This window comes from Mesocricetus auratus, unplaced genomic scaffold, assembly GCF_017639785.1.
Source record: "Mesocricetus auratus isolate SY011 unplaced genomic scaffold, BCM_Maur_2.0 Super-Scaffold_15014, whole genome shotgun sequence".
NCBI classification, from domain to species: Eukaryota; Metazoa; Chordata; class Mammalia; order Rodentia; family Cricetidae; genus Mesocricetus; species Mesocricetus auratus.
Window position 1 is genome coordinate 42252083 of NW_024429186.1, and position 567946 is coordinate 42820028.

Below are 567946 nucleotides of genomic sequence, written 5' to 3' on the forward strand. Positions count from 1 at the left end.
GTCCTCCGCCAAACAGTTTATGACTAATATAGGCCTAATAATTTAGTTCCTAATATTTGGGACTAGAGGACTGAGGGACCAGGTGGGACAGAAACCTCCATCTGTCTACACTAGAGCTTCATATGTTGGTTTCAATTTTTTGGACAATTGCCTGTAATTTTTATTTGGGAAGGGGAACTACTTTGCATGCTGTTCTCCAAATCAGGTGTGCTAATTCACACAAGCTTCCATTTTCTCCACTGCCTTTCCAATAATTGTTATCCTCCTTCCTTGTAATATCTGTCTTAACAGGTGTAGACTGATAATTCATTGTGATATTAATTTGCATTTCATTGAATAGAAATGTTCAACAAGTTTTCATCATCTGTTAGCCATCCATATCTCTTCCTTTGGGAAATGCCTACTCAAATCCTTTGTGTCCTTTTGAACTGAGTTATCCAATTGTTGGTTGCCTGGGTACCTTGTACATTTTAAATAACAAGGCTTTCTCAGGAACTGTTTGGCGACCCCTCCCAGATGTTGATTCTTCCCCTTTGTTAGTTGTTTCCTTTGCTCTGTAGAAGCTTTTACTTGGCTGAAATCCCAGTTGTCCAGTTGTGCTTTTGTCAACTGAGCTTCTGGGGTGTTACCCAGGGATTTCCAACCCAGGTCAATGTTGTAGATCTTTCCTCCAAGATTTATCCTGAAGTTTTACAGTTTTAAGCATTATATTTAAGTCTTTTATCAATTTTGAGTTAGTAACTATATATGGTGTGAGAAAAGGACACAATTCCATTCTGCATATAAACACCCTATTTTCCCAATAACATTTATTAAACATACTGCTCATTCCTCCTCGTGTGTTCATGACCCCTCTGTCAAAAATAAATTGCATATAAATACTTGAGTTTATTTCTGGGCTTTCTGTCTGGCCACTGGTTTATTTATATTGGCTTTTTTGTGCCAGTACTATGCTGTTTTAAATACAATATCAACTGGCATTTATCCCAGAGAGACGGGGCTCGTTTAACACATATAAATCAATGAAAATGTGATACATCACTTTACCAGAATGAAGCACAAAAACCATAAATCATCACAAGAGATGCAGAAAAACATTTGATGAAATTCAGCATCCAATTATGGTTTTAAAAAAACTCTCCAGTCGGCCACCATGGTTCACACTTTCAGTGCCAACTCTCAGGAGGCTGAGGCAGGAGGATCATGATGACTTTGCCAAGGCAACACAGGGAGACTACCTCTCAAATGAACATTTTAAAAACTCAATGTCAATATAAGAATTTTTTAAAGATGGGCAGTGGTGCTGCACATCTTTAGTCCCAGAAGTTGTGGGGCTGAGGAAAGCAGATCTCTGTGAGTTTGAGGACAGCCTGTTCTACAAAACAAGTTCCAGGAAGACAGGACTGTTACAACAAAGAGACTTTGTTTCAAAAAACCAAAAGAAAAAAGCTTTAATAGACAAAACAATAAAACATCTAAATTAAACGAGTTTTTAGGCCTTTTCTCAAAACACTAAGTCATATATACACATACTATATACAAATATATATATATGTATATTTATATATACATATTTACATATATACAAAAATATGTGTATGTGCACACACGCACACACAAACATACACACACATATATATACATATATATATATATAGAGAGAGAGAGAGAGAGAGAGAGAGATAGTCAAGCACACAGTATCTGATTAACTGTGCCAATCACACAATGAGCATCTCGAGAAAAGCCATACTTCATCCAGGCAGCCGACTAAAAGGAATGAACTCTGCATCCTTCCTCACTGAGCTTCAGACTATTGCTGCCATGTAGTTACTGCATTAAATTAAAGTCAATGAGCCTGCAACAGATCCCATACTCTGAGCTTCTTTATAACTGAAAATGATATACAAATGACTATTTTGTGCCATGTGCATTTTTCTAAACTACACATCTATGTATTCTTACATAAAAAGATGTTTATAACTTTAGCCTGGGCTCTTGCCTATCAACAAGATTCCTGCAAAAATATGACGCAGAGAACAGTCTTGGACCAGACTATTGCACTTTAGAGTCTGGACTGGATTTATTGTCATCTTCCCTGTTCTTTTATTTCCACCTGCCCACACTCATCTGAGTTATGAAAGGTTGTCCCTTAGATCAGAAAACAAAACTAACTTGAGGATCCCAGTTTAGACACTGAGTCCCTAACTGATGGCATTAGGGCCCAGATTCATGTGTGACTTCCATCACCATTTCAAATAACCTTTGAGATTATAATGAAATTACATCACTTGCTCTTCCCTCCCTCCAACCCACCACCACCACCCCATGTACTCTGCCGTGAGCAATCCATTCAGTCTGTATAATGTTGCTTATATGTGTATGGTTTCAGGGTTGACCATTTGGTATTGGATAGCCAACTGGTGTGCTCTTCCCTAGGGAAGACTACTTCTGCTCTCAACCTTGCTTAGTTGCCTGTAGAGCTCTGAATAGGATTGAGGCTTCATAAGCTTTCCCCAGTCCATGTTAGCATGTCACATTGCCGTTGTTCTTGTTCGGATCATGTTTAGGCAACAGTGTTGATGAGACTTCCTGTGTCTGTAGCTTCTGACATTTCTATGAGACACAACCTCACAGCAAATTCCCTGTTCTTCCGACTCTTACAATTTTTTTTTACTTCTGTTATACAATGATTCCTTAATTATCATAAAACTGCAATTGAACCATACCAACCATTTACAATTTTTTCTGAGAAGAAAAATTGTAGGAATCATATTAAAAGATACCATTTATTCACTTTCTGTGTCTGAGCACAGATTACCTTCACAAACGCTATACAGAATATGTGTGGTTCACTCATTTACTTACTCAACAAATGCTTATTGGGTAAGTCTCTACAGCATTGTTGTACTCTCCACACTGAACTAAGACTTGGGCTAAAAAGTAAAACTGACCTTAATGAGGAGAACAGAGTGAAAAAGAGACAATACCCGTTGATAGCTCAGACATTTTTGGCTCCCCCAACCCGGATTTTTACTTTTTCATTACTCTTGCTTACTTTATTCATCTTGAAAAAACACAACTGATAACATTTTGACTCTTGGCAATACAACAAAGGGTAATTATCAAGTTTTTGGGGAAGGGGTGTCTATGAAAATGTTCCTCTTCCTCACTACAACTCCAGCCTCTTTAGGGCTATTTTTCCTATCAGAATGACTACAGAATGATAGCTCTGCAAAGAAAACACATTAGAAGGCCCTCACATATCTCAGGGTGATTGCCATTATCGACAAAATACATATTTACAGGTCTACACTTTCAAAGCCTCAATGAAGTCCTGTGCCCTTGCTGTTTGTTTTCATGGACTCCAAAAGCAAAGGTAGGTTGTAACATCAGCAGGGAAGAGAAACACGTTTTGCTGACTATAGAATCCATTCATAAGTCTTACATACTAGGTGGAAACTATATTTAGGTTCTTAAATCAATTGACTTTTCCAAAAGGTTGAAATTATTGACCAAATGAAAGATGTATCTTTTTTTATTCCAGTGAAAACCAGAAGTTATTGCAGCCTTTTATGCTTTATTGGAACATGGAAAGCTACAAATTCTGAGATACTCCAAGTTTCTAAACTTCAAGGATGAGTTGAGAGAGTAAATTACTCAAAATTATAAAAATTTCTCATATTCAGATAACATCCATTTGGGTTAATTAATTATACATTGAAGGCACTTGTTGAAACTACAGAGAGAGTTATTTTTACAATGTCAAAAGGAACAATACCATCTTTAGGGCAAGAATGCTTGAAACCATTATGTCAACTTCTTAACCTTTCCCATAAAGTGGGAAAACTACCAATAATAAAAATTACTATCAGTTAGTTAAAATGAACACAATAAATGGGCAATTTAAAGAACTACACATGCCCTGTCCATCAATAAGTCACACAGGAAAACTATACAATTTACCCAAGTCTCTAGTACCCAATTATCCAGAAATGAATTATTCTGCTTGCACCTATAAATTTCAGAGTTCCTGTATGAAAGCTATGTGATTATTTACATAATTAATGACACTGATTAACACTAATAGTTTCTTGGTAAGTCAAGTATTGTATTGCTGAATCACTACTGCAAAATAGTTCATTTATCAAGAAATAGACTCTAGGGCTAAAAAGCTGGATCAAAAGTTAGGAGCACTGGTGTTCTTGCATAAGACCTGGATTCGGTTCTCAGCGCCCACATATGCTTACAACCATCTGTAGCTCTAGCTACTAGAGATCCAATCCTCCAGCTCTGACCTCTGCAGCATTAGGTATACATATGGCACCTGCAAATAAATGCAAGTAAAATACTCAAACACAAAATAAAAATAAATAATTTGAAAAATATATTCTTGGGTCATTATCCATGTAAAGGCTTCCAATGAAACCCAAAGATCATAAAATACCATCTTCTGGCTCATCCACTCATAGGACATTCAAAAGGCTAGCCATCTAAAAATTTAAAACAAAAGCTGCAAAATGATCTAACAGATTTAAGTATGAAAATGTGGCTTACTCTTAATTTATCCATTACACCTGAGATCATGTGATTATTTACTCATTCAACAAATACATACTAACCAAACTTACTTTATTAAACATCTATAGTTTCTCAAAAAATAACCGAAGTCATCTTTTGAGCTAATTTCAAATATTTGCATTAATTTTCTCTTGACTTCTGACACTCACAAAGACAATTATCATTAAGTTTCTGAGCACTAAAGGCATATAAGCAAGCTGTTACAGAGATCTGAAAGTTGAACATACCCCCAGAGGCCCTCCAACCCCCTCTTACACACTGAGTTTGTTGTTAAGTAGGGGAAAGGAATGTGTGGAATTATAAAGTACTGTACTCCAGACAACTTCAAGTTTCTCCGTATATTTGACACAACCTAGAATAATTGAGAAGAGCAACCCTCAATTGAGAAAATGCTCTCTCAGATTGGCCTGTGTGCACCCTTTTGGGGCATTTTCTTGGTCAGTGATTAATGTAGCAGTACCCTGAATTATATAAGAAAGCAAACTAAGCAAGCCATGTGGAGTAATCCAATAAGCAGCACTCACCCATGGCTTCTGCATCAGTTTCTGCATCCACCCTTGAGTTCTTGCTCTGATTTCCCTGGATGATGAACAATCTTCCCAGGATGATGGACAATCTATAATATGGAAATGTCCTTTCCTGCTTCAGGTCAGAGGGTTTTATCACAGGAATAGAAATTCTAACTAAAACAGAGGGGATTAGTGTTAACTGGATTTGAAATTAAGTGTAAAGCAAATATCCAAAAGATACACCCAAATAAATCCATACCCAAATGCTTCATGATTAAAGTTTGTAGAGTCAAAGACAATGAAAAAAAATGTAGCAAAAGCCAAGAAAAAATGCACCATTACATCTAAATAACAATGGACTGAATAGTCAATGATCACATGGTTTCATTGGAAATAACAGGGAGTCGTGGCTGGTGGTTCATGCCTATAATCACAGCTATTCAAGAGGATCATGAGTTCATAGATGGTTTAGGCAACTTAGTGAGATCCTGTCTCAATATATAAAGTAGCAAGAGGGCCAGGGATATATAGTCCAGTGATCTGGGTGAATGCTTGCTTAACATGCATGAATCCCTAGACTCAGTTCTCACTAATGAAAAGCAAGAAACAATAGAAGCCACAAAGAAGTCAATTACTTTGAAGATACCTTTAGAACAACAAGGCCAGAAAGACAACCAGCAACAGTGTCCTTCCCCCAGTGAACCATACTATACAATGTCTCAAATGAAGAGAAATGGTGATTACCAGCAGGCCTGCTCCCAACAAACCATTAAAGGCAGTTAGAGATGCCACAAAAATTACGGTAATAACAATAGGAAAATATTAAAAATTACTACTGTTATGTCTCCAAAAATATAATATCTTGGTATAAATCTAACAAAATAAAGACAAGAGCCATATGCTGGAATCATAAAATCATGGTGAAAGAATTTAGAGAACAGGCCATAAACGCCACATTTGTGAGTCAGAAGACCTGGCATAGGAAAGACCTTCATTCTCAATCCCTAGTGATCTAGACTCCTAATGCAAGTCATATAAAAGCCAGGGGATTCTCCCAGTATTAACTGACAGTTAGTAGTTGCTGGGGAAGGCAGTGTCACTTTCTTCAATAGGATAGCTGCTGATGGGTTCCCCAACTCCTAACAATAATGCCTCCATCAATGTTCAGGCAAGAGACACTAATTAAACTCGGTGGATCACACACACATAAATACATCAGAAGAGAATGTAGACCTGTGGGGCAGAAAGGTCTAAAGGGAAAGGTAGGAAGTTTAGAGAGAGTTCTGGGAGTGAAAAGGAGTAAAATTCATTATAGACACATATAAAATTGATTTTCAAAAACAAAACTATAAAGTCTCCAGGGTTTGTAGCATTGAATTCATCAAACTGATTCCAAAATTTATATGGAATGGTAAGGCGGCCACAGTTTTGAGAAAGTAGGGTAATAAGAATCAAACCACTGGATCTTAAGGTTTTCCAATAAACCTGCAGAACTTCTGACAATGTAAGATTGGTGAATAAATTCATGATCATTAGCAGAGTTCCAGAACCAAGCCTAACACTACACCTAGTTTATTGTTAACAGGTGCAAAGGGGTTCAATGGAAAAATGAGTCCTTTCAAAACTGCTCATATACAATTCATTGATGATGACACATACAAATAACACAAAATAAACACCTAAATATTATGCCTTGCATGAAACTTAAATCAAAATGAGTCATATATGTAAATATAAATCACATCTTTTAAAACTTTCAGAATGAGACATGAGAAAATCTTGATGACCTAAAAACTATTTTAGATGTGACACAAAAAGGTATAATCTGGGTGTGAAAAAATAATAAATTGAGCACCATCAAATAAGATATTTCCCTTTCAAATGACGGAGACTTAAAGGACAAGATGCCAACTGTTTGGGGCAGGATTAAAAAAGTATATATTCAAGAAAAGACTGTATCCTGATATGTAAAGAACTGTTAGAGCTCTGAGGTAAGATAACAGCCTGATTTAAAAATGAGAAAAACTTCCATAAAGATCATATGCAGAAGGCAAATAAGCCCACAAAAATATTCAACATCAGGACTGGGGAAATGACTCAGTGTGTATAAGCAGGTGGTGTTCAAATCCCCATAACCCACACAGACCTGGATAAATAGGACATGCTTCTAAGATCTTACTATTTCTATGGGGAACAGGAAGCAGAGACAGGAGAATCCCTGGAAGCCTGCAGGCCACCTTGTCTGATATATGCAGCAGGAAAAAACAACAAACAAGATGAAAGAGACCAATACCCATGGTTGCCCTCTGATCTCCATATCCATCCCATGACATACACACACACACACACACACACACACACACACACACACACACACACACACACAAACTCACAAACCATTCTGAGAAATCTAATTAAAAGTGTGACAAATGCTGCCTTGCTCAGATTAGAATGGCTAAAATGAAAGCTATTGCCAATACCAGGTGCTGATAAGGAATTCTATTGCATTGCCTGAGGAAATGCAAATGCTACACCCCCTTTAGGAAACTGATAGGTGCTTCTTATGGAATCTGCATGCCTCCACTATCCAGATAGATGTCCAATCTCCCTGTGTTGGTTACTTTCATATCTCTATAACCTAAGTAAACAATCTAAATGGGGTAAAGTGTATGTGGCTCATGGTTCCAGATGTGTCAGCTCTCCATCACAAGTACGGTGTGGTAGAGCCCAGCTGACCACATCATAACTGCCAGGAAGACAGAAAGGGCATATAGGAAGGACAGGGATGATATACTTTTAGTCACCCACTCCCAGCCTTTACAACCTTCCAATAATCAACATTGATCTGTTTCCAAAACTCCAGCAGCAATGACCACACCTCTAAAACGGGAGCTCTTAGGGCCATTTTAACCCAAAATACCTGGTATTTCCCCTAGAGAAAGAAAATCTCAATACTAAAACATAGGCATGCCTGCTCACAAATGCTATTCAGTGACTGACCAGATTAATGCTGTGTTACGTTCAAACACAATGGAATACTACTCAGCAATAGAAAAGAATAAACTGTTTACATTCAACAACACGGTTAAATACTGAAGATGTTTAACAAAGCTGGTATCAAAATGTTGTATACCATATGATTCTGCTTACAATATTTGAGGAAAAATCAGTTATACACAGACAACAAATCAATGGTCACGGGACATCACCAGAATATCTGACTTCAGTGGGACAGCATGAATGATGGTAGTTGATACAACTGTTCTGTTGTAGGAGAGTAGAGAGAGAATTAAATAGGTAGAAAGACAGACAGACAGAGATAGAGACTGTGCCTTGTGAACACTCAAACTTCGCATGAGATGGATTTGTTGTCTTTGGGAGATTAAGACAGAGATGTTGAGACACCAAGTTTGAAGTCGTTTTTAGAGATGCACAGGCAGCATCCCTCCTGTAGAAAGGACAGTGTTCTGCTGGTCCTTGTGCCATCTCACCTCCCCACAGTCACTTCTGTCAAAAGATGAATGGGCTTCTATCTCAAGAACAGATAGATGTCAACCATAACACTGTTTTAAGACTACACATGTTCCGGTCCTTAAATCTCTGCTAGGAATAACATAAATTGCAGAGTCTTATTGATGGAGAGAGACATGGAAAACTGAGTTTCTTGCATGTTTTCTTTTCAGTTCTCCAATGCTAGTGTGACCTAAAATACACAGAGTACTACAAAGAATAAGGTAGATACTCTGTCTTCTAGGACCTAGCAGACACCAAAAGAATACTCACAGACTAGCAGTAATTAATTACCATAATCTCAAAAGCTGCAGGAGTTGGGTGGATCAAGATGGGACACAGGGAAGCTTTACTGAAGTCAATCTCTTTTCAACTATGTCTTGTCCTGACAGGTGCCACTTGCAGAGATCATTCTCTCACCTTTCATGTACATGGCAGATGAGCCTTCCTGATGCCTATGCAAGGGTTATTTTTAATATTCTGGAGGAGTTACACAGCACTGACATGCTCTGGCCAAGTGCGCCTTTTCCAGAACATCAAGAAGCTCTTTGTTGACACTGCAGCTCCCATCCCGGCAGGAGCCAGCTCGCCCAGAGATTGCCAGTGTCCAAGTCCCATTCTCCACCCACAAGACAGGCGAGCCTAACTTCCAGTGCCCTGAGCAGAACCACCAGAGACTGAAGGACTGCACATGGCGGATCCCAGCCAGAGGGAACTCAGCCCACCCAGAGACTGCCAGCTTCCAAGTCCCATTCTCCACCCACTGGACAGGCGAGGTAAGCATGGGACTGTCTCCAGCCTACCTTCTGGTGCCCTGAGCAGAACCATCAGAGACCTGGGGACTGTGCAGCACAGATCCCATTCCAACAAGATTCAGCCCACCCAGAGACTGCCAGCACCATAGTTCCTTTCTCCAACCATGGGGCTACATAGCCCTAGGCCTGTTTACATCCTGCCTTCCGGCGATATGCTCACAAATAGCAGAGATCAGGGTACTGCAACATGCAGCTCCCATCACAGCAGGAGTCAACCTGCCCAGAGACTGCCAGCATCCATCCCATTCTCCACCCATGGGACAGGCAAAGGTCCAGCCTACCCAAAGATTGCCAAGGCCCTGATACTAGGACAGCCTCCATCTATGCAAGAGGAAAGCCACCAGGGTATTGGACCTGCTCCCACCCACTGGAAAGGAACCATGGTCACATACCCACCAGGAGAAGAGACTCCTTCTGTACCTACAGGAAGAAATGATGGGAAGGAGAAAATATAAAAACACACCCAGCAACAGAAAAACCGATATGACACTGCCAGAGATTAGAGAATCTACACCCTCAAGAACTAAATAGCCTGTTGCAGATGAAGCAGATGAGAAAGACCTTAAAAACAACTTCATGAAAATGATAGAAGCCCTCAAAAGGTTATGAAAAAATGCCTTCAAGAAATGGAAGCAAAAACAAAACAAAAAATGCAAGAAATGGAAGAAAAAACAAACCAAAAAAATACAACAAATAGAAGAAAAGACAAATAAAAAACTCCAACAAATGCAAGAAAGAGAGGAAAAGACAAAGAAAAAATTCAAACAGTGCAAGGGTTGAAAGCTGAAATAGAGACAATAAAAAACACAGTCCGAAGGAATACCGGAAATAGAAAAGCTGGGCAAATGGTCAGGTACTACAGATGCAAGCATAACCAACAGAATACAAGAGATGGAAGAGAGTATCTCAGGTGTTGAAGATACACTAGGGGAAATAGATTCATCAACCAAAGAAAATCTTAGATCCAACAAATACCTAACACAAAATATCCAGGAAATATGGAACACTGTGAAAAGACCAAACTTAAGAATGATAGGTATAGAGCCGGGCGTTGGTGGCACACGCCTTTAATCCCAGCACTCAGGAGGCAGAGGCAGGCGGATCTCTGTGAGTTCGAGGCCAGCCTGGTCTACAAAGTGAGTTCCAGGACAGTCTCCAAAGCTACAGAGAAACCCTGTCTCGAAAGACCAAAAAAAAAGAATGATAGGTATAAAAGAAAGTGAAGAAAACCACCTCAGGGGGGCAGAACACATATTCAACAAAATCACAGAAGAAAACTTTCCCAACCTAAAGAAAGACATGCCAATGAAAGTACAAGAAGCCTACAGAACACTAAATAGAGTGGACCACAAGGAAGTCCCCTCGCCACATAATGGTAAAAACCCCACACATACAGAATAAAGAAAGACTATTACGAGCAGCAAAGGAAAAATGCCAAGTAACATACAAAGGCAAATCTATCAGAATCAGACCTGACTTCTTGAAAACTCTGAAAGGGAGAAGGCCCTGGATATACATTCTACCAACACCAAGAGACCACGATGCCAGCCGAGACTGCTATACAAAGCAAAGCTTTCAATCACTATAGATGGAGATAACAAGATACTCCATAAAAAACCAGATTTAAACAAAAAGCATCCAATAAACCAGCCCTACAGAAATTTCTGGAAGGAAAACTCCAACCCAAGAAAGTTAACTACAACCAGAAAAACATAGGCAATAGAAAATCCCACCTTATTAACAGCCAAAAGAATAAATGTGGAAATCCACATATAATTCCAACAACAACAACCATTCCAAAACAAACAAGAATGAGCAATTAATGGTCATTAATATCCCTCAATATTAATGGTCTTAACTTGCCCATAAAAAGATACAGGCTAACAGAATGGATTCGAGGACAGAAGCCATCCTGCTGCTGCATACAAGAAACACACCTCAGCCTCAAAGACAGACATTACCTCAGAGTTAAGGGTTGGGAAAAGATTTTCCAATCAAATGAACCCAAGAAACCAGTGGGGGTAGAAATCCTAATATCTAATAAAATTAGATTTTAAAATAAATCAATCAAAAGAGATAAAGGAGGTCATTTCATACTCATCGCTGGAGAGAACATCTATGCCCCAAATACAAAAGTATTCATGTTCATAAAAGAAACATTACTAAAACTCAAATCACATATAAAGCCCCACACACTTATAGTGGGAGACTTCAACACCCTACTCTCACCACTAGACAGGAATACCAGACAGAAGAAGCAAAGGAGCTAATAGAAATTATGACCCAATTGGGATTAACAGACATCTATAGAACATTCCATCCTAATATAAAAGAATACACCTTCTTCTCAGCGCCACATGGAACCTTCTCAAAAATCAACCAGATACTTGGCAACATACCAAACATCAACAGGTACAAAAATATTGGAATAACTCCATGCACCTTATCAGACCACCATGCGTTAAAATTAGAAGTCAACAACACAATGAATTGCAGAACCCTTCAAACTCATGGAAATTGAATAATGAACAATTGCACCATTCCTGGGTCAAAAAAGAAGTAAAAAATTTAAATACTTCCTAGAAGTCAATGAGAATGAAGACACAGCATACCCAAACTTATTGGACACTTTGAAAACAGTGCTAAGAGGGAAGTTCACAGCACTAAATGTCCACATGAAGAAACTAGATAATAGTTACAGAAAATTAACAGCGCAACTGAAAGCTCTAGAACACAAAGAAGCAAACTCACCCAGGAGGAGTAGACACCAAGAAATAATCAAATTGAGGGCTGAAATCAACAAAGTAGAAACTAGGAAAACAATACAAGGAATCAATGTAACAAAGAGTTGGTTCTTTGAGAAAATCAAGAAGATAGACAAATCTTTATTCAAACTTATGAAGCAGCAGAATGTGAACATGCAAATTAAGAAAATCAGAAATGAAAAGGGGATATAAAAATGGACACTGAGGAAATGCAGAGAATCATCAGGTCATACTTTGAAAACCTGTACTCCACAAAATTTGAAAATCTAAAGAAAATGGACAGTTTTGTGGATAGATATCACTTGCCAAAATTAAATCAAGAACAGATAAGCAATTTAAATAGACCTATAACACCTAAGGAAATAGAAGCAGTCATCAAAAGTCTCCCAACCAAAAAAAAAATGCCCAGAACCAGATGGCCTCAGTGCAGAATTCTACCAGAAATTCAAAGAACATCTTATAACAATTCTTCTCAAAGTATTCTACGCAATAGAAGCAGAAGGGTCTTTGCCAAACTCTTTCTATGAAGCTTCAATAACCTTGATACACAAGGCACACAGAGACAAGACTAAGAAAGTGAACTTCAGACCAATATCTCTCATGAACATCGATGCAAAAATTCTCAATAAAGCACTGGTAAATCGGATCCAAGAACACATCAGAAATCTCATCCACCATGATCAAGTAGGCTTCATCACAGGGATGCAGGGATGGATCAACATAGAAAAAATGCATCAATGTAACCCACCATATGAACCAGCTGGGAAACAAAAATCACATGATCATATCACTAGATACTGAAAAAGTCTTTGACAAAAACCCAACACCCCTTCATGATAAAGGTCTTGGAGAGATCCAGGATAACAGGAACTTACCTAAACATAATAAAAGCCTTATACAGCAAACCAACAGCCAACATCAAACTAAATGGATAGAAACTCAACGTGATTTCTCTAATATCAGGAACAAGACAAGGCTGTTCACTCTCTCCAAACCTTTTCAATATTGTTCTTGAAGTTCTAGCTAGAGCAATACGATAACAAAAGGAGATCACAGGGATACAAATTGGAAAGGAAGAGGTCAAACTTTCACTATTTGCAGATGATATGATAGTTTACATAAGTGACCCGAAAAACTCTACCAGAAAATTCCTACAGCTGATAAATACCTTCAGCAAAATGGCAAGATAAAAGATCAATTCAAGAAAATCAGTAGCCCTACTATATACAGACAATAAAAGGGCTGAGAAATAAATCAGAGAAACATCGCCCTTTACAATAGCCACAAACAACATAAAATATCTGGGGATAATGCTAACCAAACAAGTGAAAGACCTGTATCACAAGAACTTTGTGTCCTTAAAGAAAGAAATTAAAGAAGACACCAGAAAATGGAAAGATCTCCCATGCTCTTGGATAGGTAGGATCAACATAGTAAAAATGGCAATCTTATCGAAAGCAATATACAGATTTAACATAATCCCCATTAAAATCCAGGAACAATTCTTTACAGGCATTGAAAGAACAATTCTCAACTTTATATGGAAAAACAAAAGACCCAGGATAGCCAAAATAACCTGTTCAACAAAGCAGCATCCAGAGGCATCACCATCTCTAACTACAAGCTGTATTATAGAGCTATAGTCCTGAAAACAGCTTGGTTTTGGCACAAAAACAGACAGACCAATGGAATTGAATTGAACACCTCAACATTAACCCATACACATATGAACACCTGATCTTTCACAAAGAAGCTAAAATTATACGATGGATAAAAGAAAGCATCTTCAACAAATGGTGCTGAAATAACTGGAGGCTGACATGTAGAAGACTGCAGATAGATCCATGTCTATCGCAATCAACAAAACTTAAATCCAAATGGATCAAAGACCTCAACATAAATCCAGCCACACTGACCTATTAGAAAAGAAAGTGGGAGGTACTCTTGAACTAATTGTACAGGAGACTGCTTCCTGAACATAAATAACTCCAGTAGCACTGACACTAAGATCACCAATTAATAAATGGGACTTCCTGAAACTGAGAAACGTCTGTAAGGCAGAGGACACAGTCAGCAAGACAAAAAGGCAACCCACATATTGGGAAAACCCAATTCACTAACCCCACATCTGACAGAGGGCTGATCTCCAAAATTTACAAAGAACTCAAGGAGCAAGTTTCCAAAACACCAAATGATACAATTAAAAAGTGGGATTCAGAACTAAATACAGAATTCTCAATAAAGGAATCTAAAATGGCTGGAAGACACTTAAGAAAGTGTTCAACATCCCTAGCCATCCAGGAAATGCAAACTAAAACAACTCTGAGATACCATTTTACTCCTGTCAAAATGACTAAAATCACAAAACACCAATGACAGTTTATGCTGCAGAAGATATGGAGAGTGGAGAATACTCCTCCACTGCTGGTGGGAGTGCAAACTCATACACCCACTTTGGAAATCAGTATGGAGATTCCTCAGGAAAATGGGAATCAGTCTACCACAAGACCCAACAACTCTACTCTTAGGCATATACCCAAAAGATGCACATTCATACAACAACAACATCTGTTCCACTATGTTCATAACAGCACTATTTGAAATAGCCAGAACCTGGAAGCAACCTAGATGCCCCTCAACTGAAGAGTGAATAGAGAAAATGTGATACATTTACACAATGGAGTACTACTCAGCAGAAAAAAAAATGGGATCTTGAAATTTACAGACAAATGGATGGCACTGGAAGACACCATCCTGAGTAAGGTAATCCAGTCACAAAAAGAGAAGCATGGTATGTACTCACTCATATAAGGAATTTAGACATGAATCAGGGGAGTACCAGCATACAATCCCACTGCCAAAGAGTCTAGGAAATAGAACCTTCATCCAGCGACTGATGGAAGCATAGACAGACACCCACAGCTAAACACTGAACTGAACTCCTGTAATTCAGTCACGGGAAAGGAGAACTGGTGAGCAAAGGAATTAAGACTGGGCTGGTTTAACCCACAGAAACAGTTTACCTGAACAAGGGGGAACTCTTGAACCCCAGATTGATGGCTGTGTGGACAGCATGGGACTGATCCACACCCCCTGAATGTGGGTGTCAGTGAGGAGGCCTAGGTAATCTATGGGGCCTTGGGTAGTATTTATCCCTGGTGTACAAATAGACTTTGAGTGTCCATCCCACAATGAGGGATGATCTCTCAGCCTAGACTCTCAGGAGAGGGCCTAGGACCTGCCCTGGATGAAATGACAGACTCTGGAGATCCACCATGGAGGGTCTCACCCTCCCTGGGGATCAGAGTGGAGATTGGGTAGGAGACTGGGGGCCTAGTGGGGAGGGTGGGGAAAGAGGGGAGGAAGAGGAAGCTGGGTTTGACATGTGAAACAAGCTTGTTTCTATCTTAAATTTTAAAAAAGGAAAAAAATTAAGTCAACAACAGAAAAAAAAGAAGCTCTTTGTTTTCCAGACAGGAAGACCTCTTACAATTGCAGTTCCCGGAGGTCTGGGAACTGAAGTCATCTGAGGTTGAGGGTAAGGAGTGTCAGTTAAGGCACAGTAGGATTCTGAGTATGAATGACTACCTGCTGTCCAGATCATTGCTAAGCCTCTATTTTCCCCTCTCATCAGTTCCATCACATTGTGTCTCTTATGTAAGTACATGGGAAAGCTATTTTTATCACAACCTAAGAACGGTCATCTATTCCAACTTGGACAGTCACACTGTTTAATGACAACAATTAAAAAGAAACACTCAGGCTGTATGGTAAGTTGATCCTAACTTCTAGGAGGATAATTCTGTCATTTCTTCTTAGCATCATCTTCAGGAAATCTAAAGAACCTTCTAGAACTGTCACTTCAGTCTCTGAGAGAACTGCTTTCTTGATTTTTGTTCATAAATATGTTTATATCAACTCAAGAGCCTTTTATAATTAGTTTTCACTCCTCAAAGTTTTTTGTCCAATTATTCTTAGTCTTTTATGGATTTTATGTTATCATTAGGACCATAATGTATGCCACATCATGTTGAGTTCATACTGAGTGCTCAGCATTGTGTGGTCATCTCCAGAACAGCATTGTAAGGTAACCGCCTTGATTCCTATTTCACAACTGAGAAAATGAAGATTCAGAGAGATAAATAACTTGCTTAAGTTAGCACATGAAAACTCACCTTGGAATTCTGGTTTAGTGACTTCAAAGACTACAAAACTCCATATTTGAATGGGACTTTAACCATCGTCTAATATTTTTGCTAAAGGCCCAGGGTTAAAGGTAAGTTTACTACAAAGATCTTTCAAATACATTTCTGAAAATCTCGTAAAATTCTACAGATGACATCATCGCATCAGCATCTTCAATGGAAAGAAATGTGAACACTAGAAAATAATTGTTTTACATTACAGAGACCAACATAAGGCAAGGGAAGAATGGCTAAGATGCTAGTGATGTCATCTAGAATGCACAACACCCATTGTAGGAGTCCTGATGTGGGGATGCCCCTCACTCTACCCCCAACACAAATTCTCAAAGAACCAGCATTTAAATGCCTGCCACAGAGAACCTCATTCAGCCAGCACTAACCAAGAGGAATCCTTCATGGAAGACTAGATAAATTAAAATATATATATTCTCCATGTTCATCTAATCTCTCTCCCTAGAAGTACTGAAGAGGTAGTTGTTGTCTATTCTATTTCTGATGGGGGATGTTCTTCTGTATGCTGTGAATGTATTTTTTCTCTTATTGGTTGATGAATACTGTTTTGGCCAATGGACAGGCAGGATGTAGCCAGGCAGGAAGTATAGGTGGGGCTACCAGACTAGGAGAATGCTGAGAAGAGGAATACAGAGAGTGGGTCACCAGTGAGGTGTCATGAGGGAACAAGAAGACCGGGCATCACTGGTAAGCCAAGACCACGTGGAAATACATAGATTAATAGAAATTGGTTTATAATTAAGGGAGAGGTAAGAAGCCTGAGCCATGGTTTATAATTAATATAAGTCTATGTGTGTTTATTTGGGACTAAATGGCTGAGGGCCCAGGTAGGATAGAAAGCTGTCATCTACATATTTCCCCTTCACGGTGAGCTTCATGTGAACCCCAACCTTCCTTGTTTATTAGCTTCTTTGAGTCTGTGGATTGCAATGTGGTTATTCTTTATGGCTAATATCTACCTGTGAGTGAGTACATGTCATGTTTGCCTTCCTGGGTCTTGGTTACCTCACTAAGGATGATCTTTTTCTAGTTCTATCCATTTACCAGCAAATTTCATGTTGTTATTGTTTTTAATAGCTGAGTAATACTCATTGTTACATTCACCACATTTTCTTTACCCATTCTTCAGTTGATGGACATCTAGGTTGTTTCCTCTTTCTGGCTATTATGATTAATGATGCTATGAACATAGTTGAGCAAGTGCCTTTGTGATGTAGTAGAGCATCCTTTGGGACTATGCCCATGAGTGGTATATCTGGGTCTTAAGGTACAATAGACATCACAGGTGAACAGGGGTGAGGTCTGGATGGGGTAGGTGGAAATGGGAACAGGAGGAATCAGGTAGGGGGAGGATGGAGGAAGAGAGTACTGGGAAAGATAATTGGAATCAGAAGTATCTCTGAGATGAGCTAGAAACCTAGTTCAGTGGAAACTTCCAGGAATCTCCTAGCAATGGAAGATACGGAACCTGAACCAGTCATCTCTTGTAATCAGGCAAGAATTCCAGTGGAGGGATTGGAACCTCAACCAGCCACATAACCTCTGACCTACAATTGGCCATGCCTACAAGATATGCGGGGACAAAGGTGGCACAGAAATTATTGGAGTAGCCAACCAATGACTGGTCCAGTCACAGCCTGGAGGACCGGGGACCAGAGGCTGAACAATTCAGAGATTTAGGATAGAACATGATTGTCAAAAAAGGGAAAAAGGTCAATTAAATGATTCCTAATGATATTTTGCTATACTCATAGATCATTGCCCAGTCAAGTTGTCATCAGAGTGGCTTCACCCAGCAACTGTTGGAAGCAGATATAGAGACCCACAGTCAAACACTAAGTAGACCTCAGCAAATCCTTTGGAAGAGGAGAAGAAGGATTTTGGGAGCCAGAGGGGCCAAGAACACTACAGGAAAACACAGAGTCAACTGACCTAGGCTCATGGGAGCTCACAGAGACAGAACCACCAACCAGAAAACTTGCATGGAACTGACTTGGGCTCTCTGCATGTGTTGCAGATGTGTGGCTTGGTCTCCTTGTGATACTCCTAGGAGGGGGTAGGGGGGATATCTCTGACTCTGTTCTCTCCTCTTGGAACCCTTTCCTCCTTCTAGATTGCCTCACCCAGCCTTAATAGGAGAGGAGATGCCTAGTCTTGCTGCAACTTGATATGCCATGCCATGCCATGCCTGATATACATGGGAGTCCCTCACTTGTCTGAAGGTAAGGGAGAGGGAGTGGATGGGGTGGAGTTTAGGAGGGAGAGACTGGGAAGAGAAGAAAAAGAGAAAGGAAACTGTGATCAGGCTGGAGAAAAATAATTACTTGATTAATTAATAATAATTTAAAAAAGAAGTAGTTGCTGAAATACAGGAAATTGAGGATGTGATTTAATTCTGCCACTTTTTATGACATGACCCAAGACTGAAATAGAGGAAAGAAGGTATGAAATGGATGGACATGAAATTCCAATTTTTTGTTTGATGAGGAATAACTTATAACTTTAATATTTGAAATCAATGTCCATTGTAAAAGGAGAACATTACTTCAGCCCAAAGGGACAAACTGTAGGATTTTTCCACAAAGTACCATCAGAAGGAAAAGGCACAGCATGTTTTAAAACTAGTCAGTGAGATGGGCGTTGGTAGCACATGCCTTTAATCCCAGCACTCGGGAGGCAGAGGCAGGCGGATCTCTGTGAGTTCAAGGCCAGTCTGGTCTACAGAGTGAGTTCCAGGATAGCTTCAAAGCCACAGAGAAAACCTTTCTCAAAAAACAAACAAAAAATACTAGTCAATGAACTGCAAGTATGTACACAAATTACAATCCCAGAACTCAGGAGCTAGTAAAAGACCAACCTTGACAATAAACACACACACACACACACATACACACATACACACACACACACACACACACACACACACACACGTGGCGGGGAGGTCAAAGAATAGAAAGATACTGAGACAGCAGGGAGGGGAGGAAGAAGAGAGGTGCTTCTGTCTTGCCAATACATTTAAAATTTTGAAGCAATAATTCACAAAATCACACTGATAAGAGCAAAAGGCAGCCACCTAAAGTGGTCTCACTCATATTAAAAGAGATACAAAAAGGTATGCTTAGCTTTTAATTTTTCCGTAAGAAAACAGTATTTAATGAGGAAAGTACAGGCTTGTGATCAGTGAAGGAGAAAAGAATTGTTTTCCATTTTACACCCTCTAGTACTGTTTTAATATTTCCAAATGCATGTGATATATATGTAAATTTAAAACAAGTTTATTTCTTATTATATGTAAGAAAATATTACCTTTTGTAAAAAAAGTAGTTTTAGCCAAAACCCTAATTGTTCTGTCTGGTAACTTCTGCTTTTTAAGATTTATTTTTAATTATGCATCTTACATGCGGGGATATGCGCACCTGTGCATGCCAGCAGGTACCCGGGAAGTCCAGAAGACGGCATGGGATCCTGTGGAGCTGGAGTCACAAGTGACTATGAGCTTCAAGACTTGGGTCCTGGGAACCAGACTCAGGTCCCCTGGAGAACAGTGTGTGTTGCTAACCTCTGTGCCACTGTGCCGTCTCCAGCCCCTTGTTTGGTAACTTTTTTTTCCTTTTCTCCTTTGATTTATTCTTCCCTCACACAAACATCCTGACTGCATCCTCCCCTGCCTCCACCCCTCCTAGTGACCTACCACCACTTCCCCTCTCCCTCAGACCCACTGCTCCTTCATTTCCCTTCAGAAAAGAGCAGTCCTCCCAGGGACATCAGTCAAATAGGGCATAATAACATACACTAAGTCTAGGCACAAACCTTCATATCAAAGCTAGACAAGGCAACCCAGCAGGAGGAAAAGGGTCCCAAGAGCATAAAAACAGTCAGGGATATTCGCACTCCCACTGTTAGGAGTTTGTCTTAGCTTGGGTTTCTCTTTTTGCTGTGAAGAGACAACATGACCATGGCAACTCTTATAAAGAAAACATTTAATTGAGGAGGTTTGCTTACAGTTTCAGGGGTTCAGTCCATTATCATCATGGGGAGCATGGCATTGTGCAGTCAGGCGTGGTGCTGGCTACATCTTAACCAGAAGGCAGCGGGAAGTCAACTGACAGTCACACTGACTGAAGCTTGAGAAAAGAAACCTCAAAGTTTGCCCCCACAGTAACATACTTCCTCCAATAAGACCGCACCTTCTGATAGCTACACTCCCTTTAAGGGGCATTTTATTTCAAACCACCACAGCATCCCACAAAAATTCCAAATTAAACAACTACAACCCATGCAGGTTCCATGTGATCCCCAGCCCTGCTTAGTTGTTCTGTGGACTATATTCTCCTGGTGTCCTTGACCCCTCTTGGCTCCTAAAAAGTCAGGAATTGATGATGCTGATATTGTTTCCATAAATTAATAGAACATATGTTCCTTTTACTGTGCTAGTAGTTTAAGAGAAAAAAAACTCTTAAATTGTGTTTGGTATTTGGATTAAACAATCCAGGCTGTTCAATGAAATCATTCTGAATGAAATCAACTTATCAGCAAAAGAATTTTGTATTTCACAGTTCTAGAAACTGAAAAGTTCAGTCAAAATCTTGTCCAGTTATGGTGAGGCCTGTTTTCCTTGTTTCATAGCATAAACAAACAAGACCACTAGAGCCAGGCAATGGTAGCCCAGGGCTTTGACCCCAGCACTCAGGAGGCAGAGTCAGGCAGATCTCTATGAGTTTTAGGCCATCCTGGTCTACAGACCAAGTTCCAGGATAGGCTCCAAAGCTACAGAGAAACCCTGTCTTGAAAAAAAATGGGCTTCTTTTTAGGGTTTGAAGATAGTTTGTCCCCAAGGGCTGTGTGCTGAAAGCCTGGTCCTTAGTGTAGCAATGCTGGTATTGATGTGATGGGACTTTCCTTTTGGGCTTTTGAGACAGGATTTCTCTGTGTAGTCCTGGATGTCCTGGAACTCACTCTGTAGACCAGACTGGCCTCAAACTCAGAGGTCTGCCTGCCTCCGCCTCCCGAATACTGGGATTAAAGGTGTGCACCAGCACCATCACTGCCTATCGAGATAAACTTCTTATTTTTATTTATTTATTTTATAATTTAATTTATTTATTTTCATGTGCATTGGTATTTTGCCTACATGTGCATCTGTAGGAAGATGCCAGATCCCCTGGAACTGGAGTTACAGACAGTGTGAAATGTGCTGTGAGTGCTTTAAAAGGAGAGCCTCCTGGAACATAATCAGATCGCAAAGGATCCCACCTCATGAAAGAATTAACACCTTCTCAAAGAGGTGGACCACACCTTGTGTGGCTGCATTCATCCTTATTAACTGCTGGCTGTTATAGAACAAGACCATATATGTTCATGGACACCTTTCTGTACATAACCGGACCCTTCTGCCAGGCTGTGATACAGCCAAGAGGATGATACTATCATACTTTTTGGACCATTCAACCATTAGAAAAGTGATCCAAATAAGCTTATTTTCCTATAACTAACTAAGTCTAGGGTATTTTTGTCATCACAAAGTATTCCTAGACAGTGACTAATCCTATTCATAAGGACCCAGCCTTGCTGGCCTATTCACCACCCCAATACTATTGAATTGGGGATCAAGTTTCAACATTTGACTTTTGGAAGCAAAGCAGACTGCAGTAGCATTTCTAACTCTACATGGCTACAATTTAGGCTGAGTTCTAAAGTAGCAACAGCTGTGAGTTACGACCATGCACCAGATGAGGGCTACTAGGAGCAGCTGATGGCTGTGCGTGCTCAGAGATCCCATTTGCTGATGAAGAAATTCTAGAGTAATGCCAACATTGTCAGGGAAACTTACAACACAGATCTTCAAACTCCAATTACCACTCATTTCCCCCACCTCCTTACCACTGTGTTTGGAAGGTATTCAGTAATGGTGGAAGAAAAGTTTCCCACCTCCAGCTACTATGCTGGCTGGCCAGATTAACCTCAGGAAAGAGTTAATTATCACAGAGAGGGAAGCTCCTCTAATAGCATCCTTTATCTGCCTTGCCCAAATTGGTATTTGCTTGGGTGGTTTTGATCCTGGGGCTTAGCTCTCCTGTCACTTTGCACCGAGTGAGCTTCGTCAAACAGCACAGCCTGAGCTTTTTCAAGAAGCATCATTTCCAAGGCTGCCGACTCCCAGCTGCATCTTGATATGCAGAAATGTGCTTGAAGTTCTCTCCCAGGATAAGCATTAAAATTGGGTCACGAAGAAAAACAGGTTACAAAAGCCTCTAGGAATGAGCCCTTCAAAATAAGTGCGAATACACACGGCTAGAAGTCTAGGAAAAGAGGTAAGATCTGATCGAGGTTACCTGGATGGGATTACTGGCCGTCTACACTGGGTTCATGCTGATACGTATTCCTTACATCTTTTCTAGGGGATATGTGTTCTCCCACCACAGAAAATAACAAAGCTAATTTACATATATAATTGTTGCTTCAGAGTTATAGGATGTTTTAGGCTGTTTTATTAGTTCTTTGAGTTTCATGCATTTATACAATGTATTTTGCTCGTATTTACTCATGCTTCTCTCAACTCCTCACAGACTCACCCCACTCTCCTATCCACCCTACTTCTCAACTTCATGTTCTTTTAATTTTTAATATACTAGAAAGTCCAGTTTGTGCTGTCTGTACACACATAGGTTTGGGACCATCCACTAGAGCCTGGGCCACACCCTTGGAGAAAATTCATTCTCTCTCATAGCAACCATAAACTGTTAATAGTTCCCCAGCTAGGAGTGGTGTTGGTCTCTTCTAAACCCATTTGAAAATGTCAACTGGCTTCATCATGTGCAGGCAACCACAGCTGCTTTGAGTTCATGGGTATAGCAGAATTTTTACAAAGCTATGAGAAATAGACACAAGTCCAACCTACCCTTTCCTACTCTGATTGACTTGCTGAAATTTATACATGAAATTTAACCAGAAATGCATGAGGGACTGGGAAGTATCCACAATTAAATAGCATGTTTGCTAGGCTAGAGTGTATTATAACTATAGATTCTCTCTCTCTTTCTCTCTCTCTCTCTCTCTCTCTCTCTCTCTCTCTCTCTCTCTCTGTCCCTGTGTATGTGTCTGTCTGTCTCTCTCTCTGTCTCTCTCTCCTCCCTCTCTCTCTCTCCTCCCTCTCTCTATCTGTCTGTCTCTCTCTCTTGTGTGTGTGTGAGTGTGTGAGTGTGTGAGTGTGTGAGTGTGTGTGTGTGTTCTCTGAAAGATCAAGTAGGAGAAGATACCCATCAAATAAAAAAGAATGAAATTGTCCATTATACCTCAGCAAATCCAACAGGAAAGAAGGATTTTAGCCACTTTCCACCTTAACTGCTCATTTGATTACAGGGTACAAAATCATCCACTGTTTGGCACTTCTTCATCCCAGAACCTTCAGAGCAGGAAGCACTTCTCAGCATACAGGACGCCCACAAACCTGCCTACAAACAGAATGTTGGAAGGGGTGGCCACAGGCTGACTTATGCTGGATACCAGAGTTTTTGAATAGTATAGATGGGATTTTTTTATTGAGTCAACATGAGTGTATCTGACCCTCCATTAGACAACAGATTTATCTAAGGGTTTATGGGAGTCTAAAAAGGAGCATTCTCCTTCCTTGGCTGTGTTTAAAATCTCAAGTAATCGATAAGATTAAAACATGAAAATCAGCATGCAAGACTGATTGATCTTTTAGATGGCTACTGGAAGACACAGCTTTGATGGGGACTAAAATGGAGATTTCTGACATAGACGCCCCAGACTGTACAGCTTCCCAAGCCCAAATATAGGCAGTGCTGAAACCACAGGCCTGTATTTCAGGGGTTGCCCCAATAAACACATAGCACAAAGGAGTACATCATGTAGCCTCTTTTCTGGATACAGAAAACCCCACAAAGAACACAAGTAAGATTGACACCAGCCTGGATATGTACAGCTCCTGTTCACAACTCATCAGATAACAAATGCAGTGGGAGATGGAGGCAGAGGGAGGCCATGTAGAAACCAAATCCCTATTAACAGGGCTCTAAAAGGTCGCATTTACCTACACAGCTCTGTAAAGTTGACAAGGGACCGTTTGCCTTCCTCAGCTGTAATTCCTCATCTTCAGGGTGTCATATGGTTCCAAATTCGGCATTAGCTACTCTGGCTGACTTCATAATCTGTAGAGGGGCCTCTTAGCAGCATTTAGGTGACTAGAGACCCACTGAGCTTGCCTCCAGTTTCTTTCAGGTTCAAAGCTCTACTCTCCTATATTGACTTCCTTCCTGAGATTGCCCATCCTCTACCTATATCAAATGCCACTGAATTAGACAGTGTGAACAAAATAAAATGGGCTTAGACATTTTAGAGTTGTTTACCATCATTATCAACCTAAGAAAGACTCCAGAGAAGCTAAATGTTAAATCTTTTTTTAAACCGACTAATTGAGCATGCAAGTAAGAGCAACATGATGTTGTAATTTATATTTTTCTTTTCTATGAAAACACAGTGCACTCAAAGATAGCATTTATCCATAGCAAGCATTTTGCTCATACCTATTACTCTAGTGGATTTTTTCTTTTCATTTTAAAACTTGTATTCACACCACAAACAGCTGGGCTCCTGACACAAGGATGAATTCATTTCTGAAGCAATTTGTTAATACTGGAATATTCACAGAGAATAACCACAGATAAATCAAAGCCACTGGCAAAAGAGGCAACATTAGCAAAAAGCAAACAGATGGACCACGTGCCCTCTATTCATGCAGACAACAAAATCTTTTGGAGTACATTCCATGTGGCAGGCACTGTGTTAGGAGCTGAGGTTTATACTAATAAATAAGACTAAGTTTCTGTTGTAGACTGTTTACCTGAATGCAAGATAGATAGATAGATAGATAGATAGATAGATAGATAGATAGATAGACAGACAGACAGACAGACAGACACAGAGACAGAGAAACAGAGCAAGAGGCTGATGTAAGAAGTGAAATCTAAAGCAAAGCAATGGTAAACACCATGCTGGAGTGGACTAGCCTAAACAGAATGGCTTGTGACAGCAGACTTGTGCCAGCTTCCCCATACTCACAATAAACCAAAAGAATCAGATGTGTCACAGACTCTGGACCAACAGCTAGGGAGCCTGCATGGGACCTGCCTGGGACTTCTGCATGTCTGTGACAGTTGTGTAGCTTTGTCTGTTTGTGAGGCTCCTAGCAGTGGGATCAGAAACTGCTGGGTAGCCTACGTACCCTTGATGCAGGAAGAGGAGCTAGGTCCTGCCTCAACCTGATGTGCCAAACTCTGTTGATGCACTTTTCTCAACAGTGACAGAAAAAGAGAGGATGTTGGGATTCTAGGGGTGGGATAAATGGGAGGCAGGAAGGCCTGAAGGATAGGAAGGAGGGGAAACTCTGGTCAGTATGTAAAACTAATGAAAATATATTAATAAAAGGGAATTATATGTGTATACAGGAGAGGGGGCAGGCATATAGTATTTGAGGTAAGAATTTCTGGGTAACTCGTTCTTTAGTCTAACCCTTGTCTCTCCAAAATCTTTGGTACAAAAAGTGCCATGTAAAGTATGTGGTTCAATAAAGGGTTGATTTTCCCTTCTAACCTTTTTGACAAGCTAAAAAGCTAGTAGCCCCCATATCAGTTCCCAGATTATTTTAGAAATTGCATTTGTTCTTGATACTGAAGGTCCAAGAACTCATTAGAAAGGAGGGCGGCTGTGTAAGGGCTGAGTTAGCAGGTATGATGAATTTTGGAATAAAGCAGAATCGTTAAACCTCAAATTAATAAGCATTGATACAGGAGAATCAGGCCAACACAAGGCAGGTGCAAAAATCCTTGCATCAGCGCTTTTAATTTGTAAAGTTGATTTTCACGTCTGCTGGAGATCTGAATGCCTGGGATCCCAGGCCTGAAAGAAATACAGAAAAAAAATGTGGCTTTGGAAATTCAGAGCATTCTGGACAGTCCTCCTCATCTGGTTTTTATTCATATTTGAAATGAGATTGAGGAAGAATGAGGCGATCAAATTTTTCTATGGAAAATACATAACAGAATAAGCTTATGATTGTCTATTTCTTTCTTTTCATAGCAAAGATCCCTCACCTGATTTATACTTTGGTCTCTAAAGCATGCTGCCTGCTTTTGTCTGGGATCTCATCAGAGGAGCCTCTCCAACTCATTTCTACCAACACTCACTTTTTAATGCTAAATAAATGATAGCATGACAATGAGTGAGACAAGGAAACAAGGAGCCTACATTGCAAGCATCTAGAGAACTGTTTGAGAAGCTGATGCCACCAACAGGCCATTTAAATGTCCCTAAAATTCAGATGTTTAAGTCCTAGTCCCTGTGATTTAATATGTGAATGTCCCTAAAATTCAGTTGTTTAAGTCCCAGTCCCTGTGATTTAATGTGTGAATGTGAGACTCCTGGAAAGTGATTAGGGTTAATGCAGGTCACAAGGTGGAGCCCTGTGATGGTTAGTGCCATTATAAAAAGATAATGAAATATGAGCAAGCTCTGCATACATACATTCACCAAGCAAAGTTCGTGTCATGGTGTAACCAAGACCCTATCTCAGGCATGCAGCTCTAGAAGCATGAGAAATAAGACAACAATTTGTTACAGCAGCCTGAAATGAGACAGGATTTAATACTGACATGTAGGGTGCAGATTTTCCAAATATGTATAATGTGAGCATAACTATGACTGGCTAACAGCTGAGGCTAGATGAGCATGGAGGTGAGTTCTGGAAACTGCTGGCCCCACCAGAACTGCATTCACTGTGGTTTTGGTAAGGGCTGAGACAAAAAGAGTTATAATAGAGCCATCTGTGGTGACATATTGTTTATGACATAATAAAGCTTGCCTGGAAATCAGAATGAAAAGCTAGCCACAGCCATAGAAGCTGGGCAGTGGTGGCACACATCTTTAATCCCAGGACTCAGTAGACAGAGGCAGATGGATCTCTGTGAGTTCAAGGCCACTCTGGGCTACATGAGAGTGAGATTTGGTGAGGAGCAGTGCAGTCTGGAGATGCAATCTGAGTTTTGTTGAATCACCCCTCCAGTCTGAGTATTGGTAGAGGTGAGAACTATCTAGTGGCTTGACCGATTTGCTTCTCTAATCTTCAGCTTGAACCCTAATATCTGTCTCTGTGTTTATATTATTCATGCTACGTATTTCCTGTTACAGCTGGCTTCTTAGAGAAGACACAAATCATCAGAGTAAAGTTGGTGGAAATGAGTAGGAGGGACCACTCTGCTGAGGTCTTAGAGGAGTAAGCAGCATGCCTTGGTGACTGGAACATGAGTCATGTTTGCTATATAACAGTAAACAACTCTATATATTTAGATAAGGAGAATTCTGTAAGTAATACGTCAAAAAACAGCTTGACATCATACCCCGTACCCCTTACCCCCTGCTTCCTACCCCCTATCCCCTACCCCACCCACATGCACACTGACAGCTTACTCCAAAAACAAAGAAGAAAGAAAGGAAAGGAAGATGAGATTATTGGGCAAAAGAAAACAAGAATTCAGAAACTTGGAAAACTCCTATCCTGTTTTTGTCTTGTAAATGGGGAAGTGAGTTCAGAAGGGAACACTGCAGTGGGATAGCCAAATGGTCCTTTAATAAGGACATTAGTGTGGGTGTGAGTCCTGAACCCATTCAACTGCACCAGCAGGAAGGCTGCCTGTGTGCACCGAAAGTCAGGAGATGAAGAAAAGCTTCCAATTGCCTGGGATTTTATAAAACAAAATAGAGATACCTCCAGCTGCAAATGCATCTTCTTCAGACATGTGAGGAAAAAAATCTGAGCAATCAGGCTTTCATTCAATGGCAAAATATGAAATGCTAGTCTGGGGAGTCGTAACCAAATATTGGAGGAAAGTAAAGAATTGGCCTAGTTTAGTTTAAAGATGGGAAATAAGGTGAAAGAATCGTATTTACCATGAAGTAAGAAACAGCTCCAATATTATGGGAGGTGCTTCCAGAGCATAAATTACAGTTTTCTATTAATGATAAAATATCTCTGAGTTAGCCCTATTCATATCAAAGACAAAAAATAAGGTTTTCCTTGGTAAAATAAGTATTCTCTTTAACATTGCCTAATTATTTATATAAATACATTGGGAATAGAGATTAACCACACTTTTTAGGCCTGTTAACTGAAACTGTTAATAATGATGAATCTAAGACTATACTTTTAAGTCTTAATGTTGAGAAGCAGAGTCATGAGCTCATTTCTTATTTCATCTCCCTATCTATGAGTTGAGTAAATTTCTTTCTTTCTGAGTCTTAGTTCAGCCAGGAGCTGATCTTTCTTCCTCAGCTATATAAGGCTAGAAGCCCTATAAATCAGCTAACAGTCCCATTTGTATAAGAGGGCTTTGTAAGCATTGCTTTAATAAGTCAACCTTAGTTCTTCAAGGTGGTCTGATACTAGCTGATGCAGTGCCCTTCATCCTCAAATGTGATAAGTCAGCCACAGCCAAGGTGATATCAGCAATGCTGCAGATTATGTTCTGTGTATATAATCAAGTAAAAAGTAGTTTAAAGAGGGGGAGAGAGGGGAAATGGGAAGGGAAGGGAAGGAGAGAGAGAGAGAGAGAGAGAGAGAGAGAGAGAGAGAGAGAGAGAGAGAGAGAGAAGTGCCTTCCCAGGACTCCTACAATACACATTAAGAGCAGGGCTGGGGACATAACTCAGCAGGTAAGGGTACTCACAAGAATAAGGGCTTGTACACTGAACCTCTTAGAAGAGAAAGTGGGTGGTACCCTTGAACAAATTGGTACAGGAGACAGCTTCCTGAACATAACACCAGTAGCACAGACAGTGAGATCAACAATTAATAAATGGGACCTCCTGAAACTGAGAAGCTTCTGTAAGGCAAAAGACACAGTCAGCAAGACAAAAAGGCAGCCCACAGAATGGGAAAAAATATTCACTAATCCCACATCTGACAGAGGGTTGATCTCCAAAATTTACAAAGAACTCAAGAAACAAGTCTCCAAAACACCAAAGGCTCCAATTAAAAAGTGGGCTGCAGAACTAAATAGAGAATTTTCAATAGAGGAGCCTAAAATGGCTGAGAGGCACTTGAGAAAGTGCTCAACATCCTTAGCCATGCGGGAAATGCAAATCAAAACAACTCTGAGATACAATCTCACTCCTGTCAGAATGGCTAAAATCAAAAACACCAATGACAATTTATGCTGGAGAGGATGTGGTGAAAGCGGGACACTCCTCCATTGCTGGTGGGAGTGCCAACTGGTTCAGCCACTTTGGAAATCAGTATGGAGATTCCTCAGAAAAATGGGAATAAACCTACCACAAGACCCAGCAACTCCACTCTTAGGCATATATCCAAAAGATGCCCATTCATACAACAAAGATGTCTGTTCCACTATGTTCATAGCAGCATTATTTGTAATAGCCAGAACTTGGAAGCAACCTAGATGTCCCTCAACCGAAGAGTGGATAGAGAAAATGTGGTACATTTACACAATGGAGTACTATTCAGCAGAAAAGAACAATGGAATCATGAGATTCGCAGGCAAATGGATGACACTAGAAGAAACCATCCTGAGTGAGGTAACCCAGTCACAAAAAGAGAAACATGGCATGTTCTCTCTCATATATGGATTTTAGACATATATCTGGGGAGTGCCAGCCTACAATCCCATGGCCAGAGAGTCTGGGAAACTGAAACTTCATTCGGTGGCTGATGGAAGAAGAGGCAGACTCCCATGGTTAAGTACTGAGCTGAACTCAAGAAAGCCAGTAACAGAGAGGGAGGACTGATGATCAAAGGGATTAAGACTGGGCTGGTTTAACCCCCAGAAACAGCTGACCTGACAAAGGTTAACTCTTGAATCCCAGGCATCAGCCTGGGAATCCAGCATGGGACTGATCAAGATCCCCTCAATCTGGGTGTCAGTGAGGAGGCCTAGGGAATCTATTGAGCCTTGGGCAGTAGATCAGTACCCATCCCAAGTATACACACGGACTTTGGACTCCCATAGAACAATGTGAGGTGGACTCTCACCCTGAACTCTTGGTGGAAGGTCTAGGCCCTGCCCTGTATGAAATGACAGACTATGGACACCCCCATGGAGGGCCTCACCCTCCCTGGGGAAATGAGGGGATAATGGGGGGTTTGGGGGAGGGCACGAGAGGAGGGGAGGGAAACGGAGAGGGACCTGGAACTGACTTGTGAAGCAACCTTGTTTCTAATCTAAACTTAAACTGAAAAAAAAAAGACTGTAGAAAAACTCAAAAACAAATGACATCAAAAGATGTCAACTAGGACCTTCATAGATGTCAATCCAGCAATAATTCCTTTAATCTACATTAGATGCAAACACCACTAGATGTGTGCTCTCAGGAAGAAAGATCAAGAACTAATAACATATTAGATGCCTTGCACATGTTCATAACATCTCTATTGGACCAGCATTACCTCAGTCTACACATGTTCAATCACTTCCTTCCCAATTATAGTAATTATGGAAAGAAAGGACTCATCATGTAGTTTTCCCATTATGGAAGCCATTTCGACATCTTTTAAATTAACCCCAAGGAATTCTAAGGTCTAGATGGGACTATAGAAATGACAAAGAAAAAGAATTCAATGGGAAAACTTTGATCAGGAAATGGTGAGGGAGTGGCTGCTAAGGAAGTCAGTAATCCTCTTGGCTATAAATTTAGATGTCAGATAATCAGATACATCATGGTGCCTTCTAATATTAGCATTCTAATGGCCAGAGAGTTGGTTCAGCAGGTAAAACCACTTGCCAGTCAGCCTGAAGACCTAGGTTCAATACCTGGGACCCACATGCTTGCAGGAAAGAAATATACTCCACAAGCTTTTCTCTGACCTACACACATGAACAGCATAGCATACGTGTGCTCACCACACAAAATAAAAAATAAAAGCATAATAAATCTAGAATTCTGTGCTATGTGTGTGTAAAGAAGACCAACACTGACCTTCAGGGAGCATTCTGATGCTCAAATAGAATCTATGTACATTAATCTATGGTTTAAGAGAATAACTGCCTCCCTGTGATGCTCCCAATAAGCCACTTATCGCTTTAGGACCCAGAGCCTTGTTTACATTGGCAACAGCAGAACTCAGTCTCCACATTATTCAATAAGAATGATTTTCCCAAATGTTAAAAAAAGAGATAGAAGAGAGAATCTCAGGCTTTCAAGATTCACTAGGAGAAATAGATTGATCGACTAAAGAAAATCTTAAGTCCAACAAATCCCTAACACAAAATATCCAGGAAATATGGGACACTGTGAAAAGACCAAACCTAAGAATATTAGGGATAGAAGAAGGTGAAAAAAAAAACCCAACTCAAAGGTGCAGAAAACATATTCAACAAAATCATAGAAGAAAACTTTCCCAACCTAAAGAAAGACATGCCAATGAAGGTACAAGAAGCTTATAGAAAACCAAATAGAGTGGACCACAAAATAAGTCACCTTGTCACATAATAATCAAAACCCCAAGTATACAGAATACAGAAAGAATATTAAGAGCAGCTAAGGAAAAAGGTCAAGTAACATATAAAGGCAAACATATCAGAATCACACCTGACTTCTCCATCGAAACTCTGAAAGCCAGAAGGTCCTTGATAGGTATTCTACAAACACTAAGAGACCATGGATGCCAGCCCACATTACTATACCCAGCAAGGCTTTCAATCACTATAGATGGAGAAAACAAGATATTCTACGACAAAACCAGATTTAAATAATACATATCCACTAATCCAGCCCTACAAAAAGTACTAGAAGGAAACTTCAACCTAAGGAAGGTAACTATACTCACAAAAACATAGGCAATAGATAATCCAACTTTATCAAAAGCCAGAAAAATAGCGGGGTAAATCCACAAACAACAACAAATCAAAAACAAACAAGAATTAACACTCAATAGTCCTTAATATCCCTCAATATTAATAGTCTTAATTTGCCTATAAAAGACACAGGCTAACAGAATAGATAAGAAGACAGAATCCATCCTTCTGTTTCATACAAGAAACACACCTCAACTTCAAGGACAGATGTTACTTAGAGTAAATGGTTGGGATAAGATATTCCAATCAAATGGACCCAAGAAACAAGCTGGTGTAGCTATCCTAGTATCTAACAAATTAGACTTCAAACTAAAATCAATCAAAAGAGATGAAGGTCATTTCATATTCACCACAGGAAAAGTCCATCAGGAAGAAGTCTCTGTTCTGAACGTCTATATCTCAAATACAAAGTCACCAACATTTGTAAAAGAAACATTACTAAAATTCAAATTACACATAAGACCTCACACAGTCATAGTGGGAGACATCAACACCCCACTCACCATGAGACAAGACCACCAGAAAGAAACTTAACAAAGAAACAAAGGAACTAACAGAAGTTATGACACAATTGGGTTTAACAGACATCTATAGAACACTCTATCCAAACACAAAAGAATACACCTTCTTCTCAGTGCCACATGGGACCTTCTCTAAAAGGTCCTGGAGAGAACATGATAACAGGAACATACCCGAACATAATAAAAGCAATATACAGCAAACCAACAGCTGACATCAAACTAAATAGAGAGAAACTCAACATGGTTCCTCTAAAATCAGGAACAAGAGAAGGCCGTCCACTCTCTCCATATCTCTTCAATATTGTACTTGAAGTTCTAGCTAGGGCAATAAGACAACAAAAAGAGATCAAGTGGGTACAAATTGGAAAGGAAGAAGTCAAACTTTCACTATTTGCAGATGATATGACAGTTTACATAAGTGACCTGAAAAACTCTACAAGGACACTCCAACAGCTGATAAACACCTTCAGCAAAGTGGCAGGATATAAGATTAATTCAAAAAAATCAGTACCCCTATTATATAAAGATGATAAATGGACAGAGAAAGAAATCAGAGAAACATCACCCTTTACAACAGCCCCCAAACAACATAAAATATCTGGGGATAACCAAACAAGTGAAAGACCTGTATAGCAAGAATTTAGAGACTTTAAAGAAAGATATTAAAGAAGATATCAAAAAGTAGAAAGACCTCCCACGCTCTTGGATAGGTAGGATCAACAAAATAAAAATGGAAGTCTTGCCAAATTCAAAGCAATTGCCATCAAAATACTGGCACAATTCTTCACAGATCATGAAAGAAGAATAATCAACTTTATATGGAAAAACAAAAGACCCAGGATAGCCAAAACAACCCTGTAAAATAAAGGAACTTTTGGAGGCATCACCATCTCTGACTTCAAGCTCTATTATAGAGCTATAGTCCTGAGAATAGCTTGGTATTGGCACAAAACTGGACAGGTAGACCAATGGAATCTAATTGAAATCCCTGATATTAAAACATACACCTACAAACACTTGATTTTTGACAAAAAAAAACTAAAATTATACAATGGAAAAAAGACAGCATCTTCAAAACTGGTGCTGGCATAACTGGATATTGGCAAGTAGAAAACTTGTCTATCACCATGCATAAAATTTAAGTCTAAATGAATCAAAAGCCTCAACATAAATCTAGTCACAGTGTACCTCTTAGAAGAGAAAGTGGGAGGTACCCTTGAATGAATTGGTACAGGAGATGGCTTCCTGAACATAACACCAGTAGCACAGACAGTGAGATCAACAATTAATAAATGGGACCTCCTGAAACTGAGAAGCTTCTGTAATGCAAAGAACACAGTCAATAACACAAAAAGGCAGCCCACATAAGGGAAAACATATTCACTAATCTCACATCTGACAGAGGGCTAATCTCCAAACTTTACAAAGAACTCAAGAAGCAAGTGTCCAAAACACCAAAAGATCCAATTAAAAAGTGGGCTACAGAACTAAATAGAGAATTCTCAATAGAGGAGTCTAAAATGGCTGAGAGACACTTGAGAAAGTGTTCAACATCCTTAGCCATTAGGGAAATGCAAATCAAAACAAATCTGAGATACCATCTCACTCCTGTCAAAATGACTAAAATCAAAAAACACCAATGCTAGTTTATGCTGCAGAGGATGTGGAGAGAGGAGAATACTCCTCCACTGCTGGTGGGAGTGCAAACTCATACACCCACTTTGGAAATCAATATGGAGATTCCTCAGGAAAATGGGAATCAGTCTACCACAAGACCCAACAACTCCACTCTTAGGCATATACTCAAAAGATGCACATTCATACAACAACGACATCTGTTCCACTATGTTCATAGCAGCATTATTTGTAATAGCCAGAACCTGGAAGCAACCTAGATGCCCCTCAACTAAAGAGTGGGTAGAGAAAATGTGGTACATTTATACAATGGAGTACTACTCAGTGTAAAAAAAACAACAACAATGGAATACTGAAATTTGCAGGCAAATGGATGACTCTAGAGGAAACCATCCTGAGTGAGGTAACCCCAGTCACAAAAAGACAAACATTAAGGTATGCACTCACTCATATATGGAGTATAGACATGGATCAGGAGAGTGCCAGCATGCAATCCCACTGCCAGAGAGTCTGGGAAACAGGAAGGACCCTAAAAAAGATATGCATGGTACCCCAGAGAAGATAGAATGAGACAAGATCTCCTGAGAGGATTAGGAGCATGGCAGGGAGTGGAGAGGGAACCAGGAAAAAGACAGGGAGAGAAGAGGAGGGGAGAGGAGGACATGGGGTGCAGGAAGGTTGTGTAGGGGAAAGAATAGAGGGGAGAAGGAGGAGAGGTACCTAATAGAGGGAGTCACTTTAGGTTTGAAGGGAGATCTGGCACTAGAGAGATTTCCAGATATCTACAATGATGACACCAATGGGCAAACTATGCAATAGTGAAGAGACTACCTTAAATGCCCCTCCCTGGGCCTTGGCAATCTGTGGGACCTTGGAGAGTGGATCAGTATTTATTCCTGGCATACAGAGGGACTCTGGGAGCCCATGTTCTCTCAGCCTGGACACATGGGGAAGAACCTGGGCCCTTCCCAGGATGATGTGAAGGACTCTGGAAATCCCTCATGGAGACCCTTGCCCTCCCTGGGGAGTTGAGGGGGGGATTGAGTGGGGGTGAGGGGCTGGAAGGATTGGGGGGTGAGGAAGGAGGGGAGGGAAAGGGAACTGAAAGTGACATGGGTAAAACATTAAATAAAAATATGTAAAAATGCCCCTCCCTGATAATGAATTTGACTACCATCTTATATACCATCCTCCATCCTCCATCCTCCATCCAGTGACAGACGGAAGCAGAGGCAGGCACCTACAGCTAAACACTGAACTGAACTCCTGGAACCCAATGACATAGAGGGAGGAGTGATGAGCAAAGGGGTCAAGACTGGGCTGGTGAAACCAGAGAAACAGCTGACCTGAACAAGGGGGGGAGACCTTGGACCCCAGACTGATGGCTGATCCAGACCCCCTGAATGTGGGTGACAGTGAGGAGGCCTAGGTAATCTAAGGGGCTTGTGTGCCCATCCCACAATGAGGGATTTTCTCTCAACATGGACACTTGGGGGAGAGCCTAGGTCCTGCCCTGAATGAAATGACAGACTCTGGATATCCCCCATAGAGGGCCTTACCCTCCCTGGGGAACAGAATGAGGATTGGGGGCGGTGGGGGTGCTGATGGGGGCTCGGAGAGGAGGGGAGGGAGAGGGAGCTGGAACTGACAATTGAAACAATCTTGTTTCTAATTTAAATATAGAATAAAAATAAAAGTAAAAAAAAAAGAAAAACCAAAGGAAGGAGGGAGAGAAGGATGGAGGGAAGAAGAGAGGGAGGGAGGGAAAGAGGGAGGGAGGGAGGGAGAGAAGGAGGAAAGGAGAGAAGAAAAAAATGGAAAAGGCCCTAAATGTCTGTTCTCACCATTACTTTTTAAATTATTTCTTTTGAGATTATATTATTTCCCTCTTCTCATTCCTTCCTCCAAGACCTCCAATGTACCCCTCCTTGCTCTCTTTCAAATTTAGTCTCTTTTTCATTACCTGTTGTTACATAAATATATGTATGTGCATATGTAATAATATATATAGTTACTCCTAAATACATAAATACAAACAGCTCAGTCTCCATAATGTACTTGTGTGTATTGTTTTAAGGTTGACCATTTGGCGTTGGATAACCAACTGGAATGTTCTTCCCTGGAGAAGACCATGTTTCCCTCTCTCAGCATCCTTTAGTTGCCTGTAGTTCTTTGTGTCTTTCCCTTATCCATGTTAGCATGTTTATTGTAGGTCGTGTTTAGACAGTCATATTGGTGAAGTTTCATAGGAGTAGCTTTTGACAACCATAAGAGACACAATCTCAAGCAAACTTACTGTTCCTCTGGCTCTCTTAACCTTTTCTTTTTTTTAATTTAGGTTAAAAACAATCTTGTTTCACATATCAATCCCAGCTCCCTCTCCCTCTCCCTCTCCCTGCCCTCCTCCACTGCCCTCCCCACCAGGTCCCCCAACCCCCCACCCAATATCCACTCTGATCCCCAAGGAGGGTGAGACCCTCCATGGTGGATATCCAGTAACAGTCATTTCATCCAGGGCAGGGCCTAGGCCCTCCCCCAAGAGTCCAGGCTGAGAAAGCCTCTCATATTGTGGCATGGGTACTCAAAGTCTATTTGTAGGCCAGGGATAAATACTACCCAAGGCCCCATAGATTGCCTAGGCCTCCTCACTGACACCCACATTCAGGGGGTCTGGGTCAGTCCCATGCTTTCCACACAGCCATCAATCTGGGGTCCAAGAGCTTACCCTTGTTCAGGTCAACTGTTTCTGTGGGTTAAACCAGCCCAGTCTTAACTCCTTTGCCCATCAGTTCTCTCTTTCTGACACTGGATTCCAGGAGTTCAGTTCAGTGTTTATCTGTGGGTATCTGCCTCTGCTTCCATCAGTCGCTGGATGAAGGCTCTGTTTCCTAGACTCTCTGGCAGTGGGATTGTATGCTGGCACTCCCCTGATTCATGTCTAAAATCCATAAATGAGTGAGTACATACCATGTTTCTCTTTTTGTGCCTGGGTTACATCACTCAGGATGGTTTCTTCTAGTACCATCCACTTGCCTGCAAATTTCAAGATTCCACTGGTTTTTTTTCTGCTGAACAGTACTCCAGTGTGTAAATGTATCACATTTTCTCTATCCACTCTTCAGTTGAGGGGCATCTAGGTTGCTTCTCAACCTTTCAACCCCATCTTCTTTGAGGCTCACCCCTCCTGAGCCTCGGGTGCAGGAGTTTTATTGTGGATGTATCTGTTAGGACTGGGCTCCACAGTTCTCTTTGATTGGTTACAATTTTCTGTAATAATCTCTTCTGTTGCAAGGAGAAGTTTCCTTAGTGAGAGGTTCTCACTACTATTTTTTAACATCATACTGGAAGTCCTAGCTCACTAGAATATTTTCATAAGAAAGGAAAATAAGCTTGTGGCTGGAGAAGAGGGCTCAGTGGTTAGGTGCACTTGTTCTTGCAAGGATCCAGACTCCGTCACCAGTATCCACATAGTGACTTAGAACTGTTTGTGACTCCAGCTCAAGGTATCCAACATCCTCAAATGGTGATTCAACAAATGCAAAAGAATAAAGCTTGACACTCTTCAGTAAAATTAACTGAAAATGAATCATGAATCTATAAAATGCAAAACTATAAAATTTCTAGAAGATGGGCAGGCAACATCCTGGAACCCACTTCTAAAAGCGAGATGAGGTGCTCATTCCTGTAAAGATACAGGAGGTAGAGACATAAGAATTGCCGGGAAGTCCATCCATGGCTGGCTAACCTGAAGGACACAATTCAGTAGAAAAATGCAAGAAAGCCCTGCCTTAATAGGGTGGAAGAAAGAACCAACTCCCCAAAAGTGATCCTCTGACCTTCACAGGCAAACCATGGTATGTACACACCCTCAATCTCATGCATACATCATACATGTATGCTCAAAAAATAATAAATAAAATTAGTTTTAATGTGCAGAAGATACAAATCAAAGAACACTTGTGAGATCTTGGTTACAACATGACTTTGAAGGTAAATGTAACACAAAAGACAGGGCCTATGTATATCTGAAATGCTTGAAAATCTAAATTTTATTAAAATTAAAAAAATTTAAGCAAGGCATGGTGGTGTGTGTCTATAACTCCAGCACTCAGAGACAGAAGCAGGACAATTTTCACAAGTTTAAAAAAATTAAATTTTTTCTCTGTTAAGTACAATGTCAAAAAATGAAAAACACAAGATACATATTGGGGGAAAATATTTTCCAAATGCATCTGATAACTTTTAGCCAAAATACTGGAAAAAAACATCTAAAATTCACAATAAGAAAATAAATAACCCAATTGAAAATTGAGCCAGGGTCTTCACAGATACCTTGCCAAAGAAGATATGCAAACAGGAATGATATGTCATCAGGTAGATGCAAATTGGAGCAACAAAGCACTGAGACACATCTGACATGGTCTAAAACACAGCACCGGCTCACCACTCCCTGAGGTCTCAGTGTAGCAGAAGCCATCACACACTGCTGATAGAATCACAAATCGGACACCCACTTTGGAGATCAGTTTTTCACTTTCTTACAAAAGAAATTCAGAAAACTATGTGAAAGAAATCTTACCTTGGAATTCATCAATCATGATTTTTTTAAAATATGTATTTACAAAAAATCGCAACTCGGGCGCACACAAATGCCTGAATATGGATATTTATTGTATATTTATTATTTTTATTTTATTTTGACATTATAATGTATCATTTCCCTCTTCCCTTTCCTCCCTCTGCATCCCTCCATGTATCCCTCCTTGTTCTCTTTCAGTTTTATGGATTGCTTTTTCTTTAATCACTGTACACACACACACACACACACACACACACACACACACACACACACAATCTGCTCAGTCTGTATGATGTTACTCATGCATACGTTTTAAGAGCTGACCACTTTATATTGGATAACCAGATGTGTTCTTCCCTGAAGAAAGCTGTTTTCCCGCCTTCAGCATGCTTTAGTTGCTGTAGTTCTTTGTGTGGTTAAGGCTGAGGTCCCATAGTCTTTTGGGCCTCCACTTCCCAACCCCTGTTCACAATAGCATATTTATTGTTGTTGTCATTGTCCACCTCGTGTTTGGGCAGTCGTATTGGCGAGACGAGACTCTATGGGTGTAGCTTCTGATATTCCTAGGAGACATAATCTCACAGCAAACTCCTGATCTTCCAGCTCTTAAAGTCTTTCCACCCTGTCTTCTGCAATGATCCCCAAGCCTTGAGTATGAGGGTTGTGTTATAGATGTGTTCATTGGGACTTCACTCCCCAGCTCTGCATTTGATTGGTTGTGCTTTTTTCTCTAATTGTCTACATCTGTTGCAAAGAAAAGTTTTCTTAATGAGAAGTAAGGACTATACTTGTCCCTGGGGATAAGAACAAATCTTTAGATTGTTGTTAGGGATCAGGCTGGTTTAGAAAAGTGGTGGTTGTATGTTCTTCTCCAAAATTTATGACTTCATATTTATAACTCCAATACTAAAAGCTATAAAAATATCTAAACTGTGTAACATGTATAAATATGTGCACAACAAACCAATAAGAAATCATGAAGATGGCTTAAATATCTGTTACTATGTGGAATAAGCCAACCTATAAAGGTTGAACAGTTGCAGTCCCAACAGTGCAGCATCTGAAAATAAAAAGCAAAAATTAAGATGGTAAAAATGACCAGTAGTTGGAAAGCTCAAAATGGGTCCCCAGGACAAAAGGACTTTTAACACATTGAAAATACTCTGTATGGTATATATACACCATTACACATTTGTCTAAGTCCAATAGGGTGTGCAACATCAAGCATGAATCTAAGGGAAACATGGACATTGAGTGGTTATCAGGTATGATTTTAGGTTTAACAGCATTATCAAACACACTACACCAGTGGGGGCAATGACTCTGGGAACTGCTCTCTTTACATATGTGAAAATAAGGAGTATATGGGAATTCTACAAGTATGGCGTATACAGGAATTCTCTGTGTCTTCTCATTTTCCTGTGAATCTAATTTCTTTTTTTAAAATCCTAATGAGAGCTCCCTCAAAAATTAGCACATTGACAAGGGAAATTGGGTATATTAGCAATCCACATTCTAAAATAATAACAAATTATGACTAATGGTGTTATAATATGAGAAGAACAAGGACATTGAGAAGTTTTAGGCATTTATACAGTTTCTAAAATGTTAACACTTCCCAAACATATACAATATAAGGAAGGTTAAGAATGTATTTTAATATGACAGCTCCACCTCAGAAGAAATAGAACATGTGAGATGCAAGAGAGGTAACGTCACATAACAGATCACAGATTAATACAAATGGGTTAATTTAGGTTATAAGAGCTAGTTGAGACAAGCCTAAGCTAAAGACCAAGTTTTCAAATTGGTTAGGTTTTTGTCAACTTGACACAAGCTGGAGTCATCTGAGAAGAGGGAACCTCAACTAAGAAAATGACCGAATCCGATTAGCTTGTAGGCAAACCTGGAAATATTTTCTTGATTAATGGCTGGTAGCGGAGTATCCAGCCCACTGTGGGCAGTGCCAACCCAAGCCAATAGTCCTGAGCATTATGAGAAAGCAGGCTAAGCAAACCATGGGGAACGAGCCAGGAAGCAGTGGTCTTCCATGGTCTCTAACTCAGCTCCTGCCTTCAGTTCCTCCCTCGTTTCCCTCCAGGGTCTCAAAGGTGGAATAAACCCTTTCCTTCCCTGACGCTTTTGGTCATGGTGTCTTTATTGCATCAAAAGAGAAGAAAGCAAGACATGATGCCTTTAGCTGACATTTAATGCATTGACCAAAAAGAATACATTATTTCCATGAGGTTCAAACCCCAAGATCAGTTTGAGAACAGGAAGATTTTGTTTAAGATTTGATTTGGGAACTTAATAGCCCCCAAAGGCATAAATGATTCTAGCTCTTCCCAAAGTGAGAAGTCTCGGTTCTTTTAAATAAACCAGCTAATAAAAAAATGTAAAGGTGAACATGGGCACAGAAAAAGGTTCTGATAAGACACCTGATCTTTGCTTTTAGATGTTCTACCTACAGTTCCTTTTTAGATGCTTTACCTATAAATTCTTATCAAGGGCAGACTAATATTATCTCTAATGAGGGACAGAAAGGGAGTGGATCTGGATCCAAGGAAACTGAGAGGAGGAGAGGGAGAGGAAGCCTTAATCAGGATATATTATGTCAGAAAAGAATCTATTTTCAATAAAAGGTTTTTTTAAAGCACAATAGTGGAGAGGGTGCCTGAACTGGCCTTCTCCTATGATCGGATAGGTGACTGCCCAAATTGTCATCATAGAGCCTTCATCCAGTTACTGATGGAAGCAGATGCAGAGATCCACAGCCAAGCTCTGGGCTGAACTCCAGGAGTTCAGTTGAACAGAGAGAGGAGGGATTACATGAGCCAGAAGGGCTGGCCAAGATCATGGCAGGAAAACCCACAGAAACAGCTGACCTGAGCTACTGGGAGCTCATGGACTCTGCACCAACAGCTAGGGAGTAGGCATGGGACCCACCTAGGCCCTCTGCATCTGGGTGACAGTTGTGGAGCTTGGTCTTTCATAGGTCCCTTGACAGTGGAATGAGGACCTGTTCCTGATGCATAAGCTGCTCTTTGGAACCTATTCCCTATGGTAGGATGCCTTTTTCAGCCTTGATGCAGCGGGGAGGAGCTTGGTCCTGCCTCAGCTTGATGTTCTATGCTTTGTGGATTCCCAGGGGATTTGAAAAACATTTGAGTTAGTCTCTGTACTTCTGGCAACTAGGGAAAATGTATTTAACATGAGAATTTACTTAAAACTCTATAGGATTTTATACCAATTAATTTGGTAACATCATCTGGAAATAAGGGAATAGCATGTGTGTGCATGTGTGTTCGTGCACACTGATATACAAGAAGATTACAAATAGACCTATTATCTTGTTTTCTAAACTATAGATATTTGTCGAGCATAAAAACAGTAGCACAAAACTCACTAAGAGAGCTCAGATACAAAAGAGTTTACTCTCATTTTTGTTCTACTTCCCACTTTCATCGAAATTGTGTTTATACTCATATATGAGACTTAATACCTTCTACTGACATTGGTGGAGGAGACTTAAGATTTTCATTTAGCCTGACATCCAATCTTACAAAGGCTGTGGATTACATTTTAGTTAGATACCAAGAGGTTATTAAGCATCTGTGGATGTATTCAATCCTTGTCTGAGTAGACAAAATGTTCTGTTTCCAATTAGCCTCGAGGTGATTTCTTTTGGGGTCCCTGAGCCCTTTGTAAGCAAGCCCTGATGGGGCAGGGATTCTTGAGGACTGAGGAACAGGAAGGGTGTGGCCTGTCATGAGTGAACAGGAGGATGAAGGAGGTGGTGGTTCAGGAGCAGAGGGGAGCACAAAAATCAAGGTGAGCAAAATTTAATGACTAAAGATTCATTAAACAAACACAGTGATAGTGCAGCCCAATGATGGAGGAGGAGGAGGACCTGCACCTTGGGATGACATGCAGAGTGGGCAATAGCAAGAGACTTTAGGCTTGTAATTTTGTAAAAAAAAATTATCTGTGGATTAGGTGGCATATTCATGGAAGTAAGATGACCCTTTTTCTTTACCAAATTTTGGCATACCAAATCTCCCTTTACAGTATTTCTTCCCATGATCATTTAGGAAAGTCAACAAAGGGGATTAAAACTACAAAATTAATTACATAGTCAAGCCAAGATCTTTGGGGCTTACAGACCTTTCATGGTATCTGGCAAGTCAGTAAAACCTAGTCTGGTAGAATGGAAAGAACCTCACATGGTTTCAAAGATGTTTAAATACGAAAGGCATTTTAACCATAAGTGATACAGCTTCTGCTTCCTTGGCCTACGTCATTGATCAACAACGCTTACTAAGACCTCAAGGAATTTGCCATGTTGAGTAGGCTTGGGACCTGCAGCCTCATCTTTCTTCTTATTTCCTTTAGGAATAAGAATGTCTGATCCATCAAGGTGTTTTAGTAACAATCTTGTTTCACAATTAAGGATTTTGAGACAAAAGAAATCACACATAGAATCTCACTTATACCTGATTTTGATGATGCTTAAATGAAAGTTGGACTCTAGAATTTAGAGTGGATTTGGAATGAGTTAATACCCTGGAGGCTCTTCATAGAAAATAAATGTATTTTACAATTATGAGAAAATTGAGGGTATGAAGTGGGTTACAGCGAACTGAATGTTGTGTCCCTCTGTAACTCATTAGCTGAAGGCCTGATCTTAGAAAAGAATATTTGGAAAGTAGCTAGAATTAGATCAGGTCAAAGGAATCATTCTCTCACTCTAGAATTATGCCATGATTTCAACGGGGGGAAGACAAGAAATCTCTTGCTCCACTATGTGAAGACAATAGCAAGAAAATATCCATCAACTAATCAAAATGAGACGCTTTACCAATAACTGAGTCAGTCAGCCTCTTGATGGATGCCTCTGCTCCTGAAAGTGCAAATAGTGAATTCCTGATGTTTAAACCACCAAGCCTGTGGGTTGCTATTTCTTGTTGCAGGATAAAGACACTAAAACAATAAGCAAGTGTTCCCTGTGACATTGGCGGGGACCCTATATAATGTGCAATGATGAGGTAATAAATCTAGACTGCATACAGTACTAACGCTGCCACAGTCTCTCCAGAAACTGAGAAGTGGGAGGAATACAGAAAGAAACTAGCAATGAGTTTGAGAAAGTGAAAGGGGCAAGGTAGCCACAGGTCCCTAGAAGCAGATTTTATAACCTCTATACCCGTTTCCCCACACACACACTCTTCATGACCCTATGGTCTAGTTTACAGTTAATTCCTGCTTTTGGCTGTAGCACCATCCTTTTTTATTTGGTCCCTTTCCTTTCGTTCCCTCCTTCAGGTACATTAGTTGCTATGGGAACCGTGATGCTGATTCTAAGGGTGGAGTTCAGAGAGGCCCACAAGCACACAGGAAAAGCAATTTAATCTCAAGGTTTGAAATATAGACCCCACGTTGGAAAATCACAGAAGGTATGTGGGCCTTTCACCTCAGAAATACATCCTGTGACAGACCAGCTCACCCCCTCAGGCCATAAGTAATAAAAACCTAACAGTAAAATCACCCCCACAGAGGCAGAAGTTTCTATGCTATCCTTCACTAGAGATTTTTACATAAACAATCCATCAGGGAAAGTGCTTCTCATAAAAACTTCTGACTGAAGGATTTATGTCTTCTCGTCTATTGGAAGTGAGCCACAGTTAAGTTCTTACAAGCTACTGACTTCTTATAGGTACATTGCCTTCTGCTAAGTTGGAGCTCTCAAATCTCCCAAACATCTTCCGTCACCAAAGAGGTTTCTCCAAAGAATTATCAAGAGGTCAAATCAGATTCCTTGAGTGGCTGACCCATCCTAGTATAATACCATAGCCATTTCTCTCTGTCTCTGGCTTCCCATCCTCCCTCCTCCTCTGTGTCTCTTTCTGTCTCTCTGGCTTGCATGAGCATGGGTCTGAAGAGAGCAGCCACTGAAGCCAACAAGAAACCAGAGGAGGGGCCTAAGCCTGGAAGAGTCACTGAAGCCTTATTGGAGGAAGGCAGTCCCCACTGGACTGAGGGAAAGAGATAGGTAGATACAAACATCAATCTATCCTTCCTTATGCCCTATACCTCCTTATGCTTCCTCCCTTTGGATGCACCAATCCAGAACATAGAAAATATGAGAGCTGCATATACTTATAGGTCACCAAAACTCAGGGTGAAGAAGAATGGAGGGAGATCTGGGGATGTGGAGAATACTTTTTGTGTGTAGGCTTATAAAGAAGCCATTGCCCACCAGGGATTCACATATTCTCACACAAGCACAGGAAGGTTCAAGCGTCTCCTCGATGTTGAAAAAGACACACATACAAAACAACTAGAAAAAGATCTGATCATGCCACAGAGTCACTACCAAGTCCAATGGCTCACAGGTGCTTCTGGAAAACTGTTTCCGCAAAAGGCATCTGGGCCTTTTGTTTTACATAGTCTAAGATACCAAGCTCTAGGAGGGTTCCCCCATAGTCACAACTCTAATAGCTAATATTTGGCAAACATTCTATATGTCACACTATTGAAAATACTATATCTGAAATAACTCAGTCCTCAAAACTCTATAAGCCCTGTTTTCTAAAAAAACAGAAGTTGAATAATGAAGAATGGAGACGTTGCACACCAAGCAAGCCAGTGATATCTGATTCTGAGCAAAGGCACTCTGACTCTAGAATATGCATTCCTCAACACTAAACCTATGCCTGTGCTTATTGTTAATATGACTTCTGGCCTTAACCATTCCTTCCAAGTTATCAGTACCTAAAGCCATGTCTGAACAGGTGCAAAACTAGTTACTAAGAGTTACAGAACTTCACGGATGAAGTAAACAGCAGCAACTCATTTTATCAGTGAAGAGTAACACATACCACAAATGTGCTCGGAGCTGGGGAACATATTTTACCTGAGATGAGCATGCCTCAAAGAACCAGTAGAAAGTTTACAGTGCATCTCCTGACCATCTGTCACTACAGATTCCCCTGCATGCAAATCATGCAAGGCATTATAAGAGACTGAGAAAACAATCAGTTAAAAGCCTGCCTTCTTGGTATGTCCAGGACAGATGGAGAGGAAATGGATGTCACCTTAAAGCATAAAAGGCCTTTATCACTTTCTGTGAGTCTCCAGGAAGTGCTATGTAGTTCAGAAAATCTATTGTTTTCTTTCAGACCAGCCTTATAAATCTGGTAAGGTTGGGTCCTAGAAAGGTTGTCTAGTTTAGAATGTTTAGAATAGGAAAATAAGAGAAATACCTTCTAGCCCAGAAAGAGTGTCTAGAGCCAACAATAACCTATCAGATTAGAAGCAAAATCATTTCCGTGTAGAAATCTGAGTTTGGGGGCACAAGGTTTACAGAATTTATTTTGTTTTATCATTTCGTTTTGTTTTTCGAGGCAGGGCTTCTCTGTGTTACAGTTCTGGTTGAACTGGAACTCATTCTCTAGACCAGGCTGACCTTGAACTCACAGATTTCACCTGTTTCTGCCTCCCTAGTGCTGGAATTAAAGGCATGAGCCACAATGACAAGGCAATTAACATATTCTTAAACACCAAAAATGCTTTTCCTTTCATGCCACCACTCAAAAATGTCTGTGCCCCAACCATTCACATGGATGTCATCACCCAGGATATCTTTCCCTAAGAATTGGGCTCTGAATATTACTACAGGCTTGAAGTATTAGAAGGGAGTGGATCTCTCAACAAAGTGAGCAACTACAGAGTGTTAGAGAGTTGTATTTTACATTACTGGCCTTTGAGTGTGGGTTTGGTGCCCATTAGTACCAAACCATGGAGAAGGACGCTTTACCATGAGGAATGAACTCTGCCCTTCATGATTCACTCTGAAGGTCCCCAGAAAAGTACATGGCCTCTCTTCTCTTGCTCTATAAGGCAAGCTAATTAAGTGAGGGTTGTTTATGTCCTGGGCATTTGTACTTCGCCTTGTGTCTTCAGACAGAACAAGCGTAAGTCCTTCTTCCCACATCCTTCCCATCATCAAGACGTTGCTTTGAAACTCAGCTCCATCAGCTGGAAGACAGATGAGTGATCCACAAACCCCTCTTTCTAGGGCTCGTCTTCAACAAACGTGTAGGTCTGGCCACCTAATCTGAACCCTTCCCTGCCTTTGCATTCCTCCTCACTACATCCCGCCCAGCTATGCCAAAATCCTGTCACCTCCCAATTTCACATGAAATCCCTGAAGGCAGATATGTGAAATTCATTTTCAGTACATTCAGTAATTCCTCTCATGGTCAGCGCAAAGGTATTTTAATTTCCTGTAATTAAATGGTATGGGGGTTGAAAAACTACAGAGCTAATAAAAGAGACTCCCGAATGTTTGTGCTTCCCTCCCCGTCTGACACTCCAGTGTTAGTGATTCCCTCCTTCCTCTGAAAGAAACACACTTGAGTGCTTTCCAGGGCACTGTTTTCAGTGGATAGTTGTCTAAGCACAGATACCTAGACAGCTGTCAATACCTAATCTCACTGCCTCTGTACTTTTCCTGGAGAGATGGGGCCAACCTGGGCTTCTAACATCTGTACTGACTGTTGGTTCTCTCAGATGCAGGGAGCTAGGCTGGCACCTCATATTGATCTCACCAATCCAGGTTGGCTTACCTTGTGACAACGACCCAACAGGCTGCCTTGAGGATAAGAGACCTGGAATGCACAGTGCACAGTGGCAGTATGTGTAGCTATCCATCACCAAAATTAGCATCTCATCTCAGCCTTCTTAGATGCCGTCAGCACTTACAGCTCCTTGTGGCTCATGGAAACAAACCAGCTCTCATCCACAAATCAGTAGTTCTGGCACAGTTTAGGGGTAGAATCTACATCATATCATACATATCATGACATGCTTTGAAGATACATTAAGGATGTCAATTTCTAGATTGATTGAAGAGGGGCAATTTTTATCATTAACACTAGAAGACCTAGGTGTTCTACCATAAAATAAATCCAAGAGCAGATAGTATGTGACCAATAACCTAGAAGAGCCCTCCTCCCTGCTTTCCTGTGGACAGAAAGGACTCACAACTAGTCTTGGAAGGAGGAGGGGAGGAGGAGGAGTAGAGGAGGTGGGGAAGGGGGAGGAGGAGAATTCTGCATGAAAGAAAGGAACCAAGAAGCCAGTTAAAGTGTGTGGAATGGCCAGGGAATAGCAGACTATGGATCAAAGTAGACAACACACCCTGTGGTTGAGGAGATTGGGACATGTTTGAAAGCACAGTTTTGTGCCCAGCTGTGGAGAATGTCTGCTGTAGTGCTTGAACTCTGAATGCCGCAGGACTCAATGTCAGTGACCAACAGCAATTCACTTAATCCTGATGCAGTGGCTTTCCACTATTAGAAGTGTGTCTGTCAACAGTAACTGTGCTGGCAGGAGAAATTAGAGACTTTTTGCTCTCTGCATGCAGTGACCACCACAGCCCAGCACAAAGCATGATTGCATTCAAAGATCTAATGTGAAATAAAGAATGTAAAGTAATAATTTTATGTTCATTGTTCAGTAAAGTATTATTTGGGAAATGCTGAGTAAAATAAGTAGAAATTGTTTAGTAATTAATTCATCTACTTTGTTTTACTGTTTTAATATTTTCACTGGGAAAAAATTTAATGCACGTGTACCTGAAACTGTATTTGTGTTGAATTTCATTGATCTAATATGTGGTTATTAATGGAATCACAAAGGCTCTCTATCCTATCTAGACACCCAAGGGTCTTCCTTAGACTTTGTGAATGGGCAGAAACTATGAGGGCCTGTGAGGGATTTTTAAAGACCCCCAGTCATTACAGGGAGCACAGAATTTTTGCAGTAACACATTCTTATCTCGGTTTATGCAGCACTGTCTGGGGAGCTCATTACACATCAAATTCCAGCCCCTGTGGATAAAATGAGTGATGCCTGAGAAGGACCAGAGGCTGCCTGGAATATTCACTTAGTCAAGTTCACCAGATCTGAGGCAGAAGGCTGAGGTCCACACTTGAACAGATACCAATGTCACTGAGGATGAGACCTGTGTAGACAGACTGAGAGCCTCCAATGTCACTGAGGATGAGACCTGTGTAGACAGATTGAGGAGGAGACCTGTGTAGACAGACTGAGGAGGAGACCTGTGTAGACAGATTGAGAGCCTCCAGCAGAACCGACCGGCCAGGAAAGAGTAGTAGAGGAATGGAAGGCAATAAACGCTATTAAAAATTTGCTAACACATAGCCACTTAAATTTTTATTGGTATTTAAGATTCCAAAAAAAATGTTGACATCATCTTCTAAGGAACCACAATTGTTGTAAGTTTTACTTGGGTATTTTTTACTTATATTTTGGCCAAGAATTTTTGCTATTATAGGTTTTAGTTACATGAAAAAAGGAAGGAGGTCAGCAATCTGTTCAAAGCTTGACGCCCCTAAAGATCCCATGCTAGCTTATGTGATAATAAAAATATCACCCAGATGTGAAGGCTTCGGCTTCCCCTGCCCCTTCCACAGTGTATGCTGTTCTGAAGAACCTGCACACACACCCCACAAAGTTGGAGTTCATTAACTGTGAAGGAAGAAAGCCTCGCCTTCTGTATCTATATATTTATTTATTGGTTGGCAAATCAGATTTTATCATTATAAAAGAAAAGGAAAGCAAGCTTGTTTCTAATTTAAATTTTAAAAATTGGAAAAAACTGTTGCAGAATATTTAACCATGTTAAAAAAAATAAGGAAATGATGTTCCAAGGAAGACAAAAGCAGGAAACAGCTCTTTTGGGGCCTTCATCCCACGTTTATGGCCCTCCTGTAGAACGTGATGGGGCAGTCATTCAGCACCATAGCACCATCTCTAACCCTTGAACAAATGACTTCCTAGCTACAAGGAGCACCTACTCAATGAGGAAGTCAAGCACTGGTTGACAGTTTTCTTGCCTTGAACTGCTGGATCCCAATCCCAGGCTGTAATCAACTGTCCCACATTCCAATAGACTCTGAGACATAATGCAGCTGAAGCCGTAATTTTCCATTATAAGTCAGTTTCCTAAATGGTCATAAATCTTATCTCTGGCAGGTTTGCCTTCTTTTAATAAACAAGCACTTCACTGTTGGTGAAAAAGTATTCCATCTGACTCAGAGTCTTTAGGATTATTTACCTGAGTGAATGAATATGAAGCAGAAACTATCAAGTATTAAAGGTACTAAGAGCTTCCTGGGAGCAACACTCTGTTTTACATGCCTGGCAACTTGATTGTCCAGCCCCCAGTATCAGGTGATCAGTTTTTCCAAAATCACTTCATCCCTCTCTAATAGTCCCTGTGGCATCACTGGGACTTCCTATTTGTGGAAGTTCTTCCTCCTTTTCATGGGATACAGAGCAGACATAGATGGGAAACAAAACTCTTGGAACCCAAGAAGACTAACTGGACTATAGAAGAGCCAAGCTGCTGAGCCCAACCTCTCAGTCATCCCAGGCTCCATCCAACTGGGGCAGAACCACTCACTGTACTTTGCAAACGCTGGTCCTGGGAAACCAACCAGTAGGTTGGTTCCTACCAACAGATATAGAGGCCATCATCAAACCACTCACTCTCCTACAAGTCAGGACTAGAACCTGGAGGAGTGAAACTTATCACTGTGCACGTACCCACCTATCAGCAGAGTTGAGCCAGTGCCCAAGATGTGACCTCTAACTTCAGCTCTCCTCTTTCACTGTTTTTAGTTTCTTTTTTGTTATTTTTACATTCCAACCCCTGTTACCCCTTCCTCCCCTTCTCTTATCTCCCCACCTCCCCCCACCCCATCTACTCCTCAGTGGGGATAAGGCCTCCCTTGAGGGGGTCGCCAAAGACAGGGATACCAAGTTGAGGCAAGGCCAAGTCCCTCCTGCCTGAATCACAGGTGGTGGGTCCAAAAAGCCAGTTAATGTACCCTGGATAAGTTCTGATCCCATTGCCAACCCCTCCTCACCTAACAGATCAAGCCACATAACCATCACCCACATTCAAAGGGCCTAGTTCAGTACCATGCAGGTTGCCCAGGTGTCAGTCCAGAGTCTGTGAGCTACCGCTAGCTGGAGTCAGTTGTCTCTGTGCTTTACCCCATCATGATCTTGACTTCCCTGTCCTGCCCTGCTGCTTGCTCATAAAGGAAGTCATATGTGACTACAATACCCCTTCTGAAATGACTGAGCTGGGAAGATGGTCCAGTGGGTGGGGGGGAATGCTTGCAGTGAAAGCATGAAGACTTGAGCTGAGATTCCCCCGACACACATTAAAACTGAATGCATCAGCACATGTCTGCAAACGCAGCACTAGGAAGTATGCAGAAGTAAGTAGATCCTGGGGACTTCCTGGCCAGCCAGTCCATCCAGAATCATGAGCTCCAGGTCTAGTGAGAAACTTCACTATCTCACTATCTCAAAAACAAGGTAGAAGGGGGTAGAAGAAGACACCTGATATTGATCTCTGACCTCCATATACACATGCTTATGAATGCTACACACACACAAATACAAACACACACACACACATGGTTAAATGTCGTAAATACACAAAATGTTTTATTCCATACATAGAAAAATAATATCTCCATGGGGTTTTGTTTCTCTAGTGAATTTGTTATAACAAGTACATTTTATTCATATTCACCACATGTAAAGCACTGTGCTAAGAATGTGGCTTTGCCCATTTTAGAAACGAGGACACCAAGAAGTTATGCATCCATATTGATGCCACGAACAAGTAGCAGTTTGAATCTAGCTCACCCTCTTCCATATCAAAGTAGACCCTCCTAATGACGTGACGCCATCTCTTAGGACTCGGTCGTGATTTATGTGAGGAGGGTGTGCTTTATTGACCTGCAGCTAGGTGAAGACCCTACCAAGCAACCAATTTCACCCCGTGCCTGTCACGCTCTCCAGATGCATATGTGGGTGTGCACACACTGCTGCCCACCTCTTACAGCCTTTGGCCATCCAGAGTGGAGTGTTAAATCCAACTCCCCCATTAGAGAAAACAGTCTGTCAGAACCGAGACAGACATACCAGGATATCTTCAGGAGCCGTAGAGATGCCTGATAGAACACATTGAAGGACTGTGCAACTTCCTTCACCGTCTTACCACAGAAGCATCCGACTTGGGGAGGTAGAGGAAAGAAAAGGGTTTCTCCGTGCCTCAAAGGTTCCTACCCAGACATTACAAGGAGCTCGTGAGCACTTCCCTAGGTCACTTCTGTGTGTTCTACCCCGTGTCTCTGTTTCCCAGTTTTCAGCGAGAGAGAGAGTCAGGGAGTGCATTTGAAAACAATGCTTTCCCTGAGTGCTTTCCAGACACATTCACCCCTCAACCCCCAGATAACACAGCATCCCCCAGTGTTACCACCGTCTGTGGAACAGAAGCCTTGAAATAAATGACAAAGAAAACTAATTCATTTAAACTCAAATTGAATTGATTCCACTGAAATCTAGAATATTCTAGAACTGATAACCGGCAGGCTAGACCCAGAGGCCTTCAATAGAAAAAGCTCACCACCCTTGAGCCTCAAGACTTGACTGCAGCTCTTTCATCCACCTCCTGGAGAGGAGCAAATGCGAAGGTTTACTGCCCCCTGCTGGTACTTCCTCAGTAACAAGAGGACAGCAGCTGGACTCAAAGGTACTTCGGGTCAGAGATAGCCACAGAAGCATCATCATTTCCAGCAGGGGTCGAAGGAGTGTTTGCTGTAAGTCTTCTGTGCACTAATCCACAGGGAGACAGATGTTTAGGGTGAAACACCCTTGTGTCATGAGTCTAAATCTATTTCACTAGAGGTCATAGGGCTGCTAATTGAGAGAAAAGGAGGACTGGGGCTAATTTCTCCCCTGATTCATTTTCATATCTTCCAGAAAAAGAGCCTAGTCCTTTGTATGCTGGACTGATTTGGAACCAATTAAAAAACAGGGTACAGATCTAAACAGAATTTTCAACAGAGGAATTTTAAATGACCAAGAAACACTTAACACTTTAAGAAATGTTCAACATCCTTAGCCATTTGGAAAATGCAAATCAAAACAACTCTGAGATCTTACACCTGTCAAAATAGCTAAGATCAAAACACATATGACAGTTCATGTTGGAGAGGATATGGAGTAAGAGGAACACCTCTCCACTGCTGGTGGGTATGCAAATTTGTACTCTGGAAATCAATATGGCACTTTCTCAGAAAATTGGGAATCAGTCTACCTCAAGACCCACTCCTGGGCATATACCCAAAGGATGCTACATCGTACCACACAAACACTTACTCAACTATGTTCATAGCTGCTTTATTCATAGTAGCCAGAAACTAGAAGCAACCTATATGTTTCTCAACTGAGAAGTGCTATCCATTCCTACCTCTACCCTCTATTTTCTTTATGACCTCTAAACATTTGACTCTACTTTAATCCACTATAATTCCAGTCGAAAGAGCGAGAATGTGAGGAATTAGCTGCTGTGAAACATGACAGCATCTGATGTACAGTAAGTGGGCACTAGGGTGCATGTGCGCATATTTGTGTGTTTCTGCCCTCCTCTTCCACCAGTTGCTTGCAATTGGATGGTCAGGGAATGAATCCCACCTTCCACTGAGGAGCCAAGAACTTCGTACAATTAACAATCAAGGGGATTCAGCTGCAGTTGTCAGTAAAGCACAGCCAGTTGTCTAGAATGAAATCGACTTGCTTGTCTCTAGGGAGGTTATTAGCATTAGTTTGTAAAGCACAAACATAGACCCTATGAGCTGAGCCAGGAGAGAACCCCACAAAGTAACAAATGGGTCATTCCAACTCCTGGTGACAGTTGGGTGAACTGAGAAAGCAAAACAAAAACAAACTAGGGAGTCAGGTTTTCAGGGCTGGGATAGACTGTTTTAGATGTACTCTGTTGGAAAACCTCAGACACACTTGGGCACACACACACACACACACACACACACACACACACACATACACACCACCTACTCCAACTGTAATGACTTAACAAGCTGGTCCACATCTGCACCAAGAAAATTCTGTAGGCAGTAGCTACTGTGAGCATGTTACACAAAGAGGCCATGTACCTTGGCACTGCTACACAGACAGAGCAAAACAGATGGCAAAATGATAAAGTAGAGATTAAGACATCAAACAACTATAGATAGCTAAATAAAGAATGCTATGCACTTTGTATCTCGTGCTCCCATCGAAACAAATGAAGGCAGAATGGGAGACAATGGGTGGGGACAGCATGGCCACAACAATGAACGGGTACACACAAAGCCAGGGATGAGGTGTTTCCCATAGCGAAGGGATTGCTCCACCTTGACGATAAAGGACACCACCAATATATCTGTGTGTTAGTTATAATGTGCGTTGTGGGTGTATTTAAACCCGTTAAAGAAACTAAACACAGACCCCCCTCCAAGATCTCTAAATCTCAGTTCATCACTGATATGCTCCATATAATATCTCAGTTATTAATGACATTTTAAGTTGCAGAGGATCACTGAAGTCAGTCCATTCCTGTTTGCACACGGGGAACATCACAGGTGTCTCCCTTCCAATATGCTTATGCACCGAGTGCAATTTTTAGTTGATCAAACCGATAAGCAAATCTTAATGACTCGGTTAATAATGTTGAGTTTCTCATCCAATGAGCATAGTAGAAATTAGTCATCAAAATGACACCGAAAGAAAACAAATAATTAAAAAGTGTCAAGAATCAGTTGTGCAGCTTCAGGCTCAATATTAATGTTTCAACAATTTGATCAGATTCAGTTTCTGTGTAAAATATAGGACTAAGCATCTTCCTGACTCACTCAGAGAAGTGCAACATAAAAGCTTTTCATTCCATGTCTATTGAACTTGCCTACACAAAAGCTCACAGTTGCCCATCGACTTAGTACATTCTTATTTCTGTATTTTATGGTAAGTTTCAAAACAAAGTTCACGGTTGTAGTGTCTCTTTTCTTGTCACATGGCCTAGGTTTTCATTAGTTCAAAGTACCAATAAAGCCCAGGACCTCGTGCCTGTTAAGACACTCCCTGCACCTCTGAGTGACACCTCAGCCGTGGCTGCAGTGGCATTTCCGATAAAGGCTTCTTAGAACTAAGGAGAAATGTCAGCTTTCCAGTTCTCATCTTTTATCATAAAGGAAAGCTAGTATTACACAAAGGGTCTGGGTCATTCTGATTCATGTTCATTTAAAATAATACAGGAAGAGAGAAGAGCTGCTCTTAATTTAAACTGAGCAAGAAAATCCAATCTGATGGTGGGACGATGGTAAAAATGTCTGCTAATTAACTGCTCTATCCGGCTGGGATGGTAACGAAATGTGCCCCAGTGCAGGATGGAGCAAATACTAGGCTAGCACTTCTTCCCTGACCTACATAGAATCTAGCTAAAATCACCTGGACAACTATCCACAGACCAATCCCTCAGGGAAGGCCTTGGGCACCTCCATGTCAGATCTGAGAGGACATGTGTCACTATGAGGTCGTTAGAAGTGAAGACAAAGAGAGGCCCAGGGAGATGCACTGCTCCCTTCAAAGACGCTGAGAGAAAAGCATTGCCTTGGAAGAAAAAAAGAACGTCTCGTCTTATCTCTCACATGCCACTCTGTCATTGCTGGTAGAATTCCAGCGGCAACCCGATGTGAACTGTGCAGAGAATGTGACCTCTTGAAGCCCTTTGAGGTTTCCTATCCTAGATGAGTGCACTTTGCAAAGAGAGTTGTTGCCTTGCTTATTCTCCTGTACCAACTCTTGCCTCTTAGTTACCCAGTAAACTTAGGCAGTCAGGGGACTCTAACTTCGGGAGAGCCTGGAGGGGTCTGAACTTCTTTTTTCCTTTGGAATCTATACAAGAGTCAAGGGCCTGCAAGAAGAGTAGCAGCAGTGTCTCCTGGTAGAAATATTTCCACAGGAGGATGAAGGGAAAGGTGCCAACGACTATAAACACCCAACAAAGCCTGAAGGGTGAGCGGGTGCTCTGAAGGTATTTGATGGGGTCCCTGGGAAACAAGCAAGAATTTATGTGCTCTGTTATCAACTTTGAAGGCAAAGGATGGATTCTGCTGAGTGGATATTTATAAATTCCCAGTGAATCGGCTGGGGGTGGTTCCTGGATGACAGCCAAACCTGCTGCTTGGTGTCTTGTCCATGATGCATGTGGCCTATTACAGAAAGGGAATTCCTGTTCTATTTTGGAGTAGTGGGCACCAAGGCTACAAACAGGAGCAACCATCCATCCTCCCAGGGAAAGGGGATTCCCATGGAAGATCCAGTCTGTGCCCCCTGGGAACTAAGCCACTTTTCCTGAGTTTTTATCCCATGAGAAGACTATTTGCACCCAGCTGTCCCTTCCCATGCTCCAGTTCCCAGAGCGTCTATTTTTTGCATTCACTTAATCAGCCAGTAAGTGTGCAAGGTGCTCGGTAATGTTCTGAAAAGTCTGAGTTTTCATGCTTTGTCCAAGCACTCTATTTTTTAACTTACAGATTTTTTTTTGCTTACATATATGGTTTCCAATTTCTTTTTTTTTCCAGTTTTGTTTTTAATGGGATTGCTGTGTATGTGAATGTGTGTGTCTCAGTATCTGTGTTTTTGGGGCATTTTCGTTGGCTCTTTCTTTTCCTGTTTGTTTTGTCCTATTCTGTTGTTTTGTTTTGTTTTTTTATTTTCCAGTTTAAATTTAGATAAGAAACGAGGTTGCTTCACAAGTCAGTTCCAGGTCCCTCTCCCATTCCCTCCCCTACTCCCGTGCCCTCCCCCCAACCCCCCCCCGTTATCCCCTCATTCCCCTGGGGAGGGTGAGGCCCTCCATGGGGGTGTCCATAGTCTGTCATTTCATATAGGGCAGGGCCTAGACCCTTCCCCAAGAGTTCAGAGTGAGAGTGCACCTCACATTGTTCTATGGGAGTCCAAAGTCCGTGTGTATACTTGGGATGGGTACTGATCTGCTGCCCTGTTTTTTAATCTTATTCTAGTTTAGTTTTTAAATGGTCATTTGTAGTCTAATGAGAAAGAGAAAGAAATGATGTGGGCTTGTATGAATGGGGAAATGGGGAGGATCTGAGAGGAGCTGGGGGAAGAGGAAACCATAATCAGATTATATTGTATGGAAAACCGATTTTCAATAAATAAATTAAGGCCTTTATTGTTCCTCACATATCTAGACTCTACCAAAGCTTCCATTTTGGAAGGAAAATAATTCCCATACCAGAAGTGTATACAAAAGGACACACAGGATACAGACAGGGGCGGAGGAGAGTGAGAAGTAAGTACATACAGCGACTTCTGCAGGCTTGATAAACCCAGAAGGTGCCACAGACACAGGATGGAGTGTTTGATCTGAAATTTGAGGTGCTGGGGACACTGTCAGGTCAGCCACAGCAGAGGTGGACAGAACATGGTGAAGCAGGTGAATAGCATCATCCAAAATCCTGAGACAGTAGCGATACTGGGAGACACACTAGCTGTGGCTGCTTGCATTTTCATAAAACTTTGTTAGTGGAATATTGGGAGAAACTTCATTTCATGGAAACACATTTACCCAATGTAAGAGAGTGGGGGCACTGGACCTGGAAAGCTCTCCTCATGAGAATTATCAGTGGTGTATGTCGCTGGACTCAGTAAGCTAAAGCAGTGAAGAACACTTTTCAGAGGGTCTAGCAGATGTTCCACTGAAGGGGAACAAGGGCATGGGTAGGAAGGCAGATATGAGGTGGTCTGAGCATCCTCCAGGGAAACAACAAGGAGACGTCTTGCACAATGCCAGCTACATCAGCACCAACCCCAGATATGATTACTACTTACCTTACTAATGTAGCCTGGAGGTGAGCCCCACTGCTATACTATACTGATGAATTCTGTTATCCATTAAAGCTTTTAATTCCACAAGAATTGAAGTGAACAAAGCTGAACTGCCAGAACTCAGCGTTATGTGTTTTCAAGTAATGTACATCTATATGTATACATATTCCTACCTATAACACTGTAATGATGAAAAATAATGTACATAGGTGTGTGTGGTTTGGTTTTAGTGACATAGTTAGGAAAGAATTTTTAAAATATTGGTTTCTAAGGAATTTTAGCTTTTTAACTCTAATTCTTTTTATTTGACAATATCTAGCAAGGAAACATTTTCTCTGATAGTATGTGTATGTGTCCTCTCTTTAAATTACATGATGCTATTATTTTGCTTCCCCAAAATACAATTCTACACAGGTCAGAGATTTTCATGCCTCAGGCAAAGTGAGTGCTTTCCATCAAGGATCTATCACCAAATCTACGGATAAAAACAGACACATCCACACAAATTTTGTTACCCAGTACTCGTCCAGGAAAAAAAATATGAGTTAAACACAAGTGTCTTGTTCACTTGTATGTATATCAAAAAGGAGAGAATTATTTTTCCAGTTTAACACTACTTGATAAACACTATTAACTAACATCAAAATTCAATAGTTATAATTTTATAATTAATCTGGCCAACTAATAATTGGCCAGACTATGCCAATGCAAATGCCTTACTTAGAAAAAATAGTCTCTAACTAAAAAGGATGGAATCACACTCCACAGCATGTCAGGATCAGTAGATCCGAGAGTGACAGACATTTGTTCAAATATTTCTAGAGCATATTCTGCATGTGAGCACTGTTACAGGTGCTAAGAATGGAGTCATACACACGACATACAGAAAGTACTGTCCCCATGTTGTTCATGTCCCAAGGTTTCTCACACATATGATCCCTCATAATTTCTTGTTCTCACTCCTGAGTGAGACATGTTTGAATGGAGAGGATGTTCCTATGGACCACTCACCACTCAGATCCTCACTCAAGAATGAAGGACAAGTACTGCAGCCAACCTGCTGTAGAGATTGAATAAGCTGAAGGGAAGGAGATCGCCTAAAGTCTTGAGGACAGCCCATACCCTAAGACTGATCAGTGTGCAAAGACTGGTCAGTGCGGATCCATCCAAGTCCCCAGAAGAAGCATATTATTATCAGAGCTCATCAGTTGAGACTCTCTCTCTCTCTCTCTCTCTCTCTCTCTCTCTCTCTCTCTCTCTCTCTCTCTCTCTCTCTCTCTCTCTCCTGTCCCCTCTCCTTTCCTTTCTTTTCTTCCCTGCTTCCCTCCCTCTCTCCCTTTCTCTATTTTGTCCACAAGAATCAAACCCAAGACCATCACCTCTAATAAACTAATAAACCTCCTGGGCTCCTCTCTCTCTTCTTACCATCAACTTTTCAGGGAGGTTACTTTGCAACTCCTCGGTATAAGGAGTGACGACAATGCACAAGTGCCGAGATGAGAATTTCTGACTGACTCTCCTGCCCGCAAGGGTGAGAAGTGTGAATGAACAATGTGAGGACAGTACTCTTTCTGTGTATACTTTATTAATGATTCCTGAGGGCAGTGCTTTCTGTATGTTGTGTATGTGGCTCCCTTCCTATACCCTGGAACAGTATCTAGAATACAAAATAGGCTTTAGAAACATTTGGACAGATGTCTGTCACTTTGCACCCAGGGAACAGTGCAATGGCTGGAACTGAAGTGGCGGGGATGCATAGATGTTGAGGAAAGAATGGGGAAATAGCAACCATAAGGACAGCAGAATTCGGTGGCTGCTGCCATCTGTTGATGTACCAGAAAAGAGATCACAAAAAGCTGAGATGAATAAATTGACAATGGCTAAATATAAAAGGCAGAATAGTTGGTGGCAAAATAGATTCTTATCGCCTTGAAAGAAGAGCAGAAAAAGCTGTGAACCCCCAGGGAACAATCAGGGTCTGTAGAAGATTAAATCCAAGGAAGACAAATCAGCTATCCCACAATCAAAGTATTGGTTAGAAAAGAACAGGGTGTGGACAGAAGGGATAGGGCCATCTAGGTTAATGGATTGCAAGATCTTGAATCTCCAGACTGAGGCAACCCTGGGCGTGAAAGGGGCCCAACCTCTCTCAGTTATGGCATGTCATTCTGTTTTGCTTAAGGATTGTGACAGAGATCCTGTCCACTCAAAAGAACATGTGCTCTCTCAGAATTTGCCCCACTTTCCTTTTCTCCCTGTTCACTTAGCCAATAAATATGGTTAAGTCACACCATAATTTAGCTGATTACATGTTGAAAAAGGCACAGGGGGGGGCTTATCCTGAAGTAACGACATGATGCAGAAGAATCCAAAAAACTAGAAATTGAACTTGATTTTGAGTGTTCTAGACCAAGGTGGACAAAACAAATTTGGATGTACATCTATTAATGTGAGAGTATCTTGTTATGACACAGTGCTTGATACTTGGTCAAAGACTCTTGGAAATGGTGCAAACATGTGGCTAGGATGACCTTTAAAAACAGGAATAAGGTATGGCCCACAGTGAGATAATAATACCATAATTACCATACGGCAACGACAGGAGGGATGATGAAACATAGAGATGGGATTATCAAAACAAGTATCTATGCAGGGCCAGAAAATCTGCCAGATTGCTTTGTTTCATAGGAAAGTTATATGATAACAGAGCAATAAGAAATTTCTCGTTTGAGGGGCAATGGCTTGGGAATGACTTCTCCACATAGGCCATTGCCAAGTGTAAAAGATGCAGAAATTGATTCAGGAAGCTTACCAATACCAAAAGCATGCTAAATATTTGGAACATCGGAGGCCATGTTACTCAGCACTTAACCAAGAAAAGGCATGCAAAATATTGTAATTACTGACAACAAAATGGTGACAAGAGAGGGCCTGGCCTGTGGAGATGGTCACTAGGGAACAGCTCCCCTGAGAGTAAGCAAGATGGCCAGTTCACAAGGGTTCTCTAGCTGTACTATCAAAGGAAACCCAAGCTGGCTAACCAGGGCTCTCAAGACTCCACAGTCTCCAGACCTGAGACAGGTTCTAGAATGAGAACCTGCAGATGGAATGAGACACCAGGCCTCCAGGAGGAAGTATTCAGTACCTTCACCAGGAATAAACATCCCAGTCTATTCCCAAAGAGACTTAAGCAACTATACAAGAGACAAGGAAGCATCAAGGACTGTTGGATATTCAGTTTACATGGATTACTGATGAACAAAATACCTAGACCTCCACTCTGGAGAATTCTGAAGAGTCAGCCCAGGCCCATGACTCCCATGAGACTGGCGGCTGAGGGCCTTTTTTGGTATGGCATTACGTATGTAATATGATTATATTATGGATTACAACTCATCCTCAATGTTCAGCTGTACTTCCTTTCACAGATATTTATTGCCTAGTTACCTGATATTGGATGGACTGTGAACCAGTCTCCTCAGGGCCCAGTTTAACCAATCTGTAATACTGGGAAACTGGCGGGAAGTGATAGGCCTCTTACGCTGAGGAATCTCCCGTTGATGCTCCCAGCTCGTGTTTGCCCCTCCGCCTGCCTTGTGGACTATATCTTGCAGCCGCTTTTGCCTGTTGCCTTCTCAACACTGGGAGAGCGACCGTGAACAAATGGGGCAATTACAGTATCTGTGACCCCGGCTCCCTTGAGAACTGGCTGTGGCTTGGATCTGGCTACTGTCTTCTGAAGAATCTGTCTCTACAGAGTAATGCCTCTCAAGAGGCAGCTTCAGCTCTCCCCGGTGTCTCTCGGCTTCTCCGTGCCCCCCACTCTTATCTTCCCCTTGGATCTAAGATCTGAAATGACTCTCATCTGTGGCTAACTCTAGGGAGCTTAATTTGCCTAGCCTTCCCTTGGTGCAGCTCACGGGTTTCAAAGGACTCATTAGTTACCTTACCTCAGTATATCTTTTTTTTTTTTGCTGTGTCTCTTATTAAAAACAGACCAGCACTTTGTAGAGATGAGACAGCCTTCAGAGAGACAAGATGTGTGTGTGTGTGTGTGTGTGTGTGTATGCGTGTGTGTCATTACCAAGAAAGCATTACTATTACGTATATATGGAATATATACTATATAAAAATATAATATATATGATATAAAAAAGTTACTTATATGTAATAGAAATTTTCAGCTCTAAAGAAAAAGCGTCAACAGGGAAGAGGAGGGGAAAGAGAAGGGTAAGTATGGAAAGTATCTTCAGTGTACAATACATACTTGTATTAAAATGCCCCTATTTAACTCTGTATCTTGTACAATGAATGTATACAATAAAAAGCTTTAAAAAGGATGAGAGGCTGTGTTGAGACTGAGCTGCAGCATGCACTGGAAGTGGATCAGCGTTCACACTGAGCAGATATGGTTCAAATGTCTATCTGGCAAGTGGCTTCCCATATATGAATGTGCTTCCTCAAGAAGGTACACAGAACAGTGATACTCACCTATGTCCAGATGCTTCCAGCTCCTCCAGAACAGCAAATCTGATCTAGAGTGGCCCACACAGTCAGCATCAGAAATGCAGAGACTACAAAGACTGGTGAATTTCCTTAAGCTCAGAATCCCATCGTTTCTCTGCAATTGTTTCTGCAACATTTTGTGCTCCATTTTAGTAGGTTTGTCTACAAGTGATGTGTTCCCTTCAGTGTTAAGTGAATACCATGAACAGTATTGACCATGATACATAAGCCTTTTTTCATTCAATAGAAGCAGTGAAAAAGTTCACCCAACCCACAGAATGAAAGTCTTTTCCTCCCATTCCCTATGGAGAGATACTCCCTCAGTCTAGATATATGGGGGAGGACCTAGGTCCTACCCCAAATTATGTGACAAACTTTAATGATCCCCCATGAGAGGCTTCACCCTCCCTAGGAAATGGATGGTGGTGGAATGGAGGGTTGGTAGGGGGCATGAGAGGACAGGAGGGAGAGAGAACTGGGATTGGTATGCAAAATAAGATTGTTTTTAATTTAAATAAAATTTATTACTATAAAAAGAAATTCTTTTCCTTCATCCTAAGCAGAACAGATCAACTTGTTTGCCCGCCCTGTGTTCAATGATGTTTTCTCTAATAGGCCTAGACCTAGGACTGACTGAATCAATATTGAGAAGAATGATCCTACAGTTATAAATTTAAGCTAGTTAGATGTATCCCTGAAGCTAGAAGCAAGGACTCTGTCTGAGTCTCATCAGCTTCCTAGGGCAAAGATAGATACCTTTCAGGTGAAGGGCTCAGGTGAACAGTAGCCAATGTCACCAGGGACTTGCTGGGTCCCATGGGCAAAGGAGTCATCACATGCTGGGACAGGAAGGAGTCATCACAAGCCAAGCTTGTTCTCCAGCATCCTGTGGTAAGCAGGCTTGGGCTGGCATCGATGTGTGCAGAAGACAACTGAGGTACTGGAAAAAGAGTTCTCTGTCCTTGTGGCCACTGGGTTCTTACAATGGAGTTCTGTGTGTGTTGTGTGTGCAGCTTTTCACATTCATGCTAAAAACATGAGTTTTTTTAATTCAATGTTGCATTCCCTGTCAATTGCTGCCCATTTTTCATTCTGTGTTCTAAGCTTATCAATTAAGAATGTCAGCCATTTTTCTCCATCTTCTATTTATTGTTTAATCCGAATGTTTTGCCCTTCTGACCCTTCAAACGGCTATTGTCTGCAATTGTCAACTGCAAACACCTTTCTGTTGGTACTTTATTTGACTTCTGAGTAGCTTCCCACATGGTGAACCTCCCTCATGGTTGGCTTTCATGACCAACACACACACACACACACACACACACACACACACTCACACACACACACTCACTCACACACACTCACACACTCACACTCACACACTCACACATTCACTCTCACACACTCACACACTCACACACACTCACACACTCACATACACTCACACACTCTCACACTCACACATACACTCACACACACTCACACACACTCACACACACTCACACTCACACACACTCACATACACTCACACTCTCACACACTCTCACACGCTCTCACACACACTCACACACTCACACATACACTCACACACACTCACATACGCTCACACACACTCACACACTCACACACACACTCAGCGCTTATTCATCGTCATCACTCTTTTGTTTATTCATCCTTCTCTACAAATCTCCAAAGTGTTAAAGATATATTTCAGGAGTCTTCAAACTTCAACACAAAGCAGAATCCCCTCAAGGAGCTTACAAAAACAAAGGGACTCACTTCCCACCTGATTCACTAACTGTAGAATAAAAACCAAGAATTTGTATTTCTAACAACTTCCTATGGGAAGTACAGTTGGCCCCAGGACTGCAAGCTGGGGACCACTGTCCTAGCTCATTGTTCAAAACTCTCTTCTGAACCCCTGATCTGAATTTTGACAAGACTGTTTGAATTTTCCCCAGGTATATCAGTGTCCCATTATCCATAGCTGACCTCATGAACTTGTATCTAAATCTTTCCTTTTCCAGATAAAAAGTGCTGAAGCCAGAAATTTGAAGCCTCCTTTGGTCTCCTTCTTCCTCCCCTCCCCCTCCCCTTGTCCCTTCCCCTCTTCCTTTCTCCTCCCCTCTCTTCCCACCTATCTCATCCTCATATAACTAGTTCCTAACACCTGGCTCTCTCTGCTCTTACATTTCCATATCCTTCACCAACACCGAAATCATGTCTGGATATTGCTTGCCTTCCCAACAAGCCCCCCAGTAGCGATACACCAAACCATTCTTGGTATATCTGCCAAACCATTCTGGTCTTCTCTAAGTGAAATTATTCCACCATGTTCTTATGTGCTTTTAAATTCAAATTCTACCATATAACAAGAGGCCGTGGGCATCCTTCCAGCTCAACACATGCAACTATCCAGTAGGCATCAACCATACCTACCCTCCTCCATGTTTCACGCCTTCAGATCTGTCCCTTCCCTGGGGGCATGCGCTGTGTTTTTCTATATGCTTGCACCTTTCTCCAGTATAACCCATGTGACTTCTAGTCTTAATTGCTTCTCAGATAGTTTGCTGTAAATTCTGTAAAAGTGTTCAAATTCTGTAATAATTTGAAACACCTGCATTTGTCCTTCATGATCCTTACCCAAACTATTAATAAACGATGTTCCACTAATGCTGAATGATAAAAGGCAGAAACTAGGTTTCTCTCCTTTGTGGTGTACTTCAAAGACAGTCAACATCCAACAAGTGCTTTCATAACAATGATTTGACTTTGTTTGGAGACACAAGGAAGACAGTACTATCCTTGAACTTAAAAGGACCAAGAGGAGTTGCACAGAGCAAGAGGCATTTGAGTTGAGCTTACTCTCAAAACAATGCAGAGGTGTCTGCAGTTGAACAAAGACTTGGTAGCATTTTCTTAGAATGGCCATTCCCAAAAGGGTGGCGTCATTCTTACCCAGCTAGCCCATCTGAAGCATTCTTCCCCACCCTAGAGAAGCCTGGAGCCAAACAATGGAACAGTGCCTAGGATTAGGAATTTCCATATCCAAATTAAAGTCCTGTTATGTTTATGCTTGAGAATCTAACCACAGAGTGGCAAGGGTGTGTGTGTGTGTGTGTGTGTGTGTGTGTGTGTGTGTGCCAGTGGTGGCAAACCACCAATCTTGTCCTCAAATGAAGGTTTGCATTCTAAGAAGAATTTTTAAGAAGATTATTTTTAAAAATTAATCATCATCACCACTCCTCCTCCTCCTCGTCGTCATATCATCTTCTCCTGGAGAGACACAATTGGTGAAAAATAAGGGAACTGAGGGCAGTTCACGGCCAAATTGGTTTGCAAAAATAGAGAACAAATGTGCTAGGGGAAGAGCTAAATAAGACCTTAGTAGGTGGGAATTTGTTTCTATCTCTTCAAGCTTCATCCTTATAATACCGACCTTTGTCTAGGGACGAGTCACAGAGAATGGATGCCAACATGGAACTCCTCCAGTCGCTGCCTTAAATAAACATGCTTCATAGACAAAAGTTATGTGACCTTCTCTCCACTGTCTCTCTTCTAGGTTTGAGTACAATCGATGTATATCCAGTCACTAAAACGGTTAGCCATTCTGTCTCGTTGGCACAGCAGCCTTTAAACGCGATGAAACATCGCCATCTAAAGTTCAATGACTTGTGCTGCAGGGAGCCATCCAGAAGAGAGAGAAAGGGACAAAGTCCTAGAATCCCGAGGATCCCAAAGCCTGCAAAGAGCAAAGCAGTGGCAAAGGTGGAAAGCTTATCATTGTGTGCTCCTTTGAGCCACATATTCAAATGAATCCATTCCCAAACTAAAGCCAGCAAACCACCAGGAGTTACGATATTCCCCTTAATGCTGAATGATAAAAAGCAGAACTAGGTTTCTCTCCTTTGTGGTGTACTTCAAAGACGGTCAACATCCAACAAGTGCTTTTGTGGAGTCCAACTTATGCAAAAAGATGTTTTTAGTAACAATGGATGCACAAAAAGGTTAATGTATTTATCAGAGGGATTCTCAATGACAAAAGAAATGAAGTAATAATGAAAATCACAATGATATATTTAGTAAGTAAATTACAGAGCATTTCACAACCACCAAAATAACATTATGACTTTAAAAATATTTAATGATTTTAAAACATTTTAACAGCATACATAATAGACACATGCATGCTCATGTATGATGTGAATGTGTAAAATCCAGATTTAATAACCACCAACCAATTGCAGTAGACTTTGGGGAAAGAGGGAAGAGTACAGATCCACATACCAATAGCGATTATCACTGAAGATGGATTTTAGGGCCAGCAAGATGGTTCAGCAGGTAAAGGTGCTTGCTACAAAGCCTGATAATCTGTGTTCTATCCCTAGGATCCACATGGAGGAATAAGAGAACTTATTCCTACAAACCTTCTGCTGACCTCCCATAGGCAGTTGTACACATACAGTTATCATAAAATTTAAAATGCAATGACATTTTAAAATAGATAGAGAGCCTACATGAGACTGACCTAGGGCCTCTACATGTGTGTGACTGCTGTGTAGCTTGATCTACTGTCCTAGTTAGGCCTGTCCCTAACACTTTGGATGGCTTCCAGTAACCTCATCATGAGTTGTGGTACCCAGCCTTAATACAAGGGAGGAGCTCAGTCCAACCTCAAACTTGATATGCCATGCTTTGTTAACACCCATGGGAGGTCTGCCCCCTTTCTGAACAGAAACAGAAGGGGAACAAATTGGTCGTGAGGGGGCAAGGGAGGGAATGGGAGGAGAGGAGGGAGGGAAACTGCAAACTCTGGTTGAGACACAAAATAAATGAATAAATTTAATTAATAATAAAAATGTTAAAGAATGTCAGAACATTTAAGGTAGGAACTATGATGCCTGTCGCTGTCACAAGGGGGCAATGCATGAGCTCAGGGACAGCAGGGAGGGAGGAAATCCCATGCAGATGAGGAAAGACTGAATGTGGGACTGCATCCAGCTCTCTCTCTCCACATATTTATATATGAGAGAGAGAGAGAGAGAGAGAGAGAGAGAGAGAGAGAGAGAGAGAGAGAGAGAGAGAGAGAGAGAGAGAGAGAGAGAAAGTTTTTCTTGTTTGGGATATATTTCTGTTCCTAACTAGCAACAATTTCTGAATTAACTGGTAAACTCATTACACTACAAGGACTTAGTCCCAGGAAAAGAAAAGCAGCAGCCTTGGTAGGAGAGGAGAAAAAATGAGCCTTGAGATGAACAGCACACAAAATAACCCAAAGGAGGGGCTGGAAAGAGGGCTCATGGTGAAGCGTTTGCTAATAAGTGTGAGAGCATGAGTTCAGTCCCAGCACCTGCACAGGAAAGGAGGGAGGGGGAGGATGAAAGGGAGGGAAAGGGAGGGAGGGAGGGAGGGGGGAGGATAGGGGCGCATAAGGAAAAAGCAAAGCCTGTGGGGGTAGGGGAGCAGGAGAATTCCTGGAAGCTCCAAACCCAACTAACCAGGCACAAAGAAAACCCTGTCTCAGGGTGGAAGGTGAGGACCAGCAGCCAATGCTCTGACCTGATTCACAGCCTGCCTCACACAGGCACACACATATCTCATGCCGAGGGTTCACACACCACAAAGGGAATGCAGAGATAAATTGGTAAAGCAAGTGTGACATCCCTCTTGTCTCCATAGAAACACACACACACACACACACACACACACACACACACACACACACACACACACACGTATTGCTACTAGGGTGTATGCTTTCCTCCCCTTCCCATAAGAAAGAAAAGTCTTCCAAAAATCTTGCACAAAAATGATCATTTTTAATGATAAACAAAATGAAGAATCTGTGAAATAAGGAAAAAAAGACACAAAAGAAATGAAATGTTGGGTCACCCCTTTGGTCTGCCTAGATGAATGGCAGACAGTAAGGGAGGCAGGCACACTCTCCTACACATATGTACATGTACACAGCCCAGCTATGTTCCACATCGATAGTGATGAGCTCCTATCTTGTCTTTTACAGAAAATTAGAGGAAGCATGTTCCCAGGGTGTGACAGTCCAATCTGTGAGTGCACTGCAAGCATTTCAAAAAAATAAGCTGACTCCTTGTCAGAGTTTTACAATGTTACTTTTGACTTCCAATTCCACTTCTAGAAGTCAATCGTGAAAAAAAAATGAAAGCTACATGGTTTTATAATAGGACTATTTGTGTCAAAAATAAAGCAGGGGGTTGGGGAGATGGTTCTGAAGAACACACACTATTCTAGTGGAGGACCCACCTTCAATTCCTAGCACCCACATAACGCTTCTAATTCCAGACCCAAGAGATGTGGTGCCCTCTTCTGGATTCCTGTGGCACCTGCACTCAGGAGTACATACATAAAAATTGGGGAAAAAACATTATGTTTATCTTTTTAAAATTAAAATAATTTAAATGTCCAACAAAAAGGCATTCTTACATCTGTAGATAAATATATGTTTTATGTAAAAGGTTGCTTCACCTCTAATCCCAAAATGAAGAAGTTGAACCTGGAGGCTCTTGAGTTCAAGGCCCCCTGGGCTACAGACCATAATTTAAATAAAGTTAATTTCTTGGTAATATGTTATTTCTACAGTGACAAACAAAGAGAGCTAGAAATCAGTCCTAAGTGACTTGGCATAGAGGAACATACCTGCAACCCGGCTGAGGCAGGAGAATCACAAGTTCAAATCCTGGCCTACAGAGACTCTGTTTCACAAAAAATAAAAAGCAAAAATAACAGAAAAGTGGCATGCAAATCATTATTTTTTCCCAGTATGAGAGACCAAATCCAGGGCCTTACAATAGACAAATGCTCTCCACTCTTGAGCTCAGTCCTATACCATGGCCTTGACCCCAGGGAAACAATTTCTTTTAATTTAGAAGAATAAATGAGAAGTGTTAGACACACATACCTATGAGATTAACTAACAATCTACGTAGTTAGCTCAGCATTTGACCCATTCTTATCTAGATATTCAACCTGGTCAGCAACCAGGAGTAGTTTTGTTGGTGTCTGGCCCAGACTCGTCAACTAAGCAGGTGGCTCCACCAGAATGGGCAGAGCTGTCTACTGCTAGACTGGGCAGCTGTTAACACCAACAGTGTGATTTCCCACTCTGCAATATTTAAGCATTTTTTATGTGTGTGGGTGTTTTTCCTGCATGTGTGTCTATGCATCACACACATGCCTGGCACCTTTGGTGGCTGGAAGAGAGCAGTACATCCTTTGGAACCAGAGCTAGAGATGGTTGTGTGTAGGAGGAAGTCTGTATGCCGCCATTAACCATGTGACTTACTAGAGGCGCATACAGATGAGGTAATAAAAGGGTGGTTTACCACATCGCTTTGGGCTGCATTCCCAAGCAACCCGACTCTGGGAAGACCCGGACCCGACGCGCCGGGGGCCGCTACTGGCCTCACACTGTCCACGCTTGAACTCTCTCTTCAAAGTTCTTTTCAACTTTCCCTTACAGTACTTGTTGACTATCGGTCTCGTGCCGGTATGGACTTCCCCAACAGTTGTGAACTTCCAGATGAATTCTGGGACAAGAAACCAGGTTCTCTGGAAAAACCAATGTTCTTAACTGCTAAGCTGTCTTTCCAGCCCCAGTATTGCTTGTTTTGTATCCTCAAAAATTCCCTTCTTTTTTAAATTAATTTTATTTAAATTAAAAACAATCTTATTTTACATTCTAATCCCAGTTCCCTCTGCCTCCTGTATTCCCATTCCCCCACACACATTCTTTATCCATCCCACCCCCATCCACTCCTCAGGGAGAGTGAGGCCCCTCATGGGGGACCATCAAAGTCTGTACACCATTTGGGGCAGGACGTAGGTCCTCCCCCATGTATCTAGACTGAGAGAGTATCCCCACATAGGGAATGGGCTCCCAAAACCCATTCGTGCACTAGAGATGAATACTGGTCCACTGTCAGAGGCCCCATAGACTGCCCAGACCCCCCCCAACTGACACCCACGTTCAGGGAGCCTGGTTAAGTCCTATGCTGGTTCCCAGCTGTCAGACTGGGGTCCCTGAGCTCCCATTTGGTCAGATCAGCTATTTCTGTGGGTTTCTCCAGCATGGTCTTGACCCCTTCATAATCACTCCTCCCTTTCTACAACTGGATTCCAGGAATTCAGCTTGGTGCTTAGCTGTGAATCTCTGCTTCTGCTTCCATCAGCTACTGAATGAAGGTTCTATGATGGCATTTAAGGTACTCATCAATCTCATTATAAGGGAAGGGCATTTTAGGTAACCTCTCCACTGTTGCTTAGATTCTTTTTTTGTTGTTGTTGTTGTTTTTGTTTTTTTGGGTTTTTTGGGGGTTTTTTTGTTTGTTTTTTTTGGGTTTTTTTTTTTCGAGACAGGGTTTCTCTGTATTGTTTTGGAGGCTGTTACCTCACTCAGGATGGTTTCTTCTAGTTCCATTAATTTGCCTGTGAATTTCAAGATGTCATTGTTTTTTTTTCTGCTGAGTAGTACTCCATTGTGTAAATGTACCACACTTTCTTTATCCATTCTTTGCTAGGTTGCTTCCAGGTTCTGGCTATTACAAATAGTGCTGCTGTGAACATAGTTGAACAGCTGTCCTTATGGTATGAATGTGCATCCTTTGAGTATATGCCTAAGAGTGGAATTGCTGGATCTTGAGGTAGACTGATTCCCATTTTCTAGAGAAACCTCCATACTGTACAAGTTTTCATACCCACCTGGTGTCAGAGAGGAATTGAATTTCCATGTAGAATGACAAAAGCTTTAAAGGAATTTTAGAAACAAAAGGACAGAGAGAAGCACGGCTTTTTGGTAGCAGCATTTTCTCAGGCGGGCTCTGTTTTGCTAGCAGCAAGCAGAGACTCGCGGCTGGCTTAAGTGAGGCTTCCTGACTCAGCATAAAAAAGGGGGGGGGGTTCCTGATTCATGGAAGAGTCTAGGAGACAGAGTCTACGAGACACAGAAAGATGAATAACAGACTGCCAATGCAGATGGACAGTTTGAAATTTCCTGTTTTGCTGAAAAATCTTCTGGACACATTGTGGCCTATGGGCTGAAGATGGATGCCCCAACGTTACAAAGGAACTTCGAGTGACTGCCCAGGCAGTAAGATGTCTCTGTCAATCCTAGTGTTTGTATATTATCCTTCTGTGGTCTTTCATGGAGTTGAAGACAGATAGTTATAATTATAGTTTTCCTTAGTTATGATAAAAGATAAGCTACATATAAAACTTTAGACTCACAAGTATGGGATGGATGATATTTTCTTTAAATCTTGCTAAATGAAAATATTGTAACTGTGTTCTTACTTGATAACTGTTCTGTTATATATAATCTGACTATGTTAAAGTTAAGACCTTTCTTTTTGTTTAAACAGAAAAGAGGAGATGTTAGGGAAGTCCTGTGTATTTGTCAATAAAGCACTGTTGGCCAATAGCGGACTAAGATAGGTGGGACTAGGAGTCCAGAAGGACTCTAGGAAGGAGAAACACAGAGAGTCAAGATGTAACACCATGGGGTAGGAAACCCGGAAAGTTCTCTGGTAAGAGAAATACTTAGATTAACAATTATGGGGTAATTACTTAAGTCAGAGATAGCCAGTAAGAAACAAGCAAGGCCAACAGCTTCATAATTAATATAGCCTCCTGTGTGTTTATTTGGGACTGATGCGGCTCTAGAACCAGGCTGGCAGGAAGGTTTCTCTCAAGGAAAAGGCTTCCCTTTACACCCACCAGCAATGGAGGAATGTTCCCCTTTCTCCATATCCTCTCCAGCATAAATTGTCATTAGTGTTTTGTATTTCAGTCATTCTGAATTGTTTTGATTTGCATTTCCCTGATGGCTAAGGACGTTGAGCAATTTCTTAAGTGCCTTTCGGCCATTTGATATTCCTCTGTTGAGAATTCTCTATTTAGATTTGTATCCCATTTTCTAATTGGATTATTTGGTGTTTTGGTGACTAGCTTCTTGAATTCTTTGTACAGTTTGGAGATCAGTCCTCTGTCAGATGTGGGGTTGGTGAAGAAATTTTCCCATTCTATGGGCTGCTGTTTTCTCTTGCTGATTGTGTCCTTTGCCTTACAGAGCTTCTCAGTTTCAGGAGGTCCTATTTATTAATTATAAATCTCAGTGTCTGTGTTACTGGTGTTATGTTCAGGAAGTGATCTCCTGTGCCATTGCCTTCAAGGGTATTTCCTACTTTCTCCTCTAAGAGGTTCAGTGTTGCTGAATTTATGTTGAGGTCTTTGATGCGATTGGACTTAAGTTTTGTACATGGCAAAAGATATGGATCTATCTGCAATATTCTACATGTCAGTATCCAGTTATGCCAGCACCATTTGTTGAAGATGTTTTCCTTTTCCCAGCTTCTTTGTCAAACATCAGGTGTCCGTAGGTGTGTGGATTAATATCAGGGTCTTCAATTCGATTCCACTGGTCTACCTGGCTGTTTTTGTGCCAATACCAAGCGGTTTTCATTACTGTAGCTCTATAATAGAGCTTGAAGTCAGGGATGGTGATGTGCCTCCTGAAGTTCCTTTATTGTACAAGGTTGTTTTGGCTATCCTGGGTTTTTCGTTTCTTCATATAAAGTTGAGTATTGTTTTTTCAAGGTCAGTGAAAAATTGTGCTGGGATTTTGATGGGGATTTCATTGAATTTGTGGATTGCTTTTGGTAAGATTTCCATTTTCACTATGTTGATCCTACCTATTCAAGAGCATGGGAAATCTTTCCATTTTCTGATATCTTCTTTAATTCCTTTCTTTAAAGACTTAAAGTTCTTGTCATACAGGTCTTTTACTTGTTTGGTTAGAGTTACCCCAAGAGATTTTATGTTGTTTGTGGCTACTGTAAAGGGTGATGTTTCTCTGATTTCTTTCTCAGTCCATTTATCATCTATATATAGGAGGGCTACTGATATTTGTTAGTTAATCTTGTCAGAGTTCCTTCTCTTAAATGTGTTACAACTATACCCAGCCAACAAACTCCATCCCTTATACAAATAAGACAAAGTTACAAAACCCTTAATTTAAAATACTGTCTTCCAGTGTGTTAAAAAAAAAGTGGACAAAACAAAAAGTTCAGAGTACCTAGTCCATACATGGGAAATTTGAAATTTGGCAGTTTGCTATTAAAATAATAAAATGGTTCTGTAACTTAAAATAAATGGCAGGCAGTCCATTTCCCTGATGTACACAGAGACGTTAAGGAAACGTTTGTTCCCTCAAGTCACTTCTGAGGATGCCCAGCTATGTCTGCAAAGTAGGATGGGAATAATGAAGTTGAAGGTTGGTTACACAAAGATAATAGTCTTCACCTGATGGAGGGGGAAATAGCATGGGCTTCTACTGTAATTGTGGTGTGTTTTTTATCTTGATCACAGAGGGAATATTGTACCTATATGGGTACAATAACTAAAAGTCTGACTCTAAACACAGTGAAGGCTGATAAGCGAGTTTCTGTGGGTATCTTCATCCCTTCTCTCACTGGCTGTTAGTGGTTTTCATGTGTCTTACACACTGATTACCACAAAACCCAGAGCCAGCAAAGTTCACTCATCAAGTGGGCGTTTGATAAACCTGGACAGCCTATTCAAGGGGAAGACTCCTCAGCTTTGGGAGTGTCCATGGGATGGATATCACAGTATTTCAGAGCTGGCCTTCCATTCCTCTCCCATTGGTGGATGCTTTGAGTCTTTGCATTTTCTTGCAAGGTGCATCTTCTTTGATATCTCTCCATATCAAACTCTTCAAATGACGGCGAATCTGGGTTAAATCACACTTAAGGCAGGAGCATGAGAAAGCTGGGAAGGCAGCCGTACTTGTGCAGGAGGAAAGGGCAGGGGCTTCATTCCAGACACTGTCTAAAGGTCTAAAGGAAGGTTTCATTCCAAGCAATACGAGACCGACAAAAACTGTTAGGAATGCTGTCACCACGCCTGCCATCTGAGAGTGTTTCATTCTACCACAACAAGACATCTGAGTAACTTATAAAACCTAGAAGTTTCTTTCTTACAGGGATGGAGGCAAAGGAATCCAAGGGCAAAACCCTAATAAATGCAGTCTCTGGTTCCAAGGTAGTGCCTTTGCCATGGTGCTTGTCCTCTTCCAGAGAGGAGGATGTGTGGCTTCACATAACAGCAGCACGGACCAACGCTCCCACAAGCTTCTCTTGTAGTTACTATAGTTCACAATGAGTCGCTGTTGTCTTGGGATCAAGGAATTCCCTTCCTCTATAACACCAATTCCTTCCTCTATAACACCAATTTGCCTTCCTAAAGGGGGCCTCACAGATTTCATCTATCTGGGTCTCCCCGAGCATCTGAGGTCCTGAGCTTAACCAAGGCTGTCAGGGGAATGTAGAGACATTGGTGGCTATTGGCTGACAAAGACAATGCCTTCCCGTTTCTTGCGTATAATGCATTTTACATTATGAGGGAATCTTATCTTCTAGAAAAGTCTTCGAATCTGGTTCAACCACAGCAGAGGATCTTCACAACTCCAGCTGTCATTTAATATTTGCTTCCTCCCATCTGCCTTTTCAAGATGTTTCTCTTCTTTTTGAAAACCACGTCTCCCCCACTTTCAATCTGGGTGATTCAGAGAGCATTCTCTCCCCCAGATGCCAAACCCAAACAGTAACATCCAACATTCTTCTGGCTTCCAAGCTGTCTTGGAGTCACCTTGGATTCTCCTCTCAACTCAACTAGTCAGATGGTTATGACTCCAGCTGTGACTTCCTCTGCAAGTTCCTCCTTACCTTCCCCGGTTACACTCTCCAGGGCTTGAAAAACTCAGTGGCCTGGCTCTTCTACTTGTTCTCTTGTCTTGGCCTGACACATCTTCCATTCTCCTCTTGGCTAGAAACCCTTTTCTTCTGCTTGGTTATAGTGGCTCTCTGCTGCCACCATGAGCATCAATTGTTCTATGGCTTGTAAGCAGTTTCCAAGCTAAAATTCCTTCCATTAATTCACCTTTACTATTCCATGAATTGACTGTTTTCTTTGCTAATCTTTCCCCCACAACTACTTTTTTGGTACTCCAAAGCCCAGCTCAACCTCACCTGTGACCCTGGTAGTCAGCAAGCTTACAGAGTGCTGGTTTTCCAGAGAACTGAGAGCATGCATCTTCCCCTCCAGATGGTGAGATGTCTCTCCACAGCCCCTGTACCTGTCCACGGAAGGATCTTCTTTGCAATAATGGTGGAGAATCAACTCAACTCCACAGAGCCCACCCTTTGCCATGATTTCCAAGGACTTGGTATATGTTAATCTCCCAAAGCAACAATGAAAGGAGCTACTGTTCTCGTTTTTTTTTTTTGGTTGTTGGTGGTGGGTTTTGTTTTGTTTTGTCTTGTTTTTGTTTGCTGTTTGTTTGTTTGTTTGTTTTTTGTTTTTCAAGACAGTTTGAGTAGCCCTGGCTGTGCTGGAACTAGCTCTGTAGACAGGCTGGCCTCGAACTCACAGAGATCCGCCTACATTTGGCCCCCAAGTGCTGGGATTAAAGGCGTGAGCCACCACACCAGTCTCTTTTATCATTCTATACACAAGAGGGAGATTAAGGAACTAGATTTTGCTGGTGGTAAATAGAAAAACAGAGACAATCGGGGGTACTAGAGACAACAGTGGTTGACAAGCAAACCCAGTGCAGATGCTGTGTGTGTGTGTGTGTGTGTGTGTGCAACCAATGGCCCAACACTTGAAAAACTAGGTCTTCTGACTCTAAAACCCACTGCAGCACACTGTCACCTGTTACTCTAAGTGCTCTGAAGTCAGGATATGGAAGTTCAATCTTGGCCTCATCACTTACTAGTTTGATGACATGGGACAGGTTCTTTAGTCCTCTTACCCCAGTTTCCTTGTATGGTTGAGAGAAGAGAAAGTTGACAAAATGGAGGCAAACATTCCATCACGGATGGGGCAAAACCTCATGAAGGCCACCCTTTCTTAAATCTATAAGCAGTTAATGGTCACTATGGGAGGAGGAGATGTTTTCTTCACTGGTATAGTGGCTGACAACTTGGCTATGTGCCTATGAGTAAGCCCTCATTCGTGTTCATGAAACAATGCTGAGTAAAGTCATTGGACCACAACAATAACACAAGAGACATGAAGGTAGGAGGGGACTGATTGAGAATATTCAGTACACTGGTATCTCCACTTAGACCAGTGGAGTACTGAATAGCTGCATGGGATTAATGGCTGCAACAGGAGACAAAGAGGGTAGACAACTTAGAGTTACATCTGTTTGGAAGGGATGGTAGAGAGAGGAGGAGCTCAATTGGTTCACCCTATTGCTCAAAGTCTTCTACAAAATGTGTACCAATATTGGGGTGAGGTGTGTGTGTGTGTGTGTGTGTGTGTGTGTGTGCGCGCATACACACTGTATATACATGTAAGGATGGATAGTATTTGTCTTTGTGCATATGAAGGCCAAAAGTCAGCATCCAGGGTCTTTCCTCAATCATTTCACACCATTACTTTTTCAAACAGTCTCAGTGAGCCTGAGGCTTGTTAATCTGGCTAGAATGGCCGACCAATGAGTTTCAAGGATCCACCTGTCCCTGCCCCTAACCAAGCACTGGGGTGACAGGTGCATCCTTCCATGCCTAGGTTCTTGTGTGGTCCTGAGGATGCAAACTCGGGTCCCTGAGCTTGTATAACAGGCATTTAACCGAGCTGGAGCCATCCCCCCAGGCTCCCCACCTTGTCCTTCACTGTCCAGCTCCAGTCTGTTCTGCAACAAACCCAGATTCTAGGTTGTTTTTCATTCCTCTCCTGCTTTGATAATTGTCCTCTGCCTATTAAAATTCTCTTTTTCAAAGTTATTGTTAAAATCTACTCTCACTGAGTCTTAAATTTTGTCCCCAACTAGATAATAGATTTTAATAGTGCTATTTTCCTTTCTATTACTGTGCTAAAAACCAACTTGGGAAGAAAGGGGTTAATTTGATTTACATTTCCCCCATCGAAGTCCTTCATTAAGGGAAGTCAAGGCAGGGACAGAAGCAAAGAGCATGGAGGAAGGCAGCTTACCGGCTTGCCCTTCACAGCTTGCTCAGCCTACATTTTTGCGCAACTCAAGACCACCTGTGCTGTGGGCACAACCCTGCCACATCAGTCATTACTTTAAAAAAAGAAACGACTTCCCTACAGGTCAATCTGGTGGAGACATTTTCTCAGCCGAGGTTCCCTCTTCCCAGCTTGCCCCTAGCTTTTCTCAAGAGTTGACAAGAAGCTAACCAAGCACACACGGTAAAGCCCGTATGTGCCATGGAATTTAGATAAACTTCTTGATGTAGATTGTTCTTGCTGGTTTCTTTTCCCCTTGATATTAGCCTATTCAGGCCAGGGTGGTATCTTTAAAATCTCACTGTTTCAAACTGCAGTCGAGGGTCCCATCAGTCTCCAGATACCTTTGAGAGGCCAATCTCTGGCAGCCACCAGTCAAGATAAGCAAAACTGCAGGAAACTGGCCTTTTGTAGCCCAGATAACAATCTTTTCACAACCCAGATAACAAGAAACACTCATAATGGCAAGGAGGTTCAATGCCATGTATTTCTTACCAGTTTGGATGGGAAACTCTGGCTAGACATTTACAGGTAACCAACACTTACTTCGTGAGAAAGTGGTCTACATGAAGGTCAGAGGTTGACTCTAGGTGTCTTCTTCAGTTGCCCCACTTTTAGTTTTTGAAACAAGCTTTCTCACTACATGCAAACTCACCAATTAGCTAGACTGACTGGTCAGCAATCACCAGCAATCCACCCTGTCCCTACACGAGGTATTAGGCATAGGCACTACCACGCCAGATGTTTACACCAATACTAGGGCTGAAAACCTGGGTTATGCCTGCACTGCAAGCATTTACCAACTCGGCCACCCACCCAACCCCAAACTTTCTTTTAAGGGATGTGTTTTAGAGACACAATTGTTCTTGAAAAGTATTTGCTAAGAGACAGATAGGACTAAAGTGTTGCCTGAGCGACTATGATGTTATACTTAGGGTGAAAATTGGATATTTCTGTTATCTCCAGGAGCCTGTTTTCAATGCCATAATCATGCTTTTGTCTGTGGGCATCACCTAAAGTCTCTCAGGTGACATCTATCCCTGTATCCAGGACCATTCCTTTGGCCATTGTGCCAGGAGGACAGGAACACATTTATAAAGTGGTAAACCAGGGGTATGTAAAATTGTCTAAAATTTTCTTCAGTTGAAACCAAAACCCAGTGAAAATACATGAAGTGAGAGTTGCAATCATCTCAGCCATCTGTCTGAAAGGCACTCACACCCTTAGAGCAAACTCAAAGCAGGAAAAAAAAACCACACTACCAAGTTTTGGGATCGTGCCCAGGAATCTTTCCTTCTAAATATAGAAACAAATATTTAAGTCCCTAGTGCATTTGCACCAGTTGTCCAAGTTGCTCCCATGATCCTTCCTCCCCACAGGTAGATTGCTGCCTCTCCCTGGACAAAGAGCTCTCTTCACCTATGCTGAGGCAATCAATTCATTTCCCTTCAATTATGCAGGGATCCAGGAAAGGATGCAGCGTTCAGACCAGAGACAGTGAACTACTTAAAGCTGTAACGTTTTCCAGATCCTAATGGCCTATCGATGACATCAAAGCAGACATTTTCTATAGTAGACCCTCACCTTGAAAGCCAAACAGAGATAGCAGTTTCTGGTTTATTATTTAAGTCCCTTAATTATTTAATATCCTTGGAGAGTTTGACATGAAAAGGAAGGTTAGCCTAGGCAGGTCTTATAAAAGTAGGGCTATAAGGACAAAGGTCCACTGCCAGGATACAGCTTCCCTATTCACAGTGACCACAAGTAGTGTCTTGCTCCAGATGTTAGTGGTAATGTTATATTGACAGTTGAGCCACAGCCAATCCCAGGAGTGTTGTTGATCATCTGGCATGCAAAACTGGCTAGTGACTGGTAGACATGGCCCTGAAGCACCCTGGAGTAAGTCTTCCCAGAAGGAGGCCAAATGAGGGTGACGTTATTTTTGTCTGACAATTAAGTAATTGTCATGTGTTCTATATGCCAATTAATGAAATGGGGACTATGAGGCAGCAGATTAAACCTCTATCTTTGCCTTCCTTATGAGCTATCACAATACCATGACAAAAATTGGCCCAAGTGGCTCTGGGCTTCAGTAGCAATGCTTCTTCATTTGGTGTAATGATTCTGTGATGTTTGCATTTACATAGCACCGTGTACAAGTATTTCTAATCATCACACTCATGAGCTGACAGCAAAAGTAGCTTTCTGGTAAGGGAATGGTTGGAGATAGTTATCACTGTTTGAAACATGTGGAAAACCGTAAAAGACCTGCCCCAAGATGAAGAAGTAGCAGTTGCGAAACTCACTGTCTCTTGTCTGAACACTTTCACAGACCCCTGTCATCTGTATGGGTCAGTTATTCTTGAGTTACTAAAAATAACTATATACTTACTTAAGAAACTTGTCTGGATTGTGCAGGAAAATGCTATTTGCTTGCAAATAGCGTCCCCTGGCTATTTGTGTGCCACACACATCCATGGCTTATAGGACACTTGATGTTTGTTTGCAATGCCAATAGGAAATACTGGAGAAAGAATGCATCTCTTTGGTACATCCTGCCAGTCTATTTCTCCTGGTAAATCTACCACTAAGAAACAATGGGCACACCTGTTGACTTAATGGGGGGGGGAAGCATCCTTGATGTTGAAATCCATAGAATGCCATGTCTTATAGTTAATGTCTTCTGATACATGACATTTCGGATGAGTTCGAGCAAAGAAAATGCTCCTGGAGATGGATCAAATGCTGCATTGAAAACACTGAGACAAAAACTAGAACCACCAGCCTTTAAAATGTGACCTCTGGGATTCAGAGACATTCTGCAGCTGTCACTTCCAGGATCCCACTCCCCTGGTTCACAAAGGGTTCCGTATTTCACCAATAATAAAACTTTATTAGTAACATGTCAAATACGTTGTAAAATACAGTTACCCTTCTTCCCTTCAGCTTAAAAACCAATCCAATCAAAACTTTAAAACATGACCCAAATATTTTAAGTGTGAAAAAGACATAGTTTAGGTTATGTAACAGACACACATTCCCCTAAATAAATGTTGTGGAAGGCCATCTGCTCCTAATCTGGGTATATTCCCAAGGAGCCACGCTCTTCCTTCATTAACGGTTTATTATGACATTGTACTTCACAATAGTGATACCAAAATCCATGACCAGAAGAGAGCCTGATGAAAACACGTGGCATGCTCAAACAAGACAACTTATGTAACTCTTCATTCACTGATCCTCCACACCTTGATGTGACCCCTCCCCCAGCCCGAGGAGGAAAGGGGAGTCCCTGGCAGGGGCAGGATCTGTATAGAAGAGAACTGAGAGTTCAAGACAGGGTGAAGATATAACACAAGGTCATTTTCTAGCCAACCTCTCCATCCCAGCAACCGCGGAACACTGGGCTTATAGGACATTTTGTACTATAGTTACATATTTGACCAAGGGAGAGATTGTCAAATTCTTGTTAACTCTGGAGTAGCTTGTACTTGCTCTGTATTTACCAAGTGGAGCTCTCCTAGTTCCAGGGTAACTGAGAAAAAGAAATCCCCCTGACTGATGAGACTGGGACAGAACTCTACCTTCGTTCTTCTTATTCACTTGGTTTGGATCCAATTTCGACTTCGGAAATCAATCCCTATGCACGCTGTACTGTTTTATATTTGTGACTATTTAGCACAAATGGTTTTGTGGCTCTGTGATATTTATTTTTGCTATTTCTTCTCTCCGCTTCCCCCACCCTTGATACAAGGTTATCACATGTAGCCCAGGCTGATCTCAAACTCATTAAACAGCTGAGGAAGACCTTGTGCTCCTGATTCTCTTGCCTCTACCTCCCAGCTGTATGACACCACACCCACTTTTGTTTTGTATTTCTTAAAAGAAAAAAAAACTTGCTTTGGAAAAGTGGCATGGACATTCACATGTAGGTTTGCTTTTGTGTTTTCATCCTGAAATTACAAAATAAACCTTTCTACTCAAAACTGCACTCACTGAAAATATTGAAAAATAAAGACTCAGGTCCTATTAAAGACCTACAAAAAAAGAATGCACATTATTGACAAGACCACTGGGGAACGGAATGTCCAAAGGGACTTCAGAAGTAGCAGTGAGGAATGTTCTTAACTCAGCCAACTATATAATGTAAGACGTGAGGGAAGACATTGTCTTCATGTGGAAGCTTTGTACCAAAAAAAAATTCAACCAGGAATGTAACAATTTTTAGACACGATTCACTTTAAAAATAAAAAATGGCACTTGTCATGTTGCTAATGTATAGTAATAAAGATGAACAAGAATATGTAAGTTAAGTCGACATACAGTACATAAAGTACTTGAACTAATTATATACAATCTTTGTTTCAAACACAGGAATTTTCTTAGCAAAGCATGACTGTTACACTGAATTCTAGAAACAAGAATACTACCTTAGCTCATGAGTACCCAGCAACCAAGTATGGTCTTTTTTTTTTTTACGAATTGTGTCCAACCAATAGCATTACTGTGGATGGATTTCAAGTTGATACACACTGGAGCCCTTTCTCAAATGAATTCAAGCAGAATTTTAAGCTGTTATCCTCCTGTGAGTATCTCTGGGCAGATCAGTGTCCACGTGAGAGAAGACGTACAGAACACTGGGGACCAGGGACACAGCTGCAATTCAGAAAGGCGGCTCGTGGGACAGAAAGAAGATGGCTTCAGTAGCAGGTGTTAAGAATTGAATTCAAACAAAGGCTGTCTCTCTGGCATTAGTCATGCCAGATCCAGCTTTTAGGCTGTAGTCTACCCATTATGATGGTCCTTTATAGCTTTCCTCGACATTGATATCAACTTGGTTTGCCCTGTAAAAGAACAAGAAACTAGAAAGACTGAGGGATTGTCATGTACTCGAATTTGTTTCCCGCCATCTCCTAAGGAGACATCCCAGAAATGAGTGCAGACCAGACTCATTACCCCAGGCAATGGAGGCATCCCATGCTTCCAAGCATAAAATACAATGTGAAGTATGGTATATGCGTTAGTTAAACTCTTCTCTTCCTTGGGCATTGTATCACCTGCAAACACTTAGGCAGAAAGCTGTTGGATAACCATTTACAGTTTGGAAAGGAAAAGGCAAGTGCCAACTATCCCAATTCTCTTTGAGGAAACTGTGTACCATTCAGGTCACACACCCAGCTCTGGCACAACGTTCAACCCTAAGAGTGGTTCTCCACTTCTGTCCAAGTCTCCTGCCACCAACATGCTTAACCTTGAGATGAGCGTTGAAAACAGATTGTGCATTTGAGTATACACATTTGGACACAGCCTCAGGATTTAGGGTCTCCTCCAACTGTACTTTCTGTTTTTCCTTCACTGGTCTGCCCAGAGTCCAGTTTCAGCAGTATTTTGTAGTAATCGCATATCTCATCTGTGCTGAATAGAATCTTATATTAAGCATCGTTGCTGAATGAAAGGGAAGATCAATGCATTCAGACAGCAGGTGCTTCGTGTATGGTGGAAACAGGAAAGAGAAAATGAATGCAGCAAGAAAACAATAATCCCTCACATGAAACAATTTGCTCTTTCACTCATGAATCCTGCCTATTACTGATCCTCCTGCCCTCTTTCTCTTTCCTCTTCATTTCTCTCTCCTCTTTCTTTGTGTCCTTGTGTTCTGCTTTGTCAGATGTGTGTGTTTGTGAGTGTGTTTGTGAGTGTGTGTGTAAATCTCTATATCTGTGTGTGTGTGTGTGTGTGTGCGCGCTCGCGTGCATGTGTGTGTGTGCAGGTGTTCTTTGGGGCCAGAGTGTTTTACAGTACCTGCAGTAAGTAAGCAGTACAATGCACACACTCAGATTTCTCATCTCAACTTCCATATCCTAAGGATGGTTTCTGTCACCAGAGGAAGGATGCCTACAGAGAAACGGAAGTCGTGAGCAGAGCAGACATCCCAGATAACCCTGGTAAAACACAACCATCCACCAGCTAACGGGGGCAAGTCTGCAGAACTGAAATACTAGTTTAAAAGAAAAATGAAGGTAACGATTGTCAAGTCCTTATCTATGAGCAGTTTATTGGGGAAATTATTTGCACTAAAAAGTATTTTTAAATAACCTGCTTTTAAATCAATGCATATTTAAATAAAAGTAGAATCACAAGTACCACTGGCTTCTAAGACAGCTTATTTACGAATGTGTAGATCAAAGCACTCAGGTAATGATGTCTTCAAATAAAATGGATTTTTACATCTGTTACTGGTTATTTGTCCCAGAGTTCTAGCTTTGTTTATGGTTTCTGACATACAGGAAATATTACAAATTTACACTTTCTCAGTGATTTTTTTCCTCTTCCTTTCTCTTCTATCCCCAAATATGTGCCTTTCTATACGTTTATACTTTGTAGTCTTGTGCAATTCAATCTCGTTAGAGCGCCCATATTCTTTGTACAAAATCACCTTGGTGATTCATCACGGTCACCAAATATGGTCTCAAAAACAAAAGCAAAGTAAGATGCAGCCAGCCTAGTTACAAAATGGCACTTCAGCTGGCGATGACACTGTGTTGACAGTCGCCATATTTAAGTTGCAAAAACTTGATATCTTAATTCAGCATCGTACTCCTGTCTGTCATCATTCTGAACAAAGCACTCAGGAGGTGCAGCAGTAAACCAGTCATCGTAAAGCCCTTAACAATGTTCCCACATTTCCCATGCAGTCCTTGGTTTAGAATCTTGTTTTTGCTAGCTTCACTGCCATAGTCTCCCTAACGTGCATCATTGAGTCTTTGGTATTTTCTTAATACACCTTTGGCACCTAGTTTTCCCAATCTATTTTTATCAATAACAGTTCTTTAAATGAAATACTCCATAGGACAAAAACTTCAGACCCTGAGGTCAGACCTCTCACTCAAACCTCAAGAACAAGATGAATCACTTCCAACAATTTCCATAAATCTATCCAACCTGTTAAATCTTCAGCTTTTAGAACTGTAAATCATAGGAACGTATCTAAATCTCTCCCCAAAGGCATTCTCAGACTTTTTGTTAAGTGGTAAGTGATCGACTACTGTACAAAAGTCAGTGCAATGTTCCATCCTGCCACCTTTCGAGAGCTCTTAGCAAGATGAAGAAATAACACTATGTCTAAATTCTATTGTTCTCGACAACTTTCCAGAGCATGTTTTTAAAAAAATTTTTATCCTCTTAAAAACACATTTGCATGCCTACCCTTTCCTGAGCTTCACAGCCTATAAAAAAAGATCATAAATAAAATTTAAACTCTTAAAAGCCCAGCACAAATTTTAATCAACCTGTAGGACTTAAAGATGATCCTATATGCAATGCTAATTTATTACATTTCATTCTCAAAGAGAAAGTCTGTTCAGTCCAAATAAGAATAATCAAGAAAAGGAGAAGAAAGTGGATGAGCTTGGGGAAATCCCGTTGTTACATTGAACAAGAAAACTTCAGTATAAGCTCGCTCCGTCTTCAGCTGTCACTCATGGTTAAAGGATACTAACAACAAACAACCATTTGCCACAGTGTTTGACAAGCCAAAGAATTTCTGAAAGGACAGAACTCTCACTGTGTAAATAAAATTAGATTCATTCCATCCCTAGTCCTCAGGGTCACAGCATTAGCCATTTAATATGAATTTTTTATTTTATTTTATTTTATTTGCTACTGTTCAATAAAGAGTGGTGGAATTTAGGTGGGGGAGTGACTTAAGAATTTTAACCTAACAGGTTGATCAGAGATCAATCCCTTCCTACCTCAAAAAAAATTTAAAATACCTTTTCTTCTAATGCATCTATTCACTGCTTTATGATAAAGTGGGTATTTTTTCCTGTGTGATAGCACTGAGGATTGCTGGGTAATACCCATGGTTCTCTCCCTCAGTTCAGCATGCATCTCACCATTGAGATCAAGTGCACTGATAATGAGTGTCTTATATTAACATCTTCACTACAAACAGTTCAGGCATTTAGAAACAAAATATCAGTGAACTTAACGGTTACTTTAATTCATTTTATAAATAAGCAACTGAGAATTTTGCTCCAAGTGGTCACCAGTGTAGCCCATCCCATAGATGGCGTTCTCCGAAGCATAAGGCACAATGTGGTAGGAATGCAGCTCTTCGTAGTAGAGAGACTGGGAACAGCACTCCTGTACCATAAACTTCAGCCGTTTTCTTGTATCCGAATAAGCAGTCTTATAAGAGGGAGCTTCCTTAAAGTATTCATAGCTCTCTCTCTCCGTCTCTAGGTGGATCTTCCTCAGCAAATTGTTAATTAACACAGACCTTCTTAAGTAGGTTTCTGGGTCTTCAAGAAACCTGAGCTTCTCCAGGGAAAGCCTGAGGATACAAGTCCTGTCTTCGGGTAATATCAGGTGCTAGAAAGCAAATAGAGAGAGCCATTACTCCCCACGTAGGAAGAAGAAGAAGAAGGCTAGAGCCTGGTGCTACCAATGGCTTTGGGGATGGGGAGGTGGGGGAGGAGGAAGAGTAAATACCTACTTTTGGAAAATACCCATGGCAATCTTGATGTAAATCTTCTTCTTCTGCATATTTTCTCTTAAAGTAGGCTACTTTCGACGTTGTTAATGAATATGATGGTACTTCTCTTGGATAAGCTAAAAAAAAGCAATTAGAGAAAGGTCAGGTGGCAGCAAAGAGAGTTTTGTCATGTGAAGACCATTTGTAAGCAGAAATCCAGAGGTGGCTACCATGTCATCAAACAGCACTGTTGTTGGCAATTGTCTTTAGATTGAAGTGCCTATTAGCAGGAAAATGTCATCATTTCAGACCCAAAATAGATGGTTGAATTTAGAGTTCTATGTCCATTCCCTTATGCAGCCCCAGATATCAAATTCAAGTACTATTTAATGTTGTGCCAAAATACATCCACGTTTGAATTTGATACACAAAGTAGAGTGGAAGGGATTAGATAGTTTTCCCTCATTCCTTTTGCTAATTTTACCAATGCTCTGAGGAAGTTAACACTTCTAGAGTAATCAAAATGACATAAAATAGTTGGTGGCCAAATTACGCCTTTAAAAATAATGGTATAATTCCTAACATCAATCTCAACAATTGTCCTTACACCCACAGATAAATGTAGTCTTCACCCCACATCAAAGAAACTTTTTTTTAGTGACAGGCTGAGACCACACAGAAAACCATAACCAATCCAATGCAGAGTTGTGGAACCCAGTCCCATCCCAATGGACACATCTACAAAACACTCCCCCAGTCAAAGCTCCGGGAACACTGCAAAGGAGGAGGCAGGAGGATTCTAAGAATCAGGGGACCAGGGGGTTTGCTACAGATCCTGTCTCCTAGCAACATCAGTAGCTATGCCCATAAAGTCTCACCAACATGACTGCCCAAATGAGAGCTGAACAAGGATGGGCATGTCAAACTGGACAGGAGAAAACCCACGAGGCCTCAACTCTCTAAACAAAGAACTACAGACAACTGGAGAAAACTGGGAGTGGGGGAGGCAGCCTTTCCTAGGAAAGAGAACTCCAAGTTTTTGCTCAGGTTTTAGATAGGAATACATAAATACATATTTGCATGCAATAACAACTGATGGAAAGAGAAGCCATGAGTTTGAAGAAGAGCAGGAAGGGTATTTGTATTTGGGAGGGTTAGAGGCGGGAAAGGGAAGGGATAAATGTAATTAAAATGCAATTTCAAAAATAAGCAAAATTAATTAACTAATTAGTAACGTAAGTCTCTATCTTCAGACAAAATCATTTTATCTGATTCTCTTTTAACCTTCGTTCTGACATTTGAGATAATTGAGGTTAATCATGAGGAAACGAAAGGGAATGGCTAGTATAGTTGACTTTAGTGTAATACGTTAAAACAGAAACCTTTCCTTCCTCCTTGAAAATGCTACTGCAGCAGGAGATACTGACTTTAAGAAAAACCAGCTTGAATTCACCAAGATTTCCAAGTGAATTCCCAGGATGGACTCTAGATGGCGCTGTGACCACAGAAAGGTAGCAAGATCAAAAGTCTCACATAGCCTCTCCCAATGCAAAGCAGAGTGAGAGTAGCAAGCAACCCGAGTTCAGCTTGGTAGTCATCCAACCTCCAGGGTCCAAAGCACGCTCATATTTAAACAATTTACTTCGCCCTCACCCATACCTCAAGTCTTTCTGTGTTACAACCATTTGATTCACAACATAATGAGTATGTAGACAGGTGGGTCAAATAAATTCATACTAGGACATTTGATGCTTTTCCTCTAAAATGGAGAGCGTTAGCGAGCTTAAGAATGAAATGTATGCTTCTAGATACCTTGCTTTCTGTGGTGCTTCCTCTGTCTCGGAGGCACATGTACATAACTTCCAGACAGCGCACCTGCCGCTGCGGGGTTCTCCTGAGCCAGCAGGGAAAGCAACAGCCTCACCTCAGCACCCCCAGTTCTCTCTGGTGTCCCAGTTATAAATCAAGAAAGCCCGAAGTTAGTGCCAGTATGTCTTACTAAGGAATGCACGGCCTAAAGCGTTTGTGTATCCGACCTCAAAGGCCGGTGATGGGGTGAGGACTCCCGCTCCACACACACAGTTCCTGAACTTAATCAACAAAACACAGCTCATGTAGATTTTTCACTGGCTTGAGAGAGATAGGAAAAAGAACAATACTGATGAAATAAAAACAAATGGAACCATCACCAAACCCAATTTTCTTGTTTGTTTTGTTTGTTTTGGTTTGGTTTTGGGTTTTGGGCTTTTTGTTTTGTTTTGGTTTTGGTTTTTGGGTTTTTTGTTTGTTTGTTTGTTTGTTTTTATGGTTTGGTTGGTTTTTACAATAATGGAACTGTTGGGGTTTATTTGAAAGCTACTAATCAAATAACTAGATAACAAAACTTAGTTTATCCCTTGTGATAATGACTCCTCCTGTGTGTGTGTGTATGTGTGTGTATGCATGTACTCACATAGTACGTGTGTGTATGTGGTTTATGCCTTTGATGTGTTCCATGCCTGAGCATGTGTTCCTGTGCATCTACACAAGGTGCACAGGTAAATGGGGGTCAGAGGTTGCCTGGACTTCCCTCCACAATTGATCCCCAGGTTACTCCTTTGAGCCTTGATTCACAAACTGCCTAGACAGGCCAGCCAGGGAGCCCTGGGGTTCCTGAGTCTCACCTTTTCAGCATCTGGATTGCAGGTCCTTGCCACAGCCTGGCCGTTCAGCAAGAGTGCTTGGGATCCAAACTCGGGGAGTCCTGCTTATACAGCAAGCTCTTTACATGCTGAGCCTTTCAGCCCCTATTGCTACGTTTAAATTAACTGACTGATGTAACGGTGGTTCTCAAATGTTAGCATTCATCAGTACCCCTTGTCTGGCTTCTTACTATGAACTTCTGGGCCTACCTCTACCTTTTCAGCCGGTCTGGAGGGAAAACTTGTATTTTTAACCCAATTTCCAAATGAGATCCATGTGGGCAGCTAGCTGGGGCTGCGTTTTGAGAACTGTGTTAGTGGGCAATAAAAGTTGAACTCAGCCAATCAGCTGATAGCCAAGCTTTGACCGGTTTTGTTGTTGTGGCTGTTGCTTCCCTTTACCAGCTTGGGTGCTTTGGGTGCTTTTTTTTTTTTTTTTTTTTTTTGCATCGTGAACACTACCTCCCATTTTAATTACACAGTAAAGAATGAAGTCCATTTTCAACAGGATTCATCTAGGTTCACCTCAAGAGGCCTCAATGCCTGTGAGTAGCATTAGTGCTTAGGTCACAGTTTTTCTTGGCAAGATCTAAGGAAGGATAGAGTAAGTAAAGACTTAGAAATAAGAAGCACAACTTTACCGTAAGTAACATTGTTTGCATCTAAATGTATGTCCTCCCTTAAATACTGGCTTGCTTTATCATCTTATATCTGGGACATTTGTAACCAGTTAAAAGGCCACTCATGACACAATGGAGAACAAATTTTAGCTTGGAGAACAAAGTGCCAAAACTTACTGTTCTGCCTCCCCCTCCCCAGAGATCCTCCAGGGGAGCTCTTTCAACCTAACAGATATATTTATATAGTCGTGTGTGGGGAGGGTGGGTGCATCCATATTCTTATTCCTAAGGATTCTGGATGGCTACAGAATGCATCAGCCCTAATACAGAGCAGAATACTCAGAGGTCTAGACCGGAGCCGGTGCCTCCTGGGCAGGGCTTAGTCACTGAGTTTATTGTTCTTGAGGAAACACTCCCACTGCTGGCTGCTGAGTCTTCGAACAGCTTTCACAGCTGCTGTCGGCTTGGCAATCCCCTCCATGCTGGCTGCCTGGCTCTTGGTAACGTTTTCCACATCACTTTCTGGAAGATGGTTTTAGCCACTTTGAGGCTAAAGGATGCAGCAAACGTAAGTTGCTACATCTGTTTACTCCAGGAATCAAAACTCACAAGTTTCAGATCTGGCAGCTATGGACTGATCATGCTGGGCAGCCTCTTCTGAGTGCACATGAGGAAACCACAGCCCCCAAGAGACTCCAGTACACAGAAGCCAGTTGTGTGGCTAAGAGTTGGGGGTCTGGAAGTGGGGGAGGGTGTAGGTTTACTCTCCAGCTCTATGGCTTCTCAGTTTAGTGACTTCAAACAAATTATCTAAACTCATTGCCAATCTCACTTGTTCAATGCAGTTAGAAATACACTGGCTCCTATGGCTACGTCAAGCAGCATCACACCTAATACACGGTAAGCCCTGTATCGGGTCATAATAATGAGTGCGAATAGACCAAGGCCAGTCATGTGAAAACCAAGCCCACCCCACCCCGCTAGCTCAGACCTAAAGATCGTATGCACCACCTAGCCATACAGAGGGGATAGGTATTGGTTGAAAGTTTCCAAGAAGATAGCTCAGATGGCCAAGTTGAAAGACATTATATAAATCCCACAACCTCTCTGAGAGGGTGCTTCTGCTGTATTACTATTGGTCATGTGTTTGGGGCTAAAGGAAATGCAATCTGTCTATTAAACATTTATCTAATCTTCTGGATGATTCACTAGTGTTGATCTGCATACCCAAAGATGTTCACTTGCTGCGACTGAGTAGACAGGAATCAATATGCTTATGTTCCTGCAACCAAAAAGCTTGTAATTCACCTAAAACCCAATGGGATAAACAAGAGCAAAGTGACTGTATGCCTTTAGAGTCAGCATTCTGAGTTCTGAGAATAACATACAAATTACGAGACTGAATTGAGCTGAGCCGGAATTTATTTCTGAAGCGAAACAGCTAATGTTGGTCTGAACATTAAAGTTAAAATTGCCTTTAATGTTGTGCCCTCTGTATTGCTCAAAATGTTTGTGCCAGGCCCCATCATGTCACAGTGTAAGGGCTCAGCAAGTAACACACCAAAAGCCACAGGCCAGGGTGACCCACCTGTCATTCCAGCTCTGGCAGGGCGATTCATACATATGTCTTTAAATAAATGCTTAAAATGCAATTACAAACGATTGCTTCCTTATTGCTCTGCATTTGCCTCCAGGCAACTGGAATCCTCTTAGCATTCAAGTGATTTCATTTGGTGGGAGGCTCAGGGACAGTACATTAAGGTAACATCATCCGCAAATTAATTTATAAACACTTAGAAAGGGCAGGCAACAGTAAAAGGACACCCCATCTAAGTAATTTTTTTTTAGGTTAAAGGAGAAATCCAATAAAGAGCTAAGAGCTGCTGTGTTTAGTACTTTAATCTTAGTAATTTTTAGTTTTCCCCAATGTTTTAACTAACACACAGGTAAAGATCAAGTTGAGGCCATCTGGTTAGAGGTGTGCATCCCAGCTACAGACAGAAGAGGTGAGGCTGATCTTCTGGGAAAGTAAGCACTGTGTGGGACCAACAGCCCATGCCTGTCGTAAACACAGCAGGGCCTTCCCAGTTCCCCTTTCGTGGTGTGAGCCTGGCATTGGCCTTTGAAAGTAAAAGTGTCTTGTCTGTCTGTCTGTCTAAACCATGCCTAACTGATAGGAAAACTATGAGATGTGATAGTTTTCATCTTAAAGGCTATAAATACTTTTGTTTGGGATTATCTAATCTAGGGCTGTTGATGTAACTCTGTAACTTGGTGATAGAGCAATCATCTTGCATGATTAGGACTTGGGTTCAATCCTCAGTGTAGCCAGAAAAACACAAAACAGGAACAATAACAACAACAACAAAGAGAACTATCTCATCTGACCCCGCTAGCCATATTCTGCAGTCTTGCTGCATGGCTTAAAGCATTACACCATCACAAACCCCAGCTCTGTAATTTGTTTCGTGACTTCAGGATATAACCTGAAAGAGCCTGAGGTTTTTTTCATGGGATGTAGGGCGACAGTCTCCCAGTTCACTGATTTGTGTGTCATTTGGCTGAGATGGTGCTTTAAAAGCGTTTTCTTCAGCGTCTGTCACACACAGTCATAATTCCAGCTCAATCACTGTTATGCATCATTATTGCAATGACCCCTTTTCAAACCATGAATATATATCCTACTCAGAGGCATCATGTCATATGTGCCCTCACTGGTGTGAAGCACAGGTTACATAAAACATTCATGAGTGTGTCCACGAAGGCAGATGGGAACAAAGTCCACGACTGTACTGGCTTGCTTTCTGTGGACATACAGCTTTGTTGATATCTGACAGTACTCCATCAGCTATGTTCATTCTGTCAATAAGCCCACAAGTACCCAGCACCTTGCTGCATGATATGCTCTATGGTAACAGAACTCAGTGTTGGTGTTTAGCTCTGAATCAATGGAGCAATCTGTTTCTTCAGATTTAGCATGTATTCCAAGCACAATATTGACTTTATTGGCAGTTTGGGATTACCAACAAGTTGCAGATTCTGGAAGGCTTTCTTAGGAACTTTCAGAGATACTGGTGCCCAGCATTGTCTGACCTGAGATTCCTGGTCCCCTGGCACAGTCCCAAGCACAGAAGTGGACTATTGAACAGATCATCAGCAGTCCCACAAGCCTGTCCTGTTCTACTGGTCACTGAACCAGAGAGAACACCATTAAACACGAGGTGACCAGCCAGGCAATAAGGCAGCTACACTTCACCACAGCCCACTTCTCTAATAAGCTAGCCAATGGCAATGACAGAGGCCAAAAGCCATGAGCTTCAAGAGTACACCTTCTGATTTATCACTCTCTGGGGGAATAGTGTCCCCATTCCCTGACCCCTTCACCTTAGAATGTGGGAGTAACAAAGAATGAAAATTAGCCTTGGTATGGCTTCCAAAAATTACCTCGCCAATAATGTCTAGAGAGGGATTTTTAACTCCTGTGGATACCTAGGGCCGGTAACCAGAGAGGTGAGTTTCTATCCCTGTCCTGTACGCAACAGAGGCCTTTTAGAGAGTCCTGACCAGTATCATCCACATGCTCTTTTGTTTGTATATCATCCATTGTCATATTATATCTGGGTGTTACCAACAAAACATCCCCAAGGCCAGGTTTGCTTCTATTATCCAAGAAGGTTTGTGTAACTCAAGTCAGGACCACCACCAGCTTCTCTACCAGACCTTGCTCTGCTGTTGAGACATTCTTTCTGCCTTCTGCTCTTATGGCGTCTCATTTGAGTTCCCAACTAGAGACTCTCTAGCAAGAAAATAATCTCCAGCAGTGTGTGGGGGGGCTTCCTTCTGCAGGCATGGGCACCTGAAGTCTCACAGACCCTCTGATCCATCCCTGCAGAGTCCCCAGTTGCAAACTTGTGCCTCTTCTCTATCCTCTCACTAGAATTTAGAAGTCTCCTAGCCTCTCGGTTAAGAAGACTTTCTCTTGCCTCTGCAGTCAAGAATATAAATGTAAATCATTGGTTTATTCTAAATACAAGGCTATCTTTGATAGTGCTGAATACAACACTAGCAAATCCTTACTGCCTTTCCCTAATAACCCCATTATCCCCTCTGAAAACTATTTCCTGAAATTGGATGGGTGTATATTGGTGTCTTTGTATAATTTTGACTGGGGAAAACAATTTAAATCGTGTTGTGCTAAAAGGGGGAAATAATGTACTAGGATTCTTTAAATAAACAACCTATTTTTAATTAAGTTTAAAATGTAATTTTAATGCAAATTCAATGTAAATAAAGAGAGTTAACTAGACTGGCTTCTACAGGCCCCCAAGGCCAACATGAAGGCAGGTTTTTCTTCCTTTGCCTCAATTCTGAAAGTTTATTCAGTTCATACCTGCCTCCATTTCTGAGAAACTTATTTTTCATTTATATATATATTTATATTTCCTTTCATATTTATGTTGTCATTGTAGGTTCCGGAAGCACACACTGCTCTGGAAGACAGTCTAGTTGGCTATGCATTGGCTCTCAAGCATGCTTGGGACTTCAATGTTTTCTCTGTTGACACTGAGTCCTGAGCAGAGAGCCTAGGCCTGGAAGCCTTGATGGAGATTTCAAAGATTCCATTGTGTCTCAAGGCATCTTCAAAGCCTTATAGGAGCTTCACGACACAAATCTGAACATGAATGTTGACGTGCATCTAAAAACTTCCTGACAGAGAGAGCAGCTGGAAACAGAAGGCTGCAATTAGATCATGGTTTCAGCCCTAGGCGCTGGATCTCAGCTTGATCTAGTCTAAGCATCAAATTCCAAGTACACACACACTCCTTATGACCCAAAGTGTTGGAGTTTGGATGGCAGCTACACTGATGAGGGCACTTAGATCCTTCAAAACCAATGTTTTCTTTGATGGAATCACTGTAACTGAGGGAGCCACCAACATCTCTAAGAGTGTCTGCTATCATGATTATTTATTTAGGACTAAAGACTATGACATCAGCAATGAGTGATTTTCATACAGATATGCTCACCAAAATTTGTACGGTACATATTTTGCATATTACACTTTCATGATGAAAATCAAGACAAACGTTTGAGAAGCACTTTGACTTTTTGATCGTGACAGTGGTCTCAGTGGGCAGTGGTCTCAATGACACAGACATCAAAGGACACAGAGGCTTTAAACTTCTATGTATATCACATAAGAAATGGTACATAAATAATATATGTATAAATTACAAGACTGGTGCATATACATGAACCAATCACTGTGGCTGCTTTACTCACAGACTCCTGAGAAAGACGCCAGGCAGAGAACACATACACATCCCATGGAAGACTGCGGTGAGTCTCATCAGTCTCCACGGATTTGTTTCTCACAATAAAATGTGGTAATTAACATAGAAGCAGGGAGGAGGCTGGTAGGTACTAAGAGCTAATGAACTCTGCAGTGTTGGGTAGTTTATATATGGTTATCTTATCCTAATACTATTAAACTACAGTGATTTCCATAAGCAAGCATAAAAATGAATGATTTCAAAGTCTCATGACAGTCATAAAGCCATATAAAATCAGAAAGAATTTTTGAATGGGGATCTGAGTAGATTCTCTCCAATTGCATGTCTCTATGGAGGGGCACATCTTTCTGGGTTTGCCATTCAATGGGCTAGTCTCCCAGCAGGGTACTGCACAGGCATGGCTCAGTACACCATGTGCTACAGGGCTAAGGAGCTGAACATTGGCTTGTACATCAAATTCAGTCTTAAAATTGAGAAGAAAGTTAATTTTCCCTGGTCTCTATCTTAAGTGCTCATGTAAACTGGCATTCCCAAAGTCCCCACAACCTCCCGTGGCAACTTGAAGAATTCCCTTGGTTCCTCTCACCCCAGATCCACACTGCCAGTGGGCTCAGAAAGTTCCAAGTTCCCTCACTGGACCCACCCAGTTCACATGGGTCTAAAGGAGGATTGTCTGACAGCCCACAAACATCCTTTTTACAGAAAACACTTAGTGACTTCAGCCCAGCGGTGGCCCATACAACCAGCCCCTTCTATTGATCCTGTACATTGCCATGATGCTATGCTACATTAGCATTTATTTCTCTGGATACATATTTAAAGAGTAATTTCTCTTTGGCCTGTGATTACCTGGTAATGCTGACTCAGTCCGAACAGTGTAAGTCTAGGACAGCCTCAGAAGATTTGGTGAGAACTCCCCTCGGCACATGGAGCATGTCTCACAGCCCTGGGCTCATGAATGGTGACTGGAGATCTTGAAACAAGGAGACACTGGCATAAGTCACCTCTACCGAGTCAGGGATGTAGAGACAAGAATTGGTTATCAGAGCAGGTGATGGCATGAGGAGGTTGGGGGTGGGGCGAGGGTGTGGGACTGAGATATTTGAGGTGGGGTCGATCTGGAATCTGGATTAGACAGAGATAAACCTTCAAACTCACACAATCACTTAAGTTTAAGTCAGAACAGCGTCAACTCCCCCTAGGAGATTTCGAAAGTGCCCAATAACTCTTCCCGCCAGTTATTTACAGGTGATTATTTGGGGAAGATTGATTTTTTAAAAAATCACAGTCAGCTCTTGTACAATTTCATACTGTTGCCCTCTCCAAAATCACAAAGCAATGAACCCAAGCCAGAGTAACTTGGCCTTTCTCTGGCATGGTGACTCTTTCTGGAAAGGTTTGAAGTAGCCAGAAGCTGCTACACGTCTGAAGACAGTTCTCAGCAAAGGGCTCCTCCGTTTAACCACACCTAGTCTGCATGGCTGTGTGCTCACGGATCTCATCATCTTCTATATTTAGAGAGACGGGCTTTCCAAGGGAAGACGGGCATCCAATAAGGACGAACTCATCTAGAGAGGTGAGTTACTATGGTTACTGCTCAGGAGGCTGAGGACCCGTGAACGGCTGCTCCTGGCCAGATGGACCCTTTCCAGCTGAGGACCTAAAACAGAAGCCTGCTCTCCATACGTGTTGACGGAATTTCGTGGAGCCTACTCCGTGTCATTTTGTCCGTAACCACCACAGGCTGCCTTTGGGCGCTCGCTGCCTCCAGCTCTCCAGCCTCAGGCAGCCAGGCAAAGCAAAATCAAGGAGGGTGGAAAACTTCTGAACACTAACCGAACAGTAGTTAACGGAGGGGGAGTCTCAAAATCCAATCCTGGGATTTAAAAATCAAATCAAGTTATTCGGGACCAATGACTGGTCACTTTTCAATGGCTGGGGGCGGGGTGGGATACGAGGCCAAGGTCCTAGCCTCTGGAGCTAGGGAACGCGTCTTCTCTGAGCCTCGGGGTCAGATGCCTGGCTGGAGGGGTCCTGGTATGCCTTGAGAGGGGGTTCACTCACCCGAAGACTGAGTGCAACTGTTTCGCAGCTTCTGTTTCTCGCGAAGGTGTCACTCTTCTGATGGGCTCAGACAGGGACAGCGGCAGCAGTGGCGGCAGCGACTGCAGCTCGGCGGGGCGGCCGGCTCCTGCAGGTCGGTCCCTCCTTCTCTGAAGCGCCTCTGGCTCGGGCTCAGAACGCGAGGCGGGCGCGCGGCTTTTCTAGGCGCGCATTGGACCAAAGGGAGCAGATGTTATCCGGTTGCTAGGAGCGTTGCTAGGAGGCGATGACGCCCCTCCACCGCTCGGAACAACTTTCCTGAAGGTCTCGAGCGCTAGAGGGGGCTGCTGAGAGCCAGTCTGGGAGCTTAAACCTGGAGAAAAGGCTGGGACGAAGAGGTCCAGCCACGCGCCACTGACTTGGTCCTAAAGAGCTGGCAACGCGGGAGCGTCGCGGGCTTGAGCGTTGAGAGGAGCCTTGCGTCCCAGGAAATGGTCATTCACTGGAGGCTAGATGGGTGTCCCCATGGAAATTGAATTTGGGGACAGTGGTGGAACAGCGCTTCAAGGTGTGAGCTGAATTGTGGGATCTGGCTGCGGGACTGTCTCCCATTGTGTTCCTGTTCCTATAAGCAGGTTTGAGCAGTTGATGCATTTGGAAGAGGGAAATATTAATCCATGAAACTCAATCTTGAGTCTAATTCCTTTGGGCACCCGGTATCGCTGCCTCCTAACAGGGTGTCAAATATCTGGGGGGGGGGTAGTGGCAAAGAGTAGGGAGGGGGTTTCCAATGGTCTAAAAGTACTTCATTCACAAAAGCAGATTTCACTTGGATCCGAGAGAAAAATAAACCCTTGAATTAATATGAAATTTTCTGTAAAAAAGAAATTGCAGAAAAGATGTGAAGTTGGAAGAAAGATGTAGGGTTTCTAGGGTAGTGGTCCAGGGAATGGGGAATGGATATGATCAAAATTTTCTGTATACCTATATTAAATTCTCAAAGGACAAATAAAATGTATATTTTTAAATGCACCCAAAAGGGTACTTACTTTTCACAAAGAAAACTGGGAGGGACTATATACGTTTTGGTCATTTTTGCTTTATTGTAATTTCCACAAAGGTTGGCATGCTCTCTGACTTCCGGTAGCATGCTCTCTGACTTCTGGAAAAGGTTTTTTTTTTAATTGGGTTTTGTTTATATTCTTAACCATTGCTTCTCAGCATCCCTGCTGTTAGTGCTGTTATTTTATTGGGAAAGACATGGTAAGAACCTCAAAGTGGGAACATTTGAGAAGCTAATGAACAAACTCAAGAAAGACAAAATACCTAGTAAAGACATTTGCCCAACGTGTCCCCTTGATGGTAAATTTCCCTTAAGGAAGGAGCACAGCTTTTTCCCGGCTCCCTAGAGAGTTAGGCCAGGGCCAGGATGGAAGTCAGCACCATTGGGAATCGCTTACAAAGAAATGTTGTGCTTATATCTAAGACAGGCCTGCTGCATAGCGCTGTGTTAAGTACTGTGGAGGTAGCCATCTTCAAAGCTGGTGGGGCAACAGTGACACCCCACAGCTCAGAGGCTTCCGGCATCTACTTAATGCCTCTGTCCAACTTTGATCTGGGAGTTGTGTTTGCGCTGAAGTTTGAGAAGCTAAGGAACTGAGCTGGTCCTATGCAAAGAAGTGACAAGTCGCCGAGGTGGGGTAAAGATCTTAAAGTTACTGCAGTGGGGACTGAAGGTGGACCGTGAAAGCAGTTCAGATCCCTCCCCCTCCCCCGGCATCCACCTGCACGTCACATGATGGCTACTTTGCTGTGGCAGAAAAGAGACTGAAACGGGCTGCCGTCTCTTTGCTTCTCCTCTAGCTCTTCCCCAGGCACTCAAACTTTGACCTTTAGCTTCCAGTCACCCTAGACTCCTCTCTGCCTTGTATGGAGAAGGTTCCAAGTTCTCCAGTGTTATGTGCATGGTATTTCTGTCTCCTTAGGGTGCCTCCCTCTCACCTGGCTTCCTCCCACCCAGCCAGCAAGTTGCTGTTTAATTACATCCTCCTAGCTGCTTTCCTAGTTACAGGCCCAGTCACACTCCCCCAGCCCACCCTACAGGGTTCATCCTTCCACACTATAAGCTAAGTCTCTAAGGATATCAGTGAGTGCCCACTGTCTAGCACACAGCAGAGCTAGGTGCATGTCAGGGAGGCCCTCGGAATATGTAGCAATGGTGTCCTCTGACTCTCTGTCTTCCTGAGCTGGGTAGCTGTTCACACTGACCAAGGGGACACATTGGGCAAAATGTGTTTCCTAGGAGCTGCTGGCCTTTTCAGTTGGGGTGTGGGAAGACTTGCTCAAGCACTGTATTTGCACACTGACTTGCTTTCCTTTTCGAAGACCACTGGTCTCCATGAGCTGCAGGAAGTACTCAAACTAGTGTCACTTTGGTATTTCCCTATCATTCCTCTTCCCAGTCCCTCTGAACTCAGTGTGAGTCCTCTGAGTTGCTCTAGCCTCTCTCTCCTAAACATGCATCCTCATAGGCTGGGACAACAGCTCTGTCAGTGAAGTGCTTGTCACACAAGCCTGAGGACCTGAGTTCAGTCCCCAGACCCACCTTTAAAAGTTGAGTATATGATACCATATGCTGCCGAGGCAGGCAGGCATATCACTGAGGTACAGTGCCTGGCCAGCAGGAATGGGGGTATACCTCAGAAGCTGAGCATGCATGAGTCTGTAGATCCAGTCTCCAGAACTGAAAACAAAAACCCACTCATAACCATGTGCTATTTCACTATGGAATCAAGGCCAAGTATTCAGGGGAGCAACATGACACACATGCAATGTGTCTGAAATGATGGGGAAGCCTGGTCCGCTGTGATGTAACTTCCAAGTCACTGGCCCATCATCCTTAAATAATAGATATTAGAAAATATGAAGGAAGGGTCAGGGTGCTATCAGGATGACAGAGTGGCCTTGTGACAAAACTAGAAACAGAACAAGGGTATGACTCTTAATCCCTGCAGGACCAGTGATAGCTGCAAATATTTGTGGTGTTCTTTGGTGAACATACCTTGCTGTATATCCCAGGCCAGCTTTGAACTCTAGACCTCCTGTCTCAGCTTTCTGAGTTCTGGGATAACAGGCATATGCCTCTGTGCCCACACTACAGCAGATGGAATTTCACAAATGCTTCACTCTGCTAGCTTCCTTTTGAGCGGTATTTCCAAATACTCCTGGAGAACTATCCCCAGAAACTGTAAGGCTCACACAAAGCTTTAGGGTGATTTTGTATGATTTGATTCATCGGTTACATCTTATTGGAAATGGTTAATGTTTTCAAAGTAACTCTACACAAAGCACTACAGATAACTAAGGACCGCCAAGGATGGAAGAAATAATCTTCCCTGGGGAAGAGCACACCAACTAGTTATCCAATACCAAATGGTCAGCCCTGAAAACACAAGTAACATTATACAGACTGAACAAGTTGTATTTGTGTATTTAGGAATATATATGTATATACATAAATTCATATAACAACTGAAAAAAGAGGCCATGAATTTGAAAGAGAACAAGGAGCAGTATATGGAAAGGACATTGTTGTATTAAAAAATGAAAGTGAAAATGCAAAAGGGGATCTTGTATTATAAATAAATTATGCTATAGACTTTAAAAGCTACCATATAGGCTAGGAAATACAAGAAAGCAAAGATCCCTGGTCATAGAAAGGGGCATTATTTCAGCCCTTAAGGATGGGATAGTCTCAATTGAAGTGTCAGGAGGCAGCAGTCCTAGGCAGAGTTCTAGAGACTCCAGAAGACATATACTAAACTTGGTTACCCAAAGAGCTGTTTCTTCTGCATTCTTTACTTCACAGCTTAAAATGTATATTTTGGCACCTTAACATAGCATCTGTGGTTCACTATGGCCCATATGTAGGAGCATCCAGCCTTGCCTAGACTACCAGCTCAGAGTAATTTGCCCTGGACTTGGAGCCTTCATTTCAGCAGTGTCCCCACAGTCCTGAAATGCTTGAAATCCAACAGGACTGTCGGTGAACAAGCAGTTCACTTTGGCCAGCCTATAATGTCCTAGTGCAGCCATGGATGAGAAGGAACTGGGGGAGAAAACAGAGCTCAGCACCACTAGGTCTTTGCCACCAAGGTGACAACACTAGGAAGCTTATTTCAGAGGATGGACAAAAAAAAAGGGTGTCAGGGTGTGAGGTGTTGTCTAGAGGATGTGTACTGTTTTCAGTTCATTTCCTCAGGCACATAAAACTAAAGGTCCCAACCTCTGTAAAAGAAAAATCCATTACCTTTTTATTTAGTGTGTGTGCACATTCATGAACATGCATACCAGGGCACATGTGTGGAGGCCAACAACTTGCTAGGGTGTCTCTTTCATTCACAGTGTGGGTCTTGAACTCAGGTCTCTGTGGCCTGATTCCATGCCTTCTTGAAGATGGTAGAGTTCTGTGACCCATCCTGGCCAACAGAGGTTGGGCAGAAGTGTGGCCCCCAGATCAAGTTACATCATTCTCTCTCATGTCTTTTTTTCTCCCCTGTTGACAAGGCAGAGTGCTCCGAGAACACATTATGACTCTAAGGTGGCAAAGTCTCAAATGGAGAGGCACTCAGAAAAAAAGCTACATGGTCAAGGAATTGGTCCAGACTGTGGAGTTCAAAACATTTCTTGGGCAAATATGCCCATATTTAGGTAACAAGAGGCATTAATGCCACAATTAGCATAAAACAGTTCTTAAAAATAGTGAATATCAGCTGTCCCCGGACTATTTATAGAATAAATGATGCTGCATTTTCTTTCGATTTGGGCTTTGCTTTCATGGTGTGGCCATGCTACACTGGAACAGCCCGGCTCCCTGTCCTTTGAGTACAGTGCACCTGAACACTGTAAACTAATTAGAAGTGAGTAAACCCGGAAGATCAAGATCTCTGGACAAGAATGTCACTGAAGGGGAATCACCTGCACTCAGCGTGTGAAAACCCACGGCTGCCCTCAGGGGTTTCCAGGTGTTTCAGTAATCCGGGTAGCGTGATATTTACACAGGTCCTTGCTTAGCTGTATCTGTGTTCACCAAAGCCCACATCATTCCAAAGCTGAGTCAATCTGCTGCTCCTTGGGTGTAATGCTTATGGCTCTGACACGCATGCATGCCTGCAGCTGGGACAATTTCCAAGTTAAGGTTTTTGTATGTGGTAAAATAATATCATTCAGACTCATAGAATTTATATGTGGGTGCTGCAAAAATACCATTTTCAACGTAAAAAAATGGCATGCATATAAATCATCTGCCAAAACTTTATTAACAAGACCAATGGCAAAGCTTTTACAAAGTCAGACTTGCTTCTCAGTTTGGAACTGCCACGAATCCAGTTTCATTGGACATTTTGAACAAACTGAGGCTAATGCTTCTAGGTTTCATTTTTTTAAAACAAAGAGCAATTCAAATTTGTCCTCATGCATTTAAATATCTAATATAGAAACAGATTTCAGTCTGCAGAAATGTGCCTTTCCACATCACTAAGCCTGAGCTGCTTCTATGATTTGTAGAAGAAAAGCTGCAACTCTTGGAGCCATGAATTCATTCTTTATCACAGGCAAACAATTGCCTACATTCTAATGGGTTTCAAAGCTTGTCTCCAGCACAAGACTATTGACATCCTATACCTCTCTGATGGCCTGGTGGAGACATGGGACAGTGACCAGTGGTGGAGCAAAAACTGTCGATACAAAATCAGGGAGAGTACAAAAGTTAGGAAACGTGCACCAGTGTTCAATTTCATGATTAAAAACACTGAAACCAGCCGGGCAGTGGTGGCGCACGCCTTTAATCCCAGCACTCGGGAGGCAGAGACAGGCGGATCTCTGTGAGTTCAAGGCTAGGCTGGACCAATAGCCTCTAAAACAATACAGAGAAACCCTGTCTCATAAAACCAAAAAACAAAACAAAAAAAAAACAAAAACCCGAAACCTTCTCCACCATGCTAATTTTTCACTGACAGAAGGAATAAGAAAGGTCGTTGCACTCTGCCTATTCTTCAGGCACACAGAAATGTATGATTTAAGTCTTAATGGGGCACCCTAAAGGCAATTATGCCATGCTAGGAAGAGAAGCACAGGACTCCAATATGGAATGTTGTGATGATTCATTCTCTGTCTTTTTCTCCCCTTCTCTCTTACACACACCCTCGATCAAACAGGTGTTAATAAAGATGAACTTTCTTAAGAGGGGGAGCATACAAGCAAGGCCAGGTCTGGAAATGCCTATGAAGTCCTGAGAAAGACTCAGGGCAACTCTTCATAATGGCCTGGCCTTCAACGATAAACTTATCAAAAATTACGCTAGTAGCTTGGAAAAACCTAGATGAAGACCCAATTTTGTGCTAAAAACATAAGTAGAAATGTATAAAACTATTGCTAGCCATCAAAGAACAGAGCAGTGCAGGACGCAGAGAGGATACCTGACAGGAAACATGAGCTTGTAAGAAAGGATCGCAGCCTTGCATCTGCAGTACCCAGCCAGGAGCCAAGCAGTCCTGGGAAGTTCTCCCCGCTGAAGATGGCTCCCAAAATAGTTACATGTGCTCAGAATGAATGAATCATTCACATTTACATTTTTTATGCAAGTTCTTCAAGGACACCCATCAAAAGTTGAGATATGAAAGAAAACCAATAAAATATTTTAAAACAACAGAACCACACACGGCATGCGTATGGCGACACATAGACGTGTGAATGTGAACAAATGTTTCAGATGCCATATGAAGACTAGAAAAAGAAGTTAGAGATACTCCGATTTATCTTGTACTGGGAACACAAAATATCGCTGTGGAATCTTGAATGTTCCTTGAAAATGAGCTTTTAAGTCTTTCCTTTTTCTGGGGGATAACGAGAGTGTGTTTATGAAGGAAGTAACTATGGGAGTGAGAAAGGCTGTTGGGGGGTGGGTGGGAAGTGGACAGCCCTGTTCTCAAGAGAAAGTGATGAGGTGTGGGTTTCAGAACCCCTCTTAGTGGGGGATGGGATGGGGTGGACACCTCTCCACAAGCTGCATTCAGATCCTATTTGAAGGATGGGGTGGGGCAGCCAATTTAGTACTTTCCCTCTACCCAAACTGCTACGAAAAGGAGTGTGTGTGCTCATCTCAAAGATGGCAAACCCCTGAATAAAAGTGGAGTTGTAATTTGTTATGTTGTCAGTGCTTAAAGAAACAAGCCTGGGCCAGCAAGATGGCACAAGTCAAAATCTGTGCCATGCAGGCCTGCTGACCTTAGCTTGGTCCCTGGGAACCAAGTAATAGAAGAAAAATGACTCCACGAAATGGTCTTCTGACCTCTATAGAGACACTATGGCATGTGCTCCACTCACACACATCATACGTACGCACACACACACACACACACACACACACACACACACACACACACACACACACACAGCTCCTGCCCATGCACACATTTTAAATCAGAACCTAACACATTTTCTCAGAGCAGAATCACTAAAGAACACTCCAACTGTAACTTTTAGTCAAATTACTGGCAGCGATCTAAACGTGTCAATTACTTTGAGATAGCAACAATAATAAAAGTGGATCTGACCTTAATATAAAAATAAAATAGCTCAAACTCTCCAAAAAGCATGCACATCTTCAAAACTTCTGCAAAAATGTTTTCCATCTAGGATCTCATCCTACATCCACAGTAGGGGCTCACAGTGCTCATTATATTAATTGAGAACCTTTCAAGAATTGTATTTCTAAACCCCAGTATAAATAGGCAAAATGAACTAACAACCCTGGCTGATAGATAGAGGGAAGGCTCGGGGGACTTGAAGTTTGCCACTGTTCTTAGAGATCGTGAAAGGAAGGCAGGGTACCCGATGCAGGCCTTATTAATTCGCATCCAACGCTCATTGCTCAGTTACGCCTTCCTCTCTGCTGTAGGGCCTGGTCCACAAGTGGCTGCCAGCACAAAGCATATGGCAGGCCATCTACACAGAATATGGTAAAGGCTTCAGAGGCAGCTCACTGGGCAGGCCTTCTCCTCATTGATCCGGTGCAATTATCATCATTTCAACATCTACCTGCTTGTCACAGGTCACCCATCCGGTGTGCAGTAGATCACCCTTCCCCTCAGAATGCAGAGCTTCCAGGTGCTTAGGAGTCCCGCTGTTGATCAATGCCTGTGACCCACTAAGGCAATGTGCAGGATCACAACACCTCTGTCAGCAGAAGTGTTAAAGGGAAGGCCGCGCAGACTGGCGACAGAAGCCAGCTTCAGACCCAGACTCAGTATAACATCGTCAGAGCCACCGGAAATGATCAATTTGTTTCCCCTGCGATGAATGTGTCATAGCAAATGGAATTAGAGGCAAAAGTAAATAGGTCATAAACTGCTGTGTGCAGACAGCAGAATACTACTCAATACTGAAAAGAAATGAGCTATCAAGGCATAAAAAGACATGAAAGTGTAAATGCAGATTGCAAGTAAAAGAAGACAATCTGAGAAGTCTGCACACTGATTGATTCCAACTATGTGACATTCTGGAAGACAAAACTATGAAGACAGAATAAAGATCAGTGGTTGCCAGGACTTAGTGAGGAGAGGGGATTCAGCAATCAGAACACAGAGGAGTTTCAGGGCGGTGAAGATACCTCACATGCTATGATAAAAACGACACACATCACCCACGCAATATACAACCGAGGAAAGACCCTGACATGGACTGCTCACTTCCTATAAGGATGGGTTGGTATAGACTGACTGACTGTACCAGATCCAGTGCTCTGGCAGACAGGATGCTGACAGCAAAAGGTGTGTGTGAGCCAGGGGTGTGGGTGGATGGGGACTCTGAGTTTTCTGGTGAGCCCAAAATCACTCTGAAAAAGAAAGTTCATTATCTTTATCAAAAATATCCCCACAGCATCATGGTTTAATCTGAAAATACAGTTTCAATGTCATCTGTACAAACATAAATTTTTCCCAGTAGAGTTTACACACTTTCTCTTCCTATTCACAAATTTAAAATAAAATCTGTAATAAAATTATATTTTAAAATTCTGGGAAATGAGCCGGGAAGTGGTGGTGCACGCCTTTAATCCCAGTACTTGGGAGGCAGAGGTAGGCGGATCTCTGTGAGTTCGAGGCCAGGCTGGACCGACAGCCTCCAAAACAATACAGAGAAACCCTGTCTCGTAAAACCAAAAAAAAAAAATTCTGGGAAATGCTTGGTAATAATAAAACTCAAGGCGTGGCTGCATTAGTTGGTAGCATAATAAATGTTGCTTTATAATGTGGAAGAATTGAGCAATAGTAAAGGTTACTGTGGGATGTAGGGAAATGTAGCAAAGTTAGTGAGCTTTGCCCATATGGCCACTGTAAGGAACCTGACCAATCCTCTTATGAGAGAAATGTGTCTCTAGAATGCAAGTGCTTTATATAAAACCACTTCTGAAAAGTTATCTTTCTCTTCCTGAACATGTCCCTCAGTTAATTAGAGTGTAATTGGCAGCTTTCATGTCCAGGGAAGATGACACACTTGGAGCCCCATCCCTGACCAGGTCAATAAGAATGGGAGTCAGCATAAGAAAGAACAAACTCCATCTCAAAGAAAGAAAGAGGAAAAGTGTCAGAAATTCACACAGATGAAGAATGACAAGAGCAGAAAGCTGCAAGACAAAGACAGCAACACTATGAGGACATGAGCCCAGCACAGCTCCATGCGGGAGACTCTGGCCAGAGGTGGGAGGGACAACTTAGGTAACTTTCTGGAGCCTTTCCTCAACTATCAATGTCATTATCAGATGAGATGTGTGCGCTTATCATGGCCATGGATTGAGTGGCACTTAAACATTCTTCAGTAAATTGCTTTAGGTCACCAAAGATTCTGACTTAGGTATCTTGAGATGTGCTTAGTGGACACTTGAAATTTTGTGATGTCAAGAATGATAAGCCATAAATCCACTGGGGAAAAAAATCCAGCCTGTATCCTTTATTATGAAATTGAAAGTAACAAGAATTATATCCAGGGTTCCAGCTCAACAGTAGAACACACCACCGGTAAGGGCTAGGGTTTGAGTTCCAGATCACAAAACCAAGTTATGTTCAGATTGGTTTCAGAGTCAACACTAGAAAACAGTTGTTAACCCATCTTTCATGGTAAAAACAATATTGATCTTACACATTTTACAAGGATGCCCCCAAAACATATGGTTTGGGGGGATGAGAGCTGGGGGAGCCATTCATTGTCCATAGTACTTAGTTTCATGAAGACAGCTTACATCATGTGTTTTTTGTTCCTACTCACCTCATTCCCTTCACCCCTTCTCTCTCTCCCTCCACTTCCACTGGTTTTTGTCTTTCCACCACCTTCCTTCTCTTTCTGTGTCACATAGAAAAATGGTTTTGCCTGTACATATAAAGTCCAGGCTCCAAAATGAGAGGAAATATGTAATATTTCTCTTTCTACAACTGTCCTACCTTGCTTAGTGTGATCTCAGATAACTAACATTTTTTTTAAATGTTAGTAGGGTTCTTCATCCACATCCTCACCCATGTGTCCTATAGCTAAAGTCTCCAGTCCACACACTCAAACAGGAAGGAGCAGCCATCTCTGACCTGCAGAGCCTATGAGAATTGTGTCACGTTTGCCTGTACAGGCATACCATCCCACTGCCTTATAAAGGGAATTCGATATTCAGCCACAAAAGTTCAAATCCCCATCTAACTATCATCTCACGCTGTAACTCACTTCTTTGCAGGAGTGGAACACTGCATTTCTCCCTCTGTAGATATAAAACACACATTTATTTTGAAGAGAAGCATAAACTGCCAAGGATATTTATTCCTTAACTAGACACAGAGTAATAACTCCTAAATCCTCTCCCCTTTACAGGGGGTAAGAGACCATAGTAGAAAAATATTAAATCCCAAATTACGAGATAATAAAAGTACATTTTTTGCTTGCCTGCAGTCCTTGTCAGAATCAAGCATGGAAGGAGAGGCTATTTAGAAACAAAAATATTGCTGGGCTCTTTTATTCACCAACACATCTAGTCCCGCCCAGATTCCAGGGCTGTCTAAACATCAGTGACTTTAGCGAATATGTTTTAAATATATTCAAAAATTATTAAAAATCAAATGGATAATTGATAATTTCAGGGAAAAATGAAGTCAACAAAAATTATACACATATCTGGTGACACCGTGGGGAAATCTGCCTTCTCATGAACCTCGAAGTCGATTGGTAATATTGTCATATGGCAGTAAGAAGGTAAAGCTCCCCTGAGACACTTGAGGCGACATTAGTGAGCACTCGAGAGCCATTCACAGTGCTGAGCAGCGTGATTCTGAGAACATCCATCGACCTCCATAGCTGCCGCCCGTGTCTGCACTGTAAAATCTCAAGCTGCGCACAGGTTCCACGTGGGCTGTAAATATAGGTGATTATCACCTCCGTGTCTAGGATACGACAATCTGACCCAAGGGGAATGAAAACAGCCAGCAGCCGATGCACCATAGGGGAGGGGAGCCAGCCAAAGCTTGCAGGCACCCCAGTGTTACCCAAACAAGACCCGGCTGGCAACTCCCCAGAGAAGACCTAAGAAACAGAGAAAAATCCACATGGGGAAACTACAAAGAGGAGGAGTACAGGCCAGGGGTGTAGAGATTACATTCCTGACGCTAAATTTAGAAGAAATCTGCTAAAGCCACGCTTCCTGGGTGACCTCCGATTCCCCGGCAACTAACACTGCCAACTGTATTAAAAGCCATCTTCTGGGGTCTTCTTGGCAATTAATTTGATCTGTCAGGCAACCAATGCTGGCCTTCAACTCAGGGACTGCCAGCAGTTTCCTCCCAATTCATTCAGACAAATGTGTCTTCCTTCCAGTAACCCACGATTAGAAAATCTACTTTGGACTACAACTAACTAAAAATCACTTAATGCCTATATATTGGTAAGCATTGTGGTTTTAATGTCTAAAGTTTTTTTTTTAAAGTTTAATGACATCACAACGATTTTTAAGTTCTGCACCATCCCAAATAATTCAGTACTGGGCAAGAGGAAATCCAATGACTACATTCAAGCTAATAAGAAACAACCTCCACATAATTTTGCTAGAATCTAAATTAAGATCTCATCATTAAGTGTTTGTGGGTGCTCTGACCCTATCCATGTGGCCAAGATCAGAAAATATACACTGTCCTCTCCAGGAGGGTTTTACCTTCTGGATCATTGTTAACCATAAGTCACTTCTCAGTTTTCTACCTCCCATCCAATAGCTTTACCATCCCTACTAGTTGTCCCCATTGGAAAGCACTAAGACAAAGGACGCATGTCCAAAATCTCTGTGTTGCTGTCCCTAAATTGGAAAGCTTGGAACTCAAAGCATGCTGATACCTTGGCAGTGGGTAAAAGTGTCATCTCCAGGCTTCCCATCCCAGAGTCACTCTGGGCCTGGGGTTAGAGCTCCATTGAGTGTTTCCTAACAACCACAAAACCCTGACTCCAGCACCACGGACATCAGGCATGGTGGCACGTACCTGTAATCCCAGCACTCAGGAGATGGAAACTGGAAAATCAGAAGTTCAAGGTCACCCTCAGCTTCTTAGTGTGTTCAGATTCCGAGGTCCCATCTCAAAACCACCACCACTACCATGATTGCCCTATGACATCCACTTGTCCATTAACTTGTCCCTGACGTCTGTGGGTTTAAAGGTCAACAAAGGTTTTTCTAAACCTTAAGGACATCTTCATTGTTGGCAGTTTAATCGCATGAAAACAACTGGACACACTTCCCATTGTATCAACCAGGGACCCTTAAACTGCAAGGACATTCTGGTGGATGATGGAATTCCTCATTGTGATCTAGCGGGAACAATGGAAAGTAACTGGTTCTGAATGGAATCTTCAGTTGGACAACGAATCCTAAGATTTCACTGCTGAAAATTCTTCATCTATAAAGATATAAACATATAATGTGGACTTTAAAGATCCATCTGCTGTTAAAGACTGTCACTGTAGCATTACACTGCTTATTTTTGTAGATCAAGTTAAAATATATAGCCAAACTCCATCAAGTTTTTTGTTGGGGGACAGTAAGTGCCCTGTCTTCCTATGAGTAGGTTGAGGAAAGGCCTGTGAGCAGTTGATCAAGATGTAAACATAGATTATTGAGGTTTTGTATCACCTCCAAACTAAGAGAATAGAGGACTGAGATGTGGTTATACCTCAGTTGATATCTATTATGATGTAATTTACTCATTTATCATGCTCCAAGAACTACCTTCTGTGCAAATCTAGGTCAGCTTCATGAAGGTATGTTTTTCAAGTTCTTAAAAAAGATGTTTTGAGTTTCCACCCAGTGTTATAATTGCATTCCTGGAAAAAGCAGTCAACCCCGAACTCTTCTTTCTCAAGCATGATTGTAAGGAGGTAATACTGAATATTTGCTTTGTGCGAGCTTCTATTCTGGTCACATGACAACTGTGGCTTCACTGATATCTGTTAAAAGAAATTTAGAAGGTAAGCACTAATTCCACTTTTCATTTGAGGACACTGGGGTGTGGGTTGGCTGGGTCATTTTCTTAAGGTCACATAACAGAGTTCTATCTGAATACAACCTGTGACCACATAGCCTGTGCCTACTTAACTGCCTGGAATATGTTTTGTTCCACCTTTAGTATTGTCCAGAATCCCACTGATTATTGAGTGCTGGTTGATCTTAAATACCTTTCTTGGTCCATTTATAGATTCTTCTTGCATATATACCAATGTATGCCAAACATGCCTACATACTCATTTCTTCCATACTGTGTTTTATAGCTATATCTAAGCAAACTATTAGTTTTTCAGACAAAAAAGTTTTTTTGTCATTTCAAGATCATCTATCATTTGCTTCTGACTAGGAATTTAGAATGGAATTGTCTTTTCTCAAAGTTCCATGCAAAATTAAGGGGGAAGTATCATAAGTGTTTTCTTGTCTGTTCATTTGTCAGTAAAGGATATTCCCTCAAGCCAGGCATGGCAGTTTATGGCTGCTATAACTCAAACGCTTTGGAGCCTGAGGCAGGAGGATCACAAGGTTAAAGCAAGCCTGGGCTATATAGTATGTTCCAGTGGGCTACAATGTGGTCCTGTCCCCAAACTGTTTCCATGTGATTTCATGTCACTTACAAAAGACTCTATACCTTCGTATTCTAAGTCTTCTGCACGGCAAGGACAGCCAGGTTTGGGTGGACACACAATTCAATGTCTACATGAAATGATCAGTACATCAGTCAACTTGCTATGAGATTTAAATAATGCTTTACTTGGAATGAAGAAATTGGATTCTCAGATAACACCTTCCAGTACAGCCACAATATAAATCACAAATAATAAGAGGCAACAGTCATTTGTATAATGTAGTGGATGCCCATGTTGAGAGGGGAGAAGGTGTGCATACTATAGCACCTAGCACTGTGGATAATGTCAAAATTTGCATCAGTGCCTGAACTGTCATCAAAGCAGGTCATAGCCAACGGCACCTAAGTTGAACAACCACAGATGCAGTATCATGCCTCTGCAAACATGGCGGGGCTCATTTCTGGGGCCTCATGCTGGTGGAATGCTGAGAATACCACATTCGTGGGCATTACATATACTTATGTTAGGGAAATCAGGACTCCCTCTGCCTGACAGTTATTTGATCAGCAAAAACCAGATTCAAAACAACCATGCATCTCACACAGGCAGTCAGTGAAGGAGAAGGGACCCAGAGCAGGTGTTTTTCTGCTCTGGTGAATAGTTCATTGAAAAAAGGGAAGAAGAAGAAAAATAGTCAGAGGGGATCAAAGAGTACAACAGCCACCACCATGATTGGCGAAACCAGCCCTTCTCGTATCGGTGGAAGCCTGTGCCCTGAAAGAAGGCCCACGATGAAACACATTTCCACAAACTATGCACCTTGTACTCTCAATGATACTGTTTTAAAAGCGCGCTCTTCAGGAAAGAAATAGCAGGCAACGAAACCCAGCCTTGCTTCCACGTCAAGCTCTGCACAAGATATTAATCATTAGCTAGCTAAAACAGGCCAAAAGCAGCTTTCCCACCACAGAGCCAACTAATTATCTTTCATAACTCTTTTGAGAGGCAAATGTAGCTGTAAACGCTCAAGTGAAAAACATGTTAAATGCATTTGGGTCTAGACTTTGCCAAGAAAATAAGAGAGTCTAAGTGCACAAAATCCAAAGATCTTCCTAAAGCAGAATTTCAAATTGAGGTTAAAAAAAATGTTCAGCCTCCCATTTCAATGCAGCTTGTCTTTTGAATTGGACGTCTGTAGCATCCATGGAGGGTGAACCCTGCTGTATACTCAAGATGCACATGTGTGATGTGGTGAGTGGCACTAACAAAGAAAATTATTAAGAAGTGGGGGAAACGCTTTTCAGGCATCTTTCCTCTTGAAAGGATGCACACAGTTGTAAAGCTCACTGCACCAGCAGAAAACCCTAAAACTGGGCAAGTCAAGGAGCAGAACAGAAAGCATAGGTGATTACTGGGGACCACAAAGCCCTGAGTGCAGGCAACATGTAGAGCAGGCAAACATGAGCGAGGAAAATCCGGGGCTGTCTGTACAATATATACAGATTTTTTTTCAAATGTAAATTTGAAAATGAATGCTGCTATTATGCCAGTGGCATAAAGGGAAGCATAACGAGGCTGCTCTACTTCCCTTTAAACACAAGGCATACAGAGAAGGAGGGATGTGAAAAGCCAATTCTTCGCCACTCTTCATCAATTGCACTCAGTTCTAGCCTGTGACACAGTCACACTGCAAAGAGCACTCGGCAGTTAATGGACATGATGCTGAGAAAGCGCTCTCCGGTCTTCCCAAGACAGACGGGAAAAACGCAAAGGGCCAGGAAAGAAACAAAGGTGTTTATTTATTCTCGTCCATCCATATAAAGCTATTTCTTTCAAATATCTGATCTCTGCGATCACAGTAGAGTTATACCCCATGCCCTTGCCTGGTCTTGTCAGGATAACCATTACAAATTGCAAGGAATAAATATGTTCTCCAAGCAATGCAGCCTACGCTTACAATCTGTCAAAGTGTGGAGCGTGGGGGAAGCTACATGGCTTTGACTGTATACATCCATCCCTAGCTATCACTCTTCCCACAGACAGGGCAGAAGTAAACAAGAAAACATGAAAAGCTAAAAATAGGTGACTGGGCAATTGCTCAGATAACCTGTAACAATGGGCACAGGGTTAAGTGTGCATTCCTCCCCATCTTCATCAGCTCCAGGTGAAAGTCATTGGAATGAAGAGATCAGATCTAGGAATAAAGAAAATAAAAGTGTGCGGCAAAACTATGTAAAAACTGCTCATGAGTGAAACCGTATGCCCAGAACCATATAAGGTCGGAGACTGACCAGCACGTGACCAGAAAACAAGGAGTCACTAATACATATTGTTGCAAGTGAGAAATATCAGTGCCAGCTATTTTAAATGCTCTAAGTGTCACTTCACACAAAATGACATTATTTCTTCACTCGGAGGAATTCAAATGTTCATTCCCACAAGTCAATCAAATCAGTATTTATTAAGATTCACTGTACACATTTTACTGGCAAGGTACATAGCATGAAGATGAATGTGACTGACATGCAGGGGTATATACAAAAAACATGTGTGAGTTAATATAATTGACCATAGAAAAGGTATAATCCAAATGAATGTCAGATTTGAAAACATCAAGAAAGCCAAGACTTTATTATCTCCTTGGTTTTCCTCTTGTTGTTTAGGTACTGATTTGGTAAAAACTAAAGCACAAAAACCTTGATTTTTGAAATCTTTCTTACATATTCAAAAAAAGATAGTTCAGATAACAGTCAGTTTTTAACTCTTACAACTTCAAGATGATTTGTCTAACCCAATTCTTTTAGAAATCGTGAGGTCTAATTGAGAAAAAAGAGGCATTCATGAATACAAATTTATTTACACCACAAATTTATAGCAATTACCTTTTAAATAAACAGGGCTTTTCTTTTCATAAAGAGAGTAGGTCGGGCAGAGGAGTGTGGATTGCTTACATCTTTCTATAAACCTCAGTATCTGATTCATTTCTCTATTTTGGAACTTTGGACCCTGGGAAGAGTCTGATTCATAAACTCTGGTGATGGAAAACAGTAGTGTTACAGCTCCTTTGAAATCTCAGTCTATTCTCCCAGCAAAAAGAGAAAGCAGGAAAAACTACATCCCACAGTGTGAACCCAAACACAGTCATCCATTAGCACAAATTATGACATCGCCAGTGGTCTCAACTAGAGTACTAGTTCCCAAACTGTGCACTTGGCTGTGCATGTAGCTTTCTGTTCCTAACAACATTTAAATGAAAACCAAACCTTGGATAATGTTCTAAACCACAGAATGCCCTAAGATCAGTAAAACTCTCCATTTGAACCCACCCCCCCATACACACACACAATGCTCTGACTTGGTGTCAGATAATCAAGGCTGATATAGCACTAAATGCCTCTTGAGAAGCCTAGGATTCCAGCAATGTATGCCACCTGCATATCTGCTGGCCTTTGGTTTCCTTCATTTCCTCCCAATGCTCCTGTTCCTCTTCCCCGCTGCTGTTCTGGCCCAGAGCGATCCAGCCAATCATCTCTTTACGCTTCATGGTACGCCTACTATAAATGGAAATCATTAGGGTAACTTCAGAGAGCTGGAAGAGGGCCACCTGGAAGACAAAGGTCTCTTTATAGACAGGATTGGGTTGACCACGCCGAATGGATGTCTTGCAACGGGACATCTCTTGACCCACACAGTTGAGGAGGAAGAGTTTTCCATATGTATCTACAGCAAAAACAAGAGGAGGGTGAGAAAACATCAGTGCTTTGCACTGCACTGGCATAGCTGTAATCTCTACATGGACTTCAGATTTCTTCTTACAATAAATAGTATCTTCAGGTCTGGTCTTTGCAGCTTATGGACCACCACATCATGCACAGACTATGAAGGAAAAGGATTATTGCCTTGTATGTCTATTGTTTCACACAACTCACAGCCTGGCATATTATGAGGTTCACTGGAACCTCTGCTTATACAGAGCATGTGTGGAGGCTCAAAGACATGTATGCATTGGGGACTGTGGCCATCCAGAGAGAGAGTTTGATTATGTAGCAAAATGAATATGCGTTCTTTTCTCTTTGTGTGGGATTTTCTTTCAGAGTCAAGCGTCAGCCCTACTCTCCTGTGCATGCTCCAGAGCCCTAATATACCAGTGGCCATCACCTTCTCCAACTTCTCCCAAACCTTTCTCCAGAATCTTTGTGAGTCCACCTCCGCCAGCACCCAGTTTGACCCCACCACAAGCACTCACTGTCACTGCCTGGTTTCTTGTCTGCAAACTGCCAGTCCCTCAAAGGGACAGTACCTCCATGCCTGGCGTAGCTCCCAATGGGGGCTAGACTCTCAACAAATAATTTCAAAATGAATGTTCATGACTAGACAGAAAGATAAATCTTTGTCTCTTTCAATCTCATGCTTTCAAACAATGAAATCAAGCAAAACCCCCTGTTTTAAGACTCTTATACTACAATACTATGAATTAGTGACCAATATCTTCTTTTTAGTTGCAAAAAGGAAAAGAAAGCATCCAAATTTTACTAACATTATCTAGTTTGACTAAAATTCCTGAATGAATCATTACAAAGAGAATTATTCTTAAAAATACATTTTATCAAAATCACTTACTTGATCATTTTTTGACTTTTAACTACAACTTTTGCTTCTAACTTAGATGCATGCTACTATTTAAAAAAAAAGCATCAAAACACTAGGGTGTTACCTAAGTTCCATCATTCTGTACTTTCTGTTCAGTGCTGGCAGAAAGCTTAGTGTTTGCAGCTCGCTTTCACAGCTAACCACCAGTCAAACTTTTTAAAAGAGTAAACCCAGATCTCCATAATTTCCTCTCAGAGCATTGTAAGGTAGGAAGCAAATTACAACCTACGGTTTCCTTTGTATGTTGATCTTTTTTCTATTCCAGTTTGATGTGTTATTTTATGCACTTATCTGCTGAGAAACACAAGGTGTGAGATTACACTTCAGGTGTGAAAACACTTCTCTGTCTCAGAAACAGGGTTCTCCACTCCTCAAACTGTTCCAGGGGAAAGCTGTCAACAAACCAACAAAGGGGAACTAGCATGGGCTTCCTTCAGCAGCTGAACGGCAACAGGGACCCTGTAGGAAAGCTTACAGCCAGGCCCTGATCTGCTCAGGCAACTCTGCCAGTTGGAGCAGTGGGGATGGAATTAATCTTTCAAATGAAGACCTGCTCATTTTTTGCAAAGAACATCCTGAGCTTCCGCCTGCCCCACGATAAATCTCTAATTACAAGAAAGGCCACTTACCACTAACCTCACCACTGACTGAAGGACATAGGTGTGTGGCATGGAAAGATGAACATTTTATAAGACAACATAAAGGCATCTGACCAAAGGAAGAGACACTGTCCAGTTTTAAGAAAGAAGCTGCAATCAACATGCCCAGCCATGGGTGAAACTGTCAGAGGCACAACAAGGGTCTTCTGGCATTCTACAACTGACTCCAGTGAGCACCAGTCACACAGGTAACCAAATGTCTGACTTAAGTGAACCCTACTTTATTTCTTTGTAAGTTGACCACAGAAGCTATAAAGCATTGAACAAAAATTTATCCTGTGAAGATTCAGAAATCTTTATAGTATCTTCAGTAGCTCAGAGCCATCATCAAAGGCTAAATGGGTCACGTAAGTGACTTGTATCAGCTCATCTGTCTCAATGCATAAAGGAAAATGCCACATGTACACTAATATTTTAAATGTTTGAAGAGAAGTATGCAACTAAGTTAGAAACAGAATTGTAGAAGTCTGAAAGTGATCAATGCAGTGACTGATAATATATTTATATCTTGTTTATGATAGCTAAAAATTCCAATTTATCAAGGTACAAAAGTATGTAATTTGGAGCATGGAAGTCATTTACCCCAAGGAAATAGACAATCACAGAAAAGAGCCCACTCAAAACACCTGCCCATTCACAACCCAATACTCTACTAATTACTGCCGAGTGAGCCTCCAGGAATGCTGTAACTACTGCAGAGTGAGCCTCCGGGTGGGGGTACCAGCTACTGCAGAGTGCCTTCAAGGGATGGTCTACCCACTACTACAGAGTGGGCCTTTCAGCAATGGTCTACCAACTACTACAGAGTGAACCTCTGGGGTGCTGTACCAACTACTGCAGAGCGAGCCTCCAGAACAGAGGTCTGTATGACTCAAGTATCTAACTCTCTATTCCTTTTTCCTGCATTAGTACTTACAAGGTTTTTAAAAAAAATACATATAAGAATGTAGAAACTACTATCACATGTTCCCATTTGGGATGGTTAGCATTTTTCACATTTGCTACTGATATTTTCTGGATTTTATTTTCTTTTAAGAAATAAGGAGTTGTTTATAATGGCTCACATCTGTCATTCCAGCACTTGAAAGACCAAGGCAGCAGAGTTATTATGAGTTTGAAGCCAGCCTGGGCTTATTATATGCTGGTTTCTAGGCTACGTAGCAAAACTCTCTCAAAAGTAACCATATTGGTGATTTTTTTGAGCAGCCCTCTTTGGCATGTTCAACTTGCAAAGTTATAGTCCATCACTTCCAATGTATGTCTTTAGGCATTTACCACATGTAAACAAAAGAAATCCAAAATATATTTGATAGCATTGCAACACTCTAGTATATATCTTCCTGAAACATTTTCAGTTTTTGATAGACATGCAGCAGTTTAATAATGAAAATAATATTTTACCATATACTGCCAATGAAAAGCACACAGGCATCTTTAAATGAAAACCTGCAAAAGACTATCATTACAAACCATTTCAGTGGAGGACACCAACCTTGTCAAGGGCTATCCTAGGTTTGCAATCCCACGCATGACCCTTTGAATGTGTGTTACAATAGAACATACTTTTGAGAGAAACCTTGTGGGCTTGGGGGACACAAATACAATTAGCATATAATGCAGCCAAAACCTATCTAAATGCACTTTTTCACTCAACATTAAAATTTTATGTATTATCTCTGTATGTGTGAGACAGACAGATGAGCTTGTTTCCATAGGTACTGTTCCCACGCACCAGTGACTCCCAACTTGCTCATCCATTTCCTTAATGAAAGGATATTTGTAATAACCAGGAAACACAAAGGCTTCAGCATTCCATTTGCATTGTATTGATAGTCAACGGTCTTTCCCAGAGATGCAAGTGGATGTCTGTATTCTCTGAAATTCTATATGGAAAAATCTAAAAGATTCCCGACAATATTTTCTCCCTGTCAGTGGCTTTCCTTCTTGCTGTGTTTACAGAAACCTTCATAGTATTCTAAAACTTTATTGTGAAGTTTATGAATGTCTTTTTTTCTGGGAATTATTTTTTCAACCAGAACACCCTACTCAAACTCTATAGTCTCTTGTAGTTTCTTCCGTAAATCCTAACTTTTCCTCCTTTGATCTTTAATCTGCCTAAAATTAATGTTTTACTGTGAGATAAGGAGCTATTTATTTTTTCTATATGAAAAGCAGTATTCAGCAAATTATTCAGTTAAAAAAAAACAACACAATATCCAGCAGGTCTTCAGGGTTCTGACTAGATAATATTTATTATAATCAGCTTAAAATATGTTGCTGTTTTGGATAATTCCTGTGTCATGTTTTAAAATGTGCCTTTAAGCTTTATATAGGATAATCCTATGTTATCTTTAAAACATGATTTTTTTAGTTACTTTAAGTTTCAGCTTCTTTTAATTGGCTCTTGGTCATGAGGCCAATGAGATGGCTCTGTGGATGAAGGTGTTGGCTACCAAGCCCTACCATCTGGCTTCAACTCCCCTAAACCCACATGGTAGTCAAGAACAAATTCCCTCACATTGCTCCCCCTCAACACATACACACAAAAAAAATTAAAATATCATTTTAAAAATTTAAAACTATTGGAATTTGGACTGGAATTGTACTAGAGAGACTAATATAGGAAAATCTGTTGTTACAACATATGGAATATCTCCATCAATGAACATGGTATATCTATCAACTTATCAATTTAGTCCCTTTATGCTGTTTGTTTTCTCAAAATGTTTTATTATTTCTTCTATAATTTTCCCACTTGTCCCCAATTAAAGTTATTCTTTGGGATCTTAGCTGCTGTATTGCCATTATATTACTAATACTCTTAAACTTTACATTTTAACTTTTGCTGATGCATTTGAATATAAGTAACTTGGTGCAAATATTAATTAAAATTTGTACAAATTGGTAGATATTCTTGTGTTTTAACACAGGCAACTGGATTTTCTATATATAATGCCGAGTTTCATTTCTTCCTTTCAAGTTTTATGTATTTCATTCCTATATCTCATGCTATTAAGCTGTCTGGAATGTTATTGTCTAGTTAAGAAAGTTCCCTCTGGGACAATTACTAGTTTATGTATATCTAGGACTCTTGTACCAAAAAGACATGATGCCTTAAAACTAAATTTACCTAAATTCTTACAGTCAAAGTCCCAGTTAGACTCCACTAACGAATGCTACCCAACAGAGACAATAAAGCAGAAGAAAATGGAAATTGGAAGCATTCATGGTTGACTCAGGAAGGGTCTTGTCCAATGTGTTCAGAACTCCTGAGAAACACTATGCTATGTGCACACAGAATAGCCCCGTGAAGTGTTTCAGATCCCTAAAAACTTTCCTGGTGGTTATCCTCCAGGAAACTGATATTAATAATAAACATCCTCTTACACAAAGTACTTAGATAATTCTGACAAATACAGTAACTGGTAATCTCATCAGGAATGCTGCCTTCATAAAAAGCAAACATGAGAATTGACTTAGATGTCAGGGACAAATCATGAAGAAGGTAGGATCAGAGGGTAGAAAAAAAACGAGAGTGGCAATCCATACACCCAAGAGGGTAAAGCTGCAACTTAAACAGGAAAACACATACCCAATGAGCATGCTTCTCTAGGGATAGAGAGCCTGCAAACTCCAGACTTGAGAAATATATATTTTGGTGTGGTTGGCTTAATTTAGGTGATAAAAGGGGAAAGTTAGCCTTGGAAAAGAACTGACCCATGTAGAAATGACCCATGTAGAAGTAATCCATGTAAAACTAACACATAAAGAACTGACCCATGTAGAAATGACACATGTAGAAATGACCCATGTAGAACTGACACATGAGGAACTGACCCATGAAGAACTGACACATGTAGAACTGACACATGTAGAACTGACACATGAAGAACTGACACATGAAGAACTGACACATGTAGAACTGACACATGAAGAACTGACACATGAAGACACATGTAGAACTGACACATGTAGAACTGACACATGAAGAACTGACACATGAAGAACTGACACATGAAGAACTGACACATGAAGACACATGTAGAACTGACCCATGTAGAAATGACACATGTAGAAATGACCCATGTAGAACTGACACATGAGGAACTGACACATGAAGAACTGACACATGTAGAACTGACACATGTAGAACTGACACATGAAGAACTGACACATGAAGAACTGACACATGTAGAACTGACACATGAAGACACATGTAGAACTGACACATGAAGACACATGTAGAACTGACACATGAAGAACTGACACATGTAGAACTGACACATGAAGAACTGACACATGAAGTCACATGTAGAACTGACACATGAAGAACTGACACATGTAGAACTGACACATGAAGAACTGACACATGTAGAACTGACACATGAAGAACTGACACATGAAGACACATGTAGAACTGACACATGAAGAACTGACACATGTAGAACTGACACATGAAGAACTGACACATGAAGAACTGACACATGTAGAACTGACACATGAAGAACTGACACATGTAGTACTGACACATGAAGAACTGACACATGAAGAACTGACACATGTAGAACTGACACATGTAGAACTGACACATGAACTCACACATGTAGAACTGACACATGAAGACTGACACATGAAGACACATGTAGAACTGACACATGTAGACTGACACATGAAGAAATGACACATGTAGAACTGACACATGTAGAACTGACACATGAACTCACACATGTAGAACTGACACATGAAGACTGACACATGAAGACACATGTAGAACTGACACATGTAGACTGACACATGAAGAAATGACACATGTAGGACTGATGCATATTTGAGGAAATAGAAAGCATAAACATTTAGACCTTTAAGTATTTATAAATCTGGTTGTTTTACATCTCCAAACAGTAAGGGAGAGATTTTTACATGTTCTTGTAAAACAAAGGCCTGTTAAAGGTTGCCGGGTGAATGCGAGCTCACAGTGCGTATCTCATTAAACCGGTGGCCTTCTATGCAGTTTAAATCGGCTGGACCATGTGACTGGGTTTGGAAAAACAAATGGCATATGAGCAGCACTGTCATCTTCAGTACAATCTCTCCTACTGTCTTTTCCCCTCCAGGGAAACTTTATCTGCATGCATGTACCTGTGTCCTCATTGAATAAAACAAGTCTGTGTCCTTAGCCAGAGTTTGAAGGGAAGTCATGTGACTCACTTTAGACTGTGGGGAAAGATGTTTTTCTGTGCTAAGGTGCTGAGACAGTAGGGTCTATAGCTATAGGATCATAGCCTAATCTATATTAGCACATCTTATACCACACATCTGCTGGATTATTTTATTCATTAATAACTTGTGCACTTCATCAAAAGCCTGCATTAAGATCTATTGATATTATACTTATTTTTTGAAAAATCTGTCAAAAATCTATTTGCCTCTGAGGAAATCAGTCACATTTTCTCGTGAATTAGTTAACATATCAATTATACCAGCAGATTTTCTAATATTGGATCATTCTTTTATGGCAAAGCTAAGTCAAATTTTGTTAGCAGTTAGCAACTTTCTTCCCCTTCTGTGTTATGAAGCTAGATAGAAGGAGAGTGAGGAAAGGGGGCAATGGTAGACGGTACAGAGGGGCACATATTAATATAACCGTACATCTTCTTTGATGTGGTATTTTTATCCTTTTGTATTTATCGTGATTATCTGTTGCTGGGTCCTAGCGGCTCCCTCAGGGGAGGGGACAAGAAGACACAGAGTCAATGACACAGACCCTGGGAGTCAGGTGAATGGAAAAACAGCAGACCCAGTAAAACAAAACCACCTCGGACCGATGCCCATGGGAACGGAGTGCCAGATGGGAAAGCCAAAAGCCTGCCTGTGCATGGCCAGTCAGAAACTGTCGGGATTTTGCGTAACGTCAAGTCCCCGAATGCCCAACCCTCCGCCATGTTCTTATATTCTATGCAATTGTTGTCTGTGCATTGATCATCTCATGAGACACAGAATTAACACTCTAGAGGAGCGGCTGGGGTCCCTGACGTTCCTTGTGGATCCCTACAGTACTGAGCAGACAGTCCCATCCGGCCTGGGACCACAAGCACAGCTAAATGCGGAGGCCCTCTGCCCAGAACTTGTAGCTAACATAGTGAAATTAGAAAAGATACCAAACAGCTTACAAAAGCTGCCTGAGAATGGTGACTGAGTGACCAGATGCTGGGGCCAACAAAGCACCTCATGTTTTCCCTAGAGGAAGGTGCTTCCCGGGAGAGTCTGTTGTGCGCCCCCTGCTGGCCAGAGGCGCAAGGGGCTGGGACTCCAGATGTGTTTGCCCTTGGAGGTCTCCAGCTCAGGAAGTGGGTTAAGCGAATGATTTTGCTTTTGTGCAATATAAGTTGACCTTGTCTCTGCTGCTGCCTGAAGGAAACAGACCCATCTCGGGAGGTGAGCAAGGTCCCGGAGGACGCCTGTAGTGTGAGGGTTGTGGTGATGGTCAGTAAACACTGCACTCCATGCTTTTGAGCCCTTGCTAGCCTCCTCTTCGTTCCCTTCACCCAGCCCAAGCAACCTTCAGACCTAAAGAGTACGCCATACACCAACAAACTCAATATGGTCCTTAAAGAATTAGCCATGAGCCTCCAACAACAGAATATGCATCTCCAGATGAACAGGCTTGCTTCAAACACCCGTGTTTTTGTCTCTCTCTATTTTTTCCTTCTATTCTACGTTCTGACTTCTTTCATCTATGCATTTTAATTTCTCAATTCAGTTTTGTAGGCATGTCGGGTAAAGTGAATTAAGCGTTCCGTTTATGTTATGCCTTTTTGTTCCCCATTACTAGTACGTAGTTGGAATGATTCTCCTTCACCTCTGACCAGGAATCTTGGAGGTGGGAAACTGAAATACAAAAACTAGATTCTTTCTGAAACCAAAACTAGTCTTCAGGCCAACAACTATAATCATGATTTAATATGCGATGGAAAGTACTGTCTCTAAGATCGTAAGTGAACTACGGTAGCCGTTCTGTAACCGGATGCCTGTGTTGAACTCTAAATCCCACCTCTGCATGGTAATCAGATGTCCTTTCTCCTACAATAAAACAGTAATAAGTGGTGGCTGGCAAACTTTACTTACAGTATGGGTTGGATGTTCTTTTTATTAATAATTATCTAGGGTACAGTAAGATCTGTTAAGTATAAAACATTCTATCTGCAATGCGTTTTATAATCGTTTCTATGAAACGTATATTGTTTAATCAGATAAACTAGTAAGTGGATTGGTTACATCGTTTGCATCTGTCAGAGCTACAGGTACCTGTAAGGTCTCTCCCTACACTCATTTATTTAGCAATGGGGGAACCTTATATACCCTCCCAGTACCCAGGCGTTCCCATCCGTTGACCTCACTGGCTAGGCATGCCCCTCACTGGCTAGGCCTGCCCCTCACTGGCTAGGCATGCCCCTCACTGGCTAGGCCTGCCCCTCACTGGCTAGGCATGCCCCTCACTGGCTAGTGCCAGGCACACTCCAGGTTGACTCATCTCTCCCCTGGAGGGCCCTAACTTCCTACACATTTACTACGTGGGCGCTCCGCGGCAACCAGAGTTCTTTGCTCAGGCCTTGTTAAGCCCGCCTCAGGAGGGTTCAGCCCCGGACTGTGCCTGTTTTAGGTTGACCTGCTCAGTCTCCCACCTGGGCCGGTTCACCCCTCCTTAGGCAACCTGGTGTTCTCCCTCCCCCGAAGGTCACCATACTGATGCCGAACTCAGTGTAGACACTTGAACGGCACAGCACACTACAGCCTAGAACTCCTGGACTCAAGCGATCCTCCTGCCTCAGCCTCCCGAGTAGCTGGGATTACAGGTGTACCCCCGATAGATGGCACAGAGAGGTACATATTAATATAATCATATATCCTCTTTTATGTGGTAATTTTATCCTTTTGTATTTATTGTGATTATTGATGTTTTATTTATGTTTACTGCTTTGGTTTGTGCTATTTACTTTCTATTTCCTAGACTTGTAAAATGTTTTAATCTACTTTATATCAGATGAATTCAGTTTTCTTTATTCTTATTCATTATATCGGTTTGGAAGATTAAAGTTTTATCATGCACCATGATTTGCTACCTAAAATTAATCGTTATTTCTGCTTTCACATTTTCATGAATTTCTAATCTTTCATAAGATTTTAAGGAATATTTTAACCTTCTTTTAATTTATTCTTTGTGTCTTTCACAAGCATATTGATTCCTTTCACCTCCGTTCTTGCATATCCACCCCCTGCCCCTGCGACCTCCCCCGGAAATAAAATTTAACAGAAAAAAGGAAAAGAAACAACCAATCTCGCCATGAAAGCTGTAGTGTAAAACAGTCACGCAGTAAACCCTTTTATCCATGCGTCTTTACTTGCCAGTGTTGACTGCAAAGAGTCATCGGTCAGGTACGAGGCCTCTGGTTTCTGCTACCCTATCGATGCTGGGCCCTCAGTGGGACTCCTCATGGCTGTCTTTGCCCTGCATTGTGGAGATCCTCAGCTGTAGGTCTGCTGCACCAACCCTTCACTGTGCAGAGCTTACCCTGGGGGTGAGGGCAAGGCAGAGCTGGCGGGCTGACCAACCCCGCAACTATCCAGGCCCAGAACCAGGGTTATGAGCTGGCCCACCCCAACATCCACCCATCTGTGATCTGCTGGAGAATGTGAGTGGCCAGTCTTGCAGACCCAAAGCTCTGCAGCTTGACACAGGGCAACAACAGAGAGGGTTCCAGAGGCCTTGAACCAGAACAACGACTCTTTGCAATGAACACTTGTAGGTAAGGATAAAAGGGTAAACTGTGTGACTCACTCTGTCACCCTCCAGCTTCCATGATGAGATTGATTTTCTTCCCCTTTTTTCTCTTAAATTTGATTGGGGGGGGGGTGCAAGGACAGAGGATGAGTATGAAGGGATGGGGAAATTAATGGGATCAAGTTGCATGACGTGAAAAAATACAAAGCATAAAAAGACTACACTTTTAAGGGTTGATTTCTGGAGTTCATTATTAGAGAGTATTTTTGGGTTTACAAAAAACATTGAGAAGGCTGAGAAAGTCCCCATATAGTTCCTGATTCCACACACCTTGGCCTCCTAATGTCTTCTTTTTGATTATTTTTGTTTGAATATGACATCAGTTTAAACAATTAACTCTTGTGTGGTCATTAATCTGGTTTTATAATACCCTCTGATATCATTGTGACATATTTTTTCCAGTAGTACTTACAAAGTTTAAAAAAGAAATTCTGAGAAAAAAAGAATAAGTCTCACCATACCTGACATTGCTATACTTTAAGAATAACAGCCATGACACACAGATCAACAAAGTGGAAAAGATGACCCTGATATAAATCCATACAGTCACAGCCACCTGATTTTTCACCAAATGGTAATGGAGAAACTAGAGATCTTTATATGCAGAAGAATGAAGCTAGATCCCTATCTCTCAATTTTGCACAAAAAATTAATTCAAAATGGATCAAAGACCTGAATGTAAGACATGAAACTGAAACTTCTCAAGGAAAACATGGCAAGATATAAGTACAGGCAAATAGTTGTGGAAAGGACTTTACTAGCCCAGGAAAGAAAGCCAAGAACTAACAAATGAGACGACATGAAATCAAAAAGCTTCTGCATAGCAAAGGAACCATCAAATGAAGAGGCAGCCTTCAGAGTGGAAGAAAATCTTTACTAGCTACGCATGTGACCAAGACATAGCTAAAATCTACAAGGACCTCAATGAAACAATGGGGAAACGACGCAGTCTTTAAACGGGCTAATGAAAGGAGCAGGCAGTTCACCAAAGATAAAGTACAAATGGCCAGTTAGAACATTAAAAATGGTTAACATCTTTAGCCATTGGGAAAATAAAAATTAAAGCTACATCGACACTCCATGTAATCTCATTCAGAATGGCTGTCACCAAGAAAATAAATAATAGATGCTGGAGAGACTGAGGAAAGGAAACCCCCTACATACTGTTGCTAGGGATGTAAACTGGTACAGCGATCATGGGAATAAATATGGAGGTTCCTTAGAATACTAAAAATAGACCTTCTGTATGACCCGGGCATATAAGCGAAGGGGTTGGATTCTGTAAACCATAGAAACACTTGTGCACCAAACATGTTTACTGCAAAACCATGCACAAGAGCTGGGCTGAGGAAAGAATGGGAGAATTCATGAGTAATGGATTTTATACAGCTATAAAGAAGGAAATTATGCCATTTGCAGTAAAATGGACATAACTTGAAATCACCCTATTAAGCAAAACAAGCCAGACTCAGAAAGACAAATACCATGTTTTAAATTTATGAATCTTAGATTTTTCTATAGCCACAGTAAAAGATCTATGCATATTTGTCAAGAACGTAGAAGAATAAAGGTCTAGTGAGAAGGGGAAGTGGGAGAAGGCTATGGGGCTCAGTGTGTCAAAGTACGTAAAGATTTACAAGAGTGTCTTTATGAAGCCCATTAGTATTTACACTGAATACACTATTAAAATAAAACGTACTGTCTAAACCACTGCTCTGTGGGATGGAATAGGAAGTGTCATTAAACCATTTCTACCACCTGTCTCCAGAACTCTCGCAGCTTTCAAAGCCTGAAATTCTAAGCACATTCAACACTAACTCATGTCCCTCTCCCCTCCAATGCTGGCAATTCAACCCTGCTTCCTGTCTCCACAATTCTTACCACTCTAAATAACTCATGTAAATAAAATCACGCAATGAGCTTGGGTGTAATGTCCTCAAGGTTCGAGTACAGTATAGCACATGTTAGTATTCCCTTCCTTGTATAAGGCTGAATATGTTCTATTTTAATGCATTGTTATATTCCACTTTTCTTTCAATCCACAAGTGGACACTTCATAACGTCGGTGTGAACATGGTGGTACAAATACCTCAAGGTCCTGCAATCAGCTCTTCTTCAGCATATGTTAACATGAGGAATGGCTTAGTTGAATAGTAAGTAAATATATTCTTAGAGTTATCTTACTGTTTTCCACATTAGCTGATCTACCCACAATGCAGAAGGTCTCAAGGTCTCAACTTCCCCACAGTCCAGCTCTTGCAACTTGGGAATTCTCGATTACAGCTATCCCAGCAGGTATTAAGTAATATCACACTCTAATCTATATTTGCATTTCCTGGTATCTGATGATGTTGAACATATATCTTCATACTCCTGATGGTCAATGGTATATCTTCTTTGGAAAGACGAGTACTCAAGTCCTTTACCCATTTCAAAATCATACTTTTTTGTATTGAGTTTTAGGAGTTATCTATATATTCTCTGCGTGGATTTTTTGTCAAATAATGATTATTATTTCTCATATTTTCGGTTACTTCATTATTCTGTTATCTTTTCTTTAATATTTGTTTGCATATGTGGGTCAATGTGTATGTGTGTGTGCATGTTCATATATGTGTGGCTATGTACCACAGTACATACATGGAGGTCAGAGGACAATGTTCAGTGCTAGTTCCCACCTTCCACCTTGTCTGAAACAGGTGTCACCAGGTCAGCTGGCCTATGAGCTTCTGGAGATTCTCTGGTCTGCACTTGTATCTCATCACAAGAACTCTGGGATTATATGCCCATGCTTCCACGCCTTGATTTGCATGGGTTCTGAGGATGCAAACACAGGCCCTCATATTTGCACAGAAAGCATTTACCCACTGAGCCATATTGCCAATCCCTGCTGTTGCTTTTTTGACTCCCATTTGTCTGTGTTTATTTTGCTGCCCGTGCCTTTAGTGTCAAGTACAAGAAGTCATTGCCAAGTCCAACACTGTGATGATTTTGCTGTTTCCTTCAAAGAATTTCAAATTTTAGGCCTTATGCTGACGTCTTTGATCCTTTCCAAGTTGACTTTTGTTTATGATGTTGGGTATAGATTCAATGTCATTCTTTTGAATGCATTCAGCTTTCCCAGTCATTCATATATATAGTGCTGAATGATGGTAACATCTTTGTCAAAAGGCATTTGACCATATGTGATCATCTCTTAAGCAAATAAAGATCTTAGAATTCTTTGATTGCCAACTCTCTTTTCCATCCTTCATGTTACATCTGCTTAGGATATGACTTGCACTCTGCTGTTTGATGCACAACACTGCTCATGTTTGCTTACGGTTCCTGTTTGTCTAACACAACCTGTGCAGGCTTATACTCACTTATGAATTTGTCAGTTCCTTTCTTCATTACTCTTTCCTGCATCTATTATTTCCCTCTAATTCCTCTTCTTCTCCCTGAAATGTATTATTTAGTATTCCTTCAGTGATTAATCCCTTTCAAGTTTCAAGAGAAAGTCTATTTTTCCTTTGCTCAAAGAACAAGCTGACATGCTGTTTTTCTCATGAGACTTTGGTATTGGTTCTGTGGTTGAGAAGTGCATTTCCTCAGTGATTTTACCCTCATTCCTCTATCAGTAACCATGGTTTTACATGTGTTTATCCAGCTGTAATTGACATGCAGTGCTGACTTCTCCCCTCTTACATTTAAGATTTTGTTTTTAGACTAAGCTCAGGTATCTCTGACTGGCTTGAACTTGCAGTTGACAGATGATGATCTGTCATCATCTACCAAGTGGATGCACCCCCATTCTTGATTGATGCTGCCCTGAGGACTGAACTCATGACTCTATGCATGCTAGGCAAACATTCTACCAATTAATACATCTCCAGACCACTTTCTTATGACAACTGAGTTCTTTAGAAAAAGAAAAATTACATGTGCACTTGATAATTCAGCGTCATAGCTCAATCTGCATAAGAACTGACCATTATAATAAGCACATGGTGACTACTAAAAAAGGCCTATGTCCCACACATGCCCGTTTGCATTGAATCCCCTCCCCCCCCCCCCCCCGTGCACTCTATTTGTATATTGTACCCTTCGTTTTCACTCCCTCATCACAGCAAACAAGAGCCATCTCAGGTTTGCTTTTCTGTTTTTCTTCCCTCTACTCTGCTATTGTGATTGCCTAACAAGGTTAATACACTGCTGCTGTTAAGTATTATCATTTGGGTTGTAATTATCACATGTGACTAATCATGTGCATGCTGAGAAGCTGTGGGACTTGCTGGTTTTAACTGGAGGGGACGTCTTAATGATAGCTTTTGACAAGCACCATTGTTTGTGGCTATGTACATATACACACACAGTGCAGAAGAAACACTCTGTCAATAAAGGCAGAGGGGATGGAGAAAGAGAAGTCGTCAACAGAATAGATAACTTCTTCAAAAGATGCCAACGCTTGTGTGCCTGTGAATCTCTTTGTTAGTCTTATTTAATAGAGAAGGAAATTAAATTCAGAGAAGCTCAATCAAACGTCAAGGCCAAGCAATAACTGGGTGGCAGGCTTATGCTAGCAACAGAAGAGATGTGTTAAACCTCAAGTGAATTGCTTTTCCAGGAAACCAAATTCAAAAGACAATCAAATGTTTCTGACTGGCACTGATATCTTATGCAAAGGAATTTGTACAGCACCTGGGGATTTCAGAAAGCTACTAGGTACCAGATCTTATTCTCTCACCTGTCCTCCAGCTGTGAACCTGGACTCTCCTTTTCCACTAGAAGAGTTGTAGACCAGCCTCTACCACCTTACTGGCAATTACAATATTTCTGACCAGTATAATTATTGTATACACTGGCTTATTGTGTTGGCTCAAGGTTGATGCTATGGAATGTCAGACATGCCAAATGAGATAAGAAATTTCCAGGTAGCCGAAGTAGCTGTTTCAGACGAGATCAGGTGCATTCAGGGGCCTCTAGTACTAGATCAGTATTTATCCCTGGCATCCAAATGGACTTTGGGAGCCCATTCCACATGGAGGGATGCTCTCTCAGCCTGGACACATAGGGGAAGGCCTAGGTCCTGCCCCAGACAATATGACAGACTTTGGAGATCCCCCATGAAGGGCCTCACCCTCCCTGGAGAGTCGAGTGGAGACTGGATGGGGGGTAGGGAGGTTAGGGGAGGAGGGGAGTGAGAGGCAACTGGGATTGGCATGTGAAGCAAGCTTGTTTCTAATTTGAATAAATAAAATTTTTTTTAAAAAATACCTGTTTCTGCCTATATTCCCATTATGACAGGAATTCTTGCTTGTCAACTTGACTACATCTGGAATTAACAAAAATCCAAATGGTTGGGCTTACCTGTGAGGGATTATTCTTAATTAAGTCATTTGAAGTTTTAAGATTCGATTTTGGTCTGAATCTTTGAGGTGGGGAGATCCATTTTTAATGTGGGCCATGCCTTCTGTTGGTACCTTGTGTAAATGATATGGGAGAAGGAAGCTATCTCTTTTTGCCTGTTTGCTCTCCCTCTTGCTTGCAAGTCCATTCCTTAACTGGCATTAGAGCCTACTTCTTCAGGACTCTGCTGTATACTGAGGACCACCTGAGACATCCAGTCTCACAGACTGAACAAATTCTGGATTCTTGGACCTTTCATTCATAGGCAGCCATTTTGGATTAGCTGGACCACAGCCTGCAAATCATTTTAATAAATCCCATATATATGGAGAGATTCTTTCTCTAAGTTCTATTACTCTATAGAATCCTGACCACCATGAGCAAATTCTTCACATCTTGAGACCTTCCGGTTTCAGCCATTTGGTGATAAGTGAAGGATAAGTAGACTCTGGTTGGCATAGTTAACAATTGTTGTGACTCATGTCTCCACCATTGTTTTCCTCAGCCTGCTGAGTCCCCCTCACCAAGGAAGGATCTTACCTTAGATGTGGGAGAACTAATTACAACTTGGCTGTCTGTTTCCTCTCAGGTTCTTATAAAGGAAAAGAATTCCATCTACTTTTTTTCTAAATTGTCTATTTTGCTTAGGGAGGAAAAAAATTGGGACACCACAGCAACCTTCTGATTGGATTAAACCAGCAAGTTCAAAGTTCTTTTGTTTCATGATACATCATAAGGGAAGAGACTCTCACATCTAAATCTCACCCTTTGTCGCTTTTCTGGCAAGACATAAAACCTTAACAATAACTGCGAAGAAGAAACATTCTCAATGTTCACGCTCAGCCTCCTCTCCACAGTCACCCAAATACCACTGTTCCACAATCATGGCTGCCTGCAAGGCAGGAGTGATGTTCCCTTTTTACAGAAGGGGTAGAGACACCTCAGCTGAGAGCCTCAAGTGCCTCCTGTTTATTTTAGGCATGCCTTTCCCCCCCAGTAGGCAGGCCCCTGGGCATCCACTGACACCCTCTCTCTGCCGGGGGGAGTCCTTGCTGCCCCGCTCTCACAGCTCATTTATTGACTGACTCTGATCCTCTTTCCTTCTCCACTTCTTCCAGCTCTGCTCAGTGCCCTCATAATATCAAGTATATACCCTAAATTTGCCTGATGGAGTCAATGTAGTTAGTGCTCATGCCATGATGCAAAGCTAATGCTGCCAGCCGCCCAAGTCCTGGAAAGTCCCAGGAGGTCCCTTGCAGGAGCTCCACAAACGAATTTTTCTTACTTTCTCATCCCCTCCTAATTGGCTTTTCCTTAACAACCAGCATTTTAAATAGACAAAAAAACCTTTTGTTTCCATTGCTTGGTTTCAGTTTTAATTAAGAGTCTCACAACAACATTGCTTTCTAATGCTTTGGTTTCAGGGGTGAAGTATGCCAGTCACAGTTAAAGTTATATTGTGACACTGTGTCTATAGTAAATCCTACCCACATGTACTCATGTACATGAACTTAAACATATGGAATTTAATCAATTTCCAAGTTAAGACTTCCCCTTTTGTTCTATTCATACTTATATAATTATTACAATAATTTTTACTTAGGGCACATTTAAAAAATAGAACTGTATGAAGATACAATGGTATAACCTTCAATATCATAGCTCTATGTGTATTATCCACACCTAAATATACACATTATTTACAGGTTAAGAAACAAATTCAGAGTAGCTTAGTAACTCACAGCTAATAAGTAGGAGAACATGAATTTACAGTGTGATTTGTTAGCTTCTAGGTGATTCTTTCTTAATCATGCATTGGCTATACCATCCAGCACACAGAGGAGAGCTTCCTAACTTAGACCTGAATGAGTCATGTCTAGGATCCACAAGCATCATCACTCTTTGCAACCACATCAAGTTCCCCAAATATTGTTCAGATGTTACCAAATCTCAGCAACAGAGGGAAGGAGATTGGCAGGTACTCCAGGGGTGGAGTCTTAAATCAGGATCTTAACAAGTACTAGGCTGTTGTGGAAAGAAAGCCTGAATCTATCAAAGAGCCTCTAGCTGTACAATGAATAATCAGTGCCTATTGTACATTCTAAATAGCGCTCACCTGCCTGAATGGTGACATGGGATGTGAATTATGCACCCCCCATCTACTCCAATACCCAGAGCTCTGGGGCTTTCTCTACTGGATTTACACAGTTTTGTGAATGCATGTGTGTTGAGGGGAGTATGTTTATTTGTATATGCCCAAATGCACTTGTATGCTCACATTAATGTGGATGGTGGAGAGCAACCTTAGATTTCATCCTTAGGGACATCATTCACCTTGTTAGACAGGGTCTCTTGCTGGCCTGGAACTTACCAACAAAGCTATACTAGACTGACTGGCCAACAAGCCCAAGGGATCCTCTTGTATCCTCCTCCCCAGTGTGGAGGTTACAAGTGTACCACCATTTCACATGGGTTATGGGTGTTAAACTCAGTGTTCATACTTGTGAAGCAAACTCTTAGCTAGCTGAGCTAGCTCCTTAGTTCTCTTTAAAAGTTTGGCTAGCAATACATCCACTTACAACAGATGCTTGGTATTCTATAGTACAGTGAAAGGGTAAAAATAAAAGTTTCAGATTCAGGTATAGGAGCTGACTCTTATCTAGTTTCTCATCTCGCTCTTCCATATGAAGCCAGGGCTCATTGACTGTCAGCTTTGTACTGATTTTGTCATTCTATTAATGAGATTCTAGTTCCCCTGGGAAGCACATTCCTTCCTTTCTACTTTCCCACATTCAAATTTACCTTCTTGTTCAGAAGAGGCTAGAAATAACTCCACAGCATGTGTCTGACTCTCTTGCAGCTAGCATTCCAGATACAAAATATGTTCCTCTAATTAGATGTATTTACATGAAGTCCAAAAAGCAAAAGTTCATCTAAAACTTCCTTAGCAGGTAACTAAGATAAAAAATGAGGCAATTTTGTAACAGTATTGTCTCATTGTTCATTATCTAACTTCTTAGTTTGAAGGGCTACTGAGGCAACTGGTAGCAGCAGTTACTTAACTCTTTCTGAACCCTGACCTCCATCCATGAGGGGGAAAGTGTTGTCCTGAGCATTTCTTCCTAACAGTGACCTCAGAAGTAGTCATTCATTTTCCTGATGAGACAGTCCTGCATTGCCTCAGATCTATTCCCTTTACAATATAACTATTACTAACATGTGCTCAGTGTATGTTCAGCACTATGTTAAACCCTTCATATAAATTTATTTGTTTAAATATCACATTATTCCTATCAGGAAGGTGTTTGGTTAATATTTTTTCAGGAGGGTCAAGAAGTGTTCAAGAGTCTGATTGTGCAAGATCAGAGCAAACCACATGGGTGATAACAGAGCTGGAATTCAATCCCAACTCCCTCTGCCTCCCTCCAAAGTCAGAGCTCTTCCTCTGTACAGTACAGGGCCTGTAAAATATTTCCATGTTTCAATTTCCATGCATGTTACATTTCTGGAAAGGCTTCAGTCTTTTTCCTCAAATTATATAGACACACGAATCATTCTAAATCATGTCAAGATATATTTAGATACCACAGAAGTCTTTCTTCTAATTAAATAGAAGCCATGAAGAAAACCAGAGGTATTGCTTCATGAAAACATGCCTAAGCCATACTAAGTCTATCTTTTACCACCAAAAAAATTGAAGAATTAAGATGAAATAGACAAGGCCTTTCATTTGCCTCTGGAGATACCAGAGCAAGAGCAGCAGACACATACTTACCAGGAGCTCGGTTAGCAGCGAGGTTGCGGAAATGGCTGCCTTTGACCATTTCCACAGATAATCGCCCTGTTGTGGCATTGTAGGACAGTCCCACCAACAGCTCTGGCACCCCTCCATGAGACAGCGACTGTGTGGATGAGGCACTGTCACTGTGAGACACCACAGATGGGCTGAGCGGAGACTCTCCACTCTGGAGGGGAAGAACACAAAGAATTCATTGGCCCATGCTGCGTCTCTCTCTTTGAAAGAAAGCTGATATTATGTTTGGTGAAATTGTGACCCGGTCTCAATGACTGCCAAAGACTACTAATGGGCACTCATTGTGAATTACAATGTACTGGGGAATGCATCCATGTATGAGATGGCCTGTGGTACTAGCTGACATATTTATTCCAAGAGTGATCTCCATTCAATATTTCCTTTCTAAAGACAAAACGGACAAAGATGTTATTGCTAGTGTAAATCAAACCTTCTAAGATACATGGAGTGTGAATAAGACATTTAATATAGGTCAAGATTCCCTCCTGTGTAATTTGTTCCTGTATGTTTTGGTGGAAACTACCCACTCCAGGCCTGAGCTTGGTCTCTGTTCTCTTCACTCTTGATGAATAAGGCATTACAGAAGATGTTTTGTCTCAAAGGTAAAAGAAATGACCACTGGGTACTAGCCAATACATAAAACACCTGGTGCCTGGTTCTGCTGCTAAGGAAGTGTATTCCATATAGGAAATTTTATCTCCTATGGAAAAAAAGTCACACAGGAAGTGAGCACTTTTACTGTTTGTTGTTTGATAGAGGATCAGATATATTGACTGTGGATCTTGGTGACCCGGGTGGCAGCAGGTGAACCGAGGAGAGTGCCCAGGCGTTTTCTCATGTTTATTCATGTGCACACTTCTGAGTGCCATTGTTATGTGCCAGACACATCAAAAAAAGGACAAGATAGACAGAGACACTGATTCTCACTGAGGAACAGAAGTGAGCATTAGCCTGGCTAGAACAAGCCAGCAGTCCCCCCAGCATACCACCTCCTCTACAGGACACAAGGGCATGGACTTGTTTTGAATCTTTCTTGTCTGTATCTGAAATAATTTTCTAAAACTTCTTGTCAGTATCCCAATAAACAAAACAATCAATGGGATCAAATGGTGTCCATGTCCAGGGGAATTCATCACTTTAAGCAAACCACGTGTGTTTCTATAAGAGCCTCCAGGATTTTATGAATCATGCCTAGCAGAATGGCCAGTGATCTCAACAGGGACCTTACAGGTTTTGATGCTCAGAAGTTAGAAATACAAATGAAACCTTTGCATCCTTGGGAGGAAGTCACCCATCCTTGTATTTCTATAGCAACCTCTACTGTGGTGCCTCTCATAGTACTGTTTAGCTACTCCTATCATGTTCATAAATCTGTATCCATTGCTCAGTCCCTCCTGCATAAACGCATATCTGGCATATAATCATGTTCATCAGTAGATGATGAATAAGATATTTTCCTCCTTCAAAATTTCTTCACACTGGCTCCTTCTCCCCATTAGCCTGTGCCTCCCCTCCCCCATACATAGCCCAGGGCCTGGCACTGGCAAGTATAGGTGTGGCCATACTCCCTGCTGTGCTGCCCAGCCCAGGGTATCTTTTTGAATCTGTTCTCTATGATTTTAAGCAAAGAAAGGATTTGTGTAGATGTCAGACATGATCTGGCTTGTGCTTTCTTGAGGTCATTCTAACCCTTGTGTCAGAGAACAGCTTGGAGGACACCAGCAGGGGACTATTCCACTAGCCCACCAGAGAGCCAGAGTCTGCTTATATCTAAAGAGAACGCACAGCTTTCAGTTCGAGAAGACAGGTCACGGGTGAGCGCTACAGTTTTGGAGCTCGCGACTGGAAAGATGAGCTTGCCAGCAGGCAGGGCTCATAGACAGCAGGTGGCATAGATTTAGAGAGGCAGAAATTAGGATTTCCAGTATAAAGATGTTCAGGCAGAATTAGAACTTCAGTTGGATGAACCTTCCTGGAACGATTCTTTTTCCTCCACAATGCCTGTGTGTGTCCCTCCCTTAGTCTTGAATATCCACCCACACATGTCACCAGTTTTGTTCCCTCAATTGTTTGAGCTATGTAGGTTTCTTTCTTTTTTTTACCATCTCAAAAGACCCTCTCTTGGTCATTCAAAGCAAGCCACAGCCTCTGGAGGTTTGTTTAGCAAGGCCTGCCTGTCAACACCCTCCTCTATTAAACTATGGAATAATAGCTGTCTGCTTGCCTCTGTAGCTACTTGATTTACACAGCACATGCCAGGAAACATCTCTGAATGACTGACTGATTGGTTGACTAACCACAGCTGCCTGAGCTTTCCAGACAATCTTGTAAAAGGAGCTCTTCACATTACATGGCAGATAACCAACAGCAGTGGTGGCGCTGCCCACCTCTTAGACCTCCAAGCTATTGAAGCCCTAGGAGTAAGATACATGGTAGGAGACTAGCCATAAAATACAAGGCCTTGGGAGTTCCAGGCATTCAGGGTTGCTATTGTAGGATGCTTTTGAATGCTCGTTAAGAGCCTTGCCTCAGTTCAGTAATATACACCTGTAATTCTGGCACTTGAGAAGGTGAAGCAATAGAATCACGAATTGGAAGACATCCTGGGCTACAGAATGAGTTTGAGGCCAGCCTGGGCTACATAGTTTGACTCTTGTTTCAAGAAAACAACAACAACAACACAAGTAGCATGTCTGAGAATCATCATAATGCATCCCGGGGATGGGAAGGGTAGGAATGTTTACCCACTAAGTCAAAAGCCTCTCCAGGTCTCACTATGGCCTCTACCATGTTACCACTGTCATTTCCTAAAATGAACGGGAAATATATCCATCAAGTTATCAGGGTAACAAGCTTGAAAGACCCACTGTCTATGAAGTGCATGTGACTTATTGGTGATGAGGAGAGCCAAATGGGAAATTAGATTAACATCTATGAATTCACAAGCTGAATGTTGTAAATCAAGGCTGACAACCCCAGGTCTTTGAACACACCACATCATTAGCAGCGCCATTTAATATACTCACACTTATATTACTTCTTGGCTCCAGAACCAGAGTCACTTTCATTTCCCCTTCTGGGTGCAAGTGGCTGAGACAGAACAGCTTCTCTCCCATCATCCTCTCTCGGGTCATCTTACGGGCAGCGTACAAGCGGAATCGGACAGCACAGGCGGCCACATCTCTGGGCTCCAGCTTGGAGAAGGTGACCTTCTCCTTGAAGACAGGATTGGGCCCTCTCTGGATGTTCGTCTTAGCCCTCTGTTTCTTGCTGGGCAGTAGCACTACATGAACTTGCCAGGAGTTGACACCACTTCGGTCCTTATCTGGAAGCCCCTGTGCTCTCACAATGGTCACAGTGAGCTTCTGGGCTATAGCTCTATATTCAAAGATGACATCCAGGTAACCACACTTGGAGATAGGCTCCAAGAGCCTGGGTGGCACCTGCAGATTGGTCCCATCTTGCTCCTGTTAAAAACATAAGGAAAAAATGAGGCCTGGAAATGGTGGTGACTTAGCACATTGGCAGGTTGCTGCCCCTTGGTGCTTCCTTGCCTCCCAAGCTTTCTGACTGCCAACAAACACATGGTCTTCTTCTGTGTTAGGAAAGGTCTGGGTGCTAAGCCCTCTCCACCAGACCATGACTTCTTGGAGGACACAGTGCCTGGCATAGGGTAAGTTTCTGAGAATGTTTTTTAAAGAAATAAATGAACCACTTACATCTTTCAAGTTGTGTTAATATTCACTGCCTCACAAAAAAGTTCAAGTGCCCCCTATCGCTAAAACCAACTGAGACATAAAGTCTCTATTTAAGTCGACTATCAACTATGTAAATACCAACAGACAAATTTGGAGTCCCCTGGAGTAATTGCTAAGCCTGGAACTGTTGTCTGCAAATCAGAACCTTCCCATAGGCAAAACAAAAAAAAACAATAGGGGGTAGGGTGGGGTCTGCAGCAACAGATCTTTCAGTGTGTTTTCAAATTTCCTGAGAGAAAAGACTACCAACTGAGCTTCTCCCCTAGTGGCCAGCTGAGTCATGCAAGGGTTCTCACTAAATCAAAGGCGTGGGCCAGAGACTCCATTTCTGAGATGCTTGCCAGGAATGTTGGCCACAGCCAGCCCACGCTAAGGAGATCATTCAAAGTGAAGACTAAAGCGATGGCTCACAGCAGCCAGGAAGCAAAAAGCACCACTGGAGCTAGAAGACCTGGGTTAACTTCATGACTCTACCACTGGCTGGTTTTGCTGGGCCCTGGCCAAACTGAAAAGTGTACATTAATATATGCCTACTTACAACAGTAGGGTTGTGAGGTTTTAGTAAGAATGAAAATCCTTCTTCAGACCAGACTCTGTATCTACTCCCTACACTGGTATGGGACCATCTCTTTTCAAGCACGCCTCTCTCTTCTTATAGAATGTCGCCCTTGGTCATCAATTTACTTGTAGCTACTCAGATCTGATGCCCTTACTGGGAAAACTAAGCTGAACACCATTTACTGTAATGATCATCATACCAACAAATTATTAATTATATCAATATAGTTTTTAAAATTTTTCCCTGAGGGCTTGAGTCTTACCTATAAAAAGGTGTCATAGTGAACCCATTCTTAATGTAAATCAGTTCTTTATCTACTCAATTGAACTTTAGATGTTGCTAATTCCAAGATTACTTCAAAAAATTACAATAAAATACTTCAATGTGTGCATTTATCAATGAAACTTTCCCACACAGTCATAGGGGAAGTGCATGGTACTGTAGAATCTAATGTTCTTTAGAAGCTATTTATAAACTCTAAAACACTGGGCAAAAACTAATACTTTGCATAATTTTTTCCTCAATAGTAAAATAATGATGATACCCACTACATAGGGATGCTGTGCACATGACATATCGGAGACATCTAATAAATTTCCTTCTCTTTTAAGATTCAAATTAGCCTGCCAAGAAAATTCTGCTTTCTTGTGAAATAAGGGAAGCTTCTTCTAGCTTTCCCCTTGTGCATGCAATCATGCATGAGCATTTCTATTCAGAGGTACTTCGTTTCAAGTGATAGCAGTCGTTGCTATAGAGACTTCTGAATACAACTGACTAGTGTATATATAATATTAGAAGCAAGTCTCCAAGGAGTTAGGCTAACTGAAAAACCAAGGCAGAATCTTTTCTTAAGCTCCTGTCTCTCCTTAAGACTGCCATCTATTTCAGCCTACTCCTGATCATCTACATGGCTTGCCTAGATGTGAATAGCAATATTCACATCTTTTAAGTTGTTCTTTATGTCAGGTACCATATCAAGTCTGTTATAGACTATAAAAGGCAGCTCTTGCATACTTCCAATCCCCATTGGCCTCAAACCTTGTTCCATTTTCCTCTACAGACACAATCTGCCTGGGCTCTAAGAAGCTGCAGAGTGGCACAACCCAGCAAGCTCTTGCTTTCTGCTCAGACAATATAATGCTCAGCCCTCATCATTGGTCCACTGGTACCAAACTTAGAAAATAGTCTGCTTCCCACCATGTTTGGAAGGGCTAGTACATGCCATTGTTAATACCCCCATGCAATAAGCTTTCTCCCACTGACAAGATAACCTGACAGCAGGTTATAATTTCTTGGACTGTGTCCCACAGGATAAAGCAATTGATCATACTGGGTGGTGGCCAACTCAACAGCACATTCTCATCCATAACCTTCTTTTTTTCCTCCTTCATTCCCTCATCCACTGAGAATGCACTCAATAGCAAGGTAGGGAACAAAGCCTTCACCTTTGGCTCTCTCTCTTATTGGGCAACCCAATTAAGAAACACTGTGTTTTCTAATGTTTATGTCTACCTAAAGAGCTAGTACTTTAACATCTTTATTTTATGAGAAAGGAAACTAAAGCTAAAATGGGAGATGGAACTAAAACCCTTTGAATACCAGAGTCACATGCCAGGCCAGGATCATTCAGGATTCTCACTCCCAGAAGTCTGACAGCATTCCTTACCTGGTGTTGAAAAGTCAAAATCCCAAACCTTGTGTTAAGCTACACGACCTACTTCTTTCTGCCAAACCTTTAACTTTAGATGTGTCTATGTGAATTAGGCATGTGAGATGAAGACAGAAGGCTTAGAGATGGAAGTTGGATGGCAGTACTGTAAATTCATTCCCTTGTAGGCCTCTGCTCTTAATACTAGGTTGGAGTCACTAGTTCCATCATCTGCTCCAATGGCAAGGTAAAAAATACCCTGGTAATAAGCATCTCTCTGCACATCCATCAAGGCATCTATAATGCTGTCTATACCTGCAGGCTTCTAACGAGTCCTGGGCAGAGCTCTACTGCAACTTCTCTGAGAATTCTGGGCAAAGCACAACTCTGGGCTCCCAATGGGCCAATCCCAGCTGTTGCTCATGAAAACTGGGCTTCACAGCCTCTACCTGAGTTGATTTGAGAGAGAGATTTGTGGAGGTTTGTATTTTCATAGCAATTAATTATTTCAACACACATTACCTCTCACCAGGCCACCAAAGGAGCTCCTTGTATTGGTACTGTTAATACTGCTAATCTGTTTGACCTTCCTGCAAGGTAAAACTCTCTTCCTTCTTATCCCCATTTGGCAGATTTTAATTAACTTCTCAAGGCCAACCAATTAATCAGTGGAAAGCAGAGATGAAAAGTGGGACACCTGGTTCTCTGTGTGTTTGAAATTTCCAGTCACCTTCCCATTGTTTTCCCTACCAAGCCCCAGGTCTCAGGAGAAAGTCAATGGTCTTTGCCAGCTGAGGGTAAACTGGAAAATCCATGATCATAGCAGGTAGTCACACTGCATGAGTGCTTTCCTTCTGAGACAAAATAAATGATTCCTTGAGCTCCCCTGTCCCGATTTTCCCCTTTAAGGTGGAAATACTTGCATCAAACTGTCAAAACCCCCGTAAGTTTAAAGATTTTCTGTCAAACTGAAAAGCCTTCCTGTTTTAGTAAGATAGTGTTGATGTCATCTTGTGGCCCAAAGTAAATGGATCCACAATATGTTCTGGATGCCAGATACTCCAGGGAAGACAAGGTTCTTAACACAGCTAAGAGACAAATAAATCAATGCTTAAGAGGCCACGCCTGCAGAGCAGTCAGTTACGGGAACTGCCTGGGCTGGATCTGAAGTTCTACAGTACGAGCACCAAATTACAGTTTTCGTCTCAAAATAGATAGGAGGTTGAATGGCGCACATGGAGCTGTCTGGGTATTTTTGGAGTATGAGAACATTCAGTACCCTCAGCATAAGTCATCTATTAAAGCACCAGGAGGCAGGAAAATGGGAGGTTACGTGGAGAAGGCAAGTCCAAACCTAATAGCACAATTATCAGGGAGACAGCATTATCAACAGGCAGGTAAATAATTCTGGCTTGCTTTTGCAGTGAGGGAGACAAAGGGAATATTTTTAAATATTGTGTGGGATTTGATTTGACTCTGAGCAGTGACACCATGGGAAAACAGAGAGAGACTTGTATTCTCTCTCTCTCTCTCTCTCTCTCTCTCTCTCTCTCTCTCTCTCTCTCTCTGTCTCTCTTTTCTTTTTAACAAAACTGATTAAACTTAGTGGCTTTTGGTACCTACATGGTAAGGATTGACTTTAACAAACCATAACAAACCATAAACCAGTCATCTGAGTTTTCCATTTCTGGGTCTCAGCAGAAACAGCATCATAGAGGCACCAGTACATGCATGCAAATGAGTGCACACAGGCAATCTCACATGCCCTATGCCTCCCAGCTAACTTGACAATAGCAAGGCTTTGGGACCTGGTTTTCTACAGTGTTCTCTGTCATTTATTTAAGCATCTATTCAGTGTGACCTCGGAATCCTTCTAAAGAGATTCACCTGTAGTAATCAACTCATTCTATATTCATCTCCACATTATACTGAAGTCATGCGAACACTGACTATTGAATGCTCATGACTAATGTCAGCTAAGTTGACTTCAAATTATATATTAAACACCACTAGTTAATACCTCTTAATGGCAGGGAACCATTATAGAACGGGTGGAACTCATGAAGAACCATTAGAAATGCCTATGAGATAAAGTTTGTAAAACCCTGGTGTGTCCCTCTCCATCATGGCTGCCAACTTTATCACCACTAGCCCTACCTCTGATATATGATAGACAAGCTTTAATTGGAAAACAGAATCATAAGCTGCATCTTCCACCAAATGTTTATTACAAAGAGCAACATCAATGGGCAGAGTATTTTGTTAGTCAGTACCACCTCCCAGACCTCCAACTCCACTCAAAGCTAACACTACAAGACCTTTGTCATTATGTTGTTTGTATTTTCATTTTGAGGAACAGTTTACTTTAGTTAAATTCTCCAGTAATTTTTATTTTAGCAAACATAACTAAAGATTTGGGATGAGATAAAACAGAATCTGCTTTTTCACGAAGGAAAGCAATCGGGGTCTCTGAAGATCTACAAGCCCCTTTGGAGGAGACTAACCCTGAGAAGGCTCTTTCCCTGATAGTTCTTCTCTGCTCTTCCTACCATAGACTTCTGCTGCTTCCATTCTGAAAGAATTTATCTGTGATTATTTTATTGCTCTTCACAGAGGCTTTGGTCACTGAGACAAAATTTGTTTCAAGTAGAAGATTTTTTAGACAAGGCAATGCTTCCTTTATGGAGACATCAGGTAAGGAGGAGGGAAGGAAATTAATGAGTGCAAAGAATAGAACACAACTTGCCAAAAACAGAAAAAGAAAAAAGAAAGAGAACAACTTGCCTCTGAACTCCACATAGAGGAGCTGTGAGTGGCATAGGGATCTTCAAAGCCCCGGCTAGTAAAAGCTGTCTCCGTCTCCAGGATGCTATCCGTACAAGGACGACTGAGGCTTCGGACCAGGCCAGTCTCTTGATGACAAAGGCCATGATGCCCAGCGTCTCTGCTTTCACAGGGAGACTGTGGATGGGTAGGGATGGAGTGATCTTCATAAGACAGAATCTCAGAATAACTGAGTTGGCTGGCTCCATCCAAATCTAAATTTGCAATAAAAAACTGTTTCAAATGTATTATATTTTCATACTTTTTTGAGCTAGAGATATTGAACAATAGTAGCCATGACAATCAAGATCACAGCAACAAAACTTACAACAATAACATCTGCAAAGTTTATAAAGAAGAATAAACAGTATCCCTATACTCAAAAGACTACTAGCTCATTATATGAGATAAAGGTAGGCTTAATATTTTATGTATATGTGTACGTCTGTTTATATAGACTGATGAGCATGCATTATGTGTGGGCATGCATGTATGTATGACATATGTGTGGGCATGCATGTGTGTACGTGTGTATGTATATACTATGAGCATGCATATGTATGGGCATGCAGGTGTGTATGACATGTGTGGGCATGCATATGTGTATGTCTGTGTATACTGATGAGCATGCATATGTGTGGGTATGCATGTATGTATGTCTGTGTATACTGATGAGCATGTATATGTGTGGGCATGCATGTGTGTATGTCTGTGTATCCTGATGAGCATGCATATGTGTGGGCATGCATGTGTGTATGTCTGTGTATACTGATGAGCACGCATATGTGTGGGCATGCATTTGGAAGCTGAAGGGCAATATCAGGTGTCATTCTTAAGAATATAATCCACCTTTTTAAAGACAGGGTCACTCATGAGCTAAGGGATCACCAATTCAACTACACTGGCTGACCCATCCCTAGGATTATAAGCACACACCATCACACTACACTTTTTATGTGGAAACTCAACATTTGACACAGGTCCCTGTTCTTACGAAGCAAGTTCTTTATAAACACAGTACCCCCAGCCCTGGTTTAATATTTCTTACTCTTAATAATATGAATACAAAGAATGGAGACTTATGCCAGGTAGTGGCAGCACATGCCTTTAATCCAAGCACTCAGGAGGCAGAGGCAGGTAGATCTCTGAGTTCAAAGTCATCCTGGTTTACAGAGTATCAGGAAAGCTAGGGCAATACAGAGAAACCTTGTCTTGAAAAAAAAAGAAAATGGATATTTATGTTAAAATAAATGCACTGGAGCTGATAACCTCAAGACTTTAGAGATGGTTCTAGAAAGCAAATACATGGAGAACACATGGGCTCTGCACTCTGCTCCTCCTTTATCTTCTGCATTTACCAGTGGGAAATGGGTCTGGCAGTAAAGGTCACCCATAATGCCAGTACTGAGAAGACTGAGGCAGGGGGATCATGGGCTTGAGGCCAGCCTGAGCTACAAGGGGAAAAAATCTTTTATGAAAAAACTTGAAATTTTAATAAAAACAAAAGCTGCTGGTTTTTTTGAGCCACAGAAGTTCTAATGCCTGCACAATATTATGAACCTGGAAAAAATGTTCATAGTCTCTGAACACTTACTTTCTTACATAAACCTACTTTAGAAGACATCAGCAGGTCATTGAAGATGTAAAATAGTATCTGCCAGCAGCAGGTTTTCCCCATAAGCATCAGGTTCTCACTGCCTGGCCTGAACTTGAGTCTTCCAGCCCATTAAAGCCCAGGTCCAGAGCATCCCACCTCACATCCACTTCTGCTCTCACTGGATATTTCTCTCCTCTCCTCTGCCTTGTCCACCTGGGGTCAAGCAATTCCTGAACCATCCCTGACCCCTGCAGGCCCAGTCTTTCTCTCCCTGTTTCCTCCCCTTCTGAAGCTCTCTTAGCAGAGTGAGATGTGGTAACTATAGAGGACAGAAGCACAGAGTGAGGAGACCACAAACTCTCCACGCTTTGGTCTCTAGAACCACCTCTAGGTTATCAACTCCAATGGATTTGTTTTAGCCTTTAAAAATTCATATCCATTCTTTATATTCACATTATTAAGAAGTATTAAGCCAAGCCTTGGGATGTCTGAGTTGATAAAACACTTTCTTTTAAGTACAGGGACCTAGGTCCAATGCCCAATACCCAAATAAAAACCCTTAGTGTTGTTCTTTCTCATTCTGTCTCCCTTTGCCCCCAGTCCTTCTCCTCATCTTTTCTCTCCTTTCCCATCTCTCCCACAATCCTATTCATTCCATTCACTCCCTCGGTGTCAGCAGACAAAGCAAACCCAACAGACAGCAGTCAGCTCTGACTTCCCCAACCCAGTTAAGATGTCTCATCATTTTAGCCCCCCAGTCCCTCCCAATATTCCCCAAACTAGGACGAAAGAAAAAGGCAAGTTTACTGTTTGGTTTCAATTTTAACTTGACACAAGCTAGAGTTAACAAAGAGAAGGGAGCCTCAGCTGAGAAAATGCCTCCATGATAGGCTTTTTCTCAATTAGTGATCAATGGGGGAGGGCCCAGCCCAGTGGGTGGTATCATCCCTGGGCTCTGTGATCCTGGGTTCTATAGGAAATCAGGCTAAAGAAGCCACGTGAAGCAAGCCAATAAGCAGCATCCCTCCAAGGTCTATATCAGCTCCTACCTCAAGGATCCTACCCTGTTTGAGTTTCTGTGCTGACTCCCTTTGGTGATGAACAGCAATGTGGAAGTGTGAGCTGAATGAACCCTTTCCTCCCCAACTTGCTTTTTGGTCATGGTGTTTTGCTGCAGCAATAGAAACCCTAAGACAGGCAGCAAAGAGACATCTTTAGTTCACCTCTTATGTGCCCGAACAGTTCCTGAGTCTAGGAACTTCAGCTATAGCATATGCTCCAAGAAGGCATAAACACACATAATCTGTATCTGCTGCTGCATTTCCACTGAAATGTTTGAATAACTTTCCAGAGTAGTCATGTAGTACGTACTTGAAGCAGTCAGGTGGGAAGTGATGTGGAATCTTAGTGACAGTAACTAACTAGGGTATATAGGACTGATATATGCATTGATTCGAGCTTAAAATACATAGTATGGGGCTTGCAGATGGCTTATGGACTAAAGTTCTTGTCATGCAATCATAAGTACTAGAGTTTGAATGCCCAGAACCCACATAAATGTTAGATGGGCATGATGGTACATCTGTAATTCCACTGTCCAGGTGGCGGAGACACGGGATTCCGAGAACAAGCTGGCTGGCCAGACTAGGCTTAAATAGCAAACTCTGAGTTTGAATGAAAGATCCTGCCTCAATGACTAAAGTAGAGAATGATCAAGAAGTCTCTCAATATCAGCCTCTAATCTCCACAGACATGTTCACACACACACACACACTCTCATGTGTATTTTTTAAAAATACTATTCATGCAGACCAGATTTGCACAACCTTGGACTCTGAAATGATAATTTTTAAAAACTACACCAGTCATTGAAAAACGTCTCTCTATTGTGCTATTCTTAAATATTCAGTCCAGGCTCCTTGGAAACACTTTCACAAGATACCACACAAAAAGTTACATTCATACTTTCAGTTGTTTGGCAGAAACACTTTTTTAAATGCCTACAGAGAAATGACAGAATGAGGGAAACTCCTCGTGCAAAAACCTACAACAATAAAGCAGGATTTTCTTCTAAGTCTCTAATTAGCACAAACATTCCTCACATACATGAACAGTGAGATGTCCTATTAAACAGTGGGCAATCTATCAATGTGTGCAGCACCCAGCAGGACTTCAGCACAAAATCTAACTTTGCCAAGAAAATATCCCCATAAAATTGTCTCATGACTTTAACTCCTATGGCGATAATACCTAGATCAGTAATGTGGGACTTTCAACAGCTACATTAAGCCTTGAAACGTTATTCATAACTGAAAAAATAGAACTATATTAATGTAACAAAGCATTCTCCATGACAGACAAGCAAGGGATGAATTAGAAAGTCAGGTCTGGGCTACAAGTCAAGCAGCAACAAGAAAAGAAGGAAATGGTAGGTCACCTTCTATACAACAGAAAGATTCCCTTGCCTTTAAATGACAGAAGGTCACACCACCTTAAACACATATCCAAAGGTGGCAGCCTATTGTCAGAGAAATAGATCCTGGCTTCTTAGAAATTATATGTCATAATTACGCCACATCAACTATATTTATGTGATCAGATAAAGTATTCAAGTTATTTAATAGGAAACTATTATCCAATTACTGTCTTCTATATTCTATATCTAGCCATATATAAATATTGCCATATAATATCCACAGTGGTCCACTTGCATGGTATCTTAACCGGGTTATGGATGCCAATTATTCAAACACTAATAGGAATTGATGCAACCCTATTTTGCAGGTGTGACTGAGGTTGGAGACAGTTAGTTGAAAGGTCAGGAGAGAACTGAGACTTCCCTGGAGAAGAAACGTAAGTTACAGCTCATACTTAAGAGATTGCATCTACTTCCTTACAGTCCTCTCCACTTGTCAGCTAATCCTTTGCAGTAAGTTTCTTGAAATCCACCTGTGTGTGTGTGGTCCTAGTGGTATTTCTCTGGTTGGTAACATCATTCCAAACAAAACTGGCTATAGACACAGAGGATACCAGTTGTTTTTAATGTAATGAAGAAAGGATATCTTTTATAGAACATCTCAGTAGGTATACCCAACCCTTTGACATTGTTGTCATCTACAGAGTTCACACTCAAAAAGTCCACAATAGCATTATGAATACTTGTAAGTCTCATAATGTCTTAATAAGTTAATTATTTTGTATTTGGGCCACATTTATAGCTCTCCTTGGCCACATGTAGCCCATGGCCTGCAGTTAGATATACTGATAAGAAGCAGCTATTCTTAATTAGCTTTAAGGTTACTGCTCAAAACAGCAGCCCCAACAAGTCAACAATTACATTTTAGGCTCACATTCTGCCTGGAAACTGATAAAAAAAATCATGAACTTTACAGATAAATGAATGGAAGTACAGAAGATACTATTGGGGGAGGTAACCTAGACCCAGGAAAGACAAACACTGCATGTTCCCTTTTCTTGGAGGCTCCTAGCTCCAAATCTTGACGCGTGAGCATATAGTAGTATGATATATACACTATACACTATTATGCTAGTAACTACAGAAACCAGGAAAGAAAAATGGGACTGTTGCCAGGATATGGAGTGTGAGGGAAGCAATAGAGAGGGGAACAGCAGATCACAAGTGATCTGATCAGGAAAATGGGGGAAGGGGGCTTAGGGAGAGGAAGCAAAGTAAATACAGAAGACTGGGAGGAAGGTAAAGGGAAATGGCAGGATACAAGTGATGATCCGATGGGGGAAAGGGGAACGAAGGGCTCTTTATGGCAGGAGTAGGGAGGTGAATACCAGAGAAGCATTGCAAAAGAGGAGTCAGAAAGAATGCAACAGGGAAGAGAGCTGTAAATGCTGTCTTCTGGTCACAACAAGGCCATCACACTCAGGCACTCAGACCATCAGCAGTTACCTGCATGAGACCTGAACAAGATCAAGCCAATCATCATTGTAGCATGAATGCGGGAAGTCTTGAGAGACAGCTGCTGGTGGAAGGGGAGTCACTGCTCATTAAAGTTGCAGCCACTTAAGTTGCCCATGCTCCCGATAATGGCCTTACCACCATGCTCATGTGCACAGCACTAATTGGACTCAGCTGATTAGAAAAAAAGAGGATATAAAGCTGGGGGAGTTGTTGGAGCAAAAGAGTTGGAGGTGGATGACACCTGACTTTTTCTTTTTCCTTTTGTAAGATTGTTTTGCTTGGTTGTTTCTTTTTTTGTGGGGAGGGGGCTGTTTCAAGACAGGGTTTCTCTATGTAGACCAGGCTGTCCTGGAACTCAGAGATCTGCCTGTCTCTACTTCCTGAGTGCTGGGTTTAAAGGCAAGTGCCACCAAGCCTAGTGTTTTTAGTATTTTTTAAGTTCTGAGTATGCCTGTGTGTCTATGTGGGTGTGCTCATGTGATTACATGCCCACAGTTGCTGCTGGGTCCCCTAGAACTGGAGTCATGTGAGCTGCCTAATTTGGATGCTGGAAACAGAGCTCAGGTCTTCTGCTGGAGGAGTAAACGCTCTTAACCACTGAACCATCTTCATGGCTCCTGAAATTCTCAGAGAATACATTAATTACTTAATGGAAGAATGCATTGACAACCATGTGAAGCAATGCTAAATCAGATGAAAAAAGCATGATTTGGAATACACTGCTGATGACTTCACAAGGAATCAACCATGACCTCACTTAAGGTAAGTATAGGGTAAGTTACCTGCAGCTCATTCTAAGTAAATATTTCCCTTGGATTTCAAACTTTTAATTTTACTATCCAACACTCTAATACATTTTAAACACAAAGAATTGCCTACAATTAAACTGAATCTAAGTAAAATAAAATAGCTAAACAGAAATTAGGTGAAATAAAGAAGATTTTATTCTTTATCTTCAAATAATTCCACTAGTATAATGATGAATGAAACAAACGGTAGGAAAAGTAAGCAATGCAAACATTAATCTTTCCATAGCTTTGGTGGCCTCAAATTTAGCACACAGCTATTTCTGTAACACCCTTTGGATTTTCTTCAGAATTTACAGTAATTCATTCAATGTTGTAGACTTGTCCTTGCCTAATAGAGAGAATTTTATCTTTTCTATCACTGCCTGTCAAAAATTCAGAATTACTAGTTCTGACAAGGATAAGTTACCGTGGATTCCAGGAAGGTAAGGCAGGGTGTCTGGCTCCATTTTCAGAGCCTTGGCCATTTATATAAATCAGACCAGAGACGCCCAGGCTTCTGGGAAATGGGGCCATTAGCTTTAGAATTAAACAAGCTACTCCCAGGGAATCAACTACTATTAACTTTCATTAGCCAGCATTTGCCTGCTTGGTGGGAAGAAAGGAATGCAAAGTGGAACACTGGGGAACAGGAGAGAGTTGGGGGGGCAGAGGGTCTGCAGTCATTTATGTTGTGGTTTGTTAAAACAGGTCATGTTGGGTTGTGTGTCAATAAGTCTAACTGCATGATGAACAGCAAGCTTTTCCTGCCCCCCAAACAGGGTCCCGCTGGCTAGTTGAGTCTTTGTTCTTTTTCTACTTGTCCTATTTTCATTACCGAGTCAAAATCTCTCTTTTACCATTTCTCAGTTCCTCCATTGTCCTTTTCCTCTGTCTAGATTTAATGACATAGAAGGTATACTGCATTGCCATATGCCTCAAGAAAGAGAAAGAAGGCTGGAGAGCACAGATCACTGTGAGCACAGACGAAGCTAGATGGGGCACACTTTCTCTAGCCTTTTATCAACTGCATTTCCCAGACTCTTCCCCAGTCCAGCATCTATCTCTCTTCGGGACCCTGAGCATCAAGATGATGAGAAGCACCAGAAATGCTACACTAGTCTTTGTGGATTGTCTCCCCAGTTCCATGGTTTATTCTCTTTCCTTCCCTGGACCCTCAGATACAAGGATAAGTATTTAAATTATACACAAGCACTCTTACCATTGACCATCCCTTGACTAAATAAGGGAGAAACAAGCTGCAATGAATACCTTCACAAGCCGATGCTTCAGCACTGTCTTCTTGGTGGATGGACAACAAATGGTTGCATTTTGTTTTCGGCTCCAACTCTGTTGTCTTTCCCTTCTCTGATGTTCCCGTACGAAAACTCTGGGATCGGGACACAGAGATCTCAAACTGCTTGATCACATCTTCATCACTCTCAGAAGATGTGGATGGCTCTTCATCATCCCCAAAGCTGTTAACTGGGAGCAAAAAAGAGTCATGAGTCTCCTATGTGGCTCTGTGATCCAACACAGTGACAGACAAACCAGGAAAAGGAGAAAAGACATGGGTAGTTAGCCTGGATGGAACAAGCTCAAACCAGATAGAAAGGATTTAAAGTACTCTTGAAACAGAAATCTGGGTCAAAGGAGTAAGTAGAGAGAGATGGCTGGTACCCAGGAGAAAACAGTAGGACACCCATCATTGGCACAATGACCATCCTGAGACATAGTTCTGGCCAATGGTGCTACTGGTGGTGATGGTGTATCTATAACAGGAAAAGCAGGACTGTTACAGGCACATTTGCCCAATGCAGTTCTTTGGAAAAGGTACACTTTGTCTTGTTGCGTTTATTGAAACACACAGAGCCAAGCCCTACTTCTGAGGAGAGATATTTGCAGCTGGGATTTTCCAAAGGCTCCCCTGCTTTGAAGAGAGATCACTGTGTGTATGGATTTTTACTCGTTTGAATCACAAATGTTCTAAATGTTTCTCAACCCAACCCAAATTACTGTTTTTAATGTATTTTACTGGGGCTGGGGAGATAGCTTGGTGGTTGATGTGTTTGCTATGCATGCATGAAGACCTAAGTCTGAATCTCCAGCACCAGTGTAAAAAGCCGAGTGTGCCAGCATGCACTTGTGACCTCAGTACTGCTGGGGGGTGAGGGTGGGGGACTCAGGCAGAACTCTACAGCTTGCTGGTTAATAGGTCTAGCCAACTCATAATCTCCAGGTTCAGTAAAAGGCCCTCCTTTAAAAAAATAAGACAGAGGATGATAAAGTAAGATATCTGATATCACCCTCAGACCTCCACATACACAGCATGCACATGAGAAACTGTACCATATATGTATATGTATATATATATATATATGTGCGTGTATACATATACATTTGCATATATATTATTGGTATAATTGAGGTTTATGTGATACTATGGGGAAAAGAGAGAAAAAATGGTTCTGTAGGGAGAAAAAAAATGACCTATTTTCTCAAATCCCTACCTGTTTAATATGTGAGAAGAGAGACTACAATCTTCTTATGTAATAAAAATCTCCAGTACAATGCAGCATATTAACTAGACCCTCAGGCTGTTCTTTAAGGCTCTCAACTTTTAGCCTTCATATCTGCTACGTTATAGCCTTTGGGCCACATCTCCCCATTCCCTCCCCCACACAACTCTGCAAAGCCTATTTCTATGCTTTTATACATTGGACTCCCTTTTTATTTTTTATATAAGTGAGATCATGCAATGTATTTCTTCTCATGTCTGGCTTATTTCACTTGGTGTGACATTTTCCCGGTCCATCCACATTGTGCCAAATGGGAAATTCAGCCCATTTTAAGGCTAAATGATACACTTTTTTAGATATGTGTATACACACACATACATGCACAAGTATTCTTTAGCTATTTGCCACTTAGAAACACAAGCTGTTTCCATATCATTACACTATAATGAACAGATATCCTTATATGAGATGGTTTTTACCTTCTGTGAGTATATTCTCAGAAGAGGAATGACTAGGTCATACAGCAGCTCCATTTTGCATTTCTGCGAAACCCTACATGCTGTCTGCTCCAATAGCTTCACCAGCCAACATTCCTACCAACAGCAAACTAGGTCCCCCTTAATTGTTCTTGGTTTTTCTGAGCATAGTCAAGTTAGTGAGACACCATTGAAATTATTTGTGCATTTTCCCACCAGCACACTTGAAGTCCTTCAATCTCTCCAACGTACCAAGAATGCTTGTGATTTTTTAGTTCTTTGCCTCTGATGTTCCCTCTGCCTCCCATGAACTTTTACAATGCTGGCTCCTTCCCATTCAGGTCTCAGACCAACTGTCACTTCATTCTGAAAGTATCCTTGATCATCCTCCCTTGACTAGCACTCATCTCCATTCCCTCTTCTCCTCTAGAACATCTATAAAACTAAGTCTATTACTCCACTTCTCTTGTTAACTGATGTCATTCTACTATGTAAAACATGCCAGTTACATGGTAAATACAAATGCTTGTTAAATATTGAGCATTTGGTGAATACCCAGTGTTGTCCCGAGCCTGAGCTCCCACATACACCTTTAGGTACTGGTTTCTGTTACTGAATGCTTATATCCAGTCTCCCACATAGACTAATTAAGAATGTAACTCATCTTTGAGGTTTGTGTCTAGATTATCACATCTTTTAGAATATTCTTACTTTACCCCTTAAATCAGGCTAGGGACTCCTTCCATGTGCTATAAAATCATTATTGTTTTTTTACCTTACCAATGTCATTCCTACAATATAGAGGAATTGCTGTTTCTTGGGACCCTGTCTTGGTAAAGAAAGGAAGGAAGGAGAGGAGAGGATGGAAGAGACAAGAGAAGGGAAACAGGGGAGAAGGAAGGGAAGGGGTAAGTCAGACAGAAGTCCAACAATAGCTATAGATTTGCTACCAAAAAGGGTATAGACCCATATTTGAGTCAAAGAAGACTGACCTGGAGCCCCGTAGCCCAGAGTTGCAGAGTAATGGGTGTATGGTAGGCCCTTACAATGTTTGCTCATGTTAGCTGCTACTGCGGCTAAGTCCCTTAACCACTCGGGTCCTGTGTCTTTTGTTTTGGGTCGTTTTTAATGTCTCTGTCATTTCCCCAGTGTTTTTGCAAGCATTTGACTGCTCCAACTCCATTACTGCTGACTGATGGGCATCAATATTCAGTGTGTCTTACTGATCTCCATGAAGCATCTGATCCATGAACAAGAGAACACACTTATTTCACCTCAGTGTTACTGGCTCTTTACAGAACCATATTAGAACCAGAAACATCTGTCCAGAGAAATTGTATCTCTCATTAAATACTTCAATAAGCTGTACAGACAGTATTCCACCAGAAAACCCCAACAACGAATAGTCTCTTCATGCCTGCATGTATTGGTCCTGGTATTCTGGTATGGTATAGACCATTGCATGAAGGAGAGAACCAAAAATCAGCAGGGATACAATTAAAGTACCAGTATCTTAGAGTGCAGCACCAGCTAAGAACCTAGGAGGTATCCAAGGAGATATATGGGAGGGACAGCTGACTTAAATATCCATTAGCACTCTTCCCAACTCTTGAATTCTATTTTGATATTTAAGCCAGTTTTTAAAATTTAAATAGCCACAAGTCATTCATCTCAGATACATGTGCTAGTGTAGGCTATTTCCATATCTAGACAATTATTAATGATAATTAAAATGTATGCACACACATAACCCTTGATATTTTCCCCTAGTGAGTCACTGACCATCTACAGAGTAAGGCTTCTCCTTGATTTAATAATCATATAATAACTATAACAACTACCATATCCTCTACACCCAATCTTCTTGGAACTTTGTATAGTCTATTTACTCATCATAGACTATTATTATTCCCATAGAACAGATAAACAATGACAGAAAAGAATAAGTTGTGTTAGAAAACAAAGTTAGAAAAGCAACAAAGCTGAAACTTAAACACAGAACCTCTATTCCTAAGCATTTTACATATCATCAGACATTATCACAGTGGGAAACAGAGCCATGTCTAGAATGAATGAAGAAAGAGCTTCACCATTTAGCCTTAATTCTGATCTCTCTCGGCTAGATGAAAGAGAAGAGCAATGAGAATGGCAGCAGGTCTACATGAGTATGGGCAGGCTGCAGGATAACTGGCCTGTCACTCTGCATCTGATTTAAATATAACTGCACCTGCTATTCAAAGCCTCGCTTCCCAAGGTTCTCGGAGCACTCTCAGTCTAAAAAGGAAACCTGCAATCACTCCTGGATGCCACTGGGCAGTGACAGTGACACCATTCAAGTGACAAAAGCAATCCAATATTCAACCTCCAGCAGGGTTGTGGTGGTTTGAATAGAAAGGGTCTCTATAGGCTCATAGATTTGAATGCTTGGTCTCCCTGGGGTGGCACCATTGGGGGTATGGCCTTGCTGGAGTAGGTATGGCCTTGTTGGAGGAAGTAGTTACTGGGGTAGGCTTTGAGGTTTCAAATCCTCAAGCCAGGAGTCTTTCTCTCTCCCTGCTGCTTGCTGAGATAGAGAACATTGGCTTCTCTCCAGCACCACGTCTGACTGCACACCACCATGCTTCCCACCATGACAATATGGACTAACCCTCTGCACTGTGATCGAGCCCCAGTTAAATGTTTTCCTTCATAAGAGTTGCCATGATCATGGTGTCTCTTCATGGCAATAGAACCGTGACTAAGACAAGGATTGGGGCATTCCTCTAGCACTTGACAGACGGTCACTTATTTTCCCACACACAATGGCCCCAAGAAATCATCATTGTTAACATGCCCATTTGGTGAATGAGGACCTAAGGCTTAGTGTCAGTCAGTCACAGTTTCAAGTAGGGATTCAAGATTCAAGCCCAAGCTGTCTTACTCTAAAGACTTCCTCAGGAGCAACACAATCCATCTTCTTAAATCTTGTGTAAACTGTGTATTCTCACTAGGAAAATGAAATCACATTTTGAGCTGGAAAGGACTCTTAGGAGCATCTATTTCCCATTTAAAGAGGGAACAATCATTAGCCCATGGTCAGCCCAAGCTAGGACCAATTCCAGTTCCCCAGTATTTGCAACAAACTGTGTGGTCACACAACTCCCCAGTCTCTCTTTCTAATGATTTTTCCCCAGATTCAAATTTCAATCATCTGCTTGAATGATCCACTTACCTGCCTTGAAATGAAACTATATCAACAACTAAATACCTGGTCAGGGTTTCATTTAATTTAATGTCTGAAAACAATCAGTCTCCAATAAATTATGACACTAATTTGAAAGAAAAAGCAGTGTTTGGTAAAGCACCATGTGAATTTCAAGTTCAAATTCCTTTGGAGATAGATTTCTAAAAATAGTACAGAGGTAGGTTTTTTACTAAAATCTTGACTCCTGTAGCAATTAGCCTGCCAATGTGACAGGAAAAAAATACTCCATAATTATCTTGGGTGTAGATAAATTACTTTGATATGTATTCATCTTCAAACTGAAGTTCTGTTTGTCTCATTCAATCAGAATGTCGATAGATCTTTGATAGCTGTCACAGAGGACTGTCCTCTAAGTCAAACTACTATCATCTTTGGGAGTTCAGCTGAGCCCACTCATCAAAGATCCTCAGAGTGGGGTTTGTCAACCATTGACCTTCCTTCAAAGAAGGGGGGAGCAAAAAGAGTCACAGGGCCAATGCCTGAGTATCCAGACACCTATCCCAACAAGTTGTATAAAATTCTGCCTTAATTGCCTACAGCAATTGCCTCAGGGAGGTTTCACATGCATGGCCTAGGGGAGGAGCTAGAGAGTGTAATTGATGAAGAACTAGGAGGGAGGCCTCAACCTATGCAACTACTTGACATTCCTCATCCCAGCTAGGTAAGACTTCCCAGCTCAGCCTTCTCAGGTGAAGCAGCTGCACTCCTGTAAGCAACCTCTCACCTATGCATTCTCTGTGAGGAAGCCCAATGAATTCATTGATTCCTGGAGCAAACTTTGATGTAATTGTGCCTGGGTTTGTCTTTGGGAACTTGGAAAGTGGCATGGAACTGTTTATATCTCCCCTTGGGAAGGAATTTTAGCAATAGCATGTAAACACCCTCCACAAAAGAGAAGTCAGAGTCTTTTGCCATCATTTAGATGCATGGCCACTTAGCTTTACCCCTTTATTTACACACTATCAGGCTACAACTAAGGGTTTCTCATACTGCAGGGGTTCATGAATTGACAGATTTAGAGAGTCTACCTGACAATGATCCATCAGTATACTAAATCCCTACTGCCGTAGACACAGAATGCCCCTCACTCTATTTTAAGGAGGAGCAAAGAAAATTCTGCTTTCACATTCCATGTGAGAGAGACAAGAAGGAGAGCATTCAGTACAACATAAATTGCTGGATGCAGCACCAGCCAACGCTAGATGTGCAGGAAAAGCATGAATGAAGCTGCCAGAATTTGAACCTGATAGCTTCCATTGAGAAATCTGTGGCCTTAATCTCAGGAATGTCAGTGTCCTCATATTGATATGTCTTATTTCTAAAAGTTGTTGCAAGAGCTAAATGAGATAAATGGGGTATCTGTGTTAGCCTGTGCTTGGCGCAGAGCATACTCAAATATTAGTTGTTATTCCTACAATTGCCATCATGTCATTGCCCTGCGTGTAAGCCCCTTGACATGGGATTTCATTTACATTCAAAGGAACAAATGTGCCTGTTCTCTCTCAGGGTCTGATTTGAAACTTCATTGTTAGGCTTGTTGGAGGAAAACAGTAGAAGAAACAAGGGCTAGAATAGGAGATGAAAATGATCATGTGGGTTGCATTTTTCATCTTACCTTGCAATCCTTTCTCCAAGCCTGGAAGTAGAATGCTCTGTGGGGATTAGCAGCACTGTCTGCAAGTGGGCAGTGCCCAACACCTGCTCATTTTGTTGCTTCTTTAAGTGAAAAGAAATCTTGAGGAAAAAAATCCTACCAACTGGCAACGCAAAGGAAGGGTTTCTTGAGCTTGTCTGCTCTATTTTACAGATGGAGGGAAAAAATGTAAAAGATCACTGCAGCTCTGAGCATATTAATTCCTTCCACCCACACATGAGCAATTAGGTGGAGGCAAGTATTTCTCACATCTTATCGGCTGAGAGTGGAGACAGGTGGGCGTGGGCTGTGCAGAGCAGTGCCTGGTGCCACCTGTGTAACTACAACTGCAGGAAATCCCTTTGATAGACAATTTCTCAAATGCCCACAGTGAATATCTTCCCACAATGACTGGAAAAAGGCAGAAATGAAGACAAGGAGTTGGTTAAAACAAAAAAGCAAAAGGGAGGTCAGATGTGACAATCTCCAATCCTATGGGAAAAGATCCCCTTTCTATGAGTGTGTCACGGACATTCCTGGACTCATTCCAGGGAAGGGTTTATAAGCCTTCCAATCTTGATGCACTTCAGACCAAGCTCTGTGAAGATAAAGGGTTCTCCAGAGAAATGCAAGAGCACTGTGAAAGTTGGGGTGCTCCATGCACTGAGGAAGTCGGGGCTCTGTGTCCCGAACAGTCTGGGATTATTTTGTTTTGATACGGTTTATCTTTTCTATGTCTTCCTCCATTGGGTAAATGTGAAAGTACTGGAAGACACAGAGACCACTGAAGCCTTTTATTCTTCAGAGTGGAACCCTGTAGGCATGAAATTACTTCTGAGAGTCAAACAGCTTGTTAGTGGGGGGAGGGCAGTCAGTGCCTAGATGTCCTGTCCGGGTTTGTAGCCTCAGACCTCCCATGAGATATTTCAACAATTCTCCTTTATATAGTAATGAAGAAATGACACTTATAATAGTTAAATAGGAATGAGTCAAGTAAATCATCATGCACTAAAATTAGTAACAGACAAAGCACTATACCAAAAACAAGTAAGTTATAATATTATTTCAGTTCTGATACTTGGGTGACTCCTACAAATAAAAAAAGTAAGTGTAAGTCTGTGGCAAAAAAAGAAATTTGAACAAATTAGTTGTAAACATGGAACAAAAGCAAGCAAAAACTAGTTTGTTTGGTTTTTTTTTTCATTTTAAAGAAGGCATCTTTGCTGTGTGAAGAACACAGCTAGTTTTTGCTGAAAGTTCTCCTGCATCTGGGAGGCACAGGGTGTCAGGACTCTGCCAGAGGCCTTACTGACTTGAGAGATCAGAGGACAAAGTTCACAGCAATCAGAGCTGCTGGAAATAAGCAGGGTAGACCCCCAAACTGGAGGGAACCATGGGAAAGGAACCCCGATATCTACATGTGAACTTAACCTTTGACTAAAATCTGAAGCATTTTTGTATTGGGGAGAATCCCAACACCCTAAAACAGGAGGCTGGAGAAAGTGAGCACTTGAAGGGAAACTGAGGTAAGAGTTTTAAAATCAGGTCAAGTTAGAGGAGTTGTCAAATACCTCAGTGTTCTCACCAAACTCTAGAGGGTCGGCCCTAGAAGGGAGACCAAGTGTAGAAAAGAAACAATCTGTCTAACAAGACATAATACACTTCATACGCCAAAAGGAAGCAGCTGTCGTTTTATTTGGAGAAAATCAACCCTGCCTCAAGGAAGGTGAAAGATTCCAATGACTTCACATTTCACCCACAATGCCCCACGCTCAGCCAGAAATCTCTGTCAAGGCGGGATATGAGTCAGCGGGACTAACCCTAGGATAACCAGGAAGTGGATGTCAGAGACAGACTTTAAATCGATCGAAGGGGAAAATGGTCGCTAAGAATATGTAGAATGTGAAATTCAATGTAAAAGAACCAAACAACAACAAAATATATCCAAATGTTCTACAATCGAAAGCAGTCTCCGGGACTATTTCAGAAATGCCACTGGGTTGGTTTTTACAATCAATTGAAAGTGATAACAATGCAAGAACCACAGCAGAAAGTAACCAGTCTGCAGAACTCCCACATCTGAAGAGAGCAAACAAGTGCCAGTACCCCAAACAGTCCAAAATGTGTTTGCCTAGGGTCAAAAGGAAATAAATAAAAGGCAAAAATATTTCAAAAATAATCGTTTAGGCTCTCTCAAATTTATTGCGGGGGTGGGGGTGGGTGGGAGAATAAACATACAGATTATGAGTATCAATACCCACATTCACAAAGTCAGCATCGTAGTCAACTAAATAAAAAAATTAAGACAGATTATTGATAACTACAAGATCAGTTAAAAAAGAAAAAAAAACAAGCCCATTAAGTGCAGCAAAACAATACTATAAATTGATTTTCCCAGAAGCAATGGAAGGACACATGTGAATGAGACCGCCAGCTCTGAATTCTACATTCACAGGCAACATCCTTCAAGCAGGAAAATAAACAGCTTCATATAAAATAGAAACAGGATTCAATAGACATGTACTTTAAGAAGTGGTAAAGAAAGATAAAAAGCAAAAAAATTGCAAAAAGGGGTGGGAGAGAAAGCAGGAGAGGAGGTTGGCAAGATTGATTACTGGGTAAAGGCACCTGCTCCCAACAACCTGAGCTTGATCCCCAAGACCCACATGGCAGAGAGAGATGTGACTCTTACAAGTTGTCTTCTCACTGCTACATGCATGCTATGGCACACATGAACACACATGCATGCATACATACAAACATACATGCACACACACACACACACACACACACACACACATGCCCACATACAAAATACACACACACAAAAAACAATTTCAAAGCTGATAAAAAGAATGAATGGCATAGAAATGGTAAGTGGGCAACAGTTGAAAAGATATTTTTAACTTTAGTTTTTCTTAAAAAAATTTAACTGATTAAAGAACAAATGCAATAGCATCTCAGGGTTGATAAGGTATGAAAACAAAATCCTGAGGCAATACCACAAGGGAGGAAGGCAGTAAGGTTGCATTCCAGAGCATGACACACTATATAATACTATTATGCAAAGCACATAAGCTATAAGATAGTACAATTATAACTCACCAGAGACCATGAGAAAATGAGCACTTGTGGTCCCTAGTGCAATCTTAATAAAGGAGTCAAAATTGAATATTAAGAAGACAGGTGATCAATGCATCCGTTAAACAAAAAGAGAAACTTTAGATTTGAAAAACATGTAACAAATAGAAAATGAACATCAGAATTAGATAATGAAATCAGTTGATGTTAATATACTCAAATGCAAATGATTTTGTACCCCATGTGTAACTGGAGAGTGAGATTACATACCCAATGGTTGCAAGGGACATATCTTAAAGGCAAATGTGGGCCAGAGAGTCTGGGAAACAGAAACTTCATTTAGTGGCTGATCGAAGAAGAGGCAGACTCCCTTGGTTAAGTACTGAGCTGAACTCAAGAAAGCCAGTAACAGAGAGGGAGGACTGATGACCAAAGGGATTAAGACTGGGCTGGTTTAACCCCCAGAAACAGCTGACCAGACAAAGGTTAACTCTTGAATCCCAGGCATCAGCCTGGGAATCCAGCATGGGACTGATCAAGACCACCTGAATCTGGGTGTCAGTGGGGAGGCCTAGGGAATCTATTGAGCCTTGGGCAGCAGATCAGTACCCATCCCAAGTATACACACGGACTTTGGACTCCCATAGAACAATGTGAGGTGCACTCTCACCCTGAACTCTTGGGGAAGGGTCTAGGCCCTGCCCTACATGAAATGACAGACTATGGACACCCCCATGGAGGGCCTCACCCTCCCTGGGGGAATGAAGGGATAACGGGGGGGGGGGGGGGGGGGGTTGGGAGGAGGGCACGGGAGGAGGGGAGGGAATGGGAGAGGGACCTGGAACTGACTTGTGAAGCAACCTCGTTTCTTATCTAAATTTAAACTGGAAAATAAAATATAAAAATATAAAAAAATAAAAAAATTTTTAAAATGCACTAATTTTTGAAAAAAATAAAGGCAAATGTGGATGGATATGTTGCATATAAACAGACTAAAAATATATATGCAAGTGATAAAGAATTTAGTGCTGTGGTATTCATATCAGAGAAAGATGCCTTCAAGACAAGGAGCATTATGTTAGACAAAGTGTGTTTTACAATGATAAAGTTGGTCAATTTATCAGGAAGACAGGAAATAAAGGTGTGCACATATCTATTAACAGAGCTTCAAACTCAAAGAGGAACATGGCAATTGACTAAAAAGAAATTCGTAATCAAAGTCAGAGGGCTGGAGAGATGGCTCAACAGATAACAGGAGGCTGCCACCAAGCCGAAAGACCTGAGTTCAAACCCCAGGAGAGATATGGTAAGAGAGAACCAACTTCTGCAAGTTGTTCTCTGGCTTCTATATGTGTGACATGGCACATGCACTCACACACACCAACAAGCACATAAAGAGAGAAATAACAAATGCAATTTGAAGTAAGAGATTTTAACACACTCTTCCCTCAGATTAGATGGCAACTTACAATCAGAAACTACATAGCTTTGTGTCATGATGCCATTTATAGTTGACCATGATGATGCACACTTGAAACATTCATCCTGCACTTGTGACAGAGTGCCAAGGAATGTCTGCTTCTGCACAACTTTTGCAGAAGCAGAGAAAGAAAAGGCATTTCTCTAGCCATCATATAGTGTCAGTATAACCCCAACACAAGCACCAGTGTGTGCGCACATTCCTGTTCGTGCATACACAGGTGCATGCATGTATGTGTAAGGCAGTGAGCACATGTGGAGCACAACCCTAATTGCCCTTCCTCTGTTTTTTTTTGAGGCAAGTTCTCCACCAGCCTGGGTATAGTCAAGCAGGGTAGGCTGATTGGACAGTAAGCTCAAGGGAACACAGTAAATCCTGTCTCTCACATATGCCGCTATGGCTGGTTTTGTCAATGTAGATTCTACAAATCAATCTCGCAAGCATTTAACTGTTGGAGACAGACCACAGACATCTTTTGACAAAGACATCACAGGTACAGAAATTACATGTCAATATCCCATATGAAAACAGTAACAAAATATTCTTAACAAAACATGAAATGCCAGCCAATAATGTACGTGGGGATAGTCATTTGTTATGCTCACACAATGCACATCTTACAAACAGAGGCAAGGCTTAAAATAATAAAATCAACTAATATTATTCAGTAAATTAACACAAGAGGGGAAATGAAATAGCCATGGCAACACAAGCAGAAAAGATGCTAACAGAGATTGATACTGATTTCTGATCAAACAAAACAGAAAAAAAAAACTTAGCACATTAGGGTGCTCTCTCCAATCTGACAAAGGAATAAGAATCTACTAGAACATTGCGGCTCATATCAGCTAAAGGCAACTAATTGGTGAAATTAGCAGGTAAGTCTATAAAAGTCAGTTATAGTCTAGCAACAAATTAAAATGAAAAAATAAAACTGCTTAGAATATCACCCAAATGTACCAATCCTTGGGAATAAATTTAATAACAGGAATTCAGAACTCTCACATTGAACAATAAAATATTACTCAGAGAAAACAGGAAGAAACCAATAGTAAGAAATCACCCCCGCCCCCAAACTAGTCTATTGGTTTAATGTAATTCAAACTAAAATCCAGATAGACTTTATCCATCACATTTGACAAGTATATAAATATTTTTATAAATACATATATGTATATTTCAAAGTATAAGGAAATATTATAATGGACCTGAAATAATCAGAATAATTTTAAAATATAGTAGGAAGAACAACTTACCTGATTTTATGATTCATTATGTGGCTTTTGACATTTTTTTAAAAGACTCAAATCAAATACCAACAGAACCAAGTCCAGAAACAGCTGCACATGAGTATAATAGTGCCAAGAGATACCACTAGAGAAATGAAAGTCTTTCACAAATATGATGCTTGAAGACATGTATAAGGGGAAGATAAATAGTTTTAATCTTACACTATGTGCACACATATATAAACTGTACCTTTAACTGTAAATTATAAAACCAAAACCTATAAAATATATGGGCATTCTAAAGTACATCTGTAACCCCAACATTCAAGTGGATAAAGCCTGGAGATACTGAGTTCAGGACCAACCTGGATGACATAGCAAGACACAGTGTACAAAAAAAAAATGAGATCCCATGATCTCATGGTTTGTTGACTGTTGGTTTTGTTTCCTCTGTTACATAATCTTACTCAGGAAATCTTCAACCAAATATAGTTTAAGCATACTCTCTACTTTTTCCTCTACCACTTTCAGAATATCAGGTCTTACATTGAGGTCCTCAACCCATTTAAGGCTGAGTTTTGTGCAAGATGAAAGCATCGAGTATCATTTGTGCATGTTGAAATCCAGTTTTTCTCAGCATCATTTGCTGAAGATTCTTTTTTCTCAATTGTATATTTTTGGGGAAATTGGGTAACTGTAGTTGTGTGGACTTATACCTGGGTCCTCAATTCTAATTCTGTTGCTCCATGAGTCTGTTTTGGGTCAATACTAAGCTGTTTTAATTACTGTGTATCTGTGTATAATTTGGATCACAGGTGTCACTATCTCCCCTACAATATTACTTTTGTTCAGGATTGATTTGACTTTTGTACCTTGTATAATTTTTAAATTTTTTTTCAATGCCTGTGAAGAATACACATTAGAACTTCTATTGCAATTGCACTGAATCTGTAGAGTATCCTGTTAGGATGTTCACAATTGAGTAATTCTTCTGTTCCATGAGCATGGGCTGTCTCTCTACCATCTAGTATTTTGCTCAATTTCATTCTTTGGGGTCTTAAAATTTTCATTGTATAGGGTCCTTTGTTTCCTTGGTTCTGTTTGTTCTTGGATATTTTATTTATTTCTGTAGCTACTGTGAATGGGACTGTTTCCCTGATCCTTTTTTCAGTCTGTTTTGTCACTGGAATATAGAAAAGCTACTGATTTCTGTATGTTAATTTGTCTCCTACCACTTTTCTGAATGTGTTTATCAGCTCTCAGATACTCTTGTGACGGAGTCTGTAGAGTCTCATGTAGAGATTCATGTCATCTGAAAGATGATACTTTTAATTATTTTACTATGTTGCTCTTTTTATTTCCTTCTCTTGTCTTACTGAACTAAGACTTCAAGCACTAAATTGAATAGAGATAGGAAGAGTGGATATCCATGCCTTGTCTCATATCATAGTGGAAATGCCTTGAGGTTTTCTCCACTCAGTATGATATTTGGCTCCAGGTCTGCCATATACAGGCTTTCTTATATTGAGCTGTGCTCCCTCCATTGCTACTCCTTTAACATGAGAGGATATTAAATTTTATCATAGAATTTTTAATGCAGCTGTTAAGATTATCATGTGATTTCTATCTGTCTATATGTCATGTAAGGATTTCTGTTGCTGTTAGGGTTTTCATCGCTGTGAAAAAGACACCATGACCACAGCAACTCTTACGAAGAAAACATTTCACTGGGGTGGCTTGCTTACAGACTCAGGTTCAGTCCAGTATCATCATAATGAGGAACATGGCTGTATGCAGTCAGACATGATGCTGAATCTGAGAACGAGTGCTACATCTTGCAGGCAACAGGAAGTCTACTGATACACTGGGTACATCCTGAGCATAGAAAACCTCAAAGTCCTCCCCAACAGTGACACACTTCCTCCAACAAGGCCATATGCCCCCTCTCTCCAATAGTGCCACTCCCTGTGAGAGTATGGGGGGCAATTACACATTGTGATAAAACACCATGATCGAAAGCAACTTGGGGAGGAAGGGATGTATTCCACTTTCACTACCAATCCCTGTCACTGTTGTCACCCAAAACAGTCAGGGCAGGAACCTGGAGGCAGGAGCTGATGCAGCGGCAATGGAGGGATGCTGCTTGCTGGCTTGCTCCTCATAGCTTGCTCAACCTGCTTTCCTATAGAACCCAAGACCACCAGCCTATGGGAGTTAATGTCCACAGTGAGTTGGGCCCTCCCCCATCAATCACTAATTAAGAGGCATTTTCTCAGTTGAGGCTCCCTCCTCTCATATGACTCTAGCTTGTGTCAAGTTGACAAAAAAAATATTAGCCACCATAGAGTCTAACTTAAAAAATGAAGCATTAAGAAACTTAGACCGGGCAGTGGTGGCACACACCTTTAATCCCAGCACTCGGGAGGCAGAGGCAGGCAGATCTCTGTGAGTTCGAGGCTGGGCTGGTCCGAGAGCCTCCAAAACAATACAGAGAAACCCTGTCTCATAAAACCAAAACAAAGTTTTGTATAAGGCAATACACATGGATCTATCTGCAGTCTTCTGCATACCAGTACCCAGTTATGCCAGCATCATTTGTTGAAGATGCTTTCTTTTTTCCATCTCAACATAAATCCAGCCACACTGAAACTTTTAGAAGAGAAAGTGGGTGATACTCTTCAACAAGTTGGTACAGGAGACCACTTCCTGAGCATAACACCAGTGGCACAAACACTGAGATCGACAATTAATAAATGGTACCTCCTGAAACTAAAAAGCTTCTGTAAGGCAAAAGACACAGTCAACAAGACAAAAAGGCAGTCTGCAGAATGGGAAAAGATATTCACTAACCCCACATCTGACACAGGGCTAATCTCCAAAATTTACAAAGAACTCAAGAAGCAAATCTCCAAAACACCAAAGGATCCAATTAAAAGGTGGGGTACAGAACTAAATAGAGAATTCTCAATAGAGAAGGCTAAAATGGCCAAGAGACACTTAAGAAAGTGCTCAACATCCTTAGCCATGAGGGAAATGCAAAACAAAACAACTCTGAGATACCACCTTACTCCTGTCAGAATGGCTAAAATCAAAAACACCAAAGACAATTTATGCTGGAGAGGATGTGGAGAGAGGGAACACTCCTCCACTGCTGGTGGGAGTACCAACTCGTACAGCCACTTTGGAAAGCAGTATGGAGATTCCTCAGGAAAATGGGAATCAATCTACCACAAGACCCAGCAATTCCGCTCTTAGGCATATATCCAAATGAGGCAAATTCATACAACAAGGGCATCTGCTCCACTATGTTCATAGCAGTGTTATTTGTAATAGCCAGAACCTGGAAGCAACCTAGATGCCCCTCAACTGAAGAGTGGATAGAGACAATGTGGTACATTTACACAATGGAGTATTACTCAGCAGAAAAAAAAAAACAATGGAATCTTGAAATTCGCAGGTAAATGGATAGCACTGGAAGAAACCATCCTGAGTGAGGTAACTCAGTCACAAAAAAACAAACATGGTATGTACTCACTCATATATGGATTTTAGACATGGATCAGGATAGTGCCAGTCTGCACTTCCACTGATAGAGAGTCTGGGAAACAGGAAAGAACCTAAAAGATATGCCTAGTACTCAAGAGAAGAGGAAGGAGGCAAGATCCTCTGAACAGATGGGGAACACGGCGAGGGGTAAAGGGGAGAGTGGGAGCTGGGAAGAAGAGAGGGGGAGAAGAGGAAGAGAGAGTAGGTCATGGGGGAACAGGAAGGTCGAGTGGGGGATAGAATAGGGGGAAGAGGGAATCATATGTTAGAAGACAGATCAGGCACCAGAGTGACCTCTAGTGATCTAAAGGGATGACACCAATTGGCAAGCTAAGCAATAGTGGAGAGACCACCTCGAATGCCCATTCCTGATAATGAACTTGATGTCTATAACTATCTGGGAGCCTTCATCCAGCGACTGATGGAAGCAGAGGCAAACACCCACAGTTAAACACTGAACTGAACCCAAGGAACCCAGTGACAGAGAGAGAGGAGCGATGAGCAAATTGGCAAAGAATGGGCTGGCAAAACCAGCAGAGACAGCTGATTTGAACAGGGGAGAGCTCTTGGACCCCAGACCAACAGCGGGGAGGCCAGCATGGGACTGATCTGGACCCCCAAATGTGAGTGTCAGTGAGGAGGCCTGGGCAACCTATGGGGTCCTGAGCAGTGGATCAGTGTTTATCCCTGGAATACAAACAGACATCGTGTGTCCATAGCACAAAGAGGGATGCTCTCTCAGCCTAGACTCTTAGGGGAGTGCCTGGACCCTGCCATGAGTGAAATGACAGACTCTAGATATCCCCTATGTGGAAGGAAATGGCAATAGGGTGGGAGGCTGGGGGGGGGTCGTGGGGATGCAGGAGGAAGGGAGGGAAAGGGAACTAGGATTGACATGTAAAACAAGCTATTTAAAGTTAAAATTAAAAAAATACCAAAAAAAAAAGAAAACTTAGGAATAGGCTATGGAACTGAACAAAGACTTCTCAAAAGAATCAAATGGCCAGCAAAAGCTTTAAAGCAGTGATAAACATCCTAGTCACCCCAAGTCAGGGTGTCTATCATTAGAGATACAAATGGTAGCAAACGCTGGCGTGGATGTGGTGAAGGAGGAACCCATACGCCACTGGTGGAGTGCAAATGAGCACAGTCATTTTGAAAATAAGTCTGGAGGTTTCTCAAAAATCTAGAAATAAAACTGCCACATGTCTCCTAGCTCTACACCATGAGCATATGCCCAGTGGATGCTACACCCTACAACAGAGACACTTGCCCATCCATGTCCATTGCTGCTTTATTCAGAAGCCCTAGGGAATGGAATCAAACCAGATGCCCATCAACAAATACACATATGAGAAAATGTAGTATATACACAAAATAGAATATTACTCTGCTATAAAGGAAATAAAGTCATAAAAATTACAGGTAAATGGATGCAACTGGAAAAATTATAATGAGTGAGGTGACACAGGCCCAGAAAGACAACTATGTGTATGTGCTCATTCTCTCTCTGTCTCTCTGTCTCTCTCTCTCTGTCTCTCTCTGTCTCTCTCTGTGTCTCTCTGTGTCTCTCTGTCTCTCTCTGTCTCTCTCTCTATCTCTCTCTGTCTCTCTCTCTCTGTCTCTCTCTCTGTCTCTCTCTGTGTCTCTCTGTGTCTCTCTCTGTGTCTCTCTCTGTCTCTCTCTCTATCTCTCTCTGTCTCTCTCTCTCTCTCATTTAGGGGAGGAAAGATAGTAGACTGCCCATAAAGAGGAAGGAGAGATGGAGAGGTGGAGGTGGAGAGGCTTATTTGATGAAGAAGGTGGAGGAGGAGTCTAACCCAAAGGCAGGGCATAGGGAAACCTATATGGAAGCACACTATCCCATAACCCAACTAAAAACATCATTTCAGGCCTTACAGGGAAGTGAGATGAAAGAATAAGGGAGACACTGGAGGCTAAAGGACTAAGTAGATAAAGCAAGGAGGACAGGGAACAGACAGGGGATGACTGGGGTGTCCAAAAGTAAGGATGTAAGAAAAAGCCTTAAAAAAGAATTCTAATGGAATTACTCTCTATAGGTGGACAATGTCACTCCCAGATTACATAGATTACTATAGATTACTAAATTAAAACCTCAGTACAAGGTATGGGATACCCCTAAAAAGCTCCAAAGCAGGATATACTATTGTTATTATAATCGCTTTTGGTTACCCACCATAACCACAAGGTAAGACCCTATTGCTAAAGATGCAATATACTTTGGCTACAGGATACAGAGAAATGAGTTTCAAAACTAACCAGGACTCGTCCCTGCAGTCTAGCTTTCATAGTGCCAGAAGGTTCTGGGAAGAAAGGACAGCAGTGATCTTACCCATCACTAGATCTTTCTTGCTACAACACCAACTCACTAGGCCAGGATATGCTCACAACTGTCGTGAGGCAACTAACTGCTTTCTGATTATATCTGAGACCTATTCCACAGACAGAAATGCCATGCTTAATATGGTAATCCAGGCCAAAAGCCCATGGCTGGGGAGGTCCTGTGTCCTAGGGTACTACCTGCTCCTATTATTTTGCCATATGTTCACGCTGTTACCAACCTTTGTCAGAGAAGCTTCTTTTTGTAATGCACAATGGTCAAGGGCAAGGTGAATAGCTGGTCAACAGGCTGACGACAAGAGAGTGGGTGTTTAGCCCCGTGTGGTACATCTATATCAACCATATTGCCACTACTACCAAGGCTGAGGAAACACCTCAAAAACGGAGGCAGAAAGAATGGAAGATGGGAAGGAGTTCGGTGAAATGCTGTCTTCTAGATACAACAGGGCAATGACACTCATGAACTTGGCCCTGTGGTCATCCTTGAAAAACCTGCACAAGATCAAGCCAGCCAAAATTCCAGAATAAACAGGTAAATGATCTCCAGGATCCAACCCATACTGAGGAGCCATTGGCAATTGGAGATGTTGAGCAGGGAGAATCATTCCTTTTAGAAGGTGTGGCCTTGGTAGGATTGGGCCAGTGAGTCACTCGGTACCTACATACATATGGGCGTCGTTACATGGTTTAGTGAGTTGTCAGAAAGGAAAAAAAAGGATATGAGGGGGATGGGAATGTGCTGGAGGGACTATGAGGGAAGTTACAGGGGAGAAACATTGGGTATACAGTTGTAAACATCTACAAAATTCCCAAAAGATAGGAAAAAAGTTTAAATTTAAACTCTTGTTCTTTAAATGATAAAATCAAGTAACAACATAGACTGAGGGACTTTAGATACAGGCTACTTACATCAAACAAAGGACTACCTAGAATGCATAAAGCTCTGCCACAACTCAATAGTAATCCAAGTTCTTAGGGACAACTGAACAAAAATATCTCTAACAGAGACTCTTTGGGGGCCATTATGAGCAAATTGTCTATGAATGCTTGGATGGTGCTATAGCAATCATGGGATTAACATGAATTAAAACCACAATAGGATATCAATCTTTAAAGAAAATTATATCAACGCCAAGTAGGTAAAGTACTTAAAGTCCTTAGATATTCTTAGTGGCAACATAAAATAATAACACACCTTGGAAAAACTATTTGGTAGTTTCTTAAACTTTAAAATTTTTAAACATAAAGCTGTCTGTACGATGAAGCTGCCTTTCTCAATACCTCCCCACAATAAAAATAAAAACTCATATCAACACCAGTACTCAGAAGAAATAAATTAATACAGGCAGACAGCAAATTGGGCTATATCCAAACAGAATGATCGGGCTATATATACTACAGTAAAGCAAAGAAATAGAGTGTATACTATGCTATTAACATATTATACTGTTATACATTATATGCTATGCATATATTGAACTACTTTATTATAAACTACTTCATATTTTGGTGTATTATATATTATATGCTAACTGATATTTATTTATACTATCACATTATTTTATATTATGTGCCATTATATATTCTATATAATTAAAAATAACGCATGAGAGAAAACAGACCACCCAAGTAGTAGGACTAGAGGTTTACAAAAAGGGCAGAAAATTTTTAGTGTAAATTTTGCTTTCCTGATTATAGAGATTGTTTAACAAGTATGTAAATACTCATGAAATGTTATATATTCTGTATACATATGTATGTATTATTACATAGGAATTGTCCCTCGATACAGTTTTTTAGAAGTAGGTTGAAGTAAAGCTATTTTCTCTGAAAGCGTTACCTGTGGCCTATATTAAGAAACAAGGACTCCTCCAGCTGTCTCAGATCCCATCCTCAAGCCATTTCTGATAGTGAAGGCTCAAGTTCACAGTCAGAAGACTAGATGAGTCTTTCTGCTCTAAACCTGGGAAAGAAAGCTGGGGTCCTAAGTACCATTGGTTGCAGCTGCTTTCTTTCTAATCCTAGTCCCTTCTCTACACACCTGGAGGATTCTGGCTTTCCTATTTACATCTCGGTTACTAGGGAAGTCTTGAACTTATGTGCATGGTGTTACTTCCTGGAGCCTCTTCCTGTATGAATAGGCACAAATTGAAGGAGCTATATCTGAATATAGACAGCACTGGCACAACCAGTGTTTCCTTCCATGTGCTAGACTACATCAAGAAACAATGTTTGCCTAGATTGACTCCAGGTGTTCCTGAATACCTGCACAGGAGTTTGTGTTGCTAATGACTCAGCTGAGGGAGTCAGCCCTGGATCCAGGACTCTATAGTCTCTTTGAAGGTTATTTCTCTTCTGTACCTAGTCAGATTCATCCAAGACAAGAGGTGTGGTGAAAGTACTGAGTGGTGGGATCGTTGACTGTGTCCCTGGGCATCACTAGAAGCTACAGACAGCACCTAACAGATCTGGACCTGATGGGCCTCACTGAGCCCTCTTTCTCACTATCAAGACTGTCTCGACTACTGATATTTTCTGAACATTTGGCTTTGACAGTCACACACAGAGTTGTTACATGTCTGCATCAGGGCTCTCCTGGACATAACAAATGACTAACTGTCAACTTCCCCGAGTATTTTCAGCTCTGCTTCCTAATTTGCATGCCTCCTACAAGGGGATTTGTTGATAGGACCCAAGTGTTGTGCTGTTTCCCTATGATGATGGCATTTATATACAAATTAACGACCAAGACATTAATTTACTTGGCTGAGAACTGAGGTGACCTAATAATTAAGTCTCTGCACATGCAGATAAAGCACACAACTAGAAAGGTTGTTCTTGCTTTTCTCCCCACCCCCACACTTCCCTGTTACTCTAACAAATGCTTCTAAGCAAATGGGAGTCAATGAATTACAAATCCTCTAATTAGAAATACTTTTCCTTTCAATTTTTTAAATAACTTTTTTAGTTAGTGTACAAAACACAGGGTGTCACAATGGCATTTTTCATATATGCATTCTTACATGTGCACGTGTGTGCATACTGTGCATGCATGGAGGGTGGAGATGAACATCAGCTGCCCTGTGCTATCACTATCACCTTAACTGTGACCTAGGCTGGTGAACTGCAAGCTCCAGGGATCCTCCTATGCTCACCTTCCAGAGCCCAGCTGTTATGTGCCTGCAGGGATCCAAATGTAGACCCTCATGTTTACACAACAAGGTATCTCATCTGCCAAGCCATCTCTCTAGCCCTGAAACCTGTGATCCTAGCTCATTATTCTCTAATGTTTGCCTCTAGTGTCAATCATATGACTAGGAATAAAGTAAATGCTTCAACAGTAAATGAACAAAGAATAGAATACGTGTCTTGCAATAGATGCAGAAGGTTAGATCCAGGACTCCTCTTGATTACCAAAATATATGAATTTCCTTGTCCCCTGTACCCAATGATATAATGTTTACATATAAGCTGTGTCCATCCTCCCTATAAAATACCTTTGGTTGCTTATAATACCAAACACAATAGAAATGCTACGTAAATAGTTATGCTGTACTGCTTAGGAGATAATGACAAGAAATAAGTCTGTGTCTGTTCAGTCTACACATTTAGCCTAGGCCCAAGCTCAAGAGTGCTCAAATGAGATTCAAGGCAAATAATACTCACATAATGAGCGCTAGAAAGAGATTGACAGTCTGTGAAACTGTAGGAGGCTGCAGCAGGGAGTGCCTACACATCACTTCATCCGTGAGGTTCAGTGCAGTGTTCAGCATGTGCCAAGCTCAAGGTTTTCCATCAGAATCTTATAAAATTGTTTAAAATCTTTTCTATCTACATTTGGATGAATCTTAGATGCAAGCCACATGTATATGGAGAGCCAACTACATGTGTATACATAGATTTATTATTTGGAGGAATTAGCTTATGCAATTATGGAAGCTAAGAGTGTCCAAGATTTGCAATCAACAAGCCACATGCCCGGGGGAGCCAGTGATTCCCAGTAGAATCCAAAGACCCCAGAACCAGGAGAATTAATGATATAATTTCCAATCTGAGAACAGAAAACTGAGATCCCAGATGTGAGACAGGTGAGACCCCTCTCTATCTTTTTATTAAAATCAACCAGCTGATTAGATGAGCTTCTCTGACCTTATGGAAGACATTCTGAAAAACTGCCTACTTCCTGGCTGTTTAACTGTGTGCATTTTACTAAAGGAACAAGAGGAACCAAGCTGCCCTTCACTGCTTTGCTTACACATATTTAGATCACAAAGAAAGCTTCAAAAATGCAGTGAGACCACATTCTAATTTCACTAACATTAGGTCAAAAAACTAAAGATTGAAAAAAAAACACTTTGGGAGACCAGAAGCCACTCTTGATAATAGCTGATGGGTAACATAAATACTAATTAGGATTCTAAAATATTTAAAACTGAAAAATAATGAATCTGTTACATATCCTACAGTTATGGCATATGAAGTGGTACTTAAGAGAATCATAGATTAATTTGATGCATATATTAGAAAATAAGATGAAGATTGAAGAAGTAACATGACAAACGGTCTAATCAGGATTTTACCAACTAATAGCTTAAACCAAAGCTTAAACCAAGAGGAAAGATAGGAGGCCAAAGCAAAGATGAAGGCTGGAAAGCTGACTGCCATTCAAGCATGAGGATATGAGTTTGAATCCCCAGCACCCATGAAAAGCAAAAGAGAGTGGAACATGACTGTAAAGCCAGAGCTACAGAGTCAAGCCAGGCAAATACCTGAAGTTCACTGGCCAGTCAGTCAAGCAGAGTGTAGGTGAACTTCAGGTTCAGTGAGAAACTCTGCCTTGAAAACTAAGGTGGGGAAGCAACTGAGGAAGACACTCAACATCAACCTGTGCTCTTCACTCACGTTTATTCATCTTTGCTTGTACATGTATCAACAGAAATAAAACAAATACTAAAGAAGCTAAAAACCATGTCATTTAAAGATGACTCATTGGCAAGACTGCAATAACAACATGTAAAAGTCATGTGAAACAATTTTAAACAATAGAAAACATATATAAATAATAACCACCATTAAATGCAAAAAACACAAAAGAACCTATTACATCCTAATAGTCTTACTTGAATTTTCTTAGTCTCACAACATAGGGAAATTCTCTTTTATATAGCCATTCTAGAAGGGGACATTTCCACCTTGTTTTATGAGAATAGTGTCACAAGAATAGTATTAACTCAAGGAAGGTAATTTATGGAGATCAATTTCACTTATGCTCTTAGTTATAAATATTTTTCAATTAAATAGAAACGAACAAAATATGATTGGTGCATTAAAAATAAGAACAAATACATTAAGAAAAATAGTGTAGCCAAGCTATAATCTTATCAGGAGTTAGACAGAAGGCAACCTGGGATACATAGGAAGACCCTGTCTCCAATAACAACAATAACAATAGCAACAGCAATTTATGGCAAGCCAACAGAGAAGCCTGAATATTGGGGAAAGTAATCAACCTCATTAATAAAGACAGAAAATACATAATCAGCTCAATAGATATATAAAATCACTTGGAGATTTTTCAATCCTCATGTAAATAATTTTTAAAAATAAATAAATGAAAAGCTCTTAGCAAATGAGACAAAAACATTCTCAACATGAAATACAAAAGAATCACACTTAGCAGTCGAATTTCAAATTCCTTATAAACAAAGAACAGAAACATTTGATCTCATCTCTTCCCTTTGAGGAGTACTTGAGGCCTTCTAATTGCAATAAGATGGAAAAAGTAAACTAAGTACATGAATTGAAAAGCAAGAAACAATATTTTAAGAATAAAATGCTGTATGAAAAAAATCCGAAAGAAACCACTTAATCTTTACAACCATTGACTTCATTCATGTGTCTTCAGCCTGGGAAAAGATGGAAAACTAAATACCAAATTTGACCTTCCACATGTGACATATGCAAATATTTAGCATAAACAGAAGTTCTAAAGATGTTGAACATGGTCAATGACACCACTGAGGAATTCCCAAGATTTTGGAAATGAATATGCTCTGTAAGTGCACAAGCTGACTACCCAGAATGCTCAGGAAACAGAACAGAGGCCAAGGCAGTAAGTAGTCTCCCTAATTTATGCAAATGAGGCTAGGTTTCCAGGCTGGGCAACCAGAGAGATGAATGATTCAAATGAAACCTACGGAAATTAATAACACCAGAGTCAGTGTAACAAAATGTAGATTAGAAGTGATGTCTGACTTGGATGGTGAAGAAGAAAGACTAGTGAGTATGGAAACATATTAAAATAAAAACTATCTAAAATGATATCCAGAGAAATGATCATTGTATAAACCATGAAGAGGGTAGCAGTGAGCAGTGGGGTATCAGCCAGTATAATACACCTTTGATGAGGGAGTGGATGAAAGAAGTATATGAAAAAGTACGCTTCAATTTTTCCACATTTGATAAAGCCCACTAATTAAAGAAACACGGCATGATCTCAAACCAAGAAAAATCATGAAAGCTATACCAAAGCATATCAAATTCATTAAAATACAAGCCATGTAAGGAATGCAAAAAATTAACCAAAATGTGATCTAACTAAAAACTGGCAAATGACCTAAATAGGTAATTCTCAGAAGAAGAGATACAAATGGCCAATGAATAAATAGGAAAATACTCAGAACAACTGGCTACCCAAATGCCATGGGCTTTGAAGGAAACACAAATAAAAACTATAATGAGGTATCACCTCGCCCCAGTGGGGGTGGCTCTAATAAATGACACATAAACTTTTGGCTTAGGAAGTGGGGGGAAAAACTAACTCTCATAATTTCATATGCTCTTGATGAGGATATAAGCTACTGTGGAAAACATTGGCAGCTCATACATAGCAGACAATACCAAAGGCATTTCTAACACACAATCTAGCTGCCACACCTCTGTGTATACATCCCAGCAAAGGAAGTCAACACACCCAAGAGTTACCTCACACACTGGTTTATCCTGGTACTATATTCATAACATGGAAGATACGTACCCAGCTTATGTGCCTCTCAATGAATCACCGAATAAAGAAACTTGTATGTGTGCAGGAAAGTCCATAAAAAGTACACCATTCTGTTCTATTGTTTGCAGCAAAATACATGGAACTGAAAAGCATTGTCTTAAGTGAAACAAGCCAGGCACAGAACGCAAATATCTTATGTTATCACCCATATGTGGAAGTTTGCAAAGCATAAACCTGAATATAGAATGAGGATTACCAGGAATGGGGAAAGGAAGCTGGATTTGCTCAGTGTGCCCTCTGTGCACATACTGACTGTCATAAATATGTACAACTAAGACATTTCAATTAAAAAATTAAAATCAGTTAAACACAGCCAGAAACAAACAACACGAAGAATTAACACTGATGTAAACCATGGGCTCAGGCTCACAACAGTGTATCAACACTTGTTCATCAAGTGTAAAGAAGGTTCTCCAGCAATCCAGTGTGTCATAGGGGGTAAGGCGAGATGACAGAAAGTGTGAAAATTCTTTGTTTTCTAGGCTCATTCTCTCTGTAAACATAAAACACTTAAAAAGTTGCCTTTTTTTTCAGCAGCAGAAGAGGGGAAGACTCTTTATGTGAAGAACCTTGACGAGGATGAATAACTCCTCATTGTGAAATCCCACAGAGAAGCAAACTGAAGGTACAACAGAAAGGCTTTACAGAAAGAATGCATCACTGGCATGCCTCTAAGACAACTGTTCCCGGAAGTCCTCCAAGCAGAAGAACAACAGCAGATGGGCGGCCAGATGCACTAAAGAAATGAGCACCTGAAGTCTCAATGTGTGTAAATATGTAGACCCAGGACTGTATCATTTAACACTGCTTTAAGAATGTCTAAAGATCTACGCCATACGCCCTCTGCTCGAGACAAGTGTGGGCTCTGCTTGGGCCCAACCCTGCCCTCTGCCCTCTGCCTGAGGTGAGTGTGGGCTCTGCTGGGGCCCGGCTCCCTCCAACCCCCATTTGGAACTTCCTGGGCCTGCTCTACCTGTACTTGGCCCACTCCAGCAAGACAGACCATCAGGAGTCTGATCACACCTCAGTCTTGGCCCCCTCCCACCCTACACTGTCTGCTTGAGCTTGAGTGAGTAGAACACCAGGAGAGGTGGGACCATCCAGAGTTAAAGACAATGAAGTCTTGGTCCACCTACCCCAACAGGAGACTAAGGAGGGAGAGACCCCACCTCCACCCACTCAAAGAAGGGATGGGAAGACAACAATATAAGAACACACTCAACAACAGAAAGACCAATATGATACCACCAGAGTATAGGAACTCTACACCAACATGACCTGAACTTCCCAAGACAGTTGAAGCAGGAAGAGAAGGACCTTAAAAAGAACGTTTTGAAGATATTAGAGAACCTCAAAGAAGCGAGAAAATCCCTTAACAAAACTGGAAGAAAAAAAACATGAAATAGAGGAAAACACAAACCAAAAAGTTCAAGAAATGAACAAACCCCTTGAAGAATACAAAGAAAGCCAAGAAAAAAAAAACAACCAAACAAGTGAAGGAAACAATTCAAACAGTTCAAGGCTTGAAAGTTGAAATAGAAATAATAGAGAAAACACAGATTGAGTGAATGCTGGAAATAGAAAAGCTGGGTAAGTATATGTACCAATATAATACAAGAGATAGAAGAGAGACTTTCAGGTGTTGAAGACTCACTAGAGGAAATACAGTCATCATGCAAAGAAAATCTCAAGTCCAACAAATTCCTAACACAAAATACCCAGGAAATATGGGACACCATGAAAAGGCCAAACATAAGAATAATAGGTATAGAAGAAGGTGAAGAAATACAGCTCAAGGGTACAGAAAATATATTCAACAAAATCATAGAAGAAAACATAGGATATGCCTATGAAAGTACAAGGAGTGTACAGAACACCAAATAGACTGGACCACAAAAAGAAGTCCCCTTGCCACACAATAATCCAAACACCAAACTTACAGAATAAATAAAAAATATTAAAAGCACCAAATGACAAGTAACATATAAAGGCAGATGTATCAGAATTACACCGCACTTTTCAATGGAAACTCTGAAAACCAGAAGGTCCTGGATAGATGTTCTACAAACACTAACGGAACATGAATGCCAGCCTAAACTACTATACCCACCAAAGCTTTCAATCACTATAGATGCAGAAAACAAGATATCCCATGACAAAACCAGATTTAAATAATGCATATCCACAAATCCAGCCCCACAGAAAGTACTAGAAGGAAAACTCTAACCAAAGGAAGATAACTACACTCACGAAAACATAGGCAATAGATGATCTCACTTTACGAAACACCAAAACAAAAAGGGGGTGGGGAATCCACACACAATACCACCACCAATAACAAACCCAAAACAAACAAGAATTAACAATCAATGGTCATTAATATCCCTCAGTGTCAATGATCTTAACTTGCACATGAAAAGACACAGGCTAACAGAATAGATACAAAAACAGAATCCATCCTGCTGCTGCACACAAGAAACACATCTCAATATCAAAGAAAGATGTTACCTCAGAGTACAGGATTAGGAAAAAATTTTCCAATCAAATGGACCCAAGAAACAAGCTGGTGTAGCTATCCTAATATCTGACAAATTAGACTTCAAACTGAAATCAATCAAAAGAGATTAAGAAGGTCATTTCATATTCATCACAGGAAAAGTCCATCAAGATGAAGTCTCAATTCTGAACATCTATGCCCCAAATAGGACGGTACCCACATGCATAAAAGAAATATTACTAAAGCTCAAATCATACATAAAACCTCACAAACTTAAAGGAAATAACAGAAGTTATGACCCAATTAGGCTTAACAGACATCTATAGAACTTACATCCAGACACAAAAGAATATACCTCCTTCTCAGCACCACATGGAACCTTCTCTAAAATAGACCACATACTTGACAACATAGCAAACCTCAACAGATACAAAAAATTGGAATAACCCCTTGTATCCTATAGGGTCACCATAGTTTAAAGTTAGAATTGAACAGCAACACAAATTGCAGAAACCCTACAAACTCATGGATATTGAACAATGCACAATTGCACCATTCCTGGGTCAAAGAAGAAATTTTAAAAAAAGAAATTAAAGACTTCCTAGAATTCAACGAGAACAATGCACAACATACCCAAACTTATGGGACACCTTGAAAACAGTACTAAGAAGAAAGTTCATAGCACTAAGTGCCCACATGAGGAAACTGGAAAATAGTCACACTAGAGAATTAACAACACAACTGAAAGCTCTAGAACAAAAAGAAGCAAACTCACCCCAAAGGAGTAAAAACCAGGAAATAATCAAATTGAGGGCTGAAATCAATAAAGTAGAAACAAAGTAAATAATAAAAAGAGTCAAGGAAACAATGAATTGGTTCTTCAAGAAAACCAACAAGATAGACAAACCTTTATCCAAACTAACCAAAAGCAGAGAGCAAACATGCAAATGAACAAAATCAGAAATAAAAAGGGGGACATAACAACAGACACTGAAGAAAATGAGAGAATCATCAGGTCATACGTTTTGAAAACCTGTACTCCACAAAATTAGAAAACTTAAAGGAAATGGACAATTTTCCGGATAGATATCACTTACCAAAATTAAATCAAGAACAGATAAACAATTTAAATAGACCTATAACCCCTAATAAAATAGAAGCAGTTATCAAAAGTCTCCTAACCAAAACAAATAAAACAGATAGTTTCAGTGCAGAATTCTACCAAAAGTTCAAAGAAGAGCTAATACCAGTATTCCTTAAATTGTTCCACAAAATAGACGCAGAAGGGACACTGCCAAACTCTTTTTACAAGGCTATTGTTACCTTGGTACCCAAGCCACACAAGACACAACTAAGAAAGAAAAGTACAGACCAATATCCCTCATGAACATTGATGCAAAAATACTCAACAAAATACTGGCAAATCAAATCCAAGAACGCATCAGAAAAATCATCCACCATGATCAAGTAGGCTTCACCCCAGGGATGCAGGGATGGTTCAACATACAAAAATCTATCAATGTAATCTACCACATAAACAAACAGAAAAAGAAAAACTACATGATTATCTCACTAGATGATGAAAAATCCTTTGACAAAATCCAACACCCCTTCATGATAAAGGTCTTGGAGAGATCAGGAATAACAGGGACATACCTAAACATAATAAAAACAATATACAGCAACCCAACAGCCACTATCAAACTAAATAGAGAGAAACTCAACATGATTCCTCTAAGATCAGGAACAAGACAAGGTTGTCCACTCTCTTTATATCTCTTCAGTATTGTACTTGAAGTTCCAACTAGAGCAATAAGACAACAAAAAGAGATCAAGGAGACACAAATTGGAAAGGAAGAAGCCAAACTTTCACTATTTGCAGATGATATGACAGTTTACATAAATGACCCAAAAAACTACCAGGGAACTCCTACAGCTGATAAACACCTTCAGCAAAGTGAGAGGATACAAGATCAACTCAAAAAAATTAGCAGCCCTACTATATACAGATGATAAATGGGCTGAGAAAGAAATCAGAGAAACACCACCCTTTACAGTAGCCACAAACAACATAAAATATATTGGGATAATGCTAACTAAACAAGTGAAAGACCTGTATAGCAAGAACTTTGAGTCTTTAAAGAAAGAAACCAAAGAAGACACCAGAAAATGGAAAGATCTTCTATGCTCTTGGATAGGTAGGATCAACATAGTAAAATGGCAGTCTTGCCAAAAGCAATCTACAGATTCAATGCAATCCTATCAAAATCCCAACACAATTCTTCACAGACCTTGAAAGAAAATACTCAACTTTATATGGAAAAACAAAAGACCCAGGATAGCCAAAACAATCCTGTACAATAAAGGAACTTCACGAGGCATCACCATCCTTGACTTCAAGCTCTATTATGGAACTATAGTCCTGAAAATAGTTTGGTATTGGCTCAAAAACAGACAGGTAGAACAATGGAATTGAATTGAAAACCCTGATAGTAACCCACATACCTATGAACAACTGATTTTTGACAAAGAAGCTAAAGTTATGCAATGGAAAAAAGAAAGCATCTTCAACAAAACATGCTGGAATAACTGGATGCTGGCATGTAGAAGACTGCAGATAGATTCATGTCTATCACTATGCACAAAACTTAAGTCCAAATGGATCAAAGACATCAATATAAATACAGCCACACTGAACCTCTTAGAAGAGAAAGTGGGTGGTACCCTTGAACGAATTGGTACAGGAGACCTCATCCTGAATATAACTCCAGTAGCACAGACACTGAAATTGACAATTAATAAATGGGACCTCCTGAAACTAAGGGGCTTCTGCAAGGTAAATGAAACAGTCACAAAAAGACAAGCATGGTATGTACTCACTCATATATGGTTATTAGACATAGAGCAAAGGACTACAGAGCCAACAATCCACACCACCAGAGAAATTTTGAAACAAGACCCCAAGAGAAAAACACATGGTCCCACGAAGAAGGGGAAAGGGACAAGAACCCCTGAGCGAATTGGGAGCACAGGGGAGAGGGGAAGGAGACAGGAAAAAGAGAAGTGGAGGGGGAAGGAGAACAACAGGGATCAGGAAGACTGAGACAGGGGAGAAATAAAAGAGACAAGAAAGGAGATGCCTTGATAGAGGGAGCCAGTATAGGTTTAGGGAGAGGTCTGGCACTATAAATCCACAGGATGAACCCAACTAAGAATCTAGGCAGTGGTCGAGAGGCTGCCTTTGAAGCCCTTTCCCTATAATGAGATTGATGACTACCTTGGTTGCCATCCTAGAGCCTTTATCCAACAGCTGATCAAAGAAGAAGCAGGTACCCACAGCTAAAGACTGAGCCAAACTCCTGGAATCCAGTTGTAGAGAGGGAGGAGGGATGAACAATGGAGCCAAGACCATGCTGGAGAAACCCACAGAAACAGTTGACTTAACCTAGTGAGAGCACAGAGACCCTAGTCGTAAAGCCAGGGAACCAGTATTGGACTAAACCAAGCTCTCTGAATATAGGTGCCAGCTAGGAGGCCTGGAGAGTCTATGGGACATCTAACAGTGGAGCCAGTGTTTATCCCTAGTGCATAAATGGACTTTGAGAGCCCATTCCCTATGGAGGGATAGATACTATTGCAGCCCAGATACAGGAAAGAGGGCCTAGGCCCTCCCTCAAATGATGTGACTGACTTTGATGATCCCCCATGAAAGACCTCACTATCCTTGGGAAGTTGATAGGGGGTAGGTTGGAGGGGGTTGGTGGGGGACATGGCAAGATGGGAGGGAGATGGAACTGGGATTAATGTAAAATAAGGTTGTTTCTAAAATAAAAGAACATACTGGGGTGGGGGAAAGAATGTCTAAAGATATAAGTACATCTTGGATCATACATTTTACCTTTAATTTTATAGCTTCTTTCTCTGTTTCAGAATAGCATCCCCATTTCCTTCAGGAAACCGCTTCTAGTCAATATACAATGGTTATTCTTTATTGTCAACTTGACTGGATTTGGAATTACCTAGGAGATACACCTCTGGTAATTCTGGGTACCAGCCTATAAGAACAATTCCAGAAAGGCTTAATCAAGGAAACACAACCTCAAAAATAGTGTTCCAGGGCCAGAATGATAGCTCATCCATTAAACTGCTTACACAAATCTGAGCTTAATCCCCAGAACATACATAAAGGTCAGATGAAATAATGAATGGCACAGACTTGTCTATTGACCTCCATATGCACACCATGATATGAATGTGCCCACACACACATCATAAACCCACTCTCACAAAAATGGATGGATGCTAAGTTGGCTCAGCAAGTAAAGCTGCTTGCTGCCAAACCTGATAATCGGAGTTTAATCCCTGGAAACCACACAGAAGAATGAAAGAAATAATTCCTGCAAGTTGTCCTCTGACCTCTACACTCAAGCCATGACACACAAATACCTGTACACAGACACAGAAATACACACACATACACACGCACAAAACAAACAAGTATCTTTAAAAAGTACCTCTGACCTCCACGTAACTGTATACATGTGCACATATGCAAATACACAAAGGAGCAATTAGCAGGCAAAGGACTCTAAGCAACATCCAGTAGGTGTTACAACATTATCTAATGGGGCTGACCCCAGGATCCCCATGGATACCCCAGTCTTAGGATGCACAAGTTCCTTATGTAACATGATAAAGTATTGCACATAGCCTATACACACCCTCACATATACTTTATATTTACCTTACTTATTCCAATATAAATGTTAGTAAATTTTTATCATATTGTATTATTTAGAGAATGATGACATGACAAAGGTCTATACATGTTCGTTCAATACAGGCGTAGTTTTTCAAATGTTTTTGAGCTGTGTAGGTTAAATCTGCAGATATGGAGGGGTGAACATGCTCATCACATAGCATGTAATCGTCGATTTAAAACATAATATCCTCGGCCGGGCGTTGGTGGCGCACGCCTTTAATCCCAGCACTCGGGAGGCAGAGGCAGGTGGATCTCTGTGAGTTCGAGACCAGCCTGGACTACCAACCGAGTTCCAGGACAGCCTCCAAAGCCACAGAGAAACCCTGTCTCGAAAAACCAAAAAAAAAACCCATAATATCCTCAGAGCTAACTGTTATATCCCCAACTCAGCCAACAAAGCTGCTGTGGTCCAGGAAAATAAAGCAGCTTGTTGGTTCTTTTTGAGTTCCTCCATCTCTCTGTTCTCCTCAGTGAACATAAAGTCCAAATGCCAAGTGTTCCAGTCCTTGGGATCCAGGGGATGATGGAAGCCAGACAGTGGGCCAGAGATCAACATGAAAATAAATGAAACAAATAGAAATCAAGATGGGGTCTAGAGAGTCCTTGCTGTATCCAGTAGCTGAGAACAAGAGCATCCTAGAACAAGACCCACAAAAACTCTTCCCTTCCATCAAAAGCATAAGATGCCAACTCACTATAGCACTCAGTCCTAAAGAACCATTTGTGGCCTCAGAGACTGTAAACTGCACTATAAATAGTACAATACAATCATCAAAGAAGTCAGTAAGTAAAACTCTTGGCAATACTTGGACTCTGAAAAAAAATCTGCTTATGTCCCAATAATAGCAATGCTTTAGCCAAGCTTGAAAGTATGATAGAAAAAAAGAGAGAGAATGGAGGCCAATTCACTTACTTAAAAGTCCTTCTGTTTGATATTGGTCCTATGACATGACTGACATTCAACATGGAACTGAGAACACTATCAGATCCATGGCATCAGCAAGCAATTGCATACCATCACTTCTCCCATCTATGATGCTGAAAGATTTAGGGGACTGGGGGCTGGACGTACAAAACAGACAGCTAGGGATAGCTGTCTTATGATATAAGAAACAGCCCTAATGAATCATGACCTTCAATATTCCCAAGTTTATTGCTGGAAATCTTGGAACAACATGTTTTTAGATTTGCTGTATCTTCAGTTATTCTACATTTTTTTAAAAAGATGTTGTGGCACCAAGACCACATATTACTTAACACCTCAGAAGAGTCCAGGACAGGACTTTGTAACAAAACAATAAGTATCTATACAAAGATAAACAAAGCTTCCAAATAACCTCATGTCCAGTAAAGTCATCCTTAGCCTCATGGTGAACACTCCTGCTTTAAGTGTTTGTGATTTTGGAACGTCAAACTAGCTCTTGAATAAAATTTTACAAAAGACAATACTAAAAGTATTAATTTCAGACAAAAGCAGTCACTAATTATCCCCATATTACTGTAGTGGAGAATCTGAAACCCTCAAAGCTAACATGGAAAAGCACCATAACCAGCACTGAGTGGCTGCCTAACAGCCTATGTTTAAGGGATATATTATAAACTGCTTTGTCTTGAACAGGACTTGTCATTCCTTTACTCAAATGCTTATGGATTAAATTGGCTTTGAGATCTGGATTTCTTGCCCTTTTTTAGCAGAAAATACCTATTGAGTTCAAAATAACTTCCAAAGCAACATTTATAAGATCAATGTGTTGGTAACCAGGGGAGCATGATTTCTCAAATTTGGCTCTACTCATCTAAATTCATTATTTTCACCATAATTATAAATTAACATGTATTTTTCTACATATCCCTACATTTTTCCTTCCTTTCTTTATCTTCATGTTCATTAAATGGATTCAAGGTTGGTAAGAGGTACTGGTGAGATGTATCAGTAGTTAAAGACCCTTTCAATCAATCCTAAAACCCTGAGTTTTATCCCTGAGAACCACACGGTAGGAGAGATCCAACTATCCTCAAACTCTCTTCTAGCCTCCACAAAGGCTAATGTGTAACCACACACACACACAAGCATGGATACTCTAAACCACTTCAAAAGACAGGACATCTGTCACACCCATCAACACCACAAAAGAATCATAGAAATGTCATATCTGGATGTGATAGTCAAGCCCACCCTCAGAATAGAAAAATTTTTGTCATTTTCTAGAAAATTAATGTGTAAATTTTTTCAGGAAGATGGCTTTTTAACACCTTGATGTGAAATAATCACATAATTAATTAATTAAAATAAACAACTCAGTGATGTGGAGAACTATACAGCTGTCACCATGATCAATTTTAAAACACTTCCATCCCTGCAGATTGGAACTCTATGCTTTGCCCATCACCAACCCAATCTCCAAAGCCATAGCCAGCCATTAACCTACTTTCTTTCTGTATGGAATGCTGTATTACAAACTCCTTTATATAAAATATGCCCTCTGTGGTTTTTTGTAGGTGACTTATTTCACTTAACATAATGTTCTCAATGTTTGCCTTTGTTATAGCATGTACCAACACTGGGGGTTGGGGAGGCTGGAGTTCATTCTTTTAGAAGTATTACCTTCCTTTATATAGACATAACACATGGTACCTATCCATTCATGAATTGATTGCCAGGCTGTTTTCATTTTCTTGCTATTATGAAGGGATACTGTGCATGCAAAATTTGTATAGCCCTGTGTTTTTATTTCTCTCACATACATGGCTGGGATAGGATTGGCTGGACAACTCAGTGTTTGATTTGTTACTCTACCAGCCTAATAAAGAGACGGCAGCATTTTCCACTTCTACTATAAACAGACTACAGTTCTGCTTGCTCTACTTCCTCAATGTTATATCACACTTTTGGTTAGAGTCATGCTAACAGTGGTAGAGTTCAGTGCGGTTCCCAGTTGCTTTCCCTGATAGCTAATTAAACTGCTTGTGTGCTTCTTGACTCTTTAATATATTTTCTCTGATGTTTCTACTCAAGGCCTTCTCTATTTTTAAGAATTCTTTATGTAGTCCCTTACGGAGTATAAAATTTACAAGGTCTTTCCAATTTGCTTGGTGATATCGCACACAGCGCAAAAGCTTCCAAAGTTGTTTAAATCCAACACAGCTATTTTTCAGTCTGTCACTTGTACTTTGAACATTAGATTCACCAGTACTTTCTCTGCCCCAAAGCCATCAATATTTACAACCAGGAATTTTATACACATTCTACTTTTATGATCTTAGCTTTTACATTTTTAGCCATTGAGTTCATTTCATGTGCGTTATGAGTAAGCTGTTTTTTAATTGGCTATTGATTATACAGTTATAAATTATAAGGCATGTCTCACAAAATTCATCTCCATCTCTTTTGGGATCCTGTGTGCTATGTCTTCGTGCTGGTTCATGAACTTCTTCCCATCCAATCATGGCTCTTATTAAACCTCCTCCAGAGTGTGTGTCCTTGTTTTGAAAATAAAAGTGATCTATGCTGTGCCAGGTTCTGATTTGTACATCATGACAAGGGGGCAAGGGTATCGCTACTGTGATGGCCAGGACTCACACTCACTCACTGACGCATCATGTCATCAAAAGATCACTTCCTCTTTGGCATGAGAGAAAATTGAACTTGAGTCCATTCATAACCTAACCCAACCCAAAGGAGCAGTTTTATTTTTGCTATTTAAAATATCACAGCACATATTTTTCAAGTATCCTGGAATTTTTTCAATATTTTAAAACTAAATTAGAATTAAGTCTTTGATGCACTTTTTGTGATTGGTAGGGAGATATTTTTCCTTAAGGTTATTGTCCGAACAGTACATAAATCTTGAACTTCACAAAATTTCCTTTGAACATTGATGAGTCTGTCATTTATGCTTTCTACAAGAGTAATATCTAATAGTTGGTGTATTTTTACAACTACAAAAACAAAAACCCAATTCAGATGGCTGGATAATTAGAGATAAATTTTCTTTCATTTATTACAAGGATATTTTCATTAGAAAAATGTGCTGAACCAAACAAACAAAAAAGAAGCAGTCTACACAAATATTCTGTTGTTAAACCCACAAGCCAACTGCATCTCCAAGTAAATTAATGTTTTAAAATATATCAATTTTATCTTAATGAGTTTTTAACTGAGTTTTAATTCCACAATCTAGCACTGTTACATTTAAAGAGATTTCCAAACTTTCTAGGTGAACTTTGCTGCAAAACTAAACATTTAGAGCTAAAAGATATCTAGTACTCTTAACCTTTATGTCTTATAAGCTAAAATAAATAATATATTTATAAACTCAAACATGAGTTTTTGTGTTTTAGGTAAACATATTCATCCTATGGTAATAAAAAATATAAAATGAATCTTATAAGAATCTTAATTGATCCTTTTTAATATATATGCACATATGTGTGTGTTTGTGAACATGAATTCCACAGAAGACAATTTCTGTGGATTTACTTCTCTCCTTACCATCTTTGTGTGGGTTCCAGGGACTGAACTCAGGTCATCAGGCTTGTACAGCAGATACCATTATCTGCTAAGCCATCTTGTCATCCTGATCTTTGATTCTTTTAAATGTCATCTACTAATAGACTGTAAATGGAGTTCTTTTTTTTTTTGGTTTTATGAGACAGGGTTTCTCTGTATTGTTTTGGAGGCTGTCGGTCAGCCCAGCCTCGAACTCACAGAGATCTGCCTGCCTCTGCCTCCCGAGTGCTGGGATTAAAGGCGTGCGCCACCACCGCCCAGCGTAAATGGAGTTCTTAATTGGTCTAGATAATTAAAAAAAGAGTCAGATATAGAGGGAAATGCTGAGAGATCAGAGAGAAGGAGCAAGCCACAGCATACATACCTTACCTCCTTATTGTCTCAGCATACAAGAGATCAGTTTCCTGTTTCTCCCCGCTTATATCCTGTTTCTGCCCAGCTACCTAACATCTTGTCTGTCTATACAGACCTCCAGGCCTCTATGGTTAGCTAGTGGCAAGCTCCATTCTCTGGCCCCCAAACAGGCTTTATTCGTATAAGCAAGATATCACTACAATAGACCTTTAAGAATATATGCTAGCTTGCTTACTATCTTATGGAGAATAGAACTGAAATACAGAAAAACTACACTTTTCTTCCACAAAGAAGAAAATGACAAAAATTATGTTAACATCCCACATAACTTGGGAATTTTATTCAATCTTATTAAAATGTTCAGTTGCTGATAATGCTAACAACCACATCCTTTAGTTTTAATAAAGCTTGCACCATTTGCCTTTGGAACCTGGCTTTCCATTCACTTCATGCTCTCCCTCCATCTGGTTGTCCAGGTCATCTAGCCTGCCACTCTTCCTTATTCACACTTCCCACCAACCCAGACTCCCTTGTCTCCTCCTGGGCCGTTGCCAGGCAATTCACTCGCTATCCAACACTCAGTTAAATTTCTATCCAGCTTTATGCTTTGAAAGTTTTGCTGCTGATGTTTTAAATGTTAATGTCTAGAGTCTCTTGATTTTAAAGTTCAAAAGAAGTTCATCGTGCCTCTGTGGACCCTTCCCAACTCCCAGAAGATAAATAAATGAAGCATAAATATAAAACCTTCCTCTTTGGACCACACTTAGACACATTTAGATGCCTCCTATTATCACAAGGCCTGCCTCCAGGGTATCAAGAATCCATCTGCTGAAATCACCACAAATCAAGACTCTAATTTATCCAAGGAGGTGAGGTCCTGTGAAGTGATTACCTGAGTCACATGCCTGTCCTTTGTCAAAAGTATGCCTGCAATTTAGAACAAGTCAACTATATTTTACAGGTCTTTTTCCTCAGTGGTGGCATGGGCTGATGCTACTGGTTTCTAGATTACTTTCAGCCAGAAAATACTATCACTCTTCTTTTCTGGGCTCACATTAGCCTTGCTTATAGTCATGATTAGCAGAAAGGAAAAGATGCCCAAAAGTTCAACTACCTGTTCATGCAGATTAGGAACTATTTGCCTTTCAAATGAGGTTGAACTATTTTTTCCACCTTAAAAATATACTGTGAACATCATCTCCGTTTCTGAACAGCTCCACAGTGTTTTTCTAACTATAGTGTTTGTGCTAAATGTGAACAGACCTGCAAATTAATGCATTTTAGCTCACTCGAAATCCAGATTGCCAAGTCTCTTTCTCTGAACTCAACCAAGAGTCAGTTTTTTAAAGCATACTTGTATTTAATATAGAGGGAAAGGGGGGACTCTATTTATCGGGGTATTATGACCTTTCATTTTCAACATGATATGCAGATTTTAAAGGAAATTCGGAAAATATGAAAGTAGGTAGACCTGAATAATTCCAGATAATGTACAACCACCCTATAGCTTATGTGTTATATAAATTTCCCACGTAGTCCTCCCGGAAATTTTGTAGTAACTAGGCAAGTAGTTGTTTAACAAGAAAACAGAGACACAGAGAGATCACTATGCTTAAAGCCACCCATGCCTGTGTCCTAGGTAGTGTGGTTCTAGAGCACATAATAGTCAACTCAAAGCCAAGGTACAGTATCTGGGACACTTGTGGACAGCTCATTGCAGCAGATAGCTCATGGCTCGATTTGTTTTCCTTGCAAGATTTTGTTTTAGTCAGACTAAAGGCTACAATGTGAAAATCCATTTCATTTGATGGACTTTACACATGACAATGGACTCTTTGCTGATAGAAAGGTTAAAGCCACCTCCAAGAGCTATAAACAATAAACAAATGAAAACCCCAGACTGTATCACAGAGTCATCAAAATGACCCTATGCTCCAAGCAAGAAGCCAAAGTATAGTTCAGCTGTGAGAGGTGAAGTAAGAGGAACAAACAAAATTTAGGCTGGGTGTGGTGACACAGACCTTGAATCCCAGCCTTTGGGAGGCAATGGCAGGCAGATCTCTGTGAATTTGAGGCCAACCTGGTCTACATGGTAAGTACCAGACCAGTCAGGGCTATGCAGTGAGACCCTGTCTAAAAAAAAATTAAAATAAATATAAATTTTAGAGTCTAAAGGTAGACAGGATTAGGACTAATAATGGAGATGGTCACAGTTTATCTCTTATTTTCCAACAAATTAGGGTAAACAAGGGCATAGCTATCTTGGTGCAAAAATCCAAGATTGCAAAGTGATTCCCATGCTGGATATTCTTCACATTTTACAAGTTCAATTTTTCAATATTTTAGGAGCAAGTTCTGTTTGTTACACTAATTTAATTGTCCCTGGAAGTACTATATAAAATAGGCAGAAATACTTTGGTATTACAGAGGAACTCTCTCTCTCTCTCTCTCTCTCTCTCTCTCTCTCTCTCTCTCTCTCTCTCTCTCTCTCTCTCCCTCTCCCTCTCCCGCCCCCTCCCCCTCTCTCTAATGCATTCATGCTCACATGCACACAGGGCAGGAAGTCAGACAGAACATGGTTAGATGTCTGTTGCCTGTGCAGAAAGGCCTGCTTCGGTTGGGTTTGTGAAGACTCTTTAATGGTGATCAAATCCACTTATTGTCTGTCCCCTCTTCAAAACTGCAAATCCCATCACTTATCTGCACTAACCAGCCATGCCTCATTGTGGAAGGAGGTGGGAGGAATGGGTGGCACACGGTGGTCACCTACCAGCTGCTGTTGAAATCTGTTAACTGGCAGGCAGAGCCTCCTGATTTGTGAGCAATTTCAAAAAGGGAAAAATTCAGAACAACCATCTGGGAAGTGGGAAGAAGATGCCACTTGGCAAAACGTTTCAGAAAACACAGGCAAACACAGAAACACACACAAGCGGCATCAGTGTGTACACACACATACACTCACAGGGAAACACAATGGCCTCGAGATAAAACGGTCAATACCCTCCTACTATTCATTTCTTTTTCCAACTCAAGTGCCATGAAAAGGAAGGTCAGAGAGTTAGCTGGCAGACGACAGAAGAGCTGCTGACTCATTACCTGATTTCAAGCAAACCACCTGTTAGGAATTTGGGGCATAGTTTATCAATTTGCAAAGCAGGTGCGAGCATTCACACCTTCCATGGATCATGAAGCTCATTTAAATGAGGGTTTCAAAGAACTAGGCTATTCTGGGAATAGAATTCCCAAAAGGAAGTGTAACGTATCATTTTTAGAGTCTCACGTGACCTCCAGATACTCATTAAGAATCTTTACAATCGAGAGCAAACCAACCACCGTGGGCATCACTGTTCGCTCACACAGGTGCAGTGGGAAAGCCCAGAGCTCGCTCCTACGGTTGACTGAGGCTGCGGAGGTGATTAGAAACATGCAGACTCCTGTTTCCTTTTTCATAGCACATTGACCCACGATACTAATCCAGAAGGATCCTAGTCCTAGTGCTCAGTCTGGCACTGAGAAAGCCAGTGGGCTGAGGGGTAATTGTGCAAAGGTCCACACACTGCATGAAACCCCAGCCTGGGACCAGAAAGAAATGTTTCCATTTTACTTGTTTGTTTCATGTCAGGGATTGAACTCAGGATCCTTCCTATGCCAGGCAAGGGCTCTGCCCCTGAGTTGCATGGCTCCATCCCTATTTCCACTTTTAAGAACTAGTTCCCAAAATTCAATATTGAAATGTCTCAATCACTCTCTCCTGTTTCCTTTTTCTGAATTATACTACAAGAAAAACAATTTATATGCCTAGTTCTTTAAAGTTAACATTTATAAATCAGCCTTAAAATTCCCTCTTAAAATGGGCCTTAGCTGGGCATGATGGTGCATGCCTTTAATCTCAGAGCTTGGGAGCCAGAAGCAGGAAAATCTCTGAGTCTGAGGCTAGCCTAGTCTACATAGTGAGTTCCAGGACACCTAGAGCTATGCAGCAAGATCCTGTCTCAATTACTCAATTTAACTAGTTAGTTAATTAGTATATGAATACATTAATAAAATGGACTTTTAAATTCAATACAATATAGCGATATTTTACAAAAAGCAGTATTTCAATACTCATTATACTACAAAATAAAAAGATGTGAAGCCTTCCTATGAGTTGATACTTTGATGGTTTTTCCCAGTGTGTTCTCCTTAATAAATCCCATCACTAATCTTTTTTCAGATCAGGCTTGCCTCAAACTTGACACAGTAGCTCCCACCCCACCCCTGAACTCTACCTGCCAAGGGCACAGATTAGGCACATATACCACCATGCCCAGCCCTCTCAAGTGCCTCTTAATACTACTTTGACAATTTGAGAATAGAATTCATTTTTAAAATTCTCTTGGTCTCCTTCAAATTCATGGCCTCATTTTTCATTAACTGTTAATCGTGTGTGTGTGTGTGTGTGTGTGTGTGTGTGTGTGTGTGTGTGTGTGTGTGTGTGCTTCAACCCTCTGTGAGCCCGTGTGAGCACAGCTTAGCTGATTCGGTGGGCCAGGTTCTCCTAGCGTCCTCCATCCCCTCTGACTCCTACAGTCTTTCCTCCCCCTCTTCCACAGAGTTCCCGGCTCTCCAAGGGGTGAGACCCGAGGGAGACCTCCAATTTAGACTCCCTCTCGGCATGTCTGCTCCTCTGTCTCTGCACTGGCTCCCGATGCTATCTGAGGAGGACAGGACAAGGCACTGATCTATGAGTATGGCAGAGTATCATTAGAATCGTGGAACACTGGAGGAGAGATGTGGAAACCTGGTGCAGTGGAGACGTCATGGAGTCACTAGGATCCTAGCTAGGACTCCTAATAAAGGAGAAGATGGAGATTCATAAACTACTCAGGCTGATGGCTAAGACAGAAGGGTTCTCTGAAAACTGACAGCCTGCTCTTTTCTAATGAGACAGAAAAGGAGTGGATCTGGGTAGGAAGGGAGGTGGAGGGGTACTTGGAGGAGCAGAGGGAGGGGAAACCGTAATCAGGATATATTATATAAGGAAATAATTATTTTCAGTAAAAAGAAAAATCAAAAACAAGCAAACAAACAAAAACACCAGCACACAGCCTTCAGTGGACTGAAGGCAGTGTCATGTACAGGGTCACCCCAAAGTGGTGCGAGTGTCCCATCCATCCACGGGCCGAGACCCGGAAGCACAGTGGCCGCGGGGAAGGGGTGGCCTGAAATTGACACAACCAAGCCCCTGTGAACTTCAATCTCTCTTAGAATTACTGTCTAGATTAATTCCAGACGCCCCAGATGCCTGAGGTCATTTCAGTTAACTCCGTGGAGACTCCATGAGCTTAAACCCAGTGGCGCCTGAGACATGGACCTAACATACTGAGACGTTTCACTCTGGACGAGACACTGGCTAGTGAAACCCAGGCCTGAAGAGAGGAAAAATGGGGAGACTTCTTCAGGTATTCCACTTCCTGCCCCTTTGCTGCCTGGGAAAACTTGTTCAATTCAACCAATCTTGAACAAATTGCGGGTAGTTTCCGGACTCGGTACGACCGGAAGACTAGGAGCTTCTGGTTTGCCTCTGGTACATATGTGGAAGGGATGGAGGAAACAAAATATAGACTTTAGAATCTCCAGACTACTACTAAAGAATAGAAAAGGGGGGAAGGATGGATGGAGAGACCACAGCAGCTGCTGTCCTGAAAAACAATATGAGAACTGAAGTCCACAATAAATTTAATTGCGGTGTTCCGTTAACTTCCTTCTGTCTTGAAGAATAGAAACAGGATTTCCTACCACAGACTCCACCGTTACCTAGCACGTGGCATGGACATTAGCCCTCTGCTTCAGGGGTGTTCCAGTCCGTCTCCCTCACTTGAGGACTTACCCTAAATCCTATATCTGCTTGTTACCAAGAAACCCTCCAAAGATACCGCATGTGGCAGGGACCCAGCTAAGCTGCCTGAGCTTTTCCTCCTCATCTCATGCCCGTCTCCCTCAGGTCCCCTGCTACAGCCCTTAGCCACCACACACGATAGGGACCAAAACTGGATAGCTGTACCCTCCCTCCCTCACGTTCCACTTCAGCCATTTTTGTCGAATTCAACCCCTAGACCTTGCCTAGCCCCTAAATCTTTTGCCCAGATCTAGTCCAGTTAACTCACAGTGTACTCCCTTAACCTTCCTGTGCCTGTACTATTTTGGAAGTGGAAAGGATAATAAGGAAACATTCAGAAAATAGGCTTGGGACCTGAACAGAAAGTTCTCAAATGAAGAAATAAAAATGACTAAGAGATATCTCAAAAAGTATTCATCATCCTTAGCAATTAGGGAAATGAAAATCCACCATCCAGAGAAGCCAGGACAGAAACCCAAAGCAAGAAGCTGAGGGCAGAAAGTGATGCAGAAATCATAGAAGAATTCTACCTGTTATCTTGCATCCAGCCTCACATTCAGTTACTTTTCTTATTCAGCCCAGGCCTACCTTCTTAGGGAAGGTACCAGCCATGGGTGGATAGGCCCTCCTACATCACTTTACAATCAAGAAAGGGCCCCCAAAGACATGTCCACAGGCCAATCTGATAGAGTCAACCCTAACTGGGGTTCCCTCTTACCAGGTGTGTCAAGTTGACAGCTAACATTATCCATCGCAGAAGTTTACATGTATGCCAGGTTTAAAAAAAAAGATGACACAAGGTTAATGTAATTGAAATCATGGCAGTTTCAGTAACATACTTGAGGCTCAAATACTCATAATTTGACAGTAATTCCATTGTAATCTGTGCCATAACTTTAAAGTACAAAAATGTAACCGAATACATCAAAGACTGCATTAATAATGAACAAAATAAGTATTTTTCAGCATATTGAATGACAGTACCTCTCTAGCCTATACAACATTTCTCTTATCTTGGCTGAACACTTTTAATAAAGGGACACATCTTATGAATGACTTGGGGCTGTGCCACTGAAACTGAAATGCTGTGACTTCATTTCCACAACTGGAGTGCCAAAGAGGAATGAGTGTTCCCTTGATCTTTTGTCCCTAGAGAAAGCACAACAGCTACTGCCAGACCCTCAGAGATGGCTCTTAGGGGACACTGCAGTGGTTTGCTGGCTGACATGGTGCCTTCATAGCTCTCTTGCATGGGGACATCACAGAGGCCTCAAGAAGCTAGAGCTATGTGACTTTTGGCCCAAGGCAGGACTCTGTCTTACCTTATGTGTCCGTGAAAGAAGAGTGAAAAGTAGTACTGTCAAAGTCTCAGTTCTCAGTCACTTGTTACCAAGTCAGTCAGACTGCTGTAATAATACTTATACCTACCTGCCTCTGTCCTTGATGGTCATACCATGGTCCTAGCATCTCCAATATTCTGGGGTCTCTATTGAAACTGAGACTTCATCTTCACTAATAACCTTTCAGGGCTTCTCTGCACATAGTACTAAGCCCCCACTTATCTCTATGACTCCTTCCTTCATACCTTCAAAGCGAATACTGTGTGGGAGATTCTTACACATTGTCAAGTTCTACTGCCAACTTGAAATCCAACATTTTCCCCATTGGACCACAGCTTCTATATGGTAACTCTGGGGAAATACTTCCCAGAAAAGTTGATTCAGATATAACGGTCTTTTATTTACTATAACAGATCCTTCAGCACAGTTGACAAGTATCCTATGAAACACAAGAAGGTTTCCTTTCTATGATTTTTAATTCAAATATATTATCACACAAACCACTATGACAGAGTCTTTGAGAGGCTCTCAAACTTCCCACTAAAACCTCTCAAGCCAGCTCTCTGTTGTCTGGTTCCCCACCCCCTCAGTATTCTTATCTTCCACGTTCCCTCAGAACAGTTCATTAGCTGTGAATACTCTGAGGCTTTTCCAGTACAAAGTACCAAATATTCTACAATCCTCCCCCCCCGTAAAAATCATGATTAGAGCTGCCACAGAAACAACCCCACTCCTGATATAAACTTCTGTTCTAGCTTGCTTCTCTGTTACTATGATAAAACACTGACCAAAGCAGCTTGGGGAGGATTTATTTGACTTACAGGTTATAGTCCATCTAAGACTTATGAGCAACAGGAATTCATTTCTCACAGTTCTGGAAGCTAGGACGGTGTAGAGGTTGGAATAAGAATGGCCCCCATAAGTCATATATTTGAATTCTCAGTCATCGTGGAACTATTTGAGAAGGACTGAGAGGTGTGGCAATGTAGGAAGAGGTGTGTCACTGGGGGATGGGCTTTGAGGCTTTAAAAGCCCATGCTAGATGCAGTTCACTCTCTCATCCTGCTGCCCATGGATCAGGACGTAGCTCTCAGCTATGACTCCAGTGCCTACAAGCTGCCATGCTCCCCACCATGATAAAAATGGACTAAACCATCCAGAAGACCCGCCCACACAGGAAAGACATCAGCCCCTCCAAGACCTCAACCCCAGCCAGTCCAGCTTCAGGTGAGATTGGGTCTCTGGCGGGGACCGCCCGCCCTTCCCCCATCCCCCTTGATCTTCGGGGCCGCCCGGCATCCAGAAGACCCGCCCACACAGGAAAGACATCAACCCCTCCAAGACCCCAACCCCAGCGAGTCCAGCTTCAGGAAAGACATCAACCCCTCCAAGACCCCAACCCCAGCGAGTCCAGCTTCAGGAAAACATCAGCCCCTCCAAGACCCCAACCCCAGTGAGTCCACCTTCAGGAAAGACATCAGCCCTTCCAAGACCCCAACCCCAGTGAGTCCAGCTTCAAGAAAGACATCAGCCTTTCCAAGACCCCAACCCCAGCGAGTCCACCTTCAGGAAAGACATCAGCCCTTCCAAGACCCCAACCCCAGTGAGTACAGCTTCAGGAAAGACATCAGCCCTTCCAAGACCCCAACCCCAGCGAGTACAGCTTCAGGAGACCTGCCCACACAGCAAAGAAGTCAACAATTCCAAGACCCCAACCCCAGTGAGACCAGCTTCAGGAAAGACATCAGCCCTACCAGGACCCAAACTCCATGTCAGCATCCCCAGCTTCAGCTGCAGGAAGGAAGGAGACCAGTAGAAACGGAAAGACCCCACCAGCACCCACTGAAAGAAGAGATGGGAAGAAGACAGAATAAGAGATCACTCAGCAATAGAAACACCAACATGACCCCACCAGAATCCAGGGATCCAAAACCAGCAAGACCCAAAAAGCACTACATAGACGAAGAAGAGGAGACAGACCTTAAAAATTATTTCATGAAGATGATGGAGACCCTCAAAGAAGAAACGAGGAAATCCCTTAAAGAAATAGAAGAAAAAGCAAACAAAAAAATCCATGAAATGGGGGAAAAATTTCAAGAAATAAACAAATCTCTCAAAGAATCTAAAAAGCACCAAGAAAGAACAACCAAAAAAATGAAGGAAACAACTCAAACAGTTGAAGGATTGAAAGCTGAAATAGAAACGATAAAGAAAACACAGAATGAAGGGATGCTGGAAATAGAAAAGCTGGGTAAACGATCAAGAACTACAGATGCAAGTATCACCAACAGAATACAATAGATAGAAGAGAGAATCTCAGGTGTTGAAGACTCATTAGAGGATATAGAGTCGTCAACCAAAGAAAATCTCAAAACCAACAAATCCTTAACACAAAATATCCAGGAAATATGGGACACCGTGAAGAAGCCAAACCTGAGAATAATAGGTATAGAAGAAGGTGAAGAACTTCAACTTAAAGGTACAGAAAACATATTCAACAAAATCATAGAAGAAAACTTCCCTAACCTAAAGAAAGATATGCCTATGAAAGTACAAGAATCCTACAGAACACCAAATAGGCTCGACCAGAAAAAGAAGTCATCTCACCATATAATAATCAAAACATCAAACCTACAGAGTAAAGAGAAAATATTAAGAGCAGCTAAAGAAAAAGGCCAAGTAACATACAAAGGCAGACCTATCCGAATTACACCTGACTTCTCAATGGAAACGATGAAAGCCAGAAGATCCTGGACATATGTCCTACAAACGCTAAGGGAACAAGGATGCCAGCCCAGACTACTATATCCAGCAAAGCTCTCAATTACCATAGATGGAGAAAACAAAATATTCCATGACAAAGCCAGATTTAAACAATACATATCCATGAATCCAGCTCTACAGAAAATGCTAGAAGGAAAACCTAGAGCCAAGGAAGATAACTACATTCACAAAGACACAGGCAATATATAATCACACTTTACAAAACACCAAAAGAAAAAGGGAGGAGAAACTACACAAAATAACTTCACTAACAATAAATCAAGCACAACAAGCAAGGATCACCAATCAATGGTCATTAATATCCCTCAATGTCAACCGCCTCAACTTGCCTATAAAAAGACACAGACTAGCAGAATGGATACGAAGACAGAACCCTTCCTTCTGCTGCATACAAGAAACACATCTCAACATCAAAGACAGACGTTATCTCAGAGTAAAGGGTTGGGAAAAGATCTTCCAATCAAACGGTCCCAAGAAACAAGCGGGTGTAGCAATCCTAATATCTAACAAATTAGACTTCAAATTAAAATCAATCAAAAGAGATGAAGAAGGACACTTCATATTCATCAAAGGAAAAATACATCAAGACGAAGTCTCAATTTTAAACATCTACACCCCAAATACAAAGGCACCTACATTCGTGAAAGAAACATTACTAAAGCTCAAAATGCACATAAAATCTCACACACTAATAGTAGGAGACTTCAACACTCCGCTCTCACCGCTAGACAGGACCTCCAGACAGAAACTTAACAAAGAAACAAAAGAACTAATAGAAGTTATGACCCAACTGGGTTTAACAGACATCTATAGAACATTCCACCCAAATACAAAGGGATATACCTTCTTCTCGGCACCACATGGAACCTTCTCTAAAATTGACCACATAATAGGAAACATAGCAAATCTCCACAGATACAAAAAAATTGGAATAACCCCCTGCATCTTATCAGACCACCATGCATTAACATTAGAATTCAACAGTAACACAAATCGCAGAAAGCCTACAAACTCATGGAGATTGAACAATGCACAATTGTACCATCCTTGGGTAAAGGAACAAATAAAAAAAGAAATTAAAGACTTCCTCGACTTCAATGAGAATGAAGACACAACATACACAAACTTATGAGACACTTTGAAAGCAGTGCTGAGAGGAAAGTTTATAGCACTAAGTGCCCACATGAAAAAATTGGAGAACAGTCATACTAGAGAATTAATAGCACAGCTGAATGTTCTAGAACAAAAAGAAGCAAACTCCCCGAGGAGGAGCAGATGCCAGGAAATAATCAAATTGAGGGCTGAAAATCAATCAAGTAGAAACCAGACAAACACTGAGAAGAATCAATGAAACAAAGAGTTGGTTCTTTGAGAAAATCAACAAAATAGATAAACCTCTGTCCAAACTAATCAAAAGACAGAGGGAGAGCATGCTAATTAACAAAATCAGGGATGAAAAAGGGGACATAACAACAGACTCTGAGGAAATCCAGAGAATCATCAGGGCATACTTTGAAAACCTGTACTCCACAAAATTTGAAAATGTAAAGGAAATGGACAATTTCCTGGATAGATATCACTTGCCAAAACTAAATCAAGAACAGATAAACAATCTAAACAGACCTATAACCCCTAATGAAATAGAAGCAGTCATCAAAAGTCTCCCAAATAAAAAAAAGCCCAGGCCCAGATGGCTTCAGTGCAGAATTCTACCAGAAATTCAAAGAAGAGCTAATTCCAATACTCCTCAAAGTATTCCACACAATAGAAGCAGGAGGCTCACTGCCAAACTCTTTCTACGAGGCTACAATTACCTTGATACCCAAGCCACACAAAGACACAACTAAGAAAGAGAACTATAGACCAATTTCCCTCATGAACATTGATGCAAAAATACTCAATAAAATACTCGCAAACTGGATCCAAGAACACATCAGAAAAATCATCCAACATGATCAAGTAGGCTTCATCCCAGGAATGCAGGGATGGTTCAACATTAGAAAATCTATCAATGTAATCCACCATATTAACAATCTGCGAAAGAAAAACCACATGATCATCTCACTAGATGCTGAAAAAGCCTTTGACAAAATCCAGCACCCCTTCATGATAAAGGTCCTAGAGAGATCAGGGATAACAGGAATGTACCTGAATATAATAAAAGTAATATACAGTAAACCAACAGCTAACATCAAACTAAATGGAGAGAAACTCAAAGCAATTCCTCTAAAATCAGGAACAAGACAAGGCTGTCCACTCTCTCCATATCTCTTCAATATTGTACTTGAAGTTCTAGCTACAGCAATAAGACAACAAAAGGAGATAAAGGGGATACAAATAGGAAAAGAAGAAGTCAAACTTTCACTATTTGCAGATGATATGATAGTTTACATAAGTGACCCAAAAAACTCCGCAAGGTTACTCCTAGAGCTGATAAACACCTTCAGCAATGTGGCAGGATACAAGGTAAACTCAAAAAAATCAGTGGCTCTATTATATACAGATGATGAAGTGACTGAGAAAGAAATCAGAGAAACATCACCCTTTACAATAGCCAAAAACAGCATCACATATCTGGGGATAATGTTAACCAAGGAAATTAAAGACCTGTATATCAAGAACTTTGTGTCTTTAAAGAAAGAAATCAAAGAAGATACCAGAAAATGGAAAGATCTCCCATGCTCTTGGATTGGTAGGATCAACATAATAAAAATGGCAATCTTGCCAAAAGCAGTCTACAGATTCAATGCAATCCCTATCAAAATTCCATCACAATTCTTAAGAACATTAATCAACTTTATATGGAAAAACAAAAGGCCCAGGATAGCTAAAACATCCCTATACAATAAAGGAACTTCAGGAGGCATCACCATACCTGACTTCAAGCTCTATTATAGAGCTATAGTCCTGAAAACAGCTTGGTATTGGCACAAAAATAGGCAGGTAGACCAATGGAACCGAATTGAAAGCTCTAATTTTAACCCACACACCTATGAACACTTGATTTTTGACAAAGAAGCTAAAAGTGTACAACGGAAAAAAGAAAGCATCTTCAACAAATGGTGCTGGCATAACTGGGTACTAGTATGCAGAAGACTGCAGATAGATCCATGTTTATCGCCTTGTACAAAACTTAAGTCCAAATGGATCAAAGATCTCAACATAAATCCAGCCACACTGAAACTTTTAGAAGAGAAAGTGGGAGATACTCTTCAACGAGTTGGTTCCTAAACATAACACCAGTGGCACAGGCACTGAGAGCGACAATTAACAAATGGGACCTTCTGAAGCTAAAAAGCTTCTGTAAGGCAAAGGACACAGTCAAAAAGACAAAAAGGCAGGCCACAGAATGGGAAAAGATATTCACTAACCCTACATCTGACAGAGGGCTAATCTCCAAAATTTACAAAGAACTCAAGAAACAAGTCTCCAAAACACCAAAGGATCCAATTAAAAGGTGGAGTACAGAGCTAAATAGAGAATTCTCAGTAGAGGAGGCTAAAATGGCCAAGAGACACTTAAGAAAGTGCTCAACATCCTTAGCCATCAGGGAAATGCAAATCAAAACAACTCTGAGATACCATCTTACTCCTGTCAGAATGGCTAGAATCAAAAACACCGAAGACAATTTATGCTGGAGAGGATGTGGAGAGAGAGGAACACTCCTCCACTGCTGGTGGGAGTGCCGACTCATACAGCCTCTTTGGAAATCGGTATGGAGATTCCTCAGGAAAATGGGAATTAATCGGTAGACCCAGCAATTCCACTCTTAGGCATATATCCAAATGAGGCAAGTTCATACAACAAGGGCATCTTCTCCACTATGTTCATAGCAGCATTATTTGTAATAGCCAGAACCTGGAAGCAACCTAGATGCCCCTCAACTGAAGAGTGGATAGAGAAAATGTGGTACATTTACACAATGGAGTATTACTCAGCAGAAAAAAATAATGGAATCTTGAAATTCGCAGGGAAATGGATAGCACTGGAAGAAACCATCCTGAGTGAGGTAACCCAGTCGCAAAAAGACAAACATGGTATGTACTCACTCATATATGGATTTTAGACATGGATCAGGATAGTGCCAGTTTGCACTTCCACTGATAGAGAGTCTGGGAAACAGGAAAGAACCTAAAAGATATGCATATATGCATAGTACCCAAAGAAGAGGATGGAGACAAGATCCCCTGAATGGATGGGGAACACGGCGAGGAGTGGGGGGGGAGTGGGACCTGGGAAGAAGAGAGGGGGTGAAGAGGAAGAGAGTTGGTCATGGGGGAAAAGGAAGTTGAGGGGGTGGGGGTAGAATAGGGGGAAGAGGGAATCATAGGATCGAATACAGATCAGGCACCAGAGCGACCTCGAGTGATCTAAAGGGATGACACCAATTGGCAAGCTAAGCAATAGTGGAGAGACCACCTTGAATGCCCATTCCTGATAATGAACTTGATGTCTATAACCATCCGGGAGCCTTCATCCAGTGACTGATGGAAGCAGAGGCAAACACACAATTAATCACTGAACTGAACCCAAGGAACCCAGTGACAGAGAGAGAGGAGCAATGAGCAAATTGGCAAAGAATGGGCTGGCAAAACCAGCAGAGACAGCTGATCTGAACAGGGGAGAGCTCTTGGATCCCAGACTGACAGTGGGGAGGCCAGCATGGGACTGATCTGGACCCCCCAAATGTGAGTGTCAGCGAGAAGGCCTGGGCAACCTATGGGGCCCTGAGCTGTGGATCAGTGTCTATCCCTGATATACAAACAGTCTTCGTGTGCCTATAGCACAAAGAGGGATGCTCTCTCAGCCTGGACTCTTAGGGGAGTGCCTGGACCCTACCCAGAGTAAAATGACAGACTCTGATATCCCCTATGTGGAAGGATTTGGCAATAGGGTGGGAGGGTGGGGGGAAAGGGGAGTGCGGGAGGAGGGGAGGGAGAGGGAACTGGGATTGACATGTAAAACAAGCTATTTAAAATAAAAAAAAATTGAAAAAAAGAAAAAAATGGACTAAACCTCTGGAACTGTAAACAAGCTCCAAATTAAGTGCTTTCTTTCATAAGAGTTGCCATGGTTATAGGATCTCTTCACAATTAATAGAACAGTGACTAAGACATGGCCAAGATCAAGGCACCTGCATATTCAGTAGATACTGAAGATTTACTTCCTGGATCATAGCTAAAGGGCTCTTTCTCTTTTCCAACATGGCAGAAGAGGCAAGGCTGTTCTTTGGGATCTTAAAGAAATAACACTAATTTTGCTGGTCAGGCCTGAGCCTCAGATTTACTCCCATCCCCAAAGCCCCTACCTCCTAATACCATCAACTTGGTTAACTCAATTTCAGCACCTAAACTTTCAGGTGAAAAGAACAAAAAAAAACTAGTCCCTAGTACTTGCCTTTTAGATGTGCATTGCTCCTGGATAGAGAAAAACAGGATAAATTGTTAGTCATTGTACTTTTGCCTGATGTCTTCCTAAGGTAAATATTGTGTCAAAATGTCAAGAACCTTGGAGAGTTACATTCTTCCAGTTTCTGTAATCTATAATTGCTTGTGGGATATTCACATATAGACAATTTTCATAAGACCCATTTGTAGCAGTTAATATTAGGTTTGGTCTTGCTCATTAAAGAATTCACTGTTTTGTTTTGTTGTTGTTTATCCTTCAGGAAATGGATATTGTGCTAAGTGCCAGGATGTAAATTTTAAAAAATAGCACAATCACTGATGCTTAAAAATTGCAACATGAAATGTACATTACTAATCAGCACAGTGTACTTTCCAGAACTGCAAAGAAACTGTCAGGACAGGGCAGGGCAGGAACCCCGTAGAATGTGACAGTAACTGGAGAAGGAAGGCAGGGAAGGCTTGCTTCTGGAACGTGAGGATGTTTGCAACCAACTCTTGAGGAATAAGGGAAGTCAGCCAACTCGTTACACTTTTCACAGTCTATAGGTAAGCACAAGGGCAGGGAGAAGAAACCAAGGGTTTTAGGGATGAGGGACATTAGAGTGTCTTAAGATGCTGGAAGGCTGTAGGTACAATCATTAGAGGCTATGTGTCTTTGCTGAAATGCTTTCATAGGCAAAGAGATCTGGTGCTGTTTCAAATGAACCAAGACAAGGGAGTAACAAAAACAAAGAAAGCAGATAGGACATTACTAACATGGACTGACAGAGAGACACAGAAGACCCAGAGAAAGATAGTGAAGGCAGAAGTTGCTTTTACATGACAGAGTAGCCTTGGAATTGGTGGACCTAACAAATTTGGGGCGGGATCTACTGTAGAGGAGAAGTTGAGAAGGACTGCTATCTTGCTGTCATCACTGGCTGGACTTCCATCACAGAAGATGACCAATTATACTTTGAACATGTTGAATCTTCAGGTGTGTGACATCATCCCAAGGAATCTAAGTGGATATTAGAGGAGTCCAGATAAGAGACAAGGATGTGGTGGGAGGTAAGACAAGTGTATAAGGTAAATGAAAGGAGTGACTGGATGGGCTAAGGTGAAAGCCAGGGACAAGCTGGGCCTAGAACCCGAATAATGGGTGAGTTTTAGGGGAAGCATAGTCAACAACTTTTACTGTCAAAATGTTAGGTGGAATTGGAGAGGTGATAAATTATACGGTGAAGGAATTGTGAGCATACAATCTGAAGCGCCTGTTTGTTGTAGGAGTAGAGTAGAAGGCAAATCACAATGAGTGGAGGAATGGTTTTCTCATCACTGTGGCAAAATGCCCATTCTGTTTCAGAAGATTCAGTGTGTGATCACTTGGCTTCATGAACTCAGGCAGAACAACATGGGTAGAGGATTATTTGGCAAAACAGTCCACCTCCGTGCAGCAGGAAGCAGAGAGAAAGAAGGAGCCAGGAACAAGATGCCTCCAAGGACCTTCCTCCAATGACACCTCCTCCAGGTAAGGCCCCCAGTGCTAAAGTTCTCAGAGCGTTCCCCAAAATAGCACTACAAGATGGGGACCTAGGCCCTAACACACAAGCCAGTGAGGGGCATTTCATATTCAGACCATAATAAGAATTAAAGAAGGGAGAAGATATTTTCCACATGAATTCCCTAAACCACACACTTATTTAAGTTCACTAGTAGAACCTACAATGCTGGGTCAGGGAGATGGCTCAGCGGGTAAAGGCATTTGCTTCTCAAGTCAGACAATCTGAGTTCCAGCTCAAGGCTCACATAAAAGTAAAGGGGAGCATACTCCACAAAGTTGTCCTCTGACCTCTGCCTGACAGCCATGGCATATAGACCACACACACGCACGCGCGCGCGCACACACACACACACACACACACACACACACACACACCTCATACATGCACACCATACATACAAAACAATAAATTTAAAAAATGAAGTTTTTCTTTAAAAAAAAAGAAACTATAATGCCTAGAAATTTCTTTGTTGCTAGTAACTGTTACTGAGTTAAGACTTCAACCAATAGAAGAAAAGGATGGGTATGGGAGAGCTTCATCCCACTTCCAGACAATAGCCTGATATGAATTAGATACATGTTGTTTGGAACCCCAGTTTCTTTATCACTAGAGATGCTGAGCAATTACTTCCCTAAAAATATTTTCTTTTAAAGAGGAGATAACAATCTATCATTATCCTGCTCATACTTTAAGAAGTTATGACAATTTAAAAATATTTGTAACATATCTAGCCCATAATTGTAGGTACAGTTTGACAAATACTTATAGGTACTGTATCTATTAGTACTGATACTAGCAACTGAGAAGGTCTTCACCTCAAGTGATCTGCCAAACCAATAAAGACTCATGGCATAGTCTCCCAGCTTGGGGATTTTCCATAAGAAACCATGTGTTAGTTTTTTCTGTGAAATCTGCTTCTTTTTACACTGCTTATGATTTCAAAACCAATTTAAGTCCACAGATCTAGCTTCTACCCAAAGGCTTCTTAAGAACGGATCCTGAATGTACCATTTGCAGAACAGCCAAGATAAAATAGCAGTTGCCTTTCAAGATAAAAATACCATTTTCCACATTGAAAAAAAAATCATGAGAACAAATAACTCACAAGAAGATATTTTAGTACTGTTTTCTTTTCATGCCATTTCTCCATTTAAATGGCAACCTAGGATCCAGTAGTAAGCAGACCACCATAGCCCACATTCTACTGTCCACATCTTTGTTTGATTCCCTCCCCTTGAGTGATACTATTTGTGATTTGCTTGTACCAGTAGAATAGGACAGATGTAGCAGGATGCCATACCCATGACTGTATTACATAACATGGCCTTCTTGCTATCAGACTCTATCTTGCAGAAGGAGGTGTAGGTGGCCTCTAGGAAATGCAGGTAGGGAATCTGGCACTCTCGGTCTTGTATCTGCAGGAGCGTCCAATCTTCCAAGCACCTGAAGGAGTTTTGAAGTGGACTTTCCTCCTTCCAAAGCCCAGATAATAACCCAACCCAGCAGACCTTTTCCTGAAGCCTTATGACACCTGAGCAGAAGACTCAGCTAAAATGTACCCAGACCCCTACCTACAAAAACTGAAACAAATGTGTGCTCAAACCAGTAAGCTTTTGGATGACCTGTTACACAGCTGTAGCTAACTAAAACAGATTCTGTGTAGTTACCTCAGACAGGAAAGACTTTTGGGACATTTTTGAACATCCAAGGGAACTATGAACTGAATCATCAGTGACAAATGATGCTGGGTAGCAGATGAGATATTGTTTTGCCTTGTTTGGCAGACATGCATCCATTTGTACCAGAAGGCAGCTGTTTCTGGCACCTGTGGTGGCATAAGGTACATGCAATGACATAGAAATCTAGACTTACTCCTGAAACTAACTTGTAAGCCAAACCAAAACACAAAATAAGAACAGTGGCAAGACGCATGACAGACAACTCCAGCATAACTGCTCATGCAATACAGCGTCTATTCTCCCAGATTCTAGAGTCTTTATTTGCATCTTTTCCCTCACTTCACTTTCAAACTATGCTTCTGGAAAAGGTCCTTCTACTTCTATCTCCAGAAGTGGCATGAGACCTAGGCCTGGCTAACCAGAGTATCCCATCTCCATGACTTTAGTTACCACTATTATGTGCCACATAATTCAAGTGCAGCCATGCAAAACCAAACCAGGTGGTACAGATTCCAATACTTGTGTTCGTAATTTCCAGAATTTGGGGATATTTTTCTCTACAAAATTGTAACCAAATACCTTTTTTTTTTTTTTTTGGTTTTACGAGACAGGGTTTCTCTGTATTGTTTTAGAGGCTGTCAGTCCAGCCCGGCCTTGAACTCACAGAGATCCGCCTGCCTCTGCCTCTCGAGTGCTAGGATTAAAGGTGTGCGCCACCACCACCCAGCATATCTTATTTTTTAAAGGGGTATTTAGCAGCCATCTCATTATCATGAAGCTTGAGAATTGAGCGAACCCAGAAGGAAAGATAAACAAGAAATTTGAGATAATAGGAAAGAGACTATACCCCAAAGACAAGTTGAACTTCAGGATAAAAGTCCCATGCACAAAGATTGATTGAGTATTCAAGCTTACCCCCAAATTACAAATATAATAGCACAATGGTTGACTCTCCTATGCCAGTCACATCTTCATTACTGTAACAAATGCATTAATCAAGTTGGAAAGAGAGAAGTTTTTTCTTGGATCATGGGTTTAGGTTTCAGGACAGTCAGTTTGCTGCCGTGGGGAAAGTTTGTGGTAGCAAGGAGGACACGGTGAAGTAAGTCAGCTCACTTCAAGGACAAATGCAAAACCATAAAGGGACAGGGGTCCCCCCATCCTTCCAGGGCACACCATCAGTGACCTAGGAAACCCTGCCTCTTTAAAGATTATACCACCTTACAGTAATCAAGCTAGGGAATATAAACATGGGACTTCAGAGACATCCTAGGTCTAAACTACAGGAGTCCCTGAGGCATTATTTAGTCTACTCGTACAAACTCAGTAGATTTTAATCTTAGTACAACAGATGAATTTCAGGAAGTCCATATACCCAAGAAATTCCATACACATTTCAAAGAGTGCATTCTGCTATGTAGTTTTGAAGATAGGTAAATCCATAGATTTCTTTTTATTTTAAAGATTATAATACATTTCTCTCCCTCCCCTTTTCTCCCTCCAATCACTCCCATATACCACTCCCCACTTTCCTTCAAATCCATAGCCTCTTTTTTCACTAGATTGCTGTTGCATGTATATATGTATAGATATATTCACATATATCCCTAAGTATAACATAGTCAGTCCATATAATATTATGTGTATGTATATTTTCAGACCACTTGGCACTGGACAACCAATTAGTGTACTCTTCCTTGGGGAAGACCACCTCTCCTGCTTCCAGTTTTTCTCTGTTCTCTATACTTCTGTGTGCAAGGCTGAGGCTTTGTGAGATGTCCTTTGATGTCCTTGTTTAGACATTTGGACAGTCGTATGGGTAAGACCATTTTACATTTCAAAGGTGCCTGTACACATCCTAAATTAAGTATCACTGCTTCCTGTTCTCAATCACTTATTCATTATTTAAACACACTGTGGAAAACTACACAATTTCTAAAAGTTAGATTCTTTAAGTGACTAATGTACTCTATTGATTACAACTCTCTTGGCTACAGGGGAACAGGAACCAATTTGAACCACCCAAGGAAAAAACAAGAGGTAATGGCAATTTATTTAAAGAACCACAACCAAGGAAGAAATGTCCTAGTTTAAGAAAGAACTGAACTAGAATTGTGTCTCTATAAAAATGAACTCCAGTGTACATGTTCACTGATATATCCATGTTAGCATGAAGAATAGCTTGATGACTGGTTGACTAACACTACAAAATCAGGTGACATCAACCAATCTTCATACATCAATATAACTCAAAACATGCACTGAACAGGAGAAGAGAGCAAGTTACAGGGTATGCTCAATATTATATCATTTGTATAAGCTTTGGAAACATGCAGGAATATGTTTTTCCATGTGTGGTGATATACATGCAATCCCAGCACCAAAGAGGTGAAGACAGGGGGTGACTGGGGTTTGTTGGCAGCCAGCCTAACCTCCTTGGAACACTCAGATCAGTGAGTACCATGTCTCCTGAGGATGACACCCGAGGGTGTCCTCTGATCTCTAAGTACATACACTCATATAAGCATCCCCCAAAGCATGTATAGCTTATAGATACATACACTTGTCAGCAAAAGAATAAAAACACAGCTGGAATCATAATCCCCAAATATAGACGTGTTCAACCCCTAGTGAGCAAAGAGGATCTCTAGGGGACTTTATTTTCATCTGGCCTAGATGGCTTCTTTATAATAAATCTGAATTAAATATAGCAAAATGCTAAGACATGGTCAAGTTATGTGACAGATTTGTGATATTCCTCTATATTTTTCTATGCTTTTGAAGTGTTTCACAAATGGATTTAAAAGCTAAGAAATATAAAGAGCACTCAGAACTCCATTAGTAGGGACCCAGACTTCCCCCTCGGCATCATCAGCAGGAATCTAGAGAGAAGGACAGCTTAAATCACAGTGCAGACACGCTTCTCATCGGAAGGCTCTTCTATGGAGACAAGAGTCTTAGGGGTTTCAGTGGGGAAGGAGCGGATTCTGATAGAAGAGACAGTGCGGGGTGGGGGTGGGGGACAGTGCATGTATAGCCATGGTATTGAAAAACTAAACACAGCAAGCAAGAGTCTCCCCTCAGCATGAAGACATAGTGAGAGGACATGTCAGGAAGCTCATGGCCCCTGACTGGGCCCAGTGCCCCCTTCCTTTAGATTGGCTAACTGAAAATCAGGGCAACCCTGAATACATTACAAGAGCAAAGAAAACTTCTAAAAAGTTTGCATTAACTGAATCCACAACTACAGAAGAATTTGTGGTCCCTTGGGAACTGATAGAGTTGAAGCTTATTTGGGTTGTAACTTACCTTAACTTCCTCTAATCCATTCCTAATAACAGTGAGCAGGGAAAAGTAGGAGGGAACTGTATTATGCTGCTTAGACTTACCCTTCCATTTTCCCAGCATCCTATCATAGTAACAAACAGAAATCAGGGTCAGAAATATGTGACCCATACTTTGATTCTTGCCATAAATTAGACCTTCAAATTTTATATATTTTTGGCTATGAGCCCAGCCTTTAATGGTTGACCCATATCTCCAGCCTCAAATTTCTGTTCATTGAAACTTCTGTTACATCCTTGACATTTCCTCAAAGAATGACATGAAACTCCAAAAACAGATAACAGAAGCAGCGGCAAAGTCCTTGCCAAAATCTGAAAAGTGCACGCCAGCTCCTCGAACATCACTAATGGTTAGTGAGCTGTTCCAAAATGTGCAGAATGGAGTATCAAGGAAACTGAGTTCCAGAGGATAGATCCTCGAAGTGTGGCAGAATAATAAACCTTTTCCCTAACTGCTTCTGGATAACAGAGAAACTTGCTGGCAAATGCTGTGAAAGCAGGACTAATAAATGAAGATAAATTTAGTGTGGGACAGGCTTGCTGTCACACCCATCAGTGACAACACAAAGTTCCAACTTTGCAAAGGAAGGAAGAAGGGGAAGAAAGAGACAGCTCTCATGTAGTCACACATCCTACAGAGAATATGAAGCCTGGCTGAAGTTGAATTGGCTGCACTGTAATATCTGACACCACTTATTCCTAACTGCTACCAACAATCCCAAGGCTACCCATCCATGATGGTTGACATTAGCCATAAACTAAGAACGTGGTAAGATGTTTTTCTTCCACATTACCTCACTCTAGTACAGAAACCTGGCTAGAAAGTCAAATTATGTCACCATGCACCAGAAGCCTGCTGTTCCATCTTTTAAATACATTCCATCTCGCCAAAGATTGTTTCTAAAGTTCTATATGGCAATGGACTTGAAAGACATTAATTCCATTAGCAGGCTATTTCAGGAAATAGCAAGCATATTTCTTGGAAACAAATATATGTGGTTTAAAACACACACACACACACAAATCTCAAGTGAAAAGCTGAAAACAAAAATGATTTTCAAACATGATTAGAACTCCTTCCTGTGACATATCAAGGGTGTCACAGCTGCTTTTCTGATGGGAAGTCTGTGTTTGGATCAGGTCTTTAAACCAAAAAGCCTATCTTGGGATGTCACTGTAAGTACTCTCTCTGCCTCTTAATCATCAGCAACTGCTAAATGAAGCGTGTCTATTTTCTCTGTTACATTTACTACTGGCAGCCAGGTCCTCGGTAAGTGCCCAGAAATGTTTCCATGGTTACAAAAAGCATTCAGCATCCCTCTTGTTTTGGGCCAATTTAGCTTAAAATCTATTGTGCAGAAAAATGTGGCACATTAAGGAACATAAAATCAAGATACGACATTATGAAAAGAACTCAAGATTAAATGGGAAAAGCAAGCTTGATAAGGCTTTTCAAAAAGTGCACATAAATCTTAGATTAGGATGCTGACTTTTCTCGCCTCCCTCCAGATAGCTCTCTTCAGCAGAATGGCTTACACTACCCCTGTGTAATGATGGGGTGGGGAGAAATGAGTACAGGAAGCTTCTTTAAGATATTAACTCATAGCTAATATATATATATACCTTTTAAACCCTCAGGTATCTTAACATCTGTACGACCGAGCATCTGGTCACGAATCCTAGTGTGGCTCTGTGTTTATTCTGAGAAAAGACAAACAGGAGCATTTTCTCAATAGCCAAAAGGCAATTGGAGTAAATGCATAGGTCATTTCACCTCAGGAAAGAGAGAAAAGTGGAGGTTCCCTGGAGGCAACTTAGTAGTGTTCCTCCAGTTACTTTTCTGGACTAACAAGACTGTCTCACTCAAAGGCCACACTACAAATCAATCCCCCCATACCCAAGAGTCGGGGTTTTGAAAACAGTTTTGGATCCTTGGGAACAGATTAGACAAATGACACAGCCTTGAAGAAGCTGAATGAAGAGCCCATGGCTTGTGTCTTTTGTGCCTGCCAGTTTCCCACAGCACTTTGGGTGTGGTGGGATACTCTGCACACATGTGATTAAGAGAGGCCATGGTAGAGCATCTCTCTTTGCAGATGTCCAGCCTTGGCCTCCACGTGTGTGGTTGCCTCCAGTATCTCCTATGGCTCCTTACTCCCTGTGAAATGGGAAGGGGTGGGTGGGATCCAAAGTCAAAATGGTAAGGTTGATTTGAAGGCTTCCCTTCCCAAGAAGAAAGAGGAAACTTAACTTTCCCCATCCCTTCTCTCAAGAACACTCTAGTCCTTTCTCTGGTCCTCAGTGCCTAGAGACACTGACTCTCGCTTATCCTGAGAAGGTGTCTAGGACCTGGACTTCTGCATCTAGTGGGAGAAATGTCCACCAAACTGCAAAGCCATACCAAAGACTTCTTTATGCAATGCCTTCCTGGTGGGGCGGTGACAGCACACTGGCAGCCATCTGCTGTCACAGGTTCGTGCTGACTTACTAAGCTACTGTATAGCCCCCTAGTATACACTGCTCCTTTAGACTTGTTTCAGAACTGATGTTAGAGCTATTCTAAACCCCAGCTCTCTGGTATCACCCTTACGACCTTTTGTGTAATTCTCAGCTGCTTGCAGGAGAAAGGCCAAACGGTTAGCACAGGAAACACAAGGGCCTGAGCCCTAGCACCACGACCCAGGGTTGTCAGCCTGTCTACATGTTAGCGTTCATGCACGTTTGTGATTTCCTACCTCTGGAGTGCCCTTCTGTCTCCACCCACCTATTAAGTCCTGACTCACCCTCACAGTTCAAAAGCCTGGATCATCTGCTATGCAGATTCTTAGCTGGTCACCTCTGACAAGATAATCTCAGGGGTTACCATATGTGTAACCGTAACTTTTTATAAACACGCTAAGGGGACTAGCTAGCTAGATGTATCTCCCGTGCAATTCAGAACTCTTCGGTGTGACACCATCTTCTCATTCATTCATCCCTCCATCCAAACACACTACCCAACTTGATAAGAAGGTCCAGTTCAAGCTCAGGGTGTACTGCTCCATACACCAACTTGAAGTTTAGCTTCTCTTTAAGAAGTGGGACATTGGGGGAAAAATAGGTTTTCCTTTAAGTAATAATAAAAAAACCAGGTTTCTGTGGAATGATACCATTGATTAAACTAACCAGAAAGAGGTCATAAAGCAATCAGCCAATCTGATGGTAAGGAGGGGATAACTTTTTTACCAGCAGTCCTTGCTGGCATGGCAGATGCTGGGTCAGCCAGTGAGGGGAGTTAAACTCATATTTCCAGGTCATAAGAAAGACTGGGGACAGAGCAGGAAGGGAGGTGACGACTACCAGTATTCAGTCATGGAGAGTGGGGAAGCTGTGCTAAGAATGGCCCAACGTGCATAAAAATATGTAAAGGCCCACTGTCCCTCCAGGAGGGGCCCCAGACCCTGGTGTTCTTTGACCACAGGGAGACACACATGAGGGTCAATAAAAACAATGGAATACGGACTTCTGGGGAAGGACAGGAAGAAGGTGTGGTGTGGGAATATGAAAAATTCCCTACAGCTGGAAGAAAGTCAAGCCAGAAGGTCCTGAGCCCTGAGCCAGGAAGACAGAGTCTGCCTGAGACTGGTGCTGCCCTAGAACCTGGCAGAGTAACCACAAGCATACATCAGTCCACTAGCAGACAGAGTGAAGACAGAGAGAGACCACTGTGGGAAGGGCAACAGAGAGACCCACATGGAAACAAGGGAAGAAGAAAGCAAGTGTGACCACAAGCCCGGTTTTAACAAAACCCTCTAGCAAACAAGTTTCCTTATATAAAGGAACAAATTGAGGATATAAAGGAACAAATTGAGGATTTTGAGGTCTACACTACACCGAGGCTGACAACACCAAAATGAGAACACACTTGAGTTCTGACTCTGAGACTCTCTTACAGTAAAGGCCCAACACTAGACAGGCCTGTTTTCCTTCCCTACATACCATGTTTTATCTTTAGTCATAAATCATGTGATAATTTTTTAAAATTCTCTTACCTACTAAGAGGCAAAATGATCAAGATCTTTACTTCAAATATTACTGGATTACAGTGGTTGGATGATGAAATGGGGAATTTGAAGTACATGAATGATATGTTTAAAACTGTTACCACAAGGCTACAGAGCCTCCCCTCCTGGTGGGAGCCACACACCCCAGATTCCTGGTCTTCTCTTCCACCGATGGGACAAGGGGACCAGTGCCTGCAGACCACCAATGGGGGCCTACCCATCCCAGATTCCCGATCTTTTTCTCCACCCATGGGAACAGGACTAGGGACCAGGAAGAGAACTACCAGAGTATTGGACTTGCTTGCACCGACCCAAAGAGAACTCTGGTCCCCTAACTACCAGACCAGTAAGGGGCTCCTTCTGCACCCACTAGAAGAAGAGATGAGGAAAAGACAATACAAAAACACACTCAGCAACAGAAAAACAAACCAAAAATGCAAGAAATGGAAGAAAAAACAAAGCAAAAAATGCAAAAAATGGAAGAAAAAACAAACGAAAAAAGGCAGGAAATGGAAGAAAAAAAAACAAACCAAAACATTCAAAAATGCATCAAATAGATGAAAAGACAAAGAAAAAACTGCAAGAAACAATTCAAACAGTGCAAGGGTTGAAAACTGAAATAGAGACAATAAAAAAATACAATCTAAAGGAAGGCTGGAAATAGAAAAGCTGGGCAAATGGTCAGGTACCACAGATGCAAGCATAACGAACAGAATACAAGACATGGAAGAGAGAATCTCAGGTGTTGAAGATACACTAGGAGAAATAGATTCATGGACCAAAGAAAATCTTAGGTCCAACAAATCCCTAACACAAAACATCCAGGAAATATGGGACACCATGAAAAGACCAAACCTAAGAATAATAGGTATAGATGAAAGTGAAGAAAACCACCTCAAAGGGGCAGAAAATATATTCAACAAAATCATAGAAGAAAACTTTCCCAACCTAAAGAAAGTCATGCCAATGAAGGTACAAGAAGCTTACAGAACACCAAATAGAGTGGACCACAAAAAATGTCCCCACACTACATAATAACCAAGACCCCAAATATACAGAATAAAGAAAGAATATTAAGAGCAGCTAAGGAAAAAGGTCAAGTAACATATAAAGACAAACCTATCAGAATAACACCTGACTTCTCCATAGAAACACTGATAGTCAGAAAGTCCTGGATAGATACTCTACCAACACTAAGATACCATGGATGCCAGCCCAGATTACTATACACAGAAAAGCTTTCCTCATGATATATGAAGAAAACAAGATATTCCATGACAAAACTAGATTCAAGCAATACATATCCACTAATCCAGCCCTACAGAAAGTTCTGGAAGGAAAACTACAACCCAAGGAAGTTAACTACAACCAGAAAAATATAGGCATTAGATAATCCCACCTTACCAACAGCCAAAAGAAAAAAGGGGTGGAATTCCACACATAATTCCACCAACAACAACCATTCCAAATCAAAGAAGAATAAGCAATCAATGATCATTAATATCCCTCAATACTAATGGTCTTAACTCATTTATAAAAAGACACAGGCTAACAGAATGGATTCGAAGACAGAACCCATCCTTCTGCTGTATACAAGAAACACACCTCAGCCTCAAAGACAGATATTACCTCAGAGTTAAAAGTTGGGAAAAGATTTTTCAATCAAATGGACACAAGAAACAAGCAGGGGTAGCAATCCTAATTATCTAACAAATTAGACTTTAAAATGAAATCAATCAAAAGAGATGAAGGAGGTCATTACATACTCATCACAGGCGAAATCCACCAAGATGAAGTTTCAATTCTGAACATCTATGCCCCAAATACAAAGGCATCCTTGTTGGTAAAAGAAACATTACTATAACTTAAATCACATATAAAGCCCCACACACTTATAGTGGGAGACTTCAACACCCCACTCTCACCACTAGACAGGAATACGAGGAAGAAAATTAACAAGGAAACAAAGGAGCTAATAGAAGCTATGACCCAATTGGGATTAACAGACATCTATAGAACATTCCATCCAAATAAAAAAGAATATACCTCCTCAGCACCACATGGAACCTTCTCAAAAATTGACCACATACTTGACAACATATCAAACCTCAGTAGGTACAAAAAATATTGGAATAACTCCATGCATCTTATCAGACCACCATGCGTTAAAATTAGAATTCAACAACAACACAAATTTCAGAAAACCTACAAACTCATGGAAATTGAATAATGCACAACTGCACCATTCCTGAGTCAAAGAAGAAATAAAAAAAGAAATTAAAGACTTCCTAGAATTCAATGAGAATGAATACACAACATACCCAAACCTATGGGACACTTTGAAAGCAGTGTTATTAGGGAAGTTCACAGCACTAAGTGCCCACATGAAGAAACTGGAGAGTAGTCATACCAGAAAATTAATAGCACAGCTGAAAGTTCTAGAACACAAAGAAGCAAACTCCCCCAGGAGGAGTAGATGCCAGGAAATAATCAAATTGAGGGCTGAAATCAATAAAGTAGAAACTAGGAAAACAATGCAAAGAATCAATGCAATGAAGAGTTGGTTCTTTGAGAAAATCAACAAGATAGACAAACCTTTGTCCAAACTTACCAAATAGCAGAGTGTGAACATGCAAATTAAGAAAATCAGAAACCAAAAGGGGGACGTAACAACGGACTCTGAGGAAATTCAGAGAATCATCAGGTCATACTTTGAAAACCTGTACTCCACAAAATTCAAAAATTTAAAGAAATGGACAATTTTCTGGATAGTTATCACTTGCTAAAATTAAATCAAGAACAGATAAGCAATTCAAATAAACCTATAACCCCTATGGAAATAGAAGCAGTCATCAAAAGTCTCCCAACCAAAAAAAAGCCCAGGTCCAGATGGCCTCAGTGCAGAATTCTACCAGAAATTCAAAGAACAGCTTATACCAATTCTTCTCAAAGTATTCCACACAATAGAAGCAGAAGGGTCTTTGCCAAACTCTTTCTACGAGGCTTCAATAACCTTGATACACAAGCCACACAAAGACACAACTAAGAAAGAGAACTTCAGGCCAATATCCCTCATGAACATTGATGCGAAAATACTCAATAAAATACTGGCAAATTGGATCCGAGAACACATCAAAACAATCATTCACCACAATCAAGTAGGTTTCACCCCAGGGATGCAGGGATGGTTCAACATACGAAAATCCATCAATGTAATCCACCATATAAACAAGCTGAAAAACAAAAATCACATGATCATCTCACTAGATGCAGAAAAAGCCTTTGACAAAATCCAATACCCCTTCATGATAAAGGTTTTGGAAAGATCTGGGATAACAGGAACATACCTAAACATAATAAAAGCTATATACAGAAAACCAACAGCCAACATCAAACTAAATGGACAGAAACTCAAGGCAATTCTGCTAAAATCAGGAACAAGACAAGTCTGTCCACTCTCTCCATACCTTTTCAATATTGTACTTGAAGTTCTAGATAGAACAATACAACAACAAAATGAGATCAAGGGGATACAAATTGGAAATGAAGAGGTCAAACTTTCACTATTTGCAGATGATATGATATTTTACATAAGTGATCCAAAAATCTCTACCAGGGAACTCTTACAGCTGATAAATACTTTCAGCAAAGTGGCAGGATACAACTCACGAAAATCAGTAGCCCTACTATATACAGATGATAAAAGGGCTGAGAAAGAAATCAGAGAAACATCACCCTTTACAATTGCCACAAACAACATAAAATACCTTGGGGTAACACTAACTAAACAAGTGAAAGACCTGTATAGCAAGAACTTTGAGTCTTTAAAGAAAGAAATTAAAGAAGACATCAGAAAATGGAAAAATATCTCATACTCTTGGATAAGTAGGAGCAATATAGTAAATCCGAAAGCAATCTACAGGTTCAATGCAATCCCTATTAAAATACCAGCACAATTCTTCACAGATCTTGAAAGAACAATAATCAATTTCATATGGAAAAACAAAAGATCCAAGATAGCCAAAACAACCTTACTCAACAAAGCAACATCTGGAGACATATACAGAGATATACAGAGAATCTCCAAGGGCTGCAGGTTAATATCAAATGGATGAACACTAGGAGAAAGAGCCAGAGAGAACCGACTAGAAAAAGTACCTGAAAAAAATAACAGACAGACAGACAACAATTTTTCAGAAGAACTTTTTCCATCTACATAGATAGGCCCAAGCTTAGACACCACCAACAAAAGCAAATTTAACAAGATATGCATACATATGTACACTCACACATGCACACAAACTCCAGAAACATGCTACTGAAAACAATGCTACATTTTTATTTTTGTTTCTGTTTTTTCAAGAGAGAAAGAATATGAAGTTTGGGTGTTGTCAGGCGGATTTTGGAGAAGATGGGTATAAGGGAATGAATGTGATCAAAATATATTGGGTGACACTCTCAAAGATTAAATAAAAACTTCTTAAACAAAGCTTTGCAATGGGAAGGGACAGGACTATGTTCAGAGAAACACCTGTGAGGATACAGCACACTTCTCACAAGACAGACACAGAAAACAAAGGAGTGCCAAGTCTGGGGTTCAGAAAGGATTCCACCAAACACACCTAAAACATTTTTAAATACATGATACTCTTCAAAATGAAAAACAAAGCTGAGACCATTCATTTGCAGCATATATGTACATGGAAAATGTTTAAGTGAATACTGCTTTGAGTTGAATGAATGACAAAGGTCACAGAAATATTCTTTCAAAGGAAAAAGTAAAGCATGCTTCAAGTGGCAGAAATGAGGTAGATGTAAAATTATTTTTCCATTTTAAACATCACGAGAGATAAGTGATAGTCTAAAGCTACACAGAATCAATGTGTTTTTCATGAGGAAAAGTCAAATACATCAATATTAATAAGACAAAGGATATAAATGAAAACTTGGAGTGTGCGCCTGCAGCAGCATCGTGCTGCATATGTAGTAGTATGGTGCTATCTCATGATAGACTGAAATTAGTGAAAGATGGACACTTAAATCCCAGAATGACCTTACATGTTTTCTAAGAAAAACCAGGGTGGATACAAGGTGGGATTATAGAAACGTTTTCTTCAAAAGAAAACAGGAAAAGACTGAAAGATGCAAAGATTAGATGAAAGGAATTAAATTTTAACAGCATCAGTAACTACACTGATGACAGGCAATTGATTACAAGCACGCACATTAAAGTGAAAGACTTCCAGACTAGCTTAAAATGGCTTAAGTTTATGCTGTAAGAAACTCTCAGTAAATATAGATTGGTTTAAAGAAGTTAAAAGGGCTGTATTGTCCCTGGAAAGGTGGGTTTGTAGTTAAGCATGCTTGCTCTTCTTCCAGAGGACCCAAGTTTGGTTCCTGGCACCAATATTGAGGTTTATCTGTAACCCTGGCTTTAAGAAGCCCAGTACCCTATTCAAGCCTTCGTGGGTACCCCACTCACATACACACACACTCGTGCGCGTGCACACACACATACACACACACACACAGAGGAGGGGGGTTAGAAATAAAAAGGACTATATTGTGCGACATTAAACTTCAAAATGTAAATAGCTGGAGTGGTCATATTAATAGCAAAACAGAGATTAGGACAAGAAACATCACAAGGGATAAAAATGACACATTACAGGATAACAAAGACTTCCAATCATAGACAAGTTTCTAAAATGTGTCTGTATCAATGACAGAGTTCCAGGTTACATTAGCAAAAACCTGACAGAAATGGAAAAGAGAAATTGCCAAATCAATAACTTGAGTTACAGAGTCCCATACCTCTCTTTCAGTAATCAATAGAACAAAAATCGGTATCCTCACCCCACAGAAATCAGTAGACATCAAACAAGGATTAGAAAATGTGGTAAAACCCCGCAGACAACATGTTATATAGCTGTATTTATACATCACACTTTGAGCACACAGAATACTGCCTAGTCAAGTGCACATAAAACAGTCAGCAAGTCAACACACACTCAGGTTAACAGAACAAAATCTGAAGTTTTTTTTTCCCAGAACTTGGGACCAAACCCAGAGCCACTAGCACTGAACTAAATCCTCAACCACAAATGTTAATTTTTTTTAACTTAAGTCATACAAAGTATAAGCTCAAGCCATTGTGCGATGAAATGAGAAATCAACCACAGAAAAGAACCTGGAATATTCCGTGTTTGGAATCTAATCTACATAGTTTTAAATAACGGCCATATGAAAGAGTAAGCAAAGGGGTGTGCATTATAAACTATTTTAATTCAGAATGAAATCAGAAACAACACACTGTTGTTTGTTGAATTCAGATAACACATTGCTTAGAGGGGAATTTGTATCCTAAGTTTCATTTTCATTAAAAATAAAAAAACACATTATAATAAGCATAATAGAAACCAATGAAATTAAGAACCAAAAATAGAGAAAAAACAATAAAAAATAAAAGGTAGTTTCTTGCAGAAAATATAGATAAAATTTCAGACAATTCTCTCTATAGCAGACCAATTCAAAAATACTTTAAATGTCACTTTAAAACCTAAAAATATTAGGTAGTAAAGAAATAGCATAACATAAATTCAATAATATAGATGAAAATGTCCTTGAAAAACACAAAATGGCAAAAATCACTTAAGAAAATAAAACCAAGATAATCTAATATCTATCAATTGAATTCTTATTCTGAGACCTTCCCACACAAAATTCTGGGCTCAAATGCCTTAATTGGAGGCCCATAAGATGGTTCAGTGGATAAAGGTGCTTGCCACCAAGCATGACAATATGAGTTCCATCCCTGGGACCCATGCAGGGAAGGAGAGAATGGATTCCCCCAAGATGTCCTCTGAATTCCACATGCTTGCTCTCATCTCTCATGCTCTCTCTCTCTCTCCTACCCCTCCTTCTCTGTCTCTGTCTCTGTCTCTCTCATACATACACACACAAATAAAGCTCTTGGTTTAAAAAAAATCTACTGAATGCTAACAAACAATAAACCTACACAAACTTTCTGAACTGAAAGAAGGACAAACACTTCTGAAGTAATTTTAGGACATGAACATCACACAGATGCTAAAATCAAGAATGCCTATTCAAAAACACCTAGACAATTCATTGAACACAGAGAGGGATTAAACTGGTGCCTACCTAGAGCCTTCACCCCTACAGACTAATGTTCATTGTACAGAAAGGTAATTTGCATGGTTCCAAAGGTGAAAGGTAAACCCAGCTACAAGCCATTTGACCTACACGGATGACTTGCCTCCAAAGATACACTAGTACAATAATGGCACACAGCTTGTGGGAGTAACCAACCAATATCTGATTTAATGCCCACTCCATGAGATGGAACCCACGCCCGATGCTGGTTGGGTGGCTAAGAATCTGAGACTAGACAGGCCAGGGGCCTAGGGGAAATCTAAATAGTACTGTTCTGTTAAAGGAACATAGCAATAAAATGACTCCTTAATGACATTGTCCTGTACTCAGATCAGTCTTCGGTTCAGTCATCAGAGAACCTTTCTCCTGCATGTGGGTACAAATACAAAGACCTACCGTCAGACATGATGTATAGAGTGGAGACCTTGGAACACTCAGCCCTAAAATGGATGCCTCCATCAAATCCCTCCCCTCAGGAAGCTGCAGAAGGGGAAGAAAGATGGCAAACCCAGGGGATAGGGGGACACCAAGGAATCAAGGCCTTCTAGACCATCGGGACTGGGCACACGTGAACTTTCTGTACCAGTATGAACAAGGCCTGCAGGGGTCTGCACCAGACGGGGTCCTAGAACTGGGGGAAATGGATACACACCCCCTTTCCTAACCCAGACGCCATCTCCAACTGATAGCCAGTTACAAATGAAAAATTAGTTTTCTCCTAGGGAGTTCTCACTGGGGAAACAAACTACTCAAAGGCAGGCCGCATGCCCAGCAGTGTCTTTGGAGGCTCTTTATCTCGTAATGCTACATCGAGGCAAGGCTTTTTGTTCTGCCTTGGTTTTTCTTCTGTCTTATAGGTCTTTTGCATGTATATTATAGCTTCCAGTTTGGGATTACTAGGGGATTCCTGGGTGTGCAAGCCTGTGTTATCTCTGTATCTATATACATGTATTGTGCTTTTTATTTGTTGTTCTTTTTCTTGTTTGATTGTTTTCTTCATATTCTGATTTATCTTATTTTATTATTATCCCTTGGATATCTGTTTGCTTTCTAAGGAGAAAGGTTGTGGATTCAGTTGGGAAGGGAGAACTGGAAGGCATAGGGTGAGAGAAAATGATAAATAGAGCATACTGTATGAAAAAAAACTATTTTCAACAAAGAAAATCATTTGGAGGGGACACTGGTTTAAGCTGTCACAGTAGCTCTCCAGCTTAGCTAGAGGATAGGGCACAGATCAGACACCTTTCCCAGTATTAGTGAAAAGTCTCTTCAAAACATCTGGCCACACTGGCTCTCTGTGTGCATTGCTGGACTTCCATTGCAGCCCTGAGACATCCCAGACAGCCCCCATCCTCCTCCCTGGGCGCCATGGTTGTTGTCATCCTGGTGTTGTCACTATCTCTGCTCCCAGCCTGATGTTTTCTACCACTGTTGAAAACATTCACTGTGCCTTCCATGTCCTCTACCATGAATTTCCTCTCAGGCCCCTGCAAGCAGAATTAAGATTTGTTTTTCTTACCATACATCTCCAAAGCACATTTAAGTCTCTGTGCATAGTTACCCTATGCCTTTTGTACACCTGCGTGCAAATCTGTGTTTATGTCTGGTTCTCATTTTAACTGCAAACTCAGAGAGTACAGGCTGTATTTCCAGTTTTCCTTTCATGTCTGCAAGAACCTTGAGATGACAATTCATCTTCTTGGTTTTTAAGGAAGTATTTGTTGAATTATTTAGAGTTGAATCAAAAATAATACCATCCTTAGTAGTAAAGAATAAAAATGAAAGAAAAAAAAAAGAGTGCTTGTCGATTGTTCAAGACTCTGGGTTTCATCCACAGTACCACAAAAGATGAGCACACATCAAAATCCCTGATGACAATACATGAAAAAGTCCTCAGTCAAATGCATCAATGTATGAAAATAATAACAGCACAACCAGAAGTATTTTCTGCAAGCTACATCAGACTAGTTCAACATCTCAGAGACAATGCAACTCACTGCAACATAGCAAACAAAAAGATTCATGTGGATATTTTAGTTTGGCACAAAATTGCTTAACCAAATTCCATACTCTCTTTTGCCAAAAGTCATCTAGTACACACGGGAACTTCTTTAACCTGTGTCTAGCCATGAAGTAGTCACAAAAGCTTTATGCTAAGTTTAGGACGAAGACAAGAAAACCCACTCCCATCACTCTTGTTTGGCATCTTAATAGAGAGACTATCCAGTGTAACCAGACAAGAGCAAGGATGAATGAGTTTGAATCTTAGGAGGAAATAAAACTAGGGACAAGTGAACTATCCCTTGATGGACAAACCAATTAACAAACTAGTGTGTGCATCCAGTGGGACAGGATTCAACAACATAAAGGACCAACAAGATGTGCAAATCTCAAATGTGTTATAATAAGTGATAGGGGCCAGATTTCAAAGGGTACCAACGCCATCATTTCATTTAGATGACATTCTAAAAACACAAAGAGTAACAGAGCCAGAAAAAAAATATCATCATGTTTGCCATCATCTGCAGGTAAACGATTGCCCACAGAGAGCTGTGTGGGGATTCTTTGCAGTGATCAGATTGCTCCCTACCTTACTTGTGGCTACAATATGCTCCAAACAGTAACAAAACAGTAGGCTAAGATGACTTTCATCTTAGGTAAATCGTATTTTAATAGGGAGTAAAGAACAAGTCTGTGTACATGTAAACTCTAAGATCAGACCACCTAAACACTGCTTCTTCCCAAATGTGGAATTTAGGTAACGTTCTGCAACTATAAAAAGAAAGTAAAGTGGCTGCCTCTCAGAGTGATTAGTTCCCTTCTGCCTCATCCTGCCTCACAGCTAATGCAGGGCTCACCACTGCAGGTACAATGGGAAAGTCACACCACGGTCTCCATTGTCTCACTTGAAAGTTGGGTTTAATTAATGTTTACATTTAGATTTTACAGTTATGAAAATTAATCAGAAAAATAACCGTTGAGCATCTATTAAGACAAATTCACATTAATTTCAGATACAATTCAAATTAGGCAAGAAATTTATAAAATCAGAAAACAATTTCAACTCAAATCTAAAATTCTACCAATATTTTATAAATAATATTTTAGAAGACTCGAAACTGTGATCATTTATAGTTAGTCTTTCAGAAAGAATATTTGCCTGCCTGGTTTTACCAACTCATCAAATAAGAATCAAGAAATCATTGTGGGTGGTGGGGGCAGGCCTCAGTCAATAAGCAGCTTGCTATTGAAAAATGATGATCTGAGTCTGGATTCCCAGAACCCATAGAAATAGCTGGGTACGGTGTATATTTATAATCATAGTATCGGGGCGGACAGTGGAAGGAGGATTCAAGGGACTTGCTGACCACATAGTATAGCTGAATACACAAGCTCCAGGTTTGGTGAGAGACCCTGTTTCAGAAAAGATGGAAAGCGCCAGGCGGTGGTGGCGCATGCTTTAATCCCAGCACTCAGGAGGCAGAGGCAGGCGGATCTCTGTGAGTTCGAGTCCCGGCTGGACCGACAGCCTCCAAAACAATACAGAGAAACCCTGTCTCGTAAAACAAAAAAAAAAAGATGGAAAGCAATTAAGGAAGGCACTCAGTGTCTGAACATCACATGCATAATCATACATGTACATAACAGCACATACATACACACACACACACACACACACACGCAAGCTCACACACAGAGAGAAGAAAAGTGTTGCAAAAATGGGATACTTTTGTTACCTTAAACATTAAGATCCCACATGGCTGGTAAGATCCTCCCCTAAAAAGATGACACTAGGAAGAATCACTGAAAACAAATAGAAAGACAATATGGTATCTAACAAGAAAGGAAGTAATGACTTTGTCTGGGTATGAATAATCTAATATGCATGGATTATGAATGCACACATGACGAGTATATCCCACCCCTCACCTCAGCCTACCATTTGCCTTTGTCTCTTAACCAGGTGGGATGGCCTCTCTACAGGTTAGAGTATTAGAACCATGGACAATTTATGCTGAAACACACGGCCATAGCTTTCCCAGACTTAATTACATTTATGTCATATCCATGGCGTTTTTATTAAATCCCCACTTTGTTCTCAGTTTTGACAACATAAAGTGTCATAGGCAACTTTTATGAACTATGTCCTTATCATTCCAGGCTAAAAGCAGATGAAGCTATCCTATTTCAAAGATCCCTCATCTACTGTCATCCCATATCATGTCCCAGTGAGACGCTGTGAGAAGTATTCTTGGAGTGTTATCAACTACAAATTCTGCAACAAGTATGGCTGTTTGCACAGGATTTCACACTGAATAATATAGTAACATCTAGAAATTCCTAACCTAGAGGGAGAAGGGTAAAAAGAACATTTTAAAAGATATTTTAAAAAGCATGGCATGTGCACAGGGACTTCTCCAGCAAGCCCTCGGATTCATTTTAAGCTTTTCACTTGCTCAGAACTATTATTTTGAAATATGGAGCCCAAACATGGAGCCTGTAAAGCTCCATAGAACAAAAATATCCCCGTGGATTCTATCTTTCAATCAGAAGCCAGGACGAGGGGATGTGTAAGTGGCAGAGAAGAAGTAAAATTCAATGTGATACTTAAAAGCAAATCAAAATGGACTATACAAGGCTTCTAGGAGAATGTGGGGACAATGGGTACTGAACGGCTTACCTTGCTTTTTTCCATTAACTTTTTCTACAGTGCCAGGGACCTGGGTGTCAAAGCCAAGCTGAAGACCACATCTCTGCCTCTCAAAGTGATGTTCTTCCTCAGCAATAGAAGAAAGCATGTGCAGGGGCTTCGGGCCAGCTGGGGTCTGATTGGGCCACTGGTGTGTTATAGAGCATGAGTCTTTGGCTTGTTGATCAAGTCTGGGGCTTGCCGTTCTGCCAGAGTCCTGCAAATCACTATTACGATCCTCTTCAAGAAACAGGGAGTTTGCCTCCTCTGAATTCCCATCATTGCCCTGCTCTTCATCTTCATAGTAGGTTTCCTGAATCTTAGTATCATCTAAGTCCTGGTCTGGCTTGTCACTCAACGCCGAATCATGTTTGCTTAGAAGAACCAGTGATGCAGAGAGAGCATCGCCTGCTTGCTGGAGAGCTTCATAAACCCGGGATAGCCAGGAAGACAAAGGCTGGAAGAAGTTCTGAACATCCTGAGATGCCATGGCCAACACCATGGCCAACTACCTCACTTGTACAGAGTCCACTGTTTTGGTTCCTCTAGAGCTCTGGGCTTATGTGAAATACAGAATAAGCACGATGAGAAATTTGAGGTCTCTTTTTTTAGAACAGGCAAAACTTTATTAATGTATACATAAAGAAAACATGCGCAGTACGTGAGCACCGTTGGCTGTAACTAAAACCAGGCAGCATGCTGGTTCCTGCGCCAAGGTGTACGGAGTAGGTCTTTGCAGGGAACAGAGCAACTGTGTTTGATAGGGTAGTCTCTTAATGGCTGTGAACATTTCACTCTCAACACTTCTCAGCTGAAACAAAGGAAAGACATGCTTACACCTGTTAAAGTCACAACTGCAGACCCATCACCAGACACCTATACTCAATGTCCAATAGCATTTGGGTCAGGGGAGACAACAAAACTTTATATTGAACTCTCATGACGGCTAAATAAAATGACCGTGAAAATCTCAATGTGGGTTCTACCCATACCAGTACACCTCCTCAGGCTCATGCACAACTTCCATTAGCAGTAATGGCTTCTAGGCACATAAACTGAGAGAAGTCTGCTCCCCACAGATCAGCTTAATAATGTGAATAGAGTAAAGGATCCATGGGAACAGTCAATTAGGCATAACACTTCAAAATGCAAGAAAAGCTGGAAGTTTCATGAACAAACATGCAGGACCCAGGGAGCTAACGAATAGGCATCTCTGTTTTGCAACACAAAGGTTTATCCTCTCAAAGGAAATGTGTGTCTAGAATTTAAGGGATTCCAACAAGTCTTAAAATAGAGTTTTACAGTTTTATGCAATCTCTAGAAATGATGTCTCTTCTTGGGGAGAAATCACTGAAAATATGTGTATGGCAAACGCATCATCCAGCTTTCTGGAGATATATCGTTGGTATCTTGTGCCTTTGACTGTGTCCCCTATCTCCTAATGTTAGCCCTCTACAACTTGAGGGTCTTCTGAAACATATTCCATCTCATAGGATTCTTATTCTGAAAGATGGAGCTCCTGGACATCCATAGAACAGGACAGTGTGATGGCCAAATATCATATGCCTATGCTTTTATACTCATATGCAGACATAAACCTAGGTAGATTCATGTGTACACATGGTGTAGGTATCTCACTGCTATCACAGTGTAGGACAAATGCCATTGTTTCTTTGATAGCAACACCTTCCCTAAGAATCATTCCATTTCTGAAGTTTCAACCCTCTTGATCTCACCCTTTAGTACAATTGCTTATATTTCCTTAAAATTTCTTGCGACTTATTGATTCATTCAGTAAACAAATAAATACTGATTAAGTATCTATTAAGTACTGTGTGTAAGGCCAGGCATGAGGTAATCCCAAGACCCCTGTCCTCATGAAACCATCATTTCAGTTAAACAGAAACTAAGCTCTCAGAATTCTCCTCTGAAACCAAATGATTCATAAATCACTTTGTAGCTCTTGTCTTCCTCTAATGGTATATTTGCAATCACTCCTTGGCCCCTGCCTTCTCCTCATTCCCCTTTATACCTACCTGCTGGGAAGGCTAACCCATCCCTATTTTTGTTTCTTTGGTTGGTTTTGGCTTCTTTGGTTTGATTACTTGGTTAACTGAGTGGTTGATTGGTATGAGACAGTTTTGTGTCTCTTGGAATGATCTTCAACTTGTTCTGTAGCCAAGGGACATCTTGGACATGTGGTTCATACGCCCTCACATCATGAGTGCTAGGACTGCAAACTTGTAAAACTGCATCTTGTTCATATTGTGCTGGGGCCAAACCCAGGACTTCCGCATTCTAAGAAGCATGCTACCAATTGAACTACATGCCCCCAGCCTCAATCCTATTTTAGTTTTAAACTTTTATAAATCCAAAACAAACATCTCCAGTCATTAGCTGGCTCCTTCTTTTCTTATTCTTCCCACAAATCCAAGTCAGCATTATTTGGACTTTGGTAGTTCAGAGTCATCTAGGAAAGTAATAAAGCACACAAAGACCTAGGCTGACTGCAGGAATAATCCTGGCCAATGCCTCTGTATTTCTGTTATCTTCCCTGGAGGACCAAACCCCTACTAAATGTAAATATTTTTTAAAAACTGATGTAAGGAAACAGATACACATTAATGTGCCATACCAAAATCATAAATTCAGTTATTTCAAACCCAGTATGTCATTTTGCTGCGGGGGATCACCTCTTGGGTCACAGGGCCTCACGGCTGTGACTCTCCCTTCAATGCACTCCCCTTCTGTTTTCTTCCAGTCAATTAGCTTTTGCTCTCTGGAGATTGCTTTCCCAAGTTCCCATTCTCTCACATCACTCGCCTGGTTCGCTTCAGTCTCCTGTCTTTTCCAGCTTCCATGGAACCCTCTGCACCCCGCAGCCTGACTTTCATCTGGCTTTATTGCCTCTCTAACTTGGAATGGAGGCACCATGGAGAATGGGGGCCATCTATTGTGCTCTGTCTATCTCAGTGCCTAGAATTGCACTGAACACATGGCAAGTGAATCAGTAAATAAAAAAAATCATTAATCTCATTAGAATCATGCCAGAAACAGTGCTCAGAAGAAATTATATACTCAATAATTTTGTTAAATTTACAAATAAAACCTACACAAAGCTGTCATGAAAATCTCCAATGGTGTTATTCCATAAATTTCCTATTTAGTACATTATCCTGTCAGCATCTGTTCCACCCAATTTCACAAGCCACCATTTTGTGATACCTTCACTGCTCAGATGACTTCATTTATTTTACATATGACCCAGAAAATATTTGCCTAAGCAAAAGTGCTTCAGGGTGTTAAGAGACCTAGAAGGCCTCTCAGAGAAATCGGTGGCTTTAGCCACCTACTCCTGTCCTCACAATTCATACAGCCCCACTTTTCATTCTAATGGAATGTCCAGCTGAGCATAGGCTGGCCTCAAAACACCTGCCACGGAGTGAGGACTCAGCCACTCCTTATTACCTCTCACTGTGAGATCCTCTATGCCAGTCATGCTGATACACTGAGAATTCCCAAAAATGACCTCGATTTTTCCTGACTTTTGTTTATCCCAAGATGTCCTCACACCTAGCCTGCCTCATTTTTTGCATTGAAACTCTTAATGGTTTTCTCTGCTAACTCTTCATCTGCAAATAAAGGCACGACCTCAGAGTACTTAGACTATGTCTTTATGTTATAAAGTTAAATTTATTTGTCAATATTCTTCTGAAGGGTTAGTAGTCCACAAGTTTGGGGAGTATTTTTACAGGTTATGGCTCCGTAATCCACATAAAGCAGGAGGAGCTCTGAACATGCTGGATGGATGGATGGATGGATGGATGGATGGATGGATGGATGGATGGATGGATATGTGTATATATTGATGGGTGGGGGTGGACAAGTAGGTTAATGGAATAGGTAAGTAGATGAGTGGATGGATGGGTGGGTACATATGCATATGGACAGGTGTATGAATAGATAAGTGGTGGGTAGATGGATGGATGGGTGGATGGATGGATGGATGGATGATAGATGGATAGATGAATGGATAGGTAGGGGTGGTGTGTGTGTGTGTGTGTGTGTGTGTGTTTGTATGAATGGATAGATGGTGGTGAGTGGGTAGGTAGGTGGATGGATGAAGGTACTAATGAAAATGTTTACAACGAAATGGTCTTGGTTCTATCATTTATCATCATCTGTAAAATGGGATCCCCTTACTCTATCAGTTCCTTTCATCTCTAAAATCCAAGAACATACTATATATACCAAAGAGCATGGTAGCTGAGACTGGAAATATTAGGAATAAAATTGCATTTTCAGGGATGAATTCTAAATCTTTGTTAATCTGATAATATGATAATTCACTATCATATTATCTCAAAACAATGCAAAAGAGACCAAATCTTTATTTATATATAGGGGAAATGTCTAGTTGTATTCTAGAACACTGAGAAGGAACAGAAAACTACGGAGTTGGCAACACTGGGTATCACTCATAAAATAAACCTAAACCCAAAGGATCAGGACAGACAAAGCAGTCAACTCAATTGAGAGGGGACACCAAGGGTGACACAAATACGTATTTACTGGTCTACTTCTTTGGAGTACTTTCTTATAGCTAGTGAGAAGGTGGCATGGCTCCTGATGGGATGAATGTATGGGAAAGAGAGACAGAGGAGAGGGGGGAAGAGAAAGAGCTTCATTATGTCACTGTGAAAAAAAAACTCTAAAAACAACTTGGGCAGAAAATGGTTGGTTTGACTTAAACTTTAAATTTCACAGTCATAATCCATTATGGAAGGAAGTCATAACAGTAACTCAGGTAGGAATGTGAAGCAGAAAACACAGTAGATTTGTTTGCTGGCTCATTCATTCTGACTTACTCCATCTCACTCATTCATTCTCAGGCTCAGCAAGCTCCGTTATTTGGCTCAGGACTACCTTCCCAGGAATGGCCCTGCTCACAGTGGGCTGAGGCATCCTATATTAATAATCAATCAAGATAATCTCTCATAGACACACCTGTAGACCAACCTCATAAAGGCTCCTTTTCCAAGTGATTCTAGGATGTGTCGGATTGACAAGTTAATGTTAATTAGGATAGGAGGGAGGGAAGGAGGGAGGGAGGTTGGTTGATCCTGTCCAGATCCCTAGATTAAAAGGAAAAATACACTAAAAGTAATGAAAAGGCTCATTGGTAGTTATTAGTACAATATCATTATGAGACATAGAAATTCAACAACAGAAATATATATGTTTGTGCATGAAAGAAAGTGTGTGGGAGTGTATAAAACACACGAGTTCTTGTTGCGGGGTGGAGGGAGATTTACTACCTCTCAAAGTACCCAGAATAATCTAGAAATATAAAGCCACAGAACAATTGATAAATAAAAAGAAAAGGAAAGCCATTGGTGTATTTCCAAGAAGTGTGTTTTTGATATCCTACTTTAATTAGAATTCTGTTTTAATTGTACTGGTAATTAATTGAACTATGATCATTTTAAATATAGAAAGTTACTAAGCAGGAAACAATAGATTGTGTTTCTATATAGGAAACCTATGAAATCCTTGAGTTATATGCTTTCTTATATATTTTTAAGTGCTCCACCAAAAGCAATTGTGAACAGAGAATACAAATGCTTATGGACCTATAGAGGCTGTCAGTTAAATCTTTCTGACCTCCTTTTCTTGTAATGACAGCTTCGTACAGGGGGCAGGAAGAGTTAGGATGTAAGAGACATCAGCTTGTAGAAAACCATAAAAATCTATGATGGAAGTGTGCATGCCTGTGTCATCTTTAAAGGTTTATGAGCTCCTGGAGAATAAATTACATTCTGAAAGGCAGGAAAAGTGATTCCAATGGCATGGTTTCCAGGTAACCAATTCCTAAGTCAAAATCATATACAAACCTACCTTCAAACATGTGGGGATGTTTAACATTTTTTGAAAGATAAATCACCTTGTAAAAACCCTTCTCACTCTTCACCATGACTCTTAGGTCAATTTAAGGAGAAGTCAAGAATACTGAATTTATCTAGAGTGCATTCTTTGCAGGCAGCTGTCAGATAACTTCCCATGTCTACAAAATGTAGTTATTTATTATTGACACACTATCCTTAAGTTAATTAAGTCTACCATTATCAAGCCTGATGGAGAAAGTCATTTTGAATTGCCTAAGAAGGGTTGGAAGATGAATAAAGCATGCGGCAGAAATAAGAAGTACAAAATGGACTGTCATCCGTCTTTCACAGGGATCAGAGTATCCACAGGTGTTTTCTTTTAAAACGCAAATTCATTATGTGGGTAGAAATCTTTGCATTGAAATGAAATACTTTCCAAAGCATTTGTCCAAGACATGTTGGCATCTTAACAAATATAAAAATGGACTACTTGAGTTAGCTGCTCAAGTACAAGGTCATGAGTTCAATAAGCCCCCCAAAAACCATGCACAGAAACACATACTTGTAATCCCAGATTTGAGGAGGCAAAGGCAGGTGGATCCTAAGGGCTCACTGGCCAGCCAGCCTAGCCAAACTGGTGAACTTCAAGTCCCATGGCGGGCCCTGTTTCAAAACATAAGGCACAAAGCAATGGGGGAAGAATGCTCAGTGTTGACCTCTAGCCTGAAAGTGCATTGTGCATACACTTGCACTGACAAGTACACACTACAACACAATACAACACACACACACACACAAAGCAAAAGGAGGGCTTCCAAGGAGTCTTTATACAGTAATATGGATACAATACAGCCACATTGTCATTGCAGGGTCCTGGACACACCTTTACTATTGGGCTTTGGGCAGGTGAGGAAGGACAGTAGATAAAAATCAAAGGAGAATTTCCTTATAATCAAAATACATATTTGTCAGTTGATAATGAGAATAATGAGTCAGAAAGAAAGGGAAGAAGAGAGGCAGGGAAGGAGAGCACAATTGTTTTAAAGTCACTGCAAAGCAGAGCTGCCTTGGATCCACGCTTCAGGCAGTCCGGATTATGGACATGTACCTGGACACCAGAATGTTTTCATTCATAATGCGGAGATCATGACTCCCTATATTGTACTTCATCTTGTAAATTTTATTACAGAATATTTTTAAGACATATAGAAAGAATCCAGTGTGTAGCAGGAACTTATTAGCAGACATTCACTATATTGAACTTTGTGGTGTTTCTATAAGGTAAAATACATTAAATACTTATAATCTTCCTGATTATATGATATGATATTATATATTATATGATATGATATTTCTGATATGTGAATATCTCAGAAAAGGTTATTTCTCTGGCATGTTACTGTATACAATATTTTTGAGGATTTTCACAAGCAAAAACTTGTGTAAAAGACAATAGCTTTTCCCTTTTGCAGATGGAAACACTGAGGCTCAGAAAGGGTCCATGCCTTGATTTGATGCTTATTATCTGGGTTAAAGAACAAAATGGCATTCCAGTTCTCTCATGTGGAATTTCGAATGACTACTCCAAACCTTCACAAAAGGCCAGTTAGACTGTGGCAAATTGTAGACATATCAAAGGTGGGACTATTCTCTCGGGAAAAGACAAAATGTTGGGTTCAAACTGAGACGCCTGTCTGACTTGGAGGTTTGGCATATTTTTTACATTGCTTGTTCATTTTATGGGACAGGGCAAGGGACAAGTGTGGAGATCAGAGGACAACTTGCAGTAGTCAATTCTCTCCTTCAACCACATGGTACCAGGGATCGAATACAAGTCATTGGGCTTGCCAGAGAGACCCTTACCTGCTGAGCCCCATCACCAGCCCCTGACTTGGAGGACTGATCTCATTCCATTTCTATTTAACCTGTTTCACTAATGGAAAACATTTAAAACATGCAAACTATTGCAACTAATTTTCCAAAGTAAGCATGATAAAGTAAAAGCATCTTCAATTGCTTTCTCAGTCACACAAGACTTCTATTAAAGTCCATTCCTAAACCAGACAGAACATACCTTGGGGTATGCTTGAGCAGGACAACGTAAAAACAAATTAGAGTTGGCTCAACTGAAATGTGAAACTCCTCAAGGTTTATGCTGCTACAGTGATGGCACTTTTTAAATACTCAGGTTTCATAAGCCCATTGCATGTGTTTGAGTATCTATTACAGCCAAGGAAATTCAAATATGCTCCATAAATACCCAGTGGCTATAACACAAACAGGCAAGGTCCTCAGAGGGTCCAGAGGGACTACTGAACCAGCCTCAGTAACAATTTTCTAAAGAGACTGTTACTGCTCTTAGAGGGAAACCCATTTTCAAATACATATAATAAAATCTTCAGGAGGGCTAAATGATCTAATTAATATTTACCTTTTAAAGATAGAGCCTGGGGCTGTCTCAATGGTTAAGAGCACGCACTGGCTGCTCTTCCAGAGGACCTGGGCTTGAGCCCAGCACCCACATGGTGGCTCACAACCATATGCAACTCTAGTTCCAGGGGTTCTGACACTGTCTTCTGACTTCTGGCCTCTGCTGTCACCAGATATACATGTGGTTCACATGCATACATAAATGCAGACAAAATACCATATATATATATATATATAATTCTAAAATAACTTTTAAGAAGGGAAAACCTATCTCAAGTGATTAGCATGACCTCCTTTTTGATAGACAGCAAGTCACCCAGATCCCAAGGCCACTGGCATACACATCAACAGGTCCCTGATGAAGAAGATTCAGGAATTTCAAAGAACATCCAGGAAAAGATGCAATGTAATTGAGAACTAATGTGATAAAATTGGGGAAAGAAAAAAATTTACAGTAATAACTCCAAGATAAAGATACCCAACAGTTGATGTTTGTCCCAAGAGAAGAGAAGCATTTGTGTCACTTGAAGATACATCTTAGGCCCAAATATAAGGAGGAAATATGAAACTATGGTCATTGTAGCCCTCTTGAGACTGACTAAGCAAAACTCGCCCAGTCAGCATTCTGCAGTTGTTAACTGTAGAAGTAGCCAGCCCTATAACAATGTGGTTAAAAAGAGAGGTGACCACTAAGAATCCCACTGCTTGATACAACTGATTACTTTGTATATAAGGAATATGACATTGTTTTTCCATGCAATTTACAGAGTTGTAATCATAACACAGAAAGCTAGTCATTGTCTCAACAACTGAAACTGTGTCTAGAATTGATCACCCAGGCCCACCCATTCTTCCTTCTTGAATTGATTGCTCTTTGTCCCAGTACAGGCTTCAGCTGAGTTAAAGTCACCTTGGTTGCCACCCATTCCACTTAGCAGCCTTTTCAGGAGTCTCCCTAAATTCACTTTCACCCCATTTCCCCAGGATGACTTCTAACATCTTTCCAAGACACATACTTGATGAGACCACTTAGCATTTACAATAATGATGTACTATTGTGATGGCTAGTCTTGACTGTCAACTTGACTACATCTGGAATTAACTAAAACCTCTGAGGGATTTTATTTTTAATTTAATCATCCAAAGTGGGAAGAACCACTTTTAATCCAGATTTTTGAGGTGGGAAGATTCACCTTTAATCTTGACCACAGCCGCTGGCAGCCTATATGAAAACTATGGAAGAAGGGAGCTCTTGCACTCTCCTGCTAGTTCTCACTCTTGCTGGTAAGTCCATTCCTTCCCCGGCATTAGAGCCTACATCTTCAGGATTCTGATGCATACTGAGGACCAACTGAGAAATACAGACTTATACCTGAGACATACAGTGAACTGAACAACTACTGGATTCTTGGACCTTATACTGGCAAACAGCCATCGTTGGACTAGTTGGTCCACAACCTGTAAGCTATTCTAATGAATATTCTTTCTGTATCTATTCACTCTATAAGTCCTGTTCCTCTAGAGAACCCTGACTAATACACCCATCAATCTTACCAAATTCTCCTACTCCAGAGGATTTTGAGTACATGTCCGGTGCTGCCCTTTCCTGTCTATACCTGCATCTTCTCCTCAAATCCTTCAGCTCCTTCCCTGAAGCTCTCCTGCCTCTGGGATTCCCTTACTCCCACCCAAAAGCACCCACTAATCTCTTTATGGTTCTCAGTTTATGCTTTTTCAGAATTCTTTTCCTTCCCCCTGAACATAAACTAAATTAAGCCAGCCTAAAATAACCCTTCCAAGCACTCTTATAAACCTTGCTCCCCTCCTACTACCCTTTCCCACACCCCCTCTCCCCTCCAGCCGAATCCCTTTCCATCCTACACAGTTGCCCCTTCTGCTCTCTCATCACATGCCTTCACTAGCCTCTCTATATCCCACCTCTCTGAAGACCTCCTCCTCTCTTTCTCTCGATCTCCATTCTACTTGCATGTCCTATACATATGTAAATATACCTGCATATACACACACATGCAGGTATATAATTTTTAATCCAGGTTCTATGTGTAAGAAGAAACACAGTTTCTTTCTGTAGTCCAATGCTCCACCACTGAGCTCTGCCTCCTTATTTTGTCTTTTTGAGTGTGGCTAATTTTGTTAAATACGTTTACCTGTTTATTTCCAGATCTGCCCATTTACATGCAAATGACATGATTCTGCTTTTCTTTGTGGGTGAATAAATTCCATCACATGTGTGTATAACTTTTTCTTTATCCCTTTATACCTGCGGATGGGTGACCTATGGTGACAAAAATCACAATAATAGTCCATTGAGAGACTGACTCCATTTTCTGGCTATTGTCAATAATGCAACAGTAAATATGGATAAGCAAGTGTCTATATGGTATTTTGACTTCAGAGTCCTTTAGGCGTATATCAAAGAGTGGTCTAACTGGATAGTATGTTGGTTCTACTTTAGTTCTGTTTTTTGTTGTTGTTTTTCTTCCATGCTGATTTTGATGGGACTTACACAAGTTTGCATTGCCATCAGCAGTGTATAAGGGCTCCTTTGCCCACATTCTCACCAGCCTTTGTTTTTCATTTGTTTTCTTGTTGATAGCCATTCTGATAGAGGTAAAATGGCATCTAAAGCAGTTTTAATTTGCATCTTCCTGATAGCTAAAAATGCTAACTATTTTTAAGAATTTATTAGCCATTTTTGTCACAGCACCTCTTATTCTAATTAATATAATACACATATTATATTATAGTTTAATAATATACAATTGTAGCTTGCTGGTGACTTATTTCTTGTCACATCTGTTTTTCTTTAATAAATCAGATTTTCAATGAAGTCTGGTAACTGGTTGATTTTTTTTGTCTTTGGTGTTTTATCAGCATGTAGCAGAGTGCCTGATAGTCAGAAGACAGGCAATCAATATTTTTGAATATTGAATATATATACCCATTGTACTGGCTTGTTTCTTGTCAGCTTGATACAAGCTAGCATCATCAGTGAGGAGGGAACCTTAATTGAGAAAATATCTCCATAAGTTTATGCTGTAAACAAGCCTACAAGCATTTACTTAATTCACATTAATGAGAGAGGGACTATCCTACAGTGGCTGTGCCACCTCTGGACAGATGGTCCTGGAGTGTATAAGAAGGCATGCCGAATGCCCAAGGCCTGAACAGATTCAGTCCAAATGAGTTCCAGCACTGAGAGAGGGAAATAGATGGGGGATTCCACTCATACCCAACAAGCTCTGCAATTGATACCCACTGGCAATGGAAAAATTAGTTTTCTCCAATGGAGTGTCACTAGGTATATTAACACACTTCAGAGTAGGCTTCTTGTCCAGGAGTAGTTGGCCAACACAAAACAAACTCAATGGAGTTTTTGTAGATTTCTGTCTCATTTTGCATTGTTTGGGCTTCTTTGGCTTGTATATTTTGGATTCTGGTTTTGTGGTTTTGTGTGTGTGTCTTTGTCTTGTTTGGTTGATTTGATTTGGTTTGGTTTTTAAAGAGTGAAAAAGAACACAAAATTGGGTAGATAGGGAGGTAGGGAGGATCTTGGAGGAATTGGGGGAGGAGAAAACATGATTAAAATGTATGAAAAATTTGCAATAAAAAAACTCAGGCTGTAATGGGGGATTGTCTTTCTGTATATATGTTTATCTTAACGGTTGATGAATAAAACACTGATTGGCCAGTAGCCAGACAGGAAGCATAGGCAGGGCTACCATACCAGGAGAAGGCTGGAGAAGGGAAGGCAAAGAGGAGCCAGGGGAGACACGATGCTGCCCAAGGAGTAACATGCCAGATTACCGGTAAGTCACAGTCTCATGGCAATGCATAGATTAAAACAAATGTATTAATAATTAAGAGAGAGCCAGCCAAATAAGAAGCCTAAGCCATCGACCAAACATTTTATACTTAATATAAGTCTCTGTGTTTATTTGGGGCAAAACAGCTGTGGGACCAGGTGGGACAGAAACCTCCATCTTCAAGACTGAGTAAGCCATGGGGAGAGCAAGCGATTAAGAAGCACCCCTCCATAGCCTCTATGCCAGCTCCTGTCTCCAGGTTCCTGCCCTGATTTCTCTCAGCAAGTTGTTTATGATCATGGTGTGTAGGTAGAAGTTTCTGTCCCACAAGCTGCTCCCAAGTAACCACACAGAGGCTTAATATTAATTATAAATGTTCAGTGAATAGCTCAGGTTTATTACTAGCTAGCTCTTACATTTTCAATAAACCCATCCTTTTATCTATGCTTTGCTATGTGACTTGGTACCTTTTCTCTGATGGTGTGTCCATCTTGCATCTCTCTCCATCTGCTCACCACTCCTCAGACTCCGCCCTGCTTCTTCCCAGCATTCCCTGTTTGGCTCTCCCACTAACCTTATCCTGTCCAGCTGTTGGCCAGTCAGCGTCTTTATTAAACCAATCCAAGCAACAAATCTTTACAGAGTACAAAAGGATTATTCCACAGCACACAGCAGTGAAAACCCTATATAAACACATGCACATATTTTATAGTGATTGCTTCACTCAGCAGCCTGACATGTTTCAATAACCTGTTGTGTTTTCCATTTGCAATGATTGAAGATTTTTTAACTAAATTTTTCAATTGGAGCCTGAAAGTTCTTTTTCAAATTCACATCTGTGAAACTGCCTCATCTTAAGGACTTTGCAGTCCTTCTATTACAGAGGGTAAATGTTCAACCTGGATGAGAACAGCATTTGCTAGGATACAATGATTTTCACATTACTAAGTTAGCCAAGAGTCGGACTTCCTTCCATATTTTCTACTAAAATAAAAGATGTGATGTTCCTTTCTTGCTCAGAATCATTATCCCCACAGTCACTCGTATGGGAAAAGTTGTGCTGGCTAAAGATGACAATGATAAAATAAAAACAAGTATTTTTTAGTGAAAGGTTTAGGAAAGGCCTGGGGATATAGCTCAATGGTAGAGCAAGTCCCTGCACATGCTGGGTTCCATCGCCAGAACCATAAAACAACTGAAAAACAAGAAGCAAAGCTAAATAGCACTAAAGCGGGGGAGGCACCATGTGCCATTCCTAGATCTATAAGTAGCGATGACTTGTAAAAGAGAATTCATTCCCTGGGTATCCATTTCTTCTGCAAAATAGGAAAGGCACATCCAGCAAACCTCCAGGATTCCATAAAGAGAGCGGTCTAATGGCATTTTGGGAACTTCCTTTAGCCCCCTTCTTTGGGTTGTTATTGCTGTTGATACCCAACACATAAAATTCATTTGTGTCAAACATATCTACGATACAGATAAATGAGCTTATCAAAATGTCTGACATTTGCAAAATATGGCAAAATGATAGCAGTTAAAAAGTTTTTTATCAAAATGAACTGAATTCGGACTGGCCTCCAAAAATCAAATATGTTTAATCAAGAAACTAAACACACATTAAAACTACAAATTGCTTTTTTTTTAGAAATTTTACATTATTTTCAAACTGTTTACTTAACAAGCTGTTACCTGAAGATGATGTTCATATCATTCCCAGAGTCTCAATGAGTCCCTGTTGCCATTGTCACTACTACAGACAACACAGACTGCTGAAGTTTGTCTGAAAGATACCCCATGACCAACAATTATGCAACAGATTTTAACCTGGTTCCATTAGGTTTGTAATGAAGGGAACATGAATCTTTCATCTAATGAAATTTTCATGCATAAGCAGAAATCCAATCCATCACAAATTACTAACCCATCGAATGTAGTCCTGCAAGGTTAAAGGACACAGGCCCATAGTCTCATTCATCCTGGAACCCCCTCGTGTCTGTGAATGAGGACATCAACTGAAACCCCCAAGCTAAATCAATGCTTACAAGTGTCAGTTGTTTTTCCTATGGTTTCCTTTTGGTTGTTTATGCAAGCTTTCAGTAAACTCGGTCTTTACAAACATGACTATTGCTACACATTTTATCTCCTTCATTAGCGGTTATGAAGATTCGGTCTCCTGGCGTCCTTGATGACTGGGCTCTTAGGATAGTGACGCTAATAACATGACAATGTCAATGCTTTTGTGTCTGCCAAGCATTAGTAATCAGATTCCCCCGAGACCCCATCAGAATCATCAGCTTTAATGGGATCTTTGTGGTTACAAACAGAAGTAGGCTAGGCAGGGGCTACACAATGTCCCTCGGGTCTGCTCAGACAAGGTGGCCCCAAAGAACATTTGGAAGCACTGCTTTTACATCCCCCTCGCCTCTTGCAGAGAATTCCACATGAGAACTGTGAAGCACTGTTTTCTGAGTATGACACTGGAGCCAACTGTCTCTTAAGTAACTACATGCATATGACCTATTTCAAAGCAATATGTACATACATGTATAATCACTACATCTATTCAGCTAAAACAAAATGCTAATTATATCCCTGTCTTAATCCCACTATGCCGGCCTATTGTCTTTTCCCTCTCTTCCTCACAAAAAGGCATCAAATACTGCTTGCTGAAGACACTAAACACCTCTATGATCTTCCATTCAGATGGTCCCACTCACATTCAGCTAGGACTCACGCCTGCCTCCTGGGAGGCAGGACAGTCTGCAGGCAAAACTACCAACAGCATCTCGTTCCAAAGAGAATTCTAGTGTTCCCTGAGTACGGCAAAGGAACAGGTAATGAGCAGAAATCCCCATCACTTGAAAAGGGTGTTCCCTGTTAGCCTCCATCCTGAACAAACTCTCACACCGAATATATGTATTTTTGGCTAGGCTCAGCTTCCTTGGGAAAATTCTAATTTAAATTAAATTATTTCCCTAAAAGGCTCCCAAGACTAACAAGAGTTAGGAACTTAAATGCAAAGGCAAAGTACAGGAGAAATAGCACGTGCAAGCATTGTAAAGGGTTCTGAACTAGAGCAAAAGGCAGGAAGTGCAGCTGGCATAGGCATTACTGTCTAGAGAACAGAGGGAAAGGAGAGACTTAGGAAGATCAAAGACTAACTTAAAACAAGAGCTTCCTGCTGGTGAGACTCATTCCAAAGAACACACACAATTGTTTTTCTCCAGCTGGCTAGAAGTTTTATTTTCATTTGTGTAAATAAATATGGAATAGCTCAAACCTAGTTAACTAATCATTGTCCTCTATGTTAGCTGTGTGTGTGTCTGTGTGTCTGTGTGTCTGAGTGTCTGTGTGTGTGTTTAGGGCTTTCTTTTTAATCATTAGAAGTAATTAAGTAACATCAGCAATAAAGAATGGCCTTTACAAACCCAAAATGGAGAATGAAGAACTTTGTAATGAAGAGTCTAGGGAAGGGCAGGCCAGACGGCTCAGCAGGTAGGCCTGATGCTAAGCCTGAAGACCTAGACTCAATCCCTAGGACCCACATGTTGTCCTCTGAATTATACATATGCACATGTACACACACTCATGTGCACATGCAGGCACATACATACTGTCACATATGGGCATGCACACACACAAATAAATAAATGTAATAAAAAATATAAAGTATATGGTGCCTAATTTTTTTAGAAGTCAGTGCAAAACCCTTAGATGCCACCAGAACTTCTGTGATATGGTTTGCAAGGTTTCAATTTGGATTTTGCTTCATGGTGATTTTTTTAAAAATCTCAGGGTCAGTCAGATTTTGTGGGTAAAAGTTCTTCCTAACAAGCCTGGAAACATGAGCACAGTGCCCAGATCCAAATGGCTGACGAAGAGTGAGCCAACTCCCACAACATATCATTATATGCCTACACATATGCTGGTGCAAATGTGTGCACATGCACACACATGCGCGTGCACACACACACACATGCAAACACATACACACACACCTACACACACAGGCACACACACATACACACATGCACACACCTACACATACACATATGCACACACACACACAAATGTGATAACAAAATTGAAACATTCAAAGTGCTCATATGTTAAGAGTAGGTTCCTCCCACCATTCTTCTATAAAATGTCCTTCACTTCTATGGACTTAACAGCAATGAAGTGATGTTCTCTCAAGACTTTGCTAGGGAGAAACCAGTACAAGAAGGTTTTAAGCAAATAAGAATATTCTCTGCCACTTACATTAATTGCTTCTAAGTATTAAGAACTATTTAGAGGATCCCGAATGGAGAAACTGTAAGAAAGTTAAGATTTAAAATGCTTTTGGAATTCCTAAATGCACGTACTTCAAACAGCATCTGTCATCTTGTCACTAAACTTCAACCATCAAACCTGGAATCCCAGGATTTCCATTATAATGAGAGCTTTTATAAAGAAGGCCTCTGCTCCTTAGTCATGTTTAAGGAGAATGTAAATATTTTAAGAAGTAACTATAGACAGGTCCTTTCATTTAGTTTAACCTGCCATGCTAAGTAAGTGACGAGACTTTAAACCAGTTACTTCAATAATCTCTTTAAAACTGATTGCTCAAACAGCTAGTGAAGTGTATGGTTCCCAGACATCCACCTCTATGCTGGAGCAGTAATCTGTGCTACTAACTCTATTCTGCTCAAACAATAACTCCTTTTCCTTGCCGCCTACCCATAAATGATTTTTTAAAAGATTGAAAGCATATGTCTCTCTAAAATACACATGAGCACTACTGTCTGGCTGACAAAAGCACAAAAGATCCAAAATCCTGTGTCAAATGTAACTAGCACTGCCTTGTAGTCTCCTCTAGACTGCCTGTAACCTGGAAAATTTTCTCTGGAAATGCCAAGGAGGAAACAACGGTTCAAATAGTACTGCTATTTGATATATGCAAGTGAAGCTTTTCATTTATGATAACTTTGTTCCCCTATGATTAAAATAGTATGTACTTCTTCAATACACCAAAAAGCTCTCAAAGCTATCCAGAAAGTAGGTGAAATCCCTTCACTAGCTCCAGCAAAAATATGTGTGATGGAGCACTCCATAACCCTCACCCCCACCCCACTCATCCTGTGGAGGACAACTGTAAGACTGATGCTAAGTCACAGACACTACTGGGTGAGCCCAGGCAGACAATTGAGGCTTAGGAAGAGCTGTCTAGAACTCTCCATAGTGAAACTCCATGCCATGGCCATTTTCAAAACAGAAAAGGCTCCAGGGTTTCTGCTAAAAATAAGATGGAATTCTGTATGTCAGACACATGCGTGCATATGTTATACAGTTATTGGAAATGTGAAAAAATCACAGAGGAAATCTGCAGCTTTTGAAACCATGATGTGTGTTTTAGGAAGCTCTCATACTTAGGCGCTAAACATTTCCAGCAGTGATCCATGCTTATAAAGAGCTTCGAGCTTGCTTTTATTAATAGCCTGCATCAGAGAGGAAGCTCAAATGCCACAAGAAGAATCTGTTTCTAAGGTAACTCACCATGCTTGCTTATGTAAATAATTGAGAAGCAGAGCTGCTCAACTGTGAGTGTGCCCAGATCTGTCAAGGCTTTCACCATTCCTCCCAGCCTCCCCATTTGATGCTTTCATCTTCACATTCAGCTGACTGGATAACAAGTTCATGGACTAAATGAAATTCTTGGCCAGGAGACTACAGCCTGCTTTCTGAGTTGCAAGAAGGGAGACAGTTGTTTAGTTAAGCTTAATAGCGAGTTTAAGGGAACATCACCTCTTGAGAAAAAGACAAAGAACTTGAGACAAGAGGGTATAATTCAGAAATGAATCATCTTGTTACAAAGTGATAACAGTGGATGATGGGCACATGGGTTCATTACACCATTCTTTCCCTACTTTCTTGTATGATTGAACATTTTCCTAATAAAGGTTTTTAGTGACAACCTTTCCCCAACCTCTCTACCACAATTCACTGAAGGAAATAAGAACAGAAACACAGAGATAGAAGATAAGTTCCTGTCAAGGTTAATTGTATGCATCAAGTTAACTGGGCCACTATGCTAACATGCTGGTCAAAGATCATTCTGGATGTTTCTGAAGGGTGCTCTTTGTGTGAGACTGGCATTTAAGGTGGTGAACTTTGTACAATGAAGATTTTCTTCTAGTGTGGTAAGCCAAATCTGAACACTAAGCCTTGAACTAAACTAAGACCTGGAGAAAGAGGAATTCTGCCATCAGACACACTTCTGACAGGACTGCAACACTGAATCTTTGCTTGGTCTCCAGTCGACAAGCCCACCCTGCAGACCCAAAACTTGCCAGGTTCCTTAGCCACATAATTCACTAACTGACACTCTCTTCTACCTCCCAGACAGACGGACGGACGGACGGACGGACGGACGGACACACACACACAATGGCCCACTCAAACTATTCAGTTATTCTATCCAGTAATAAAAAGTATATTTACAATCCCATTTAATGTGAATCTCCCTGTATCATCAATTAGTCTTTATTTTATGTGCTTATACCATTTGTAATAACCTATAATTATGTCAATTATTTGCCTCTTTAGTTTTACCTGTGTTCACTAAAAGAACGTAATTTTCAAGAGATTAATGGCTACACTACTCGTCTGTGCCACTTTACTTCCAGCACTTCGCACAGCATGGAGCAGGACACAGAGTCCCAATAAATACTGATGCATGCAGAAATGCGTATTCTCAAAGCAGCAACCATCAACTGACTCCCTGGGATTTCACTCACCAAACAAACAGGGTTCAATTAGTCAGACTATGATGGAACCATCTGAGTTACTGCAAGTTTAGGTAATTTTCCATAGTACAAAACCAAAACCAATTCACAATAGATTGTGTCTCAATCAAGGTCACCCAAAAAGTCACTGGTCATTACAAAGAAATGCAAGCTTTGCTATATCTTTTACAGTTAAAGAATTCTCAAGTGTTTTGCATCTCCTGTATTTGGTTGAGGCATATGAAATTTCCAGTCCAGAAAAAAAAAGGCATTTCAAAGATAGATGTGCAGATTCTGTAAACCAAGGTGATGAAATCAGGAGAGAAAATACCATGCAGCTTAACTTGCTAACAAATCAGGTCTTATTTTAGTTATGTCTAGTGGGGGAAGAGTTACACAAGAACTATGAAAGGGGTGGGTCATGCTTCAGAACAAAGAAAGAAAAGTGTTTAGGGAAGGAGAAGATGTCAACTTTCAAAAGATTATCCGACCTATAATTTTTAATTACAGTGTAATCCTAAATTTTGTGATTTAAAAAAAAAAGTATCTCAGTGGGATGTGTAGCTTTTAATCGTCTTCTTAGAACAATATTGGGCCTCTGGAGGTTATATAATATTATATTTATTTAAAATTCATCTGAGTAGGATATCCCAAAAGAAACCTGAAAATGTCGATGCTGGTACTCAAACTACAATATCAAAAAACCACTCCAGCAAGTTGAGTATGAATTATGCTTTACATTATCCATAAACACTGCTCCATGAGCATATTTAACTCACCAACTATACTAAAAACCTGAAATGTGAGAAAGTGGATGACAGTTAGATGGGCACATGTCTGCATGTCCCTCTTCATCTCAAAAGGCTGAAAGAAAAAGTAAAACCATGAATATATATTGGTCACTATACTATATAACTAAATCATCTTATTTCCTTTGATTCCTTGCTTTGTTTTTTAGTTTTCTGAGATAGAATCTGGCAGTGAATCCTAGGCTTGCCTTAAACTCCCAACCTTCATGCCTCAGCCTCAAAAGTGCTAGAATTATAGGCATACTCTACTAATCCAGGAATACATCTATGTGCTTTTATTCTCATACATATCTCATATCTTAATTCACATCATTCCACAAAATTTTTCACTGACTTTTGTTATTTTGGCATAAAATAAGACAGTGTTGTTAAAATAAATATTATAACACTAGTAAATACATAGCAGAACCAGCCACACTTTTAGGTTTTGGACAAGTTTACTGAAATCTTGTAAGTCTCAGAATCACAAATATATATATATACATATATATATATATATATGTGTGTGTGTGTGTGTGTGTGTATATATATCTTTTGTGGTTCAGTGAAAATGACCATAGGCTTATAAGGAGCAGCACCATTGGGAAGGGGTCTTGTTGGAGTATGAGTGGCATTGTTGGAGGAAGTATGTCACTGGGGGTAGGCTTTGAGGTCTCAGATGCTCAAGCCAGACCCAGTGAGTCTCATTCTCTTCCTGTTGCCAGTGGATCTGGTATAGAACTCTAAGCTCCTTCTCCAGAACCATGTTCACCTGTATGCTACCATGCTTCCTGCCATGATAATAATGGACTAAACCTCTGAACTATAAGCCACCCCCAATTAAATATTTTCTCTACCCTAAGTGCCATCCTAGACCCTTTATCCAGCAGCTGATGGAAGAAGCAGAAGCAGAGATCCACCGCCAAGCACTGAGCCAAACTCCTGGAATCCAGTTTCAGAGAAGGAGGAGTGACGAACAAAGGGGTCAAGACCTCACTGGGAAAACCAACAGAAACACCTGACCTGAGCAAGTGGGAGCTCATGGACCCCAGTCTGATAGCTGGGAACCAACATAGGACCAAACCAGGCCCCCTGAACATGGGTGTCATCTAGGAGCACTGGGCAGTCTATGGGGCCTCTGGCAGTGGAATAAGGATGCACCCCTAGTGCCCAACTTCAGAAGCCCATTTCCCATGGAGGTATACTCTCTTAGCCTAGATACACAAGGGAAGGCCTAGGCCCTGTCCCAAATGACTTGACAGAGTTTAATGATACCTCATGGAAGGCCTCACCCTCCCTAGGGAGTGAAGGGGGGTAGAATGGGGGTTCATTGGAGAGTATGGGAGGATGGGAAGGAGAGGGAACTGGGATTGATATGTAAAATAAGAATTAAAATTCTGAATTAAAAAAAAGAGTTGTTGTGGTCATGTTGTCTCTTCACGGTGATAGAAATCCTAAGACAGAACTCGGTACCAGGGACTGGGGTATTGCTGTAATAGACTTGACTATACTGTTGTTTCAAATAATGTGGACTTTGGGGGTTTTGATTAGAAAAGCAGTTGAATTATTAAAATGAGGCTTAATGAGCCATACCAGTAGGATCATGGAAGACAGTGGTGATGAGTGTGATTTGATGGACTATGGGGGTCTGGCTCAAGAGGTTTTGGAGAAGAAGAAAATGTTAGCATGTGGCCTAGAGACTATTCTTGGGATATCTTGGTAAAGAATATGGCTGCTTTCTGCCCTTGTCAAAAAAAATCTGTCTGGGGCTAAATTGAAGAGTTTTGGATTGTATTTGCGAGATTTCAAAGCAACCTAGTATGGACTGTGGCGTGCGGCTTTTAGTTACCACACTTAACACAAATCTATAATGAAAAGGAACAGGCTGAGCAAGGAAGTTACAAAATGTAAAATCTGAAGAGAAAGGGGGGCAGCACCAGGAAGTGGAATGGAGCTAAATCCTGTGTTCAATGACATAAACAGATTAAAGAAAATCTTGATGTTAAATGAAGTGAAGGGAGTGGTGACCCCAGGGCAAGGTCCTACCCAGCTAAGATTCTAACTTGTGAAAAGGAATTAAAGAAAAGCTTAGAGCTGGTGTGGTAGTATACACCTCTAATCCTAGCACTCTGAAGGCAGAGGCAGGCAGATCTCTTGCATTTGAGGCCAGCCTAATCTACAGATCAAGTTTCAGGACAGCAACCTTAGGCAGTAAAGAAAACCATCAAAACCAGAATGCTGGTGAAGATGTAATTGAATGAGGGGCCATGTTCCAGCCCCAGCAAGCAGCAGAACTTGGCAGCCTTGGCCATGTGGTTCTGGCTTTAGAGTCAAGGATACAAGAAAGGGGTTGTGGAATTTGCCTCCATGACTAAGGAAAGCTGCTAAGACCAGACATGTATCAGGAGTATCCCTGCATGGAGGCTCAGAGAGGCTAGTGTGTAAAACTCAGAAGGTGAAGCCTGGATTGTCTTAGAGACCTCAAAATGCCAGAGTCATGGGACATCTGCCAAGAAGAACTGCTAACAGGGAGCAGAACCAGTGCAAGAGAGAGAAGTATGTTGCAGCCAACAAATCTGACAGGAGTTGGAGATGTGATGTACACTTTGACATCCAACACGGAGATGCAGGGTTTGGAGTTTATCTGGCTGGTGTTTGGTCTTGCTTTGGTCCAGTATTTCCTCACTATGCCCCCTTCCCTACATTTTGGAGTGGTAATGTATATCCTGTGTAATTGTACATTGGAAGTATGTGACCTGATTTTTCACTCTGATTTTACAATAGATTATAGTTAAGAGATTGCATAAGTCTCATAAGAGATTTTGAACTTTAGACATTTAAACAAGCTTAAGACTACTGTAGATTATGGAGACAGTTGAAGTTGGACTAAATGCATTTTGCATTATGACATAGCTATAACCTATGGAAGCCAGGGAGTGAATGTGGTAGTTTAAATGAAAATGGTCCCGTAGACTCAGATACTGGCACTATTGGGAGGTGTGGCCTTGTTGGAACAGGTGTGGCATTGTAGGAAGAAGTGTGTCACTGGGGTTGGGCTTTGAGGTCTCAGATGTTCAAGCCAGGCCCAGCATGGCATTATCTTCCTGCTTCCTGCCAATTGGGATGTAGAACTTTCAGTTCCTTCTCCAGCACCATGTCTGCCTGCATGCTGCCATGCTTCCCACCGTAACAATAATGGACTACAACGCTGAACTATAAGCCACCCACAATCTAATGTTTTCCTTTATAAGAGTTGTTGTGATCATGGTGTCTCTTCACAGCAATAGAAGCCCTAACTAAGACATCTATAATACAATAATCTCGAATATTCACAAATACTCATTATTTAAATCCATGAACCAAGTTTTTGTGTAAGGAGTCATGATATGCAGGTAAGGAAAATGTGAGGGAACAAAACCCGCTCTCTGTCTAAGGTGGAACAGATGCAGTAAGACCAAAGGCCCCCACAGATACCGTGAGGGGTGTTCATCTTCACTCCTTTCATCAGGGTGCCCCACCTCACCCCAACATCTTTAAATCATCTGGAATTCTTTTTAGAGAATTTAAAGAATTACCCTGATACTGTCATTCCCTATTCTTAATTAATTTGCAGTAGGCATTGAGTAATAGCTTTTGTAAATGTTTTTGAGGAATGAAATCCAGCATAGCTCAGCTTGACCAAGAGGAGTTGCATCTCTGATACCTAACCATCATCTATATCATAAATGTTTGACAGGTGACAGTTCTATGTCTTTGTAAAACCTCCCTCACCCTGCCTGGGGAATGTGGGGAAGTGATTACTAGAGGACGGTGAAAAGAGGATCATGTGTTCCATACTTAATCAACATTCCCAGGTGATGTCATCCTCTCCTTACAGTAGCCTGAAAGGTAGTCCTCCAGAAGTTATGGCCACATCCATAACCCCGGAACCTGGGTGTGCTGCTTTATTTGAAAAAAAAAAGGTGGCATGGGTATCTGACGGTATAATTAATGGTCTGAGATGAGACAAGCTTCCTAGATTAGTGAGGACTAAATACAAGGACAAGCAACAAACTAGGAAAGAAATATAGGAAAGAGCCGGGCGGTGGTGGCGCACACCTTTAATCCCAGCACTGGGGAGGCAGAGGCAGGCAGATCTCTGTGAGTTCGAGGCCAGGCTGGAACGAAAGCCTCCAAAACAATACAGAGAAACCCTGTCTCGTAAATACCAAAAAAAAAAAAAAGAAGAAGAAGAAATATAGGAAAGAGAGGTGATGTGAAGTTGGAAGCAGAGAATATAGTGATTCAAGAACAACTAATGGATGCCAAGGTCAATGGACAGCCACCAGACAAGGAGAGGAGCAGGGAGCAGACTCTTCCTTGGATTTCCCAGATTGAGTGTGGCCCTATGTGCATCCTAACTTCAAGTCAGGGTCAAATCCAGAATTGCACCAGGATGACTTCCACTAAGACACCAAGTATGTAGCAATCTGCCAATAGCAACCACATAAAAGGAGCATACCCCAACCCGCACATCCAACTTCTATTACACCCATCTTTATGCAAAAGCAAGATGGAATGGGATGAATTATGAAGGTGATAAAAGTAAAAAAAAAACAGAAATTAAGAATGGTGTAAGGCAGAGGCTCTCAACCTGTTGCATATCAGATATTTACAATATGATTCAGAACAGTAGCAAAATTACAGTTATGAAGTAGCAGTGAAATAATTTTATGGTTGGGGTTACCAGACATGAGGAACTACATGTATTAAAGGGTCAAAACACTAGGAAGGTTGAGTATTGGCCTAGGATGAACATTCATCATAGTAAACCACAGCTTCTTCACTGGGAAAATAGATGATAATAGGACTTAATCACTGAACTACATCATGGGAAATGTGTACTTGAACATACTATAACCTAAATGTATAGATTCAATTAAAAATATATAGAATCTATATTATAGCCCAAATGAAAGCAATTGCTGGGGTAAATAGGGGATCTCTGTTAGACTAGGAAATAACCACACAGTTGCAGATAAGGATGAGGAAGTGGAGGTAGGCTCAGAAGGAACCATTCATCTACTAGAGAGAAAAACCTTTTAACAACTGCATTTCAGAGTACCAGCTGCCATAGCCTGTCGGCTGAGTATCAGCTCTGTGTCTGCTTGCTTAAACATTTAAAAAAATCTGTCTCCTTATTCATTCTTAAGAAGGATCTCCCATCCTCCTTTCTCTGGAGCCCCTTTCCCATGTTCAGCATTAAGAAACTAAACTTTCAACTTGCCCACTGAGTATGATTGTGTCAGTTTCGTTATGGATAAGGAATATGGTCTTTGAGAGTTCTACCCTCACTCCCAATGATCCTTTAATGCAGAGAACATTGCAGCACAGGCTGAAGCTGATTTAGCACAATACTTTATTCCTGCTAGCTACCCCCCGACGAGAGGAATCAACCTCTGTCTTACAGCAGTGCTTGGAAGGTTCCCATGTGCCTCTTTTTGGTCATTCAGGCTGCAAGAACAGCATAATTAACAAGGAAAATGCAGATCCCTTGAGAGAACTGTAAGGTCATAGTGCTGCAGGTGTAGTTAGTTTGGCTGGTCAAGTATCAGAAGTGTAAGGCCATCCTTGGGAGGCCAGCGGGATGGCTCACATCAGGAAAAGGTGCTTATTGCCAAGCCTGATGACCTGAGTTGAAGCCCCAAAACTCACACATCAAAAGGCTAGAACCATTCTAGAAGTCATTCTCCGATCTCCATATATGTTGGTACTCATGAGCACACACAAAGAAAAAACAAAAACAAATCTATGGTATTCATGAGTGCACACAAAAAAATATAAATAATTGTAATAGTAAAAATTAAAGATAATTCTCAGGTATGCAGCAAGTTTGAAGCCAGTGTAAGACCTTGTCTCAAAAAATAATGCTTAACTCCCCATGGTGGGATGCCATGCTCAGCCTTGATGCCTGGCCCTGCCCCAATCTATTGTGCCAGACTATGTTGACTCCTCATGAGAGCCCTTACCCGTGATAAGGAGTGGATGGTGGGTGGGCCAGGAGGGAGGTGAGGAGGTCTGGGAGGGAGGTGTAGGGGGCTGAGAGGGAGGTGAGGGGGGATGGGAGGGAGGATGTGTGGGAGGGAGAAATGTGGTTGGAATGTAAAATGAAATTTAAAAAAGGGTCAAAAAAGGGATGTTTTAGGGGAAACAAAATAAAATCCATTTATCAATTTATTCTCTCTCTCTCTCTCTCTCTCTCTCTCTCTCTCTCTCTCTCTCTCTCTCTCTCTCTCTCTCTCTCTCCTCACTGTGGATTTTTATTTTCAATCAATTTTCTATCTCAAAGTTGAAGAATGCCTTCTTTGTTCCAAGTGATATTTCCCCCCAAAATAATCACTACCAAAGATCAACACAGCACCTAACTTGTGTGGAATACTGGGTCAGGCCACGGCAATAGCAGCGCTAAATAAATGTCAGCTACCAGCTATCACTGCTACTGCCTGCTAGGTTACTAGGTTACTAGGAAGATACCGTCTCACCACATCTTCCCCTTTCAAATTCCAGGCACGATGTTTCGTGTAGACCTCTACCTATGGAAAAATGCATGGCCTAAATGAAGATAGGGTGTTTGTCGGGCAAATTATTTTGCACAGTAGATGCAGAAAACAAGCCAGTGCTCCTTCATCTCTGACAATACCAAATGAGCTAAGAGACTGCTTTCCTATTTCAAACCCTTGCATGGATTAGAATTGGTTAATTAGTTGTGGATGCTAAGGCCATCCTTTTAGTCCTGTTTCATACAGTACAGTCTAAGAGTAAGATGGCCTAGTTGATGTTTAATCTTTCTTATTAGGTCTCTTCCATTCACAGAGCCACAGGGTTGCTATGGTAACCCTATGAGCCAAATGGGATCACAGAATGAAAGCTGGGTGAAACTAGTCCAGACTTATCAATTTGCAAATGAGGACTTAAAGCCCAGAGAGGTAAAGTGGGTTTCCCAAAATACTGTGTGGCCAATTAGCAGCAAAGGAAGCTCCAAGTGTCCGCCCCACACTTCTCTCCACCACACAGGGCTGCCTTCCTTCCTCAACCCTTGTCAAAATACGTAAGGAACATCTCAACTTCATGGAGAACTTAGTGCTTTAGGGATGACAATTAAAGAAAATATCAAAGGTTAGGTAAAATGTGGAATAGTAATGTGTTTTCCGTGACTTCAGATCCATGATAATGAACTCTTTCAGAGAAGCGATATCAAAGGAAGTGTTTGCTTTTTGGCATCACCCCAAGATGCTCCCAATTTGGATCTTTTGAAAGCTACTCCTGGTGATGCTGCTCTGAGTCTGAGGCTAGAACTTCTCAGTGTCTTGTGCCTTGTGCCTTGTGCCTTCTTTTTAGTGTTCCAACATGATCTTAAAATCTCAACTTTTTTGCAAGTATAATTTAGAATTGTCCCTAAAACACTCACAAAAAAAATAGTGAAACAAGACACAAAGGGGGTGCTATAAGCAGCCCCAGCCTTAGTCCTGGTTATTATTATCGTAAATGAGAACAGCTCACCAGCCTCAACCTCCCAGCTGAAGTAAAGAACGCAACGTACTGGCATATGGCATCGGTATCAGGCTTGCTTGTTTGCTCAACAACTGTAGTTAAATTTCCACAAGGACCTTCATGGTAGATACTATGCCAACCCTTACAAAATAAATCATTTGTTCTAAGACAACCCTGCTGGGATCCAATAATTCCAACTTATTTGATGCAGATAAAAAAAAAAGACTGAAGGTCAGAGTGGTTCCCTAATTCACCAAGATCACATCAGAGGGGCAGTCAGATCCAAAAGAGAAGCATGAGTCTGAAGTCCCATCCCCTTACCAGACTATGGCCATCCCTGCTCTTCTTCCCTTAACCTAGACCCACCTGGGACAGCAGTGGCTAAAGGATTCCCAAGTGGCTGAGTTTATGTGACAAGCTCCATAAAGTATTCTGTTCTGCTTTCTAAAGATGAGTCAGATGAGTGGAGTTCAAAAGAGCAAGGCAACGGCAGTGGCACCCATCCTCTGCCAACCGCTGCACCCTTCCCCATGACTGACTCCACGGTGACACTAAAACATGCTCACACACTCTTTGATACTCCTTTCCTCCAAAAGTGAAGCCTAATTTCCAGTCCCCGGGGAAAGACTGGAGTCAGTGAAAAACACGAGCGGAGAGAAGTGACAATGTGTGACTTTGAGGTTGCAAAAGGGAACTGTGGCTCCTCCTTACTCTCTGTGACTCTTGAGCTCAGAAAGCTAGGATATGAAAATTCAAGAAGCCCTAGAGGTATCCACAAAACTGGAACTAAGCCCCCTGCCATTCTGGAAGTGTTTTTACTCACTGACTTACCTACAGCCTCATAGGAGACCCTCATCTGGAACACCCGACTAAATAAACCACTCCTGGGTTTCAAAACTACAAAAAGTTTAGATAGATGTATATGTTACTAAGTTGTGAGTGATCTGTCATGAAACAATAGGTAATTGGCCTGGTTAAATTTCTAAGGTATGTCCCTACTATCAATAAAGCTGAACTGTCTGTGCCTACAAAAGCTGCCCTGTCAATAAACCAAATGTACTGTCTTGTCCACAACTCCTTGTAATTGGAGGGTGTTCTCACAGCCTTAGATCTTCCCCCCAAAGAGCATACAAAGTAACTCCTTGACCGGTGTCAAAACATAACCTGAGGGGCATGTGGAGGAGAATGAGAATCTGGCTATGAAGTGCAAGAGAACCTTCCCATGTCTAATCTCCCTGGTGACAGCCTGGACCCTATGATGCTGCCCTCCATCACCAAATTCTGTACTTATACAACTGAAAGAGTAAGTCCTTCAAGAGAAAGAAGTCTTCTCTTCATATGACTTCTCCTTCATCAAATAGAGTTAGATATGGAAACTGAAATTTTCTCTCTGGAAAGGGGGCTACTGTGCTCCAGGGTGGGAACGGCTCTCAAACACTGAATATCTCAAAAACAGCTAACGCAGCAACAAGTCAATGTTGTTCCATCATGAAGGTAAAACACGTCCAGATTCTCGTCAATCAACATACACTTTTTCTCCTTCAGGATTGCTGGGGAGGAGGGCTTCTTCAAACTAAGGATCTAAAGAGCACAGAGGATGGAGTGTGGAGACAGGTCCTTCCCCATCAGCTCTAAGGACACTGGGAAGAGCTGAGGCACCCTTTGTGGCGCCATGTATCATGTCTAACACAGCTATTACTGGCCAGCTCAGCTGTGAATTCTATGGGGCCACCTTGGAAAGAGTGCCACTTTTTAGCTCAGGAGAACATAAAATGTGGTGCTTACCTGGTCCTGTGTGGCCCCCAGTCTTTTCTCTCAAAGACTGCTTCCTCTTCCCTCTTTGTTCTCGTTGTGGATGGCTCCTTATGGTTTCAAAGCACAGCTTCTTGTTGATGAAGAGTGCAAGGACAGCCAGAAGGACAACAAAGACCCCTATGGCAGACAGGAACCCAATGGCTTCAGGAGTGACTGGCAAGAAAACACAAGTGAAGAAAAAAAGAATGTCACCACTATTACAATGACCCAACTTTTGGTTCTCACAACTGAATAGATTTGGTACTTAAACTCATTTGAATGATAAACACTCTCTGCAGCCTGTCTCTTGGCAACATCCCCAAACTGTGCTAAAGGGAAAGGAAGGGACTATGACTGGGCTCACCTCCCTAGGCAGAATTCTCACATGACAGCCCTCATGCCTTTGCATGTGGGGCTTCTTCTACATGGAACACCACTCTTTGTAAAAGGGCCCCAGACCTTTGCACAACTGACTCCGTGATGGAAGAATTCAGCATGTAGACAACACCACCTGCCAAAACTAACACAAAGGCCTGATCCATGAAAATCCATATCGTTCAGGGAAAAGTCTCAAAATGTACTAACCTTGCTTTTTGGCTTCTGTAGTTCTGCTTCCAGCTAATTGTTCTTGTTAATTGAAGATTGTAGCTCCAGAACATGGTTTTCCTGCTAAAAAGCTCACACTGAGAAAGGCTCAGGGCTACACTGGAAACCAAGCACCAGTGTAGTCTCTGGCTGGCTAATAGAGACTTTCTATTGATTTAAACACGTCTGAACAGTCTTCTCTGGTGAATGCCCCACATCTTCTTGCTACTATCATGAGCCTGGTATTCATTATCACAAACATGAAGACAGATTCTTCAAATGAGTTGAGCTACAAATGGTTGTCCAGTGCTATAAACCCATGCTACTACAAAATACAACTGCTGGAAGCATAGAAAACTTGAAAAAGGTTTTAAGGATACATCCATCAATGTTGGCAAATGAAGGAAAAGTCACTTTTGCAAATATGCAATGTGATGGTGACAATAACTCCATATGCTGTAAACAGCCCCTGATATTTAGTAATTCTGCTATGTGCACATCAAAGAGACAGCAGACCCAGCTCAGGGAAGACTCCTATAAGCGACATAAGGGCCTCAACTTCTAGGGGCAGATCACATTAAGACGTGGAAGAAGGAAGCTTTTGTTTTTTTGCCTACTTGCCCTCACTCTCTTTAGAAGGTATCTATCCCACTACTGAGCTGGTTAGTGTTAAAACCTGCTCTTTGGAACGGCAGCATAAATCAGGCTGCAGTGGCACACACCTTTGGTCCCAGCACTCAGGAAGCAAGAGGCAGGAAGAAGGCCAGCCTTGGTGTGCAAATTGAGTTCCAGGACAGCCAGGGCTACACAGAGAAACCCTGTTTCAAAAAAAAATGCTGCATAAGCTGAGACCAGAAGCTCTCTAGGCATCCTCTGAGATAACAGTGCTTGCTGATAAAGCACAAAGGCCTGCCAAGGCCATGCACACTTCTATAAGCCCAGCCCTCTAGGTGGTGAAGACAAGAGATCCATTGATTCTGAGAGACAGACTGTGTCTCAAGAAGATGGTGCAATACCTGAGATCACCCTCTGCCCCCATACTTACACACACACACACACACAAATGCACACACACAAATACACACACGTACACACGCACACATGTACATGCACAAATGCACACACACATTGTCAGCAATCCCAGTACCAAAGCTGAAAGTATGCTCTTCTTATTATACCTATATGGTTTGGGGCAATCTAGTAAGTTCTTTGTACTTCCATTTCCTACGTTATAAACAAATAAAAACAAATATAGCCAGGACTAGAGAGATGGATCGTCGGTTTAGAACACTTCTCTGCCTTGCAGATGACCCAGGTTCAGTTCCCAACACCCACATAGTAGCTGACAGCCCTCTGTCTGTAGTTCCGGATCCAGGAAATCTGAAACCCTCCTCTGACCTCCAAGGACATTGACTGGCTCCTGCACATTGAAATATAACCCTTACAGATACACCTTTCTTATCCACACCAAAAATGTCTCGCTGGAGTGAGAGGACCATGTCTCCAAAGATGGTCCACCATACATCTTCATACATCTTCATCAGCTATACCCTCAGTGTCTTGTAACTGGTGGTACGGCTGTCTCTGGTCTGGCGGCAGCTCCCAGGACCATGCCTAAAGCTAGCTGCAGTCATTCGATGTGATGTGCTGACCCCTGTAAATATCCAAGAATCGCACCAGAATCATATCAGAGCGAGCAGCACTCTGCCCGGATCTTGGTAGAGCATGGCTCGGATTGCCCAGCTGGACTACAGGTACCTCTGGTACTACGTGTGATTTCCGGCAGGACGGAAGTCTAATCCCAGCACCACCCCTGCCTTAAGGCCCCGCCTACCGCTGGTCACTCCAGGTTTCTCCGTGTAGTAGTGCATTTGTGTTACAGAACAGGGCCTGCCAAGATTATCCTCCTCGGATAACAGCTACCCCAGCCCGTGGTGGGCTTCCTACCGGCATTCCCAGACCAAAGTGCTAGCCAGAGTCTACTGCTCAGTTTCCTGTGATACTTTAATGCTGTTTTTCTGTTTTCGATTTTGCATCTTATGTTTAAGGAAAGAGGGCTTTTTTAAAATTTACATTTACTTTGTGTGTATGCCGCAAACGTACAATTAGACGCATATTTGCCAAGGGAGGGGCAAGTGTGAACGTCAAAGGATAACTGTGTGAATCATTTCCCTCCTTCATTATATGAGTACAGGGGTTAAACCTAATCACCCGGGAGGCAGCAAGAACCTTTCCCTGATGAAATGTATTTGTGAGACTCTCGATGGATAGACAGACAGACAGACAGACAGACAGACAGACAGATAGACAGACAGATATCCATTCCTTCCCTCCCGTCTCCATTTTGTAGTTGTTGTTTTATTTTGCTTTGCTTTGTTGTTTGTTTGGGTTTTGTTGTTGTTTTATCCTTTGACATCACCACACACCGGTGCTCTTGTAGGATGACATTGATCCTGTGAGAACTGTGCCACTTTTGCCAACACTGCCATGGTTCTTGGGTCCACCACTCCCATCACACCTGTGATCCAGATCTTCAGTCAGGAAGACAACAGGCATTTGGTCCCTGTTTGAAGCTGCAAGACACCGGCTTTCGATCAGCATCTGGAGGCTGGATGAAGCACACCCTTAATCCAGATGTTGAGGTGGGAAGGCACGCCTTTAATCTGGGCCACACTTTCTTCGGGAAGCCTATATAAGGACACGGAAGAGGGAAACCTGCTGGTCCTCACCTTGCCAGCACATCCATTCCTTCACTGGCATTGGAGCCTTCTTCCTTGAGATTCCAGCAGAGACGGAAAGACCAGCTGGAATACCCAGTCTTGGACTTCCCATTCACAGCTGGCCATTGTTGGATTAGCTGAACGGCAGCCTGTAAGATATTCTAGCAAATTCCCTTTATATACTTTTTCTCTCAGAGAGAGAGAAATTAATTCCATAAATTCTGTGGCTTATACTCTGACTAGTATAATTTTCATTTTTCTTAAGTTGTTCTTGAAGAGCCAATGATCATTCTTGTCTGTCTTTTAAGTGTCACATCTTCACGGTCCTGTAGACCCCAGCTAACTGTGTCCTTGTCTACTCCTTTCTGAACTTTTTCTAGCTCTTCCCACAGCCAGATATTTTGAGGGACTCCAGAGCCTGTCATGGCCACCATCTTGCATGGCCACCACTCCTTATCAGGGTAGTTCTAAAAGAAGGAAAAGTGGTAGATGCAAAGACAGTCTCTTTAGGACATGCAGCAGCAGACGGGGACCTTTCCTGGCATCTGCTCCATGAGTCTCTGTTCAGTTGCTGATGATCAGAAACTTACGATTTGGGATGCTCATTCAAATAATATTTCTAAAGTCCAGCCACTGGGACTCTTGAGTATGTGACTTGAGTGGGGTCTCTAATTTTTATGCTTTCTCTTGGGCCCTTTTCCTTCTGTTGGTTTGCCTTGCTCAACTTTGATATAGTGGGGTTTGTTTTATCTTATTTAATTTTGTTGTATTTTGTTCTTATCTCTTAGAAGCCTGTTCTTTTCTATTAAGAGAAAAAAAGTAGATCTGAGGAGGGGATGTGGGGAGAAACTGAGGGGAGTACAGGGAGGGGAAAATGTGATCAGGATATATTGTATGAGAAAAGAATCTGTCTTCAATGAAAGGGAAGACTACATATTCCTCTTTCCCCATATATCTTTGCTCATCAGTTGTATTTCTTGAGCTAATTCCATTATTCTTTTCCTTTCTGTGAAATGGTTTTTGGTGTGTGTGTGTGTGTGTGTGTGTGTGTGTGTGTTTAATTTGGGACCACCAAGTTGAAAAGATGTATGTTTCTACCTGGCAGTTGTACCAGTTGAATTGTCAAGCTGGGAAAGAATGAATTGCTAGTTGATATTTGTTTTTAAAATTAAATTAATCCTTGATAAAAGTTGCTCTTTTTTTAGAAATTAGTCCTTAACCACTATAGTTTGATGCTATAAGAACTGTTATTCTCCAACACTGTGTACGTGCATATAATAGAATAAATTGCTTTTCTATCTATATTTTTTAAAGATGTGGAAGTCTCCATCTGTAGAGTGCACATGTAGGAAATTCCTCCCAAAATTTTAATCTTAATTTTTTGAAAATTATAGTATATGAATTTTAATTCAAAAATAAGCTTTGAATTCCAAAACTACTATTTTTAGAAAGACTAGAAGGAAATATATGGGGAAAAATCATCCTAGTTTTCTAAGATTTGTTGTAAGTGATGATCCTCATGTTTGAACATTCTATAATTTTATTATTCAACATTTAAAATTATAAATAGAGTTTAAATACTAGGAGTCATAAGAACTAGCATCAGCACATCGAACACAGCAAGCCAAGAGTTCTGACAATGCAAGCCAAAGCAGGTTTGATGTTGGTTCTACGCAAAATTAGAAGCTTAGAAAGAAAAGCCTTAAAGGCATTTTGCATCTCTCATGTATATATATATATATATATATATATATATATCATATCACAGTGAAGAGCAAATATTCCATATATCATCTGCTATGGATGACAAGGACACATATGTCATGAAACTTAAGTGCCATCTGCAGAGTAGCTCATCTAATTATTCCAGTAATTACTAAATTGGAAATCAGATGGCTGTGAAGTTCGGTCACATAGTTCATGTTGAAAACTTCCTCAAAGTTAGCTGTGTCTCTGGCAAGTCATTGGAAGGCTCCATCTGTTGGTTTTTAAGCAAGAGCCCAAGGAGCCAGTAGAGCACAGAGTGATAGAGAAGTCACTTGTGTCATAGTCTCTAGATGTTTATAAATTCCTTTCTATGGTCAACTAAAGCCATCTGGCTCATAAGAACTGGGAAAAAAAGAAAGTGAAAACAACATTTAACAAAAATAGTAAGGTTGAAACCAGAAGTAACCGAACAATGACAACAGAAGATCAGAATCTCTTGGGTGTGAACTTTCCCAGCACTCCTTTAGGAAGCAAGAGAAATCTCACTAAAAACAAGAAAGCAGAGCTGGCCATGTAAGATGGTGGCTATCACAAGTGCTGAACAAAAGTCCCTCAAAAGTTCTTATGACTAGAAGAGCTGGAAAAAGGTCAGAAGGGAGGAGGCAAGGGCAGAGTTGGCTGGGATCTAGAGGACATGAAGATGTGACTCTTAAAAGATAGGTGGGGATGGCAATTGGCCCTCCAAGAACAATTGGTGAAAAATAGATATAAGCCTTGAAATCAAATGTGGACCTAAATACCCAGAAGCACCTCACTGACTTTTATAAGAAAAGCCAACAATCCAAATGGATCAAAGACCTCAACATAAATCCAGCCACACTGAACCTAGAAGAGAAAGTGGGAGGCACCCTTGAACGAATTGGTACAGGAGACCGCTTCCTGAACATAACACCAGTAGCACAGACACTAAGATAGACGATTAATAAATGGGACCTCCTGAAACTGAGAAGCTTCTGTAAGGCAAAGGACACAGTCAGCAAGACAAAAAGACAACCCACAGATTGGGAAAAGATATTCACTAACCCCACATCTGACAGAAGGCTGATCTCCAAAATTTACAAAGAACTCAAGCAAGTCTCCAAAATACCAAAGGATCCAATAAAAAAATGGGGTACAGAACTAAATAGAGAATTCTCAGTAGAGGAGTCTAAAATGGCTGAAAGACACTTGAGAAAATGCTCGACATCCCTAGCCATCAGGGAAATGCAAATCAAAACAACTCTGAGATATTATCTCACTCCTGTCATAATGGCTAAAATCAAAAACTCCAAGGAGAGTTAATGCTGGAAAGGATGTGGAGAAAGGGGAACACTCCTCCACTGCTGGTGGGAGTGCCAACTTTGGAAATCAATATGGAGATTCCTCAGGAAAATGGGAATCAGTCTACCACAAGACCTAGGAATTTCACTCTTAGGCATATACCCAAAAGATGCACATTCATACAAAAAGTATGTCTGTTCCACTATGTTCAAAGCAGCATTATTTGTAATAGCCAGAACCTGGAAGCAACCTGGATGCCCCTCAACTGAAGAGTGGATAGAGAAAACGCGGGGTACATTTACACAATGGAGTACTATTCAGCAGAAAAAAACAATGGAATCCTGAAATTTGCAGGCAAATAGATGGCACTAGAAGAAACCATCTTAAGTGAGGTAACCCAGTAACAAAAAGAGAAACATGATATGTACTCTCTCATATATGGATTTTAGACAGGAATCAGGTGAATGCCAGCATACAATCCCACTGCCAGAGTCAAGTCATCCAGCGACTGATGAAAGCAGAGGCAGATACCCACAAACACTGAACTGAACTCCTGAAATCCAGTGTCAGAAAGAAAGAACTGATGGGCAAAGGAGTTACCTGGGCTGGTTTAACCCACAGAAACAGCTGATCTGAACAAGGGGGAACTCTTGGACCCCAGATTGATGGTTGTGTGGAAAGCATAGGACTGACCCAGACCCCCTGAATGTGGGTGTCAGTGAGGAGTATTTATCCCTGGTGTACAAATAGACTTTGAGTGACTATGCCACAATATGAGAGGCTCTCTCAGTCAGCCGGGACTCTTGGGGGAGTGACTCTTGGGCCCTGCCCTGGAAGAAATGACAGTCACTGGAGATCCACCATGGAGGGCCTCACCCTTCCTGGGAATCGGAGTGGAGACTGGGGGATCTGGTGGGGAGGGTGGAGGAGGGGAGGGAAAGGGAGCTGGGATTTACTTGTGAAACAAGATTGTTTCTAACCTAAGTAAAAAATAATTATTAAAAAAAAGAAAAGCCAGCAAGAGTGATGTGAAGTAGTTCAAATGGAGTGTGAACCCAAGACCCATGGCAGTACTGGTAAAGTGGCACAACTCCCATGGTATCCAAGTCATCCTGCAGGAACTTCCGGGCATGGTGATGCAAAAATAAATAAATAAATAAATAAATAAATAAATAAAAATAAATAAAGCTGTCCAAAGCACAGTATTATAGCAATTAGTCACCAAGGCTCCAGATTCTCCTTCCCCCATCCAACCTAACTCTCCATTTTCCAAGGTGTGGATGTTCTAGACACATGTTTTAGAACCTCAAAGTCCTAGAGAGGCAGTTCCACCCAGACTTCATCCTGAGATGCTGTACTGATCCTAATTTCCTGTCCAGTTGAGATACCCCAATTGTGCTGTGTAACATTTTCCCGATGAATGCAACCGATGTCCGCCTACTCGAATCAAGGTGTGTCCATAAGGAGCGGCGGGCACAGCAAAGGGAACTGTAAACCAGCACGAGAGGCATCACACAATCACCGGGTGCCGGCTCCACCCCGCACTCCAGCCGCCTCGGCTTAACAGCCCTTAGTGCAAACCGTAAGTCTTCAGGTCACAGTCCATGGGACTACTTCTGCATTCGAGGTGCTCGGGCGGCACCCCTGCTTCCTTTAAGTCTTAAGTCCTATGTCTTCTTAGCCATCACCGTGTCCCTAGGGTGGGAGTGGAGGAACAGCGACACGGTGATGGCTGAGAAGGCATAGTTTAGATTATAGTCCTCCAATCCCGCTGAAATTGGCCCTTAGTAAAGAATTCAGATCATTCCATTTTTTTCTCCCCACCGTTATCAAGGGGTGCTGCTTTCTGACTCTTCCTAGACTCCCTTGTCACCCTTCACAACCTGAAACTTGCTGGGGCCCAAAGAATCAATGAGGTTGGAAGAACCAGGCTTCCCTCGCTGAGTGCCGGATCACACTCACCACCATTCCGGAAACGGGGCGCCTGTTCCTCAGCCCGCCACAGTCACCAGCTTTGAGTTCAAGTGGTGAGGTGAACAGAGAAGTCAAGGAGATAGACCTGGCAGAGCTCAGGGTCCCTGATGGTCACCCCTGGAGAAAGGCCACCCAGAGGGCCCTGAGCACACGAAGTTCTGCATCAGTTCCTGTTCTAATAAGGGCTCTGCTTTTACACACGTTAAAGATATTCACACCGGGTCCTAGCAGGCACTGTGATGCAGAGCCTGGCAGGGAGAGCTTGGGGCTCCGGCCCCACCCACTCTGCTTTCTGCACTGCTCTTTAGGCCTTCAGAGATGACCGGGAAAAACTCCGTGTCACAGTGTTTTCTGATCAGTGACCTGGCCGCCTGGCTCACTACCACATTTCCCACTCTGTTCAGGGACACTAAATGCTGGAATGTGGATGCACACCTAAACAAAGGCAAGTCATGTGACCAAAGGAGAGAGGGGGGAGGGGCTGAGGAGATGGCTCCATGGGTAAGATAAGACATGCAAGCATGAGTACCTGAGTCTGATCCCCAAAAGACTTGCAAAAGTTGGGGGTGGGGATGGTTGTCCACACCTGTGACTCCAGCTCTAGACAGATGCAAGAAAATCGCTGCGAGCTTTGGCTCAAAAAATGAGGTGGAAGAGGCAGGCGGATCTCTGTGAGTTCGAGGCCAGCCTGGTCTACAGAGCGAGTTCCAGGACAGCCTCCAAAGCTACACAGAGGAACCCTGTCTCGAGAAACAAACAAAAAAAAAAAAAAATGAGGTGGAAAACTAGAGAAAGAAAATGAAAGGCAACCTCTGGCCTCCACATGTGGACACATGGGTAAGTATACCTGCATACACACATGCAAGCATATGCATACATTGCAGGGAGGGAAGAAAGGAGGGAGGGACAGGAGCGGGGGAGAGACAGAGACAGAAACAGAGAGAGACCACAAGGTTGAATCAACCACTTGAAAATTCTTATCAAGGGACTGGAGAGATGGCTCAGAGATTCAGAGCACTGGCTGCTCTCCCACAGAACCCCAGGTCAGTTCCCAGTGTCCACAAGGCAACTCACAACTGTCTATAATTCCAGCTCCTGGGGTTCTGGAACCCATGGCAAAATACTAATGTACATAAAATAAAATTAAAAAGAAAATATGAAAAAAAACCTGTTTTTAAAAAACCAGGTGGTAGTGACACACATCTTTGATCCCAGCACCTGAGAGGCAGAGGCAGGCAGATCTATGTTAATTCAAGACCAGCCAGGTCTACAAGAGCTAGTTCCAGGGCAGGCTCCAAAGCTACAGAGAAACCCTGTCTCAAAAAACTAAAATAGATAGATAGATAGATAGATAGATAGATAGATAGATAGATAGATAGATAGATAGAATTCTTATGAAATAAGAGCTATAATTCTCCCTCTTTTCCCTTCTACAATAAAAATAAATAAAAGAACAATAGCTTTGGTATTTGAAAGCATATTGTGCTATGGTTCTAAATTTGGGTGTAATTAAATAATATATACTCAATAGCCTTCATAGATAAATCATAATCTTAGAACTGTGAAATGTTTCATATGTGTATACATGCAGACACAGTTATATTCACACACAGTGAGGAAATGTGCAGCCCCACTTAAACCTTCATCCTAGGACTAGATAACAAGGATGAGTTAACTACATGTTCAAACAAATTCTTTGGAAGTAAAAAATAGACTTTTCAAAAAATAGGGGAGAAGGAATGGCTTAATGAAACCTAAGTGAGATTTTAACATGTTCCAAAATAAATCATAGCAACATATGGAGTCACCAGCAACCAATCATCTCTTAAAACACTTGAGAATACATTTGGGGGACGCATGGAGTGCTATCTTTAATATAGTAGTATATGTGTTGAAATGTGTCCATCTTCTTCTGAAAATTAAGTGGTCTAACCTATCTGATTTACATGTTCAAATACAAATTCTCACTTAGCTTACACACACACACACACACACACACACACACACACTCCTAGAAGTCAAGACTCATCAAGCAAGCTTGATCTCTTCTCCCTTTATGCTCAAAGATACTGGTTTGGAAGCAACACTTGAAAATTGCGGGAAGGCAGTGATGATGCACCCCACAAGTGGCAGCTTGAGGCTTTGGGACTTTCCTCCAGGGTTTGCGTTCCCCTAGACACTGTGACGACTCTGCTGGCCCAGAAGGCCTTCATCTTCCCAGAAGGAAGAGAAGATAGAAAACAAGCTCGAGGGATTAGGTAATTCTTCCAGTGTTTAAAGCCTCTGCTGATGTTTCTAGACTCTCAGAATCTTACTAGCATGCTCTTGTACCTGAATTTAAATGAGCAATATATTGACCTTGTATAATTTAGCATTTGCAAAGAAACCTGAATAGTTATCATGGGGTGATTGCATTCATTACCATCTAACATTACTCAGCTTAATAAAATTCTGTGATAAAATTGAGAGCATGTGCCCAATAAGGACATATCTTGTGAAAACCTCAGAGCTTATACAGTTGTATGATATGGGTAGGATTTTTTTCCTTTGGAAATAGACTTGTTTCAAACACTATATTCTGATCATGGTTTTTCCTCCCCCAACTCATCCCAGATCCTCTGCATCCCCACATATACCCAAATCTTCTCCCTCTCCCTCTTCCTCTCTCCCTCTCATTGAAAAACAAACAGGCATCTAAAAAACACATATAAATAAAACAAACCAGAATTGGAAAAAAACAACCAAACAGGAAAAAGAGAGAGAACCAAAGAAAGAGCACAAGAAACACATACAGACACAGAGACACACAGTCATACACCTGGGAATCCCATAAAAACACAAAACTGGAAGCCATAGATATAAGCAAAAGACCTGTAAAGTTCTTTTTTTTAATGCTCAGACAAAACATTGTGAGAAAATAAAAACAAAAAATTCCAACCACCAGGTTGGGTTTGTGTTGGCCTTCTACTGCTAGGCATGGGGAGTGCCCCTAAGAGTGGTTTGTTTCCCCAGTGAGACTCTATTCTGGGTTAGGGACAGAGGCTTGTGTTTACTTCTCTCACTACTGGGGCTCCATCTGGCTTAGACCTGTGCAGGCTCTATGCATGCTGCCTCGGTTCATACAGGCATTAGCCCTGTTGCTTCTAGAAGACCCTGGTTCCTTGGTGTCTTCCATCCCACTGGCTCTTATAATCCTTCTGCTTCCTCTTCTGCAGGGTTCCCTGAGTCTTGAGTAGAAGGAATTGGTGGAGACATCCCATCTAGGATAGAGTGTTGCAAGGTCTCTTACTCTTTGCATATTGTCCAGCTGTGGGTATCTGTATTTGTTGGGATGGTTTTTTTTAGATCAATTAGAGTAATTTAATTTTCAAATAAATAAGTAAATTTTTGATAATGAGAGGGACTCAGCAAGACATCTACTTCAGATGGGTAAAATATCTTAGAATAATATTCAACTTTCTTCAACACTCCAAAACAAATGAGTGAACATTTGGAGTGAATATAATTTTGATTTGTTTATGACTTCTTTATTTTTCAACTCACAGAAGACTACCCACACAGGGAGACTGAAATTTTAACAGAATTGTTTGAAACTAATCCAATCCTTTTTGTTTAAAAAATCATTTTCTTGCATCCTAGAGCAATTAAATACTTCGATGGTTATTATGAAATGCTTCATTTTTTAAATTTTTCAAATGTTCAATGTTACACAGAATGACACACCTATACATGGAAGATTTAAAGGCTTTCAACTTCTAACTTCATGTATAACACATTTTCTTGTGTTCAGAAAATTACCTGTATACAGAGTCAAGTTCACCTTGTTAGCATAAGAATTTGTTAGTTGAGAACATCAAAATCTATTGACATTTTAGCCATGATCAAAGTTGTATAACCCCAACACTAAAATCAAGTATCTAGTGTTAGCATCCTTTCCTAAGGGGATATGACATATGACAGACCATATGACAGCCGTTTGGGTAACAATGGCAACAAAATTGTCATGGTTTTCAAATAAAACAGAAACTTTCATACAATTGTACCTTAGCAGAAGTACCTTCTAACAAGGCAGCTCCTCTAGATGGATTTACGGGTTGGTGGGGGAAGCCTCTTCCAAAGCAGATGGGGGTCTAATGAATTCTCAGATTTCTCTAAGTATTTACTGGTTCTTTTTAATTACAAAAAGAAAAAAACACCATAAATTGTCTGTTTTACTGTCTGTGCTAATTTCATTTCATTATATCCTTGGAGTAAGCTATTATTTTCCCACTGGTTCCCATGGCATTTTTCATTATCAGTTGCTAATTGTCTAGCATTCACATAGGAATGTGAACCAAGTAGGCTGCTGTGTGGGCTGAAGTTCTAGAGGAAGCTGAGCAGCAATAGGATTCAGCATTGTTATTATTGTGACACATTAGAAAATTTCCACCCACTTACATACCCACGTCGCTCTACCGCACATCATCCATACCCCGAGGGGCCGTGCACTGAAGCATGGAAGGCCATCTGTACCAGGCATCCCACTTGGTGATTATCATTGCACATCAAGGGAAGATTATATATTGGGTCTGGCGGGTACAGCTGTGAAGCCAGAGGTCTGACTCTGCTTGGCATACGTGACTGCTGATCTTCTAACATAGCTATGACAGATCTATTTAAGAGGTTCCTTGATTTCCAACCTTGAATAGAAGCACCTGACTCAGCCAAAGGATACCTTCAAACTACCCCCAGTTACACTGCCAAATTGAAGCCAATTTAGAGAGCTAACCAATTCTTGGGATGTAAACAGGTTGGGTATTTTTAAACATATTTTAACATGAAGTGATTCTTAAAGTTATTCCAAATGGAAGCTGCCCCTGCCTCAACTTGTTGGTTGTGCAATTTGAAGACTCTCTCAAAACAATGTAAGCTACTGTCATTGTCCTTGGTTTCCTTCTAGAATCAGAAGGTAAGAGCCCATTTCTGAAGATGCCACATACTTCAGGCACAAGAATAGGAGGAATCAAATTGGAACTGACCTGGAAGCCTCCTACCTGAGGACTAACTCTCATAGTATGCAAAAGTGCTATGCAAGCTCTTAAGGGAGAAAAGAAATCAACAGTTCTACCCAGCTATAAAGTCTATGAACCTCAAAAATAACCAGCATGGCAAGATATCCCCAACAGTACAATAGTGGCATTTGTATCTTGGGGACAACCAACAACCGTCTCATTGGACTTAAATCCCACTTGACAGGAGGGAATTATGTATGCCTGGCACTGTAAACCTATAAACCAGTTACCCATGGGTGAAGGTCACAGACCCTCGAAAAGAATCTATTACTGTCACTTTCCTAAACTAGTATAATTCCCAACTATATTCTAAATATCCTCACTTATATCTACAGGTAAGTGCACCTCTCACCGAAGAAGCTTCTTTGTGCAGCAAAGACCATCAAATAAATGCATGATTGTTCAGAATTCATAGACCTACTCATGGGGTGTCTAACCCCAATCACAATATAACCCCATCTACAACATAACCCCATATACCAAAGGCTAGGAAATATCATGGAAGTAGAAAAAGACTATAGGAGCCAGAGGACTGGGAAATCTGTGAAATGGTATCTACTATATACAACAGAAGCTGTACCCAAGACATTCCAAAAGTACAGTCACCTATACAAGTCCTGCCTGTGCAATGACTCCACCAGTTCACATGTCAATGTGAATGAGGGAATCTAACAAGACTCTGCTCCTAATGAAGAGCTATAAGCAATTAATAGCTTCCAAAAGAGGAAAATCAGTATTCTCCAGGGTTGAGACCCTGAGGGGTTTTCCAATCCCAAGTGGTCACCTCTAAACACACATACATATGAGAAACACCAAATGGACTCAGCAAGTTATATTTATACCTACATGCACATACATGTAACAATTTTAAAGAAGAGGTAATGACTTTTAGAGAGAGATGGGGAAAGTGGGGTGGAAATTGTGTAACTACCATATTCATGCATGAAATTCTCAAAGCAGAAAAAAAATCAAACTATTATTCCCAGTGGATCCCAATTGAATCTTGGTGGATATGTATGTATGTATGTACGTATGTATGTATATGTATATGTGCTTATATATGTATATATGTATGCATATATAGGGGTATATATGTATATGGATTCAAAAAGTGCAACACAAAAATCCATTAGAAGAGTCCACACAGCATGATATTCTACATGTGTAAGATGAAGCAGGAGTTGTTAAAGCCCCTTACAATGCAGAAGGTAATGGGTTTATTCATGTGCTTCACAGAGCCACAAGAAACAAAGCTCTGGTTTACAGCACACTAGATGCTGGTCATTTGTAGCAGAAAGGTTCGTCTTTCTTTTAGAGGTTAACCAAGATCCTTTCAAATACTGTAAAACCTGAAAGCTGTAGGATGGCTTCAAGCAACATCCTCGGAAACTACCACAGTTCAATCCAATTTCGGGGCTTTACAAAGATGATGATATTGAAAATTCCCACAGAAGTGCTCAGCTTGTGAATTGGCTCACTCCAATTAAAGCAATGCCGTATTACCAAGCTTAAGGCTCAATTAATTCATCCTGTTTCAAAAGTCCTCTGAAACCTCACGTGTCTCCATCACTCCATTCTCACTAGGCAGATTTAATGACACCGTCCTCTGCATATCTTTACACAGAGATCAGTATGTTTCCTCATTGTTAGTTTAACCCATGGGTAAGCCCCACTAGTCAGCATACTTAAGCCATGGGTGGCTTCCTCTTTATTCCTCATCCCATTCTTGACGCTTTCTTTAAAGAGAGCTGAAATCTATGTGAGTTTAAAGTATAACCCGTAACATTTCCCTTTATTTTAGACCAATTGATCTGTAGTCCTCCTATCAGTTAATGGTCACTGAATTAGAAAAAGATAAGCCTCTCAGGGCTTCCTCACAAAATGGGACCTCTTGCTCTTGCTGACTCTGTCAGTTTGTGGCTCTGTTGCTTTTGCCCTGTGGTTTTAGGTCCATTGATGGTTCCAGGCCTGCAGCCAATGACCAAACGCACAGGCTAAGGAAACCATTACTTTTGGAAGCACACAGCATACCTAGCAACACAGGAGCAGGGCTGAGGCTGATCCTGGCTTCCCCACATGTTGTGACGGTGTTGCTTCCCCCCCACACCCCACTGTTGCCCCTAACATCCTCTTCAATGACATTGCAGTCTTCAGAGGAATGTCCCCCTCCTCCCCAAAGGCTCCAGCCTAACCAAATGAGGCAGCCGAAGTGCGCCCCCATGATTGACAGCTGGCAGCATTAGTTCTAAGGCTTACGGTAGCTGAGGTCACTGCTCTGCCAAATAACCCTTTCCATCTTGTCCCTGCCAATGTCAGTCCTGTGAGTATCTCATGACAGCTCTATGTCTCCCAGATTTCTTTCTCTAACCTAAACAATGGGAGTTTTCTAGTTTCCCTCCTCTTCCCCAATAGAATATGACCTTATCCTTAACAGCTTTGGGGCTTAAAAAGAAATACAAGTGAGTTCTTTGGACCTTTGTAGGCTCTTCACTCATTCATTCATTCATTCATTCATTCATTCATGGTGGTACTGAGATTGCCCATGTGAGTATTCTACCACTGAGCTACATTCCCTGACCCCCTACTCCCAACCCTATGCCTGTTTCTCTGAATGTTCACTGCAAATTCCCACAGCCATCAGCTCGGTAGGATGTCTGAACAATAAAATAAAATAAACATTACCTGAGAGAATTCTGCTCTCAAACTAATTTCTATTCAGTAGAAACCAAGGGGACCATAAGCATCTACATACACTGCTGAGCATTATTTGTAATATGCAGAACCTGGAAGCAACCTAGATGCCCCTCAACTAAAGAGTGGATAGACAAAATGTGGTATATTTACACAATAGAGTACTATTCAGTGGAAAAAAAAGCAATGGACTCTTGAAATTTGCAGGCAAATGGATGGCATTAGAAGAAACCATCCTGAATGAGGTAACCCAGCCATAAAAAGAGAAACATGGTATGTACTCACTCATATATGGATTTTAGACATGGATCAGGGTGCCAGCATACAATTCCACTGCCAGAGAGTCTGGGAAACAGAACCTTTATCCAGCGACTGATGGAAGCAGAGGCAGATACACACAGCTAAACATTGAACTGAACTCCTGGAATCCAGTGACAGAAAGGGAGAACTGATGAGCAAAGGAGTTAAGTTTGGGCTGGTGAAACCCACAGAAACAGCTGATCTGAACAAAGGGGAGCTCTTGGACCCCAGATTGATGGCTGTGTGGAAAGCAAGGGACTGATCCAGACCCCCTGAATGTGAGTGTCAGTGAGGAGGCCTAAGTAATCTATGGGGCCTTACGTAGTATTTATCCCTGGCATACAAATAGACTTTGAGTGCCCATCCCACAATGAGGGATGCTCTCTCAGCCTGACTCTTGGGGCGGGCGGGGGGGGAGGGGGAGGTAGGGCCCTGTCCTGGATGAAATGACAGACTCTGGAGATCCACCATGGAGGGCCTCACCCTCCCTGGGCATCGGAGTGGAAATTGGGTGGGGGGCTGGGGACCTGGTGGGGAGGGCAGGGGAGGAGGGGAGGGAGATGGAGCTGGGATTGACATGTGAAGCAAGCTTGTTTCTAACTTAAACAAAAAAATAAATACACTGCAGCTGAAGCTCTGAGGGGAGCAGACAGAGAGCCACAGCATCCTGTATCCCAGGCAAGTCAGACCAAAACTCTCCAGAATGGAAGAAAAGACTTCAAAACATTCTCTCTTATGTCTCCCCTTTCCACCACCATTGCTAATCTAGGAAAGAACTTGCTTTAAAAGCATCATTTCAAAACCAAAAATATTCAGTGCGCGTCTTCCATGGGGCCGCAACCATCTAAACTCCTGCCGAGCATCTCTTTCAGAATCCCACTGTGAGGAGAAAAATGAAACAAGAAATGTATTTCTCAGCTTTCTCACGTCTTTTCAGCTATGCTTTCATTATTTAAATCTAGTGGAGCCCCATTCTGATAAGACCACTGAGATTCCACTGAAGAGGGTAGAGATTGAAGACGGCCTGTTCTTGAACATGAAGAACCAACTTGAGATGATGTCTTCAATAATTCAACCATTCATTGGGTATCCATTCATGACTGGGACTTGATGTCTAACTTTAAGAAGTTTAATAAGGTTTTCACAGAAGATTCCATTCACACATTTATTTCACATTCAACGAGCCTTGCAAAAGAATTCTTGCTATGCGACTTAGCAAGAATCACTCCAGAACTTAGCTTTAAACACCCCATTACCTATTTCTATAAGTACTCTTGTTAGTTCTGCAATAAAAATAAGGCCAACATCTGAAATGTGGATATTAAAGAGACCAAAGTAATTGATGGAATATATTGCCTTCTTGCAATTTGACAAAACAAAAAACCAGTATAATCTGCTAATTTCTAATCATCGCAAATATTTGATAAATAGACTAGTTAGTGAGAAATATTTTATATATGGCCAAAAAAGCCTTACTAACAAGACGAAAAAAAATCTCCAGATATTTTCCAAAGTGCTTGTTGATGTGTCTTAAAATATCTTTTTTAATATAGAATCATTTCAATTGTCCACAAACTGGAAATTAAGGTCTTATTCCCTATTTCCTTGATGCAGAAATATGGGAACTTGATATGTGGAAGGAGCAAATTTGTGCTAGGGAAATAATGATGGAGCTTGCACTTGGGAGTAAAGAATAAGGACAGGAAGGAAGTACAAAAATGAGCCATGGAAGTAAAAAGAGAAGAGAGATTCTATTTGGTCAGGTAAAGGGAAAGGGGTCTTTAAAGGTGGAGCCTGGGGCAAGGGAAAGTCCAATGAGAGGCACTAAACAAGAGAATTCAGATCTTCCCACTGAGTCTCTTTGAATTATGAGAACCCCCAGATTACAAGGAAGGATTGGAGGGTTAGGGATGAGAATTACAAAAACAATAGCTACCATTCTCCCAGGCAAAGACAAGCCTTCAGAGGGAGGATAAAGGTAGGAGTCTAAATTACTACTGATTACTCATAGGAGATGGTGCCTTAATAGAACTGTGACTCTTGAATCCCTTGGAGGTCTTGTGATAATGGTATCTCACTATGGCTCACTAAGGAATAGGTTATGACTGGGAAGTTCTTTAGCAGGTGCCAACCCAAGGCAGGTCACAGGACAAGGAAAGGTGTTGGTATTTGCACACTCTAACTATGATCAGGTACTTGTTCAATAGTGTCAGAAAGGTAGACACAGACACCCTTCCTTTCTATATCAATGCTCTGATCTGGCCAGATTTAGATGATATGGAAATGTACTAACTACTCAAGCCCAGCCAGCTTCCTGTGGAGTATACCTCCTGCCTCCAAAATGGCTGTCAGCAGCATGAGAATGAGGCAAGTGTTGTGGTCGATCCAGGAACCAGGATGGAGAAGTCTTTCTCTGACTGCTCAGGCAGATGTGTTATCCCCACCCTAAGTTGAGTAAACTTACAGACCTTGTCAGCCATTCTGGTTCTTAGTCTCATCTGGGGACAGCTGGTCTAATGAGGATTCCAGGGAAGCCTGCCTACCCCTGCATGGGTTACAAACAGAAAACCCAGTAGGGGAGAAACAGAGACTGAGCCAAGCAGGAACAGAATCTCCAGGGAAGCTATGCAGAACAAAAGCAAGCAGAGTCATAATTATTATATTTTGCACTTACTTGGTATTTGCCATGTGCCAGGTCTTTTACGCTCATTTAAGCCTAACAATGGTCCCGTGAAATTGAAATTATTATTATCATCACTTAACAGATGAGACAAAGCTGAGCTGTAGAAAATGAGTGAAACACCCACAGTCACAAGGTAGTAAGTGTCAGACCAGGATTTGACCCCAGCAATCTAGCTTGAGTCCTCCATTTAATAATTCTGCTAGCCTGCCACTTGTCATTGGAACTTTTCTGAGACTAGAATGCAATAGATTTAACAACCATAAACACAACAACTTTGGTCTGAAGTCTGAAGAGTAAACAGGAATATAGAATGACATGAGGATCATGGACACTAAATTGAGCCAACAGATGGAAACAGGGGAGGAAAAACCCAACTAGAAATAAAAGGGATGTCTCCTCAAAGGTCAAAGTTAAATTCAAAAATATTTGCTGACCCTGAAAGGAGAGTAATATATATTAAACAAACAACAATAAAAACTATATGGTTGCACTTTGCTGCATCTGTTTATTATGTATGTTCTCAGTCTGAGATTTCCTCCCATCGAGATAAAAATTACCATTGCGCATAAGCAGATGACTGCAATAAATATGGTAAGGAACTATCATTGCCAGAAAGGTTTTTTAAAGAAAGAGAGAAAGGCTGCTAATTCTAAGATTGGGAGCTGAAAAGCCCCCAAATGACATCAGCCTAAATTCTCTTAGAAAAGGAATGACAGGAAGCTGGCTCCTGGAACTTTCTCTTTGGAGGTGACTCATTCCATCAACGGGGACAGGAGTGAGAGGGAGCTTGCAGGGGTTTGGCAGGAGGGTTGGGGGAGGGGGGAACCTGGCTTCCATTCTGCTCTACACCTTCTTCCCCTTTGATGCTATTACAACCCAGGTTTTGCCCTGCCCCCTCCCCAGTTCTGATGTGGGAGTCCTAACCATCCACAGTACTTTGGATCGTAACCATATTTAGACATACCATCTGGTGAGAAATAAAATAAACAGAGTTCTTAAGAATGGAGCCATACCCAACACAACTGCTGTCTTTATAACAAGAAGAAATTTGGCCACAGGCGTGTGCGCGTAGGGAGAAAGAACCTCTGAAGATAAAGGCAGGTGAGCACCTATGGCAATGAGAAAGAATCAGACCAGCCCTTGCTCCCTGCAGACCAGCTGCTGTTTATACCTCACAGCCAATGGTATTTGTTACAGCAGCCGGCCGACTAGCACAGCTGCATGCTTTCAACTACAGATGTCTATCAGAGAATTACTTGCTGTCTCGTTGACTAAATATGTATGTCTCCCAATCCTAAAACAGACTGACAGGCAGTTTGTGGAAGAGATCATGCGACTCACAGGGCTGGGAAGAGAAAATGATACAAAACCTTCCAGGTTTCTGTAACAAAGTTTTGAGCACAGTGTTCAAAGCTTTATTCTATTCCTTATGAATTAACACAAAATGCCTTTAGATTCTCTGTTACTTATCCCCCTGTACCCCTTAAATTCATCCTGCTGGATGATACACAAAATCCATCTCCTACCAAGTATGACTTTTACTGTCACTCCTCACCTCAACTGGGGCTAATTGTTCCTCATTAGCTACAAGATAAAACCCATCATGTCTCCATTTATGGTATCTAATTTTAACACAACTTATGGCTTTCTGCTTCCATGGGAATCTTTCAGTTTAACAGTATGTTCAACTCACTACCCCTGGACAGAATGATTACATATCCGTGTCTAAGCCATGGGCCTCTAATCCAACTCCTCCCCAGAAACACCCTCCTAGTTAAATGCTACCCCAAGGTTTGAGGAAACGCAGAAGTGGACTGTAGAGAGGCATGAGCAGTAGATGCTGCCCTCTTTCAGAAAACATGAAATAGCCTTCGCTGTTAGAAGGAAGGGAACGCAGCAGGCCCAGCGCCTGGAGGATGCCGGATGTGGGGCCTGTGGCCTACTCTCCCTGGGGCTCAAGCAACTGGAGCAAGCTTTCAGAGTAATAGCTGGGGAACTGATAGGGATCAAAGGAGGAGGCCAGTGGAACAGAGAGCAGACAGGAAGGCTAGGGGGTATGGGAAAGAGAGGAAAGTGATGGAGGACTTGGCAGCAACATCGTTGGGTTCCAAAATGCAAACTCACTAGCCAGTGCCAGGCTCACTAAACAAGATCCTACCGCAAACTAGTCACAGCAAGGGGCCCATTTGCCTAGCATTGCCAGTGAGTGATTAGTAATCTCCTGAGCTGGAGTCAGTCACATTCAGCTGACAAAGCAGTGTCTTGCTCTGTCAGACAGACCAATTTAGACTGATCCTGGTGCCATCTTTTTCATTTCTACTAAGCCATGGACACCAATACTCTTTTCTTTGCTGGGAAATCACTGCAGAAAATGATGACTCCTTGGATGTCACTATGGAAACCTTAAAACTTCCTCTAGAAATCATCATCAGAAAAAAGAAAGAAAGAAAAGGCAAGCACATAACCCATCTCTGACTTTCAATCATAATCCTCTCTAAGGAAGAAAACTGGAAATTAGATGGATTCATTCCGAGTTCCTCTTTCCAATCAAACAGATGGGATTTAGATAAGCCCTTAAAGAAAATTGTGCTTCGTATAATAATATGTAAACTTATCACAAACCTCAGAGGCTTTTTCTAAAGAAGATTCTGATAATTAAAGCATTCCTGTACAACTCAAATTCTTATAAAGCAACAAGGTTAGATAAAAAGGTTCCCTCTGATAAAGCACTTACAAGGTCTGACCAAAAGGACCTGACTATTCGAACCTTTTGCCCAGTGAATGAAAGCATGAATGATAAAGAAAATGTACTGCTAAGACTCCAGGATCACAGAATTCTTTTTTGTGTTCTGTTTCAATGGCTTTTGGGAGTCATTCTAAGACTCATACCCATAAGAAGCATCTACTAACACTTAGGTGGCAGAGGGAGGAAGATCTGGAGTTCAAGGTCAACCTTGGCTACAAAGTGAGTTTGATGCCAGCCTGAGCTACATGAAAACCTGTCTCCCCGCCCCCCCCAAAAAAATCCTAAAATTAAATAGAAACAAAAGTGAAGATGAGTCTGTTATATGCTTACCACAGTACAAAGCAAGTCTGAGAGCCCATTACAATGATCATTAGAAACGCCCTTCTAAGTCCATTGATGTAGTCTGCAGCTGAAACATCCAGATGACTGTCAGGTTCACAGGCAAGCACCATCCCAATGAAGCTCAGGGTTGAAGGCAAGAGCCAGGAACCAGCCATGAGCATTGTCCGTGCCATCCCCAACAGCTTTTCTAGGTAGGTGCTACCCACCACCTCTCTGGAACAGATCTGGATGCAGAGATAGCACACCTCACCCCTGAGCACAAAATCTTGGCCAACTGGAGATTTGACACGAGGTTGGTACCAATAATGAAGGGTTGACAATTTTCTATTGCAGGCAGCAAAAACTGACTTTAAAAAAAATGAAATTAGCAAACCATTGTATGGTATCTTGCCAGTGACTTGTGGTGGTGGCCACACCCTTTGGACGTGGTTTTGGGTGCAGATATGACTCAATATAAAGGTAGAGGAGGGGCTGGCTCGAACTCTCTTGGGTTGTAGAGAGCATCAAAAGGACAAAGACTGCATCTTCTGGAGCAGGTAAAGTGTGGTGGTTATTTACTCTAATCTGTGTAAGTGCTTCCCTAATAATAACTATTTATCATTTATTTTGGGTCTGGTTGACTCATTTAAACCCTACCTTCAAACCACACTGAAGGGCAGGCCCCATGCCCAGCAGTAGATGCCAACACAAAACAAACTCAATGATATTTTTGAAGGGTTGTTTTACTCAGTTTGTTGGTTGGTCTTTGTTTGTTTTTGTTTTGTGGGGTATTTGGGGGAAGGGTTTATAATGCTTTGTCTGGGCTTTCTTCCCCCCTTACCCTATAAGTCTTTTGCTTATATATTATAGTTTCTGGTTTTGTTTCATTATGGAATTTCTATGTATGTCAATGTGTGTGTCTCTTCATCTATATGTGTTTCCTGTGATTTTTCTTTGGCTCTTTCTTTCTGTTTATTTGCTTGTTCTGTCCTTTTCATGTTTTTATTTTATTCTTTTTTTGATACCTGTTTGTTTTCTAATGAGCAATAGCAAGAAAAGGAGAGGATTTGGGTTAGTGGGGAGGTGGGGAGGATCTGCAAGGAATTGGGGAAGAGGAAAGTGTAAGTAGAATATGTTATATGAAAAATATATGTTCAAATAAAAAGATACAGGATTGAAGAGGAAATAATAAATAAGAGAAAAGAAATAAATAAAAGAGAATTTTAAAATGAAATTAGCATGTGATTTTTTAATGTAAATATAAAGGCTAGAAAGAAAGGGAAGTAAGTTTCCAAAGGGGCCAGAATGCAGGTCATTTGGGAAGAACTGGTGGCAACTTTTATTCTCTGGACCTTAAGTTCTCCACTGAAGGGTCTGAAGGAACATGCTGACCTGTGGGCTGCAGTGGTGGGCATTATGATTGACAGTGCCATCAAATCTGCCTTCATTCAAAGTGGAGTGGCTTCCCATGCCCAGTAAGATCAAGTAGGAAAAAGTATAGGCATAGGTAATATGTAATAAATGTGTTTAATTGTGTGCCTTTGGTAATGTTGCTGTGTCTATGGATATCATAATGCCATAGCGTATATTTTTCATATAGGCAAAATAGAAATAGAATGTAAATAGAAAAATGAGGAATGAGTAGACAAGATTACTCTTGCAATGGGAAAGGACACTTGCTGCATATGCTGTGTGAATACCTGAGTTCAAATCCCAGAACCCATGTAAAAAATGAGCATGGTCATATACATGCCTGTACTCCTAGCAGTGAGGGTATGGGAGGACACAAAAGGATGGCTGGGTCTTTCTGGCTGCTCTCCTGGTTCCGGGTTCAGTGAAGGCTGTCTCAGTAAGTAAGGCAGAAAGTTACAGAGCAGGATGCCTGATGTCCTCCTTTGGCCATAGCATATAGGCATGCATATCTGTACCCAAGTGCATATACATGCTCTTGCCACACACACACACACACACACACACACACACACACACACACACACACACAATTCACACAAAAATGTTAATTTGGGCTTAGGGAAGTAACACATAATAGTTTTAACACGTTCTTTCTTTTTCTGCTGTAGAGATACCTCTTTGTTTTCTTCCTAAATAAATTTCTTTTTTAATTATTCATACATTTCTCTATCCAGGCACCCCTCCAATGTGTCTGACAACTTGACTCTCATCATTTTCACTGAGCCATCCTACCAAAGAGACGATGAGGCCCAACCTCTGAGGGGCATTGTGGTCCTGAACACAGCCGGTTTCTTCCAATGGAGGAGGACCACACAGCGCAGGGGCTTGCCACGGAGTTAAAGGCAGGAGGAGTGCTGAGACATCCTTCAGAGAGCATCTTGGCCTCTTTCTCCAGCCCCACTTCTGTTTCAGAGTTCCTGAGCTGTCTAAAGGGCTGTAGTGCCTCCAACTTTCTGGAGAAGTTCACTGCAGCTTACAGCCTTCCATCTGGGAAGGAAGACAGGATGAAAGCTGAAAAACAGGGTAACAGTCTTGCTTTATGGTTGCAGCCTTTGTTGGTTTTCTTTTATGAGTTGAGAGAGATACTGGGTAAAAACTGTACATTCTGGTGCTACCTTCCTTAAGTCGATGTTTGTGAAAGCAGATGGGGGGGTGGGTTGTGGCTGGCCTCCTCCTCCTCCTCCCAGCTCTGCTCTCTGACAGGCAGCTGGTGATTTAACTGTCAAACTGTAAGCAGCACATCCTTCAAGAGCCTCCAAAGACCACTCCAAATGACAAAGGAATATAACAAACAAACAAGTGCCTGAAAGCTTCTGTGTTGCCATGGCGACTAGACTGGCTTTCCTAAACTCACAGAATTAAAAAAGAAAAACAACAACAACAGAAAAAAAAACCATTGCACTGGAGAGGGTAGGGGTGAGGGGGTACATAGTTAAAGAATGTTGCCGAAACCAGCCACAGTTGAGGCTAACTATAACCACCCTAGGGCCTGGACATCTAGGAGTTGATTTTTGTTTTGCTATTGAATAGACAAAATGTCAGGTTGATCCACTCAGCAGGCATTTAGGAGACTTACACCCCAATGATTAGCATACAGTACCTATCTCCTCATGAGCAGATAAGGTCTGGAGCCAGAGTGGCAAAGCGGTCCAGGAGAGAGGGCGGGGTGTATTTGTTAGCCCACAATGTCTCCTTTATATACAGATTCCTGCCAGAAATCAGCCGCCTATAGAAACTGGAGGGCCATGGTTCTCATCTGCTGGTGTTTGGTGTGGTAGGAAGCAGAAGGATGACTCTCAAGAGTTTTCTGAGAAGTGATGATCTCAGTGGGTGAAAGGTGAGATGCCTTGGTTACACAGGAGCTAGGTGGGCTGGTTGCTGGCCACAGTACCCAGTCAGAGGGTAGCTGCTTAAAGCAGTGGGCGTGTCCAATACAAATGTATCCTCAGGCTGCCTTCCATACCATGCTCTTCAGCGTTCTCATTACAATGATACTAAGAGCAGGAAGAGCCTGCACAAATGGGTACTATTAGTGGGATGGCAGTTTGAGGATAGCTTTTAATAATATGTTTATTAATTGAGAATTTCATACAATGTATTTTGATCATATTCACCTCTCCAGCTTAGAAATATTTATCGATTACCACAAACTTCCCGCAGACCCAGCCATTGCACATAAAGAAGGTATTCTAAGGAGCTCACCACAGATGCACACAAAGAAACTGCAAAGACATTCGTGGCAATGATGTTCACAGTAGAGGGAAATTCAAAACAGTCCAGAGTTCAATTACATGAGACTGAAGCTAAATAAAGTTCAGTTCAGCTATGCAGAACTCCATGAAACCTTGAAATGGGAAGTCAAAAATGTCTGCATTGTACTAAAGGAAGAGTAGGTTTTAAGGCTTATATAAATTTTTCTTAAAATACAGATAGAGGTAAATAACAAAAAAAAATAACTTCAAAAATAACAAAGATGGTCTCCGAATGGATTTGTTGTATGTAGATCTGTCACTTATTAAAAGTTATCTGTAATAAAATGCTTGTTACATAATTGTTTAAAGTGTAACAAATTAAAAGTATGGTACTGTAAACCCTGTCAAAAATCCACAGCTGGGGAGGTCATATCCCTAGGGGTGTCCCATGCTATGATGTAGCTAAATTGACATGACACTAAACCATAGGCTAGGTATTTATGCTTATACCCATAGACAAATGCTGCCTTTATCCTTAATCAGAGAAGCTTTCTCTTGTCAGTGAACCATGATGAATGCAGAGATCCCCCTCTAACGCTCAGAAACACTGCAAAAGAAGAGAGGAAGGAGCTAGGAAAGGCTAGCTTCAGGGTGTAACACCATTGCAAGCATAATGTCACAGCAGCTTCTGTTGCATAAGATTGGGCCTGTAAACCACTAATCATGGATCACAGAAGGGCTCAAGGGGCCTTACTCCTCCCTGGTGAACTTCTAGCAACTGATGGATTCTGGGAAAGTGGTAGTCATTTGTGTTTAGTCACATAGAATGAGCCTACAAGGCTCTGGTGAATATTTCCAAGCCCATGGCCATGCACACAGTCTTGATGAAATCGGTCACAAAACAAAAGACATGAATGTGGGAAGTGGACCAGCAAGGGCTACAGGTGGCAGGAGAAAGAAAAGAGGATGGATTGAAAGTAAACAGAATGCACTGTGCACATGGATGAAATGCTCAAGGAACAAATTGACTCAGTAAACAAGTGATTTTTAAAATATAAATAAATTCTAGTTCCACCCTGCTCCCAGAAATGAATGTAAAAATGTAAAGTACCCAATTTATTTTTATTCTATCCCCTCAATAAAAAAAATTGACAGAGAGCTCCCAGCTAGGTTAGACCCATTCAACATTTACCCATTGCTTCCTTTGTACAAAGCCTTGAAGCACTGAGGAGACAAAACAATGGAAAGGGACTGAACATAGTAAAGGTGCTTAAAGACGAGCAAATGCTGTGAGAACCGCAATCAGAGGGAGACACTTCGGAGGTAGGGTGACCGTCATATTCCTTTTCTGTTGCTGCCAGAGTAAATTACCACAAACAGAGGCTTAGAACAACACCAACATGGTATCTTACTTGGTCGTGAGTTCAAACGAAGCCTCCCTAGGCTAAGATCAAGGTCTAGAAGCACTACCTTCCCTTTCAGGAACAGGAGGAGAATGGATTTGCCTGCATTTTTCTGCCTCTACAAGAAGCTCAGATTCCCTGAATCACGGTCTTTCTCTCATCGATTTAAGTGCTCCTGGTGGAGTGGATCTGGCCGCGCACCACTCTGATCACTGTGCCTACTTCCCTCTTCTGTTACACTCTGGTGATACCGATCTCACCTCAAGATTTCAGGTCTTCTGTTTCAAGATCAGCCATTAGCAATCTCAGTTCCCCCTCAAAAATATTCTTACCAGTTATTGTCCAACATAACCCAGACATGGGTCCTGGGGGTGGGGGTGGGGGTTACACCCAAGCCGTGGGATAGAGAAGGCAGTCCATCAGCAACTAAGACAGAAAGCTCGAGGTCTTTGCAGCTAGTCAGTGAATGCGAGTCTAGGTGCCCCATACCAGCTATGAGCACTCATGGAAGCAAGAAACACATGCAAAGGAGCAATGCGGGGAGTAAGAGAGCATGGCACGTGCCCATCCATTGGAGTCTCTGTGTCCTGTAGCATTTAGCTTTGTAAGCAAGTGATATGGTGGGTAGTTTGCACTACAGGCAAATAAGTGGGTGATGGCAGCAGAAAGCTCATGGGCCCAGCAAGGGAGAAGATCAAGCTCCCTACTAGAGTGACATGGAAAGACAGACAAGCCTGTCTTAATGGACTTGATCATTTTTATTCAAGTTCAGAAACATGGAATAACATAGGAACATGACATTAATACCAAAGTGATTTAAGCAAGCTGGACTTCTTTGCTCAATTAAAGTCATAGGGAAATGTGCCTTGCATTTCTATAAATTCTAAAGTATATCTGTAAGTTAACCACAACATATAGCTGCCTGTGTATACATCAACCTGGCAGACAGTGCTGTTATACAAAGGCTACAGTGTGTCTATAGCAGTCTTAACTGGTTTGCCAATAAAAACATTATACGTTGTATACCACTGGAAAGCATATTTAAGCCACTGCAAGTTTACAATAACTCATAACTAGTTCTGGAATACCCTTGTTAAGATACTATCATTTAGAAACAGATGCAGAGAAAATTAATAAAGCCCATCTGGTCACACAAAGCTGCCACCTTCTCATAACACATTCAGCAGTAACAACACCCAAGAAATTTCAAACTAGCCTCCACAGCAATCTGGGAGCAAAGACAAAAGTACTAATGGATGTATTGGTTTGTCACTGCCCAACCATGACTTCAGCACACATTCTCCCTGTGAACCAGTTTAAATCCAGAGGGAGTGTTGTGGTGGTAATTACAGTCATCTGAGTAACTCAAGTAGGACAGAGGACTAAGAGGAGACTGGTGGCTTCCCAGGAGGCTACTTCCCCAGTGGGTCCCTCAGACCCACCCTGACTAAGTCAAATCCCAACTTCATCTTCCCCAACATTTTCTGAACTGTTCCTCCTCACCTGATCACCATACATTTTCCCCTCCACTCAACACGCACACCATATCTGTTTCCATCTACCTTTCTGTTTAAACACCAAAAACTTTATTTCATAACCCATGACTCAATCCTCAAGCAATTCCAACCATGTTTGCTCTAGCTACCAAACCTGAAGGGTTAGTGAGCAGGCTCAACTAGCCAGCTTCCCAGAGCCTGCTTTAAGTTGTTTCCAGAGTGCCGCTATAGCTAACTCCATGAATAAAAGCCAGAGGGTCCTGTAGCCCCTACACAGTTCTTCCACTGGGCTGCAGGGTGGATTAAAAAGGAAATACATTTTAAAAAAAGAAATCTGGCCACTAGGGAAATGTCCAGAGATCTACAAGAATGACACCAACTATCAGTCTAAGCAATAGTGGAGAGGCTACCTTAATTGCCCTTCTCTGATAATGAGATTGAGGACTACTTTATATGTCATCCTAGAGCCTTCATCTAGTAACTGATGGAGACAGAAGCAGATACCCACAGCTAAACACTGAGCTGAACTCCTGGAATCTAGTTAGAGAGGGAGGAATGATGAACAAAGGGGTCAAGACCAGGCTGGTGAAACTCACAGAAACAGCTGATCTGAACAAAGGGGAGCTCATGAACCCCAGACTGATAGCTGGGAAACCAGCATAGGACTGATCCAGACCCCCTGAAGTGGGTGTTGGCCAGGAGGCCTTGGCAATCGATGGGGCCTCTGGTAGTAGATTAGTATTTATCCCTAGTATACGAATGGACTTTGGGAGCCCATTCCACACAGGGGGATACTCTCTCAGCCTAGACACAGGGGAGGGCCTAGGCCCTGCTCCAAATAATATGACAGACTTTGAGGATCCCCCAGGGAAGGCCTCACCCTCCTTGGGGAGCAGAAGGGGATGGGATAGGGGTTGGTGGGGGGCAGAGGAGGAGAGGAGGAAGGGGAGGGAAGGGGAACTGGGATAGACATATGAAACAAGCTTGTTTCTAATTTAAATAAAAAAATCTGGGGAAATAAAGGGAATTGTAGCCAATGCTGAGGAGGTGACCTATGAGGCATGTTTAGTTTGGGGGTGGGGAGGACATTTGCAATATTCTTGTTCCACAGTACAAAACATGTTTTCCCCGTGCCCACAGGTTGTCACTAATGACTGTGCACACAGGAAGTGCCAGGCTCCTGTCTGCTAAGTCGCCTCTCTCCCTGGCTAGAGATGGGGCTTTGCAAAGTGCTTCTAGCCCCACTTATGTGCTTAGCCTATTATCAGGACCCTGACAACCAGCTGTACTCTATTATGCTCTAGCCCAGAAAGAGGCAATGCTTCCCTTTTAGCCCAAATTATTTTTAAAAAAATAACCAGACACCTCTAATGTGCTTCTGAACCGAGGAGAAGCCAATATCCACAGACAAGAGCCCATGTAATAGCCAAGACACCTTGCAAATGCTAACCAAATGAAATGGCAACACCTGTTCTGCCAAGCCCCCAAAGGCTGAGCTTTGCACCTAGACATAAAAGAATCAACTGTGCATAAAGCCAGGCCCCGTTGCCATGGATTTTCACTGGCTGTACATAGCTAATCCTCCTATACATGGTCTCCTGGCCAGGAGTTCACACTGGGCTCAAAGCCCTATGTCAAAGTCACAGCTAGTACACAAATTCATAACCTCACTTCCTACAATTGCTATGCAATGAATGACTTTCCATCGCCCTCTCCCCTGGGAGCCCCTGAGTGCCCTTTCCTATCTCTGTGATGGAAAGAGCAAATCTGGTCACTACCCATTCATTCATTCATCTACTCCCACCTCCAGCCTGTGTCCCACTCCAATTTTTAAACTCCTCTATTTCCTGTAGTGGTAAGTGATAGCCTATGGCATGGATCCATACAGCATGTCAATTTGCAGCAGTCAAAATCATAAAAAAAGAAGTTCTGCTAGGTTAACTATCAAAGTCCTTGCACATTTCCAGCAACAACCTTCCAAAGTTAGCACAAGAATCATCTAGAAGAGCGTCCAACTCACCGGATTCTAAGGAGCCTTCCCAAGTGCAAAGCAAGTTGGAGTCAGACACAATGTTTCTTTGAAAGCTGTTTCAACAATGGCTTCAGGGTTACCCACTATTTCCTGAAATGGCAACCCCGTAGTCACTCCCACTCCTCCTAAGAGTGGGTTACTCTGGTTTCCTCTATCTCTACATTACAATGTAACCCTCTTTGGAGTTAACTCTCCAGCTGCCTACCGTTACCGTTCTCACTTGGCAGGGAGAAAGGGAAGCTGGCTGCTTACTTGAATTGTGACACTCACCACAGCAATGTTTGCTGAGGAGGAGGAGAAGCTTGCTTGACTCGCCACCTCTGCGGTTAGAACCGTCTGCCTTAGGAATTTAATAAGCATTTTTTTTATTTTAACCACCTGTTCCATGGAGTTAGTTCTTGCTTTATGGGCAAAATTATCTTCCTGAAAATTTCGCTACAAGTTGTTAATCTGTCAAACTTAAGTAGTATTCCCTTCAAGGAGCAGGTAGAAGTTGCTGTAGTGATTAAACCCAGACTCCTACCACAACTATTTCCATTAATCATAAAAAGGACTTTCTCTTATCTGTGCCTATAGTCGCTATACTGAAAAGCAAATACAAGATAACAAACGGGATTCTGACGAAGACAAAATGCCTAGTCTGCTACGAACATCATAAGCTGGGATGAGAATTCATGATTCCTCATGTTTTGACACATCACAACTTCTCTAGATAGCTCCATAGAGGTTTGGGCAGAGGTGAAGTCATGACTCCCAGAATTTAAAACCAAGAGGATCAGAGAAGGTGAAAAGTCCTGGTTTTGCATAGGTGAGACGTGAAGGCAGAAGCAATACCCATCAGCTTACTCCCTGAAACCTGAAAATGTGAAATCTGTGGAATGAAACACCACTGTGGCTCGGCTATAACAGAGTTTAAATTCTCCTCTTTGTGCAGGAGGAATCGCATAATTACAGCTGAGAAATTGTTACAGAGTATCTAATTAGTCTATTTTCCATAAGTACAAGGAAACACAGCCAGTATTTTAATTTTGTAGACACAAGAAATACAGAAAGACAGATAGAAAGCAAGCAAGCTCTTGATACAGGAGACCCCAAACAGTGGCTCCTAGATACCGGGACAAGGAAACCCTCTGAAACATGAAAACTTTGAACCTTCTCCAGGCACAAAGCCTCATAGAGGCTCTCTTAACATCCACCCCAAAAGGCCTCTGAGGATCCCTGTATCTAAGATGAGAATTTCCCCCTTCCCAAGTGACACAGACCAGCACCTTTGTGCAAAGCAAATGCAACCTGGACACCAAGGTAATTCCTCTTGCACAATCTCATTCTTTAGAGTTGAAGATGCTGGGCTTCCAGGTGACCTTGACTGGGCATGCTTTTTATACTCCTTTATTCTCCTGATCACATATTTCATTTCCCAAAGCATACAAACAGACTTTTTCTAAAAGATGAAATAGTATGCTTCAAAATGAATTGAGATCTGACTGCCTACCAGAGATGTACAGAGACTTAACACTCACTATTAGAGGTGTTGCTGAAACAATATAAGGACCTAGAGAGAACCCAGAACAAATGGCCTCTGAAGTATATTCCCATCTGAGATTTCATGGGTGAATGATACAAAGAAAGCCTTGAGATGCAGCTCAGTTGGCAGAGCACTTACCTGGCATGCCTGGAGTCCCCAGTCTGATCCCAGCACCAGGAAATCCAGGTGTGGTGGTTCATGCCTGTAATATCAGCTCTCAGTCAATGGAGACAGGAAGATCAGAAGTTCAAGGTCATATTCTGCTACACAGTGAGGTTGAGGCCAGCCTGGGCTATGAGAGACCTTGTCTTAAAACAAACAAGAAAACAGAACATCAGGGCAATTTGTCTATGCCCTTCACAGAACTGGCACTGAAAACTAAATATTGTGTTTCTTGTGAAACTCAACCACACATACAACATATTTTCCTTTCATTTGGAGCATTAATTTGCTTAAACTTCTTTTTAGCTACAAAGAAAGCAAATTCCTTCTAGTACCTAATGTCTCAATCACTTGGAAGCCACAACTTACTCCTGTGTAGTTCTCAGTCCATTAAAACCTGTGTTTTGAAGTCGAGATGTAACTGTCATGGGGTAGGAAGCCCGGAAATTTCTCCAGTAAGAGAAATACTAAGATTAATAATTATGGGGTAAATACGTAAGTCAGAGCTAGCCAGTAAGAAACAAACAAGGCCAACAGCTTCATAATTAAAAAAGCAAAAAACAAAAAACCTGTGTTTTACACATGGACTGCTATGACATATCGCCTACCATTGCTAACAATTTAAGCCCTCACTTATTTAGAACATATACTTTATGGGCAGCTTACTATGTACAGGCACATTCTAGAGATACAGCCCAGGACTGAAGGAGAAATGGCCCCTACCCACATGGAGTACACATGGGTTTATGCCATCTTGACCACAACCTTGATCCTAGAATTTTTTAATTTTCTTGTCTTTCTCCATTTTTGTGAAATCCACATCTTTTCTGGGGAGGGCAGGCCACAATATCAGTTGTGTACAGGCTCCATACAATTCTTCCAAGACTTTAACTTCAAGTAGGGAGATTATGACTCATTCCAGGTGAAAAGTGAGATACATATAATCATTGCACCAAAAGATGCTTGCACAAACCCAAGCAAAAACATGAAGAACAGTCCAAAGAAAGGCTGACCATGGATTTCCCCGAGAGAACGAACTGTGCACATAAGAGCACTGCAATTACACAACTCTCCAGGCTGGAGAAGCGCTTCCTTTTTTTGTGTGCATTAATTATAATGGGTCTAAACAGTGCTAACTAGTTTCTGAAGTAATCTTGGAAAGTGTTTGTTTTCCACATTTTTAAATGCTGAGAATATAATTAGCTACTTAAATTTGAATGCTAATACAGCAGTTTGTGTCCACATTGAGCACTCTTTGTACAACACACGATGTGATGCTAATCTGTGCCAAGATTTTCTTCCACAAATTAACAGAAACTGGCCACAGGCATTCCTCTCTTCCTTCCCTAAAGCTTTATTTTCAAGACTTAGCACCCTCTAACCCACATATGGGGACCCACCCCAGGTATAAACAGCGGAGAAGGGGTGACGGACGAAGAGGGAGCCGTAAGGAAGCAGCTGAGACCATCGCATGGCAAACACTCCTAGACTACCGTGCCAGAGAGTACTGACTGCTGCCTACTCTGCTTTCTCCTTCCGTAGCAATAGAACCGCTGAATTTTAACTAGGCTCATGGCTGGACCAGAATAAGGATGCATTTCAGCACCTCTAACAAGATGAGACCATTTACCCAGGAAACACAATGCAATGAAAGTACACGTCTTATGGGCAGCTTAGAGCCCTATTGAGGGTGAAGCAGATGGACAGAAACCAATAGCAATAGACTGGGAAGATGGCTTCATCAGTAAAGTGCTACCTTGCAAGCACAAGAACAAGCCCCAGAATCCACATTAAAAAAAAAGCCAAAAATCAAAAGCACCAACGACAGTTTATGCTGGAGAGGATGTGGTGAAAGGGGAACACTCCTCCATTGCTGGTGGGAGTGCCAACTGGTTCAACCACTTTGGAAAGCAGTATGGAGATTCCTCAGAAAAATGGGAATAAACCTACCACAAGACCCAGCAACTCCACTCTTAGGCATATATACAAAATATGCCCATTCATACAACAAGGATGTCTGTTCCACTATGTTCATAGCAGCATTATTTGTAATAGCCAGAACTTGGAAGCAACCTAGATGCCCCTAAAATGAAGAGTGGATAGAGAAAATGTGGTATATTTACACAATGGAGTACTATTCAGCAGAAGAAAAAAAAAAACAATGAAATCCTGAGATTTGCAGGCAAATGGATGACAATAGAAGAAACCATCCTGAGTGAGGTAACGCAGTCACAAAAAGAGAAATATGGCATGTACTCTCTCATATATGGAATTTAGACATAGATCTGGGGAGTGCCAGACTACAATCCCATGGCCAGAGAGCCGGGGCAACAGAAACTTCATTCAGTGGCTGATGGAAGAAAAGGCAGACTCCCACGGCTAAGTACTGAGCTGAACTCAAGAAAGCCAGTAACAGAGAGGGAGGACTGATGACCAAAGGGATTAAGACTGGGCTGGTTTAACCCCAGAAACAGCTGACCTGACAAGGGTTAACTCTTGAATCCAGGCTGATGCCTGGGAATCCAACATGGGACTGATCAAGACCCCCTGAATGGATGTGTCAGTGAGGAGGCCTAGGTAATCTATTGAGCCTTGGGCAGTAGATCAGTATTCATCCCGAGTATACACATGGACTTTGGACTCCCATCCAACAATGTGAGATGCACTCTCACCCTGAACTCTTGGGGGAGGGTCTAGGCCCTGCCCTGGATGAAATGACAGACTATGGACACCCTCATGGAGGGCCTCACCCTCCCTGGGGAAATGAGGGGATAATGAGGGAGGAGGGGAGGGAAAGGGAGAGGGACCTGGAACTGACTTGTGAACCAACCATGTTTCTAATCTAAATTTAAACTTAAAAATAAAAAAAATTAATAATAAAAAAGCCAATCATGTTGGCACGCACTTGTAAATCCCAGTACTGGGAGTAGGGGTGGATTCAGAATCATCCCTGGGACTCACTAACTGACCAGTCTAGCCTACTCAGTGAGTTCCAGGATGGCTTCAAAAAATGTGGACAGCAGCTGAGAGCCATTCTGGCCTCCATGAATGTGCACAGTCATAGGCAAATGTACATCTGCACAAACATACACACAGCCAACATTAAGCCCTAGGGTTAAACTACCTGTGGCCTTAGCTTATCTGAGAGGTAAGTTCGTAAGCAGTTTCAAGTACTACTGTCTTGGGATACCTGTCATTTATCATTTAACTTACCCCTCACAACAGCAAGTTTATTAAATCCATATAACCCTCCTAGTAGCTAGTATTGCCGTCACTATTTTGCAGAGTAAGCAACTGAAGAATCTTTCTGCTAAGCTCTCTCTTGAGCAGCAAGTTTCCATATGTAGAGAGGAAAGTATGGCAGTGTAAGAGACAAGCATGTCTTGCCACAGAATACTGACAATGACAGTAACTACGTTGCCTACAGGGGTTTATGTGGAATTTTCAGATTTGAGCATACCAATACTCAGCTTGGGCACTTGGTTTCAAGCTGGAAAGGGACCATACCCCAGTTCTAAAGGCATAACACACTGGATGTGTGTTTGCATGCTCAATGGCTGCTTCTGCTATTCCTAATACCTACACTCTCAACTTTACCATCAAATCTCCAAGCCTTGCTTTACAGCACTATCTGAACATCTGCCCTAAGCACTGTATGTCATGGTTAAAAGTTCCATGCATGATGATACACAGGAGCCATTGTCTTGAAATTCTCAAAGACCCACAAGCCATCAGAGGCTGGTGGTGTTTCGAGTCAATTACCTGAATAAATAATCTTCACCAAATGACTCTGTTATAGTGCCTCACCATATTACCTGGCATGGCACTAGGTGTGACAAAGGCCATTTGTGGGAGCTATATAATATATAAGCCTCTCTCACCAATCAGTGTTTATGTCAAAACTAATTTCAGTGTCTTCACATCCATTTCTCCCACATAAGAGTCACGGTGAACAGTGGTCATTCATACAGGGCACTCTGTGTTAACTTTTAGCTTTTCTTGACAAGGTATTTAACTATTGAGAGAAAATACTCACTTCTGAAAGAACAAAAAAGACTGACAGCCATCACAAAAACATTTTAATTGTGGCCTTAATGAAGAATGTAGTCTAATCATTTTTACCAACATGTTTTTGAAGGAAGGTCAAATTAATAGCATGTTGATTTTGAGTCTTTACAAAGAAGTGACAGATTGATTTTTATGCACTTTAAAAAATATATCAAATACTGGATAATTAAGTTTTGACATTCAAACACAAGCTGGAATTCATTTCCATTTGTCTGGCACGGGCATTAGCTGTTCTGTGTCCCAATAATTTTATTAAGATTTTTGAAGACTGCTATGGCTCTGGTATATAATGTTTCCATGGAGGCCCATATGTTAAAGACTTGGCCTCTAGGGTTGTGTGTGCCGGAAGTTGCAAAAACCTTTAGATAGATTTCATAACACAAAGGTAACTGGTAACATAGGAAAAAATACGGTTTCCTCCAGATTTCACTGGGTTATCTCTAAAGACACAAATGCATAACAAACAGCATAAGATATTTGTTCACTCATGGTTCAAAACACAAGAAGGAATTATAATCCGGTGGTACGATCAAGACATTTGACAAAGACAAGCCTGGAGTCTCTGGCACAGTTGCTTGCTCTATGCAATAAACCAGAAGAGCAGAAATAAATAGAATTTATCACTAAGATCAATATACTTCAAGCCACACACAACTTAATAATAAAGGTAAGGCATGGTTAGCTTTTATTGGCATCCTTTCTGGGAGTGATTTGGTGCCACAATGCCATCATTTGGGCCCCGGCTATTGGAAGATTCTTTTGGTATCCTAATAACCTTCTATATAATTAAAAATTCACAAGGGCCATTCTCTTCCAGCATGCCTAAAGGAACAGAATGAATCTATTCATTTTCCCTCTACTAATATCAACTTATAAAGCCCTTCTTTTTTGCACATGGTGCTATGGTATGCCCTCTGAAACCACTGTGCCAACTGTTAAATACATGCCAGATAGTTCCACTTGATAAGGACACTGAGCCCACTTTAATGTCAAAAAGAAAACACAGATGCAAGTCCTCACTGGGGACAAACTATCTAGCATTTGATCAAAGCTAAGGCTTGAAACCATGTCTGTCTGCTCTGATACCCTTTCTCTTAACCACTCTGACACTTCCACCCCACCTGATTGATATCTGTCCATCCTTTGTTGGGTCCCCCTCATATAACAAATGGCAACTTGTAGAAGCCCTGACTTGAGTTAGAACATGTTAAAAAAGGAAGGGATCACGCAGAAAGGTTCTCCTGACCCTCTTGAGACCCTTACTCTAATGGTCAAAGCCTCAGGCACTCGGAGCAGCTGCTCATGCCTGAGGTCATGCCACTGAGTGGACTCCAGATAGCAGCAAAGAGAATGTGTGCACAGGGCAGATACAAAACTAAATATTGACACTGGCTCCAGAGCAAAGGTTAGAAACACAGTGACTTCCTGTTAGAGAGAAGGCAACTGGGAGAGTGGGCCCTTGCCCGTGGCAAGCTAAGGCTCCTCGGAGGAGAACTCCAGGTGCGATCAGAGGGGACTCAGTGGTTTGTGCAGTGAGGAAAACTGAAGTTGGGCCAGACAGTGATTCAGAAGGCAGAGTGGTGCCCTGGGCAGGAGGAGAAGGTTCAAAGAGAATGCTACAGCGACATGAGTGACACGGTAACACCGACGCAAAACAGGAACGTCTATTAGGTCCAACCAAAAGGGGTTTCTGATCAACAGCTGTGTCTTCCTGGCTCAGAACAAGGTGCTAAGAAAACAGAAATGATTCAGTGAATGTTCATTCCCCAGAGGGAGAGAAGAGAAAAACACTATCTAAATGTCTCAAGCTCGCTACCAAACTGGGAGTGAGTGGGGGGGGGGCTACAGCCAAGTGAAGGGAGTTCCTTAGTTAGCCTTGTCTGGGGGTTCACTGGTAGCAAGCCTGAGACCTTTTAGCTGTTTAAACTAGTGGGCAAGGGTAACTGATCTGGCCAGACCACTTAACTGCCTAGACAGTCCACTTAACCTTTCTGGGCCTCAATCTCTTCATGTATAAATGGAGGTAAGGATAGCCTCTGCTCCATTAGTACATTATGAAGAGTGAAGCTACAAGAGTGTCTGGCATACAAAATTGAAAGCCAGTAAATATTCCCTCTTCCTATTGCTGTGTAGACTAAGGAACACTCAACAATGAATGACTGCAAACATTTGAGTTGAGGATAATCAAAAGGACATCTACCCTACCATGACTTCATCTAAATGCCTACAGTCTATCAAGGCCCCCACTTAAAGGGCTCTGGCAGACATCTGTATATACAAGCCTCGAGGCAGGTCTGGGTTGGGGCTATAATAAATTGTATCTGGAGATGTAAAGTTGATAAATGATCAGAGAGAATGAATTTATGTCTGGAGACATAAATCTGCTAATGACCAGATAGTTGTCATCAAAGCAGTGGATGAGATCACTTAAGGAGAAAGGGTGAAAAATAAGGTCATGATCAAGTTTTTCTCACCAGCTTAAACACATAGACTCAGGAGAGAAAGGGGCATTCAGGAAAAACAGGAGACAGGGAAGAGGATCCAATGGATATGGAAGAAAAAAGCCGCATATCAACCAGGTGAACCGAGGAATAAGAGCAGAGTATAGAAATAAAGGGAGGTGCAGACATTTCTAGAACTTCAGAACTTTCCTAGTCTCTACTGAGAGGTAACAGTGATGGAATAAAACTGACATAAGAATTATTCATACAATGGTGACACTTGTATGACAGTTGAAGGAGAGATCAGTAGACTGAGGAATGTTTTAACCAGATAAATGTCTGGTTCAGTGTGAGTCCCAAACAGCTTTTTCTAACAAGTATATGGATAATACCATGAGAAGCATAATAATGCTACCATATGTCTATGCCCTGGTCCCTAGACTCTGTGGATATGGGCTACATGGCAAAGGAGAATCAAGGTTCTAAGTTGCCAACAAGGTGACCTTAAAATGAGAGATTATCCCAAATTATTCAGATGAGTCCTATGAAACCTTGACCATCCTTAGAAGTAGAAGCATGGGGATGGAGGATGTGCAACAAGATGTTCAGTGGATAAAAGTACTTGCTGACCGCCCTGATGGCTTGAATCCAATCCCCAGGATTGGTGTAGTAGAAGAGAACCAACTCCTGCAAGTTGTCCTCTGTCCTCCACATGTGTTGTGGCACATACTCAATAAATTAATTTAATTTTAAAAAATTAATGGAAGAGGGAAACCAGGAAAGATAATATAACAGATAAACACATGAGAAGACTCCAAACCACTAATGCTTTGAAATGAAGCCATAAAGCCAGAAAGGTGGGTGGTCTCTAGATAAGGACACTAAATGGACAGTCCCCTGTTGCCTCCAGGAAGGACACAGTTCTGCTGACATCTTGATTTTTACCCCGGGAAGGTACAGTTCAGACATATGAACCACAAACAATGATAATGAATTTGCACGCCTCTGTGCATCAACTGTGTGGTAATTTGTTACATCAGCAATAAGAAACTAAAGTGTGTCTTTGAGAGGTGAAACACTGCCTTGTGTTTATTGACTGACACCATCAACACATTCCTAGAAGACTGTTGATCTATTCATGGACACTTGTATTTTGGTGAAGGTAAAATACATCCCCACTGGAGAAATGCCTGTCTATGGAACTGAACTGGAAATTACTGCCAAGAGAAAGCTAAAAGAATGGTCTTCTGTCCTCAAGGGAACCTACAGGACGGCACCCGGGTCCCGTCTTCCCTTATAGGATTCATTCTCATATGTTGAGTTTCACCTATCATTATTATTATCATTATTATTATTATTTCTGAGAGTTAAAATGTTTTCCCTGACTCCCTGATCTTTACTCTGTGTGCCTCTGACACCTAGAAACGCCTGGTCCATGTGTTCACACCACCGATTATGTTTGTTCTCAGGGTGTGCCTTCTGCTGCCGTTTTCTCACTCAAATAATTCTTATTCATTGTAGAAAAGTCAGGACACAGGCAAGCAAAAGAAAAGGTAAAACTTTGTAACCCCACCCACAGTGGATAATTGCTTTTGAGCATTTCAAATGTGTCTTTGAAAACAATATATTAATATTTATACATGTGTTTTGTTTTTAAAATGTAACCACACTCCCATAAAACACTGTCCTCTTCTTACTAGGAAGTACATTAAGAATCTTCAGTAAAAATAGACATTTGAAATATAATTCTTAAAGGCTATAAACTATTTCCAACATAAAATAATGCCATAATATATTGACTTGGTCTCTTTTTCATTGGGATTTTCCTTTATGTTCATCTTCCATGTTCCCTGCCTCCATCCTCCTTTCTTGCATATTTGGTCACCACCAACTACTGACTTTAGGTCATGACTACTGCCGTAATCACTTTGGTTGAGTGTTCTACATTCAGTCTGCCATCTACTTTCTCATGTGACTGACTATAAGGTCTCTGGGTCCCTCTAACCAGAATGATCCTGGATAATGATGAGGTCAATGTGTGCTTAAAGCAGAACAAGTATAACCTTTTTAATGTTTCCAGCGACCAGCAATACGTATCTACCTGAAAATCTCCAAAGTGCTAAAATTTGGTTACTAAGACAACATTCTGTATTTACCATCTCTTATAATGCACTTCTGTGTTTATTAATGAGAATAAAAGCCTTGTAAAGAATGTTCTTGATTCTTATTTTCAAGTGTCTAAAAATCCAATTCAAGTAGTTTTCATCAAAAAAAAAGAAAAGAAAAGCTGTTTCACATAACTTAAATCAGATGTAATCCAATCCAAAAGCTCAAACAGTATCCTACAGAGATTATACCCTGGACTGACCTCCTGGCTTGGCTTTCAGTGTGCTTACGGCAGCAGTTCCCAACTGTCCTATAATGCTGGGACCCTTTAATACAGGTCCTCATGTTGTGGTGACCCCCAACCATGAAATTATTTTCATTGCTATTTCATAACTGTAATTTTGTGAGCATTGTGAATTGTAAACATCTGTGTTTTCCAATAGTCTCTTGATAACCCAAAGAAAAGGGTCATTTAGCCCCCAAAGGGGTCAAGACCCATAGGTTAAGAACCACTGACTTAAGGTTACCACAGCAACTTCCAGTTTCTGTCATTGTATTTCAAGTCCAACAGAACATAGTGCCTGCCTTTATGAGGCTCCCTCTCAAATCTCAGAAGTTGGTCTTACTGGACCATTCAGGTAATAAACTTGTTTCTAACACTGGTCCTTATGGTCCAGAGAATGACCAGACCCACTGATCTGGTTATGAGTGGATATCTTAGGCCTCTCATTTTGCATACTAAAGACAGCCCCCCCAAAAAAGTGGGATGAGATTACTGAAAGAGAAATTAACACTGTATAAGAAAAACAGTAGACATATTGAAAGGATGGAACTTTCTAGCATAGCAATGCTAACTTTTTGAGGTTGCAAACCCCTCAGAGATTGAGCATATGATTTTTACAGAAGAAACCAAGCAAAAGTCTGCAGAAAACCATAAAGTTTTGCATACAATGCATTTGGGGTGAGAAATGTGTCTCCCTCATACCGGCAGAGTATAAAGAGACCTTACAAAGAGTTATGTTCCCTGCTTATTCTTGATGCAAGCATCAATTTGTATCTCTTGAACAAAGGTTGAAATTAACCCAAATGCTTTGAGCAGAGGGAAAATTTTGCTCAAAGGTAAATCTCAGCAAGATTTGAAGATGTTTGGTTTGACTAAGCTGAAACTGTGAGATGCTTTAATATAGAATTTAAGTTATCTTTAATATTTAATCAGTGTTTCATTTTGTTAGCAGCAGCTAGTCATGACAAAAGTGACTTTCAAACACATGCAGTTACAGTGAATCAAAACTGCCCCCTCTTTCACCTTGACAGACAGCTCCTATCGGGGAACACAAGAATGGTCCAAGGCTCGTGTTGAATTTTCAGATTGCTGCTTCCTTTGTCCTCAAACACATGAGATCATCTTTGGCAATGACTGTATCATTGATGCACTGATGTCAGCAAAGGAAAGATTAATAATCCATGCTTTAATTTAACCTTCAAGTGAGTTGTGCGGTTTCCAGAAGTCTGAAGAATGCTGCCACAGAAAGACCAGCTGATAAGGCACACTGGAGCCTAGCACAGAGGAGCCATCCTTCCGACAGTGGAATACATATAGTTATCATCTTTATCACAGAGGCACTGTAATCCAATAAAAGTTTCCATTGTGGTGAGCGTTGGGAAGTAAGAGTAACTAGTAAATAAATATATATGCAGACACATTCATAAACATAATCAATAAACTCTTCCCTGTTGGGTTAGTTCTAAGTATTTCCTACTTCTCTACAAAAATAATTCTTAATTTGTTCCTATAGGTCAATTGGGAAACTTCAATTTTTTCATATTATCGAGACATAACGGTATACACCCAAGATCCCAGTACTCAGCAGGTTAAGGCAGATTGTTCATGAAGAAACGTATTTCCTTCATATCGGCAGACTATTAAAAGACCTTAGAAACAGTCTTAAGGCCAACCTGGGTTACACATCAACATCCTGTCCCAGAAGGAAAAAAAAATACTTCAGTTCTTTTTTATGTTTAATTTTTTATTAATCATTTGAGAGTTTTGTATATGTTTTGATCATACTCACCTTCCCCGACTCTTTTCAGATCCACCCTCCCTGGTTCTTTTTAATGTCTGGGTTTTATATATGCAAGTATGTATGTATATAAAGCGTTACATGTGTGTTTTAAATATATCTTCTTTGAATATTAGCTCCATGAGAAAAGGGCCTTTGTTCCCTTCATTGCTGTCTCTCTCTCTCTCTCTCTCTTAGGCAAAGAACTAAAGCTATGTTCATCCATCAGTTTTATAACAAAAAGGCTTATATTTTGTTCACCATCTGGCTCCCTTTGCTGTCCTACTTAAGCAGTTCAGGACATGCCAGGAGCTAGTAAATAAGAAGTGTGATGGAAAGAAGTTGGGTCAGATCATGTACCATCAATAAGCTATGTAAGAATTTGGATCTCATTCTCTTTGTGGTAGGAAATGATTAGCAGGTTTAGCTCGAATATAGCAGGTCCTGATTTGTGACTTAAAGAGTTTACTTTGCTGCCCTGGGAGAACCAGCTAGAAGGAGAAGGTGGAGAAAAAATTAGTTAGAGAATCCAAGAGAGGAATAGAGTGACTTGTGCCTGGCTGACAATAACAGAGGTGCATCCAAACCAACAGGTGTGACTGATAAACCGATACAGCATTTAAAAATGTCTAGAATAGCTGCAAGATTTTTGGCTTCAGAAAACAGATAACGCCACTTTACATAGCTGGGGGATGGTGGTAGAGAGGCAGATGGGAGGAAGCGTTCAGAAGTCTGCCTTAGTCCTCCCAGGTTCACCTAGAGGTGCTTAGGTGAAGCATCTGATTCTGATCAGACAAATGGCTCTGGATGTCAGGGCAGCACTGGAAACTCATGCCCAGGGACTTCACATACACATGATTCAACATATAAGCCTTTGGCTTTACCAACACAGAAAACAAGCAAAAACTAACAAAAAGAATAGGTTTATTCTGCACTTCCTCTGGGTATGGAGCCCATGCTTTTTCTTGCAGTGAAAGGTTTTTCTGGCAAAGAAACATTGGCTGGGCCTGAGTTTCAAAGGCTTTTCTGCACCTCCAAAACAACACAGGACACTACCGAGAAATCAATGCCTTCTCACACTGAACACATTCTAGTCTCCTGTGCAATTGCAAAGATGCCCATGGGCTTTACATTTGAGGACCATAAATATATTGATTTATTTTAATTCCAAGGATAATTCCCATAATATGAAAGAATATGAGTGACTGCCCTGAGAGGTCTGGGGGTGCTTATTCTTCTAGATGCTAAAGAATTGGACCTGGACTTCTCTGAGACCAGCTTCAACATACTGAGTTACAGTGAATATGGTGTTCTCCAGTTGTGCGTGGCTTCTCCATTGCACTGCCAAAAGCGAGTCAGCAGATGAGGCTGGGTTGGGCAAACCAAAGCTGTAGCCCCAGCTTTTAAAATTAATGAGCCCTTTTCTCTGGAACATCAATTTCTATATCTTTTTTAAGTGTCAAACAAGTTCCTCTCTTTAGATTTGTCCTGAATTTATCTTTGTGTGTCATCAAGGAGCAGTGGGAAGAGGGTTAGGATATAAATGTATCATATGATAATCTTGTTTTATTCTCTTTGTTTTCATTTGAAAATAAAATTCCATGTCCACAACCATAATCATAAAAGTAGAGTATAGTTTCTTTAATTTCTATCTATGGGAAATTGTTGTATTCCAATTCCTGAAGCAATCAACAGTCTATATATATTGTTATTATTAACATATACCAATAAAATACTTTTTAAAAAATCTTATGGTCACAGGCAGAGAAAAATAAATCAGGCTGGAAATGGGCTGGAAACATCCTCTCTGTTCACAAGACCTCATAGTTACAGAATGTGCTATGCAGACTGCTGGGGAACAATTGCCAATAGTCTTACTAGCTGTAGACCTGTATACAACACTACTAACTGGCCCACAAGATAGGCCCACTGATGCAATAATGACAAGTCCATTATAGGAGTAACCAACTACTTACTACCTGGATCTGAGGCCCACTCCACAGGGAGGAGCTCGTATCTGGCACTGGGACCCAATCAGGAGGCAGTGACTGAGGAGTTCAGAGGCCCTAATGGGACAACTACTGCTCTTTTTTGCTAATGGATATGAAGTGTCCATCCAATTACCTTCTAAATAACTATGTCCGTGCCCATATAACAATGTTGTCATCAATTTCAGTGGGAAAATCTTCTTTTCACAGTGGACAATAGTGACTGAAGAAACTCATAACTGGTCAACGCAATAAGAGTAAGTGACTGTTGAGTGCTCAGCCATAAACAGACATCTGTATCACCTCTCCTAAGACTCAGGGAAACTAAAGAAAAGGTGGGTTAAGGATGTAAGGGGCAGAGCAGTAGGGGAATGGTGTAGAAGACTGACTTTAGGACATAACAGAGCCATGGCACTCTTTAAATCACAGCAACTGAGATTACCTGCATAGACTACACAAGATTGTACCCACCAAATCCCTGTCATGGGGGGAGAGGAGTTTATGAGGCTCCACCCCTTCCTGGTGATTTATACATAGTTAATGGTACTAGGAGAGGGACATGCACTTCAGTAGTGTAACCACCACTGAGGCACCCATGCTTGTTTTGTAAACACACCCTCACACCGCCCTCCTGTAAGCAACCATAATTAAACTCATTGAGAAAGGAAAGGAAGTCAACAAAAGTGAGAAGGGGCAAGAAAGGGTGACTAGTATACATATATGGAAATGAAGCTCATTATGTAAAGTACATACTAGTGAAATACTGAAAAGGAAAAAAACTCTGCATGTAGTGTACATCAGTATTCTGTGATAAACTGCATTAACTTTATTACTAAAGTATGAGAGAAAGTTCTTAACTTTTTGGCCAACTGAGCAATCTCTTCAAATCTATACACTAAGGTCATAATGAAGTATACGGCCCTCAAGTCCATACTAGCAAACTGCATCCCCAGAACCCAGTATAAATTTCATCCTTTTAACAACTGCATTTGATGAGTGTTCATTGCATATTGGGCACTAAGGCTCTTGGGATATAGCAGCAAGCCAAAGAGAAAACCCCTACACACATGGGCTCCCACTCTCAAGGGAAAAATGAACAAACTAGCCAACAAACACACAATGACGCATGTTAGGATAAAAAAATATAGTAAGCCAAGCAAATCTCAATAGATGTGAGTTGTCCAAAGGCAGGTTTAAGTAGGGGTGAGGATTTTCAATGAGTATGACATTGAGCCAAGATGTGGATGAAATGAGAAGGACTACGACCTCTTATTCCCTAGCAGGCACCATGCCGTCTGGTCTCACGCACTTACATCTTTATTCATTTACTTGGCAACTATTCCTTGAGTGCTTGCCACACCCACGTGTTCTTCCTGAGGTTCTCTGGTGATTTTAACTTATCCTGCTTCTCCCTGCTCCTATTAAGGGGCCAGGTCTTATTTATCTTTGTGGTTCCTTTGCTGCCTTGTGCACTGGGAGATAAAACATTCAGTAGAGAGACAAATGGATGGATAGTCTGAGACTCAAGTACATCCGGGAGTCAAAACTCTTTTTCCTTGCTGCCTCAAAAGTCAACATACAACCCTCAAGAGAAAACCAAGGCTATGCATGCTCCATGCAGAGTGTTCGGCATAGTAAATCGGGTTAGACCCATTGGGAAATAAAGAATTAGAGTATGAGGAAATCTTTGATTAAAAATGTACTTCATTATTGAACAGTCTTTGCTAGACAGCAAGGATAAAGACACAAGCAATTCAAAAAGCGCCCCAAAGGCAGGTTAACACAAACGGACTCTTGAAATCACATGTAACAAGTGACTCCTAAGTACATAAAAAGTGACACTATAAGATCTGTTATTGTGCCCACTGTAAGCAAACTGAAAATGGGTGACATACACTACCCTAGCCTACCCTCCAGTTCAGAAAACGTCCATGTTTTCCCCTTTTGTTCATGCTTGATTCTCTCTTGGTGCCTGAGGGGAAAAAGAGCCTTTTTTCAAATTGGAAGAGTGCACTGATAAATCTTTAGTCAGCTAGTGTGAAACATATATCTAGAGAAATAAAACCAAATTATTAACTGACTGATCAAAATTAGTTCTAAAATGGCAGTACACCTTGAAGACACACTACCTCCATAATCATACATGACATTAATGAATTTGCAATTGAATTTCACCAGCACACTTCATAGGAAACAAGTCAAATGCCTTCCCAGCAATTTCCTGCCTTTATTATAGTTGGGCAAATTGCAGCAAGAATACTCTCATTTTCCCCTAACCACAAATTTTTTGGGCAATTCAGAGAATACTCCTCATGTAAGCTTCTGTTTTTGTTGTTTTAAAGCTCAAACATCCTTTCACCTGAGAAGCACAGAAGAGCTTGTTTCCTCGGCAACATAATTTGCTTCCAGTTCAATGGAACATTGAGTTCTTTATCGCAGGTTCCCCACATCAAGTGACCAATCCCAGCTCAGACAACCCCCACTTCCCTTTGCAAAGCATGGTGAAAAAAAAAGTCTGTTTCCAAGGTGTTTTTGCTATGGTTAAATGAACTTTTTAAATATTGATTTTAATGCTTTCAATTTTTTTAAGCTGCTGCGGATTCAGGGTTTTTTTCTTTTTTTTTTTTTCTGGCCTGAGATACACAGTGCACAGCTCCTCAGAGTCTCTTAGTCATCTGCCCAACTTTCATTTCAATGATGCAAATTAACTGACCTCTTCTGTAGACTTTCAGCTGAAAATGGCCATTTGGCTAAAGAAGAAAGGGTTTGGGGAAATACCTGCTGTTCTAATTCTGATGACATTCAATCTGGAACTCTGTCGACAGGAATGGCCACACTGTACTTCTAAATCTAAAGACCCTATATGTACCTATATGAGCTGAGTGTATGGTAAAGGTAGAGTCTTGAGACATTGGAGCCATTCTAAAACGTGCCTGGTTCTGAGACAGATCTTTAGGTTCTAGTTTAGGAGCAACATTTAAAAGGTCATCTCTGTACTGATTTCATGGGTGTTTAGTTATCCAGTTAGAATCCCTGTGACTTTAATTGTCCATCAGGCTAAGCAAGACCTGTCTGAGGAGGTGTCTGGTAGGCACGTTCAAAGTGCAGCCTTCACAGTTAATCGATAGACAGAAACTGATCAATAGAAGAATCCCAGAGAGACAGCATGCTGCCACTGGAGACCAGCAGAGCTCAGGGTAGCATCTGAAAACAGAGCCCAGGAGAGCTACTTCTGAAAAGCAGCAAGAAGCCACTCAGTGCCTTTACTCTCACAGTTCATTGTCCTATGCACCAGAGCCGGCCGCATGTCTGGAATATTTTTAAAGGCAAGGGACATCTTGCAGAAAGCATTATGACAATACAATGTCTTACTTGAGAAATAATGGGGTTGGAGTGCCTGGGCATGGAGTGCAAGTAGGAACAGAAATGACTGTTACCATGGAAATACTTGTCATGGGGCAGTAATTTTCTGTTAGTACTGAACTTTTTTTCCTTTTAAATTTTATTTTATCTTATTGGGGGGAGGTTGCAAGGGCAGAGGACAGACACAAAGGGTTAGGGAGATGAATGGGATCAGGATGCTTGGTGTAAAATCCAAAAAAAATCAATAAAATGCTTAAGTAAATAAATAAACCAAGCATGGAGCATGTAAAACATTCTGTTGGATCCCAGCCCCCACGGGGGTCTCTGTGAGTTGCTGATCAGTCAGCAAGTTCATCCTATTTTCCACTCCAAGTGCATCCTGTTTTCTAGTCCTGGCTTACTCCCCTGGCCTTGCCCCTCTGACATCATCTAGCAGAAGAAAACACAATCTCTTCTACCTGGGGCTTTTCCACTGTGCTGTAAGCCTGTATATAAGACTACTTCCTCTCTACAAGAGAGAGACCTCTTAGCACTTGCAATAAAGACACACACGCACACATTCTCCTGGCAATAAAAGCAACACTGCCATTCCCTTAGTACAAACAGCCAGACATCTTGTCTTTCTTTTCCTGATATCTTGGACTGGCTTGTGACCCAGGAACCACAATGTTCCATGAGGAACATTACTTATCTAACACATAAATGAAATGGAGTGCCTTATAGGTAAAAGTTGGGGGTTGTGTGTTCTTCTATTTGAATAGACAGAAACATTTTGTGATTGTGTAGGTAGAGGGGAATGAGGACTGAACTTTCATTGAAGGTAAGCAGAAGCTGAGGACTCTGACTGTGAAAAGGCCACTACATCAAAGGGCAACCAGCTGGCATGGACGTACACACTTGTAATTCCATCGTTCAGAATGTTGCAGCAAGAGGACCATGGGTTTCAGGCCAGCCTGGGCTATAGAACAAGATGTTGAGTCACACAAATGAAAAAGCAACAGACCCAGCATGACATCTGGTTCAACACAGAGGACAGGACAGATAGAGACATCTGAAAAGAAGGCAAGAGTGGTTCAGAATAGACACGGGGGTGGGTAAGACCAAGGACATCACCAAAAGTCCCTTAGCCATTCATAATTAAAGGCTCTATATGCACTCTGTCAACTCTAGATATTATGTTATGCTACGTTTGGGTTGCTTTCTATGTTACAGTCTTAGCCTTTAAACCTATTACTGTGACCTTACTCGAGGGATAAAGTTCTTTGTGGAAGTAATGAAGCATGTTGAGATAAGACCACCCTGGATTATCAAGATGGGCCCCAATCCTAATGACAATTGTCCTTCTAAGACACATAGAGGAGAGACACAGAGGGGTAAGTAGGGGAGGACATGGGTTGACCAAACTAAAGTTAGATTGAAGTCTGTGTCATAATTCATGAGATACTTAGAGTCATCAGAAGATGCAAAGAAAGATTCTCCCTCAGAGAGCAGGACTCTGCCAACTTCTTGATCTCAGACTCCACACCTACACGAAAACAAACTGCTATTGTTCTGAGGAGCCAGGATTGTTTTGTTTACGGCAGCCCAGGGAACTTAAGTAGTTTATACTTTTTGGTGAAGTTTTGTGTGTGTGTGTGTGTGTGTGTGTGTGTGTGTGTGTGTGTGTGTGTGTGTGCGCGCGCACGTGGAGGCCATAGGAAATCCTTGGATATCATCCTCAGAGACATGTCCATCTTCTTTTTGAGACATGGTCTCTCACTAACCTGAAGTTCACCAAGTAGGGAAGACTGGCTGGCCAGAGAACCTCAAGGCTACGACCGCCTCTGCCCCCTCAGCAATGGGTTTGAAAGCATACCACCAAGCCAGCTATTTTCGCACACATTTGGGGAACTGGACTCGGGTCCTTGTGCTTGCCAAGAAAGTGCTTTGCTAACTGAGCCATCCACCCCCACCCCCACCCCAGGCCCTCTAGTGGAGTTTTAAAGTTAGCCTATGAAATAAAAATTTCATGTAGTCTAAATTACTCTGAGCATCCCTATTACCCTGCAAGCACTCACAAAAAGTATCCATCAAGGCCCACTGTGACTTTAGCGCTTGAAATGACTGCTTCTTGATTGAACATCAGCTGCAGAAGCTGGCTTGAGTTTTAGGAATATTACAAGATCCTATATCTCTGAGTACTAAACGTCAAACAGGGAGAGTCGCTCGCCCAGAAGGCCCTCTGGAGCTCAGACTACCACGACAGCAGCACAATCAGACCTTCCTTCTACCCATGCTCCCTCTAGGCCACATAACCACCAGGAAAATTAGGAAAACTCACTTCCTGCATGTTAAGACCATTCATTCCTATCCCCTGTTCCCATTTCATACTAACGAGGACTGACTTCTTTTGTAAATCAGAAGTTCACTTCACTAATGTTACCACTATAAGTCAACCTAGTGTTCCATAATCTTATATAAGACTTTAAAAAATAAGTTAAATGTATAAATTTCCAAAAACAAAAAAAAGAAAGAAATCGGGCTGTGGTGGCAGTTCTGTGAGTAAAGCACTCGCCTTGCAAGTTTGAAGACTGTGTTCAGTTTAGATTCCTAAGCATCCACATAATAAATGGATATGTTAGCCTGCCGTAATCCCAGCAAGCACAGGGCTCCAGGGAGAAGGCTAGCCAGTTGGACTAGCCAAATTTGTGAGCTCTGCTTTAGCAAGAAACCATGACTCAGTAATACTCATAGAGAGCAATAGAGGAAGATCCTGGATCTCAACCGCTGACCTCCATATACACATATATACATGTACCAACACACATGTGAACATGCATACACACAAACATTACACACCAAAAAAGACCCACAAGCCAGTCCTGATTTAGTAGGTCTAGGAAAAGATGAAAACCTATATTTCTCATGACAGGTAATTCCAAGGACCAGAAATGTTTGTGAGTCACTGACTTTGTACATGCCCTGCACCTGACTCGCCTCAGGTTGCTCATAGTATCTTCACAAAGTTTCTGATTAAAGGATTAACGATTAATGAAACCTTGTGATTTCATTAGACATCAAAGCTTTCTACACCAAAATCAGTTTTCAGTTAACATGGAGAAGAAATTGGAAAGTAGCCCATCAGACCAAAGGATGTCCCCGCCCTGGGGTATCTTGCCACCTTATGCTCAGAACTGGTAAACAGTGAGATAGCATGTTAAATACTCAACAGTGTCTGAAAGTCCAAGTCCTGGGAGGAAAACAAGATAGAAAATCAAAATTATATGACTATCCATACACAAAAATAGCTAACTTGTTGTTAAAGCCCTAAGACTAAATAAATCCTTTTGTAGGAACATGTTCATACATTTTTAAGTGGTGTTTCTACAAGTGAAAAGGTTATGGAAGAAAGCTACAATGGTAGCCAGCAAGTTGTCATGATACCCAACCCCATGATAATGGGCATCCACATTCAGAAATTTTTAAATGAAAAGTGCATGATTTAATGCATTATGTGGAGATTGTGGGTACAACTTCCCTTTATTCCTGGCACATGATGGATGGATGGATGGATGGATGGATGGATGGATGGATGGATGGATGGATGAAGTAGCGAGCTATAGTAGTCCCACATTGTGGTGTCAGCCTGTATTAACCCATCTTTGTGGTGCTTCATTTGAATCCAGTCGACTTACTCCATTTGAGAAGGAGAGTGTGGATTGAGAAACAGGGTAAAGATACTCAGGAAAAGACAGAGACACAGAATAGAGTCAGGAGGGCAATCCGGTGAATACTGAATACCCCAAGTTTATTCTTCAAACCAAAAAGGGGGAAATGGTGAAAGACTTCTTTATCTTGATACAAGAAACAGACCTTCTTCCTTAATTCTCCAAACATTTAGCACGCACACCTGTAGGAGGAAGTCTGATGCCACCATTAAACATGTGACTTACTAAGTCTATGCCGCCATTAAACATGTGACTTACTAGAGGCGCATACAGATGAGGTAATAAAAGGGCGGTTTACCACACCGCTAACCACACCCACTTTAGGCAGGACTAAAGACGTATACGGCTGGACGTAAAGACGTATACGTACGTGGGCGGAACTACGTCACTAGCCAGGCCCACTTTTGGGCATGGCTAGGGGCGTTACGGGGGAAGGCATAAAAGACAGCGCACAGGAAGTCTCGCTCTCTTTTCCTGGAGTTCGGCTTCCGGTCCAGTCGCTAGCGGAGATCTGCTGGGCTTCTCGGGGTTTGGTATCTTGTGAGTAATTTTCTACATTAAATACTTAGCTTCACTTTCCGTAATTGTGTGTCGCGTATCGTTACAGCGTCCGTAAAGCCAACACACACCTTAGACCAAGTCTCTTATTTAGATAAAACTTAACACTTAAAACCAAACATCCTATAGTAATCATGCCTTAGACCTTTAGGTCTTATGACTTTAACCTTGGAAGAGTAAGGATAGTTTGAACTCTCTGACCTTAAGCCAAGATGAAGAAAAGCCATTTTTATGGGCCCTGACAGGTTACAGGTGGGTAGGTTGGTGAATGGGTGGGTAGGTGGGTAGGTAGGTGGATGGATGGGTGGGTGGATGGATAGGTAGATGGATGGGTGGGTATATGAATTGATGGATAGGTAGATGGGTGGGTAGATGGGTGGATGAATGATAAATGATACACCATGAGTTGTTTAGCATAGTTGCATTTTTATCTTGGGATTTTGACAGGGATCTGCAGAAGCAAAAAATTTGCCCACTGATGCTTGAGACAGTGCTGTGTCAATCAGAGATGATTTACAAATATTTGTTACAGGCCAAGGAAACTTTATCCTAAGAAAACTGAAAAAAGAATCTTAAATCTTAACTCAATGAGAAATCCCTTATAGCCAATATTACAATCAGTGCAGAACCCTGACAATGATAATTGAGCATGGAAATTTGTTTTGTAGCCACTGCTTTCCATTCTAGATCCTTCCCATGTTTACCTACAGTTACAACTTCCTCCCCTTTCCTGCCCCCTTCTTCCCCCTTCCTCCCCAAGGCACTTGCTGGCTCTAAATCACTACCAAAGCAGGTTTTTAAGGAAATGTCTTGCCACTTCATTAGTCTGTATGGTATTAGCTGTAGAATAGGAAAACTCAACTTACACAGACTTAACACAAAGTAAGTTTAACCTGCTGCCAGGATAAGAGGGATCCGCCCCCAATTCACAGATTAAACTGATAAAGATGCAGCTGTCTCAACCCTTAACTTCCGAGAAGACCCAGGATGTGGATAGTCAGTCAGTCAGCCCATGCTGGAGGACACAGAAGTCAGTCCTGAAGGCAACTTACATCACTCCTAACTGCATTTCACAGGCACAAGTCCCAGTGACTACCCTAGCAGCCACCTCTGAGCACCAACTCTCCACTACATGAAGAGAACATGAACTGTGCAGGTCAGTTAACCTCACTAACAACAACACTCATTCGCAAATGGGGTCAGTACTTGATAATAGCTTAAAGTCCCCCCCCCCGAAAAAATACTGTCAGCATAGATCTTGACACTAAACTACAAGATTGCTCTGGGTAGAATTTCAGGAACCTGAGAAGAAAGTCAGGGTTCCCAATCATTTTTTATGAAAGGAAATGGGTGCTAACAGGTCCTCGATGATTTTTCAAAGTGGGTGCATGTAAGATAAGTGCATGATATTCTACCCTGACCCCAATATAACAGACACAATTAGATAGAATTGCAAGTTTTAGGCCACCTAAGAAAATGTGTTCATGACTGTTCCTTCATTTCCTTCGAGTAAATTTTAATGATCTCCTTCCTTTAATAATTGCTATGTTTCTAACCTCCCAGTGGCTCAAGTGAATTACGATTAGGAGCTGCTAATTATAGTTATGAGATCCAGGAATGACAAAGGGAAAAATTCATAAAAACAATACATGTGAAAAAAGTGGGCCAAAGTCTTAGTCAACGTGCCTTTAGAGGCCCAACGAGAAGGATGTGATAAGTCAATGAGTATTGCCAAAGACATCTTCCACCTGATCCTGGCCCCAGAACTCTGGTGGCCAGAATGTCAGTACTACAGGTGTTTGTGAGAGCTCCCCTTTCTCGGAAATCATTACAACTGGATGCTCATGATATGGTCACATGGTGACCAAGTAGCAAATGGGTGGTGAGAGACAGGGTCCAATCATCCAACTCTAGATGGAGGCAGGGCAGCCAGCCAGACACTCAAGCTCCTAATCCTGAAGCGCAGGTCAGTTCCACACACTTCCCTCCCAACCCTTAACTCTCAGACCAGGGGAAGGCAGTACTCATGGTGTTTCCTAAAAGTTTGTCCTAAGTATGAATGTGTTATTAACAAGCACATTCTTATGGTTTCACAGAAGTGCCAAAACAGAGTCTACTCCCTAGCCTCCCAAGGTGCTGGGAAGCCTGGGTTTGCATTTCACACGATACTAAGCTACAGAAGTCAAAGAAACAGCAAATCTTATTTCCTAGGGACGAGAGTCATAATCAAGCTCCTACCCTCCCACTCATGTGTCAAAACTGAGAGCACCCAAACTTCCAGAGAAGTGGAAGCCCCAAGGAGAAGATACACATGGGCAGTTGCTTTGGTACTCAGTGGTCATCCATTAGTGCCAGGAAATGGGTGACATCATGGTCAATCGGTACATAGGAGCAGCATTGGGATCCCCTCTCCTGTGGTTGGGAGAGTTCAGGAATATAACAAAGAGCAAGCCAACTTCTCCAAGGAATTACTGGCCTGTAATGAAGTAGGAAGGGCTTCCCAAAGGGATACTATGTGCACAGGACCCTGGAACACACTTAGGGCTTGTACCATGGACATGGGGGAGTCAAGACATAAAGATCTTCCAGACTATGCCAACGATGGAAAACATGAGGCCTACTGAGACAATGCTAAGTACTTGGTGGAACTGTCACTTTGCATGCCCTGAGCACTTTCCTGAGCTTTATACAGAAGATGGATGACCTTAGATGACTGACTGTGGAGAGGAAAATGGACGAAGCAACTGGAAAGTAAAGTCAGACTCCAACTATCTTGGCACCAGAGGTAGCGGGAAGCCATTAGATGATTACAAGCAGATAAATAATGTGATTGCATCTCGCTTGGTGGTGGTGGCAGTGTGCTGAGAAACTCTTCAAGAATGGGGACCAGTTGATATTGCTGTTCAGACTGATTGTACAGGACTGAATCAAAGCACGGGGATGGCGGGAAAACAGGATCATTTAGAGATGGGACAAATGTATGATACATGATGAGGGTTGGCTAAGCATGAAGACAGTCAAGACTAGTGAAGGGCTCAGACTGCCACCAAGTTCTAGACCGGTCCCTCGGTAGCTCTTGGAATTTGGGTAACTTACGTCAGTTGGCAGTTACTTCCCTTGGCAGTTTTCTCACCTGGAACTTGGAAATACTTACAATGTAGGATGGGGGAGGGTCAATGAGTTTACACAGGGGAAGTGCTTGGGATACAGAGCCTGGCACAGATGAAGGGCCCCGTTTGTATTGCTACAGCAGCAGCAATGTCTACACAGATTCTTCTGCCAGAAAATAAGAACTGTATGGAACACTTCCAAAAACGAGTTTCACGAGCTCACATACAAGAAGAGACACATTTCTTACAAGGACCTGACACAAGAGCAGAGAGAGAAGCCTCACGGATCAGAATGAATAAGTGAGACTGAGTTCAGCTGAAGGAGCATGAAGGTGGCAGGTGAGGAAGACGTCACAGGTAAGTTCCAGGGCAGGTGGGAGAGCAAGGTCATGGCCATACCAAGGAATTGTGCCCCCATCAACTGAGCCTCGAGGAGGACAGCCATTTCAGCCCAAGTGTTGACATGGCTGCCTGGCACACATCTCACATTCTTTTGGTGAACTCTAATGTGTACATGTGTGTACACATGCATGCATGCACAAACACACACATACACACACATGCAAACACAAATTTCTTGAAGGAATTGTCTCTTCTTCATGGCATCAGTCTTTGGGACTAAAGTCAAGAAGCCTTGGTTTCTCCTGGCCACAGAGTGAGTACCATCTCCAAACCAGACAAAACAGGCCCTTCTCCCACTTGAAGTCAATCAATAGAGGGATGATGGAGAAAGTGAATGAAGCTGGAGTAGGCATGGTGTCACACATCCTTAATCCCTGTACTCATGAGGCAGAGACACTGGATTTCTATGAGCTCAAGACTAGTCTAATCTACATAGAGAATTTCAGGCCAACCAAGGCTAAATAGTGAGACTCTGTCTCAAAAGACAAACAGACAGACAGACAGAGTGAGCTTATTACAAGTCACCAATATTTCCACTGCCCTGGTATAATCCAAACAATAATCACCTTGCCATTTGCATTCACACTAGAGGTGCCAACAAGAAAACTGCAGAAACCTCAAGGTTGGCAACTCACTACCTGGCAACAGAACTCACAGCTTATGGTCAGCTGAGGGCATGATGCCAGAACCAGCTCTCTTCTTCCCATTAGAGACACCTGAAGCCTCGTGGCATATCTCATATTCAACACAGTGTGTGGTATGTGATAATAGAAGTTACAGCGTGACCCAGATTTTATACTTAAGTCAATCGTTTTAGCAATCCTTTTTCTTTTAGCTTTATGGACACCCAGAAGGAGTGCTTTGGAGGGAAATGAGTTCTCCCTTCAAACACAGTTCCACCCTGGCAGGGATTCACTCACTGATTTTGCTCATCAGCACCTTACCATTGATGTTAAGAATAAAAGAACCTTCTCCAATCAGCCCATCCATCCCTCTGCGCTGAGCCCAGTAGCCCCTTTAGGATTTTGTTCAACTGGGATAAGGGTTCCAACCACTGCTTGCAGTGAAATCCATTCTCAAGTTGAATCTTTTCACCAGCTCGGTCTCCCGACTCTTTCAAGTTCTCTGAGTGTGGCTGCAATGTTCCCAGTGCTACACCTGAAATAGACAAAGACATTCTTCCCCTTACGGAAGCTTTGTACCTTTCAAAATGTATTCACTCCACCAGCCCATCCTGAGCACCTTCCATGTGTTAGGAACAAATGTAGGCAGATTGCTACATCACTGGGGGGGGGGGGAGTGAATGCTATTCATTTGTATCCCATGCCTAGCAGAACACCTGGCATGAAAAGAGACCCAGAAAGGGTTTTACTGACAAAACAATGATTTGCACCACTAGCAACTATGGCAAAGGACCTTTATGTGGACTAGCCTAAGACGACAGATAGTGGGTCCACAGAGGCAAAACACCTGGGCCAGAAGCCCAGCTCTACCCTTCTGAAGAGCTACTCTTAATAAGGGCATCTCAGAAGACCTCAGCTTCTGCTGCAGAGAGGGATTAGTAACACCTGTTTCACAACATTATTAAAAGAATATTAAATGTAAAATGCATAGAAATCATTTGTATAGCACCCAGTTCACATATTTAATAAATATGGCTTTAGCATGCATGTAGAAATGCTAGATCCTCCCATTGCAAGGAGACATAGGAGTTCTTCAAGTGTGAGCATATGGATTAGTAACACAGAGATCTTTGGACCGTCCCCAGCTTTGGCCACTCCAAGCTGCTGGCTCTACACACAACTCCATGGTAACAACTAAGTTTCTTTCATTAGGTCTGCTGCCTCCTTCAACTTCATACAAGATGCCATACTTGAATCCTTTCTTTCCCATGGTCCTAGATGAAACAGGTAGCAGGAACTCTACTACCCAGTCACTCCAGGCCTTGGCTTCAGAAATCAGGGAACACAGAAGTGGGTGGGGAATTCTCATGTTCTTTCTCTTGCTTGCCTCCTGTTTTCTGCTGGGGGGTCTGTATCTACTCAGGAGAGTAGAAGTGGGAGTAGGGAATGACAGAACTCTCATGCAACCTGCTCACCCCTCATCTAAAAACCCCAAACCTGAAAGGCTCTGAAATCCAAAGGACATTCTAATTGAGGGTTCTCAATCAGTAGTATGTTCAAATGTCCCCAACTCAAGACTCCTGGAATTGGAACCATCTGGCCCTTAAGCACTTTGGGCATGGGCTATTCAACCTCTGCTGAGAACTGCTCTCACTCCCCACGTTCACCTCTATTTCGATTGCATTCTTCTGGTTTGCCCTCAGAAGCTAGGCCATGGAGCACTCTTCTGACAACTTATCTGAGGGTAACCAGGAGATATGGGGGAAAGGAAGAAAATGACAAGATCAATCATGTTGTCCCTTTCTGACACTGTTGAGGCAAATGCAGATAAAAATAGAGCTGAGCTTCAGATATCTTCTTCACTGGAGATGTACTGGAAACATCACGGGGCAGCTTCCCAAGAGAGGTTCGTTCTGGTCTTTCAAGAAAGCCCAGCAGGCCCTAGGAGGAGGGGAAACCTTCAGAAAGTGAAGCTTCCTGAGGCTATCACCAGTGCCCAAGCCCAGTGTGCCTATGGTATGGATTCAAGGATTGATCTGCCTTTACCTCCTAAATGCCTTTGCCAGCCTCCCTAAGATAGTAGGTACTGGATTGTCCTCAGTGGTATCTCGACTTGGGGAGCAAATTGACTGTTTTCTTTTTTACCATTCACTTGCTCCCTCGATCCCACATTTCAGGACTGAGAATTTATTTGCTATTTATTTTCTCGTCTACAGATGGCTTCATAAAAGCCATTCTCCTTATTCTGAAAAAGCCCAAGTGGTATCTAGATCTCCATTTAAGGTGCAAGTTGGGTTATGCAGACGGTGTAAAACAACAGCAGGCATCAGGAACCATGGATGAGGGGTGGACCCCACATAGACATCACATGCTGGCTGGTGAAAGCACAGCTTCCCTGTCTGTTCTCCTGAAGACCGGACTCTGCACAGTGTGGCTGTTTGACTCCTCCCCGTAAACAGTGGAAGAAAATTCTAAGCATAGCACTCTGAGACTCCTCTTCACTTCACTTTATACCCATGTCCTAAAGAGGGGGTAAGTAAACCTTTTTTTATAAAGGGTCAACTAGTAAATATTTTCAGCTTTACAAGCCATATGGTGTCTGTTGCAACTACTCAGTTCTGCCAGTGTGCTCAGAAAGCAGCCACAGACAATACGTAAACGAATGAGCATGGCTGCATTCCAATAAAACTTTATTTATAGACACCGAAACTTTATTTCCACATAATGTTCATGTGTCATGAAACAACCTTTTTTCAACTCTTTTTCAACCAGTTAAAAGTATAAGTTATTCTTTGCTCTCAAGTCAGACACGAAGCAGGCAACGGACTGGGCTTGGCACAGTTCATGGTTTAGTAACCTCTGCCCTCATCCATCACAGACTGGAAATATAAATCTCAGTCCTTGCAAACAACTATATCCGAAATAATACAGAAGGGGAAGTTGTGTTAATCTACCTCCTTTGTGTATGTGATATGGGATGAGGAGCTGGAATTTAGACATTTCCTTCTAAATAATACAAATGTACACAATGAATGTCTAAGCACCATAAAGCAACTAATCGTGCACGCATGGTGCAAGGTCACTCGCCACAGATTACACACTCGAGTGGTCCCATAAGGTCATATGCAGCTGAAGATTTCCTATCATCTAATGACGCAACAGCCATCCTAACGGCAATAAAGAAGACATTGTTCAGGCATCGTGGTGAGGATGCAAGCCTACCGTCTGGACAAGTGTATCAAACCAAGCACAAGCAATTGTATGTGAGACACAAAATTACACTGTAACAAAGGGCTATGCTGTTAGGAAAAATGGGCTAAAGCAGGAAGACCTAGCTGAGCGGAGCTTCCCGGAGCTAGACACTAAAGGATCCCACAAGCCAAACAGTGGAGATCTCTGAAATGTGCAAGGACAGAGAACAAAGACCAATCTGAAGTAAGGACAAGGTATCTCGGGGCAGATAGGATAATAGCCCTGTCCCTGTCTGTACTGCAAGACTGGAAATATAGCTTCAGATTAACCTATTCTTTTGAGAAGAAATTTTTTTTCAAATTCACTAATATGTAAAAAATGAGGAAAGGGAACTTGCCCCTTAAAGTGGGTAAGATTAAAAATTTTCTACATCCAGTGCAAATAAATGCCCAAAAATTCAAATTAAGTCAGTGGTAGCCATGCTAAAGTAACAATGTATTACAGTGGCTGTTGAGAAGCAGCGGTAACAGCCACAGGATACAGTGTGCACTGCACAGTGGCTGTGGTAGTTCACCATAAGCAGAAGCTAGGATTCATTGAGTACTTTCTATTTGTCAGACTTTGTTTCAAACATTTTACACAAAACTGTCTTCTTAATCTTTATAAGCAATCCTATACTAGAGGACTATATCCCCATTTTAGGGTTTGAAAACATTTAGGCAGACACACACACACACACACACACACACACACCCTGCAGGAACAAGAAAGGAACGTTATGACTACTGCTCAGTGAACAAATGGGCACAGTTATGAGCCCGAAATAAGAAGTGACTCCCACAGAGTCAGGGAGGTGGGAGGACCCCACTGTCCCCAGCAATGCTGGTGAGTATTGGGAATCTGGAAAGTGGGGGGACCTCCACCAGAGGAGGAACCTTAAAATTATATAAGACAACAGAGGCAAAAAAGATAAGAGGTCCTGGGGGGTGGGGAAAATACTAGGTTGTCACCAAGCCCCTTTTCCTTGTCAGTTCTATCTTGTCACGGGTCTTCCCAGGGGACTCATACACTCTTCTCATAGCTTTCAGAATGAGGTTTCTAAAGCCAGTGTTGTTTCTGCCATCCTGTGCTAACAAGGCCGGCAATGCTGAAAAGGGAGGCCGCCAATAGGAAAGGAATGCCATTGGAGACCTGGACTGCTGCCACAGGCCTCTTCCCAGCTACTCAGAAGGATGGGGGGGGGTGACTGTGAGTCTGAGGCCATACCATGCTGAATAGTAAGCTTTAGGCTAGCCTAAACTACAGGCAAGATATTGAGAGGGAAAGAAATGAAAGGAGGTAAAAGAAGGTAGGTCCAGTTGAAGCAATGACGTGAAAGGCCATTGGACCGTCAGTTCATCCAGGCCACACCACTGCCCCATCCCCCACCCCCTATTGCCATGGCCTGTCTCCTTATTGATTGGATACCATGTTATTTGAACGATTTTTTCTTTATATAAATGCCCTTTTAAAATTACCTTTTGTTTTAAAAACATGGTGGCTTCCTCCTTATCCACAGAGATGATTTTTTAGCCTCAATCAGGAACTGAACTCAACTGATTGTTCAGGGTACCCAGAACCAGGGCTTCCTCCATGACAAGAGGAGCCCTGGACCTGAGAGGATCATGCCACCTAGTGGCACACTCCCTGTTCAGCGCACCTCCCTCCATCTGAAATGAGGGGACGCAGCCATCAGTTAAATTATTCCATCTCACAGCCTATGAATTTCAATAAATATACCATCTGTTCACCTTCTGTGTGGGAGTTCAATCATCTTGTTGGCAGCGGGATTATTCTGTGGCAATTACCTATGTCTTTATCACCCCTCATTCAGCTGTGCCTGCCCGCTCTGTACACAGCACTTTCTATTCATAGGACAGTCTCTGAGGCCGGAACACAGGGGGAAAAAAACTGCACTTCATGAAGAGGGAGCGGAGGCAGGGGCATGAGGGGAAGAACCCTCAACCTATGGAACACCACAGACTCGCCTATGAGCTGGGTGGCAGGGTTGAGCTGACTTCGAGTCTGGCTGGAAGGTTTGGGTCTGTCCAAATAACAACGTCAGGAAAGAAGAAAGGCCGCACCAGGGGAGGAGTCCTGTGAGTGGGACGTGGGTGTGTGATGTGACTCTAGCCCCAGCTCTGCCACCAGCCGGCTGTGTGACTCTGCACAAGCATACAGCCTCTCTGGGCCTCTGTTTCCCTGTCAGGAAAGGTAAGGGTTGGAATGGATGGCTCCTGGACTCCCCTTCAGCTCTGAACTTACAAGACTCTACTGGATGGAGAATGGGCACCTGCACATAGCCCATGCTCAGCTGTAAAGCAAACCCCATGGAGAGTCACTGAATTGTTAAGTAAAACGACAGCTAAAAACAGAAAACGACACAACCACCAAACTAGTTTGTGTGCCTTTGGAATTCGGCTCAAAATAATGGTAGTTCTTTGCATGGTATATAAAAGGCAGAAACAAAAGCTCAGGAAAGCTATTTTCCTCAACATTATACTTAGAAAATGGAGAGACTTGAGCTTAGAGTCCATGTTGTCAGCAAGTATAATATCAAAAGACTTATTGAAAAAAAGAGTTTCGGGGGAAGGATGGAAAGTTCTTCAGCGGAAATTCTGTGTGTGTGTGTGTGTGTGTGTGTGTGTGTGTGTGTGTTGTGAGTGCGATATGCATGGGGTATGCGGTGTGTGTGTGTGAGTGTGATAGGTATGGTGTGTGTGTGTGTTGTGAGTGTGATATGCATGGGGTGTGTGGTGTGTGAGTGTGATAGGTATAAGGTGTGTGTGTGGTGTGTGGTGTGTGTGTGATGTGAGTGTGATATGTATGGGGTGTGGTGTGTGTGTGTAGTGTGTGAGTGTGGGTGGTATGTGAGTGTGATATATATGGGATGTGGGGTGTGTGTGTGGTGTGTGTGTTGTGAGTGTGATATGCATGGGGTGTGTGGTGTATGTGTGGTGTGGGTGATAGGTATGGGGTGTGTGTGTGTGGTGTGTGAGTGTGTGTGGTGTGTGTGTGTGTGTGATGTGAGTGTTATATGTATGGGGTGTGGTATGTGTGTGTGGTGTGTGAGTGTGGGTGGTGTGTATGTTGTGAGTGTGATATGTAAGGGGTGTGGTGTGTGGGGGGGTGTCTTATATACCCAGAATCACCTAGATCAGATCCAACAGCTTGCTGTCCAGTACACATCCCCACCACCTGACTCTGGTCCTAACAGGGCCCTGCACTCCCTGAGTCCTGCTCAAGTTCTTCCTGAGTACAGACCACCACCAAAGTTCCCCTCCCATCCATGAATCCTGACGTGAAGCGCTCAGAGCACATGAGAAATAAACCTCACACCCTTGCCACTGAGAACAGCATTGTGAGGGGCAGTCTCCCCCACACTAAACAGTGGAAAACAGAGAGAACAATTTTACACTCTCTTGAGATTTGGGGTCACTTATAGCACTAACAAGCAGTAGCCTGACCAACGGGCACAGCAATGGCACCTGTCCTGCACCCAATCCTTTCTCTTCTGAATCTAGCCCCTGAACTCCCTTCTCTAAACAACTGTGTCTTTCCTAAACTGAAATGTGCATGGCAACAAAAGAATACCCCTCTCCCTCTTCGGCTCCGGGCCTGTCAGCATACTTCAGGCCCTATTGGACCATATGAAGGGCAATCTTTGTGTGAAGGGCAAGTTTTGTCTTTTGGACAAAACTATTGGGAAAGAGAAACTCCTTTCCCATGGAAAAGGCCAAGCTAAGCAGGATTCATCGAGAGCAGCAGGGAAGTCACCATGGGAGAGAGGGTCTACACTAGGACATGCTCAGCATGAACCAAGAGATGGGGGGCACTGAGAAGACAGATGGCTATGGGGGGGAGCAGAGGGGAACCAAGGGCAGCCAGCAGAGCAGGTGACCACACAGGGTAAGAAGAGAAAAGGCTGTGAATATGAAGAGTGGAGGCAGGAAGTAGGACGGGGTGGGGGTGGGAGGGGCTAGAGGAGCAAAGATGGAAGGGGGAGAGATGAAGAACGAATGGGATCAGAGAGAAATCACAGGCAGTGTGACAAGAGCCATGAACAGAGGAAGAGACTGGAGGGAGGCAAAGTTGGGGACAGAGACAAGGAGGCCAAGACAAAGATGAGGAAGAGGAAGGGAGGGAGGATTGATGATGGGACATGGGAGGTTGAGCAAGAGCAGTAATGCCGAGAAATAAAGACCAGGAAACGAAAACAAGGATGGGAAGGAGGGAAGGAGCCAGACAAGTGAGACATCTACATCTTTTATCATTAGTAAATGGCACCAAGATAGTGCCAGGTCCAGCCACACTGAGTCAGCCTTGCACCGAGACATCTCTGTTAAATGACACACCTTTGCATTTATCCATTTTAATTGCCACTTGAGCTACAGGCTCAAATAGCTGCAGTACCAATCATCCTTTGTGAGCCAACCGTCGGCTAAGCTCAGTGCTCTAAGTCTCCCTAATGCCACATTCCCTATAGCCCCAGGTTTGGATTTCCTCAGATTTTCTACACAAGAAACAAAGAGAACCCTAAAGAATATGGTAGAAACGTGCAAGTGTCACAACACAACCACAGGGGCGTGAACCTACTACCTTCTAACCACAGCGATCTTTCGATGTTGGGAGCAATTTCGAATCTCACCCTTTTTGTCTTTCCCAAGATGGCTTCCTCCATGTTAATCTAGCCTGGGATCACATGCGTTTGAGTTTTCTAGCTTGGTTCTTCTCTCTCTCCCTCTCCGTTCCCCTTGTTCCCTAGTCTAAAAACTTGATCTGTCTTTATCCGCTATTCCTGATGCAGCCTGCCCTGTCTCTGTGCACAATCGTTTAGAATTCTGTAAGTGTCCCGAGTGTCAGTACACCGGCTCCCAAAGGACTCTCAGCAATGCAATGGCAGCTACTGGGGCACATTGGCTGAGCCCACAGGCCATCAGCTGAAGCCTACCATGTCAACAGTCAGCTGAAGCTCCCTGTTTTGGGTCTCCCTGCAGCCCCATTCCCAATAGGAACAGTTTGAAACTGAATCATGCTCAAATGTGCAAAAGTGGGGGGGAGTGGAGGGGTGGAGGCTGAGAGTGTGTTTACGTGTGGGAGCATGCACACGTGCGCACACATCAAGTGTGGGAGCAGAAGGTAAACCAGGGGATTCAGTTTTCAATTTCTCATCAGAGAATAAACCGGCCTGCCTTTTTCTAAGCCCAGAATAAAAGCATTAGCGGAATTTTAAAAGGCAAAAACCAAGAAAGCAGTTAGACAAGTGGGAGGGGCAACTTCCCCTCCTTTTATATCAGCCAAAGAGGCAGAACTGGAGTCTGCCCCCGGGGACTTGGGCTGATTTCCCCACTATATTTCATATCCATTCAACCCAAATGATATGATGACATGGGGCACACAGTCTTTCTCAGCGTAGAACAGACAGGGCATGCTAATTTCTTCCTCCAGCAGCCAGCACGCCTCCACTCAGGAAGCCAGCCCCCCTCACTCACTCCCAGCACCGCTGTTCCGCACAGCCCCAGAAGCGTGCTTTCTTACTGTTCCTCTTATGCATAATTTACTAACTTACACAATTCTTGTCAACGGTGGCCTCAGTTTTTTACATTTCAGTGAAATTCAAGACTCCATTAAAAAATCTGGGTCTATATAGAAGGACACTGTAGACTCCCTAAAAATCTGGGTCTATATAAAAGGGCATCGTAGACAAAGAGCTGGGGCTTTCTTTCTGTTTGTTCTTTTCCCTCAAAAGAAACAAGAATTGCCATTCTTCTAGACAGTTAAATTTTGTGAGAGTGATTGTAATGATGAAAACACTCCTGGACTAGTTTTAGGAACCTCCAACTTCCTTTCTGCACCTTGAATCCGTGATTCTACAGGCCCCAAAGGACAAATGCAGCCCCTCCAGTTTGGAAAAGGTCATGAGCTTGGGTCCTTGTCCCCCTTGCCAACCTGTGGTGCAAGGTGGGCAGCCTGTTAGGGCAAAGCACCTTCTAGGGCCTTCCTGCAGCCTGTCCCTCATCCACAGCGCTAGTACCCGCCCCAGACGTCCTTTATCCCAGATGGCCATCCTTTCTCAGCTCTCCACACTCAGCTACTCACCACCCAAAGCCCCTTCCCCCTCATTATTTCTGCCAGAGGCCTGCAGTCTCAGGACACCTGAAACCAAGGAGGGAGGCTAGCTGAGACTTGAGCCACACTCCGCCTCCTCTCGGTCTTCTTCACTCACAGACCACCCTTATCTGTGGTGGCTTGTCTGAATTGAGCAATCAGCAGGCTGGCATAGACTGCCTCTTTTGACCAAAACCTTGGTGAGGCTCTTGAGTCGTCCGTGTGACTAGGTCTGTCCTTGGTGGAAGGTGAAAAAAGTCAAAGAACCCAAAGCCTGTGAGTGGTTGAGTATGCTTGCTCTGTCAAATCCTAAGTAATTATTTATTGACTACTAAACTGCTGCATCCTAAAGGGTTCAACCACACTTGTAGTTAATCTCCTGTAATCTCACAAATAATAACAAGAGTATAAAGCTGCTACCCACCACATGCCTTACAGGGAAAAGCTCATTCCTCACAAAAGCAGTCTGTGGGAAGTCGTGCTGGTGTGTGTTTGTGAGAGGGTGTGGGGCCTCCTGGAGTTACAGGCGGTTGTGAGCCAGCCAACACAGGATCTGGGAACCAAACCTAAGTCCTCTATGAGAACAGCAAATGCTCTTAACTGCTGAGCATTTCTCTAGACCCCAACCCATTTCATAGATAAAGGAATGGAAGCTTTCTTCTTGGTGAATTTACTCACGCAAGAAAAGAACTGGCTGGCCAGGTTGTTAAGCCACGCGTCTGGTTCAAGAGCCCACATCTTACTCTCCACGCCACTGCCGCCTCCCTGTGCCCACTTAAAATTGTGTAATCACAGACACAATGTTAGACAAAAAAAGGAAACTCCAATGACAATTTCTGTTAAAACAGCATCTCAGAAGGAAAACAAGGTAGGTGTGACACAGACAAAAATCAGTGGAGAGCATTTTGCCCAAATTTTCCCCCAAAGAAATCAGTTTCGTTGTGTCTATGGCCCTGTGTCAAAAGAGGACAATTTGGCTTTCTTGCCCACAGCCTTCTGATTTTTAGTGGACCCAAGAGAAAGAAAGCTGCTGGAGACTTCTCAATGTTGCACGGAGCCACCGATCCCACATATTGATTTTTCTGCCCTACAAACAGTAGGAAGAGTGACTTCATCCCCAGTCACCATAACAGATCTTGACACTGAATGAACAAGTCTTTGCACTTCAGAAAGGCAATTATTGTCTGTGAAAAAAAAATAAATAAAAGCCCAGTCGACATCTTAGACATAATGAGCCCTATTCATCCTGCCCTTTTACTCCTGCTAATTCTGGGAACAGGACAATAGTCACACCTTGTTACTCTCAGATATAAAAACAGTGCATGTAATAATAAAAAAGAATGTGTGAAGCCTGTCCTTCAATCAGTTTTCCTATAAGCAACTATGTAGGCCATCAGCCAGTGGACGAGAGAAACTGCTTGTCCTTCTGTTTCGAGGGAGGGAGGGAGGGAGGGAGGGAGGGAGGGAGGGAGGGAGGGAGGGAGGAAGGAAGGAAGGAAGGAAAAAAGGGAGGGAGGGAGGGAGGGAGGGAGGGAGGGAGGAAGGAAGATGAGGTGGTGGTGGAGGAAATAAAATGTTAAGGGTAAAAAGGGGAAGGATCTGGTGGGTCAGAGGGTGGGGAAAGAATGGTGGTTGCAGTGAAAGCCTTGGGATGTTTTGCAGATTTAAAAAAATGGTGACGTTTCAGTGATATAGCAGTATGCTGCATTGTTCAAACTTATGTTGGGTCTGTTTTATAATCTGGAGTATGCTATGTGAAGTAACATCTGCTTTAAGAGAATGTAATAGTGTTAATACTGAGTATCTGCTTGACAGGATTAAAATCAACAGGAGACAAACTGTTGTAAAGCGAGAGCAGTGTGCAAGAGAAAGATGCCGTGAGACAGGGTTCAAGCAGAGGGGCTTTTTAAATTTAGGGAAAGGGATCATAAAAATGGGAAAGGAAATGGGGGAGACTGGCCTCTGGGGACAGGAGCAGCAGGACAGGCAACAGAGGAAAGAGGGGGAGAGAGAGGAAAGAAGGGGAGAGAGAGGTGAAAGGGAGAGACAGCAGAACAGAGAGGGGAAGAGAAAGATAGAAGGAGGGGAGGTGGGCAAGACCCTTTTAAAAGGGAACATAGTGAATGTGCACAGGTGGTGCTCTTAGTGGCTGCAGCCAAGGGCTTATCCTGTCAGAACCCCAAGAACAGGCCAGTGCAGATGCCTGAATACTACCGTAAACTTCCTAACATATTCATGGCTGATGTAGGATGTCCTTCTCTATGTCATGAATATGTGTTGCTTTTATTGGTTGATGAATAAAGCTGTTTTGGCCAATGGACAGGTAGAATAGAGCCAGGCAAGAAATCCAAGCAAACATAAAAGGGAGAAAGAAGGTAGAGTCAAGGAGATACCACGTAGCTACCGAAGGGGTAAGATGCCAGAACATCACTGCAAGCCTCGGCCATGTGGCAATACACATATTAATAAAAATGGGTTGATTAATTGTGAGAGCTAGTAAGCAATATGCATGAGCCATTGGCCAAACAATTATAATTAATAAGCCTCAGAGCGTTTATTCGGGAACTGGAGGGTGGAAGAGAATCCTCCATTAACACATGGCAGAGTTACTAAATGGGTTATCTAAGATGGGAAGTCCCACCCTAAATGTAGGTGGCACCACTACATGGACTGGAGCCCAAACTAAATACATAAGAAAGAGCTAAGAGCCAGTTTTCACCACTCTCTGCTTTCTGACTGCTGATGTAATATGACATGCTGCCTCAAGCTCCTGTTGCCATGACTTCCTCATCATGATGGACTGTACCCTCACACTGCAAGCTAAAGTAAGCCCTTTCTTCCTTGTGTTATTTTTCCCAGATGTTTTGACATAGCAACAAGAAAAGTAACTAATAGAGGTGTGGTAATTTAAAAAGAAAATGGCCTCCAAAGGGAGTGGCACCATTGTGAGTTGCGGCTTTGGTGGAATAGGCATCGCCTTATTAGTGATAGTGTGTCACTGTGGGGGTGGGGGCAGGCTCTGAGGTCTATGCTCAAGCTGCACCCAGTGAGACAGTTCACTTCTTGCTGCCTGCAGATCATGATGTGCTGGCTCTCAGCTTCTTCTCCCATACCAAGTCTGCCTGCATGTTGCCAGGTCCTGCCATGATGATAATGGGCTAAACCTCTGAAACTGTAAACTAGCCCATATTAAGTGTTTTCCTTTATAGGAGTTGCTGTGGTCATGGCGCCTCTTCCACAGCAATGGAAATCCTAAGACAAAAGGGTTATTTAATTAAATTTGCATTTTGAAAAGAACCTACGTGACTAATGTAGAAAGCCGATTGGAATGAAGAGTTCAGACCAGTTCAGAACCAAAAGAGTTCAGAAGTTGTTGCAGTCACTTAATGAGGTAGCCTTGCAGAAGAATGAAATAGGGCAAGTGGGTGGATTTGGAAAACATTGGGCAATGGTGTGGTCAAGTATTAGTGGCAGGATTAAGTGAGAAAGAGTAAGGAGCAGGGTCTCTGCCTTACAGACAGTACTAATACATGCTGAAGTGACATCATCGGTGGAGCAGGGTTTACAGAATAAGATAAATTTGCAACAGCAAGTAGATAAGGGACAAAAGTGACTGGATGCTCATCATCATCCAAAGACTCATCTATCTATTATCTACTGAATGCTAGAACAAAATGATGAAAATATTTGTAACTTAAATTTATATAGGAAAGGCAACATTATCTGGGTGGTGGTGCACGCCTTTAACCCCAGCACTTAGGAGGCAGAGGCAGGCGGATCTCAGTGATTGAGACCAGCCTGGTCTACAAATCGAGTTGCAGGACAGCCAGGACTGTTACATAGAGAAGCCTGTCTCACAAAACCAAAAAAATAAAAACTAAAAAAAAAAAGGAAAGGGGAAAAGGGGGAACATTAAACCAGTAATCAAACAGATAGAAAAATGAAGATCGTGAAAATGAGACAACTAAAGGTTGGCCAGGGCCAATTTCATCAAATGATACTAACGTATAGAGAGAACAGCTAGTGGTGATAGTTACCGGAGATAGTCACATGACAGTCATTATCATCTTGACAAGAGTTGCTTCAATGGAATACTGGGAACAGAAGCCATATAAAATGGATTGAAAGCTATAAAGGAAAGACGCGTAGACAGTGACTTTAATGCACTTGCTTGAAATGTTTCACTGAGAACAACAACAAAATGACCAGTGGCAAGAAAGTGACATTAAGTCAAGGAAGAGTTTAATAAGATGGGTGATAATAGCACATTTGGAAATTTCTCAGAGAATCCCAGAAAGAGGGGGTGGGGTGTGATGGTGTTGGCAAGAGGACTTTTTGTAAGCCACATCAACATGTCAAGAAAACATATTAAAAACAACAAAAAAGTATCCTTTGGGGAGACTCTGATGGAGGGAGGACATGGGTTAAGCTGCTGTTCATTTTGAAAGGTGCTTTTAAAGCAGAAGCATGAGGAAGGCTGGAACAAGGCATGGCTTTTATCAATGCTTTTTTTTTTTTTTTTAGATGTGATGACTGGTTACAAAAGAACCTGACAGATTTTGAAACTATTCAAAAAAAACAAGGTCTGTGAAGTGGCTGTATATAAGGACAATATAAAAGCCAACTTCACAATAACAATGAAACAGAAGACATGATGTTTAATAATATAGCACTCAAACAAAACTTGTAGTATCTAAAAAATATTCATTCAGTTTAGCCTGAATACATCAAATGGCAACATTTCACTGCAAGATATTAAGAAAGAACTAATAAGCAATGATTATATAAGCCAACTCTCCCTGAGTTCATCTGACCAACACTCTAATGGAGTTTTGGAGAATGTGATCCACTGATCCTAATATGCATATGAAAGAGTAAAGGGCCAATGAAAACAGGTCATATACAGGGAAAAAGATGAAATGAATGATCGTGGCCATGTATCAGGCCTTGCTACAGAGCTAGGTGATTAGCTAGGATGGAACTGGGAAAGCCTAGGGCTAAAGGAATTCAGACTATCTCCTTTACAAAGAGATTGTCCCATGGAACTCGGTTGCATAAGGAGCCCATAAAATTGGCCACAAAAGCCAGGGTCCTCAGGAGAACTAGTTACTCATGACTGCATCAGGCCAACAAACATAAGCCATCGTTGAACCGAGCTGGGGAGGGTGTGTGCTTGGCTATCTTTGGGGGAGCTGGAAGGGAACAAACAGAAACAGCCTTTGATGGGAACAAAGACACCTTGTCTGCAGATAGAAGTGAGAAATAAATACAGATAAAAATACAGGAGGATTATTAGATTTGATGGTGGGTATTTAGTCTGCCTTACTATTATTTTTGCAATAAATTTTGGGACTTTATCATCAGTTGGGGCTGAGGAGCTGAGATGAAGAAAGGCTGTATAATTGCTCTACTGTGCAAAGGAATACATATACTAAGGAAGGATATCGGGGTTGCCAGGGCATAGTTTTACCTCATGAATTTACAGATGAATGAACACACATGGAATTCATATTTGTAACATTTAGCCTCTTAAGTACTTACTGTGTAACTCTAAACTAAAAGATGGGGGAATGAGATGTGAAAATTTAACCAGGTGGTGTTAGTGCATGCCCTTAATCCCAGCACTTGGGAGGCAGAGGTCAGCATGGTCTACAGAATGAGTTCTAGGACATCCAGAGCTTCACAGAGACACCCTGTCTCAAACCAAAGAGAAAATGTGAGAACTTGGTGGACGAATGGGTCTCTGGGTGGCAGGACTACCAGGGAGAAGCTGAAATAATTGCTAACACTCATCCCAAAGGCTCTTTAAACCAAAGATGCCACTATCTTGCTGCCATTTACTGATGATAAAAGGTCAGAGGAGGGCCACAAAATTATAGACCCCATAATGTTTGTGTGGTAGTGTGAGACAAGGTCTTACTGTACAACCCTTGCCAGCCTGGGACTTGCAATGTAGGCCAAGCTGGCCTCAGACTCACAGAGACCCACCTGTCTCTGCCTCCCAAGTGCTGGGGTCGAAGGTGCATGTCACCAAGCTGACCACAGTGTGCTGAGGCTGATGAAATGACAGAAACATGAGACAGTGGTGAGAGACATTTGTCACACTCTAGTATTTCCAGGAGCACAAAGGTGAAGACAATGCAAGAGTCCATGGCACGTCTCATTTCTTGGCAGCTATAAGCCCTCAGCCAGTCCTTTCATTAACTTGGAGGTCAAGCACAAGAGAGAAGAAGCATAGCTCTTTGTTTTTTGATTAGGAAAAATAATACTAAAATTGTTCTGGCTGCTGAAGAGGCATTCTGAAAAGGAAAGCTAACTAGCCTCTTCCTTGAACACTCAGTATCCAGAGAAACAGATTCACATGAAGAAACCAAAGAGCTAGAAGCAAAGGCTGGGAGTGTAGCTCACCTGTATGCTTATTTAGCATGAATAAAGAACTGAGCCTGGTCCCCAAGACTGTATAAACCAGGTGCAATGGTTTACACCTATAATCCCAGCACTAAACGTATGGGGGCAGGAAAATCACAAATTCAAGGTCACTCTCATATGCATAGTGAGTTCAGAGCCAGCTAGGGATCTGTGAGAATCTATGAGAGAGAGAGAGAGAGAGAGAGAGAGAGAGAGAGAGAGAGAGAGAGAGAGAGAGAGAGAGAGAGAGAGAGAAAGGGAGGAGGGGAGCAATGGTGAGGTATCCAGTACTGACTAGAAAAAACTTCCAGTAGCTTCTGGTGGCACCAGAAGTTGGATCTGGAGGTTCTGAGCCAGCATTCTAATCATTGTAAGTATTACATAGTACCTATGCTTGCTGAATAGATACAGTCTCTAGATAAGGCCTCTAAATGGTTCCTGGACGCCACCCTGAGTACCACCTGCCTGGTCATTCTGAGCATCCCACCAAAGGACAGTTATAACCTTTCTTGGACTCATTCTCATCCACACCACCAGAAAAGGGTGAGTTACAAGTTTATTTGGGATTCTAGGCTGATATGAAGGGAAGCAATGGGAAGAGGGGGTGAAGAAAAGACGGAAGAATCAAACTGCTTAAAAAGCCCAGCTTTATTCACAAAGCTGGCTGAAGTTTCTTATTCCTCAAATGAAAGCCCCAGGACTAGGCAAGCCACTGTGAGTGGTGTGAGTCTGATCCAAGGGTGACTGTGTAGCCACTAAGATTGATCTCACAGCAGGGACAACTGAAAATCAGCCCCATTGGGTTTTAGTCACATCTCTCTTCGGGAAACCACGCAAATCCGTGTTTCCCTTCATCCCACAAGTCCACATCTCAACGTTCTTTAAAACGAGATTTCTGGACCAACTCTGATGCTCCCACAAAAGGCTGTTGCATAACTGAGCAAAAATAGAGAGCCAAGAAATAGCTGTCTCTGGCCTGTGGGCTTCTAACAGAATAAAAATAAATAAATAAAAAGGCTGGGCATTGATCCCATCGCTATAATGAAACGCTTTAGAGGTTGTATAATCAATCACCTTCATTTCAAATGTATCAATAATCACTTTCTTTTGTCATGAAAAACTAGAACTCCACTTCATTCTACTAGCCTCTGCATACTATAGTAGATTCACTGACGCTGTCTGTCTTCTCGCTTAAGAACCATGGGGAGAGTTGCGTGTTGTCCGTTCCTTCCAACACTTTGTTCAGGCCTGCTTTATTTATGATAGGGTCTTTGTCTCTGGAATGTTCTACATCTATCATTCTGGCACCCAGAAATTAGGGCTCTTCTTGACAGCTCCCATCATCTACTTATCTTCTAGGTATTTCTGCTGTGTTTCTATCCAAACCACAAAGCCTTACTTCTCCTTCTGAGTAGTCTTGATAGGGAAAATGAAGACCCCAATCCATCCTTGAATCACAAGCTACAGGACATGGGCTTCACATGGGGAAGGGCAAGTACTCACTGTCAACAGGAATGAGAGTGCCCATGAATATCACACCAGATTCCCCCAGAACACTCTAGCAGAGACTGAGTTCTGAGAACATAGAACTAATATTTTAAGCTCTAATTACATGGGAACTTAAGAACCAGGTTCCACTCAGACTTACTGAATCAGTATATGTGGGAACTAGGAAGAAGTAGGGACAAGTATTGGGAGTGGCTTTCTCAAGTTTCCCAAAAAGGGTCAAAACCCACATTCCTTCCTTAGTACAAGTAAGAGGGTCCCTTGTGTTTCCGTCTCCCTCCTGAACTCTAGATCTAACTGTGGGACCCTAAGAGTGTGTATGACAACCTTCCCCTTGAGGAGAAATGAGGATGATAGCTGTCAACCAGCACACACCATCTAGACAGGACAGTCCCACGTGACCTCGTTGTCAAGGAAGGACAAAGGCCAGTTCCTGAAGATCAATTCTCACCTCCTCCCTGGCCCCAGTTTAATGGTTCTGAGATAACACCCTCAGAGCAGCTCACTGTTGTGCAGAAGGAAGGTAGGAAGCCTAATCAGGGAAAGATTCCCTGCAAGTCAGAAGCCCAGGAGAAAAGAGGGCTCACTTCAGCTCTGTTTGCACAGCCCACCAGGGAACTCCAACAGCCAGCGACCTGGTTTCTCTTTTGCAGAAGCATATGGTATTGCCGTTCCTAAGCAACAGGCAGGTGCCTTCATTTCCCATTGTGGCTCAGACAGGAATCACTCAGCTCGCTGTTTCTTTCAGCTCAACCTGTTTCCTATCGACCTGCAGAGCAGAGCTTGAAATGGACTGCCTCTCTCTCTCTTCACCCACAGTCAATGATTTTCTGAAGTCCGGTTCTTCTTGGGTACAAGGGAAGGAACACAATGTAGAGCAACATCTGTCATCCAGAAGTGACCAGCGGTGACACTGTTTTACCCAGCAGTTAACAAACAAATGGAGTCATTTCAAAGAGCCACAGCTGTTCCTGGGTGTTCTCTCTGTTCAGATATGACTCAGCATGTGCCGCGTTTGTTTTCTGCTTATGTACAATGAGGCAAGTCTCCCATCAGAACAGAAGTCAGAGCGTGTAATTCCACAACTGAGTCACTGGGCAGTCTGAAGTCTGTTGGCCCAATCACATGGTCAGAATTCACTAAACTGGTGCTCACTGACAAAGTGAACGCTGTAAGCTGAGTGTTTCCGGGTGCATTCTAGGAAGCTTTGCAATGAAGTTTCTCCTGCTTAAATGAAACCTCGAAGCGTTAGAGCGCATGATGTGCACGTCCATTAGCACATTCGCGTGCGTGTGCAGGTGCATGGGGATGGTGATCACAATGGGTATGGAAGCCAAAGATGAACCTCAGATGGGTTTCTCGGGAACTGCCCGTGTTACCCTTCCCCACCCCCTCCCTTCACTGGGACCTGAGGCTGGCTCTCCAATCAGGCCAGTTTAGCTGATTGGGGAATCGCAGAAATTTATTTGTCTCTGCCTCTGCCTCACTGGAATTACAAGTACATAGCCACCACACCCTGCTTTTACATGAGTGCTGGGGGTCAAACTCAGGTCTGCACAGCATGCACCTAACTCACTAAGCTACCTCAGGCCCAATTAGCAGTTTCAATAAAAGAAAAAAAATTTGCAGGATGAATTCTATTTCCCCATTATGAACCACCTTAGAATTATAAAGGTATCCTACTGAAATAAATGTCCCAAAGAAACTAAGCACATGCTCACATGCATGCATACGCACACAGAGGAAGACAGTTCTATCAAATACCCTTTTATCCACCTGCATCTGAAATCTCTTCCTATGTTTGAGGGATTCCCCCCAACTTGATCATGCCTATGTCCCACAATGACTATGAAAATGTCAGGCATACCTTCCCAGATAGGCAGAGTTTGGGATTCTAGGCACCCAAAGAATACAGAGCTCTCCCAGCATTCTTTTTGAAAGCAAGGGCTAGTCAATACCAACAGTGCAAGTAAGAAAAACGAAGCTTCAACAACAGTGCCTACAAGCTGCCTCAGGACCTATCCCTGGATTTACAGCTTCGAAGACAAGTGTACACTGTATAGGACCTGTCAGAGAGAAAATTGAAACTGGGCAGTTGGGACAAAAGAAAAGCTCTGCCTCCAATTATACCCAACTTTATTTCTCTACAAAAAGTACCTAGTGCTCCATACAGCTGAGTCATCTCTCTCCAGCTCCCAGGCAACATCCTTTTAAACAACTCACCGGCTGCATCCATTAACCAGCCTTGGATTTATTGCAACAAACAAAAACCCTCCATCAGACCTCTTAGTTTTTGTCATAGGGCTAGAACCATGGTTCAGTAGTGAACAGCACTGGCTGCTCTTCCAGAAGGTGTGGGTTCAATTCCCAGCATCCACACGGCTGCTCACAACTGTTTGTAGCTCCATTTCCAGGGGATTCAATGCCCTCTCCTGGCAGCAGGCACACAAATGGTGCACAGACACATGCAATGCAGTTGGAACTCAATTCTTTAAGCTTTTCATGATTTTACCACATGTAGATCAATAATTCGGAGTTTTTATTACCTTTCACTCTTTCTCCAGCTCTTCCCAACTCTTGACTGCTTGCTCATTATTTCACGTCTCACTAATGCACAGAAATGTCTCTAAATTCTGAAAAGCCCCTCGCTCCTCACTTGGAACTGGAAATGTAACGAAAAGCAAGAAGAGAAGTCACAGGAAGAAGATGCAGACTGACCACTCTTTGGAGCAGCATTCTGTCTGCTTACTGAAGCACACCCAGACTGTGGACACTGCAGGCAGTCCTCACATCACCATCAAAGGGGGCTCTTCTCAGATCTCCTCCTGCCTAGAGATACCCAAGGCACAGTGGTACCTATAGACCTGGACTGAGCAGGTCTGAGGCATTCCCAAGTGATGCCCATGCTCCAACAGCAGTTTGCACTGCAAGGTTATTCAGTACTCAAGCACTGCTCCTACGTCCCAAAGTAAAACTGCTCCTAAGTTCCAGAGTAAAATTGCCCCAGGACTGAATAAGCAAGCGTCTAGATAAGTAAAACTCAGTATGTTCCCCATTTTCTGGGGTTTGTCCACTCTGCTATTTCTTTTAGGGTTTTGTTGTTGCTTTGGTTTTTGTTTGTTTGCTTTTTTGCTTGTTTGTTTTTGAGACAGGGTTTCTCTGTGACTTTGGAGGCTGTCCTAGAACTATCTCTGTAGACCAGGCTGGCCTCGAACTCAGAGATCTTCCTGCCTCTGTCTCCTGAGTGCTAGGATTAAAGGCGTGCACTGCCATCACCTGGCTATGTTTCTGGAATAAATTGACTTTATAGTTTGATTTTGGTAAGAATTGTTGCTGTTGTTTTTGTTGCTGCTGCTGTTTTGAGAAAGGGTCTCACTCTGTAGACCAGACAGGCCTCAAACTCACAGAGATCCACCTCCTTCTGCCTCCCTAGTGCTCAAATTACAGGCAGTAATCCAGGCCAGTGTATGTTTGTTTGTTTGTTTGGGGATCTTGGGAAGAGTGTAGTACTTTTTGTTGTTTTTTGTTTCATTTAGACCAGGTCTCCTGTATCCCACAATGGGACACTCACTATGCAGATGAGGGTGATCTTGAACCCCTGATCCTCTAATTTCCAAGTGCTAGGATGGCAGACATGAGCCATTATACCCAGTTTATGTGGTGCTGAGCATTGCTCCCAGGGCTTCCTGTGTGCTAAGCAAAGGTCTCTCATCAAGTGATCTACATCCCCAGCTCCTAGAATAGCTACACTTTAAAATGACAACAGACGCCATCAATATGGGTCATGCCTTATCTCACATGGAAATCATACTACGTATAAAGAGTTAGAACATATAAATATAACTGTGTGGTTAAGAAACTGTTAAATTCAATAGTCCATGTAATACAACCACTTAGGTTTTCAGCTGCATATTGAAGATTATCCACTAAGACTATTTCATGGCCCCAAAGATCCTCATTTAGGTAGACTCTCCAATGTAAATTAAAAGCATAAGGAGCCATCCTTGAAGCACAATAACACCTAAGCCTAAAGTTGTAAAGACACAAAGCAGCTGTACTTCCTAATTCCCCTTATGTAGAAGTGTTTTCTATGTACCCGCCCTGAGCCTCCCTTCCCTCTCATACACTTGATGTTTTCCATAGCAACGTCTTTGAAAAGGAAAAGCCTATTTCTTGTCAAAATGAATAAAATTGTCTTGCAACATGCTGTGCAATTAGAGCTCACATTCACCCTCCGCCATAGCACTCATACACCACTTAAGCAGCTTTTACCCCCAAAATTGCCCATCATATTTTTCTAAACACTAACCAGTGTGATTCTGAAGGCATTATGTATTTATAATAGCAACAGCCCCTCACTAACCATGTCCAAAATTTCCCAATACTTAAAAAAAATTCAGGCCCCTGCCCACCTCTTTGCCCATACTCTAGAGATGGCGGGTCCCACCAGTCTACAGTTTCTTAGAAGGCCACAGGTTAGAGAAAGCACTTACTCTCAGCTATCCTATCTTCTTAAATTATGATAGATAACTTACATTGGTTATCAACATAATGAATAACACATTAGTTAGGAACATTTGTAAGGTTGCTATACTCAGTTGTTGCCACAGGAAAAAAAAATGATACAACACAATTTTTCTTTTCTCTTTTCTTTCTTTTTGGTCTCTTGAGAGAAATTAGGAAAGGGTAAGGCAGACTCAGCCAAGAGCTGGGGCTTTACAAAAGGATTTTTGGAATATTGCAAAGGTATTAAAGAGTCTCACACCAAGGTGAAGAAATTTTAATTTAAAAAAGTATCAAAATTAGATATGGTAGGTTTGCTCTCTAGTGGGTGTTCTGAACAATATGTCAAGTTACCTAACCATGGGTGCTGATGGGAAAGCCAGGAGAAAGTTGCTAATTGGAAACAGAAAGCCAACACTGGTGGGAGGGAAGCTGGAGATGGCCCAGGAATAAACAAATTGCCATCCTCTGGACCCCATTTTATTTCTGAGCTGTGATTTTTTTTTTAGAATACATAAAAGAATACAGACACAATGAAGAGCTGGCTTCTGTGATCCAGTTAATTTCAGATAACCTAGTTCAGGGAGATCTTTCACACGGTTCCCCTTGCAGGATCACAGGTGCTGAAAGCTTGTTGGCTTTTACTGCTCACAAGTTACCTTTTTTCCCAGGAAAGATTCATCTGTGGTCAATGGGTTAGCCTACCCATTCTCAGGAAAAACACAGAGCCTTATTTTAAAAAAATTCCCTTTCATGAAAAGAAAACATATGAAGCTAATTATTTTTCAATGGGCATAACTGTATGTATGTTAGTTTCTTACTATGGTTCTTTTCTACACACAACCCCAAAGCAGGTTTCGTGGACTCGATTGCTTACTGAAAAGTCTGGTGAGGTATTTTTACTCTACTGCTGTTTATGCAAAACTGAACTCCTTCTTTGGAGACCAAATTATAGACCCAAAAAGAAAAGAGCTAACGTCTAACCATGAAAGAGAAGAAAACAAAAGACTCTGAGCTGCAGCAAAGGCAGTTCACCCAAACTTTGTGCTTTAAAAAGCTCAGAACAAAAAGCTAAAAGGTTCCAAATGCTGTCCGCACCTGCTCAGCAGCCCAGTTGCCTGCTGTCCAGCCTTCTCCTCAGATTTCACAGAAACCCTGAGCAAGGTCCTTCCCCAAATAATAAAGAAGACTCAGAACAGAAACAATGAAGAGTTGGATCTTCTACAGTTTGGTTAATTTGGGAATGAGCAAATGCAGGGAGATTTCTGACATGAGTTTCAAATCAAGACTCATTTTCAAATTGTCTATATTAAGAATTTTCAAATCTTTACAAGACAGTTTTAACAGCTTTTTATAATCAAATATTCATTCTTAGGCTACAAAATAATGGGCTCCATTTTCATACATATGTATCATTGTACTCTGTTCATATTCCCTCCTGTCCACCTCCTCGCTCCCTCCTGCTGGCTCTCTTCTTCCCTCTTCCTCCCTTCCTTCCTTCCTTCCTTCCTCCCTCCCTTCCTTCCCTCCCTTTCTGTTTTCATGCCATGCGTGTACATTTAAATCTAGATTCCCTATATGAGAGAACACATAATATTTGTATTTCTTTTCTTCCCACTACCCTCTCCAGTTCCCCACCCTCCTCAATTTAAGCTCCTTCCACCTCCACATGTCACAGATAGATGATAGATAGATAGATGATAGATAGATGATAGAGATAGACAGACAGATGGATAGACAGATATACAGACAGATTCTGCATATGAGAGAAAATGTGGGGGATTTTTTCTTTCTACTTTATGTCACTTGTTTCTGGCTCCATCCATTGTAGAAGGTAGCTATTGCTATAAAGGCATATTGTGAAAAATAAATGAATTAGAGAGAACCCTGACAGGCAGGGGATTGACGGGTTTGGGGAAATGCTGCAGTCTATATCCTTCCACTGTCTGAATTTCCACTAGTTCGTTTACTTACTAACCAGGTTAACTTGTCTCAGCTGCTTTTTGGGCTTCTGATGTCTTTCCAATTCTGAGAGAGACACTTCTTTTCTCCCAAGGAAAGTCAGGCAGCATGTGGGTAAAAAGTCTGAAGATGGACAGGGAGAGTGATTAGGTAATGATGGAAACACATTTAATGACACTAAACTGTAGCCATAGAAGAGTTAAAATGTAAATGTTATGCTGTGTATATTTTTACTATGATAAAAAATGACTGAGGGAAAATAACATATTGTGTTAATGGAAAATAACCTAAGCATCCAAAAATAAGAGAAGACTTTATGACTGTACATTTAGGTATTTATCATGCATCAATGAATGCTATAAAACAATGCATCGAGTGTTCACCATTGGATTAAAGTCAGCATATTGAACTGCATATGTAGTGTGAATCAACTACTGACAATGACTGCTACTTACTAAACATATTCCATATTTTATTTCGGATCCCTGCCACAGTGCTGCTGGGAGGAAGAACCATCATCCATGTAGTTTAGTTTTAAAAAACATAATTTTCCCAATACTTAAAAAGTTTGAAGATAGAACACAATAAATTTAGGACTAAACAACAACAAAGTCTAATTCTACTAACAGTGAAACTATGGAGCTACCTCAAAATACAAAATACAAAAAAAAAACCCCACAACTGCCATGTGAGCCAGCTATACCACCCCTGGGTATTGGCCTCAAGGAGCCTATACCATTATGCCACAGGAATGTTTGCACATTCATGTTCTTTGTAGCACTAGTCACCATAAATGGAACCAAGCCTAGATGTCCATCAGTAGATAAATGGATAAATAAAATTAATATACACTCAAAACATGGAGTTTATTCAATCACAAAGAAAAATAAAATTATGTCATCTGGTAGAAAAAGGATAGAGCCAATAGTCGTCAGAGAGGCTTCACACAGCAACTGGTGGAAACAGATGCAGAGACCCACAGCCAAACATTGGGTGGAGCTCAGAGAATCCTGCAGAAGAAAGGGAGGAAGGAAGGAATGTAGGAGCCAGAGGGGCAGGACACAAGAAAACCCACAGAATTAACTAACCTGGTCTCATAGGAACTGAAAATCCTGGCGCCTGCATGGGACGGACCTAAACCCTCTGCATACATGTGATAGTTGTGTAGCTTGGTCCTCTTATGGGACTCCTGACAGTGGGAGCAGGGACTGTCTCAGATTCTACTGATGGCTTTTGGGACCCTACTCCTCATGCTGGATTGCCTTGTCCAGCCTAAATACAAGGGGAGGTGCACAAGTCTTAGCACAACTTGATATACCATGTTTTGTCACTATCCATAGGAGGCCGTCCCTTCTCTGAATAGAAATGAAGGAAGAGTGGGTGAGTTGGGGGCAGAGGGGAGGTAGGGAGAGTCTGGGAGGAGAGGAGGGACTGAAAACTTCACTTGGGATGTAAAAACAAACAAATAAAAATCTGACAGACTGATTCCAAAATACAAGGTAATAAACATGCTGGAATTACTCAAAACTGTGTCAAAAAGGAAAAGAGTAAGACTTTATACTCTCTACTGTCAGCATTGGTTACATGTAAAACTTCAGTAATCAAGACAGTGTGGTATTGACATACAGGCAGACAAATGTAACCCTGAGCAAATAGAGATTATCCAGAATTCATTCCACACATCTCTGGCCATTAATTTCCAACAAAGCACCATGGCAACTCAAAGGAGGAAGGATAAGCCTACCCAACAACATTGCTAAAACAATTAGATGTCTACTTGAAAGAAAGGAGAGAGCAAGAAAGAAACTTACCCTTACTTTAAAACATAAACAAAACTGAACTGGAAAATTCATCCCAAACTTAAATGCAAGACTATAAGACTTTTTTTTTTTTTTGGTTTTACAAGACAGGGTTTCTCTGTATTGTTTCGGAGGCTGTCGGTCCAGCCCGGCCTCGAACTCACGAAGATCCGCCTGCCTCTGCCTCCCGAGTGCTGGGATTAAAGGTGTGCACCACCACCGCCCGGCTGACTATAAGACTTTTATGAGAAGACACGAAGCAGAGAAAGACCCTGTCTCAAAAATAAATAAATAAATAAATAAATAAGCAAACAAATATGCAATAAAAAATTAGAAATGAGAAAGGGGATAGTAGGAGGGACAAGAAGGAGAGAATGTGATCAAATGTCATAATGAAACTCATTATTATACAGCATCAACATATGCTAATAAAAATGTGCTTTTAAAAAATTGGAGAAAATATGAGAGATCAGGAAGATTGAGTCAGGGATAAATAGAGGAGAGCAAGAAAAAAGATACCTTAATAGAGGGAGCCATTATAGGTTTAAAGAGAAATCTGGCACTAGGGAAATATCCAGAAATCTACAAGGATGACCCCAACTAAGAATCTAAGAAATAGTGGAGATGCTACCTTAAATGCCCTTCCCCCATAATGAGATTGATGACTACCTTATATGTCATCATAGAGCCTTCATCCAGTAGCTGATGGAAGCAGAAGCAGACACCCACAGCTAAGCACTGAGCCAAAATCCTGGAATCCAGTTGCAGAAAGGGAGGAGTGATGAGCAAAGGGGTCAAGACCATACTGGGGAAACCCATAGAAACAGCTGACCTGAACAAGGAGGAGCTCATGACCCCCAGTTTGACAGCTGGGGAATCAACGTAAGACCAAGTCAGGTTCCCTGAACATGGGTGTCAGTTAGGAGGCCTGAGCAGTCTACGGGGCCTCTTTCAGTGGAACCAGTTTTTATCCCTAGTGTACGAATGGACTTTGGGATCCCATTCCACATAGAGGAATACTCTCTCAGCCTAGACACATGGGGGAGGGTCTAGGCCCTACCTCAAATGATATGACAGACTTTGATGATTCCCCCATGGAAGGCCTCACTCTCCCTGGGGAATGGATAGGGAGTGGGATGGGGGCGAGAGGGGGTTGTTGGGAGGCATGGGAGGATAGGAAGGGGTGGGGACTGGGATTGATATGTAAAAAAAAAAGATTGTTTCTAATTTAAATAAAAAATATCAAATGGGGACAATTGAAGAAAATATTTGTTAATTTATGTTATGTTACATGCAGTATAGTAAGTACAAAGAATTTTCAGAAGTGATGAGCTGGATTTTAGCAAACTTAAAACCTGCTATGTATGTTAGCGCACACACACACACACACACACACACACACACACACACGTAAACTTAGTTCTCCCTAGGCTGAAACAGGAAGATCACAAGTCAAGTCAAGTCAAGGACAGCATGGACCCTGTCTCATAAACTAGATTAAGGTTACACTAAATGTAAAACATTCGTGTGTGTGTGTGTGTGTGTGTGTATTAAAAAATGAAAAGTGGAGCTGCAGAAAGAACATACAGATGGAATAAAGAACCTTTGTAACACAACAAACAAACCCAGTTGTCAAAGGAACAAAAGCATTAAATGCATACAATTCCACAACGAACATCTTAGGCAGTGAATAAGCATATACAAAGATGGTTACATTGGGAAGAAACAAATTAAACCCAAAATAAAATATCAGAAATTATTTGTTTTGGATAAGCCCTGCCCCCTGCTGCACTACATAGCCTAGGCTGTCCTTGAACTCTTGTTTGAATTATAGGCATGTACCACACCACTACCAGCTTGAAATATATTCTTATATCTAATAGAATGTATAAAACCAATGTCGGCAATATCAAAAGTTATAAACAGTATAAAACAACTGAAATTTCATAGTGGCAATAAGAATGTGAGTTTGCAAGATATTTTGGCAACCTCTATAGCATGAAAAATCAAAACATCCATAAAAGTACTTTATATGAGCATCCATGACAGTTTTAATCAAGGAGACAAAAACTTGAAATAATCCCAAATCCATTAACTATTGAATTGATACACAGATTATGGTATATCCAAGCAATAGACTATCTCTATCTACAAAAGGAAACAAAGCCCCCAAATGGCCAATAGATTTTTTTGGAAAAAAAAAAGAACAAAGTTAGATGACTGACATTACCCAATTTCAAGATTTACTATTTAACGACCCCAAAGTAGTCCATTTCTTGTTGTTAAAACAAAATATTTAGGGTTGAGTCCTTTATAAAGACAAAAATTGGGTTATTTGGTTCACAGTTTTTGGAGGCTAAATGTTCAGGACCAAGTGTTTGGCCTTTGATGAAGGTCATACACAGGACAGTCTTGACCTAGGCCATTCACAAAACTTAACTTGAATCAACAGACTTCAACAGCAAACACAAAATTAGAAAACTTGGACAAGATAACACAGAAGGCAATCTATGGTTGTCATCAGCCACCAATGATGACTCTAGATCCATTGTCAATGTCACAATCCACCAAAATAAGGACTGATGATCTGGACTTCACAATGACCTGTGAAACTTCTGCCCTGTGAGTGATACTATCAAGAGACTAACAGGCATCAGACTCAGGGAAAGATTTTTAAGACAAGTATCTGATAGAGGTCTAGAATCCAAAATATACTAATGAACTCTTAAAAACTCAACAATAAAAACATCAGCAACCTAAGTCAGGCCCTGTACTGCCTGTCATCCAAGTATTTAAGAAACTGACACAGGAAGATCATGAGTTCAAGACCAGCCTGTGCTACACAGTGAGACACCACTTGAAAGAAAGAGAGAGAGAGAGAGAGAGAGAGAGAGAGAGAGAGAGAGAGAGAGAGAGAGAGGAGGGAGGGAGGGAGGGAGGGAGGGAGGGAAGGAGGGAGGAAGGGAGGGAAGGAGGGAGGGAGAGAGAGAGAGGAAGAAAGAAAAAGAAAGAAAGAAAGAAAGGAAGGAAGGAAGGAAGAAAATGTAACTGAAAAATGGGCCAAAGGACTGAGAATGTTAAAAAAATTGCCCATGTCATGGGCCATCAAGGCAAGTCAAATTAAAACAAAAGTGAAAAAAAATTACATACATATTATAAAAGTGAAATCCATAACAGTAGCAACACAAACCCTGAGTGTAAAGTGATGAGAACTCTTACCCATTGCTGATAAGAATGAAAAACTTCCACACCACTGTGGAAAACAGTCTTGTACTTTTCGTAAAGCTGAGTATGTTTTACTATAGGATGAAGCCAACTTGGTCTCAGAGAAGTTAAAATTTTATACCCACACAAATAAAAAGTACACGGTTGCTTATAACAGCTTTATTCTAATTGTCAGGATGTGGGAGAAACAGATATGAATAAACTGATACATCCAGACAATGACTTGGTTTTTATTTGTTAGTAAAAAGAAACGAGTTAGTAAACCATGAAACATATGAAGAAATTTAAGACGAATGTTACTAAGTGGAAATCAACCTACAAAAAGTCTGGGTCTGCTGTGATCTAGCATTAGATGTCCCAGAAGAGACAAGAATGAAGGGAACAGGAACAGTGTTATACCTCCTGTACCCAAGGGTCAGGGAACATGAAGAAAGAAGGGACAGGAAGGTTGTAAAAGGACCAGAAAGTCTGTTGTGAGAGTGTCTCCTAGAAATGACTGGGAAGCTTTAGCCATGATACCTCAACAAAATGGCGGCCTAAACAAGACCTGAGGAAGCTCAGTACCGACACATCAGCATGGAAGTGGGAACTCTCACAGAATCCTACCCCTAGACAAAGAACTACAGGCAACTAAGGAAGGCTGAGCATGCAGATAAGGAATGCATCGTATATTCCCCCATTTACTTATTCCCCCATTTCCTGAAAGAGCAAGTGTGATAAGAAGAAAAACCAGCAACACCCTTCTGAGCCAAAATACTGAAACTGTTTGGGGGACAAGGGAAGAGAGGACCCCTCCACCACCCCTCTCCTGGCCAAAGCTGTATCAGGGCAGAAAAGTTATTGCTATGTGTGGTATGTTGTACAAGTGAGAAAACCAGAGTCAGTAAGTCTTTATAAACCTTTGGGAGTTGTGATCCATCACTGCACTGCTCTGTGTGAGTGTATATACACATACACATGGCAAGCATGTAATAGGGATGCTCCTACAGAAGAAAGCAATGCTGAGTCTTCCTCTCTGCTCTGCTAACTTAGCCAAAGGAACACCTGAAATGCATCTTCTCTATAAATTATTGACAAGTAATTAATGTAAGACCTCAGAGGTCTTATCATTATATAATATATATGTGCTAGAGTTTGTGCTTTTATGGTATAATAAAAATATATTAATGGGCTTGTGGGACACGTCTGAAGGCAAAGGTACTGCCAAGCCTGATGACTACACTGGATTCCTGGGAGGATCCCACGTGGTAGAAACAACCAACCGCAAGTTGTCATCTGTACCAACAAACATGCATGCATGCCTGAACACACACATACTTCATATGCATACTAGTTTCTACACATTATAGTTTAAAATATGATTTTAAACTATTTTTAAATTAGGAATGGCTGGAACAGACTAAGCATCTTTGGAAACAGAGAACTGATTCGGTGGGTAAAAGTGCTTGGCACACAAGTCTGACAACCTGACTTTGACCCCCAGAAAACATAGTTGGTAGAGTGCATATCTGTATTCCCAGCACTCCCATGAGAAATGGGTGACTAAGACAGGAGAATTACCTAGAAACCCACAGGCCACCTACCATGGCCTATACAGCAGCAAAGATTACATCAGATTTTTATCTCAGAACAAAGATGGAAGGCAAGAAACAACTCTTGAGAGCTGCCCACTGAACTCCATACATGCACTGTGGTGTGTTCATTCCTACACACTCATTAAAATTACTGGTGGGTGCTTTAAGTTTTTTCATTCAACAAATTAGTCATCTTTTAAAGGGGGAAAGGAATTATGATATTTACAAGATAACCATAAGATTTATAAAAATCATAATTCACAGTGGTATAATGTAGAGTTTATTTTCTTTCGCTCTTGAAAATGAATCTCTGGGTAAAACATTTTCTTCAGTTGTACACACACACACACACACACACACACACACACACACACGCCAACCTCAATTGGACGTGAGATCCAAAAATCTGAATTTTAAATGCTTAGTGAATAAGAAGCCTGTGAAAAATATTAATCATGCCAAAGGTGATCACACCTGTAACTGACCTTCCAGTAAACTGTGCTTCATGACAACTTCCCTGGGAACTTTCCAAATAACTCATTTATTTGTTCTCTCAGGTTGAGTTTCCTCATTTTCAAAATGGCAGTATCTTGGTTCTTGTAGGCTTCTATAGTAAAATACCTGGAGCTGGATGCTTTATGAACAATTGAACCTATTTCCTACCCCCTGAAAACTGAGATCAATCTTACAGTGGCAGAGGGTGTGGGACTTCTGTCACAAATTTACTTCATAGGTGCCTTCTTGCCATGTCTTCCTAGACCTAAGAGAGGTCAAGGAGCTCTCTGGATGCATTTATAAGAGCACCAATCCTTTTTAAAAGGGCTTCTTCCCCATGACCTAATCACCTCCCCAAAGACACTCCAACACCATCACCCTTAAAGGTAAGACTTTAATATGGTAACTTGGGGGAGGGAGACACACACATCCAGATCATGGCAGTCAGTGTGATACTAAGAATTAAAACTGGCCCTGAGGGCAGGAGAGATGGCTCAGGTATTAAAGAGTAGACTCAGAAGCAACACACATAAAAACCAACCCTGAACATGGCAATAGAGCAAAGACACCCAGCTTCTCTGGAGCCTTAGCAACTCCAGGGTCAAAAGTGACTCCCCAGAGCTGGGAAGTTGCTCTATGGAAAGTGTTCAGGTGAAGGACTGGAGCCAGGTAGGCTTGGACTCACCTGAACTCTTCCTCCTTGATAGGCATAGAAGGACCCCCACCTCCCAGGAAGCTGACTGACCAGGGTTCCCTAATCAGCAAGCTCTGGTTCAGCAAGAAACCCCACCTCAGGAAATAGAGATCAGTTGAGGAACATGCCTAAGGTCAACCTCAAGCTTTCACACGGATGAACCCGAATGCATACATATTCTCTCTCTCTCCCTCTCATTCCCAATTTTGCCTCTCTATTTAGGACAAGCAAAACCAGAAGGAAGTCAAATAGTAGCAAATAAATGTCTGCATTTACAAAATAGATACTTAAAACGTTTACTTTTCATTTACTGATTTTTTTTATGTGCATGGGTGTTTTGCCTGCATACATGCCTGTGCGCCGTGCACATACCTGGTGCCTGCAGAGGCAAGAATGGGCATTGGGCCCTCTGTAACTGGAGTTACAGATGGTTGTGAATCTTCGTGTGGGTGCTGGGAATCCAATCTTGCAGCTCTGGACCCGAGTCCTCTACCCACTCTCCTCATCTCTGAGTGACAGCGCCCACTCCTAGGGCTTCTCTGAGGCTTAGTCACCAGTGCTCCCCAACCTCAAACCTCCATCACTGCCAAGCGCTACACTCAGCCTTCCAGTATGCCGCTCTGCCTCACTACCCAGAAATCTGATGTGCACTTTAAATGAACCCCTAAGATACATTTGGCTCCAAATCGCCTCCTGCTTCATCTCTGTCTCAAGGGTACCATTTTCATGCAGCCACTTCCCAAACTTGAAAACTCTCATCTTTTCTTTCTCCCCCCACCCACAGTGTCCAAGCCCAGACCTGCCAACCCTCACACAGGAACGCTCTTGATACTGTCTCTAAGATGATTCCTATGTCTGCACATTGCCTAAATTCAACCCTGAGCACCCCTTGCTTGCCCCGGCTAATGACAGCTAACTCATCTCTATCCTTCTTTCGTCTTCCCAGTCTTCTTCCTTCTATTCATCTTCTCTTTCTCTCCTTCCTCTCCGCAGTACTCCCAGTCTAGAAGCATTTTTTCTTGATCGGAAAATTAAAACCACAGACATGCAGTCAGTCCTAAGAGACTTGCACAGTCCTCTAAGTAAGCCCACAGGGACATAATACAATAGAAAATGGACTGTGGTGTGCTGGGCTGAGAGAGCAAATTGTATTAGCACAGTAAATGAAGTCCTCTGTGGTTAGGCTCCTGCCCAACTCACCTCTATTCACTTCTCCAATTAACTCCTCCAGGTTTACCACACTGAGCCATGGCGCCCTGCCAGCATCAGCCCCTCCTCACTCTCGCTCTGATGCTGGCCCCACTACCTGGAGTGGAGTGTGCCCGCGGTCAGATGCCAGCCTCTGTGACTTACCTCCTGACCCCAGAGCAGAGTAGTCACCTCGACTTTAGCCCATCTAGTGCTTCTGTAACAGAATAGCATGCTAACTCAAAACAAACTTGCTTCTCACAACCCTGGAGGCTAGGAGCCCAAGATCAAGGTCTCAGGACCTGGCCAGGGCCTTACTACATTCTCGTTTGACAAAATGTATTTTCACACAGCAGAAAAGAAGTGAGAAAGCCACTCCTGGAAGCCCTTACACAGCACTATTAACCCTCATGAAGCCGAGTCCTCCACACCACCCACTGGGTGCCACCACGGTAGCGCTGGGATCTTTGAGACACACATTCAGACCACAAGAGCTTCCTCCAGCATTGCCTTCAGAGCCCGCTCTGGTGTTCAGCGCTTGTGGCCGTGACATCATCCTCATGCTGCTAGAACCTGGTATTGGGCTCAGCCTAAAGTTATGCCTTGCTGGATAAGTGCCTTTGCAGCTGCTGGGGTTCACCCAAGCAAGGAGCTGACTTCAGCCAGCAGAGGCATCAGATCCACTGCATATACCTAGCACAGTGGAAACGGCAGTGCATGTTGTCTTCCTGATGCTAGCTTCTATTATCACGTGGCATGCTCCCTGCAAAGGTGGCAGACAATTACACATATGGAGGTTTAGATTCCTAAAGCAATGGTCACAAAATATACCTAGTAGTTTCATTATTACAGACTCCTAAGGAGGTTTCACGCAGTTCCCACACAGGCAGTGGTTTGTGTAAGAGAGGAACAGAACTCCCATATTCTTCAGTACAGAGTGAGGAATGGGTTGAAGGGGGTGTATTTTCATCTGAACACCAAGTCCCATTCCCGTATCTACCAGGTGGGTAGGGGCTGGAGAAACGATCCCAGAAAGTCCGCAGATGGTGGCTCCAAGGCACTGTTCCACAGCGGACAACGGTTCGAGTGACTAGGAGGGGTCCTCTGACAGCTTAGCTGCCCAGAGTCAGTCCGAGCGTGCAGTAGCACCTGGAACCTTCTGTGGAGAGTACCCTGGCACCAGCCTCAGGCTCATGTTATCCCAAGGAATGGGAAGGTACCTTAATAATGACAGAATTGCGTTTCACCTTCTCAGTCAGGAGCACCTAATTAGAAAAATCAACGTAGCAAAAGAAAAGGATAACTGCCATCTAACATTAATGCCTGCAGTACATGCTGCTTTACGCCACAGGAAATTTACTACCTCAGAGCATCCCCCGTAAGCATCTTCGGTACGTAACCTTGGCCCAGTCTTGATTTGAGCACGCATTATCTTACACACCAAGATGTTTTTGCACAACTGAAGAAATTGATTAAATACTTATTTCTTTTAAATGTTATTAGAAAGCTTCCTTTTTATATAAGCTCTTCAAATTACACGAGTTCAAAAAGCCATTGGCAGAAACCCCTAGGGTGACCAATTCCAGCCTTGCAGGACATTAGGATTTGGGGATGTGCAGTTCTTAACATGGCCACACGGTGGCAGGGTGATTCTGCATGCCAGAGCTGATCTCTACAGTCTGGAACCTTAGCATTGTTAGTGACTCCAGCGGAGAATTAAGGTTAAGGTGGAGGGAGAGACTAGTCCTAGGGAGCTTTCCAGGTGAGCGACTGACTGATTCTCCTCTCATTGATGTCTTTGTTTCATGGAGACAGACACTTCTAGAGCCTTAGTGAGGCCAACGTGGCTTCCATACACTGCAATGACGTTTCTTTTGGAGGAGGATCAATGGAATTCCATTAGGAACAGCCCTGTCTGGATAAGGTCTTTAAAGAGAAGAAAAGACAGTCTCAAAATCCAACACACAGCCAGTTGTCCCGGACAAGCAAAAGCAGCTGCTGAGCGGGGCTTCATGTTTTTCTAATCACCTTACTTTCTGCAGGGAGGTAGGCAGACTGAAAACCTGAGAGCAACCAGAAAAGACCAAAAACATAACTGGAATTCATTTTTGAGACCACAAAAAAAAAGCAAAGCAGAGCATGTGGGATGGATCGGTGGGTAACAATGCCTGCTCCCAAGCCTGACGATCTGAGTTTGACCCCTGGGAACCATGCTTTAGGAGGAGAAAATCCATCTGTCCTCTGACCTCCACAAGTGCACTGTGGAGAGATGGGGCAGTGGTTAAGAGCACTTGCTGCCTTTGCGGCCGATGCAGGTTTGGTTCCAAGCACCCACATGGTCAGTTACAACCATCTGTAAGTTCAATTCCAGAGGACCTATACAGCAAGGGCTTCAACTCAAAAATGACAAATAAGAAAAGCATCAAGAAAGCAGACTAACATAAATGAATGCAGATATTCCCTGTGACTCGATGGCCTGCAAGTGACTCTCCTGGTCCTCTCACTGACTCTGAAAGCTGCCATGTCGTCAAGAGTGAAATCAGTTTGGGATTTGGGGGGTTGTTTTTGTAGTTGTGTGGGCTCTCTCGTCCGTAATAAGAACCCTGGCTATTGAAGAAAAGGAAGGAGACGGAATGGCGGCAGTGCTCTATAGAACACTGAGAGGAGAGCTCACGCAGTAGAGGACACTGAGGAGCGGGCAGGGGAGCGGCAGGGCAGTTACAGGGCTTTACTCTGCACGTGTCTCATCTTCAATTTGAGGTTGTTTATGTTTCCAGCACCATTGGGCTCTCTGCACTCCGCACTGGTCACCCGTCTGTCTCTGTGTTGAAACACAGCCGAGGCAGCCTCTAGAAGGAAGGGTTTCTGTAGTCTATGGTTCCAGAGGGCTGGGCGTCCACCACCATCACAGCAAGGAAGCATGGCGGCCAGCCCCACGCATGGCTGATCTCCACAGATGAGACTGTGCTCACTAGCTCCAGAGGGAGCTACCCAGGGCTCACAGAGGGGTGGGTAAGGGGCTTGGACATGCAGAAGGTAATAACCCTGAAAAGAAGCCAGGCGGTGGTGGCGCACGCCTTTAATCCCAGCACTCGGGAGGCAGAGGCAGATGGATCTCTGTGAGTTCGAGGCCAGGCTGGACTGATAGCCTCCCAAACAATACAGAGAAACCCTGTCTTGTAAAACCAAAAAAATAAATAAATAAAAATAAAAATAAAAAAATAATAATCCTGAAAAGTGTTATCTCGTTAAGACATGCCTGAGAAACTTACCAGCTCCTGCTCAGGCAAAGCAGGCCATCGTGAGAAACCGCCTGTCTCAGCAAACAGTTCTCACTGAGGTGTAGATGTATCTAGCTGAAAAGGGTTGAGCAAAGACGGCTAGATGACTCAGGGAGGGTTGGTTTCTAGTTTCCTGCAGCCAGGGCATTCTAGCACTACAGACCCTGAAACAAAACGAAACAAAAAAAGGAGCAGGGGCATTGTCTCTCTCTTAGCTGTTTCAAGCTGAAAGGGTCTTCTCTGGAGAGGGTAGTTTAAGGTCTGTTGAAAAAGAGATGTGGCAGCACAGGCCTTTAATCTCAGCACCTGGGAGGCAGAGGCAGTATCTCTGTGAGAAGAGGTCAGTCTGGCCTACACAGTGAGTTCAAGGACAGCCTGAGCTACATAAAAAGACCCTGTCCCAAGAAGAAAAGAAATTTAAAAAGAAGGAAGGAAAGAAGGGACGGATGGAGGGAGGGAGGGAGGGAGGGAGGGAGGGAGGGAGGGAAGGTGGGTGGGTCCTCTGATCACTTAGCAGGAGAGTTTTAACTTGATCAGCTGTGATGGATCGTGGGATTGGTGTCAACTACTCCTGAAGAAACTTTTGAAAAAGAATTGTCAGAGGGCTGAAAACAGATGATTTTGTTCCAGAATGAACCTGAGAGATTGCCCAGGAAGGCAGAGGGAGGAGGAGGAGAATGGGACAGGGTCAGCTGGTGAGAGGAGCTGTCCACAGGCAGGAGCTTGCATAAAGGGCAAGAAGACAGGTTTGTATTGTGTCTCAAAGGGCCACGGGTATTTGGCAGGGGTGAACTGGGTCCGAAGGGAAGGAAGCCAGGAGAGTTATAGGTGGAAGACAGAAACAGCTCAGTGTTCAGGACTGTGGAAAGAGCAGGGGATGGTAAAAGGCCAGAGGAAGCAAGGGCTGTCTCGGGAGCTCTACCATGGTACAGGAACTGAAAAGGAGTCGGTTACTGTGCAAAGAAACAGTGTAAGAAGGGTGTGGGTCCACAACAGCTAGGAAGCAGGAGCAGCCCAGGACTGCTGAGACGGTGGGCAGACAGACCCAGCAGCTGGATGAGTCCGTGGAACCGGTTGCTTTTAAGAGCTGGTGACTCTTGTGGGGTCTCCATGGCCTCCCTCAACACGAGAACAGGTGACTCTTCACGGCTGCAGAACATCGAGGGATGAGCCACAGTCCCCTGGGACCTCACTTACCTTGGAGGATGAAAGGGAAAACATTCTCCTTTTTGGTCTCTCTGACTACATTATAATAGACTTCAAATATGGTTATCAAACACCTTGATCGCTTACACCAGTCTGCTACTTTTAACTACTGGATAATATTTTAATAGTTGGATACTTCTAAATAAAATTTGATTAGACACACATTTAGCTAGTTTTTATAAGTGGTGCTCTTAAACCTTAGAACCTCTGACCTTAATATGTGTGCCATGGCATGTGTGTGCATACACACACATTTGTACACATGCAATAAATAAATTCAATGAAAATAGTTTAAACTTGGAGCAACATCCTGTCCTCTCCAAAATACCTCACACCTTGGCATCCATTAGCCCCAGGAGAAAAAGAATTTCTGTGACCAAAGCAATTATTTCAGACTTTAGCAGCCTGTGTCGTCCATCGTTGGAAATCATGCCCATGACTTGCTTTAAGCAACAAACTACCAAAGAGATGAGGAGATATCAGTGTTGTGACTCTATTATGTAAGACTTTATCATCCATCTTCCTAAGATACTTTCCTTTGTGGATCATGTGTGTGTGTGTGTGTGTGTGTGTGTGTGTGTGTGTGTGTGTGTGTGTGTGCATGTGTGCCTGTGTGTGTGGTCCATAGGTCAGAGACTGATGCCAAAATGTCTTCCTCAATTATCCTCCACCTTAATTTTTGAAACAAAGTCTCTCATTGAACCTGTCTCTCCCTCATTGGGCTAAACTGGCTGGCCAGGAAACCTTAGAGATCATCCTTGTCTCTGCCCCCCAGAAATGGAATCATAGGTGCTCACCATTACACCCTGAGTTTTACATAGGTACTAGGGATTCACGCTCAGATCTTCATGCTTATGAAGCAAGTGCTTGACTGAGTCATCTCCCCAACACCCTCCACTTGCTTACCTGGATGAAATAATGTCTATCAGTTAGAAGAATCACATAGAAAGAATCCCAGACAATACCCAGTAAGAAATTGAGGTCTTTAGTCCCTTGGCCTATGGTCTGACTCCTGCCAATTTCTTATGATATCAGAAGTGGATCCTTCCTGGTCCAGTCTTCCTATGAGAACTCAGCCCTACTAGCTGAGGCCTTAAAGATTTCTGACCCACAAAGCTGTAAGCTGACAGATTTGCTATTCTAACCTGTTATGCTTGTGGAAATTCTTTTCACAGCACTAGGTAACAAACTCAATGTAAGCACAAAGAAAGTAACAATGTAGAAAGAGATTTGGGTGTTACTGATGGGTGACATATAACTGGATGGGTTCTGCCATCTTCAAATCAGCATAAAAGTTTCCAGAACTTTCAACCCAGAACTCAACTTTCTCAAAGTCACTAGCATCTGTGTTATCAGCACATGTCCCATAAGTGCGCGTACGCGCACGCACACACACAGAGTACACACTACAAGCACACTTACACAAAACAATCAACATGGAAGAAGAAAACTCTATGATTAATGCTTCTATTTAAAATCTAGAGCTCGGCACCTTGTGTGGTTTGTTATAGAGTCTTACATTTCTGAACAGAACATTTGATCTTCATTTTATATTCTTTACAATAACAGAATTAATCACTCGGTACCCTGTTTCTGGGTTGTTATCGTGAGATTAGCTGTACGCTATGGGAGGCATCTTGTAGAAGGGGAAGGATAGACATTTATTTAACACCTACTGTGTGACAGGGGCTTTGCATAATCTCACTTGTTTCTTGTCTCTCCTGGGAGTGGAATAAGCAAGGTCCTCCAGGAAGGTAATTCACCTGATATCATCAAGTCCCCGAGTGGCAAAGCCAGAGTTCCTAACTCAGGCCCCTCTGAAACCAAGCAGACGTCCTTCCCACAGCACCACACTCTGCTGTCCAGGGTTCTAAGATGCATGAATTACACCATTCAAAAACCCAGGCGTGATTGGTAGATTAGAGTGTTCGCTTGACATAAACCAGGGGAGTTTTCATAAATCATTTTATGAATCTTAACCTTCACTCCACTGTGAGTCAAACTACAAAGTGAGACTTGCTGCATTCCTAAAATTAGAATCCAAAGAATATCACACTCTGACAGTATGAAAATCTATGCTGCTAAGAAACTAGAAATTGATAGTTTTAAAAAGAGATCTATTCTAAAGGGATGGCACCCATCCACAACTGTAAACTCCCTAACATGAGATATGTAGCATCCTTAACAGGAAGATAGCCATGCGGAACTTCACAGTGTGTTTCAGATACCTCCCTCATCCACTAGAACATCAGTCCTCAACCTATGGGTCAGGATCCCTTTGAAGGCTGAACAATCCTTTCACGGGGGTCACCTAAGACCATCAGAAAAATGCAGATAGTTACATTACAATTCATAACAGTAGCAAAACTTCAGTTATGAGGTAGCAACAAAAATAATTTTATGGTTGGGGTCACCACAAGATGAGGAACTGCATTAAAGGGTCGCAGCATTAGGAAGGTTGAGAACCACTGCCCTAGAAAGAGCCGTGACTGGTCCAGTTTTATTTTATTATATAGATAGCCATAGACAAATTCTGTTGCTAAATGGAATCTCAGTGACTAAATGACATCTAAATGACCTGAGTATATGACATGCAAACCCACCATACTCAGGAAGAAGCCTATTCCTCCTGAGAAAGCTGGCCCATTGCTGTTATGAAACAGGTAAGGCTCATACTATACGCATTGAGAGAGTCAAGTCAGTCATGAGAATGTATAGTGTGTGTACCAATTTAAAATGTCAAGCAGAGATTAAAACAAGTATGATTCGCCAGGTGGTGGTGGTGCACACCTTTAATCCCAGCACTCGGGAGGCAGAGGCAGGTGGATCTCTGTGAGTTCAAGGCCGGGCTGGTCCGACAGCCTCCAAAACAATACAGAGAAACCCTGTCTCGTAAAAAAAAAAAAAACAAGTATGATTCAACTCCAATAGTATGAAAACATGTATATTCAGATTAACTCCCAGAATATTTTATTGATACATCAACTGAATTAATCAGCTCAGAATATTGTCTCCATGCCTTATTTATGCTTGTGTATGTCTATATATGTGGGCAAAAATCCATATACATAAAACAATAGGTAATTATTTTAAAAAAAGAGCTAACATTATTGTGTCAATCAAAAATTAGGAGTCCATCACTGTGAGTCTTTCTAAAATACAAGTCCGGAGTAACTAGAATACAAAAACTTATTGAGAAATTACAAGAACAAAATGAGGAGCTGCTAGGCTTATGGAATGACATCTTGCTTCATTTGTCTTAGCCCATTCTTGTTCATATGACTTTGCGTACACTTATAAACATACACATGCATATATATTTGTTACCCCAGCAAATTTGAGATTTAGCTGCAGATATATGCTCCCTCTCCCTAACTACTTCAGTTTCCCCTAATAAGAAATCCATTTTTAATTTGTGAAATTTGACATTGATGGCAATTATCTCATATATTAACTGCAGTCCATCTTCAGATTTCACCAGCTGTCACAGCACTGTCCTCTATACTGCTGTTCCTGACCCAGGGTTTGATCTCAATTCTTCCACATTGCCTTGGCTGCCTCATTGGTATAGATGAAAGTCTCAGGGGTCTCCCACGGCATTAGCCTTTACAAAACATGTAGCAATTGGGATTTAGGCAGTGCCTTCTCGTGATTAGAACCGGGTTGTAAGGGGTGTCCTTCCTCAGAGCCTCCTTTCTATCAGGACATCAGCTTCTAGAGATTATTTAAGATGATGTATCCCAGGTTTTCCCACTGTAAAACTACCATTTACCCCTTTTTACAGTTATCGAGAAGTCTGTGAGGAAATTCGAAATTCTTTAAGAATGTAAGTATTCTGCTTGTCTTAGCTAGGGTTTCTTTTTTTTTTTTTTTTTTTTTTTTTGGTTTTTCGAGACAGGGTTTCCCTGTGTAGCTTTGGAGGCTGTCCTGGAACTCGCTCTGTAGACCAGGCTGGCCTCGAACTCATAGAGATCCGCCTGCCTCTGCCTCCCAAGTGCTGGGATTAAAGGCATGCGCCACCAACGCCCGGCTCTTAGCTAGGGTTTCTATTGCTGTGATAAAACACCATGGCCAAAAGTTGGCAAGTTGGAAAGAAAAGGGTTTATTTGGCTTACACTTCTGTATCTCTGTTTATCACCAAAGGAAGTCAGGACAGGAACTCAGACAGGGCAGGAACCTGGAGGCAGGTGCCGATGCAGAGGCCATGGAAGGGGGCTGCTTCCTGGCTTGCTCCTTGCTCAGCCTGCTTTCTTATAGAACCCAGGACCAACTCCGGAATATCCTGCATACAATGAGCCAGGCCCTCCCATGTCAATCACTAATTAGGAAAATGTCCTCCAGCCCAGATCTCACCGAGGCGTTTCCTCGGATGACTCTAGCTTGTGTCAGGTTGACCGTAAAACGAGCAGCTCCTCTTCAACTTTCTACACGCTAGTTCAGGAACCTTACAGGTGATTCTTGATGGAAGCGATCACCAGTGGTGTTTGTTAGGAAACGGTGCATTTCCTGAAGACACCATCACTGACGAATACTTTCCAGGTAGGTTGTCATTTTGCCCACAGTTTTAGTTGCCCTCATTTGTAAATGCTTTGGTAATTACTGTGGTTGGAGATAATTCTACTCGACAATGAGTCTATTTTCACTCGGGCACTTTCTTCTAAAGTCTACACATTGTACTAGAACATGTGCAGTCCCGACCTGACGGTAACCCCCGCCTTTACCTGTTAGGGACTTGCATTTACCCCTTCCTGCCTTGGCTCGCTCTCTTCCCTCCGCACTGAGCAGAGTGGAAACGGCTGATGGAGTTGGAAAGATGGGAATAAAAGAAGCTGCAGGTTGCTGGGAGAAAGTGGAAGGGAAGGAAAGGCCACTGGTGGAGGCAAAAATGACTCCAAATCATCCATGCAATAAAACAAGAACCACCTAAAGAGACCAGAGGAATTCCTTAAGACACAAAACACTTATCCGCAACATCTTAAGAGAACCAGAAACTCAAAACTTGCCCAAGGTTTCTGGCACAATTCAGGTAGCTATTTGCAACAATTTCAAAACATGCCTGTCATCCCTGAGAATTTATTCTTTTTATTTCCTTTTTAGAATATTTGATTTGTCCTTTGACAATTTTATATTTTATACAATGCTTCTTGAGTGTTTATTTTCCCTTTTAAAAAGATTTATTCTTTAAAATTATGTGTGTGAATATATGTGTCTGTGAGGGTGTATTTGGAGATAATTGAAGGTACCCTTAGAGACCAGAAAAGGGTTACCCTGGAGCCATAGTTATGATGACTGAATAACCCAACATATGTGCTGGGAACTATACTTGGGTCCTTGGGAAGAGCAGTATGCACTCTTAACTGAAGAGCTATCTCTCTAGCCACTTGAGGAAATTTACTCTTAAAAGCACACACTGAAAATGCACACATACAAATGCACTTCCAAAAAAACAGGCCATAGTGATTCAGAAATGAAGAACCATGATTTTAAAAAGTATTGATAATGCAATAAATGTCATGATGGAAAGAGAACCAGACAAACACCTCACTCTCAGAACACGAAATTATCTGGAACACCCATTACATTAAACACGGTTCAAGACACCTCTGAACACCACCACTTACAATACAAACCTAGCTGTTTAACCGTTTCATAATGACTTGCCAAGGACCAGCTGTGGTTCCAACTTCTCTGCATCTCTGGAAATTGCCCTTCAAACTATGAGCTGTCTGGACAAAAGGGCATTCTTTCTGGGTCACAGTCTATTTTGTGTGACACTGTTTTCCAGGCAAATATTTTTGAAACATCTCTGTGTTGTACATACACTTTGATGCTACACTGATAGAGAAGGTTCTTCTGGATTCCTAGAATGACTAGAGTACAACAGTCTGGACTTTCCCTGGCTCCACAGCTGGTTTTTCCCTCAAGGAGAAATAATGTAGGGAGACAAGGAAAGTGGAAAAAAAGCAATCAGCTACCACGAAGGCAGAGTGTGCCCAGGCTTAATGCATCCTAATGAAATCCCACTGCATGATGTCCCACCTGCCTCCCACCCGTCACCCTGCCCCCTTACCTGAAGACAACTTCTATAATGTTAGAACTTGTTAATTACCATTTGCATGAGTAAGGCCAGGTGTAACTGTTTCGTACTTTACTCATAAAAACGTTAAGTCTCCCATTTCTTCCCCTAGACCCTCTCTCCCCATGACTGCACTTTTTGGATATATAAGCAGAACTGAGAACAAAAAGAATGATTGATCTCTATTAGCTGATTTCATGCTAAACACCTGATCTACCCTGTTGAAGGCAGAGGGAGTACGCTGGCTTCTCCACGAGGATAAAACCGTGGCAAACGGAAGAGAGGACATGTACACACCTGTCCCTTTCACTTTGAGTGCTCGCCACTTTCTGACACATCCATTGCTTTTCAGGGCATGTCAGTCTTGTCACAGACATGTTTGTGTATGTATACACACATGTACACATACATTTGCACATGCTTTTCTTGAGACAGGGTTTGTCACTTGATATCCTCCCGACTCAGTTGCTCAAGTGTTGGGATTACCGATGTGTGCCCTCACATCCAACAGCCAGGTGATAGCTTTAAGGTTGAAGGCAGGGCCACAATCCTGCAGCCGGTGAGTTTGGGAGACATAAATAACGTGGCTTTTAATTAAAAGCAAAAACAAATCAACTTGCATCCTCTGTATTGTATCCAAGCTGTTTTCTTTGCTGGATAGTGGTTCAATTTAAAAGAAAAATAGTGAAATTTTGACCCTTACCATCCATCTTTGTCCCTTCTAATCTCTCAAGATTGCCTTATAAATGACATCTGTAACCATACCATACATTCATTCAGTGAATAAAATCCCTACTGTGTGCCCTGCTGAGGGCTTTAGATGCTAAATCTAAGACAAGTATGACTTGATGTTCCACTCCGTGCTCCTTTCGAGGTTCCACTAACAACAGGTCAAGCTCCAGCTACATGTAATTAGCTTTCTTAGCAGCAATCCTAATTTCCAAAGACAACAGCAAAGACGCCAAGATGCCAGCAGCAGGCCAGTCAGAGCCTCCCAACACTTCCAGTCTTCCATCTCAACCTTCCCTGCACGCCCCTCTCATTCATTCATGGCAGCCAGACATGGTCTCTGGCTTCAGGGCCTGGAAACAGAGCCCACTGGAGCCACCTGGCAGGAGGAGGGCGTGCCAGTCTGACTCAGAACTCCTGGAGAACCTTGAACTCACAGCGCCCCAATACTGGGCTCCCTAAAAGCTAGCTCTGGGCCTGGAGACAGTCCCCGAAGGGCTGTGAGGCCCAGCTCCGTTGCACTCCCTACATCAAGTGTCCCCTCCAGCCAGGTGCAGCATCCCTCCTGAGGGGCCCTCGGACCTCCTGTCCTCCCAGGTCCTGCCCGGTTACACGGGATGATGGGCATGGTGACAAGGGCCCCCGCTCTGGAGATGAGGAACCCTGACGCTGCTCCCGCGAGCCGGCCACAAAAGCAGGAGCGCGCGGGAGGAGAACTCGCCACCCCAGGGGCCTCGGCCTCCCCAGGGTCCCCAGTACTTACTGTCAGTCGCCATGGTCGTGTCAGGGGCTGTGGGGCGGCCGCCCGCGGCTGGGGTACCCACGCCGCGCCCGGCCGCGCGCGCTCTCGACAGGCCCCGCGCGCTCGGGGGCCCGCGACGCGCACAGACGCTCCAGCCGCGCGCCCCCGCCGCGCTGCCCCGCGCCCCGTGGTCGCCCCCGCCGGCTTCCCTCCACCCCAGCCGAGCACGGCTGGCCCTCAACCCGGCCTGCCCAGCCCAGCCCAGCCCGCAGCAGCTTCCCTCCCAAAGACAAAGCAGCCAGCAACCTGGCCCACTCCTCTCCAGGTACCTTGCCTGCTCTATTGGCCCCTGCACGCTTGTTTTCTTGCCTCGCTTGTTTCAATTCATTCAGATCTGGTTTTTCTTTCCAGCAGGGTCCACTCTGAGCCCCAGCTGAAAGGAGCCAAGCAGGGGCAACAGGTGGGAGAGGGCAGCAAGAGTCACCCAGGTGCCTCCAGGGCTTGAGGACCAAGACTCACCAGGTGCTCCTCTTCTTCTCTTGTTTTGTCCCCGAGATGAAAATAGAACTCTCAGAAAGCTATTAGATGAGTTAATGGAGGGCGTTATCACTGGAAACCTGCGTGAACTAACGAGTGAGCAAATGGCCAGATAACTAATTGGATGCGAACCGAATGGGCAACTAGCTGGTGGATAATTGTGGACAAGACAGGCTTGTCAGATCACTTGTAAAGGACCAGCTCAATGAGAAAGTCAAACGGTATGGCCTCAAGGGCCATCGTGATTAAAAGGGCTTCCAAATGAGTCCACCTGTGGGCCTTGTATGCCGTACATCTCGTTGAAGGCTGGAAACCAATTACCGAAGGATTCTTGCTGTATTTAGCAAATGAGAAACCACCACCGTATCCTACACGGGAAAGCGTCAGGTGGCTCAAACACACAGCCTGTAGTGCATGCACAGGAAACCATTTGTTTTCGGCAGGCACGATGCATTTGGTCCACTCGGGATGCTCATCCAACCCAAACAGTAAGGGTGCCAATGGGCATCATCCCAGGCATGACTGTACAGCAACAAGATTCAGGAGTAAGGCAGAGTGGGAAGCTGCTGCCATTTGCCCAGCAAAGGAAGGTCCAGGAGAACAAGAGAGGAATCCTCTGAGAACACAGGATGCAGGTGAGGGTGTCAGCCCTGAGGCTGAGCCACACCCCCGTTCCACACTGCTGGCCTGGGACGGTGCCTTTAATCTAGAGCATGTGTGATTCTCAAACACACCTAAGAAGCGCAGACACCAGGCTCGTGTATTAGTTACAATAACCCTCTATGACAGGCCAACAAACAAACAAACGAGACAACGAAACCTTGAAAAACGCTGAGTGGGGGAAAGGAAAAAGAAAAGAGCATCGAAGCTCGAAGCCATGAGGTTAGGCTGTTTCGAGGGGCAAGATGGAGAGATGGGTTTGGCTCGAGGGGTAGGACATCGATGAGGTTCCTTACTCATTAATCCCAGTGCTTTCCGAAACTATTGGAAGGATAGTGATGACTCAAAGCCATGAGTAGCATGTGGGCCAGTGCAGCCAAATGTCAGCTGGAAAGGGTTAAGAAGACTTCTGGACTTCAAAGATGGGGAGGCCCCAAGTATGACAGTCTCTCAACATGCTTGACAGTAAATGGATGAAGAGAGTGTCGAAAGAGCAGGGATGACATGAGGTTTATTGTTTGGGATAAATGATTGTTCCACAAGATAATCCATAAATATGCTGATGAAAAAATTGTTTTCTATACGATCAAATTAACCTCCTGCCCTGAGTGCCCTTCCACCATTGTTGGGAAGCTTGGTTTCACTCACTTCAGTCAGTTCCATGAGTTCAGGTTCATCTGAGGTAACTCCTCTTTCCCTCAGAGCATGCAATACGAGCTGGGTGGGTAAGCACAGGGTAACATGGGGTGTGTTGAGAGGCATCAGGTGCCATCACCTGGCTTCTGTCTACAGAAGTGTCTAGCACACAGCCACAGGATGCATTCAGTCAAAGATAGCTATAAATTTGACCAAACACAAAATTATAAACTGACTTACAATGGGAGGGGTGTGTGTGTGTTATTTTTAATCTTGATTTTGCAGTTCTCAAGCATGAACTTTGTAGATAATGACATCACGTCACAGTGTCAAAATGTTGGACCCACCTAGTACACCACGGAGCTCTCAGTCGTGGAGGGACACATTACCGGTCCATGCTTGTGACAACCACTACTCCCTGCCCTGTCACCCACCTCCAAAGTCCTCGCAAGTCTGACCTTTGTGACTTTTCAATTGTCCTTGAGGCAAAACACATGGCTATTCACCCATGCCATTCTGAGCAAACAGGAAAAGCTATGGTGTCAAGGCTCTTATCACTCACCACACGACATCCTGAGTTTTGCAAATCTGTGTCTTGTAGTTGCCCTCAGATTTTGAAATTAAAAGCCAACACTTCAGCTCTTTGTCTCTTTACAAAACTTAAGACTAGGGGCTGGAGAGATGGCTCAGCAGTTAAGAGCAATGGTTGCTCTTCCAGAGGACCTGAGTTCAGTCCCCAGCACCCATAAACATGGTGACTCACAACCATCTGTTCCAGGGGATCTGATACCTTATGATGTACATATAAATATGCAAGGGAAAGTCACATATGGATAAAACAAAATATCTAAAAAATATTTTAAAAGACTATAAATGGCAAAGTCTAGCTAGAGATGGGAGATCTACCTGGTAAATGAAATCAAGCAAGAATGAAAACTGTAGTCAATGCTGAGCTCAGATTCTAGAGTGCTTACAAAGGGAGGAGAGGGGTGTGGTAGTTTGAATGTATTTGGCCCCCAATAAACTCATAGGGAGTTGCACTGTTAGGAGGTGTGGCCTTGTTAGGAGGAAGTGTGGTCTTGTTGGGGGAGGCTGGATGATAACAGGACTTTAATCCAGACCTTGGGATTGGATGGCACACTTTTAATCTAGGTCACACCTTCTGTTGGAAGTGTGTCACTGCTGGGGCAGGCTTTGAGGTCTTTTTCTCAAGCTTCACTCAGTGTGACAGTCAAAATGCCTCTGAGTCAAAATGTAGGCCTCTCAGCTCCAGCACCATGTCTGACTGCACGCCGCCATGCTCCCCATCAGGGCTGGTAAAGGACTGAACTTCCTGTGGCCCTGGTGTCTGTTCACAGCAATAGAAACCGTAACTAAGACAGGGTGATTGGAGTGGGAAGACGTAAATTAAAGACAAATAGCAGTGGGTGTTGGATGAAGAGTGCTGGCATGGAAAGCATCAAGCTTTCACCCTAGAGAAAGAAGAGGGAGAGGGGGAGAGAGAGAAACAGAGAGACAGAGAGAAAGAGAGAGAATATGACCAGGGAGCCAAGTAAAGAGGAATATAATTAGAGGGTGAGGCAAGACATAGCCCCTAAGGACACACCCTCTATGACCTACTTCCGACAGTGAGGCCCCAACACCCCAATTCTCACAGCCTCCAAATGTCATTTATGAATCCATGAAGTGATTAATGAACTCATTAAGTCGGAACATGCGCGCGCACGCGCGCGCGCGCACACACACACACACACACACACACACGAGTTTCTCAGGCATCTCTTAATCTAATCAGTTTGAAAAGACAAGCCATGGGGTAGAGCACACAGGGAAGACTGAGAACTCAATAGAGTCAAAAGGATTTTAAGTTGTTCGTGTTGGTAAAAGGAGACAGAATGAAAATGATAAGTAATAAATAGTCAGGGCTTTCCTAGGACTAGACCCAAGGAGCAGAGAAAGCAAACAGCTGTTTGGGAGTAAGTAACGAAAGCACATGCCCAGTAAGTGTCAGAGTCCCTGGCACAGCCAGCCCAGCACCTAAGGAATCAGAGACAGAAGGGCCACCGTGGAAATGAGTAAGGACAGAGAGGAAACTGAGGAGGCAGAACCTGAGGACCTTGGAGATGACAAGTAGGAGGACAGACTAGGCTGGGAGAACAAGGTTAGGATAAGGGAAGGGCAGGACCAAGCATTTGTAATTAAAATGCCCTTGCTGCCTGGCATGGTGCACACACGCTGGCTGCATAGACAAGAGCTTCTCTGTAAGTTTCAGGCTAACCTGGTCTACACAGTGAGAGCCTGTCTATAGACAAGCATTCTTGCTAAGGTGATTTGATTACGGCAGAGTTCTGAGTAGGGGCTCAGCTGTCACCATATGCACTGCTTGAGTTCAATTCAATCCAACAGGACAGGTCTGTCTCCTATGGAGACCCTGGCCCCTGATCCATGCCCACTTCCTGTTGGCTCTCTCAACATTCTGGCTGTGAATGAGAAATGAGGGCGACGAGGGGTGGAGGGCCATGGTCGCTGCAGAGTGGGTGTTTTACAGCTACTGATGCTAGAAACAGCCATCACGTGTGCATCAGTCTGTGAAAATAAAGCTAAATAAATGTGATTTGTGTGTGGTGCCTGCCAGGTACTAACATTTTATCAGGCACAAAAAGAAAGAGAACAAGGTCTGATTATTTCCTTTGTAAGAATTTACTGGGGAGCTGGTACAATGGCTCAATGAGCTAAAAGCTTCAGCTGCTCCTCTAATAAGGACCAGGGTTCAATTCCCAGCACCCACATGGCAACTAAACCATCTGAGCTCCAGTTCCAGATGATCCTGTACCCTCTTCTGGTCTCCAGAGGCACAGCACACATGTGGTTCACAGACATACATGCAGGCAAAAAAACCATACATGTAAAATACTTTTTTAAAGAATTTACTTTAACTTTCATTAGATGTCTTCAGCTCTTTGCGATGGTGTTTAAGTCACCAAACTCAAATATTTCATAACATGCAGTTATGATAGACTGTGGTAACTAAAACATGTTTTTTAATATAGCCAATGGGTAATAAATGCCATTATGTTCTGGTTTAACCTTTGCAAGTTATATTGAGAATGGATAAGAGGCTAATAGGGTGAAATTTTCATCTAGATGAAAAGAAACCTCAGGATTATGGTTATCTGTCTCCTGATTCAAGATGTCTCTTCACTGCCAAACCTGTACAAGCAAAGCATGTTTTTTGTTTGTTTGTTTGTTTGTTTTTTAAGTTAGAAACAAGCTTGTTTCACATGCCAAACCCAGCTCCCTCTCCCTCCCCTCCTCCCCCGCCCTCCCCACCAGGCCCCCAAGTCCCCTACCCAATCTCCACTCCAATCCCCAGGGAGGGTGAGGCCCTCCATGGTGGATCTCCAGAGTCTGTCATTTCATCCAGGGCAGGACCTAGACCCTCCCACAAGTCCAGGCTGAGAGATGGGCACTCAGTCTATTTGTACGCCAGGGATAAATACTACCCAGGGCCCCATAGATTACTTAGGCCTCCTCACTGACACCCACATTCAGGGGCTGTGCTTTCCACACAGCCATCAATCTGGGGGCCAAGAGCTCCCCTTTGTTCTGTGGGTTAAGCCAGCCCACTCTTAACTCCTTTGCCCATCAGTTCTCCCTGTCTGACACTGGATTCCAGGAGTTCAGTCCAGTGTTTAGCTGTGGGTGTCAGCTCTGCTTCCATCAGTCGTTGGATGAAGGCTCTGTTTCCCAGACTCTCTGGTGGTGGGATTGTATGCTGGCACTCCCCTGATTCATGTCTAAAATCCATAAATGAGTGAGTACATACCATGTTTGTCTTTTTGTGACTGGATTACCTCACTCAGGATGGTTTCTTCTAGTGCCATCCATTTGCCTGTGGATTTCAAGATTTCATTGTTTTTTTCTGCTGAATAATACTCCATTGTGTAAATGCACCACATTTTCTCTATCCACTCTTCGGTTGAGGGGCATCTAGTTTGCTTTCAGGTTCTGGCTATTACAAATAATGCTGCTATGAACATAGTGGAACAGATGTCCTTGTTGTATCAATGTGCATCTTTTGGGTATATGTCTAAGAGTGGAATTGCTGGGTCTTGTGGTAGGCTGATTCCCATTTTTCTGAGGAATCTCCATATTGATTTCCAAAGTGGCTGTACGAATTGGCACTCCCACCAGCAGTGAAGAAGTGTTCCCCTTTCACCACATCCTCTCCAGCATAAATTGTCATTTCTGACAGGAGTGAGATGGTATCTCAGAGTTGTTTTGATTTGCATTTCCCGGATGGCTAAGGATGTTGAGCACTTTCTCAAGTGCCTCTCAGCCATTTTAGACTCCTCTACTGAGAATTCTCTATTTAATATTGTATCCCACTTTTTGATTGGATCCTTTGGTGTTTTGAACACTTGCTTCTTGAGTTTTTGTAAATTTTGGAGATCAGCCTTCTGTCAGATGTGGGGTTAGTGAATATCTTTTCCCAATCTGTGGGTTGCCTTTTTGTCTTGCTGACTGCGTCCTTTGCCTTACAGAAGCTTCTCAGTTTCAGGAGGTCCCATTTATTAATGGTCGATCTCAGTGTCTGTGCTAGTGGTGTTATGTTCAGGAAGCGGTCTCCTGTACCACTTCGTTCAAGGGTATCTCCCACTTTCTCTTCTAACAGTTTCAGTGTGACTGGATTTATGTTGAGGTCTTTGATCCATTTGGATTTAAGTTTTGTGCATGATGATAGACATGAATCTATCTGCATTCTTCTACATGTCAGCCTCCAGTTATGTCAGCACCATTTGTTGAAGATGCTTTCTTTTTTCCATTGTATAATTTTAGCTTCTTTGTCAAAGATCAGGTGTTCATATGTGTATGGATTTTCTTTTTTTTTTTTTTTTTTTTGGTTTTTCAAGACAGGGTTTCTCTGTGGCTTTGGAGGCTGTCCTGGAACTAGCTCTTGTAGACCAGGCTGGCCTCGAGCTCACAGAGATTCGCCTGCCTCTGCCTCCCAAGTGCTGGGATTAAAGGCGTGCGCCACCAACGCCCAGCCCATATGTGTATGGTTTAATATCAGGGTGTTCAATTCAATTCCATTGGTCTATCTTTCTATTTTTGTGCCAATACCAAGCTGTTTTCAGGAATATAGCTCTGTAATACAGCTTGAAGTCAGGGATGGTGATGCCTCTGGATGTTGCCTTGTTGAACAGGATTATTTTGGCTATCCTGGGTCTTTTGTTTTTCTATATAAAGTTGAGAATTGTTCTTTCAAGGTCTGTGAAGAATTGTGCTGGGATTTTAATGGGTATTGCATTAAATCTGTGTATTGCTTTCGGTAAGATTGCCATTTTTACTATGTTGATCTTACAAATCCAAGAGCATGGGAAGTCTTTCCATTTTCTGGTGTCATAAAGCATGTTTTAAGGGATTTATATGCATGGATATAGGTGAGGCAAGAAAAAGGTAGTCTTTAGTAAAAGAATTTGGCAGAATTAGGTCAAAATGGTGGTCCTGCTATTCACAATTCTGTATGTATGAGTTCTGAATCTACTTTCCATTTCTTTCTTTTTTTTTTTTTTTTTTTGGTTTTACAAGACAGGGTTTCTCTGTATTGTTTTGGAGGCTATCGGTCCAGCCCGGCCTCGAACTCACAGAGATCCGCCTGCCTCTGCCTCCCAAGTGCTGGGATTAAAGGCGTGCGCCACCACCGCCCGGCTTACTTTCCATTTCTTACAGAGTTAAGAACAGCCTTTTTCTTTGAGAGTACTTTCTAGCAATCATTCAGGAAATAGTCCAGACCGGGCGGTGGTGGCGCATGCTTTTAATCGCAGCACTCAGGAGTCAGAGGCAGATGGATCTCTGTGAGTTCGTGGCCAGCCTGGTCTACAGAGCGAGTCCTAGGACAGGCTCCAAAGCTACAGAGAAATCCTGTCTCAAACAAATAAACAGAAAAATAAATAGTCCAAAAATACATGATTAACTCATTTTTTAAATATAGTTTAACTGTTGGTATGCATGTGTGTGGGTAACCTTGCTTGAAGAATACTTAGCTAGCACATGCAAGACCCTGGGTTTGATCCCAGCACTCCAAACAAATCTTCATAGTTATGGAGATAATTCTTAACTATCTCAATGGAGATGCTCACCCGGAGGTGGAGGGAGTGTCATTGGGCATCAGCATGCTTACAGAGGACAAGAACTGCATTCTAATGATTTTGGTTTTCCAAAGGCCAGCTTTCCCCAAGTGTGTACCTCTGACCACATGGTCCAGTTACCTTGGAAGTTTTGTAAAAATGCTGATTCCTAGACTCCAAACATCTCAAGCGTAATGGTCTGGAAGCTGAGAGTGGAACCCTATAATCTGCTTACTAAACATGGTCTTTCTGCTTCTATAAGATCCTGAAGTTGAAGAACCCCTAATCCAGGCAACAGCAGCTAGTTACAAGAACCAAAACCACAGAAGACTTGTAATTTTGTAACTATGAGTTTCTGCTTTGGTCTTGTCTGCAATGGAAAGGCACTTAATTCTGAGAATTCAGCCACCAGGAAACAAATTCTGTGCTAACCAATCCTCTCATTAAATGCCCCTTATGCCTAAAGAATCCACTTTAAAAACAAGAGTGCTGGGCTGCGGGTGGAGGTGGGTAGTTGCTCAGCAGGTAAAACACTTGCCATCACGAAAGAGGACCAGAATTGGGACCCAGAACCAATGGAAATTCTGAGTAGATGTGACTGACAGCCAGCCCTTTTAATTTCAGCCTCAGAAGGCAGAGACAGCAGACTCTCCCAGAGCAAGGTGGCTAAGGAGACCAGCCTGGGTTTGACTGAGACCTTGCCTGAAAAGCTAAGGTGATTGAGTGTTCAAGGAATATTCATGATCTCAACTTTGGATTTCCACACATACATACATGCACATACCTCTACCCACATGCATGTGAACATGCATACACACCATACATATTACTTGAAAAAATGGGGGAAAGTCCATTTTGTCTTTTTATTCTCCAAGGGAGATGAGGAACTGCTCACAATTTTATAACTAAGTCCTCATATGTGGACAGAGAATGTGGCTGTCTATAATGTAAAAGGTCCTGGGGAATAAAAAAAAAAAAAGAAGGAAAGGAGGAAGGGAGAGAGGGAAGGAGGAAGGAGGGAGGGAGTGGGAATGAAGGGAGGAAGGGAGGGAGGAAAGGAGGGAGGGAGGGAGGGAGGGAGGGAGGAAAGGAGGGAGGGAGGGAGGGAGGGAGGGAGGGAGGGAGGGAGGGAGGGAGGGAGGAGAGAGAGAAAGAAAGCCTTGGTCCCTCTGGGATGCTCTAATGGAAAACCATAAGCAGGGTGTTCATAAACAACATAGATCTCCCACAAACCTTCATGTTCAGTGTATGGAAGATGTGTGTAAAAGGCTGTTTCCTTAATGGGGTGGAGAGGGTGAAGAGGCTCTCTGGGAACTCTTCTGAGGGACACCACCCTCTTTCATGGAGGATCCTCCCTCCCTCCTGAATCAGTCACCACGCAGAGGTCCCCACTTCTGAATACCATCGCCAAGGGAGTTAGATCTTACAAATTTGGGTGAGGGCAAGTCCATTTATGGACATTTGCTTTCTTTTCTTCTGGTAACATTGGTTCTCTATCAAAGTACTTGTCGATTTTAGCTAAAATAAGATACAGCGTTTCAAAGTTGCGGCCTTCTTAAGGGGTGACGCACAAGTAAGAGGCATGAGGTATCTGAAAACACAGCATGTGTGAAAACACAGCATGCGCTTTATCTTCCAGTCTTTTTTTTTCAACTTGGCTCAAGAGAGAGCTATTTAACTATAAAGGGAAACCTGAGTTTCAAAACACTAATTTGCAATATTAACATATTTCAAACTAGAAAAAAATGTGTGGTCTGTGAATTCATTCCTAATTTCATTCTTCTTAGGTCTGGCGTCTAAATCTTTATCTCCACCTCCTGACCTCAAGCCCCACCTCTCACCGACCCAGACTCTCCCGGTGTTTCATTCCAATTTAAAAGAACAGCCTGCACTTCCCAGGGGCTGGGCGTTACTTCCCGTTCAGTCCTTAGATGATGACAACATTTGCCCTCAGATCGTGACCTCCTAGTTGCCAGGTTCCAGGGGTAAAACGTCGTTGCCCTCACTCACTGCCACAGCTGGTGCTCTTCACTGCTCCCTCCTTCAGCTCTCTAACACTTTTTCCTGAACTTCCTCCCAGACTTAAGGACCACCAGGCACCCCTTGAATTTGGTGCTCCTCTCCTGCTCCCAAAACGAAACCAAGTTTTGGCAATACTAGGGCAACATCCTCTGAGGTCTAGCCTTGTGTGGTAGTCTGTTGAGAGCCAGGCCAGTGTGGGACACCCCCCCCCAGGCCCTGACATAGGGAAAGAAAACTTAATTTCTTGTCTGAAACCAGGCACATGCTTAGCAAAGTCAGTTCTGACTTGGGGTCCTTGAGGGAGATAAGGTTTTGGATCCTGGGAACTCGATTTCTCCCCCTCCTTGAAGGGCTGTGGTTATCAGTTCTGCGGTTTGAGATATCCTGTGTCCCCTTGTGTGACATTGAATAGCTTCCTGCTGACTCTGTCCCATCTTACGGTAGCTTTCTGCTGACTCCCTCCCTCTACAAACTTGCCTGACATAAGACATAGCTTATGGAAGACCTCCTGGCCCCAGCTTCTCAGTATCCTTTTCTCCCTCCCATCTGCTGGTCCTCCCTCTCAGGAACCTGTCACTGAAGAACAGACTGCTGGCCCAGGTCAGTGGTTACAAGTGGAGGTGGCACAGTCAGACTCGCAGATTCCAGTACTGGTCTCCCCACTCTCCAGCATGATCCTAGGCAAGTCATATAACATCCATGTGCCTTTTCCTCCTCTTCTGATAAACTCCTACCTACCATGGCTTTTGGGACTAGCAGTGGGTCAAAGCAGATAAGACAAGATTTGTTGTATATATATTTATATGTATGTGTTCGACTGTTGTTAGAGCACCACATGCATGCAGTACCCAAAGAGGCCAGAAGAGGGCATTGTACCCCAGGGCTATGGTGTGGCTACAGGGAATGGAGCCTGAGTTAGTTCTCCACAAGAGCAGTTTAATGCTCCTAACTCCCGAGCCTGCTTTACCAGCTCCAGATCCGATACGTTTAAAGGCCCTCTTTGTATGAAATCCTCAAATAATAACAATATTTTAAAGCGAAAGAAGATTGAAAAATAACAACAGGTGATCTTGCACCTCTGGGATAAACCGCTGCAGAAGTAACTGAATGGTGTCCTGTGCCCGATAGAAAAGTGAGAGAATGTCCAAAGGAGAAAAGAAAACGCCGAACTGAAACCAGAACAGGCAGGAGGCCAGTAGAGCAGAGACCGAGCTGAGAACTGTAGCAGGTGAGTCCCATCAGGAGAGAGAGACAGAGGGAGGCTTGGGGGTGCCAAAATAATAGCATATCTGGTGTACAGTAAACACAGACGTCCTTCCTTCCTAAAGGAAAGCATCTAGTAAGGTCCCAGCACTCTGGTCAAGAAAATCTGAGCTCCCAACAGACACCACCACTGAGACCAGCCGCCAGGCATGAAGACTACAGAGCAACGCGGCTGCCTTGCTGAATTTCAGATACTGCCGTCATCAGAAACGGGAGGTAAAATAACTACGCTTGAATCTTTTAAGGAAATCTTGAAAAACTGATCAAAGAATACCACCCAAAACATCTTAGTTAACAATAAAGCGCTCAAAAACTAAAAGAAATAAAAGCAAAAACTGAGCTAACAACACTAAGTGGCTACAAGAATGACCCTGCCTGGACCTGGCCCCTCCTTCTGGTGCCACAAGTTCTGGGCTTAACAAGCTCTTCCTGGATGCCCACATCTGCCTTGTTTCATTTCCTGGGGCCACCCAGACTGTACACGTTGGCTGGAATCCTCTGTTCATTGTATTAAAGGTTGATATGAAGGGGGGAATAAATCCACCAAATAATAAAAGAAAATGAAAATTTGACAATACAGCCCTGAGGAGTCATTCTACAATTTCATTTTCCTCTCCAAAGCAATTAAATCCTAATTACATAGACCCAGAAACATTACAGAGAAATGTGTTCTAGCTCCTTAGACTGCAGTCATGAGAATAAATCATATTTGCAAATCTAAGAAAATCTGTCGAAAGAACAATAGGGTTATTCACCGGGAGCATGGCAAACTCAACGTTTTGTTGTATTCCAGAGACAAATTAAATCTTTTGGTTGTTTGCTTGCTTTATATCAAGTTGCAAGCAAGAAGGTTTCTAGAAACTTGGTCTTTAAAAAAAGACAGGGTATTTCATTTTCGACTACAATACAGAAGTTTCTTTCTCAAAGCACTGTTGATAGAAAGGGAGCAGTTGAAGTTTACAAAGAGAATGCATTCAGTTGACTATCTAATTGTGTATACTTACCCAGGGCCGCAATAGATCAGTTAAGCTGCAGGAAACTAAGATAAATCAGCCATCCAAAACCTTTAACAAAGTGTGTGCAATTTCTGAAGCTTTAGCAAAACTCAGTCACTTATAATACATTTACCACAAAGAGTTCATGTTCAACACGTCTTGTGGGCATTGTCCTCTCTCAAAGAAGTTGACTGTAGTTAGCATGGCCCTAAGTTCTCTGGTTACAATAGCCCTAGCTGCTTTCTGCTGCTGTGATAACGGCCCTGACCAAAGGCAACTTGGGAGCAAAGGGTTTGTTTCACCTTATAGCTAGTCTCCTTTTCCTGGCTACTAGCATGGTAAGTCAAGTGAGAAATCCCCAAAAACAGCCATCAGTGACAGCGCCCCAAACCTGAGCATAAATTCTCATCTCTCTGGCAACACACAAAGCAACTTGGTGATTCTAGGGCTGGAAAGTGGGTGGAGTCACAAACTACTAGACAGGGTTTTCAGCAGCTCCCCACTCGTGGGGCTCCTGAGTCCAAAGTTCAAATCCTGGAAGGGTGTATTCACGTGACGAGTACAATCCAGTGCTGTACTTCAGAAACAAACTTTTTAGAAGTGCCCATAGGTATGGTAGCATGAGCCTTTAATCCCAGCACTGGAGACAGCTGCAGGTGGATCTCTGTGAGTTTCAGGTTAGCCTGGTCTACATAGCAAGTTCCAGGACAGTCAGAGGTACATAGAGGGACCCTGTCTCAACCTCCGCCTCCACCCCACCAAATATGTATGTATATATGTATGTATTTATATATGGTTAGAGAGGGTGGCAAACGAGTCATTGCAATGAAGACAGAAACCTATGGAAAGGAATCAAGGAGAAATTACAGAACTAAAAATTTGTGCCTCTAAATTAAAAGCTATTGGAGAAAATCAAAAGCAGATCAAATACAAGAGAAGGAAAGATCATGAACTTGAAGACAGATCAATAGGCACCCTGCAGCACAGGAAAAGTGTTATTGGAGAAGGCGAAATACGACCCATGAGACTATCCTAAGTGATCAACAGATATAACTGAAGCCCCAGGAAGAGAAGCTAGTGAGGCCAGTGCCGAAGGCATCGTGGATTAGAAAAACCAACCACACCACACGCACATCCATTGCTAAGTGACAGTAACAACAAAAGACCAGACTGCAGGCAGTCAGAGAGGACCTGGAGGAACTCTTGGAAAAGCTTGTGCTCAGCACATGCAAGGCTGCAGGTTCGGTTCCCAGCACCAAAATATAAAAACAATACAGCCAAATAAAAGGATTACAAGGGAACCAGAGGAATGGTTTCCCATCAGATGATGGGATGGAAAAAATTTTTACAGGTGCTAACAGGAAAGGAGAAAAAAAATTAGCTAGGATTCTAAATCCTACAAAATTACCATTCAGAAATGAGGATGAAAGATATTTTCCAAAGAAAATATGATAGAACTGGTCTGCAGCCGTGCTGAGTTTCAAGCAGTCAGGATTTTCTTCAGATTGAAAAAAATCCATTGCAGATAGAAGCATGGCTTTCCCTAAGAAATAAAGTGCAATGGACAAGGTTCGTATGTGGGGAGACAGAACTGTTTGGGCTGGGTGGCAGTCTATACACCCATCTAATCAGGAAGCTGAGACAGGAGGATAGAAGGTTCAAGACCCGTCTGGGCTACACAGGAAATTCCAAGTCCATCATGTAAGACTGAACTAGTAGAACACAGGACTGGGTATAGCTCAGTGGAGGAGCTCTTGCCAGCCTAACACTGAGTTACAGCATATGCAGCCCCGAATTACCATAGACAGTAAGTATTAAATGCCGGTGTACATTGTAATGCCACAGCAAAGCCAGAAGCCCAGGGCGGATGTTCTTTACCACTGCGCAATGTGGCTGTCTGTGAAGGGAATGTCTGTGTCCCTCCCTGATGACATCATGGTCGCACTGGGAAACCCTGAGGTTCTAGATGCCTGCCCGTTCACCTTTTCTAGGAAAGCTGTCACAGATGGGTCCTTCTCTGTCACCTGTTGGATACACAGGTCACACCCAGTGTACCAGGGATCTCTATCCTAGTTAGTAGCATCAACTGATGTAAAGGAAGCCTATAGTAATTTTCCAAGTCCTTGAGGAAGCTGTGTCTTTGGTGGGGTCCCTTACTTACTTAGCCGTATTCTTTCAGTAAGCTTCTAGCATTTAAGGGAGTGGGTGGATGCTTTTGTTTCTTCCAACTGAAAGGAGCCTGCTCAAATGTCTCTTAAAATAAAAATTCAGACCTGTAATACACATCACAGTAGAATGAATAATTCAGGCACTTAAAAATATCACATAAAAGAGATTATACAACCTCAAGTCTGGGATTTGACATTTACATTAACACAGAGAATAAGGAAAATGTGCAATGAAGATTACTACATAGTCGTTTAAAAGATAAATGAAAATGTGAATAGTTTAACACCTACAGAGTTCTTTCCAAGCCATTTAAAAAGTAAGCCTTCTTCAAACTGTAATTTAATTCAAGCATCAAGGGTAAGGGAAGCATTAGTAACTATGGTTATTTTCCTAAGCTAACCTAGGAAAAATAAAAGTCATTTTTAGTGCATAAAGTTCATTTTTAAAATATTCTCTCTCTCTCTCTCTCTCTCTCTCTCTCTCTCTCTCTCTCTCTCTCTCTCTCTCTCTCTCTCTCTCTCTCTCTCTCTCTCTCTCTCTCTCTCTCTCTCTCTCTCTCTCTCTCTCTCTCTCTCTCTCTCTCTCTCTCTCTCTCTCTCTCTCTCTCTCTCTCTCTCTCTCTCTCTCTCTCTCTCTCTCTCTCTCTCTCTCTCTCTCTCTCTCTCTCTCTCTCTCTTCTCTCTCTCTCTCTCTCTCTCTCTGGTTTTTCGAGACAGGGTTTCTCTGTATTGTTCTGGAGGCTGTCCTGGAACTCGTGCTCTCTCTCTCTCTCTCTCTCTCTCTCTCTGGTTTTTCGAGACAGGGTTTCTCTGTATTGTTCTGGAGGCTGTCCTGGAACTCGTGCTGTAGACCAGGCTGGCCTCGAACTCACAGAGATGCGCCTGCTTCTGCCTTCTGGGTGCTGGGATTAAAGGCGTGCGCCACCAACGCCCGGGTAAAATATTTTCTCAAGAGATAGGCAGATTGAGCCAGGTGATAGTGGCACACGCCTTTAATCCCAGCGCTCAGAAGGCAGAGGCAGGTGGACCTCTGTGAGTTCAAGGTCAGCCTGGTCTACAGAGCGAGTTCCAGGATAGCCAGGGCTGTGCAGAGAAATCCTGTCTCAAAACACAAAATGAAACAAACAAACAAAAAACAAAAAGGCAGATTGTAAGTAGACAGACAAATAGACAGAAATATCAGTCTTTTCACTACACTGAGAAGAGGGTATTATATTATACCTCATTAACCACAAGCTTAGTCTGATCAACTTTTCAGTCATTATGACAGGAAACATTGCCTCAAGTATTATATTACTCACCATTGCTTTAGTCTGTGAAATAATATCATGTATTCTATGAGTGCTTTGTGAGAAATAGTTTACGACTCAGCCGTACAGTGTTACAGCTGTACAATGCCTATAAACATGTGGAGTGTCCCACCCATTATCAGACAGAGCTGAAGTTAGTCCTAGTAGCAAACAGGATAGCAAACCCAAGTTCTACTCAAGGCAACATTGATATTTTGATTTTAAAATATTATATATTCAAGATATATATTTTCAATCATCAAATTTGGAAACGTTCTCCTCAACCCAGACCTGGAACCTTAATAATGAACTATACGTCAGGCTGAACTAGCCCATGTCATGGAGGTGATCCCTTCTAGCGTTCAAGCACAGCTCAAGCATCTTCCATTTAAACTCCTGGAAGGAGAAATTAAAAGAGCAGTACATGCACCATGCTGTAGAAATCTTTTTCTGTGATTTACAAACATTCTGTGTCAAAGACACATTCTAAAATTTCTATGCCTACTTCTCAATGCTTACTAGAAAGTGGTATATAAGAATTAAACAATTTATTAGCTAATCTTATGTGTAGACAAGGACACACACGTGTACATATGTATTCATAGACAGTAGACCACGGGAACTTTAAAGCAAACACTAAAGAAGTTAACGAGTGAGGTACAGTGGTGCATGTCTACAACCCCAGCGGTGGGAAGGCTAAGGCAGGAGTACGGACGGTTCAAGGCCAACCTAGCATACACAGCAAGACACTGTCTAGTAAATGGACAAACAGGAATACAACATTAAGTGCAAAAGAAGTGTTAACATCCTAACTTATTAGTCAAGTCACTAGTCACACAAATTTTGTAAAGCAAGTGGGAAAAAATTTTATTGCACTTAACCATAACACATAAAATATTAAACCAAAACCACAGTCCAATCCATTGCTAGATGACAGGTATGAGTCATTTATACAAAAAGTATTTTAAGAAAATGTTTTAAAACTAGGACAGTAGACATTACAGTGATGCATTAAGGTGACAGCACAAATCTTTGTTTACATTCTAAATGCAAACTTTTATCTCCATTCACATAGACTTTTAACAGAAATGTTAAATTAAACTTCAGAGTAAAATTCTATCCCAACTCTCCCATTTCACAGAAATGACCTCATTCTCAGATGTTGGTCCTCACTGGCCAGCCTCCTGCTCAGAACAAAACAAACCTGTTCTTCTGTAAGAAAACTCAGAATTTAAATAGAACTCCACCAGGCTCCTGGTCATCGCTTTCTTTTCCTCTTGGTTGCAGTGAACTCTATGGATATAAGGTTAAGAATTCCATCAATTCTTTTAAAAAATTGACATTTAAATGACAGGCTTAACAAATAATATGCACTTCACCTGTATAAGCGTTTAGCTAGTCTAACCCAACAATGTCCTCACAGCCAAGATCCAGAGGAAAGCAGTGAGGAAGCTGAGCAACACACACAAATGTGTAATGTATGTATATGTATATGTTACACACAGTTTATAGATATATAATTAATTTTTAACATATACTTCATGACACAGGGGAGCCCATTACCTTATTGCTAATTTAAAGAAAATCTTAGCTGGGGCATACATGTAACTTTCTTCCAGTGAAACTGCAGTTTAGAAACTCCTGTCTCCAATGAAACAGCAGGATTACAATCTTACTGAGATGCCAATAAGATAGGAGATCTCCATCACTCTAAATCCTACTTCTAATTATCAAGGTGCTTGAACTTTCCCCAGGGGTATGCCTTCCCTATAGTTTGCATGGACCCAGGGCAAGGAAACTGAGAGTTATCCAGGCTACCGTAAAGACAAAGTGAAGACTTCCATTCCATTACAATGAGCCCTGGAAACATAACACAACACATATGTGCTCTGTGTCTTTCTGGTTCTCACTGCTAACACATAAACCAGCATACAAATAACCATCATTAAACACAAGACACAGAAAGAACAGTAGTAAGACATGATAAAAAGATATAATCCCCATCAACAAAAAATAAAGAGGGAATACCAGGGAAGGTGGGGTGGGGAGTTAAGAAGAAAAAGAAAAAAAAAAACATTCCTAGAAGAGAAGCAGCCAGGACCAAGAGCACAGCAGGACAGGTCTGTGAGCAGCTCCTGCGACAGTGACACCAACAGAGCCCCCAACAGCAGTCCGCACCCACGTACTGCATCATCGCTGGCTGCAGAGAGGTAGGCATGGTTACTAGTGTAACCCTGACATGCTCCAAGGAGCCAAGGGAAAGGGGTCAGAAGAACTGAGTCGCCCGTCATGGGGAGGGCTCTAACCCTGCCTCTGCAAGCCCACGTTCCTCCACTAATAATGAGATGCACTAGTACCTGCTTCGATGAAGTCGTAAGTCTCCTCCTCCTCTTCTGCAATTATGGGCATACTCAGGTGTAAAGACTTCTCTTCCTTCTGTTCATTCTGAGCGTTACCTAGGAATATTTAGAGACAGTGAGACATAACTGCATATAAAAACAAGAATATTAGCCTTATATGTTTCAACACTGAAATTATAATAACGTAATTATGCACTCCAGAATACAAACCCTTTAAATGTTTATTTTCTCTTTAGCTTACCAGGTTTCCTTATGACTTCTTTTTCATCCTCAGCCTTGATTGGTCCCTCTCTTCATCTCCCTCAAAGCTTTTCTTAAAATATTTGTGTCACTGGGCACAGTGGCACACACCTATAACCTCAGCACTTGGGAGGATGTTTACTTTGAGGCCAGCTTGGGCTACAGTGAGATCCAGCCTCGGATAGAGGGAGGGAGGGAGGGAGGGAGGGAGGGAGGGAGGGAGGGAGGGAGGGAGGAGGGAGGGAGGGAGGGAGGGAGGGAGGGAAAGGAAGGAGGGAGGGGAAAACTTTTAATCCCAGTGATGGGAGATGCCATTCTGTAAATCTGTCTCTTATTGGTTGTTGAATAAAGTACTGTTGGCCAATAGGGAAAAAAGATAGGTGGGACTAGGAGTCGAGCAGGATTCTGGGAGAAACACAGGGAGTCATCATGTAGCTGCCATAGGGGTAAGAAGTCCAGACCCTTTTCTTCGGTAAGATAAATACTTAGATTAACAATTATGGGGTAATTACTTAAGTCAGAGCTAGCCAGTAAGAAACAAGCAAGGCCAACAGCTTCATAATTAATACAGCGTCTTGTGTGTTATTTGGGGACTACAACGCAGCAGAGCCCAGGCGACTGGAGGGTGAAAACCCAAAGCGGCTGGCAAGGAAAAGGCTTCACTCAACATCCCAGCACTCAAGAAGCTGAAGCAGGAGGGTTACAAGTCTGAGGCCTGACTGGGCCACATAGCAAGTTCCAGTGCAACTTGAGCTACATGCTGAAACCGTGCAGCTACAAAAAACAAACAAAAAAGAAGAAAGAAAACCCTGTACTTTGAATATAGAATATAATTCTTCCATTAGGTAAAATGGAGAATGAGAAAAGACAAAATTAGTGAGCTATACCTCATTTGATCTTTATCACACAAAACAGGGTAGTAGCTCACGCCCTTAATCCCAGCACTTGGGAAGTTCGAGGCCAGCCTGGTCTACAGAGCGAGTTCCAGGACAGCCTCCAAAGCCACAGAGAAACCCTGTCTCGAAAAAACAAAAAAAAACAAAAAAACAAAACACTGGAGTTGAGCTGGGATATAACTCAGTCAGCAGAGAGTTAACCTAGCATGGGACACATCTATAAATGTGTTCAATACCCAGCACCATAAACCAGGCATGGTGGCCCACATCTATAGTCCCTGAACCAAGGAAGTGGAGACAGAAGGACCAGAAGTTCAAAGCCTCCTTGAATACATACATATGTGTGTGTGTGTGTGTGTGTGTGTATTAAGTTCAAGGACAGACAGGCATTATAGGAATTGGATCTGGCCAGGCAGACTAAGAAAATCTTCCCCCATATGAAATCCTCATCACTCCACCCATACTTGCCCACCAGCATCGTCTACATGCTGAAACTTAGCATGCCTATCTCATCCCCAACATCAGCCTCTGTATCCAGCTATGTGACTGTCAAGATGCCTCTAGTTCCTACAACCAAGGCCATTAGGTACCACTCCTAACCCTGAGATACCACAGCAGCCCACTGCAGTCTGCTAACTCAAACCTACCAAACCATGTTACTCCTGGTTTTCAAGGAAACTCAAGTCATGCCACTCACCGCTACCTACCATGTTAGACCTAGGATGCTGACTCATTTTTGAGGGCAGGCTGTGATATAACACTGAACATACTTTTCCAGGATGGGCCTCACTCTATACACCCCAGACACTGTCCTTTTCAAGCCATCTGCTCTGCCTTTCTAAGCCTATGGACTTCCTCTAGGTTTTTAAAGATTTCTTTATTTTTATTTTATGTGCAAAGGTATTTTTGCCTGCATGTCTGTCTGTGTGTCTCATGCCCACAAAGACCAGAAGAGGGCATCAGAGCCCCTGGATCTGGAGATACAGCCAGTTGTGTGCTACCATGTGGATGCTAGGAACTGAACCTGGGTCCCATAGAAGACCAGCCAGTGAGCCTAACCACTGAACCACCTCTCCAGCCCTGATCGGTTTTTAAAATAAATACAAAGTCATGCTCTAACGCATGCATCATGCATACACAGTAACAGTCAAATCTTTTTGTGACTGTGACTATGCATGTGACACCGGGGCCCTCGTGTGTCAGTGCACATGTGGAGGTCACAGGACGGCTTTTGAAAACTGGTTCTCTCCTACTGCCATGAGGGTCCGAAAGACTGGCATCAGGCGGTGAGGCTTAGCAGCAAGCACCTTTTCCTGCTGCGCCATCGAGATGGTCTCTGTTTTATTTCTGACAAAAGTCTGAAGGCCATTTGGTAAAGAAAGGGTTGTCTTAAACGACGCTGATAGAGTTTTACTGCATAAATAACAAAGTGATTCGGATATGTCACAGTCATGAAAGTGATGCTTAACGTTCCAAAAAACCACTTTTCACTGTTCTCAGATAAGACTTTTTCACGTGTAACACAAAAAGCATGAATCATAAAAGAAAAAAAATGATCAATTGCACCTCTTCAAAATTAAGGCTCTTAGCCGGGCGGTGGTGGTGCACGCCTTTAATCCCAGCACTTGGGAGGCAGAGGCAGACGGATCTCTGAGTTCGAGGCTGGGATGGACTGACAGCCTCCAAAACAATACAGAGAAACCCTGTCTCGAAAAACTAAAAAAAAAAAAAAAACCAACAACAACAAAATTAAGGCTCTTACACCAGTGTGGTAGTGTGTGTTTAGTGCCAGCACCAGGGAGGCAGAGGCAGGAGGTTCAGGAGTTTATGGCCATCTGTGTCTACACAAAGAGCCAAGGTGAGTCCTTGTCTTCACAAAACAAAACATGACAAACAAAATGATATAGAGATCTGTCTGCCTCTGACTCCCTAGCATGGGGATTAAAGGTATATCAGAGAGACAGAGAGACAGAGACAGAGACAGAGAGAGAGAGACAGAGAGAGAGAGAGAGAGAGAGAGAGAGAGAGAGAGAGAGAGAGAGAGACAGAGACAGAGAGAGAGAGAGAGAGAGAGAGAGAGAGAGAGAGAGAGAGAGAGAGAGAGAGAGAGAGAGAGAGAGAGAGAGAGAGAGAGATGCTATAGCCAGGAAAAATATATGCAAAATACAATCCTGATTAATGATAAAGATCTCGTAATCTAGAATGTGTAACTCTCTCCTCAATGGTGACTACCCATGCAACTGGAAAAAAGATCAGGAGCTGCAATTACTGGCTGCTCTTCCAGAGTCCAATTCCCAGGACCCTCATGAAGGAGGATGTTAAAGTCTGTGTCTGCTACAATCCATTAGGTTCTTTTCCATCTAATAGTAATTCATTGTTTCTATCATGAGCAGATAATAGATTTATCGATACTCTTATCTATGAGAGGTTTTCCCTTTTAATCAGCTAATGTGAGTTATGACGGATTATTTGTTACATTACTGGGATAGAATCTAATTGCTCCTGATGTGTTCTTCCAATAGGTTGCTGGATTTGATATGTTTTATCTAGCAAGGAATTTTTCTCAGGAAAGGTACTGGTCTTATAGCTTTCATTTCTTACAATAACAAGCAGCTAAAAAGTGTTCCCTCCTCTATTTTCTGAAAGCATTTGTATAGGAACATTACTCTTTTCTTAAACATCTACATGCTGGGTGCCATGGCACAGGGCTAATGCTAGCACAGCGGGCACTGAGGAAGGATGGCTGAGACTTCATGGCCTCCCTGAGCTACGCGGCGAGAGCCTGTCTCATAGAGCCGAGGACTAGACACGGGAGCAGTGAGCAGTGGCGGTATGCACACAGGCCCATCAATTCCCGGGACCGAACAAAACAATCCTGCAAAGACGTCCAGTAGAGCATCTTCAAGTTTCATTCCTTTAGCAGATAAAAGGTTGTTCAGATTTCCTATCTTGTGTATTATGAAAAGTTTGTAATCTGTCGCTATTTAACTTACTAGACTAAGATTCCCAGATTCTCTTTATGAACACTGCCAGCTCTAACTTCTGCAGCAGGTTCTCCAACTTTACTAAAACTTTTGCTCTTAATTTTTTTGTCCAGCTAATTCTAGAATACCTTTTACATATAACATTGGCTACCCACAGATCAGGAGAACTGTGTAGCTTCTCTGATAATGTACAAGTTCATGTTCCCAATCACACCAATTAGCAACGTCAGATAGAGCATTCTTCTAGTGTATCATTGCTTATGTTAGGCTCTCTGTCTGTGTGCCTGTCTGTCTTTAAAAAATTAAAGGAATACCTATTTCTTTTCTCCAGGACAGGGTTGATATGGCTGTCTGTGGTGAACCTGACCTAGCACCTACTTACAAGTGTACTTTTACTGGGATATATCATTAGTTCTCAGATTGTCTGTAGCTACTTTCATATTGTATCAGTAGCTGCATGACTAAGCTGTGAAAGAAGTTGTTTAGCCTATGAAGTCTACAATACTGGCTATCTGAACCTTTATCCCCTAATCTAGAGAGTTTTTAAACCCAAGGATGGCTACTAGATAGTATCCAGTATCTTCGCTGAGAATTATTACAATTTATATGTATTTTCCCCTTTCGGGCTAATATAAGATAAATTATATTAATAGATTCCAATTAACTAGGTCATGATTACATTCTAGAACAACTGGATTCAGGAAGAGCTTTTGGTTTGGGGGCCTGTTTTTGTACCTTAGGATTTTTATACAATTGGAGTTAGTCCCCAGAGCTGTCTTCACTGTGCCTGCCAGCTCCTGAAAGCACTTCTTGGCTACGCTTAACAACCGTGGCGGTTTCTTCCTCTGACTCCTCTCTACGCTCTGGCAACCCTCACAGCACAGAATCATATCTGACATACACTGAAGCTATTTAACTTCGACTCCCCCTCCACTGCCTCAATACAGGAAAAACGAAACATGTTCACAGGCTGTAAATTACTTTCCCAAGCCCCTGAGGTATCTAGGAGTGTGTCTGATAAAATTATTAAGTATTTGTGAATGTTTCTATTGTGCTCTCTATCACTAATACATTCCAACCTTAGCTGTGCTGGCTATATAGCATTGATTCAAGTTTTGAAACATTCAATCATTAAAATACATGGCCATTTAAACATCAAATGATAAGGTCTTTTGTAGATATTCTATTACAAAGGAAAAAACAAAGACAGCCTAATGAATTTAACTGAAGGAGATAGTTTATAGACTACATTGCTTATTGGCCTTTTTTTAGATGTAACTTAATTCACACACATCATTACTAATTTAGTTACACTGAAGAGTAAATTTGATAAAATCTGTAGGGTCTCTCTTCAGCAACAAGAGCCCAAGAAGCTATGAAAATGGGTTATTTTTAATATTAAATTCCATGATGCTCCCAAACAAATCTCTTTTTATTCTGAGACAGGATCTTACTATGTATATGTAGCTCAAGCTGGCCTTAAACAGACACTCCTCCTGCCTCAGCCTCCTGAATGCTGGTATTACAGATGTCTCCCCACCACACCCAGCTCTAACCCATCCTAGAAATAAGGACCTCCTCACCCTTGCCAGGCCTTAGTAAGACTTTTAAAGCAAAGTACCTCTGCTTCTGGAAGCCCTCTTCCTTTCTGTTGGTTCTGCTGCCGTCTCTCTGGTTCTTTTTTTCTTAGCTGCTTTGCCTTGCCCTTGTCCTGACCCAGAATCAGAGTCAGAAGAGTCAAGTTTGGCTTGGCGATGCCTCCTGGACTTGGACACCTTATTAAAAGAAATCCAGTTACTCACCAGGAATGAGAAAATGAATCCAGGGACAGACCACAAAGGAGAGGGAAGCAGAGGCACACGCCATCGTGCCCTTTACCACCACCAGGCTTGTGGTATACATAGTTTCTGTGCAGACAGACTTTTACTTTGTAACCAACTCCTACAGCTGCCTCACCATCAGTTCTCACTGTTAAAATGCAGCTGCTGTCACCTAGAATGGTTAGCCAACGAACCTCACAAGAATGAGGTCTGACTAATAGTAATGTACCTCCCAATGCTTGACTATTGACTCAGACTGGTCAAGACGGGTTTTGAATGCCCACAACACCGTGACTTGTTCACTGTGTTTTCGACCTCTAACTACCAGGAAGGGAACACCAGCTTTCAACGCAAAGTCAGGACCATGAACAGCACTGAAGAGAAAGACAAGAAAAGTGAACAGGGAAGTTCCAGTCCTAATGGTATCTAAGACCACAGCAAGCCAAGGGCTTTGTTGCTGGTTTTTTGTTTGTTTGTTTTTTGTTTTTTTTTTTGAGGCAGAGTTGTTCTACATAGCCCTGGCTATATAAACTATATGAGCCAGGCTGGCCTTGAAGTCACAGAGATACACCTTATCAGTGAGTATTCAAGAGCAATTATGTAAAATGCCAGCTGTACCTCAAGGGGAAAAACTACAGCTGTGCAATGATAGCCTTGAAACAACCTGTGGGGTATGATGTAATTAGATTTTCAAAATTATCTGATACTTAAGATATACATTAGACATCATTTGACAACAAATTCTCTCCATACATAAAGAGAATTCTGGTTAAAGATAACAGACTATAATCCATTTATCTTTCTTGGTGTGTTTTTCTTATACTCATCTTACTGTGTACAGCAATGTCGTAACACCTAACCTGTGTCATCCCAAATACTGATTATTACTTTCTATTCCTACAGTTAGAAAATGATGCTTGCTTTCCCATAAAATAGTCACACACACACACACACACACACACTCACACACACACACACACTCACACACACACACACACACACACACACACACACACACACACACACACACGAAAAACACAAAGAATTAAGAATGAAGTCAGCTGGTGGTTGTGCATGACTTTAATCCCAGCACTCAGGAGGCAGAGGCAGGTGGACCTCTGAGTTCAAGGCCAGCTACACAGAGAAACCCTGTATAAAAAAAAAAAGGAAAGGAAGGAAGGAAGAAAGGAAGAGAGAAAGAAATCTAATTGCCACACAAGAACTACTACAAAACAGCTCACCCCACTAGAACTGCATAAAAACCACAGGGAAACAGTGAAAATCTACACGGGGAACCATGTGCTGCTCCCCAGCCTCAAAGCTGGGCACTGGACCATCTCTCTAGGACAACAGGAGTCTGTTCTCTAGGAAGAACAAACCAGAGAGACTTAGGGTTTTAATAATAAATGAAGAAAGGACGGAAGGCAGGGGGGAGGGGAGAGGGGAGGGGAGGGAAGAGGGAGGCATCACAGTGGAGCAGGCTGCCTGAGCACGGACACCACGCCTCCTGACTGACCTTCTGGAAGCCCTGGAAACACTGGCAGCTAGGCTTGCTTCCCACCCTCCTCTCTCAGGAGAGGGAATGAAGCCTCCTCTTTAGTAAAATGACTAGATCCAAGAAACAGAGATGAAGGAGTTAAAAGCCTGCATCAACTGTTAGTCACTCAATATAAAGAGACATCTGAGGAGCTCCGCTCTTCTGGAACAAAGCCAAGAGAATGAAAAGCAGAGACCAAAATAAACAGAGAAAAGGATTCAAAAGAAATAGGAGGAAACACCAAAAACTGTAATTAAATTAATATCCTTAATGGCAGATATTCTATCCTGTGAAAAAAAGGCAAAAATATGTTTAAGGAAACATTCAAAAATAAGAATAGTCTCAATAAAGAAAAAATTTCAGCACAAATACTAAAAAACAAAAAAATACAAAAATCAATGGCCAAGAAGTTAACATTTAAGAAACACCCTAACAGAAACATACCGAAAACAGCCAAGAAAAAACAAAAACAAGATACAAGATGGGTAAAGAGAAAAAAGATACAATAAAAAAACAATAATTAAAAAGATTCTTCAGGCCGGGTGGTGATGGCGCACGCCTTTAAACCCAGCACTCGGGATTTAAAAAAAAGATTCTTCAGGCACAAAGGTCTCAGCCAGCTGAATGCCAACAATCAATAAAAACCCAAGTTAGATTCCCAAGGACTTCCTGAACTTTGGGGACAAAGCAAACTCCCACTCCTCCTGGATCAGCCCAGAAGGTGAAAGATAACAGGGAGCATGGCTTCCACACAGGAGAAGAGCTACAGGAGGGAGGTACAGAGGCGCACCAGGCAAGAGGTGACAGCAAGGCGCTGCGGGTACAGACTGGACTGCTGGGTGACTGACTTTTTAAAAATGTATACAGTGTTCTGCCTGCATGTATCTGCGCAGGCCAGAAGAGGGCACCAGATTCCATTACGGATGGTTGTGAGCCACCATGTGGTGGCTGGGAATTGAACTCAGGACCTCTGGGAGAGCAGCCAGTGCTCTTAACCTCTGAGCCATCTCTCCAGCCCAGGTGACTGATTCTTAAACTATATGGATTTCATGGATGAAAACTAATCTGCCACTTAGGAGCGAGCAGACTGTACATTCATTTATTAAACAAGGAACCTACCTGGGCAACAGCTGAAAAGGCTCTTGCTTTGATTTTTGCTAAAGACACTGCTCTTTCACATCTCTGGAAGGAAAAATAAACACGGAAAAACAAAGTTCAAACATAAACATTAGAGAAATTACAAAAATCCAAGGAGCTATAGTCAGGATTAGGATCTGAGACAAAGGTAAACTAGAAGAAACTAACATGTTTTGACACACATCAATACAAAACCACATCCTCTGCCTGCTGGCACAGCCAGCGAGCAGCATAATGCCGTCCTCATAGCTGAGGACCATTTCCTTCAAGACTCGTGAAGGAAGCAGGGACAGCAGCCTTAGGGACTGCTCAGAGCTCTTGACTGGCATTCCCTCATCTGCCTGTGCCTAACGATGGCTCCCTAGACAGATGAAACACGGAACATAAGGAACAGCAAAAGCACCCAAGCCTCACAAGGCCGGAAGGCTGACACGCAGGGAGCTACCACACAGGCCTTACCCTGCCCCCGAGAATGAAGAGCACCTCCCTCACCCTGCCCCCGCCTGCTCAGAACAGCCACCACCTCACTCCCGACCTGAGCTCAGAATGCTCTGCGCGGTTCCAGGGAAGGGCAGACTGGCTACCTCAGGACACACAGAGCAGAATTTTCCCGTGTTTACATAACACCGAGCCAAGGGTCCTTACACTAAGAGAATTAGTCACACATAAAAGGGGATGAGCTGCTGACCTCTGGTTCCTGTGAAGTGCCTTTACTGTCTTCTTCTCCATCTTTAAGTTTTGGTTTTAGGGACGGATTCTGAAAGAACAAAAATGTTATTTACGTATGTTAATGTACACACATTATAATTCCATTAATTTCAGATAATCAGTGGATTACTAGGGCTTTTTGTTTTGTTTTCTTTTCTTCTTGTTTGGTTTTTCGAGACAGGGTTTCTCTGTGTAGCTTTGGAGGCTGTCCTGGAACTATTTCTCTGGAAACCAGGCTGGCCTCAAACTCACAGAGATCTGCCTGCCTCTCTCTGTCTCCTGAGCCCTGAGAGTAAGGGCATGCGCCACCATCGCCAGCTGTGGATTACAGTTGAACAGTTCCTTTAATTACTGAAAAAGCAGAATGTCGTTTCATATTCCTGCAGCATGGGTCACCATCTGTTCTATTGCTGTGATAAAGACCACAGCCGAAAACAACTTGGGGAGGAAGGGTTTATTTCACCTTACAGCTTAGAGTCCATCAGGAAGGGAGGTCGGAGAAGGGACTCGGGACGCACCGGGAGATGAGAACTGAGGCAGACGCCAGGGAGGAGCTCTGCTGACAGCCTGTTCCCCACGGCTCAGACTACTTTATACCACGCAGGATCACCTGCGGCGGCGGCACTACCCACAGAGGGCTGGCTCTCCCACACCAATCACTAACCAAGGAAATGTCCCAGACTTGCCTGCGGGACAGTCCAATGGAAGCATTTCCACCACTGAGCTCCCCTCTTTTCAAATGACTCCAGCCTCCTCAAGCTAGCAGACAACTAAGCAGCACACTGGATAACGTTAAGATTATGAGTTCCACGCTAGAGAAACGGCTTACTGGGTAAGGGCATTTGCTGTCAAGACTGATGACCTGAGTTCAATCCCTGGGACCCTCATGCTAGAAGGAGAAAACCAACTCCCACTCGTTGTCTTCTGATTTCCACAAGCACACAATGTACGCATGCACATGTATGTGTACATACACAAAAGTGTAAAAATATTTTTAAAGGGCACAAATTTTCAAAATAGTTCCAGAAAGCATTATTAAATTACCTAACTCCCCTTAACTAATGGACAATACCATATACTTCTGTGGCTGGGTATGATGGTGCACATTTTTAATCCCAGCACTGGAGAGGCAGAGGCAAAAGGATCTCTGTGCAGTTCAAGGCCAGCCTGGTTGACATAGTGAGTTCCAAGACTGTGTGTGTGTGTGTGTGTGTGTGTGTGTGTGTGTGTGTGTGTGTGTGTGTGTGCGTGCGCGTGCAAACAAGAAGAGCCTCCACTGGGGTGCAGGGTCCCCTACTATGCAGTAAATGGAGCCAGTGCGGCCCTGCAGCCAGCCTCTCTGGTTTAAAAGGCAGTTTTCCAAAATTTTATATGAAGCCCACTAATATTTGCATGTTGGAAATGAATTCAAATTTTTACAACAATGTTGGAATTAATATTGCACCAAACAAAATTAACCTATATGCTGGCTTGGTCTAAAAACAGTTCAAAAAGATTTACTCTCCCCCACGGCCACTTGTAAGGCTGAAGTGACAAAGCCCTAACTAGAAGGGTAGAGCCCTCCAAATCTTCCCCGGACAGCAAGGCAGCCACTCTGCCAGGCTGCCTTCTCTGCCCTGCTCACGTTTAAACATCTGTACACATGCAGGGGTAGGTCAGCAACACGCAAGTAATTACCTTCCTGTCTTTGTGCCACTGTTGATGCTCCAAAACTATGTTCTTGATGTTGTCAAAAAAATCCTCCTTTACCAGGCTGAGGGCTTTGTCTGGCATGGACTTATCAGCTGAGATAGCACGCTTCATATTTTGATAATGATCGTGAACATTCAGCATTTCCTAAAAGTGAAAACAGAAACCCTTTATTTCTTGTGTGAATACCGGGGCTGGGTGTGTGTGTGTGTGTGTACTATTTTGTTCTATATTAAGAGACAGGGTCTTGCTATGTAGCCCAGGCTAATGGCGTAATGGTAGGCATGTACCACCATACTTGGTCCTTTATTTCCATCTTTAAGGACAATCTTAAAGGCAAACTAATTCAAAATACAATTACGTTCCAAAGTGACTAGAGTTAACAGAATGTATGCTAACATCATTGCAGAAACTGTCAATATATCCAGTTGATGAAGAGTATAATCTCAGCATATATTGTCAATAAAACCATTTCCCCAGCTTCAAGAGTCTAAGAACAAACTCACCTCTAATACATCAGAAGTGATAAGTTTCATTACACGATCATTTGGGTCCTTAAATTTTTGGGTCACTTCAGTTTGTTGAATTTTTTTCTTCATTCTACATGAAAGCTAAATACAAAGAATGTCTTTTAAATGTCTTGGGCTGGAAAGATGGCGCCTCGAGCAAAGTCGTTTGCTAAGCAAGCCTGCTCAGCTGAGTAGATCCTTAGAGTCCCCCATCAAGGCTGAAGGGGAGAACAAACACCACAAAGCTGTCCTGATAACTTCACACATGCAAAGTGGCATGTGCACAATGGAGCATGAACCAGCTGCAACTCCGCACGCACACACGCAAGCACGCATGCAAGCACGCACGCAACCATGAAAACCTTTCAAACATGTTAAACATCTTTTAAAGGCTACTTTTAAAGTGCTTAAATATAAGCTAGGAGTAAATTCACATGAGTAGAGCAGCTTTACAAGTACACTTGTTAGCTATCCATTTTCAGAGCCTATCAGGTATCTGTAAGTATCAGATGCCACACTGCACGCTACAGAGTCTGCCCAGCTTTGAAAAGTCACATGATTTACCAGAAGGATTTGCTCCTCAGATCTAGTGTCTCAATTGTTAAAAAACTCAAGAAATGGTGGGCTTTATTTCAAATTTCAATTGTTTACCAACTGAGCTTTAAATACCTTTGTCAAGGCCTCTGGACACTCAAATGTAGAAAGGCCCATTTGCACATTCCTACACAAATGTAGAAAGACCAGGGGGCAGCTCAGTGCTTATTAACTTCCTAGCTCAGGACTGAACCCTCAGCTCTGGAGAGAGATAAAATGCAGACACAAGCTAGGTGGTGGTGGCGTACACCTTTAGCCGCAGCACTTGAGAGGCAGAGGCAGAGGCAGATGGATCTCAGTAGTTCGAGGCCAGCCTGGTCTACAAACTGAGTACCAGGACAGCCAGGACTGTTTCACAGAGAACCCCAGTCCCAAAAAAACAAACAAACAAACAAACAAAAAAACCAGGCAGATACAGATGCCAGATCTCTTCCCACTCACAACAACTGGCATCATGTGTGCCATCCACAAACACCCTGCACTCAAGCAGAGGCTCAATTCTGTCTGCAGGGAAAAGAAAACAATCAGAAAATATTTTTCTTATTCTAAGAAGGGCTGCAGTTTTGATCACCACTAATAGACTTCCCATTTCCAGGAGAGCAAAGCAGGCCACTGCCAAGGAAATGTAACTGCTTGTTTTGACAATCCACGTCTTTTTGTTTGTTTTGTTTTGTTTTAAGGCACCATACCAGCTTGGGCATTGCTGTGAAGTGGAAGGCTCTGTCTAGCCGAAGCTTCCTGAAAACGAAGGCTGCGTCGAAATGCTGTGCATTTACCAAGTCTTGCTGAAATTTAATAACTTCATCCCAGTCCTTCAGGGCGACTCTGATCTACAACCAGGAGGAGAAAAGCCACCGTGTGAAATGGTCTGGATCCCTTTTTCAGGAATGTAAACTCAAACACTGGTATTTCCACCTAAGTCCTTTATGATTTTTAAGATACAGTGCTTGGTTCAAGTTTCTACTAGGGGAAACTAATTCACCAACCTTTTGTTTTGGCTGGCACAGCTGCGTGTTATACAACCCGTACAGTAGATACAAAGCGCCAACTCTGATTTGGAAGGTGTATGGAGGCAAGAAATAGCGCCAGGCCAGAGCTAAAGCCTCTTTTGTAAACATGTTCTTTTTCAAGTTCCTCATCTTGCCACTGTAAAACAAAAAGGAGATATGCCGACTGTTACATAAACATGGACAAAAGTTACTGGAGGCACACGCTTCTGTAACTGCTGGGGACTAATGGAGAGGCCACACCTGATCCTCTTGATAGTCAAACAGAAAGAACTCATTTTCTTTTAAAAAGACTTATTTGTTATATATACATCATTCTGCCTGCATGTACCCGTGCAGGCCAGAAGAGGGCACCAGACTACATTACAGATGGTTGTGAGTCACCATGTGGTTGCTGGGAATTGAACTCATGACCTCTGGAGGGACAGGCAGTGCTCTTAACCCCTGAGGCATCTCTCCAGCCCCAGAACTCATTTTCTACCATGCTTGTCACCACACACTGCCAAGTAACTGTGACACTGCCACCAAAACACCAGCCTTGCTGCCAAACTGAGGACTGTAGAAGAGGCTTCAGATTCAGAATTTAAAACATTTACTATGAAAACAATCGTGGTTGTTACAGTGTAACATGCACTTCCCCAACAGACTCCAGCATTTGCATAGTTTTCTGTCCCTGGAAGGATGCAGCAAGCTTGTTTTCTTTCTTTCTCTCTCTCTTTCTTTCTTTCTTTCTTTTGTTAATGGAATCATTGAGAAGCCGCTCAAGAATTTCTCTTGTGATTGAAGAATTTTAACTTTTTTTTTTAATGTTGGGGGTGGGCTTCTAAAAGTTTCCATGCTATGCCCTGGATCTTATGGAAAGAGGCAAATACATGCAACTTCACCATAGCCAAATGTGTTCTACCACAGTGATAAATATGTAGAGTCCAGAGCCTTGTGTTTTGCACATTCCCTGTTCTTTTCAGTTTCCTGGGATGGATCCTGGTTTATTGCAGACAGGGAATAGCTGGTTGGTCATCACCAGCATGGGCACTTAAGTACATCATGGCAGCAAGCTTTCTTGTCAGACTATCTTTGGATCACCACCCCCCCAAATAGCAACTTGGAGACATCTTATTAATTATGAACATGTTTTAAAGGATGTTCCCAACTACTCTGGTTATTAACCTGCTTCTATTAATCTACATTTTCCCACGTGGCTTCTACCCCTCCTCAGTACAGCAGGTCCAACTTGCTCCAAGTCTATTGGCAAATACCTTACCTAGATTCCTCCTCCAAGTTTCTCTCTTTCCCCAGAAATCCCACCCACCTCCTGCTGCCTAGATATTGGCCACTCAGCCTTTTATTACACCAACCACAGCAACACATCTTCACATGGTGTACAAATATCCCGAAACAGAAGGCTTAAGTGTAAGTTAAGAAAAATAACCCAACATAACCCATCCTCCCATTCACCAAACACAAAAGCCAGTGTGATGTTCCTCTTTTTTTTTTTTTTTTTTTTTTTTTTTTGGTTTTATGAGACAGGGTTTCTCTGTATTATTTTGGAGGCTGTCAGTCCCGCCCGCCCTCGAACTCACAGAGATCCGCCTGCCTCTGCCTCCCAAGTGCTGGGATTAAAGGCATGCGCCACCACCGCCCGGCATGATGTTCCTCTTAAAACTGAATAAAACAATGAAGTTGGGGCTGGAGAGATGCCTCAGCAGTTAAGAGCACTGACTGCTCTTCCAGAGGACCTGAGTTCAATTCCCAGCACCCACACAACTGTTTCAGGAGATGTGACATCCTCAAAGACATACATGTGGGCAAGGGCAAAACACCAATGTACATAAAATACAAATAAATTATTTAAAAAATGAGGGCAACTTTGAATGTTTTATGATAGACTCTAAATTAGCAGATTAAAAATATTCTCCATTTATAAAAAGCCAGCAATTGGGAAATGGAGGCAGAAGGATCAAAAGGCTTAAGGTCATCCTTGGCTACATACTGAGACAAGGCCAGTCTGGGCTACAAGAGACCCAGTGTCAAACAAAACAAGAAGTTGGGCACGGTGGCCCAGACTGTAACTCCAGCACTCAGAAGACAAGAGGCAGATTGTCATGTCCAGATCCTATTTTGATAAAACAAAGTCAGTCTTTAAATAGAACCTTATCAAAAATGCCTGAAAACACATTTAACACATGCAAGCTGCTGACATTCACATAACTATAAATATATTGCATTTGTCATTCAATAACAGCAAAATAAAACAAAGACCTAAGACCTTTAGCCAGTGCAACCTATTACATCTCTCTACAAATGGGAGAGGAGACACCACAATAAATATAATAAGCACAATAAAAGAACATGAAATACCTACCACAGTCTCGAGACCAAAATGATTCCTAAAGAAAATCTAGCCAGGTGAAACAGCACATGCCTTTAATCCCAGCGGTCGGACTCAAGAGGCAGAGGCAGATGGATTTCTTTGAATTTGAAGCTAGCCTTGTCTACATACTGAGTTCCAGGGCTGCACAGAGAGATGCTGTCTCAGAAAAAAAAAGAAGGAGGAAGAGAAGGAGGAGAGGAGGGGGAAGAGGAAGAAAAGGTGGAGGAAGAAGAAGCCCACCACCCCTCTAGTAGAATAACCTAGATAAACTTCCTTGATGTCACCCCCTTTCCCTTTACTACAGTGAAAAATTATGGATTTTAGAAACAGAAAAGACAAAAAAAAATGGAAAATAGGCTGGCCAAGGTGGTGTGTACTTTTATTTTTTTGTTTTTGGTTTTCAAGACAGGGTTTCTCTATGGTACCCCTGGCTGTCCTGGAACTTGTTTTTCGTCCATGATGGCGGCTAACTTACAGTGATCCACCTACCCCTGCCTCCCAAATTAATCCCTCTGGGATTAAAGGTATGTGCTATCACCCAAGGCTTAAATAATTTGGGTCCATGAGTACCCTCATTCATTTGGCCTGTTGTCACTCATTTTTAATAAGATTTATTTATTTTTATGTGCCTTGGTGTCTTGCCTGCATGTGTGTCTGTGTGAGGTGCCAGAGCCCCTGGACTGGAGTTATAGACAGTTGCCATGTGAGTGCTGGGAATTGAACCTGGGTCCTTTAGGAGGAGCGGCCTGTGCTCTTAACTGCTGAGCCATTTCTTCAGCCTAGTGGTGAGCATCTTCAATCCCATCAGAGGCCAGCCTAGCCAACACTGTACAGTCCAGGCCAGTCAATAATATGTAAATAAGTAACATTTAATTACATTTTAAAAGGAACAGGAAAACATTAGTTTAGATATTTTTTAATATGGGGGTCTCACTTTACAGCCCAGGCTGACTTCAAACTTGAAATCCTCCTGATCACCCTAATTACAAGCCTATGTCACCACACTTGGTGAAATTAACTTCCTTAAATCTTTTTTTTTTTTTTTTTTTTTTGGTTTTTCGAGACAGGGTTTCTCTGTATTGTTTTGGAGGCTGTCCTGGAACTCGCGCTGTAGACCAGGCTGGCCTCGAACTCACAGAGATCCGCCTGCCTCTGCCTTCTGGGCGCTGGGATTAAAGGCGTGCGCCACCAACGCCCGGCTAACTTCCTTAAATCTTAAAGCTTCAGTTTTCTAGCCAGGAGGTGGTAGTGCACACCTTTAATCCCAGCACTCGGGAGGAAGAGGCAGTCAGATCTCTGTGAGTTCGAGGCCAGCTTAGTCTACAGAGCGAGAGTTCTACCATATTTAAACCCAGGCTTGTAACACAGCCCTTGAAAGGAAGAGGCAGGCAGATCTCAAGGCCAGTATGGTCTAGATAGCAAATTTCAGGCCAGCCGGGCTACACTATGAGGTCATGAATCATAAACAAAAACAAGACGAAATACCACAATTATCAAGTCACTGTTCCACAAAGATCAGTCTAAGGGGGAAATCAAAAATTAGTGATAACGCTGAACATTAATTTCAAACGTGGAACACACCAAATACATTGGCTCATTCAACCCTCATTTAAAACTTCACACTACTATTTAGTTTTGTATGTCTATTTCACAGACAAAAAAATGCTTGTCCCAGATCTCGGTTGGGGAGGGTTGGGGAGCTGAATTCAAATGCTAATACCTGGGAGCCATCATTTGTATTCTTCACCATTATGCAATACTGGGTCTCCAACTACGAAATATAACGAGGCAGGTGAGATAAGAACATGGAGCTTACGGGGTGGCTGGGGGGGGGGGACGACACGACTGTCATCTGGGTTTAAATATGACGGAAGAAGTGAGCAAGAAAAAAGAGGGCGGAGACTCCCAGACCAGGAAGCGCTAGTGAAGGACCATCAGCAACGCTGGGGCAAGAAAGTGACATAAGGTGTGAGCACTGGAAATGAAGCTGTGGACAGAAGCAGCCACTGAGCTGAAACTGGGCTTCATCACCTTTAGGCGTTCAACAGAGGCTCAAATCTGCGCTTCCAGTTTTGGTTGTTGCACGCTAAATGAATTCACTTGTGGAGGACCCTGTCTCAGTGTGGTTGCTTTGTTTCTAACCGTGGATTCATTCAGGGAGAACAAGACTGGAGGAGGTCGAAAGGCTGAGTGCGGATGGAGGAGATGAGTGCTGCAAAGGGGCGAGCCAGCAGAGCGCCAGGGCGAGCCAGGGAGATCGCCCAGGCGGAGGTCGGGGACCCGGGCTGCGCCCCCGCCAGACAGCAAGACACACCCACCAGAAGATGGTCGCGAACTTCATGCTGCGCCAGAGCTCCGCGAAGTCCTCGAAGCGCACGCTGTCCAGCTCTTGGAAGCGGCTGAGCAGCGCCTCGCAGTCGGTCTGCAAGCCCGGCGGGGTCCCCACGCCCGCAAGCGTTCCGGGGCCCACGGGACGGGTCCCGGCGTCCGCGGGGATCTCCATGCTCGCTCACGGATGGCAAACCATCACCATCCGGAACCGGGTCCCAACGCGCCACCGCAGCAGCATCACATACGCGCCCCCTCCATGACGTATCATCCGGGACCTCAAGCCCCGCCTCCATCCGGGCCATTCCTAGCTCCCGCAGCCCTAGTCGCGCGTGCGTCAATACGCGGCGCTCTTTGTTGACATTTGCCCAAACGTTTGTGCAGAGATTAGCTCTTTTTAATTTTAACGAAGAAACCGGGCGTGGTAGCACACGCCTTTAATATCAGCACTCGGGAGACAGAGGCAGGAGGATTTCTGTGGTTTACAGGAGATCCAGGACTACATAAAAAGACCCTGTCTCACAATAAATGAATTCATTTAATATTAAGTAATGTGCCCGCACGGTAGAACAGGAAGATTTGATTTCGACGAACAGTGAGCCCCCCCCAAAAGATCTGAAGTTTTCATCGCCACCTGGCTTTTATAATTTAGCATTAACCTGCCTGCCTGTCTTTAAAGTGGCCCACGTGAGAAGAGGATCTAAAGAGAACTTCTTAGGAAAGGGACTCACCTGTTTCTTCCTGATCGCCAAGATCCCCTACAGTGTATACTTGTTTAATTGGGTGTCCAATTTGTGGCTTTCCTAGTAATCTGCAACCTCTCGGAAACAGTTGCTGTTTCTTACCCTTGTCGTCTCCAACAATCTAGCACAGTACTTAGTAAAGAGCTCCTATTTGACACACTAGCGTATGGCTGAATCGGCTCTCTGGACATTCGACTTCTTAGCTTCTCCCAGAAGTTTGCTATGGTTTAGCATTCTGTATTTGAAACTGCGTTTCTGTTTGGAAGTCATTCTGATGTTTAGAAAAGTTATTTATGAGTGTGCATTTCTAGTTTCTCTCTCTCTCTCTCTCTGTGTGTGTGTGTGTGTGTGTGTGTGTGTGTGTGTGTGTGTGTGTGTTTTCAGGAACACACCTGCAGGCCCATGTGGAGGCCAGAGGCTGAAGTCGGTGTGTATACATATATTTTGTAGTTGATTTTGAATTTTATGAAAATGGAATTGCAATCTACAATTCATATTCTTCAAGTTAACTTTAAGCTTAACATTTCAAAATGTATTCATGATGTTACTTATAGTGATAGTACTTCATTTTCTCTGCTGCCTTATATTTTATTGAATTAATACCTTGTTGAATTACTACACAATTTATCCACGGTTCCCTCTTGGAATTTATTTATATTCCAGGTTTTACCATCATAAACAATACTACTGCAATCACTTTCTTACACGTCTCCACCAACTTTGTAGGGATAACACCCAATCAAATTTGAATTGTCAGGTAAACTTTAAGGTATATTCATGTATTTTCAACTTGGAGTGTATTAGTCAACTTTTATATCGTGACAAAACGTTGAGATAATCAACTTAAAAAAATAGAGTATTTGGGCTCATAGGTGGGAGGTTTCAGTTGATTGTGAGTTGGCCCTATTGCCTTAGGGGCACTCAGCTGATGGGACTCTGGGGGGGGATGTTTGTCACTGTTTGTTTTTCTTTTGACATTATTAAGGGCATGTGAGCCATGACAGATATGTGGGACTAAAGAATAATTTTATGCACTTAGTTTTCTCCTGCTATACATGGATTCTGGGACTGTTAACTCAAGTCTTGGATTTTCCATTGCAAGAGTTTCACTAGCCGGGCGGTGGTGGCGCACGCCTTTAATCCCAGCACTCGGGAGGCAGAGGCAGGCGTATCTCTGTGAGTTCGAGGCCGGGCTGGACCGATAGCCTCCAAAACAATACAGAGAAACCCTGTCTTGTAAAAACCAAAAAAAAAAAAAAAAAGTTTCACTAATTAATCTATCCTGTAGACCCTTTTTTCTATTTTTCTTTTTTAAATCAGTATTACTTATTTATTCATTTACACATTGATTCATCCCCCACCCCACCACCACCCCCCTCTCTCTGTCTCGTGTGTGTGTCTGTGTGTGTGTGTGTGTGTGTGTGTGTGTGTGTGTGTGTCTTACTGTATAGCTTGGCTGGCCTAAAACTTGCTGTGTAGATCTGGCTGGCCTCAACTCACACAGAGTACTTGCCTCTGTCTGCACTACCATGCCTGACTCTCCTCCTATCTCTTTGTTGCTAAAATCCCTTCCCTGTAGGGAATGTAAATAATTTTTACCTCAACCTAAAGTCCCAGTGACAAACTGCGGCACAATTCTACCAAAGTTTACACTAGAGAACCAATGAATTTATTGGACTTCCTTACAGAGTATGGGTGAAGGGCTACGTACATGGGTGTGGGTACTTCTCCCCACCAAGGTCATATCTGGAAAACCTCTAGCCAGCAGAATGAGCCCCCACAATCCCCTAGTCTCCCCAGCCTATATACTCTAGCCCTTCCAGAGGCCATGTTCAAATAGGGCAAAGCCACATACCATAGATGGTGGTGATAATTTGCAAGTGGGCACAACCGATCTCCCCAAGATAGAGATTGCTTGGTTCAAAGGACATAACAGACCCCTAAGCCTTAGCACAACCGACGCCATGATGGAAATACCATCCAGGCCTTGGAACCCAGCATGTAGGCAGCATCACCCCAACACGAACAAAGACCTCACCCATAGTTCTGGAGAAGTCTCTAAATGTACCTTGTGTTTTGGCTTCTGTAGTTCTGCTTCTGGATAACTATTCTTGCTAACTGTGGTGTGCCAACCAAGGATGTTATTTCTGTGTTTAAAATCTCAGCCCAAGAAAGGCTCTGTTCTGTGAACACCCAACCCAGTACAGTGGTCAATTGGCTAATACAAACTTTCTATCGTCCTGAGCCTATATCTGAGTGGTCTTCTCTGGTAGATACCTCACAACAATGCACAATGTTCTCAATCTCTTACTTCACTGCTAGTCATTCTCTCAATGCTGTGACAAAATATTTGACATGATTTGTTACCAGTCAGCTATCTTGGGTCCTTTTGCTGGAGTTGGATGGAACTCATGAGTAGGATTTTGAGTACCAGGTTTATGGACTGATCCAACAACTTCAGAAGCTTGTCTCTGTAACTCATGAGCATGACAGGTACCGGGATTGAAGTTGGATCAGTAGTTACCATGGCTCCACGCCTCAGAGTCAGAGACTTATAGCTCCAGGCCCTTAGGAAGCTGTTTATTGCTGTGGGCCTTGCTTACCTGGGTCTGGCTCCCCACTGCTAGCATACTCCCCATCTCTGTATGGCCATTCACATTAGGAGAAGTTAGTGTCAGTGCAGCCCCTGTGTCTAGGGAGATGACACACTTGGTCCCTAACAGTGGCTGCTGTTATAACTCTCAATCCTGAGCACTGGAGCCCTCAGTCCCCAGCTGTACCTCCTTGCAGCTCTCTGAGTGCTGGGTCTTCCACTGTCAGGGGTTGGGAGGTCTCTAGGGCTCTTTCAGTGACCAAGGCCTGCAGTCTTTCACCTTTGGTCTTCAGAACCTTTCACCTTCTATGGTCTCGGCCACCTTTTCTCCCTCACCGTTTTATCTGCTGCTGCTCACCACAGTTTCTTCACCCTGATTGTTCTCTGGGTCAGCTCAGTGCCCATCTTGATGGCTAGTGCTGCTGTCACTGCTGCTGTCACCACAGTGGGCCTCATGCTGCAACTCTCGGGAGCAACTCATAGGAGCAGACCTCCTCATTGAATCAAAGAGTATGGAGAGGCAGGGAGAATGAAATGGTTCAGCAGGTAAGGGTGCTTACCACCAAGCCTGAACACGGTAGACCAAATCTGGCCACCTGAGTTCAATCCCTGTTGGAGGAAGGAGAGAACTGACTGCTAAAAAATTGTTCTCTGACCTTCACATATGAACTGTTGCATTGCATATTTGAATAACACAGAATACATAAATGTGATTTAAATATTTTTTGTTTTTTTGAGACAGGGTTTCTCTGTATTGCTTTGGAGGCTGTCCTGGAACTTGCTCTGTAGACCAAGAGATCCGCCTGCCTCTTCCTCCCGAGTGCTGGGATTAAAGGCGCGCGCCACCACCGCCCGGCTTCCTTGCTACACTTTAAAAATATTTTTTAAAGCCGGGTGTTGGTGGCGCACGCCTTTAATCCCAGCACTCGGGAGGAAGAGGCAGGCGGATCTCTTGGTCTACAGAGCAAGTTCCAGGACAGCCTCCAAAGCAATACAGAGAAACCCTGTCTCAAAAAAACAAAAACAAAAAAAAGTGTAGCAAGGAGCCTAGCTATAGAGCCAGATGGGTGTGGGTGGAATGTAAAAGGGCAGGATTCTAATTTCCATTAATAACACCAAAGCTTTCAGTTCCAACAACTACAGCCTTGTTTAACTATCAATCATGAGTCTTACATAGGAGCTGGTGAGATAGCCCAGTGATAAAAGACACCTCCTGCTAAAACTGATGGCCTGAGTTTAATCCCTGGGACCCACATGACAGAAGAGGAAAACCAGTTTTCATAAGTTGTCCTTTGACATCTGCATACACACCATATGACAAATACACACACACACAGAGAGAGACAGATAGAGAGACAGAGGCAGAGGCAAAAAAAAATGGAATTAAGAAAATAATAATAAAACCTTACATAGTGACCATGTACAAGCTTCACATTGTACCCATCACAACTTTTTCTTGAGGTACGGAGGCAGACTCTTTCCCTTATAGTCTAAGAAAGAATAGCACAAGCTGACCAGGCTTGGAGGATCCCCCTAGGCTTGCCTTGTCCTGGTAAAAAGAGGTGCAGGTTGACCAGCACAGTCAAGGCTGAGGCAGAAGTGGAGGTGCTGGAATAACAGAGATGCCGGAAACTCGAGTGTGATGTCCTCAAGATGTTGTGGAAGTTCAAGTGTTCAAAGCAGCCAAGCCACAAAAGGGGTGTCTCAGTTGAGTTTCCACTCAAGACAGGCACAAATACAGGTTTTGACAATTATCAAATATGCTGCACCCCCAAACAGCTTAGCTCATTTGAAGGAAAAATAAACATTAAATGGTGCCTACAGTTATAAATACTTATCATTAACAGGGGTTTTATTTGTTCGGTTTTGTTTTTTAGTTCAGGTGGGCCGAGCTCTTCACGGCAATGTTCTCAATCCTCTTGCTTCAGCCTCCCAAGTGCTAGGATCATAAGTATAAACTACCACAAAACCAGCTAACATTGGCATTTGCTGGGGATTTAGCTTAAGTAGAAGAGTACTTGCCTAGCAAGCCTGGGTTAGATCCTCAGCTCCAGGGAGGAAGGAAGGGAGGGAAAGAGAGAGATGAAATCAAACAAATAGAAAAGCCTCCAGAAAGGACTGGGTCCTGTAGCTATTGGGAGGCCCTGCCGGTCAGAGGTTTCATTTTACAGCCCTCTCCAAGCTCAGTAACATGGAGGACTCCCTCCTCCCTATCAGGGACTTCCTGCTCCCTACCTAAGCTTATCTGGAGGATGTCTCTAGGCCCTGAAGCCTGACTTATCTCAAGGATGACCCTTGACATAGTTCCCTGCAAATGCTCTTCTCAGCAGCACAAGGTAATTAGGGTAATGCTCTAGCCATTTGGATAGACCATACTTCCACTAATCCAGCTATATGATAGGAGTGTGCCACTTAATGCAAACTAGGGTTTGTCCACAGGCTTCCCAATTCTATATATTTCCTATACTCTGAAATAAAATTGAGTTGTCTCACTGAAGTCATATCCCAGAGGGCTATCTCCAATGTATCTCTCCACTTCTGCTCCCTCCACTCTTGTGGACTGGTGGGCAATGATCCCTGAGGAAGGAAGAGACCTACATCTAACCTGTCTTCAAAATGCTTGAAAGGAAAATGATTTATCTTGCCTCGTGTTCTCAGAGATTTCAATCTGTGGTCACTTGGCTCCATTGTTTCTGGGCTGTGGTGACACAGAATCAATGTGTGAAGTCATGGCCACAGCAAACTGCTCACATAATGGTCGTAAGAAGAGGACCAGACCCCCAAGAATAACAGGATCCTGCCTCTGAGAGCTCTCTAACGACTGCCAAATAAGGAGTTCATCAATGATTAATCCAAAGATGAAGGCAGCCGTGATAGACCAACCATTCCCCCATAGCTCCATCTTTAAACGCTGCACTGAGGACCAAGACTATAAAACATGACTGTGTGTGGAGGGGTGTGGCTCAAACTATCGCTTCCGTTAAATATAAGTGTAGAAGCTTGAGTGTGTCCCTAAAGGAGCTAGGTATAAGTGGGTGCACAGTAAAGCATCTACTGGCTATTTTCATTTCAGTTCTTTTTCTTTCAGGTTTGAGGATTTCTGTCTAGCTCTTTAACAAAATTCCCATCTGTTACAATTTGAATAGGAAATGCCACCAAGAGCTCCCCTTTTTGAACACTTAGAGCGCGGATGGGGCACTGTCGGGGGAGGCTATGGACCCTCTAAGAGGTGGAGCCGTGCTGGAGGAAGTACACCGCTGTGTGCTGGCTTTGAAGTTTCACAGCCTGGCCTGACTTCCAGCTCTCTGCTTCCTGTGTGTGGTGGAAATGTGATCCGCCTGGCTCCTGGCTATCACACCGGCCTGCTGCTGCTGCCATGACTTCTCTCCCGTGGGGCACCGTATCACCCTAGAACTGTGAACTCAAAGAAACCCTTTCTTCTCTTCCTTCTTTTTTCTTTTTCTTTGTTTCACTATTCAGCCCTGGCTGACCTGGAACTGGTTGTGTAGACCAGGTTGGCCACAAACTCACAGAAAGAGGCCTCTGCTTCTCAAGTGGTGAAATTTTAGAGGTACACTGCAGGAAAACTAGCTTGCTTACTATCAAGCTATTTTATCATAGAAACGTAAGAGTAACTACTACACCATCTATCCCTAACTTGTATTTGACGTCATCATATATTCTTGCATTCTTAAGTGTGGTTTCCTTTGACTCTCTGAAAATACGGTTTTTGTTGTTTTTCTTTGTTTGTTTTGGGTTTTTGTTGCTGTTTGTTTGGGGGGGGTTCAAGATAGGGTTTCTGTGTGTAGGTTTGGAATCTATCGTGGCACTCACTCTGTAGACCAGGCTGGCCTTGAACTCACAGAGATTCATCTGCCTCTGCCTTCTGAGTACTGGGATTAAAGGTGTGAAGCAACAGAAACCCAGAATTCTCTAAATATATTTCGAAAGGCTGCTTTAAAATGTTTTTTTAAAAGATTTATTACATATACAGTATCCTGCCTGCATATATGCCTGCACACCAGAAGAGGGCACCAGATCTCATTATAGATGGTTGTGAACTACCATGTGGTTGCTGGGAATTGAACTCAGGACCTCTGGAAGAACAGCCAGTGCTCTTAACATCTGAGCCATCTCTCCAGCCCTGCTTTAAAATGTTTTATCAACTTGGCCATGTGGATCCTCTGATACATAATTTTTCATCATCATTTTTCTCTGTGTGCCAATTTTTCCTGTTTCTTTTAATATCTCATAGTTATTTTGTCTAAAGTCAATTCCTATAGATTTAATAATTTATTATAATTACAATTTATAGCAAACTTTAATTGTGGGTGTAACTGAAGTTCTTCACACACATCCTATAGCTTTATTGCTTTTACTTGCCTCTTTAGTCATGTGGCAAGACTATTGTAAGACATTAATTTCCATTACATTGTGCCTGTAAGATCAGCCTGTGTCCTGTTTAAGATACTCCATGTTGCTAGGCAATGGTAACACGGGCCTTTAATCCTAGCACTCAGGAAGCAGAGGCAGGCAGATTTCTATGAGTTCCAGGCTAGCTTGGTCTTCAGAACAAGTTCCAGGACAGGTTCCAAAGCTAGACAGAGAAACCCTGTTTTGAAAAACCAATAAAAACAACAAAAAAGATACTCCTAGTCAAATAAGAGTATTTTCTTCATGTTATGCCTTGTCCTGGGTACAAGCAGTCTTTGACTCATTTTTAGTAATATATATGTCATTAATTATACAATTATATAATACACTATCAGATATTATGATTTGTGATATATAATTACATATAGATAATATATAATTATATATAACTATGTATCATATAATTATATAAATAAAATATAATATATATACTGCATGCATATACATATATACATATATGTCATCATCCCTCCAGTGGTTTCATGAGGCACAGACTGATAACTTATTTCTAAAAGAAAACAGCTCCCCACGAAATCATCAAAGTAAATTGTGACCACTTGAGCCCATGAGAGTATCAGGAAAACTAGGCCCCAGAACTCACTGCATCACCAGACCAAGGATTGGTGAAACACCCTCATCTGGACCCCAAAGGGGAAAACACCTACTGCTGTGGAGCTCAACCAACCAGCACCACTGTGTGCATCAGGCGACTGACAAAGGACTCCTGAAGGTCCCAGGGGCTTCAGCTCAGTCAGTCATCACTGCTGACATGGCCTACTTGAATGCAGTTGGGTCTGCACTCTATGGCTTCGTTGCTTCAACAACTCAACCCTGAGATTCAGCTCAGACTTGTCACCCTGCAATGCTCCTCCACCCACACACAGACTCTGTCTATCAGCCTTCTGCCTCTGTCTCTATGTAGTAGGTCTCTTTGACCCTGTTGTAGTGTCTACTACTACTACTGCCATCGCCATCACCACCACACACACAGAGAGAGAAAGAGAGAGAGAGAGAGAGAGAGAGAGAGAGAGAGAGAGAGAGAGAGAGAGAGAGAGAGAGAGAGAGAGAGAGAGCAAAGATTAGAATAAAAGCAACTGTGTTTGCGAACGGTCATCTAAAGGGAAACTGGGGTGATTTTCTAAATTTCAGGCAACAAAACTAATGTAGCTCATGAATTCATTGTGACTCAATACATTCTGACGTTGTGGAAAGACACAAACATGTCTGGCTGTTGGGGACACAGAGGTCCTTGTGCTCACAGAGAAACCCTAAGAGAAGCCAGGAGTGTTAATCATGCAGGGTGGAGATAAATGGAGAAGGTAAAATCAAATGTCTGCTTCCATCCAGAAAGCTGACAGTGGATGTTGTTAATGTCCTGGTGACATTTTTGCTATCTGTGGAGGCAGGGCTCACCCTGACTCCTCAGAATGGTTATTCCAGATTCTTCCCTCCCTAGACCACTATCCCTCTATGGGGGAGATGTCACATGCCCTTTATGACTTGCTGACCTCTATGCTGTCAGTTGGAGACCACATTAGGCCTTTCAGCTATTGAAGCCAACTTCATGATCGCATGCACTTTATAAAGAGTCTCTATGTCATCACACCTTAAGCTTTATCGTGCACCTGGGATTGGACTGATTGTTTGGAAGCCTTTTCCCAAATGGACTGTGGGAACACAGTATATGATTCTGACAGTGAACTGCTTGGCCCTAGTCTCCCTGAAGTCTGGTCCAGGTTGAGGAAGTCAACCTGCACCAGGTTTTCGTTCTTAACTCTCTGCAGGGTTCTTTTCCTGTGTGACACCTGCAGTTCCCCCTGGTCTGTCTTTCTGACCCAATGCACTCAGGGCCAGCACCTGCGGTGCGGGTCTTCAGAGATTGCTACCCTGGTGGTTCACAGGATCACTCTGGGATACAGATGCTTTTCTGTGCTCTTCACCTTTTCTGGTCCGCTCTCCTATGGTATTACAACCAGATGTTAGCCTCCACTAATTGGTAGTTGATTGCATGTTGGGGCATAAACCAGTTGTATTTAAGAAGTCTGTGGAGGGAGCTTTTGAATTTACATATATTGATGTATGGTCTGCCCCTGGGGCTGTCAATAGCTCCCTTCTCTGGTCCTCTGGTAAACTAGCTTGCCTGCTGGATACCCTGTTGCCTCTAGAGAGATACCAGTCTCCTCTTACTGATTACCACCCAAGTGTTCACTGTTTGCAAGAACACCTTTAGTGCTCACCCATATCCTGTTCCAAATAAAGCCGATTCCTACAGAGACAATGTCACAGTCCTGTTCTTATGGCTGCCTCTTCGTGGGCAGATTCTCAGAACCACTACTTCAGAGCTGGGGATAGAGGCAGCAGCCTTCTCTTGGAGTGACTCTCCTGTCTTACAGGTTAGACTCTTGAGAGAGGACCATGGCTTTGTTATTTCAATCTTGCTTATGTTATGGAACTCCTAGTGCCAGCTGGGATAAAGTTAATGAGGAGTATCTAATTTCTCCAATCTCCAAGGCATACTTAGATCAAATTTAGCTTCTCATTGTGTAGCTATTTCCTCCAAGTTGACATATCCCCCTGGTGCCTGACTGGCCTTTCCCTGCAATCAGATTGATGACAACTATCGTTGTCATCATAGAGCCTTCATCCAGTAACTGATGGAAGCACATGCAGAAATCCATAGCTAAGCACTGGTTGGAACTCCAGGAGTCCAGTTGAAGAGAGGGAGGAGGAATTAGATGAGCAAAGGGATCAAGATCATGGTGGGGAAACCCACAGAGACAGCCGACTGGAGCTAGTGGGAGCTCAGTGACTCTCAACTGATATCTGGGGAACCCACAAAAGACCTAGGCCCTCTGAATGTGGGTGACAGTTCCGTGGCTTGGGCCATCTGTGGGGCCACTGGCTGTGGGACCAGGATTTACCCCTAGTGCATGAACTGACTTTTTGGAGCCCATTCCCTATGGTTGGATACCTTGCTCAACCTTGATGGGGGCGGTACTTGGTCCTACCTCAACTTGATATGCCACACTTTGTTGACTTCCCATGGGAGGCCTTACCCTTTCTAAGGAGTGGATGTGGGGCTAAGTGGGGGAAAGGTGGGGGTGAGTGGGAGGAGAGGGAGGGGGAACTATTTTTTAAAAAATCTTTTAAATAAATAGAAAATTAAAAAAAGAAATGTATCCCCTGAAAGGAAGTGGGGAGTGGGGGTCATAAATCCCAGGAAGCTAAAGAAACAGTAGTCTCACTATACGTGCAGAGTCTCAGAAAGTTACATAATTCCCAGGCTCTTCCACAGCAGTAAATAAGCAACAAGCCATTGCTGGCAGAGAGAGAGAAGAGACTCTCTTCTGTGGAGCTGACTGCAAGTTGGGCAGGGAGCTCTGAGGATGCAGCTTTCTTGAGTTATAACCCATGCTGGGGTTGCGGCTTTGGTGACATAGTTGCCTTTGAGTCACTCATGTTCCTGTAAACCATTACTCATGCTCCTGTAAATAAACCCAATAAACTTACCAGTTCTCCAAGTTAGGTTCGGGTGGAATCGTATCTAGGGTCTATCACTGGTGATGTGTCCTTTCTGCAGTGAATGAACATTTGTCACAACTCCCTTTGCATCTTACAACAGAAGCTTGAGATGATGAGTTATGTTCAGGAACTGCCGCTCCTAGATAGTCCTTTCCTGGGATCTGAAGACGAAGGGAGTGCTGAGCTCTTGACCCCGCTGACAGGAGTGGATCTTGGTCTTGCTAAGCTGTGGAGGTGAGCAGCATCATGACTCAAGAAGCACTGGTGCTGCCGTTAGCTACGGTGTAGCAGATTTTCTTGAATGACTATTTCTTTATTCACTGTATTCCCTTGGGGAGATTTCAAGAAACTTCAAATGATTACTTTAAGATAGCTTATTTACTTTATTTATTTATTTGAGACAGGGTTTCTCTGTGTGGTCCTGACTGTCCTAGATCTCAGTCTGTAGACCAGGCTGGCCTCAAACTCACAGAGTCACCTGCCTCTGCCTCGCAAGTGCTGGGATTAAAGGTGTTCACCTCCCCCTCCCCACTGTTTATTTTTATTTAAAAATTTTCATACCATATATTTTGATCAAGTTATTTCCCTGCCCCAACTCCTCCCAGATCCTCTTCACCCCCTACCCACTCAGAGTCATGTTCTCTCTCCCTCTCTCTCTAAAAAAAAAACCAAACAAACAAAAATGAAAATCAAAACAAAAAAATAAAATTGTTTAAACTGGGAGTGAATCCATGGAGCTTTTTATGTTGCTAGTTTGCTGGAATCCGTTTAAAGTCATGGTCTTTATCCTAGGTTTGCTAACCTGATAGTGCAGAACAACTCACTAAAAGTAGACGGTACAATTTTAGCGTAGTATGAAAGAGTTAAGCACAATGCAATAAGGGAACGTCTAGGAGAGTCTTGGGGCTCGGTGCATAAAAGGATGAGTTCTGAAAAAGAGACATTATTTCGGAAACAGACATGAGATAGGAAGGGTTCTGCACACACAGAGAAAGGCAAGTTCATGGGTATGCAGAAGATGGAAAATGTGCTGGGAGAGTGTGGGGTTTGAATGAAAATGGCCTGCATAGGCTCACAGGAGTGGCATTATTGGAGGCAAGAAGTTGGTAATATTTAGACCAATATAGGTCTCTAGACCTGGCCATGTAGGTGTTGAGCTGGTACCAGGTGACACTGGAATGAGACACTTAGCTGTCTCAGGAATGGTAGACACAGGGACCTCTGGGAACTGTTTCAGTTCAGGAACTATCATAGCCTTTCAGGGCAGCCCACTGCTGCAGAATATTTGTTTAACTATGCAAAGATGTGTTGCATTTGTTTATGTTTGGGAATATTTGTTTAGCTATGTAAACATGTATTTGTGGCATTCACTTATATAAAGGTGTGTCACTGTTTTACCTTGCCTGCCTAAGGCAGCTGATTGGTCTAGTAAAAAGATGAATGACTGATAGCCAGGGAAGAAGTATAGGCAGGACTTCCATGCAGGAAGAGTAAGGAGGAGGAGGAGGAGTTTAGGCTTGAGGGAAGAAAGACAAAAACTAGAGTTATGTGAAAGGAGAAAACCTCAATTGAGAAAATGCCTCCATAAGATCCAGCTGAAGGGCATTTTCTTAGTTAGTGATTGGTGGGGAGAGGACCCAGCCCTTTGGAGTGGTGCCATCCCTTGGCTGGTGGTTCTATAAGAAAGCAGGTTGGGCAACTCATGGTGAGCAAGTCAGTAAGCAGCATCCTTCCATGGCCTCTGCATTAGCTTCTGCCTCCAGGTTCCTGCCCTGTTTGAGTTCCTGTCCTGACTTCCTTCAGCGGTGAACAGCAATGTGGAGATATAAGACAAATAAACCCTTTTCTCCCAGACTTGCTTTTTGGACATGGAGTTTTGTCGCAGCAATAGAAACCCTAAGACTGTTTCACTATTTGCTCTAGCTGTCCTGGAACTCACTGTGTGGATCATGCTGGCCTGTGAGTCACAGAGATTTTCCTGCCTCTACCTTTGGACTACTGGGATTAAAGCTAAGTGCCACCAGACCCAGCTTAGAGGACAACTTTTGAGAGTCAGCTCTCTCCTTCCAAAGTGCGACCTAGCGACCAAATTCAGGTCATCAGGCTTTCAAGGCAAATGCTTTAAACTACTGAGTAGTTGTGTGTGTGTGTGTGATGTTTCACAAATTTGCAGGCCATCCTTGTGCAAGGACCAAGCTATATTTTCTGTTTATCATTCCAATTTTAGCAGATGTGAGCAGTGTGGGCTGTTGATACCGATTAGATTAGTAAGACAGCAGCTCACAGAAAAGGCAGTTGACAGTGATTAGGGCTTTCCCAAATGACTAATCTAACCTCTGTTTAGATTTTAACTGTTTTTTGCTGGGGACTATTGAACACTCAGGATGGCAGGCACCAGTCTGAGCTTGTGCTCTTGTACAATTAATCATGAATGAAATGCACTCCCCTGGAAAAGCCAGAGAACAGTCTTGCTCTCTCCACTTCATTCCCATGACTGCAATTCTGTCTGGTTCCCGTTACATAAGAAACCCTCCTCCCTCTTCTGTCCTGTGTTGCCCCTTGTTCAGTCCAAGTGGAGGGATTGTGACACAACTGAGAACTCAGAGCTGGAGGGATGGGGGAGGTGAGCTTGCAACACCCACAAATAATCATAGGAGATTTGAGAGAGACAATGGGGGGGGTAGAGAGGAGTGATGTCTGCCCAGGTGACAGTATTTACAGTGTGTAGAGACAATGGGGGGGGGTAGAGAGGAGTGATGTCTGCCCAGGTGACAGTATTTACAGTGTGCACCCGCCCATGCTCTGAAGCTCTCTGTGGTTTACAAAGCAGATTAGGAGTCAGGCCAGGTCACACTGTCACCACACGGTCTAGTTTGCCTTCCTGTGAAAGGTTTTGTTGTACTGTTGTATACAGAACTGTTTGAAAACTCATTTAAAAAAAAAGCATTTGGAAATGATTCTGTCTAAAGCAGCACACATTAGTTTCAAAGACTTCTAAAATTAAATCTGACTTCACAGAATCCTAGCCTTCTTGTCAGGATGGATATATATATATATATGTATGTATGTATGTATGTATGTATCTCGAACAAAATGCAGGTGCATATATATACAAACACACATGTACACACACATACATAATAATATATATTATTCAGCTTTCAAAAAGCCATGACTTTGTGGTATTTCAGTACACGATAGCTGCTTTGTATTTAAACATCCACAGAGACCAAAAGGCTCTCTTTAAACGGCACCTACCTCTGTTGCTAAACCTGTGCTACAGATCAGTTTTCATTGGCAAAAACTATTTAGAACACCTCGACCACTTATTTAAAACAAAAATGGATCCTTACTTCCAGTGAAGACACATAAACAATCCTAAAGGAAATAAATTGCAGAGCATCGGGAACAATGGCTTTGAAGAGCAGGCTTCCTTGTTCTTAGCAAACCTCGGCTTTGCACTTCACAGCAAACAGCAAGATACAACCGTCAAGCTAAGATTACAATTTAAGGCCCCAAGGGCTTCCATATTCTGTAAACTCATCTCGGTCTGTCCAACAAGATTATTTTCTCCCAATGATTCTCAATGGTTAGCATACAACAAAACCAGGGGCGGGGGAAGGGGGGGCGTATAACAAAACCAAATTTAAAAATTCAACCAAACAAAACTCACCACCTGGGGAAGCCAGAGTTTTCATACACTTAATCAGACATCCCAAGGTGATTTATTCAGGCTTAAAGGGGCAACTCTTTATTTATTTACTTATTATTTATTTGAGACACCATCTTCCTCGGTATCCCAGGCTGTCCTTGAATTCGAGGAATCCTCCTGCCTCAGCCTCTGGAGGACTACGATTCGAGCCCCTCCGCCTGCGCGCCCGCTGTAACTCCTCATTTTTGACTAGGTTAGTTAAAGACTCATTTAAAACTGCGATGATCCAATATGTCCCTAGACTTCGGGAATTTCTGCCCCACAAAAGACAGGTGGCAGCCGAAAGCATTAGAGAGGGACAGCCCAGGCCCAACAGATCGGGCACTGGGAACTTGGTCCCCGCGGGCTGCGTGGGGACTGAGGCGCGTCCGCCCCCGCCAACCTCGCACATGCGCTCGCACACGTAGGCGGGAGCCGCGGGCGGTCCCGCGCCCCGCACACCGGCCGGCAGCAGCGGGGCGCTGCGCCCAGGCACGTACCGGGGCGGGGCCAGCGCAGCCGAGGCGGCCTTTCCATCCGCAGCAGGTAGCACGGCGCTCGCCCGCCCGGAGCAGGAGTGCCAGGCTCTCCGCCTGCCAGCGAGGGTCAGGCTGCGCCGCTCGCTCTCAGGCACCTGCTTCTCTCTGCTTTCCGGAAAGCAGCCAAGACCGAATAAAGGGAATTACATAGTAAGCGGAGATCGGGTGTCTGAGCAGCGTCTTGGATAAAAACCACCCAATGACAGGTAAGAATAAAAATGATCCCCAAGCCCCTGAAGGGTGTGAATACCGAGCTCCAGGAGGCGTTCAGAGGAGCGGGCGTGGTGAGGTGTCGTTTTTTATCTGACAGAACACTATGTAGGATCATATTCTACTGATTGCGCCAACTCTAACTGGACAACAGGTTCAACGTAGTTAAGGGGAAGACATAAGAGCAAAATGATCGGGGCAGACTTGAAGCACCGCAATAGGTATTTTTCTTTTACTTTTTTGCTTATTCCAGCAGTAACATGTTCGAGGTTTTGTTGAGTTAAAACTTTAAAGAGGCCCGCTGCCCCCCTTCCCGTTTCTCTCCCCACAACTCTTGCTTGACATTGCTGCCTTAGAACTTTGAACTTTTCAAACCTCTTATCGAAGCTTGGAGGAGGAAGTTAAGATTGGAATGGTAATTATGAGGTTTTAACCGTGCCTATTATGCCATTAATTCCAACAGCTTTGAGAAAGTCACATGCATCTTTCTATAAGCCTTTTATATGTCAAGCGCTTTGTCATACATTGCACTTCTAATCACTTCATTGTCTTTCTTTGTACCCAGGGAACTTAAGTTTTAGTCCAAACTCAGAATCCAATAAGTAGCTTTAAAAACACGCTGTTCATTTGTATCTTGCCACTCCCCTTAGACACTCCACCTCACTTCTCAAGCGACATCCGACCCTCCATTTTTTACTCTCGTTGCGTTTTCCTCTGTGCTTTGGCAATGGGGAAACCAGTATGTTCTGCGGACCGTTGGCTCTGTAGTCACTGATGGCCAGAATCTATAATATATAAAACAAGCATGAATTCATAGAGGTTGTGAATTAAATGTGCAAAATGCTAGCATTAAGTCCAGCATGTGGTACTTAACAGACAGTAGGGTCATGTAGACGCAGACTTCGCCAAGCACTTTAGCAACAGTCAGCTTTGGTAATGGGTAACCATTTTCTAGGCCTAGCAGAGGCACTAACAAATGAACAAAATGTTAATTACTTTTGTTATGCTTTTGTCTGGGAAAAGTTGAAAGGTTCAGGCATCACGCTGGCCTGCCCTGTTACCTGGCAGGATGCACTCAGGCAGCACTCTGGCCAGCCCAGAGTTCTGTGAGAACCACGCAGGTGCAAAGGACCCTTTAAAGGACTGACCCCTGCCGGCTTCCGGTCTCTTTTACTCTCGTCTTCCGTCTTCCTCTCCATCTCATCTTCTTACTCTCATCTCTCTCTCTGTCGTCTCTCATTATCTCAACCCCCTTTCCCTCCCTGTCTACCAATAAAACTCCTGAGAACAGGGCATCATAGCTATCCTTGGAGGGAGAGCAGTGCTTGGGATACCAGAGCAGGGTTATAAAGGCAGTGTGAAGAAATTCAAGATGGTGGGCGATGCTGGGAAGGAGTGGCTGACAGTATCTGGAGTCTAGGTACTTCAGGTGATTAGAAACCACATATAGGTACTTAATTTTCCTTATAGCTTCCTTCTGAATCTTTGCTCACAAGTCATTTCCTCAGACTTCTATTATAAAGACAAATTTACAAATATTTGAAAACTGTACTTCAGGTTTTCAACTGAATTTGTTAAATAAACATTTTTGAAATTTTGTGAAATGGGAATATTAGTCAACAACTTTATTCTAAAGTGGTACCTCCATTGCTGTCTGTAATTGTCTGTAATTGAGTGTGGAAGCACATTGGCCCATGGTACACTGTGCCCCCAATTTTGGATTAGAATTACGATATTGTGCCAAAATGGTTATTTCTAATCACAGGCTCATCCTAAGATTAAAGCAGCTCCCTAAGACTTAGCTCACTTTGTTTAGGATTTATACCTCACACTAGAGGACAAGGCTCTCCACTGGTTATGTAATTGGTCAGTGAGGATATGTTTCTAGGCTTGCTTGGTGCTGTGCTATAGTTTGCTTGGCATGCGTGTGAGGTCCCAGGATGGACCCCTCAGCACTAAAGATGGATCTAAAAGACTGTTAATCGGGGTGTAGTGGTTATGCATTCTCCTTCCCCCAACTGTTTTTTTTTTTTTGACAGACATTCTTATGTAGCCCACACTGGCCTAGAACTCACTTGTAGTCCTTCTCCTGCTTCCTAAGTGTGGGGATTACAGGAGTGCACCAGTAGTCCCAGATTCCATATCAGGGTTAGATCTTTCTAGACTTTGATTTTTTAAAAATTAGAATGTAAAAGCAGAACAGTTATCTTTTTAAAGAAAAACACAGGAGAATAAAGCTACTTAAAACATTTTTTATTTAATGTGCATTGGTGTTTTTGCTTGCATGTATGTCTGTATAAGGATGTCAGATCCCCTGGAACTGGAGTTACAGACAGCAGTCAGCTGCCATGTAGGTGGCTGGGACTTGAACCTGGGTCCTTTGGGAGGATAGTCAGTGCTCTTAACCACTAAGCCATCTTTCCAGTACTGAGTAAAGCTACTTAAAATATTTTTAAAATACTAAAAGTGATGCATATAGCTGGAAAGATATGTGGTGTTTATTTGGAAGTCTCTAAAACTGACAATTACAGGATATTGTTTTCTTTTGACCTGGCAAAGTAAAGAAACATCAGCTAATGTATGGTTATCTGTAAAACACATCTACATATTAATGTGCCATGTACCCATGTCATTAAAACCAAACCAACCAAGATAATGTTCTAAGATGTTAAGAGTCTTTGACCTGCCACTTAGTACCTTTGGAGCTTGAGGAACTGTCTTATTTCATCTCTAGCTTTATTTATCTGTTAATGGGGACAGATTAGGAATGTAGAGGAGCCTGGAGCCCTTACAACAGTATATAATAATGATGTCATGACTTGTTTCATGTATTCCATTCATGAATACTGAAAATACTGAAGTTTTATGTTTTTTTATTTTAATAGACTTATAAATTTATAATGGCAAATTTCTAAAAAAATTTCTCTTTACAGTGCAATATTATGATTTGTCATTACTTAACATGACATTTGGGAACACATCATACATTAGATAATAGCAAAAATGAATGTAGAAATGTACAATGTAACTTTTATAAAGAACTTAAATTGGGGGAAATCATTTTATGACCTGGAAATGCTGAAATGTTTTATTTAAACATAAAGGCTGACCCATGGGGGCCTGGTCCACAAAAGATGTTTATTTGATATAACAAAACAGTACAGTTAGTGTTAGACCCAACCACAAAGAACAAGGGAATGAAAAATTTATACAATGTACATAGAAAAAACAAGATGTTTACTATGACAACTCTACATTCCTAAAATAATGCTTCTAAAAATCACTCAATTATTGAAATCTATATGAAAAAAGGATGTTAATATCGACAAAGTGCATAAACCAAACATCATATTTTGAACAAATTAACATACTAGGCAAGTTTACTAACAATCCATGATTTTTTTTTGTTGTTTACATTATGCTCAAAATGTCTTTACACCAACAGGGTGGGCAGAACATTTATGTTTAATATTAATTACACAATATTAGCATAAGCTTTCATAACTACATAGGGGACTGTTCTCTTTTGATGTGGTAAAGTAACTAAAGAAACATCAGATAATTTCTCTGAATTGAGAATTTTATCCAAATAAATGCCACATACCTTCCGGATATATGCATATCTCTCTATATCATGTAAATGGCTTTACCCATATAAAGAAACCATACAGTTTAAGAATCATTATAAGATCAACAGTGTCATGATCCAGGCTTAACAATTTCATAGGCCAAAAAAATTTCTTCTTAAAAACTAGTTTTATAAATGCAGAATATATTGCATGAGTAACTGCTGGTATTTTTAAGAAAATATATTGTGCAATTGTGGCTACCATATACTGCTGGCAAAGCATTATTTTCATGTAAAACATGAAAAAAAATGAGTAAAAAATTTTCAACTGCCTATGATCATGATGATTTACTGCCTTCTTAAAAAATTATATTGGCATTTCATTAAAAATAATTCAATAAGGGACAAACTCCCTCACCAAAATAAATAAATAAAAAGGTGCATTTTAAATGACACTACTGCAATGCAATGGTGAGAACACTGAGGAAATGTGAATGTGATCTGGCATTAAAAGAACATATTAAAAAGAGCACTAATGGAAATTAAGTAGAAAGGGGATTAAAACTAAACTATCTGAGTTGTGCAGTGTTGTAGCCAGGCTTCTAAAATTAGATATAGAAAATATAAATAGACTGCTGAGCCACCAGTGTCCAAAAATAACCAACAGAAACAAACAAAAAAAACCCCGAACAAACAATAACAATAACAAAAAAAAAAAAGGGAAGTAATCAAAAGGAATGAGATATGAAAAGCTCAGTTAACTTGATCCAACGCTCTGAGTAATTCTTCACCCTGCAGTAGGTTTCTGCTGCCTTGTACGGGAGCATTAACTTCACAATCATAGCTGGTCAGCTGTGGTAATCCACTCTCATCCATTGATTGCCCCAGCAGTCTACATGCTAAATCTGAAAAACAAAAGATACCTAAGTATCATTAAATTCATTAAACACCTATTTTGCAGTAGGTATTGGGTAAAATAAAATAAATTTCTGGAAGCATTTTCTTTTCTTTAGCCTATGGGGCAAGCCCTCAGCTATGCAAACAAGAAAGTGTAATCAAGTTAATTTCTGCTGTCAGGATGTTTATGCAGAGTCTGCTCTGAAATGTGTAACCCCTGGATTTCAATTGCTGCCAGCAGATGAAATGCTACTGTATTTCATCGTTCGTTCCTTCCTCCCTCCCTCTCCCCCGCCCCCTCTTTTTCTTTATAAAGGTGTGTGCCACCACCACCCAGCCACTTTTTAGTCTTCCTAAGGTACCAAAACCTTGGGAGGGGAGACTCTTAAAATAATCTCATGTTTAAACTTTCCCTTGTGCTGGTTAAGAACAGAAAGAACAAGCTAACCAGAGGGAATTAAAATAATTGTCTTCTGCTCCATTCCATTCTGTTCACTGGATTTGCAACCTTTCACACGTTTCCAAGAAAGTGATGTAGTAGGAGCACGGTCACCTGGCTGCTGCAATAAAGTTCCCTAAAAAAGAATAAAGTTAGCACTTAGTATATTGAATTGCTTACAATAAAAAACCTTGCAGTCAGCATACATTTAATAGCAACCTATAAGTCAGTTTCTTAAACAATGCTTTAGAATTTAAATTTTTCCTGTAGTAATCTTTCACTTATTCTTATAATATTATGATAAAGCCATTTACTCCCCCTTATTGCTAATATTTTGAAATACTTTTCAGTCAATGTGTTCTATGGATAAGCTAGCCTCAACTGTTCCCAAAACATAGTGCCTCTTTTAAAAATATTTTAGATTTATTTTATGTGTCTGGGTGTTTTGCCAGTGTGTATGTCTGGACACCACAGGTGTGTGGTGCAGCAGAGGTCAGAAGATCCGATTGGATTTGCTGGAACTGGAGTTGTAGAGGGCTGTGATCACTGTAGTGGCATCTTGCTTTGTCAGTGTACTTGTACCTTATAAAGGGTCACGTTTGAACACCTGAAGTCACACCCGTAGGGTGTGGCCACCACAAGTTCACTGGCAAAACAAGATGCCACTAACATGGGTGCTGGGATTTGAACCTGGATTTTTTGGAGAAGCAGTAAGTACTCCTGACTACAGAGCCATCTCTCCAGCCCCAGTGTTTTGGTAATTAGGAAAGTAATTTACTGAAATGAAAATGAGAGTGGTGGTGATACTGAGGGTTAAGTAATGGGCAAACTTTACTTCTTCTCAATTTATCTGCTAGGTTTGTGTTTTTCACACCAGAATTTATTCATTAAATATAAATTAAAAAAAAAAGTACCATGGTAGCTTTTGAAAATACAACTTTAGTACTTATTTGGAAGACAACACACCACTCACACTTACAATTCCTGCTGCTTGATAAAGGGAGCCATCGTGTTCCATTTTTCGCTTTCTCTGGGCATTCTGCAAAGCTATTATCTTTGGGTTTAATTCTTCCTCAGGAACAGTATTTCTAGAAAAGAAAAAAACAACCATTCTATATAAGCCCACTATTGTTCAGTGGAGTCATGTTTTAGGGACTACTGAAATGCAAGACGTTTCTGTATAGTATTTTCAATTTATAATTGTTTTAGCTGGATGCAGAGTTATGTACCTATAATCCTTGTTTCAATACAACCTGGCTACATTTTAAGTTTAAGGTTAGCCTGGACTACATAGTAAGAACCTGCCTCAAAAACAAAACAACCAAAGAAAATTTACATTCATTTAAACCTTACTGTAACATCCAAGGATGGATATGACAGGTACTTCATAACCATTTTATAAATGAGAAACTGAGGCCAGTGAGGTAGTGTGCTCTAAGTCCCACTGCTGATTAATTATAGCCATGGAAGTACATGCCAGGCCTTCACATACCTATCTCCTCCACAGTGACCTTTGCACTATACTGGTCTGGCCTCAATACTGACCAATATATCTGAGTTGCTATATCTGAAATATTAGGCAACAAGGAACTATTATGAAGTCAGTTAAGTTTCTTGTATTTGCTTTGGTTTTCCAACAGAAAGCCAAATGGCTAACTCATATGTGACTAATGGTTCTATAAATGTATGTTTTTAATTTTAAAATATTTATAAACCATGTAGTATATAAGCAAGCTTGTTAAAAATCTTTATGTAAATATATTATGTTCATGAAATGTAATTCAGTCTATCATGTAAATATCATCTGGTTGTACTGTTATATCTGCTTATTTGGTGTGTGTGTATACCACTACTCAGCCTTGGTTTTAAGCTTCTCCTGACTCAGCTGCCTGAGAGCCTGGAGTAAAGGCATATATTACTATACCCAACTGGAAATACTGAATTCATCTAGAGCCCCAAGTGTTTTTCCTAGCTTTAGAAAATGGCAGGCCTAAGCCAGGCAGTGGTGGCAAACACCTTTAATCCCAGTGCTTGGGAGGCAGAGGCATTCGAGACCAACCTGGTCTACAAGAGCTAGTTCCAGGGCAGGCTCCAAAGCCACAGAGAAAGAAAGGAAGAAGGAAGGGAGGGAGGGAGGAAGAAAGAAAGAAAGGAAGGAAGGAAGGGAGGGAGGGAGGAAGGAAGGAAGGAAGAGAAAATGGCTGGGCTGACCTAGCACTTCAGTAGGAGGATTGATAAGGGGAACAAAGGTCTGCCCAGTTACAGCAGAGTCCTTTTGCTGTCAGGGGCAGCTTGCTCTGTCTAGGCACAGAACAGAAGGAATCATTTTTCTTCCACTCAATTAGTGAAAATTACTTTTAGGTACAGCTTCAAATTTAAAACACATCAAATACCATTACATATTATATACAGAAATTCTAAATATTTGCTCAAACATTGCTTCATTCCACAGAAACAATATTGTAAGTCATTCTAGGACTTTTGGTAGATCTAAACAAAGCTTATTTTCTTTATAATAATGATAACACAAAAATATGCAAGGAAGAATAACAGTAAGTGTAAGACTCAAAATTATATACAAGATATTAAAAAGAAAGCCTGCAAATATCCATATTTACCAGTGAGGACTAAACACTACCAGTCTCATTCTGGAATGGGAAAGAAACATTTAGCTGAAGGGCTTTTCTTTAGGTATAAATACCTACATTTATAACTTACCAGCTGGACTTAGTTGTAGAGGTACTGGAAGATATCCTTCTGACCTTCTACATTTGGACAACTGATAGGATTGTGTGGGGAAGTTATAAGGTAACTTTATGATGTTCCTTAGAGCACATGTCAGAAAGATGGCTGTATGTTTAGAAATCATTTAACATCACCTATGTATTAGAATATGACAGAAGAACCATGTCCAAATAAATACCTTTGACTCAAAGTGACAGATACATTAGGGCTCCTTGGATGGGCTTTCTCTGTCTGTTCTCTGACTCTCTTTCCTGCTCTGTCTGGTGAGGCTGTCCGACTGTGAGGAGGAGCACTGTATGCTGATGCTGTAGCAGCTGTCGTTTCTTGAGGTACATGGGTAGAAGATGGAGATGCAATCAGTATTTTAATGTCTTCTATATTGTCCTTCGTCACTGTTTTTAATTCGTCAGTGGTGGCGGTGGTAGTGGTGGTGGCAGTTGTGGCGGCAGCGGCAGCAATGGCAGGTTTCTGTAGCTGGGTCTGCTGGAACACTGTCACCGTGCTCACAGTTGGAGGGCTTGAGGAATTGCTCTCTAATGGTGACAACTGATCAAAGGAGCGCAACTGGAAATCATCATCCATCGGGATATAGGGGGCCAGCATCTCCAGATCTAAGTCGGTGTCCTTGCAAATAAATAAATAGGGGTTTTCATAATGACCACATCTTGTAAAAGAAAGACAAGTTAAACCCAGTCACTTTGGACTAAAAATTAATAAAATACAAAATAAGTGAGGCAACATACCTGAGTTGAAAATGGATTCTTTGCTTCTGTGTCTTCAGCAAACAGTTTTTCGACCAATTCCAACTTGAATACATTGACCATATCGCTATCCACATCAAAACAATATTCACTGGGACTATTAGGCTGTGAAAGGAGTTAGGAGTGTTTATTTTTCTGAAGAAGTCCTTAGGTTTTCTTGTTAATAAGTTTCAGGCAAATAGACATTATAAAAATTATAAAGTTTTGTCTAACTAAAAACTATGATAAGCCGGGCAGTGGTGGTGCACGCCTTTAATCCCAGGACTCAGGAGGCAGAGGCAGGCGGATCTCTGTGAGTTCGAGGCCAGGCTGGATGGACAGCCTCCAAAACAATACAGAGAAACCCTGTCTCGTAAACCCCCCCAAAAAAATAAAAAATAAAAAATAAAAACTATGATAAAAAGATTTGTTTAGTAGGCTGTGGATGAGCACATCTCTAATCCCAGCACTCGGGAGGCAGAAGCAGAAGAATCTATAAGTTTGAGGCTGGTCTGGTCTACAAAGTGAGCTCCAAGCTCTGTCTCAAAAAACAAAACAAAACAAAACAAAAAAAACCCCAACAAAACAAAACAAAAAAACCCAGAACCAACCAACCAACACCCCCCCTCCAAATTTGTTAATTCTAAAGAATAAAATTCACCAAACAATTCAAGTTCTACAATGGTACCTAACTATCCAATTAACTAGATACTTTCATTGGAATCTTAAATGCCTACTATATCATGTTAGGAGTTAATGGTAAGAATTTCAATAAAAATACTGTAGCTTGGTATACTAAGCATAACAATTTGCTTTTCCTTATCTTTCATTACAGCAATAACAATCAAATACTTCTGTGCTGGGCAAGTCATCAAAGCAGAGTATATTCTCCAAAATGGTTTGAGTGTAATATAGAATTCAGACTTAGCTGTGCTTCACTAGCCCAGTTACAAAGTTCAGATCGAAGCTTCCCTGCTCCCAAGCACAGGGTTAATAGTAGAAAGCTCTGAAACCGAACTGCTCTGGATTTGGAAACAGCTGTTTGTGACACTTTCAGCCCTGGTTCAACATAGATATTAAAAAAACTACTTCTGTTGGATTTTGAGAACCATCAATCAATATCAGGCGTATTTACCCTTGACCTTTTCTTTCATCATGGTACCCACCTCAGGTGAGCTTTGTCTAGTGCTTCCATCAGAAGGACTTGCTGGCTGATCCTGAATTTGGGGCATGGTAAAAGAAAGTTCTAGTGACTCTGGACTTGACTCTAGTTTTAATGCAACTTCTTGATTCAATGCAGGATCAGCACTACTTCGAAGTGGCTTTGGAGTTTCAGAGGCAGGTAATGGAGACATTGCCAGATTTATATTTGTTATTTTTTCATTAGAGGAGGGAAACATTACATCATTATATAATGGAACATCTTCAAGTTGTTGATCTTCAGTTTCTGTGTCTGTAGAAGAACAATTTCATCAATCTAAAGAACATCAGAATTTTAACAGTCATAGATAGTACCTTCAGGGCACTCTGAACTGCAGCTCCCAACAGAACACAAAAATGAAGTAAGAAAGCTATGAAATTTCAGAAATATATTAAACAATACTTTTGAAATACTATAAAAAAAAGTGTAAGCATCATGCAAATATGTAAGCCAAGAAAGTAAACCAGGACAGGAAGCAGCAGACACAACTGGAGAGGTGGACAGACTAAGTACCCACCATCGCTGCCAAAATCCAGAGATATGATTGTGTCCCCAGCAGCTGGGGCCAGCAGGGTTAGAGCATCAGGTTCTTTCTTAAGCTTATCAAAGAGGCAGCTTGTATCGTCCGATTCAACTTTGGTAAACAGCTGAGTCATTTTCATATCTGAAGATTCAACTGGTTTGAGGACACATTCTGTTTGTTGAAGGGAGAAAATCAAGTCGTGCTGAATAATACCACTGTCAAAAAAGGAAACATTAGTATTTGTAAATTAGCACTTGACATGATGATGGTATGACCTTGTCTCTTAAATTATCCTTTATAAAATGCTTTTATAAAAAAAGCATGTTAACATTCTTTGAGATGAATAATCTCTTATGCATATTTGCTACATTTCCTTTTCTCCCCAGTGCTAATGGTTGAGCCCAAGACCTTTGTACACTAGGAAAGCATTCTACTATTGAGAAATGTATATTGTTTTAAAACACCAATATGAAGCCAGGTGGTCATGGCGCATGCCTTTAGTCCCAGCACTCAGAAGGCAGAGGCAGGTGGATCTCTGTGAGTTAGAGGCCAGCCTGGTCTACAAAGCTACACAGAGAAATCCTGTCTCTAATTACCCCCCACCCAAAACCACCAATATGAAAATAAAAATTTAAATAAAATCCACTAATTAAAATATTCAACTTATTTGAATTGAAACACTCTTTGAGAATAGTGGTTACAAGAACACTCACAACACAAGCAGATTAAGACATTTGTGCTAAAGCATACAATAAAAAGGACACAAAATTACTCTTCAGCATTAACACATTCGACATGGTCTATAGATGATCTTACAGTGTAATGCTAATGACCACAGTCTTTATGAGAGGAGTCTTCTTTTTTTCTTGGTGGAAATAATATAGTGATGTCACTCATAAGAGAGGAAAGAAGAGGGAAAGGGATGATGAACCACCACCCAGCCCCAGGTCTGGCATCAGGGTACTTTTAGCTAACCTATTATATGTTCAAAGATATTAAAAAAAACACTTCTGTTTAAAGAATACAAAGACTGATGTATACAACTCTTGCCTTCAAGTAGTTTATATCCAATGTGAAATGGATAAGATCACAATACACTGTGATCACTCCTAAAATGGAGAAAGGATGTTTCATAGAAAGGAGAGCAAGCTGGAATTTGGGTTCAAGTAACAATCATGAGGCAGACTGGGAGAGGAAGAATAGTTTTACATAAAGGCAAAAATCACAAAAGAACTCTTTGGAACTAAGATGATTCTTTGGGATTAGAAGTGGTAAGGCATGAAGTTTGATCCTAGTACCAAAAACACCCCCCCAAAGAAACAACAGAAAACTAGAAGTTGTAAGAACAAAAACAATGGCCAAATTCCTCACAACCTGGATTTTGGTAGCATCTGTGAAAGTTGCTACCTACACAGGGCAGCTGAAAATTCAAGGCTGGTCTGGTCTGCAGTGAGTTCTAGGCCAGTCAGGCCTACTCAGTGAGACAGGAAAAAGAAGATAAAGGGTATGGAACATTGGAAAATGAGCTATTCACACTAGAGAGTTCTGCTCGGCAATTAAATTAGAATGTTTTCATAATACAAAGAGTGACTAAATGGGGCAGAGCTTACTGAAATAACTTACAGCATTCATGACTATAATAAAAGTCCCATGTCACAATATATAGCCTGTCATAGTGCCTTCCTAGAAGACAGTCATTTAACCTTCACAGAACCTTCTTGGCCCCAGGATAGTAGCTGCTTGAAACAGAACTACCAGAAAAACAGATCCATAGACTGATAAAAAAAATGATACTCTTTTGTGGGATCACAGGAATAGCTGGTTTGGAAAGGTGGGCCAGAGTATAAATCATAATCCAATAGAAGAAGAAAAGTAAAAATAAAACTCAGTTTTTATCATTTTATCCATTCTTAATAAAGGCACACAAATGAAAAAAGTGTCTCTTTCCAATCTTACCTCACAACGTAGTTCACACACACAATGCACTGTGGCTGAGAATTCTTTGTATTATATATGACAGTTGCTTGAGTTTCAACCCAGACATATCCACCTCTTTTGGCAAGCATCCTGTACTGTCCTGTGGTGACTTGTCCTTTAGTAAACACTAGGGATAAGAAAGGATTTCAAAGAAAACAACTGAATTTTCAGTAAAAAAAAGTGGTGAATGTAGACTTGTTTTTTGTTTTTTTTTTTAGGTCAGGGTCTCTCTATGTAGCCCTGGCTGTCCCGAAATTCCTTATATAGACCAGGCTGGTCTCACACCCAGAGATCTGCCTGCCTCTGCCTCCCCAGTGCTGGAAGTAAAGGCTTATGCTGCCATGCTTGACTGGATCATTTCTGTTGGTTTGTTTTTGTTTTTAAGGGAGAGATATTTAAATAAATAGTTGTGATTGTTTAAACTGATAAAGACCAAACACACCTGAAAATAAACCTCAAAGAAAATTCCTATCTTATTGTAAAAGAATGAAAGCCAGGAGTGAGGGACAGGGTGTCGGAAGTTCCTTTAATGACTTATGGTTAAAGTGTCAGACTAGAGACTGATCACAGGGTACATTTAAGAAAATGGAGCTGAGCAGTGGTGGCGCACGCCTTTATTCCCAGCACTCAGGAGGCAGATCTCTGTGAGTTTGAGGCCAGCCTGGTCTACAAAGCTACACAAAGAAACCCTGTCTCAAAAAAGAAACGAAAATGGTACCACCTTTTCCTTAAGCACCTGAGAACCAATCACTGTAAAAAATTATACTCAGAACATTAGAATATATAAGTTCATGTCATACTGTAGCCTTCTGGCAATTCATGCAGTCTAAACTAATTACTGACTTAAGAGAATGTAGTAAATCAATCATGATGATGCCATCATGAGTATCCATGCTCTGACTACAACTTAAGCATACTCTGTAGTTCAAGGCAAATTACACTAATTCAGTGATACTCACTACCCTCAATCATATTGGGAAGTCATGTTTAGGTCCAGATTAAACAGACAAGTGAGGAATTGTGAAGTTTAACTTACTTTAGTGTTATAGATTCATCTGAGTAAAATTCAGAAACCTAGTATATGTCAAGGGTGTCAGTTATTAGTGTATACTAATCCCATTCACTAATTCATGAACAAATGCTTTGTGACTACCTTCTATTGACCAACCACTGATCTCAGTACATATGTATGTAGATGTATGTAAGCTAGATAATCTATAATATTTGACTTTTATGGGATGCTTTATGTATTATTGATTTTATTTTTCATTAATATTTATAACAAAACAATAATTTCATGATCAAGACATCCTGCGAAGGGGCTGTAGGATGCTCTTGGTCTAAGAAGACTGGGTGGTAATTTTAACTAGAAAGTTAGAGGTACAAACAGGACAGACTGCAGGACTTTAACTCCTTGAGTTCCTCTATTGCACTTACTGTCATGATGAGTTTTGGTCAGATGATCAGAGTCCAAAGCATGATAATATTCATAAATTGAGCGTCCCAAAAGTTCTTCTGGTTCATAACCCATCAACTCAGTAATTCTGTTTTAAAAAAAAGATTTTTGCTTAATAAGTTTAAAACTTACATTTAACTATTCTATACTTTGCTGGGTGGTGGTGGTGCATGCCTTTAATCCCAGCACTTTGGAGGCAGAAGAGATAAATGGATCTCTCTGAATTCCAGGCCAGCCTGGTTTACAGAGAGTTCCATGACAGCAAGGGCTATACAGAGATATCCTGTCTCAGAAAACAAACAAACAAAAAACCAAACAACAAAAACAAACCAAACAAAAAACCCAATTCAATACTTAGTATAAAGTTACTTAGATCCATCCCTGATATTTGATTCATCCCTTTTAGCCAAACTCATGACCTATTTTTTAAAAACTTCATTATACATACTGTTGATATCAAAGCAGGGTATATCAATAAATCTTAATGATGCTAAATGAAATGATAAAAGTTCCAAAGATAGTTACAATTATCTTAAAATACAGTGTAAATCTATAGCAGTTTATTTTTCATTCAAATCTTTATTATTTTTAGGCCTGTGGCAAGGCCTCACTTTAATATCAACTATAAAATTTCGCTATTAAGCCAAGGTCATCCATACTAAATGGAAAGTAAAGGAGTAACTATTGTGATGTTTCAGAAGATAACTCTTACTTGGTTTCCATATTAATTTCCTAAAATTAAGAGAATTTCACATGAAAGAATGGCATCTAAAAGAAAATGGGCTGAAAATGGATTCAGGTAGCCTGCCTGGTCCCTGGCAATTCCTTTAGGGTGGAAACTTGAGCTGACTCCCTGTATCAGTCTGGAAACCATGAGAACCCATTTTTATGAGGAAGACAAGGCTGTACTCATCACATTAAGCCAATTACAAACATTTCCCACTGAAGTCTTTCTGGGAACAAACATGAACCAAGTGTTAAAATTTCTCAGTTTAGATTTCAAAACAAAACAAAACAAACAAAAAAACCAAGGTGCAAGTAAAAGATACTAATATGTCCAAAAAGCAAACACCTTATTACAGAGTGGGCATAAGTAAGGTATCTTTGTTTATAACAGTATGTTAAATAATATAGCTTGAGGCCGGGCAATGGTGGCACACACCTTTAATCCCAGCACTCAGGAGGCAGAGGCAGGCGTATCTCTGTGAGTTCGAGGCCGGGCTGGACCGACAGCCTCCAAAACAATACAGAGAAACCCTGTCTTGTAAACCCCCCCCCAAAAATAATAATAATATAGCTTGCCCTGTCACAGTTTAAGATCTGCCATTTGCTCTCAAACCAATAAAACAGATTTAGTGAAGCATAAATCAAACTCACTTCTTCAAAAAGGGATAAACCAAAATACACCAACACTAGATGGCAGCATTACAAAGAAAAATAAAATGTGCTTTAAAAATACATGTTTCCCCCTCCATTCCAGAATGGTAGCAGGGATTGGATCTAGAGCAGTGATTCTCAACCTTCCTACTGCTGAGACTCTCTAATATAATCCCTCATGCTGTGGTGACCCTGCTACTTCATAACTGCAATTTTGCTACTGTTTTGAATCATAATGTAAATATCTGTGTTTTCCAATGGTCTTAAGTCCCTGTGAAAGGGCCTGTCAATCCTCAAAGGGGTCATGACCCATTGGTTAAGAATCACTGATACGGGAGTTCACACTGCTACACAAAGGCCCTCCCCTCTTTTGGTGCTGGGGGTGATGGAACCAAGGACCTTGTGCATACTAGTTTTCAGTTTTAAATGTTTTCTAGTAATTTCTTGCTCTATAACCCCTCAGAATCAAGACACAGAAAAAAATTTGCCCAATTTTAAGAAAACCTTTATATCACATTTCTAGCATCTAGGACCATCAAATGGGCTAGCAGGTAAGGCACCTGCTACCATACCTGGCAGCATGAGTTCAGCTTCTGGGACCCATGTGGTGGAAGGTGAGAATGAACTACAAGCTGTTCTCTTTGTGCTGGGACCCACGTGAGCTCACATACATGCACTCACACACTCCACCGCAGAGTGTGGAAGTGCATCTAGCCTTAAAAATTATTTGAATTGCTCTTACATAGTTTTACACATGTAAATAAAGTTCTAGCATAATGAAATACTTTTTAAATAAACAGTTATGTTTCTAGCATTATTCTAGACATGAAAACCTAACCTGTGGGCAATCTTCTGATAAATAAGTTTGCTTGTCATTTTATTACATTTAGATTTAATTGCACACTTTTTTTTTCCTTTTGAGACAGACTACACAGTCCTAGAGTCCATATGTAGTCCAGGCTGGCTTTGACCTTTTGGTGATTTTCCTGTCTCAGCCTCCCAAGTGTTGAGATCACAGACATAAACCATCACTCCCAGAATGTACAGCACCTTTTGATAAATAAAAACCTTCCCACCTACCATCCTACAAGAAACAACTGATGCATTTCTAACAAGAAATTGGCATCAATCTGTTGGTAGAAATGCAGCTCCCAAGTTTCTGGCAACACCTCAGGCCAAAGGTAATGAAGTAAAGAATCCAATGACAGGAGCACAAAGGTAGATAGAATGACGGGGAGAGACAGCTGAACAATGCATTTACAATATTTAGAGACAAGTAAGTGTAGTATGTGGTACAAGTTAGAGTCAGGTGTCAACAGTGCTCTGTCAACAACACCAGGCACCACAAGAGGAGTAGCAGTCTGTCATGCTGCTGTTTGGGAACAGTAGTGGTGCAGTTCAGGAACACAAGTATTTACTTCATTATACAGAAAAAGATCTAGATAGAAACATCAAGTTGGCAATTATACACAAGTAGTAACAGATTTGGGAAATGGTGACAGGAACTGTGGGTGGAGTTGAAGGTACTCAAGGAAAACTTGTAGGTTCAAGACCAAAATTTTGTTGCCTACTTTACACAAGCTTTATGTTTTTGAAATTTACACTCTCAATTTAAGCAGGATTCCCTAAAGGTAAGGAACGCATGATTTTTGTGATTGCTCAATGCTTTTCAAAAGTGATCCATCTCTCTGACTTACATCCCTAGCCCTTTAACATATTTTTCTGAGATAACTGACTTTGAACTCCCCTTCCTCCTGCCAGTCTCCCAGTTGCTGAGATTACAGGAGTGTGCCACCAGATCCAGCTGAGAATCTCATCTTAATAGATTTGTATAACACCTAGCAGAATATTTATAGTACACAGTCAATGTTTAATAATGCATGAATTTACAAAGCCAATTTTATGTTTTTGTGTCCCAGGATACATCTTTATATTTAATTTCATGAACACTTGCAGTGTACCATTAAGTTTTTATTAGAGCGAGTGTAAAAAGCTACAGAAAAATTTAAATTTTAAAAGTATAAAATAGAATTAATTTACCTTTCATCACAGTAAGAAAATTTCATATCCAGGCTGTGTCGACTGAGAAAAGTCTTGCTATCTAAAGGAATTTCAATATTTGATGGATGAGGAATGGGTTCACAAATCAGCACCAAACATGTCATGGGTGGTTTCTTGTACCCACACTGAGGTTGGTTACTGTTGGTATCATATACATGAATATGGCCTGTGCAGTGAAGCACCTGTTTATGAGAAAGAAAACAAGCAGTTACCTTTTTTTTTGTTGTTTAAGGGGGAAAAAGAAATGTAGGTCAGTAGCTGAGTTTGACCTGACAAACTTTGATAAAAGTTTATCTTTGAAAATTAAAAAAAATGTTTTCCCCATAACGCCATCTACAATCTAATCTATGTACTACAGTTATTTTAAAATAAGAAGGGGTAGAGGGAGAGCTAGAGAAATGGCTTGGCAGTTAAGATATAAGATAATTAGATACTTTTTAAAAAGCATTGAGGGTGGTGTTCTGGAGATGAATTAGTGGTTAAGAGTACTTACTACTTTTCCAGAGAACCAAGATTTGATTCCTAGCACTCACATCCACCTGTAATTCTAGTTCCAGAGGATCTGATGCCTTCTCATTTCCTCAGGCACCAAACATGCATATATACACTGATATACATGGAAGCAAAACATTTATTCACATAAAATAAAAACTAGGGATCACTTGTAATACAGAATATGGATCTAATGTCCTCTTCTGGCCTCTGAAGGCACTGCAAGCATTTGGTACACTTACATACATCCAAGTAAAACACATGTACACACACACACACACACACACACACACACACACACACACACACACACGTGCGTGCGCACACACGCAAAACAAAAATAATACATCTTTATTTTTAATCCCCTAATGTAAGTCTAGGCTGTCTTCTTCACCCATCTTATTATTATAGTTGATTTTGCTGTAGTGACTATGGTTCAGTATTGAACAAGGAAATGAAACAGTGATGAGTAGAAAATTAAACTAAACCAGGATTTAAATACTAGTTGCCAAAGCCAACTGACTAAGTTAGCTTGGTACTGAAATATCACAGTTCCCCTAACTTAAGTTTATATCTCAAACTGGTAAATTACTACACTGTTTTAAATGGAGATTACATAGACTTGGATGCAAGTGCAAATATGCAAAAAGAGAACAATTATAATTTCCCCCTTGTAATTATTTTTTATTTTTTTATTTTTTTGGTTTTTCGAGACAGGGTTTCTCTGTATTGTTTTGGAGGCTGTCGGTCCAGCCTGGCCTTGAACTCACAGAGATCCACCTGCCTCTGCCTCCTGAGTGCTGGGATTAAAGGCGTGCGCCCCCAACACCCGGCTGTAATTCTTTTTTTTTTTAATTTATTTTTATTTTATGTGTGTAAGTGTTCTGCCTGCATGTATGTGTGTGCACTGTGTGTGTACCCGGTGCCTAAAGAAGAGGTCAGAAAAAGATATTGGATCTCCTGGAATTGGAGTTACAGATGATTGTGAGGGGACACATCGGTGCTGAGAACCAAACCCAGGTCCTTGACAAGCAAGTACTCCTAACCACTAAGCCATTGCCCCAACCCCCCCCCCATACCTCTAAAACTCTTTTTAGAGGGTTGAGACAAGGTACTGTTTGCTTGGTTTTCTGAGGTCGGGCTCGCTGTGTTTCCCTGGCTAGCAGAAAACTTGCTGTGTAGACAAGGCTGCCTTCTAACTTACAGCAGTCCTCTGCTTCCCAGGTGCTAGGGTCACTTTCACCACTCCTGGTGAAAGCTCTTGACACCGGCAACATGTAAGTGCATGGATTATCTATAAATCAAGTGCGCGCTCAGCGTACTTACCTTCCATGTTGCAGACTTTATGTTCATTGTTCTCCCCCGGCTAGTTAGGGTACATTTCATTCTGAGAAAAAAGTTTCGCTGTGTGTTTTGCTCTTTACCTTTTTTCACTGGACCTAATAAAAGCAAGAAACAAAGTTTTAAATCCTAGCTAAACATAAAAATTTGTTACGATAAAAGTAGCAAAGTGACATCTCAGCATTAAGACAACATTTGCTCCCTGCTCACCCACTCTGACACACTCATTAGTTCTAACAGCTCCACCCAGAGGCAGTATTTATAAGATTGCAGAGATTCCCTGAATTGTAGGAGCAGAGTTCACATGATTAGATAGATGACTGTTATTCATCTGTGCTGGTGTAAAGAAAATATGAAAATGGTATGCTTTTGCCCTAAGTGTGCTGACAGTACATAAGTATGCCCCCCAAGAACTTGAATAAATCATATCCTTTACCAATGTAATAATTCAATTTTGAATAAGCAGCAATATATTTGTAGAACTTTAAAAATGCCAACTATCTTTTGGTAGTAAATAGTACCTGTATGTAAAACCCAGACAGAATGTTTTAATCAAAAGTTACAGAAATCATGCCATAGTGGTTCATGTCAATACTCTCAGGAGGTTGAGGGAGGGGGATGGAGAGTTCTAGGCCAACCTAAGCTACACAGTGAGACCTTATTTAAAGTTTCAGAAATGGGAATTGAATGTTGTTCAATGGAAGAGCACTTTCTTAGCACATACACGGAAGCCCTGGGTTTGGTTCTCCAGTAGCATGAAAAGAAAGTCACAGAAATAAAGCAGAGATAAATAATTCAAGTCTATTTAGTCCTATGTCAAACCTTGTAACTAAAAAATGAGATTAGATTCAGATGGCTCTGAAATAACATCTTGATTTCCTATTTTAATTGTTTAGTATGGTTCAAAACAAATGTTTCATTTATATGAAATGCCCAGAGAAGGTGGATTAGAGGTTGCTCAGGACTGAATAAGAGGTATAAGGAGACGGATGAGGCAATGAAAATTGTCTAAAATTGTTGAGTATAATGGCACACGTCTTTAATTCCAGCAGTTGGGAGGCAGAACTCTATGAGTTCAAGGACAACTTGGTTTACTTGGAGTCCTAGACCAGCCAGGCCTACATAGTGAGACCCTGTCTCAATACAAACAAAGAAACAAAATAAAATTTTTTTTCTTCTTCATTCAGTGGCTGATGGAAGCAGAGGCAGACTCCCATGGCTAAGCACTGAGCTGAACTCAAGAAATCCAGTGACAGAGAGGGAGGACTGATGACCAAAGGGGTTAAGACTGGGCTGGTTTAGCTCCCAGAAACAGCTGATCTGACAAGGGTTAGTTCTTGACTCCCAGACTGATGCCTGGGAATCCAGCATGGGACTGATCAAGATCCCCTGAATGTGGGTGTCAGTGAGGCAGCCTAGGTAATCTATTGATCCTTGGGTAGTAGATCAGTATTTATCCCTGGCATACAAATGGACTTTGGGCTCCCATCCAACAATGAGAGATGCACTCTCACCATGAACTCTTGGGGAAGGGTCTAGGCCCTGCCCTGGATGAAATGACAGACTATGGACACCCCCATGGAGGGCCTCACCCTCCCTGGGGAAATGAGGGGATATTGGGGGGGGGGGTTGGTAGGAGGAAACGGGAAGAGGGGAGGGAAAGGGAGAGAGACCTGGAATTGACATGTGAAGCAACCTTGTTTCTAATTTAAATTTAAAAATAGCCGGGCAGTGGTGGCGCACGCCTTTAATCCCAGTACTCGGGAGGCAGATGCAGGCGGATCTCTGTGAGTTCGAGGCCGGGCTGGACCGATAGCCTCCAAAACAATACAGAGAAACCCTGTCTCATAAAAACCAAAAAAAAAAAAAACAAACAAACAAACAAAACAAAACAAAACCTTTTTTTTCTTAAAATTAAAAGTATGGTGGTAGTTGGCCTATGTCTGTGAATATACTGAAATGTATCAAATGGGTACATTTTAGGGAATATAAAACTAAAAGCTTAGGAAAAATTCAAACAAAATACTCATTCAGGATCTAATATGTATACTATGAGTGATGCAAAGACGAATAATTAGATGCAATACCTTTAAGCATGTATTAGATATAATAGGGTTAATAGCAATGCAAAGTAAAGTAGTCAAGGCTTAATAAGAATGCTTTCAAAGAGAAGAGACTCAATCTCGCCAGAGGGAATCAAGAAAGACTAGTATACTATGCAAGAAGATACTAGTGTGAAGAAACTTCAACTGCTGCCCCTGTAATCCAACAAGTACTTCACAAAACTCTTCAACAGTTACATGCTTCTTACTACTACTGTTACTGTGCAAGCATCCACAACGTATTATTCTTTTGCTTTTGACATGGGTCTCACTATGTAGCCTTGGCTAGCTTGAAACTAGTTATAAATCCCAGATTGGCCCAGAACTCAAGAGTTCTGCCTGTATCTGCCTCCCAAATGCTAGGATTAAAGGTGTGCAACACCATATGTGGGCCTTCCAACTAGTTTCCAATTAATGAAACATTCTGAGAAGTCAAAGCACTTACAATTCTGGTCAAACCCTGCCCCCCTCCCACTTAGGCATTAAGAAAGTTGGAACCCAAATTGCCCCTGTGTTTTCAATAATCATCTAAAATCCTATTACCTGCCATCTGTATTATGATTTCTTGCATTACTACTGTATTTTCATCTATAAATGTCTTGGTTTTTTATTTATTTTTCCATTTTGTCTACTTGTGTGTATAATTACTTATTAATTCAATGAATTTTAAAACATTTTTGTGAATTTCCTAAGCGTGGAATAACAGTTTTAACAAAGAACAGTATTAACATTAAATGTAAAATTACGTTCTCTTTTAAGTCAGTACATTACCAAGAAATAAAATAATTAGTAACAGTATCTGACTGAAAAAATCACCTTTCATATTAAATCAAACAACAGATTTTTCTTCTCACCATTTCTGTGTGTAAGCATTTCTCTCATTTCTTCATGGTCACATGGATGAGTAAAATCAAACACACTGTGTCCAGTTAGTTCAAACTGTAAACACACATTAAAAAAAATGAGATCTAGATCATATAATCAAGCACCCAGAAGGGTTTTTCATATACGGGGATTTTACCTGAGTTAACCCCATGTATTTGTTCACGTTATCAGAGATGTAAATCATGTCGCCATCATCTGTTAGCACCATAACGAAGCCATCCAGGGCTTTCAAGTAAAAGCAGTTCATCTGTGCTTTCATTTCATCTTCAACGTCCAGATCACCTGCAAGGGCACAAGAGGAAAGAAACAAAATGAGGCTTCATCTCAGATACTTCTAAACATCTACAGTACATTTATATGTATTTCTGTATATTTTCACAGGAGTTTTCAGTTGTCTTATATAACTGTTTAAAATGAATTTGCAAGTAAATCACCGGGAAAAAAAAGGATAATATTTTGGGAATGGAGAGGTAGCTCAGAGGTTAAGAGCACTGACTGTACTTCCAGAGGTCCTGAGTTCAATTCCCAGCAACCACATGGTGGCTCACAACCATCTACAATTCAATCTGGTGCCCTCTTCTGGCAGAACACTGTATGTGTAAAGAATAAATAAATCTTTAAAAAAAATTAAAAAGGATAATATTTTAAAAAGTAGACAGGCCATGCCTTTACACCCAGTACTAAAGAGGAAGAGGCAGGTGGATCTCTGTGAGTTCAAGGCAGCCTGTTGTACATAGATACAGATTAGCCAGGGTTACATGGTGAGACCCTGTCTTCAAAAAAAAAAAAAAAAAAAAAAAAGTATGTGTGAGGGTAGGAGATAGGTACAGCAGGAGGCAACGGAGAGAAAAGGTCAGTATCTTGAAAATGCCTAAATGAAGCTATCATGTGGAAGAATCGAGAATGTATTCTAGAGGATGAACAGTGAACTTCATTGGGTTATAACACTGATCATGCTAATAATGTACCAGGAGCTATAGAGTTATATTTACATGTTTAAAAATCAAGAGCAAACCGAAACAACTTACATTACAAAAAGGATTATTCTCACAGATAACTAAGAAAATCAAAGCTTGATTAAAGGAGGAAAGAATACTGAAAGGCACTTTTAAAAAGCATTGTGTGGGGGCCATGCTGGAGAGATGGCTCAGCAGTTAAGAGCACTGACTGATCTTCCAGATCAGCACATTCAATTCCCAGCACTGACAGCTGTGACTCCAGTTCCAAGGAATCTGACATCCTCTTCTGGCCTCTGTAGGTACTAGGCATACAAGTGTTGAAGGTAAAACATCCACTCACACAATAAAAATTTAATTATATACATGCAGTATTGCATGGCCAGAGAGATGGCGCCAGTTATGAATGCTTGCTGCTCAACCAACAGAACCGTATTTTGGACTCCAACACCCACATCAGGTTGCTCATAAATAACTATCATTCTAGCTCCAAGGGATCTGACACCCTCTTCTGGCCTCCACAGGTACCTTTATGAGCACATTAACATGTACACACATGAGTGAGCATACATAGACACACAGACACACAATAAATCTAAAAAAAAAAAGCATTGTGTCCACCTGCTAAAGTAATTTCTAGATGTTTTAAATTCTAACTTTTAGGTCTCTTATGTTCTTATAGAACTCACCAGCATCCAGAAGTTTCCTGACACGTAAGTAACTGATGGTGAGCCTCATAACAGAAGCTTTATCAAGATGTGAGCTCACATTGTGGGGAAGAGGCAACTGATGAGCAAGCTCATAAAAAACTTCCGACTCTTTGCTTCTCCGAGATCTCGCTGCATCTCTAGATTTTTCTTTTCGACGTTCAGAACTCATCCTACTTAACAGAAAAAAATAAAAAGACAAGAATGTATATATTAGTTTGTCTTAACTTGAATAAAACTAATTTTGCATTTTCCTGTGTACTGTATAAGGATTAGAAGAAGGCATGTAATTATGTAAGATTTGTATGGGAGATGAACAAAATTTTGTATAAATAGCTATACATATTTTGGATCACTGAAAACATAATAAATTCTTTTAAGATGTCCAAACTTTAAACATTTCCAAATTTACGGTAGCCTATCTGATGTCTCACAGTTATTCCAAAGCATTCTCAGCATAGAGAAAGCCCTAAATAAGTTTGAAGAAACTGAAATTGTAATTTTATGGGCAGTTTAAGATATCAATAGCTATAGTTTCTTTTGTTTTTGTTTTTGTTTTGTTTTTTTTTTTTTTGGTTTTTCGAGACAGGGTTTCTCTGTGGCTTTGGAGGCTGTCCTGGAACTCGCTTGGTAGTCCAGGCTGGTCTCGAACTCACAGAGATCCGCCTGCCTCTGCCTCCTGAGTGCTGGGATTAAAGGCGTGCGCCACCAACGCCCGGCGCTATAGTTTCTTTTGACATCAATACTTTCCCACCTACTCTGACTATGGGATTTTATATTAGCAGCTATGACAAGCTACCACCGTCAGGTTGCTTAGTTCCTTAAACACTCCTTGGCGTAATTGATACCAAATAAATGCAAGAATGTCGAAGAATTGTGAGTAAAGGTGATAGAAGCATCAATACAATGAATGATACATGCTGAAGAATCTTCCAGAAACAGATTTGTGTTGTGAAGTATTATTTTAGCTAGGCAAAAAATGTGTTAAAGATTTACTTATGCTTCAGAATATTACTTTATGTGAAGGCATTTCTGCTGCTTTTGTTAACGATGTAAAGATGTGTTGCATTTGTTCTCACCTTGACCGCCTAAGGTACCAGACTGATCTAATAAAGAGCTGAACAGCCAGTAGTTAGGCAGGAGAGGAATAGGTGGGGCTGGTAGGCAGAATAAGTAGGAGGAGAAAAGAACAAGAGAAGAGAATAAGGAGAGAATGAGGGAGAAAGAGAAGGACACAAGCATGGCCAGAAGTCAGGCAGCCACCAGCCAGACACGAGAAGCAGTGAAATAAGATATACAGGGTGAAAGAAAGGTAAAAAATCCTGAGCCAGAAAATAGGTGAACAGGATAAGTTATAAGAGCCAATAAGAAAAAAGCCTATGCTAAGGCCAGGCATTCATAACTAATATTAGTCTCTGTGTCATGATTTGGGGGCAGGCTGGTAGCCTAAAGAAGAAAAAGCCTGGTCCAGTTTGTTTAAGTCATATCAAGCAGAGCTGACTTTCTTTGCTTACCTTCCTAGCAACATGCTCTTCTAATTTGATTGTCAGGCTAAACCCGGCTCTCTGTTCTTAGTTGCTTCTATAAGCCTTCCACTATCAAATACTACTCTGTATGAGGTGCTTAGTTATCTCATAACAACAGTACCCTGTTTTATGAAAATAAACTGGGGTTCCATAGTTAAACAGCAATTGTGCAGCAAATAGGATAGGAACACTAGTGTCTGTCTTTATTCTTCCAGTCTTTTCTACTAATGGAGAATGCTGCCTCTATTTTATTCCTAAGCTCCAATCTTATTGGGTCAGTTATTTGCTAAATGTTGAAAGCAGCTTAGAATCTATTAAACATTTAATAATATAATAGGGACTTATTTTACTCAGTTCTTGTACTCTATGAAAGAAGCATGTTAGTTTCCTTCCTTTGAATGTGAGGCTGAAAACCACAAGCATAGAAATTACTTTCTTAAGTAACTGTCAAGCGTCCTCAGCAACTCTCTTGTTATACAATTCTCCAAGGTTAATAAAGAAAGTATACATTTGTTAGATTCTAAACTGCAATACAAAAATTTCAATTCAAATACTTAGTGAATGTGTCCAGCTTTTTGATATTGGGACACAACATTGTCATCAGCTGTGCAACTGAGCCACAAATTTCAATAAAACCTCATTAACTTACATTTTATGTAAGTTTACTATTACCTGTGTTAGCCACATTCATCAACATTGTGGAGCACATGTGGTTTGCGGGCCACTAGCTGGACACATCTGATTCTAGAGCAATTTGACTCAAGAACCATAAAATTTTAAGTAGGGCTATAAAGAAACTTGTCACAAATGGGGAGTTGGTATGATTAAAATACACTCCATACAGGTACAAAATTCTGAAAGAATAAAAATATTTTATAAGCCGGGCGTTGGTGACGCATGCCTTTAATCCCAGCACTGGAGAGGCAGAGGCAAGCAGATCTCTCTGTGAGTTCGAGGCCAGCCTCCAAAACAATACAGAGAAACCCTGTCTGGAAAAAAAAACAAAAAAAAATTTTTTAATAAAGAAAACATCACTTGGAGCTACTTATCTAAATGAACCAGTATATTCTTAATACTCTGCAATAATATATATATATATATGTATCAGAGCCACAAAAGAATTTCACAATGTCAATAGTTTGAACATTTTAAGTGTATTAAAAGTGCTTTGTTTTCCATTTGAATTTTGAAATGAAGTGTATAATAAAATAGTTTTTGAAACTCATTTAATTAATACAATACTCTGGGGGAGGGGGAGGAAGATAGCAGAGGTCCACTGGGTTATAATGGACACTAGCAAATGCTGTATACACACACACCCCTTTTTCAGGGTCTCACTGTATATCCCTGGCTGGCATTCACCTGTCTCTGCTCCCCAGCTATGGAATTAAAGACATGTGCCATCACACCTGGCACATTTTTCCTCTTTTAAATTTGTGTACAGTGGTGGCTGTGGGAAGCAGTACTCTACTTGGACAACCAGCGATCAACCTAAATACTAAGTCAGTCTAGGTGTAGAGAACCTTATAAGCAACTCAAAACACTTAACTACTCTTTCTTTTCTAAACCACTTAGCCAATCTAAACTACTTAAAAACAGCCACTCAATGAAGCACTTGAGTGGAAAAAACTGAAAGAAGCTTACAGGGTTTTAGAACCTGAACTGCCTACCCACTTATCTACTCCCAAGAAAGCTCTGTATTAGTCATCTACAGCAGAACTGCAGGATTCACAAAGAATATATTCACAAAGGAAATGAGCAGACTTGCAGCATGCAAAGTACTACCAATCCATTTGTGTTGCTTTTAAGTACAGATCAAGTGAAATTCTGCTTCTTCTATGTCCATATGAAGTGGTATTTCAGCCAAGTATATAAAGTTCTGTCTTTTGAATAATCTGCTTATCAGTTCTCACAACTATTCTAGATATAATACATATTAGTAAAATAGGTAAATATTTGTAGCATAGTGGTTTCTGCTAAAAAAAATGAGAGCACTCAACATAAAACTAATAATCTTAAAATTACTTTGTATAGCCAAGCAAGTGGTGGCACATGCCTTTAATCCCAGCACTTGGAAGGCAGAGGCAGGAGGATCTCTGTGAATTGAGACCAGCCTGGTCTACAAGAGCTAGTTCCAGGACAGGCTCCAAAACCCTGTCTCAAAAAAACAACATCATCAAAAAAATGTATTTTGTATAGAACTCCAGAAAGTATTTTAAACCACTTCCTTATTAAAGTTTACATACAAAGTTTGTGAATGAATTTGTTGTATTATGATAAGAGCCTATTATTCTTTAGGTGAAGAACACAAAATAATTATAGATGTTTTAAGACATATACTTGTGGAGGCAGAGGCAGGTGGATCTCTGTGAGTTTGAGGCCAGCCTGGTCTACAAAGCGAGTTCCAGGACAGCCTCCAAAACAATACAGAGAAACCCTGTCTCGAAAAACCAAAAAAAAAAAAAAAAAAAAAGACATATACTTGTGTTGTCTATTCATTATACCAGAAAGCCTGTTGGCTTCCTGACTTTAAGAAATGAAATTAGGGGCCCACTGGGTTAGAGTTCTTGCTGTCCTTGCAGATGACCAGAGTTCTGTACCCAGCATCTATGGCAGACAGTTTACAATTGCCTGTAACTCTAGCTCCATGGGAATCCAAGACTCTTCTCACTGCCACAGGCACTTGCACATATGTATACACACACACATATAGATAAATAAAATAAAATCTCTTAAAAAGGAACTGAAATTATGGAGACTGAGCCAGGAGATAGCAAGTTTGCTGTCAGCCTAAGCTACAGAACAAGAAAATGTCTCAAAACAAACAAAACACAAATGAACAATAACAGAAACCCTAAAATTGAATCACAACATTAAAAATACTGGCAGATGATAAGACTTATTAAAAATGGTTGATACATAAAGTTTTTAAATTATCCCTGAACTCTACTATTTGACACAAATCTTTGTGGCTTTGAAAAATAAGTTGTTCTTTCCTTTTGTTTTTTTTTAAAGTTGTGTTTTTTTTCTACAAGAAAAGACACTCGGAAATAAATGTTCAAGACGATGGTTACTTAAGAGAGTACTGGCTTTCCTAAATGATCTGTACCCATTTTTGTCTCTGCCAACACATGAATATATCTGTGCATGTGTACACACAATGTGCGAGTGCGTGTACACACACACACACACAGATTGAGGTTACAAAGTTAATAAAATAAGACCTGTCTTCTAGCTTAAGCAGTCTGGCTAAGAATTCATACTATTAATAATCACCAAGACAAATATTCATAAATCTAGGCTATTAATACAAAGTTTAAACTCTGTTGACTTAAAAAATCCAAATGCATAAAGAAATTACAGGGGTTAGCTTTCATTTGGCAAGAAGCATTAGTAATCACTAGTTGTCTAAAGATATTTCTTATAATGATAAATATCCAAGGCAAAACAAATCTGAGTGTCCCCTTTAGGAGATCTGAACAAGTATAAACCAGTTACCAAGATACCTTACAGGATGAAGTATCATGAGTTTTGAAAAGGTGAGGGTTTAAAAAAAAATACTAAGCACTTAGTAGCTCACTTAGAAAGCCCCCTCCCCTTTAAAAGGCAAGTGGCCTTCTTGAACCTCAGAATGGTAGAAATTGCTTTTTCATTCAAGAAATACTGAGAAGGGCTGAGGGATGACTTAGCAGTTAAGAACACTCACTGCTTTCACACAGGACAAGAGTTCAGTTTCTAAAACCCATACAGTGGTTCACAGCTGTCTGTAACTCTAGTTCCAGAGGATCTGATGCCCTCTTCTGGCCTTGGGGATACTGCACACACAAGGTACAATTACATACACACATGCAAAACATTCATACACATAAATAAACCCTTTTGCTACAGTAGAAAGAAAAACAGACCAGAAAAAATAAAAAATCATATGTATTCAATATGTTACAGAAAATTAGTTTATATTTTATTGTTTATAATAAATAAATTTATGTTAGTTTGACTATATACATCAAGATTGTGCTTATGGACAAAGAATACATAGTGTTGAAGGTTTACTGAAGGTGACTTAATGCAATATTTCCACATGCTGGTCTAACTATATACCATTAATCACTTGAGAAACGATACACATTTCAACTACCAGTTCCTCATCTTTATAAAGTCTAACTCAGCAGACCTAAGGCAGAAATATTTTTTTACTCCGAAGAAAGTATAATATTTGAGAGTCACTGTCTCTACTCTCTGCCTGGATCCCCTTCCCAACACACGATGGAAAATTTATGTGAGAAACTTTCAAGACTCAATTCAAACACCATTTTGTTTGTTTTGTTTCTAGTTTAGCATTTTCCCAAACTGCTCCTCCCTTGTAGTCCTCTAGTTAGCTGGCTATCTTCATTCATATTCTTTAGAACTCTCAAGCTTCTTCCAGAAGAAAACTGTCTCATTTACTTCTGTGTTCTCAGCACAAATGTGCATAAGTTTGACTTTGATATCAAGAAAAGAACTAACAGCCTCTTCAACATCCCTTTTAAATATCTCCAAATTTATGCTCTGTCAGTACTCCTATGATCTTACAGTTTTGTTTGTGACAGGTTTCCTGTAGCCAAGGCTGGCCCCAAACTACTGACCCTTCAGCTTCCATCTTCTTATACTGAGATGACGGGAATATGCCACCATGCTTGGAAGTCCAGTGCAACAAAGTCAATACTGGGCACAAAGCATTTTTACTGGAATTAACTATATTTATTGGCATAAGTATCTGAAAATGTAAGTAAGCATATTAGATGGAGGGCATAAACCTTAAAGTCTTTCATTTCCTTTCTACTTGCTTTGTCTTTTTTTTCCTACAATAGTTACCAGAATAATTTTTTTAAACAGGAAAGTCATAAACTCCTTTGCTTTAATTGTTCATCCTTTAATAAAAGTCAAAGCCAAAGTCTACATAGCAGCCCATGTGTGTCTCAAGAATTGCTCCATTGCCTCTGATTTCATCTTCCACTTACCTTAGCCCTCCTCTTCCTTATTCTTGCCTTTTCTCTTTTCTTTTTTTGAGACAGGATATCTATATAGCCCTGACTACCCTGGAACTCACTCTGTAGACCAGGGTGACTTTCAAATCAGAGACCCACCTGCCTCTTGCTTCCCAAATGCTGGGATTAAATAAAGGTGTGCACTATCACACTGGTCACTTTGCTCTAACTACACTGGTTCCTTGCTGTTCTTTAAAGCTTCACCTTCCCTCCAGAACCTTTTCACTATTTGTTCTGGAACACAGCTCCCTAACACCCAACAAAACTTACCCTTCCACTTTTTTCAGGTTTTCTTTCAGTCTCACATTCTCATTGCGACGAATAACTACTGCCTCCATTCTGATTCTCTTGCCCTGTTCTATTTTCCCAGAAGACTTAATCACCTATACGTGTAAATCAATGTATTTGTCGCAATATTTATTTTCTACTGCACAAACCCACACTCACACTCAAACGTAATTACTTTTACAAAGGCAGGGATTTTTATCTGTTCTGTTCAACTTATACATTCCAAGTTCTAAGAACAATTCTTGACTTATAAAATGTTTGACAACTGGTGGACAAATACATGAATTATTAAGTTGTTCTCTTTCCTTTTCTTTGAGAAAGGGTCTTGTTATGTATCCCTTGCTTTAGTATTCCTGCCCCTGCCTCCTGTATAGCCAAAATTATAAACATATGTCACCACATCTGGCTTAATTGAAAATTTATTGACTGGCTGGAATAGATACATATATATGTATGATTACCAAAATAAATACAGCAATGACTAACCATGACAGCTAATATAAATATACATATAAATCCATTCATTTACCTAGCACAATCCTAACACATGAAAGAAACAACAAAATGTTTAGTAAACAAATCATGAACTAAATGTGAACACAGGCTAATTTAGGCATTAGCTAGGTTTTTTTTTTTTTTTCTTAAGACAAGGTCCAGCTGTGTTGATCAGGATGGTTGCAATCTCTAGACCTTCTACCTCAGCTCTCTAAGTACTGGATTACACACATAGCACTCATGTCTTTTACGATTTTTGTCCTGAGCTAATGTGGTCACCAAAATGTACAAATTACATTTTGAATCTATTGAGTCAATCTATGTGTGTATATGTACACATGAGAGGACCAAAGGACAAGGCAGGTATCTTCATCTATCACTCTTCTGAGACAGGCTCTCTTACTGATCTGGGAGATCTTGTTTCCACCTCACAGTGCTGGGCACTGGGCAGCCACACCTGGCTTTTAAAGTGGATGTTAGGATTTGAATTGAGGTCCTCATGCCTGCATAGTGGTGTTACTCACTACGCCGCTTCCCTAGCCCCAAAATTTATTATCTTATAAACACATCTCCCAAGTCCCGCCAGAAACAGGATTGAATTAATTTTGTTTTCTACAATCTTTACCCAAAAGTGTTGTTAGTGTTCAGTAAATTAGTTCCACATCAATTTTCCATTTTAAAAAAGGGATAGACATTATTCTTAAACAAGTACTTTATATTTGTTTTTAAAAGTATTTTTATTAATAGGCTCTTTTCATCTGTCAGTAAAACTAGAGTATCTAAACCTGATAACATTAATACAAATAAATCACAAATGGGGAAACCCAGCAAACCTAGGTACAAGTTATAGTTTTGGCATTATAAAATATCTTCTGAATTCTAACCAATAAACTTAAAAATTAAACTTTAGTTGACATAGTGTTGCATGCCTTTAATCACACACTCAAGGCAGAGGCAGGTGGATCTCTGTGAGTCCAAGACACTGCAAGTGCCAGGGCAGAAAAGGGTACACTGAGAGACCCTGGCTCAGTAACAGACAAACGGGGTGGGAGGCGGTTGTGCTGGCTGAGTTTATTCTCTTCTGCCGCCGCCACCACCACCACCACCACCCAAAAATGAAGTAAAGGAGGCTAGAGAGATGGTTCATCAGTTAAGAGCTGAACTTCCAAAGGACAAGAGATTTGAACCTATACTCATGTTTAGCTCTAGAGGATCAGAGGCCTCAGGCTTCTAAGGGCATCTGCATTCACATAGATACCTACATGTGCACGCGCCCACACCCACAAAATTAAAAATAAATCATAAGAAGGAAAAGAATAAGACATAATAGAATACTTCTCTAGTTGCATGAAGGCTTAGGCAGAAGATTCACTTGAGTTCAAGAGTTGAGGTGACACAGTGAGACCCTTTCTGAAAAAATACAAAGTAGTAACTTGACCTTTTACATATTTCCAGGAAGACTAGAAACTTAACAATCTAATTTTAAGATTTTGAAAATTCTGTATGAATTATCTGAAACTAATTTATCAGAACTATTTGAATAAAGAAAAAATAAGTATTTATATATGTCAAAGGTCAATCACTGACTAGATTTCCTATATTGGACACAGAGGAGTAAGGCCCAGAAATCTTTTAAAAGAATTCCCTTTGGGGATTGTGATGCATGTTAAAATTTGTTATAATGGGCTAGTGAAATGGCTTAGTGGTTAAGAGCACTGGTTGCTATTGCAGAGGGCCTGGGGTTCAACTAACCATCTGCAACTCTAGTTCCAGGGGATCCAATACCATCTTCTGGCTTCCATGGGCAATGCATACATGTGCTGCTCAGACATACATACAGGCAAAACACCCACATACATACAATTTTAAAAACCTGGAATAATTCATATTATAATAAAAACTGCACACACATTTTCTATGTTCTTAGCAAAGCACCTTATAGTATACCAGGGATCAAAGATTTGTTGAGTGTTCCAATAACTATGGATCAAGAGGCATTGTTTTATTATTTAGTAATAATCAAAAAACAAAAACTAACCTAACAAATCAAATTTCAATAGGCATAAAACTAAACAGGCAGTTATTAACTAGATAAGATAAAAACCAGCAGAGAACTGGCTTTATATCAAATTTAATAAATACAGGCCAGTAATTTTTGAAAAATGGCAGCGATATTTTTTGCTATAGTAACTAAATATACTATAAAACACTATGTAGTGTGAGATTTAATTGATGGAAATACACTACAAAAATAATGACAAAAAGTTAAGTATTCCTGTGAATTTAATAAAATATAAAATAATACTGCCTCAAAAATATGAGTAGGGTTCAAAGACAGTCAAATAAATAATTTTGTGGTCCCCTCCCCCCCCCCCCGTTCTCTGAAATTCATGTGTGTATGTTGCTGGGGATGGAAGCAAGGGCTTTGCACATGAAGATCAAAAAAAAAATCACGTTTAAACACCTTTATGAATGCTACAGCTGTCATAAGAATTAGTGGTTCATCAGTAACAGCTGTGTTAATGGTTTTACCTAAATCATACCAGCTACTCCCCACTGAACAGTGGGTGCTCAGTAGAGATGCAACCCCAAACCCCCACAAGATGTTTCAATTCCTGGTTGGCTGAATCTACCGATGTGCACCCAAGGCTACAAAGTGCAGACAGCACCTTCCTTGCATTAGTCATGCTTCTGTATTCTAGGCAATTGCTTCCAAAAGCCCCTTCCACCTCCACATTAAAGATACCAATATCTGCAGAAGTTCCTGTCTCAAATAAAATGGTAACATTCTCTAGAGGATTTATAGTTGCTACACTGTTGAAGAATGATTGTGTGTTGTTCAGTAGAAATACTACTTTCCACCAGAATGTTTTAATCCCTACTTGGCTGGATCTATAGATACATCACCCAAGAGCAAACAATACCTCTTTCAGATTATTTGATTAGATACTGTGACACAGTAATAGATTCAAATTTAGGCAAGAGAAACTAAACTTTTTGTATATATCGAAGAGATTATGTCATTTAAAATGATTTCCTTGAATATGATGGATGATTAAGTTTTATAAAAGATTAGAAGTATACACACAGAAATCATACTTCGAAGTTTTCCCCCTCATTAGTTCTAAAAGTTAACCATGATGAAGAAGTTGTAAAATGATGACAAAGAAGTTCTTGTAATACAAGAATCTCTACTCACCATCTACTCTAATTGCTCCCAACCAATGATAGTAAATTTTCTGAGTAAAAACCCTCTGATCTCATTTCCATGTCTGTGAAAATGGTAACATTATCATATGTAGTAGTCTCAGATTCCATGTGAAAAAAGATGCCTCCATATTTAAAGTGGTCTATGCCTTTCTACATTTCAGACACTTAACACGTAATTTTAAAGTTAAAATAAAATGAGAGTTACCTTCAGACATTTAAAAGACAGACAGATCTGGTGACTTATTACAACATGGCAGGACTTCAATCAAAGAAGTCAAAGCAGTGCTAAAGGCACATTTTATGAGAATTACAAAACTGTTTTCATTTTGGTGGAAATTAAGTATATTCTGGATTATAAATGATCCCTATTTTTAATTTTATGTGCATGGATGTTTTGCTTGCCGGTGCCTGAAGAGATGAGAAGGTGTCAGATCCATGGAACCAGAGTTACAGATGGCTGTGAGCGACCATGTGGGCACTGGGAATCAAACCCAGGTTCTCTGGAAGAGCAGCCAGTGCTCTTCACTGCCGAGCTATCTTTCCAGCCTGACCTCTACATAGTTTTACACTCCTGCCATAAGTGTTTTTGAGGTGATCAGGCTGATATCAGATAATCACTAAAAAGGTTACTTTGTTTATTTAAGATCTCACATTGTAGCCTAAGGGATTACAGGAATGACTAGGAACATCCACAATTTGTTAAACACTACCATGCTCTAGCCCAAGTTAATCTGGGATCCCCTACCCTTTTGAAATAGTGTACAGGCGGGGCTTGAACTTGAGATTCTTCCATATCAGCCTCATCAGGGCTTGGATTACAGTCATGGACCACTACACTCAGCTCAAGATTACATCCAGTTCCCAGCACTAACACTGTGATGCCCAACCTGCTGTCACTTCAGGTCCAGGGGATCTTATGCCCTCTACTGGCAGGTATACATGCAGCACAGACACACACTCAGGCAAAACACCTGTACAAATAAATTTTTAAAAATCTTGAAAAATAATGTTGAAAACCTAAATCCAGGCCATTATGTTCCAAGAACCCTAAGCTTAAAAATCATACTGTACTAAAAAATATAATAAAGTAGAACATAGTAAAAATAACTATATCAAAACTATTCAGTTATAGCCTGAACCATCAAAATTATTAGTGTAATTAGTAACATAATTAGTGTATCAATGAATTTGATACACAAATATCTGTAATACATGAGTAATTGCAGGCCATAGTTGTTTAATGCTAGCTTTGTGATTAATAGTTAATAGAAAATGTTTGTTTATAGGTGTAGTTGTATGTGTGTGTGACACATGTGTGCTTGTGTGTATTGGAAGCCAGAAGAGGATGTCAGATTCCCTGGAGCTTGAGTTACAGGTGGATGTGAGTGCCTGTAATGTGAATGCTGGGAATTGAACTCAGGTCTTCTGAAAGAGAAGCAAAGCACTCTTAACTGCTGAGCTATCTCTCCAGTTCCTAAAGAAAAATAGAAAAAACAATCAACTTATTCATATTTAATAAGGCAATATTTCTTAATCCATTCACAGTGGAGGCTCTAACTTAAGAATCATTTAAATACAATTTTAATTGTGTTGTCTACAAAGACAGGCAATTTCCAGCTTTCCTTTACTAATAAGTTAAAAACTATTTGACAGGATTCTTGATACCAAAAGAATATGAAAATATCTATAAGTTCCTGCTCTATAACAACGGAAAATCCATTCCCTCTTTATTAGTATCACTATGGAAAATATTTAGGATACATTACAAAACAAAACAGAACCTTTAATATGCAAAGTCTAGATATATGTGGAAAAAACAAAGAGGAGCATTAATTATTTTACCATGGTTACAGTTCATTTTAACTTGGCTCAAGGACCTCATTCTTTATTGGATTAGAAAAAAGCTTTAATAATTTTAAACAGACTCTTCAAAGTTCAAAAGAGTGGAACTCTTCTGAAAACAATTTAATAAGCATTAAAAAGTGAATGTTGAGTACCAAGAACTGTTCTCACTTTTGCACATCCTCTAAAGTAATGATTTCTATTACTTTAACCCATACGCCAGACCTAGAGACACACGTGCCATTGTCACTTTATTTCTTAAGAAGATAGAATAGCAGAAAATGATCGATAAATTTGTTAATTATAAGAGAAAAAATTTAAAAAACAGCTACAGAATACCAATTTGGCTCATTTGCAACAAAAACCCACAACCCATTATTGCAATGCCAGTATTGGTCACAGTCTTGCCCTATGTGTGAGGTGGTGATAATCTCAGAGACAACCAAAAAATCTACAGTGAGTCACTTGACTCATGTAATCAGAAAATCCCATTCACATAGCTAACAATGAATAACTCAAGCAGGGCAAACTGGCATTCTTCCAGGAAACTGATAGCCAAATAAGGAAAGGAGTTTCTTTTCATTTTTCTTTAATCATAAACTACATGCATGTAGATGTGTGAATGTTACATTCTTTAATTCTACATAGGTAGCCTGTGAAGGGCAGAGTTACAATAGCATGCAAATACAGAAGTATACATGCCAAGTAACAATCAGATAAAGCCAGAAATTACATTCTGAAGACACAGAATTTGAGATTCTCAATTTAACTGTCTCTTAAACCAAAGCTAAACAGTGTGAGCTACAACTGTGTTTTCTTAAGTACACTAGTCGAGTAATATTTCATCACATGCAATAAAAAGAATACTTCTAGGGTTTCTTTCAAATTAACCATTAGAGATGATAAAGTTCAAGAAAATGGCACTCTTTTAAAGCTAGAGAGATACTTTCACAGTTTAGAGCAGTCATTGCTCTTAGAGGGGGACTGGGCTAGATTCCTAACACCCATATGGCAGCCAGGTCACAACCATCTGTAACTCCAGTTCTAAGGGATATAATGCCCTCTTCTGACCCCTTTGGGCACTGTACATACATGGTGTATATATGTACAAACAAAACACATATAAAAAATAAAAAGTAAAGAAAGAAAATGGCACTCAATACTGGAGAAAGTATAAACTAGTTCAAACTTTCGTGGAAATAATAGTCAATGCAATTGAAAGTATTATGAAATGACAGGTTTTTGACCCAGTGACTCCATTTCTCAAGTTAAGCAACGTGAATTAAAAGCCATTATTAATCCTACCTCTGTTAATGACAGGGAGCTTTAGATTTACTCTAAATATGCCAAGTAGGGAAATAGGAGAACATTTATACAATGTAATGCCTTTCATTCAGCCTTTCAAACAGCACTATTTATTGGCAATATTTAAGTGTTTGCTATATACACCAAGACAAACATTTTTAGTTAACCCGTTAATAGTCCCCTGTAAATTATATCCTAGCTACAGTCTTCGGAAGCATCTACCCTTCTGATGACTTTTGGTTTTGTCTGTTTTTTTTTTTTTTTTGAGAATTAGTTTTGCTGTAAAGGTCATAATGATAAGCAGACTATATCCAATATCTAAAGAAAAGTGAGAGCCATACACACTTGGCTACACCCTCAGCGCTATTATCTTGTTTAACCACCATTCCTATAGAATTCTAAAGTCTTCTCCATTTTTAAGACTGGAAAAAAAATACAGATTTTTTAAAAAAGTAGGTTACCCTACATTTTAAACAGATATATGCACACACACCCAAATGTGAACAAGGGTCTCTAGGTAGTGAAGTAATAGGTGTTCATAATTTCTGTGTATCTGCATAGTTTTCAAATCTTTTCTATCCATTAAAACCTCTTAAGTTTCATTAAATATCTTTAAAATGGATTAGCAAATCAAATGATTTTGAATGTATCCAGAGAATTCCTACTTAAATGTCAAAGGTAATGATCAAACCCCAACTTTGTTTTATTATAATATACCTGTACCTAATATGTCCAATGTTTTCTTTCTGCGTCTGTGTATGCTTAGGTGTACATGTGTGGAGAGATCAGCAAATAAACTCAAGTGGTTCCCCAAATACAATCCAAACAATCCAACTTTTTTCTTTGAGACACGGTCTCTCAGTGGCCTGGAACTCACCAAGTATGCTAGACTGGCTGGCCCAGCAAGCATCAAGGATCTTCCTGTTTCACCAAAGCTGTGACTGTACATGTTATACCATAGCCAGCTTTTTAAAGAGGGCTTCTAGGAATTGAATGCAAGTTCTCTACAAAGAGTACTGACTGAGCCGGGCGTTGGTGGCGCACGCCTTTAATCCCAGCACTCGGGAGGCAGAGGCAGGCGGATCTCTGTGAGTTCGAGGCCAGCCTGGTCTACAGGGCGAGTTCCAGGACAGCCTCCAAAGCCACAGAGAAACCCTGTCTCGAAAAGCCAAAAACAAAAAGCAAAAAACAAAAAAACAAAAGAGTACTGACTGAATTATCTGCCTAGCCCACAGGCTTTCTTTTCAAGTTATTAATAATTTTAATACCATAGTAGGGCTAGGGGGAGAAAGAAGTATGGCTACCTCCATGGCTAGTTTAAACCCTGTAATAGTTTATTGAACAAAATCTTGAAGCCAGTCATGAGACCACTGGGAGAAAATGATGCTAATATCTACTACAAATATGGGAGAAGGCAATTGTGCTAGCCTTATTACTGTTATCCTTACCAAGATTTAAGAAATTTTTGTGGAGATGTTGGGAAGAGAATTTAAGTATCTATTAAGAAAAATTAAAGAATATTACCCTTTAACTTTCTTCTTTTTAGGTAGTGCCAGAGAAAAAAGACAGCTGAAGGAGAAAATACAGTGAGGAGAAACAAAGAATTAAAGGGAACCCAAAAGGGCTCAGACAAAGGAGTGAGACAGCTGAGGAATAGCGCCTCAGACTAGATGTGATAATGCAAAGGAGAACATGAAGTGCTCTGATATAAAGATCTTCCGGTACGCAAGAACTCTGGGCTGGGAACAGCTTGTGGACTCTGCATGTTGATAGACAATCAATCAAAACAGAAGAAACGTTATACTTCAGTAGTTGCTGAGGTCATGTGCCTTCATCTTTGTTTTAAGATATCCACATTACAGGTCTGAAACACATAACTAATGTTCCCAAGTAGAAATATAGCACTCTAATGGCATTCAAAAGAAGATTTATGTTATGATACACATTTAATAGATTTTAAACAGACTCCAATAGTTTAAAGCTTATTTACCATATGTAAATCATACTCATTGATAGGAATGAATTGATCTCTAGCTAAAGGTCATCAATTATGCTTCAAATTAAAGCTTCAATATTATGATATAGGCCTTGAAATCTCAAAATTAGAAGTATAATCTCAAATTAAACATTAAATGATATTTATCTGCACTACTTAAAAGCACTATGTGCTTTTCAAAAAGATGTTCTCAAAGTTGTATCATACTTACTCAAGAAGAAGAAGGAAAATTCAGTGGATCAAATGCTGAATATTAATATTTCTCAGGGGTAAAAACTATTAAAGACTGTATAAGCTTAAGGGTAATGCTAATGATATGCTAGCCTCTATAAAACAATTTTTGTTCTATTTCATGTTTTGACTTCCTGAGACATAGCTCAGGCTAGCCTCAAGACTTGGCAATCTTCCTGCCTAGGCTTTCATTGTGCCAGAATATAGGCTTTCATTTTCTAAATAGTTGTTGTAATAATTTTATTTTCAATTTTTTCCCTATCTTTAAGTCAAAGTCTTTTTATCTTGTAAATAAATTTATACTCATCTCAAAGGCCTAAAATTAAAGGAAGACATAATTAATCAGTTAATAGTAACAAAATCTAGAAACAACGTCTAACACAAGGCAAATGCTAGCAAAACCAAAATAACACCAAACATTATCATATAAGTATTAGGTCACACCAGCTAGTTAGTAATAAAACTGAGTTTTAAACTTAGGCATTCCTTTTTTGTATGTGTGTGAGACAGGGTCTCTTTATATAGCTCTGGTTGCCCTATGTATGTCCTTTGTAGAGCAGGGTAGTCTTGGATTCCCAGAGAACTGCCTGCCTCTGCCTCCTGGGCGCTGGGATAGGAGTATATCCACATAAACCCAGGCATTCTTAACAGCAGTGCTTTAACTCATAATACCACCTCTCTAGAGCCACTATGCTATAAGAACACGTGGTTAAGACACAAAAAGGAAATTCTAACAAAAAGTGAAAAAGGATATGAAAGTATATTAAATAGTATAATTTTAGCTAATAAAATCATATCTACGTGCTTATATAAAAAACAGATTTGGGGAAATTATTCACTCAATAAAGTGTCTGATACATAAGCATAAAGACTCAAATTCAACCCCCAGAAGAGTCGGCTTGGTATTGCATATCTGTAATCCCATTGCTGGGGAGGCAGAGAGGGGCAGATCCCTGGAGCTCACTGAACATCCAGCCTAGCCTAATCTGTGAGCCTCAGGTCCCAAGTAGGAGACTGCCTCAAAAAACAAGGTGTATAGTTCCTGAGCTATGACACTGGAGGTTGGCCTTTAATTTACACACACACACACACACACACACACACACACACACACACGAGATGAATATTAAGTGTCAACAGTGATCTTTAAATGACATAATTACAAGCACATTTTCTACATACTTTTAGGTATTTCACTAATGTTTTGCTATGATTTTGAACAATCACTTTAAGATTATATAATTAAATTCAGGCTGTTCACTATGTCTTGTTCATAATAGCACAATAGTAGTGGTACATCCATGCCAAGTATTATAGTAGTTAAAAGGAATGATGTAGTTCTTATAGCAAACAATGAAAGATAGTTAAGATATAGTATTAAAGGAAAAAAGATTAAGTGAAGGAATACATGTAAACCAAAGCTGGGCACAACAAATATATTTTAAGCTATATAAATAGGGAATTATGTGAATTAAAATGATCTATCAGAGACACAATAAACTTTAAGAGTAATTGCTTCATCAAGCTGGTAGTGGTGGTAGTTAAGGAAGAGAACTTTCAATTTTTCTTCTACTCTATAATTTTCTCTCTCTCTCTCTCTCTATATATACACATATATATTTGTACTATGTGTGGATAGATATTACAATAAAAACAGAAATATGCTGTAATTGTGTTGTGTTTTAAAAAGAAAAAAAGTTTAAATGTTCTCTGAGAAGGCTTGGATTGTAGCCGGGTCATAAAAACCTAAAGGCCAGATCTGAAGTGTATCCAAATTCTTCAAGAGATTCTGGAATGTTCTTTGTTTACTAGAGCAAAACTGAATTGATTACCTTCTTCAAGGTAGTAGACCTCAATAGTACTGTTACCTCCAAGCCTGCAACACTATGGTTGTCCTATGGATGACCCTTCCAGTAGATAGAGTACTTTTATTTTAGTCATTGTTATTCCATCAACAAAATACTTGTACAGTTAACAGCTATCATTAATATTCTAATTATTCTATATCATATTTGTGTAAGGGTACATACATACATTCAATGCTTGTAACAAAGGAAACAGAGGCATGGGAAGCTAAGTATTACTCAGTGGTACACAATGGCATTTTTGGCAGCCAGGTTCCAGAGAATATGCACTTATCCACTCGAGATGGACCGGTGTACCACACATAATAAATGTTTGCTAAAGATCAAACAAGAGTGAATACTTTCCACACGTTTACCTAGCAGACTTTCCACACCCATACACAGATGCCTTGTTTACTCAGTGTTCTGAACATAGAGAACAGAGAGGCATTTTTAACATACCATAAAGGATACTAACTTACTTCCTAGGCCTTGGACACATTACACAGCTATGCTTATTAACTAAATATGTCCTCTAGTTTGGCTCTAATAAATAGAAAACGTATCAAAAAGGTGACAGAAAATTAAATTCAAGATTTAAAAAAGCATGAGATTCCAAATCGTAAGAAGGGTTTCTATGAAAAATAATGAGGGGATATAGGAAAAGACTTGAAAAAAAGAAAACAGCACCCTTTAAGATCTTCTGCAGTTTCTGTATTCATCCAATTATCTTCTATTAGTTTTTTCATTTGTTCATTCAAATACTTAGGGCTCACGTGTGCCAGTATTTCTTATTAGATGTTCTTCAAATTCAATCTATTTGAGACTTTGCCTATAGAAGCATGCACCCAATTTTATAATGGATAAAAGGAGCGGTCTCTTTACAGAAACTTGCTTAGTGTCTACATTTATAAGAAAATACCCATAAGAACTAAAATATATCAAACTACTTTAAGACTCCAAATTTCCACCCTTAAACTCTGCTTATTTTTTTTTAACAGTGGTTTTAGTTGGACAAACTTATCTTCACAAACTATTAGGAAATGGGGGTAAATAGAAAACACTTGTCACTCTTCAGTGAAAACAGTAATACTTTTGATTTGTCTAATTATGACAGTTCTAAACAACCAAGGATTGAAAACATAAGCTATGTTCCACCACTAGCTTTTTCCCATTAACAAGAAAATAAAATTCCAAAATGACACCTTAAAATAATCTTTATATTTAGTATTCTAACCAAGTAGAATTCAATGAGAAAACATTAATAAGTGATAGTGGACATGAACAGAAAAATTAAATGAGATCATTCTGTTTTATAAAAATGGTACCATTTCAATTACTATCTTAATGAGGTTTTATTTTCACCAGAACAAGTAAGCACTAGTTGACACTAAATATTTCTGATAAAAGTCTAGTAGGCCAACTCTTTCTAAGCTACTAGAAAAATCTCGCTCCCATTTTAAAGGTATTTAACATTAACTGATATTTTGTTTTATTGTAAGTAGCTTCATGCCTACTAACCATCCACAAGCCAATAAAGAAACAACCTCCTCAATATATTTATTAGGATGGCTACCACAAAGAACAAATATCCTGCCCTCCCCACCTGGGGGTGGGGGTACAAAGTGCTAGGGAGGGCTTTGTGTACTATTGGTAGGAATATTAAAAAGGTAGAAACTGCTATGGAAAAAATATGGTGGCACCTCAAAAACTGACTTGTTGCCTTATAATTTAGCAGGACTGACCGGGGAACAGGACCTTCGTGCGATAATTGCACATATGTTCTCAGCAACACACAGAAGCAAAGGAGAAGGAATCCAAGTGTCGATGAACAAATAATGTGGCATAATTATACAACACAAAGTCTTAGAAAGAAGGGAAATTTTAACACATATTACAACATGAATTAAAAGACATCATCTGAAATGAAACTCACAGAAAGACAAAACCGGTATGATTCTAGTTACACGAGGCATCCAGGTTTGTGATTCAGAAAGAATGATGGTACCAGGGGTCTAAGCCTAGTGGGAAGCTGGGAGTTGTAAAATGGCTATAGATTCAGTTTTGCAAAAAGATGGTCACATGGCAAAATCTGTCATTGATACATTTTATATTTAGAAATGGCCAGAATAGGAAATTTTATGTTAAGTCTTTTTCTTAACAACTAAATAAAACATACACAATCACTTCAAACGCTGTAGGAAAATAGTCAAGGAGTAATCTCTTTAATTTTTGCTTTAGAATTTAGAATTTTGTATTACATTTGTCTAAAAGACTATGCCTGGCAAACAGACAAGTTTGTCAACTTTTATTGGAGAAAGGATGAGCATTAATATCAAATTAAATGTGACACAAAGTATTTCATTCTTGATACTTTAAGAATGTTGTTACAATTAAAAACTTAGTCAGTTGAAACATTCTCATTATACTTTTACCAGAAACACTGAGCAATGACAACACTGGCTCCTTAAAAATCCTTTCCAAACCCTTCAGAATCAAGCAGAAAACATCCACTAAATATCTATACCACAAGTAGCAAAAGGCTAGGTAAAAACCCACCTATTGTTATCTAGTTTCAAGGGGGGAGGGGACTAAAACAAAATAAGTTTTTTTCTTGTGAATTAAAAAATAAATTTCTTGGTAAGAAGGCAGTTCAACCCCACATCTATATTTAGACTACTTTCTATTAATAAGGAAATGGACCTTTGTTAACAATCTTAGGTAAAAAAGTGATGCAGTGTTTCTGATAACCAGCTTTTTAAAAACTGTATTTAGAGGTTTAACCTAAATCTTTACTACTCGTGTATGGAAATATTATCTTACAACCAAACATCATAAACTGTTTTAAATTCTTATATAAAAAAAGTCAAGAGTCTAATCTGCCTTAGCCTCCTATACAACATGGTTGACATACAAAAATTTGGAATGTAAGCACAATATCTATCTAAAAACCTTGAGTCTGGACACTATCAGAGCCACAAAGACAATGGAAGTTAACCCAGAGAAAGGGTTGGGACACTCTTTAGACTTCACAAGGTGCTTACAGGAATGAACTGGAGCATGTTAAAATACCCTGACAGCTCAGTAAACACTAAACAGGAGAGTTTACTAACCCATATTTCATACAAATGAGCTGCAAACATCTGACCAATACAAATTCAAAGTCTTGCCTTGAGATGAAGGCCAATGTCTTAACTATTGAGGTAGGCATAAGCAAAGCACCATATTGCTACTGAATTCCTACAGAAATTAGTCTACTCAAAACTCCAGTAATCAGAACAACAAAAAGTTACTACCAGTGCTAAAACTACATTACTTTAGGTTTCTCTTGCGGAAATGAACAGCATGACTAGAATATGTGTTTATGACTGGAGCCCACAGTAAATTCAAAATGACCTATTTAGGAAGGAAACATTGTAATGAGGAATTGTGATGAGGGGGTCTAGAGTGTATCATATGCTCAGTAAATCAACTGATGCTAGATACTGCTTCAACAGGAAAGAACCCCTTTTCAACCTTTTAATTCAATGTCAGTCTCTTCATTTTGGGGACTACAGAGAAAAAATTAGCACAGAAGAGCTAAAACATATTTAGAAACAGATAGACATATAGACAGAAAAGTTAAATGGTTATGGAAGTCTGAACTATAACTTCCCCAGTTAACACCTATTTTCAAGTATAAGAAATGTTACAAAGACTCCCATTCCATGTTGGCCTAAGTGCTTTAAACGCATTACCTCATCTTTAGAGGGTTAGTATTATCATCTGGGAGTGGGGCATATAATCCAGAAATATTCACTAGCTTGCCAATGATCACAAGTGGAAAGGCCTGGGACTCCAACTTGTGGGTAATTCTCTGCCTCCCCACCCCTACCCTCCAAAACTTTCAGAATGCTGATTCTTCAAACAAGGGAGAAAGCTGAATTGTAACAAGAAAGTTTATTAATAAATCAGTTTTTTATTTTTAGTGGGCAAAGCTAAAGGGAAAATTAAGAAATGTGTTTCTTAAGAGATTTTACATTAGTGGCCCATTAACTACTTGTTTTAGAAAACTTTGAGAGGCTCAGCTTGAAGCTAGAAGCAGGGCATGAGCTTGACATGTTTTTGAAATCTTAAGAGTCCACATGCATGTTAAGTCAGTCAAGTGCAGCCCCAACAGTCAAAAAGTCAACACCCCATACCCACTGTTAAATCTATTATGCATTTTCTGTTCTGCTTTCTTCCAAATTTTCAAGGTTTGGGTTTTCTATACCCTCTATTAAAAAAAGCAAAGTTCTTTCCCCCATGCTCACTTTGGAGGTGAATTTAAGAAGGAAAAGCTACAGACAGAAAATCTTTACCTCAATCTTTCAAATAAACTATGATTTCAGAAGTACATCTTTAACAAACAGCACCTAAAGGTTGCTGAGAGACCCATCACTCATATGTTCATCATCTTTTAGCGATACTAAGAACCTCTATATTAAGAAATATAATCCCATCTGATCTAAAGCTGCTAACATCTCAAATGAGAAAAATTAAATAACAGATGGGTCTGAGGAAAAACTAAAAACCACTTAGAACTAGGCCCAATGCACAACTAATTCACTCATTCATTATCAAATTACTTTTGATTAAAACAATATTGCATATAACAAAGAAATGACTGGTGTATAACTTGGTGTTGTATTAAATATAATTCAGTATTTAGTAAGGACAGTAAATGGTACTACACAATAGCAATCTGCCTAATATTTAGATTATAGCAGCCCCATCATTTCATCAAAAGCATTGTAGTCACTTCTGCAAAATTAATTGCAACTAATTCTGGTAACTCGTGGAGTTAAGTCTAGACTTGTTTGGTCACTTTAAAACATTTCCAAGGTGTTTCCTTTGGTGCACTCAAACTGAGACCTGAACTTTCTATGGAGTAAGGACCAAGACAAGGGACCCACAGAACAGCAAGAAAACGAGTAAGTTTATCTTCTGCTGATATGATACGGATTTAATCTCTTCCAGAAGACAGGAAGGACTCAACAGTAAATTCAGCAAGCCTTCTAACCACAGCTCTTCCTATAAACCTTCAACTCCTTAAACTGATTTCCTCAAGGTTAAAATATTGAAGTAGACAAAACTGTGCTGGCGGCAGGGTCGATCTTACTACTAGCTGCACCCACACTTCTATGAGGTGTTCCTTAGACTCAAACCACAAGAGTTTTCATAAACTCACATTAAGTTTTTCAGAGACAATTTCTCACTTCGGATGTATTTTCTGATACAATTCTTCTCAGGTGTTTCGACAAATTTGCAACATTTTTAACTGATGAGTTTCATTTGCTCGCATTATATAGTCTCCCCCAGCCCCCATCTCATTAAATTATCGGCCAAAAGTTTAACCAAAACTATCAGTAAGCTATTTTCGGGAGTGAAAAGAGGCTTTTACATATTCATAACAACGTCTGGGCTCTCCTGTCAGCTGATGCAGGCACAAGTTTGTAAAAATTGTTGTTTCCCTAAATTCCCGTTACTCTGGAGGATGCAAGTTTTTTCCAGATCACAACCTGCACGTGCAAACTAGAAAGTTAGCATCTTCGCATCTTCGGGTCCCCGGAGCAACTCCCTAACGTACAAAGGCGGCGGCGGCCGCGGCTCAGCAAGACGGCTCGGGGGGAGCCCCGGGTCGGCCTCGGAGGGCCTCGACCCCAGGAAGCTGGCAGCGCGCGCAGGGTCCGCCCGGGGCCGGCTTCTCGCGGCTAACGCGGAGGACAGGGGCGGGAAGGCGCGGAAGCGAGGGGCGTACTCGGCCCCGGCCGGCTCGGCCGGATAGGCGCGCGGGGCAGGCTGGGCTGCGACGGCGCGGGGAGGGTGTCCGGGGCGGAGACCCCAGCCCCGCCGAGCGCTGGGCCCGCGACTCCCACCCCCCGCGCCAAGATGGCGACGTGGACGGCGGGGGAGCCCGGCGCGCGAGGCTGGGGGGAACGGAAGGGGAGCGGAGACAAAAAAGGCCAGCCCCCGTTCGGAACGCGGCGGCCCGGCTTACTTTTTCTTCTCGTTCTCGCCGCCGGCGCCTTCCATGGCGAATCGGTGCCCGCGGTGCCTTCCCGGCCGGCGGCTCCCGGGCTCGCTCCGGCCTAAGCGCTGGCTCGGTCCGCACGCGCAGAGAAAGGGGGCAAGTCCAGAGGCGGGGTGCGAGGCGAGACGCCCCCTCCCCCGGGACGGCGAGGCGGGAGCTGCAGCTGCGCTCGCCGGGCTCCGGCTCGGGCTCTCAGGCGCTCCTCCCGCTCGCTTGTCAGGGCCAGGCCAGACACTGCCCACGACGGCAGCGAGGACAGTCCTCGCGTCCCCTCAGACGAGGAGGCTCTGTGCACTGAGGCGCTGAGGCAGCGGCGGGGGGCGGGCAAGGGCGGAGGCGCGCTCGGGCGCGCGGCGAGGGGAGGGCAGCCGGGGAGTGCTCGCGCCCGCCGAGCCCGACGCGCGCGCCCGCGGACCCGCCTCACCTGAGCAGAGGCGGGTTCCCCGACAGCCAATGGCGAGCGACGCAGGCGGCCAGGCCCCACCCCAGCCCACGTTGCTCTCAGCCAATCAGGAGGCGGTCAGCTGAGCCCCAGCTGGGACGCGCTGCCCCGCTCACGTGCTAGCCTGTGTGCCGCTGGGGAGGGAAGAGAAAGGAGCGAGGGGTGCGGCTGAGCCCGGGCCTGGGGACTCCGCGCTTTCTACGGCGTCTGGCTTTGGGAGGCGCTGCTGGAGAGGGTGGGCTGCCGAGCTCCGAGCCTGCCTCACACCGCCCTGCTATCTGGAGTCGTCTGAGGCTGGACCACTCCGCGGCTGAGGGCCGGGCCGGGTTGCCGCCCAGCCCTTCTGAGTTTCCAGTTGTTAAAAAAAAAAAAAAAAAAAAGCCGACTTTGCGTCGTGGCAGCCAGCCCCCTGGTGTTAGAGTGGGGTCCCTCCTTCCCAGGTGACCCGGAGGCGGCTGAGTCTCTGCGCTCTGCCACAGAACAAGGGAAGTCTCCATGTCGTTAAGATTTTCTGAGCCGAAGTTTGATTACTGAGCAAAAGCAAATAAAAACGTAGAAGAAATCCTTCTTGCAAAACCTCTCAAGGGAAGTGAAGTTGCAGGGCCATTTTAAAACAAACTATCTCAAGCATTTACAAACAAATAACAGAGCTTTAGTAAGTGAAAGCTTAAGCCTGAATGTGAGTGGAAGAAGGGAAAAGGCTTTGAGAGACTAATTTTGCTTCCATGTTGCTTTTATAAGAGACAAAGATAATCTTAATGGACACACAAAAAAAGGTGCAAGAATCGTTTGAGGCTGAGTTTGGTTCACTGTTTAGACCAAAGGAAGAATAATGCAGACTCGCCTGCAGACTCCAGTAGACTGACTGCTCACCTGCTAAGCAGGGAGCTATGAGATAAAACATCAGCTTTGGTCGAACTTTGGAAGCATAAACGCTAGGCCTGTCAGTATGAGTTTTTGTTGTTTTATGTATTCTGAGCCCAAAAAAGGAACACTACATTCACTACACACACACACACACACACACACACACACACAGGTGTACACACACACACACACAGGTGTACACACACACACACACACACAGGTGTACACACACACACACAGGTGTACACACACACACACACACACACACAGGTGTTAGGGGTACAGCTGAGTCTGGATCTGGGACCTCTGCCTGACACTAAACTGTTTGATATCCCATCTTTGCCTTATTAATACATTGTTACAATCTAACTTTGGGTTACATATTCATGTAGATATCTGTGGTAAATTTAAATTACATTCAAATCTAAAACAATGCCCTCTATAAATATACATAATGTCCACGTCTAGTAAGACAATAAACAATGCATAAGGCATCTCAATCGACCCATGAAGAGATGATTACTGTTAGGGATGTAGCTCAGTAGCACAGCAGTAGTCTAGCAGACGCAAATAAGTGTCAAAACTATGTAGATAGTGGACCGACAGCTTCCAAAACAATACAGAGAAACCCTGTCTCGTAAAACCAAAAAAAAAAAAAAAACCTATGTAGATAGATTCTAATGCTATTTTTGTTTGAAATTTAGAACACCATCCACCTCCAAAAGAGCTACAGGGCGTATCTGAAAAGAGGAAAAGACCAAAAATAATGACTTGTCTTCCATTTGTTTTTAATCATGGAAATATTTTTCTAGTGGAGCACCCTGAAAATGCAGTGTTCAGAACAATGACTCCAGAATTTAGAGTGAGCTTGGTTCTAAGCACTAGCACTCACAATCAGGTAACCGCTTTGTGCCTTAGTTTATGCACTTGTAAAATGGAGAGATGGCATTTATGCAACAGAACTATGGATGATTATCATACATGCAAAACACTTGAAACAATATATGGCAGTAGGAAGCCATCAATAAATTCTGGTGGTCTTGTTTTTATTATCCCCAAATTCATGTGTCTGCAGCAGCAATTAGTTGGGCTTCTGTACTTTTAACCAGTTTCAACTATTCAAAAATGCCAATTATGCTAGTGGAAATGCTTCTAGACTCTCTTTTTTTCTAACATCATAACTTCCCAGAGTGTTTCCATCTGCATAAATTACAGTTCCTGAAATCCTCAATCATTTCCTTTCTTATAACTCTTAAGCAATTCTCTCTGGCCAAGGATCATAGCTAGAGAATATAACATTTTTAAAATTAAAGTATGAACATTGAGTAATAGCAGATTTAACTCACTTAAAAGTTTTTTATTGTTTCTAAAAGTTTTTAAAATGATTTCAAATAGTTTAAACTGAATGATAATTCAGTGAACAAGATATTTTTGAATATATATTACAATTTTGTCAAACTCCCATTTTGCTGTGTAAAAATGTATAAAATATGATATTTTGTGGGTGGGTATAATAAATAGACACCAACATGGAGAGCAGTAATATTTAACCAAGTAGTTTTAGCACAATTACAAAGGTGCCAAATACTATCTCCTAATTCAGATTATCCTGCTAACAACCAAACCCTGAAAGGCAAATTTTCTTATTGAATAAAACCAAAATCACTTTTGTTATAAGCTGGCTATTAACACATGCATTTGGGTTGCAACCAAATAACTACATGTGGGTGAGCAGTCTTATTTCATCACTTCATAATCTTCACCAGTGTCCAAGGTCCACTCCAACTCACTTTGCAGAACTTACTAAGGAGTTTAAGAAACATTGCAAAATCACTTCATTGACCTTTAACCCAATTTGCAGTGATTCACATGGAGTCAGAGTAAAACTAAATTTAATTTGCTACAAAAAACATGGAGCAATGAGCCTTTTGAAAGTGAAATACACCAGGTGCCCACAGTTTAAAATACAACAAACCGTGTGGGAAAGATAAGTGTTAACAAGTGATGTGTGGCTTAGCATTGTCCTTTGCTGTTGCTGGTCCTTTCCCTCCTCTTCCTCCCTGCTTCTGCTCCTTCTCCTCCTTCTATGTATTTATAACGGTAGTGATAAAAGTACATGATTTGGAAGGAATGTGTTTAGAAAATTGAGGCACTAAACATTTTTTCTTTACAAGAATCAAAACAAAGTAAAGATTTATATGATCTGAATTTATGGAAAATACAAAGAGAACATCTGAAAGTAGCACTGGCTAATTCAGCTAGTGACACTCACGGAGGTCAGAGGACAACTTTCAGGAGCCAGTTCTTTCTCCCCATCCAGAGATGGAGCTTGGGTCATTGGGTATGCACAGCAGGTGCTTTCCCCTTTGCCCTATGTGAATGCCCCAGATAGGCTTCTTAAAAAAGGATTCACAAAGAAATGCTAAAGGACTTCCTGTTTTCTGTCCCACGAGGAAAGAACACAGGAAGCTGGGCAGTGATTGTGCATGTGCCTTTAATCCCAACACGAGGGAGGCAAAGGCAGGCGGATCTTTGTGAGTTTGAGGCCAGCCTGGTCTATGGAGTGAGTTCCAGGACAGCCAGAGCTACACAGAGAAACTCTGTCTGAAAAACAAAAAGGAAAGGAAAGGAAGGGAGGGAGGAAGGAAGGAAGGGAAGAAAGAAAGGAAGGAAGCAAGGGAGGGAGGGAAGGAGGAAGGAAGGGAAGAAAGGAAGAAAGGAAGGAAGGAAGGAGGGAAGAAAGAAAGAAAGAAAGAAAGAGAAGGAAAAAGAAAAGAGCCTGTTGCTGGGGGTGTAACTCAATGGCAGAGCTCTTGCCCAGCATGCCCTAGATTTAATATTCAGTACCACCAAAGACAAAACCCACAAATTGCCATTTCCACTTCTATGACAAGAAAAAAAGCTCATCAAACTGAAATCAATAAGTATTTAATCAGAATCAAAGTCACAGAGGAACTACTGTCCCCAAAGTTAGAGAGACAGGCAGATGTAGATGACCACAGCTCATAGCTGTTCTAGTTAGGGTTGTCACCGTGATGAAACACCATGATCAAAGCAAGTTGGGGAGGAAAGGGTTAATTTGGCTTATGCTTCCAAATCACTGCTTATCATCGAAAGAAATCACAACAGGAATTCAAGCAGCACAGGAACCCAGAGGCAGGAGCTGACGCAGAGGCCATGGAGGGGTGCCACTTACTGGTTTGCTCTTCATGGCTTGCTCAGCCTGCTTTCTTATAGAACTCAGGACCACCAGTCCAGGGATGACACCACCCACAATGGTCTGGGGCCTCTCCCATCAATCACTAATTAAGAAAATTGCCTTATAGGCTTACCCACAGGTCAATCTTATGAAAGCTTTTTCTTAATTGAGTTTCCTTCCTCTCAGATAACTTTAGCTTGGGTCAAGTTGACATAAAACTACGCAGCACATTAATTTACCTGGAGCAGAGCCAGTAGCACAGACAGAAATGTATCATCAGCAGGAGCACTTGAAACTGCAGACCAGGAATCTACCAGGCTCAGTGTGAAACAACTTGAGAAGTCAAGACTCCAGATACTCTCGCCTATAGACTTTCCTTGAGGTTTACTGTTTTAACCTTGTTGAGCTGCCCTCAACCAGATGCTGCTATGAAAATCTGAGTGAGTTATCCTTATGCTTTTGTCAAAGGGGCACACATGCATGTGCATATGTGGTATGTGTGGGAGAGAGAGAGACCTTAAATATGCCTTTAGACTAGTAGAGGGAAGAAAAAGGTTTAAGGGGAGTCTGTAAGGAGCATGGAGGGGGAACAAGAGAGGGCAATGAAATAGATGCGACACGAAAGCAGGGGAGGAGCTGTGAGGAAGGAGGGAAACCAGCTGATGGGGGACAGGAAAGGCAGGTGGGTAGGGAATGAAGCATGATGATACATATGTGTAAACGTGTCTCAGTAAGACCCACTACTTTATATGCTAGCCTTAAAACACAAGAGAAAATAAAGAAATAAAACTTCTAGTTCTCTCCTTCTTAACTAGGCTCAACAGCCCTCCAGGAAAATGATTTTATTGGTGCCTTACCAACTGGGGTCTACCAAAATCAAATTAATCTAAGTGAATGGAAACACCGATTTCCACCCAGTTGTAATATTGCATGTAGTAGTTACTCAGCTCCAAGTAACAACAGAACTGAGACCTAATCATAGAACTACAAAACACAGCCCTGTCTTCTCCCCTTACCACCACATTAGAGTGCCTGAGAACCAATCATAGGACTACAGAACACTGCCCTACCCTTACCACCACATCAGAGTGTCTGTATAATAGCAGAACAGTACACCTAAAAGAACTCAAGCCTCTCACCCAGTTGTAGGAGTGTTTAGGGACACCCGAAGACAACGTGGCAAATGAAAACATAGACACAAGAGGAAATTTTAGTCTCTGGTTGTTACAGCAAATAGTAATAGCTTAACTCTTAGTCAGATTGAAACTGTAAACTATAGGCCTGCCTACTACACTCCTAATATAGTTCATCTGTATTGAAATAAGAAGTGCCAAGGCAAAAAGAGAAAAAAGAAAGAGGAAGAGGTTGGACAGATAGCTCAGTTGGTAAAGTGCTTATGGCTCAGACATGTGGAGTTGTGTTCAGTCCCACAGACTGTGCAGAGAGTAGCGTGCTTCTGTAACCCCAATGCTGGAAGGTGGAGACAGGAGGAGTCTTGGGGTTCACTGACTAGCAAGTCTAGCCAAATTGGTGGGAGACTCTGTCTCAAAAAAATAAGGTGGAGAGCGCCTGAAGAAGACACCGAATGTCAACCTGTGACCTCTGCAAGCACATGTACACCCATGCGTGTATATCCTCCACAGGTGTACACACACACACACACACACACACACACACACACACACACGCCAGGCATGATCTGAACTGATAACCAAAACACCAGAATCAGACTGAAATGTAGAAGAGACCAGAAATGTAAAATAGTCAGTTAATACATTAAGGACTATAATAGAAAATATGGAAAGAAGGCAATATCAGACGAGTAATGCAAGCATAGTATAGAAGGCTTAAGAACAACTGCAAGGCGGGCCGGTGGTGGCGCACACCTTTAATCCCAGCACTCGGGAGGCAGAGGCAGGTGGATCTCTGTGAGCTCGAGACAAGCCTGGTCTACAAGAGTTAGTTCCAGGACAGCCTCCAAAGCCACAGAGAAACCCTGTCTCGAAAAACCAATAAAAAAGAATAACTGCAAGTACTGGAAATAGAAATAGAATGCCTGTTTTGGGCTCATCAATAGACTGGACCCAGACACACACACACACACACACACACACACACACACACACACACACACAAAAGAATTCATGAGTTTGAAGATATGTCAATACAAACTTCTAGAACTGAAAAAAAAAGGCAGAATAATTCCCAACAACTGAGCATAGGACAAAATATAAAGCTAAGCTGTAACAGGAGAAGGGGGTTATCAGAAGCTCACAATTTTCAAAACAGTGATAAAAGTCAAGCCATAGATGCTGGAATCTCAGAGAAATCAACCATAAAAATTGAAAAAATAATTGGCACTCAGGATTAGTGTGTTTAAACTGGAGAATTCAGAGAAGACGAGTTAGGAAGAAAAGGCTGAGAATAAAGAGATGTACGAGGAAACTATTTACCTACACAGAAGCAAAGATGAGAGCTACGTCAACCTTTTCGTCAAAGCCATTCTAGCAAGACGACAGTGGGATGAAATACTTAAAACTTTGGGAGGAAACACAAAATTCTATGCTTGGCCAAATTATCTTTCAAAAGTATAGAAGAGTCAAAGTGCCTTCCTTTCTTCAGAACGATGTCTAGTAACTTTCTTAGGCAAACAAAATGAAGGCAAGCTGCTGCCAGCAGACCTGCCTTGTACAAAACACTGGAAGATCTTGAAAATAGCATAGATCAGAAACTTGAAACCTCGTAAAAACCAAAAAGGAACCAAGGCAAGGAACCACAGAAGGAGCCAAAGGAAAAGGAAACACTTTTTTTTTCTTACCTTTAATTGCTCTAACACGGAACACTTTGTCTAGAAAACAAGTAGAGAAAAGTATTCTGACTTCTTGCTTATGGAAGAGTGAATGAGCGACACCGTTGTGAAAATGGATGGAAGGGAGGAACAGGAAACTGGTATAGGCTGCTTGCATTACCAGTGAGGCAGGGTAAAATTTGGAAGTGGACCTGGATTAGTCATAAATGTATGTTGCAAACTCCAAGGCAACCACGAAAGTTTTTGAAGTAGAATACGGAGCTGGGGATATGGCTTAGTGGATAAAGTGTTTGCCATGCAAGCTTGAGAGCCGAAGTTTGGATCCCCAGAGACCATGTAACAGCCAGGCCAGGCGAGGTGGCACACACCTGTAACCCTAGGCTAGGGAAGCCCAGACGAGCAGATCCTGGGGTTTCACTGGCCAGCTAACCTAGACAACAGAGAGCTCTAGGCTCAGTGAGAGTCCCTGTCTCAAAATTAAAAAAAAAATAGAAGATTGGAAAGTAGTAGAAGACTCCTGGTGCCAACCTCTGATCCCCACACATGCATGCATAGTTGGGCACGTGCACGCTGGCGCACGCACGCGCGTGCACGCGCGCACACACACACACACACACATGCACACACATACACAAACATTTGAGCACACATGTATATAAAGACTCCCGAAACAAATTAGCCATTATAACAAGGTTGCAGGATACATTTAATATATAAATTAATCTCTTCTGTACATGGAAAAATAAACAACTAGATTTGAGTTTAGAACAGCCTCATTTATACTAGCACTAAAAAAAAAAAATGGAGCTATGCCTGAGAATAAATGTAACAGAGCATGTATATGACTCACAGGATGCAAACTACAAAATTCTGATGATGAAAGAACAAAGGAAATCTAAAGAAATGGAGAGGCTTTTCACATTAAAGAATAGGAAAACCCCCCATGATTAAGTAGTTCTTCTACCCAGTTGGGCAGTAGATTCAGTGCAGTGTAATAAAACCTCCGACAACTTGCTTTGTGGTTATCAGCAAACTAGTCCTAAAATGAATGCAGTAAAGAAGACCGGAACAGGACTACAGGAGAAGAGGGGCAGATCAAAAGGGTAGCACCACCTGACCAGGACCTGCTATAAAACTATAGTTATCAAGACAGTGTGCTGTTGGCAAAGAGCAAATGATTAGAATTGCAAAACTCGACAGTCCAGAAACAGACACATGAGATAGTCACTCTGTCTCTGGCAAGGGTGCCAAGACAGTTCAGCAGGATTTGAAGTGTACAGAAGGAAAGGTTGTATAAACTCTGCACTTTTTGTTCAATTTTTGAGTAAATTTGCATATTCTTTATGAAATTATGTCTAATGATTTTTTTAAAATGAGATATCCTTTCAAGTCCAGGAGTTCAAATCTTGGTGAACAAAGCAGAAGGTTTAAATTTTCTGAGATGAGGAATGATAAAGTGCTTCTTTGACTAGAGATGAAAGTGACTCTTGGATATGCTAACATCACAGTCAGCAAGGGGACTCTCAAAAGTCACAGCTAGGAGAAGGTTCTAGAAAGGGAAGACATAGAGAAAGGGGTGAGAGTTTCAGCTCTGAAAATCAGTGGTAACATCCTCCTGGTCCAGACACCTGCAAGTTTTCATCATATTTCTTCACCTGTAGATTTAAGTTTAAGTTGTTAAATTCACTCATTTCAAAAGTAAATGACCTCACCATCACTAAGGCAGCACATGAGTTAACAGAAGGGATATGTTTGTGAGTCTGCCTTCCCCATCTCTGCCCTCTATCCCCACCACACCAATATGCTGATTTAGATTATGGCCCTCTATCATTCTATTAAGTATCCATTCTGTGATAGTCAAACACAAGTTTACTTTAATCTGCAGGCTTGCATGCCATTTTCAAGTTACTAAGGGGCCGGAAAACCCTTTCATCTGGGCAGTTCTATAATTTAGACTTGGTACCTGATACACAAGTGCAACCTCTCTCTTTTTTAAGCATTCTAAACCTAAGCTGTGTATTTTGCCCATGCTGCCTTTTCATCCCAGCTCCATGATAAACCTACAATGTGGGAATTATGATGATCATAGTATGCATCAGAAATTAATGATTGAACAGGTAAAAAAAACTAAGTTGAGGGTTAGGGAGCAGGAGAAACAGAGTTCTGGACCATGCCACACCCTTTGCTACTCAAGCTACTATAATAGTGGTGTTGGGAGAACTCAGGACTCTGGAATATACGGGTGTGCCCTAAAATGGTTTATCAACTATTTAACAACTCTTGAACAGCAGTGTGTATTTCTAAGTGTGGCATGAATTTGGCTAAAGGCATTTCAAAAGCAGCAAATGAACACTTTCAGGAGATCTCTCAGAACCTCTCTAGCTGGTGTGTTTAACTCATGGCACCAAAGCTGCCCGACATAAACTCTGTTTTAAAGTATTTATTTTGTTGGTTTGTGTGAGTGTGTGTGTGTGTGTGTGTGTGTTTATGTGTGCTTGTGCATTCTCCTGTGTGTATGTGTGTGTGTGTGTGTTTATGTGTGTGTTTACATGTGGAGATCAGATGGTAACTTTAGGTATTGGTCTCCACTTTCTACCTTGTTTGAGACGTTTCTTTCTGGTTGTTTGCCACTGTCTATGCCAGACTAGCTGATCTGCAAGGTTCCAGGCATTTTCATGTCTCTACCTCCCACCTGACTATAGGAATGCAAAGATTATGAACATACAGTATCTTATTGAGCTTTACATGAATTCTGAGGACTTGAACTCATGTCCTTATGCTTGCCTAACAACCATTTTACCACTGATCATTTCCCCTGCCTATGAAAGACTATTTTTCATTGCAAGCCACGAGTTACTACTCACATAGAGATGATTATCTTCACATAACTTTCTTTTAATCAGACACTTCTGACACCAGAGCACACATCAGTAGCTGCAGGAGGCTGCACAAGGTTATGCCAGTACCATATGTGCATATGTACATTGTATGCAGATTTGACTTAATTTGCATCTTTATGTTTATTTACATTTATTTCCATTTCTCTCCACTGTGAATGGAGCCATGCATGGTTGGTGTCTGTACTTGTTTAGGTCCATATGCTTCGATTAAAAAAGTTATTTTAACCTTTAAATAAGATTTATACATATTTATGGTAGTATGTGATAAGCTAGATCATTGCCTAATTATATTTTATGCACTCATGACATACCTTTTGCTTAATTTCTTTAATGTCTATGCAGTCTGTAAGCCTTTTCAAATTGCTACATATCTCACAACAGAACATATTCATGTAACTGGCTCTGTACATTTAAGCCTGTGTTGTTCAAGGTTGATAGTATTTGTAAGCTGGTCTAGAGATATCCTATTAGTCTGTATTTTTTGTTCCTTCCTTTATGTACAAATGCTAAGGTAATATATGTCATCCACCTGTAGACTGATTATACAACAGTATTGTTAGGTATTATAGGTTCACATACAAATATACATTTTTTATATCAGATTTCAAGTAGTTCAGGCTAACCTCAACTTTCTATGTAGACCAGACTGGCCTTGAACTACTGACTTTCTCAGCTCTACCTCCAGAAAGTTAGGGCCATAGCATATGCCAACACACTTGGCCTATGATGAAGTGAAATGTGAAACCCTAAGATACTTACAGTTACTGTAAAGCCTTGTGTGGTAGTTTGAATGTAATTGGCCTCCATAATCCCATAATCCCATAATCTCATAATCTCATAGGGAGATGCACTATTAGGAGGTGTGACTTTGATTGAGTGGGCGTGACCTTGTTGGAGGAAGTGTGTCACTGTGGAGGTGGGCTTTGAGGTTTTATATACTCAGAATACCGCCCAGTGTGTCAGTTGACTTCCTGTTGCCTGAAAGATGTAGGACACTTCGCTATTTCTCTAATAGCAGGCCTACCTGCATTTCTCCATGCTCCCCACCATAACGGACTGAACCTCTGAACTGTAAGTGACCCCCCCTAAATTAAATATTTTCTTTATAAGAATTGCCTTGACCATGGTGTCTCCTCACAGCAACAGTACATCCTAATAAGACACCTTGATATTTATGAACAATGATCATTTGAATTTGATTTCAAATTAAACTATGTTTTTCTAGCTAGATTGAACATAATACATTATCACAGAGAGGCAAAGATGATATAGTTTTCTCTGGGAAAGTCATATCAATTTCCTTATCTGGTTGTGAAAGCTTAAAACCTTGAATAAATTACAAATAGAGAAAATTGCTTTCCACCTAGCTTAAAAATTAGCTTTAACTTTACCTAGTCTTCACTGTCTATAGAGTTAAGACTTCAAGTTTACATCATACATAATTTTTCAACTGCAAGAATGCTAAATCTCTTCATGGCAGATGATTAGCAATTACATAATGCAGTTTGCATCAGCTTAAATTTAATATGATTTTTATTATGGTGAATTGTAAAAAGTATACTACCTCTCTAAGAGTTTTAAAAAATTTACTTTTATTTTATGTGTATAGGTGTTCTGTCTGCATGTTGTCTGTACACCCTGTGCATTCCTGGTGCCTGTGGAGGCCAGAATGGACCCTTGGAACTGGAGTTACAGGTTGTAATCCACCGCATAGAATCTAGGAATTGAACCTTGGTCTTCTGAAAGAGCAACCAGCACTCTTAACCACTAAAGCCACCTTTGCAGCCCTCCACTCTAAAGAGTCTGTATCGTAGAAGGAGTTTTAAAGAAATTGAGGATGTTACAGCCACTATACAAATTAACATTATGTAGTTAACATTTACTTAAAGCCAAACTTTAAAATTTGTTCCTGTCTGTAGGGGAAAAACATCTTCAAGCTTTGTACACAGTCTGCTGGACATCTGGCCAGACATCTCTAAACAAGAAGCTCTTGTTAGATGGAGAGCGCTCCAGAATTTCTGTGCATTTTCATCCAACTCTGCTTCCATGGTACAGGAAAAGCGTCTCTTTCTCTCCCCCACCCCTCTCCATGTCATGAGTCAGACAGTCAGGTGATGAAAGGTAAGTAAGAAAATGTCAGAATGACTCTTAGGACAGAAGCGCTCACTTTAATAAGCTGTTTGTATGACATCATCACTCTCTTCAAAACAACCATGGTTTCCATCGGAGGAAAAATACTACCCAAACATTAAAAATGCCAGTGAATAGGACATCCAAAAATATCTTTCCTCTAGATGTTAGTTTCCACTGCAAGTTGCATCTTTTCCTTTTTTTCAATCATCTGGTATTTTAGAATAAGCATTGAAAATAAAACTTGTAATAGAATAATTAAAGCAGAAGTGAAAGAAGGGTCTCACATTGCTTAATATTTATCTTAGCTCAGTTTTCTTTCCATGTGCCCTGAGCCAATGGCAATTCATATTTTCCAAATATCGGGTGGGTAATGTTTCTCTTTGATTTTCTTTTTTTTTTTTCTTTTTTGGTGGGTAATGCAGGACCATTAGCTGTTTGGCTCTTCTATTGGAAAACTTATAAAGTTTCCTATGGTTAAGTGTGTCAGAACTTGCCTGTGAAGCTCCAGAGTCAGTTACAAGATCTTGATTAATTTTATACAAGGACTTGCAAAGACAGGTTGGTTCCTCCTGTGTAAGTGGCCATCCCGAGGAAGCCAAAGCTCTGCAGAGTTATGATCTTAATATTATGATAGAGATAATAACATTCAGTGTACCCTGTGTGCCAAGTTTGGGGGTGGACCTTGGGGATTAACACACTTCTTAGCAAAGCTTTCTAAGTTCCAGCTTTGGCTCCACACCTCACCTTTGCTCTACTATTCTGAGATTGTTAGTGACTAATGGAAGACTGTCCTGTGAGTTCCTGAAGTTTCTTGTTTTTGTTTTGCATTTGGAAGGTAGATGTCTGATTCCTTGAACTGATTCGTCCTTCCTGTCACCAGGCAACAGAACCTCTCTGATCCCATCTGTGATACATTTCTCCAAACCCTGTCTGTCTTGTATCTTATTAATGAGGTCTGTGGTCACTAGGTTCAGGGTCAAGTGTCTGCCTCCAGGTCTGGCTAAAGTTCTTCTATGATATTTGCTGCTGGAGCAAAGATAATCTCAGAGCGTAGCTAACCTGGGGCCTGCAGGAAGAGGGAGTTGGCGAGGATATGTGGTGAGAAAATGGGAAAGCATTTCAAAACATGGTACTATTGGTGCTGTGGTAGATAAGAGAGAATATGCATACCTCAAAACACACCAAACTCATATAAAGTAAAAAAAATTGTTTTATTGCATGTAAATCATGTTCTATTAAGTCAATTAGCAGGAATCGTGTCATGAAGAGCCATGCCTCCAAGTCACCGAGAACTCTTCTAATCTCTGTTCTTGTCTTTGATGGGATCCTGTCAGGCTACATTTCAACTGTCAGTTGGTTGATCACCCAGATTTTGTCTACACCATAGCCTTTCGTTGTATATCTTGGTTTTTGTCTGTGGCAGATTGACTCACGGCACTCAGCTCCATTTTTCAGAGCTTTTCATACCCTTGTATAGTATCACTAAACTCATCAAAATATTCAAACTAGAATGATTGTCAACAAACTGGATGAATTCTCATTGGTCGGAAACATAGAAGGGCAGACACAAGAGTCTAGAGCTGGCTCTTTCCTGCTCAGATGCCGATAAAAACATGGTTAGATTGTGAATGCCACTAATATTCAAGACAAATAGTTTGAATTTGGGGTAGACAACTGAGACACATGGGAGGTCCTCATAGTATGTCTTAGCATCCACATAGACAGACATGTTCTTTCATGGTTTGAGAACTTGAGAACCACCTATTGGAAGTGTGAAACTTGCATATTACTTCAGGATAGAGAGGGGGAAAACCCTGTAGATATTCCTAACTAAAGATACACGCTGTTCAGATCAGTGTTGTTTGTGGATCCTACAAACTTCAGAAAGCAGCTTACTTTTCCCACCTATATTCCAGTAATTTTATGTCTACCATTTCAGTGGACCATAAGCTCTATTATGCAGTGGTGTGTCTGTCTAGTTGTCTTTATCTCCAGTTTCCCTAAGAGTGCCTTACCCAGAAAAATCAGTAGGTACCATTGTGTTGCTGTTATAAAAACTGAGCTCCACAAACACTGTAGAAGCTCAGAAAATGAGAGATGGTATAAGAATGACCCAATAAATGAACATGTTGGACACCTGTTGGTATGGATATCCCAGAACGTGAGAGAGAATATCTTGAAGAACACTCTTCTATGATGTAGTGAAGTAAACACTTGTGCGGACCAGAAACTTGTGTTCTGTCAATCACAAGCTAAATGATCCTTCCTCCTTTGGACCTCATTTTCCTCATTTGAAAAATCAGGGAGTTGCCAGGCAGTGAGTGGTGGTGCATGCCCTTAGTCCCAGCACTTGGGAGACGGAGGCAGGAGGATCTCTGTGAGTCTGAGGACAGCCTGATCTACAGAGTGAGTTACAGAACAGCCAGGACTGTTTCACAGAGAAACCCTGTCTGAAAAACAAACAAGAAAACAAAAACCCAAACAAACAAAAAACAAAAAAAGAAAGAAAGAAAAATCAGGGAATTGAGCTAAGTCACCACAAAGTCCCTTAAAATGAATCACTTCTAAAATAGTTTTTCTTGGGTTAAAGGTGTGATTCAGTGGCAGAACACTTGCCCAGAATGAGTGAGCTCTGAGTTCAAGTACCACTAAATTAATGGATACGGCAATAAATAGATAAAAATAATCCCACATAGTCCTTAGAGGAACAAGACACAGAAACACACAGCAAAAATCAGAGCTAAATAGGTGGACAAGATTAATTTTGTTAACACTTCAAAATTCCACATCTTTCACATGGGATCATAATACTCATATTTTTATATACTTTCATATTCATCACCCTATTGGGTTTTCAAAGCAGTCTCATTACAATGTTTGGTAGAGTACACCAAGAAGTTGGGTCACCTGGGAAAAGAGGGATTATATAAGACTATTAGTTACAGCTTGCTTCCTCTTCTAGATATACATCATCTTTTAAAATGACCACAAGAATGTAATAATGCAATCTAAGTAGGCGAAAGTTGAGATTCCAATACAGCTATGGACAGACATGGACAACATCCTTGTCACCTAAATTTATTTGCATCTAGTCCATTTAATTTTATCTACACAGATATTTACACTGATATTATATTTTCAGGGAAAATAATTGGAATAATGATAATTGTCATATTGCAGGTATATATAGGTCCCTATAGGCTAAGAAGAGCACACAGCTGACTATCCAGGCAATTTACCCTATAGGGGAAAGTCTTGGCATAAATAGGATGCAGCTACAAAAGCTAAGGAGTTGGGGCAGAGTAATTCTGTTTCCTTTGTATTAGGGCTTAAGAAGTCTTGCTGAGGGACTCTCTAATATAATATGATGCTGAGGAGATACAACTGTCTCCTTTCCCACTTTGTAGACAGTACTGCTAAATAGTACCAGTGAAACAAACAATATGACCACAAGTAGCTGCAGTGGATGACAAGGAGCTGCACTTGGTGTAGAACATTTTGAATGTGACAGCACTTTAAAATTGACTTTTTTTTTTTGAGACCTAACTACGGAGGCCAGCCTCACCTGGAATTCACTGCAGAATTCAGGCTGGCATAGAACTCTTGAGCCCTCATGCTTTGGCATCCTAAAGGCTGGGATTACAGGAGTGAGGGCATGGGGCAAGCAACACTGTATCCTATCTCCCGCTGATAATTACTTTCAACAGGGCCCCTGCAGAGCAGCAACCAAGCACCATTGGGAAAGTGAACGTCCTAGACTAAAGAACTAAAGCTTGTGAGATACTCTTCTGAGGTTCTTGGGAATACTTTGGAGGGTTGGAACTCCTGACTAAACAGAAGGGGCACTTCTACTAGTAAAATACTGTCCTGGGTTATAAGACAGTGAGTGTTCTTTTCTGGGCTTGGCACTTTTTAAGCCTTATTATGCCAGCATGCTTTCTGATTAGAAATTCACAACCTATATAAGCCATCAATGCTTCTATATAACATGACATATTTCTCATTCAATTACTTGAACAGTTTTCCAGTGAAGTTTGCTAATATGCACCTTGTCAAAATTAGTTTTGCTCAAGTACTTCATTAACTGAATAAGAAATGCAATCACAAACATAAATGTTATTTTGTGCTTGTTGATTTCCTCTGCTAAACATGCATTTTCTTCGCTGAGTAAAAAATGAATTATCTTATCAAGAAATTTTACAAATTTTGCTGACAATTGGTTTCATAAAATTATTGGACTTCCGTATGTAGAAAAAAAAACATTGACCAGTGTTTCCTATCAACATTGTTTTCTATAAAAGCAGTCATATTTTCTATCTACAGTGTAAAAGTGGCAAAGTTGTGAATTAATATTTTTCCAAAGAATTAATGTACAACAAAGTTTAGTGCAAGAACTTTAGAGCATAGTTCCCATAGTTTGTTCTCGAAACATCTAGGTCCCTAGTGGTACTTAGGTTTCGTCAAAACAACATTTTGCTGTTGTCTGAGACAGGGCCTCACTCTCAAGCTCAAGTTGGCTTTCAGTTCACGGTCTCCTCACCTCAGCCTCGAAAGTGTTGGAATTACAGGCCTGTACCACCAAGCCTGACTCAACCAAATAGATGCTATAGTATTGTTAGTTTCAAAAGAATTGGCAGGAACCCTTCCTTGTAACTTCAGACATCACTGGAATAACAAACAGTTGTCATTAGAAGACTTTTGTTGTTAGAGCTGTTTGACCAATCTGAATGGGAAATTTTTGTTTGTTGCATTCCAATTAGTTGCTGTTCAGTGTTATCTGACAACTCACAGACATATTTCCAAAGCTAGTCACACACCAATGGCTATTCTTTCAAAATACTGGGTTTGCTTCACAATTGCAGACTCTACATTCATGTGCCAGTCTCAACAATTGTTTGAGTATGACCACGGTTTATAATGATTTCCGAAAAATGTTAAGACCCAATTATTACAATATCATCATCATTGTGTATGTGTCTTTAAAACTAAAGAAACAATAGTGTTGCATTTTTAAAAATTATATAGGAAAAATTTGGAATTGTTTTTAGATTTCCTACATCATCAGGATATTTTCATTTCAAAAGATCAGAGTCTTTTTACTTTTTAAAAATTTTATTGATGTTTTGCCTGTGTGAGGAGGAGCAGCCAGTGCTCTTAATCACAGAGTCATCTCTGCATCCTGGATCAAAGAGTCTTAATGACTTTACACGGTCAGTTAGAAAAGAAGCATCACAATATCAAACATACACAGTGCTTGAGCTGAATGAGCTTTTGATAAAGTCATTTGCTGATAGTAAGGCATTTTTAATAGTTCTTTTTTTTTTATGGAGGCTGTCGGTCCAGCCCGGCCTCGAACTCACAGAGATCCGCCTGCCTCTGCCTCCCGAGTACTGGGATTAAAGGCGTGCACCACCACCGCCTGGCAATAGTTCTTTTTAGTACTTGACATAACTAATGATGGGTTAAAGGACTTGTAGAATTAAATAAAACTATTTTTGAAACAGGCTTATGTAGCTAAGGTTGGTCTTGAACTCTCAATCTTGTTGAGTCTCTATGACCTTGAACCCCTAATCTTCCTGCCTCTGCCTCAGAGGACTGGGATAGAGACATACACCACCTGGCTAAAAACTAGTCCGATTTCATTCTCAAAATGCAACCCATAGGGGGAAAAGCATAAGCAATTGCACATAGCATCTAATAGGCATCCAGTAGTAGCCAACAGACACACAAAATTCAGCATCTTTAAGTCTGCCAGTCATAGCCCTTCATTTGTTACTTTCACACACTGATTTTATGTACCTTTGTGCATTTTCCATGAAGTCTGTGTTCATGTCAACGTTGCTAGTATGAGGCCCAACGAAACTCAATAAGAGAAATGAAATATGAAGAAATAAGATTATCACATAGAGTTGAACTTTAGAGAGAACCACACCTTTTTAATACTTGAGAGGAACTTTTTTCCACTCAAGGTTACTACTTTTGCCCTTTTGTGGTCAATATCACTATTAAGATGAATATGTCAGAAACATTTGGGGTGGAACAAATGTTATTTTAAATTCATGACAGGTTCTGAAGTGAAAGTCACAGCATAGGCTTCTGGGGGCTGTGGCACAAGGCTATGAAGAGCTACAAACCATCTAAAATGTTGCTTGGTAGGCTTATGGCCACCGTTAAAGAGACCATATGACCACAGGCCTCAAGTGCTATTGCATATGGAGCTGCCCACATGAGACCTGGGAACTACTTTACATGATGTCCCCACCCCAGCCTGCGCCATCACCGGCACATTCAGCTGTGGCTGCTGAGACTATCAGCTGGAAGCTTGCAGCAATGTCTCTAGCTATAGAGGAGGACTTGCCAAAGTCTGTATCACCCCCTATGGGGTAGACTGCAGCCAATAGCTAGCTAGTTGCTAGTGCGATGGCACAGCACAGTCTCCTGAGTCTAAAGCATCTTGGAAAGGCCAACCCAGCTCCCTGTTGAAGCCTCAATGACAAACAGGTTGTCCATGCCTTCTCCCACTCCCCAAGTCTGCCTTCCTCTCTTTGATTTCTCCTCAAGAAATCCTTTTCCCCCAACTTTTGAGTTCCGAGTATGTTTCCAGGAAAGCCAATCTCAGGAGCTACTTTAGTGTATTACCCAAATTTCCAGACTGACTGAACTTAGTAACCTGGTGGCTGTTGTAACTTTGTTGTAACATTTTTTGTTGTCAGTCTTAGGCAAATAAATATCTATTGATTTATTCACGGTTAGAGAAGTTTCTTTTGTTGTACAAACATATGTAGAACAGTTGCAGAAAAGTACAAGTATTTATCTCTAAGTACAAAATGGACTGACTTTTTTCTCCCCTAGGGGGAACTGGGATAAAGAAGTAGAGGTGAACACGAAAGGACAGATGGGTAGCAAAGAAAAATGATTCCCTCTCACACTGTGAGATCTTTCTGATGTTCTGCTGGTCTGAATGTCACCAACAAATGCTCAAGTAGATTTAAACGTTTTTAATACATTGTTACTATTCATTTCAATAAAGTGATACTTTTAACTTGATGTTTCATAGTTATCCATATTAAAGAACTTAACTTATAGAAGAGATTGACTATTCAATCCTTTGTTGTTTAGGTTAATGTGTGTGTGTGTGTGTGTGTGTGTGTGTGTGTGTGTGTGTATGTGCACTGCAATGAGTTCTTCGCCCTGGGGGATTTTATGGCTTGATAAGTGGAAGCTGTGTCAATTTAAAAAATTCTTTGAATACCGCTCACAAAAACATCCTCAAAAACACTACCTTCTGACCAGAATTTACAGCACACTACTTAGGTCCACTAAAATCCTCTTACATGTTAAGCATAAAAATTAAGACCCAATTGATTGTGATCAAAACCTTTCTTTACGGGTGGGGATCTGGAGTCAAAGCCACAGGAACTCCAGATTCATATCTGTAAACAAGGGACTTGGTTAAACAAAATATGTATTTGATTTCTGGCCTGGTTCCTGTCACAGAGCTCCTGAAACGCCTGTAATTTCCTGAGTGATCAGGGTATTTGTAGATCTTTCATTCTAATGTTTGGTCTTTGACCCTGGCTTCTGACACAGAAGCAGTTATCTCTTGGAATTTCCTGAATCATAGGAGCATCTTGTATTTCTACAAAATGACCCTTGTTGATGTTCCAAAGAAATATCAAGCAGGATTAGGAGTTTGGGGTTTTCTATTTCTGCCCCATCCTCCAGGAAGCGGGGAAGTAGAAGCTGAGTTAATAACCGATCCTGCTGATGGGAAGCCTCCACTAAGTTGCCCAGTATATGACATTCAGAGAGCGTCCCTGTTGGTGAACATGTCCATGTACACCACATATCGGTTCCAAGGAGCCGCTGCCTTGGCTGGCACCCTTCTGAACCTTGCGTTAAAATACCTCTTCATCTGGTGGTTCATCTGTAGCACTCATTACTTTTTTTGTAACAAGTAAGCAATAGCAAATAAGCCATTTTCTGGGTTCTATGGGCTACTGTAACACATTGTTGAGTCTAAGGAGGGAGCTGTGGGAACCTCCAAGTGACACCAGAGCTCTGACAACCTGGGGACTAAATGCTTGTATGTGAAATCGGGAGCAGTCTTTTGAGATTGAACCCTTGACCTCTGGAATCTGATGCCATCACACGGCATCAGAGTTGAGTGTAGCACAATCAACTAGTGACCCAAATCTGGCTGGTATGGGTAAATTCTCATGCAGTTTGGTCACAGACATGTTCTCTGTGGAGTGTGCCGATGGAGAAGAAGAGCAGTTTGAGTTTCCTACCTGTGACATCATAAGCAGAGCACTGAGAGCAGTGCAGGAGGAGGAGAGCATTTTTTTTCCTATTGTGCAGGATGACATTTGCTCACAGTGGAAAGGTATGACTCTTTCACCCAGAAACTTCCACAGCCAGCACTTCCTGTCCTCTCAAGCTTTCAGGCCAATTATATTGCCATTTTGTTGACATCTATAAGAATAAAAACGACTTACGATGACTTGGCCTAGCAGCCTTTTGATTTTCAAAGAAAAATGTGTAAAACTGATACATATTCCAGGGACTAAGAGATGACTCAGTGGTAAGAGCACTGACTGGTTTTACAGAGGACCTGGGTTCAATTCCCAGCACCCACATGGTGTCTCACGGCTATCTCTAACTCCAGTTCCAAGGGCTCTGACTCCCTCTGCTGACTCCCCCGGGCATCAGGCATGCATGTGGGATGCACATGTATATGCAGGCCAAAACTAATAAATATTCAGTGGGAATCACACTGAGAATTTTGACCTTTCCCAGGCTAGTGGTTTGCAATACAGCACTCTCTTGTAGGACTGGGTAACATCTGATCACAATTGCCAGGTAGCCTCCTGCATCAGGAGAACAACCAACACTCTCCCGTGTACCATGCTGCTAGATGTGACTCCTGGTTGGTTGCATGTAGTAAATGTATTTATAGTATATGGTATTTCCAATTAAAATGGGTTTATCAGGATATAATCTCATCATAATTTGAGGAGTCCCCATAATCTATAGTCATTGGAAGTTTTTTTTTTCAAGACAGGGTTTCTCTGTATTGTTTTGGAGGCTGTCCTGGAGCTCTCTCTGTAGACCAGGCTGGCCTCGAACTCACAGAGATCCGCCTGCCTCTGCCTCTCGAGTGCTGGGATTAAAGGCGTGCACCATCAACACCTGGCTCATTGGAAATTTTAAAAAGGTTAAATTATGTTTCATGTCATTCAGTAGAGCATTAACTGTATTTTACAGTACCTTATGGTTTTCTAATTCCAATAAATGTGGTAAACATTTTTAGTCTATAAGGAATTTATGTTGTCTTGGTGGTTCCAGCCTCTTCAATTCCCTATCCCTGTCAGAGGCCATGAGTGCCAACACTTCACACAGAAACTGGAGGCATTTGGAGCAGAACTCTCCGGGCTTCCTGCAACCCTTTTGACACAGCCAGTGACATCTGCTCCAGTCCTTATCTCTGTGTCTAGACACAGATGCCTTTCCTGCTCCCAGTACTTATCTCTGCTCTTGTTTTTGGACTTTGTCACCTCCTCTCTTTTTCAGGGATCTAGAACCATCACTCCTCCTCGTCTCCTCCTTCTTCCTCTACTTCCTAAAGCCAACAACATTTCCCACATAGCCTTCAAAATACAGTTTAGACATTGCCTTCTCAGAGAAGTCTTCTCCGACCTGTGTTCCTACCACTTCACCATCCCTTGGGCTCGGGTGAGGCAGCCCTCACAGGGCATCTTCCCACTGAAGTTTGTACTTGTGAATTAATTAAATGAATAAGGGTTTGGAGGATATGATATGCCCAGAACTGTGTTAGGTCATTAAAATGTACCGAATAAAACAGAGTTCTTGCTCTCCAGAAATTTATATACTGCTTGGGGAATTAGGCAGTAAAGGCAACAGTTTCAATAAGGCATAGTTATCTCACAAAAGAAGTCTGTATGAGGTTCTATGAGGACACAGAGAAAGGACACGAGTCCAGACTTGAAGAGTGACAAATGACTACTTGGAAGGAGATTCATCTTAGATGTGAAGAAAAAATAAGGCTGAGTTAGGAGTAAGCAGTGAGAGAGGGAGGGGGTAACCAGGATAGAGGAAAGAGGGAGGGAATGTGAAATGCGCTGCTGGGTGATGACAGCTTGGCCTTCTCAAGATAGGGACAATCCCCTTACTTTTCCCAGTCACTACCTGATGGACGCTTTCTGAATGAATGGGCAAGTGAACAAGGCTGAAAGAGGAAGGGGTTGGATTATGAAGGAAAGACTTTACACAGAAACTGACATCTTCCAACTTGTTCTTTCCCTCTGGGTAAACGAATGATAAGGATACTGAGAGGTGATCAGAAGAGTGAGAGACGGATGAGGAATCTCTTGCTAGAGATGAAGGTGACCTGAGAGGAGACTACTGTTGGGAGGGAAGACGGTTGTTTCAGATGAAGGACACAGAGGTCAGAGGACTTGGCGGCCCACTGTTAGAGTGAGGACCTGGAGGAATCAGGGAATGACACCCACACTTCTGACTTGGGCATTGTTGGCAGCAATCATTAGAACAGGGTCTGATAGAAAGATTTCTGGAAAATGGGGCTGGGCTGTGAGAAAGTGAAGTTCAAAGTGTCGCTTTTCCGGTTGTTGTGACTGGACTGATCGCTCACCCGAAAGAAACAATGCGAGAGAGAAAGCGTGTATCTCAGCTCACAATGAGGAACATAGTCCGTCACAGTGGGGAAGGCAGGGTGTCAGGAGGCTCTATGGAGGCAGGATCCCACAGCAATGTCTTATGACATGGAACTCACCAAGGAGCAGAGACAGGGGACCGGAAGCAGAGCTGGGCTATGAAACCTGAAAGCCTAACCCCTGTGATGGACTTTCTCCCCCAGTTTCCACCTTCTGGACACTCACAACCTTCTAAAACAGTACCAGTAGGGGCCAAATGTTCTAAATCACGAGTCTGTCTGGAGGCATTTCATACTCAAAACGTAGCACTCAAGTTTTGAATGTTTGAGGTGAGAATGAGGCCTGTACGGCTGGTCCATGGAGTATTCTCCTTGCTCTGCCTCTGCCCTGAATGTGTCACTGGAGATCACTTCCTAGCTCCAGGTTCTCGTGTCAGCTGGCAACGAGAGGTCCTGGCAAGGGATCAGAGGACAGAAGGAAGGGAAAGCCCATACAACTCCTCCCTTTCTGCCTCAGACGTCGTCTGTATCACTGGATGTCTCATCTCTGGAACTCCAGCTCTCTCTCTCCAAGCAGCCTCACTTCAGGCTCCTCCAGGCACTCCGATCTTGTGTTCTAGGGGCTGTCAGGAGCTTTGCACCCTAGCTGCTTTTCTTTGTCCCTCCGCTCTTGGTGTGGTGGTGACTCTCTGATGTTGCTAGAGTGAGGGCTCCCCGGTGTTTGTTGTTTAGACTTTGAGCTCTTCTCTCCCCTGTGCAGTATTTCATTTACCATGTTGTTTTATTCTCAGTTTGCTGTCTAAGTGTGTGGGTGTGGTTGCATGCACATGTGTGTGCATGTCCATGCGTGAGGAGGCCAGAAATCCATGTTGGGTCTCCTTCTTGATTGTTCTCCTCGTCCTCCTCCTCCTCCTCCTCCTCCTCCTCCTCCTCCTCATCATCATTTGAGATAGGGTCTCTCACTGGATGTGGTTCAACGATTCGTCTAGACCGGATGGCCGGGGAAACTCCAGGTTCTGCCTTTCCCCAGTGCTGCGATTATGGTCACGCACCACTGTGCCTGGCTGTTTAACGTGGGTCCTGGGGATCTAGGTTCGTACTCTCATGGCAAACACTTTACCAGTTAAGGCATCTCTCCAGGCCCTAAACTCTGTTTAAATACTCAGAGTTTCTTCTGTTTTGCTGAGGAACATGGCAAGTGCAAATATCCTGAAAATAGCTGAATATGTGTAAGAAAGTTGGGGGCTGAGAGTTATCAGCCCAGAGAGAGTGGGGGCAACTACCACAGTGCTTACTTCCTCCGAGAACAACTGTTTCCTCTACTGTCTGTAGCCTAGACCAGCCTTAGAGGTCCTGAAGTATGTAAACACTATCTTCTCTACCCATTTTACTGGGGTTCGCTTAGCACTTGGCACATGGTCATAAGCAATTCTGTTTATCCAGAAATCAATGTATAAACCTCATGCATTGCTTTAGGAGCCATTAATTCATGGATACATTTATTATTGTAAAACTGAGCTAAATCAATGTGAGGAGTGCCTCGTCTGAATCATTGAAGACTCATTAACATGTGCAGCTTTATTACATACTTCAAGATTGGAATAAGGCAAACAAATGGACAGCAATGAGTCTCCTTGGTTGTTAAGTCATTTACTGAGCAGATAAGAATAATGAGAAGTTGTTGCAACTGTTTATACAACTTCACACACACAGGGTACTACTAAATGAACTGTGGCTAGTAGGTTTGTTTAAACCGGTCAAACATCACCCTGGATACCCTCATCTTGGGTACACAGGGAACTCCCCTGGCCATGATCTTCAAAGACAGCATCAACTAGGATCTATATTGCCATCCGAGCTGTGGGCAAATAAATCAGACACTGGCAACAGGGCATTGTGAAGTATAGATTTCTGCCTTGGCCCAGAGTCAGGTGTGTGACCCTGAGAGATTTAGATGACGTTTTGCTTTTGTCACCAGGGAAGGAGGCACACTGGACTCCAAGGCTGTATGTGTGTTAGATACCGGATCTAGAATGCAGAGGGAAGATAGGAAGCCAATAAAGCCTCTGTGTATCTTCTGTCCTCTCATGTTTGACATTTTCTCCTGGTTCCTACTCCATAAAGTGGGGTCATCATGAGAAAGTAGGCAAATTAAGTCCCTAGGACATGACTTTGAGAAGCAGGGACAAATATTACTATATTTTAGAAATGTTCTTTTGCAATGTGAGCCTACACAGTTTGTCACAAAACTAAATACAGATACGGAAAAAATGGTAATAAAATTAAAGAATTGTTAGTTTCACTCTATGGAGGCCGCCCCTTCTGATGATTCAGAATAAATCATTCTTAAATCATTTCCATGAAAATACGTATGCTCATATAAATGCCTTTGTATTAAACATACCATCTGTAACCCACTTTCTAAAAGAAAAAAAGAAAAAATGTCTCAAATAGCCTTTCATGACAAGAAGCAGATGTATATTCCATGGTTGTATTAAGGTATTCTATTTCATAAAGCCATCATAATTTATTTAGCTAATCTTCCACTGAAAACCATTTGGATGAGCTCCAGTCCTTCACTCCTGCATGCACACAGTGAGCCATCAGCAAATGACTTTTAAAACAAATATTCAAACACTTGTAATGAGATATTTTGGCACAAAATGTAAGGACAGTGGATATGAAAGGAGTCCAAGGGAGAGAAATAGTTCATAAGCGGATATTATTCTTCTTGTAGAGGACCTGTTAACCAGAGCGGGATGAGGGAGAGACAATGTACCCTTGGAGGAAGTAGAAGTTATTCAATGACTAGCATGGATAGAGAGATACATAGGGGGAACAGCCTGCGAGACAAGTCAGCAACATTGAGAGGGGAGAGGGAGGGAAAGGAAGAGGGAGAGAGGAAGGGAGAGTCTAGAACCAATACAATCAAATTGTTGTATGGGCTGCTTAAAATCACACACACACACACACAGACAGACACATACATGTACACACACATGCACACACATACACCATAAGCTTGTCAGCTTTATAGTAATTGCCGAAGTAGACAGTAGTATTTACACCATGTATATAATAACAGATCATGACTGATTCTTCTGTGAGACAATATTCCAAAATCCAAGAATGTATTTTTGAGACTAGGATAAAATAGAAGTAATGTTAAGCTCTTAAAGAAAAGTAATCTAAAGAAATCCCATTCTCCATTACTTAGTACATGCATGTGTGCATACCACATGCTGAGCGTTGTTTCTTAACATGTTTAGAAAATGCTTTTCTCTAATTCTGGCCTTCGATGTTTTTAATTGTGTCTTCTTCTGCGGGGAGTGATGGGGCTTAAAACACTTTGCATCCCTGCCTTGGATCATAGCTTCAGAGAAAATGAAAGGGGAAGGCATTAGCTTCCTGTTTCTGCTGCTCTACAGACCACTTCCTGTTTTGGAAAAATTACAGTAAGGTGCAAGTGTCCACTTTCTCTAGACTATCATTCTTCTGTATATTTTGGAGTAGGGTGGAGTATATATTTGTGGGGACTTAGTGGCTTCTATTGCAACATTTCTCATGAAGAGTTCCTATCTACACTAGTAAGGAACAATGAAAACTATGTGTACAATGGACATCATATACATATTATGGTGATTTTGAATTTTTAAAAACAACACATACACAGAGAACTATTCTGACTCACTTGATACAGAAATGGTGTGCATACACACACACACACACACACACACACACACACACACACACACACACACCCACCCATGCCCAGTGCTTTAGTCTAGCACTCCAGAGTCCAAGGCAGACAGATCTCTTTGAGTTCAAGCCCAGCCTGATATACATTGTAAAACCCTACTTTAAAAATAAAACAACACATCAAACAATGTAAGTTATTGATGTGGACATCTTTGGTTAACTGTAAAGACTTAAGTTCAAGGTTTTGTTTGTGCTCTGTTTTGCTTTGCTTCAAGTCAGAATTTTGCTATGTAGCCTAGGCTGGTCAAGAACTCATGGTCTCCTTGTCTCTATCGTTAGAGTATGGGTTTTATAGATGTGGACAACATTCCCTAAGGATTCACAGCCTTAACTACTAGAACTTTCTTATACTCTTGTATCTGTAGGACCAATTCAAAGACAGAAGTAGGTAAGACTTTCCCACACATAGAAGGTGAGATGGAGGATATAATTATTCGTTTGCCCACGGCTGTTTCCCAGCATTCTTTTTCATAGATAGAAAACTTGGGAGGTTGACTTTTCCTCTATTAAACCTATAAAAAGTGGCCAGACTCCCCTTCTTTTAGCTAAAAATAAACAAACAAGAAACTATTCAAGACTGTCTCATATTAATCACATCCGGTGTGGAGCTCTGTCCTGTGTCACTTACACCCAGAGCAAGAAGGGAGAGGGTGGGGCCTCGCTCTAAACACTCCTAAGGGCACTTTAATTAAATCACTAATTCTACATGCCCAGCCAGTTTGGGATGACTCAGCAAGGTGAGTCACTTGGCACCATCCACCCCAGGAGTATATAAGCATGTCCAACCACAACATGACCTAGGAGAAGGGCTAGCAAAGTTGGATTCCTCAGTGAACATTCAAGTCCATCCCTGAGCCAAGCAAGGCTGGGGGTCCTGCTGATGACATGAGTATCATGAGTACCTTGTGTCTAACTTCTGTGTTTGCTAACTACTTCTGGAGAGGGCACTGAGTCAAATTCTTTCAGTGGGTTTGATTTGAGTCTTCCATATAGAGAGGGTCTTTGGCTGTACATATCCACATGTCTCCTTTGTTGTATTAGAATCTGTATTGCACAATCTCACTTTTCTGGTGTATGTGTCCTATATAGATATGATATTGCTGTAGCAGAGGGCAGAAGGCTATGTTTTGGGATCTGACTGATCATAGTCTCTTCATTCACTCTGAAAGGTTTAAAATTGGCCAATGCTGGTAGAGGAGAGTTAAGAATTGAACATTTGTGGTGAATTGCACACTCATGTTCCGTTTTGTGTTTCGTGACTTTACACAGATGTTAAAATACCTGCAACTGCCCTAAAAGTTCTGATATGTGATGTTTTTGTTGATTTTTGGATTATGCTTTATAACCTGCATGCTATTAACTACATGTTTGTGGATTCTGCTACTTGACTCAAAATACATGTTTTAGTTTTGCTTCTCAGCATTTTTGTGTTTGTTGCAGAACTCACACATAAGAATTGCTCTCAGGTAGTTCAGGCTGGGCTTGAACTCAGTAAGTGGCTGGAACTTTTGGTCCTCCTGTCCCCACCGCCAAAGAGCTGAGATTACTTCGTGGGTGCATGAATGCACTGTCCTGTGTGGCAGAAACTTGTTCTTTCTAACGCATGTCCACTTGATTTTCCCTAGACAAAGAGCACAGCCTCTCCCACTGGGAATGATTAGGCTCTCAGCAGGGCCCCTGCCGCAGATTGTCTGAAACCCTGTATCCAAATTGATTTCTTACCGCTTTACAATGCAGGCCCTGAGAATTGTACACTTTGTCAAGAGCAACATTCTTAGATTTAACATGCTTTTTTTGTTTTTTGTTTGTTCTGCGTGGTTTTGTTTCTTTTGTTTACGAAGCTGTTGCTAGGAAATCATTGAAGAAGCCTGGTCATCACCGTATCGCGGCACCTCACCAGAATGATCGATGTCTTCCTGTAACTTTAGACACAGCACCTCCACCCTCGGCTTTTCACTCTGTTACCCACTCGCTTCCCACGTAAACGAGAGCTGAAAGAAATAGGATTTAAAACGTCTTCACAGGTATGCATCTACAGACAGAGAGTACAGTCTTTAAAAATAGACAAATGAACTCGACTATTTCTCCCGTCGAGCATGTTAATCGCTAGAGCGTTTTGATCCCCAAAGGAAACCTCCAAAAGTCATTTAAGCCACCCTCAGACATCTGGAGAGAAAGGCTAGCTCTATGCTTATCTTCACCATTTGTGGCCAACGCTTCTTACTCATTTTTATTGCGGCTTGATTTTATCTTATTACTATTTTAAGGGTGTTTTTATTTTTTTCTCTGTCAGTTGAACATACCTTGTTCAGAGTAATAAGTCCACGCAGCTCCCACCTAGAGAAGTAGAAAAGGGAAAAAGATGAGCCAGGGTAAATTTAATGGGAACAATTATAATATTTAATTTAAATACCATCCAATATATGAGCAGTGACAAGAAAATTTTTATAGCTTGTCCAAATGTGGCCCTCAAATCCTTTCTCCCGCTTCTACCTCCTAGCCATTGTTCTCTCTCTAATTTTCTAGAAAAGTCACTCAGCAATGGAGATTTCGCTGTCCCAGTCTAAAAGCTACAGCTGTTGATCTCTGAAAAAGCTACAGCTGTTGATCTCCATCGAGGAACATCTGAAGGCCCAGTTTAACCCACAGGCACCTAGACCAGGTGCTTATTTTAGGAATGGAGATGACTAAACAGTCTTTCTTCCTTCTTTGGTTCAACAAGTTGGGCTTGCTTGTGGCTCTGAGACATCTGTGCGCTTCTAAACCTACTCATTGGTTTCTTCTTGTATGTTTCAGTCCTTTCCGGGCTTTCCCAGGTCCACATGTAATTTAACGTGTCCCTGGAATTATGCCCTTCGGAAAGCACCTCTTTCGGGAATGCGGCTTCCTGTACTTTAAAGTGTGGTCCATCAGATCCTCTCTTCCACTCCTACAGTAGATGCAGGATTCATTTAGGGTCAGTTTACTTACATTGGTGAGAACTGTTCTTCTTGCAAAGTTTTGATGTGGTTTGGGGAAGTTAAGGGACTGCAGGCAAGAAGCCTTGCTGGAGGAAGAGCATCCTTGGGGACTGTGCCTTGGGAGTTTATAGCCCTACCTCACCTCTCTGACCCTCCTCTGTGCACTGGAGATGTAATCTCTCAGCTTTCTGCTTCAAACACCTGTGGCTGTGCCTCTCCTACCACTATGGACTATATTTGAACTATGAGCCCAAATAATCCCTTCCTTCTACAAGTTGCCTTTGGTCACGGTATTTTATCACAACAACAAAAAGTAACTGGTATACATACAGCTCAGCTATTCCACTCTGGAGCATATACTTGAAGACTAAGTCAAACCACCACAGCGATGTATGTGCATCCTTGTTTATGGATGCACGATTCACAATATTCAGGACGTGGGACCAGTCTGAATGTCCATCAGCACATGAATGGACAAGGAAAATATAGTGCATGCACACAATGGGGTTTTACTCAACTGCAAAGATAATTGAAATCATGGCTTTGTCAGGAAGATGGATGTTAAACAAAATAAGCCAGGGTCAGAGAGACAAATACTGCATGTTTTTCTCTCATACATGGGACCTAGATTTGTAACTATGTATGTGTGTTATCTATATGCACATTATAATATTAATATGTGTTATGTGTATATGCGTACATGTGCTATATATGTGTATAATATATACATACACACATATATATATTTGAGGATAGTAAAACTAGAAAGGGTATCATGAATAGAAGGAAGCTATTTTAAGGGATGGGACACAGAGTAGTGGAATTCATGTGATGTGAAAGCAGACAGGACAGAATGTGGGAAGGGTACCAGCTGAGGAGGATCGGGGGTATTGGGGAGGCCACGGGAGAGAGGGCTAGATTAGAACAAAGCATCATAACTCATGTGTATGAAAATGGCACAGTAAAATTCATTCGTTTGTATGCTAACTTTTAAAGATAAATAATAAAAATAAGCAATGTTATGTTACAGTTAAATATAATTACCTCGAAAGACTGTAATCCCCAAATCTGTATTTGTGGAAAGTTGTAAATGCAAACATCGGAAGAATATCAAGTACAGGCTAACGTCAAACTGAAAGGGGTTGAAAAACCGGGAAAGAGAATTTCCATTGGCAACGCTACCTGTGGCTCTAGTCTGTCTCGTCCCGTGCTAGCTCTTGGGCTTCCTTTGCTGTTGTTTTGCCCTCTGGGCTCACTCCTGCCCCAGTGCTGTTGCATGTGTGTCTTCCTGCCACTGTACAGGCCTTTTTCTCTGGATTCTCACATCTGACTGGTCTCTGCCCACATGATGTTTTTTAGAACTGGCTAAAGTTAACTAAACACAGTTACCCAGTTGTCCACCAGCCAGCCATTCTGGGCGAGCAGCCATTGTAGTCTACCCAATTTGTTTTCTTCTCTGTCTTTTTTTTTTTTTTGGTTTTACGAGACAGGGTTTCTCTGTATTGTTTTGGAGGCTATCGGTCCAGCCTGGCCTCGAACTCACAGAGATCCGCCTGCCTCTGCCTCCCGAGTGCTGGGATTAAAGGCGTGCGCCACCACCGCCCGGCTTTCTTCTCTGTCTTAATCCTCTTCACTCTAAATGGCCGGATTCTCTTTGATATCTAAACAACTACACAATGTAACTTATCCTCCTCTGGTTCCAGAAGCAATATGATTTGGAATACGTAGTAGGATAATTTTCCCCCCGACAAAATGTGAATATAAAAAATTCAGAAGGGTACACAGAACATCTTAACCATTTGGCCTTCAGGTAGCAATCACATTGATGTTTATTTCCACTGCTACCCTTTTCTGTATCGGCTGATTTTACTTCAAAGAATATAAATCACAGAGAACAGTTGTTCTAGTCCCTTGTAGAAAACAATAATGAGTGCTATTTAGCGTAAACCCTCACTATGTGACCCCAGAGAGCCAGCAAGAACAAGGGCAACAGACTTACTGTGTGTTTAAGGGAGTAAACTCTGAGAGAGAACCTGGGATACACCAAGTTACAGTTTAGACCCTCAACTCCAGGCAGCTATTTAGAAAATGATTTTCTTTAGTCACTCAAGGAGGCACTGGGTTAGTTAGAATAATGTTAGAAAAACACATCAGGGCTTCGGTTCTGCTGTGAGATGGGGAGGTGAGGGGGGGTCATATGTGTTCCTTCCCTGTGAAAGAGAAGTGTGTTCTATAGAATAAGTTTGCCAAGTCTGCAGTTCTGAGCACTCTGCCTCTGTCCTCATCCTGAATTTCATTTGAATCATTAGCACACAGGCTGATAATCCAATAAAAAGAATAATTTCCTACTCCATTAATAAGCCTGTCTTCTCAATTTAAGAATGCATTTGCCCTTAGCAAAATTGAACAAAAAATTTAATGCAGGAAAATATTAGTGAAACAAAACTTGTCGTCTTTGTTTATATATTTTGGAATAAGGTTCATTTACACTCGGAGAAACAATAGATTTCCTGGCAGTTTCTCCTTTTCCTGGAACAGAAAGCTTAATTTTCCTGTCTGAAATGATTCTATTTAGGCAACAAATCTCACACTGAATATTGCTCCAGATCTTGAGTTATATAAGCCGACAGATGGCATTTGACTGGCCGTGACATGTCAGGCTGCGATGCGAGGGCTTGCAGAGCAAGCTGCCCTGAGCCTTCCAGACCGGCAGGCAGATCACATGTATGGGTGGGTGGGTCAGGTGAAAAACTGCCCTCTGACTCAGCTCCCTGTGGTCTTCACCAAGGAGCAAATTCCTCAAGATCATGATAGTTACAAACAGTCCTGATGAAGCTGGTGAAAATTGGATTGATCATCAAAACCAACAAATCTCTCCTGCAGGAGCAAAGATTCCAGGGAATGCTGTAGGAGAAGGATGGCTTGGTTTATGGCAATAGTTGGAATACCTTAGGCAGGTGGACCTTGACTCAGATGTGCACTGATTGCACTTTGGGCCAGAGCATTAAAAAAAATAAGAGAGGGGGAAAAAAGACAAAAACCAAACCAAACCAAAACAGTCTTCATAGCTTGCAACTTACTTCAAGAGAAAGATAATCTGTTGCTCCTTCAATAAGCATATGCACACACACACACACACACACACACACACACACACACACACACACACACACCAAGTGTCAAAGAGAAATAATGCCAAGAAAGAGTATTAAAAGACATACATATGAAAGTTTAAATGGAAGATTCCTTATAAAAAGATGACATTTGAGTAAACATCTGAATAAAGAGAAACAAGGCATTTGTATATCAGGGAGAAAACCTTGAAGACAGTTTATGGAAAGCCCAGCTGTATTTGGGCCTTCAGTTTGGGGACTGACAAAAAAATGATAAGACACAGTGTCTATGCAGTCTTGGAAGATGAAGATTGGTTACTAATATAAGGTCACAGTTTTGAAGTCCATCATTTGTAAATTTGTCTTTTTTCTAAATCATATGGAGTGCATTAGGATCAGACAAATGAGGCTATCTGAATTAGTGTTATCTAGGACCATTCTTTGTGAGCAACAAGGGCAGAAGTTTTTTTGTAATTTCTTGGAATTAGCTAGATGAGAAATAATTGTCTGGACCAGGATTGCATCAGTGGAGGAGGCAAGAATTGGGCAAATTCTGATGTATTTTGAAGGTAAAAATCAATATTTCTGGCTATTGGTAGTGGGGGAAAACCCAAGGGTCTGGGATCCTAGGGGGTTGGAGTAGAGCTGAGAAGATTCATGAAAATAATCAGGGGGCAGAAACAAGAAACATGCTTGTGGGTATCAGGAAGCCAGCTTGGGATTCGTTAGGTCTGACCTGACTGTTAGACTGCCAAGCGTGAGTATGCAGGAGGCAACTGGATGCAGAGGGGCCACTACCAAGAAGAAGCCTAGATGATGGGGAATGGACTGCTGTGTTTATGTTTTCCTTATTGGTTGGTGAGGAAAGCACTTTTGGCCAATAGGGAAGCAAGACAGGTGGAACTAGGAGTGGAGTAGGATTCTGGGAAATGTAGTAAAGAGAAGTCACCATGTGATCCAGGTAGGTAGTGATGTAGCAGAGCAGAATCAGTTATATAAGCAGGGATGAGCAGGAAATCTCTCTCTTCTCTGCTTTTCTCTTCTCTTCTCTGCAGAGTAGCTGAGTAGATGCAATGTAGACCCCAAAGGAGTAAGAGGACCAGACCTTTTCCCCGATAAGATAAGACCACGTAGAAATACATGGATTATTAGAAAATGGGTGAATAATTAAGCTAGAAAATAAGAAACCTTAGCCAAAGGCCAACAGTATTTATAACTAATATAGCATCTGCATGTTTCTTTGGGGTAGAGAAGGGTAGGCAGACCCTCACAGGGCCAGAAAAACAATCATATTACACCTTGCTAAAGATATAAACTAGGGAGAGAGCAGACTGTCCCTGGTTTTTCAAGCCACAAGGCTTCTTCATTCTTCAAAGGACAGTAAGCCAGCTGAGTATGGAAAGAGTGGTAATCTGTAGAAACCATTCCTGATAAACTGACCATTGGATTTGGTTGTATGTAGGTCATCACTGACCTTACTAGAGTCTGCCATGTAGAATCTTGACAAGATGCCTTGCTGGGTTGGGTTCAAGAGAGTGATCAAAGACAATTCTAGAATATTTCCTTTAATGGGAAAGAGATAGGTGGAGTGTTGACTTGATGGAAAGATGGGATCAAGAGAAAACTTCACAAAGCTTTTTATGAAATTATACTATATGTGGTGAAAGAGATATTTTTTAAGAGTATAGCTCTATAATTTTCACAGTGAAGCACACCCCAGTAACATACTCATTTCAGGAAAAAAACATATTACTCACACCTGAGATGTCTCTCCCAGCCACTGTCTCCACCCAACTATCCTAAGCTGAATTTAAAACTCACAGGTTTTTGGTCCACATCTGCACATTGCATGAATGGAATCACAGTTTTTCTTGTTAACACAATGCAATCTGGAATCACCATGGAAACACATTTCTTTGTGTGTCTATGAGGATGTTTCCAGAAATGTTTCACTGTGCAGGAAGACCTGCTCTGAGACCCCTGAGCTGGAGTCTTAACAGGATGAAATAGAACTGAACACCAGCGTTCACCTCTCTCTGCTTCCTGACTGAAGAGACGCTATGACTGGTGCTGCCACCCCCAAGCTGTTGGGATTGACCTGACTGGTGAGATGGGGAATAAAGAAACAATAGACATACACACAGAAAAACTGGGGCCAGGTGAGCTGTGTGGTATGATGGAGAAGCCCAGCAGTAGCCTGGAGACTCAGCACATTTATTATAGGAAGCAGGAATGAGAAGGCAAGGGGTTTATTATATACAGCTGAATGAAGAGGGTGGGTTTATTATACACAGCGGAAGTAGACCAGTTAGCTTCTCTCAGTAGGAGGTTTCTGAAGGGCAGAGGTCTCAGGCTGCAATCATCCTGGAGGAAGAAACTGTGCTTGATATTTTCTGTACACGCTATCAATATCCATACTCAGTCCAGGCGAAGGTCTTGTCATTCCCACAGGACTGAATCCCTGGGGTCCTTGACATAGCCATGTTCAACTCTATAACAAATATTCACTCAGGATTTCATCTACTCCCTACAGACTACCTGCCTCATGATCTGGTTGCCATGACTTCCCTTCTGTGACTCTATCCTCAAAACTGTGACCAAAATTAAGTCTTTCCTTCCTTGGGTTGCTTTCATCAGATGTTTGATTATAGCAACAAGAAAATCGCCAACGCAGTATTATTTTGTAACCGGCCTCTTTGTCTTCACAGGGTGCTTGTGTTAACCATCCACGTTGATTCCCATAGTTATGGTTTTAATGTTGCATCTTTATAATAATCCTTTATGTGCGTATGACAGGATGTATCTATCATTACACTATTAAAGGACAAGTGTGTATGTTCTAGGTTCATAAACAGTGCTGTTATGGACATTCTAGTATATGTTGTTTCATGAACAAATGTGCATGTTTTATTGAGTGTATTTCTGTAAGTGGAATTGCTGGGGCATAGAATATGCATATGTTCAACTTTAGCTTTCCCAGAATGATTAGACTAATATATGCCTTGTCAGAACTGTAAGAAATGCTATAGGCAACAGGGCTATTACCTCTATTGCCCACTCCTCAGTTTGTTGTGCATTAAGGAAGTGAAAGTGGACAGTGCCTTTACAAAAATATCTCTCTCTAACTCCCACTGTCTCCTTCGGTCCCAACCGGTGTTTCTCAAGCTCAAGATTGCTGGTGTGTGTGTGTGTGTGTGTGTGTGTGTGTGTGTGTGTTTAAAACACTTCCGTAATTTCCCTTACTTACAAGGCTTTCCAGGATTGTCTTATACACATGCTGACCCAAGAATTGATAATTTCTGCAAGAATCCCTGGTTCCTGTAACTGGAGGATGACATAAGAACCAAGATACTCTTCTTTCTGGGGTGTCATTGTTCTCTGGGTTCTCTCATTGACAGAAGGAGAAAATACACATACATGTGTGTATATTAGGTTCTGCATGTGCATAGGCGTGTCTATTGTATACCTGCATATGCATTAATGTTTAGCTAAATGTGAGTTCATACTTACATCTCTAGTTCTAATCATTTTTCACATGGACCAGCATAGCCTATTCTCATTGCTCCTTTGTGCATTCAATGAGAAATCTGGTTCTCAACTGTTCATCAGTTACACTTTTCATTGTTCAGCAGCAGTATGAATGTGGAGAGTACTAGAAATGCTAACTGAAACAAGGGAAAGCAGGTATGTCCATTAAAATCCATTACATGTCTACTTCTTTTGCCTTTAGGCTTTCTGATTTTACCTAGCATCTCATTCAGCAATGTTGTTTCCTGCATCTTAATATCATTAGATGATGTTGCCACTTCCTGCCTTCCATTCTAGGAGCTTTCAGCCTCCTACATGATTTTTTAGGTTTGCACATAAGATGGCTACTACAAATGCTGTAACATCCTATGGGTTTGACAAATGCACAGTATCAGTTATCCACAGTCACATTGCTGTATAAAACAGCTTCACTGCCCTAAGGAATCCTCTGTTTAATGCTGCTTGCCTCTTCTTGGGCTCTGGGAAACCGCTAATGTTTTTAACCACATCTGTAGTTTTACATTTTCCAGAATATCTTATATTAGGAATCAAAAAGTATGTGGCTTTCATATTGGCCTCTTTCACTTGGCTTTATTCCTATTCACTATTAATGCCTCTTTGTAACTTGATAGATCATTTTTAAAAAATCGTTAAAAGATGTTTTATCATCTGGATATGTCAGTTTATCCACTCACTTACTGAATGTTAGTTCTTGATTTTTGGCTACTATAAACAGTTATATGTAGTGGTGTGTGTGTGTGTGTGTGTGTGTGTGTGTGTGTGTGTGTGTATTTATAAATTCTCAAATAAGGTGGATAAATACCAAGGGGTTCAATTGCTATATCTCATGTGAGACTGTTTAGTTTATCAGTTGTATTTTTTCTGGCATGTGTAGCTCCTCAAAATCAGGCAGACTGTTCACACAACCCACCCTCTTTTTAGTTTTTAGCACCACGAGTAAGTCCTATGTAAGAATAATCATTCTTTATACGTCAGTCTTTCTACACACAGTATCCCAGTAACACTGTTGCTGAATGGAGGATCTTAGCTATGACCCTAATCCATAGCCTCACCCTGGAAAAGTGTCCAAATCTTTTCACCTACAAAAGTAGGTGCTAGTAGCACCTATCCAAACCTACCATTCCATGTTGAGGAGAGCCAAGAGTGCTTAGAGAGGTGTCCTCCTTTGACCAAGCTGTGCCTTTGTTCGAAGGTTCAGCCAAGGTCATAATTGTGACCATGTCAATTTCTATGCCTATGCCCCCTCTACCAGAGATGAAGTTACACCTGCCCCAACCTCATAGTCCTATCACCTAATTCACCGTTGGGCCTCATTGACATCAAAACAATTGATCTGACCACTTAGTTAAGGAGAGGCTCTGGTAATGTTTTGCGTACACATAGGAGAGTAGGATATGTTTTTAATCAAATAGGATGATTCCATAACCATTAGCAGAAATTGCTTTTTCTCATCTTTAACCGAAATAAACAACAGGTTTGATTTTAACAGTGACACTCTTAACTCTCTTAGATCAATAAATGGCCTAAGCACTGAAATAGTTTAATGGATTGAACTGTAAGAACATGAATTAGTGTACTAGACTCTGCAGACATAAAATGGAACAGTTCACAAACAAGTTTGGGCAGTTCTCATCAGGTACAGAGTGTTTCTAGAATGAGGTTTAATTATTTTAAGATGTTTAGCGTTATGTAGCCCAGTCAGAGAATGCTTATCTGCTTTATGCTAGTTTTTACCTGCAGAGTTTTTGTCTCTGTGACATCATGTATTATTAGCTTCTGTGTTTTTTGAATGCATTGTGCAATATTGGGAGCTGATCTACTAAGGTTAATCATATCCTGGCAGTCTCTGAGCAGACTGGCAACAAGTGAGAAAACTTCAAGAAGGGCTTTACTGCAGGAGACACTAGGTTTTCTTCTCTGTGGTCAAGTGCTCAGTTGCTCGTTCAAACAGTGGAAGAGGGAACATCCTGTAGGACTGACTGACAGGCAAAGGCTAACATTGTGATCTCTCTCTCTCTCTCTCTCTCTCTCTCTCTCTCTCACACACACACACACACATCACACACACACAACACACACACACAACACCACACATTCATGCACACACACACATGCATGTGTAAACACACCTTTGCTGTAATCCATTTGGCTTTGGCTAAGTGTATGTGTGAGACGTGACTATAACTATCATGGAAGATCATCAGATTTTCAAAGATGTCAGTCATCAAAATGAATTACCTCATTGATTAGGGCTACAGTAGAGTTCAGGAAGCACTGCAGATAAAATTGTATTCTAGTCATGATAAAATTTAAAGGTAAAATATCTTCATAAAATATTTAGCTAAATGTTAATTGTGACAGAATACCATTGAGCAAGGACTAACAATGATCACATCCATGCAGTATTCTGTTTACAGTGATAATCAGGGTAGGTGGGCCATGTGTACAAGTTGAATATGGGTGTCAGAATATATAAACATTTAGTGACACATATCTCTACTAAAAAACAAAAACCAAGAGGCATAGCATTTATTTGCTCCTCATTTCACTTAGTGTCTTCATTTTACAAATGCGCAGCATTTAATATATACCTAGTGTTGGATCTAAGACAGTAGAACAGAAAACTCTACTAAGCATGGTAGGCACATCTATAAACCCAGCACTTGGGAAGTTGACATAGAAGTAGGGTTACCATGAATTCATGGCCAGACTAGGTTACTGAGAATGAACCTGTCTCAGCAAAATAAAACCACAGGTTGTATAAAACTGACTGTGTAGTTGTGGTGTCACAGATATGGAAATACCTGCATTTTAAGAACAGGGAGGCTGAGGCACGGGGATCACAAATTTGAGGCTAGCCTAGACTGTACAGGAAGACCCTGTCCTCCAATCAAACTTACGAAAACTCACAAAACAAAACAAAACCCTAAACATTCTTACTGAGCAAGAACTGACTGCCTAATCAGACATTTTCACTTAGAATTTATGAATTGGTTCCTGTGCCCACTCTATGTTTATACATATCTTCCTAAACCTTTCTTATATCCTGGCCTGTTTTCTAACCATGCTCTACTAACTCTTGCTCTCAATATTGGCTATAGTTGACCAACTTAATGCTGTCCAAATGCAAACAGTCATGAACTGTGCTCTATGGGGCCAAATAAATGTGTCATTTTAGAAGGAGAGCCAAGACTGGTGGTGCACACCTGTCACCCAAACACTCAGAAGGCTCAGACAGGAGAGAGAGCACATTGAGGCCATCCAGGGTCACATAGCAAATCATTGTCTCAGAAAGGAAAACTGTATTGAAATTTAAGTGAGGTATAAAGTTTTAAATTTCCATTTAAAAGCAACAATTGGACCCAGACTTGACCATAGCAGAAACAGATTCCTTAGAACTTAAAAAAATTTCCATGCTTCTATCTCCTCATACTGTTTCTCTGGCTTGCTTCTTCATTTGGATCACAGACAACTGTTTGCTAAGCATGGTCAGCTCCTCTGCAGTTAGGTCTGCAGAGTGTGTTATTTCATTTTAATGGAAAGGTTTTTGAATCACAGCCAAAACGCTGTGGGACAAGCAGATTTTGTTTTCTCATAATTTCATTAGGAAAAAACGAGAATAGCAATATTGAAATGTCACAAATACGGAATTTTAAGTCAAACATCTGTGTTCCCTTAAAGAAGAATGTCATTTCTAAAGCCTGGGAGATTGCCTTAGTGAATAAATAAATTAAAAAGACATTTGTAATGAAAGAACTCCTATTAGTTTGGTTGATGTTCCTTCATTTTATTGTGGGTTTATTTCATTACTAAAAAAGAGAAATGGACATAAAATTATGGAAAAAGAAAAAAGGGCATTCTGGGTCCCTCACTCAAATAATCTTGGCATGCTTCACTGAACACATGCCAACCTGAGCCCCCAAGAAGCCCGTCACCACTCCTGGTTTCATAGAGCACCTGTTTCTTAGAGATGCCCCCCAAAATGCTTAGCCCTGGGGTTGCATGGGTTCACTTCTCGTCATTGCATTACTGTTAGCATGTCATGAATTCTCTTTGTAAGGGATGGAAGTCTATAGTATATTGTATATGGCTCCGTTTGCATATGCCCTTGTATCAAAAATTAAAATCACAGTGTGATCCTGGAGAGATGACTCAGTGGTTAAGAGCACTTGTTGCTCTTGCAGAGGACCCAGGTTCAGTTCCTGGTACCAGTGTGGTGGCTCACAACCATCTGTAACTCTACTTCCAGCCCTGTCTTCTAATCTCCACAAGCACTATGCATGAACATGGTGCACAAATATACATGCAGACAAAACATACACACAAAATAAATAATCTCAATTTTTATTTTCGAAAGAAAAAAATCATACTAAATCCATGGCTCATGTTTATTCAAACAGGAAATAGTGCATCCTGTCTGGTGATTCAGAAAATTAATTGGAAGACAATCACAGCCTTGTTTTTAATAATTAGTAGCAGTGAAAGCACAATCCCCAAACAAAGGAAGGGACAACTGGTCTTAGCTCTGAGGACTGTTAACTTCAACAACTTCAGAAAAAAAAAAAAACGATTTTGAGCTGAAACGGGGGTATAGCTTCTGCTTTCCCATTTTGAACACACAGTCCTTGTACGGCACACTCAGCAGTGTGCGCACAAATATTTGTTAAGTGAATGAGAGGAGAATAAGTAGACGTGAGGAGCACGTCTAAAACAGGGCTGAAACAGGGCCCGACAGCTAAAGGAAATGAAGAGATTTAACTGGAGAGCTCGCCACAGGGGACTCAATAGTTCTGTCGAAAGTATTTGAGAGGCATTTTTATGCGGAGAGTGATAGACTCAGTCCAAGTCTCTCAAGGGAAAAAAAAGAAGCAAATGCACAGAGAGCATACAATTAAAGCCTCCCTAAATGGAAAGCCCTATGGTAACCTGACCACTCACATTTTTAACTAGTTCCCCCATATTCCTGTCTTAGCTGGTGAAGGAAAGACAAGAGAAATCAGACTCAACAAAGCCAACCACTTAAACTAACATTATGTGGCCATTTGAAAAAGAAATCATAAAAATGGAAATTCTGAATTGCATGTAAAGGCCGAGCAGAATGTTTACACTGTTCCTCGCATCGTTTGAGGACCCTGAGCTGTCATATTTTCCCTGCATCCCCCCCTAAGTCAGTGAGACTTTGTGAGGACCACAGGGTGACCTCCTACTTCTTTCTTCTTCCTTCAGATCACTGCTGAGTTGCTTTAATTTGTTTGTTTGTTTGTTTGTTTGTTTACTTGACAGGGGCTTATGTATCCCAGCCGGGCCTTAAGCTAGCTATGTAGCCAAGGACAACCTTGAATATCTCATTTCCCTGCCTCCACCACTGTGCTCAGTTTATGCAGTGGTAGTGGTCAAGCTCAAGGCTTCCTGCATGCCAGTCATGCACTACCAACAGAGCTACATCCTCATCCCTCACCACAGAGTTTTGGCCACCCTAATTCTAATTACCGCACCCACAGGTTGATTGGCATGGTCACTGATAACTCCTGGCCAGGCCCAATCACATCTAGTAGTTTGCAGTGATAGGGTGAAGCATTGCATGAGATTATAACACAGATGCAGGAATAAGATGATTCTCAGTAGCGGGTTGAATCGTGCAACCCCCTCGAGGATATGTCTATGCTCGCATTCTAGACACTGTGAATGTTACCTTATTTGGAAAAACTCTGCAAACACACATAATTAAGGATCTAAAGATGAGATTGCCCTAGTTTGGCCAGGTGAGCCTTCGCTGTAATAGCACACGTCATTATTCTAGAAGAGGAAAGAAACACAGAGAAGCCAGTGAGGAACAGAGGCCAAAGGGTTGTGTTCACAGGTCAAGGAAGCCACCAGAGGCTAGAAGTGGCAAGGGAAGGCTTTCTCCTTAGGTCTCAAGAGGCCCTGATTTCAGATTCCTGACCTTCAGAACCCTGAGAAAATACATTTCTGTTGTTTTAAGCCAACCAGTGCGTGGTGGTTCGTTACTACAGTCCCAGGAAACTTCTCCTGAACAGCTACTGACAACTGTTCACACTGCAGTCAGGGGCCAGCCCTAACTGAGAATCTGACCCCCACACACACCTTAAACACTTTTCTGTCTCTCTCTAGCCTTTAGCTGCATTTTGTTTCCATGGCTCCACATGAGGCACACATGTGACGCTCTCTGCAGCTTCTGATGTTGTCTACCCCTCCAGCTTAGGAAGAATTCCTCTCAGAGTGCAACTGAGATGGGACTTCATAGGGATCAACACCCTCGTGTAATGATTGAGCAAAACAAAACAAACAAAAACAAAAAGCCTATTTTGAGCCTGCCATCTGCCATTAGATTCCTGAGAACACACCCCCGGCAACAACCTTTTGCTGACTGCTGGGGGTCACCTGGTCCCTGCCTTATTCTTCATCTTCTCCCCCAGAAATGCTGGAGGAGAAGAGCCAGCTCCTTCCTCCTCTCTGACACGACTCACTCACTTGGCCTATTTGCCCGCACACACCCTGTCCCCCTTTGCTTGAGAGGCTTTCCCTACAGTTAGCTGTCCTATGAATTCTTCTTCACTATGTGAAGCCAAGTTCATGCTCCATTCTCTTCCACTCAAACTTAGATAACTGATTCTCTGTTGGCAATGACCTCACTCTTTTTTAAAAAAATAAAACATGAAGTTTTACTTTATGCACTGTACTATATTATAATTCTTTATGTATCCATTTCTTTGAAGATTAAGTTATTTTAAACACATCTTAATGTTCTCAGTGCCTTGTGCAATAGTCAACACCAGCCTACTGAGTCATATTGATTCAGATTTCTGTTCTGGAATCGATGACCATATTTAAAAGCTGTATTACTTCTTTTCTGATGAAAGGGTTATAAATACCAATATTTAGTGAAAAATTTCATCATTTTAGGGGAGAATTTATGGGAAATTGGCAGGGAATATGTACTTATTCCTCAGAGAATGCCACTGTGAGGCCACCATATTGGATTTCATGGAATGGATTTGAGAATGAAAGACACGATTGCTTTACCCAAAGCTGGTGCCGAAAGGGAATATTTTCATTTCTACAGGAGAAACAAAGGTGACGGTGAGCCATAGTTTTCTCCGGCTATTTGTCATGCAGACGTGTTGTGGGCCCCAGCCCTTGTATGTTATCATCTATTTGTGCCCTTCTGTGTAGCTTTCCAAGGACTACTGAGATGTCTTGTTTTTCCTAGTGACAGGGAAGGGTACTGTGGCTCAGGGTTCCTCTGGGGCTTTGGAATAAAAATAACCCAACGGTATCGTGTCCACAGGTCCTGTAAATGGCACAAAGGAGGCCTCTTGCTAAAAGCAGCGCTCCCATCCTTGTCCTGAAACTGGGTTTCTGCCTGAGCTATTTTCAGCCTTGTTTCCAGTTGCCTCCGGCCAGTGACAAGATTTCACACTCGGCTGCTGCCGCTTCTCGTTATGGCCCTGCGCGCTGCTCTCTGTTTCTCAAAGGCCGCGCTCTGCCTTGGAAGCACTGGGACAATGTGGTGTGCTTGAGTTTGCAGACCGGGACTCCTCTGCCTTCCCGAGAGAGAGCTACTTCATACCTTAGCTACAAGCACAGACACTTGATTCCTTTCTTAGGAAACTGCAGTCTGCAAATTTATTCAGATAAATGTGAATGTAGCCAGCTTTTTTTTCCTTTTTCTTTTTGCTCTGTCAGTTCTGAGAAATGAAACCCTGTAGACACATGGAGAGGTCTCCATTGAGCACTGACTCCTTGCCAGGATGATATTGGAAGAGGGGATCTTAAGGCAGGCTATGATCTCAGGCTGCCTTTGTTCTTTGGTTTAAAACACTACCTCTCAGAGATCAGAGCCAGTTCTCCAATTCTGTGACGCAGTCATTGGGTACATAGTGGTACTTCCCTTCCCCTTTTCAAGCCCCGGAGTAGCTACCCCACTACAGATGTGAACCTCAGGCTACTGCCTTCTTCTCAGTGATCTGCCACTGCCCACGTACACCTGAACAAACAGCACCTTGTAAAGCCTCGTTATCCAAAGTTGTTCTTTCTTTGCTGTTAGGCTCTTACTGAGAGTTCCCCTGGATTGCAGGGACACGGAGACTCTAATTAACAGGGATCTTGAGAGGTTTCAGTGGCTTATTTAGATTCATTGACTAGAGACTCACACAGAATTTCAATGAAAACAAGAGAGATTGGAAGGATATAGGAGAGTTCAGACGTAGATGATGTACATTAAAGGCAAGCGGTCCCTTTGAGAACTGGAAAGGCTTCATCTCTTATCTGAGGCATTGCAACTTCCTGCCAGCAGCATCTGTTCCGCTTTCTCAGCGGCGGCGCACCCTCTTCTGTTCCTTGGATCCCTCCTTCTCATACCTCTCCTCATGACTCAAACTGGCGCACAAGTTTGGCTTTGAAAGATACTGACTTCAGTCTTCACCTCTCCCCTTGCAGTTTCTCTTGCTAATTAAGGAGAAATTATTGAAGTATAGAGCAACTAATGCGCAAACGGACATGAGTGTAGTCTTTAAATGAGAAGATGAAAGCAAACTCAAATCTCTTCTGGAAAACACAGCAAGATGGTAAGATAAATTGGTTAAGACGCACACCTAAGTCTATCTCTAGGGAATTACAAATGCTGATTGTACGGGTTAAGTGTCTGCTGCTGTGATTAACCACCATGAGCAAAAGCAGCTTGCGGAGGAAAGGATGATTTGGCTTGCAGGTTCCAGTTGATCACCAGGAGAAGCCACCAGGAGAAACTCACAGGAATCTGGAGACAGAGACCACAGAAAATTAGTCTTTACTGGCTCAATCCTCAGCCTACTTTCTTATACCACCCAGGAACACCTGCCCAGGGGTAGCTTTACACAACATTGGGCTGAACCCTCCCATATTAATCATTAATCAGGAAAACCCCCATATAAACTGGATAGGTGGTGCACACCCTTAATCCCAGCACTTGGGAGACAGGGGCAGGTTGATCTCTGAATTTAAGCCCAGTGAATTTTAGGACAGCCAGGGCTACATACACAGAGAAAAAAATGGGAAAAAGATGTCCTACAGACATTTTCTTGATTGATGTCCTTCTTAGATAATCCTAATTTGTGTCAAGTTGACATAACCAGAACAGTATCGTATGTCTATTTATATATCTATAGTTCTTGAGAATGGGAGTCAAGTCCCATAGGCAATTGAAAAGGATAGACATTACTGTTCTTGGGGACAAACTGAGGTGAAAAATCAGAGGTTTTGTTTTGTTTTTACAGAGTCCAGAGAATTCTAATGACTCTGGCTCCTGGTTTGAATGTTCTGGAAGTGTGGGATATGATAATGAATTTTTGCCAGTCAGCCATGGCCGGACATGTTTATAATTCTAGTACCTGATAGGTAGGGGGGGGGGGAGAATCGGGGGATCAAGGCCATCCTTAGCTGCATATCTAGCTCTATGCCAGCCTGGATATCAAGAACCCTGTCTGAAAAACAAGCACAAAAACCCAAACCATAGGCACTACACAATAGTCAAGTTCATTTGCCTTCAGGAGATATTTTAAGTAGACTGTAACAGGACCTCTGACCCTTTGTGGTGTTCTAACACTCTAAGCAAACCACTGATCCAAACTCTCATTCTCAGATAGACCTGGTGCATAGGAGTGAATTGTAGACAAAAATAGAGGACCAAAAGTCCTAGATTTCAGCTAGGATGACATTTATTGTTAAAAATCATTTACTTTAATGCCCTTGCTCTCTATTGTAGCAAACTTTCTTGTCAGACTGTCTTTGGACCACCAGTCTCAAAATAATGATCTGAGACTTTTTACTAATTATGAAAGCTTAGCCTTTAGCTTAGGCTCTTATAACTCGAGTTAGCTTGCTTCTATTAATCTACATTTTGTTATGTGACTTTTACCTTTCCTCATAGCCATGTCTGAATCCCTCCGAGTCTGCTGGTGAATTGCAGGCCTAGATTCCTTCTCCCAGTAACTCTCTCTCTCTCTCTCTCTCTCTCTCTCTCTCTCTCTCTCTCTCTCTCTCTCTCTCGCTTTCTCTCTGGAAGTCCTGCCTATTCTTCCCTGCTTAGCTATTGGCCATCTAACTCTTTATTAAACCAACCAGAAGCTGCCTTAGGCAGAGACACATCTTTACATTGTAAACAAATATTCTGCAACACCCTATGAGCAAATTGAGGTACAGGGGAGCCAAGTGACCCCCTCAATCATACAGAGAGCTGAGATACTTTGTCTCAACAGCTCTTTAGTTGGTTAACTCCGAGACTGGCACTGTTTTCAAGTTCTAGATGTTTAGGACAGAGGAAGATCTCGGTATTCATGGAAAACCCTGGGGACAGTGAGTTCCATAGGAGGTTGTTAAGTGCTAGAGGTAGCAGTAGCATTTAGTGTCTGAACTGAGATCATTAGGAGGATGAAAGAGGTGTCATTAATAAATTAGGCCAGAACATTAGGTTAATATGGGCCTGTCTGGGGATAAGAGGCTACCACACGTCAGTGGTAAAGAGATACCACTATAGTTCGAGAATGAGTGCCTGGGGCAGGTCTTTATCAGTTGTATTTGCCAGGTTCTCAGCCTCTGGTTACTAAACCATGTAGGAGATGGAAAATCTGGAGCCTTAGGCTGGATTCTTCATATAATTGGGGGGTTAGTGTTCCCTTTGATGGGAAAGGGGAACCATTTATCTCTTTAATTATAGACTATTAATGTGTTGGACAGCTCTCAGAAGCACACTTGTCTCTTTAAATTATGGGGTAAAGCTTCTCACTTTAATACTCATTTGAGGAACAAAGAATTTATGATGTCAATTCCATCACTCTCTCTACTCTGTTTTCTTTTATTTTATCATAAATAGGTAAGAGATTAAAGTCCTCTTCAGTGCAGATTAATGGCCTCATTTGTCATTCTCATAAACAGAGAACCAAAGGATGTTCTGTGCTTCTGGGCCATTGATTGTTACTGTCCACTGTGATACAGCACCACTGCCAAGGTACTGTACTAACTAAAGCTCTATGCCTAAATTGTAAGAAGCCAAGATGAGTGTAAGTCCCATTTGTTTCTATTTTGCAAGGATCCTAAGAATAGGATCCTTGGTTCCTGGTAGAGCAAAAGAACAGTTTCTGCCAATGACTTAATTCTACTTTTTTTTCTTTTTTTGAGACAGGGTTTTTCTGTGTATCCTTGTAGACCAGGCTGGCCTCAAACTCACAGAGAACTGCCTGCCTCTGCCTCCTGAGTGCTGGGATTAAAGGCGTGCACCACCACAAATGGCTAATGCATTCATTTTTTTTTTAATGTTCATTGGTGTTTTGCCATGGGTGTCCATTCCCCTGGAACTGGAGTTCAGACAGTTGTGAACTGCCTTGGGAATTGAACCCTGGTCCTCTGGAAGAGCAGTCAGTGTTCTTAACCGCTGAGCCATTTCTCCTGCCCTCTGCTTTTTTTTTCAAATGAACCTATAAACCAATAGTTTGTAGGAAGAGCATCATAGCTAAAGATCAAAGAAAGCTGAACTCTTTCAGTTGGTAGTCTTCTTCCCTTAGTGGAAATGTGAACCAGCTTTATCAGCGTGTTCATTACTTCTCTGCTGCTGTAATAAAACACCAGGACAAAGGTAAACTATAGAAGGAAGGTTTTATTTGAGCGTATGGTTCCAGAGGGACAGGAGTGGTGGGGAGACATGCTGGCAGGCAGGTGTGGCAGCCGGAGCAGGAGGCTGAGAGCTCATATCCTTGTAGAAAGTGAGAAGCCGACAGAGTGAACTGGAAGTAGCGTGCGGTTTTTAAACGTTCAAAGTGTATTTCCAGTGTGTTACTTCCTCCAACAGGGCCACAATCACCTACCCTTCCTCACACAGCACCACCAACTGGGGACCAAGTGTTCAAATATCTGAGCCTACGGGAAAGATTTCATTCAAGTCGCTGCAAACAGATGAGTTATTTATCCATCCATTCATTTGGGATTTTTTTCATGAATAGTTGATAAATTCCTTAGTTTCATCCTTAGCATAATTAATCACCTCAGTTTGGGTACATTTCCTTCTGATACATTTTGCTAAATTTTATCAATAAATATTATGGAAAACTAAACATTTTTTCAGAAGACTTAGAAGGCCATCGTGTGTGTGTGTGTGTGTGTGTGTGTGTGTGTGTGTATTCTTTCGTGTATGTATGTGTGCATGTACATATGTGTGCCCATGCACATGAAGGTCAGAGGTTAACCACTGGTGTCATTCCTTACAAGTCATTCATAATGTTTTTTTTAAGACCTTAGCTCGATGATTGGACTAAGTTGACTGGCTAGTGAGTATCAGAGATCTGCCTGTCCACACTTTCCCAGTGCTGGGATTACAGGAAACACATGATAATGTCTAGTTCATGTCCTTATACTCGTGTAGATTCACTGGCTGAGCTGTCTCCTTAGCCAAATCAGTCAATTTTTAATATCTATTCTTTTTGTTTTGCAATTGAAAATGCTTTTTTCCCTTATAGTATATTCTGATCATAGTGTCCCTTCCTTTATCTCCAGATACCCTTCATCACCCCATCCATCTAACTCCATTTCTCTCTCTCTCTCCAAAACAAACAACCCAGAATAAAACAAACAGACAAACAGAAAGGAAACAAAAACAAAGAGAACACACACACACACACCCCATACAAACACAAAATCAGAAACCATAATAGCTAAGCAAAGGACAAGTAAGGTTAAAAAAAAACCCAAACAAAGCAATATGAGACAAAACACCTCCAAAAATACCACTGAGTTCGTTTTGTGCTGGCCATCTGCTGCTGGGCATGGGCCTCATGTGGTTTGTATACCCAGTGAGACTCAAATTTTTTCCTCTGTGGATTCATTGTCAGCTGGAGATAGCTTCTAGGTTAGGGATAAGGGCTTGTATTCAATTCCCCTCTCATCCATCGCTGGGACCCCATCTAGCTTAGACCTGTACAGGCCTTATGCATGTTGACACAGCCTCTGTGAGTTCATATGTGTTAATACTGTTGTCTTTGGAAGACACTGCTTCCTTGGTGTCATCTGTCCCCACTGCCTCTCACAACCTTTCTGCCTCCGCTTAGTTCTCTGAGCCCTAAAAGGAGGGGTTTGATAAAGACCTCTCATTTAGAACTGAGTGTTCCAATTGTTCCAGTCTCTGCACACTGTCCAGCTGTGGGTCCCTGTGTTAGTTCCCATCTACTGTAGGGGGAGGCTTCTCTGATGATGGCTGAGTGAATGGGTATAGCAGAATGTTGTTAGGAATCATTTTCTTGCTGTGCTTTTTCAGCAGAACAATAGTATCAGGTTCACCACTAGGACCATGGCTTATCTAATCTCAGCTTTTGTGTACATGAACAGTGCCAGGCATGGGTTCCGTCTCCTGAAGTGGACCTTAAATACCATCAGACATTTGTTGGTTACTCCTACAATGTTTGTACTACCAGTGTATCATACAGATAGGACACCGCTGTAGATCTTTAATACCTATTCTTAATCATTGTTTTTAGAATAGTGCTTTCCGTAATTGTCACAAAATGATTCTTCATTGTCAAACCAAGTTCTGGTCTAGATGAACAGCTAGATTCAAAGGATTTCTTTAGAAAACAGTAGCTTGATGTTTGTCTGATAGTCTCATAGCTTAGGCCAACATGGAAGAGTAATAATTTTCTCTGTCCACCTTAGAATCACTATTCTTATTTTACTTCTGATTTCCAAAGACCCTGACTAGGTTTCTCAGAGTAAAAAATGGTGACTCCACACTTTACAGTGTCACAAAGTGCCTGTGAAGCATCAAACATTTGGAAGGACAATCCAAAGGATGTTATTTGCTTATTCTTCTAGAGTCTAGAATCTAGATTCTTTAACATTTCTCCCTGTGTTGAGATAGTGAAACTTTCAGCCACAGTGTGTTCATAAACCTCTATGCCTTTTGTGTAACATAAGAAATCCTATTTCTATAATTTGTTTTTCCACTCACAAGTAGGGTTTTATTCCCTCCCAATCCTCCTAAGTCCAACACAAAAGTAGACTTTTTTCATAGGAGATTCTGCCAGGAAACACCAGGAAGGAGGAAGTTAGCCAACCATAAATTTAGTATTTTTTGCAATGTAGTGCTGTGTAGATAAATGTGGTATTTCTGAGTCATTCCACTCCTCTGGGTTTGATGAAATAGAGGCTTACAGTGTGATATCCATTTTACCTTAATTTTACAAAACCTAAGTGAGAGATTCCACAAAGTCATCATTGTCATTGACCCTATGTGAAGGTTCAGGTAGAGTTTAAGCCAAGAATCTGCCCAAGGTATGGAGTCTTGATTGCAATACTGTAAGTTATTCTGTTCAGTTTGTCACGTGAGCATTGAATATCAGCTCTTTCCTTGGTTCGATATTAAAGTTTAGAGGAATCATAGAGATAGACACGAGTCTAAGCTGCAAGTAACTTGATAACAAAGCTAAATGGGAGAGCTTTGCCAATGACTTACATTTTTTAAATAAAGCAAACAACAGCCACAGCAATGCCCCCTAATCTGCATTCATGTATGCTTTCTTGACTGGAAGAGAAAGGAAGGAGGGAGACAGAAGGAATTCATTACATGTAACTTACAGTTCTGTGACAATTTGTTATACTTGTGAGCGCGCGCGTGCACACACACACACACACACATACACACACACACCTGTTGAGCAAAACCACAGAATCAGATCATCAAAAAATAAATAAACAAGGGCCAGGCATACTGTTGCAGACCTTAATTGCAACACCGAGGAGACCAGCCTGGTCTATAGAACAAGTTCCAAGACAGACAGGGTCACACAGAGACATTAATCATTAATCAAGAAATTCCCTATGTAAACTGGGAACCCTTAATCCAGCACTCAGGAGGCAGAGGCAGCCTGGTCTCTGAGTTGAGACCATCCTGGTCTACCGAGTGAGTTTCAAGACAGGGCTACACAGAGAAACCCTGTCTTGAAAAACAAAAACAAAGAAAGAATCTATTTCACACAGTTTTCCAAATTAGATATCTTTACTTAGTTACAATTCAACATTATGCTTTCAGGCTTTACATAAAAGGGCAGAAGAAGTTCTTAGAATATGTTTAGAATATTTTAAAAAATTCTAGTTGACATTATGTTCCATTTTTTTTCAGGACAACAGAATAGTTTATTCTTAATCTATATACAGATATTTTATAGTAGAGCAGTTTTAATTGCTTCTTTTTATCAGACAAGGAGCACAACACATCTTTACATGAAGTCCGTTATGTTTCTATTTTTGTCAAGCTACTAAAAACCTCCAAATGAGGTTCAGTGACTAGCTGTAACAATTAATTTAGCTCAAGTATGCAATGAATTTTATCTTTCTAATTTAAAAAACTTGGAAATTTGTTTTTAATTATGATGGCTTATGTTAATCATAATGAGAAAGGTATAAATATGAAATAGATTAAGGTAGGCATTTATATGCATAAATTCTGCTTGATTGCTGTTTAAAAAAATTCCATTTATTTGTGGGGTTAGAGAGATGGCTAAGCAGTTAAGAACACTGGCAGCTCTTCCAGAGAATTGGTGTTTGACTCTCAGCACCCACACAGCAGCTCACAACCTTCTGGAACTCTAGCTGTGGGGGAATATGAGGCCCTCTACTGGCCCCCATGGGAACTGCATGCATATGGTGCACAGACATCTCGGCTCACATACAAATAAAATTTAAAAATCTAAATACTTTTTTTTTAATGCTCATTATCCAAGAGTTGTGAGACTCAACTGTTTTGGTTTGGGTAGATGGGAATTGTTTATGAGGCTGAAATAACTTCTTTGATATTGTATGTGGTAGTGATTTTAGATGACAAGTTAAAAACTATATATTCTTTTGCACAACAGAATGGTCCTCCCAAAATTAATTTCCATAACTCCTTGCAAATAGATCAATCATTGGTCAAGAATGTTGACTGTTCTATTAGTGCGGTTTTTTTTTGTTTTGTTTTTTATTGGTATGGTTATAGGTTTTGTTCAATACTTCAGAGTTCACCTTGGTAAATGAACACCTTCTGTACCCACCATGCCTTGGTGGAAAATGGGAAGATATTCACATGAAGCAAGTAGCATATTTCCTGGGGGAGAGATGAGCTTGAGTTGAAAAAACTGAATTAGATTTCTATGACAGCAGCTGTGCTTTGGTGTGTGTAGGAAGAGCAACCAATTTTGGTTTTTGAGATAAATGTGTACATATTTCTTATTGTCCCAACTGAAGTTATGCTTAGGTAGAAGCTGTTCTTCATGAGGACACGCACTTCATCAACAATGCATGGAACAGCTACAACTGAAATACATTTTATGATTTGTAAAACAGAGGGGCAGGCGCCAAAACTTTCGTCAAATTCTGCATCAATTAAGACGATGCTGAGATGCCTAGTCTGGTATAATAAGAGAGAAAAAAACACATGAGCATGAAAATAAGACCAATACCACCCCCATCAAAGGTAGTTTTATCACAGACTACGAACAGATCTAAGTCTGGCTGTTATGTGGTTCCCGCAGCACCTCCGACCGAATCTTGTGTCTGCTGTCCTTTTGGCATCACTTTTGTACAATAGCTACTTGCATCCCACCCCCCTTCGTTTCTGCATCCCAGCCAGGAGACAGGAGGGGTCAGAGGAGAGCTTGCCTCCTACAGGGAGCCTCCCCAGCAAGTACCATCTGTAAATATTAATCAGAGCTTAGTTACAGGATCACACCTAGCTGGCAGGGAGTGTCCCCATTCAGCTGGGGACACTGATACCTCCAACAAGTGCAGAGCTCTTTGCCTGAGAGGGATAGTATACTACTAGGGAGTATTTCATTCTGGAGGAAGAGTGTCGTGGGGTGGTTAAGGGCATAAGCTTGGAGGCAAGTCATTTAGGTTTAGACTCTGGCTCTGTGAACGTGACCTTTGAACTTGAATCAGGTAACTGGTTTCAGTGACTCCGTTTTTTAAAGTAGAGGTGGTGGCAACACCAACCTCTGATGCTACTGACTGGAAAACTGTAGGTCACTTAATGCCAAGACAGATAATCAGCTGTCAATGTGTTTTTAATGTTCATTACTTAAAAAAAACTTTTTATTGAATTTTTTTACAATATATTTTGATGTTTTCCCTTTCCCTAATCCCTTTGAGGTTCTCTACACCTCCCACCCCACACAGCTTTATATTCTCTCTCTCTCTCTCTCTCTCTCTGTCTCTCTCTCTCTCTCTCTCTCTGTCTCTCTCTCTCTCAGAACAACTCTATGACATACAGATTCTTAACCTCATTTTACAGAATAAGAGCATGCAATCTATGAAGACAAGATGTTTTCTCGGTAGCTATCCATTCTGCAAATGGACCCTTGACTCCAGATCCCATTCTTCCTGCCACACAGACACAGCATCATTACTGAACGTCTGTCATGTGATATCTTAGTTGGGTTTTCCAGAAATTGAACTCCAAGAAAAACACGGATGTTGCCTGGAATCTCAGTCTCCACAATTGTCCCATGGAAATAATATGAACTCACACTTTAGCTAGTGTGGGAGTGGTGGGGGACTGTATTCACCATCTTCTGTCTGCCACTGATGAAAATTTTTCTCCCTGTGTGGGCAGCAAGTGTGCCTCACAGCATCTCACAGTTTAGAGCAGTGGATTTCAACCTTCCTAATGCTGTAACCCTTTAATACAGTTCCTCATGCTGTGGGGATTCCCATCATAAGTTTATTTTGTTGCTATTTTATAACTGTGATTTTGCTACTGTTATGAAACATAATGTAAACATCTGATATGCAGGATATCTGATATGTGACCCCCAGGAAGGAGTCATTTGATTCTCCAAAGGGGTTTCAACCTAGAGGTTGAAAACCACTGGTTTAGAGCAACAGGAGAGCTCTGAGGTGGAAAGTGAGATGCGTGCATTATAGACAGACACCAGGTGAGTCATGGTCAGGCTTCATGGACGCCACAAAGTAGAGCTGGTGACACAGAAAAGGCTCAGACACAAACCCAAAGAGACCAGGGGTTCTAAAGAAATTAAGGTCAAGGAGATATAGGAGTACATAAAAAGTGTTGAACCTACACTCCCTTAGTAAGTCTTTCCTAGCTCATAGCTTGAAGCAAGGCCAAGCAGGATATTGCTTAGGGACAATTGTCTAGTTAATGCTTGCTCTTTTGGGTTTAATAGTAATTAGACACAGACAGCAGTAAACACACTGTTGACTAAGGCACCATGCCACTAGGGTTACCAGATGAGACAGGGGACACTCAGTAAACTTTGAACTATTAAAAAAAACAAGGTGTAAGTACTATTTTGAATACCTAATGGGCATCCTGTAATATTAGACTTCCAAGGAACTAGTGATTAATTCTTTCAGTATAAATACGATTCCAAGATTGTATAGGTTCTGTGCTCATTTTTAAATGTCTCCATTGTTTATCTGAAATTCATCAGCTTGACACAAGCTAGAGTCATCTGAGAAGTGGGAATGTCAACTGGGAAAATGCCTCCATCAGACTGTCCTGTAGGCAGGTCTATAGGGGATTTTCTTGATTAATGATTGATGTAGGAGGACCCGGCTCACTGGGGGGAGTACCAGTCCTGGTAACATGATCGTGGGTGGTATAGGAAAACAGGCTGAGTAGGCCTTGGGGAACCAGGCCAGTGAGCAGCATTCCTCCATGGTTTCTGATGCTCCTGACTCCGGGATCCCTCCCTTTCTTCCATGAGGATGCACTACATTTTAAGGCGAAACAAATCCTTTCCACCGAAAAATTGCTTTTGGTCATGGTGTTTAATCACAGCAACAGAAATCTAACTAAGACATTGCATGGTGTTAATTTTTCTCTGTTAGGCTGACAGCGTTAACATTGGTTCCTGTAGAGAACTGTGAGACTAGCTCTCCACAAAAGTAGGCAGACAGTGACTGCGATTGAAGAGGGTAACAGACATCTTCTGCTTAGCAAGTCTTCCCTGGGGGTTTGCAATATAGACGGGGACATTTCTGACATTTAAATGTTTTAGTTAGTGAACCCTAAGGAAAGTTGGAGATAGGCAATGGTAGATGATTAAAATCGAACACATAACTGTGTGGATAGTGTATGAATAAAAGTATTCTTAAATACATGATTTCTATTGTGCCATTTTGTCTGCTGTAGAAGAGTTCCTTGCTGCCAGGTTAGAATGGCTGGAACATGCAGACTTCTCAGACCCCTAGCAGGGAAAGAGATGAGAGAATTTGGCATGGCCAGGTGCCGTTAGGCCTTTCATCAACTAGAACAAGCCAGGTGGCTCCTTCCAAGAATGCTAAACCATAATACAGTCTTCCTTCATCCACATGAGGAAGATAATTGGACACTGGGGATGTCTTCCTCATAGTGCCCCAAAGAGACTGCCAGAAGCAATAGCAAGGAGTCTTGGCAGATGGCTCCATAATTTGTAGTATTTCATTGGAAAACACTAGAAGTTATACAAATGTAAGTAGTGCCACTTACTGATTGAGAATTTGAGTTGGGCAGCAATGGTGCACACCTTTAATCCCATCATTTGGGAGTCAAAGGCAGGTGGATCTCTGAGTTTGAGGCCAGTCTGATATACAGAGTGAGTTCCACAATACCCAGCGATACACAGAGAAACCTCATCTTGAAAAACAAAACAAAACAAACAAACAACAAAGAAGAGACTTTTAGGGTATAAGATGAGACGGCTTAACCTGGTCTTAGAGATGTTGAGAGGATTGCCTAGCTAGTTCAGTCTGTGAAGTGCTTGCTGCAGAAGTGTGAGGAACTGAGTTTAATCTTCCAGAAAAAACCTGGAGTAATGGCAAGTCACTTGCAATACTAGTGCTTGGGAGTCAGAGGGTTTCTGGTCAGCCTGTGAACCCCAGGTCCCAGAGAGAGACCTTATTACAAAGAACAAGATGGACAAGTTCTGAGAAATGACAACAGAGGTTTTGCCTCTGATCTACTCACACACACACACACACACACACACACACACACACACACACACGCACACGCACACACGCACACACTAAGAATTAGAAGACAGATTAAACATGTATTTTGTAATTTGAGAGTCCTGCTCAAATTTATTCAAGTGATAGAGCCCCTAAACATTCATTTAGGACATCTTTGTTTACATGACTACCTAAATGTAGTAGGATATGAAACCACGAGCTCATATGCCCATGCCAAAATAAGAGGGAGGCATTTGTGAGTTCTGCGAACATCACTATGGGCTTTAATCTATCTTTTAATTAGTAAAAGAACACAGAGCTATTGTGATCTGTCAGAAACAACTCCAAGCTTGAGATAAGATGGCAATTGATAAGTGTTTTACAACTCTTCCATGGGAGAGTCTAGTGCTACCATCAGTTTGAATTTGAGAAATGAATTACAGAAGTACTGATCTGAGTCAAACAAATGAAGATTCAGTACAACACATACTGTAACAAAAGATTATCCTGTTTCAAAAACAGTGTGACTCTTCTCATTATGTTAAACATAGTGTGTACATCAAGTATAACAATTACAGGTGCTATTTGTAACCAGATCTTACTTGTACAGCATCATTGAAGTCATCCCATAAAATTTCTGAATCCATCTTTTAAGAACTCTGTTTTTATATATGTCCCTTAAAGAAGCCAGAACCACATGAAAAACACTAGTATATTCATGAAAGGTTATAATTAATTTTGGACAAGTTATAGGCTTTGAAATGCCTTGTTGAAAGCCCAAATTTTCTGTCATTTTTTTTCCTGGGAGGAAAGTTACCTAACAGGCAAGACCAAAGATGAATTAATAGATATCAGTGTGGTATGATTCACCAACATCTGGAGAGTGCCTCATCACTGAACCCTAACAAGGTATGTCAAATAATCAGAAATTCATTTCCATGCCTTAATGGGTTAATATTTGTTTCATTTTTAAAAAACTGAAAGTGGGCCAGGCGTTGGTGGTGCACGCCTTTAATCCCAGCACTCGGGAGGCAGAGGCAGGTGGATCTCTGTGAGTTCGAGGCCAGCCTGGTCTACAGAGTGAGTTCCAGGACTGCCTCCAAAACAATACAGAGAAACCCTGCCTCGAAAAACCAAAAAAAAAAAAAAACCCTGAAAGTGTTGAGAATTAGAAAAATATTCATTGATTTACTTAATTCTTCCACCATGAAGCATTTATTGTTGTTATCTGTTAGAGGTTTACTAGACAACAGAGTGAAAACATGAACATGAGTCCTTGTTCTTAAGGTGTTCAGAGTTGAATAGAAATTGAACAAAGTATTCTAGAACTCTAGAACTGGTTTGTGAACACTGTGGAAGAAGAATGAACAAGACACTGTGTGGGAATGTCTAACAGTCTTGGAGAGGTGGGAAAAGAAAAGGAGTGGTGAGGGTCAAGAAAGTCTCTCGGTGGTTGAACACCTGGAGATAAACGAGCATTGCCAGGGAGACACAGTAGAGGTGACTACAGGAAGCAGTCTTCTCAGGGCAACTAGACCCTTCATTACTTGACTCTAGAGGGTACGATGCCATGAAAAGACCCTGAGCTCCGGTGATACAGGAACTTGAACTCTAGTCTAGGAAGTCAACGAAGGATTAGTTAGGTAAAGGAGGGACTTTCTAAGATTTGGTCTATAGAAATATCATTCCTGAGGAGTTTGTAGGGTTAAATGAAGGAGGCAAGACTAGAAAATGAATCCACTGGAAGAACTTCACGATGTGTCTAACAAGACATGGGCAAGTGTGAACTAGTGAGAGTCGACAGGGCAGAGGGATTCTGAAAAACACCAAGGAGGTTAATGAGCATGGTTTCATTATCAATTTGTTGCGGTGAGGGCTAAAAGAGGGTATAAAAGAGTCAGGATGTCGTCCTTGTTTTCTTCATGTCTGGGCAGAGCTTTCAGTCCCAGTTGGCGTGAAGAAGACAGGTGGAAGAGCATGTGTGCACAGGGAAATAACTGGGTTTTGTTTAAACATCTTGAGAAGGAGTCTGTGAGAGCAGACTGAGTGACTGGCCAGCCCATGGGTGGTGACTGCAGCAACGGGCTGATAGGAGTCCTCCTCAGAAAATGAGTGGAATAGGCAGAGAGGAAGCGTGAACGCCAATATTTTCATCTGTGTTTATTAGTAGATAATAGAAGAGAAACACGTGAAGGCAGAAGAGCACTGAGATGAGGAATCTTAAGGGAGCAAGGCCTATAATAAAGAGACAGGGCACGGTAGCTAGGATGCCCCTGACTGCAGGTACCACATCGAGTGGGATGGGACGCAGAATAAATGCCTTATCGAGATGTCTGAAAAGTTGGCATTAGAAAATATCCCAAGCAGAAATTAAGGAGAATTGGGACATTAAGGCTCTCTCCTCTGCTTTATTCCTTTTCGAGGAGGAGAATTTCCACGGGGAACCCCAACAGATTTTTTTTCCTGAGGTGTCACTAACAAGGTTCTTTCCCACATTAAGGACTGAGAGTGAAAGTGATCCTGGCTGTGGTGTCTGGCTTAGATTAATCATGATTCATCTCTGAGGACTGGACAAATAAAATAGGAATGCTGTCATCAAGAAGGATATGAAATATGGAAAAACAAAAAACCCAGAATAGCTAAAATTCTGTACAATAAAGGAACTTTTGGAGGCACCACCATCCCTGACTTCAAACTCTACATTAGAGCTATAGTAATAAAAACAGGTTGGTACTGACATAAAAAGACACATGGACCAATGGAATGGAATCGAAGACCCTGGCATCAGTCCACACAATGATAAACACCTGATTTTTGACAACGAGGCCAAAAAGGTACAAAGGAAAAAGGAAAGTGTCTTTAACAAATGGTGCTGCCATAACAGGATGTTAACATGTAGAAGATTGCAAATAGGTCCATACCTATCACTATGCACAAAACTCAAGTCCAAGTGGATCAATGACCTCAACAAAAATCCAGTTGCATTGAATCTGAGAGAAGTGAAAGAGGGAAGTAGTCTTGAACACATTGGTACAAGAGACTGCTTCCTAAATATAACACCAGCATCATAGACACAGAGAGTAACAACCAATAAATGGAACCTCCTGAAACTGAAAAGCTTCTGTAAGGCAATGGCCATGGTAAGTAAGACAAAAATGACAGCCTACAGAATGGGAAAAGATCTTCACCAACCCCACATCTGACAGAGGGCTTATCTCCAAAATATATAATGAACTAATGAACTCAAGAAACTAGACATCAAAATACATAATAATCCAATTTAAAAATGGGGTATAGAGCTAAACAAAGAATTCTCATCAGATAAATCTCAAATGGCTGAAAGACACTTAAGGAATTGCTCAACATCCTTAATCATCAGAGAAATGCCAATAAAAATGACTCATATAACATCTTACACCTGTCAGAATGGCTAAGAACATAAATACCAAGGACAGCTTATGTTGGAGAGGATGTGGGGTCAGGGGAACACTCCTCCACTGCTGGTGGGAGTGCAAACTTGTATAGCCTTTTGGAATTCAGTGTGGCAACTTCTCAGAAAACTGGGAATCAACCTACCTCAAGACCCAGTGATACCACTCTTAGGTATATACCCAAAGGACACTCAGTCATACCATAAGGATACTTGCTTAACAGTATTCATAGAAGAATTATTCATAATAAAGCCAGAACCTGGAAACAACCTAGATACACCTCAACTGAAGAATGGATAAAGAAAACGTGGTACAGTTACACAGTGGAGTATTACCCAGCTATAAAAAGCAATGACATCATGAAATTTGCAGGCAAATTGATAGAACTAGAAAAAACATCCTGAGTGAGGTAACCCAGCCTCAGAAGAACAAACATGGTATGTACTCACTCATAAGTGGATATTTGATGTGAAGCAAAGGATTACCAAGCTACAATCCACAGCTCCAGAGAAGCTAGGTATCAAGGAGAACCCTAAAAGGGACACATGATCGCCCTGGGAAGGGTAATTAGATGAGATCTTCTGGATAAACTGGGGGTGAGGGACCAGTAAAGGGGAGGGATGGAGAAAAAGAGCAAGGAAAAAGAGAAAAAGATAGCTTGATAGAGAGAGTCACTATGGGTTTAGGGAGAAACCTGGTGCTAGGGAAATTCCCAGGAATCCACAAGGATGACCCCAGCTAAGACTCCTAGCAATAGTTGAGAGGGTACCTGAACTGGTCTACCCCTGTAATCAGATTGGTGAATACCCCAACTATCATCATAGAGCCCTCATCCAGTAATTGATGGAACCAAATGCAGAGATCCACAACTAAGTACCAGGCTGAGTTCCGGGAATCTAGTAGAAGAAAGGAGGAGGGAATACATGAGCAAGGGAGGTCAAGATGGAAAAATCTATAGAGGCAGCTGAACCAAGCTCATTGAAACTCATGAACTCTAGACTCTGAACTAGACTCTCCATATGTGGCAACATTTGTGAAGTTTAGGCTATCTGAGGGACTCCTGGCAGTAGGAACAGGATCTATCCCTGGTGCTAGCTTATTGGAGCACATTCCCTATGAGGGGATGCCATGCTCACCCTTAACTCAGAGTGGGAGGGGCTTGGTCCTGTCCCAAATTAATGTGTCAAACTGTGTTGCCTTCCCATGGGAGCCCTTACCTGTTGGGAGGAGTGGATCGGGGGTGGGCTGGGGGGAGACAAGGGAGGGCCGGAGGAGGAGTGGGAGGGAGAATTTTGGTTGGAATGTAAAATTAAATAAAAAATAAATTTCATAAAAAGTAGAATATGAAAATAGCCACTTCAATGCCTCTCTCCTGTAGGAGTCTAGATAGTACAAGAGTGAAGAGTGTCCATTGAATTCTGGGTGGAGGAGCTTGTCGGCATACTCAGTGAGAGGTTCTAGTGGGCATATGTTAGGAAGTTCGCAGTGGGTTGAATTACAGAAGGAGGCTGTGCACTGCTTTCCAGCTAAATGTGAGTATGTGGTATCAATCCCTTGTTGGTAAGAGTTTCGGATGGATGGAGAGGAGGTGTTGCCATCTGAGGGGTCAAGAAACCAGCAACTGTGTTAGAATGTCAGACATGGAAGACAAACTTCACCCAACTCATCATTTGGAAAAGCCCTCTTTGGGGCAATAATTTTGGAGGATGGCTTTCTCCACTTTGAATTTTTATTGTTGGCCTTGGCTACAGGCTGGTCTTTTTAGAAGTCTGAGTCAGCAACAAGAGAGAGGAGGCTGTTTTGAAGTGCAAATAAAGCCTTCTTCCTATTCTAACTGTGTACAATCGGGAGAGAAACATGACTAAAAGGTTTCTACAATGCACTTCAATTACATTCGCTGGAACAGATTTGATTTTGAACTCCTTCCAGGATTTTTAAATGAGAGATTATATATTTCAGAGAAAAAATAAGGATAAGGTGAAGGGCTGGTGAAACGTCTAATTGAACAAAAGCATAGATTTCCCTTGCTCTGTAGGTTTTCACTGGTACTTAAGAACTGCCTGTGTGTGCTTCTGAACACACCTCTCTGTCTGCCTGTTGCTGGGTGCAACCGTCTTGAGGACAGATGTAATCTGCTAATCTCTTGCCTCATGAATTGTCTCTTATGCTGCTCTGGTCACCAGAGTCTTAGCTCTTGAGTTTAAGGAAGACAATATAAAGCAGAGAAAGATCATTACTTGCAAATGGTAAGTCCCGATCGGAGTAATCTGAAAGGCAACCATGACCCTATCTCTAAGCATGCATTTTCGGGAAAGAATCTTAAGTACAGAGAAGCTAAATACAGGGTAATTCCGTCTGACTCTATCTGGCTGGCGCCTTTTTGAGCTGCTTTACCCAATTTGGAACAGAATTCCCTCTGGGCTTTACCAATTTAGAAGCAGAGTATCAGCCATGAAGGATTTTTAGCAATCCTCTGATTCATATGGGAAAACAGGGATCTGCTAATCCCAGTTGGATACCCAGCCCTAGCCTTGCTGTACTAGAACTGAGCAGTTATGCTTTCACAATATCTCAGCAATTAAAAGAAAAACCCTAAACAAAAATAATCCCCAAACCCTTTGTATCTGAATTGTTGTCAACACTCCCTTTATTTTCAAGAGCTTAAAATAGTTTAAACCCTGGGTTGACCTTGCAGCTTTTCTAGGCAGCGATAAGCTGCCAGCTCAGAAAGACTTTCTGTGTATGGAACTGCCAAAGGGAACTTAAGCTGTGATTTGCTTATGTGGCGGTTTGAATGTAGAATGTGTCCCACAGGCTCATGTATTTGAACACTTGCTGCCCACCTGGTGGCGCTGTTTTGAAAAACTGAGGAATCAGAAAGAGGTGGAGTTTTGCCAGGGAAAGTGAGTCACTCTGGAAGGTCTAGAGGTTTGGTAGCCACTCCACTCTTCCTGTCCACTGTCTCCTGATCAGTTATCTCACTCTTCCAAGGTGACTCCATCATTGCCTGTGTATACTTTACAATCTGGAACACACATCCCTTTCTTAAACTGTTTCTTACAAAGCATTTGATGATAGTAAGGAGGAGCATAACATAACTAATTTATCCAATTCCTAAGATTTCCTCTTTTACATTGAAAGTTAAAGAGCATTTTATTTGGTTCTTTTACTCGCTTGTAGTAGCAGGGCAAGACTCTCAGATTCAAGCAACAGGCACTGAGCTGCCTAATTCAAGAGGCAAATAAAATATAATCAAAAGATCATTTTGATCATTCTTACACTCTCCAGATGAGGCAGGATCAACATAGAGCCTACATAAATAAAAAGTGATAAAAATATTGTCGTACAATTAGTTTTATGAGTGCATAATGCCATTGTTGTTGGGTGGCAGGCACTCTGGGTGACTTTCCTAGCATGGCTAGCACTGGGAACTGGGTGTAGTCATCACTCCCACCACCATTTATCACATTCAAGGATTTGTTCAGCGCCCTCTCTGTCCCTCTATATAACAATTTATAGCCTTGGGAAAGTACAACTGTTAGACAGAAATTGGTCATACAGCCAATGTTCTAGCAGCATAAGAATCAGGAGCAGAGAACATGTGTCTGGACTAGTCAGCTTCCACAGTAGAAGGTTTAACTGGCATGAGTAGCTAGGACGGATGGGCAGCCAAGAAAGACAAATGTTGGCTATAGGACCTCATTTAGCATTATTTTTTTACTATTCTCTATGGTTTTTAGAAGAAAAATATGTTAATAAGTTGCAAAATTCAAAAGAGAAGATAAGATATACAGAAAAAAAACCAACAGCAAAACCCCAAGTTGTCCTCTCCCCAGACTCCCAACCATCCATGGCAGAGCATTTACTGTCGTCAGCACTAATTTTCCCTCCATGGAGGAAGATTTTATTCTCTCATCTTTTGTAGTCAAGTTTAGTTATGTGATTGGTGGAGGCCAATGATATGTAAGTGTAGTGGGTAGTTAGAAACAAATTTATGCTTAACTTTGTTTTCTTTGCTTACACTTTGTTGAGTGACAATGTTTCAAAAGACATTCAGTCTATGGTCCAGGGTGTGTTAAATAGTTCACATTTGCCCAGGGTCCATGATTTCCATGATGCTTTTTGCTTTGAAGACTGCCTCTTATGGATCCAATCAACAGTTGTTTGTTTTTTCTTTTTCTTTTTGTCCTCCGCCATTTGCTTAAGTTCCACTAATGAAAACAAAGTATCTAGACGAGAACTCAGGAGGCAAAGGAGGGTAACATCCTTTACCGTTCACCTCTGCCTTCCAGGTTGCCGTGGGCTGGTTGCGTTCTTCCACCAAAGATCTCCAGTTCTTGCTGAGTGGTACCTACTCGTATTTTCTGACCACTGATGTTGGTGACCCTCACATTTGTAAATAGCCCATCTATCAATCAATATCTCCTTTACCACTCAGGTGAGTATGTCATCTGCTTCCTACCAGGACCCTAACACACTAAGCAAAGGACAAATATAGCAACAGACCCTTTGCCCAGCCAGCATCACTCATGAAGCAAGAACACTGGGACTTGAGGGTTATTTATTACCTCAGCAATGCCTTGAATCTTTTGGCTGTTCTGAAGGAATTCTAGTGTCTTATAATGTAGTTATTTCCATCCAGCCATTGCTGTCTGTCTTAGCAACTTCTCCTGTTGTGATGAAATCAACTGAATGAAGGAAGGATTTATTTTGGCTCACAGTTCTAGGTTATAGTCCATCATTGTGGGAGTGTGCCAGTGGCAGAGGCTGAGCAACTGGTCACACTGCATCCACAGTCAGGAAGCAGAGAACTGTGAATGCTCAGGCTTGGCTGACTTTCTCCTCTTTGTACAGTTCAGGACCTTTGCTCTGGGAATAGTGCCACCCACAGTGGATGGGTGTTCTGACCTCAATTAACCTAAGCAAGATCTCTCACAAGAATGCTCAGAGGTTTATCCCCCAGGGGATTCTAGAGCTCATCAGATTGACAACTGAGATTAAGCAGCACAGTGCCACAGTATGGGGCTTAACAAAAATACACATGCCCCAGTTCTATTCCTGGATAATTTAATTCTGGAAAATCTAATTCAGTAAGTCCAAGATAGAGCCTAGGTTTATTAAGCTCCAATAAACTTCAGATGATGACTCCCAGGAACCTGTTCCTGTTCCTTTATATGATACAGGAATCGAACATAGGTTGTCAGGCCTGGGCATACATACCTCTACCCACTGAGCCATTTCACTGGCTCCAAACCATTTTTGTTTTTTAACATTTTCAATATTGGGACTATGTCTCATGATGGCTTATCTTTTATCAGATCTGTCTTCTGACTTGTGAACTTTGCTGGTGTTTTAGAGTTCTCCAGTGAAACAGAACTGGCAGAACGCATTTCAACAAATTGACTCATGTAGTCACAAAAGCTGACAAACTCAAAACCAGCAATTCCAGTTGGAAGGTACCTGCTGCCAGAGTCTCCTCATATTTGGGGGAGGGTTTTTGTTTGTTTGTTGGTTTGGTTTGGTTTTTTTTTTCCAATTCAAGTCTTGTCTGAACTGTATTACCTTGAACATGCCCACTCTCATGTGTTCAAATCTTTAGATGAGTAGAGGAGACCCACCCACATCAAAGGCCACAAATTGAAACATTAATCTCTTCCAAAAATACTTTTACAGAAATACCTAGCATAATATTTGATCCATGTCTGGACAGCATGACTCAGCTACGTTTACATATAGAATTAACCAACATAGAAGGCTGTATGATTGGACATAAAGTATTAAGTAATTACTAACTGTGGCAAGAATATTAGAAAAATGTCAGTATTGGAATGATGAGATGACCCAGAGGCCACCAAGTTTGACAACCTGAGTCCAATCCCTGAAACCCACATGGCTGAAGGAGAGAACAGATTCCTGAACATTGTCTGTGATATTTACACACTCGCACACATAACCAAATTAAATAAAAAATGTTAAAAAATACTCAGAAAAATCAGTATTTATATCTATTGCTATCAGTGAAGTGAGACATTTACTAAATCTAAAGGTTCTAATTTCCTGGGTGTTTGAATTCATCATATAGGTATAATTTTAATGCACATAGAACAATTCTGTGTACTTTCATCATTTTATTAGGCTATTTTCGAGCTCACGTTCTACTCCTTGTTATGTGTGTGGATCTAATAAGTTCCTTAAAATAGATGGCATTGGATCCTGGAACTGGAATTACAGATGTTTATAAGCTGCCATGTGGGTCATGGGAATTAAACCTGGGTCCTCTGGAACATTATCCAGTGCTCTTAACCTCTGAACCATGTCTCTAGCCTACTCCTTATTAAACTCTTTGTCTTTGGTTTCCTCATCTATATTATGTTTTCTTTAGTATGATGATTCAATTGGAAGTTGTATATAAAATACTTTTGATAGGCTGGGCATTGGTAGCACACAGCTTTAATCCCAGCACTTGGGAGGCAGAGGCAGGCAGATCTCAAAAAACAAAAAACCCACAAAAACCAAAACCAAAACAAACAAACAAAAACCCCTATGATAGAACCTGATGCCTAGTAGACATTCAGTACAGGCATTATTAAATATATATCTTCAAAAAAGTTTGAGTGAAAACTTTATGTAAGTTCATGTAATCATGAAGAGACAATTGTAGCCTTCTCAATTTAAACAAAAAAAAAACTTTTTTGAGTCAGGATCTCATTATGTTGCCCCAGCTGTCTGAGAACTCACAAAGATCCACCTTCCTCTGCTTCCAAGTACAAATGCTGGGACTAAAGGCATGCACACACGTGTGTGTGTGCGCGCGCGCACGCGTATACACACACACACACACACACACACACACACACAATTAGTAACTGGGGAGATGGCTCATTTGGTAAAGAGCTTGCCAAGCAACTATGAGGCTCTGAGTTTGGTTGTCCAGCACACATGAAAAAGCCATGGCACGTGTCTGTCACTTCATTGCTTGCTGAGGGAAGGAAAGATAAGCAGACTCCAGGAGTTCAATGGCCAGCTAGTCTAGCCAACCACCGAGCCACAGTTTCAATGAGAGACCTTGTCTCCAAAAGCAAGGTGGAAGACACCAGACAGACAGGAAATGCTGACCTCACACTTCACACACGAAATTAAAGCTGAGAAACGATGGTGACACAACTCATCTCTTCCAGACTTTCTTCTGGCGCACATCTGCAGGGGGGAGTTCCTGGAAGTGATGCAGAGTAAGGGGTGTGGCTGCGGGAGAGAAGAACAGCTCAGACGCATCTGCCTCACAAATCTCCCGTGCGGGAACCGTTTCTGATTCAGAATCATTGCGTAGATGCATTGGCAAAGAACCCGACTCTCCTCCAACTCTCGTGATGACTCATTCTTAACCTTACTGAGAAAAACGAGACAGGAAGTGGGAGCCCAGGGGCTGGCAGGCAGCCTCTAAACACATTGCCTTTCACCTACCAGCGATCACATCTGCAACGTTCCACAGAAATAAAAACCTCTCCATGTTTGCAGAGCGAATTGGACCAATTGAACCAGGGGGTATACCCTGCTGAGTAAAAGGGCAAGGGGGATAAGTTACAGCCTTGCCTGTTTCTTAGGCAGAGGTAGCCTGAGGCCTCCATGTGTACTGTCAGTTCGTATTCTTGACCTTTGTTACATGGTTTTATTTTTTGTAACGTTTCTGATAGGCAGCAACAAGTCAAAATTAGTCCTTTGTGGCCACAGACTTTATCTTTGTTAAACTGATTCCACAGGATACCACTTAAAAGATGGTGGATCTGAAACAGTCTTCTGCGTATGTTTGTGTATGCACATGTGTGTGGCATGCTCACCTGTGCATGTGTAGGTGGAGCCCAGAGGTTGACTTTGGGCATCCTCCTCTATGGTTCTCCATGCTGTGCTTTGAGACAAGGTCTCTAACCGAACCTGGAGCTCTCTGTTTCAGCTAGGCTGCCTGCCCAGGGAGCCCCCCAATGTCATTCATCCCCCTACCCTGCCCAGCCTCCCCATTGCTGCAGTTCCAGATATATATCACCACACCCAGATTTTATGTGGGAACTGGGGGTGCATGTTTGTACTGCGGGCACATTAGCTGCTGAATCATCTCCCCACCTCCTTAAACAGTCTTGAGACATTTTAGTCATTTTCCACACCCCCTACAGGGCTCTGCAGCAGCCTAGAAGATCCCCTCCCTCTCCATATGCAATGCCTGGTGCCTTTGGTTCTTTGTTTTGTTCTGCTGGTTGCCAAGGTCCTGGGTACCACAAAGTGCTGTTGAGGTGGGCTTTGACTCTTTTGAGTACCTGGGAATCTTTGCCAAATGTTGCATCCACAGACAGGATATTTTTCAACAGCATTCCCATTTCACCACCACCCCATTCTTAAACATAAAAACACAACACAATGATCACAGGAACTTATTGCAAGAGAATGGTAGCTTTTTTTTTTTAAAGAAGCATTCTTACAGAAGCACCAAGACTTCAAGTTTGCTGTTACATTTGGGGTCTTTCTTTCTTCCCTTTTCCTTCCTTTGCTACTGATTACATCCCCAAAGATAATGTGACACAAGAAAACAAACAAACAGAATGAAACCAGGATGGATGAAGGGCAGGAAATCAGGAAGACCTAGTTTTTATCATTCCCAGGGTCTGTTATTTACAGTGTGACTGTGATGGGTTTTGGGAGGCAAAACAGAACAGGAGCCTATCACCTTCCTGTCTCTCTAGCCCCATAATCCCAGGACTTCCTGGGGTATATAATCAAGGCTTCCATCCTTTCCAAATGCAGATATGCCTGGAGCACATCAAATATTTTATCAGTCTGGTGAGATGTCTCAGTAGGTAGAGGCATCTACTGATGACCTGAGTTTGATCCGAGAAATCCACACGAGAGAAGAGGGAGTGTGTGACCTCCGCATGGACGTTGGGACATGTGTGCACATGCCTGAACTTGCACATATGCATATATTATCTAAATAAATGAATGAATAATGAGTAAATAAATGTAATTTTCAATATTCTATCATCTAAAGTGAAATATTTTCTTCATGGAACAAAATTTTATCCCTATGTTGAAAAATTGGTTGTATAGTAGTGCATTTAAAAAGAACTATTTAAAATATTAATATATAAAATGTCACTATGTTATAGCAATATCTTTTATTTTATATGTTATAATAGTAATACATAAAATTTATCATCTTAACCATTTTAGGTGTCCATCTCACATTGCTGTGTATAGAACATATAAATCATGCTGAACAAAAATTCTAGATGTATGTATTCAGCAACAATAACAACATACCCATTTCATCTTTTTTTCCATTTCATTTTCTTTCAGCCTAAGAACTTCTGCTCTTTCTGCTTCTGTGAATTTGACTTTCTAAGAAGGACTATATGGTACTTACCTTTCTCTTTATAGGTATGACAACTGTCTTAGTTCTCATAGCATAATATTCCCCAAGTTTTAGCCATACTGAAGGATATGACATAATTTCCTTCATTTTTAAGGCTGAATAACATTCCATGGTCTGTATATGACACATCTTTTTTTCATCCATTCTTCCATGGAGAGACATTTGGATTGTTTCAGTCTCTTGTTATTGTGATATCTTTGTGGTTTTAATATTAAAATTCAACTCTTTTTTTTATTCCTGTAGTAGATTTAGTATAATATTGCCAGCAAGGCAATGCTGTAATAGGGGAGAATTGGAGTAGGAAGCTACCTTAGTTAGGGTTTCTATTGCTATGATGAAACACCATGACCAAAACAACTTGGGGAGAAAAGGGTGTATTTGGCGTACACTTTCATATCACTGTTTATCTTTGAAGGAAGGCAGGACAGGAAATCACAGTCAGAACCTGGAGACAGGAACTGATGCAGAGGCCATGGTGGGCACTGCTTACTGGCTCGCTCACCATGGCTTGCTCAGCCTGCTTTCTTATAGAACCCAGGGCCACCTGCTTAGGGATGGCTCCACCCACATTGGGCTGGACCCTCCACCATCAATCACCAATTAAGAAAGTGCCTTACAGGGTTGCCTACAGGTCAGTGTTATGAAGGTATTTCCTTAATTGAGGTTCCCTTCTCTCAGATGACTTTAGCTTGTGTCAAGTTGGCATAAAACTGTCTGGCACAGAAGCCAAGGGGATGTAATTTATTTAAGATTGGGAGATGAGGAAAGGCTGAGCAGGAAGGCTCAGTGGGGAGGAAGAAGCAGAGGGGAGGGCTTGCTTCCAGTGGAAATGGATGAAGGTTAGGAGCTATAGGGAGGCCCAGACAGATAAAGGCAAAAGAACGTCAGGATTTCTCATCGCAGAAGAGGCTGGAAGGCTGACTAAATTGAATGGAGGCATGAGAGGGAGACGCAGAGACTTGACCAGCACTTAAGACTAGATGTGAAGCAGAGAAAAGAGATTGGCTCTCAGCGTGGGGAGGATGTAAAGGTTTCTTTGGGGAGTGTTGCTTCCTTTTCGAAGTTATTCTTTGGCAATTTTGTGCATGTGTATACTAACTTTTGGAACCTCCCACTCCCCATTACCCTTTCTCATCCTCTTTCCTGTCTGGCTGAAAAGCTTTTCCTTTCCATCAAGCCCCCTCCTTGCTTTGACGTATTTGTTGTTGATGTTGGTAGTGATGACCCAGTGAGCTTAATTAGGGTCTTTGGAATGACCCTTTCTTTCTTCCTTCCTTCCTTCCTTCCTTCCTTCCTTCCTTCCTTCCTTCCTTCCTTCCTCCCTTCCTTCCTTCCTTCCTTCCTTTCTTCCTTTCTTCCTTTCTTTCTTCCTTTCTTCCTTCCTTCCTCCTCCTTCCTTTTTCCTTCCTTTCTTTCTTTCTTCCTTCCTTCCTTCCTCCGTCCTTCCTTTTTCCTTCCTTCCTGCTTTCCTCTTTTTGACTGGATCTCAACCATGAAGACTTAGAACTGGCTGTGTAGACCAGGCTGGTCTTGAACTCCCAGACCTCGACCTGCCTCTGCTTTCTTCAGTGATGGTATTTAAAGCAAGCAGCATCATACCTGGCTATTGTTTCTTTTTCAAATTTAAATTTTATTTTATGCGTATAAGAATTTTGCCTACATCTATGTCTGAGTACCACATGCATGTCTGGTGCCCACAGAGGCCAGAAGAGAGAATTGAATGTCTTGAAGTGGAGTAACAGATGGTTGTGAGCTGCCGTGTGGATGCTGTGAATTGAACCTGGGTCTTCTGGAAGGGCTTCCAGTGCTCTTAACAACTGAAGTGTCCCTCCAGCCCTGTTGTTATTTCTTTCCTTTTTTTCTTGGTTTGGTTTTTCGAGACAGGTTTCTCTGTGTAACCGTCCTGGATGTCCTGAAGCTAACTTTGCAGACCATGCTGGGGACTCCGAACTCACTAAGATCCACCTGCCACTGCCTCCCAAGTGCTGGGATTAAAGGCATGCACCACCATTGCCTGGCCCTATTGTAATTTATTTTATTTTAAGTAGAACTTTTTATTATTAATTTATTTTTTACATTCCAAATCCGAGTCCCGTTGTAATTTCTTAAGCCAAGAAGCTCGAGTATGTTTAAATGATCGTTTCAGTTTAAAGATTGTTACATAAAACTATCCAATCACTAAATTGATTGAATTCAAAAAACCCCGATGACTTTTGTAGGTCAGAGTTCAAAGGTTTAGTGAAGCAGTTTGGCTCTGAGCCTTGAGGTGTCAGTGGTGGCTGGTGCAATGTGACCTATTTCCAAAATGGCAGCTCCACAAACGTGTAGCACTTTAGCTCTTCTCGGGATTTTCTTCCTTCTTCAGGGATACTTTTAGTAAGGTGGGAACAATCATATTCTTTACATTGTAATTTACTTCGGAGACATCCAGATGGAAGGCACAAGGTTTTTATGTCCTAGATTTGAAGGTCAGAGGATCCTGCCTCTGCTACGTTCTATTAGTCATGCATGTCATGAAGGCTTGCACAGACTGAAGGGAACCGAAGGGAAACACTAGCTCTCCATGACCGATGACATGAGGCCACTGAGAGGGAAGGACTTGGGGGCAGCTATCTGGGAGACAAGGAGGAGGAAGGGGAGTTCCTTAGGTACCTGAGGTGGTGGGAGTAGATGAGACCTTGGTTCAAAACTGTACCTGGAGCCAGGTGGTGGTGGTGCACGCCTTTAATCCCAGCACTCGGGAGGCAGAGGCAGGCAGATCTCTGTGAGTTCGAGGCCAGGCTGGACCGACAGCCTCCAAAACAACACAGAGAAACCTTGTCTCGTAAAACCAAACAAACAAACAAAAAAACAAACAAAACTGTACCTGGGTTGCTTACAATGCCTCTGGCAAGAGGGCGGATAGCCCTTTATGATACTACGCATGCTCAGACCTCAAAGGCAACCTGAGACATTTTGAACTGTCTGGCAAAGTCACGGTGATTTACCCAGTTTCTTCATGTACCTGGCACCCTCTGGGAGGAAGTACAGGGAAAAGCTTGGGAGAGCACTTTGCTAAGCCAAAGGACACTACGGTATATATGAATAAATCAACAGATAAAGACAGTAGATGGTCCGCCGAGGTGTGCTGGCCTTCTGGACTTTTCTATCTGAAGAGCTCACTGAGGACAGCTCTGGTCAAAAGTCTTTCTTACTATCTTTCCCCACCTACTTTTATGAGCGATCAGCTGGTGCCTTTAATGAACCCATTGTTCTGCCTCTTGAAGAGGAACTGGCAGGATAGTCTCTGCAGGTAAGCTACCTAACCAAATCGCTCCACTTACCAGATATACGACCATTGTGCAAAGTACTTGACTGAATATCTGTTTTCCCATCTGTCCCAGAGGCACCAGTCACCTTACTATAACCCCAGAGGGTTGTGAGAATAAAATAACATTATTCATGTAAGGTGGACCTCGCTCTCAGGAAAGATGAGGTGGTTTTTACAGTCACAACTGTGCGTCTTCAGGGGCACTTCTCAGTGCCATCTCTGCACAGTAAATAGAAGTTTAGCTCAATGTCAACCAAGTACTCTTTCTAAGAAGCTGGAGATGGTGGTGACTCACTTCCCACAAGTAGAGCACTTAGGGCAGGAGTGGAATTTTGCCCCATGCTTCACAAGGGCTTTACGAGCTGCTCCAGGTTTACAAGGAGAAAGTATCTTGGGCACTTACATAAGATCATAAAGTTCACTGAATCAGAGGTAAGAAAGGGACTCTGAGCATCCGTCTGTTTTGCCTAAGTCATCCCGATGTGTGTGAGCCTGCCCATGTGAACAGCTCATGGGATTCCACGTCAATTACACTTCCCACTTCCAGCCACCTCCTGTCCCAGTCAGGGCTACCCTCCCTGGACCCAGAGAGGTATCTGAAGCACAGTCTGGCATGAATTAGAACCGTGCAGTTCCTTTTCACCCAAGAGAAACTTGGAACAATGCTACGTATGTACGTATCACCGTTTGCCCAACACTGTTAGTGGCTTCTGGCTAAATAATTCAGGGTACCATGATGGCTAGCACAGATACAGTGCAGACTTGATCTCTTTGTTTGGGCAGCTGAATAACCAGACTGTCTAGAACTACCGTTTTGTTCCTCCATATCCTCTTTGCCTTTCCCAGTATCCAGCCTTCGCAACAAGAATCAGTTCCACACATGATCCTCTGCACACCCGGCCATTTCTCTGGAGTGAAGACTAAATAAGCCTGACCTCAAAGCTTCATGGAAGGCTGCTCTTGTCTCCCATGCTTCCCATAAAAGCATCGGGACTTGCTGGATCCTGGATGCCCTCCCTCCAGCCTTCTCTTTTGTTCTCCCTTGTCAGAAAGTGTCTCCTCAGCCATCCCTCCATTCGCACACCCACCATGCCATAGAGGTCCTGCTCTGTCCTTTTTCTGCAATTTCTGTGTGCCTTTGGTGAATTTTATTTGATGGGATCCCCCGCAGTTCAGGCTGGCTTGGAACTCGCTATAGCTAAAGGTGAACTTGCACTAGAGATTCTCCTACTTCAGTCTTCAAAGTGCTGAGATAGTGAGTGTGCACTACAGTGTAATGCCTTGTGAATTATTGACCCCCTCAATTATACAGAAACATTGCATACTACATATATGTATTCACTTTATGCATAAAAGAGTGAAGTTTTGTTCTCTATGCAATCAATTTTCATCCTTTAGTAACTATGTCATACCTATTGATCATGAATAGCCCCAAACTAAATGAACACAAGACACATAGTTTACTTAAGAAACAATGATGAAGCCGGTAGGGAGTGATAAGAGGTGATTGAAGCCTTGAGGGGAATGTGGTAAAATGGAGTAACTTACTACTATGGGCAGCCAGAATTCAATCTAGCGGCTTTGCTAGAAGCTCTCACCCCCAGGTTTCCTGTCCCTGAGGTACCGGTTACCCTCGGCACCACCATCAGTCATTTGTTGGAGGTTGCTTGAAGGATATGGGTTCCTTAATAATCTTGTCTTCAATGAGCAGAATGAACTAAAAGGGACGGAGAATCCCTTAGTGGCTGTGTAAGTGTTGGCAGTAGCTAGGTGCTGGCTGAGGACACACAAATGGTCATCATGAGAGGATGTGTCCCAGGGATATGGACATTTGTGACATCATTTTTTATGTCTCCTTCTCTGGCTTATCCCTATGACATTCTATTTTTGCATAGCATTAATCACAGGAAAGATATGATTTTTTTACTATGTTATCCCCCCCCCTGGAAGTATGCTTTCAGGTTGATACAGTTTTTTTTTAATGATAACTTAGAAAAGCTACATAATTTCACCTCATGCATATTCCATAATTTCCATAACCATCCCTTCATTACTAAACATTATTTCATTTTATGTTATTGTAATTTGCTAAAAACCAAACCAAACAAAAGCAAAAAACCCAGAACACATGAATTAGAATACAACATATTAAAAGCAGTTCTCTTTAAGTGACAGGATTACAGGCAATTTTTTTGGTTCTACTTTCTTATAGATGTTTAATTGATAGGAAAATAACAGTTTCATGCACTAATTTGGTCAGGAGAAGTAGTACCCAGTTCTTCAAACTCTAATCTAGGTGTTGCTGAGAAGGTATGTAATGGCCGTAATAAAGGTCTACAACCAGTTAACTTTATGACGGGATTATTCTTAAAAACCTGTATTGATGTCATCCAATCAGTTGGAACTGATCCAAAGCCTTTGGCTTGAACAAAGCCTCATTTCCTGCCTGCGTTTCTAGCCTACACTTCCTGATGCTATGCCCTATGGATTGTGGACTCACCTAGCCAGCTTGCACATTTGCACAAGCCAGTTCCTTACAAAGAACTTCTTATCTATTTCTGTGGAACTCATTTTTATTTAATTTTATTTATTTTCTTATCTTACATACTAACCACAGTTCCCCCTTCCACACACCTGTGGGACGTTTAATAAACCAACAATCTCTTGCTTTCCACCAAAGGCAAAGAATATTTTAAAGTATGTAGTACTAATAGGGTTTTTTTCTTCCTCCTTACCCCCAAGATCAAGACGTCTGGTTGTGGCTTGAACATATCCAGTAAGTACAATCTTTATTGTAAGTCCCACACAACTGGTGTGGTGAACTCAAGCCAAATTAAAGGGTGAGCCATGCAGGCATTTGATGAGGTGTCGATTTAAGACGTGTCTCAAACATAACCTGAAAAGATGAAGAACATGCTGTTCATCCAGAGTCCTCCCAGAAGAGCCCCAAGTGTGAGCAGAAGGTATAATTTAGCAAATTGTTTGAACTGAAGCAGTGAGACTTCCAAGGAGAAAGTTCAAAGAGAAGCCAAGTGTTCCTGACCTGACCTCCAGAGTGGTGAATCCAATGGTCACTGGGAATGTGGCATGTTCCAGTTTCGGAACAGCACTAAAGTTAAAGGGGATCGAGGAAAAGCAAACCTTACCATAGTATTCCATCATCCCCACAAATTCTTCCTCCTTAAGAAGTTTAACTATTTAAACACATAGCTACTGAATGGAGTGTTCTTGGGCTGTCTCTTGTCTTAACCCTCTTCAATGAGCATCCGTGGAGATCTACTGTATTGGCAGTGTTGGGTAAGTCTTGGGACATGCTTACAGTTTGAAAGGGAGAGTTTGCACGGCAGTGGGGATATGAGCCACTCCACCCCTAGGAGGCCCTCAAAGACATGGGCTTTTGGGACTCTTTTCTGTTCATTCCATAAGCAGTGAATTTTGAGCACTAGACATTACACTAAGTGCTAAGCCTCAGGATGAGAGAGGCAGCTTGGACCTCCTCCTGATGGGGTCTAGATGAGAGACAGCTGGGGGCTAGATCGTGACTACATCCATAGCCACACAGCAGCCCACGAAAGCCAGCAAGAGGCTGCCTGGGGACTGAGAAGGCAAGTCTCGCAGGAGCAGGTGTTTTGTGGGATTGAATATCAAGTTGCCTTTCTCATGCTCCCGAGTTCATGTCCGAGTGTACACATTGGGGGTGGAGGGAAGAGCAGGTGGGAGACAATGGGGTGAGGAAGTTGGCACCTCATGTTTTCTTATTTTGGCACTTAGAAAGACTACAGCCACCTCTCAGCAACGTGGCAGAGAGCAGACAAATACGGCGAGGAGATGAGTAATCTGCCAGTACCTCAGGTCCTCAGCCTTAGCAGGGTCTTACTAGCAACTGAATAAGTCATAGGGTCTAAGACAAAAGCTGCGCATCGACAACAGAGACAGTCAGGAGAGCAACGGGGCCAGAAAGGCCCATGGTGGAAAAGGTAGAGAGGGCACTGCACATTTCCACTAACTGGCATCTATTCCTGGGATGGAGTTAGTGCTTCCTGCAGCTTGCTATGGAATGACTCGTTCCTTTGTTCTAATAGTAGTTAGAGTGATCAACTAATGAAAAAAACTAGTGTTTGGTAGGACCTTCCTTCCTTCCTTCCTTCCTTCCTTCCTTCCTTCCTTCCTTCCTTCCTTCCTTTCCTTACGTTTTTGAGACAGGGTCTCATCATGGAGCCCTGGCTGGCCTATGTAGACCAACCCTGGCCTCAGACTCAGAGTGATTGCCCTTGTCTCTGCTTCCCAAGTACTGGGATTAAAGGTGTGTACCACTCAATAGATCAGGCTGGGGTGAGACATTTCTAGTTGGGATTTTACTGTTGGTGGGACATTTCTTTTTGTTTCTTACTGTTTCTGATTACTTTCTATTGACTGTAACTTTCATTAGATTTTTTTTATTAAATGAACCTTGGCTTTACTAATTTATTTAAATTTAACAAACTCTAAAACAACTCTCATCAAAGAGACCCTCTGGACTTTTGTCTGGTCAGACCCCTATGATCTTGCCAGGGTGGCCAAGGACATGCAGACTATAAGCAGGATTCGACAAGTGGTAAGATATGTGTTGGCATTTCTAGCAACACTGTGTGTAATTATAAATGTAGAATACCAGTTCTGGGGCAGGAGAGATGGTTCAACAGGTAAGGACACTTGTTGCTCTTTCAGAAGACCTGGGTTCTTTTCTGCTACAGGTCACAACTCCAGCCCTCTTCTGGTTTCCACAGACACCTACACATTCATGGCATACACTCACGCAGACACATAGATAAAATAAAAATCTTAAAAAAACCAAACAGTTCTAACTTTAGTAACTTTGCACAGAGAAGACATTTGGTAGACTATCTCAAAGTCAAAACAAAAGTCAATCTTGACAAACACACAAAGCTAAGGTGGCCAGACTTCCAGCTAAACCACAATTCTGGGGGATCTACTTAAACACCTTTGCTCCTAGACACTCTCCTATTCATTCCTGTAAGAATGATTTGCAAGCCAAGCACGATGACGGGTACCTGCCAACACAGCACTCAGGAGGCAGACACAGGACTATTGGATTACATAGCAGCACCAGTCTGGGCTATACAACAAGATTCTTGTCTCAAGACACAACTTCCAAAATACCTTGGCATTTTTGAGTCCATATTCCAGATTTGACGGAGGAGGGAGGGAGAACCTTGGGTGGTGAGCCAGAGTTCTGGCTCCTGAAGCTCAGAGAGGACACACACACTTTTTGGCAGCCACACGGCAGGCAACACAGCCAAGTATAGGGTGGGGCACAAAGAACAGGGCGGCACTGGCCTTTAGTCTTTCAACAACGAGCAACTTTCATAAAAGAAAAGTAAAACTGAATTTTCATGCTATTGGAAGTCAGTGAAATTTCTCACATATGAAGTAAAATTTGGATCTAATGTACAAAGTATCAGACCCTGCAATTTACAGTGGTACAGCAGGGAAGTAATAAACTCATATGCTGTCTCCTCATCTGAACATCTCTGTACCATCACTGATGATTCTGAACCTGTTTAAATGCAGGCATGTGTGATGTCCCCGAGGTTGGAGACAGTGTGCTGAGGAAGGGGCTTGCATGGCCCTAAACTGTCACAGATGCCCCTGAAAAGACACCTCTGTGGCTGAGTCCACCACCTGTGCTGAGGACAACAGTCACCGTGAACCTATAGGCTAGAACATTTCAACAAGGACATTGTTTAAATTGTCAGCGCTGGACAGTAACCAGCAGCAATTTGGCTTGGACTTGTTTTCTCTCTTATTTCAATTTTACTTACTTTTTTTAATGGTTCTGGGAATTGAGCTTAGGGCCTAGCACACACCAGGCAAGCACTCTGTCTCTAGGCTGTAGCTTCAGCTCTTGTTTTAAATTCTTATGCCAAATGCCTCTCCCATTGTGTGGACCTACACCCAGGAAGCCAGTAAGAGACACTTACAGGGGAGGGGTAACAGCACACGGCTCTGATTTGTACCAGGTCCTTATAGCATACCCAAAAGTCGTAACGATGAGACAAGATAGATGGTGTCTTAGTGGTGTCATAGCTCCAGCTCTGTCTTGTGCTAAGGTCCAGAATGCACTTACCACCAGAAAGGCTGTGAGCACAGAGCTATGTGGCCCAGTTAGTCATCCCTGGCTCAGCACTGGCTAGCTGCCTTCGAAATGAATGCCTTTGGCCATACTGGCAATAGGGATGGGAGACTTTTCAGTTCTGTTTACATTCATCGCTATTGCAGGAGAGACAAGAGAAAGCCCATAGTCTGCCACAACATGTACTCATCTCTGGAAGGAAGACTGATTAAAATCAAATTCCCACCCTACAAGCAGAGCTTCCACTAATTAGGCACATTTGCTTTGTGCAAGACTGGGTATAAAATAACTTCCATTTTCCTCATTTCTGAGGCAGAGCTGAGGGGACCAGGAGGATATGTCCCACATAACATGCTGACATTCCATATAAGAGTCATTTTATGGATCTTCAGAAAGCATTCCTTGTACAAATCAGTCCAAATTTTCAGTTGGACTCACTCCTTAGAAGATGATTTTTATAAGCAGTGGGATTTTTGTTTCTTTGTTTCTGTATTTTACAGTTTTGTTGTGTTAGGAAACATAAGATTTACCTCACCCTACCTCCCCCCCAAATAGATGGGAATAATGAATTCCCAGACACGCAGACTGGCAATGACTGTTTCACCCCCAAAAGGGGCACTTTGCGCTAAGTGCTTCTGACACTAATATTCATGCTTAAGCAAACACATTACTGCCAGAGAAGAATGGCTCTCTGAGCTTGCCTGGGATGCTGGGCACAATAGAAACTCCAGTTGCCCTGGGTCTCATTAAAGTGGGCACAGCCAGATGCAGTCCTGGAGATGCACAGAGGATCCTCAGATTTGCAGGCTGCTATTCACATATCACACATAATCAGCATCAAACAGCTAGTTCCTACGGTGAGAAAGAAAACTTTACTAGTATGAATAAGCCTGAAATATTTGCATCTCTGGACTCTCTGCACTTCTCTTTCTTTGTTCCCATTTCCCCCTTGCTTAAAAATATTACACACACACACACACACACACACACACACACACACACACACACACACAAGAGACCTGTTGGAGAATCAGATGGTTTCTAGAGAGAGCTATATGTGGGATCATTTCTTAATCTTTTCCACTGTTCCTAGTTCTTTGGAGTGTCTGTGTTCATATTAGTATTTCTGTCTGGAGCTATGAATTACACAGTCCAAAGAAGTTTCAAACTGGGTTTGTTACCTGGTTACCCACAAATATGCCTGGTCTGTTTGTACAAGTCTCAGAGAAAACCTTCCTTGTCCTTAAGAAACTAGGCCATTCTGCATATTAGGAAGGGGACAGTGAGTCCAAGCTCCCATCAGTGCTCTGGGCAGTTTGGGGAGCAGTGCCTGGATAAATAATGGTAGAAGCAGCCCACAGTCTAGTTCTGACTGGGTTGGTTGTATTCAGTTCACAAGGAGGTAGATTTATGTGACTGGGGATGCAGCCCTGAGCATGCCTTCAGACATCCCCAAAGGCAAGCCTAAGACCGCATCCCATCTGTACACTGTCACAGCAGTCACTATTACGATGCCCTACCACATGGTGCACAATATGCCACAAAACAGCCCAGCTGTTGAAGCACAGAGCAGAAACAGAGACCAAGGAGACAAGGGCAAAGCAGATGCTGCAGGGATGACAGGGTTACATTGCTCAGACCGTCTGTGCCTGAAAGAAACTATTAGATCTGCTGAGAGATGGTCCAGCCGTTCTTCTTTTACCAACCCAGGCTCAATCACTGGCATCCGGTTATCTCACGTGTGTCTTTTCACAGCCCACGTCCCCTGAACTGCAGCCCAGCAGAGACATGGTTATGAGTCAGGCTGAGCAAGGGTGTGCTTAGAACCCCCTGGAGGCACCATATCCAGTAGCAGACTTGGGAAGATGCCTCCAGTGGCTTCCTGTCCATGGATAGATTCTCCAGATGGCAGTTGTCAGTTTCTGTCATCCAAACCCTTTGGGCGAGCCCACTGAGGCCAACTCATGAAAAGCGATGGACGAGAGGCAGTCTGTGCTGACAGGACCAGCTGCTTGTGTATCTCAGCTTTGCTGCTGATGCTATGCAAATGCCCCGTGGCCACCATCCTGCTACTCATATGTTCGTATTCTACTGATATGACATAGCTTAAGGTGTCTCCAAGTACGATTCATGGTTCACTTATGAGAGAAATCATCTCTGCCCAAAATGTAGGCTCAGAATCTCTAGGTAGGGGACTCTTGAGTTTTGCCTGTTTGTTTTTTCTTTTAACAGTATCTTGAGTCAATCCTCATGATGTTAAAGTTTGAGGAGCATGAGAGTTCTTTGGCCACTATGTATTTATGATTTATTTTTATTGGTCTTTAGGAGTTTGGAGTAGAGCTTATCGCTCAGGTTTTTATGCCACTGCCACTGTTGGATCATTAAGCCTTGGAGCCAGTGGATGGCTGAGTGTTACCACTTGCTACCAAGCTTAGCAACATGAGTTTCATCTCCTGGACCCAGAAGATGAAGGAGAGAACTAACGCATGCGAACAGTCTTCTGTCAGTGCCATGGGCACTGTGGCATGTGCCCCCTGCATACAATAAACAATAAACAAACAAGGAGATAATGTTAATAACATAAATTGTGGGTATATACATGTGCGTAATATAAATTATGCTTCAGCAAACCATCCCTGTCATTGTATGTAAATCTCATTAGTCTTTGTAGTGTGACTAGTGATCCACGTTTTTTTACGCTTAACCAAGCCATTGCTTTACTAGCAAGTGCCATGTTGTTTCCAAGTGCTTGCATACGGGGACACACACACTCTTATATACACTCCCACACAATACACTCACATACTCACACTCACACACATGTGCACACACACTCACACACTCTTTTTTTCTGTTTTTTTGAGACAGGGTTTCTCTCTGTAGCTTTGTAGCCTATCCTGGCACTTGCTCTATAGACCAGGCTAGCCTCGAACTCACAGAGATCCGCCTGTCTCTGCCTTCTGAGTGCTGGGGTTAAAGGCATGTACCATATACCGTGGAGACATACTCTCATACTAACACTCACACACTTACACACATACTCTCATACACACTCACAGTCACATACACATACACTCTCACACATACTCACACTCAGACACACTTACACTCACGCATGTACACACACAGATGATGAATGCCCTTCCCATATATCCCCATGATCTACACGCTAGTGTTCACTTGGCTTTATTTTCTGAGCTGAGTGACTACTGAATAGAATAACTGTACCAGTTTACACCACTAACATTGCATCTTTGCTGTGTTGATTTTTCCCTGTTAACTCTTCAATTAGCATGTTCTGGCTGCTAGGAATACTGCACAGCATCTACCCAACCAACCATCCACCTGCAGGATTTTTATGATCCTTTTTTTGTTTAAAAGATTTTTATTTTCTTCTTGGATTTTCAAGACAGGGTCTTACTAGGCAACCGTGGTTGTCCTGGAACTCACTCTGTAGTCCGCACCAGTGATCTGCCTCCCTCTGCCTCTGGAGTGCTAGGATTAAAGGCGTGTGCCACCACATCTGGTTTAGAAAAACTCAGCAATGTTATTTTGTAGACAATTCTATCAGGTTTTCGTTTCCTTATGGTTCTTCCTTCTTGCGTTTTCTTTACAAAATGTCTTCACAGGAGACTATTCCAAACCACATGAATAGTCTCACATTTCCCCACAGAGTTTTACCCTTGACACCAATGTCTTTAATCTTTTGGTATTTCTTTTGGGTGGTTTAGGGGAGGCTGAATGTCACCACACTGGTAACAGATTCATCTGTTGTCTCCCAAGAGATTCGTCTTGTGCTCTAGCCTATACCAAGTCCCCATGGACAGCTGGCCTCACTTCCTGATTCTCCATTCTCTTTGTCTTTTGGGTTTTGCTTTAAAACTTATAGCTTTGTAATTCACCTTAATATCTATTAAGTCAATCCATTTTTGCTTGCTTGTCCTTTCAAAATGAGCTGCTTCTGAATGTCAGTTCTTGTATGTAAATTCCAAAATTGTTTTGTCAGGATTCCTACAGGGTGCAGGAGGATCTTTTACAGGAATTGCCTAGGACCAGTAACTTAGTTTGGGAAAACAAGTTATACTCTGTTTTTCTTTTCTTTTAAGACATGATCATGTTGCATATTTAGACTGGCCTCAAACTCACTACATAGCCCAGGCTAACCTCAAACAGTCTTTCTGCCTCTGGCTCCCATGGGCTTGGATTTCAGGTATATATATATATGTCTGTGTTCATATATATATATATATATATATATATATATATATATATGTCTCATATGTTGTTAGGAACAGCAATTCTTAAAATTCTAAATTGCTTCATGCAACTGATATATCACTCCATATTCAGGTCTTTTTTTTTATATCCATTACTATAATTTAAAGTTTCTGCAAAAAAAACCCAACCCTGTATGTCTTTTTTAGCTCATTTCCCAGCTAATTAAGAAGCTTAAAATTTCCTTTCTGGATTCCTTGGATGACCCACCCCCATTGTGGACTATTTGCTGAACTTTTCCCTCTGCACTGGTCTTATCTTCCCCTTGATATCTTAAAATATTTAATTAATAGATTATCTGCTTTGCATCTCAAGTTGGCCTTGAACTTGCTATGTTCCTGAGGATGACCTTGAACTTTGGATCCTGTTTCCACTTCCTGCATGCCGGTATTGGGGATTGAGCCCAGAGCTTTGTGCAAGTTAGGCGAACACTCTACAGATTTCACACAAGTACACACCTTTTGGTTTTCACGGTCCCTGGTTTCCCTTTTCTGGCTTCAGCCTTTGATGTTCATCATTTTTGATCCTGTCTCCTCACCCTACAGCCTTGACCTGCATTTCTACCTCATCCTAACTGTCACCACTTGGATGCTTCACAAATGTCACATAAAGCTGTATCTGACATTTATCTCAGATTTAAGTCCATGTCTGAGAGTGACAGTGTAAAAGAATAGTCACCTTTTATTTCTGTCTCCCACAAAGTTTTCCAAAGCCTCCCAGAAGACATCTCTTTCTAACTCATTAACCAGAATAATGTGCCATAACACTGACACCTTGCAGGGAAAGTGGATGGAACGGCATGATTAGCTTAGATTGACATATGATTCTATCCCTGGGCTAAATATTTTCCACCTGGACAAAAAATAATCAATGTGTAGCAAAGGCTACACAGAATGGTACTGAACAGAAAACTACAAAGGCTCTTGGTATAGATACGGAAGTTTAAGTCAAGATCAACTATGTTCTTACGTTGTAGGGCCCTAGAATTACCGGTTTCTCATTTATTTGGTTAGGGGTACTGGTCTAATCACTGAAGATCCAATGATAATCAAAATTGGACAGAGCTGCCACCACAAAGATGAAGTAGAAAGTATTAAGTGAATACTTCCACGAAAATATAGTTTCCAACTTGAGAAAGTATTACAAAGGATAGGAACAGGCATTGGGGGAGCTCCTAAAGAGGGTGCTTGCTCTGAAACATTGACAATTCTTGCACATTCCAGGAAGGAGCAAGATTGAGGGGATGACAGAAGCGTGGAGTTGTCACAAATAGGGAACAAGTCTATAGAGTTAGAGGCAAATGGCTTGGGCTCTGGAACACAGTAGACCCACCTACTGAGCTCAAACAGCCAGATGGAGCCAAGTGCACCCCATTGTTTACACCCAAGGACCAGACATGTGTAGCAGACAGGTGGTGGGGGTTCTGGTATAAACTTCAATGTCTTCTGTGCTGTCATAATGTCATTGACTCACAGTTCTTTTTTCTCATGTAGTCATATGCTCTAGAAGAAAGAAACACATACCATTTTAAAGAATTAAGCATCTTGTACTGGAGAATTGATACAGTGGATAAGAGCACTGGCTGTTCTTTCAGAGGACCTGGCTCCAATTCTCAGCACCCACACAGTGACTCATGGCTATCTGTGACTCCAGCTGCAAGGGATCCAACACCCTCTTCTGGCCTCCAAGGCCACCAGGCACATATATGGTGTATATATATAGCGTGTGCAGGCAAAACTTTATATCCATAAAATAAAAAATTTAAATAATGAAACATCTTAGTATCTTAAGGACTTTCTCCCAAGAACTTACCTCCCTAAATAAATATTCACAGTTTCAAATGGGGATAAAGTGGGTATACTGGACCCCCAAAATAATGTTCTTTCTACAATACTCAGCAAATGGAATTTATGAAGAAATCTAGAACAAATTAAATATATTGTCATTGCAATTGAATTAGTATGAATACACCTGAATTCCTCAAAAATATTTTCCAAGGAAATTACCATTATAGGCAGTTAGAAGACAAAGTTAGGCATATTAAATCACATTTCACTGAATGTGTTTGGTCAGACAGATTGCTTAGGAACTGAGCACTTCCAGGACTAGTTTGGGGCTCCACCAGTGGCACACAAGGAAAAAGCTTTTGGAGAGGGAAAATGTGAAAGTAGGGTAAAGAAAATATTAGGTTAAAGTAGAACAGTAGGGGCTGGAGCGATGACTCAGTGGATAAGAGCACTTGATGGTGATGCTCTTGCAGAGGACTTCAGTTTGGTTCCCAGTCCTACATGTGTGTAACTTCAGTTCTGGGGGATCTGGTGCCCTCTTCTGGACTCTAAGGGCACCGCATGCACATGGTGCACATAACTCACATGGAGGCAAAACACTTCATACCCCTACGATAAAAACAAACGGGCTCTAGAAGGGTAGAGTGATAGCCAGATTCACATCATTCCAGTGAAAAGTCCCTGGCAAAGCTAGTTAAACTTAAGTTACACAGGCTTACGTAAGAACTCAGGGTGCTGGAGTTGGGGCAGCCTAATCACCTCCCAATTAATTATCTTAATAACTCCATTTTATAGGCATGGAAACAGGCATGTGCAAATAAGCTAAGTAGCTCTTCCAGGGTCAAACAGTTAACAAGTGGTTGGTCTTGAACTTGATTGTGGCATGGTTTTACAATCTCTGTGCTTTGAGCCAAAGAGTACTATTTATATGGTGGTAAGTTGAGCAAGTCATGCAGGAAAACTGTCAGGATTATCCAGAGAGGAGGTGTTTGCTGCACAGGGGTGGTGGTGGTGGAAGGGAGCTTCCTGGAAAAGTCTGATACCACTGTGTATGCTTTCTTGTCTGACATGTAACGGTAGTTACTGTCTGTTCTCCCCAGTGTTAGCATCCATTTGTACCTGCTCTTTTCCCTTTGGTTTCTCAGTCATGCGAGCCCGACTTGGACTGTAGTTAGCACATTTTAACTGCATGCTACTCATGGAGCAACTACAAATCTGTAGAGACTTTGAATGTGATCTCCTTTTAGAGAGGGTACACTCTCCATTTCTATCTCCAGGCTTATCTTTTGTCTTCCATTGTCTCAGAACCAGAAAGCCCTTGTTGAAAATAATTCATAAACTAAAAATGAAATGAAAGCATTTTGAAAACGCTAATGGTAAAGGTAAAAGACACCAAGGGGGAAAATATGTGCAACTAAGATCACAGACTAAGCAGCCAATTCCCCGTCAGTATGTATGAACACTACTTACAAATCACATGAAAAAGACCAACCATATTTGAAATGAAGAGAACTAAAGGTGTGAGCAATTTTATAAGAAAGAAATACAATGAAAAGATTCATGACGTCACCTGTGAGAAATACAAATTAAAACCATACTGAGACAACATCACTTACCTATCATATTAGTAAAGACTTTTTGTGGGTGACCACACTCAAACAGCGATGTGAGGGCAGAGGCATATCCTGTATTACTGGGAGGGTGTGAACTCAGTAGTCTCTCAGTGGGGATAGTGAGCAATTTCTGCCAAAATTACAAATACTTACGTTTTTGTATCCTTGGTATGCAAAAGTGTCTCAGTTATAGCATCACTGTAAAAAAAAAAACCTGAGAATAACACAGATATCCAAGTACAGGGAAAATGGTTACAAAATATTCTTCATTTATGTGATTGAATTGTGTCACAATGAAGAACTATTCAACTGTATTTCCTATTAAGATAGATTTAAGTACAAAATCACTTTAGGAACTAAACTATGTTATGTACTTCAGTGCTCTTACTAGAAGGTCATTTGCTGGGAAGAGCTTTAGACAAGTAGAGAGGTTAGGAGATGGACAGCTGGCTTTTTCTTAATCTTACTAAGTTCTATACATTTACACACTTAAAAAGATATTTTAATTATGCAAATTTGTGGATTTTAACGTTGTCAGTTTGAGAGTTTCCTCAATACAGAAAACACATTCACAAGCCTCCTCAGACTATCTGGGCTACCGGCGAGGCCTTGGCTACAAAAGTGTTTCTCATGCAGCCCTTGCAGAGTCACAGTTGTGTTTCCTGTCTCAGGAATGCTTACTGACTTCCCACCTGGATGACCTTTATAAGTCTGTTAGCGTGAGAGGAGCCATACTGAGAAATGTCTGAACTCAAGCCTCAATTGCTGCTGGTGTTCCCTCCTGTGGACCTGCATGTTTACTGTGTAGGGGATCTGTGATGGTTCCACTGTACTTTCTTCCCAAACTGGGGCTCAGGAAGCTTATCTTCCCACAAGGGCTTAGATTTTGATTATTGGAAGATCACTCCAGGATTATTCTGCTTTTGCTGTCATTGGGAGACACTTACTGCAACTATCTTCACCCATCTTCATTTTAGGAGACCATCCATGTTTCTGTATCAACTCTATAAACCAGTTTTGATTCTCATCTCTACTCTTCTTGGGAAGCATTCTCAACTATAAACAAGTCTGTATTCTAACATTCACCCATTAACATAGGGCATTGGAATAGAAGGTGTTTTAGGTTTTTCCACATCTGAAAATCTATGATCCAGGAGAGACATTCTCTCCTCTGTCAGGCCTACAGAGTAATTAAAAGCACCAACCATTATTCCAAGAGTTTGAGTGGTCTGTCAAATAAGAATCTTCAAGCTGGATAGACAGTGAAAGGTAAACAATTTTGAATCATGAGGATCTCTTAGAAATCCATGAAAAGGCAAGGTACAGTTCAAACAAATTACAAAAAGGGAAAATTTAAATGGACAATAAACATAAAAATATTTCACTTTACTAGTAATAATGAAGTACCCATTAAAATACAAATGAAAACACTTTTTAACTTATAAAACTGAAAGCATTTGAAAACAGTAACTATGTTGTGAGAAGTGAGATAATAGGGAGGAACATGGACATATTGCAAGGAGTGTAAAATTGATTCCAAGTTTCTGAAGGGCAGTTTGGCACACTGAAATCACTTTCTAAAATTCGAAGAATCACATAGATGTGTTCATGTCTAGGAATTTATCCCAGCGTAATAAGATAAATGTAAAAAAATTCAGACAAGATGTTCTTTTAAAATTTCTAACGTTTATTTATTTAGTGTGTGTGTGTGTGTGTGTGTGTGTGTGTGTGTGTGTGTGTGTGTGTGTAGATCAGAATATAGCTGCAGGAGTCCATCCTCTCTGGGATTGGACTCAAGTTGTCAATTTGTTGGCAAGTGCCCTCTGAGGACCTGTTAAGCCATCTCATGTAGCCCCATAAGAATATTCTTTAGCATGTAAGTTATCGTAACCAAACACAGCCTAAATATTGTCAAAGGAAAATGGAAGAATAATGCAATAATTTTAAAAGATGGACAGAGGTGTTGCATGACAGAATGCACACAACCTACAGTGGAGTGAGCATGATCACTTTTTTCTGTTTGCATTTTAAGAACCTGAACCCAAGATAGTAATAACCATCATGTCTGAATAGGTAATCTTTACTTTCTTGTGAATATCTGTTAATATTTTCTCATTATTCAAAAATAAAGAGCATTTATCATTTTAATCATTAGTAACAAACACAAAACCATGACTCTCCTTTCAAGACAGTAATTATAGACTAGTGTTGTAAGTATTACTGCAACATAGTTTTTGTTACCATAGCAAATTAAACATAGAAGTAGTGCCTGGGATTAGGCCACACCATCTGTCAAAAGCAACATTGGCTTCTTATTGCCCAGGGAAATTCCACAAAATTGCCACCTCACCGGGGGACTCCAGCAATACTGTCTCAAAAAAAAAAATCTGCAAAGGCAATGGTCTTTTGTTTCCATTTGTCATAAGGAAGTGATGGCGAAGGCAGAAGCAACGTTCAGTGCTCTCTTTACCCTACCCCAGACCATCTTCTCTTCCCTTCCCTCTCTCGTTCCTTTTGTCCTTCCTCCCCTCCCCTTCTCTCTTTCCTTTGGCTGTTATTCTCTCATCAGAGATGTCCGAGAGCTTTGTGACAATGCTAGGCTCCCCAGTGCTACACAGGCAAAGGCAAAAATGTAACACTGGGATTTGGAGCTTATTTTACTTAAACATCGAAATACCAGGGTTGATGGCTTTGCCTATTTTCAAATAGTCATAATTGTAAAATCTAAGACATCAAGGCATGAGGTGTGAAGCACTTTTCAGAAGCATGCATTTACAGCAGCTTTACAGCCTTCCTGAAAGTCACGAGGTGAATGTGTGTGCTCATGGACAAACATCCCACGTACAGCACCATGCTGTTATAGGTTAATGGTCAAGTTCATCACGTAATATTAGAGATCAGCCTACAGTGGTGGTGCACACCTTTAATCCCAGCACTTGGGAGGCAGAGGCAGGTGGATATCTCTGAGTTTGAGGCCAACCTGGTCAATAGAGTGAGTTCCAGGATAGCCAAGACTACATAGAGAAACCCCATCTCAATATGCCCCCCAAAAAAACTTTTATAAAGTGAAATTTTAATTAAATTTGAAAAACTACATCTGAACCATTATAGTAATATTATTTGATATTTTTAATGAGGGCAATTTTTAAAAACAATGTACAATAAATGATTGCATCATTATTGAATTGCTATCATATTTTTTTTGCCAATTTTTTCCAGTTGTTGGAATTTCTCTTTCCAGCTCTGTGACAGTGGGCGAATAGCGAGGGGTGTTATAGACTAAGCTATCTGATTCATCTGCTTCACACTGCATTCCTAATCTTCGTAGTCACGTGTGTGTGTGTATCTACATGTGCTCATGTCTCTCTGTGTGTCAGTGTCTTAGTGTTTACAAATGTGTGTGTGTGTCTGTGTGTATGTGCGTATGTTTGTATCGCGGTATGTCTGTCTGTGTGACTGTGTGCTTGTGTCTGTGTGTATTTGTGTTTGTGTGTATATCTATGTGATTCTGTGTCTGTGTGTCTTTGTGATTGTGTGTACATCTATGTGGTTCTGTGTCTCTGTGTGTACTGTTTGTGCATGCATTGTGTTTTGATGTAAAAAGAATGTATCATCATCATTTGTAGTAATTTTGCGTTTTTATTTCTGAGTGTGGAGGCACAGGGCGCCTGAGGTAATGTGCCTTTCGAGGTCACAGTGAATTAAGGATAGGAACAGAATCTTTCCGTTACAGCACATGTGCTAGGAGTCAATAGTGAGTCACTAAAAAAGGCCAGCATAATCATTTCTCTCTTACATTAGTGGAAAATAGCACTTCTATTCTCCTTAGAAGAAAATATTACTGCTTCTCAAAGTGTTCAAACTTCCTGAAGTTTCCAATGAAGATTCCAACAAGGTGATTGCTGTGGCTGTTTAAGATTCTCTTCCACTTAAAAAATGCTGCAGTTCTATGAATTTGGAGGAGGAGGAGGAGGAGGGAGGGGGGAGAATATATAGATGATTCAGTTGTGGTTTGTGGAAAAATACATTTTTTATAATCTAGAAAACGTAACATGAGTTCAAGGCCTTGAGCCTTGAGCCCTATCACTGGGCACTGGGACAAGTTGCTAGATAGCCCCCCTTGATGACACACTTTCATTTCACAGCTGCTCTGTGCAAGACTGTGTGAGAGACTTGGGAAAGCCTCTGAGGAGTGAGGGCAGCTGTTGGCGATTCCTACTGCATGCGGCTGGGCTTTGACTAGTTGTGAACACACAAGAGCAACCTGGGCAGCCTACAAACCTGTGCAGGGTTGACAATGTGACAATTATTCCCCATCTGATGAGTTTTTCAGATTAGTGCAATGATGGGATTCTCCCAGCAACACTGAAATCAAAACAAAACCTTGGCTGATGTGAAAGGACATCCCGGCCTGGTCAGTCGTGGCACCTGTCCACACGATGGCTCTTGGAGCCAGCATTCCTTACCCAGCATCCTGGTCTACACCATTACTTCCGTCCCGTCATGGTTAGAGTGGAGACATATTGGCCTCCTCTAAGGTCTATGGACACACTGCATGTCTCATGTTCGCCTTTCTTCATGCCCTTCCTTCAGCCAGAAATGCTCTTCTACTCTCTAGTTTCCTACCAGACACACATATGCAGCTCTCAGATCTCCTTCAGCTGTCACAGCCCAGAGGCCAAGTTCAGGCATCTATGATGAACTTTCACGGCACCAAGAACCTTGCCTTGAGGAATCTTAGTTACAAATTTGCATATGAATTATTTGGCTTATGGTACTAAACTCCATGGGGACAGGGAGGTCTTACCTCCCACTGTGTTCCCAGCACCAAGGATAGGATCTAACACAGGCAAGTGCTGGAGAATGGAATGTAGACTGAACTTTCTACGGCCTATGCTGAGACAGCATCTGGTTCCCACTGGTTCCTAGTCATGCTGTGCACACAACCAGGCAGTAGAGGCTGCTTCGGTAGAACAACTTATGGGCAACTGTTTAAATGTCTCAAAAGTCACCAAGGAAAGAGCTGGGATATGGCTCAATGGTAGAACACTATTATACAAAAGACCCTAAGTGCCACCTAACACCACAACACAACAATAATAAACCATTTCATACTTTTAACATCAAGTATGATTAGACCACTGTTTTCTAGAGAAAGTCAACTTCACTTGAACTTACGCATCACATGGGGACCCTGTAGTTGTAACGAGCACATTTTGCATTTTTCTAGCAACCATTTTAAGTGCTACACATTTTCATTCTTTTTGCTGCCCTTTGACCCCTCAGCAGGTAAGAGGAGGAGCAATGGGAACAGAATGGCCCCTTTTTGCTAATCTCTGGTTCACTGTGTGCAGTGGAAATTCAAAGCCTGCTTGTCTTGGTGTGATGGGTATCACCCTGCTGCTGAATTCATTATGCATCTTCCTTGGAAGAGTAAAGAACACCGTGTCACATTTTACAGTGTGTTCCTACCAGTGATGTCTGGTCTCAACACCACGCTACTGCTGCTGTGAAAAGATAGCATTTTTCCAGTCTTTTACACAATGAAAGTCAAAGGTTTTCTACAAGGAGGTATTTTGAAAAAGAGGGCTCAAACTCGGCTCATCTGGTTTTAGAACTTTTGTATTGCTAGATAGAACCATTTGAAACCCGTATGTTACAGGTTTTATAATACATTAGACTGTGCTTTCTATTTGACAGCACTTCTTGTTACTCTAAGGGTGCTACATCAAGTCGTGGGATGATTGCAATAACGCCCCCTGGTTAATGAGAAGAGTATTCGTTTTGCTTGTGTAGGTAAGTAAGCGAACCTTGGTGGCTAATGACACATTTAGCCAGCTGACCAGTCTGTGATAAATTTCAGATCTCTGGCTCTGTTTGACCACCACTAGTAGAGGGACTAATTGTTCTCCAAAGATGCCCCAGACCTAGTTTTCAAACCTATGGGTGTGTTACTGTGGGTGGCCGTGGGGCTTTGACAATGCTATTAAATTAAGAACGTGGAGATGGGGAGATTACTCAATGTTATCTGGGTCAACCCAGGATAATCACAGGGGATCTTACAAGAGGGAGACAGGCCAGAGTCTGAGAATGAGAGATGATAGTAGAAGTATGCACAGAGAGAGAGAGAGAGAGAGAGAGAGAGAGAGCCAGTGTTTTTATACTGTCATCTATGAAGACAGAGGAAGGGTCCACAGGCTAAAGAAGGTGGTTATGTGGTCTCCAGAAGCTAGGGAGGTTATGAATATAGGTGCTTTTCTACAGTCTCTGGAAGGAAAAGAGCCTCCCTTTGATGTCAGGGCTTCCACCCCCAGAACTAGTCAAATTTGTGTTGTTTGGAGCAAGGATCTATGCCAATTAGTCTCAGCAGTAATGGGAAAAGATTACCTCTACCCAAACCATGACATCCACCATCAAGGAGAAATTCAGAGTCCCAGGCCTGGCTTCAATATGTCAGGGACAAGCCAGACTCTGCCTCACAAGGAGAGGCTACCCTGCTGGTTCTCCTTGCTAAAGGGTTCCGGTGACTTCAGGACACAAGGAACAGACCTCAAATGTCCTTGGCCCAGCCTGCCTCTGCCCTTGTCTCCTCCTCACCCATGGGCCACAGACTTGCCTCTTCCTGTTGCTGGTGATGTGAGCACTTCCAACGTCCCTTCTTGAAACACTGTGGAATCGCGAGGCACCTTGCCTCAGCTCTTCACTGAGCGTTTAACTGTGCGCTACCAGTTACATGTTTGCTACGAAGCATTCAGCACCGCCTGGGACCAAGTGCCTCATTGTCCTACCTGCAGTGAGTCTCTCACTAATGTGTGTGCTCTCTCAAGAGCCTGAGTGTGTTACTCAGCCACGGTGCTTGCCAAGTAGAGAATAGATGGGAGGCAGCCATGAACCAGGGCACCTGGATTTCCTCAGCCCATTCTCGACCTTCAAGTGGAGTTTCTGCTTGGGTCTGCATGCTGTGGGCCCTCAGATTCTCTCTCCCAAGGGCTCCTGGTTGCCTGTAGATAAAAGTGTCTGTTTTCTCCCAAGGAAGAGAAAGCCTGGAGAGTCTACCCCCTGCCTGGTACCCACGCCATGCTCCTGTGAGCATGGAGTATCAACAGCAGACAAGGCCACTCTGACCACAGTGGAGCAGAAACAAAACACACAAAACAAATAAGATTACTCTATAATCATGTCTGAACCCAGATAAAAAATAAGAGCACAGTCCAAACCACAAAAGTGACCAACAATGCCCCTTCCTGGCTAATCAGGGTGACTTCTGTTTCTTTACTAATTATAGCTTTAGTTTTACCTCATTCCTCCTATTTCCTTGGTAGGAATTATTAAAGATATGTAATCATATAATTATCCCTATTCCTGATAGCATCCAATGCACAACACTCTGTTTCCTTGAACCCTCCCTATCACCCAAACACTATAGTGATATTTTTTCACAGTGTTGGGTTTAAACCTAGAGTCTTGTGCATGTTACACAAGCACTCTATAACTGAGCTATAACCCAGGCTCCACAATTTCATAATATCCCTTTATTGAGATACCCCATGGAGCCCCATCACAGCTAGTCAGATAACTCAACATTGTTTCTTCAGCATGAAAAGGAAAGCCCAGTGTTTCTGCCATCTTGGTGTGGAGAAATTCTCCTTGAGCCAAGGGGTCAGCTAGAAAATCCCGAATCATGGTGCCAACAAATCACTAACACTGGGACTGGATACTCCCAGGTGCCTAGCACCAACATGCATGGACAGGAGTAGCTTGAGAGGTTCCTTGTAAGCTGCTTTCTGGCAAACAAGTCCCAGCGAGAGCACTTGTGGCCTCTCTGACCGGCCTCAGGGATGTCTCCACCTAAGGCAAGGCACTCCCTATTGCTAATCTAACCAAGTCAGGCTCTTCAAAGCAGCTTCATGGGCCTGGGGAGATAGCTCAGACAGTAAAATTCTTGCCACACAGGCATGAAGGCCTGAGTTCAACCCACAGCACTTGCATTCAGTCTGGGTATGATGGCATCGACTTGTCAAACCAGCATTAGGAGGTAGAGACCGGACCTAGTCAGTCTAACCCTAATCAATCTGTGAGTCCCAGGCCAATGAGAGAGTCTGCTTGAAAACACAAGATAGAAAATAGTTGGGGAAGACATTTGATACTGCTATGTGATCTCTACACCTGTGTGTGCTCATATATAAACATCTGGACACACATACGTAAGAGGCTTCCAGAGTTCCCTACCACTTCTGCTCCTACTTGTTCACCAGCTCTATTCCCCATGTTTGTTATATTCTTCCCTGGACCCTCCTTCCTTTACCACCTAGCCCTGTTGATTGACTCCCTTTTCTCTACCCTTTCAATCCCTCATCTTAGCCTGCACCTCTGTCACAGGTCTGTGCACCTGGGCCAGCTGGACTCTGGCCTCTGGTCCCTGGACCTCTTCCCTCTTTCAAATCCCTGCTTGATGATTAACTCAGCATCGGAGTGTCTTGCTTGAACCCAGTTAGATACTCAACCTTGGAGCAGCCGCTCTCGGCATTTATTAGGGGATCTGTGGTTAGAGCAACTGGCCAAATGATTTATGATGTTTGGGAGCATGCTTGACTGTGGTGGGAGTATGGCTCATGCCCTTCATCTCCTCAGCCACAGCCGAAGCTAACCAGGGTATAGATCACACTCACAGGGCTTGGTTTGGACCACTTCCTCCTTAGGACCTGGAACCTGGATCCAGAAGGGATGACTGCCCCGCATCCCATAGGCTGCCATGCTGTAAGTGAGAGTCGATTGAAAAAAAAACCTCCTCTTTGGGTGATCTCTCCACTGTGTCCCTTCCCTGGTTACGAGTGTCTGGAAGCGCAGCTACCATCCTATGCTTAGATGTTTGTTCCTGAAGCTAAGCTCTGTAGCCACAAAGCACTGGTCCTAGGATATTTTTCTTTCCACAGCTGGATGTTTTCCAGCCACCCTGATGACCTGAGCACTCAGTTCATTCTCTGTTAGTGGTGAGCACCAGAGTGAAGTCAAGGCTACATCCAAACAGACTTTGTGTTCAAGGGAAGGATATTGGAATAATCATCGTGCTGCCACCCTGAATAGAACCAGAGTCATGGATAGCCACAGATTTGGGGAAATGTCCAAGATGGAGGGAGAAAAACCAAGAGTTGCAAAGGTTATAAGTATGTACTGCAGGAGGCCATTTGGATAGCCTTACATATTGAACATGCTTGTTGTAGTTCAGGAGGCTGAAAAGTCTGTGTACTATGTTCTTCTGGAAAAAGATTCTCAATAGTTAATCTTTATAAACTGCTTCAACTAGTTTCAAAGTTACGTTTGTTATTTTTCCAGCCAGTAAACAATGTTTTCATAAAAGGGACTTAAGATCGCCACTTCCATTTAATAATGTTGTCTACGGCCATACCACCCTGAATGTGCCCGATCTCATCTGATCTCAGAACTAAGCGGGGTTGGGCCTGGTTAGTACTTGGATGGGAGACCGTTTAATAATGTATCATCTCCTTCAAACACCACACCTGCACTTGACCACCAAAAACATACTCTTCCGCCGAAGCTGAGCTTGAGCCTGGTGCCTTAGACCACCCGGCCACCCTGACACGACCGAAAACATACTCTTAAAGATGCAGCTCAATGCACAAGATCTCTCTTTCCATCTTAATCTGTCATCTCCAGTTTATTTTTTTTTTCTTCTAGAGTCTGAAAGCACTTTCGATTTTTCCCAGGCTCCATGCTGATGCCAGCCTGAGGCTGTGGAAGAAGTGAAGACCCCCCCACACCCCCACCCCGAGAAACAGAGGAGAATGGCTGAGGGGCTTATTCATGGTCTTACTCAGCAGTGCGCCTTACAGAGTGCTGCCAGTCAGGTTACGTGCTGGTTGTTGGGGCCAAGCAGACACAAAGAAGATTATGACTTTAGACAGATCCTCAAGGGCAGCCAGTTTTTCTAGGACCCCTGGCTTGCTCCAATTGCCCGGGGCAGTGGGGACACTTGTGGGGGGGATCAGACTTCCTGAGCTTACTACCCAGTACTGATGCCAGTTAGGGGTTGGGTCAGATGTTGTTCACAACAGCCAGCAATAAACATAGGCTTAAATGTGACCATTTATTTTTCTTTCATTTAAACAAGTAAGAACAGAGGCAGAGGTAAGCATTCCAAGGCTACTGAATATCCTCTGTCCTTCCTTCACAACCTTTAGCTGGCAGCTTTCTTTTGGGCGTTATGAGTTGGGGCCAGAAATTTAGGCATCCAAATGGCACTCCAGACAGGAAGCAGGAAGCAGGAACAAGGGGGAAAGAACGAGAAAAGTCCCATGTAAGCTGCCTAAACCCTTCTTAAGCGTCTCTCAAGTTTAATCTTGTGACATCTGGCTTCTACCTTCTGAGCCACTGTTGCCTGGAAGAAAGTAAGCTGCTCTCCTCCCTTCACCACATCAGTTTAGGGTACCTTAACAAGAACAGGGCCACTAGCTGTCCCTACCCCGGAGTCACAGTACTGCCCGTCTCACCAAGCTAGCAAGTTGAAAATAACCATCACTTCCGAGTACTTACCTCATACCTCCTGCCTTTCCTCATGTAGCCCTTATAAAAACTCTGTGGTAGGTACTACTGTCACCACTGTCATTCACTAGCAGGGGTACCAGTTCTCTGGGAATCACTCGTTTAGGGAACAGAGACAGAGCCATAGTGATCTGACCACGGGCTCATGCTTCTAACCTCAGTGTGCCTGCCGTCATCTCTCCCATCATTCACGCACTAGTAATTTCCTGCGTCTCTCTGGGGACAGGACAGGAGGATTCTGGGTAACGGCTGTCTGAGTTTAACCTCCCATGGACTGTACCAAGCTTTGGAAAAATTCCGCTTCGGAGCCTGAGGATACCTGTGATCTCAGACTAGTGATAATTATAAGAGACACCCCCGTCTTATGAGAATCAGCCTGTGCAAAACTCACACTTACAACAAAGATCAATGCCTGTGTTTGGGACCATGCTGTGTCTTGCATCAAGATAATTCCCTTAATGAAGAGAGTCATGCCAGGCTGCCCTAATAAGGCAGTGTTGTGCACTTATAATGATTTAAATTCTTACAAATTTCATTTATATGAAACTTACAGGCATTCATTTATTAAACTAAGTGCAGATACGCCCATGCAATTCCACAATCTTCAAGCTGCAAAAAAATTACTGCAGACCTTACCTGAGCTGACCCTTCCCTTTGTATTTTCTGCTTCCAAATTTTCCCCTAAGGAGGAATTTTTTTGAATCCTATTATAGGAAGAACATTACAGAACATCATTCAATTATCACAACCGTTGAAACAAGTGAACTTTAACATTACTGGTTACTGGAACCTTCCATTAGCCACTAGCACCCTTTTTCTGTGCTGGAAAAGTACAAAGCTCCCGGCTCCCCCCCCCCCCCACCCGCCCAAAGCATTTAAAAACTTAGAGAGCTGAGAATCACCAGTTAAGGTATTGGCCACCTGCCAGGGCACAATGCTATGACATCATGGAACTTAAAGCTGAGGAAGAAGCAGCGCTGGGAGTCAGCGCTCAAGGCTGGCCTTGGCGGTTCCTGGGCAAGCTGTCACAGTGGCTACGATTAATGATGTGCTTCTGATGATTCTGCCAGTGGCAGGGCATAAAATATCTGGGGGAAAAAAAGCTGGGCAGAAAGCATAGAGGGTGGAGACCGAGTGGTCTGAGAGTCCATAAAATCTCGGAGGGAAAAAAAGTGAAAAGCACACTTCCGTGGCATTTTGCAAAAACAAAACCACCTGTGAATATGAAACAGAGTATCTAGGATGCTAGAGACTAAAGTTCCTCAAACAACAGCAGTCTGAACTGAAGCAGAATGAGGAATACAAGCATTTCTGCAAGATTAGGAGTGGTTTTCCAGAGGAAACTGGAGCCTGCTGGGAGTTTACATTGCAGAAGATTGGCCTGCTGAGGCCTGTCCTGACTCACCCTCACAGGCTAGAGTTCATGGACACTGCTTGGAAATGCTGACATTTCCTTTTAAAGGAATAGAATGCAGAGATGGGATCCAAGACAGACCAGAAGTCCCCTCCAAGCTCTTCCATACAGAACTTTGCTCACCTTTATCTTTCAACAGGACTGGGTTGGGGCATCAGTGAGACAGTTGTAGAGGCACAAGGAGAGCCCCTAAGTTTCAGAGTGGGTCAAGTGTCAGGGTGGGCCTGGCGTCTGTGAGTAGCTTATACACTTGCCTGGTCTCTCTTTCTTTCCTGTTCTGCTTTTCCAGCCCCCTGTACAGTTATCTCTATTCTAAGTTCCTTGGTTGGGGACAGATTATGGGAGTTTTCCAAAGCTCCTCGCATGATTTTGTACCGTGAACGAAGATTAGTTGCATTGAGGAAGGACAACAAATGCTAGCAATCAACCTTGACTATCTTTGACTAGTATGTGACCTGGGGGAAAAGTCTTCTCCTGCTCACCGCGATTCCGGCTGCTCACTAGGTTACAGGTCACAAAGCATGCTGTGGAACTAGTGTCACCTCTAGGATAGCCAGATGAATATCAATTTCAGAAAGGGGAACATGCCAACTTTTAGACCCATTTGAACAACAGATTTAACTGGGCTTCTTGCATTTTTGCTTATTAAATCTGGCCATCAGAGCTCTGCTTGGCATGCCAAACCATCTTGATTGTTCATGGCAGTGTTTTGCCTTTGCACTATAGACATGAGTTGCAGCGGAAGAAAAAAAAAAGAAAAGTTAAATAAGCTCATTAAACACTGGGATAAAATGAAGTTAATTAGGTTTTTGATGAAGGATGTCTTGAGGCCCTTAATTCACAATGTACAGTATACCTCGGTTAGGTACTTGGAGTGTTCACAAACCCTCAAGCCTGGCAGACGCTGTACAGAACTGATACTCCAGTGAGCTCACTGTGGGAAGCTCCCCTGGGAGATGAGTGTGCTCTGAAGGTGACAAAGTCAGATGTGGTAGATAATGCTACTCTTAGAAGTACCAACTTAAGAAGGTCAAGAATGGAGCAAGATGGCTTAGTGGGTAAAAGCACTCTCTCTCTCTCTCTCTCTCTCTCTCTCTCACACACACACACACACACACACACAATGACATAAACCTGGGCATGGTGGCACACATCTGCAATCTCAGTACTTCTCTGGAAAGATGAGAGACAGAGACAAGAGAATCCTCAGAAGCTTGCAAGGCAGTTAACCTGTTCCTGCTGTACACAGGGGTAAAATAATGAGAGACTCTGTCACAAACGAGAAGGAAGGTGAGGAACAACATCCAACTTTCACACTTGTGCTGGTACACACACACACACACACACACACACACACACACACACACACACACGACTGGAAAGGAAAGTGTGGAGCCCATACTAGAGGTGGTATTACTTCACTAGGGCTCTCTCATCGGCCAGATAGCTTAGATAACATTTTTCTTATTTATTTATTTGTTTGCTTGCTTTTTATCTATTATCTATCTATCTATCTATCTATCTATCTATCTATCTATCTATCTATTTATTTCGGTGCTAGGGATAGAACCCAGGGACTTACACATGCCAGGTAAGAGCTCACCACTGACCTATGCACTCAGCCTCCCCAGACTGTTTCCTTACAATTCTGGAGGCTAGAAGTCAGCAGGGAGGGTTGGCGTCAGGCAGAGGCCTCTCTCCTAGGTCTGTAGATGGTTGCTTCTCCTTCTGCCTCTTCTCCTGTCCTCACTGTTTTCCTTCTATATGTGTTTCTGTCCTAATCGCCTCTTCTTATAAGGACATTAACTGGGCTGGAGAGATGGCTCAGCCATTAAAGGCTAGGCTCTCAAGCAAAAGACAAGGACATTAACTTGGGGGCCATCTCAATGGCCCCATTTTACCTTTATTACATCCTTCAAGGTCCTGTCTCCAAATTCCAAGTTGCCTCCAGAGGCACAGGAGGAATAGACTTCAACACATGAACAAAATCAGGAGGAAGCATTGCAACCTTAACTGGGGGTGATTATAATAACTTCAAAAGCTGCTATGCTTATGAGTAAAGGCCTTGGCAAAGAAACTGTGGAAGAGGGACTCCTAGACCTTTACAGAGCCAGAAATGAAGGAACGGGGAAATGGACTAGCCATGGCAAATAAAGAAAGCATAGCATGGATTCTCAAACACAGTAACTTGCTAATATTTCTGTTCCCATCTCTGAGTCTTCCCTATAGCATAAATTCAAATCCAATGCACTATTGTATTAAATTCATTTCAGAGATTGAAGCCTGAGCAGCACGGATAATAAGTATTCCAATTTCATTACCAGAACGTCTGCTGGGTTTTGTATTGGGATGACTGACCACGTTTGCATCATTGCCTTTTATATTTGGAGGAGACACTGAATATTACGGGAAGGTAGGGCTTGTCTTTGCCATCTCCATTCTGGCTCCAGAGGGTGGAGTTCTGGAGGTTTCCAAGAACAAAGGTTTGTGAGGAGTCTGGCTCTGGAGGAGTGGCTTAGACAGACTTGAGTCTTTAAGAGGCTTCAGTCTCCGGGACCTTTATAGACACATTAGAGACAGTCCAGATCTGGTGAGATGGCTCAGCAGTAAGACTGCCTACTGCTGCACAAGCCTGGGTTTTGTTCCGGGACACCATGGTAGGAGAGAATCAACTCCCGGAACTCATCAGACCTCTTCAGGAGTGCCGCACCCATGCACACACCCATGCACACGCACACAACAATAGAAATAGTGAGCAGCCCCAGCCACTGCCTACAAAATAGCCAGAAGAGCCAATACTGTCTGGGATTTAGAATCCTAGTCAAATTTGGTCAGCATGAAAAAATTCACTAAGTGGTTTAAGCAGAAGAACAAGTAAACAAGGGACTTCATGATTGACAGCCCCTAGCCCTAGAGACTGGAGAAAGCAGATTATGACACAAAAAGAAACTTTTATGACTGCCAGAGTTGGGACTAATGACCTGCAGGTTGACGTGCCCTCCAAGCATAAGCCTATGGGCTCTTTTTAGTCTGCAACTGGACAGTTACCAAGGGGGTGTCTTGGTAACTCCCTAAAATTCTGCCCAGACTTACAGGCAAGGACCCATCTTTGCTGAAGTGTGCAGAATTCTTGTTGATACAAGTGTTCCTTTAGTTGTTCGAAGCAATAAATTCCTTCTGGTTTAACTACAAAAGAAAACCATTTGGGAGCACTTGGACCCTGTTCTCTTTGTCTCCTGGGGGTTGATGAGTTGCTCAAGCCCTTGGCTTCTCCATCTCTTAACAACACTGGCCAAAATGCAAGCACTGTCTGCCATCTTTGTCCCCTTTTGCATTTTTATTCTCCTCCCCATAGCTTTTTCCTTTCCACCGACACTTAAAGCTGACTTCTTTCCAGTGATTTCCCCCACCCCCAACTCCGACTCATCAACTCAAAGTATTTACTATTCAACTTCACTGTAGAGACAGAGGTTTGGCCAGAATTCTATGTTCATGTAATAGCCCTTAAAAGGCAGAAGGGAGATTGACTCCCCAGGGCTCCCAGCACATTCTCTGGCTATGACAGCCAGTGCAGAACTGTACCTAAATCGAATGTAGAGCCTTCGCTCCACTTGGACCTATTCTTAAAGCAACTTCTCATATATATGCATTTCTCCAACGTTACTGCTGTGCTCTGGAGTTGGCATTTTTTCTCCTTATATTTTATTAAAACTCATCCAACCACACATGAAGTCCATTTCACATACCACTTATAGGAACTTCTTGACAAAAATGTCCCAAATCATCTCTCCCTTGTATCCATAACCCTTTGCTAAGTCACTTTCTAGCTTCTCCCATAGAGATAGTCTTTATTTTTCCGCCCCTAGAGTGGAGACTGGCCATGTGACCACTTGGCTCTGTAGGTGGTATCAGAAGGGATACTATGCCATTTCCAGGCCTCGGCATTAAGAAGTCTTGTGAATTTCTGTTCTCTCTCCAAGAACTCTGCCCAGATGCCACATGGAAAAACTGAAGCCTGCCTGCCAGATTGTGAAAGACAACATGTTACCCTAGTTGCCTCAGCTGACAGACAATCAATGCCTTGGTGGTGGGCTGTTTAGCTGACCCCTAGCTAGCCATGCATGAGAGACATCAGAATTCCAGAAGAATCAACAGTACCCTAAACTATTGATTGGCAGAACTATAAACTCAACACTTGGCTACTATTGTTAGTCACCACATTTTGGGGTGGCTTGTTCCACAGAAATTATTCCTAACACACCATTTCAAGATGTTCAGATGAAGAATGTGAGGAACTCCTACTCAATCAATAACTTCTCAAATTTCTGCTTTGATACTACTTTGGTGTCATAAAATCACAGCACTAGGAGATGAAATAGAAAACAAAAACTGTGTGTCTGATCCATAGAGACACATCCTTATGAACCACAAATACACTGTTCCCAGAATGAGGAGAGAAGGGCTGAGAGACATGGGGCCTACATAGAGACTTAGAAAATTGCACTTGAGGCAGCAGTGCAAGCTCCTCACTGCTCTAGGGTTGCTGGGGGTGGCTACACAGCTGCTTCTTACAGTGTGCTAACGGAGCTTTAAAGTTCTTAACTTCAGTCACTTCCCGTCAAGCCTTCTTCTCTATCACTCTACCAACTGTAGGAATGACTATCGAGCCTCACTTCTCAATCTACTAGGCAGAATTGGGTGGTATTGATCCAATCACCCTTTCTACTTTTCTGTGTAAAACTAACTCTTGCCTGGGTTCCCCCTGAACTCCTAACATGTGCTATTAGGTGTGTCCAACCTGCAGCCCACAGGCCACATGCTCTCAAGATTGCTAAGAATGTAGCCAACTGCATTTAAAGATAATAAGTTGATGCTTTTATCTAATTATTCTTGATCAATGAAAAATAAGGAATTGGATATCAGGGTAAGAACCTGAATGATCAGAGAAGTGACAGAGAAGCCACCTGTGACCTCTTATTGCTTCCATTTCTCCATCCAAAAGGACTGAGATCCTTCCTAAGCCCAGCCCTGCTACTTCCTGTCTCTCTATCTGTCCTCCAAAGACCTCTATAGTTAAGTTTGGTCAGCTAGCGGCTATCTCTACTCTCTGATTCAAGCAAGCTTTATTGTCAGAATGTGTTCAAAATATCGCACAATAAGTGCACAATAAGCCATATTGTAATGTCAAAGGTTTGGAGATCACTGGTATGTTAACTGCTTCCTCCAACTTCAATCTTCAACTCAGAAGTTCTTCCAAATCTCAAACTTGCAATTTTAAAAACAAATAGTAAGGCACTAAATACATAGATATTAAGTGAAATTATTGAGTATAAAATAAAATAAAATCTGAAATTCTTTAAATAAAATTTAGTTGTTTAAATGAAAAGTTTCATTATTTAAATGAAAAGTTTCAGAAGACAGGTAAACTGTATATGTTACACACAGCATTAATGAAGTGGAAAGTAATACTAAGGAAGTTGCCCAAAAATAGCCAAAGAAAGATACAGGGCCATTAAAATATGAAAAGCTAAGGAATGTAAATTGATTGATAACTACCACTTATGTATAAATCACACTTCTGAAGCAGAAAACTATGGGAAATCATATTTGAAGAGAAAAAGAGCACAGACTCCCATACTTGTAAAAATAAAATTATTGTGTCAAAGGGACACTTGGGTGATTCGGTAGAATGAGTAAAGAGAGCCATTCCTGACCAGAAGCAGTCATGCCAAGCAGCAGAGTCCCAACACTGAGAAAGAACAGAAATTTACAGAGGACGTACATTCACAAAGAAGTGAACCGGGCCAAGAACAGATGTCTTATCATCATATGGAGTTTTAAGACCTACTCAAAGAAATTCTACAGGATGTTATTTACCCAGTAGAATGGTGAGGTCAAGGCAAGAGTTATAAAAAACACAAAAATGAACAACTGAATTGTAACAGCAAAAGACATACTAGCATACATACCTACTGCATGTTTAGTCTTTTTTTTTGTAGTTAGCAAATTATAAAGGGTTTAACTCAAAAGTAGAGTATTTGTCCTTGGATAGATCCCCAGAAACTCACAGAGGATAAAATTTATGATCTACACAGCAACAGTCATATAATGGCGGAAGAGTGCCAGGATAAAGCTTCATTTGAAGTCATTTGTACAACTAAAGGCAGAGATTCTGAATAACTTATGCCTTTGTAAGAAAAGTTTGTGATTATATGTGTTAAGGATAAAGAAAATCACAAAAATCAGTGAGTAAACATACATGTTAAAATTCTATATAAGAAAACCCAAATAAAGCAAACATTAAAGCGTATTACAAGAAACAGGTTAATGTTTATTTGCTAAAAAATGGTTATAAAAGTAGATCCTATAAAAATCCAGGTATGTGCTCCTTACAGGCTATGGTACAAAAACCAAACAATCAACAACAACACCAAAAAAAAAAACCCAAAGAGAAACCTTGGTATAAATGAATAAAATAAAATATCCTGTAAATAATACAAAGAAGAAAATTGAAACAGTGATATTTTTTTAGAAGACAAAGTAGAATTCAAGGCAAAAATGCTGCAAATCAGAAACAAAAGCAAAGACAAAACAAAAAGCAGAGAAACCACCTCACCAAGATATATTATTCAAGAACCTGTGCAAACCAAAGAACATAATTGTGAAAGCTACATAGTCCAAACTAAGGGAATTCCAAGGAAAAAAACAAACAAACCACACTCATTGAATGAATGACTGAGACTGAGGAAAATGAAATTTCATCAAAAATTTGAAAAATTTGAACAACAAGTCTATGTCTGTAGAGTCATAATCTTTCTTCTGACGTCAAAAAGGTCTCAACAGGCGTGAAAGGGATAACTGGGATAACTAAACTAATAATGAGACGTGTCTCAGAACAACCCCCAAAACAAAAAACCCAAATAGTAACAATGACAACAAAATTTTCGAGGGAATTAGTGAAACACCCTCCTAAATAATTCACATGTTAAAGACGAAATCCCGTCAGAATTGGTAAGGTATTTGTTGTAGGGTTGGGGAGGTGCCTCAGTCAGTAAGGCTTGCCTTCCCAGCATGAGGACCTGAGTTCTCTCACTGATGTCATCGCTGTAATCCCAGGCTGGATGTGGAGGTAGATGCACCCAGAGATATCTAGACCACCAGTCTAGCTTTGGCAAGCTCCGGGCCAATGAAACGCAACTTCAAAAAATGGGGTATGACTCCTGGGGAATGACCTATGTTCTCTGCCCGCCCCCCACAAGTACTTACACGTAGTACACACACAGACTTAGAAGTAAATGACAACAGAAGTACCTCTGACTATAACCTTCAAGACCATGTATAGGAAGACCACAAAACACTTTCTAGATAACTGTTAAAGTCTGAACCAAGCTATGCATAGTAAGTGAACATTTTCATCCTTAGGAAATACACACCAAAAATATGATGTTTGAAAATGATGCTCAAATGGGATCAGAAAGGAAGAAAGGGGGTGGGAGGGAGGTAGAGGAGGAGGAGAGAAGAAGAAATATGGAGAGATATAATGCAAATGTGGGAAAATGTTGTTCCAGAAATGGTGAATCTGGGTGAAAAGGTATATGGGGCGGGGAGAAGAGTATTCTTTTGTAGATTTGAAGTTTTGGTTTTGTTTTTTTTTCCTCAAAATAAGTTTGGAAAAAGATACCACTGTATAAGCAGCAGGTAAAGCTAAATCAGGGCTGCTGAGTTGGCCTTCTGAGGGTCCTTGTTAGCAAGGACAGAGAAACCAGAAGTCTAATGCGCTAGGAAATACTTGCTCTACAAAGCAGCAGCGCTGACTGCCATGCCTGCACCGTGTATGAAACAGCACCTGGCTGGTGCCAGCACCCTTTGTTAGAGTTTGCCGTGGGGATAAACATAGACCAGTGACTATGCAATGATGTCATGCAATTGTTTTAAATAACCGAACCCAAAACAGCAACGTGTACCACATTCCAAGTAGGTCATAAAACCATATTTAAGGCGCTCCAGCCTTGGGATTTCTGTGAGTCTTTCGTAACACATTGTTTTAGCTTCTCTCTCTCTCTCTCTCTCTCTCTCTCTCTCTCTCTCTCTCTCTCTCTCTCTCTCTCTCTCTCTCTCTCTCTCTCTCTCTCTCCATGCACCATAATTCAAAACAGATACACCCAATCTCCTTATAAGTGTTTCCTGAGAAAGCAGCCTCTTGACTTCAGCTCTAAAGTGTCAACACAGCCCTGAAATTGTTTCCAGACTTTCAGTGCTCTTCGAAGCAAGGCCTGGTGATGGAGGACTGGATCAGGAATACACCTTGATTGAAGGGGGTGGCGTTGCCAGGGAAGTGTGTATGTGTGATAGTGGGGGGGTGTTATGGAGGGAGCATTTGCCCGTGACCCTGAGAACTTTAAGGATGGTTTCAAGAGTGCACCAGCTGATCCATGCTCACAGGTCTCTCCATTGTCAGACAAGCCTTTGTGAAGGATAAGGATGAAGTCTTAGGCTGTGGGCCCTGACCACAGAGTGGAGAGGAAGTGCCAGCGATTCGAGACACACTAGTCTTGGTGTGTGATGCCCCTGCCTTTTCATCCTGAAGAACACAGGAGGAGGAAGGGGTGGGTTGGATATATTATATGGGGACCTGGCATCCGATTCACATTGGAGGCCTCTTCTGGGGCACCCACTTTCTGGGTTATCTGACACACAGTCTCAACTCTGGGCTACTTGGCAAAGTCACAGCAACCTTGGGTTGATGACATGAATAACATATTCACAGTCAGAAGAAGATGGGAAAATTAGGCTGCTTCTAGAAGATAGCATAGTTGGGTTTTTTTAGTGACATCTCCATGTCTTCACTTATGCCAAAGTCTGTCTGTTTTAGCTAAAATTACTTAGGAAGTGACTGGTGAGACAAAGTCAGTACGTGTCTGCTGTGCAAGCATGAGGGCCTGCATTCAACCTCTGGCTGCTACATAAAAAGTCAGGCATGGTGGCTGATGCTTGTGATTTGAGCACTGGGGATGAAGATATGGGAGATCCCTGGTAACCATTGGCCTGTCATTCTAATTTACCTGGGGAGACCTAAGCCAGTAGGAAATTCTGTCTCAAAATACAAGGTAGATGACTCCTGAGGAATGCCACACCCAAGACTGACCTCTGACCTCCACATATAGGTATGCACACACTTGCGTATGCATTCACCCATACATACAATATGCACCTGTGTAACGTGTAGTCTTCCTTGCCAACTGCCTGGGCCCTGCCACAGTTGTAGTCCCCAAATAACACATAAGACACTGTATTAATTATGAAGCAGTTGGCCGTTTGCTTGTTTCTTACTGGCTAGCTCTGACTTAAGTATTTAACCCATAATTGTTAATCTAAGTATTTCTCTTACCGGAGAAAAGGGTCCGGACCTCTTACTCCTCTGGCAGCCTACATTGTGTCTGCCTGTGTCTCTCTTTCCCAGAATCCTCCTTGTCTCCTAGTCACACCTATCTTGCTTCCATATTGGCCAATAGTGCTTTATTCAAACCAATCAGACACATTTTTACAGAATGACATCTCTCAATACACCTGCACACACACACACACACACACACACACACACACATACACACACACACACTTTACTGAAGAACACAAAAATTATCTCTGAAGGCTCATTGGTCATTGGCTCCAGAGAGACTCAGGTGCTGCATGTAAACTCCTAAACCACCCATTTGCTCTTGACAGGTGGTCATGCTATGAGTGACCCAGTCTTGTTCCCCCTTTTCACCTGACCAAACCGCCATCATTATCTCTTCCCAGAGAAAGCCTTTCTAGACTGGATGGATAAAGCTAAGAGTTCCTCACTTACTGTAAGACATCACTGTGATTATTTTTCCAATTGCTGATGTCTCTTGATTATTAGCCTTGAAAGAAAAAGAATACCAGGCATGGTGGTACACAGCCATAATCCCAGAACCCAGGAGGCTGAGGCAAGAGGGTCATAAACTGGAGACCTGTCTAGACAACACAGTGAAATCCTGTCTTTAAAAAAAAGAGAGAGAAAGCAAAACCAAACCAAACAAAACTCAACTGGATATAGTAGCTCATGGGAACATGGATTAGGGCAGCTTTTCAGGTGACAGAAGGTTAGTGAGTTTTTTGCTTTGTTTTGTTTTAAGTTCTAACTTTTTAAGTTAGCTTGAACCACAGAGTCCATCTGTTCTCTTCCTGCACTGGAGGGGACTGGAGAGCCATATTCCAGGCATGCCAGCCAGCTGGTGACAGCCCCGGGAGGGACCACGGTCCCCTTTCCTGCAGAAGAATTTACTTATTATCAGGAAGTCACTGCATTTTGAAAAAGGACCAGAAGGGCCTGGCTTTTGCCTCTCATAACTTTTTGGTGCAGAGAACCACTGTCAAAGCCAGAGCACGCTCACTGGTGTTTTTCAAGCCTTCCAAAAACAGGAAGGCGGGGTAAAAGCCTTAGAGGAACTGGTGTTAGTATGCTCGGACTGTGCCACCAGAAGTCAGAACAGACTTCTCCCTGACTCCAGCGGGAAGTCCAGGCTGTGAAGACAATGAAGGAAGCAAATAAGGACACACTGTTCAAAGGAACCCATGGGTGGGCCCCACCATACAGCTGTCTCTCTCCATCCACTCTGGTTCACTTGGGCCAACCCTAACACATGCTTAGTTTGGCCCATAACTTGTGTTTGTTTTCTCCAGGGAGGGTAGAGAAAACGGAAGGAAAACACTATTTTACTTAATAACATGGTCATTGTGTTTATACTATTTTAAAACTTTGCACAGCTCATCTACGAACCGCACAGAAAACAAGTTTCACAACAGTCATGTCTTCTGACCGCATACTGTTGATGTTGTCCTTATTCAATAAACAAGGGGCTTGAGGACAGAGAAGACAGGTGGTCACTCTATCATCTGGTGGCAGAACGGAAGATGCATTCCTTTATTTTCCATCACATTCTAGATTGGATGTGGGCTCTGCTTTTTAGTGAGCGTGTCCTTGGATCCAAACAGACAGACTGTGATAATGCGCAGGTGCAGAACAGGGTAGATATTCTGTACCCAGCTAAGGAAGAAAACTACAGAACACAGCAAGGTGACCATAGCTAATAAGAATGCATACTGCCCAAACGCTAAGGAATGGAGTGTAAAATGTCCTTACCACCAAGAAAGGATAAATATGGAAAGTGGTGGATACTGAGTATGGTATGATCATTACACAAAGTGTATATACACTGAAGTATCACAGTATACCCTACAGGCACAGGCAATTGCTGCCTGTCAACTAAAATGAAATGTAAATTTAAAACAAGGCAACACATAATTGCTTGATCTGTGTCTTCTCCATAGTTGTTATACATCATTTCTATTCAAATGTAGATTTGCATTCATGTAGATTAAGCCTGTTGGCATATATTTACACATTCACTGGAATCTATTTGCTACTGGGAGCTAACCTTTTCTAGAAGGATTTTAAGGCAGTGAGTGTAGTTCGTCACTAAAGAAAGGCTGGGCAGCATTTTGAATGAGGAGCCGACTTTGAAAGGAAGCTTCATGGGAGAGCCAAACTGAGGCCCCGGAATGAGAGGGTGAATTTGGCAGCTGTCAGGCCAGATCAGCTCAGAGTGGGAGGCCGGTTGAAGGGAGAGAGGGAGGGGTTCTGTCTGAAACGACAAAGCTGGCCATGTAGGTTCCATTTGTCGAGCTGCCCTTCCAGGGAGTTGCCCATAAAACCTCCCATGCCCTGCCACCTCATCTGATGAAAGGCCAGTGTTACCTCTGGCACAAGACTCATGTCTAATTCAAGTGCATTACCGGACCCTGAAATATCGCTGCTTAGAAGTCACTAAATAACACAGTGTTTCCAGCAGTTTGTCTGAGCACTCCTGGAATCCCTTTCAAATTCACAAGGATGAACAAGCCTGCCTCATTTCTGTAGAGGGCTGAGGAAAAGCCCAGGCACAATCTGCCTACAGTACAAAACTCTGTCAAGCAAATCACATGAACAAACCACTGTTTTTTAGATCCAAAACTGTGGAGGGTTAAAGTGTCTTTCTTGGAGAGGGGCTACCTGGGTGTTTATGGGGTCACATACATGCCTATTTCAATCCTCTTGGTAGTTTCAGGAAAAGGCAAGGCAGGGAAGCTTATGAGAAATGCAGCACCATCCACCAGGGATGCTGATGGCTCAGAAGAACAAAATTAGTCTAGACACAATTTTCAAATAAGGCATCCAATTTTATTCAGGGAGTTTCTGAGCACCTCAAGGCCTATGCTGGGAACCTCACAAAGACAGAATAAACACAGACCATAAGGAAGATCATGGGACACTCTCCTTCCTTCTTTCCCTGCATAGGGCCCTTAATTCCATCTAGAAAAGCACCTGCCTGTGTTCAGAGAACCCTAAAGCTGTCCTAGCTATGGCAGCTGACGAACCCATTGGCCTTGGGTAATTATTTAATTTAGGATTGGGTTACTATGACCTAACTGATGTGAGCCTGTCTGGGCATGGGGACATGTGGGCTGTAACCTGAAGGAGATTTATTCATTAAGAGAGAAAGGAAATGCTGTAGAAATGAAGGGAGTCTGGATCTGAATGCTGACTGGTGAGCCTGGGTTAGTACTTGAATTTTCCAATGAGCCCCCGGGTAGCTCTCAGTGGGTCTTGGGAGACAATGGCTACTTTGGTCCAGAGCTACAGAAGCAGGGCTTAGGTGGTCATTAGATTATGCAATGGGTGAATTGGGGGAGATTTAATAATGATGTCTGTGTTCATCACTTTTCTCACCATGGCAACATTCTGGAAAGGAACTTAGTATTCTTGAAGTAGTATTCCATTGTCCCAACTAAAGCCTAGATCCGCAGAGCTGCCTCTACATCCCATGCCACCCACCCCAACCCCTTCCCCAGATGTTTGCTTTCCTCCATCTCTGTCGCATAGTCACAAAGACTTCATTTCCATTCCCCCAGTGAACAAGCGCTTCATTTCTCTTTTTACTTCTTCGATGCTCATCTCATGGGATTCCCTGTGAGAAGGCTCCGCATCCCCCTCTCCACCCCTACTGGATCAGATACAGGCTCATTCTCTGCTTGCAGAACACCCTGCTCTTTTCTTCTACGGCTTTTGTTGATGGTTATGTATGAACTGGTGCCTGCTGGATCGATCCCAGTCTCTCCGACTAGATTATAAGCAGTATGTCTTTCACTCGTCATTGTCACTAAGACCTGTCATGGTGCCTGGCACACAGCACACAACAATCTCAGAAGGATGAAGGTGACATGAAGAAAGCAGTTCTGACGTCCAGAACACAATGGCCGTTCACACTTACAGCCCTCTAGGTCAGCGACCGGGGGCATTCCAGCTAACCAGACTGCTTTAGAGAGGCATCCATATCTGTGAACAAAACACGTGCATTCGTTTCATTACTTTAGGTTCAGAACATTGGGAGAATTTGAGAAGAGATAAGTCCCCAAGCTTCCCTGGCTCCTTTTGTTATGAATAGACCATGCTTTGAATGCATTCCACCAGCCGCCCCATCTCTGAGGACCGCACAGAGAAAAGTGAGAGAGTCTGGGGGGGGGTTCAGGTCTGACAGTGGTAGCCAACCAATGCAAGCAGATACTTAAAAAATATGCTGATGCTGAGGCCTTGTCTCCTCGATGCACTAGAGACAAAAAAAATCTGCTCTTGAAAACAACGCATTCATACAGAGAGCCAAGAATGTCCTGGAGTCAACAGTTAAGCCTTCTTCACTCAGCTGAAGAGGTCCTTGGGCTCAGATGTATGAGCCGGAGATCGGCCTCTTAGAGATCACTGCCCAGGTCCAGCCAGCTGGCCTTGGCCGAGCACCTACTCTGTGTGGCAGGAACTCGGGCGATACTTGCAGAAGCAGAGCTTAGAGAGCTACTAATTATGTGTGCAGACAGGCAAGACTGAGCACTTAGTGAGCAGTTCTAGGCTGCACAAAGAGAAGACTGTGATGGTGGGGTGGGCGACAGTTCCCAAGCCGGGCATTTTCTCTGCAATGAGAATGATGCCTTTGAGTAAGTAAGTATCTATCATTTAGGAAGTCTTCCCGATGTTATGAGTAACAGAGGAGTTGCGACTCGGGATACCTAAAAACACCTGGGGTACATATGAGTCCCTGTTTGAATAAACCATTCAAGCCCCAAACAATGAGACAAAGTTTGACTCTGCATTCCAACTGGATGCTGCTTCTCTGCAGAGAACCATGAGTCTCCGACGATCTCACGAATCCAAGATGCTGTGGAATAATCACTTTATTCCATCAATATTGTAATATACAGTCTTTGATTTTTCTTGAAATTATCTTTCCTGTTGTCTAAATCAATCTCCATCACAATTTTAAACAGCCCTGTCCATTTAGCTGCCATCCACTTA

The 567946-nt window shown here is 41.7% G+C and overlaps 3 protein-coding genes and 5 long non-coding RNA genes across 19 annotated transcripts; 2 read left to right on the plus strand and 6 right to left on the minus strand.

Moving 5' to 3' along the window:
* Window positions 1-85378: 85378 nt before the first annotated feature.
* LOC101832980 lies at window positions 85379-96737 on the minus strand. 2 transcript variants are annotated; one of them, XR_005876271.1, is made up of 4 exons: window positions 96537-96737; window positions 95322-95478; window positions 85899-86014; window positions 85379-85774 (listed from the first exon to the last, which is right to left on the minus strand). It is a non-coding gene; the product is annotated as an uncharacterized LOC101832980 (long non-coding RNA). The 2 variants fall into 2 exon arrangements; XR_005876270.1 differs by having other exon boundaries at window positions 95322-95445; window positions 96537-96729.
* A 16362-nt stretch (window positions 96738-113099) lies between these two features.
* Window positions 113100-356924, minus strand: Syt16 (synaptotagmin 16). 8 transcript variants are annotated; one of them, XM_040742929.1, is made up of 10 exons: window positions 356827-356924; window positions 255359-255442; window positions 254765-254947; window positions 236239-236366; window positions 225747-226566; window positions 150384-150596; window positions 142757-143010; window positions 137034-137474; window positions 133969-134158; window positions 113100-114377 (listed from the first exon to the last, which is right to left on the minus strand). In XM_040742929.1, exons 5-10 carry the CDS (start codon window positions 226255-226257, stop codon window positions 114064-114066), a joined length of 1923 nt encoding a protein of 640 aa, XP_040598863.1. In that variant the 5' UTR covers window positions 226258-226566; window positions 236239-236366; window positions 254765-254947; window positions 255359-255442; window positions 356827-356924; the 3' UTR covers window positions 113100-114063. The 8 variants fall into 8 exon arrangements, with proteins under 8 accessions (XP_040598863.1, XP_040598858.1, XP_040598859.1 ...); XM_040742924.1 differs by lacking the exon at window positions 236239-236366; XM_040742925.1 differs by lacking the exons at window positions 236239-236366; window positions 356827-356924 and adding an exon at window positions 356637-356745 and having other exon boundaries at window positions 255359-255439.
* LOC121139336 lies at window positions 142986-150390 on the plus strand. Its single transcript, XR_005876273.1, has 4 exons — window positions 142986-143208; window positions 147177-147245; window positions 148822-149088; window positions 150011-150390. It is a non-coding gene; the product is annotated as an uncharacterized LOC121139336 (long non-coding RNA).
* Window positions 356925-372849: 15925 nt separating the features above from the next.
* Window positions 372850-392455, minus strand: Snapc1 (small nuclear RNA activating complex polypeptide 1). The gene is made up of 10 exons (XM_040742932.1): window positions 392179-392455; window positions 387469-387628; window positions 387172-387312; window positions 385886-385990; window positions 385368-385526; window positions 383671-383739; window positions 382965-383027; window positions 380110-380263; window positions 374366-374464; window positions 372850-373301 (listed from the first exon to the last, which is right to left on the minus strand). The coding sequence occupies exons 1-10, from the start codon at window positions 392361-392363 to the stop codon at window positions 373267-373269; spliced, it is 1170 nt and encodes a 389-aa protein (XP_040598866.1). The 5' UTR covers window positions 392364-392455; the 3' UTR covers window positions 372850-373266.
* An 18584-nt stretch (window positions 392456-411039) lies between these two features.
* On the minus strand, window positions 411040-455537 carry Hif1a (hypoxia inducible factor 1 subunit alpha). 2 transcript variants are annotated; one of them, XM_040742934.1, is made up of 15 exons: window positions 455171-455537; window positions 431370-431560; window positions 429861-430006; window positions 429694-429778; window positions 426723-426835; window positions 424884-425086; window positions 421448-421554; window positions 419990-420137; window positions 418028-418248; window positions 417476-417762; window positions 416313-416435; window positions 415748-416193; window positions 413804-413912; window positions 412834-412960; window positions 411040-412393 (listed from the first exon to the last, which is right to left on the minus strand). In XM_040742934.1, the coding sequence occupies exons 1-15, from the start codon at window positions 455203-455205 to the stop codon at window positions 412242-412244; spliced, it is 2493 nt and encodes an 830-aa protein (XP_040598868.1). In that variant the 5' UTR covers window positions 455206-455537; the 3' UTR covers window positions 411040-412241. The 2 variants fall into 2 exon arrangements, with proteins under 2 accessions (XP_040598868.1, XP_040598867.1); XM_040742933.1 differs by having other exon boundaries at window positions 431370-431563.
* A 28374-nt stretch (window positions 455538-483911) lies between these two features.
* Window positions 483912-486227, minus strand: LOC121139338. Its single transcript, XR_005876277.1, has 3 exons — window positions 486148-486227; window positions 484309-484342; window positions 483912-483996 (listed from the first exon to the last, which is right to left on the minus strand). It is a non-coding gene; the product is annotated as an uncharacterized LOC121139338 (long non-coding RNA).
* Window positions 483971-524020, plus strand: LOC121139337. Of its 3 annotated transcripts, none has more exons than XR_005876275.1 (3): window positions 483971-484029; window positions 519322-519467; window positions 522208-522715. It is a non-coding gene; the product is annotated as an uncharacterized LOC121139337 (long non-coding RNA). The 3 variants fall into 3 exon arrangements; XR_005876276.1 differs by lacking the exons at window positions 483971-484029; window positions 522208-522715 and adding exons at window positions 502553-502632; window positions 523820-524020; XR_005876274.1 differs by lacking the exon at window positions 483971-484029 and adding an exon at window positions 502553-502632.
* A 15224-nt stretch (window positions 524021-539244) lies between these two features.
* Window positions 539245-552341, minus strand: LOC121139473. The gene is made up of 3 exons (XR_005876429.1): window positions 552117-552341; window positions 541719-541763; window positions 539245-539667 (listed from the first exon to the last, which is right to left on the minus strand). It is a non-coding gene; the product is annotated as an uncharacterized LOC121139473 (long non-coding RNA).
* Window positions 552342-567946: the final 15605 nt, after the last annotated feature.

What these genes read in the sequence shown, in the direction of transcription:
- Syt16 (XM_040742924.1), bottom strand. Translation starts at nt 226,257, where the DNA reads ATGGTGTTGGCCATGGCATCTCAGGATGTTCAGAACTTCTTCCAGCCT. An exon ending in AGTTAATGGAAAAAAGCAAG is followed by an intron (nt 150,597 to 225,746) that starts GTAAGCCGTTCA and finishes TTTTGCTCCCAG; the next exon opens with TTAACAGCTTTGGGGATGAT. An exon ending in CGCTGCTAACCGAGCTCCTG is followed by an intron (nt 114,378 to 133,968) that starts GTAAGTATGTGT and finishes TTTTTGCTGTAG; the next exon opens with ATACATATGGAAAACTCTTC.
- Snapc1 (XM_040742932.1), bottom strand. Translation starts at nt 392,363, where the DNA reads ATGGAGATCCCCGCGGACGCCGGGACCCGTCCCGTGGGCCCCGGAACG. An exon ending in AAGTTCGCGACCATCTTCTG is followed by an intron (nt 387,629 to 392,178) that starts GTGGGTGTGTCT and finishes TTTGTTTTACAG; the next exon opens with TGGCAAGATGAGGAACTTGA. An exon ending in TCACAGCAATGCCCAAGCTG is followed by an intron (nt 385,991 to 387,171) that starts GTATGGTGCCTT and finishes CTTTGTATTTAG; the next exon opens with CTTTCATGTAGAATGAAGAA.
- Hif1a (XM_040742933.1), bottom strand. Translation starts at nt 455,205, where the DNA reads ATGGAAGGCGCCGGCGGCGAGAACGAGAAGAAAAA. An exon ending in CAGGAAACTTCTGGATGCTG is followed by an intron (nt 430,007 to 431,369) that starts GTGAGTTCTATA and finishes GTGCCCTTGCAG; the next exon opens with GTGATCTGGACGTTGAAGAT. An exon ending in AATGCTTACACACAGAAATG is followed by an intron (nt 426,836 to 429,693) that starts GTGAGAAGAAAA and finishes TGCTTTTATTAG; the next exon opens with GTCCAGTGAAAAAAGGTAAA.